Source organism: Schistocerca piceifrons, chromosome 3 (assembly GCF_021461385.2).
Source record: "Schistocerca piceifrons isolate TAMUIC-IGC-003096 chromosome 3, iqSchPice1.1, whole genome shotgun sequence".
NCBI lineage: Eukaryota > Metazoa > Arthropoda > Insecta > Orthoptera > Acrididae > Schistocerca > Schistocerca piceifrons.
The window spans coordinates 64751304-65328019 of NC_060140.1; the positions used below are offsets into that span (position 1 = coordinate 64751304).

At 44.0% G+C, this 576716-nt stretch overlaps 1 protein-coding gene, 1 non-coding gene and 1 pseudogene across 2 annotated transcripts; all 3 read left to right on the top strand.

Annotated features, from left to right (window-relative positions):
- Positions 1-195709: 195709 nt before the first annotated feature.
- On the top strand, positions 195710-448849 carry LOC124788389 (gamma-aminobutyric acid receptor alpha-like). The gene is made up of 11 exons (XM_047255654.1): positions 195710-195754; positions 239683-239750; positions 248750-248973; positions 315354-315436; positions 373108-373242; positions 412615-412767; positions 415903-416036; positions 423676-423813; positions 445064-445284; positions 448468-448522; positions 448637-448849. The coding sequence occupies exons 2-11, from the start codon at positions 239712-239714 to the stop codon at positions 448847-448849; spliced, it is 1395 nt and encodes a 464-aa protein (XP_047111610.1). The 5' UTR covers positions 195710-195754; positions 239683-239711.
- On the top strand, positions 323107-323178 carry Trnat-agu. Its single transcript has one exon. It is a non-coding gene; the product is annotated as a tRNA-Thr (tRNA).
- LOC124790390 lies at positions 434780-434896 on the top strand (annotated as a pseudogene).
- Positions 448850-576716: the final 127867 nt, after the last annotated feature.

Here is a 576716-nt window from a genome sequence, read left to right on the forward strand (position 1 = left end):
TAGGTTAGTTAGGTTTAAGTAGTTCTATAGAGGACTGATATTCTCAGATGTTAAGTTCCATAGTCCTCAAAGCCATTTGAACCATTTCTAACAACCTGTGATCAGTGCCAAACCTGGTAGCGAGTCAGATGTGATCAGTAATGTGTAACAAACCCACTTGTCATCCCAAATAAGACCACGTCCGAACGGTAATAAGTGTATAAGTAATCGAGCATTGAGGCACAGGGTATTCAGTTGCCTGTCTGCATCTTGAACCAGAGAGAATGAGTATCTGCTGAGTTTCAGAGAAATAGTGACTAACACTTTGGTAATGAAGGTCTGCTGGTTGCCTGTCTGCTTATCAACTTGGCAAGATCTGGCCTGAGGCACTGGACCTAGAAAGTTCAAAGATGCAAGAACTTGGTGTGTGGCCAAACCGTGCCCTCTGAGGGGCCAAGGTTAACAGACTGCAAGCTGTGTACAATCCATTTGGGTGAGGTGTACCCTCGCAGTCTCCTAGCCACTTAAACATCATGGGCCACCGTCCTGATTGACCTCCAATAGGTGACACGGGCCATTGCTGCATGGCCTATGACATATAGAGGCTGCTATCGCACTAAAGTACAAGACTTGGGTACCATGGGCAAGTGTGTGGGTGTACAGTGGGGCAAAGTCCGGAGGCCCTGAGTGGACCTTGCCCATTTCTTCACCTTCCTGTTGGCGACAAAGCACTGCAGTATCAGCTACCCAAGACCCAGGATAATGAACTTCACTGCCTCCGTGAGGGTATCAGCACTCCGTCTTCAGGCCAGAAGTAGCCCATCGGGACCTTCCGACCGCCGTGTCATCCTCAGTTGAGGATGCGGATAGGAGGGTCGTTATGATGGTTTTATTTGACCGGAGCCGCTACTATTCGGTCGAGTAGCTCCTCAATTGGTATCACGAGGCATGAGGGTATCTGCACATTCCTTAATCAGATGTGATAATAGGAACACTGGGCGAAATAATGGCCGTTACGCCATACATTGCTGCTGGAGGTAAATAGTTGTTAATAGTACCACTGTTCTATTGTGCGCCCCAGCGTAAATCACCCCTGTCCCACACCATTTCTTTCACCCATCTTGACACACAGCAGCCTTCTATAGTCCAGATCGCTATAATTTAAATGACTTCTTATACTATAATATACGGCAATATGACAGCTCATTCAATAAGAAACATCTTAATGGACAGGAGTAAACCATGGTCGTAGTCTCACAGTCAATGACAATAAACTGTTAAAAACACTGGAGTAACCAACTGATTACACTCACAAAGGGACCCCCCAGGGGATCCACAACTCTTTTGTGGATACGTGTGTAGCGAGCACGGGACCCCGAGCTAATGTGGCCTTCCTTCCTTTCCGGGCTGCATACCTTCCCTTTCCGTATCCTTCCCCATCCCCCGTCTTCGCCCCCCCCCCCCCCTCACCTCTGGCTCTTTCCTTCCCTTTCTCCCCCTCTGGGAGTATGGTTCGTGCCTACGTCCGGAGACGGACGCTTGTAAATGTACCGCACTCTTCGCCTTCCTTGCTTGTATGTCTTCATCTTTCTTCGTCCTTCTCTTTTCCTTACCTCTTCTCTTTACCTCTTCTCTTTACCCTTTTCTCCGCTGCGGCGTTTGAGACCTCTCTTCTTTCCTCTCCCTGTCTCTTTCTTCCTCCCTGTGCGTGTCTGAAGGCCGACCCACGCACTTCCATGCGTAGCCGGTGACGGGGTAACGCGTAATTCCCCGCCCCGGGTAGACAGGTAGGACACGTACGTACCCCCTGGTAACGGCCAGGCCCAGGGAGGGGTGATTACCCGAGCTGATACCTTCCGAAAGTGCCGATTGGTCCCTCCGTCCGTTTGTCGGGAGGTGTGACCTGAGGTGTGAACAATCACCTAAGGCGGGTGTGCCCTCGGTGAGGGCCCCCACAAGGGAGGAGCGCGCCATCGGAGACGCCGGTAATCATGGGGGATTCTTCCGCAATGGTTTCCTCACCTTCCACTATGTCTGCTCACAAACGTAAGTTCACTGAGTCTCAGCCACAGACGGTTCTTCCATCGTTGCCACAGTTCCTTGTTGTTTCTCGGTCTGACGAAGGTCACGACTTTTCCACGGTCAACCCTTTCATTATTCAGAAAGGTGTCGACGCAATTGCGGGTCCTGTAAAGTCTTGTTCCAGATTACGGAATGGTACACTGTTGTTGGAAACACACAGTGCCCTCCAGGCTCAAAAATTGCTGCGTACTTCTCTGCTCCACACCTTCCCTGTCCGGGTGGAACCGCACCGTACCTTAAATTCCTCGCGTGGAGTCATTTATACACGCTCCCTCGATGGATTGTCTGACGAAGAAATTCAGCACTACCTGTCTGACCAGGGCGTCACAGCTGTTCATCGGGTTATGAAAAGGGTTGACTCGAACATCATTCCAACCCGCACTGTCTTCCTGACATTTGACAAAGTTCAACTCCCATCAAAAATCAAAGCAGGCTATGAGATAATTTCCGTTCGCCTTTATGTCCCAAACCCTACGCGTTGCTATCGATGTCAGCGGTTCAATCACACCAGCCAGTCCTGTTCCAATCTGGCCAAATGTGTTACGTGTGGCAAGGATGCCCATGAGGGTACTTGTCCACCTCCATCCCCTCGCTGCATCAACTGTATGGGTGACCACGCTGCTTCCTCTCGAGATTGCCCCGTTTTTAAGGACGAAAAACTCATACAGGACATAAGAGTGAAGGAAAAGGTGTCGACCTTTGCTGCTCGAAAGTTACTCGCCAGTCGACAGCCCACTGTGCCTCAGAAAGGAAAATACAGCACTGTCCTTGCTTCTCCTCGGCCAACAAAGGAGGCGGCCACGCAGACTTGCGACCTCACCTTTAGTACCACGGTCGTCAGATCGGCCAGCGCAAAGATCGCCCGTTCAACCTCACCACTTTTGCCTGCCCACTCTATGGCTCACCCTTCGTCGGGTTCTGCTAAATCTCGAGCCCTAAGGTCAGACGCCAAGTCTTCGAAAAAAGAGCATTCTCGTGAAGAGTTTTTACGTACCGCAACTTCACAACCATCGGTTCCTCCTTCATCTAAACATCATACTTCCAAGAAGGCTACGAAGAAACATAGTTCCTCTCCTTCTCCGCCAAGGCGTGTCCCATCTACAGCACCACCTGGCGGAAATCGCCCTCGGCCGTCTTCTGTGTCGCCGAGGCGCACTGCTGGTGGCCGGTCAACTGGCCAATCGTTGGTGGCTGGAGCTGTTCCTGACCAACCTATGGATCAGGATCTTCTGCCTTCGACTGAATGCCATTCCATGCTGTCGGTCGCAAGCTCTGAGCAGTCGTGGAGTTGACAGCACCCTTGGTCACGTTCCTCCATTTTCTGTTCACCCTATGTCCATTATCCACTGGAATATCCGCGGCATTCGAGCCAATCGGGATGAATTGTCGATCCTCTTACGATCCTACTCGCCGGTCATCTTCTGTCTTCAGGAAACAAAGCTGCGTCTCCATGACTGCTTTGTTCTCCCTCATTTTCAGTCCGTCCGATATGACCTCCCCTCTGTTGAAGGCACTCCAGCCCATGGAGGACTCATGATTCTGCTCCACGATACTCTCCATTATCACCAAATCCCCTTAAACAGTTCCTTCCAAGCTGTCGCCGTCCGTCTTTCCCTTTCTGGATACATGTTCTCTCTTTGTACGGTATACATTCCATCGTCCACACCAATGGCACGAGCTGATCTCCTTCATCTTCTTGGTCAGCTTCCACCCCCCTATTTGCTGGTTGGGGACTTCAATGCCCACCACCCGCTTTGGGGATCTCCACATCCCTGTCGACGTGGCTAACTATTGCTAGACGTCTTCCACCAAGCGGATCTAGTCTGCCTCAACACTGGGGTCCCCACATTTTTGTCTGCCTCCACGACAAATTTATCTCATTTGGACCTTGCGGTCGGTACTGTTCCGCTAACTCGGCGCTTCGAATGGTTCGCCCTTGATGATACACACTCGAGTGACCACTTTCCATGTGTTCTTAGACTGCAGCCTCAACTGCCATATATGCGCTCGCGACGCTGGAAGTTTGCCCAAGCCGATTGGACACTTTTTTCGTCTCTAGCGACATTCGATGACCGTCGCTATCCCAGCGTCGACGATGAGGTCACACATATTACCGACGTTATTCTCACAGCTGCGGAACGTTCAATACCACGCACCTCCGAATTGCCCCGGTGCCCCCCAGTTTCTTGGTGGAACGAGGCATGCCGTGACGCAATACGTGAGCGGCGACGTGCTCTTCGCATTTTCCGTCACCATCTAACTTTGGCAAACTGTATCCGATTTAAGCAGCTCCGTGCGCGATGCCGTCGCGTCATCCGCGATAGCAAGAAGGCAAGCTGGAAATTCTTTATTAGCTCATTTAACACCTTCACTCCCTCCTCGGAAGTTTGGAGTCGGCTTCGACGGTTCTCAGGCGCGCCTAGTTTCTCCCCGGTCTCTGGGCTCACTGTCGCGCATGGTACCTTAGTGGACCCCGTCGCAATTTCTAACTCATTGGGTCAGCACTTTGCTGAGATTTCGAGCTCTTCAAATTACCCGCCAGCGTTTCTCCCGAAGAAACGTGCAGCGGAAGTGCGACATCTTGCTTTCTCCTCTCAAAATCACGAAAGCTACAATACTGTTTTCTCCATGCGGGAACTCCAACATGCCCTCTCTTCTTCTCGCTTCTCCGCCGCAGGACCGGATGGTATCCATGTCCAAATGTTGCTGCATTTATCAACCCATAGCCTGCGTTACCTCCTTCGCCTTTACAATATAATTTGGACCGACAGTACCTTTCCCAGGCGATGGCGGGATGCTATTGTCGTTCCCGTTCCGAAACCTGGAAAGGGCAAACATCTCCCCTCTAGCTATCGCCCCATTTCTCTCACGAGTAGTGTCTGTAAGGTTTTGGAGCGTATGGTGAATTACCGTTTACCTTGGTGGCTGGAATCCCGCAGTCTTTTAACACCAGCCCAATGCGGATTCCGAAAGCATCGTTCTGCCGTTGACCATCTTGTTGCTCTCTCCACTTATATCATGAACAATTTTCTCCGGAAACGCCAAACGGTGGCAATATTTTTTGATCGGGAGAGAGCATACGATACCTGTTGGAGGACAGGCATCCTCCGCACACTGTTCTCTTGGGGCTTTAGAGGCCGGCTGCCCCTTTTTCTTCGCGAATTTATGGCAGAGCGCACATTTAGGGTGCGGGTGAACACTACTCTCTCCCGTACTTTCTCCCAAGAAAACGGGGTACCCCAGGGCTCCGTTCTGAGTGTTGTACTGTTTGCCATCGCCATTAATCCAATTATGGATTGTCTCCTTCCTGATGTCTCGGGCTCCCTCTTTGTGGACGATTTTGCGATCTACTACAGCTCTCAACGGACCAGCCTGCTTGAAAGACGTCTTCAAGGATGTCTCGATCGCCTCCACTCGTGGAGCATCGAAACCGGCTTCCGTTTCTCACCCAGTAAGACCGTTTGTGTTAATTTTTGGCGACGTAAGGAGTTTCTTCCGCCCTCCTTACATCTAGGTCCTGTCAACTTTCCGTTTTCCGACGTCGCTAAATTCTTGGGTCTTATGTTTGACAGAAAACTGTGCTGGTCCTCCCACATTTCCTATCTTCCGGCTCGCTGTCTGCGTTCCCTTAACACCCTCCGTGTCCTGAATGGTACCTCCTGGGGAGCGGACCGAGTGGTCCTTCTCCGCCTCTATCGCGCCTTAGTGCGCTCGAAATTGGATTATGGAAGCATAGTCTACTCCTCTGCTCGGCCGTCTATTCTTCGGCGTCTCGACTCTATCCACCACCGTGGATTACGTTTAGTGTCTGGAGCTTTTTACACCAGCCCTGTGGAAAGCCTTTATGCTGAGACTGCTGAACCTCCGCTGTCCAATCGGCGGGCAGTCCTTCTGAGTCGTTATGCTAGCCATCTGTCTTCCATGCCTGCTAATCCAGCCCATGACCTTTTTTTCGACACCTCCTTTGATGTCGGGTATGCAGGCCGCTCCTCCTCCCTACTACCCCCGGGAGTCCGCTTCCGTCAACTGCTCCATTCTCTCTCCTTCCGCTTTCCTAAAACCTTCTTGACAACTTGGGGTACAGCACCGCCTTGGCTCCGTCCCCGGATCGACTTGCTCAGAGACCTATGTCAATTTCCCAAGGATGGTACCCCTACACTTGTCTACCGTCGGGCATTTGCTGCTCTATGTGCACAAATGACGGAAGCCACAATTATTTACACCGACGGCTCGAAAACATCGTTAGGTGTAGGGAGTGCCTATATTGTTGGCGACACCCCAAATCACTTTCGGCTTCCTGACCAGTGTTCGGTTTATACTGTGGAGCTTTACGCTGTTCTCCAGGCTGTGCACTACATCCGCCGCCATCAGCGGATACAGTACGTAATCTGCTCAGATTCTCTCAGCTCTCTCCTAAGTCTCCAAGCTCTTTACCCTGTGCACCCTCTGGTCCACCGGATTCAGGACTGTCTGCGCTTGCTCCACCTGGGGGGCGTCTCAGTGGCGTTCCTCTGGCTCCCGGGACACGCTGGTATCTGTGGGAATGAGGCGGCCGATATAGCGGCCAAGGCTGCAGTCTCTCTTCCTCAGCCAGCTATTCAGTCTCTTCCGTTTACCGATCTACGGAGCGGTTTATGCCGCCAAGTTGCTCATTTATGGCATGCGCATTGGTCAACACTTCCCCATAATAAATTGCGGGAAGTGAAAGCCCTTCCTTGCGCTTGGACCTCTTCCTCCCGAACGCGTCGTCGGGAGGAGGTAATTTTAGCTAGACTCCGGATAGGGCACTGTCTTTTTAGCCATCGACATCTTTTAAGCGGCGATCCTCCCCCACTCTGTCCCCACTGCTTTCAGCTGTGGACGGTCAGACACCTTTTAATTGAATGCCCCTATTTTAATCCGTTACGCTCCCGTCTACAGCTATCGCCTGATCTATCGTTGATTTTAGCAGATGACACGCGCTCAGCTGACCGCGTTCTACAGTTTATTAGTGACAGTGAAATGACGTCAGTCATTTGATTTTTTTTTGGGGACAACCAACCCCTTTCTATAGTGGATTTTTAAGCATTCCTTCTGCCTTTAGTTTCTCAAATTTTATGACTTTGTTCCCATTGCTGCTGATTTTAAATTTCGTTTCTTCCTGTTTCCTACGTCACGGGCTGGGCGCTAATGACCATAGAAGTTTTGCGCCCTAAAACCACAAACAAAAAAAAAAACTCACAATGGGAACAGTTTATGTGTAGGTCACTTAATCTAACAGCGTATGATAACACAATTTTGCCTGCTCTGCCTCGCAGCGCACACCGTTGCATGTCCCACATGTCCAAGCAGCTAGTTACGCAGCAGCCACAGATGTTCATACAGGAAGTTCATTACAAGTGGCTACACTGGGTGCACTGCCTCATAGACAACCAGGATGCGGGCATCAGCAGCAATTACACTCAGAGAGCGCCATTCCTTCACTTCCACTGGTACTGCTGTGCGCCCAGCCAGAAAAGACTGTAGCTGCACCCCCAGCCCCACAAATGCAGACCGCCACCTGGTCTAGAAACCATCCAGCACACCTGTCTTCTTCATGTCACTCCTACTGACCAGCTCCGCATTGTTTGGCACAGCTCGTCATTACTGACATTTCGACCATGTCGTCTGATCTGAGCTGATGCACTGCTGCTGCTGCTCCTGCTGCTGCTCCCACAAAGGCGACGGTGCGAACCGCACAAGGTGTTGCTAGTTCAGGGTGCTCCAGCTAAGTACCGCAGTTTATGCCTGTTCCCAGCGCGACCAAGGCGGTGCACTCGTCCATACTTTCTCTGCGTCATCCACACTTTCGCACACAGACTCGAAGAGAATCTGTGCTGGTGGGGGAAATCAACTGTGACATTCGATGTGGCACAGTAACAACTTCAACTACGCGATTTCTGGCATAATACACCGAGTTGGACTAGTTGAGGCTTAAAGTTTATCAGTTAGGATGGTTTCAAAATATCTCAAACTCATTCCATATCCTGCATTCAGACAATGACATTTATGTGCTTGAGACCGCGCAATAACTTCATTCAGTCTTACACAGGGTAGTTTTTTCCATTATGTACAAATTCTAGAGATTGATCAATGAGAGGATACGTGACAAAAGTGGTCTAATGTTCTTATGTCTGGAAATGCATGGTTTTCGCACTACAGGCCATATACTCAGTCATACATTGTACCATAGCGCGGGGGTTATGCATACTATCCCATCACTCCATGTAAAGGTGACCTTATCTGTGAATAGGATAGAGTTTTCAAATCCCGTAATCGTGGTTGGCTGGTGAAGAAACCAGTGACAAAACTGCTCTCAATGTGAATAGTCTATCGCTAGTAAGTTCTCCACACGCAGCCACTAACAAGTGTCATGGAGAATGTTCCATCGGGTTGTCTGGATTATCCTGTGCTGGTGGACTAACTGCTTGGTACTGACATGGTGGTCCCCTTCCACAGTGTTAATCACATTTCCCCATTATTATTTCCTAATTCTTGAAACGACCCTGTCTCAGACGAGAGGTGGAACACAGCTGGAAGCACTGAATTCTATGGCTGTTGTTGGGGACGGGTCTCCTGATACAATCTTGCTGCCTGCCGCCCATTGCCATTTGCCTTTCAGTAACTAAACACCACGTCGACAAGCTGTCGATTCGAATACGGAACCACTGTGTACAACGCTGTATCACATCCACTACAAGGTGAGTCAGCAAGAGAAGTAAATCAGATACATTACCACTTACTATGGAAGGAGAGGACACTAGGACAGGACGTATTAAGAACAGTAGCGTCGTCAAGAAGGAAATCATGCATACTGTAACTATGGCTGCATGATACCGTGTGTATTACACCACTGTTATAGAGGCTGTGGTGAGCCAGACGACCAGGTGGAACATTTTCCATGACACGTGTTAGTGCCCGTGTTACTTAGTGTGTGGAGAGCTTAATAGCGACAGACAACCCGCATTGGGAGAAGTTTTGTCACTGGTTTCTTCACAGCCAACGACGATTCCGGGATTTGTGTCATCCATCCTACTCGCAGATAAGGTCACCTTTATATTGAGTGGTGGGATAGTATGCATAACCCCAACCCCACGCTATGGTGTCAGCGAATCATCAGCATCGGTGCAGCCGGAATGTGTGGACCGAAATAAATGACGACCGAATTTTGGGACCGGTATTCCTTCCACAACTCCTAACAGGCCGTAACTACACTCCTGGAAATTGAAATAAGAACACCGTGAATTCATTGTCCCAGGAAGGGGAAACTTTATTGACACATTCCTGGGGTCAAATACATCACATGATCACACTGACAGAACCACAGGCACATAGACACAGGCAACAGACCATGCACAATGTCGGCACTAGTACAGTGTATATCCACATTTCGCAGCAATGCAGGCTGCTATTCTCCCATGGAGACGAGCGTAGAGATGCTGGATGTAGTCCTGTGTAACGGCTTGCCATGCCATTTCCACCTGGCGCCTCAGTTGGGCCAGCGTTCGTGCTGGACGTGCAGACCGCGTGAGACGACGCTTCATCCAGTCCCAAACATGCTCAATGGGGGACAGATCCGGAGATCTTGCTGGCCAGGGTAGTTGACTTGCACCTTCTAGAGCACGTTGGGTGGCACGGGATACATGCGGACGTGCATTGTCCTGTTGGAACAGCAAGGTCCCTTGCCGGTCTAGGAATGGTAGAACGATGGGTTCGATGACGGTTTGGATGTACCGTGCGCTATTCAGTGTCCCCTCGACGATCACCAGTGGTGTACGGCCAGTGTAGGAGATCGCTCCCCACACCATGATGCCGGGTGTTGGCCCTGTGTGCCTCAGTCGTATGCAGTCCTGATTGTGGCGCTCACCTGCACGGCGCCAAACACGCATACGACCATCATTGGCCCCAAGGCAGAAGCGACTCTCATCGCTGAAGACGACACGTCTCCATTCGTCCCTCCATTCACGCCTGTCGCGACACCACTGGAGGCGGGCTGCACGATGTTGGGGCGTGAGCGGAGGACGGCCTAACGGTGTGCGGGACCGTAGCCCAGCTTCATGGAGACGGTTGCGAATGGTCCTCGCCGATACCCCAGGAGCAACAGTGTCCCTAATTTGCTGGGAAGTGGCGGTGCGGTCCCCTACGGCACTGCGTAGGATCCTACGGTCTTGGCGTGCATCCGTGCGTCGCTGCGGTCCGGTCCCAGGTCGACGGGCACGTACACCTTCCGCCGACCACTGGCGACAACATCGATGTACTGTGGAGACCTCACGCCCCACGTGTTGAGCAATTCGGCGGTACTTCCACCCGGCCTCCCGCATGCCCACTATACGCCCTCGCTCAAAGTCCGTCAACTGCACATACGGTTCACGTCCACGCTGTCGCGGCATGCTACCAGTGTTAAAGACTGCGATGGAGCTCCGTATGCCACGGCAAACTGGCTGACACTGACGGCGGCGGTGCACAAATGCTGCGCAGCTAGCGCCATTCGACGGCCAACACCGCGGTTCCTGGTGTGTCCGCTGTGCCGTGCATGTGACCATTGCTTGTACAGCCCTCTCGCAGTGTCCGGAGCAAGTATGGTGGGTCTGACACACCGGTGTCAATGTGTTTTTTCCATTTCCAGGAGTGTATCATCGTTTCTTGCAGGTGACTTTGCCTCCTCTGCTGAAAGAAATGCTACTGATTCGAAGGGTTATATGGTTGCTACATGATGGTGCTGCAGTCGAGTTCGCCGTTAACGTCCAGGCGCACATCAGTCGTGTCTTTTCTGGTCGATGGAACGACGGGGAAGGGGTCCAGGTGAATGGTCTGCTAGTTCACCAGCACTGAACCTGTGCGATTTTTGGTTATGGGGCTATCTCAAAAGTATCATTTATACAGAGCGCATTCCAGATGTGGAGACACTGGAGCAACGTATTCATGCTGCCTGTAACACAGTTCAGATGCAGCCCGGCCAGTGTGAACGTGTGAGACAGTACGCGCTGCGGCGCATACACGCATGCGCTGAGACACGTGGAAACTATTTTCAACACGTACTGTAATTTTGGTTGCGTGGTACAGTGCATAGGCCGGCCGGGGTGGCTGAGCGATTCTAGGCGCTACAGTCTGGAACCGCGCTACCGCTGCGGTAGCAGATTCGAATCCTGCCTCGGGCATGAATGTGTGTGATGTCCTTAGTTTAGTTAAATTTAAGTAGTTCTAAGTTCTAGGGGACTGATGATCTAAGAAGTCCCATAGTGATCAGAGCCATTTGAACCATACAGTGCATATTTGATCGCAGTCTCTATAACAATGACGACTGAATAAATGGTCTGTAGCATGGAACCCATACATTTGCAGACATAAGTTCATTGTACATTTTTGTACCGTATCCTCTCGTTGATCAATCCCTAGAGTTTGTAGACAATGGGTACAAACCATCCCGTATAACGTTTACTCAGCTCAATACTCCACTATGATCACGTGTAGGGCTGTGGCTCTCACGTCTGTAACGGTGTCGTTGCCTCATCAACCATTTTTGTCAACGTGAAGAGAGACATTCCTTTTCGACATAGCACACTGGTGTTCGCTCTGATATTTCCACGAGAGACACACCTCTTGATGATGCTTTCATTGAAGTGACCACTTAAGTATTCGTCAAAAATAATTTCGAAATCCTGCAGGAACATCTGATGTCATATGTGCATCGTACAACACACAGTAATCCAAGAATCTTTGATGTCAATGTTCTGTGACCTGGCTGCTGTTAGACGCCGTTTGCTGAGTTTGGAACTGAGGGAATAACTACATTAGGATCGTCAACGTACAGTTTCAATCACAAAAGAGCAGATTTGACGTTAAATTCACTGATTTATGCACAAAAGTCATCGATTTCGGTACAATATTTGTTGGTTTAAGAACAAACTTCACAGATTTCGATGCAAAATTAAACAGTTTGCTATATGTAGCCACTAGACTGCGTTTGCACCACATTTCTCGCAAACAGAAACATCACTCTCCAGTAATCAATTAGGATCGATTCCGTATTTCTGGATTTCCGGAAGCCTTTGGACACTGTATCACACAAGCGGCTTGTAGCGAAATCGCGTGCTCATGGAATATCGTCTCAGTTATTTGACTGGTTTTGCGACTTCCTGTCAGAGAGGTCACAGTTCTTAGTAACTGTCGGAAAGGCATCGAGTAAAACAAGTGATTTCTGGCGTTCCCCAACGTAGTGGTATAGGTTCTTTGCTGTTCCTTATCTATATAAACGCTTTGGGAGACAAGCTGAGCAGCCGTCTTCGGTTGTTTGCAGATGACGCTGTCGTTTATCGACTAATAGTCATCAGAAGATCAGAACAAACTGCAAAACGATTTATAAAAAATATCTGAAATGTGTGAAAATTGGCAGTTGACCCTAAATAACGAAAAGTGAGGTCATCCTCATGAGTGCTAAAAGGAACTCCTTAAACTTCTTTACACGATAAATCAGTCGAATTTAGAAGCCGTAAATTCAACTAAATACCTAGGTGTTACAATTATGAACAACTTAAATTGGAAAGAGCACATAGAAAATGTTGTGGGGAAGTCTAACCAAAGGCTGCGTTTTATTGGCATGACAGACAATGTAACAGACCTACTAAGGAGATTGCCTACACTACGCTTGTCCGTCCTCTTTTAGAATACTGCTGCGCGGTGTGGGATCCCTACCAGGTAGGACTGACGGAGTACATCGAAAAAGTTCAAAGAAAGGCAGCACGTTTTGTATTATCGCGAAATATGGGAGACTGTCACAGACATTATACAGGATTTGGGCTGGAAATCATTACAAGAAACGGGTTTTTCGTTGCGACGGAAACTTCTCACGAAATTCCAGTCACCAACTTTCTCCTCCGAATGCGAAAATATTTTGTTGACACCGACCTACATAGGTCGGAACGATCACCACGATAAAATAAGGGAAATCGGAGCTCGTACGGAAAGATATAGGTGTTCATTCTTTCCGCGCGCTAGACGAGATCGGAATAATAGAGAATTGTGAATGTGGTTCGATGAACCCTCTGCCATGCACTTAAATGTGATTCGCAGAATATCGATGTAGATGGACGATCGTGAAAACCTTTGATATATCAGTACCATTGGACTCCTGCCATGACTGACATGTGATGCCCCAAGTTGTTTCTAGCCTGACAGGTAACATTTGAAACAGAGCCATGGCCAGTTGAAAGGACATGCCTGGCTGGGTTCATGGAACAATATTTTCCACCTGCTGTGGCACATGCGTCCGCTATTTGTTTATGATGTTTATGAACGGACTTCGCACTCTCCTGTTTGATCAAAGCTTTGTCAACTTGAAATGCTGTGCACAAGAAGGCTATCGGCCGCTACTGTTGTAAAATGTTGTTCTATTTCTGTCATCAGTGTGCAACGTTTTCTATTACCGTTATTTGGCTTGTAAATTATTGTAAATGTCTTGTTTTTAAATTTGGTTGATACATGATTGATGCATCACACAGGACTGCAGCTTGATAACAAACAAGATAGGTTGTTTAATAGCTGTCACCAATTTCAACTTTTATTTTTTGTGGTGAATTTTAAATACATGTTGCATTAAACTATCTTTTTAGCTCCTGATCCAGGCACAGGACAAATCTCTGTGTATCTTGTTTACTTTCCCAACTCGATAATTGAGATAATTCTGTATTGTAAGACCTGCTATTTTCTGAATTTGCCAGACGTAATCTTGAATTAAGGACGGCAGATATCTGTTAATTACTCACTTTGGCATTTGAAATAAGGTATGGCGTAGGATGTATGTTACTTTGAACTCAGGGCAACAGTGGGTGGGTCCAGTTAGTTTTTTGAATTTACTACCATTTTAAAAATAGTGCATGTGGGTTTGTGCATTCTAAACCTGGGAAAGAGTGCATATGAGCTGTGGGTGTGGTGGAGGCAGTGCAAAAAATGGCTCTGAGCACTATGCGACTTAACTTCGGAGGTCATCAGTCGCCTAGAACTTAGAACTAATTAAACTAGGGACATCACACACATCCATGCCCGTGGCAGGATTCCAACCTGCGACCGTAGCAGTCGCTCGGCTCCAGACTGTATCGCCTAGAACCGCACGGCCACTCCGGCCGGCAAGGCAGTGCAGTGATGGAGGCGGAGCTCTCCATCGAGAGCAACTATTCTTGACTTTATATCCTCAGTTTTGAATTTCCCACGGTTTTCAACATAGGACGTCTAGAGTATTCGATTCCACGCATGGGACATGGTGCGTGACGTCTACGGCTGTGTAGGGGTGGTTGAGGTGTGTAAAGTAGTGCAGGGAGTAGCTGTGGTGAAGTGGCCCTGGCTGCATCCCATCCCAGTTGGCAGCGGTGCTGAAGAGGCCATTCTGGTGTGGCATTTGTTTAAATAAAGACACAATTGTACCTATCCTAAGCTGCTGCAAATGTTTAAACAGTGGTAGGTGAAATTAACACACAAGTGAACTATGATTTCAGTGGGGTGGGGGCATTGTTTGCATATCATTTTAAACTGGGCTGTTTGAATTTTGGACTGAGGTCTTCGATGTGACAAGTGGCATGTGAAAATCAGGCACAGCCATATGGTTATCTTGCACAATAAATCACATGAAATATGGCAACCATTCGGGCTGTCTCAGTATCTGCAAGCCCACCATCTAGGATTAAATACTTAGGCCACATTGACCTGGCAGCCATTCAGACTGTCCCAGTATACCGAAGTCTGCCTTTGTCGATGCTGGCGTCATAGGGCTGGGAATAAGCCAGGAAATCCGACAACCATGCGGGCTGTCACAGCATCCTTAAGCCCTTTTTCTTCCATTCTGACATCATAGAGGCTCTCGTATGGCCCAATACCTCTTTCTCATACTTAGCACATGTGGGTTTTGTCCACCATCATGGACACTCATCTTTAATTCTAACATCATAGTAGCTGAACTGTGGTCTGGCATTTTCTATTTTTGAATTTCGTGCCAATAACTATCAACATGTTGAATGCGATCGTGCAAACGTGTATATATTGTTTTATACAGGTGCTGGATGTCAGTTTGTGGGATAGTTGCAGCCTGTAGCACCTGGTCGGACAACACAGCACTGGTAACTTAGACGTCGAGTGCCTGTAAGCTCCTTTCTCCTTCCTTCAGACGATACAGGGTCTGTTAATATTGTTTGTGGATGATGCTGTAGTTGTCGTTTGGAGATAGATCTGGTGATCAAGTAGCCCAAGCTACATGTCGACAATGTGTAGAGTATGTTGGGTTACAACAGCGATATGTGGGCGAGCGTTACCCTGTTGGAAAACACCCCCTGGTATACAGCTCATGAATGACAGTACAACAGGTCGAATCAGCAGACGAACATACAAGTTTATAGTTAGGCTGCGTGGGACAACTACGAGAGTACTCCCACTGTCTTACAAAATCACACTCAGACCATAACTCCAGGTTCAGGTCCAGTGTGTCTAGCACTCAGACAGGTTGGGTGCAGACCCTAAACTGGCCTCCTTCTAACTGACAAACGGCCGTCACTGCCGCTGAAGCAGAACCAGGTTTCATCAGAAAACACAACAGACCTCCAGCCTGTCGTTCAGTGACTTCTTGTTTGTCACCACAGAAGTCAAAAGTGGTGGTGGTATGGGTCAGTGGAATGCACGCCATGGAGCATCCGGCTCCCAGCTGGCAGCAGTTGTGTACAGTGGCTTTATTCACGTCACGTTTTTCTGCAGTATCGCAGAAGGAACATCCAGCATCTCTTAGACCTACTACAGGACCTCGTTCAAACTCAGCGAGTGCTGATAACGACGTCATTGTCGCTTTAAAGTCATTCGTCACTAACACTAACTCGCCACGTCCGGTCTCAAAGGTAACTAACGTTCACGACATTTATAGTGTGTATTTAAAGGAAACCTCATTTGGATCCTCACAGTGGCGCTACTACCTTCCCTCTTATGCGACTGGAGCGAAAGTTAAAGAGGTATCACCTTTGAAATGTAGAAACTCGCCTTTTCGATGCTGGGGCTTTTTGCATCTGTGTGTAAGGCAATTGGTCTGAGACGTCATAAGGATTTGGAATGGGAAAGCTGGCAACATTGTCATTGATGACGTAATAGGGGAAGGGACAAGGAGGAAACCCGGTAACAATACAGACTGTCCCAATACCGCAAAAACTACACTACTTTGGGCAGCTTTTTTTCTGTGATGCTTAGTATGTAACCTATGCAAAATTTTGAAGCTTTTGCAACATAGCACACAAGTGTACATTGCGCTGCAGAGAGATTCTTGCTAGAAATGGAAATGTTTACATGTAACTGATGCAAAACTTCTATAATCACATGTCACCGAGCATTGGGGACAAGTGAAAATACTATGATACACCTGTAAAACTGAAGGATTATCTACTGTGGAAAGTCTGATTATAAATCAGTGGGGACTAGTCGATATAACAGATGCACGAGTGACCACATATGTCTAAGGAAAATGAAAACCCGTACATAAAGACACAATCAGTAACGTCATTGACTAGACGCAAAGATTGTTCTATGCGTACATTCAGAATGCCCAAATATCGTCTACAAGGAACGTTTGGTATTTCATAAGGCCAGATCCTAAAAGATTGGGATGTTTCCAAATACTTCATAAAGATCTTAAGGAAATCGGTATCCCAGAGTATAAAGTAATTGATAGGAAAGATTTCAGATTAATGTTGAAAAACTACCAAGATTTTAAAGTGAGAGAAGAATTGTCAGAAAGTCACTAAGTAATGGGTTCAAAAGGTGCCGGCGGAGCATCACAGCTGGCAGACGAATAGGAGTTGAAAATGGCAAATGAGACAGATTGTTATCTCGCATTCAATTGTGGTTTAGTTCAAATGTAAAAGAAGTTCGATGCGGCTTTTCGCGGATGATGCTGTAGTATACAGAGAAGTTGTAGAATTAGAAAATTGCAGCGAAATTCAGGAAGATCTGCAGCGGATAGGCACTTGGTGCAGGGAGTGGTAACTGACCCTTAACATAGACAAATGTAATGTATTGCGAATACATAGACAGAAGGATCCTTTATTGTATGATTATATGATAGGGGAACAAACACTGATAGCAGTTACTTCTGTAAAATATCTGGGAGTATGCTTACGGAACGATCTGAAGTGGAATGATCATATAAAATTAATTGTTGGTAAGGCGGGTGCCAAGTTGTGATTCATTGGGAGAGTCCTTAGAAAATGTAGTCCATCAACAAAGGAGGTGGCTTACAAAACACTCGTTCGACATATACTTGAGTATTGCTCATCAGTGTGGGATCCGTACCAGATCGGGTTGACGAAGAAGATAGAGAAGATCCAATAAAGAGCGGCGCGTTTCGTCACAGGGTTATTTGTTAAGCGTTACGGAGATGTTTAGCGAACTCAAGTGGCAAACTCTGCAAGAGAGGCGCTCTGCATCGCGGTGTAGCTTGCTCGCCAGGTTTCGAGAGGGTGCGTTTCTGGATGAGGTATCGAATATATTGCTTCCCCCTACTTATACCTCCCGAGGAGATCACGAATGTAAAATTAGAGAGCCTCGAGTACGCACTACACTTTCCGGCAGTCGTTCTTCCCGCGAACCACACGCGACTAGAACAAGAAAGGGAGGTAGTGAGAGAGGCACGTAAAGTGCCCTCCACGACACACCGTTGGGTGGCTTGCGCAGTATAAATGTAGATGTAGATGTAAAAAATCACTATTTTCTGGTTACTTGCGTCCACAGTTCTGCAGTATTTATAAAAATTGCGAAGACTCTTATTAAACTTTTTATTTACCATTTGATTATTTAATGCATTCTTAAATTCGCACCGGTCTTAGAGTAATTAATGCCGATACAGCTGTCACTTAACAACGGCATAACCGGGTGAAATCGCTGTTATGTATCAATAGAATCAGCAAGAATCCAGGTGCAAAATGTTCCCATTTCTCAAACGCGTAACATCAATATTAAAGTGTACTAATTTCGTGTAGAATATTTCACAATGACATTGGGAAACACAGTCCAGTAGTTCTCGGTAGTTGGATATTTGTGGTAAGGACTATGGGGCCAAAATTTTGAGGTCATCGGTCCATAGGCTTACACACTACTTAATCTAACTGAAACTAACTTACGCCAAGGACGACATGCACACCCATGCCCGAGGGAGGACTCGAACCTCCGACGGGGGGAGACGCGCGAACCTCTCGGTAGTTTTACTATCCTGCGCACATCCCTTAGATGCGAGAGTAAATCCAGCTGTCCAGTTGCTCCGGCTGGAGTGGCCGAGCGGTTCTAGGCGCTGCAGTCCGGAGCCGAGCGACCGTTACGGTCGCAGGTTCGAATCCTGCCTCGGGCATGGATGTGTGTGATGTCCTTGGGTTAGTTAGGTTTAATTAGTTCTACATTCTAGGCGACAGATGACCTCAGAAGTTAAGTCGCGTAGTGCTCAGAGCCATTTGAATCATTTTGTCCAGTTGCAAATGAAGATTTAAAACCATAGATGAGAGTCTTATATGAAATAAATAAAAACGTTGCAGTGACTGCGGTGTATTTGTGTTACTGGACTGTGTAACTGACTAAGTTTTAACATGAAATTCAATATTAATGATAACCAATTTTAAAGAAATATGCTTAGATCAGTTTACGTAATTGTTGGAATTATTGTAGGTGCTCATTACTGACTGGTTATGTCATACGTTTTCTTGCACATCGAATAGTGATTCTCGTAATCCCCTGTTAACTGCAAGACCCGAAACATTCTGCGCACATTCTGCCTACACGACGATTTTAGTTTCCGACGAGACACACCTCTGTTAAAACATCGCCTTGCACCTGTTCGAATCAGTGCCAACATTATTCATAAGCCGTTTTCAAAGCTTTAACAGCGCCTAGAAGTTAATGAATTCGCATAATAATTAAGCAACGTTCATTATTCAAGAGGCAGGGGCTCGGAAGAAGCAGGCACAAAAGCCGAAGATAAACGAGACACCAAAAAATATGCACATCAAACGACTTTCTTTGTCATAAACGATACCCTCATTAGCTTGACACAAGAAGGGAAGTGCAAGGTTGACAAAGGTTGCCACGTGCCATCATCACGAACAAAATGGATAGCTCTAAAAAGTAGATGCGTAGGAAAACTCTCATCAAAGCGTCAAATTAGTACATTTATAATAACAAAGGGCAATTTTGCTCCGGCTGAGCGCATACCTTCATTATTTGATTGCGTTACTTACAAAATGCTTCAGTGTGCTCCAGCAAACCACTTGTTGTTTGTGTGCGAATGTTAATTTTCCATTCATTTTACATACAGTCCGACAAAGGTTTCTCTCCAATAATTTCTCTTCAATTTGAACTAAAACCGTATTTAATTTCCAGTGGGGCGTTAGAAATGATGGGTAACCTACTCCACAATTACTACACGTCTTATCAGTAAAAAAAGGTTTAGTAAAAAATGAAGCTATACTGATATCCAATTGTATAAATAATTCAGTGCATACATATGCCACTGGGAGGCCCTCTGTCGCTGCCAGTTCTGATCACACGGAAATCCTGTTCGTAATATACTGAGTAAGACAGAAATCACTAAAAATATCAAAACAAATCGTAACCTCCGCGTGACACAGTACTCGTTAAAGCCTGTACTATGGTAAGTGAGCGGGGTTCACCTTATGAGAAAGGATTTTCGTATAGATATCGAGCGCGTGTACCTGAATGGTGGCAAATCAGACTTACACCGACTCTGTAATAACAATGATCCGTCAAGCAAGTTCGAAATGCAATTACACGTCAGGATGGACCAAAAGCAACACTGAAGATGCTACCAATTTGATAATAACACGGTCGCCAACCTAATTAGGCATTAACTTTCTTCTCTGTACAAGTTGGTATATATTCATGCAAAACAAGTAGTAACACTGCATAATATAGCAGAATTTTAGAACCAGAAAATCTATTGAACTGATAGTTTTACGTTCTGTATTAATATGGAAAAACCATGAATACTACAAAACTTTATACTGTCTATTAATCTGATTAAAATCGGGCATAGGTTACCCTAGAAATCACTTTTGTGCCACACACAAAATGTCAATTTTGATAAAGATAAAACACTGATAAATTTTGACTTTTATATTGACTTTAACTTTTACTGGTCAAACCAATTTAGAACACTTCAGAATTCAAATGTATAAAATGGGGGGAGGGGGGGGGGGGAACCCTGAAACTGTTATGATCACTGTATTAAAAAAGATTACTGAATTTATTATGCGTTCAAGATTTCCAGTATATAAGTTACTACTCTTTTCATCTTATTTACTGCTCATTTAAATACCTTTATATCTGTCTCGAAATAATTAAACTTCATTACTATATCAATATTAAAGTTATCGTTCAACTTCGTTAGACTTTTGTTATTCATTTACTGGTTCATTAACGAAACATTTCTTTGAACACCATTCTAACATAGCTAGGTTTGCAAATAATTATTATTACTAACACAAATTTTAAATTTTCATTTCGGGACACTGGGGTTGCACAATATTGGGAAAGGACCCTGTCTAGGTTAGTTGTGAGGATAATTAAATGCGAACATTTTTTAGGTTAGGCTTCACCGTGACTGTTACTGACATTAAATGAAACAACAAGTTTACTGTTACCATTCACCGTTTTATTTTTTTCCACGACGCGTTTCGAAGGTTTAAACCTCCATCATCGGGTGGATTTACATTAGTTAGTATTACATATGTGTGTGTTGTGTTACTATTTTGGAGTAGCTTGTGGCACTGCCTAGTGGAAATAGTGTCTTGTTTCTCCACTAGGCAGTGCCACAAGTTCCTCCAAAATCGTAACACAACACACACACACATATGTAATACTAACTAATGTAAATCCACCCGATGATGGAGGTTTAAACCTTCCAAACGCGTCGTGGAAGAAAATAAAACGGTGACTGGTAACAGTGAACTTGTTGTTTCATTTAATAATTATTTGATGGGAAAGTTCTGGTAAAATTTAGGTTATTATTCCACAGTTCACTCTCTGATCCATACGAATACAGTACTACAAGCTTCAGCCTGCTCGTATCGATGCGGCGGTTGGCGGGCGGCGAGATGACGAGACACAGAGCACACATACAAGTCCGCTATGGCTCTTGACGTATCGGCACTTTAATTCTTCTTAGCGTCGCAATACTTTTCCATGTAGTGCCTATGGAATTTTGCCATGCTGTGTGGGCGTTGGAACGGCATACCCGAGGCTCAGTGAAACTGTCTTCCAGGAGAGCCTCCTGGCTCCAGAAGGTGTTGCTCAAAGCAGTGCCAAACTCCAACTACTACTAGTACTGAGCCCGTTGTGCCGTGCAGTGCTCGCGTGCATTTCCCCGCGCTCGGCTGCCATCCACGTTTTACCGCTCCCTGACAGACCGGGTATTTACCCGAGGTTTTGCTTTCTACATATCCTAACACATTGCCTACGTATGGACCAGACGCACAGTTACAATTTTAAACATCTTACAACAGTTTCAACATTTGTTACATTTCAATTCTATTACAATATTACTCGAAATTTGACGTAAACGTTAATATTCACATTGAAACTTGTTTACAGTTTTCTTAACACAATGGCATGAAACAAAAAAGAAATGAAATCAGAACATCAGTTACACAAATGTATCGAAAAATCAGAAGAAAAACATCATTGATATGTACAATAGTACAGCGTCGTTGTTGTTACAAAATGTGAAACAGAAAGTAAAAATGCCGTATATCAAACGATTCCTTTTGATCAAGGGGCAGAAATAGGGTTTATGAAGTATTACTAATGTTACTCTTTATCGACGTTTTAATTAATCGATATTGGTAAAATTGTCGTGTTCTAAATATAGCTAATTATCAAAATCGAGGTATTTTGCCTTCAAGCTTCGACTGAAATACAATATTTGCCGCGAAAGGCTTTCCAAAAAGAACTGTCAAAATTAATGAGAACAGAGTTCTCACATAAAGTTTTGCAGGATTAGTACATGACAAAATCCATTGTTTAGCTGAGAACAGAAATTGATTCTGACTACGAATATACCTTAGTAAGGCTGGTGATACTTTATAGTAGAGAAACCAAGTACGAAAACTCACCACCCGAAGAAAGTCGATAAATTAATAACAAGCACAAGGTTTGATACGGGAAGGGATAGACAATTTAAAGCAATTTTATGTAGTTGCCGAAACTGTCTGTTATGCTACTTCAGAACAAAGTTTTAGTATGGTTCAAATGGTTCAAATGGCTCTGAGCACTATGGGACTCAACTGCTGAGGTCATTAGTCCCCTAGAACTTAGAACTAGTTAAACCTAACTAACCTAAGGACATCACAAACATCCATGCCCGAGGCAGGATTCGAACCTGCGACCGTAGCGGTCTTGCGGTTCCAGACTGCAGCGCCTTTAACCGCACGGCCACTTCGGCCGGCAAGTTTTAGTATGTAGAATTTAAATTATAACGCACGCAGCAGTTTTCGTCTGAAGTAATCGATTTGGAATAGAATGAGTAGTCACATTCGATTATTCAGTTCGTGCAAAGAGCGGCGAGTTGAGCAGAGTTATATGACGGTATCATGTAATGTTACAGTCTAACACGTACAGTTAGCACACTCCGGCTCGATTTGTTATATACTGCTACAGCAGCGCTCCAAGCGGGCAGTAAGCAACACTTGAATGTGATATCGGATGAGTGCGAATAGTATCGTTCATACGGGGTGTTCAAAGAAAAATGTCGAATACTCTCAGAGGTGGTAATACTCATCGAAACAAGAAAAGTAAGTCCAACAAAAATGCTCCTGGAAACTCACTTTCCGAGATAAACACTGTGGTTGCGAATATTAGCACAATCGTTGCATTGGCGCTCCGTCATATGTTGGGCAGGATATTACGATGTCTAACAGTAATCTACCTACCGTTAGGTGGTCAGCAGTCAGTTGTGTGATCGAGTCGTGTTGTAGGCTATGTTAGTTTTTGTTGTGTTTCATTGTGTTTGTGTGCCTTGTTGTACAGAACTGTCAACCATGGCCTCATATCCTGTTGTTTTAAATTCTTCGAAACGCGGATTCACTTATGTGTTTACTGTCACTGCGCTGTTTGTACGTACAAAATGGTGTGGTACGATTACATTTTCTCTCTTCCACCACTTGTTAGCAATGGAAGCCTACTGCTCGACAAATTAAATGGCGGATATGATGTTCTGCTATGGTTTAGCGAATGGACAAAGCCTGCGAGTCCATGCCCTCTATGCTAAATATATCCACAGGTATCCCTGCACCTCGGAAGAAATGCAATGGACGACCCTGCACAGTACACACGCTTGACATGGAGGAGCATGTGCTACGTTAGGTGGAAGAAACCCCTGGGACCACTGTGCGTCGGTTAGCAGCAGCAGAAGGCGTGTCTCACTGTCTTATCTGGGGATACTTAACGAACACTTGCTGTATCAACATCATCTACTGCGCGTTTTGGCCCTGAGGCCACAGGATAATCATGGCACAAGGCGGTTCTGTCAATGGCTGTTGCAGAAGTGTGCCGCAGATCCACTTTTCACACTTATGATTTAATTTACCGATGAGGCAGGGTTTACAAGATATGGTGTGTGAATTTCCGTAACCAGCATGTCTGGGTAGATGTAAATCCTCAAGCAATTCAGGAAAGAGGTCATTAACACCGATTCTCAGACAACGTATGGGCAGGCGTACTTGCGATAGATACGAGCTACCACAGCCTTTAACTAGGCCACATTATCTAGACTTTCTCATTAATGTATTGCCTACCTTGCTGGAGAATGCGCCATTGCCGCAATGCATACAAATGTGGTTCATGCATGATGGCGCACCAGCACACTTTTGTCCTAATGTGCATGAACATCTGACACGGACATTTCAGATCGTGGAGGATGGGGGAAGGGGAATCGCACAGCTTGGTCTGCCCGTTCCCCAGACCTCAATCTCCAAGACCTTTGGTTTGAGGACACTAGAAGGAAGCTTCCTGGTGTCAGATCGAGACTCGAACTCTGGCCTTTTGCCTTGCGCGGGCAAGTGCTCTACAGATTGAGCTACCCAAGCACGACTCACGACCCGTTCTCACAGCTTCAATTCTGCCAGTACCTCGTCTTCTACCTTCCAAACTTCACAGAAGCTCTCCTGTGAACCTTGTAAGACTAGTGCTCCTGAAAGAAAGGGTACTGAGGGTACATGGCTTAGCCACAGCCTGGGGAATGTTTTCAGAATGAAATTTTCACTCTGTAGCGGCGTGTGCGCTGATACGAAACTTCCTCGCAGAACTGAAGCTGTGAGGACGAGTCGTGAGTCGTGCTTGGGTAGCTCTGTCGATAGAGCACCTGTCCGCGAAAGGCAAAGTCCCGAGTTCGAATCTCGGTTCGGCACGCAGTTTTAATTCGTCAGGAAGTTTCATATCAGCGCACACCCCGCTACACAGTGAAAATTTCATTCTGGACATTTCTAGGAACTGGTCTACGCCACGCCAATCAACGACGTGCGGACACTGTCTTCAATACGTACCAGCAGGTACAATAGCAACCGAGTATACTTCAAACGGTGCGTCATTCCTTAACCCGCAGAGCAGAGGGGTGCATTGTTATGAATGGATGCCAATCTGAACACCTTCTGTAAAATTTTATCGCAGAATGTACTCATTTAGCGACCTATATTTATTGGACGAATCTCAGGAAGTATGTATTTCCGGACTCAGGTTTGTTAGATTCATGTTTCCATGTATACTACCACATCTCAAAGCATATTAAACTTTTTGAACACCCTGTATTAATTTGTAACATAGTCCTCACAAAAGGGAGCTTATGTAGTGCAACACAAATTGACGATAACTATAATACTACATTACAGATGTCTTTCTTTAGTTTCCTATGTAACGTGGGAGTTACATAACGGTACATTGCAGGACAGCTTATTTGCGATTCTCCTGTAATGCACACATACATACTGAAGAATTGGGTTTTCCTTTAAGAACAAAAAAATAGCTAGTAAACAGCAGATCTCACCTTTCACAGAGCGACTTTGTATATCCACCGAAAAATGTGCAACTTTGTTCGCTACACATCTAGCCAGTCAGTGAATGTGAAACATAGCAAAGCTGCATGGAGTACAATACCCCCATTAATTGAGGTACCTAATAAACAGCGAAACAGCGACAGCTGTAGCAACAGAAAACTGGTAGTCAACGTGGTCCCGGCCGCCCGGCAGTGGGCGTTCCTGCTTTCATGGTCGGCGGTAGGAGGTAGGCGTCTTAAAAACGTTTCCCTTTGATTTTCATAAAATTTTGACATGAAGTGTTTGCCAAGGAATTACTACTATATGTTTTAAATTGCTGTAATTACGATTAATAAACTTGATAAAGTGAAGCTACCTTCCTACCTTATAAATCATCGTTACTGAAGAATCAGTGGGTAGTTTGAAAATTTTACTCCTAGCAGTGATGTAAAAGTGGGCTGTAGGTAAAACAGCTTACTACACCTGCTGTAGACAAAACCCCACAGACATGATAATCAAATCAAATGGCTCTGAGCACTATGGGACTTAACATCTGAGATCATCAATCCCCTAGAACTTAGAACTACTTAAACCTAACTAACATAAGGACATCACACACATCCATGCCCGAGGCAGGATTCGAACCTGCGACCGTAGCGGTCGCCCGGTTCCAGACTGAAGCGCCTAGAACCGCTTGGCCACACCGGCCGGCGATAATCAAATCCAAAGCAACGAAACTGTTCTCCAGCAGAGAAGGGACCAATCCTCCGATTGTTGCTACCTCTCAATCACGAACGGAAAGAACCTTCAGCGTAGTCGTCTTTTGAAGAAAAATATTCACGCTACAAAAATTTCGTGTCGAGTGTGGTGTAAAAATCATTGAATCATTTGACTCAGTACAAAATTCTTACGTGTCAAGAAAAGTGCGTATTATAATAGGATCTGAAAGCAAGACAAATCTGCATTTCTCATGGGTTAACTGCTACGTTTATATTCTCTTGTTCCCAGATAAGTAAGCTGCAGTTCCATCATATTCGAAAGTATTTCTTCATGAGTAAGTGGTAGCTTATGTCGCTTAGAGGGATTCCACTCTTCTTACATTTATTTCACAATTATTAATCGATGCTTCGATGGCTAAAACATTATAGCGTTTTTTATTTAAGTAGAAATATAATTAAAAAGATTAATATTGAGGCTAGCATTCTCGCTGCTAGGGGCACTATTGTCGCTAACTGTCAGAAAATAAAACCTTAACTTCACTAAGTATCGCGACTGTTCATGTTAGACTACGTGTCGCACTCCAGACAAAACATTTGCCAAGGCCATTTCTGAGACCTTTATCTATTTTGACACGTAATGATCTCCTGTTTCTAACGAATGCCTCCTTACCTATAGCAGTGCGAGTTTTCACCTCCTGATGATATAAGTCTTGAATGATCGCACTCCCCGGATCCGTAAATGGTCTTACTCGGCTACCAACAACTCTGAGGGACCGATGGCCCTTGTAGTCTGGTCCCTTCAATCCCACAAACCAACCAACCGACAACTCCATGGGACTGAACAGAATTCCACAGAATAACTGCACCCATTCCGTCCCTGACTACCGATCCTTCACACCACCTTCCCTTACCTGACGACCTTCTCGACACGTGACGACCTTCAGTTTCTCTACTCCCACTTATCTACTGACCATGAACACACACACCACAATCCTACCCCTGGCTCCCAGATTCCGGTACTTGGACAACATCCCAGGAACGGAATTAAAGACCCCAACCACAGCACAGGGTCTAAAACAAGTACTTCACAGAAAATGCAACACATCCTCTGGTCACGACCGTTTTACCTATCACCACGTTAAAGAATGGCTTACCTCCTTTCTCACCTCCCTTGCAACTCTGAATGCCATTATTCTCTCCATAGGTTACTATCCTGACCTGCGGAAAAACCTCCAAAATCCCACTTTTCTCAAGTCAAACAAACCCCACATTGATAACTGCTCGCGCTATCACATCTGCCTTACCTCAGGTCTTAGAATTCATCCTCTCCCATCGCATCCACCGCCATCTGCACCCACATTATCTGCTTCCGATAAGCTAGTGTGGCTACCTCCTCATCTCTGCTGATGGTCAACAACTGACTCTCACCCATCTCCTTTCCCAACAGCTCAACAACCGAAAATCCGCCATTTTGTCTTCATTGGCCTAGAGGAAACATACGACAGGTATGACATTGCAGTCTCCTCTTCAAACTCCAGTTACGCATGTCCAATCAGCTATGTTCGCATTATGGCATCATTCCTCTCCTATTGGCCGTCCTATATCATTGTAAACACCAATTCCAGTTCCTTCCACCTCACTGCATGGGTGCCCCAAGGTACCGTTCTCTCTCCTTCTTTACCTCCTATACACTGCTGATATGCCAGACAAATTACTTCCATCCACTTCCTTCAGCATGCGGATGACACCGCTTTCCTCGCTCTCTAGCCGACGCTCCAGAAATCCCAACGATTCCTACAAATCTAACTCATTCTGCTGGTATAACCACTGTCTCCTTAAGAATAATCCCTCCAAAACCCAGGTAGTAATTATGTAACGCACCACCCGTACCTTCCAACTTCATGACCTCTATCGCACCATTCATAGCCAGCTCATCCAACTAACTAATTAGAATACCTTAATCTAACCTGAGACCAGCAACTAACGTGGATATCTCTCTTACTAACTGTCCAACAGAAAGCCCACAATAGACTAAAACTACTAAAACTATTAACCTGCAGAACATGGATGGTGGACGAGATGAGAGTAGCAAGTTACTTGGTGTGACGGAAGTACTTGCTTATAGATGCTTTGGAAGAGCTACTCTGTGGAAGGAGATCGAGAGGAAGGACGAGATACGATATGATGATGATGTTTGGTTTATGTTGCGCTCAATTGCGCGGTCATCAGCTCCTGTACAAAGTCCCAATTTCTACACCGTACATTTTTTCACAATCCAATCTAAGCACTGACACAAATGACGATGAAATGACGAGGAAAACACAAACATCCAGTCCCTGGGCTGAGAAAATACCCAACGCGGCCGGGAATCGAACCCGGGATCCCGTGACCCAGAGGCGGCAACGCTGGCCCCTAGACCACAAGCTGCGGACGAGATACGAGATGACAGACCACATAAAGGTGGCGCAGAGTTACAATACGGAATCCTGTCTTTTGGTAGAGCACAAACGATAATGATGATGGTATGAATTAGTATGGAGAATGCTCCAATACAACCTTTAGAAAATAGTAGAATATAGATAGAAGCTTGCATGAGCCGTACTAGGGGATCTTCCCCCACATGTATACATTTTTATGGAATCTACGTGTATCACCTGTGCATATGTGTCAACGTCTGTGTCGCGGTGGATACAGCGGTTCCCGTCAGATCGTCGAAGTAAAGCATCATTGGCAGCGGCCAGTACTTGGATCGGTGACCGTCCGGGTTCGCCGCACGCTGTTGACAATTTACCTTCTCCATTCCTCCACATGTGACAGGTCGAGTGGTGGCATAAACTCCCTGATTACCAGTCTTCGAGCCAATCTTCTGGATTAAATCTGAATCCGCTCCTTAATGTCTCACGGTGTGAGGACATGCGGCACTGCAGATGGCTATCCGTGCTACGGATGGGGATATTACTGTCGGCGGCCCCCTTGATGCTTTTCGGGCCGAGTAGACTATGGGCCGGCACTTGGTTCCACTCCCTCCCTTCTCTCGTCATATCCAGCACGAACACTACACTTCAGCCACACCATTACAATCATCTAGGGAAAGTCCGTCTAAAATAACATACCATTTTGTTTTTAGGTATTTGTTGCTTTATAAACCGTGATGTTAAATTTGTATCGGCATCGTCATTCATTCACTTGTAGGTTTCTCTATCTTGGTGCCATGTTTTTAAATTAATATGAACCACACTTTTTGGACATTCTTGAAAAAAGAGCATAATATGTCGTTTTAGACCGATGTCAGGGTAAAATGACAGAGGAGTAATAAAAAGTAAAAAATTCAGATAAACAAGATATTTGATATTTTAATAGATTTGTATTTCATAGTAAATAAAAGACTGGACCTGCGAAAATTCTTTTAAGATATCAATTAATGTTTCTCAGTTCAGTCATACAAAAATTGAAGCAAAGTAGAATTACGAATGTTAATCTATGAAACAACAAAATTAATTTCGATTTTGAAAAGATAGTTCTCACCAATCTATATACTTCCAAGGCATCAGAAATATTTTTATTCTGCGGCTCACTCCAGCACATGGAGTGCCCACAGATTACACTGCTGACACTTTAACCAGTGTTCTCCGGGATTTGAATGCGAGTACAGTTCCATGCAGTACAAACAGTGACAATCTTCGGAAGTGCCACTGTTGTCGCCAAAAAGGCCTTTTTTGTACAATATTTCTTTCCAAAACTAAGTTTCCTCTTTGCTTTTCTCGGCTATTTTGAATGCAAGTTGTCTCTTATCGTTCACAATCATACCAGACGTGCGCGACTTAAATAGTTTCAGTACACGCTCCAGTGCTGTGTTGAAAGTTGGCTGGAATCTACCCAATTCTTCTTGGTTTTTAGTTCGTGTTCTAAGCGTAGCCTGGAGAACTCCGAATGCTTTCGACGCCCGCAGCCATCCTATCTTGGCTCTGGCAACAGCAGCTTTACAGCCTGCTGCATCTGCAGCGCATCCCAAGACTGTGTTGACGATTTCCTTATTATATTGCCAGCCATCTCAAAGGGGAAATTCAAGTACTTATATGTGGTCTACGTAGAGTCATTGCATTTGTGTATCATTGCGTATTTATCAATTCATTTCATACTTAATGTTTTATTTATTTTATTACAGAGTGACCTACTGCTATTTTTGTTAAGTTTAAATACATACACAAAACAAATAGCTTAATATCAAAGATCGCCCAGAACAGAACTAGAGTGGACGTCAGGGTAAAATAACATACTGTGTCATTTCACGCTGACATGTGGTATGTCATTGCAGCCTGAAACGCCTTTTTTGATTCATTCGAGAAACGTTCAACTACTGCGTGCTCTAACAGAACCATCTACCTCTCAAAACCTTGTTAAAAGTATGCTTTACAACATAACTTAAAATTTGAGGCTTAACTATAAATTTTTCGTTCACAATATAAGACGGAAGATGTCAGCTCGTCGCCATATACGTAGGAACAGGGTTACCAATAGACTTCTCCATACAGCCCAGTGCAGCTGGCGCCACTCAGTTGATTTCGTCCATAGCATTGCTGTTTCATTTTACCAGGGTATGTCATTATAGCCTGATTTCCCCTGCAGTAAGCAGTTACGGGTGTCATACTGTGAAGCAGTCGCCCTCCGTTTCTGGCGGTGGCGCCGCTGTGGCATTGGCAGCTTTGGTGGCTCCCTCTGGTGGGAAAGGGGAAACGTTGCCTGTTCACGTGCATTTAAGGGGCGCTATGAGTTCGGCAAGGGGTAGTCTGTTAGTTTCGGTGAGTCAGTCAGTTGGTCAGCCGGGTCAGTGTGAGGCAGTCAGTGTATGTCGTCCGGAGTGCTAGTACGTGTTAGGCCGCCAGTCTGCTCGAGTTTGTTCAGGCAATGGTCATTGGCGGTTGGATTGATCGGTAGGTCAGTCTCTTCCCGGGGCAGGGATGTCGGGTAGCCTGAGGGCATGTTTCCTCTGCAGGGGTGGGTCCGACCGAGTGTATCGCTTAGTCAATGTCGGTCTACCGTCTGGAGTGCCAGGATGTCTGTCGTTCAGATCGACCCTTAAGACCGGTTGGATCGATCAGTTGGTCGGTCGTGCACTGAGACACAAGATGCCTGGTTCGTCTTGAGCGTCGGCACACGCGAGGTTGCCACGTGGCAGCCAGTGGACCGCACCGTATAGCCAGGGGTAGTGCCTTCGCGGCCGACACGAGAGCAACAGGAGTCAAACCACGACATCGGTCTGGCCGGCGCGAGCTGCGACGCCGTGAGACGGGAGATCGGCGCGCCTTCCTGCGTCCGTTGAAGCGGCTGGTAGGGGACGGTTCGGGAGAGGGTTTTTTGGGTGCTGGACCAGGTCTTCGCCAGACATCGCTGTTTATTAGAAGTTAAGTGATGGCTGATAGGTTTCATTTACTTGTTAAGTTCTACTTGTTTTCGTGGTCAGTCTCTCGTCCCCATCTTGCTCGCCTGTCTTTCGTCCCCATTTGTTAGGCAGTTAGTGTCTGTCTCTGCCTGTCGGTCTGCCGTACGTTAATAGCTGCCTCTGTCATGTTTGTCGGATTCGGTGTTAACGAATTTATTGCTTAAGGTGTAAATGCCGAATTCCTGAAACATGTTTTTATCTTCATCTTGAGAGGCGGTATGTTTGTAATGTAGAGCATGTTTGTACATTTTATGTAAGACTGAATTTCATGTGTTTTTATTTAAATGGTCATTTTAGTATATAAAGCTGCCTCCTTTCCATCGTAAGAGTTTTCTTTTAAAAACAAGTTGCACTTTCGGCGCCAAATAATTTTTAATGTGAGTGTTTTGTACCATTTCCATCCCTCTTACGGGGTGCATAGTTTATGTGTTTGTGTGAGTTGTTAAAATTTTTAGTTCAAAGTAATGCAGCCGGCCGCGGTACACGCGCGGTTCTAGGCTCTGCATTTCGGAACCGCGGGACTGTTACATCGCAGGTTCGAATCCTGCCTCGGGCATGGATGTGTGTGATGTCCTTAGTTTAGTTAGGTTTAAGTAGTTCTAAGTTCTAGGGGACTGATGACCACAGATGTTAAGTCCCATAGTGCTCAGAGCCATTTGAACCATTTTTAAAGTAATGCAATGTGTCGCAGATTTGCAGCAGTGTAGCCTTTCAGAGGTCGTTGTGAGCGGTCGTGACTTCGGCCGTATTAAAAGGGAGCGGCAAGGTTCTCAGCCCGAAAGCTCATACTATCCAAAAAAAAGTTCTTTCTGCCTCTGAATAAATTGTAACTTGATATTTACAGGGTGCTTTCTGATTACAATTTAAAAACTCTTAAAAAAAAGGGGGCTTTAGGAATAAAATTTGCATTTATCAAAAAAAATTTTTAATTTGTTCATCAGTTACCCATTGGCAACTACTTCCACGCTCACATAGTGTGATTAAATGTGTTAATGTTCTTGCTGAAGTTCTCAAGAAAAGGTTTTGAAAGAAAATTCACGGTTCATGTACATGTTACTAAATTAAAATCTTGCGCTTCGTTTTTCTGTCAGAATGTGACATCTGTCAGTAATTACATAAGGGAGTTTGATACGGTTTCCACTAACAGGCAGACCGATTCAGGAGGAAGATTTATATATGTGATTTATTACGACTACGCCAGACAAGTCGCCGGGCCGTACATGCTCAGTGGAACCCGCCGAAGCCGGGGCAGACGACCAGTTAACACTGTAAATAGAACAGCTCGGTGAGCTGGATCCTGCGGGTGGAGGACGGACGCAGCCCGCTGACGTAAAGTTACCGGCAGCCACTTTGCGGCAGGCGGCGACGACAAACGACGGATGCGGCGGTCTCCGCGCGTAAATGCTTAACGGCGCGCCGCCGCGGGCCGTTATCCTCCGCCTGCCCGCCCCACTTTCTGCGGCACGGCGCCGCTGGAGCCAGCCAGACAGCCAGCCCACTCCGAAGACACTGTAGGCCGCTGAAGGGCGAATTCTCAGCTGCTCAGGCGGAAACCCAGGATCTGGACTGGCACTCCGAGTAACAGTGAGGATAATTAGTAGCCGTTTCTCGGTCGCGGCCTCTTTACATCTCAGACCCGTCTTACGGAGGGTGAATGTTGAGCTGGGGGTGAGTCGTCAGGAGCACGGAACGTGTCGAAACGTCTCGCAGGATTAACTGGATCCCGCGTGAGACGCTGCGACATGTGGGGAAGTCAAACCGTCCATTAGGTTTCCTCACGAGATAAATTATAACTCGAGCAAAATATCGTGGCACCGACACAAATACGCATTCCCATCGATAAGTCCTGGGCGATTCAGTTCCATGGTTCTCAGTGGCCGAACACAACATTAGGTAGTAGTCTGTCGACATGGACACTCAGAGACCCCGCAATTCTTGACTAAAATTGCGTGCTCTGCTGTTTGATACAGTCACATCGACTGAATACAGTGGACGAAAGTAGCTTTTTCATCATATGTCACTACCAAGTAACATAGACCGATGAAATTTAGATCTCACATACAAAGAACTGCTACAATACAATACAGTACAGCACAGAATGTAACTGACATTAATGTGCAATGACACCAACGGAAATGACACTTTTATTGAAGTACATTATTTATGTTCGTCTCCTGGACATGGCACTAAATAGGGTGTGTGATCACCACAGACGGCAATTGATTCTCGGCAACCTGCTCCCACAAGGTTGGTTCTGTTCCTTCACTGGTGTGCTTGACAGCTGCTGTATGGTCGCTGGAGCGTCTCCGCAACACGTCTAACGCGTTCTCGATGGGATTTAGGTCGGGGTAGCGGACAGGCCAGCCTATTCGTAAAATGTCCTCTCGTTCCAGGAGCTCCTGCAGCTGCGCTGTTCGATGAGGTCGGGCATTTGGATCCAGAAAAATGAATCAGCGTCAAATGCACCGCTGAAAACATTCACTTTTGGAAGGAGTAAAGTGTCACAATAACCTTGACTAGTGGGTGTACTGTTCCCAAAGCTTTGGAAGTCAACACGCCCATGCAGCATTAGGACTCCCCACCCTATGACACCACCATATTAGAGAAAGTTGCTCTGTGCATAACATGTTCCAGATTCTCGCCGGATGAGGGTAAGTACAGCACTTTCCAAAATTATCGTTTTGGTGGCCCTTGTTTTATAATGTGGGGAGGCATAACGCTGCATAGATATACTGACCCCTGAATCTGTGAACACAGCACACTCAGGGGTCAAGGTTACTGTGATGCTGTACTCCTTTCCCAGGAGACTGCTCGTTCCACCGATTTGAATACTACCGAGTACGAACTGGATGGGTTGAGCATACGTATTGCACCATGTCCACATGATCGAACGACCACCCAGAATTCGTCCACCTCACTGATTGAGGGAAAGAACGCCCCGCCACAAAACTCTTTATTGACCTTGTGACCAGCTTGGGCTCAAGATGGAGAGCTTACACTTCTGTCCGCGTTGATCACAGACCCTATTAAGAACCATGTACCGTCATCGTAACGTGAACGGGTCCACTATGAATATCGGTGAGAATAGAATAGTATTTCTTTCAATTACCTTGTATGCTGCACTGTAGCAACTGTTTCTGCGTTGGTCCAATTTCATCGAGTTATGTCACTTGTCAGCGACAAATCATTTTTTATTTACACGTTAAGTTCTGTAGGACCAAATTGAGGAGCAAATATCCAAGGTCATGGAACATGTCAGTACATGAAATTTAAACATAGAAGTAATAACAGATAAAAATAAAACGTTTATGAACCCGAAAAAAGTCAACACAAGTTTAAGTGAGCGCAATCAACAATACAACAAGGATCAGCTTAATTTTTCAAGGAACTCATCGACAGATTAGGAGTGACCCATGAGGAAACTCTTCAGTTTCGGTTTGAAAGCGCGTGGATTACTGCTAAGATTTTTTAATTAAATCGGTATCTTATTGAAAATGGATGCAGCAGAATACTGTACGCGTTTGCGGACAAAAGTTAAGCAAGCCCGATCGAAATACGGGTTTGATTTCTGCTGAGTATTAACTGAGTGAAAGCTGATTATTCTTGGGGATAACCTAATATTGTTAACACGAAGTGACAGTGAGGAATATATATATTGAGAGACCAATGTCAAAACACCCAGACTCATGATCAGGGGCGACAAGAGGTTCGTGAAATTACTCCACTTATTGCCCGAAACGCTCGTTTCTGATCCAAAAAATCCTTTTTGAATGGAAAGAGTTACTCCAAAATATAATACCATACGAGATAAGAGAATGAAAATAACAAAGTAGACAAATTTTGGTGTCGAACGATCACTCACTTCACATACCGTTCGAATAGTGAAAATAGCAGCATTAAGTCTCTGAACAAGATCCAACAGCAGTTTACTAACTACCTGAACACCTAGAAATTTGAACTTTCCATTTTCACTAATCATACGGCCATTCTGTGAAAGTAAAACGTCAGGTTTTGTTGAATTGTGTGTTAGAAACTGTAAAAATTGCGTCTTACTGTGGTTTAGCGTTAGTTTATTTTCTAAAAGCCATGAACTGACGTCATGAACTGCACTATTTGAAACTGGGCCAGTGCTGCACACCAAGCTAGTGAAATCAGCAAACAGAAATATTTTAGAGTTACCCATAATACTAGAGGGCATATCATTTCTATAAATAAGGAGTACGAGTGGCCCCAACACTGATCCCTAGGGCACCCCCCAACTTGACTCTACCCCACTCAGACCCCACATCACAGCCATTCTCAATATTGTAATGAACTTTTGCTGTCTGTTGCTAAAGTAAAGAGTGAACCAATTATGAACTACACCCTGTATTCCATAATGGTCCAACTTCTGGAGCAATATTTTGTGATCAACAAAATCAAACGCCTTAGTTAAATCAAAAAAATATGCCTAGCGTTGGAAACCTTCTGTTTAATCCGTCCAGTACCTCACAGAGAAAAGAGAATATAGCATTTTCAGTTGTTAAGACTTCTAAAGCCGAACTGTACATTTGATAGCAAATCGTGTGATAAAATGATCAATTATCCTTGCATACACAGCCTTTTAAATAACTTTAGCAAACACTGATGGCATAGAAACACGTCTAAAGTTATCTACATTATCCTTTTCTCACTTTTTCTGAAGCGGCTTTACTACCGAGTACTTCAGTCGTTCAGGAAACTAATCATTCCTGAAGGAAAAATTACAAATATGGCTAAATACAGGGCTAACCTGCGCAGCATAGTAATTTAACACTCTGCTAGGCACTCCATCACATCCGTGAGAGTCCTTAGTCTTCAGTGATATAATTGTTGACTCACTCTCCCCCTTGTCTGTATAACTGAGGAGTATTTCAGACATCGATCTCGGAATGGCATTTGCCAAGGAAGTTATATGATTCTCTGTAAAAGCTAAATTTTTTATTTAATTCACCAGCAATGCTCAAAGAATGATTGTTAAATACTGTAAATATAGCTGATTTATCAGTAACAGAATATTTTTACTACTAACTGACTTTATATCGTCGACCTTCTGCTGCTGATCACACTTCCTTTACAACTGACCACATGGTTATGATTTTATCCTGCGAGTTAGCCATTCTATTTCCATACCACTTACTCTTTGCCTTCCTAATAACATTTTTAAGCACATTACAATACTGTTTGTAATTATGACGACTTTAACATTTTGATATAATTCCCCGCTTTGTTCTACATGGTATCCTTATCCCACTAGTCAGCCACTCAGGCTGCCTATTACTGCTAGTACCCCGTTTACAACGTTGTAATGGAAAGCAACCCTCAAAGAGCATGAGAAATGTGTTAAAGAAAACATTATACACTCCTGGAAATTGAAATAAGAACACCGTGAATTCATTGTCCCAGGAAGGGGAAACTTTATTGACACATTCCTGGGGTCAGATACATCACATGATCACACTGACAGAACCACAGGCACATAGGCACATAGACACAGGCAACAGAGCATGCACAATGTCGGCACTAGTACAGTGTATATCCACCTTTCGCAGCAATGCAGGCTGCTATTCTCCCATGGAGACGATCGTAGAGATGCTGGATGTAGTCCTGTGGAACGGCTTGCCTTGCCATTTCCACCTGGCGCCTCAGTTGGACCAGCGTTCGTGCTGGACGTGCAGACCGCGTGAGACGACGCTTCATCCAGTCCCAAACATGCTCAATGGGGGAGAGATCCGGAGATCTTGCTGGCCGGGGTAGTTGACTTACACCTTCTAGAGCACGTTGGGTGGCACGGGATACATGCGGACGTGCATTGCCCTGTTGGAACAGCAAGTTCCCTTGCCGGTCTAGGAATGGTAGAACGATGGGTTCGATGACGGTTTGGATGTACCGTGCACTATTCAGTGTCCCCTCGACGATCACCAGTGGCGTACGGCCAGTGTAGGAGATCGCTCCCCACACCATGATGCCGGGTGTTGGCCCTGTGTGCCTCGGTCGTATGCAGTCCTGATTGTGGCGCTCACCTGCACGGCGCCAAACACGCATACGACCATCATTGGCACCAAGGCAGAAGCGACTCTCATCGCTGAAGACGACACGTCTCCATTCGTCCCTCCATTCACGCCTGTCGCGACACCATCGGAGGCGGGCTGCACGATATTGGGGCGTGAGCGGAAGACGGCCTAACGGTGTGCGGGACCGTAGCCCAGCTTCATGGAGACGGTTGCGAATGGTCCTCGCCGATACCCCAGGAGCAACAGTGTCCCTAATTTGCTGGGAAGTGGCGGTGCGGTCCCCTACGGCACTGCGTAGGATCCTACGGTCTTGGCGTGCATCCGTGCGTCGCTGGGGTCCGGTCCCAGGTCGACGGGCACGTGCACCTTCCGCCGACCACTGGCGACAACATCGATGTACTGTGGAGACCTCACGCCCCACATGTTGAGCAATTCGACGGTACGTCCACCCGGCCTCCCGCATGCCCACTATACGCCCTCGCTCAAAGTCCGTCAACTGCACATACGGTTCACGTCCACGCTGTCGCGGCATGCTACCAGTGTTAAAGACTGCGATGGAGCTCCGTATGCCACGGCAAACTGGCTGACACTGACGGCGGCGGTGCACAAATGCTGCGCAGCTAACGCCATTCGACGGCCAACACCGCGGTTCCTGGTGTGTCCGCTGTGCCGTGCGTGTGATCATTGCTTGTACAGCCCTCTCGCAGTGTCCGGAGCAAGTATGGTGGGTCTGACACACCGGTGTCAATGTGTTCTTTTTTCCATTTCCAGGAGTATATTTATCATCTATGTTATCGGCAGTAAAACATCCTGCCACTCTTGTTCCTTGACAAGGTTTGAAAAACTCTCTATTGCTGTTGGATTAACTTTCCTACGTATGTCACATTTCATTTGAGTACAAAAGCCTTGTAGTGTTAAAATTTATGCATCAGTGTCTGTAAGGCCATTCACTCTTTTACTAACTGAATGCCCATCTAGTAACGTAGAATCAATAAAAACATTGTCTATGGCTGTGCTACTGTTCCCTTGCACCATAGTCGGAAAAAAGTCTGCATCAGATCATATGAATTTAGGATATCTAGGAACATGCTTTTTCTTCCACCATCATATACAAAATCTATATTGAAGTCACCACATATAACTAATTTCTGGTACTTCCTACAAAGTGAATCAAGAACCCTGCCTAGCTTGAGAAGAAATGCTCTGGAGTTAGACTTAGGGGACCTATAAACAACAACAATTAGAAGTTTAGTTCCACTAAATTCAATTGTCCCCGCACAACATTCAAATATCTGTTCAGAGCAGTGCCGTGATACGTCCATGGATTTAAATGGAATACTGTTTTTTACATACATAGCCACTCCCCCGCCATGCAAGGAACTCCTTGAAAAACATCCAACTGATCTGTATCCTGGTAAAGAAAGGCTCTTAACTGTCAGTGTTGGAATGGTGCTCCGATATACCAATAATTACAGAGTCAACATCTATAGGCAGTTCACTAACTTTATTTCTAATGACACTTACATTTTAATGAAATATGCTAATTCCTTCTCTACTTGGAAACATGTCGTCCTCTGAAGGTGAGTTCTCAGTCAGAGGGGCTTCCTTTAAGCAGGTATACCTATCATCTGACTTCAATCTAAAAAAAGGAGCAGCTGTAACACCAACTACTAGAGGAAATTTTCCATGAGTGATCCCACCACCACTCACAACACTGCCACCTACGAGTTTTGCCAGCCTCCCCTTCCCATACCTATTGAGGTGCAGGCCATGCCTATTGAAACCCGGTATACTGTCAGACTCAACTGGCACCACTGAAATGTGACCCATGGCCTCTGCTAGCAGTGTCTTCTCCATCCCCTGTTAACGCGCCTAACAACCGCATTAAGATGAGTACGATGATGACGCTGAAACAGCTGCACGAAATGCATGTTAGTGCCACCAGTTTGAGTAGCTACCTTTACCAGGTCATCACCTACATCATATTCCCCGTCCATATCAAGACTGTACCCTGCTCCACCCACTATCAGTACCTGATCCTCCTTCGTAAAATTCCTACATAACTCCCCTATGCTGTCAGTGACCTGAGCCAACCCTGCACTAGGCTTCACAATGCTGGTGACCTGGTACAAACTCCCCAGCACTTCCTGCAACTGCTGGCCCACATCTCTACCGTACGAACTACCTAGCAGCAGAACCTTTCTCTTTCTGTTAGACATTACAAATGACCTAGACCTCCTAACTGCTGACAAGGGAACCTCCCCATCGCAGCCCCCTCAGATTTTGTTATAAGTTGGCACAGTGGATAGGCCTTGAAAAACTGAACACAGATCAATCGAGAAAACAGGAACAAGTTGTGTGGAACTATGAAAAAAATAAGCAAAATATACACTGAGAGTTGTCCATGCGGAAGATAAGCAACATTAAGGACAGTGTCAGCTCAGGAGCGCCGTGGTCCCGTGGTTAGCGTGAGCAGCTGCGAAACGAGAGGTCCTTGATTCAAGTCTTCCCTCGAGTGAAACGTTTACTATTTTTATTTAGGATCTGTCCGTTCGTTCATTGACGTCCCTATTCACTGTAATAAGTTTGGTGTCTGTGTTTTGCGACCGCACCGCAAAACCGTGCGATTAGTAGACGAAAGGACGTGCCTCTCCAATGGGAACCGAAAACATTTGATCGCAAGGTCATAGGTCAACCGATTCCTCCACAGGAAAACAGGTCTCACATATTCTATACGACATTGGTGACGGCATGTGCGTCACATGGCAGGAATATGTTGTCGACCTAACTTGTACACTTGGCGGTTGGGTAAAAAGATTCTTCTACCTTGCCCTATTTAGGTTTTCTTGTGGATGTGAGTTCGTCACATAAACTGCAACAGATGAATGCAACAGTTTCACAGTCGCACAGTTTTCCCTCTGCGCTGTCAAAACATATGTTTTTAACGTATCCAAATTTTTCCGTGTGTATACCGTCAAATCCTGCATATGTCCAAGCAAATCTAAATATGTCCTGGAATTTTGGAGAGCGAAGTTGGTTATGTGAGAGTGCCTCAACTTTGATAATTGTGTGAAAAAAAAAATGAACTCTTCACTCGAGGGAAGACGTGAACCAAGGACCTCTCGTTCCGCTGCTGCTCACGCTAACCACAGGACCACGGCGCTGCTTCTCTCACACTATCCTTCATGTTGCCTATCTTGCACATAGACTACTCATTTTGTATATTTTGCTTATTTTTTTCATAGTTCCACACAACTTCTTCCTGTTTTCTCGATTGATCCGTGATTAGGTTTTCAAGGCCTATCCACTGTGCCAACTTACAACTAAATCTGAGGGGGGTGCGATGGGGAGGTTCCCTTGTGAGGACTGCTGCATGTTCTCTACATCTACAGCTACAAGAGGTTCCTCTCCACTCAGCTCTGACAGTTGGTCAAATCTATTGCATATACGCAGTGTGTCTGAATATCTCCTCTTCCTAGCTGCCTTCATGCCAACTGCCAGTTCCCATTCCCCACCACCCTTCACCCTCATCAGCCTATCTCGTTCCTCCTTTGCGCGTTGTAACTGCATCTGGAGGGCACAGATCTCATGCTCCTGCTCCTGTATCAACTTACTTCTACTACAGATTCTGCATTACCAGGAGAGGATCTAGGCAGAACGCCCACTGGTTTCCCCACTGCATTCCCCCCCCCAAACAAAAATACTTTGAATAAATGCCACACCATAACCCACTACTCACAGACCTACGACAGAGCCCAAACTTAGTTACTTTCTTCCCTAAGTTTTGCACGTCGTGTATCTACGCTTAACGTCGCAAAGTCGACATTAAATGGACTGAGTGCATAAACAGCAGTCGCAGCGATGGCAAAAGTTCGAATGCGGTTTATTGTCAGCATTTCAGGAAAGTGTAGCTCGTCTATAAAGAAGACTGCGTTAGGAATACTTGTGATATCCATTCTTAAGTAATCCACGAGTGTTTTGAATTCTAACCAGGTGAGACTAAAGAAAGAGATCAAAGCAGTTCAGAAGCGTGCAGCTAGTTTTGTTGCCGGTAGGTTCGAGTGATGAGGTAATTCTTTGTGAGCTCAAATTGAAATATCTGGAGGTGAGAAGATGCTCTTCTCTCCTAGCGCTATTGGTAAAGTTTAGATATTCAGGATTTGGGTCACACAGCAGAACAAGTCTACTGCCACCATCACACAACTTACTTAAGGACCGCGAAGACAAGATATGACAAAACAAGGCTCGTGTGGAAACATGCTGACAATCGTCCATCCTCCGCTGCATTTACCAGTTGAACAGGACAGGGAATTAGCTAGCAGTGGTACAAGGAATCGTACAATTTACAAGGAATGAGGAACGATCTGGGTATACTTCACTTGAACATGTTCCGGAATGTGGCGTAGCCCATTAAAGGACACACTTCGGTTTGATGTAGACCTTTCACACCGTACTTTATCTGCGAAGAGCACTCTCGTAGTAGACGTAAACAGTGTAACCTACTGCCAAGGCTTTTATCACCACAAACTGTCTCAACACAGAGCAAGGAGGAGATTCGCGACCACATCTTGTCTTACACGTGGCATCTAACCAGACCACGACGAGCGACGTGGCCAAAAAACTGACTCCACATTTGGGGGTATAACAGTTCAGTCCTCCCTCCGGTCATGTACAGTATATTTGTCTTCGGTTGTTTCTCTAAATCACACATGGTACTGCAGTGATGACTCCAATGAAAAATTCACCGCCGATTTCTTACCCCATTTTGAATATCTGGTCCTTTTCTGGTGACCTCTTTGTCGACTGTACGTGGAACATTAATATTTCTTCCTCCTTACGAGCTAAAGAATGTGCCTTTTTAAAATGGTTTGTTGTAACGTTTATCTGTGACAAATGTTCTGTGTTTCCTCTTTCCGACGCACGACAAACATCCACAACATAGCCAGACTCGTCCCATATTTTCGAGTGTGTCCGTAGTTACTGGTAGTGCAATTGAAACTACACGTTAATCTAACCAGGCACAATTTACCTTTATTTCCATTACACGTTTCTGATAGTGAAACCTCTGTTATCAGATGGATTTACACCACTTAATAAGGGATGTGTTGTTGCATTGTACGACCCTCGGGTAACCTGTGACACCGTCTTTCAGTAGTCACAGACTCGTTTTCCTGTCGTCCTTACATAACATACACTTTATAATTCTGATCCTTGTGTACAATGTATCCAAACACAGTTGCATCACACTTTGTTCCGGTCAACACCTCGGACTGGATTGTTGTCACACCCGTTAAATTCTACGACAATAACTTGTCTAGCGAATATCAAGTGTGATTGAACGGAACAGGTAGAGACAAGTTGACTATTGTTGAACATGACTAGCATGAATTTATAACTACAAATTCGCATGGTCAACTATTAATGATTGGTTGTTTGTTGTATTGACCAAATGCGCTAGACGTCAAACATATAAACGAAACAGAAGCGAACCAACTAGCACCTACTCCGTAGCTGTTGTAGGGTTGATTACTTGCACGCAGCAATGTACGAATCTCTCACAGAACCAAATAGGGGTAAGGCAGCAACTGTGGCAAGAGTGAACACAGCTTAGCAAAAATATACTGTATAATGGCTATTAATAGAAACGTTACATTAAGTGTCAAGCTCATGCATGGCAATATAGACCAATGGTCAGTTACATTGATCAGTCTTTAACCCCTGATGTAGTCCCACATTACATTAATTAACTTGGAGTATGAAGAGTGTGCATGGCAACATAGACCATGGTCAGTTATCGTGATGAGTCTTTATACACTGATGTAGTCCTAGATCAATTGAACGACTTTTATAATATCAAGTTCAGCTCTCCTTCGTGGCGACTGTTGTGAGTCGTAAGACACTGGCTGAATCAGTCGTGTGTACAGTGCTCGAGCTACTGACTGACTGACTGACTGACTGACTGAATGAGTAGGGCTGTGCGTCTGGTCATATCCACGTTTGGTGGAATGGATGTGTACTTGGAAACTGTTTGTGTGACATAAAGTGGATGCATAACACAGCCCTTGTCGTGGTACTCTCTTCGGGAGTAACAACGTTGCGCCTGTGGTGTAGGCAGCTCGCCGCTTTTATACGTAGGCCATGTCCCGTATCTTCGGGGGGACACAGCAGATTTAAACACGGATAACCAGATGATGAGACCATGGGTCTCGAAACTCTTATCTGTGTGGTAACATTGCTCTATGGTATGTTGAATGTTAAATACATTTTACTTTCTGCGGTACTTAGCTGTAGACAACAGGCATTCTGTGTAACTACAGCCTGCCTAAAGCCTAAGATATGTTATAGAGCCGATTACCTACTTGTTCAAATAGCTGCGAAAGTGATATACGCAAACGCAGCTACAAGAGCGTTGGTCATGGTTATAGTCATGCTCACCACCATACTGTAGTGGTCCCAGCTTCTGGAACACTCTCTTTCCCACTGGAATACAATTGATGCTGCTTGCAGTGTCTGTCATGTCGTAGTGTATTCCAAAACACTGCTTGTTTCTCAACTCTCTGAAGATAATGGAAGCACTCAGCCACTAAATTTGGGGTGACTGAAAACAAACTTTCATTGGTTTGTCTCATGGTAGCAGAAATTGAGCATGTGGAAAGACGCGTAGAAAGTTCGCGTTTAATGTTATCCACCTACATTTTCAGGCGCATCACTTGTATGTTTGTTCTAGCCAAGAACCGCTACTTAAATCAGGATCCGTTTATCGCCATTTACTTCTCCAAAGGTGATTAGTCTGGTAGCAGAGAGTAACTTCTCTTGAGGAGCACAATTTGTTGAAGTACAACGGCGCAGGGACATTATTAAAACAGAAGATTTATAAGTGACTATTAGTGATTCGTAGATGTTATTTGGCGTTGAATATAAACTGGGTCGTGATGAAGTGGGCATTTCTGTAAACTGGCTACAGGCTCATGTCCTGACCGACTCCTGGTAGACGGATGAGTGGAACGGGATCAAGGTAGCGAAATGGAAACGTTTCATTAACGGGGAGCTCCTGTAGGAGGGATTTGTTCGATAGTTGGGGTAATGGGACAGGATCTGATTGTCCTTGAGATGGATATTTGTTGCAGTATGGCCAACTACGCAGCAGTGGGACCAGCCAGCGGTATCTGTGCGAGAGAATGTGAAAAGGTAGTGGTTGTGGAAGTACCAGGTGGTTATAATTAAAGTGCACCTAATCGCAGAGCGCCAGTCTGGAGTGTAACAACTGTACGGCAGCAGAGCTTAGTTGATATTCTAAGGTGATATTGCACAACTGATTTACGCTGGAAAAAAAATAGTTCCAGTTTTGCCCATCAGGTGCAAATCTAGCGACATGAATGCATGAAATACGGTACATATAGAAATGTTTCTGTATCTTCCTGATTACGAACGGGATGTGGACAGAAACAGTAAACAAATGTGAAAGACATAAGGTTCATTTTATTATTAACCGCTGTTTACACGATATGTTCAATATGGGCTCGGGAGACGCCGACGAGATGCTCTACAGCGCCAGACTTGCACCTGGTGACCAAAATTGAAACTAATTTTTTTTTCTGGGTAAATCGCTTCCGCGTTAACACAATCAATACATGAGAATATCTACTAAGTTTGGCCCCCATAAGGTAACTGCAGGCTACACTGGACTTCTCTAAGTACCTGTACTTCAGTTAGGGCCACGCTGTAATTGGCGGTGGCAGTTGGGTGAAACATCGAACGAGACAGCGGTGGTACTAGATGAAACGTATGGAGTTCCTCGGAAGGGATGGACAGTTCCGAGAGCAACTGTGATAAACAGCAAACAGTAATTGCTATAAAAAATCTGGGACTAGTCATGAGGTGCGATCTAAGATGGAATGACCACATAAACCGAAAACAAGAAAATGCGTATGCCACACTGAGACTTATAGAGATATTTTTAAGGATATGTAACTCACCAGTCTGGGAACCATACGTAGCAAGACTAACAGAAGTTACCTGTTGTTGTTGTTGTGGTCTTCAGTCCTGAGACTGGTTTGATGCAGCTCTCCATGCTACTCTATCCTGTGCAAGCTTCTTCATCTCCCAGTACCTACTGCAACCTACATCCTTCTGAATCTGCTTAGTGTATTGATATCTTGGTCTCCCTCTACGATTTTTACCCTCCACGCTGCCCTCCAATGCTAAATTTGTGGTCCCTTGATGCCTCAAAACATGTCCTACCAACCGATCCCTTCTTCAAGTCAAGTTGTGCCACAAACTTCTCTTCTCCCCAATCCTATTCAATACTTCCTTATTAGTTTCGTGATCTACCCACCTAATCTTCAGCATTCTTCTGTAGCACCACATTTCGAAAGCTTCTATTCTCTTCTTCTCCAAACTGGTTATCGTCCATGTTTCACTTCCATACATGGCTACACTCCATACAAATACTTTCAGAAACGACTTCCTGACACTTAAATCTATTCTCGATGTTAACAAATTTTCTTCAGAAACGCTTTCCTTGCCATTGCCAGTCTACATTTTATATCCCCTCTACTTCGACCATCATCAGTTATTTAGCTCCCCAAATAGCAAAACTCCTTTACTACTTTAAGTATCTCATTTCCTAATATAATTCCCTCAGCCTCACCCGATTTAATTCGACTACATTCCATTATCCTCGTTTTGCTTTTGTTGATGTTCATCTTACATCCTCCTTTCAAGACACTGTCCATTCCGTTCAACTGCTCTTCCAAGTCCTTTGCTGTCTCTGACAGAATTACAATGTCATCGGCAAACCTCAAAGTTTTTATTTCTTCTTCATGAATTTTAATACCTACTTCGAATTTTTTTTTTGTTTCCTTCACTGCTTGCTCAATTTACAGATTGAATAACATCGGGGAGAGGCTACAACCCTGTCTCACTCCCTTCCCAACCATTGCTTCCCTTTCATGCCCCTCGACTCTTGTAACTGCCATCTGGTTTCTGTACAAATTGTAAATAGCCTTTCGCTCCCTGTATTTTACCCCTGCCACCTTCAGAGTTTGAAAGAGAGTATTCCAGTTAAGGTTGTCAAAAGCTTTCTCTAAGTCTACAAATGCTAGAAACGTAGGTTTGCCTTTTCTTAATATTTCTTCTAAGATAAGTCGTAAGGTTAGTATTGCCTCACGTGTTCCAACATTTCTATGGAATCCAAACTGATCCTCCCAGAGGTCAGCTTCTACCAGTTTTTCCATTCGTCTGTAAAGAATTCGCGTTAGTATTTTGCAGCTGTGACTTATTAAACTGATAGTTCTGTAATTTTCACATCTGTCAACACCTGCTTTCTTTGGGATTGGAATTATTATATTCTTCTTGAAGTCTGTGGGTATTTCGCCTGTCTCATACATCTTGCTCACCAGATGGTAGAGTTTTGTCATGACTGGCTTTCCGAAGGCCATCAGTAGTTCTAATGGAATGTTGTCTACTCCCGGGGCCTTGTTTCAACTCAGGTCTTTCAGTGCTCTGTCAAACTCTTCACGCAGTATCTTATCTCTCATTTCATCTTCATCTACATCCTCTTCCATTTCCATAATATTGTCCTCAAGTACATCGCCCTTGTATAATCCCTCTATATACTCCTTCCACCTTTCTGCCTTCCTTTCTTTGCTTAGAACTGGGTTGCCATCTGAGCTCTTGATATTCATAGAAGTGGTTCTCTTCTCTCCAAAGGCTTCTTTAATTTTCCTGTAGGCAGTATCTATCTTACCCCCTAGTGAGACAAGCCTCTACATCCTTACATTTGTACTCTAGCCCTCCCTGCTTAGCCATTTTGCACTTCCTGTCAATCTCATTTTTGAGACGTTTGTATTCCTTTTTTCCTGCTTCATATACTGCATTTTTATATTTTCTCCTTTCATCGATTAAATTCAATATTTCTTCTGTTACCCAAGGATTTCTATTAGCCCTCGTCTTTTTACCTACTTGATCCTCTGCTGCCTTCACTACTTCATCCCTCAGAGCTACCCATTCTTCTTCTACTGTATTTCTTTTCCCCATTCCTGTCAATTGTTCCCTTATGCTCACCCTGAAACTCTCTACAACCTCTGGTTCTTTCAGTTTATCCAAGTCCCATCGCCTTAAATTCCCACCTTTTTGCAGTTTCTTCAGTTTCAATCTGCAGTTCAGAACCAATAGATTGTGGTCAGAATCCACATCTGCCCCTGGAAATGTCTTACAATTTAAAACCTGGTTCCTAAATCTCTGTCTTACCATTATGTAATCTATCTGATACCTTTTAGTATCTCCAGGATTCTTCCAGGTATACAACCTTCTTTCATGATTCTTGAACCAAGTGTTAGCTATGATTAAGTTATGCTCTGTGCAAAATTCTACAAGGCGGCTTCCTCTTTCATTTCTTCCCCCCAATCCATATTCACCTACTATGTTTCCCTCTCTCCCTTTTCCTACTGACGAATTCCAGTCACCTATGACTATTAAATTTTCGTCTCCCTTCACTACCTGAATAATTTCTTTTATCTCATCATACATTTCTTCAATTTCTTCGTCATCTGCAGAGCTAGTTGGCATATAAACTTGTACTACTGTAGTAGGCATGGGCTTTGTGTCTATCTTGGCCACAATAATGCGTTCACTATGCTGTTTGTAGTAGCTAACCCGCACTCCTATTTTTTTTATTCATTATTAAACCTACTCCTGCATTACCCTTATTTGATTTTGTATTTATAGCCCTGTAATCACCTGACTAAAAGTCTTGTTCCTCCTGCCACCGAACTTCACTAATTCCCACTATATCTAGCTTTAACCAATCCATTTCCCTTTTTAAATTTTCTAACCTACCTGCCCAATTAAGGGATCTGACATTCCATGCTCCGATCCGTAGAATGCCAGTTTTCTTTCTCCTGATAACGACGTCCTCTTGAGTAGTCCCCGCCCGGAGATCCGAATGGGGGACTATTTTACCTCCGGAATATTTTACCCAAGAGGACGCAATCATCATTTAATCATACAGTAAAGCTGCATGTCCTCGGGAAAAATTACAGCTGTAGTTTCCCCTTTCTTTCAGCCGTTCGCAGTACCAGCCCAGCAAGGCCGTTTTGGTTAATGTTACAAGACCAGATCAGTCAATCATCCAGACTGTTGCCCCTGCTACTACTGAAAAGGCTGCTGCCCCTCTTCAGGAACCACATGTTTGTCTGGCCTCTCAACAGATACCCCTCCGTTGTGGTTGCACCTACGGTACGGCCATCTGTATCTATATCACTAAAAGGATAAAACCGCTAAACGGATCACCTGGCCACGAACACCTGATGTCTATTGAAGTTTGCCTATTAACATCTTCCAGAGAAAAGTATTAGACTACCAGTACTTCATATAATTATTGACGGAATTTAAAATTCTCAAATGCTCCTATCTCATTAAGAGATGCAATCTTATGATACAAGTTTAACATTATAAGATGTATAGGTCCTGAGGTAGTGTAACTCAAGCAAGCAAATTAGAATTAGTTCCTCCTATGCTCGGTAGCATATCGGGTAACAGGTTTCGTCCAGCAAACTTGATCAACTGCCAGGTTTTCAGCTTCCTCCCAGTTCACATCCTGTAACACCCCACCCATCACTTATCTAGTTTTGGCGTGTGTTCGCCCCACCTAGTTCACTAACAGATCAACAGAGTGCAAAACAGCCGGAATATCGGAAAAAAAAGTAATAAGGCCCTGTGACTCCTGATTGAACTGCGGTGGCAGTGTTGACGTTAACTGATTCAGAATTTATCACTTTTAATTAAAAAAGGGATGCACATTGATGTTATATTCAGCTATTGAACACCAGATGCAAATGTTGAACATAAAATTAATGAAGAAAGTGACTTGGGATTTCAACTACTTGATTGAAAACAGGTGCAGTCGATTAGTACGAATTTATTTTAACTCCTGACCTTCAATCGCCACATTACAAGACTCTCCTATCACGCAGTGGTAAAAAATTGCGTTTGCGTGGAGTAAAGCGCGATAACTCAAAAGTAATTCCTATCGACTGACCCAGGCGTAATGCGAAGTGCTCGATGAATTCTACAACACACGGCCCATGAAACCCTCGAGGTAACTTCGCCAACATGGTCCAACAAATTCATCAGTGGCCAGAGCGGGCGCAATATCACTGACTACAGCATGGCAGAGCATCGTCGTTGTGCAGACGTCGGCCAACCTCGTAGTAGTGCAAGGATGCGCTCATCTATCTACGTAGCTATGATGCTCAGCACATAGCTGATCCAAAACTTCCAATCTCCAAGCTCAATCCTTCCATTTGCTAAGTCCTAAACTGCAGAGATGCTCACTCTTTCTCAGGGAAGCTGAGTAAAGAACGCCACGTCCGCACTCTAGGCAAGCTGGGAACGGAAGACCACTACAGAGACTTCTCCCAGTGTGCTCTTCACCTCGGTTTCCCCTCCAGCAAAATCAAGTACAGCAATTGCAGTGCAACTCGCGTTAATTATGCGTTGCTTCCTAGCGTCGACCAATGCCTGCACTGGGAAGTGAACAAATTCCCACAAAATTTCCCTTCCCCTCAACTTCTGCTATTTAGCCCCTCCCAGGCCACCCATCAAGGTTAGCGTCTGCACAAAACACCATTTTTTCTAGAATTCTGACTCCCAGGAGAGTACTTGAAATTCCCTGGTCCTATGTTCCCATCGGAGGCCGGCGTATTTCATTCTGTTACTCTTCACCTGATTTACTTCAGACCCTGCAGACCGTGAATTCAGCGTGAAGTTGCTATAGTCACGAACACTCATATTTTGGCCTCTGTTGACCGCTCCACCATAACTTTGCGTGGCTTACTCGCATGTCTTACTGAAAACAGGACAACGGACATTGGCCGCTCCCCAGCCATGCGCCATGGTCAACTCGAATTCTTCCCTGGGATAAACTAGCCTCCAGTAAATCGACGTGTTTCTACAAAGTTTTCATGTCATGTGACTTACTTTGAAACAATCATCTGAAATTTATTATTCCAATACGTCCATACTATACCCTCTACAAGATGTATTGTGCCTTGTCAGTCTCTTTTGTTCAGCCTTACTGTTCGCTCAACGTGAGTTAGGTGGTCTTTAATGACTTCATGTAAGGGGCATAGTTCTTTCCATCTTACAGTCCATGCATTGAACTCCCTCTGAAAAACTGCATTTCCATGTGTTTCAAAGCCTTATTCTACTTTTGTATCCATCTGTCGGTTTCCATAACGATGCTGATTTGGAGATTATTCCATCTTTCATGCATAGAAAACACCTCACAAGATTCGATCTTCTTTTAGCAACGATTCTGTGCAGGTTGCGTAGACCACTCCTCAGCACTTCATCATTCTAAACATGGTCGCGATAAGTGTCCTTCCCCCCCCCCCTCCCCCGCCCCCAAGGATCGTCGGTGAAAAACAGAGCTTGTCTACAGACTGCGCTGATATTTTGCAAAATAAGAGCAGTTAATGGATTCCAACAAAGTTTAAACACAATTTCAAACCGCTACTTTTCTCCCTGATACCCTCCCCAAAATAATGAAAGGCAGAACTTCATCGCTAGCTACATTTTCGCTGTTCACGCAGTGAAACTTCAGTATGAGGCATGGCGCTTTAATTTAGTACTTCTTTACTACTAACAGTGTTTGCCACACATTCTGCAGATGGTACCCAACCATACCACTGAATGTATCTGCACAAATATGTCATTGTTCGGCACATACTGTAGTTCAGTAAATATGACCTCATAAACGTCATGATGGGTGAAAAACTAGCTTTCCTTAAAACGTAGAGTATATTACCCAGTCATTACTCATACAACGTTCCATAATGAGAGCACTAAGCGAGTTTCGATGAAATCCAAACACTATATTCATATCGTGACTCGGTATACTCAACCGAAGATGGCGGCCGGATGGACTGTGAAATATTGTCAAGATGACGTTATGTTCCGGCCAGAGACCCGATATGAATATCATCAGTTACTACAAAGGGGAAGTTTATGGAGAAACTTCAGACATAATTTCAAACGACATAGAAGTTTTCTGGATATGGTACCGCGTCATAATGTAAAAAAATGATTAGACCCAGAAGAAGGCCGCTGCAATCGTGGCCGAAACGTTGGTTTTTCTCCGGCAGCAGTAGTTTCTTACATTTTTTACGTTATGACGCGTTACCATACTCAGAAAACTTTTATGTCGACTGACTCCGGCCGCTGAAGCCTACGCAATTATATAAATTCAAAACTTTATCAAAAAGTTTCTCACTTACAGCCACACTGAATAACGAAATGGGAAGCATTTACCTCCTACGAAATGTTTTTTGATTGCATGGTAAAATTTACATAGGCATGTAAGGAGATTCAGTGTTTTCGTTAACCAGTTTTCATTTCAACCTTTTCATTAGTCGGTGAGTGAATAATTGAAAACTAATGAAACTAACATTGTTAAGGTTTCTTCAGCCATACAGATACTACACGCCCACCGTCAAATATTAAACACCCTAACCCATGTTTAATCTGGTATTTCAAGCTCTTTTATACATGGGTGTTCGATTCATTAAAGAATCGCGGGTGGAGGGGTTATAGGTACAGAAGACGCAACAGAGCAGAACGGAAATGCTCAACAAACTGCAGTGGAAGTCGCTACAAGAAAGGCATTGTGCATCACACTGAGGTATGCTAGCGAAATTTGGAGAACGTACGTTCCATAAACAGTCGAGCAATGTACTACTTTCTCCCACATAAGTCTCGCGAAAGTACCACGACGAGAAAAACAGAGAAGCTGTAGTAACCAAAACCAACTGCAGGAACGCCTTGGGCTGCGGATCGGAGCCGCCAGGCGGGGAAGCCGCACCACCGGGTAAACACAGGACGAATCTGACGACAGACCAACGACAACTGACAACAACCGACCATGACAGACTATGACCGACACAACAAGGAAGAGATAAACGACGGAGGCTTGTGGAAACCACAACACCAAACACCAACAGTAAATCCACTCAGAACCAGAGCCAGGCAAATGTCAACAACGAGCAACGACCAGAACGCAGTACCGCCGAGATAGAAACGAAAACCAGAGCGAGTACCAGACTGGCTGGACTAGGGCGAAACCAGAAGAAGTGGCTATTGGCCGCTGTCCGCACGTGGCATAGCAGTGGCGCTCTAGCTGCGCGAGAGCCGCTGTGTGGAATAGCTGCCGCGGAGGCGGAGCCCTCTATGGGCTGACCACGTCCATTTGTTCTGGCGCGTGTTCGACTTCGGCGGCGGAAGGTACTAGAGAAGCTACGTGTCTTGTGGAGATATACAAATAAACGTTCTTCGCGCGAGCCATTTGTGAATAGAACAGGGTTAGGGGAGGAGATAGGGGAGAGGGAAAGGTAGTGATACTGGAAGTTCCCTCTGCCACGCACTGTAAGGTGGCTTGCGGAGCATAGATGCTCATTCCAAAAATTCATAACTTGTTAACTATTAGTAACAGAGCATTTCGTTCTATTGCAAAACGTCCCAAAATTTATTTCCGTTTCAATATATGCCCTTCTCGTCGCTCGTAGAACATCATGGAGATATTAAAGTTCTGCCCATGTACTGGTCGGAATTGTAACATCAACATTTTTGACTGATTCAGTGATTCGAACACGAAGGGGAACAACGTCATTCACTGGTGTTGTCTACACGGCAACACGGAACACAGGAATCCATGGCGGAGAGGACGATTGTCGGGGCACCAAGCTTGGACCATTTGCGCCTGATACGGAAGAAACCGTAATAGCTTAAGTAACACTTTTTCGACAGGTGATCTTGTTTCCTGCAGTTCGCGTGATGCACGGCAAAATAAGTTCTGGTGTCTGAGTTGAAATTCAGTTTGCCTTCTGTCAAGACGTCATTGAGACACAATGAGACGTCCGCTCCGAGAAAGATGTTTGACACTGCACATCTCTGTGTAATGTTTGAACCAGCCCATTATGCTTGTTGCTGCCGGTGGTGATTACCCTAGCTGGTTTCGAATATTCCGCTGTGTTGTTGTGCATAGCAGAAAACATATTGCTTCTTCACCTGATCTGTGTATCATACACAACAAAATAAATGAAAACACAACTATGGAAGAGTTAAAACTACTGGTTTATATAGGAGCACTCACTACACTAAATATACACACTAGGCAGAGATCAGAACCAACCAACACACAGAAGAAACCCACAAAACCAGCATGGCAACACTGGCTACAGACCAGAATAGAAAGACTGAGAAGAGACATCGGACAGATAACACAATTTATAAGAAATGAAATGTCAGAAAAAAAACGAAAAAGGTTAGGTAAAATCTCACAACAAGAAGTGATAGAGTAGTTAGATGAAAAGAAGCAGAAATTACAAGCATTGGCCAAACGACTTAGAAGATACAAAAAAGTGAAAATAGAAGGAAACAAAACCAAACATTCAACACAAACCAAAAGAAATTTTACCATACAATAGATAACACACACATTAAAATAGACAATCCACCAAACATGGAAGACATGGAAGACATGGAACACTTCTGGAGCAACATATGGTCAAACCTGGTACAACATAACAGGCATGCACGGTGGATACAAGCAGAAACAGATACGTACAAGATGATACCACAAATGCCTGAAGTGATAATTTTGCAACATGAAGTCCCCCAAGCAATTAATTCTACTCACAATTGGAAAGCCCCTGGAAAAGATAAAATAGCAAATTTCTGGCTAAAGAAATTCACCTCAACACATTCACATCTAACTAAATTATTTAACAGTTACATTGCAGACCCATACACATTCCCTGATACACTTACACATGGAATAACTTACCTGAAACCTAAAGATCAAGCAGACACAGCAAACCCAGCTAAATATCGCCCCATAACATGCCTACCAACAATATACAAAATATTAACATCAGTCATTACACAGAAATTGACACATACAACACAGAACAAAATTATAAATGAAGAACAAAAAGGCTGTTGCAAAGGAGCAAGAGGATGTAAAGAGCAACTGATAATAGATGCAGAGGTGACATATCAAGCTAAAACTAAACAAAGTTCGCTACACTATGCATACATTGATTACCAGAAAGCTTTTGATAGTGTACCCCACTCATGGTTACTACAAATATTGGAAATATACAAAGTAGGTCCTAAATTGGTAAAGTGCCTAAACATAGTAATGAAAAATTGGAAAACCACACTTAATATCCAAACAAATTCAAATATCACATCACAGCCAATACAGATTAAGCGTGGAATATATCAAGGAGACTCATGAAGTCCTTTCTGGTTCTGCCTTGCTCTGAACCCACTAACCAACATGCTAAATAATACAAATTATGGATACAATATTACTGGAACATATCCACACAAAATCACACATCTGCTATACATGGATGATCTAAAACTACTGGCAGCAACAAATCAACAACTCAACCAATTACTAAAGATAACAGAAGTATTCAGCAATGATATAAATATGGCTTTTGGAACAGACAAATGTAAGAAAAATAGCATAGTCAAGGGAAAACACACTAAACAAGAAGATTACATATAGGATAACCACAGCGACTGCATAGAAGCGATGGAAAAAACAGATGCCTATAAATATCTAGGATACAGACAAAAAATAGGAATAGATAATACAAATATTAAAGAAGAACTAAAAGAAAAATATAGACAAAAGCTATAAATACTTATGCTATAGCAATATTGACCTACTCATTTGGAGTAGTGAAATGGAGTAACACAGACCTAGAAGCACTCAATACACGTACACGATCACAATGTCACAAATATAGAATACATCACATACATTCAGCAACTGAAAGATTCACATTAAGCAGAAAGGAAGGAGGAAGGGGATTTATCGACATGAAAAACCTACATTATGGACAGGTAGTCAATTTAAGAAAATTCTTTATAGAGCGAGCAGAAACTAGCAAAATACACAAAGCAATCACTCATATAAATACATAGGCTACACCACTGCATAACCACTTCTATAACCCTTTAGATCACATAACATCAACAGATACGAAGAAAGTAAATTTGAAAAAGAAAACACTACATGGCAAGCACCCGTATCATCTAACACAGCCACACATCGATCAAGACACATCCAATACATGGCCAACAAAAGGCAAAAGGCAATATATACAGTGAGACGGAAGGAATCATGATTGCAATACAGGATCAAACAATAAACACCAGATATTACAGCAAACATATTATTAAAGATCCCAATACCACAACAGATAAATGCAGACTTTGCAAACAACAAATAGAAACAGTAGATCACATCACAAGCGGATGTACAAAACTAGCAAATACTGAATACCCCAGAAGACATGACAATGTAGCAAAAATAATACATCAACAGCTTGCCTTACAACATAAACTTATAAAACAACACATTCCCACATACAAGTATGCACCACAAAATGTACTGGAGAACGATGAATACAAATCACACTGGAACAGAACCGTTATAACAGATAAAACAACACCACATAACAAACCTTACATCATACTCACCAATAAAAAGAAGAAATTAACACAACTAATCGAAATATCCATACCCAATACAACAAATATACAGAAGAAAACAGGAGAAAAAATTGAAAAATACATCTAACTGGCTGAGGAAGTCAAGGACATGTGGCATTGGGATAAAGTTGACATTATATCAATTATACTATCAACTACAGGAGTCATACCACACAATATCCACCAGTACATCAACGCAATACAGCTACATCCAAACTTATATATACAACTACAGAAATCTGTAATTATTGACACTTGTTCAATTACCCGGAAGTTCCTAAATGCAATAGAACACATACCACACAGTTGAAAGGAAGTGGCGCTTGATCAAGGTCCGTATGCAGAGACTGAAAAAATGCTAAGTAACTTCTTGCAATTATTAATTCAGGAAGAATTGTTTGCATGGGTTCTCTACGTAACGCAGTGCACTGACATTTTGTAAATATATTTCCACTAAGCACAGAATACACACTTGAATTATTTGCTACGTACGAGAGCAAATAAAACAGAAGCTACGGCTTTACAATAGCAAGTGTACCTTACATACAGCAGAAGAAGTGATCTGACTCAAAGTGATTTTAAATATCTTTTTTTTCTCTGACACATAATGACAAAGATAATAATGTTAGTTTAGAGAACGTTATGCACTACGATCTCATCTAATATGTCTTTTTATTACATTGCAATCGATATAGTCCTTCTTTGAAGCTGATTTAATACATTTTCATAATTAATTTGTCGTTTATGTCCATATAATATCATTCAGAGTAATTTTGTTATTTACTTGAAATATATCTGCTTGAATATTTCAAAAGGAACACTACACAGATTAACAAATTGTTTAAATTTCAAAACTGCATTAACATTTAGTAACCACACCATATTATTTAGACGTGGAGAACAACTATTATTTGGAGGATAAGGAGACGTCTTTCACTGACACGCAAAACATGGGATATGTGAGTGTGTTTACCGCTGATGAAATCTCGGGCTTCCATCCGGGTAGCTGTGTCAAAACTCCGCGACGTTTCGATCAGTGTCATTCCCATCATCTTCTGGCGAAAATTTCATCAAAACATGGGGTTATTGCAAACTCGGACTAACAATCACGAGCCTAACACTGCAATTGCTTTAGCGCTATGCTTGCGAATTTTGCCTTGAATTCCATCTTCAAGCGTAGTTACGCCATCTAAATCTCTACTGGCTATATAAATGAAACCAGGCCTTGAGTGTGGTAACATGTGCCATCACCGACGTGAGGGCAGTGTGACACGTTTTCTGTCTCTGAGCTCTCAACCGACTCTAGTCTTCAACTCTCGCAGACAGACCTCGTCTCACAACAATGCCTAGAACCGCGGTCCCATGTTGCGCCCTCAAATTGTTACTATCGATCTCTGGGCGCTTGCACAAGAATAGCGTTAACTTGAATATATTGTTTTATGTAATGGCGAGTTCTGTCACACTCGTTACAATACAGTTGGCGATAGTATCGCGTACAGAAGGTGTAAAAGGGCAGCGTGTAGTATAATTGCCACAGATACTACTACAACGCCGCGCCAACACAAGGTTGGCAACCCGTCGTCTACCGAGCACAGCGCGCTCTAGCGGGCTGTGCCACTCGACGGAACTGGAGTGTGCCTCGTTCACTTCTTAGCTAGATTTCAACCTAGGCAGACGCACTTTCATAATCGGCCCTCATCCTGTTCTGTAATGTTTGCATTGATTCTCTGAGGAGGACCCATCAGGCTTAGCCCCGGAGAATACGTTGTGTTAGTTCATGGTATTCCATATTACGAGATTGTCAGTTCATAGCCGCAGCTGCAGTCCTACAAACTACTGAAGATAAGTAATTTCATTGTACTATGTTTTTCTTGAATAATAATCCATCTTTCTAACAGTGTGCCGTACCGCATATTATTGCAACCTGGACTCCTTCAGCTCCTATCAACTCGGCGTCCTACTTATTTGCATTAAGTAACGAGCTGAAAACACCCACGCGTTTTGTGCCTCTAAACAGTGAGACACAATACAGTGTACAGCCAGAACTGCCATTTGTACTCAGGTAATTCATACGAAAGTCTTCCGACGTGACTATGACCTCACGATGGGAGCTAACAGACTCTGAGCGCGGAATGGTATCTGTAGCTAGGCTGTGGGACATTTTCACAATTCGTTAGGGAATTAAATACTCAGAGATCCACACTGTCAAGAGTGTGCCAAGGATTTCAGGCGTTACCACTCAACACAGACAACGCGTTGGTCGACGGCATTCACTTAATGGCGGAGAGCAGCAGCATTTGTGGAGAGTTGTCAGTGCTAACAGACAAGCAACACCGCGTGAAATAATCGCGTAATTCGATGTGGGACGCAGGATGAACGTATCCGTTAAGGCAGTGCGGTGAAGTTTGGCGCTACTGGGCTATCGCAGCAAGCAAGCGACGCGAGTGCCTTTGCTGAGAGCACGACATCGCCTGCATCGCTTCTCCTGGGCACGTGGCCATATGGGTCGACCCTAGGCGACTGGAAAACTGTGGCCTGGTCAAATGAGTCCGGATTTCGCTTGGTAAGAGGAGATGGTAGGTTACGAGTGGGGCGCAGATCACACGATGTCAAGGACCCCAGTTTTTTTTTATTTTGTTGGGGTTTAAGGGCGCTCAACTACTAAGGTCATTAGCGCCCAGTCACAATTGTTAGAGCACATAGAATCTAGTAAAACTCAAGGGGAAGGGGGGACACCAGAAAGGATGCAGATAAAATAAATAAGAGTTAGATGGCTTTGGACAAGCCAGTCAAAGTTATAAAACGAAGAACACGAGCAGCTGCTCGAGCGTCATCAGCTAAAATATCCGGTAAAGTAGATGGCAGGGACAGGACAACACGAGATTGACCAAATCGGGGACACGACAATAAAACATGACGCACTGTTAATGCTTGACCACAAGGGCACTGCGGGGCTGGGTCACCGGAGAGCAGGTAGCGGTGGCTAAGCCGGCAATGCCCAATCCGCAACCTGGTCAGAAGGACGTCATCTCGCTGAGATGGTCGGGAGGAGGTTGTCCAAGCAGTTGGGAACGGTTTTACTACCCGGAGCTTGTTTCCTTGAAGGGATGACCAAGTATCCCACCACAACGACACAAGCCTCTTACAAACAACCCCACTAACGTCAGATGATGGGACACAATGGGAGGCTGGCCGAGGCAGGAGGACTGCAGCCTTGGCTGCAGCATCAGCAGCCTTATTCCCAGGCACTCCTACATGTCCGGAAACCCACAGAAAGCTGACAGGAGAGCCATCATCAGCGAAAGAATGGAGGGACTGCTGGATCCGTTGCACCAAGGGATGGACCGGATAGGGAGCTCCAAGGCTCTGAAGAGCACTGAGTGAATCAGAGCAGAGTACATATGGTGAATGGCGGTGGCGGCGGGCATACTGAACGGCCTGATGGAGAGCAAAAAGCTCGGCCGTAAGGCTGGAACATTGGTCGAGGAGCCGGTATTTAAAGGTGACGGTCCCGACGACAAAGGCACAGCCGACACCTTCGTCAGTTTTGGAGCCATCGGTGTAAATAAAGGTGTGACTGGCAAACCGTGAGCAATACACTGCAGCCGGAGTACCATCCTCCAGGAGCGAGCTGAGGTCGAGATAAATATGAACCGGAGCCTGGAGTCAAGGTGGCGTCGGGCTCTCACCCTCTCTGAAGGTGTTAGGGAGGGCAAAATCCAATTGTCGAAGCAGGCGACGGAAGCGGACTCCATGGACCCAAGTTGACAACAAGGTACTGTGCAAGGTGGTGGTGGCTCCATAATAAGTGTTGGCTGTGTTTGTGTAGAATAGACTTGTCCCTCTGGCTCAACTGAATTGGTGGTTAATTAGAAATGGTTGTGTTTCGCTAATTGGAGACAATTTCAAGTCATTCATAGACTTCATGTTTTGGAAAAACGATGTCACTGGGCCAGAATCGTTCACGACTACTTTGAAGAACAGTTAGAGCAAAAAAATTCTTGGTGAACCAGATCGCCCGACATGAATCCTATCGAATATTTACGGGACGTAATCGAGCGGTGTGTTCGTTCATATCCTGCACTGGCAACACTTTAGCAGTTATGGACGGCTGTAGAGAGGGAGCGTGACTCAATATTTTTGCAGCGGACTTCCAACGATTTGTTGAATCCGTCCCATGTCGTGCTGCTCCACAGTACTGGGCAAAAGAGGTACGGCACGATATTGAGAGGTCCCCGATGACTTTTGTCACTTTAGTGTATATCTTATGCGGTAACTTTGGGATGTAGAGGGTCGCTGGGTTGGGGTGGTGTGTCGAAAGGGAGGGCAGGGGCGGTTGTTTCTGGATTCGTGGGATGGAGTTGAGTTTTTTGCTTTTAGGAGTAGGTAGGGTTAGGTAAATTAGAAATGTTCAGTAGGATGGGGATTTCATTCTGCGGAGTAAAAGTTAGTGTAGTCACCACGCCACCCCCAGTTGAGAGCCGTTTACAGGCGCTCACCTACTGGTATGGCGACTGGCATCTATCATACGTGTGCCCTCTCCCCTGTATCCCATTTCATTCCTCATTTCCTGCGCCTCGTAACCCAGCCAGTGGGGCCGTGGCGCGGCTGGCTGCGGCCCTCCGGGACGAGATAATCCGCCCCCTCTGGCGGATCCCTCACGCCTCATTAGGCAAGCCGCGCCCAGGAAATTGTCCCGGCGTGCGGCCCGCATCTGTCTTGTGACGTCATAGCAGCCAGTGTGGCGGGCTTACGCCCAGCCGACCCCTAGTCGTCGCTGCTTCACAGCAATGTATGTAGATTACTGAGTAGGCAAAGAAGTTCGTCCAAAAGTAATATTTTCAAATTTAATATTACCGCAACTTCACATTCGCCACGGATAAAGCGGAAGTGTGTTTCGTGGGCAATCTATGTGGTGTTCCTGTAAAATCAAGAATCTCAAGCGTAGATGATGAAATACAACAATCTGTCTGCTCTTTACTAAAGCCTATGTGACGAGTTATATTCGGGGCCGACTAAGAATAATACACGTACGACTGATGTATCATTCCACCAACGACCTCTAGTGCCAGTTATCTTGCACTGGAAATACTGCTGTGACTGCAGCACCGATGTAATCCATTGCCAATGTGCGTTTGCGACTCCAAATTCCGTTTTGAACCATGGTTTAGCAATCTGAAGTCCTCATTGCACAAGCGTAACATGTGACTTCATTTCTCAGAGTGAATATATATTTTAGTCAGAATCAGCTTCAGGGGAGTGTCGTAGGACCATTGCTATTCACAATATATGTGAATGACCTTGTGGATGACATCGTAAGTTCACTGAGGCTTTTTGCGGATGACGCTGTGGTATATCGAGAGGTTGTAACAATGCAAAATTGTACTGAAATGCAGGAGGATCTGCAGCGAATTGGCGCATGGTGCAGGGAATGGCAATTGAATCTCAATGTAGACAAGTGTAATGTGCTGCGAATACATAGAAAGAAATATCTCATGTCATTAGCTGCAATATAGCAGGTCAGCAACTGGAAGCAGTTAATTCCATAAATTATCTAGGAGTACGCATTAGCAGTGATTTAAAATGGAATGACCATATAAAGTTGATCGTAGGTAAAGCAGATGCCAGACTGAGATTCATTGGATGAATCCTAAGGACATGCAATCCGAAAACAAAGGAAGTAGGTTACAGTATGCTTGTTCGCCCACTGCTTGAATACTGCTCAGCAGTGTGGGATCCGTACCATATAGGGTTGATAGAAGAGATAGAAAAGATCCAATGGTGAGCAGCGCGCTTCGTTACAGGATCATTCAGTAACCGCGAAAGCGTTACGAAGATGATAAACTCCTGTGGAAGACTCTGCAGGAGAGACGCTCAGTAGCTCGGTACGGGCTTTTGTTGAAGTTTCGAGAAAATACCTTCACCGAGGAGTAAAGCAGTACATCGCTCCCTCCTACGTATATCTAGCGAAGAGACCATGAGGATAAAATCAGAGAGATTAGAGCCCACACAGAGGCATACCGACAATCCTTTTTTCCATGAACAATACGAGACTGGAATGGAAGGGAGAACCGATAGAGGTACTCAAAGTACCCTCCGCCACACACCGTCAGGTGGTTTGCGGAGTATGGATGTAGATGTGGAGCTATACCAACTCCAGTGGGGTGGCCAGTTACACGAGGTCTCTCAGTTGACGATCCGTAGCGTGTACAGCCCGATGGAAGTGGTCATAAAGATTCTCGATTGGGTTTAAATCCGGAAGTTTGGTTATCAGGGGGGTACGGTAAATTGATCATAGTGCTCTACGAACCGCAGCACACTTGGACTGCGAGCTGTGTGACACATGCGTTGTCCTGCTGAGGAAAAATAAATTCCATGTAGGAATGGACACAGTCCCCAAGGATAGACGTGTCTGTGTCTTCATCCACTGTGCCTTCCAGAACTACGAGCTCACGCAGTGAATGCCTTCTGGCCTGAATCCTTCTGACGATTGTTGCAGAATGTCTGACTTCAGGAGTTTCACGCTGCACGCTGTACACGGGAATGGCCGTCTGTCTGATGGACTATAAATCATGATTCATCTGTAAAGGCCACCTGCGCTACCCAATGGACGTCCAGTTGCGATACTGGCGTGCAAATTCCAGTCTCCGTCGCCGATGAACAGCAGTCTGCATGGGTGCATGAACCAGGTGCTTGCTGCGGAGGTCTACGCACTGCAGCGTTCGTTGAACGGTCGTTGCAAATACAGTGTTGGTAGTTCCTTGGTTCATCTGGGTGGTCAGTTACTCAACAGTTGTACAACTATTCGTGCGTACGTATCTCCGTAGCTGTCCCCCACCCCTGTCATCTATGGCCCATGGTGTACCACAGTTGCTTCAGTAATGCGTTTGGGTAGTGCCATTTGGCCATGCACGGTGTTTTGTCTTAGAAATAACAATATCTGTGTGTACATAAATGAACCGTGATTTATTTTCAATGAATATTCTTAAGAATTTATTTTATTTACTATCGATTCATCAAGAATATTAACACATTTAATCACACTATGTAAGCGTGGAAGTAGTCGCCAGGAAGTAACTGATGAAATCATAACCAAATTCCTTTTAACAAATGGGAATTTTATTAACTTTAATAGTGCCTAAAAGCATTTTTGAAAAGATACAGATTTAAAATTACAATCAGAAGGCACCCTCTAAATATCAAGTTTACAGGATGGGCGTATGGGCAGGCGGTGGGCGTTATAGAATAATAGTGTAGTTTTTAGAGAAAGGCCATTTATTGGCTAAAGCATGTTGAAAGGAGCTACATAGGCCTAGGGAGGTGAGGGTGAGCCAGAGCTTATAATTTGGCGAACATTGTTCGCGAAGCTACCGAAAGTTGTTGTCTGCCAAAACTAAGTCCACAGTGCCGCAGCACCGGGAGAGGCGGGAGATGTTCAATGCTACATGGCGCGCATCCGACTCGCGGGTGAGCAAGAATACAAGAGAGCGAGCCCGGCGACTGGCGGCCGGGTATATTCGACGCACCACAAGGCTTCCTCCGCCCTGATTGGTCAGGACTGAGCAAACCGTGCGGGCGGCCTGGAACTTTCCAGAGCGTTACCTGCTAAGCGGCGCCTGGGACGGCGTTACCTCGTAAGCACATGAGAGAGGGGCGTGATCAAGGTGACCTTCCTCGGTGCTGACTTCCTGTTACTAGACCGTGGGATGAAAGAATTCACAGGCAGCTAACACTGCTGGCCGTGGCTTGGCCGTAATGGAAAAATGAAATTACCGTTTGTAGGCTCATGTAATAAAGTAAAATCTCCTATTGTCTGGCTCATCCATTACTCAAGTTAAAATTTATTCAGAGGCAGAAAGAAATAAGTTTTCACTGTATGAGCTTTCGGGCAGAGAACCTTGCCGCTCCCTTTTGACACAGCCGTAGTTACGACCGCTCACAACAGCCTCTGAAAGACTACACTGGTGCAAATCTTCTAATAAACTGCGATTTCTCGAGAAGACCTGGCGCAGCACCCCCAAATCGCTCTCCCGAACCGTCCGCTGCCAGCCGGTGCAACGGACGCAGGAAGGCGTGTCGATCTCCCGTCTCACGGCGTCGCAGCTCGCACCGGCCAGACTGATGTCGTGGGTTGACTCCTGTTGCTCTCGTGTCGACCGCGAAGCCACTAGCCCTCGCTATACAGCGAGGCCCACTGGACTCACGTGGCGACCTCGCATGCGCCGACGCTCAAGACGGACAAGTCATCTTGTGTCTCAGCGCGCGACCGACCAACCGATCAATCCAACCGCCAATGACCATTGCCTGAGAAAGCTCGAGCAGACTGGCGGCCTAACGCGCAGACTCAGATGCAGGAAGTAAGCCCCGACCGGGCGACCACTCGCTGAGTTCTCTTACTGGCGGAGTGGAAAGACTCATTTTGCCTGCTTTAAAGGTTGATCCGAATGACAGACATACTAGTCCTCCGAACGACAGTCAAACTGCCTAGCAAATGCGGGCGAGACACAGACTACCAAGCTGGGGAAGAGAGACTGACCCAGACTCACCCCTGGCGAGTTCATAACGCCCCTTAAATGCACGTGAACGGGCAACCTTTCCCCTTTCCTACTAGGGGGAGACACCAAAGCTGCGATTGCCACGGCGGCGCCACCGCCAGAAACGGAGGGCGACTGATCACACTACGCGCTGCGGCGAGCTCTTCAAAACAGCAATTTTTTGCCATTGCTCAATAAAAATACGGAATGTTGACATTTATATGCTCTTCGATCGTTTTTTAAGTTTTGCGCAAATGTGTTGTTAAAAATAAAACTGTTTCTGTACGTGAAAATGTTTACACTTGCTGTACCTGGAAACTACGTAATGCCTGCTGGAAACTGTAACCTGTTGTCCATTTTCTTAGTAGCTGCATTACAAGACAGCACGCTCAACACGACCAGTGGTAATCTGACCGTAAAAATGGTGTAAACTAATCAAACATCTGAATTTGAGGCTCCAGGGCCAGAAATTCATAGTGTATTGATTTACAAATCATGATAAATGATTGGAGGCGAACTGGTATCTTTTTTGCGAAAATATTAGTCGCAGCGACTACACTGACAAGGTAAAGATTTAAATTATTCTTTCTACAACTGTGTTAGTAAGAGACGGACATAAGTCAGAGACAAATGTGATGGTAAGCTGCACAAATTTCCGATACGTGTAGGAGACAAGCTATTTATTAAGGGAAAGGAGAGAAAGAGCAAGTGGAGAAGAACAAGGCCGAACAGTAGAGAGAAAAGTCGTCTGTACGAACTCATCGTACTCGTCTCATAGTTCCAACTGCTTTTGTGTGAATGATACGATGCGCAGCAGGCTGAAGGGCGATCGAACGCAGGCAGTATTGAAGAGATGATGCGTTCTTTCCGCTTGTAAGCCACGTATCTGGCAAAAGTAGCGGCCATTACGTTCGAGAGCACCTTTGAGGCCATAGCTCCCTATTGAGAAAGGAGCAGAGCCGTGTGGAAGCAGAAGAGTGCTGCAAATAGCCATCAGATTTCTGAGAACGGGGGCCTTTTGCAGTGTAACGCACAGCTGGGAGCGCTCTTGGGTTTCGGGGAGAGCAGTTTCACAGCACGTGGCGTGGCTGCCCGGACACATGCGCTTCTTCCACGTTCTCGCCAAGTGCCCGTATCATCAGCTGCGTCAGAGGGTACAGCCGTCTGTCAGTTCTTTGGTAGTAAATAAAACTTAACAGCTGTGGTTTGTTAGCTAGCTTTGATGTCGTCTTCATGTGTACTAAAGTAATTATTACTTGTCCCTTGTCACGGGTTGGGAGCATGTACACTACTGGCCATTAAAATATCTACACCAAGAAGAAATGCAGATGATAAACTGGTAATCATTGGACAAATATATTGTACTAGAACTGACATGTGATTACATTTACACGCAGTTTGGGTGCATAGATCCTGAGAAATCGATACCCAGAACAACCACCTCTGGCACTTATAACGGCATTCATACGCCTGGGCATTGAGTCAAACAGAGCTTGGATGGCGTGTACAGGTACAGCTGTCCATGCAGCTTCAACACGATACCACAGTTCATCAAGAGTAGTGACTGGCATTTTTGTGACGAGCCAGTTACTCGGCCACTATTGACCAGACGTTTTCAATTGGTGAGACATCTGGAGAATGTGCTGACCAGGGCAGCAGTCGAACATTTTCTGTATCCAGAAAGGCCCGTACAGGACCTGCAACATGCGGTCGCGCATTATCCTGCTGAAATGTAAGGTTCGCTGGGATCCAATGAAGGGTAGAGCCACGGGTCGTAACACATCTGAAATGTAACGTCCACTGTTATAAAGTTCCATCAATGCGAGCAACAACTGACCGAGACGTGTAACCAATGGCACCCCATATAATCACGCTGGGTGATAAGCCAGTATGGCGATGACGAACACACGCTTCGAATGTGCGTTCACCGCTATGTCGCCAAACACAGATGCGACCATCATGATGGTGTAAACAGAAACTGGATTCACCCGAAAAAATGACGTTTTGCCATTCGTGTACCCAGTTTCGTCGTTGAGTACACCATCGCAGGCGCTCCTGTCTGTGATGCAGCGTCAAGGGTAACCGCAGCCATGGTCTCCGAGCTGATAGTCCATGCTGCTGCAAACATCGTCGAACTGTTCGTGCAGATGGTTGTTGTCTTGCAAACGTCCCCATCTGTTGACTCAGCAATCGAGACGTGGCTGCACGATCCGTTACAGCCATGCGGATAAGATGCCTGCCATCTCTACTGCTAGTGATACGAGGCCGTTGGGATCCAGCATGGCGTTCCGTATTACCCTCCTGAAACCACGGCTTCCATATTCCGCTAACAATCATTGGATCTCGACCAACGCGAGCAGCAGTGTCGTGATACGATAAACCACAATCGTGATAGGCTACAATCCTACCTTTATCAAAGTCGTAAAAGTGTTGGTACGCATTTCTCCTCCTTATACGAGCCATCACAACCACGTTTCACCAGGCAACGACAATCAACTGCTGTTTGTGTATGAGATATCGGTTGGAAACTTTCCTCATGTCAGCATGTTGTAGGTGTCGCCACCGTCGCCAAACTTGTGTGAATTCTCTGAAAAGCTAATCATTTGCATATCACAGCATCTTCTTCCCGTCGGTTAAATTTCGCGTCTGTAGCGCATCATCTTCGTGGTGTAGCAACTTTAATGGCCAGTAGTGTGTGAGGATATCACAGCACATGTTAACAGCAAATCACTTTTACTAAATCTTCATCTACATGATTCCCTTGCAATTCACATGGAAGTGTTTATGAGACGTCTCATCGAACCACTCTCGGACTATTTCGATAGCATTGGACTCTCGAATATCGCGTGGGAAGAATGAACATGTACATCTTTCCGTGCGAGCGCGGATTTCTCACATTTTATTACGATAGTAATATTTACTTTTGTAGGAGGGAGTCAATGAAATATTCTGACAGTCGTAGGAGGAAGTTGGTGATTGTAATTTCAAGAGTAGGTCTTACTGCAACGAAAAATTTCCTTGTATTAACGATTGCCGCCACCCAATTCGTTTATCATATCAATGGTAATTTGTCCGCTGCTGCGCTATAGTACGAAATGAGCTGTTCTCTATTGAACTTTTTCGATGTCATCTGTCAACCCCATCTCAAGGGATCCCACCGGCATAGCAGTACTCCAGAAGAGTATGAACAAGAATTGCGTAGGCACTCTGTTTAAAAGATGTGTTGCACCTCGTAAGCGTTTCGCACATAAAACACAGTCTTGGTTCACCTTGCCCACGAAATATTCAATGTGGAAGTTCCAATTTATGTTGTTTGTAGTGTAGTCCCCACGTATTTAGTTCACTTGACGCCTTTTAAATTCTGTAGTTCATCGTCTAATCACAGTTTCACGTAATTTTCTTACTACGACCCCACTTTTTATTGTTATGCTTCAACTGAGAGTTTTCGTATCATATTTTGCAGTTTGTTTTGCTCTTATAGCGACGGTAAGCGACAGCATCATCTGCAAACAATCTGTGAGACCTACCCAGGATGCCTCCAAAATCGTTTACGTACATTAAGAATATTTGTTGATCGGTATTTTGAACTGACTGAGTAGTGAGGCAACCAATGTTCTGCGCCATTGTGCATTAATGCCAAATTCATTCAAGATGGCGGCGATGACGTTATCAAAGATGATGGCGTGTAGACTTGACAACAGCGCATGATGTCAACCAAGATGGCGGATTTAGGCGGGAAAATAGACCAATTGGGCTACACCCACTAACCAAACCCTCAAGAAAAATGGTGGGAAATTTGAATTTTGGCGGTAAAATAGGCCAATTGGGCTATGTCCACTAATCTAACCCTCCAGAAGAAAGTGGCGCGAAATTCAAATTCCAACAGGATAATGCCTGCAAAACTGTACTTGTTTTATCAATATTCATTATTATTCATTATCATTTATTATCATTTATTATCATTCATTATCATTTATTATCATTCATTATCATTTATTATTATTATTTCTATGATGCACATGTGTTTGCTACGAGGTCCAGAGTCTGTGTGTTATTTCATACCCCTGCCACCAGAGAGCGCCACCGTGACGTCATTCATAATGGCGGATTTTGGCAGGAAGAAAGCCAATTGGGCTACCTCCATTAACCTAACCCCCTAGAAAATTGACGTGAAATTTAAATTTCGGTGGGAAAATAGGTCAATTATGCTTTGTCCACTAACCTAACCCTCCAGAAAAAACTGGCCACAAATTCAAATTCCAACACAATAACAGCTGCAAAAACAGTACTTGTCTATATTATTATTCATTACCATTTATCATCATTTCTCATTTTTATTATTGACCTACCTCCACTAGAAAATTGCGCCAAATTCAAATTCCAACACAATAATGTCTCGAAAACTGTACTTCTATTTATCATTTATTATTTATTCAAGATTTCCGATTTCGGGGGGAAGAAAGCCATTTACATTACATCCATAACACCCCCCTGCGGGTCCGGGGATTAGAATAGGAACGCGGTATTTCTGCCTGTCGTAAGAGGCGACTAAAAGGAGTCCATCCCCCTCACGGGGGTAGTTAGCGCCTGCGTCCGGAGACGGACGGTTCCACGACCTATCATCGTGGTCCTTTTGGTTTTTCACTTCTCGTTTCTTCCCTCCTTTTGTTGGTTCCTTTCTTTGCTCTTCTCCACCTCACTGTCTTCCTTACTCTTTCCCTTGACTTCTCCTTGCCTTCTCATTGCCTTCTTCTCCTTGCCTTCTCATTGCCTTCTTCTCCTTGCCTTCTCATTGCCTTCTTCTCCTTGCCTTCTCATTGCCTTCTTCTCCTTGCTTTCTCATTGCCTTCTTCTCCTTGCCTTCTCTGGTCTCCGCCTCGGCGTTTGAGACAGTCTGTCCTCTTTCTCCCTCTCTCTCTTCTTTTTCCTCTTCTTCCTTCCTCCCTGTGCGTGACTGAAGGCCGACCCACGCGTTCGCACGCGTAGCCGGTGACGGGGTAACGCGTAAGTCCCCGCCCTGGGTAGACATGTAAGGCACGCGCGTACCCCCTGGTAAAGGCCAGGCCCGGGGAGGGGTGATTGCCTGAGCTGATACCTTCTGACCATGCCGATTGGTCCCTCCGTCTGTTTCTCGGGAGGTGTGACCTGAGGTGTAAACATTCACCTAAGGCGGGAGTGCCCTCTGAGAGGGTCCCCACAAGGAAGGAGCGCGCCATCGGAGACGCTGGCAATCATGGGGGATTCCTCCGCAATGGATTCTACTCCATCTCTTTCGACTTCGACCCAAAAACGGAAACGTGACCAGCCAACAGTGACAAAAGTACTACCGCCTGCCCCACAGTTCCTCGTAGTTTCTCGATCTGAGGACGGAAAGGATTTTTCCTCTGTCAACCCTTTCGTTATTCAGAAGGGCGTAGATGCCATAGCCGGATCTGTCAAATCTTGTACCAGGTTGCGTAACGGCACCTTATTACTAGAAACTGAGAGTGCCTTTCAGGCACAAAAACTGCTTCGGGCCACCCTCCTGTACACGTTCCCTGTCCGGGTGGAGGCCCACCGAACTTTGAATTCGTCTCGAGGTGTAGTCTATACTAGCTCCCTCGACGGATTGACTGACGAGGAGCTTCAATCATTCCTCGCTGAGCAGGGCGTGACGGCTGTCCATAGGGTCATGAAAAAGGTCAACAATGAACTTGTACCGACCAGGACAATTTTCTTGACCTTCGATAGTATTAAGCTGCCATCGCGCATCAAGGCGGGCTACGAGGTTATTTCTGTTCGCCCCTATGTCCCGACACCTACGCGCTGCTACCAGTGTCAGCGTTTCAATCACACTCGACAGTCTTGTTCCAATGCGGCTAAATGTGTCACTTGTGGCAGGGATGCCCATGAGGGTGACTGTCCACCTCCGTCTCCTCGTTGTGTGAACTGTCAAGGTGACCATGCCGCCTCCTCCCGCGACTGTCCTGTCTATAAGGAAGAACGCTGTATCCAAGAAATTCGGGTCAAAGAGAAAGTGTCCACCTCGGCTGCTCGCAAGCTATTGGCTAGTAGGAAGCCCACGCTGCTCCCAGCGGGGAAATACAGTACTGTCCTCGCCTCTCCTCGGACTACCCGGGAGATAGCAACCCAGACATGCGATCTGACCTTCAGCACCACGGTCGTCCGTTCGGCCAGTGCTAAGATCGCGCGGTCGACGTCTCCTCTTCCTCCCATCGCCCCACAGACACGAGCACCTTCCTCAGTTTCTGCTAAGACGAAGGCATCGAAGTCAGATGCACGGACCTTCAAGAAAGAACCATCCCGTGCAGACTTCCTCCGTACCTCGACCTCCCAGCCTTCGGCCGGTACTTCCACTACACGTCCTTCCAAAAAGGCGCATAGGAAGCACAGTTCTCCTTCTCCGCCACGGCGCATTTCTTCTCCTGCGCCACCCAGCGGTTGCCGCCCCAGGCCGTCATCCGTTTCGCCTATCCGCACCGCTGGTAGCCGTACATCTGGCCGTTCACTGGCGGAGGAAGTTCCCCCTCCCGGCCATCCTCCCGAGATGGCCGATGACCCTATAGACCCTATGGACGATGACTGTCCGCCTACTGATAGCGGCGGCAGTGCTCGCTCGAAGCCAGGCCCTAAGCGGCCTTCGAGGTGACCACTTCTCTCCTCTTCCTTTTCTTACGATGGCACTTATTCACTGGAATATTCGCAGCATTCGTTCCAACCGAGAGGACTTGAAGTTGCTGCTCCGCTTGCACCGTCCGCTCGTCGTAGCCCTCCAGGAAACGAAGCTACGCCCATGCGATCAAATTGCCTTGGCACACTACACCTCTGTGCGTTTTGACCTACCCCCTGTGGTAGGTATCCCAGCTCATGGAGGGGTTATGTTGCTGGTCCGGGATGATATTTACTACGATCCCATCACGTTGCACACCGGCATGCAGGCAGTTGCCATCCGCATTACTCTCCCCACTTTTACGTTTTCCTTTTGTACCGTTTACACTCCATCGTCATCTGCCATTACCAGGGCAGACGTGATGCAACTTATTGCTCAGCTACCTGCACCATTTTTGTTAACTGGAGACTTCAATGCCCACCATCCCCTTTGGGGCTCTCCAGCATCCTGCCCGAGGGGCTCCTTGTTAGCAGACCTTTTCAACCAGCTCGATCTTGTCTGCCTCAATACTGGCGCCCCTACTTTTCTTTCGGACACATCTCACACCTATTCCCATTTACACCTCTCTATATGTACTACCCAACTTGCACGCCGGTTTGAGTGGTATGCACTTTCTGATACATATTCGAACGACCACTTCCCGTGTGTTATCCATCTCCTGCAGCATACCCCCTCTCCGTGCTTCTCTAATTGGACCATCTCCAAGGCAGACTGGGGGCTCTTCTCTTCCAGGGCGACCTTTCAGGATCAAACCTTTACAAGCTACGATCGTCAGGTCGCACACCTCACGGAAGTCATTCTCGCTGCTGCTGAATATTCCATCCCTCACCCTCCTTCTTCTCCACGTCGCGTACCGGTCCCCTGGTGGACCGCAGCATGTAGAGACGCTTTACGTGCTCGTCGACGTGCTTTACGCACGTTTAAACGCCACCCTACAGTGGCGAATTGTATCAATTATAAACGATTACGTGCTCAGTGTCGTCGTATTATCAAAGAAAGCAAGAAAGCCAGCTGGGCTGCTTTCACAAGCACCTTCAACAGTTTTACTCCTTCTTCTGTTGTCTGGGGTAGCCTCCGCCGGCTATCTGGCACTAAGGTCCACTCACCAGTTTCTGGCTTGAAGGTCGCGAATGACGTCCTTGTGGCCCCTGAGGCTGTCTCCAATGCCTTCGGCCGCTTTTTCGCAGAGGTTTCGAGCTCCGCTCATTACCACCCTGCCTTCCTCCCCCGCAAACAGGCAGAGGAGGCTAGGCCACCTAACTTCCGCTCCTCAAATTGTGAAAATTATAATGCCCCATTCACCATGCGGGAACTCGAAAACGCACTTGGCCGATCACGGTCCTCTGCTCCAGGGCCAGATTCTATTCATATTCAGATGCTGAAGAACCTTTCTCCTGCGGGTAAAGGTTTTCTTCTTCGTACATACAATCGCATCTGGATTGAGGGACATGTTCCCGCATGCTGGCGCGAGTCTATTGTTGTCCCGATTCCTAAGCCGGGGAAGGACAAGCACTTGCCTTCCAGTTATCGACCTATCTCGCTTACCAGCTGTGTCTGTAAAGTGATGGAGCGAATGGTTAACTCTGGATTGGTTTGGCTGCTCGAGTCTCGACGCCTACTTACCAATGTACAATGTGGATTTCGTAGGCGCCGCTCTGCTGTTGACCATCTGGTTACCTTGTCGACCTTCATTATGAATAACTTCTTGCGGAAGCGCCCGACCGCGGCTGTGTTCTTTGATTTGGAGAAGGCTTACGACACCTGTTGGAAGGCGGGCATTCTCCGCACCATGCATACATGGGGCCTTCGCGGTCGCCTCCCTCTTTTTATTCGTTCCTTTTTAATGGATCGACAGTTCAGGGTACGTGTGGGTTCTGTCCTGTCCGACACCTTTCGCCAGGAGAATGGGGTGCTACAGGGCTCAGTGTTGAGCGTCGCTCTCTTCGCCATCGCGATCAATCCAATAATGGATTGCCTCCCAGCTGATGTATCAGGCTCCCTTTTCGTGGACGATTTTACCATCTATTGCAGCGCGCAGTGTACATGTGTCCTGGAGCGCTGTCTTCAGCGTTCTCTTGACCGTCTTTACTCCTGGAGTGTCGCCAATGGCTTCCGTTTTTCTGCCGAGAAGACGGTCTGTATTAACTTCTGGCGCTACAGAGAGTTTCTCCCACCGTCCTTACGACTCGGTCCCGTTGCCCTCCCAGTCGTGGAGACAACCAAATTTTTAGGCCTTACATTTGACAGGAAACTTAGCTGGTCTCCACATGTGTCATATTTGGCCGCCCGTTGTATCCGTTCTTTAAATGTCCTCCGTGTTTTCAGTGGTCTGTCGTGGGGAGCGGATCGAACCGTCCTACTTCGTCTATATCGGTCGATCGTCCGCTCCAAGCTGGATTATGGGAGCTTCGTATACTCCTCTGCACGGCCATTCATCTTACGCCGCCTCAACTCCATACAACATCGGGGTTTACGACTTGCGATCGGAGCCTTTTATACCAGTCCCGTAGAGAGTCTTCATGCTGACGCTGGCGAATTGCCACTCACCTACCGGCGCGATATACTGCTTTGTCGGTATGCCTGTCGGCTACTGTCAATGCCCGACCATCCGTCTTATCGTTCCTTTTTTGACGACTCTCTTGACCGTCAATACGGGTTGTATGTCTCTGCCCTGCTACCCCCTGGAGTTCGCTTTCGTCGCCTCCTTCAACACCTTAATTTTTCACTCCCTGCAACCTTTCGAGTGGGCGAGAGCCGCACGCCACCTTGGCTCCAGGCTCAGGTCCGCGTTCACCTCGACCTCAGCTCGCTCCCAAAAGAGGTTACCCCCGGTTCGGTCTACCACTCCAGTTTTTTGGAACTTCGTTCGAAGTTCATCGACATGACTTTCATTTATACAGATGGCTCTAAGACCAATGACGGGGTCGGGTGTTCCTTTATTGTCGAGGCACAAAGTTTCCAATACCGGCTCCATGGCCATTGTTCGGTCTTCACAGCTGAGCTCTTTGCCCTCTACCAGGCTGTTCTTTACATCTGCCGCCACCGACATTCTGCTTATGTCATCTGCTCAGATGCCCTGAGCGCCATCCAGAGCCTCAGTGATCCGTACCCGGTTCACCCTTTCGTCCACCGGATCCAACGCTCTCTTCAGCAGCTGGTGGACGTCGGTTCTCCAGTTAGCTTTATGTGGGTTCCTGGCCATGTCGGTATCCCCGGGAACGAAGCTGCAGATGCCGCGGCCAAGGCTGCGGTCCTCCAGCCTCGGACAGCTTCTTGTTGCGTCCCTTCGTCCGATTTTAGCAGGGTGATTTGTCGGCGCATTTTATCTCTGTGGCATGCCGATTGGGCTGCACTTACCGACAACAAGCTTCGGGCCTTAAAACCTCTTCCCGTGGCTTGGACGTCCTCCTCACGCCCTTCTTGGCGTTAGGAGGTCGTTTTAGCCCGGTTAAGAATTGGACACTGCCGGTTCAGCCATCGCCATCTGCTGACGGCTGCGCCGGCGCCGTTCTGCCCATGTGGGCACTTGCTGACGGTTAGACACATTTTAATGTCCTGTCCAGATCTTAACACACTGCGCCTCGATCTTAACCTGCCAAATACTTTCGATGCCATTTTAGCGGATGACCCACGAGCAGCTGCTCGTGTTCTTCGTTTTATCAATTTGACAAACCTCGCTAAGGACATTTGATGATGCTGTTTTTTAATCCTATGCCTGTCAGTCTGTCTTTTATCGTGCTTTCCCTTTTAGTTGTTGTGGTCAACTTGTGCCTCGCGGTGCATTCTTAGAGTAGTCAGGGCGCTAATGACCATTGAAGTTGTGCGCCCTAAAACCACAAAAAAAAGAAACATCCATAACAAAAATCTGTCACGGGTTCAAATTCCAACACCATAATCGATTACACGTACGAAATAGTCCACATCCTACGAAATTTGTCAATTATCTTTTTTCACTGCTAACCAATCAAAACAACGTCAAATAATAAACTGCACTTTTACTAACGTAATTCGCATCCTCTAATTTTCCAGAGAAAAAAGACTGAAGTCTTCATTTCAAGCAGTACAGTCATCACGTGTTCTCCAACAGACTTAGTACACATCCTCGAGATCACAGCAGCACCCAGTGCGCTCGCCACTAGGTCCAGACTCCAACTGACTTAGTTCAAATCGTCGCCAGCAGTGGAGCCTACCCCTGGCACCATGCTAGCCGCTGGACCCTGTAAACATGTTTTCGCCAGACACACTAGAACCTGCCACTTCTCTCGTCACAACTGTAGCTTGTCCTTTCACCATGTGTATTTGTACCTCCCACACATTTCGCGCCAAAATTGTTTGCCTCGGGGCGGAATCTTCCCCCACATCACACAATGGTCGGCCATTCTCGACAAAGACCGCTCTCGCGAAATTAACTGGCTCAAGACCGTCTGCTGTATCGCAAGCGTGTTATAACTGGATATGCGCCGCAGCCCCGTGGGTGTCCGACTGCTTACATCACACATCCTCAATCGCCGCTTCCATAGTCACGCCACACATAGTCTTCTGTAAATATGCTAATACCCACATAGCGCATCTAACCTATCAATTACCTAAATACTGAATTGCATTTCAATTTTAATCATATTAAATAACTCAATTTAAAATTTCATATATGTATGAACAGCGGTTCAAATATCTAATTTCAACTACTTACAAGGTCGAGACCGCCATCTTTTCCTAGGAACCAGCGCCGAGTCTGAATTCTGGCAGTAAAAAGGGTCACTGGCGCTTTCTCTACCAACCTAAAAAAATTGTTGCAAACGAAAAAATGGTTCAAATGGCTCTGAGCACTATGGGACTTAACTTCTAAGGTCATCAGTCCCCTAGCAGCAACGCGGTTCCGGACCTATAACAGCTCGGCCACAGCGGCCGGCGTCCCGTTGTTGCAGGATATGTTTCCGGGCGCAGAGACATCGGACATTTGATGTTTAACCGGATTCAGCTCTGAGTACTATGGGTCTTAACATCTGTGGTCATCAGTCCCCTAGAACTTAGAACTACTTAAACCTAACTAACCTAAGGACATCACACACATCCATGCCCGAGGCAGAATTCGAACCTGCGACCGCAGCGGTCGCGTGGGTTGCAAACGAAGCTCATCACCACTAACCTAAGTCTCCAGGATGCAACTTCTTCCTATGGATTTCAGGTAAAAGGGTTCACCCTGCACTAGGCCCATGGATGGGGGAACGAATTTACTTTATTTAGCGATGGAGTATATGTATCACAGAACACACGCAATGACTGTCCCACACCATACAGACCTGCAAACCTCACCTACTTAACTCATTTGTAATTCTCTAGACACCGCTTGCTAATTTTAAACAGTTAAAAATAACGCATAGCGCAGCCTACAGACTGCGAACCGCTCATAAATAACGCAAAACATTTACGTCCAAATAGCCAAACTACTCCTAATTTTCGGAAATAATTTCAGAGCAGACCTGCAAACTGCTCCTAAATAATACAGCATAATGACGTGTAGACATGCTAAGTACTCGTAAACTATTCAAATAGGGCAATTGAAAGCCTACAGACCCGATACCGAAATAATGTAATCAACGCGCGCAAGTACTGTCCATTGAGTACACATGAGGTAGCGGTAAGTGACGTATACCGCAGATGTCGAACGGCGCACAGCCCCTGTTCGGCTTCCGCAAGCATGAGGTGGCGGCACCTCCCTCATACGTGTCACCTATGAAATTCCTATCCAAATACGTGTTCACCTACACACACACACACACATGCTGATGTGATCGGGCAGGAGTGCAACCCCAAGCTTCATCCGAACGCAGGCCAAAGTTATATGTAGGCGCCCTTAATGACCGAGCGTTTATTTACACACACAACGCAGAATCCAAGCAGAGCCGCGCGCGTTCGACCTTCCTCACTCTAACGATGGTCCGGCGAAGACGCTTCAGAATTCCATTCCACAGCAAACGCTCTCCAAACGTGGAGCTGACTGGATACAGTCGGGTGCGGCGCTATATTACATGTCCTGATCACGGCATTTGGGCTAGGTGGTGGCATTTTTACTACATTTACAATCCATTTTACCATTTTAGAACACAGAGGAGGAGGAAGAGATAAGTGTTTAACGTCCCGTCGACAACGAGGTCATTAGAGACGGAGCGCAAGCTCTGGTTAGGGAAGGATGGGGAATGAAATCGGCCGTGCCCTTTCAAAGGAACCATCCCGGCATTTGCCTGAAGCGATTTAGGGAAATCACGAAAAACCTAAATCAGGATGGCCGGAGACGGGATTGAACCGTCGTCCTCCCGAATGCGAGTCCAGTGTGCTAACCACTGTGCCACCTCGCTCGGTTTAGAACACAGAACGAGATGTTATATCATGATCGCATATGTGGATCTGACCTCAAATCGACATAATTGCGAAAAGTGGCCGGGGAGTAGGTATATATCGACAAAATGTAGAGCCTAATGTATATCGGACCAAGTATGCTGCAACAGGAGCCGTATGTGTTTTAAAGCACTGTCTACTTGCGATCGTTAACAGTACACCTGTCGGTCATCAGAGGACTTCCAACTCATGTGTGAAGAAACTTGACACACTCCTCTAAAGGAGCTTTCATTTATGCGATCACCCCTGTCGCATACTGGGTGTAAAATAGAGACATCAGGGTCATAACTAACTTCGCACTAAGAGCTTGTGATGTGCTGCAATCGCTGTGTACGCATTGCCCCACTGATGCGCTGTCTGCAGAGTTAGTGATGGAATGAGTTGTAATTTTCACATGTCGCACGCTGCTGCTTTGCGTTTATCTGTCTATGAGAGTTGGCTATTCTGTAAAACTGCTGCTGAATCTGTATGACTATCGCAGACTTTCTGCAGCAGACTACGCCACCGTCCAGCAACGTGACACACAACCACATTCATTCAATCAGTTATGAAAAAAGAGAAAAAAGGAAAAGAAGCAGAAATGAGAAATGCTAGTGAAAGTGGGCTACCGGTCTAATGAAAGGTGGCTACAGGACCCTTTCAGAAGAATGGTTGTCTATCGCTTCGAATGGTCTAGCACAGTGGTCGTGAAACTCTAGCGCTCAAGAGCCAACAACGATACTGTGGGGCGCCACCTCAGGTCAATATTGTATAATTCATTGGTGAGTTGCCCCTGCCCCCCCCCCCCACCCCCCTCCACCCGACCCCAAGTACTGATCTTTGAAACCCGGCATCATTCGGAAAACTTCATGTCGACTGTTGAGACTGTTGCCACCCTCAGCGACACCATAGCTGTCATACTGTTATTGTCTGATAAAGTATTGTTGTGTTGTCTGTGTGAGCGTGTGATTAACTTAGATATTAGACACATGGTGCAATATGGGACATGATCAGAAATCTTTAGTGAATGTTTTGAATTTCATGTTTCTTCTACTCACTGCTTTGTATAACAACAGCCTTAATATAATTAACGGGGGTGTACCGCATTTCAAGACGACTGCTCTATAAAGCTCATTTACGTATTCAGATTACTTCTGTTCGAAATTTATACCATAGCAGCTGATCGATGCGAGGCACACAAGTCAATGAGCTGTCAGCACAGGAAGGCAAACAAGAAAATATTCTCCCAATGACGTCCTCTCACCCAGCAACCACAAATCAGGCCCAGCACGCTGCTTCGCCCTTGAGATCACCGGCCAACTTTTCACGCGCCTACTGTAATTCCTCCACTATATTTTTGATTCGAAGAAGGAGTTATTTACAGGCAACAGTTGCCAATGCTGAGTATTTATTCTTTATCATTTTCTAAATGCGTAGTTTATCCTCCTTCAGAAGCTATTAAACGCTGACACCTGTTACGTGTAATAGGATTCTTGTTGTTCTTTATATACATAAATGATTTGGCAGACGGGGCGGCAGCATTCTACAGTTCTTTAGTGATGGAGCCTTGAAGTATGGTAATGTATCGAAGCGAAGAGTTAACATTTCACAGAGGACACATTTGAAGAAGGCCAACAAACTCTAATATTAACCCACGTTGATAGTTTCCAACGGAAATATAGTGATGAAACAAAGAAAATTCACAAAGAGGCAAAAATTATCAAGATTCGGAAAAGATTAGAATGCGTACACACGCAGTCACAGGCACGCAAACATTCACACTGAACCGCGGGCGCACTTTAGGCCAAAAGCTAAAAGCTCCCCTGTCGCTATGAGACAACGCGCCAAGCGGTTCGAAGAGACGTCGGCTGCAGACCCTCGGAGAGCTGGAAGCAGACGGCCCATCTCACACTAAAACTTCTCCCACACAACCCCGTGGCCAGGAAAACCCAGAGATGAGGCTTCCACCACCAACCTAGCACCGGTAACTTCCCCACGAAGGAAGCAAACCTCTTTGTCTACCTGAAAACTACAGGGGTTGGCCATTCTGTAAGACTACCGCTGATTCCCTGTAGCAGATTAAACCACCGTATAGCAAAATTAAACACACCACAATGACGCGTGCCAGAGAGTTTTGGAATAGAAGAACAGGGGATAAACGTTTTATGGAATCTTAGTGGGTAGTTGGGTTACATACAAAAACATGGAAGACTTATAATGGCGTTATGAACGCATTTGCAAGTCTGAAATGAGCCGACATAACAATCATATGATGCTTCCTAATCGTATAAAGAAATAGGCTACGGCTTGTTTGAATCATAGCTCAGTCTTCTCTGGTACGAAGTTTAGAAACGAAAACGCCCGAATTCTTCTTCGGATACAAAGTGCACTGGAAATAAAATAAAATGATAATGAAAGGAGACTATAGGACCCTTTCAATAGATCTTTTGACAGTCGCACGAATCTCCACTGCCCTTGGCTTGTCGTCATTTCTGCGTTCCCTCCATACCAGGCGGCCATATAGGCATTTCCACTAAGGTAGCGTACGGCATCACAATCGGCCGACATTTTGTTAAAAAATATTGTTTTGTAGCCAGAAGAATGGGGAATAAAATACTGTATTGGGATCCTGAATGAAACCAATCTGCTAACAGAAGAAAAAGTGTTGCATTACTTACTAAACGCCTCTCGTACATTTCTCCCAGTGTGAGGGATGAAGGTCAGTGCTTCCATTGAAAAACGTTTGCGATAGTCTACGGAACCATGATTTTACCCAGGCGTGTACTTCTCCGTTCCAAGCAAAGCAACAGCCTGTAATGTTTTTCTTCAGGGCTCTAAAATCATGGAAACCGCATGGTGAGACGTCGGTACTGAATGGAGTATATGAAAATGTTTCCTACCGAAATTTCTGCAGCGTACTTGAAACGGTTTTGGCAACATGTGGCCATGTTGCCTCACAATGGGATCAACGTATTAACAGGTACGACGATTACTTTTGAATTAGTAAACCGTTAATTACTTTTTTCCATATCTCTGGTTTCCATTTTACAGTATCTGCGAAAGTCACATAATCGGTAAGATCTTGCTTCGTCCAAGTATAAAGGCAGCTCTGGTGTGTGAGTAATGTGCCTGTCGATGATGATGATGATGATGATGATGATGATGATGATGATGGCGATGATACCTGGTTTGTGCGGCACTGAACCACGACGTTATCAACGCCCGTACAAATTCCCCATCTCTACACAGTCCAATCTCGTCATTTTCACGAGTGATGATGAAATGGTAAGGACGACACCAACAGCCAGCCGCCGGGCGCAGAAAATCCCCGTCCCGGCCGGGAATCGAACCCAGGACCTCCTACCTGTCCAGTGTCGGTGGCGTTAATGGACATGTGTGGAGTGGGTGTTTTGCTGCTGCTGCTGCTGCTGCTGCTGCTGCACGTTGATGAGTGAAGGGAGAGCGTGGAACCTGGAGCCTGGTGGTGGCGCGCTCCGCTCCAATAACGCGGTGACCAGCGCCCCACCGACTGTGACGCAGCGGTATTCGAAGACGGCGCTGAACTGACAGAGGGCGCACACGCAGCAGCTACCTGGGCGCGTGTGGCTCCGTGCCAGTTCCTGGTACAAACTTAGCGACGTGCACCATCTTATCAGATTCCTACACCTCGTCACGCACATCAAACACTTCATCTTCTATGCCATCCGCAAACTAAATTCCAATAACCCCACTGTGTCACCTCTGATCACCAAACCTGGTCTGCAGCAGCGGCTTCGCAAACACAGCCCTCCGTATCTACACCCTTACAGACGCCATATTCTGTCTCAACGCATCTTCAACCAACCTCCTTTCTCAGACAATGCGATCTGCTATCATTTTTATGCCTCCTACCAACTTTAACTTTTCCGCACCTATCCTACTCCATATCAGGGTCCTTCCCTCTTTTTCCCTCTCCATCCATCCATACCCCTTTCCTGTTTTAAGCACAACCCTCTCCATGCATCACACTCCTCTGTCTTTTTCACTGCCTGTATTCTCCTATCCGCCTCATCTACTACCTATCGTCTCTCTAGTTTCTCTATCTAACAGCGCCTACTTCTTTACCCACACCCGTCATCCCTATGGAACATGTTCTCTCCTTCGACAATATTTCTCACCCAGTACATATCCTTCAGATTTTAAGTGAGTGGTGTGCCTCGGCGTTTCTTATCGGAATAATTTCATCTTTCTGTGATTGTGTTCGTGTTGTTAAAATAAACATTGTCTCACATTCACAAAAATCGCAGCACCTTGAAGGACTAGCGATAGGACGTTCACATTCACAGGACATGTACAGTACTATGTTCTGCAGAAATCATTAGCCTTTGAAAGATGTCGGTCCGCTGGTTCAAGGTCAACATCGATATCGCAGCGCAACACCATATCCCGGTAAAATGTGCCTGAGGCTCTCGTTGTCGCTATAAACCGGAGGTAATGGACCAGCGTGACTGGAGCAGCCGTGCAGGATGGCTCGCAGACGTATGCGCGAGCAGAACAGTCAGATCAGTGAGTTTGAAAGGGGTCGTATTATTGGCATGAGACAATGTGATGCTTCAATCTGGGTTGGTTGGTTGGTTGGTTGGTTGGTTTTTCGGGAAGGAGACCAGACAGCGTGGTCATCGGTCTCATCCGATTAGGGAAGGATGGGGAAGGAAGTCGGCCGTGCCCTTTCAGAGGAACCATCCCGGCATTTGCCTGGAGTGACTTAGGGAAATCACGGAAAACCTAAATCAGGATGGCCGGACGCGGGATTGAACCGTCGTCCTCCCGAATGCGAGCCCAGTGTCTAATTCAATCTGGGGAAACTGCTGTTGGTGTGGATGAAGTGTTTCGGCAGAACAGCAGATGTAGGCAGAATGGTTTCACGGAAGGCCGTAGAACACGACGAGATGGGTCAGGTGGCACCACCCAGACCATCCCCGAAAAGATGGACACCTCATCCAAATGGCATTGAAGGACAGATCTGCATCCTCCTCGGCTCTTGCGGAACAGTGAAACAGAGTAACACATCGTAGACTATCAGTGATGACAGCCAGTCGCAGTTTATTTCAGTATGGGTTACCTGCGAGTCGTCCACTTCTTTGACTACTTTTGACGAATGAAGAGAAACATGCCAGATGGCAGTGATGTAAGGAACGACGTCACTGGGCACAGGAACGGCATCAAATGGTTCAATGGCTCTGCTGGGGCTGGGACTTAACATCTGAGGTCATCAGTCCCCTAAAACTTAGAACCGCTCTGCCACCGCGGCCGGCCGAATGGCATCAAATAGTGTTTTCGGACCAATGCAGTTTCTGCTTGTCTGAAATTAATGGCCGCATTTTCATTCGCCACAGACATGGGGAGCAACATCAGAGTGACTGCGCCAACTCAAGGCCTTAAGAAGTGGAGTGCTATCGCGTACAACCACAAATCACAGGTGGTGTGTGCCCCCGGCATTGTGAGCAATGTGACCCATGTTAATGACATCCTGCGACCCATAGCCATACGCTCTCTGCACAACACTCCAGCCGCCGTTTTTCAGCAAGACAGTGCGCGAACACGTATCTCCTTTCTACCACAGGAGATCACCCTTTTGCCCTGGCACACCATATCGTGAAACTTGTCACCAGTCGAAAAATGTGTTGGATTTAGTGATACGATGGGTGCAGTGCTGTGATCCAATGCCGACCACCACAGATGAACTTTGAAACCTGGTGAATGCAGTATGAACGGTTATATCACAGCACGCCATTCGCGTCTTATAGGCGACGATGCCATCATGCTTGGAACAATTTATCACGGCCCATGGCTGACCCTGCGCCTACTAAGCAACAGGGCAAATGCTGAACTGTGGTGACTGAAATGCTACTCATTTCTGCACAACATGCTGATGTACATGTCCTGTGAATATGAACGCCCTATCTCTTGTCGTTCAAGGTGTTCAGCTTTTTCTGAACATAACTGTATTTTCGTTTCTTTTTTTACCTGTGTGTCTTTGAGTTTTAATTTAAAATAGAAACACTGTGAGAAATTTTGTCTCTCATCCCATATTTTTCAATTTGCTTGGCTGAAGAGAGGCACATTGTGATATGTCTGCATAAGCAGAAGACACTAACGATCAAAGTCCGAAAACAATTTATTGGACTGTTCAATTAACGAAAACAAATTCTCCAAGTATAACACCACACAAAACAGTGATCCGTCTTCGAATCACAACCACATACAAGAATAATATAGAAGACAACTGAAATAATTTCCTACTAGTCTCCGCCAGAGACTTCTCCGATATACCAAGCCTAATCCAGAGATCAGCGAGAAGATCCAAGCCGGGCTGCCGGGGTGGCAGCTATCCACGTCTGCTGGCGGTCGATGAACTGCCGGCCTTTATAGCGCTTCGGCGGATGAGTACCTCGGAACTATTTTCCATCACGTGGTTTGACGTGTGAAAGTAGTTCTGGGATCTGCAGCGACCTCTTCCTTATATTTACGTGGGCCGGTAGTGGCCCCTGGTGGCCGCTGGTGTCTTTGCTTTGTTGTTGTTGTTGTTGTTGTGGCCGTTCATCAATATTGGCTATCGGTTGTGTAGTGCTTCGGTGTGCCTGCGAAGCGGCAACCCGCAGCTGCAGGCTGTCAGTTTGGTTGCTGGTACTCTAGGCGCCGTGATGTCTGGTGGAGAAGGCCACATCACATTGTACCCCTGACAGCCCACTGCCCGTCCACGTGGGAAGAGGAGGACGAAATAAGAATAAAACAAAAAAGGGTCCAACAATCTCCAGTGTTAAATACTCTGCTGAAGATGGCTCAATGGTTCTCAGCTGAAACACCGTGGTAAAATGTCGACGTCACCCGGCTGCAGTCGCGAAAACTCGTGGAAAGACCAGTGTCTACTCTGGCTCTGTTTCCTCGCCGGCATCCCCGACGCCCACTCCGTTTCCCAGACGCCTTCGCAGAAACAGGTGGCCGCTGACACAGCGACTACACAACACACAGTCCCGCCGGTAGCCGGCGGAGCGGCGCAGACGCACCGTCGCGCCTCAATCAGCGGGGCCGGCGCGGCCTGTTTGTCCCAATCGCGACGCCCCGCCGTCGGTCGCAGCTGGAGTGCCGGTGCTGAGCGCGCCGTTTGTCCAGCGCACACAGTGGCCGCCGCTCTGAGACCCGTGCTGTGACGTCGGTCGCCCTGTGTCTCCCAGGCTGTGCCACTTCCTCGCCCTGTGGAAGCGCCTCCGAGGCAGCGTTTGGTTTAACGGTTAGTTTTGCCGACAGGCAGGCGGTAGGAACCACAGCGTGTGCAGCCAGTTAAGAGCCTTTCACACTCGTCTGGCAGCTTTGTAAAGGCGCGGGGTGCACGGCAGCCGGGTGGTCACGTTTCACATCAGTACGGTTGCTGCCTAAACGGCCGATACTACACTGGTGTCCAAAATTAAAGCAACAAACGGAAGTTTGCAAGGTTGCGTTTATTTTGCCACAAAACAGTGTAAACAGGTGACAGTAAAGTAAAAGCAATGTCAGAAACACAGAACGTAAACAACTACAACAAGCATAACGATAGATAAAAACGTTCTTCGTCTTTTCCAACTTAATGTATTTGCACACACATTCAGATAACTGTGATACGCCCACTAAACAGGTAATCGGATTGTGGAGAGGGCGAAGAGTTGAGGTCAGTTTCTGCTTCTGATTGTAATTTAATCACCCTTACAACCAAAGCGCCACGCAGCCGAATCTTTACCAAGGCCCCCAACAAGAAAGCTTAACAAGATAAAAATCCAATTAAGATAGCAATAAAATAATTCAAAAAACAACATACGCAAGTTGCAGTACAAATGGCTGAGGGCCACAATGAAATTCCAAAACTTCAGAATATATTACCATAGATCTTTAAAGCCAGAAATCCAGCACGTTTAACAAGAAATCTTAAAATCCAATTAAGATAACAATAAAACAATCTAAAGATGCAACATATGCAAGGTGCAAAAACAAAGGCTGAGGGCCAGAATTAAAGTTCAAAATTTTTTAAATATATTACCATTAATCTTTAAAGCAGAAGACCGCAGTGTTTAAGCTTGAAAGATGAATTTGAAAATTAATTTTGCAAAATTTTAAGAAAACAAAACAAATAACCATAAGCCTAAAACTTGAAAATAGTTGACAACAGATAATTAAACACCGGTGGCACTCAGAAACTACAGGGTGGTCGGTCTGCCTTCGTTCACTTAGGTGAGACAGATGGTGAGATCGACTAGATCTGTCGGAACCCAACCAGGGGACAGCCACATACCGACCAACACGACTTGCATGTTGCACTGCAACAACAGGTGAGGAAAGGATGCTGCCCGACATCGTTAGTGGCCAGGGCAGGTAGCCAGAACACTAACGGCCACAAGACAGAAAATTCCACTGGTGCACTCAAATCGTAGTCTACCCAAAAAGTTAATTGCACCGCATGGTGGCTAAATCGCAGCAGTAGAACCACACGGTGTTGCCCACCGGAAATTCTCCCTACCAGAAAACCACCGAAGCGAACCACCACAACATTGAATAGACGTGGCTTTGGTAGTTGAAACCATTACTCAGTCTGACGTCCTGGGTCGGCGAACCACGAAGTTCGTAGCGATCGGACAGCTCCACACACGCTCCGACACTGTGCAGGGACCGCCAGAGGACCCAGCCGACTGCACCGCACGGAGATAACTTCCCTCGTCCGCAACAACCGACCGACTGCCTGCTGGTCCGTCCGCGACTGCTGCTTCGTCACGACTGCACGGCTGGTGCGTCTCTCACTCACTTCCAGACGCACGACGGCGGAAATACTGGCTCGGACCCAATCATGCTGAGGAAACACGCCCACTGGCTAACCGACATCTCTGAACCAGGAAAGGACCGAAACAAGTTCCACAAGATGGTAACTGAAGGCGCCCAGAAGCGCTCAGAGAAACAGTCACACGTCACCGGATGAGACGACCGACCTCTCAGTCAGTACGCCGACCACATTTAAAATAACTTGTCAAAGGAAATCACGCCAACTACACACACAACCTGACAAACACTTGCACCAAGGCCTGAACGATACGCACACACGAAGACAAATCGGGAGTCGATGCGCGCGCGCGCGCGTGCGCGCGCGCACACACACACACACACACACACACACACACACACACACACACACACACACACACACACAGCCGACTCATGAACAATCGGCGAGCCAAAACGCATCGTCCGGTAGGACGAACGGCCGACGATCCTCAAAGACCGTGGCCCGGCTCAAGTGATGCATGACGGCAATGGTTGGGCGAGCCATGTCGACGCAGACCTCAGTGTTGCTCCGACTGCACTAGTGTCGCATTGCAACTCCCTGACTGGCAGGTCCGGACTGCACTCCAGACGTGTTTCAACGGACTGGCAGACCCGAACTAGCAACTCGAACTCCGACCAACTCTGTTACGACAGACAACGACCGGAAAGTAATAGCGCTCAAGCAAAGATACTACGAGAGGGGGTATATCGAAAAAGGCTGCTAGCGCCGCTCACGGTCAGGCAAAGCAGCAACTCAGTGACAGTAGTAATTTAAATTAACGTAGTGAGATGGAAGTACGTTAGAAACAGGGTGTAAAATACATGATGGCGGGAACAATAGCCACTCACGGCTCAACCTGGTCAATGTGCTCATCAGCATGGGGCCTTACCAAGTCTGGCAGCAATACAGGCCTGACAACGACGGCGCATCCTGTGAGTGATGTCATCAGTCTCATGTTGAGGTAATAACACCCATTCTTCCTGCACAGGTCCTCACCAGTCTTGGAGAAAGATGCTGACGTCATGCAACCTTTCTCCCTAGCGCATCCAAGACATGCTCTATGCATTCAAATAGGGAGAGCAGGCAGGCCATGCCAAGCATACAGTATCTTCCGTTTCCAAGAAAACATCAACCACTCGTACTCTGAGGTCGAACATTATCGTCCATCAGTAGCAAGTGTGGGCCCACATCACCTCGCAACAACCGCACATGATGTTGCAATATCTCGTCGCGATACCAGACAGCAATTAAACCTTGCCGAATCACCCGTACAATTTCCTAAAGAGGTGTTCGAATGGTCAACCTTAATCCCTGACCGCACCATTAAGAACCCTGCTCGATACCGGTCTCTTTCCACAAGGTTTCCGAAATCGTGTTACACGAAACCTCCACATACGAATGCGTCGAGAATCACTCTCCAGACCTAGTCGGGGCTCATCTGCGAAAAGCCCATTGCCCCACACTTCGACCGTCCAGGTAGCACGTTGACGAATCCACTCTTGACGTTCCCTTCTGTGAAGCATCAGAGGTACACGTATTGAAGGTCTCCGACAGTAAAGGTTACCCAGGTGAAGCCTTCTGTACACCATTTGTCTAGATACAACACGTCAAATGGATGCTGCGAGGCCAGATGCCAGCTGCCACGCAGTACCTTTTAATATGTTACGTGGTCGGCCGTGCACTGGCCTTCGGGATAGTGTTTCGGTCTCTAAGAATTGTCGCCACATCCGAGAAACAACACAACGATTCACATCAAGCATTCGGACCATATCACTTTGCGACTGTCCTGCTTCTATTGTTTTTATTGCCCCCCACTGCGGAGAGTCTGGTAGGCGTCTTCTCTGTGCCATACTGCACCGTCTGTGACTGCATACAAAGTGGTTGAGGATGGGGTACTACCCGACAAACGCTACGCCGTTTAATAGCTGCCCTGACGTCATCGTTGACGTGGTTGTCCATTGACCAGTAAGCCATCTTCCGTGCAGAACACGATTGTAGGATATCTGTTGACATTTTGTATGACTATACCGTGAAATAGAGACAACACGGAAAAGGCGGTTTGTTGCTTTAATTTTCGACACCAGTGTATTTGACAGGCTGTAGCGACATTAGTACGCCTGGTGCAGCCCGCCCGGTTAACCGAGCGGTCTAATGCACGGCTTTCCGGAGCGGGAAGGAGCACCTGGTCCCCAGAACGAATCCTCCCGGCGGACTTGTGTCCAGGTCCAATCAAAACTATTTGTAGATTTAATAGTGGCCATTAAGATGCGGGGGAGGGAGGTGAGGTGAGCACCATGAACCTTTAGGACCGTTAAAGCTATACTGGGTACACTTTGGATGGAGTATCTGAATGTCTGTCCAACAATGGTAGTCCACTCTTCTCCAGTAGCCGAAACTGGAGGAGGTAGTCAGTCAAGTTGGACGCTACGGTTTGCAACGAAGTCGACATTCTCATTCCAGACAGGCTCCTGTGTGTTCAGGTCGGGACTCTGAACAGCCCAGTGCATTTCAGGAATGCCATTGTCGACAGGTTACTGCCTGACAGAGCCATCATTGTGACGCGGTACGCTGGCACGCTGATATCATCAAACATCGTCTGGAAAATGCTGCTCTGCCGAAGGCGAGGATGGCCGTTGATCCCTTCGGTGAGGATGCACACCAAGCTCTAACTCTTCCGGGAATCAGCGACAAGCCGCGAGTAGTGAGGATAGTGGACCATGGTCGCTACATTAGTAATGGGAGGATACGTCGAGAATTTGGATCTAACGGGATGCGTGCTAGGGTATTGCTCAAAAATGGCTCTGAGCACTGTGGGACAACTCCTGAGGTCATCAGTCCCCTAGAACTTAGAACTTCTTAAACCTAACTAACCTAAGGACATCACACACATCCATGCCCGAGGCAGGATTCGAACCTGCGACCGTAGCGGTCGAGCGGTTCCAGACTATAGCGCCTAGAACCGCTCGGCCACTCCGGCCGTCTAGGGTATTGCCTGTGCTGGTGTTGACCACTGTGTCCGGATGGCGCAGTGGTGAGACACCTGCCTAGTAAACAGGAGAAACTGGTTCGAATCCCAGTGTAGCACAAATTTTAAACTTTCGCCATTGATATAAATCGATGTCCATTGGCAGCTAATATCTTTAATTCCTTTGTGTCTTAATTAAAAAATTATTTATTTCTAAATCAGCGAAAATAAAATTATGAACAACGCTATACAGAAACAAAAATCAAAATTTGCACCAAGAAGCAATTAAAAGAAAACAGCCCTCGGTCACTAATTTTTAACGAATTAACCGAGTTTCAACACTGGTAGGAGTGTCTTCCTCAGAATTTAAAGTAAAGAATGGTCTATAACATGTTCACAGAAATATGGCTAAAAACCTGTGATACAAATTATAAGTACGGAATAATCGTGAAAGACTGGCAGTACTTACGTCATTTATAAAATAATAAATATGCCAAAAGGGCATTAGTCACAAAGATATTTAAGATAAAAAAAACTGTGATGGCGAGCCACTAAGGGCTGCTCGTTACTTGCGTGGTGCAGGTCGCAAAACGGACTGAGGTGCCCGCGTTAACAAATGCAGCCACGTGAACACGGCACTGCAACGAGCGCGCCATATAGTAGCCGTAGATACAATTAGGCTACTTCACATCGAAATGTAGGCAGAAATGATTATAAATAAACAGTATTTGGTACATAATGGAAATCAATGTTTGTTTCATAGTAGCATACAACATAACATTTTGTCTACATCAAAGCTTATACCAGTAAGGTAAAACATGAAAGTATCTGTTGTGGATTGGCAGGAGAGCCAATCCGTATGAATGGAGGAAGCCGAAAGGCACGCGTTTAAGCTTACGCAGGCTGGCGTGAGGTCTGCAACAGGACAGTGAATTTAGACTAGAAAAAAAAAGGATGTAGCTGGTGGAATACTTAACTTCAATCCATTAACGTTGAACGCAGCTCTTGTCTGTACATTCTTTACAATATCAATAGCAACTGATAATGGCGCCTTGCTAGGTCGTAGCAAATGACGTAGCTGAAGGCTATGCTGACTATCGTCTCGGCAAATGAGAACGTATTTTGTCAGTGAACCATCACTAGCAAAGTCGGCTGTACAACCGGGGCGAGTGCTAGGAAGACTCCCTAGACCTGTCGTGTGGCGGCGCTCGGTCTACAATCACTGATAGTGGCGACACGCGGGTGCGACGTATACGAACGGGCCGCGGCCGATTTAAAGGCTACCACCTAGCAAGTGTGGTGTCTGGCGGTGACACCAAAGTATCACTATGAAAATGTAGATAGGACTGAACGACAACTTTTAGAAACCAATAATGACTTGAAATACAGCCAAGAAACATTTGATAATTAGAAAACATAGGACTACCTTAGAAGGAAAAGAACATTTCGGCAACCTGCACAAGGAGACCCGAAGTCAGATATCGAGTAACGCTGTATACCGTTGAAAAAATTTTTGTTACGTAGCTGTAGCTTTCTAAAAGTTGTCATTCCGTCCTATCTACATTTTCATAATGACACTTTCATGTTTTACCTTACTGTTATAAGCTTTGATGTAGACAAAGTGTTATGTTGCATGCTACTATCAAACAAACATTGCTTTCCATTATGTACCAAATACTGTTTATTTATAATCATTTCTGCCTATATTTCAATGTGAAGTAGCCTAATTGTATCTGCGGCTACTAGATGGGGCGCTCGTTGCAGTGCCATGTTCACCTGACCGCATTCTTTAGTTCAAATTCTTAGGAAGACACTAGTAGCAGCGTTGAAACCCGGTTAATTCGTTAAAAAATAGTGACCGAGGGCTGTTTTCTATTAATTGTAACTATCCATGGTCTCTGAACGCGCAGCCATGTACAAAATTTTGCACCAAGAATCTATGGGAATATCAGCTGTTATCATTATGTTACCGACAGAGTTGCAAATTGCTCCTGACGTGTGGAGTTTGATCAGTGATGCAGACCTATAACATTCCACAAGGCGGCGCAACGTTTCTCCTAATCGTGATGCCACAGCATAGTGAGAAACTCAGTCCGAAGGGTGCCAATCCTACAACGTCACCTCTTCCCGACGCAGAAGTGGCACAGCTCATACGATCATGAGTATGGCGTTGGTTCTAACCCTCTGTGTCCGCTACTACGTCAGTTGCTACGCAACGAAGCGACAGCGGTGAAATGTGAATTTTATGGGGCATTCTTGACAGTCCGCCTCGATAGCTGAGTGGGCAGTGCGACGGAATGCCATTGAAAGGGGCCCGGGTTCGATTCCCGGCTGGGCCGGAGATTTTATCCACTGAGGTACTAGTTGTCTGTGTTGTCTTCATCGTCGTCTCATCGAACGGGGTGACGACAGGAAAGATACCTAGCCGCCCCTTAAATTAACCCTGTCAAATCTGATCATAACCGTGCTGGATCTGCGAAAATGCTGGACAAAGGCACAAGGAAAAGAAGTAGAAGATGTGGGATTGTTGACTGTCATATCTCGTATCAGTTCAGCCATCTAAATAGTAGAGCCTTCACTCAGATTTCTGCACCTTCCCTATGCGAAATTTAAGTACTAAGTAGTTTGTTTTAAGTGTAAATGTTTCTTACAGATTACCAGACGAACGCGCGACATTATTATGCTGCGTTTCTGTGATGTTGAAAACTGTGATAATGGGAATGTCACTAATAATACAAAGGCCTCCACTGAAAGTCCCTATTCTGTGTGGACACACCCGCGGGAATTTGTGGCCTGCTGTCAGAGACACTATGCAGACATTTGATATAGAAAGCACCGTTTTGGAGTTTAGTCTGACGACATCTCCTCCATCGCCATTCAATTTCTTTAGCGCTATTATTCGAAGTGGCCACCTTTATATCGGTCATTAGATCATGTTACCGAGTTTGGATACGGGAACTTTTAGTAATATCGCGGGGAAGAAGATTCCTAACTCGAATGTAGCTCCGTCACCTTCCACTCTGATTTTTCCAACAACCACCAGAAAAAATTACTGGAGATAAGATTCCACAACTGACTGTACATTTAGCGTCCGTTTACTTTTAGTTACTGTACAGTTTCGGCTGGAAATCTCTTTAAGGCACCTTTTGTTATCTGTCCACTCTATGAACTCAACTACGCTAAATATAGAGAGTGCTCTGGTATAGGTGCAAATATTTCGTACGTGATACCTTAATATGTAAGCACATTACTACGTTGGGTATTTTTTTCTCTGCATCGAACAGTCTTCCACAAACACGTCAAAAACTTTACATGATGATTTTTGCCTGGCCGTAACTGTTACACTAACGATGAGAACACGACAAATTCAAGAAACTTGGGGACGAAATAAGCAAACACATGTATCAGTTTATCCGTAGATACTCGACCATTTCTAAGGAAACGACGAACAAAGTTTTTGACTCAATTGAGGTGCCTTTCGCTGGGCGATAATCTCAACAAAATGGTCGGGCAGTGGCTTGTGTTGCGGTCTCGATCTTCTGCGCCCTGTATTCGAAATCCAATTATTGTTTTTATTTATTTTACTTTTTATTTCAGTTATCTTTCATCAAATTAGAGATCCAAAGATGTTACGAGTATATACCGGGTCATCAAAAAGTCAGTATAAATATGAAAACTTAATAAACCACGGAATAATGTAGATAGAGAGGTAAATATTGACACACTTGCTTGGAATGACATGGGGTTTTATTAGAACCGAAAAAAAGTATTGCTGCACGCCTGAAAGATCTCTTGGGCGCGTCGTTTGGTGATGATCGTGTGCTCAGCTGCCTCTGTCATGCTTGGCCTCCCACGTCCCCAGACCTCAGTCCGTGCGATTATTGGCCTTGGGGTTACCAGAAGTCGCAAGTGTATCGTGATCGGCCGACATCTCTATGGATGCTGAAAGAAAACATCCGACGCCAATGCCTCACCATAACTCCGGCCATTCTTTATAGTGCTGTTCACAACATTATTCCTCGACTACAGCTATTGTTGAGGAATTATGATGGACATATTGAGCATTTCTTGTAAAGAACATCATCTTTGCTTTGTCTTACTTTGCTGTGATAATTATTACTATTCTAATCAGATGAAGCGCCATCTGTCGGATATTTTTTGAACGTTTGTATTTTTTTGGTTCTAATAAAACCCCATGTCATTCCAAGCATGTGTGTCAATTTGTACATCTCTATCTACGTCATTCCGTGATTTATTCAGTTTTCAAATTTATACTGACTTTTTGATCACCCGGTATTTGTAAAATTACCATGTGGTTACACAGTAAGAGTCATACAATTATTACGTAATGTATATATGGTATACTCGAGAGTTACAGTGTTTTTAAATTCTCATACTCTTAGATTTCATTCTTACATCAGTTCTTATATTAATTCTTATATTTTATTCTTATGTTTATTCTTCAGAAAATCGTGGTGCATTCCCTTGGAATATACCGATCGTCCCCCCCTGCGGGTTCGGGGGTAAGAATAGGCCCGCGGTATTCCTGCCTGTCGTAAGAGGCGACTAAAAGGAGTCTCAAACGTTTCGGCCTTCTGTGATGGTCCCCTCTTGGGTTTGACCTATTTTTTTTCCAAATTTCCGTTGTTAGTGCGTGCCATTTGGGGAAGGACACCTTACGTGGTGTTTTTCTATTGGTCTATCTTGCTCCACCATCTTGCATGTTACCTATTGTTGTGTGGGGGGGGGGGGGGGACTACGCCCAACATCTTCTGGGTTGTCTCCTTCTCGCCTTGTGCGCACTCTTCTTCTTAGCGCCTACGACAACTGTAGACCCTTTCAACACCTAAAATCCAGCACGGTAGCCAGTCCGTTGTGGTGGGGTCGTCATGTACCCTCTTGGTGGTAGCCCCCTGACCACGCAGGGATCGCACTACAGATGCCAGAGCTGTTTCCTCCCCATGCATGCCAAGGAGTATCTGCCCATCTTGTTTGGGGCACGGGGACTCCAGGCAACGGGATATCGGCCAGGTACCCGTTGCTTTGGCTGGGTGGCGCCCTTGGGGAGAGCCCTCGTTCGGAGTAGGTGGCATCTGGGCGGATGTGGCGCAATGAAGCGCAATAAATCACACCAAGCTGGTGGTTGCACGGCCACCAGCGTCTCTAAGCGAGGTAGAGTCGACTTTGATGCTGCACAATATGACCCTCAGTCGTTCCCCTCGTTGGCTGCGCCATGGGAGGGACGCCGATCTAGTGCCAAGCGGGAGCCTTATGTGCCGCAATACCTTGTCTGCAGCAGGACTGATGGTGACTCCTTTCTTATGACGAAGCCTCTGTTTTTTGTGGAACACCTGGAGGATAAGTTTGGGGAAGTGGTGGGGTTGTCTAAAATGAGGAATGGGTCCATCCTCCTCAAGACGTCCTCCCCAGCCCAGTCACGAGCGTTGCTCTTGTGTGATAAGCTGGGTGACGTCCCTGTTACCGTCACTCCCCACAGTAGCTTAAATATGGTCCAGGGGATTATTTACCATCGTGACCTCTTGTTGCAATCCGATGACGAGCTGAGAGCCGACTTGGAACGACGTGGTGTACATTTTGTCCGTCGTGTCCATCGAGGACCCAAGGCTAATAGGGTGGCCACCTGTGCCTTCATCTTGGCCTTCGAGGGTGATGTCTTGCCCGAGAAGGTCAAGGTGATGGTTTACCGTTGCGACGTCAAGCCATACGTGCCTCCCCCGATGCGGTGCTTCCAGTGCTGGAAGTTTGGGCATATGTCCTCCCGTTGCCCATCCAGCGCTACATGTCGAGATTGCGGACGCCCCTCTCATCCTGATTCTCCATGTGCGCCTCCGCCTGTATGTGTCAACTGTGGGGAGCACCACTCTCCATGCTCGCCGGATTGCCCCGTTCTTCATAAGGAGCGGAAGATAATGGAATTTAAGACCCTGGACCGGCTTACTTATCGAGAGCCTAAACAGAAATATGAAAGGTTGTATCCTGCTTCCATTCGAACATCTTATGCTGCAGCCACGTTATCGTCGCCCACGCGAGCGATGGTTTTCGCTTCATCTGTGCCGCCTTCAGTGGGCCCTCGGGGCCATGTATCTCTGTCTGCCCCCTCGTGCCTGGGGGCAAGCCTTCCTCTGTTGCCCCCTTAGCAGTTGGGGGCAAACCCTCTTCTGTCGCTCCCCCCACGCTTACTTCGGGAGTGACATCTGCTCCACAACTGGGAGGCTCGATCCCTCCCCCTCCTTCTCCGCCGGCGCTGCCTCCGCCGGTTCCTCTCTCGCGGAAGGGGTCCCTCGGGGCTCTCCCTTCCTCCGTTTCTTCTCCTTCCCAGCCAGATGTCAGCCAGTGGCTGAAGGTTCCGCCACCTGCTGGTCGTAGGGCTTCTGCGTCGTCGTCAGCCTCCGACGCTCCTTCAGAGAAGCTCTGCCAGCCCTCTCACCCTAAGGGCCGACGTGAGAAGAAGGAACGGCATGTGTCCATGCCGTTCAGCACCGCCTGCTGTACATAGTCCTGGCTCCGGGGATGAGGTGGAGATCCTCGCCTCTGCCGCGGATCTCGCCCTCACGGAACCCTTGGGGGCCTCTCCTATGGACTCAGCTGCCTCTCCCCTGGTGGCGGCAGTTGGCTCTGAGGCGCTGTCTGCCTCTTAGTTGCATTCACGCCCTCCCAGTCCCTTCCTGCTTCCATTCTCCAGTGGAACTGCGGTGGTTATTTCCGCCACCTGCCTGAGCTCCGGATGCTTCTGAGTGATTCCCCTGTTCTCTGCATTGCTCTGCAGGAAACGTGGTTTCCAGCATTTCGGACCCCCGCCCTTCACGGTTATCGGGGATACTATAAGAACCGCGCTGCCTGTCAACGAGCGTCGGGTGGGGTTTATCTTTTTGTTCACCACTCTGTTTGTAGCTCGCCAGTACCCCTTCAGACGCCTTTAGAGGCAGTCGCTGTCAGGGTTGAGCTCTCGCCGGCTATTACTGTTTGCTCTGTTTACATTCCTCCGGATGGGGAGCTCCCTCGACATGTCTTGGCTGCACTGCTGGCTCAACTCCCGCCACCTTTGCTGCTTCTCGGCGATTTCAATGCCCACAACCCTCTACGGGGTGGGACTGTCTCCGATGACCGCGGTCGGGCCGTGGAGCATGTGTTGGCTCAGCTCTACCTTAGCCTCTTGAATACCGGTGCTCCCACGCATTTCAGTGTTGCCCATGGCTCGTTCTCGGCCCTCGATCTCCCTATTTGCAGCCCTGGACTTGTCCCATCCCTCCACTGGAGAGTGCATCCTGACCTGTGTGGTAGTGACCATTTTCCCATCTATTTGTCACTGCCCCAGTGTCATTCTTCTGGGCGCCTGCCCCGCTGGGCTCTCCACAGGGCTGACTGGCCGGGTTTTACTTCTGCAGCAACCATTGAGTCTCCCCCACAGGGTGACATTGACGAGGTGGTCCGTGTTTTAACCACGTCCATCATTTCAGTGGCCGAGGCTTCCATCCCCCGTTCTTCTGGCCTCCCTTGGAGGAAGGCTGTCCCCTGGTGGTCGCTGGAGATTGCTGAGGCTATTCGCGACCGTAGGCGGGCTCTTCAGCGTCATAGGCGGCACCCGTCTCTGGAGACCCTCATCGCCTTTAAGAGGCTCCGTGCCTTCGCCCGTCGTCTTATTGCACGGCGTAAGCAGGAGTGCTGGGAGAGGTACGTCTCATCCTTGGGCTCCCATGTCTCCCCCTCACTCGTGTGGTCCCGGATCCGGCGGATTTATGGATACCAGCCCCTATGGGTGTCCCTGGGCTCTCCTTGGACGTCGCTGTCTGCACGGACGCTGCCGCCATTGCTGAACGGCTTGCCGCGCACTTTGCTCAGAGCTCTGCGACTACATCTTATCCCCCCGCCTTTCGCTCTCTCAAGGAGCGAGCCGATCGGACGCCGTTCTCATTCCACACGCGTCGTTCTGAAACATACAATGCTCCTTTCAGCGAGAGGGAATTCCTCGCTACCCTCGCCGATTGCCCTGATACAGCACCAGGCCCAGACTGCATCCACGCGCAGATGCTGAAGCATCTCTCCAGGGACGGTCAGAGACACATTCTCGCGATCTTTAATCGCATTTGGAGCGAAGGCGTGTTCCCGTCGCAATGGCGAGAGGGTGTTATTGTCCCCATCTTGAATCCCGGTGCGGACCCACTGGCAGTGGACATCTATCGTCCCATTACCGTCACCAACGTTTTGTGCAAATTGCTCGAACGTATGGTGGGGTGGCGTTTGTGTTGGGTCCTTGAGTCGCGCGGTCTCCTCGCTCCATCCCAGGGTGGCTTCCGTCGGGGCTGGTCTGCAGTGGACAATTTGGTGCGGCTGGAATCTGCTGTCCGTACGGCCTTTGCCCGACGTCAGCATCTCGTTGCTGTATTTTTCGATCTGCGGAAGGCGTATGACACAACATGGAGGCATCACATCCTCGCCACGTTGCATGAGTGGGGTCTTCGTGGTCAGCTCCCGGCTTTTCTTCAAAGCTTTTTATTGCGCTGCTCTTTCCGGGTGCAAGTCGGTGCCACCTCTAGTTCATCTTATATACAGGAAAATGGGGTCCCGCAGGGCTCAGTGTTGAGCGTCTCCTTATTTCTGGTGGCCATTAATGGTCTGGCTGCAGCAGTGGGTTCGTCGGTGTCTCCTTCTTTGTATGCCGACGACTTCTGCATTTCATTTAGCTCCACGACTATGGGAGTCGCCGACCGCAGGCTGCAAGTCGCCATTCACAAGGCAGCATCATGGGCTCTGACTCACGGTTTTCAGTTCTCTGCACCCAAGACTCGAGTTATGCACTTCTGCAGGCGTCGGACGGTCCACCCTCATCCTGAACTTTACCTCGACGGCCACCTGCTTGAAGTGGTGGACACTTGCCGCTTCTTGGGACTCGTGTTTGATGCCCTGCTCACATGGGTTCCTCATGTTACTCAGCTGAAGCAAAAATGCTGGCGGCACCTCAACGCCCTCCGCTGCCTTAGCCACACGTCTTGGGGTGCAGATCGCTGCACGCTGCTGCGATTGTACAGAGCCCTTGTGCAGTCCCGGCTTGATTATGGGAGCCTGGCCTATGGGTCTGTGTCCCCCTCAGTGTTGAAGTTGTTAGACCCCATACACCACTGTGGGGTTCGGCTTGCAACTGGCGCTTTTCGCACCAGCCCCGTGGATAGTCTACTGGTGGAGGCCGGGGTTCCCCCGCTGCGGATTCGCCGCCATCGTCTGCTCGCCGACTATGCTGTCCACGTTCATTGCTCACCAGACCATCCCAATCGTCGCCTGCTTTTCCCTGCTATGATCCTCCATCTGCCCAAATGGCGACCTAGGTCTGGGCTTTCCGTTGCTGTCCGTGTCCAGTCCCTGCTGTCAGAACTGGGGTCATTCCCTCTTCTGCCTCCCTTCTGGGTCCGTACTCCTACGCCTCCCTGGTGTTTGTCCCGGCCGTCCGTCCGTCTGGATTTGGCACAGGGACCTAAAGACTCGGTTCCGCCTGTGGCCCTCCGTCGCCATTTTCTTGCGCTCCTCGCCTCATTTCCGGGCTGTGAGCCTGTCTACACTGATGGTTCCCTGGTTGATGGTCGCACTGCCTACGCTTTTGCTCACACTGCCCATGTTGAACAGCGCTCCTTGCCAGCTGGCTGTAGTGTTTTTACTGCAGAGCTGGTGGCCATCTTGCGCGCTCTTGAGCATGTGCGTTCCTGCTCAGGTGCGTCCATCGTCATCTGCAGTGACTGCCTGAGCAGCCTCCAGGCCATCGACCGCTGCTATCCCTCTTCTCCTCTGGTGTCCTCTATTCGGGAGTCTGTTTCCACCATTACCCACTCTGGTCGTTCGGTGGTTTTTGTTTGGATGCCAGGTCACGTTGGCATCCCGGGGAACGAACGTGTTGACAGGCTGGCCAACGGGGCGATAGATGCCCCAGCTTTGGAGATCGGCCTTACGGCTCGCGACCAGCAGCTGGTGTTGCGCCGGAAGGTCCTTGGGATGTGGGCTGCTGAGTGGCGTGGCATGACAGCCCCGAATAAGCTGCGGGCTGTCAAGGAGACGACCGCTGTGTGGCGTTCCTCCCTGCGGGCTTCTCGCAGGGACTCGGTGGTCCTGTGTCGGCTGCGCATCGGCCATACGTACCTGACGCACGGCCATCTGTTGCGTCAGGAGGATCCCCCCCTGTGTCGGTGTGGGTCCCGGCTGACGGTCGGCCACATTTTGCTGGAGTGTCCTCGACTGCGCACACTCCGGCAATCTTTTAATCTCCCGGGCACTTTGGCTTTGGTTTTATCCGACGATGCCTCCATGGCTGATGACGTTTTAAATTTTATCCGTGGTAGTCCGTTTTATGGTTCGATTTAGGGAGGTCCTGCACGTTTCCCTTTCTGTGTCTTTTGTCCTTGTGTCTGTTGCTGTTCTGGTGTGCCGTGAGATGGTTGACTCTTTCCCTTTTTTGTTCTCGTAGTCAGTCAACCAGTCTCCGGCCATCTTCCTTTCTTCTGTTTCTTTCTGTCTGGTGTTCCTCTGTCCTGTTCTTGTCTGTAGTGTTTGTTGCTGCATTTGTGTTCTTTCAGCGCCTGTGGGGATGTCTCTTCCCCCTTTGGTTTTTACCTGCTCCGTCGATTTTCGGCTCGCCTGATTTTGGAATGGGGGACTGATGACCTTCGCTGTTTAGTCCCCCTTAAACATCCCAACAACCACCACCTATACCGATCGTAGGAACATTCGAAACGTAGAAGATTCGAACGCCATCAGCATTGTGTGAAGGAGTTCGTTATAGTGGCATTTCTTCGTATGGTACTCGCTTGGGAAAGAAACGTAGTTAAAATTACTGATGACTTCACGCATTGGCAGTAATTTTTGAGGCAAACCACACGTAACGAATCACATTACCAAAAACTGGCGCTTGCAATTGATTATGAACCAACATAAAATACAGGAATTTCACTAAACACAATTCAAATAATTTTGTCACTAATTTCATGTTTTTTGCTTTTTTTAAAATTTATTCACCAGGTATGAATTTTAATAGATTAGTAATAACGTTATTTCAAGGTTATATCAATATACATTTGAAGACATGCGTGCAGTAATATTCTACTGACATGGGTAGATAACTCAAAAATAAAAATAAAAATGATAATCGGGTTTCGACTGCGTGACACAAAATTGCAAATTAGCGACGCTACCCACTGTGCCACCACCTTGACTGAACTACGTATTCGCAAAAAGACACATAGAGTACCTCGAACGGCGCGTATTACAAAATTGTATGCCATGTTGGCACGTAAAAATCATTAAATGTGTAACTGTGCAGAAAGCAATAGAACTTTCTAAAATCTTAATCAAAAACAGGAAAATACTTACAACCACGTCCAGTAATACACAGCAGCACCACATACGGCGCCAACGTGAATTTCAAGCATTTGACTCTTTTTGTTAAAGATTTAATAAATTCTCCTTTAGTTTTCTACACGGAGAACATTTTGATAAAGAAAAAGGTTTGCTATATCCTGATAGGGCGCCCCCCCTTGCCGAGGTTTCCTTACAACATAGAAAACAGTAAACTGCATTAATCTGTATGCACTGTGAATGATTACACATTTTGCTGACATGTTGGGAAATGCCATTTTCGACTTTATTATGTAAATTTAAAACGCTACTTTTTCTATCTTTGGAATATGCTTAAGAATTTAGTAACAACTGTTTTATGCATGAGTGTAAATTTGGTTTCCTGCCCTATAGGCTGATGTCAAAGTGGGCTTTGGCCAGAAACTTGTGATCGAATGAAAAATAAAATATTTGCAATCTGGTCTGGTTTTTCCTTCTATTGACAAATGTTAATCTTTACCTCAGCTATAATTTCAGTCAGAGTTGACGCTCTTGTTGATGATCGGGATAATACTTGTCCATATGTAACTCCGACATTAATTCTGACTTGCAAGGCATCAGCAGTCTACCAAAAATTACAGTCTACCAAAAATTACTATTAGATCGTGTAAGTTTTTCGACAAAGCCTTAGTGCCTTTAATGATTCTGTTCTGTTCACTCGGCATACATGCTTTGAATTCACAATCATGGTAATAACGTTTATTGATTTCCGTCTAATCATCATATCACTTTTAAACTGGTTAAGCAGGCATTAACAGTTCGCAAAGCTTCACTCGAGTTCAGTACGCATTGAATACTGGATTAAAAGTAACCAATGTCGTCTTCGCAATATTACTTCCACTGAACTATAAAAATAGTTGTCTAGACAAGACAGCCTAAACACAATGAGAGGAATCCGAAAGGCACGCGCTTAAACTCACGCAGGCTGGCGTGAGGTCTGAAACAGGATACGTAATGAATGCTATAAAGAAAAATACGTAGCTTCTGGAATACTTAACTTTAATCCATAATTGTATAACATGGCTCTTGATGATACAGGCTTTATAAGATGACCAGCAAAAGATAAATGGCGCCTTGCTAGGTCGTAGCAATTGACGTAGCTGAAGTCTATGCTAACTATCTTCTCGGCAAATGAGTCTTCGTCAGTATAGCATCGCTAGCAAAGTCCGCTGTACAACTGGGGCGAGTGCTAGTAAGTCTCTCTAGACCTGCCGTGTGGTGGCGCTCGGTCTGCTATCACTGACAGTGGCGACACGCGGGTCCGACGTATACTACCGGACCGCGGTCGATTTAAAGGCTACCACCTAGCAAGTGTGGTGTCTGGCGGTGACACCACAATAGTCATATGAAGTTGCCTCGCTAATCTCCGTGCAACTAGATAGTCTCAAAATTCAGGACAGCTGCATCAACCAATTCTCAGAACTGAACTAACATGTCTTCTCAGAACTTGTTATGTACAAATCAATCACCAACACGTTCAGGTATGAGGTATCATGTTGGCAGTCAGGCATCAGATAGAGACGTGAATACAATGTTTATGATGATTATTAGCAAGACATATTTAACAATTAAATACAGTCTGGACAATGTCTTCCAACTCGTCAGCCGCCCGCTGGCCATCAGTTAGACCGCAATAGCGCCCTATACACCCACTGCCGCGACGTCGCAACAGCAGTGGATCACTTTGACGTATTCAATCGTGGGTCATGAAAGAAATACAAAACAAACGTTTTCAGTACATTAACTCACACAAAATTCATAATAATAGATCATAACATGTATTCCTACTAGCCTGTCGTCACTCAGTGGAACATATGAGTGGTTGTCACTTTATGTCGTAAACTACACAATTTTGAGGCCCGACATGTAATGAGCGAGTGTCGTGCAAGCAGAGTCGAACCCTTGGTACGCGGGTCTACGCAGACTAAGCACCATAATAAGGCATGTGGAGAAAGATGTACTACACTCCACAAACAACTAGCTCTGCTGCACAACCAAAAATGACCAAAGTGAAAAGTTACTACAGTGAACATTTGTAAGGTGGCAGAATAAATGAAGGTCATAAGGGTTTTATTTATCGGGAGGGTGAATACGACACTTAACTTACTTATGTGGTAATGAGCAGATTTGCCTATTACTATGTAATAGAAAAGGGATGACACTCAATCGACGGTATTTACACACCACTCCTATAGGTATTGCATGTCAATGAGCAGAAGGTGAAACAAGCAGCGAGAGGAAACGTTTTGTGTGGAAGCCAGCATGGGCAGATGCAGAACCTCTTAATGGGGGGTGGGGGAGTGTCGCGCGGGGGTTACCGACCGGACAGTTGACGCATACTGCAGGGCGAAGAATGGACCACCAGAAGCAGGACACACAGATGCTTTAGAAAACTGTGTTTTGGAATTCCAAATGCATATGAACAAAACCAGTGACGCATTCGATCGCGTGAACTGCAAGTGGTACGCACATCATCGACACGTGTAACTTTTTTGGCGTCTGGAGCAGGCACAAAACGTCTGATTGATGGAAACGCACCGGGAAGGGGTAAAGTGCCGAGATTTCGAAGCAGTTAGATGGTAGGACCCTTGGCAATAGGTAGAGAGTTTCCACAAAATAAGAGGAATGATCCTATGGGTCCAAAAAAGCCATGATGTGGGGAACAAAAGAACCCAGGTGGGGAGAGAGTTAGGCTACTAGAAAGACGACAGCGAAATTTTCAAGGACTCTTCTTTGAACCGCTGACAAGTGCAGAATGGAGTGCATAACGATCTGTACAACGCAGAGGAGAAATTTGTGTGAACACTGCGTTTGCGGCGGCTGATCTCCAGCTAGAAGTTAGCTGCAGTGTCGTTGAGCTCCGTTGAGAAACGAACCTGCCAGTTAGTCAATTGTTCTCGCTAGAACTGAGAGGGCATTATAATATGCACGCTGCTCCAGCCATGCAGGTGTATATCGCCATAGTCGGAGACTAGGAATGAGTTTTTATTTTTTCACATATCGAGAAACATAGCGAGAGTTTCTGCTGGAAAATTCAACAAAGGAATAATTAGATTTCTCAGGAATTTCAGTGAACAAGAGCAGCCATGCAGATGATAGCTCATCGCAACTAAGGTAAATACTGTTTGCAGAGGGATAAATTTGTTGTTTCACCAGCTTGCGTCCACTGTAAACTCGAGCGACCTTTGGTAATCTTTTGCTCGTCTTGTCAAAAAACTAACCATCCTCAGTAGACTTGATTGTCATCCTAAAAATAGAACCAAACTTTGAACCGAAATCGGATGATTTATCATAGTACTAGCCAACATCATAAAGTAATCGTTATAATAATTTTGTATAGAAACTTATAGTTAAAATTTAATAGTGTTGTGTTTAGGATTATTTAACTTTATGAGAGTTACAATTTAGTACTGTTGTGTTTAGGATTAGTTCACTTACAAAGGCCGAGATGCGTCATTTTATCAACTGTCTTAACATTGTGACATTGTAAACTGTGTAAAAGAGTGTATTTCCGTGACAAAATTGCATAATTAAACAATGTCATTACAGCTTGCTCAGCTGTGTTCACTCTTAGCATAAAAATCCACCCAACCATAGCCTTACACAATGATTAGCAACGGATGAGCAAGTAGCAAAGGATTCATTCCTTTATTATTTGACAAACGCAGAGAGAGTAGGATTAGATACAGGATTTAAGTTCAAATCTCCTTCTCTGTTTGTGAGGTCTGTTGAGAATTTAACCTCAACTTCTACCTCAGTAACACTATCCCAACAGACGTGCACGACAGAATCTCTCTGTGCTTATATACCATAAGATGACAGGCACCAGGGCTATTGTAAACGTGTGTGACGCTTCTGTTCTATACATCCCTCTTCCACGGTCCTGATGTTCTGATCAATACATGACAGGCCACAACTGCATGTGATATGGTAGACACGTGAGTTATGAAAACGAGAATCATCCTTTACAGAGCGTTTTTGAAGTAGTTTATATCGTATTCTATAATGCAAATAGACGCCATTCTCTGCTAAACGACCCGGTCTTCTTTCACCGAGTCGAATTAAAACACCAAAATAGCTACTATGGAGACTAGAGTTTAATTTCTCCACGTTGTGCGGCAGAGGCTGCGTAATTAGCGTGGGAACACAACGGGCAGTGACGAAGGGGGGGGGGGGGGGGAGAGAGACACTCCTAGGCTTCGATTTCTGTTGCGATGGACCCTGCTGCGCTCGCTAACAGACCTACGCCAGACAGAGGAAAACACTCTCGAATACACCGAGCATAGCTGCGTTAGTTTCATTCAAAAATAAATGCGTGCTTACAGAATGAGATTTTGACTCTGCAGCGGAGTGTGCGCTGATATGAAACTTCCTGGCAGATTAAAACTGTGTGCCTGACCGACACTCGAACTCGGGACCTTTCCCTTTCGCGGGCAAGTGCTCTACCATCTGAGCTACCGAAGCTCGACTCACGCCCGGTCCTCACAGCATTACTTCGGCCAGTATCTCGTCTCCTACCTTCCAAACTTTACAGAAGCTCTCCTACATCCCCCAGGCTGTGGCTAAGCCATGTCTCCGCAGTATCCTTTCTTTGATGAGTGCTAGTTCTGCAAGTTCTGTAGGAGAGCTTCTGTAAAGTTTGGAAGGTAGGAGACGAGATACTGGCAGAAGTAATGCTGTGAGGCCCGGGCGTGAGTCGTGCTTCGGTAGCTCAGATGGTAGAGCACTTGCCCGCGAAAGGCAAAAGTCCCGAGTTCGAGTCTCGGTCAGGCACACAGTTTTAATCTGCCAGGAAGTTTCAATGCGTGCTTAGTTGTGCCGAAAACTGCCGCAGATATCCGTATCAGTCACGAAACAAAATGAAAACGCATACCTCCTTCCATCGATATGAAAAGAGTTTTTGAGATTGTTGTAATAAGCATCAACCGTGTCTGACCGCCGTAGTGGAAAGACATTCTCTCTGCCAAAACGTTGGCCGTGTAACACCGGCAGTCACGCGATGGAAATGAACCCTCATGTGAAAAAAACTAGTTATGCAGGGCCGCCGTACTCCTACCAACACAGTGTGACTATCATGAGCTCTTACGTATTTTTCTAAGGGCCACACAGATGATACGTTGTAAGGATATTTAAAGAGTTGTGCTACTCACTCCTGACAGGGTAGAGATAGCTGTTGCTGTTTTCCCGACACACTACGAAATAACTTGGACTATATAATGACACAGGGAGGCGAAGGGATTCAAACTGAAGAAGTGCCTTCCGGATCTTTCTGAGTCAGTCCCTGCCTCAAAGAGTTTCTCGCCTTCAGACCATTGCTCTCAGGACGCTAGCTGGTTGAAACGTCTAATGTCATTGCTTACTTGGTCAGCTGACAAAGCCTCCTCTCCCAGTCTCTTTCTCATAGTTTAGCCAACGTACTTCGAACGTATGTCTCTAACACGGGAGATCACGTTATCTTCTTGTGGCGCAACCATCTATCTACAAGTATCTGAAACCCTGTAGTACTAGTGGTAGACAGATAAAAAATGGCTCTGACCACTATGGGTCATCAGTCCCCTAGAACTTAGTACTACTTAAACCTAATTAACCTAAGGGCATCACACACATCCACGTCCAAGCCAGGATTCGAACCTGCGACCGTAGCATTCGCGTGGTTGCGGACTGAAGCGCCTACAATTTACGGGCCACCACGGCCGGTGATAAGACAGATAACGAATAGCGCTTGTTTTAGCCTTCGACGAAATGAGTAAGCCTGAATCGTGTAGTGCTATAAAACCTTCAAATCATAGTATGTGTACATATTTCAGCTAAGTTTATTGCAAGAAATCTACCTACTCATACGGGGAATAATCGCTATGAAGGGCTGTAGCTTCTTACATAAACTAAACCTGCCTTTGGAAACAGGATAAACCATGGCTGAGAGTTTTGTGTTACATTTTTCGCCCATATTAGATACAATAGTTACCTTTTTCGTAACACGATTGGACTTCAGAAAGTAAGTTATCGATTACTATGACGGGTCAACTAACATTTATGTCATGCTGCACTCCGCTCCAAAGGGACACAGCTACGTAACACCTTTTCCAAGCCCCTGCGAACAACATTCAGAATGTCCAGCCAGTCAGTCAGTTCTTCACCGATAGAAATCCGCTTTGAGTAGACGTCGTCCTGCAATCGCCAGTCGCCACAAATGTTACTCGATCCCATGGATATTGTCATGGAATGTTTGATGTCGGTGGCCTTCCTTCCTGATCAGCATCAACCACGTCTGTGCGGCCTTGGTGGTATTGTTGGCACACCAAACTGCATTAAGTCCATACACCGCGACTATTTCATGATGGATCTGTGGCAATTTGATGTTTTGCTCACAAGAATCGTACTGTCTAGCGCACTTCGACGTAGGGCTACATTTGCAGTGGAAGCGCCATTTTATTCAAACACTGAGATGCACGTTCTATCAGTAGCACTGCAGAACTGTGTCTGCAAGAAACGCGGATCATTTATTCCCTTCTGAAAATGTGCCATTCTTATTGCGCAATGCTCTTAGAAGCCGATCACACAGCATTCGGATTTTTGTAATACTTAATGTTTGTTGTCTGTGAAGTTCAGGAACATTATAAATCAGTCTGACGCAAATCTCTAAAACTCTCGACGAAATGAGCTTGGAACTTTTCTGAGAACCTTTGATATCGTAAAGTAATTTCAAATTTTCGATCAGTAGTGTGTTTCTGTGGTACAATGCTCACGTACCATGTTGGGGGACACAAATTTCTAAACAAAGGTCTATATTCCATGAGCATTTCAACAAAGCGTAAAATACATGAAGATGAAGAATAGATCAGTAGCACTCGAGACAGGTAGAGTCGACACAGAATATGGTCGCTGATGAGCAGTGACCAGTTTTCGTCCGAAGTGCTGGGTGGATTCATTCGTTTGTTCAGAAACGTAGGCCAACAGTGTCTGCCCACTTTTGGTTGTCGGCAAAATGCGACTATGACAGAATCGAGGCGCACGCCCTGCAAGACAAGAAATTTTCGATAAAAAGGAACTTTAATTTTTACGTTATTTATAACATGATTTGTCAGCTTCATGATGATGTGCCCATCGTTTCATTAAAGGTCATAGTTATTGTGATGTTTGGATTCATTAAGACACTGCGTGATATTCCAAAAAGTTTGCAATGAAAAATAAGGGTGTTTGGTGCATATTAGACGCAAATTGAATTTAGTTAACATACAGAACTTTCCTTTACATTTGGATGGGGGTCTCTGTCATCAATCTCGAGAAAACTGCTCTGATGCAGCGCATTCATTTGCTGTCATGTGCGACCTGTTTCTCATGTTTCATAAACAGTTTGAGATGTCGAAAAGAGATTTTGGCAAATGATAGCGCAAAAAGAGGAGAGTATTTCTCCATATGATTACTATGCTATTTTACTACCTACAGATTTTTTTGATGAAAGAATGTAATTTTTAAGAGCCATCAATAGCTTGTAAAACGAGAAATGCTGTGGGTTTTGGAATAACACAAGTGAACACATTACACGTTAATTTTTGTTCTGAGGATGTGCTTTTTTTTTTTTATAAGCTACTGACTTCCCTCAGTTGTTCACTTAATAAACATAAGAAACCACTGTTATAGTTTTCTCTCGCAACTGCATCTTCACAACATGTTTGTGAGGTGGCATTGTGTAAACTCTGCTGTGTTTTGGCAAAAGAAGCAAATTTTGACATGGCGACAAGAGAAATGTAGATTTTACTCAAAATTTGCCGCTCATGACGCTTCACTGAAAGTAACAAACGGTTAACAAGCCAGGCTAAAATAAATCGCTGCTTTTTTTAAATTTTCAGCGGAATTTTAGTGTACACTAACGAAAGCAAGGTTGACAGTAAATCTTTTTGAATGGTCGCCATACACGTTTGGGTGTGGAGAGGCTGCACTTAATACTTACAAAAGATGTGAGCTTAGGCTTCAATTTAGAAAAACATATCCCCTCCAGTGCGCAGCATTTCCCCTACAGCACCTAATCATAACCCCCACCACTACCACCCTCCCGATGTGTGCTCCGCCAATTATGCATCTCTCAGCCACATTATTCTGCACACGCTCAAATCACTGGTTAGAGTCTCACTTTTGTCGTGATATTTTTCGACTTTTCCATTCATTTCGAAAACATAAACCATTTCAATTTAAAACTCATAAAATAAATGCTAATTAACACACATCTAATCACACATTGCACACAAAAATCATTTTATCATCACAAATATAAATTATGTACCAATCGTTTCTAAAGGATTGCTAACAAAGATTGTTTAACTTAAGATAACAATACAAATTACTTTTTTTATTCCTTATGTATTTTACGCATCGCAGAAATGCTCGTACAACGTACACCTTCGTTTAAAATATTACCTCAGTTGTGATTCGAACCTAGACCACCTACAGATTGGATGAGCATTCAACCACACAGCCACATGGCCCATGGACACAAAGATCTTGCTCTAAAGTGTTAAAGACAGAGTTGCGTTGAACTACTTTGGCATCTGATGTCCCAGTTCCGAACTTCACTTACCGTAACTGTAAAAAAATCGCAAGAAGCAAATCGGCTAATGGTCCTGTGTTGGCGTGTCACAAAATGTGTAACTTACCTTCTGAAGTCTCCTTGTACCAAGGTGTTTATGGTCATCGTCAGACAAATAATATAGGCTATAATCATATGGAGGAAGAATAGCAGGTCCTTATAGACAGTGGAGCTCTGTTATAACGCGAATTGATTGAGTTTCAAACGGCGATTTAGCTGCATGTTTCTTCATAACAGTTTCCTCTCATTTCGTCTTCCGTCTAATATGCTGTACACGTATTTACACTCAGAAAATAGCTTGTTACTCTTTAGTCTTGAACATAAAATAATTTATTTAGCTTTCATAGACCGCAGGAGAGCATTAAGCATTTCCATGTATAACCAATTGACATTAATTGAGAAAGCAATTATGGAAGACTCGGCAGTAAAAATTAACAGTACGGACTGGACTTATGAAAGTTTTAGACAAAACTGGGTCACTCCTCATTCATAGTCAACATTTACGTACAATATGGAGTAAATAAGTGGTAATAATACTGTGAACATACAAAAAAAAAGATGGGAAAATATAGGTTCTTATGTTTCTGGACGATGTAACTGTGACAGCCCTACAAGAAATAAGCCTGCAAATAATATTATAAGCTATGCATGAAATAGTAGGAAATGAGTACAAGAAGTCAAAAGCCGCTTCAAGACCAAACAAAAATAATTTTGTCGAACGTTAAGAAATTTTCTCCTATCTAATATTACTCAACTTTAATTTCACATTAATACAAGATAAAAGATATGGAGATCAGTCACAGCCAGATTAACAGCCATTGGGTGTGACACACCAACCAGTCCGAGACTGGCTTTCAGGCAGTTTCCCACGTTAGCTTAGGGAAATGCTGGACTGATCCCAAAATACCATCTCAGAGAATGCAATACACACACACTTAAAATACAACAACAGATAAAATCATGTCCATCCTTCAGACTGACGGTCTGCAGGACTTCAGCCATTCATGTATGTAATAAAATGAGATATCTACAGCCATCGTTTTCATGTTATTTTATAACATTGCAATCCATTTGGCGGCTCAATACGCCATATTCAGGTCCATTTGCATAAACAGTAATAATAACATCATCAACTTACAAACCATGGAAATACAAAGAGATATTAAAGACACAATAAAAATTAAAGGAAATACAGTATAAATGAGTTTACAGTAATCATTGTTGAAAACCAAATAATACACCCATTGTCACATACTTAAAATAGAATTATACATAAGAAACCATTTCCACTCTGTATATTGCACAAATGTATCATTTACTAGTAATATCATTAATTGGGTATTCCATGATTAAAAACTGGTCATTTAGATAATACACTACATTGGAAAATCTTGAAGTAACTTATCAAACTAGAAAAAGATTTGTAGAAAATGCTAGATCAGTGAAAGAAAGTACAACATCAGAAATCAGTAAACCAAAGAAATATACATGTATATTTAAGTAGTCCTTACAAAAGAGCGACATAAACAATATCTAACCGGCAATATATGCAAAGCAATCAAGGTGACATATCGAAGTTATAAGAAGCTGAGGTCAAAACTGTATCTAGGCATATTTGTCATATGCAACAAATGAATATTCAAGAGCACAGAATATACAAAACACATCATGTTCAGGATGAACAACATATACACAGCTGTGTGCAAATAACCCTCACGAAAGGACAGCATCAACAAAATGAAAGTGCCAGTATAGGGAAAGCTATCAAAATGCTATCTTTACTCCTTATACATACATCCCTGAAGATAGTGTATTGTCATCGAACATGGTTGTGATATAATAAAATAACATCATAATGGTGGCTGTACGTTTTTCATTTTGTTACGTAAGTAACATGTTTAGATGGCCCAGTCAGAGTAGGTGGATGAGGGTTCCTTCCTTACGTAACCTCTACGTCTGTAGCATCAGAAAGGGCATCCGGCCACAACATTAAACAGCAAAATAAAATTTGACATATCTTGAATAAACAGATCACACATTGCGCTGGTAAGCACTACGGATAAGAAAATGGAAACCATATTAATTTACCCTAGCGCTTCCCAATGTCTGGTCCGTAGACCCCTTAGGGGTTCACTGGCCCTTTCTACAGGGTCCATGGCTGCCTTTGACCAAAACTTGTAAGAGAATGAGAATATTACTAATTAAAAACGTATAAAGCAAGTTCATCAACGTTATCTTTTGTCATTTGAAAATACGTGTACGTGTAAGTCAGGTCGCGTTCCTATGTAAGGGCTGAAGTTCCCAAGTGGGGACCAGCAGGTACTTTAGTTCCAGGGAGTGTGGCTTCCGGTCTGCTCGGCTGTTTCTGCAACACCCTAAGGGTAGCATGCGCGCGAGCACATGGCGCTCGATGCCATGAAACGTTTTACGCATGATATTCCGAAATGACGCAAGCTCAGCCGACCAATCAGAGCGCTCGCTAGCAGCCATGCGGTCCGAGACATCATTCAGTGTTAAACTTCATTCATGAGTGCACTGCCTGTTTCGTCGTTCGCTTTTCAACCAGTTTATTACTGCCAACATGAATCGTTGGCTGAAGTCGGGATCGTCGAAGGAGCGAGCAGTTTCTCCATCTTCTCCACAGAAAGGAAAACTCCCGGTTGAAATTAACGAGGAGAGGGGACGGCCAAACGAAGAACAATCATATGAAGCGTAACAGCCGTATTTATTATGCGAAAACTCTGCGAGAACTCCAGTTGTTGCAGATCCACGTGGAAGTGGAAAATTGAAAAGTCTAAGTGCAACGAAAGCTCTTTAGAAATGGGCTTTATGGTGACAGGGAAAGGTTAAGCGCAGTGCGTAAAATGCGCAAGAGTCCTTCTGAACAGTTCTGTGGTTCCAGTTAAACTGCGTTGTCATTGTCACGGTACTCCCGTGTACTTCCATATTAAAGAGACAGATTTTTTAAGATGAACAGCACTGAATTAGCTGCTACTTAACACTGCATGAAAACCCATGCAAAAACAATTAATGAAAACTCACTAAAAGCTCCTTTCTTGGTAAGTTATCGAGTTACAAAGACAGGAAAAGCTCATACCCTCATAAAACAGTGTTTTAATGATATTGTTTCTTGTATGCTAGACGAAAACGCGGTAATACGTGCATCTTCGGTGTCACTATCAAACAATGCTGAGAGATGGATGGCTAACTTGCGAAATGATGTGAAAGAATCTCTGATTTCTCGCTTCCAGCACAATTCATTTTCTCTCCAAATGGATGAATCTGCTGACCATGTGAGATTACCGATTTTATTGGTTATTGTCCGTTATGAATACTCGGGATGTTTCGAGTAGAACCTCTTACTGCGCAAATCACTACCTGCCAACGCAACAATTGCTGAAATATTCCGTCTGTTGGACGATTTTTCAAAGACTAACATAATTTCATTGGCTAATTGCATCGTGATGTGTGTACAGACGGTGCATAAGGTATGACGCGTCCAACCGGCGGAGCGATAACTCAAACAAAAGAGCTCGAAGGATTGCAGCAGTAGTCTTTGTCCTCCGCACAGACATGGTTTAGCTACGAAACAAATGCCTGCTTCCTTCAAGAAGGCTTTAGATGAATTAGTCCAAATTATTAATCACATAAAATAACGACCGTAGAAGTTAGACTTTTCGCAATACTGTGTGAAGATATGGAAAACCTTCATCGTTCCCTGCTTCTCCATATAGGAGTGAGGTGGCTCCCACGTGGGAATACATTCTCTCGATTATATGAATTACGTTTTGACGTCCTAACTTTACTTTCAGACAATAATACCAAATAAGTAGATGTTATTAATGACGAAGATTGGCAACATATGTTTGCTTATATGGCAGATTTTTCTCCAAAATGAACGAAATGAGTATTTCACTGAATGGGAAAAATTATAACAACTGTCACTGCCAATGACATAGTTCGAGCGTTTAAGCAATTTTTGGGTAGAGATTTTCGAGGACGAGTGGTCGAGTGTTTTCCTCTCCTCAGCGATTTTTTGAAAGACGAGCCATTGGAGCTTCGGAACAATTTGTTTCATGTAATCTTCGAACATCTCCGAAGCTTGACGTCATCGTTGGAGCTTTATTTCCCAACAGCTCAAGGTGAGAAGCCGCAAGAATACGAATGGTTGGTCGGTCCGTTCGCTGTATCCAAATAGCAGATTATTCTATCATCGAATGAATAGGAGTTGTTCATAGAAATTGCCACAGACCTTGAAGCCTACATTCGACAGTGATGGATATTCACACTTTTGGATCCGTTTTGAAAACAAAAAATTCTACTCCCTTGATGAAAAAGCAAAACTAGTTCTACTTCCATTTGCCAAAACGCACATTTGCGAATCCGGGTTCTAGACCCACGGCGCCAAGGGAACTAAGTACCGAAGCTGTCTAGATGCTGAAATAGTTATCAAGTATTGAACCCGACTTTCCAATACAGTGACAGCAGAAGCACCCCCAACCTTCGGTCTAAGATTCCATTATTGTTACCAAAGACTCATCTGAAGTACAGTGGAACACATTTTGCTTCGTCAGCAAGCCGTGAACGTACACAAACTGTAACTAGGCATTTTGTTTGTGTTTTTTACCAGCTGATTAATATTTATTTGAATGCCGTTGGTACAGATGTTTTTGTTCCGAAAATTAAAATGATACCCGACGAATGTTTCTTTTCTTTACAATACAATCTCCACACAATTTGAAATATGGCCTGCTTAGTGTGTTGAACAATGGGGGTAAATGCAGCAGCAAGTATCTGAAAAAAGCGGGAATTCAGACGAATCGGAAAATCATTTCCGTCAGAGCGTCTAAGTATTGCGTAAAAATTTGAAGTAAACCGGTCAAGAACTTTTCAAGATTTTTGCTATCAGTGCCTTTTTCCGTCCGAACGTGGTTTACAGAATCACCAGATAAAAATCTGAAGTAAATCGCTCAAGTACTTTTCGAGTGTTTTAGTGACAGCATTAAACAACTACTTGTTATATGGTGGAATAGATAAGGGCCTCTTAACCTTTTTAGTTGGCGGAAAACTTTTTCAGGCGAAAATCCAGGGCTGACCACTTGTCAGTCAAGCGCAACGTTACGCACAGATATTTAAACGACTCGAGTGTGTCAAGCAGGACACCAGTAATATTGAATCCGAACATTACACGTTTGCTCTTCATACTCATCAGTTTCAGGCTGTTTCCATTCACCTTCCAGCCAAAGACTTTTGATACGTCGTGGGATAAATGCAAAACTGCCACTTGCATTAAGAAGTTTCAGCTCCTATGGGCTTTGCTCTGATTTTCGACAGTTCCTGTGCGCTTGACTGACAAGTTGTCAGCCGTGGATTTTCGCCTGAAAAAGGTTACCGCCAACTACAAAGGTTAAGAAGCGTTGACCTACTCCACCATATAACAAGTAGTGGTTTAATGTTGTCACTAAAACACTCGAAAATTACTTGAGAGATTTACTTCATATTTTTATTTGATTCTCTATAACATGTTCGGACGGAAACAGGCAATCTTGAAAAGTTCTTGACCGGTTTACTTCAAATTTTTACGCAATACTCCTTAGACGTTCTGACGTAAATTGACTGCACAATTTTTAAATATCTGCATCTACACCATATTCCGAAAGACACCTAATGGTTCGTGGCGGCTGTGCGTGATTAGCCGAACGGTCTGGGGCGCTGCAGTCATGGACTGTGCGGCTGGTTCCGGCGGATGTTAGAGTCCTCCCTCGGGCATGAGTGTGTGTGTTTGTCTCTAGGATAATTTAGGTTAAGTGGTGTGTAAGCTTAGGGACTGATGACCTTATCAGTTAAGTCCCGTAAGATTTCACACATTTTTATTTTTATTTTTTTTATTTTTGGTATGTCGCGTCAGATAAACATACACTCCTGGAAATGGAAAAAAGAACACATTGACACCGGTGTGTCAGACCCACCATACTTGCTCCGGACACTGCGAGAGGGCTGTACAAGCAATGATCACACGCACGGCACAGCGGACACACCAGGAACCACGGTGTTGGCCGTCGAATGGCGCTAGCTGCGCAGCATTTGTGCACCGCCGCCGTCAGTGTCAGCCAGTTTGCCGTGGCATACGGAGCTCCATCGCAGTCTTTAACACTGGTAGCATGCCGCGACAGCGTGGACGTGAACCGTATGTGCAGTTGACGGACTTTGAGCGAGGGCGTATAGTGGGCATGCGGGAGGCCGGGTGGACGTACCGCCGAATTGCTCAACACGTGGGGCGTGAGGTCTCCACAGTACATCGATGTTGTCGCCAGTGGTCAGCGGAAGGTGCACGTGCCCGTCGACCTGGGACCGGACCGCAGCGACGCATGGATGCACGCCAAGACCGTAGGATCCTACGCAGTGCCGTAGGGGACCGCACCGCCACTTCCCAGCAAATTAGGGGCACTGTTGCTCCTGGGGTATCGGCGAGGACCATTCGCAACCGTCTCCCTGAAGCTGGGCTACGGTCCCGCACGCCGTTAGGCCGTCTTCCGCTCACGCCCCAACATCGTGCAGCCCGCCTCCAGTGGTGTCGCGACAGGCGTGAATGGAGAGACGAATGGAGACGTGTCGTCTTCAGCGATGAGAGTCGCTTCTGCCTTGGTGCCAATGATGGTCGTATGCGTCTTTGGCGCCGTGCAGGGGAGCGCCACAATCAGGACTGCATACGACCGAGGCACACAGGGCCGACACCCGGCATCATGGTGTGGGGAGCGATCTCCTACACTGGCCGTACACCACTGGTGATCGTCGAGGGGACACTGAATAGTGCACGGTACATCCAAACCGTCATCGAACCCATCGTTCTACCATTCCTAGACCGGCAAGGGAACTTGCTGTTCCAACAGGACAATGCACGTCCGCATGTATCCCGTGCCACCCAACGTGCTCTAGAAGGTGTAAGTCAACTACCCTGGCCAGCAAGATCTCCGGATCTGTCCCCCATTGAGCATGTTTGGGACTGGATGAAGCGTCGTCTCACGCGGTCTGCACGTCCAGCACGAACGCTGGTCCAACTGAGGCGCCAGGTGGAAATGGCATGGCAAGCCGTTCCACAGGACTACATCCAGCCTCTCTACGATCGTCTCCATGGGAGAATAGCAGCCTGCATTGCTGCGAAAGGTGAATATACACTGTACTAGTGCCGACATTGTGCATGCTCTGATGCCTGTGTCTATGTGCCTGTGGTTCTGTCAGTGTGATCATGTGATGTATCTGACCCCAGGAATGTGTCAATAAAGTTTCCCCTTCCTGGGACAATGAATTCACGGTGTTCTTATTTCAATTTCCAGGAGTGTATATAACATATAAACGTGAAATTTAGTTAGCGGAAGTATACAGAAGGATTCACTCATTTGCAATGGACATAAGGTATATTATTTTTAAACAATAATGTACAAGTTTTCTGTTAAAACCGACTGTGAGATGGGAAAATGTGCGGACTCGTTTTCTATGCAACAACAAATGGTTCAAGTGGCTCTGAGCACTATGGGACTTGACATCTGTGGTCATCAGTCCCCTAGAACTTAGAACTACTCAGACCTAACTAACCTAAGGACATCACACACATCCGTGCCCGAGGCAGGATTCGAACCTGCGGTTCCGGACTGCGCGCCTAGAACCGCTAGACCACCGCGGCCGGCTATGCAATAACAAGGAACTTACTTATATACAAAGCAATGTGCTTTTGCTTCTTTTTTTTCCACCGTCGGTTTTACAGGAAAACCTTTGCAGGAAAGCTGTATTCATGTCTTATCGGATTACGATTGGAATACTACTAAGGAATCACAGATTAAAAGTATGCGAAATATTGTCGTTGAAGCTGCTGTCCTCAGAGATCCGGAATCTGGAGATATATTTCTCATATCCCATAGGCCAGTGATCCCAGTCGATATTTCCATTCATTTTGAGCGACTTCACAATCAATGTGTCACTTGTTATAACAATAAACGAGGATCAAAGTCAGAGAGAAGGAAGAAATGGAGATGAAAAGAGAGATGTGGAAGGCGTTCAGGATGTTTCTCCATTTGCACACGTATTTAACAACTGCGAGGCATTGCCCTCTTCGCTAGTACTAAATATAGATACATTAGAGCTCAAAGGAATCAGAAAAAGAAACCGTAAAAAATAATGGGTTATTACAAATGATTGATGCGATTTCACAGCTCTAAAATAACCTTATTATTTGAGATATTTTCACAATGCTTTGCACACACATACAAAAACTCAGTTTTTTTAGGCATTGACAAATGTTCGATATGTGCCCCTTTAGTGATTCGGCAGACATCAAGCCGATAATCAAGTTTCTCCCACACTCGGCGCAGCATGTCCCCATCAACGAGTTCGAAAGCATCGTTGATGCGAGCTCGCAGTTCTGGCACGTTTCTTGGTAGAGGAGGTTTAAACACTGAATCTTTCACATAACCCCACAGAAAGAAATCGCATGGGGTTAAGTCGGGAGAGCGTGGAGGCCATGACATGAATTGCTGATCATGATCTCCACCACGACCGATCCATCGGTTTTCCAATCTCCTGTTTAAGAAATGCCGAACATCATGATGGAAGTGTGCGGTGGAGCACCATCCTGTTGAAAGATGAAGTCGGCGCTGTCGGTCTCCAGCTGTGGCATGAGCCAATTTTCCAGCATGTCCAGATTCACGTGTCCTGTAACGTTTTTTTCGCAGAAGAAAAAGGGGCCGTAAACTTTAAACCGTGAGACTGCACAAAACACGTTAACTTTTGGTGAATTGCGAATTTGCTGCACGAATGCGTGAGGATTCTCTACCGCCCAGATTCGCACATTGTGTCTGTTCAATTCACCACTAAGAAAAAATGTTGCTTCATCACTGAAAACAAGTTTCGCACTGAACGCATCCTCTTCCATGAGCTGTTGCAACCGCGCCGAATATTCAAAGCGTTTGACTTTGTCATCGGGTGTCAGGGCTTGTAGCAATTGTAAACGGTAAGGCTTCTGCCTTCGCCTTTTCCGTAAGATTTTCCAAACCGTCGGCTGTGGTACGCTTAGCTCCCTGCTTGCTTTATTCGTCGACTTCTGCGGGCTACGCGTGAAACTTGCCCGCACGCGTTCAACCGTTTCTTCGCTCACTGCAGGCCGACCCGTTGATTTCCCCTTACAGAGGCATCCAGAAGCTTTAAACTGCGCATACCATCGCCGAATGGAGTTAGCAGATGGTGGATCTTTGTTGAACTTCGTCCTGAAGTGTCGTTGCACTGTTATGATTGACTGATGTGAGTGCATTTCAAGCACGACATACACTTTCTCGTCTCCTGTCGCCATTCTGTCTCACTGCGCTCTCGAGCGCTCTGGCGGCAGAAACCTGAAGTGCGGCTTCAGCCGAACAAAACTTTGAGTTTTTCTACGTATCTGTAGTGTGTCGTGACCATATGTCAATGAATGGAGCTACAGTGAATTTATGAAATCGCTTCAATCATTTGTAATAGCCCTGTACCTAGCAAACACCATCATACAGCTGTTTAAGGAGTGATAAAAGAAGGTGGCAGAAGCAAGTGATGGTAGAAATCAAAGCATCAGAGCGGCAGCAGTACTGTTTATATGTAAAAGAAACACGCTTTGTTAACACTTTCGCTGCAGCATCGGTGCAGGCGCGCAACTCTCCAGTGCAACGTGCGAGTGCGGGCCGGTTAACACTCCGAAACGGCAGGTACCACTCGTAACCGACGCTCCTAAGCACGCCTGAGCTACAGGCTGACGTCAAGACCTTGTAAGATCTGTAGGATCATGTTCTATACCGACTTAATGATGACATCTTAGATGCATTACTTCAAATAAGCTTCGACTGTATCGTGGTCATGTTTTAAAGTCTGTTTGCTGTCTGACACCTACAGGGGTTCTTTAGCAGCCATTGCAATCAATATACGTTCGATAACTGACCGCACAAAACAATAGTTTACACGCTTCGATGCTGGCTTAGACGCTACAACTAGACTGAGTAATCCGACAGTGAGCGCGGACGCTTACAAGCGTCAGCCGCACTGGCTCATGGCTTCTTGTGACACTTAATAAGCGTCAGCCGCAGCAAAAGTGTTAAAGTAATATACAAATTACACTGAGGAAAAAAAAACATGTTAAAACTGCATTTGGAGCAGCTAAATGTGAATGGAGCTGCGAAATGTGAAGGACAGACGAGAGTGAAATGAAATCTGGTGAAGCATTTCCACGCACCGCCACCGGATACTCCGCCGCCATTTTTTTTTCCTCGCGCGACGCCCAGCATCCTGGCGTAGTTCCCAGTTCCGGTGCGTGACGCAGCGACATCCGCGCTGGTGAGGAAACATTTGGTAGGCGACGAGAGATCACGTTCCGCGCCTTTCAAAACTCTTACTTGGCTTACGTCGACAGAGTTAAAAGCTATCGACCAACTAGAAATGTCGCGTTGATAACAACGATACACACACACACACACACCAAGGGAAGTTTTGCATCATCCCTTTATTTTCAAATTTAGGGCACAGGGAACAAAATAATGGGTGTGAGGCATGCGTATATGTTCATCTGTGACCACACACACACACACACACACACACACACACACACACACACACACACACACACACACACACACAAAATTGTGTAACTACAAAATCGTCTGTTTCCCAATTCCTTTTTTTTTTTTTCCCCAGAGCACACCTGAACAACAACAACAACAATACTTGTGGAACGTTCCTTGCTCAGAGGCAGACTTGAATCTGTTGTTGTCTACCATAGACGAAATCATCAAGCCATCCCTGGTCCAAACCGTCCCGCTCTTCGATGGTGAATCTGCGTACGTGGCGCAGACTACGACGTCGCTGTCGACATCCGAAAACTTCTCCTTTCAATCGATCCCACATATATTCGATTGGGATAATGTACGTGGAGCAAGCAGTCCACTCCATTCTCATGACACTAGCGTGCTGAAGGAGGGCGTTAACGAGAGCAGCAAGATTATCACCCAGTTACCATCATCTTGATAGATGAAACTGTCACAAAAGTACTGGGGATACAGACCCATCATTGGTTCAGAACATAGTCACTGTACCGTACAACGGTGAGACTGCCCTTAAAAACCGTGAGTGATGTACGGTGGCCCTATGTAATGCCGTAGCAGAACATCTCTCCATCAACTCATTATTACAAGTATGGACATAAGTATATGCGGCGTTTGATGTTACCAGATGTCTCCAACACGTTTTCTGCGGTTATCATGGTACAAACAGATCAGAGTTTCGTCCGTAGACAATACCAGACGCCAATCCTGGTTCGTCCAATCCGCATTTCATGCCTATCTTGCCCATCTCTAACGGAATCGATGCTGTTGTGGTGTTCAAAGTTTAGCTCGCCACGGTGGTCAGGAATGGAGTTTCGCATCATACAAAAATCATCTAATAGTCTGATGTCCTATATAAAGTCTTTTAGCCTCTTTTACGTCTAATTCAGTTCTGCAGTACTAAGCCAACTTTTCCTTTGATGCAAAAATAACATATATCGATGACGCAATGCGTCTGTAAATCGTGGACGCCCACTATGGTGAAAGTAAAAAAATTAAAGTTAGTTGTAAGGTCTTATGAGACGAAACTGCTGAGGTCATCGGTCCCTAGGCTTAGTCACTGCTTAGTCTAACTTACGCTAAAGACAACACGCACACACACACACACACACACACACACACACACACACACACACACACACACACACACACTCACACACACACACATGCCCGAGAGAGGACTGGAAGGGGGAAACAGCGCGAACCGTGATAAGCGGCTCTAGGCCGCGCGAACCGTGTAATACCCCTCAGACCGCCCGGCAACCCCTCGCGGCTGTGGTCGAAGTCCTTAACACTACCTCTCAAGTGGATGCGAATCCATGTCCTCACCACTTTGACTCTCGTGGACACGTCGAGTAACTTCCCTGATTGACAACCTTCCGCGTGTAACATGATTAAGCAGACCCGATCATTGATTACGAGTGTCCTTCGTGGTATGTTGGTATTTCACACTTCTGTTCCATAGTCGTCTCTAATGCGTCCCTACTGGTGTTTCTCTGTCAACTGAGATGCTGAACCCATTAGAGTGTGGCATTTTACCCATAGCTAGAGTTTGTGATAACTGTATGTATGTTCATTAACAACGTCAGGGGTGACCTTGCGATCAGTATAGAGTCAGTCAGTTTGGCAACACACCTGCCCGACACATTGATGTAAAGAAAAACTTTTGTTTAAATGTGGATTTTGTTCTTGTTAAGCCAGTGCAAGTTGCTCAAAGCGTAAGTAAAGCCCCTACTCAGTCGGAAGTATGCATTTGTTCATATCAGTTTTGAAGATAGTCGAGTCTTTCACAAAAATTTTCGCTGTTGCCAACTTACAGCCAACTTTAAGTTGTGAGAAGCTGATAAGAGCTGTAGAAACGACAAATGGATGTCGTAACAAACTGGTGTGTATGTATCATTATGGCTGCGGTACTGCAATGCGGTTTTAGACAGGGACAGACTGGAACAGGAGGATTTCTCAGCTTATAAGGACGTTTATAGGGTTTCATGCTTTGAACAGTTTTCTCTTCGGTAATATGACCAATATAGTCTGCAGAACTCGTAGAGAAAGCCGAGGATTCCGTGAATAATATTCAGCATCTTTCGCTTTCTTCCACTAAGATATCTTTGAGGAAAAGAACGGACGTTTTTCAACAGACGAATTCTGGCTTTTAATGCTCTAGAGTGCTGATCGATTACCTTTGCACTGGTATTTAAGAGCCCAGATTGCTCGAAACGATATATCGACATACTGACTCGAAGGCCAATACAGAGAAGAATAATACTAGCATCCGATTCCTACTTCCTTTCTTATTTGTTTTGATAGTCGCGTATCATCTCTCAGTTTTTGCAAAAAAGATATTTAATTACCTTTGTGTTACACGAGCAATATATATACGGTGAGGCAATTACGACAGGCCACCCAAGTTCATTAATATGAATACATATATCGAGTGCGGTTTTCACCAAATTATAGTGGACAAATGATGAGTTCCCTGGCGTCCGCAAGTAATTTTTATCGTTTACCGTCGCCGGATTAGTTATTTCTGTTGAAAGTATACTTGATCAAACAGTATCAAGATAACAGCATCGCAAATCATTGCTCCACCGCCAGAGAAAGAGTTCCACAAACGTCTGCACTATTGTACCAAATGTAAGCGAACACTTAGATCTGATACGGCTCTTAAGTTTACCTGTGCGCTAGAAGCCTATCAGTCTGGGTTCTGTTATTGTAGCAATCGGATACGCTCCTAAAGCAGGTGAGACATTGACAATGTCTACGACATTGGAAAAGGTAAACATCATTAATGTCGAATGTCGTCAGAGTTTTAGAGCAGTGGTACGATTGTAAACTGAAGAATAGTCCAGATAATGCCAAGCACTGACGATCTGACTTCGCAGACATTACGAGAAAACTTCCAGGAACTGGAAGTATCGTCAATAAAATATGCCAATGAGAAAGAAGAGCAAACTGATCAAAGAAATTAAATTATGATTTTAGTTGCAATACTGCCTCGGGCATGGATGTGTGTGATGTCCTTAGGTTAGTTAGGTTTAAGTAGTTCTAAGTTCTAGGGGACTGAGGACCTCAGCAGTTGAGTCCCATAGCGCTCAGAGCCATTTGAACCATTTAGCTGCAATAACACACAATGCAAATGTCATAATCATCTAGGAAGTACGAGATAAATCCACCAAACGACTGTTCTGAGAACGCTTCATTCTACTGTTTTCATCCTCGTCACATTTCGCTGCATCTAGAGCTTCATGATAACTACTTCCAAAATTGGTTTCAGTTCTGTGAATGTCATGTACGAAAAGTGCAAAGCGGAGTGGCATATCTATGCAAAATTTTGTTTAAGTAAGAAGCTTCGTTTACAACCCAAAGTCAGTTCAATATTCGCAATATGAGCGAATCGTCAGTTGAAAATCCGCGCTGACTCAAAGAAGTGGATAAAAATCACACACTTGGTCGATTAACGTTTAGTGCACGTTTTTTCGAGGCTCGCGTCATTGGTCCTTGTTTTACTGATGGGAATCTAAATATGTGTCTCGAGTTCCTAGGATATGCTACTATCGAACTTATTGGAAGGCATCACAGAGGACATACGGCAGCCTGAGTGGTACCATCATGACGCGTCTCCCTCCCATTCCACACATGTTATGACAGACTCACTTAAGACGACATCTGGAGTGTTGAAACAGTCTTTCATCAAACGCGAAAAGGTATGCACACTCGTCAAACTTAACGCCACTGTAATTTTGTCTGTGGCGAAAATTAAAACGAAAGCTCTGTTAGGAAATACTTACGACCCCCGACGGTATGACGTAATTTATAACACGGCCCGGTGCTGCTGTTAACTTCAGATGATATTTAACGTGCAGTATTGTTTCCCCAGAATCACTATATAATGTGTAGCAATGCTCAAGGTCAACATTTTGAGTACCTGGTCCGACAGCCGTGATAATAAACACAAGAGCCGTATAGGATACGGTGGCCGATGCGCAGTGTTCGTCCTAGGTGCTGGGCGAGTTCATTTGTTTGTTAAGAATGGGAAGCCGACAAGTCCGCGACCTTTCGGCCGGTCGGCGATGACAGAATCGATTACGCACGCCCTGCAATCTCTTTCACACGATTTTACAGAAACTATTAGCTAAGAAAATTTCATTTTTGGTTTTACTTGTAGCTTTATATGTCAGGTTCATTATCATCTGCCCACCATTTCGATAATGGTCATGGTTATTGTGATTTTTACGCGGAAGTAAGACACTGCGTGAAATTAAAAAAAGTTTGCAGTGAGAAACAGGGGTAGCTATGACTGCGTTTGGTGCACATTACATAATATGTTGTTGCGTCTGTAATTTGGCCAACATCTTGAATTTTTCTTTACATTTGGGTGGAGGTATCTATCCGTCACCAATCTTGGAAAATTGATCTGGCATAGCGCACTCATTTGCGATCGTACTGCGCCAGCGATAAGGCCAGAGTGAAATATCCACGATATTACTCATATTTCATAAACTACTTGAGGTACGGAAATGAAGTTTCGGCAAATAATAGCACATCAAGAGGAGAGAATTTTGCTGTGTAGTCCTTACTTTAAACTTCGTCATCTACCGTCTTATTCCACTAACTACACATTTTTCCGATGAAAGAATGTTATTTTTAAGGGCCATCGATAGCTGGTGAAACGGGAAATGCTAAGGATTTTGGAGCAACATAAGTGAAATCATTACACGTTTATTTTGTACCGAGGATTTTCGTTTTCATTAAATGCTGACCGTAGTTTCGTCAGGCCCTCACTTAATAAATTTAATGCAACACTGCTTCAGAATTCTCTCGCAGTTGAATTTGCAAAACATGTTAGTGATATCAGGCTGAGTGAGAGTCAAGGTTGGGCGAAGGTAGGTTTAATCACCCTCCACATATATTTAGCGTAATGGGCCAGACATTGACGGAATTCTCCCCCTCAATGCCGCCACAGCGGCCCATGGCGCAGCCCCCACATAAATTTAGCGTAATGGGCCAGACGCTGACGGAATTCTCCCCCTCAATAAGCACCCTGGGCACCCCCCATATATCCAGCATAATAGGCTAGACGTTGACGGAATTCTCCCCCTCAATGCCGCCACAGCGGCCCATGGCGCAGCCCCCACATATATTTTGACGGAATTCTTCCCCTCAATAAGCACCCTGGGCACCCCCCATATATCCAGCATAATAGGCCAGACGTTGACGGAATTCTCCCCCTCAATGCCGCCACAGCGGCCCATGGCGCAGCCCCCACATATATTTAGCGTAATGGGCCAGACGCTGACGGAATTCTCACCCTCAATAAGCACGCTGGGCACCCCCCATATATCCAGCATAACGGGCTAGACGTTGACGGAATTCCCCCTCTCAATGCCGCGACAGCGGCCCATGGCGCAGCCAACCCTGGCACCATCTGATCCAGCCCCATACGCGCTGCTTCGTGGAAGCCCCCCTAACAGTCCTTATCAAATTCGACAGACAAACAAGTAAAGTTCCATTAGAAGAAAAACAAATCGTTATTATCATTCGGCAACTACAAACGACAAAAGTTACTTAAGAACATCAGAAAATTCGCCAATTTGTGCGCTGACACCCTGTACAATCCATTATGACAGAGAAGGCGACCTAATGAAACTTGGAGGTGAAATGAAAAGGCAACATGCATTCTTATATGTGGCAATACATTCCGAGGGTGGACAGAAGAACCACACATACGAGATTTTCTGAACGAAATGTGAAATCGCTTTCTGTGTTACAGGCAAGTTGGAGCAACGCCAAAACTTAAAATGCCATTCATAAGTTGCAACATCACATCCATGTGTGTGTGTGTGGGGGGGGGGGGGGGGGGGGAGGGGGAGAGAGAGAGAGAGAGAGAGAGAGAGAGAGAGAGAGAGAGAGAGAGAGAGAGAGAGAGAATTCCTAAGGGACTAAACTACTGAGGTAATCGGTCCCTAGACTTCCACACAACTTAAACTAAGTTATGCTAAGAACAAAACACACACCCATGCCCGGCGGAAATAGCTGCGCAATCCGTGACATGGCGCCTCTATCCGCCACTCCGCTCGACAGTAATGAGCTAGCATGTTTGGAATTGCAAGGATGTGGCTGGAAGTGTTACCTTCTACAGAAGGCTAATCCAACCGACAGTGGCACGTATCTTCACCAATTGTTCACATCTGTCGCCAAAGACGTTTGGAGCAGGTTGGTTGGTTGTTTTGGGGGAAGAGAACAAACTGCGAGGTCATCGGTCTCATCTGATTAGGGAAGGGTGGGGAAGGAAGTCGGCCGTGCCCTTTCAAAGGAACCATCCCGGCATTTGCCTGGAGCGATTTAGGGAAGTCACGGAAAACCTAAATCAGGATGGCCGGATGTGGGATTGAACCGTCGTCCTCCCGAATGCGATTTGGAGCAGGAGTTACGATATTTTTATACAGGGTGGGGAAAATATAACTGGTCCGAAAAATAATTCAAACAGTTTAAGGTAGACAACCCAACTTCCGTCGTTCATCCTCATCGCACACGATGTAAGTGGGGTTGCCTTTCTTAAGCTGCATGGATTAGTTTCCGCGCCAGTCTACTCGGTCCAGTCACATTAAGGCCACTGCGTATGTTAGACGGCAACATGTGATCACCACTCCCACACGGCATGCGGCAGCATTTGCGGTGGAGGATATATAAAGCATGTCAGAGGTACGCGGAAAACATTTCAACCATAGTGGTAATGCGGAAACGGAGTAATTTATCCGTTGTCCTACGGACATGATCACTCGTTTTCGGCCAAGAAGCTTTTCCGAAACGACTAAGTTTGTAAACTGTTCACAGGCTGTACATCGTGCTTAGGAAAATGGCGCTACCCAAACCCTGCGCCGAGAGAATTGCGGAGGTCATAGATGAAAGGGGTGAATGACGTCTACATAGATATGTACGGACAAATAGACGTTGAGCAGCTGCCCTCCGAGATAAGGCAAGGAGCTATCAACGGTGTCTCCTCATCGACCCGTTCACGGAATGCTGCTACATGTTGACCTCAGCAGAAGGCGCCTGTTCATGCACCCAAGCTGACCGATGTTCACTGGCGATGAAGGCTGGCATTTGCACGCCAATACCGCCGCTGGACGCCCGCTTAGTGACGATAGGTGGTCTTTTCAGAAGAATCATGTATTATAGTCCATCAGAGTGTTGGCGTGTATGGCGTGAAACGTATGAAATCAAATACCGAGGGTGCGTTATGGTGTGTAGGCGTTCGCAGGGTGATCTTGTCATTCTAGAAGACAGGTTGGATCAACACATGTATGCAACTGTCCTTGGGGGCCATATCCACCACTACTTGCAGTTTATTTCTCCTCGGCAGACTGTCATCCACCAGCAGGACAATGCAACGTGTCACGCAGCTCGTAGTGAACGTATGTAGTTTGAAGAGCACGAGAATAACTTGACTGTAATCCGCTGGGCACCCAATCGAGAACGTGTGGGGCCGCATCGATCGGGCTGTTCGCGCCATGGATCCTTAGCCGTGAAACGTAGCGATGCTAGCCAAGGGACTGGAGCAGGAATGCCTCTACATTGCCGGCCCCTGTGGCAGAGCGGCTCCAGGCGCTTCAGTCCGGAACCGAGCGACTGCTACGGACATAGGATCGAATCCTGCCTCGGGCATGGATTTGTGTGATGTCCTTAGTAAGGTTTAGGTAGTTCGAAGTTCTAGGGGGCTGATGACCCCAGAAGTTATGTCCCATAGTGCTCAGAGCCATTTGAACCGTTTTTGCCTCCTCATTTCACTTGGTAGCTTCCACTATCTCAATGGTTTTCTTTCTGCAAGTCTCACACCGTAAAAGATGATTATTCAGGGTTTTGACAAGTGGTCACATTAATGAGTGGACAGAGTATTTCAACCAACCTCTGACTCTCTGCTTCGGCGAGTTTCCATCGACGAATTATGGTTTGGTGGTTAGAGTCACTGCCTCTTGATAACATATTCCCATGTTCCACTTCTGACTGTCTTGGGGCCGAATCATTGTGTTGTCCTAATCATTCCTTGTCATCATAATTACAAAGACACTCAATCTTCCAAACTGACGTCCAATTGAAGGCTTTTATCCGTTGGCTCTACATCCTCAGAACGGGTCCTCCTAGCAAAGAAAGCCGTATAGTAGTTGCATTCCTAATGTCATCTATTCCCTTTCTATTAGGTCACTGTCTTGGTCAGTCATTTCTAATCTCCTGTAATCAAGCAAGAATTTTAACTCTCCATAAACCAGCCATTTGCCTGACATGAAGTTCTTGCTAACTCCAGTTCAATTTGTTATCAGTTCGGTTTCTTTTATTTGCTGCCCCTATTAGAATTTTCCAAAACGTGTGTCTTTATTGCTCGCAGAATATCTCTCATTATCAATTAATATTTAATATTCGCACTGGAAGTTCGTGTTTGACAGTTATACGGCCAAAACTGGTAAAGACACAGGGTTTGGAATCGTTTTTATTATCCCAAAGCGCTGATTTTCAGATTCTGTTTACTTTTTTCTGCCATACCTTCGCTGTGTTCTCTAAATGCAAATTGACTGCATTTATGACGTAATTGTTAAATTACACAGATTTTCATTGGGTGCGATAACCATTCGCGAATATTGTCATATTATGGTCGACAGTAGAACTTATTTGAGAATAGCCTTGACTAAGTTTTTCATTTCGCAATTGCTTTTTACTGTTGCTGTATTCGATAAGCATATAAATGTGGAAGAAAGAGAGCCATCTACAGATGAAGTACTTCACGTTTAGGTGACTTTCTTATACGCAGCAGTTATACAGAGTCGTCCCAGAGTGAATGGGTTTAGACAAACGCTGTGAAAAAAAAAAAAATCATGGCAGTACAGACTAGCAAAAATTACCAAAATAAAAAATAAACTGCTTTTAGTCACAAATGTTAAATGTCGTCTTTCATTTCTGTATAAAATGCGTTTCGAGCCCTGGGATCTCATCTTCAGGTGCTTGATCTGTCTACATCATCTTTGGAATATTGGTTAATACTTATCCGGTTAACAGTGCAAGCGTATATTACAAGGTGACCCATTGTGAATACAATTTTTACAAAACGTAGGCAACATCGAAAAATTGCATACTTTTTCCATTAGTTGTTACTGAGGTTTCAAGCACAAAATGAGTAGACATATTTACATATGTTCACTCATTTTTCTTGTCACTGCACATTTGTAAACAGAATTCAGAAAAGTCAGACAATAACCAAATGTGAAAATGTATTTCGACATATGCACAGATGTTATTTCTAAGATGATACAAAGATGTCACATATGTAGATACAAATTGCAAAACATACATTTGAGTAGATATCACATGTGACATAATGTAATCAAATGGTTCCTATTATTTAATGTTTGTTTCTACAGAAAAATATAAACTTTCAAAATTTCTGAAAAAAACCTGTGTTAACCTCTGTTTGTTCAATTAATCTTTTTCTTAAAAAATTTATTTGTGTAACAGCATTTCTAATTTTCTCTTTGAAGTAGTGAAGCCTTGGGAGGTACTTGTAGCTATGCTGCATTCTCTTTGTTGAGTGAGTAGAAGGTGAAGGAAGTTTTTATTTTCAGGTAACATTGCCAAATAATTTTTTCATGAATTCCTTCTGGCAGTGCATGACAAACCTTTTAGCATTGGTCGTTCCTTTATTTATACAGCTATTTCCTGCGAGCACTTTCTCCAGACAGAAACTTTTTAACTTCAATAATTGAACAACTAGCACAATAGTTTTGACAAAAGAATAGATTTCTTAGACACATGTGAATTAGCATTACATGAATATAGTATTGGTTATTGTCCTACTATTCCAGTTTACAAAACTATGCTCTAGAACTTGAAAGATTACATCCTCAACATCTTTTCAAACAAATTGTTTTTGAAAATAGAAAACTGGCTTTTCAAAAAGGAATCATTCTTAGTTCTCAAACATGCTTCATCATAAACTTCACTATTTGGTAAAGAACTTTAAAAAAAGCTTACCTCAATTTTTTTAAATTGGTGGCTACTAGGGAACAGTCAGGAAATGTCTAATAGCACTATAAAATGTAAATAATTATGTTAATTTCGGAAAAACATACTTTATGAACTCAAAAGAGAATTCTAACAGTGATCATAACATGAAATCTTAAAATAATTACTTATCAGTCTAGGAAAAAAATTGATTCAGAAACAGATCTACTACTTTTATTAATATCAAAACAAAGTTGTGAAAAAATTATTTGTTTATATACTACATGTGCTCTGTTTTGTATTCATGTATTTGGATAAGTAAAATTTCTATGAAGCATTTTTGTCCAGAACTAAAAATTGAGCAATACATTACATTCTACTAATCTTTCACTTATTAAATTGCATCGCTTTAATTGTTAGTGTACAGTGTCAATAATGTTGCATAGTTTTTAAAACTGACTTCAAAAAATTTTATGATAACATGAAAACAATTTTTCTGCACTGTGAACTATAAGATGTCTGGAGATGAACTGGAGTCACTAAACTGCAGCATGAGAGCATTTTGAGGTAGATTGTGCTTCTCTTGATTGGAAGCCCCACTTGGTACATGAGAAATCAGTCTTTCCAGGTGGCCCAACTATTAAATAAAGCCTGATGTTCTTAAATTTTGTAGATATTGTAATTTTATAATATTTTTTAAGTAAAATGTTTTACTAAAAGTATCTACACAATTTTGATAAGACTCATAACTTCAAAGTAAGTCACCTCCAATACAATTTCAGCAATTTCTGGAACATACAGTTTACATACCACATATTTAAAGTGTTCTAATGTATAAAGCAGAACTGCTGTGTAAAGTTGTTTCGAAGAATCTCAAAAGTTCTACTTCAAATTTTTACGCAATCCTCTAATAAACTTTCAGATGTAGGTAAGGTTATTTACTTTTTAATACGCATATTTATTCAAAACCGATACAAAAGAGTCACATGTTTGCACCTGTTACTGTCCTTCAAAGTAGTCTCCAGCATTGTGTAGAACCCATTGCCAGCCATGTGGGAGGCGTAGTATACCTTTAGCAGAGCCTGCTCTGTTGATGGTGCGAATGGAGCAGTCTGTCGAATCTCTGGAACAGTTCTGAAGCGAATGCCAAAAAGTGGTCACTCCATCTTCAGAATCAAATCAAAGTCACAAGGACTTAAGTCCAAGGAGTATGGTGGATGGTACAGTACTTCCCAGTCCCATCGACCGAACAGAGTAGCCACAGCTTGCACTATATGCGCCCGCACATTGTCGTGCCAAATGATGGGTGGGATGCACAGAAAGTGTCACCGTTACTTTCGCAAAGCTGGTCGCAGGCGATGCTCCAAAAACGAACAGCAATACTATACATTGACGGTCTGCCATGGAGGAACACAATGCGTTAGTGTAACACCATTACAGTCGTAAAGGAGACTCACCATAACTTTCACCATACTGGTGCTCTAACGCACTCTAGACACTTTGATGACATTGTCGTGTTCTACGACCTTGGCACGTTCTGTTGTAACTGCGACCAGGACGGTGGCGGGATAGCAATGACGGAAAGCGCGGCGGGACCCGCGGAGAGGCCAGAGGATAACAACACAACGGGAGAGGACGGACACGGCCAACGAAGGACAGAACGAATACAACAAAATCGAACAACGGAGTCACAAGGAAACAAACACGTCCACTCGTACAGAGGACAAGGAAGTGATCTGTCTAGCGCGAAGCGAGTTGTAAACTGGCGTACGCGAGATTAGACTGGCTGGCTGAGCTTTTTTTTTCCTTTTTCTTTATTGTATTTCAATTCCCCATCGGGGCGGGCTGGCAGCAGCATAGGCGCTGCTCTTCAGCCGAAAGACATAGAACAAAACAATAGAAGACATTTAAAAACAGCAAAGGAGAGAATAAGGTGAACATAGATATAAAAAAAGGGGGAACATCATGGAATGCAATAGATAAAAAAACGGGGTGACTGTAAAATGGAGATAAAAAACTGTTTAAAAGTAGCACACACAAAAAGCCAGACACTGCGACGGTTAAAAGAACACAAGGCACAGTACGACAGGAGCATAAAGGTAGCGACGGATGGCATAGCACATAACGTAACGCTGACGGCGAACCTCAAGGCAGTAAACAATTAAATCACACCTCTTGACGCACATGAGAAACAGCACTAAACACAACACTGATGTGGCACACTGATGATGATCAATACAGAGGATCTGCCAGGCGCTAGGAGATGAGGGAGAACTGAAGAAGGGAGGGAGGGGAAGAGATTGGGGAGGGGAGTTGGGGGCGCGCGGAAGAGGGCCAGGTAGGGAGGGATGTGGGAAGGAGAAAGGCAAGTATGGGGTGCAGGGTCTCAGGGAGGGGGGGGACAGAGGAAAATCCGCTCTGGGAGGAGGAGGAAAGAGGAAAAGGGGGCCCTGGGGAGGGGGGGGGGAACAAGGCCAGGTTATAGTTGGAAGGAAGGGTGGATGTCATGGCGAAGTTCGTCATCCGGGAGGGGGAGGCGTTGGAAATTGCCCTGATGAAGGAGATGGAGGGTGTGGAGGTGGAGAGAGGGAGGGATACAGCGATAGAGGCGCGGCAACGGGTGGGGGGTGGAGAGGAAGGACGACACCAGAGGGTGGGGCGGATCAAGCCTGCGAACAATGTAAAGGATGCGGAGATGTTGGAGGAACAGGAGGAGGTGGGGGAAGGGGATCAGTTCATACAGGAGCCGTGTGGGGGAAGGAAGGCAGATACGGAAGACAAGGCGGAGCGCATGCCGTTCAAGGATTTGGAGGGCCTTGTAAAAGCGGGTGGGGGCGGAGATCCAGGCGACGCTGGCATAACAGAGGATAGGACGGATGAGGGATTTGTAGGTGTGGAGGATGGTAGAAGGATGCAATCCTCATGTCCGGCCAGACAGGAGTTTCAGCAGGCGGAGGCGGGAATGGGCTTTCTGCTGGATGGTCAGGAGATGAGGGGTCCAGGTGAGGTGTCAGTCAAGGGTGAGGCCAAGGTATTTCAGGGTGGGGGTGAGTTGGATAGGACGACCACAAAGGGTGAGGTAGAAATCATGGAGGCGAAAGGAGCGAGTGGTGCGGCCTATGATGATTGCCTGGGTTTTGGAGGGGTTGAGACGGAGGAACCACTGGTTATTTGGCTGAGCGCGAGGCAGGCGTTTAAGTACGCTATCGGGGACGCCGCTATTGGCCGCTCGGTCCATGTGTTCCACTGTGGCGCCCTCACACTAAAAGCGGGCCAGGAGGGCGCGCCGACACAGCTTACGGCGCGATGGCGCAGAGACCTCTATGGGTCTTCGACGTCCATGACGACTGGCGCGGATTCAAATTCCGCGGCGCACGGTACCAGACATTCAATCTTGACGTAACTCTGTTGCTCCTGTTTCGAAAACATAGTGAAAACGTAATGTTAGACCACTCGCCCACAAGTGATTGTGTTTCCGTCGACTGTACGCACGTCGGTGACGTGGGATAGTCCTTTAGCTCGGAGGTAAGGTAGGTATGTCAACAATGTGTGCTATCAGCTACAGTAGTAAATTCCGTTGCATAGTGTCTCCACAGCAGTGTTGCTACTATTTAATATATATTACAGAGGGGCCCAGAAAAATGTAGAAACTCTGTAACAGTTAATATCTTAGGAAAAAGTCACATCATTGTAATTTTGCGCATTAGTGAAGTTCATCGTTTCAGCGTGTTTTCCAGCAGGTGAAGTGCAGCAATGAATGAAGTAAGACAGTCATTTGAGCAACGCAAGGCCGTATGGAACTGTTACTGGAAGTATGATAACATGATGTAGGCAATCATGCATACATATAAAATGGAGAAAGGTTATTGCCAAAAATCTCAAAGTTCTTGACTGAATTACTTCAAATATTTACACAATACTCTAACAGGTATTTTAATATATCTAGTGTATGAATGCATATATTTGTATTTATATATTAGTGCCCTTTCAGCAGGCAGGTAGGTTAGAAAAAGTGAAAAGGAAAATTCACAGGTTGGAGTTACATACGAGGCCTGTTCAGAAAGTAAGCTCCGATTGATTGCCAAATTGAAACCACAGTGAACATCAGAAATGTTTTACTTGTAACAATTAGCTACACCTTTCAGCTACTTCTCTACGTAGTCGCCGTTCTGACTTAGACTTTTGTCATAGGGTTGTACCAACTTTTCAATAGCCTCATCATAGAAGGCAGCCGCCAGTGCTTTCCGCCAATTCTCCACGCTGGCCTACACCTCGTTGTCTGTGTCAAAATGTTGTCATCAAAGACAGCGGTTCATGTGACCAGAGATGAAACTCAGGGGGAGACAATTGCGGACTGTATTGTGGGTAATCTCACATTTCCATTTGAAAACGATGCAGGAGCATCTTCATTGCCCCTGCAGAATGCGGCTGAGAATTGTCTTGAAGAAGAAACGGCACGACAGTTATGTAATGTTAGCTGCATAGCTTCAGGCGAAATTTCTCACCAGGCCCTCGTACTTGGCGGCAGACACTATTTTCTAGACATCTTTACGCACTCAGTGCGAGCTCAGAAATGAGAAGAGCGACGTGATGGTAACTGGGGTTATACTAGAGACACTACCCAACACATCTGTGCAAAGCTTTATCGGATTTTCATAGTCGTTTCCATTTCGCGACCGATCGGAGCTTACTTTCTGAACGCCCCTCGTACATTGGAAGTTCCTGAAGTTTTTTGGCAGGATGAACAAGACTTGTGACAAGGTGAGTACAGGGTTATAAATACCAAATCAGAGAATTGGCTAATTGTGATAATGAACAAGAAAATAGGAATGTGAGCAAGCTACCATGAGCTACATAGTGAATGAATTATTGCAGCCAATACAGATACAAAGCCAACAGCCATCACAGTATCAGGAATTTACATGCCAATAAGCACCGCAGATGATAAAGAGATGGAAAGAACCTATGATGAGATGGAAAAAATTATTCAGGTAGTTAAGGGAGAGAAAAATATAATTATTATAGATGACTGGGACTGATGTAGGACAGAGACCTCTTTAGCTGCTGCCTCTGTGGGCATAGAAGTTTCAATGACATTATTTTTCATCTTTTAAGTCTGTGAACATACAGCATTACAATATTTATGATGAGTCAGATAGTGTATTAGTATGCAAGTTGTAGACTGATAAGCCATCAATACAACCTTCTTGACATAAAAGTTTCTGTCACAGGTGACTGCAACAAAGAAAACAGAACAGCACATTGTTGTGCATTTAATTTTTGTTTAAAATTACTTTATTTACATGCATAAATAGTATATATGGAAGAAATAATTTTTCTAGTTGTTTAAATCTCCTGCTATCATTTAAAACAGACTGTGAGAAAGGAAAACAATGCTACTTATTTTCACAACACATGGTTTTCTTCTTCGAACTCAGTTTTCTCAGAAAACCTGTACATTATTGTTTACAGTAACACATAATATATGTCTGTCTCAATGTTTATTAGGGTATCATACAAAAATTTGAAGTAAATCTGTCAAACTCTTGAGACCTTTTTCAGGCGTATTGTATATGGTCTGTTTCAACTAAAATATTATCTGGTAAGATTCCCAGACATACCCAAGCTTATGAATTATATCAAAGACCAACACATATTTAACGATTGTGAGGCATTGCCAGCTTTACTAGTAGACAGTATAAAAGAGAGGTAAACAATTATTTGGATCATTAGGTATCCATACTGTATTTCATCATTTTCTTTATTCCAAAATAAATGTTGTGATGAAGATATATTATTACTCTACCAATGTTAAACATAAGTGTTATATGTGTCAATAGCTCTAAATAAAAGTTCTTATGAGTCACATTACATGCTGTATGAAGTAATTACTTCTATGTGTTCAGCCATATTACGCAATTCAGAGACAAGTTAGTGCCATCTACTTTTAAAAAAAACCTGTATCGACTACTACAGTAATGGAAATATACCTACTTCCGCCCCCTGCCCCACCTCCACGATGGATATTTCGAGGTGTCCTCCCACAACGTCCTCCCCCACCCAAATGTGGATTTCTTACATGTGATCACATGTATCATGTAATTAGTACTGAGAATTTTTATACGAAGCATATTCCAAAACTAACGCCCGTTTAGTCATAAGAAACTAAGCTCACAAAAAAGGATTTTACTGACAATAATATTTCACTAGAGATCTGCTTCCTTAAGCCCTCTCCATAGGAGAAATAAATGTGACTAACGCCCAAACAACAAGGACTTACATGTGTCGAGAATAGAAAATAGCGCACTGATAATGGCTAGCCACTAGCCGAAATCTGGATTTTCGTAACAAAATCTAAAAAAAGAAGATCTGATTGCTCCATTCTACAATTTTTAAAAGTCTCCACAGGTGTCTGCTGCCTGAGGATTGAGCCACTTGGGAACGCCAGTCTTTATTTCATCTTCGTTTTGAAACCAAGTGCTCTGCTGTCCTGTCTTACAGATCCACCACCAAATATCTGAAGGCACATGTCTGCAGAACATAACAAAGTGTATGTTCAGCAGCATTAGCAGTTTCAGTGAAAAGGTGTGTAGAAATGGGGTGCCAGAGGCATTCATACATTTGCATTAACATTAGGTGGGGATTTCTCGCTTAATGTCAGGAGGTTGTAAATACTGGTTCAGAATTGGGGCATGTAGACATTTCCAACATTTTGCCTCATCTTCTGCTGATAGCACGAAACACTGAAAGACAAGCCGATTAAATACGAACGAGTATAATGCTCAGTATTCACCAGTCCACAGGCGCAAATGCATGAGGATCTATAGCGGATATATAAACCTATACATGTTGGGAAATGTGTTACCTATCTAGTACTGCTCACTTCGTTTATCAATATCAGGCAGAGCGAGATTCCATTTGTGACTACTAACTTCTCTAAGAATAAAATATTAATATGGTTAATTTATTAAGAACAACATCGAGAAACACTGTTCAAATTGTTAGGAGTAAATTCCCAGCATTTTAATAAGACTTCATTTGCTAGTGACCAAGGCACAAGTATATGGAAGGGTCTGCAATACTTTAAGCATTGTGCATGCATTACACGTGTTTTGAACACACTCCTGAAACACGTGTTTGATGACGATGATGTTATAAATGGCCTTGGAGTGGTGTTCGGTTTGGATGGGTTATTTGGGGTAGGAGACCAAACTACGAGGTGTTCGGTCTCATCGGATTAGGGAATGAGGGGGGGGGGGAAGGCCGTTTGATTTCGAAGGAACCATCCCAGAATTTGCCTGGAGCGATTTAGGAAAATCACAGAAAATCTAAATCAGGATGGCCGGACGCAGGATTGAGCCATCGGCCCCCCGAATGCGAGTCCAGTGTGCTAACCACTGACCACCTCGCTCGGTCTTGGAGCGGTGTGTTCCATGACTTTTGCTGATACGGTAGTGTTCCTTTCCTGTGGAATACTGGTGACATGAATTCGGTGCAGACAAGCTTGAAGCAAGAAACTGTAAGTGCAACAACTTGTTTAGAACGCTACAACATGCAGACAGTACAAAAAAATCATGGAATTACTTCCGGAGTGTGACGTCTCTGAAAAATTAACTGGTTGTGACAACAACTTTGCAAAAGATCTCGTTATATTTTTAGAGTCATTCAAAGATTCAGTAAGAATGCTGGAAGGCGACAAGTTTCCAAAAATTCAGTGTGTTTTGTTATGGATGCACAAGATAAAAAATTATTGTAATATGGCGTCGAAAGATACAGAGGTACATACGCTTAAATTACTGCAGACATGCCGTCATACTCTCCGGACTCCTTCCGCACTATCAGAGGACCAGAATGTCCAGATGCTTCACCCACCATGTCATGACACCGACTACATTAGATTTTGGTGTGCAGCTGGCTTTTATAGAAACAATGAAGACTTGTAATAATAATAATAATAATAATAATAATAATATGTGTAGCCACTATAGCTCGATCATCTTACTGACGGAGATACAAAGGTTACACGTTACATTATAAAATGATGAGGTAGTTAAATAAGAAAAACAGCAAAGAGTTCGTGATAGTATTTTTTTATTCACAAATTTACAATGGTATACATCAGTAAGAAATCATTGGCTGAATCTTCACAACAGTACAGTGTTTTCCAGATGAAGGTTCTTGTATGAACAGAATTCAGTGTGTGTTTCTCTCGATCTAGTAGGAGTTGCTTTAGCTTCTTCTTTTGATACCGTGTTGATACAGTACTCTAAACCATCTGCATGCACTTTATATGTGCACAGATAGTTCACAATCTCGCGACACACAGTTTGAACACACGGCAGCCATGGTTCAGACTATCCAACACAAGGATAGCACCATCTCTAGACCGAACAAGTTGGTAATGGTGGAGTGTTGCAGACAGACAAAGGGATCGACATCCATATCTCACGATAAGTCACACCACCATAAAATGATGTTGTAGATAGCATCAGGCCAGCACAGCAAATATCCAGAGATGGAGGCTACTCGGAGGTCATCTGTTGCTTGCAGTATGGTTCTGCATTATATACTTCATCCCATTTGAACCTCATAACTGCACTGCTCCTATTCTGCTGGGACAAGCTGGACGATATTGACAGCTGTTGACACTTCATGGTTCTTCCACTGACTGACTGTAACTGACAGCATGTCCATCTTATATTCCCCAATGTCATAATCACGTGAACAGACGTAGTGTTCCTACAGCCCTATTGCCTCTCACCAATTTTCAAGTGAACGCTGTATTCCTATTGATTCCCAAGGGAAGTGGTAGGGGAGAAAGAGGCCCCCTGTGGCAGTATTGTGAACTAGCTCAGTCAAGGCCCATACGCCAAGGTGAGAAACTCTGGTTCATTCTGACTGCGGTAGTGGAATAGAACGAAGTTGTCTCCTGCACTGTTGATTGACATGCCTTATCAAAAACATGAACATCTCCAGCACACACAGTAGTCACTATAAGTTGCAAAATGCATCTCCATCCCATCCAGCTGCATCGCCATTATTTGCTAAAAATTAGTTACCACACACTCATTGCCAACCATCTCTTTTCGTATCTCATGTAGTAGGTTATGGATGCAGTCCTCAACTGTATGCTAAGGAAATAAATGTATTACACCCTTTTCTGTCCATCACCAACATCTCCATTTATGATGGTACATTATAACAGTTCTTTCCCAGGAGGACACTACATACTAACACATGGTCTTGATCTGAGCTAAAATACCCAGCAAAATACATACTATACCACCACATCTCCAATTTTTTTCATCATGACACAAACACTCCACAGTGAGTCCTTCTTGTCCAATAGTTCAACACATAACAATTTAGGGCTGGAAGCCAACTAGAATGTTATTGCGACCTGGCGGCAGCATGTAGAATGAACAAGGTCCTAAGTAGGGACTCGACCTCCTCAGCGTGAGGATGCACCCGCCCAGTGATAGACTCACGTGTGGACGATACTGAACAGCGGTTAATATACTGCACTTCCTTCCATTCTTCGGTGCTTACAGTTTTTACATTATAGGAAGTGGAGGCAGACCTGAGTTCTACCCGTGTTGGGGAGTCCTGTCTCCTACAAACTCATTAAATAATGGACATACATCAATATATTATTATTATTATTGGATACCGTAGAAACACTGGAACATGTGAGGCAATACTGACCTTACGACTTATCGTAGAAGAAAGATTAAGGAAATGCAACCCTACGTTTCTAGCATTTGTAGAGTTACAGAAAGCTTTTGACAATGTTGACTGGAATACTCTCTTTCAAATTCTAAAGGTGGCAGGGGTAAAATACAGGGAGCGAAAGGCTATTTACAATTTGTACAGAAACCAGATGGCAGTTATAAGAGTCGAGGGACATGAAAGGGAAGCAGTGGCTGGGAAGGGAGTAAGACAGGGTTGTAGCCTCTCCCCGATGTTGTTCAATCTGTATATTGAGCAAATAGTAAAGGAAACAAAAGAAAAATTCGGAATAGGTATTAAAATTCATGGAGAAGAAATAAAAACTTTGAGGTTCGCCGATGACATTGTAATCCTGTCAGAGACAGCAAAGGACTTGGAAGAGCAGTTGAATGGAATGGACAGTGTCTCGAAAGGAGGATATAAGATGAACATCAACAAAAGCAAAACAAGGATAATGGAATGTAGTCTAATTAAGTCGGGTGATGCTGACGGAATTAGATTAGGAAATGAGACACTTAAAGTAGTAAAGGAGTTTTGCTATTTGGGGAGCAAAATAACTGATGATGGTCGAAGTAGAGAGGATATAAAATGTAGACTGGCAATGGCAAGGAAAGCGTTTCTGAAGAAGAGAAATTTGTTAACATCGAGTATAGATTTAAGTGTCAGGAAGTCATTTCTGAAAGTATTTGTATGGAGTGTAGCCATGTATGGAAGGGAACATGGACGATAAATAGTTTGGACAAGAAGAGAATAGAAGATTTCGAAATGTGGTGCTACAGAAGAATGCTGAAGATTAGATGGGTTGATCACATAACTAATGACGAAGTATTGAATAGGATTGGGGAGAAGAGACGTTTGTGCCACAACTTGACCAGAAGAAGGGATCGGTTTGGTAGGACATGTTCTGAGGCATCAAGGGATCACCAATTTAGTATTGGAGGGCAGCGTGGAGGGTAAAAATCGTAGAGTGAGACCAAGAGATGAATACACTAAGCAGATTCAGAAGGATGTAGGTTGCAGTAGGTACTGGGAGATGAAAAAGCTTGCACAGGATAGAGTAGCATGGAGAGCTGCATCAAACCAGTCTCAGGACTGAAGACCACAACAACAACATTATTATTATTGGCATTGATTTGAATATCATGTCATGAGGGCCTTCCTCTCCTACGCAGAATTTTTTCCCCAATAATTTCCATGTGGGGAATGGGGACGAAGGGAGGAGAGGAGGTGTAGACATCCTCTGGTAGTGGTATTCTGCACTAGCTGAGTCAATCCCTGCATGTCAAAGTAAGCACACATACGAAAATCTTCCAAAAAAGAAAACACCTGCAATCTGCAGCAGTGTAATCACATAGATAAGACATGCAGTTGCTGAATCTGAGCTGCTCCTACCAAAGAAAGAGATAAACAGTATGTCCTCTGCTATGTAACTGACATTTCTCTCCAGCAAAAACTGAACCTTTTTCCCCATCAGTTTCCAGATGGAGGTGATGTGGAGGGTTGAGGGACGGCTTGATGTATTTCGCAGAAAGGAAAGGGGTAAATAATTGATCACCTCCATTAATTAGTCAAGTAATTTAATATGAAATGTGTGTTCGTATTAGCGAGGTTGAGTCGGGAGGGTTGTGTTGTGGATTTCCAGAAGGGAGGGCAGAGTGTGATAGGGTTTTGTCAGAAGGACTGACTGCCCCAGGGGGGTCATAAATCGACCCTCAAGGGGTCATAAATCAACTAACAGAAGCAATAAAATATTCTCGGGTTTCAAGCCATCTCAAGTAGTTAACTGACCACGATCTTTCGGCAGAGATCTCCTCTGTCACTATCAAATGGTTGACTGCTACCTGGATGCTGCTTCCGAGCTTATATAGCTGCACCACCTACAGCCACATCACTGGTGCCTAGTCCTGTGCCGTATATGGTAATCTTTTGATGGCACAACCTCAGTGTTCATTTCAACTTCCCAAAACAGCATCTCAGGCTGTACTGAGCTGCAACCCACAGTCTTTATTCAGGTTTTTGTCGAATATTTAGATCTCTGTTGCCTCATGTATTACGCTATTCCAAAAGGCATTGATCTGTTTCATAAGAAAAGTATCGTCGAATGCAATTCTATGTCGTTTTCCAGTGCTTGCTCCACTTCCGCCGATTTTTCGGGGTACTGTATGAAGAAACACCTTTCATGTTCTATGTCACGCTGTTGAAGAGTGCAGACAGTCTGACCGACATAAAACTGGCCGCACCCACACACTATTTTGTACGTTTCAGTAGTTCTGAGCCCTACATCGTCGTTCACAGGTTTCATTATTTGCTAGATCTTTGCTGGGAGCCTCAAGACTGAACTGATTCTAAATTTCTTCGGGAGCCAGCTAATTTCCCCTGTTATTGAGCCACAAAATGATAAAAACGCAGTCTTTTTCGTGTCTTCTTTGGAGGTATTCTGCTTTTGCGGCTTAGACGAAACTGCTTGCGATAGTTGTAAGTAGTTGTAACCGTTTACCTTGAAACTTTACATACCTGGCTGAAATCCCTCGGAACGTGTCCGGCGTCTGAGACGGTTTCAGCTGGATGTACCAAGGTCCTCAGAACAGACGTTATACGTCCTTGGCGGTGGTAGCTTGTGGCACGCAAATAGTGATCCGTGTGGATAGGCTTGCGGTAAACGCTGTGAACGAGACACCCCTTGCGTTTTCGGCGGACAAGAACGTTCAGCAACAGCAAGGGACCGTGATTCTCTACTTCCGTCGTGAGCTTTACATGGTCATGGATGTTGTTGATGTGTTCCATGATCTCCTTCCACATTTACAGTCGATGTGGCCATATGACGAAGGTACCGCCGACGCAGCAACAGAAACAACTAGGTTTTGCAGCGCTGCAGGTGTGAAATTTCATACAAGTCTACCATTAGCCAGTCAACGGCGTTGCTGCAGTGGATACACCGGTTCCCGTCAGTTCACCGAAGTTATGCGCTGTCCGGTGTGGCCGGCACTTGGATGGGTGACGATCCGGGCCGACATGCACTGTTGCCATTTTTCGGAGTGCACTTAGCCTCGTGATGCCAATTGAGGAGCTACTCGACCGAATAGTAGCGGCTCCGGTCAAGGAAAACCATCGTAACGACCGGGAGAGCTGTAAGGTGACCATACGCCCCTCCTATCCACATCCTCAGTTGTGGATGACACGGCCGTCGGATGATCCCGATGGTTCACTTGTGGCCTGATCACAGAGTGCTTTACCATTAGTTGAATCATATGATATTCGGAGTACACCTCGTAGATGTTGGTATCGATTGCCACAGTAAGAGATTTTTTACCTACCCGTTCCCGATGACATGCAACCGCCGCAGCTGCCAGTGTAACGTGTTACATACAGCCAGCTGCCCGTGTAACTTTGCAGACGAGCCCGAGGCGAGCAGCAGCAGCGGCGGCGCCGACGGTGAGGCGCCCGCGATGGGGGAGGGCGCGCCGGCCCGGTGACATGAGGTGCGTGGCGGAGGGTGCGCGGCCGCCGCTGCCCCTGCTCCTGCTGCCCGCCTGCGCCGCCGTGGCCGCCGCCGCCGCCGTCGCCGCCGCCAGCGCCACCGCCTCCGCCGCGCCCCCGCAGTCGCCGTGAGTACCGGCTTCCTCTCTTTACACCACGGGGACCCCGACACAGCTTTGTGTGTTAGGTGGAGAAATCATACACTGACCAAAAGAGAGACATTATGACCATTGTGGCTAGGGAGTCTTTTGTGATGGAGCCCTTGGCTGAAGAGTTCTTAGTTACCACGTCAAAATCAGACAGCCCGTGATGACGATGATAGTGGCAGTCATCGAAAACTGGGATTTGATCTGAATATGAGATGTTGTAGCAGGTACATAAAAGAGATAGGAAAGTCTATTAGTGCAGCAGAAACGAAAGCATGATTATTCTAGCAACGATATGACTCGCGAATGGAGAAACAGACATAAGCGACTTTGAAGACGGGCACATTGTTATGATGAAGTTGGTTGACAGTTGACGTGCCACTGCCATGAGCAGCTATGGAATATGGTTAAGGGAAGGCTAAAACAAGAGTAGATGATAACGTAATGGAGATTCATGGCCTATCACAGAACATGTAAGATAGGCACCGATCCGTTCAGCGCTGATGACATAGTACAATACTTGGCAGGCAAAGTTCTTCAGACCCCACTGTTCAGTGCAAGCCGTTAAACATACGTCTCCGTGATAACCACCCAAGCGTTCTCATGTTGACCAAACGACATCTTCAATTACAGCTGCAGTAGCTACTGGATGGTCGATACTGGACTGTCCATCAATGGAAACATCTTCCCCTGTCAGATGATTTACATTTTTTGTTACAAGGGCCATTCAAAAAGTAACGCCACACTTTCATTTCTGAAAGAGTTTTACTCAGGATTCCAATAAACCATGTTATTCCCCATTTATTCGGCCATAAGATCCTATTTTTCAACATAATATCCGTTCATGTGATGAACTTACACAACCTTACTGTGAGGGCCTGTATGCCCGTATGGTACCACTCAAGGGTCTTGCTGCATCAACACCCTCCCCAACATCCATACACTGCTTGCCGTGGAGTGCATCCTCCATTGAGCTAAACAGATGGAGGACGCTATTTATGGTCTCCTGTTGGGGACGAAGATTTCAGTGGGCACAAAGCTCTGAGTGCCCCAAATGGTGGAAGAGTGCCTTAGCGGCACCAACAGGGACTCTAATTGATCAGTGAGGTGTTTCATTGTGAGCCATCGATCACCTCGGTTGAGAGTGCTATCACGTTCCAACATTGGAAGAGTAACAGCTGTGTGCGGCTGCGCAGCATGCGGGAGATACGACATGTCTGGCGACCTTGTTGCGATGATGACAGACGTCTTATCCAACGACTCACTGCGCTTTCATTTACTTCCAGGAGTACGTAGACATTCTGCAAGCGCCTATGAGTATCTGGAATGCTCTGGTTTTCCGCCAAAAGAAACTCAATTACAGCTCTCTGCTTACAACTCACGTCCGTTACAGACGTCATTTTGAAGGCCGTGTATAGCGCCACCACCTATCGGAACGTCATGAAACTAGAGGGATTGAAGCTTGAATATTCCACCATGTCCCACAGCAAGTTCAGCATTTTTTCAACCGTACTGGTGGAAAAATATTTGATACGTACTTCTCCTACATCGGGTCGATGGTCATGGTCGAGTACACAGCCATAGTCAAACGGATGCATTGTTCGAGGCAATGAGGCCATTATCGGCAGTACTAAGGTATAGTGAACTTTCAGCTGGGCTTCCACTGGACATCTTATAGTAACTGAAGCGCCATGACAATTGTGAATTAAATGAACATTATTGTTGCCTACCTTCGTCTGTCAATGCTTCATTTCTTCCCCCATGACGATGGTGTCACGAAGAGGATAACGATACGTGTCACAAGGCCAGTACCGTGCTCATTAATGACCTGATGACAATCTTCGCCTGATGTGAACCCGATTACGTGAGACACTGTCAACTACCAGCTCCTCACGTCACAAACAACGAGCTCGTTATTTTATAGGAACTGCATGACCTGTGGGTAGACCTCTACCTCCGGGATCCTACGAAGAACTTGTCCCATCCATGCCGTGCAGAATCGCTGCTACACTGTATTTCCAAGGTGGACCAACAGTAGCCAGTCATAATGGCTTCGTATTCCTGCCCAATCACACCCTGCAAAAAAATATTCAATCTCAGAAGACACCAGGCCGATACTGTGTAATATTTGGTCCATCCCTGACGATAGAGTCAATTCGACGAGGAGGAGAGTTCGTAAGTCTATTCATGAGTTCCGTGTCCATCTGGAAAGCCACTCAGTGCTCATTAAACCCCACAAAGCCACCAAATTTTGGGATATTGGTTAGCACGTTTCACCTGCTGTTGCAAGCAGTCCCAGATGTTTTTCATGGGGCTAAGATCGCGTGTCGGAGCAGTCGAGGAGGGATACCGTGCTATGATGTTTGACAAACCAAGAACGTAGGCATGCAGCACTGTTGTTGTCTCGGAAGACGAGGAATGTCCGCATCACACTCATCATGAAGTTGTAGAAGAATTGCCAGCCTTGGTCTCAGATAGTGCTGAATTAAACACTCTGGCTCATATTCACGATAAACTGAACGAGTGTGCCCAAATCACGCTACGGAAGACACGGCCAAAATATCAGAGGACCACCTCCAGCCGGAATTAAACCCTCCACACACTGCGCAAGCTCTCGTCCTGTAAGTGTAACAGATCCCACCGTGATCGTAACGGTCAGATATCGGACCATAGGGTGAGTCAGCCATGGTCACACAGAAAACTAAACTGCATCTTAACTGTACAATAGTGTAACAGTAATTCCTTACTTTAAAATTAGCCATAAGAGATGGGAAAGTACTTAAATATAATTTATTGGTCTTGAAAAATGGAAAACATGCCTAACTGTATCACACACATTCATTTGATGATACTGGCAAATCTTGAACTCCACTCAGTCCCAAAAGATCACGAACGATTCCACACATCTGTTCCGACGAGGTAACTCTCTCAGGGTGCTAATAAACCAATTACAATTCACCCTTCGCGTATTTCTGTCTCAGAGCTCTTCCATTGCATGTTCACGCGAGCAAGTCAGCCTCAGTAGTTCGGCGTGCGCTCGCTACTAACTCGATTTGTCGTCGCGACACGACAATGCCCTGTCAGCCGGAAAAAAAACGGGAGACGGCAGAAAACACTAGCAGCAAAAAGTCGTGTCACACGGGGCGATTTTTGTCGTTCCCACTTGAATAACAGCGAGTAATCGGTGCATGTGACAACGTAATCGCTGTTACTGACTCGTGTAGCAGCTATTGAAAACTAGCGGCGACTGGATTTAAAATGTGTGGAGTTCTAATAGCCGCGTGTGGCGGTCACGTGACCTGGTCGCTGCTACACAGCTCTGTTGTCGCCCCGTCTGCCACAGCAGTCGCCATTTGCTCTCATGTTATCAGACGTGGTTTCCGACTGGTTTGGTTTGTACATTGGTTTTGTTTTCTTTATGTTTCTGCGTTTTCTCGATGAAAAACCAGCAGAAAAATGTGTTCAACTGGTCAGCCAAGTACGTGTTGCAATTGCTGGATGACTGGCGGAAATACGAGGCTTGTAACGTTTTGAAAAGAAAAAAAAAGACGTGCAAGGATATCCCTATAATTTTATTTTCACATGGAAACCTGTACCTTAATCTACGCACTGACGCCATTACAGTCTCATTCTTCCTTGTGTACGTTCTGTACCGAGTGTTTAAGTTGCCTCCGATAGTCGTGAGTCCTTCCGACTGTGAAGTATGGGCTGTTATAAGATTTCTTAGTGATAAAGGCCTAAAAGCGATCGATATTCATCGTGAGATCTGTGCAGTTTACGGAGAGAACATTATGAGTGATGGAATGGTAAGAAAGTGGGTGAGAGCATTTCAAGGTTGGCCGCACAAATGTGCATGAGGAACAACGGAGTGGGCGTCCTTCGGTCGTTAATGAAAGTCTGGTGCAGGAAGTGGACAATAAAGTGAGAGAAAACAGACGCTTTACGATTTCCTCCTTGCGGGATGACTTTCCTAATGTTTCTCGTAGAGTTCTGTGACCGAGCACTTGAATTACCGAAAATTGTGCGCACGTTGGGTACCGAAAATGTTGACGGATGTGCACAAAACCAAACGTTTAGACAGTGCATTGACTTTCCTTGAGTGATACCACAACGACGGTGATGATTTCCTAAGTCAAATTGTTGCTGGCGATGAAACATGGGTAGCCTACGTCACACCAGAATCAAGGCAACAGTCCATGGAAGTTGAGCAAGGGCATCGTTTTGCTGCAAGACAATGCCCGTCCGCATGTGGCGAATCAGACCAAAGATCTCATCACATTTTTTCGATGAGAAACTCTAGATCATCCTCCGTACAGTCCCGATCTTGCGCCCAGTAACTACCATCTGTTCCTGCACTTGAACAAACACCTGAGCGGTCAGCCTCTTCAAGACGATGACGAAGTCAAAACAGTAGTGATGCAGTGGTTTACAAGTCAGGCGGCAGACTTCCATGAGGAGGGTATTCAAAAACTGGTACAACGTTATGACAAGTGCCTCAATATTGACGGAAATTATGTAGAAAAGTAGATTAAGGTACAGGCTTTCATGTAAAAATAAAATTATTGAGATATCTTAGCACATCTTTCTTTAATTTCAAAACGGTACTTACTTAAAAAACACGCTTCACATGAAGATCCATGGGGCACGAATAAGGACAGCTACATGAAGCAGAATGCATGCTAAAATAGTTGTAAAAGGTGACTTGTAGAAATAAAGGGAATCGGATTGAACGTTTCCTCTGAGGAAAATTTGACCCAAAAATTAAGAACATTAAGCACCATGAAGAAATCCTTGAGAAGTGGTAAGGGAGTTGAAGAAGTCTATAAATTCAAGTTATTTTAGTTTAACGAAGTGGTGCCTTTTTTGAGGAATGGCACGAGATAGGTGCTGTGTCGTAAGGAACTCTGAATGACTTTTGAAAAGATTCAGGCTATCACCGCTTGCCAATTGACGAAAGGCGATTTCCAGCTTCTTCTTACGTGGAATCGCGCCTCTCTTCAGTGTGCCTTCTTTCGTAAGTTGGGGAGTTTCAATGGCGCGGATTAATGTACTTCAACACGAATGTTCATTCACTTTTTGGAGACATCTTTTTCTGCAGTCAAAACACACACCAACCCTGTCTTAATACGAACGATGTTTCTCGACTGGATGAGCTGTAGTGGAACAAGTCGCAATAAATATTTTCTGCTTTCGGGATTACTGACCTATTAATTAAAAACATTTTTGGAAGGAGATATCAACAGCCCCAAGTAATGTATAAAATACATATTTGCATATTACCTGCTTTTATTTTAAACTCACATATCGACCGGTTTCAGTCACAGACCGTCTTTACGGATTGGGGTTGAAACACTTTAAGCCACAACATCACATCTGACATTACTTAAATAATGGCGACATCTCATGTGTAGAGCATGTCATGAATTCTAGTCCACAACACAGGACTTTTAGAAGCAAACATACTAATAACAAGCGTACACAGACGTCCGCGGTCACACTAAAACACGTAAATCTCTCCTACACAGAAACCTATGCAGAATGTTAGACATGATACACAATACTAAAACATGATCCACATGTTTTTTAGTATTGCCTGAAGTAGGTGGCAGGTCAGCTGGTAAGCGATATCTTCTTTACATATGTACTGCAGTTCTTAAAAGCTCTTCCGGCAATTTAAAGTCTGTCATTAGTGTTCCGTATTACTGACTTCATGTATTTACTCAGTTTAAGTCTCTTCGTAGAATTAGCTACAAATATTTAAGAAGTGTAATGTTATCTAAATATCTGCGTCGTGTATTTAGAAAATGATAGATTCTCACTCAAAAGTAGGAGTACATTCTGTTTTATTAACTTATTAACAAAAAAAGAAATAAAAAAAGAAAGCACGAACACAAAGACACTCTACGATGAAAGATATCACAGTAGATACTGTCTGGAAAAGAGAACTTACTAACATATATAATGTTTCTCAAGTCAGCGTCCCTTATTTTCAACACGTACTAATCGTACTGGGATCAAAGAGGGATCGTTAGGGCAATATTTTAACCGACTTCGTACACTGCACACCGTTATTGCGCTTGAACTCACTATTTATTGAAAATTTTAACATAAAAGAGACTTCTAATACTACAGCCAAAATGCCATAATGAACGCCCCGCTTCGTACCTATATTTTATTAACTACGAATAAGAGACTCCCTTTTCATCATACCTTATTACAAATACCATTTTATTTGTGTTGAAATACTTATTAACTGGATAATTTGTATGGAGCATTGTCATACATAACCGTTACCACTGCGGTAGTCCATTACCTCTGTCGGGTCGTGCATGTTTACTTTTCTAAGCAAATATATTTTCCGAAAGTACCAACATTTTTTGTCATTGTCGCCTTGAATATTGATTTACCTAGTGCTACTACGCCCTAAGTTGCTCACATAAAATGTGAAGTACACTAAAAATTTCAAAATAGAGTCAGAGGTTATTGTGGCCTAAGTCATATACCTATACGTTTCGCGTTTATTTACTTCTTTGTGTTTTAAATTCGTGTTCCTCACTAAACTTCTCCTCAACAACATTTAAACGTAAATATCGCGATCGAAAGCTAGAAATTACAAGCTACAATGCACGAAAATGTGTATACAAAGACGTATGATAAATTCGTGATTATTGTTTTAATATTATTGCCCCTATCTGCGACTCAGCATCTCCGCTATATGGTGAGTAGCAACTTTCTTCTCAATATTGTTACATTCCATCCTGGATTTTCCGTTCTTTGGTTATTTTTCAAAGTAGTTTGGTTCTTTTTTAAAGACGTGTTCTCTTCATTCCCACAACTACCGTTATCCAACCGATTACACTTATTTCAAATGCTGTCATTATTTAAAACTCTAAAAGTGCGGATGTTTCGCTCGGGCCTCCTGGTTTCCAACGATAACCACTTAGAAAATTGCAGTTATACGCAAAGCAGACGGTTCAAAATTTACTTTTGGGTAATCTAACACATACTGGTCCTCGATAGTGCAAAGGTAGAAAAGGAGTGAGAAATTTATCACAAATCATGCGATCATCATCCGATATTAATCTAGAACTACTATAATAGCTGCAATTTGAATTCCTTAAAAAATACAAGTATTAATCCAAATATGAATTATCTTCCGATTCCAAGCTGAAGAAACAATTTTCATAGGAAAACGAAACCAGCCGTTGTTTTTGCCCATATATTTATAGTTTAAACAACTCTATTAGTTTATTTTTGTTCTACTTCCAAATTCAGCTGATGACAGTACAGTTAAGCCAATGGCTACTGAACAATGCGCTAGAAACGAACACATTTAGTAGCTCCAAGAACCAGAAAATTCTAGTGCAAGTCGTAATTCATCGAAAGTACGCCGTTTTCTTTAGAAACACATTATTCTCTTCTGTCATAAAAGCTCAGACGATGCGTCTCACTGGCCATTCAAACACTTTCAGAGAGCCTTTAACCGCCATTTCTCTTCAATGTTTTTAACTATCTTGACTACTGAAATATCTACGTCTTACTTTAGTTCGCGAAACTTATGTGTTTCCCCTTCGAATTGTAGTTAGATAGTCATGTAACCATTATATCTGGAAATGTAATACTTCTTTCTGAAGCATCAATTTATTGACCGATTTGACATGCATCTCCATTTTTTCGTAGCCCATGTCATTTGGTGTTCTACAAATGGTTCAAATGGCTCTGAGCACAATGGGACTTGACTTCTGAGGTCATCAGTCCCCTAGAACTTAGAACTACTTAAACGTAACTAACCTAAGGACATCACACACATCCATGCCCGAGGCACGATTCGAACCTGCGACGGTAACGGTCGAGCGGTTCCAAACTGTAGCGTCTAGAACCGCACGGCCACCACGGCCGGCGGTGTTCTACATTTTCTAACTATTGTCTCCCTTCGCAAATTTTGTGCTCCAAGAGACAAGTTGATGGTGTAGCATATATCCCACTGACATGTCCTATTAGTATGATATTTCTCTTTTTACCGTAGTTCCTCGCACAAAGAGCTTGTTATATTTTATCGGACGTCTGAAATTAGGTCGCAATATTGCAGTAATTGAAGAGGTTGAGGTAGAAAGGAGACACCGACGGAAAAGCGAGTTCATTACAAGCGATGAGGATGCCCACTTCTGCATCCACGTACAGTCATAGACAAAACGAGCGAGACCCCTCGCCTTTTCATTATGCTGATCCGCACGGCTTTAAAGTCTGCTACACAGCATAACAGGCGAGGAGACGAAGTGCTACCAACATACTATGCACAGGCGTGAAAACGAGAAACTATCTGAACTTTTTTAGGCTGTTTTCAATAATTTGTAAGACTACATTAATGCTGATTAGTGTGTTAAATACAACACGTAAATATAAGACAGAACTGAAGGAAGAAACGCTAATTGGTATGAACTGTACCAAAAAAATGAGTTTCAACTTATCGAGATAACATAACTGTTTTAGTAGGACAAAGAACCCCAGATCGTTACGAATTAGCAAAATATTATCCGCATTCGGCCGCGAAACGGTCTGTGTCAACGTTCAGACCAGTCATACTGGATTACCGTTGCTGACCTACCATGAAAGTGTGCAAATTTAGCAATGCGTGAAGATTCATAACGATATTCAGTTAAAAATCATTCAGTGCCATGCTTAAGTCAATTCCATTATTGACAGAAGCGGAAAAAGTAGGCAGTAACATGTATGAAATTCTACAAGAGTGTCCTATCGACATCCACAGGGCGCCAGTACAGAATAAAGGTAGCGATAAAAAGTATTGGGGGCGCGAGAATTTCTTAAAATTGCTTTACTGATATTCTACCTGCCTCCATCGGGATTAGAACCGAAAACAAACCGGACCTTCCTTTCGCTACGCTAGCAGACAACCCAGGCAAACAGCCCTCTATTATTACCCCAGACATGAATAAGCCGGCAACTTCGCAATGAAAATGGCAAAATGATCTGCATTTTCTTTTGCATACAGCTTTCTGGACTCAAAAACACGAATTTTCTTCCTTTATGTCACCGCTTATGTGACAATCATTCGGGATGTTTATCGAAATAACAAAATACTGTTATTAGAGAGTAAATTTAGTAGGATAATTCTGCACCATCCCATGAAATAAACGGCTACATAGCTGCCAAACGTTTTCTACACTGTTTCGAATTCTCCACTAGACTCGCCACAGCCAGAAAACGTTCATTAGCCGAAGTGTTTCTTAAGGTACCTAGCAATGGGAATGTTCGCACTTCTAAAACGCGGTGGCATTAACACTGGGATGTGAATTACCACGTGTATAGGCAAATGGATTCTATTTGCATTCCTGCAAACGTGATTTGGATCGAAAGCGTAGCTACGATTAATATGCTGATGTATCGACTACAACTAGAACATTTCGAATAAAGAGTAGGGGGTGTTATTTATGCGGCCCTCATCTTCAGTAGCTGTCGTAGCTGTTTTCGTTGTTAGGATTTCGTCACCTAAACCGGTAAAAACGGAACCCTACTAGTCTCACTTTCTTGACCGTCTATCGGTCTACCCAACCCTTAAAACCCGTTTACCTCGAGTACGGGTAGACATAATAGGCGGAAATGTTTCGTACTTCCTGCGGTGTATGGTCCCTTGGTGGTGTAAAAAAGTGAGCTTCTATGTCTACGCAATCTAAAGATACGACCGTTTATGTAAATAAAATTTACGCGAAAGGTCAAAAAATGACTCTAAGAACTATGCGACCAAAATGCTTAGGTTATCAGTCCCCCTAGACCTAGAACTACTTAAACCTAGGTAGCCTAAGGACATCACAGACATCTATGCAGACTGGAGCAGCCGTGCGGTTCGTGACTGAAGCGCCTGGAACCGCTCGAACACCGAACCCGGCGAAACCCTATTCACCTCATGTATAGTGATAAATTATAATGTCTAGTGAGGATAAACTGTATTCGCCAGCGACTCAGATCGTTTGATCACGGAACTTTTACGAAGCTGCATTCAAACTTTGTTCGAAGTCGTCTGCAATATCCATTTACAAACACCCTAGGAACGTCGTATGCGATATCCACTTCTGAAGACGCTGGCAGATACTGCAGTACCATAACAAGTAGGTAAGAACTTATTGTTATTGGTCCATGCATGACACTTTATTTCAATATTAATTTAACGCGCCTAGGTGTTGGTATATGGCTGAAACTAATGAACAAAAAGTAAATAGACAGCAAACAACTTAGATGTTCAAATCAAATGAAAGTCACATGTCGCAATGACAACATAATTTCGTTGTTACATCTACATGACCACATCAACAGGATTTCTTTGCAATCCAGACTTACGTTCCTGGCAGAAGGTTCAGACTGTTTCTCTACCGTCCCACCCATTAACAGTGTGCGGGAAAAAGGACCACATAAATCTTTTCTTGCGAGCCTTGAATTACATTATTACTATGGTTTCTTCCTGTGTAAGTTCCCGAGGAAATAATGTTTTGGCATTCAGAACAGATGTTGGTGATTGAAATTTCGTGAAAAGATCTCGCGGTAACGAAACCTCTTTTGTTTTCATGAATGTTACTTTAACTCGATTATCAAATCTGGGACCCTCTCTCCCCTATTTCGTGACATTACAAATCGTGCTTCCGTTCCTTGGACGTTTTTGCGTGCACAGCCAATCACGTCTGTCAAGGATATTATAGCAGTGGACGGAAAAACGTAGTGTAGGCAGTGTTTTCAGTTGGCCTGTTGCTTATTCTTAGTGTGCGGCCAATAAAACGCAGTCCTTCGTTTGCCATCCCCACAAAAGTATGTTTTCGATCGTTCCAGTTTAAGTTTTACTGGGTACTGAGATGAACTGACAGTGCTTTGACTTGTGGTTTGTCATGTAATCGAAAGTTAATTATTGTTATTGGGCGCAGCTTTCGTGTTTAATGTATTGCTCTTTCAACAGAGTACACTCCTCGTACACCACACATAACAGTTTCAAAGTATTAAATTAATACCGATGTTACCAAGTTGCAGTGGTCATCTTAACTTGCCGTTTTGAAACAAAGCAAAATACACTCCTGGAAATGGAAAAAAGAACACATTGACACCAGTGTGTCAGACCCACCATACTTGCTCCGGACACTGCGAGAGGACTGTACAAGCAATGATCACACGCACGGCACAGCGGACACACCAGGAACCGTGGTGTTGGCCGTCGAATGGCGCTAGCTGCGCAGCATTTGTGCACCGCCGCCGTCAGTGTCAGCCAGTTTGCCGTGGCATACGGAGCTCCATCGCAGTCTTTAACACTGGTAGCATGCCGCGACAGCGTGGACGTGAACCGTATGTGCAGTTGACGGACTTTGAGCGAGGGCGTATAGTGGGCATGCGGGAGGCCGGGTGGACGTACTGCCGAATTGCTCAACACGTGGGGCGTGAGGTCTCCACAGTACATCGATGTTGTCGCCAGTGGTCGGCGGAAGGTGCACGTGCCCGTCGAGCTGGGACCGGACCGCAGCGACGCACGGATGCACGCCAAGACCGTAGGATCCTACGCAGTGCCGTAGGGGACCGCACCGCCACTTCCCAGCAAATTAGGGACACTGTTGCTCCTGGGGTATCGGCGAGGACCATTCGCAACCGTCTCCATGAAGCTGGGCTACGGTCCCGCACACCGTTAGGCCGTCTTCCGCTCACGCCCCAACATCGTGCAGCCCGCCTCCAGTGGTGTCGCGACAGGCGTGAATGGAGGGACGAATGGAGACGTGTCGTCTTCAGCGATGAGAGTCGCTTCTGCCTTGGTGCCAATGATGATCGTATGCGTGTTTGGCACCGTGCAGGTGAGCGCCACAATCAGGACTGCACACGACCGAGGCACACAGGGTCAACACCCGGCGTCATGGTGTGGGGAGCGATCTCCTACACTGGCCGTACACCACTGGTGATCGTCTAGGGGACACTGAATAGTGCACGGTACATCCAAACCGTCATCGAACCCATCGTTCTACCATTCCTAGACCGGCAAGGGAACTTGCTGTTCCAACAGGACAATGCACGTCCGCATGTATCCCGTGCCACCCAACGTGCTCTAGAAGGTGTAAGTCAACTACCCTGGCCAGCAAGATCTCCGGATCTGTCCCCCATTGAGCATGTTTGGGACTGGATGAAGCGTCGTCTCACGCGGTCTGCATGTCCAGCACAAACGCTGGTCCAACTGAGGCGCCAGGTGGAAATGGCATGGCAAGCCGTTCCACAGGACTACATCCAGCATCTCTACGATCGTCTCCATGGGAGAATAGCAGCCTGCATTGCTGCGAAAGGTGGATATACACTGTACTAGTGCCGACATTGTGCATGCTCTGTTGCCTGTGTCTATGTGCCTGTGGTTCTGTCAGTGTGATCAGGTGATGTATCTGACCCCAGGAATGTGGCAATAAAGTTTCCCCTTCCTGGGACAATGAATTCACGGTGTTCTTATTTCAATTTCCAGGAGTGTATTATAGCGAAATGTAGCAACTAAGAAGCGGAGTATCCAAATAAACAAACATTTCCGGTTTAAGTAGTCGCAGTAGGTCTACTACACAGTAACGTGAATTACGAGCAAAGTCCATTAGTGGATGGTTATCGGGAAAACCAGCCGTCATAATGCAGAGTGTCACTACAAGAAAGAAAGTTTCCAATCATGTCAATGAGTAGTCGAGGAAAGTGGACGCATTCTGTCTACTGAATCCCCTCGCCACTTACAAGGGGATACGCCAAGTGTCACACCCCGATCTTGCTGAAACTTCTCTCAGAGAAAGAGGACACATAATAAGCGAACACGTGTCTCGGCTTATCTGCTTACACTCTACCGCTTCTGAGAAAACGACGGTCAAAGTTTTCAATCCGCTGTTGCTATAGTGTAGATACCTCTTAGCGGGTAAGGATTCAACTGAAGCGGTGGCTCTGCGGCTACCATAGCGACTTCGGAACTTTGCGCTGCGAGTTCGAAACCCGGTTTTTCCTCCCCCCCCCCCTCCCCCCTCACTCTCTGAATTATCTACGAATGTTTATTCCAATTTATGTTGAAACACTGTTGTCGTTATTCGTCAGTTAATTTACTGTGTAAAGAAATAAGTTAAAAAGGGAACACACAGTACGTAGTGGGGCGATCACTCTGCTGTAGAAATAATTCAGAAGCCAAGATCGCTTAAATACTGTCTACTGGATAACCGGTTTCAACACACCAAAGGTGCCATCATCGGATCAGAATGTAGATTAACTTTTATAAACCATTTGGATATAACGATACATGAGGCAGACCAGATGATTTTAGATCAGCTTCTCTCATTCGTTTATTATTTTTATAATTCATTAATTACACATAAAGTTAATTGGCGAATACTGAGAACATTATTTCAACATAAATTAGAAATAAACATTTGTAGATAATTCTGATAGAGAGCCAGGAAAAAATAATAATTAAAAAACCCAATATGGTCTCGAACACGGGAATCAAAGTTAAGAAGGAACGACGGTAGCCACTGAGCCACCGTTTCAATTGCATTCTCGGCTGCAGAAGGTATCTACACTATAGCAACAGCGCGTTGATAACTTTGACCATTGTTTTCTCGGAAACGGTCGAGTGTCTGCGGGTAAGTCGAAACACATGTTCGCTTATTTTGTCCTCCACTGAGCAAAGTTTCCGGACAATCAGCCTATGACATCTTGCGAGTTCCCCTCGTTAGTCGAATCACTTCTTACGCCCGGCGAGAATTATGTATGCCTCAGAGTAAACTGCGCCACTTGGAAACACGGCGAGCGGGGATAAACACGTTTTCCTTCTTATAAGACAACCTTCTACAGCTACAATTCACGAAGTGATCTTCAGGTTGCCTCACATATTTCAGAAATGTTTCTTGCGCTAGGCCTGTCGCATATGCAAAAAGTAAACATTTCATTTCATCTAATAATTATCAGGAAAAGACTTGACAAGTGTGGACCAGTCCCTTCTGAGAAAAATTACAGACTCTAAGTTGCTCCACTATGTAATGACACGGGTACGGGCTTGCGATCCCTCGTTTATGCCATCGATTTCCGTGTTACACATACTTGGCCAATGCGTTTTGGCTGCCATCTTGGAGGAGACAGTCTGTTTTCTGCTAGCGCTGTTCCCGCAGCAGATATTAACCGCGACGAATCATTCAGTCAACGCTAAATGGCCCATCTGGCTGAGGCAGACAAGGGCGCTATAATAGCACTCCATACAGAGGGATCTTCAAATGGCTATATAGCAAGAACTATGGGTCTTCACAAGTCGACGGTAGCCAGGTGGATCAGACGATAGGAAGAGAGTGGTAACCTGAATGGGAGGCCTCATGGCCGTCGCCGCAAAACAGCAGCAGCTCAGGATCAGCAGATACGCCGTTTCAGTGAGAGCCACCCATTTGTCAACGCAAATTCAGCAAACTTTTGGTCTCAATGTTAGCAGTAAGACCGTCACTCGTCATCTAAGGGAAGGTGGACTGAGAGCAAGAAGCGCTGCTGTGAAAGAGACATTGACTGTTTCCCACAGAGAAGCTCGCATTGCTTTTGCTGCTGAAAATGTCGACAAACGTTTCCAGTTTTGGAGGCGAGTGATTTTCACGGACGAAAAAGTTTTCTCTACGGCATCACCCGGAAACGTACTTGTTTACCGGCCTAAAGGTGCTAGGTATAATCGAAAATATATTTACAGTTGCCGAAGGAGTGTCAGGGAGTCGGTAACGGTATGGGCATGGATATCGGCCGAAGGGTGTGGGCTATTGTGGGAACTGGAATGAAGATTCGATGCGCGCAATTACATACCAATTCTGGAGAACGTGATGTTGCCTTCTGGAACAGCAAGATTTGGCGATGACCAGATCATGTTCCAACAAGATCGCTCGCCTATTCATATGGCACGTGTGGTTAAGAGATGGTTCAAATGGCTCTGAGCACTATGCGACTTAACTTCTGAGGTCATCAGTCGCCTAGAACTTAGAACGAATTAAACCTAACTAACCTAAGGACATCACACACATCCATGCCCGTTGCAGGATTCGAACCTGCGACCGTAGCGGTCGCTCGGTTCCAAACTGTAGCGCCCAGAACCGCACGGTCTAAGAGGTGGTTCGACGACCATAGTAATATTACTGTAATGGAATGGCCACCTAAAGGAGCTGACACGAATCCCATTTAGAATATTTGGGCAGAAATGGTCAGAGTAATACGAGAAAAGGGGCTGTCACCGTCGACTCGCCCACAGCTTTCTGATGTGATTCATGACGCTTGGAATGAGTTACTTGTGGCTCGGGTTGTGGTCTCAATGCCCAACGGACTTCGAGCTGTTGTGGAAGCCGAAGGAGGCTGTACGCGATACTAAGCAGCATCAGCAGAGGTGTTTTTTTTTTTCAACCCTTCACCAAGCAGCTGCAACAGCTGTTTCAAGTTTTTTTATTTTTTATTTTTTTTTACAGACGTATATTTTATATAATTTCAAGGAAACGCAGTAAGTGGAATGTTGACAAACAAACTAATTCACAGCAAGATATGTAATATTTAATCTGATAAGAGAAGAAATACTCACCTTATATATTCATGCAGTCTATAAAAAATACATGACACGTGTATATGCAAGAAGGGTACAAAACAGTTCAGCACAAATGAAAAATATTGAGGAGAAGCTCGCCGATGAAGGCGTAATTGGAGAACAAAGGTTGGGCTAGAAGGAGAGGTAAGGAGGCCCGAAAAAGCAGAGAAAAATCAAATACCCAATAGACTTTGAGTCGTTGTCGCAGCAGAGGGCGGTTGGTATATGCGATTCGGAGCAACAGGAGAAGAATAGTTTTATTTACTGATTTTTGAGGCTTTATTTTGTGACGGCTAAACAGTGCTGCATTATGAGACCCACTATTTGTCCACATGTGGCTAAACATCAAAGGTGTAAAAAATTTTGAGAGGTTCCGAAGTTCTCCGGAAAAGTAACGTGTCTTAGACAATAAGATGATATTTAGTTCATTTCATTTTAGCCATTCACACTATGCTTTGACATTGTAATCTTTGATTTCATTTTACTATTATGTATCTTTTCTTCAGTGGAAGTCAACGGTAGTAAGTTGCAAGATATGAAGAATAACTGGAAGTTTTTAATTTGTGGAATAGCGTATTCAACAGTTAATATTTTCAACAAATCTGTAGCTATAGGAAATATTAAGAAGCAAGTCAAAATGGCATTGTGGAAAGATCAGGTTGGTCTCTAAAGGGTAACGACGGTAAAATACCAAATACGAAACTATGGGTAACAACTACTGTTGATGGTGAGTGCCATAATCGATATGCTACTATTCTGTAATTGTATTTCTGAAGTTTATCGTCAATCCTAAGACTGAAATCGATACTTTGTTTTACGTAAAGAATATAACTTTTAAAATTTATTTAGCAGCGCAGAATATTAAATCATAGTTTATAGATCAGGAACCTAATCCTACTGCCTTTAATCTTATTCTCACGGATGACATTGAGACAGCAAATAACAAGAGAAATAACAAAACTCTCAGAATCAATATAGAGAATTCAAGTGTCCAGCGGATTCAAAAGTTTGCTATAGTAGCGAATAACGTTTTTCAAGTAAACTGATCACAGCAGGCATCCAACGCATTTATTGTGTGTTACATGCACAGCATGTAAACTGGCAACGCTACCAACACACAATACCACTAACAAGGGAACATCCCCATCGCGCCCCCCTCAGATTTAGTTATAAGCTGGCACAGTGGATAGGCCTTGAAAAACTGAACACAGATCAATGGAGAAAACAGGAAGAAGCTGTGTGGAACTATGAAAAAAATAAGCAAAATATACAAACTGAATAGTCCATTCATCATCATTCACATCAAGGATAGCGTGAGCTCAGGAGCGCCGTGATTGTGGTTAGCGTGAGCGTCTGCGGAACTAGAGGTCCTCGGTTTAAGTCTTCCTCGAGTGTAAAGTTTAGTTTTTTATTTTTAGACAATTATTATCTGTCCGTCCGTCTGTCCGTCCGAAGCGAGGTAACTGCGTCGTAGTATGATGACGCTACACCTAAACAAACATCGAAACACATGACGTCAGTCGACTACAGCGCACGGAAGAGAGAGTATTCCTGCTAACGAGGCTCCCTGGCTGTCAGTTGACTGTTCGCTACTTTGGACGAGAGTGCATTAAATACGTGAGATGCATTCCGTGGGCAATATGAATCCAGCAAATATAGCTCGCGACTTCAATAACAATGTCAATGAATATTTTCCGAGATGTAAGGCATCAGTAACTTCCTTAAGGGATCGAACGATTGTCGAACATTTGTATGGTTATTTCCTACATTGGTTGATAAACTGTAGGTGTGGTGATGATTGTCTGAAAGTAGAAAATTAAACTAATCCCTCGAGGGAAGAATTGAACCAAGGACTTCTCGTTCCGCAGCTGCTCACGCTAACCACGCGTCCACGGCACTCCTGAGCTCAAACTATCCTTGATGTTGCTTATCTTGCGCATGGACTACTCAGTTTGTATATTTTACTTAATTTTTCATAGTTCCACACAACTTCTTCCTGTTTTCTCGATTGATTTGTGTTCAGTTTTTCAAGGCCTATCTACTGTGCCAACTTACAACTAAATCTGAGGTGGGTGCGATGACGAGGTTTCCTTGTTAGCTATGAAACAACTGTAGCAAAACGGAGCATCCTCGTTATCCATGTGATGGATACGACGAATAATTCGCATCATAAATGTCAATGTAAGCATCAATTTCTGTTGGAATGTGCTTCCTGGACCAAATAACATACATTTCCTACGTCGTCAATGCGAATCATGTAGCAAATGTAATTTAAACGACATAAAAATATCGATTGAATTTACTAACATAATTATGAACCGCTCACGAACATAAATCGGTGGTCACATAGTTGTCAAAAGTATTCTACAGTATTGCCATGGTCCATTAGAGTAGCAGCAGGAAGAAAACGTTCGCTCAGCTGTGCTGAGATATCTCCCACTGACGAAGCTCGCGCTTCGAAGACGCCACAGCATCGTCTGCCACTATTTCATGGGAAACGAAATATCTCAAGTGTACAGTCTTAGACAAAAAAACTGACCGCCGGCCGGCCGCCACAGGGAGCCTAAGTCCGAGTCGTTCACTTAACGTGGCCAATAAAACTGACCGCCCCTGACAACTTAAAGTCCGGCCATCTGCACAATCTGGCAACACCGTTAGATGCGGAAGTGTTAGGAGGAAGTGTTGTCTACTTCCGAGATGTTCTCGGATTGTGTGATCCCGTGGTATAGTGGTAATCTTTGTGCATTCTAAACTTATGGTCGCCTGTTCGCGTCCAACTGTTTTCTTTTTTTTTAACCACATTTCGGTCTAAAGTTATGAGTCTAATTGAGCATCGAAGATAATTCGCTTAACATTCTACCCACCAGCAATAACAAGTATTCCAGAAACACCTCCGCAGGACAGCTCATGGCTGCGTCGCGATAATAGCAGCTTACGCTCGAGCGTTTCCTCGCGCTGCAGCGGCTACCGGCCACCGGCCAGAAGCCACCCGCAGCCTGAAATCCGGCGCCGCCCATGTGAACGCGGCGCCACGCTGTCAGTGTGTGTATCAACTGCCATTTTCGAATTTGAAGTTCTAGTTATCATCTTGCACTTAAGCATTGGATTTTGCATACTTGAAAATCAAGAGACTACAATTAAGCACTGTAAAATTGAGTCGCAAGTGGAAAAAGGTGTGACATCTGCAACACAACGTTTACTTTTGGTATAACAGAGGGGTGAATGCAGAGGAGGCAGCTAGAAAGATTTGAACTGTGAATGGAGCGAGAGCTTTTGGGAAAAATAAGCCAGGAAAAGATATTCGTGTTTCAACAGAGATCGTTCTGGCATGAATGATTTTCCACATTAAAGAAGTCTTGACTACTGATATATGCGATAGATTACCATTTTACCATCTTCCGACATTTGCATTCAACAGGCAAAGTTCAGAAGTCTGGTGTAGGAGTTCTGCATGCTCTAATTCGAAACAACAAAAGTCAACGGAGTGACTGCTATTAAACGTCATCAGGTCACTCATGTAGCATTCCTACGCAGTACTGTTACTGGTGACGTGTTATGATGCCTTTATCGTTAACTTCCTAAGAAGGAATGAAAGGCTGAGCCCCACCAAAAGACGTAAACTCGAGGAAAGAGTAGTGTGAACGTAATATTTTACATCTGATAAATCCCAAAGTGTGTTTTGGGCTACGAATTTTGCCTCCAGGGTGTGTGCAACACAGCTGGAATATGTTAGCAACAGCTAAGACACCTTTCGGTCGCAGTGTAAGAAAATCGAGCAACAAAATTACATCACCTGTACTACTGCATGATAACGCACTATGTTGATTTGAGAAACAAAACTATCCAGGAGATTGATAGGAAAGTCGTCTCTCAGGCACTTGTATTAATAGGGAAGTCCTCTTTCAAGCACTTGTCCCTCTCGTCATATATTTGTAAAATTTTACCTTTCCCTCTCTTGATCGATCAACCGTCAAGGCAATTCATTTCTAGACGAAAATACTCTTAAAAGTACCTGGTTTAATGACATCGTTAGAACCAGTAGGTTTCTACAGGCGTAGAATTTGTAAACAACTTTAGCATTGTCAGGTCGTTTTAGATATCGTGAAAGAAAATTCTGCTGCTGATTAATTTCTCTTTGATAATTACTGTTGCGTTTAGTAAAATAATGGAAAATGCAATTAAAATATTCACTGTACTAATACAAATTGAATTCAGCTCACTACAGAAACATAACGACGGCAGTCTATCTTAAAAAAAGCATTAAGTGTGTCTGAGACAATTGAGCCTATTTTAACACGAATCAGTAGGAGATTACCGACTTTTGTCTTCGAAAAGATCTGTATTTATTTCATTTCCTGTACCATTCGTCAGTGTTATGAGAATGTGACATTTCATAGATAAAATTATGTATTCACAACAACAAAAAATATGTCGGCAGAAAACAAAAGTGGCATTATGAATTTGGCAGTACCGTCAGGTTTTCGCTCTGACACTAAGAGTAACTGAAAGTAGCAAGACGAACTTTGCTCGAGCGTTGTCTTAGGATTCCCTTATTGAGTTTTTATTTGCCTGCTTGTAGCTGTGCTACAAAAGAATTTAAAATCTGGCTTTCAGCGAGTCTCGAAAGGCGAACGAAAGCAGCTTGCACCTGGTAGGTAAGCATGTTACCTGGGAACTGTTTTTTTCCTAAAGTGGGAAGACATCCTTTTGTGGTTCAATTGTTGGCAAATGTCAGTCAGACGTGTGCCGTTGGTCTAAGCGTTTCGGTGTGTTGAATTTGTACCAATGATTTTTCTACAGGTTTTTTCTGTTCCAGATAGAGAGTTGAAGTCTCCCATTAGTATTTTCGCGTCATCTTGGTGAATTTTGCTCATAGTATTTTCGAATGGGTTCCAGAATTTTTTACGTTTTCGGTGCATTTGTTATTTTCGATGTTGGTAGGGACACGTGCATTGATGAGTGTATATTTTTTCCTGGGGCTCTGAAAGAGCATAGTCGTAAGTCGCTTGTTGATGGGCTGGCCGTGGTGGCCGAGCGGTTCTAGGCGCTTCAGTTCGGAACCGCGCGACTGCTACGGTCGCAGGTTCGAATCCAGCGTCGGGCATGGATGTGTGTGATGTCCTTAGGTTAGTTATGTTTAAGTAGTTCTAAGTTCTAGGGGACTGATGACCTCCGCCGTTAAGTCTCTGCTAACGATACTATGGAGTTAAAAAATCTTACTTAACGTAATATGCAGGACGTGGGTTGGGTGAAAATTCAGTTTGTAACTTCCCATCGCATTAAAATACTTTAGTAATATATTATGCAATATTTATTGTTGGTTGTCCCTCTAATGTTAATAGTATTGATTCAGATGGTGCATGAACACGAAAACACACACACACACACACACACACACACACACACACACACACACACACAGTCACTGATTCCAGTGAGGGTGACAACTACTGTGTGTATAACAACAAATGCACCAGTCAGCTCCTCAGTTAGCGTCGAGTGGATGAGTTTTTTTGAATTACCTTGCATTACAAGAATTGTAAGGAGGAACCTGAAAGTAAATGGATTTGTATGCTAAAGAGCTGCGACAAAGCTAAGCTTGACCGATTATCAGATAATTGTCCACATGGGTTTTGTGGACGAGTATACTTCTAGTAGCCGCGCGGGATTAGCCGAGCGGTCTGGGGCGCTGCAGTCATGGGCTGTGTGGCTGATCCCGGCGGATGTTGGAGTCCTCCCTCGGGCATGGGTGTGTGTGTGTTTGTCCTTAGGATAGTTTAGGTTAAGTAGTGTGTAAGCTTAGGTACTGATGACCTTAGCAGTTAAGTCCCATAAGATTTCACACACATTTGAACATTTTTTTATACTTTTAGTAACCAACCCACCCACGATCATTACGTAAGAGTTCTCGAAGGCGTAGGGGAATTGATTTCATTAAGTCGTCGACAGTGTAGCGTGATGGTTTACTTCCCAACATATGTTTTCTATATTTGTCCAGAGGTCGCTTGCTTTTGTAGATCCACGTGGCAATGGCCTTGTCACCTCTGCCCACTTACTCTCTATCTGGTTGATGTTTGGTGATCGTGGAACAAACGGCAACAGCTTTATCCTCTCTTGGCCCTGAAACCAATCTCGCACTGCTCTGCTATGATGGATGGGGTTCTGCTCCTGTAAATAAACTGTTATCTCGTTAGTTCATATATTTAAATTTAAATAACGTATTTGTAATAAGCACATTGGATTATTATTTTCCACTGTGTTTAAGAATTCAGGCCCTGTCATAGATAAGTGATCTATATTCAACAGTCCGATTAAGAATGTGGTTTACCCAGTCTATCATATGATGAGAGTCGTAGTCGGATATCCACATTAAGGATGCACGGCTGAATCCGATTAAAACGATCTGGTATCGACATGAAATTACAGAAATCGGATAATTTGAACGTCTGTATTGCAACAATGCTGCGCACATAAATTCCTATGATGGAGTAACAGGTAGCAACTGTCTAAGAAAAAGTGTGAAATATGTCTACTAGCAGCAATGTAACGTAATTATAACCCACATTTATGTGATGGAAATACTGAATCGAGCAATACACATCTATTTCAGTGGCGGGAAGATACACCATATCGGATTTACTGATGACATAATGACAATAATAATAATAATAATAATAATAATAATAATAATAATAATAATCTTAATACTCGCGTGTGGCGGATAGGGGAAACCCTCCCCCATATGGGTGGTACCGAGGAAATCAAATACTAGTGGTGAACCAAATACTAACACAATCCTGAACGGCTACTCAATCCGTTGAACCCAAAATCCAGACACGTCTGAGTGCAAATCACCGCTACTCTGGTCACCGTCTGTTAGCTCAATGAGCTTGGCTGAAAGTATTTGCTTTCAAAGGCTTCAACACCGTCTGGTCCTGTGCGGTCCTGGTATCACCCAAGCCAAACCAATGAAACACAAGCAAACATGAACTGTGCAAGCAAAGTCAACTTTACCCCAGGTGGTACACATCCCGGCTGTCGACAGGCGGCAGTTGGATTTTCGGATTCTGGGGAGTCCAGGTTAGTACAGTAGAGAATATAGATCTCTGATAAATTTCCCTACAAGCAAAAAACATGCATTTAAAAGTAAATATCGATATATTGATCCAAACACGAAAACTAAATAATCTCACAAAAGAAATCGACCGACAAAAAATTCCTATCCTTGCTCTTCAAGAACCACGACTAACTGACAATGAAACCTCCCATTAGGGAAACCATTGCATCTTCAAGAGCAAAATACAACAGAAGGTAGCGAAAGGTGTACCAGTCTTCGGCACTGCATTTCTCGAACACAGTTCTATCATCGACTCTGTCAAAGAAATTACACGCATCAACAATCAAACGGTTCAAATGGCTCTGAGCACAACACAAGTCGAAGCACTGTCAGTTCATCTCAGTACCCAGTAAAACTTAAACTGGAACGATCGAAAACATACTTTTGTGGGGATGGCAAACGAATGACTGCGTTTTATTGGCCGCACACTAAGAATACGCAACAGGCCAACTGAAAACACTGCCTACACTACGTTTGTCCGTCCACTGCTATAATATCCTTGACAGACGTGATTGACTGTGCACCCAAAAACGTCCAAGGAACGGTAGCACGATTTGTAATGTCACGAAATAGGGGAGAGGGGGTCCCAAATTTGATAATCGAGTTGGGGTAACATTCATGAAAACAAAAGTGGTTTTCGTTGCCGCGAGATCTTTTCACGAAATTTCAATCACCAACATCTGTTCTGAATGCCAAAACATTATTTCCTCGGGAACTTACACAGGAAGAAACCATAGTAATAATGTAATTCAAGGCTCGCAAGAAAAGATTTAAGTGGTCCTTTTTCCCGCACACTGTTAATGGGTGGGACGGTAGAGAAACAGTCTGAACCTTCTGCCAGGCACTTAAGTCTGGATTGCAAAGAAATCCTGTTGATGTGGTCATGTAGAATTTGATTTGAACATCTAAGTTGTTTGCTGTCTATTTACTTTTTGTTCATTAGTTTCAGCCATATACGAACACCTAGGCGCGTTAAATTGATATTGAAATAAAGTGTCATGCATGGACCAATAACAATAAGTTCTTACCTACTTGTTATGGTACTGCAGTATCTGCCAGCGTCTTCAGAAGTGGATATCGCATACGACGTTCCTAGGGTGTTTGTAAATGGATATTGCAGACGACTTCGAACAAAGTTTGAATGCAGCATCGTAAAAGTTCCGTGATCAAACGATCTGAGTTGCTGGCGAATACAGTTTATCATCACTAGACAGTATATATGAGGTGAACAGGGTTTCGCCGGGTTTGGTGGCCGAGCGGTTCCAGGCGCTTCAGTCACGAACCGCACGGCTGCTCCAGTCTGCATAGATGTCTGTGATGTCCTTAGGCTAGCTAGGTTTAAGTAGTTCTAGGTCTAGGGGGACTGATAACCTAAGCATTTTGGTCGCATAGTTCTTAGTCATTTTTTCACCTTTCGCGTAAATTTTATTTACATAAACGGTCGTATCTTTAGATTGCGTAGACATAGCTCACTTTTCTACACCACCAAGGGACCATATACCGCAGGAAGTACGAAACATTTCCACCTATTATGTCTACCCGTACTCGAGGTAAACGGGTTTTAAGGGTTGGGTAGGCCGATAGACGATCAAGAAAGTGAGACTAGTAGGGTTTCGTTTTTACCGGTTTAGGTGACGAAATCCTAACAACGAAAACAGCTACGACAGCTACTGAAAATGAGGGCCGCATAAATGACACCCCCTACTCTTTATTCGAAAAGTTCTAGTTGTAGTCGATACATCAGCGTATTCATCGTAGCTACGCTTTCGATCCAAATCTCGTTTACAGGAATGTAAATTGAATCCATTTGCCTATGCATGTGGTAATTCACATCCCAGTATTAATGCCACCGCGTTTTAGAAGTGCGAACATTCCCATTGCTAGGTAGCTTAAGAAACACTTCGGCTAATGAACGTTTTCTGGCTGTGGCGAGTCTAGTGGAGAATTAGAAACAGTGTAGAAAACGTTTGGCAGCTATGTAGCCGTTTATTTCATGGGGTGGTGCAGAATTATCCTACTAAATTTACTCTCTAATAACAGTATTTTGTTACTTCGATAAACATCCCGAATGATTGTCACATAAGCGGTGACGTAAAGGAAGAAAATTAATGTTTTTGAGTCCAGAAAGCTCTATGCAACAGAAACTGCAGATCATTTTGCCATTTTCATTGCGAAATTGCCGGCTTATTCATGTCTGGGGTAATAATAGAGGGCTGTTTGCCTGGGTTGTCTGCTAGCGTAGTGAAAGGAAGGTCTGTTTTGTTTTCGGTCCTAATCTCGATGGTGGCAGGTAGAATATCAGTAAAGCAATTTTAAGAAATTCTCGCTCCCCCAATACGTTTTATCGCTACCTTTATTCTGTACTGGCGCCCTGTGGATGTCGATATGACACTCTTGTAGAATTTGATACATGTTACTGCCAACTTTTTCCGCTTCTGTCAATAATGGAATTGACTTAAGCATGGCACTGAATGATGTTTAACTGAATATCGTTATGAATCTTCACGCATTGCTAAATTTGAACACTTTCATGGTAGTTGAGCAACGGCAATCCAGTATCACTGGTCTGAACGTTGACACAGACCGTTTCGCGGCCGAATGCGGATAATATTTTGCTAATTCGTAACGATCAGGGGTTCTTTGTCTAACTAAAACAGTTATGTTGAAACTCATTTTTTTTGGTACAGTTCATACCAATTAGCGTTTCTTCCTTCAGTTCTGTCTTATATTTACGTGTTGTATTTAACACACTAATCAGCATTAATATAGTCTTACGAATTATTGAAAACAGTCTAAAAAAATCAGATACTTTGTCAGTTTCACGCCTGTGCATAGTATGTTGGTAGCACTTCGTCTCCTTGCCTGTTATGCTGCGTAGCAGTCTTTAAAGCCGTGCGGATCAGCATAACGAAAAGGCGAGGGGTCTCGCTCGTTTTGTCCACGACTGTACATACCCCATAGCCTACAATACAGGGCAGCGCGGAGGGTGACTTGCACCACTGCTAGTTTACCTTAAAATGTGCAGCACCGACTGCGACCTCCGGGCTGCAAATTTATTGCAAAAATTTCTAACGGCCTTCAATAGTGCAAAGACCTGTAAGACGCTTTTTCTTTTCCTCATTCTCTCTCTCTCTCTCTCTCTGACCCCGTTACAGACACATATGCACGCCCACACACACGCCACATACCACACCACACAACACATGCACGCACACACACAGACACACACAGACACACACACACACACACACACACACACACACACACACACACACACACACACACATAGTAATCGCAAGGTCTTCAGCACGTTATGTGGTACTGGTTGTTAAAGCAGGAATAACCCTCATCATAATACACTGCAGAGCCAAAGAAACTGGTAAACTACCTAATATAGTATAGGGCTCCTGCGGGCACGCGGAAGTGCCGCAACACGACGTGGCATATATTCGACAAATGTCTGAAGTAGTGCCTTGAGGGAACTGACACCATGGTTCCTGCAGGGCTGTCCATAAATCCATAATAGTACGAGGGGTGTGGAGATCTCTTCTGAGCAGCACATTGCTAAGAAATCCCAGATATGCTGAATAATCTTCACGCCTGGGGAGCTCGGCGGCCAGAAGAAGTGTGCTATTCCTGGAGCCACTATGTAGCATTTCTGGTCGTGTGGGGTGTTGCACTGTCCTGCTGGTATTGCCTAAGTCCGTCGGAATGAGCAGTTGACATCACAAAGGATGCTTACATACGTGTCACGTGTCAGTCGTACCTAGACGTATTAGGGGTCCCATATCGCTCCAATTGCACATGCTCAACACCATTACAGAGCATCTTCCAGCTTGAGCACTCCTGCTGATATGCAGGGTTGACAGATTCATGAGTTTGTCTCCATACCCGCACACGTCCATCTGCTCGATACAATTTGAAACGAGACTCGTCCGACCAGGCAACATGTTTCCAATAATCGACAGTCCAATGTCGGTGTTGATAGGCCCAGGCGAGGCATAAAGGTGAGTGTCGTGAACTCAACAGTACACGAGTGGGCCTTCGGCTTCGAAAGCCCATATCGATGGTGTTTTGTTGAATTGTTCTCACGCTGACACTTGTTGATCGCCCACCATTGAATTCTGTAGCAGTTTGCGGAAGGGTTGCACTTCTGTCACGTTGAACGATTCTCTTTAGTTGTCGTCGGTCCCGTTCTTGCAGATTCATTTTCCAGCCACAGCGATGTCGGAGTTTTGATGTTCACGGTACACTCGTGAAATGGTCGTACGAGATAATGCCCACTTCATCGCTACCTTGGAGATGCAGTGTACCATCGTTCGAACAGCGACTATAACAACACGTTCAGACTCACTTAATTCTTGGTAACCTTCCGTTGTAGCAGAAATAAGAAATCAAACAACTGCGCCAGACACTTGTTGTCTTTTATAGGCGTTGCGCGACCGCAGCGTCGTATAACACACATGCCTATACCAGTTTATTATGCGCTTGAGCGTGTATCGTTTACTACAAAACTTCTGACGAAGTACACCATACGGTTACATTGCAGGCTGGTGACGTGGCTTATATTTATTTCATAATTCACATTCATCACCAGTGAACTACCTGATATGTGAGCAGAAAAGGCTTTCAGATCGTAGCCTTCTTTCCGTAAGTACCTGAGTCACTTTTGCCCATCTCGGTTAGTCATATTATTCTCATTAGATCACTGTTCAGACACGTACACCGTCTTACATGGCTCCACAGTTTCCTTTTTGATGCTGACTGCTTAGGTAGGTTTTTAAGTCACTTTGATTTTCATCATCGTCGGTACTTATTTATCGATCCTTCTCCGTGAATTGCTGCTTGCATAATTTCAAGTGTCTACATCACCTGTCGGGGATTCTTTCTATACTACTTGTCGATACGACTCACCTAAATACGAAAATGCATATTTCCGCCACAAGTTCGCTGTGAAACAGAGCCGAGTATTCACCGTACCAAGACGGAAGGAACATATTACTTCTTCGAAATCGAGAGGGGTGGAAGAACCACCTACAGACCATCTGACAGACTTCGCTCCTCTTACTACTGTACCGTGATCCCTTCGCGAACTTCAAACGCGAGCAACAGCGCTACGCCCGCCGCTGTGCTGGCGTCGACAACTTCGCCCCGCATTTCCTGTGATCGCCGAGTCCCCGACCTGCCGCGGCCCGCTGCGCCCGCAACTTCTTTCCGACCCGTCCGCTCGCTGGTCGCTTGATCGTTCCTGACAGCCCATCCTGCCACAGAGCTTCGCAGCAAGTTTCGCATCGGACAGTTCCATCGCTCTCACGTACTTATTCCGCTGCTGCCTGACGAAAATGCGACGAGACAACTTTGCTACCCAGTTTTTACGTTCACCGTTACTGACTGATTCGCGCTTTCCACGTGAATCCATTTCTGTCAGCCTGTGAGACAGCTGCCATTCTTTAACAGCACGTGACAACTTTGTATCTCAGATACGGGTCGAGTGCTTCCTTGCATTTATTTTGCGTCCAACGCCCAGTATTATGTACGTATTATTAAGTGCAAAACAATCAAAAATGCACTTTTTGGAAACTCCGTAATTAACTCCCATTGCGAAACAGAAGTTTGAAAGCCTACAACGTTCCTGTCTAACGCTGCAAGAGGTCACCGTCGGTCTCTTCAAACAGTAAGGTGTCGATACATGCGATGGAAGGTGGTTTGATGATATCACCCTGGCACGAAATTTCACCACAATCCTGCCGAAAACCACAGTGGACGTGTCACATGACGGAAAGGCCACCAGCTAGCTCTCACCTACATTTCACCCCTTCTTTGGATGGGGTCTAGAAACACGTCGTCCAGCACAAAAACCACGCAGATTTCTTATCGGTGGCCAATGGAAACGTTTCAGACACATGAACGCTCACAATCGATCCGAAAAGGCATTAGGGTATGACGTAAAGGGCGTCAATGAAACCACACCTTCCCTAAACGCGTTGACTTCCACACAATTTGTGGTCGAAAACGACAGTTCGCTGTGCCATGAGAAGCAGTACGACGTTCCTGATAATCTTGGACGCTGCTTACTCACCACGGACCCTTCAGCCCTTCTCTAAGGACATGGCATGATCACCGAGGTGGGAGACATTGACACATATGTGAAGAAAACGTCAAAGGATGCCTCTAAGACCCCGCAACCCGCAATTCGGCAATACTGTCAGTGCCCCCCCCCCCCCCCAACGACCGCTATTGTTGGGCACTTTAAAAATTTATTTATTCAGAGAATATCCGTGGGAGACCCCTGGCGACTTGTTAGCAGTAATGATGGAACTAGGACTGTTAGTATTTTTAAAAATACCGGGAATCCGATATGTGGATATTCACGAAAATATCATCAACGGCCGCTGCCGTATAGGAAAAAACTATCGATATAACGATATATCGACCGAAAAATATCGACATACTGCCTATAAAAATATCTGTTGCACATTGTATGCATAGTGTCAGTCTTAGAACTGTATATCTATGTACTGCTATGAATGGGAATTTAAGGAGATGCGACCTGGATAAGCCAAAACAACCGGAGGTTGTAGAGAGTTTCAGAGAGAAAATTAGGGAACGATTGACAACAACGAGGGAAAAACATACAGTAGAAGAAGAATGGGTAGCTTTGAGAGATGAAATAGTGAAGGCAGCAGAGGATAAAGTAGGTAAAACGACGAGGGCTAGTAGAAATCCTTGGTTAACAGAAAGTAGATTGAATTTAATTGATGAAAGGAGAAAATATAAAAATGCAGTAAATGAAGCAGGCAAAAAGGAATACAAACGTCTTAAAAATGAGATCGACAGGAAGTGCAAAATGGCTAAGCAAGGATGCCTAGAGGACAAATGTAAGGAGGTAGAAGCGTATATCGCTAGGGGTAAGATAGATACTTCCTACAGGAAAATTAAAAGACCTTTGGAGAAAAGGGAACCAATTGTATGAATACCAAGAGCTCAGATTGGAAACCCAATTCTAAGCAAAGAGCGGAAAGTAGAAAAGTGGAAGGGGTATATAGAGTGATTATAAAAGGGCGATGTACTTCAGGACAATATTATGGAAATAGAAGAGGACGTAGAGGAAGATGAAATGGGAGATATGATACTGCGTGAAGAGTTTGATAGAGGACTGAAAGACCTAAGTCGAAACAAGGCCACGGGAGTAGACAACATTCCTTTAGAAATACTGATAGCCTTGGGAGAGCCAGCCTTGACAAAACTCTACCATCTAGTGAGCAAGATGTATGAGACAGGCGAAATACCTTCAGACTTCAAGAAGAATATAATAATTCCAATCCCAAAGAAAGCAGGTGTTGACAGATGTGAAAATTACCGAACAATCAGTTTAATAATCCACAGCTGGAAAATACTAATGCGAAGTCTTCACAGACGAATGGAAAAACTGGTAGAAGCCGACCTCGGAGAAGAACAGTTTGGATTCCGTAGAGATGTTGGCACACGTAAGGCAATACTGACTTTACGAGTTACCTTAGAATGTAGGATAAGGAAAGGCAAACCTACATTTCTAGCATTTGTAGACTTAGAGAAATCTTTTGACATTGTTGACTGGCATGCTCTCTTTCAAATTCTGAAGGTGGCAGGGGTCAAATACAGGGAGCAAAAGGCTATTTACAGTTCGTACAGAAACCAGATAAGAGTCGAGGGGCATGAAAGGGAAGCAGTATTTGGGAACGGAGTGAGACAGAGTTGTTATTCAAACTGTATACTGAGCAAGCAGTAAAGGAAATAAAAGAAAAATTTGGATCAGAAACTAAAATCCATGGAGAAGAAATAAAAACTTTGAGGTTTGCCGATTTCAATGTAATTCAGTCAGAGACAGTAAAGGACCTGGATGAGCAATTGCGTGGTGAAGTGAAGCGTTGCTGTTTCTGTTGGTAGCGCCGACCGCCGACAGCGTCAGCATTTCCCCTCAGACAATATGTCGAAAGGAGGATATCAGATGAACATCAACAAAAGCAAGACGAGAGTAGTCGAATTATGTCGGGTGATGCAGAGGGAATTAGATTAGGAAATGAGACACTTAAAGTAGTAGACGAGTTTTGCTATTTGGGTAGTAAAATAACTGATGATGGTCGAAGTAGAGAGGATATAAAATGTAGACTGGCAATGGCAAGGAAAGCGTTTCAAAGGAAGAGAAATCTGTTAACATCGAGTATAGATTTAAGTGTCACGAAGTCGTTTCTGAAAGTATTTGTATGGAGTGTAGCCATGTAGGGAAGTGAAACATGGACGATAAATAATTTAGACAAGAAGAGAACAGAAGCTTTCGAAATGTAGTGCTATAGAAGAATGCTGAAGGTTAGATTGGTAGATCACTTAACTGATGAAGAGTGGGTAGTTCATGTACGTAATGGGGAGGTATTGAATAGAATTGGGGAGAAGAGAAATTTGCGGCACAACTTGACTAGAAGAAGGGATTGGCTGGTAGGGCATGTTCTAAGGCATCAGGAGATCACCAATTTAGTATTGGAGGGCTGCGTAGAGGGTAAAAATCGTAGAGGGAGACCAAGAGATGAATACACAAAGCATATTCAGAAGGATTTAGGTTGCAGTAGGTACTGGGAGATGAAGAAGCTTGCACAGGATAGAGTAGCATGGAGAGCTGCATCAAACCAGTCTCAGGACTGAAGACCACAACAACAACATCTATGTACTGATTTATTATTAGGTATTTAGTAAATCAACAAGTTAGCGGCCTGCTTATCCACTGCTTTTAACAAATGGGAATTTTATTCCTAAAAGCCTTTCTTTTTTTCAAGAGACAGATTTAAAATTGTAAGCAGAAAGTATCCTCTAAATATCAAATTGCAATTTATTCAGAGGCAGAAAGAAAGAAATTTTTGAGTGTGTGAGCTTTCGGGCTGTGAACCTTGCCGCTCCCTTTCGACACGGCTGTAGTCACGACCACTCACAACAACCTCTGAAAGACTACACTGGTGCAAGTCTGCAACACACCAGATTACTTTAAACTAAAAGTTTTAACAGTTCACACAAGCACACAAATCATGCACACCGTAGCATGGATGGAAATGGTACAAAACACTAACATTAAGAGACTAACTTGCCACTGAAGGTGCAGCTTGATTTTAACTTCTAAGGGAAGTCTTACAATGGAAGTGAGGCAACTTTATATACTAAAATGATCATTTAAATAAAAGCCCATGAAATGCAATCTTATATAAAATTATACGAGGTTGGCCAAACGAGTTAAGACGCTCTACAGTACACATATACCGCCTCTCAAGATGATAGGCAAGATAAAAACATATTTCAGGAATTAGGCCGTTACACTCCAAGCAATAAATTCGTTAACACACCGAATCCGACAAACATGACAGAGGCAGCTCCGAACGACAGACAAATCTGACCGATTTCCAACCGTCAACAGCACAAACAAGAGAGAATATCGGCCGATGTAGAGTAAACCAAGATACCTACACCTTGTAACTCGGCCTCACCAAGATCAAGGCATCAAACACCACTCAAGACAAGTTTAAGAGAATACAGAAAACACAAGTCACAACTGTCAAATCACTACGGAAGAAGGCTGCGGGTTGTAGACAACAATACACACCACTTTTTATCACACGCTGAGGAAACAACAGTCCACAAATACCGAATAAATCGTAACAGTCGTGATTTAAAAAGAAGTCACTAATTACTCAACTTGAGGATCCTGCTTCGGAGGAAAGCGAAAAGTCGCTCTCGCAGCTGGGGCCTCCAAATGCAACAGCGCGTGCCCGCCGCCAAAAGCCCCGGCCTGGCTTCGCGCTGTGGAGACTACGTCGCTACTCAGTTCCGACGAACCAACAAGGTCCAACCACATCCCGACTCGGAAAATGGTGTTCGTCCTGAGGATCCAAGACGTCGTCGACTGAGACGATCGGCCGAGCAAACGACCAACGGCAGCCCGCTTTCGCCGACAGCGGTCCCGGCGAATACTAACGCCATAAGGACCCGACTGTTGCTGGCTGCCGACTCTTCCCGACTGATACTGGTGTCAGTGCGTACCAGACCACATGTCGCCATCCGTCGACCAGCCGACCGATCGACCAGCGGCCTTCCGTCTGCGTCGACCACGGTCCCGGCGCGTACATGCACTGTGCGGACCTGCCTGCTGCTGACTGGCAATTCGTCCAACAGTGTAGTAACGACGAACCTGACTCAGTCCACAACCCAACAGCGACTGAGACTTGGAGCCGACTGACTAACATGCGAGTGTGTGCCTTCCGACTGACTCTGTCGACTCACTGCCCCGACTCCCAGACTGACCCGACTGACCGACTGACCAGCTCATAGCGCCCCTTAAATGCACGTGAACAGGCAACCTTTCCCCTTTCCCACCAGAGGGAGACACCGAAGCTGCGATTTCCACAGCGACGCCACCGCCAGAAACGGAGGGCGACTACTTCACACTACCCGCTGCAACGCGCTCTTCAAAACAGCAATTTTTACCACGTATCAAATGGGATGCAGGAAAATGCCCTATCTAGCAATGAAACATTGATTTTGGAAAGCACGTATACCCAAGAGCCAAAACCTTGTGAGCACCTGCTTGAAACCCGGTTAGCCCAGTTCTGCACAGCAGCACCTCTACACCTCTATGTAGCAGGGATTCATCAAGTCCTTGCCAGGTTTCCCGAGGTACGTATCACTGGTTGTTTACACACTGATCACGGCATTCCCGCTGATTAGGAGCAGGTGGTTTGTGGGCTTGGAGCTGGTGCCCGATAGCGCCTCAGATGCGTTCCTCAGGGTCATATCTGATGACTCTGGTGGTTAAGACATTCACTGCCATACACCTCGGACCACTATGCCAAGAATCTGTACATTCCACACGTACAGATATCCAGCCGAAAGATGGCATCTTTGTTGAGAAACATCAAGAACGAAGAGGTACTACTGGGCCACAATAATGTTCACGTATTCCAAATCTGTCGTGGTGCCCTCGAGTACTGCCGCAAGCCCCAAGGAAGCCCAGATTAATGTCCTCCATAGCTTCAAACTGGCCCAACCGCCGGCGTCAGTGGCGTGGGTGATGTTACTAACAGACTTCCGCCTGGATGCCACGTATCTGAACACGACCATCGACTTGGTGTAACAAGAAAAGTGACTCATCAGACAGAACGATATCTTTCTATTGATAAACAGTCGAATGTATGCGACCAGGTGACACGTTCCATTGATTTACGGGTCAGTATCAATGATTCGGTTGCCAAAATAATTGCAATTAACGCCGAAGTTGAGTCAACATGGGAACACGTACGGGACGTCTGCTGTGGAGACGCATGTCGAACAATGTGTTCTGAACTGTGTGCTCTGAAACACTTGTGTCTGCACCGGCATCGTACTCTGTCTTCAGGTATGCCACAGATCGCTGCCTATCCTGCATTACAGAGCAGGAAATCTTCCGAGCTCCAAGTTCTGTGAAGAGAAATGTTTCACCATGATTCAGTAACTTTCCATAGACGCTCACGATCGTTGCGTGATTACGAAAAAGAGGAAACGCCACGGTACATCCATAAACATAGGAGGCATTACTGTGAGGAGTGTTCTACAATAACAAAATTCACTTACAGATTATGCGGAAAAGGTAAAGTCAAGGAGTTACCTTTAACACTGGATGGTACATCTTCTGTCGAAGCTTGAGTAATTCATTCTGAAAACCACTGCCATTTCTTAGAGCCGGTATTTTTCTGTTGCGGCTTTGCTTCTTGTCGATAACTGCTTCGCTAGAACTAGCTGAACTTTTAATAAGGGTAAGTCTCCAGACGAACGTTATTATTTCTGAAGTAGGAGACCCAACTTTAGGCTACAGTTATTTAATGGAGACACAGCGAAGCTAAACTAGTACCACCACAGTCATTTACAGTGTCATAAAAATGAGAGAGAATGGAAGCGCATCGTTAATAGACACTTTGAACATTTCGCACCTAATTATAGTCATCGTAGGAAATTTGACTTTACTTTATTCCAGGCATGTTCTATTCAAATATGTGATCATCCTTTCTTACGTACATTCTACCGTCTCTTTCAAACTGGCTGCTACTGGACAAACGACAGTGGATGTGGTTCCAACATGGTAGCTCTCCAGCTTACTCCTCCGACGTTGTAGAGAAAATAGGGAATGAGAAATTTCCTAATCATTGTGTAGGACGGAATGCCACAGTGAAACGGCCTATCTGGTCCACAGTTTGACTCATCTCTAGAGATTTCTGTGGGGATAATTCGAAGATGCAATTTACCTTAAAGATCATCCACCCACGTCGGACGGTATATGCCGACGGACTGTTGTGATATATTCTGCCGGGTGATCTACTGATAATGCATCTGATCATCCGTCTCTCAAATGGCAACTGAAAATGTGCCTCGCAGTCCCTGGGAAAAAATTTTGACCGAACGCATTAAGTGAAACGTAAAGCTATGTTTTGTAACTATCAGATCATTGTAAAATATAGAATCCGTGGTTCAACACAAGATAACAAACTAGCTAACTACAAAAACCTACAATAGAATACACCAATCTGGTTTCAGTAAACATCGCAGTACAATATACGCCCTAATGAAAGTAACAGATTACCTGAAGCTTGCCATGGATGCACAAGAGGCGACTATCATGAGCTTCTTACACTTCAGCAAAAGCCTCTGACATTGTCTACTTCGACTTGCTACTTGGTGTACTTAGAGCCTAAATTTCTCTCGCTCATAGCTGACTTCTCGCCAGCAGTGCGTCATGTCCGGCACATTAAGTCACATTGGAGGCGCTAGTGTCAGGCCTCCCCCAGGGCTAGTTATTCGGTCCTGCACTCTTTTCACTATATATAGATGATGTTTCATCAGTCTTGACCTTCTGCAAATACCACATGTAGTCTGATGATCTCCAGTTGCATCTGTGTGTATTGTGTTGTGGTCTTCAGTCCAGAGACTGGTTTGATGCAGCTCTCCATGCTACTCTATCCTGTGCAAGCTTCTTCATCTCCCAGTACCTACTGCAATCTACATCCTTCTGAATCTGCTTAGTGTATGCATCTCCTGGTCTCCCTCTACGATTTTTACCCTTTCAATACTAAACTGGTGATCTCTTGATGCCTCAGAATGTGTCTTACCAACCGATCCCTTCTTATAGTCAAGTTGTACCACAAATTCCTCTTTTCCCCAATTCTATTCAGTACCTCCTCATTAGTTACATAATATCCCCATCTAATCTTCAGCATTCTTCTTTAGCACCACATTTTGAAAGCTTCTATTCTCTTCTTGTTTAAACTATTTATCATCCATTTTTCACATCCATACATGGCTACGCTCCATAGAAATAGTTTTAGAAATGACTTCCTGACACTGAAATCTATACTCGATGTTAACAAATTTCTCTTTTTCAAAAACACTTTTATTGCCATTGAAAGTCTACATTTTTTATCCTCTCTAAGTACAAAATCAATAAACCTGAACAGGCCTGTCCAGTACCTGCATACCGGCCAGTGTGCACTATCAAAATCGGTGCAAGATGTACTTCAGTCCATTCAAAACTCAAGAGCTACTAGTTGACCATTCCAGGCTCATTAGCCCGAAATATCGGGAATCCCTACGATCCTTAACCCTAAGTGGAACCAATTTCCACATTTCTAACACAGGAAGGACTTTAGAACTGCAAGGGAAAGTCAGAAAGTCTTTTCCTCTAATTTTTTTATTAGCGATTGTAAGAATCATGCAGGTGATGACAAATATCGGCTACATCTTATTCTGCGTACCTTACACTATTTTTCCACATAGTCTCCACACCGGTTCACACATTTGTATCATCGCAGCACTAAATTTGAGATGCCCCTCCGGTAGAATTCGTCCAGCTGACTATGCAACCATTGTCGTTACGTTGTCTTGGCTTCGTCGTTACATGTGAATAGCTCTCCTGCCACGAACATTTTCAGCGGTCCAGTCAAATGCCCGCAACTTTCCAGCAGTTCTGATTGCCACCTGTGGTCTCGCATTGTGGTGGAGCAGAATCACGTTCATATCGAGAATCATTCAGGGCCTTCGCCTGACGGCAGCCCTCAGACCTGAGAATGTGGAACAATAACTGTCGGCATTTGTTGTCGCATCTTGTGGCACGAAATGCAGCAGGAGTGGTCGTTAACATCACTTTCCCAACAGATGGCGCTGAACGGAGTTTCTTTGTCACACATGAATCTGGATGTTTCTACAACATGCTCTGCTGCTTGAATTCCGGCATGAAACACAGTATCCAAGCAACATTGTCAGGAACAATGCTGTCCCACAAACCTTAACTCTCCTCGGAGTACCGTTCCAGATGATTCAAGGAAGATATCATTTGCTTGCCTTTTATAATGTCATCGAACTGCTTAGGCACCCACTGACAGGAAATCTTCCCGTGAACGATGTCGTAAGCACTTACACACTATATGTCAAGCCCCCAGGAAATGACCGTGATGCGCACATGCCGATCCGTTTTCACTATTGAATCCAAGTGGAAAATGTTGTCAGCCAGCGAAGAACGCCGCCTCCCTGACTGCTCATTGTCATCCAAGACTTCACGGCCCTCGTCGAACTTACATCGCCACCACCTCAAACTTCTCCAAGCGAGACAATTTTCGCCATATTTTGGCTGCATTTCCCTGTACGTCTCCATGGGTGTTCGTCCCTTGCCCCATGCAAAAAGAATCACACTTCGTTGCTCTATCGCCGTGGACGTGTAAAGCGCAACCGTCATCTGTAACAACTGGCAGCAGCGCTTTACGGTGGAGCTACCGGAGATCAGGCCGGAACGAACCAAGAAAGATCCGACGCTGGGAATAGATACGTTGGCTTCGCATTTACAGGCACAAATCCGCAAAAAATAGGGGCAAGGACTTTCTGATTTGGGTTCGTAATACATGAAAATCTATTTTGGACTGAGCACAGTAACTGCAATGTACATAAGGGCATCAGCATCTCTCCATGCCCTACAAAAATATAAAAACCTCGTCCTATTGACCTGAAAAAGAAACTTGTACGAACACTTATGCCTCCAATAACTGATTACAGCTATGTCATCTTGCAAGGCATTTCTCAGGGAAGATCACAGATTTTGGAACTGGTTATTAATGTGTGTGTTCGTTATATCTGTGATGTTGAACTCTTTGATCATGTTTCGTCTCACATTCATATACACAGCTATCCTGACTGCCTGCAGACAAGCGCAAAGTTTTCCGTACCCTCTGTCTACTCTATTGTCTCATCAACGAAGATCGTCCCTCATATCTCTCTTTGACCGTAACGATCTTGTATAAACAACATGGCAGAAACTGTCGTTCCCATCAAAGTGAAATATTTTCTGTCTCACTCTATCGTTCAATCACTTTCCTTAAGTCCTTCTCAGTAGTAGGAATTCGACTCTGGAATAACCTCCCATATCATATGAGGAAACCGAAGAACATCTCCAGCTTCAGAAGAGAGTTAATGATACCTCTACTAAAACAACAATAAGGATTATAGTTACAATTGTGCATTCTTGTTTCCAAGCAGATCTTTCTCATTTCTTAGTATTCTTAGCTGTTTGAAGATCCTTAAATTTCCTTCCCCTGAACTCACTCTATGAGAAAACATCTATTTTGTACAACTATAAATACCTTCTACATCTGCCACAGTAATTGTTATTATTAGTGTCATTATTATTATTATTATTATTATTATTATTATTATTATTATTATTATTATTATTATTATTATTATTCTCTGCACCGTTCGATCTTTCGACCAACTTTGTTGTATGGGAGCGAAAGCTGGGTGGATTCAGATTACCTTATCAACAAGGTTGAGGTTACGGATATGAAAGTAGCTAGGATGATTGCAGGTACTAGTAGATGGGAACATTGGCAGGAGAGTGTCCACAATAAGGAAACCAAAGGAAAACTGGGAATGAACTCTATAGATGTAGCAGTCATGGCGAACAGGCTTAGATGGTGGGGTCATGTTACACGCGTGGGAGAAGCAAGGTTACCAAAGAGACTCATGGGTTCAGCAGTAGAGGGTAGGAGGAGTCGGGGCAGACCAAGGAGAAGGTACCTGGATTCGGTTAAGAATGATTTTGAAGTAATAGGTTTAACATCAGAAGAGGCACCAATGTTAGCACTGAATAGGGGATCATGGAGGAATTTTATAGGGGGGCTATGCTCCAGACTGAACGCTGAAAGGCATAATGTCTTAAATGATGATGATGATTATTATTATTATCACTATTAGTGGCAGGAGCTGTGGTAGCACAAGTACTTCTGGTTTAATTTTATTAGTTCGTTGTCAGTATTAGTCACTCACGTTACCACTTCTGACACTCAAATTCTTTTAATACGATGTCTCATATGAAAATCATCATTTCTTAGGTGACTGCAGTGAGGCAACAAAAGTCATGAGATACCTCTTAATACCGTGTAGGATCTCGTTTTTCCCCCGTAGTGCCGCTATCGAAATGGCATGGACTCAGCAAGTCGTTGGACGTCGCCTGCAGAAATACTGAACCATGCTGCCGCTATAGTGGTCCACAATTGGCGCTGGTGATAAGTTCCTATGGGAAAACCGCTGAAGGTCATCGGTCCCTAGCCTTACACACTACTTAATGTAACTTAAACTAACTAACGCTATGGATAAGACACACATCCATGCCCGAGGGACGACTCGAACCTCCGACGGGGGCGGCCGCGCGAACCGTGGCAGGGCACCTAAAACCTTGCGGTCACCCCGCGCGGCTCGCCCATAATTGTGAAAATGTTAGCGGTGCAGGATTCTGTGCACAAACTGACCTATAGATTATGTTCCATAAATGTTCGATAGTATTCATGTCAGACGATGTGGTTGGCCAAATCATTCGCTCAAATCGTCTACAGTGTTCTTCAAACCTTTAGTGAACAACTGTGGCCCGTTGTCCCGTTTGGGAACATGAAGTTCATGAATGGGTGCAAATGGTCTCATAACAATGTTCCGTTCAGTTGCATGTAAACACTATTACAGAGCCACCATCAGCTTGCACAGTGCCTAGTTGACAACTTGTATCCATCGCTTCGCCCCACTCGAACCATACCATCAGCTCTTGCGAACCGTTATCGGGACTTATATGACTACACCATGGTTTTTCTGTCGTTTGGGCTCAAACCGATATGGTCACAAGCCTAGGAGAGGCTCTGCAGGCAATGTCGTCCTGTCAGCAAATGCAGCCGCGTCGGTCGTTTGCTGCTAAGGCCCATTAACGCCAGTTTTCCCCGTGCTCTCCTAACTGATACGTTCGTCGTATGTCCCACATCGATTTCTGCGATTATTTCACGCAGTGATGCTTGTCTGTTAGCAGTGGTAACTCTTCGCAAACCCCGTTGCTCTCGGCCGTTAAGTGGAGACTGCGGCCACTGCATTCTTGAGTGAGAAGTATTGGCCTAAAATTTGGGGTTCTTGGCACATTATTGACAATGTGTACCTTGGATTATTAAATTCGCTAACGATTTCATGTTGAATGTCTCGTGCGTCTAGCTCCAACTACAGTTCAACTTTCAAAGCCGGTTAATTCCCGTCGTGCGGCCGTAATGACGTCGGAAAGATTTTTCAGGTAAATCGCCTGAGTGCAAGTGACAGCGCCGCCAATGCACTGCCCTGTTATGCCTTTATGTTCGCGACACTACCGCCATATGTACACTCCTGGAAATTGAAATAAGAACACCGTGAATTCATTGTCCCAGGAAGGAGAAACTTTATTGACACATTCCTGGGGTCAGATACATCACATGATCACACTGACAGAACCACAGGCACATAGACACAGGCAACAGAGCATGCACAATGTCGGCACTAGTACAGTGTACATCCACCTTTCGCAGCAATGCAGGCTGCTATTCTCCCATGGAGACGATCGTAGAGATGCTGGATGTAGTCCTGTGGAACGGCTTGCCATGCCATTTCCACCTGGCGCCTCAGCTGGACCAGCGTTCGTGCTGGACGTGCAGACCGCGTGAGACGACGCTTCATCCAGTCCCAAACATGCTCAATGGGGGACAGATCCGGAGATCTTGCTGGCCAGGGTAGTTGACTTACACCTTCTAGAGCACGTTGGGTGGCACGGGATACATGCGGACGTGCATTGTCCTGTTGGAACAGCAAGTTCCCTTGCCGGTCTAGGAATGGTAGAACGATGGGTTCGATGACGGTTTGGATGTACCGTGCACTATTCAGTGTCCCCTCGACGATCACCAGTGGTGTACGGCCAGTGTAGGAGATCGCTCCCCACACCATGATGCCGGGTGTTGGCCCTGTGTGCCTCGGTCGTATGCAGTCCTGATTGTGGCGCTCACCTGCACGGCGCCAAACACGCATACGACCATCATTGGCACCAAGGCAGAAGCGACTCTCATCGCTGAAGACGACACGTCCCCATTCGTCCCTCCATTCACGCCTGTCGCGACACCACTGGAGGCGGGCTGCACGATGTTGGGGCGTGAGCGGAAGACGGCCTAACGGTGTGCGGGACCGTAGCCCAGCTTCATGGAGACGGTTGCGAATGGTCCTCGCCGATACCCCAGGAGCAACAGTGTCCCTAATTTGCTGGGAAGTGGCGGTGCGGTCCCCTACGGCACTGCGTAGGATCCTACGGTCTTGGCGTGCATCCGTGCGTCGCTGCGGTCCGGTCCCAGGTCGACGGGCACGTGCACCTTCCGCCGACCACTGGCGACAACATCGATGTACTGTGGAGACCTCACGCCCCACGTGTTGAGCAATTCGGCGGTACGTCCACCCGGCCTCCCGCATGCCCACTATACGCCCTCGCTCAAAGTCCGTCAACTGCACATACGGTTCACGTCCACGCTGTCGCGGCATGCTACCAGTGTTAAAGACTGCGATGGAGCTCCGTATGCCACGGCAAACTGGCTGACACTGACGGCGGCGGTGCACAAATGCTGCGCAGCTAGCGCCATTCGACGGCCAACACCGCGGTTCCTGGTGTGTCCGCTGTGCCGTGCGTGTGATCATTGCTTGTACAGCCCTCTCGCAGTGTCCGGAGCAAGTATGGTGGGTCTGACACACCGGTGTCAATGTGTTCTTTTTTCCATTTCCAGGAGTGTATTTCTGCAATCGCTCTCCCATGACTTTTATCATCTCAGAGCGAAACGTAAAATAGAGACTACGTGTGCTAAAACTCTGGTTCGCTGTGAAAGAGGGCTTTCACTGAATTTTTGCTTCCATCAATTTAAATTTCAAGTATACCGAAAATGTATGTCGCTGGCTATTGACAATAGTTGGAATTCTAACTTAACAGGAGCATAACACTATATATTATTAAGAAAAATATTGTAGTTAGTCGAAAAGTGACACAGGGGATGACAAAGAAGAGGCAGCACATACGGTGCCAAAACGTAGTGAACTGCAAATCTGACAATGGCCACAGTGAAAACAAACGATTAAAGGATTAAAACTTGGAAACACGTACGTTTACTATTCTCTCGGTGATACAAATATATACTTCCGAGCCAGCCTATTTGACTGGATATCGACAGTGAGCCAATAAACGGGCAATTAAGAATGGCAATGGACTATCTTGCTACTGAACAGGCGAAGGGGCAAAGTCGGCACGGTACATCGAACATTTCAGTGTCGTGTGCCGGCTAGTTGACAGTTCGCAGCTTTCGTCTTCCGTATTCAGGGCTTTGAGGTGACAGGCTGTGGGGCTTAACGCTTTGTCCATCTTTTGCATTGGCTAACCACAAACCTTAATGCTTCAGGTAGCGAGCTGCGACTGACGTGGTTTTTCTGTGTCTGTGCTGCCAGCATCCATCGTTCCCGGTAATTGTCTTGTTCAAGCGGTGTATCTTCATGTTCGGGGAATGAGGTCAGACAAGAAAGATGCAGCGTCCAGCAAGACGCTCAAAGATTGAAGCACCTGAACGCAAGGATTCTTTCATTCAACAAAGAGTAAAAATGAAGTTGCCAAAAAAAAACTTTCGAATGGAAGTCGGGATGTGACTCAAACTTTTGGAGGGTGAGTTAGTGATGGGTTGGCATGCCTCCAGTAAGCAAACGTACTCTGTCGTCACTATCGCTTCATTGTCCCACGGACTGCCAGAATCTGCTCGTGATCCCTCATTGTCTACTAAACTTAATCTCCTGCCAGCAAGCATCTCTTGTTTGCCCAAACTGCTTAAAGACTGCCCGAATTAAAACAACATATAAGGTTAGTCACTGGCAGGCCGAATTCGCACTTTCACGAACGAAAGACTTTTAGTGATCTTTATACACGGTAAGAGATTTCGATCTGGTTTAATCTGGTGTGTGACTCACGTGTTCTGTGAGATTTCCTTGCACTGGTTGCGATCTCGCCAGCAGATTGGCGGATTGTGCAACTGTTTGTCTCCATTCTTGAGTTGTCAAAAAAGCAGCCCCAAAACAATGGGGAGTCATGTGCTTCGTAAAAGTGTCTGGAGCTCTCCGTTTTACTTTTCTATTTTTTTTATTTACTTATTGTTGCGTGGGACCAAACTAAGGATAAGTCTCCATGGCCATGGAACGAGTCAATACGTTAAATTATAACACGATAGTAAAAACAGATAAAATGAAATATAAGAAACGTATTCAGGCGACAAGTCGTTAAATAAAGAAAATCAACAATGTAACACTGGAATCTTCTTAATTTTTTAGCTTTTGCGGGAGCTCCTCGACAGAATAGGAGTGAGCCATGAGGAAACTCTTCAGTTCAGACTTAAAAGTGTTTGGGCTACTGCTAAAATTTTTGAGTTCTTGTGGTAGCTTATTGAAAATGGATGCAGCAGAATAGTGTACTCCTTTCTGCACAAGAGTCAAGGAAGTGCATTCCACATGCAGATTTGATTTCTGCCTAGTATTAAGGAATTTCTGTTCTTCATGCCTGAAATGTCAGTGGACGCCCCAGGGTAAGGAAACAAGTAAACTGGCATGCGAAAGGTGTAGGCCATTTATCACAAGTCATTTGTTACTTCACAAGAGTCCAACAATCTTTTATTGCACAGGTACCGAAAACGCTAATAAATTACACATGATTTAGGCATTTACTCCAAAGTTTCTTTAGCTAAATTAATTAATGATTAATTAGCTAATTTAAACAAATGAAATGCACCAGTTTTGGAAGGACTAACAAGCATGCAGTACCATCAAATATAACTCAAACACGCGCTTGGTGCCGGCATTTTGTGGCAGAGCGGTTCTAGGCGCTTCAGTCTGGAACCGCGCGACCGCTCGGTCGCAGGTCCGAATCCTGCCTCGGGCATGGATGTGTGTGAGGTCGTTAGGATAGTTTGGTTTAAGTAGTTCTAAGTCCTAGGGGACTGATGACCTAAGATGTTAAGTCCCATAGTGCTCAGAGCCATTTGAACCACGCGCTGGGTGTTGCGCAAACAATGACAGCAACGATGCTAAAGATTAAAATTCCAAAATTTGGCTGGGCAAAGTGGGCGCTTGACATTCATGAACTTAACTCACAAGAAATGTCGTAACCTAATGTTACACACGTGTGGTATCTGACGAGCTAAGGCCCATTAAGTGCTATTATTTTATGCAACGATCACGGGAACAATTCTCATCGCAAATATTGAATATTTCACGAATAAGAGAAGCCCCTTGGGCATAATGAAGATACTGACCTGGAAAAGTAATAAAATACCATTTAAGAAATTGAGTATTGCACCAATATTAAAACTATTACGTTACAACAAAACATCAAGCAGGGGTAACATCGAGGGAGCAGGTACGGCCGGCCAGGATTTGAGTAAGTTGCTTTAGAATAAGGTGCACTCATATCTACGAGATAGAAACTCAACTTATGGGGGATGCCGTAGCAAGCCAGGAGTCCGCAACGACTCAGAGGCTACGGTGAGGCGGGAAGCAGCGCGCCGCCCGCGCGCTCGTATACAGCCGACGCGGATAGCCTAAGCCGTATGAACCGCTGATGAACAGATAACACCTCGGGTAGCGCCTCCAAACGCTAGAAACAACTCGGGAAACCGAGAACAAATAGGCAGGCATAATTCATGCATAATACTGCTGTGTTGGCAGAAGAGCCAACACCGTGTTACTAGTGGAGGCCGAAATGCACGCGTTTTAGCTCACGCAGGCTGGCGTGAGGAGGGAAGAACTATACTGACGTGAGGTCTGGAACATGACAAGGAATTAGAATTCAGGAAACTGACGTACTTAGTTTGATACTTAAGTTTAATCCATTAATGATGAACGCCGCTCTTGACGGTACATGATTCACAATATTATCTGTTCAGAATTCGTTCAGTAACTCAATATTGCGCCTTGTTAGGTCGTAGCAAATGACGTAGCTAAAGACTATGCTAAACTGTCGTCTCAGCAAATGAGAGCGTATGTAGACAGTGAACCATCGCTAGCAAAGTCGGCTGTACAACTGGGCGAGCGCTGCGGAGTCTCTCTAGACCTGCCGTGTGGCGGCGCTCGGTCTGCAATCACTGATATTGGCGACACGCGGGTCCGACGTATACTAACGGACCGCGGCAGATTTAAAGGCTACCACCTAGCAAGTGTGGTGTCTGGCGGTGAGACCACAAATACTCGTAGAACATATTAAAATGCTCAGGCCAAGCCAAGAAACTCAATGTGAGCGTGGCCACAAGCCTTAATACAAACATTACGTATTACATTAAGAATATTACAATACGAATTCCTAAGAGGATTAACCGGTTAATCTCACAATAAAATACAACAAGAATTTAAAGTAATAACCAAGAAATCACAGGGAACTCAAACAAATTAACTTAAAAAGCTATAGACAAATCTTTGGGGCTAACACTCAAACAACTACAAGAGTAAATACATTTACTACAGCAAATATTAATTTTTTTTGAAAGGGCAAAATCTAAGCAGAGTTATGGAATTTAAATACCAAAATGAGCCAAGATTCACGGGGCCGCTAGCGTTTGCCTACCACGGTCGCAGACAATTTTATAGACATTACATCGATCAGGAAAGCTACAACTTCCAATAGAAATAACACTCAATTTAGACCTCAGTGGTCACTAACACACGTGGTGGCCTTGAAAATATGAAACAATTAATTTCAGGCCCGACAAGATAAGCAGACACTGAACAAGTGGTAGTTAAAGTAAATTTCAAAACACATCGAGTACGGCACTCACATAATTTCAGACAGAGGCACAACAAAAGTACATTCAAGCGCCAAAGAACCTGGAATACGCTTGTGTATTTAAGTACAGATATATGTAAAAGGCAGAATACGGCGCATCGGTCGGCAACGCCAATATAAGACAACAAGTGTCCGATGTAGTTGTTACATCAGTTACTGCTGCTACAATGGCAGGTTATCAAGATATAAGTCAGCGCACGAGCGATGGGACACACCATATCCGTGGGGATTTTCCCATACGACAATTTCACAATGTGTACCGTGAATATCAGGAATCTGGTAAAACATCAAATCTCCGACATTGCTGCCGCCGGAAAAAGATCGTGCAAGAACGGGACCAACGACGGTTGAAGAGAATCGTTCAACGCGACAGAAGTGCAACCCAACAGCAAATTGATGCAGATTTCAATACTGGGCCATCAACAACTGTCAGCGTGCGAACAATTCAACGAAACATCGTCGATGTGGGCTTCTGGAGCTCAAGGCCCACTGCTTTACTCTTGATGACTGCACGACACGAAGGATTACGCTTCGCCTGGCCCCGTCAACACCGACAGAGGACTGTTGATGAGTGGAAACATGTTGGCTGGTCGTACGGGTCTCGTTTCAAGCTGTATCGCTCTGATGGACGTGTAGGGTATGGAGACAACCTCATGAATCCGTGAACCCTGCATGTCACTAGGGGACTGTTCGAACTGGCGGAAGCCCTATAATGACGTGGGGGCGTGTGCAGTTGGAGTGGTATGGGACACCTGACGCGTGGAGATACGAGACTGACAGCTGACACGTACGTAAGCATCCTGTCTGATCACCTGTATCCATTCATGTCCATTGTGCAAAGCAGGACAATGCGACATCCCACACATCCAGAACTGCTACAGAGTGATTCCAAGAACACTCTTCTGTGTTTAAACACTTCCGCTGGCCACCAAAGTCCCAGACATGACCATTATTGAGCAAGTCCGGGTGCTGTTCAGAAGAGACCTCACCTCCTCGTACTTTCATGCATTCATGGACAGCCCTGCGGGATTGGTGTTGTCAGTTCCCTCCAGCACTACTTCAGACATTAGTCCAGTCCATGCCACGTCGTGTTGCATCAATTCTGCGTGCTCGAGGAGGCCCTATAACAAATTAGGCAGGTGTACCAGTTTCTTTGGCTCTTAAGTGTAAATTTAATACTTGAGTCGGAGTGATGGATTACTACAGGCAATCTAGGGTAGAGGAAGTAGCTTCAACACGGGAGCACAGATGTCAATCAAGCACCGAGTACCCTATCGGTAAAGGACAGAACAGACGGCTCCAGAAAATGACTAGCACTCCAACGCCCACATAAACATCTATGCTTCTTTGATGCAGGGTGAACCGGCTGCGTCCACCGTAGTCGCAAGTACTGCCAACCAACAGAACTCTACCGACGACGCGCCCCTTAGACAAACGTACGTCACTGGTGTCTTTTATCTCTCTCTCTCTCTCTCTCTCTCTCTCTCTCTCTCTCTCTCTCTGCGATTGACTGCCTGCCCATGTGATCAGCAAGCCGTTCCAAGGAACTTCAACCAAAGACTCAACTAAAAGGCGACCGAAGCGCCACACACAGACTAGACAGGGACGCATCGCGCTGGTAGGCAAAGATGTAGAAACGCAGAACTAGCCGACATGCTTCAAAAGTCGTCTCTTCGTGCCTTTGGCAATTTCTAATGCACCGATTACAGCTTAAACATTCCCTATTTTCCTCAGCACAACATCTATTTTGTAGGTGACGATTAGCCACCATATCATTGGGAGTAAAATGGCTTACGTATTTCACTTACTACCATAAATTGCTTATCATCCCTTAATGGCCTGGCAGAGGGTTCTTCGATCAATGTTCAAGTTATTTACCTGCCGTTCCACTAGCTACAAGTCTGTGCAAAAATTAACACATCTCTTAGTAAGCGCATTGATTTCTCTTACTTTATTACGATTATCGTTTCTCCCTCTGAAGGTTGGTGACGAAAGAATACCCAGTGGACAACTTTTGCCATTGAAATTTCGTGAAAAGATCTCTCAGAAATGAGAAACGTCTTTGTTTTAATGACTGCCACTATCTGTGACCTCTCTCCCCTGTTTCGAAATAATACGGGGTGTTCAAAATGTCTCACCGCAGTGCCGTATGATTGTTAGCGGCGCATGCCGTATGATTTTTCTCCTGCTTGAGTTACTTCCCTTCAAGTGGACTCTCCCAACATTCCACTGTTTCGTTTTCTCAGGCAGCGTCAGTAGAATCGTTAGTGTGTGTCGTTATGTGTTGATGTGAACGTTTAAGTTTACTTTCTTTGTTCGTTTGTTTCGTTGTTGTCACTGTTAAAATGCTAACCATTGAAGAACGTGTGTTTTTAGTCGAACAAGTGTTCAAAGCTGGCGGTAAATACACAGTTTCAGTTCGGTAAACATTAAATTCAGTTTTTCCGGAGACAACACTCCCACACCGCAATACTGTGGGAGATCTGATTAACAAATTTTGTAGTACGGGTTCAGTGTCACATGCATTGAGAAGTGGTCGTCCTAGCGTTTTGTCTGAGGATGATATCCATGAGTCCGAACAAGTCAGTAAGAAAACTCGCCCAGGAAATCGATGTTATTGTCGGTACGGCCCACACAGCTGTAAGGAAAAAATTAGAACTTTTCCCATGCAAAGGGACAGCCGTGCAAGAACTGAAAAACACTGATCATGGCAGTAGACTGCATTATTGTCAATGGCTCAAAAATTTCGTTGAACAAAATGAAAGGGATATTCTTAATGAAACGTTTTTCACTGATGAGGCGTGGCTTCATTTATCCGGGCACATGAACTCGCAAAATTCTAGTATGTGGAGTACTGCAAATCCATTGTGTATTCATGAGGAACCACTTCATTCTCTGATAATAGAAGTTTGGATTGCAATTCCCAGACGTCGGATTGTGGGTCCCATATTTTTCAATGGAACAATAAACGCCCAACGATACTGCAGTGATATTCTGTATCCATTCATATGAATACTTGTGTTAAGTGAAATACTGAACGTGTATTTCCAACAAGATGGTGCAACCGCGCGTACAGCTCGCGTTTCAATGTCACTGCTTGCTGATGTTTTCGGTGAGCGCAGAATTTCACAGGACTTCATAGCCTGACCTAACACCACCTGAATTTTTCTTCTTGGGTACAGCGAAAGCTACTGTCTATAAAAACCGCCCAAAATCCATCGATGACTTGAAAACTGCTTCTGTTACAGAAGAAATGTTACAGCTTGTGTCTGGAAACATTAGACGAATTTATTTGTGTATTCAGCAACAGGGGGTACACTTTCAACATTTAATGTGAAAATGGTAAGTAAAAATGAATATTCCATAAATTAATAACTTGTATTTCACTGAGTTTCATTTCGGTATATTCACTGCTGCATACGGCACGCGCGTCTAACACCCCGTACAAAACGACCTGCCCCTCTTGTGGTTTTTTCATGCTCTCCGTCAATCCCATCTGGTAAAGATTCCATACTGCACAGTAATACTTGGCAGAGGGCGAACAAGCGTAGCGTTGTCAGCCCCTTTATTAGGCCTGTAGCATCTTCTAAGTGTTCTACCACTAAACCGGAGTCTTTGGTTTCCCTTCCTCACAAAATTATCTATCTGATGGCTACAGTTTAGTGTCTAGGTGTCAAGCTGAATTGACAGCCGAAATTTAATAGATTCCTTATACAGCTCATGTGAATCACCGCATTTTTCGCCCGTACGGATATCTTGTCTAAATCGTTTTGTAATTAGTTTTGACCTTCTGACGACTTCACTAGACGGTAAATGACAGAATCATCTGCAAACAATGTAAAAGGGTTCCTCAGCATAGAAGTGGACAGTGAATGGCCACGGAACACTCTTTTACAGATGAAGCCCATTTTCATCTCCAAGGACATGTCAGTACCCAGAATTTCAGAATATCTACACGGAAAATCCACACGCACATCAACAGGTACCAAAGGTGACTGTTTGGCTTGGGGTGACGACATCGTTTATCGTACGGCCGTATCTATTCTAGGAGATGTGTCCCGCGGGCCTTGCGACCTCTATTGTTACTGGTAAAAGCTGGGAGGGTCTTTTGCTCTCCAGCCTTTCAACTGCGTGGATGTGTGGGTGGGATGGTTATTAAGCGAGATGGCGCTCGCCGCCGCATTGCAGAGCCAGTGCGGCGACTGCAGCAGAATCGTTTCGGAAATGATAGAATTATCAGATGCCATTTGTTTACAGCCTGGCCTCCCTGCTCACCGGATCTTGATCCGTGTGACTTTTGGTTGTGGGGGTATTTGAAAGATGTTGTGTTCAGTGCTTCAATGAGGAACGTAGCTGAACTAAAGGCACTCATTGTACAGCACATTCTGAACTTTACCCACGAAACACTCCTATCTGTTGTGGAACATGCTGTTTTTCGATTTCATCTTGTATCGAAAAACTTGGACAGCATACTGGTCTTGCGCAGGTCTCACGACAATTAGCAAATAACCTCGTTTGTCTTTCTATGCGGTTTTTGGCTCCAGAACAATTAAAAACCCATGGCATTTTGCTTTTTATGCAGTTCTTGGCCAAAGAACACTTAAAAACTTATGCCATTTTGCTTTTTGCTGTTTTTAGCCGCAGAACAATCAAAAACCGATTTTGGCCATCCAATGCTACGACCTTGCCTTGTTGGATGTACTCACTTAATAAAAGTACCACAACTGTTGACTGCTGAATTCGTGCGGTCGTGCGCACTTAACAGTATGGATGGTGCAATGTGCAACTCAGACCATAGCCGTCGTTCTGCGATTCATATGTCACTTGTAGCCGATCGCTTTTGCGTTAAAATGTAATGTTTGCAGCGCCCTCTAGTGCAAAAATTTTCTTTAGATTCTTATGTTTATAATGATTTCCCCCCCCCCTCCCCCTTGCATGAATGATAACAATAAGCTGTTCAAATCTGACGTCATTCTGAGCAGTGTTTCTCTTCCTAAAGTGTTATTAAATTGGAATTTTTATTATGCTTACGCTGTGAATCATGTAAGACATAGTAATACCCTTTTTATTACGTGGAGCGGTTTCAGATATCGAATCGAAACTTTTTTTAGTTGATTGTACGCTAAGGGACCCGTACTTTTGCTATATTATAAGGAGTCGTAATGCTTGCATCGGTCGAATAGTTTTAAAAATCTAAACTCCGCCAGAACAGGCCATGAAGGCCCATCGACACCGATCGGTCGCCGTGTCATCCTCAGCGCATAGACGTCACTGGATGCGCATATGGAGAGGCAGGAGGTCAGCACACCACAGTCCCGGCCGTCCGTCAGTTTACGAGACCGGAGCCGTTACTACTCGATCAAGTAGGTTCTCAGTTTGCCTGACAAGGGCTGAGCGCAATCCGATTGCCAACAGCGCTCGGCAGATCGGATGGTCACCCATCCAAGTGCTAGCCAACCCGACAGCGCTTTACTTCGGCAAGCTGATGGCAACCACTGCACCACGGCCGTTGGCATCAAAAGGTATTGTTTTAAATAAACGGTATCCGAAATCGCTTGAAGATACGAGTAGAATGGTACAATTCTTGATAATATTGAGGTCGTAACTCGTTCCAAATGAATGCTAAATATGGTTTAGAATTGAAAGACGCGTTGGCCAGAATCGGCTATTGCGTTGTAAACACGGTCATGCCAGGTCTACTCTGCGGAACTGTGACATGTGTCGGCAGGTCTTTTCTGCTTCAACTGATTTTCAAAGCGAAATTTTACGTGCCTGTTCGATAGAGCAGTACCAAATTAGTCTAACCCGATATTCGTTTTATAGATAGGGCTTAAGCATTAACAAGGGCGGTAAAACACGGAGAATAACCAGTATTCCTGTAGTGACTGACCAGCGCTGCAGTGTGGCGGTAGCAGATTGGTTCAAATGGCTCTGAGCACTATGGGGCTCAACTTCTGAGGTCATCAGTCCCCTAGACCTTAGAACTACCTAAACCTAACTAACCTATGGACATCACACACATCCATGCCCGAGGCAGGATTCGAACCTGCGACCGTAGTGGTCGCGCGGTTCCAGACTGTAGTGCCTAGAACCGCTCGGTCACCCCGGCCGGCGGCGGTAGCAGGCAGCGTGGAGCAGAGACGTGCATAAGATGGGCAAGTTGTACTTGCCTTGCTGTCCCTGTTAGAACATATCGCCAAACAGAATATCACACAAGACAATTTGGGGACAGTTATATCCAAAGGGCGTGTAAAATTCCCCTTTAAAAACATTTTCTTTCTAATAGAAATCGAAATGACGCTTTCCGTCGACTATAGGCATCGCATGAAAGACGTGATGAGTGATATTTCCTAGGGTTGACTCCAGCTGCACACTGAGTGAGCTAAGATCAGGAAAAACACGCCTGACGTCTCTTGGGAGGGACACACGGTATATAACCCTGCGCGTAATGGAGAACTGTGCAGCTTATGCTTGCACTTACGTTGTACAAACTGTGACGTCGGAGTGCACATGTGAACCGGACCGTTATGCCCTTTGTTGCAGGCAGGAGCTGGCGAGGTCTGCCGGCGCGCAGTGGAACAACCACCGCAACATCTCGGAGCTGCTGGACAACCTGCTCAGCGGGTACGACAACAGCGTTCGGCCAGACTTCGGCGGTGAGTGCCTCACCTGATGATTTGTTACCACCTAGCCACGCTATCTTCTTCTCCTGCTATCTTACGAGGGTTGTTTTTTAAGTAAGGGCCGTTTTTATTTTTAAAAAAAGATACAAATACTTTTGTAAAAAAACTTTTATTTTCTGATTCTACACACTTTTACCTATTTTTCTACATAGTTGCCTTGTTTATTTAAGGACTTGTCATATCGTACAACTAAGTTTTTAATTCCCTCTTCAAGGAATTCGGCCGCCTGCTCCGACAGCCAAAAGTTCACGGCCGCTTTCACTTGATCGTTGTCATTGAAGCGCTGCCCGCCAAGATGGTGTTTCAGGTACCGGAAAAGGTGAAAATCGCCAGGAGCAAGGTCGGGGCTGTATGGTGCATGGTCCAAAACTTCCCAGCCAAAAGAAACAATCAAATCCCGAGTCTTTTGAGAGGTGTGAGGCGTAGCGTTATCGAGCAGGAGCAAAACTCCTTTTGTCAGCATGCCACGCCTTTTGTTTTGAATTGCTCTGCGGAGGTTCATTAGAGTTGCACAGTAGGCATCTGAGTTGATTGTCGTCCCTCATGGCATAAAGTCCACTAGCAAAACACCGCGCTGGTCCCAGAACACAGTTGCCATAATCTCGCGCTTAGACAGCGTCTGTTTGGCTTTGACCTTGGCGGGTCAGGTTGTGTGTCGCCATTCCATCGATTGTCGCTTGCTTTCGGGAGTGATATGGGATACCCATGTTTCATCTCCAGTGGCAATTTGACTCAACATGTCATCCCCTTCTTCCTCGTAACGAATCAAAAAGTCCAATGAAGTGGCAAATCTCTTCCCTTTGTGGTCCTCTGTGAGGAGTCTGTGTACCCACTGAGAACACAGTTTCTTAAAGTTTAGGTTTTCAGACATAATTTTATACAAAACCGATCGTGAAAGGTGTGGAAATACCAAAAGAAAGAGCGGAAATTGTGAATCTTCTGTCCTCACCAATCTTTGTTTCGACTGCAGCCACCAAATCATCAGTGATCACAGAGGGCCGGCCTGAACGTTCTTCGTCATGGACGTTTTGACGGCCATTTTTAAACTCTCTAACCCATTGACGCACTTTACCTTCACTCATTGCATTCAGGCCATAAACTTCTGTTAACTGACGATGAATTTCTGCAGCTGATAGGCTTCTCGCGGTCACAAAACGTATCACTGACCGTATCTCACACGCGGCGGGCGGTTCAATAATCGTAAACATTATAAAGTAGCACAGCGATGCGTACACGTCAGCTAAAGAGATGCAACTTGCATCAGTGTGAACGGGAAGGATGCCGGCAAGTGGCGCGGTGGCTTGTTGCGGCGTCTGCGCGAACTACGGGACTATACGCGCGAACGGCCCTTACTTAAAAAACAACCCTCGTATTATCTAGGCTTTCTATCTTTCACCTGCTAATATCTTATTATTCAACGTCATCACTTTAACCTCGTAAATTATTATCAACTAGCCATGTCATTTAATCTAGTGATTTCTTATTATGTATACTTCACATTTTCATCCACTACAGTCCGCGACAGTGTTAATGGCCTGTCGCCACGCCGCACAGCTTACAAGAAGTGGTGCGTTGTCAACTCGGCGCTGGGCGAACTGACGGCAGCTCTGCTACGGACAGCTGCTTTAGCCGATGTTTGACCTGTCTCGCTACTGTCAGGTTCATGGTGCTCTACTCCCCGTTCCGTGATAAATTTATTAAATGTACTGCGACACACACGTAACAGAATAGAATGTCTATTCAATCTTTCACAGTCATAACTACATAGCGAAATAGTGATACATACTCTCTCACTGCAGAATGGATTCTCTGATAAATTGCACCTTACAGAAAGATTACGCCTTACATTCCTCTTGCTTTATTAAAAAAAAAAAAAAAAGAAAGAATCAACTCAAATTTAAAATACCGACCCCCCCCCCAGTCCCCAGGACGAAAAGCATTTTAATCTACGTTATATAGTAGACAGAGAGAGGAGTAAGATAAACAAATTTGTTTGAATGGCAATTAACCGCAGCAAGTATATAAATAATGGTTCATGAAGTAAACGCCTTTTCTAGCTGAAATCTGTTTTATTAATCCAGACGCGTTCCACATTTTATTTTAAGGCATTACCAGTGGATATCATCTGAAATAGGACATGTGGCTATATGCCGTCATTGTAGATTTAAGAACAGTTTACCCCCTTATTTTTGCATATAATCGTAAGTAATAATTTATTTATGCAAAAATAAGGGCGTAAACTGTTTTCAAATCTACAATGACGGCATATACAGGGTGTTTCAAAAATGGCCGGTATATTTGAAACGGCAATAAAAACTAAACGAGCAGCGATAGAAATACACCGTTTGTTGCAATATGCTTGGGACAACAGTACATTTTCAGGCAGACAAACTTTCGAAATTACAGTAATTACAATTTTCAACAACAGATGTCGCTGCAAGTGATGTGAAAGATACAGAAGACAACGCAGTCTGTGGGTGCGCCATTCTATACGTCGTCTTTCTGCTGTAAGCGTGTGCTGTAGACAACATGGTTTATTCCTTAGAACAGAGGATTTTTCTGGTGTTGGAATTCCACCGCCTACAACACAGTGTTGTTGCAACAAGACGAAGTTTTCAACGGAGGTTTAATGTAACCAAAGGACCGAAAAGCGATACAGTAAAGGATCTGTTTGAAAAATTTCAACGGACTGGGAATGTGACGGATGAACGTGCTGGAAAGGTAGGGCGACCGCGTACGGCAACCACAGAGGGCAACGTGCAGCTAGTGCAGCAGGTGATCCAACAGTGGCCTTGGGTTTCCGTTCGCCGTGTTGCAGCTGCGGTCCAAATGACGCCAACGTCCACGTATCGTCTCATGCGCCAGAGTTTACACCTCTATCCATACAAAATTCAAACGCGGCAACCCCTCAGCGCCGCTACCATTGCTGGACGAGAGACATTCGCTAACGATATAGTGCACAGGATTGATGACGGCGATATGCATGTGGGCAGCATTTGGTTTACTGACGAAGCTTATTTTTACCTGGACGGCTTCGTCAATAAACAGAACTGGCGCATATGGGGAACTGAAAAGCGCCATGTTGCAGTCCCATCGTCCCTGCATCCTCAAAAAGTACTGGTCTGGGCCGCCATTTCTTCCAAAGGAATCATTGGCCCATTTTTCAGATCCGAAACGATTACTGCATCACGCTATCTGGACATTCTTCGTGGATTTGTGGCGGTACAAACTGCCTTAGACGACACTGCGAACACCTCGTGGTTTATGCAAGATGGTGCCCGGCCACATCGCACGGCCGACGTCTTTAATTTCCTGAATGAATATTTCGATGATCGTGTGATTGCTTATGGCTATCCGAAACATACAGGAGGCGGCGTGGATTGGCCTCCCTGTTCGCCAGACATGAACCCCTGTGACTTCTTTCTGTGGGGACACTTGAAAGACCAGGTGTACCGCCAGAATCCAGAAACAATTAAACAGCTGAAGCAGTACATCTCATCTGCATGTGAAGCCATTCCGCCAGACACGTTGTCAAAGGTTTCGGGTAATTTCATTCAGAGACTACGCCATATTATTGCTACGCATGGTGGATATGTGGAAAATATCATACTATAGAGTTTCCCAGACCGCAGCGCCATCTGTTGTTGAAAATTGTAACTATTGTAATTTCGAAAGTTTGTCTGCCTGAAAATGTACTGTTGTCCCAAGCATATTGCAACAAACGGTGTATTTCTATCGCTGCTCGTTTAGTTTTTATTGCCGTTTCAAATATACCGGTCATTTTTGAAACACCCTGTAATAGCTACAGTGTACATCAGATGATATCCACCGATGATGCCTTAAAATAATATTCTAAACGCGTCTGGATTAATAAAACAGATTGCAGCATGAAAAGGCGTTTAATTTAAAGAAAAAAAATAAGTAAAAAAGAATTATCATTACAGAATAGATATTCCACTGAACTGCTTTCTACGGCACAGAGAGCTTGAGAAGAAAGTAAATATTCATCATAATTATAGAGTAAGTTTACGTACCATTCACGCACCTTTTTACACGGAGCTTTCATTGTCGCTGCCTTCGGAACTGGAGTGGCTAGATGTGGGAGCCAGACTGACGATTAACGAATCCATTATTTCGTCTGTGACAACTTCATTTTGGTAATCTTCTTCTTGCAGTTTGTCAGTGTGACGAACGCAAGCTTCCCAATGAGCAACGGTGATTTTCTCTATTGCTTCATGGGTGAGTCTTTCAGTGTCGGCTACTTTAAATGTAATGCTTTTGTCTGCCACGTATTTCTTCACCTGTGCCCACACCAGTTCAATGGGGTTATAATGGCAGTGATAAGGAGGTACTCGTATCACTCTGTGTCGATGTTTCTTACCTATGGAGTCAATTTCGTAGTTTCAACGCTGGTCTTTGACATCTTCACCAGTTCCAAAAGCTCTGCTCTTGTTTGTGTTTCACTGTGCGTTATATTACTATTTCGCAACCAAGAAACAATATCACTTTTCCTTGTGCTTGTAGTGGGAGGCTTGGTTCAAATGGCTCTGAGCACTAAGGGACGTAACTGCTGAGGTCATCAGTCCCCCAGAACTTAGGACTACCTAAACCTAACTAATCTAAGGACATCACACACATCCTTGCCCGAGGCAGGATTCGAACCTGCGACCGTTGCGGTCGCGCGGTTCCAGACTGTAACGCCTAGAACCGCTCGGCCACTCCGGCCGGCGTAGTGGGAGGCCTGTTGAGAAGAACAGAGTGATAGCTTGCATTGTCCATAACAATGACAGAGTCTGGATGCAAATAAAGCAACAGCTGATTCTGAAACCGTTCCCGAAATGTTTCTCCATTCATTTCGGTATGGTAGTGAGATGTGGTTTTCGATTTGAAAATAAGTTTACTTTCAGGCACAAACCCGGTAACAGCAGAACCAGCGTGACATATTATAAGACGCCCTCCTTTTCCCACTGGAACTTTCTAACTGTCTTGTCCATCTCTTGTTTGCCAAATAAAATTTCTAGTATGGTTTTGATTTACCCAAGTCTCATCCAAGTAATAGACAGTTGACGTTCCTTTTGATCTGATATCATGCATTTTTCTTAGAAACGTAATCCTAGCAGCAGCAATACCATTACGCTCCATTAAAAATTTGAGCCCAACATTGGACTTTACGTATTTAAATCCGATGTTCTTCAACATTCTTTGCATTGATCTTGCACTTCCATCAAACCCAGTAGCTTCGTGCATAACAGCGCACAATTTCGCTGCTGTGGGGAACTCGCCTCTTTCATTAAATTCGAAATCCTTTTGGTCGAATTCGCCGATTCCTGTTACCCTCTTTGGAACGCTATTTTTTATTCCCTGGACAACGAAACACCACATTGCCAAGTGCCTCCTCTAACAGCTTCGCCTCCTGTATAACTCGCCTGACAGTTGGTACACCAATATCGCCACAGGCCGCTGCAGTGCGTTCCTGCACCTTGGCAACCTCGCAGGTCGGCTCGCTTGAAACTGCCTCACGCTTGAAGAGAGCATATTCTAGAAATAAGGTCTCTTGCCTCTTTGTGAAACACTTGGCGACGTTCAGGTGTTTCAGCCAGTACAACAAAACTCAGAGAAGACCCAGTATACAATAGAAATCGGCCAACCGCACTTTTCCGCACGTAAAACACGGTAGAGCTCTGCAATATGACGGAGCTTCAGACAACACGAGGCGCGGAAACCGAATGAGCACTCATTGGCCAGCTGCGCAGCTGTCTGCTGTGCATCGTTGGCCGAGAGGCCATCAACGATGTCGCGAAGTATAATTTCTTGTAATGTACCATTATTAAGTTGAGCAGAGGACTTTTTTGTGAAACGTCTTACTACTTTCACCTGTTAATTTATTCTCATCTAACATTTTCACCTTCATATACTAATGGTCCATAATCTATCGCAATTACCATTGCGTCCAAAGATCTTGTTATCAAGCCTCCATATCTTCACAAAACAATTTCTCTACATCTAGTATTAATAACTTCACCAGATGGTATAGTAACAAAAGGTTTTACTACCTTCACCTGTTAATTTATTTCGCCTGTTTTGGTCTCATTCATCTGTTAACGTCTTAGAATGTAGCGTTATTACCTTAAAGTCCTAAATTGTTGCTGTGTTGCCTTTTCATTTCACCCAATAAATTCCTACTGTCTAGATTTGTGTCTTTTATCTGGTAATCTTCATCACCTTCACCTGCTTATTTCCTGTTAGCGTGTCCTATTGCATTCAGTTGCTAACTTGTTGTCGTTTATTTTTGTCTTCTACTGGTAATATTTTATAACTCACCAGAAATGTATCAGGTGTTGAGTGGTACTTTAGATAGGTAAATCAATTAGTGAAATCAATGTGAAGTGAACTAGAAATTAGAAAATAAATGAAAAACTTAATTTAGTTTGGAAGAATTGCACACTGGCAAACAGCAGGCAGAGCAGCAGTGGTAACGGCTGGCGGTTACATGTCAGCACATTCAGCAGAAGCCATCGTCCTCCTCACATAAGCAGAAGATGTCGAATCAGGCGTCAGGGCATCGCCCGACCGGCTCACGTGTTTCTCAGTTGTCACATGTGATCAAAGGCCCTCACCTACATTCCAAGAACCAATAACCAACGTTAAGAAGATTCTTCGAGAAGCTTTTCAACGTGACAGAAGAGGCAATGACCGTAAAGTCGTTCACCTCCAGTGAACTGAAGTGGACACAGTGTGCCCGACAGTAGGAGTTTTCAGTTCAGTTTTGGTTCGAGTTCAGTTCCAGTCGGTGCTGAAGACCATCATGCACGAAGAGACTACATTGTACACAGAAGCACCAAGTCCGCCGCCATAATGGAATAGCAAGTAGCAGCCTTGCTGCCTGAAGACAGAAGTTAGAATGTATTTGAAGACTGATTTTTACGTAACCGGGTGACTCGTGAGGATGGCAAGGGGACGGCCTCACATCAGTAGTCACCTGTGAGCTGGTGATGAAGGTCTGGCAGCCAAAGACTGGCAAGATGGAGTCCATTGCTTGAGTCCAGGCCACTGGCCTTCCCCCGCCGCGCCGCTCTGCTGGCCGATGCACAACAGTGATATACGCGGCCGCTTAGAAAAGAGAAACACTGGGACGCCGCATCCAAGGTATCACCACCCGATTCACGACTTCATTCTCAATAATTAAATGGGCCACCTCATGATGCGCATCTCCAGTCATCTGAGCGAAACAGCGACATGAGATACACACTGCCTGGCGTAATCAGACGCCGCCGCCCATGCAGCAGAAGGCTTCGGAAACGACACAGCTGCCGCTCTCCGAGCCAGAACAATCCAGTAAGGAAACCATTTTACAAATCTTTCATTAAAAGATATCTTATGTAAAAATGCTGTTTCATTTTACCTTATACTCGAGACAAGGAAGAACCGACCGTGCCCACATGTTGTTAAAAGAGAAAAAGTAATTTCTTTAGTGTTTTTCACCCTGACATAATGCTTTAGAATGAAATGCCATTTGCAATAATGCTCATCCTGACAATCAACTAGCATCAAAAGAGGTTATCCAGCTACACAGGGAAAAGGAGATGTGTGTAAGGTTACTGTATCGACATAAGATCCGATGATCTGCCACGTTGATTGCTCTACGAAAGGCAGGAAAAGTACTTTTACAGACTTTTAAGGAATTTGTCGTGCCGTTACCTTCAGTCTCGCAATGAGAGGATTTCTGTGAAGGCTTGTCAGAGGTGCCACATTCATTTAATAATTTGCAAGTTATGCAACTCTGTTGGCTGGTTTATTTGGAGAGAGGCGACCAAACAGCGAGGTCTTCAGTCCCAAGGATGGTGAAGGAAGTCAACCAGGCCCTTTCAAGAGAACCATCCCGGCATGCTACTCAGTAGAGTTTGAAAATCACGACATGGAGGCAACGCACATTGAAGATGGATAATTTGTGCACAAACAGTGCGATGTAGTGCAGCTCATAGAAGTGTCTATGATTTTTGCTTAACAGTTTACAAACACAGGAATGACACAGCCAACCAGCTGCAAATAACTGTTGGGTACATTGACCTAGCTTTCGATACCTCTAAGGATGTCACCATCAGAAAGAAATTCCGAGAAACCATAAAATTACTTTGCGAGAAGGCAATGGTCAGAGTTTAGAGCAGAGCATGACTATTGCTTTCTCGCAATGTAAGTTTGTTTTCTCAAAATTTCATTCTGGTGGCATCCTCAGATGTATCGAAATCTAGGTCAATGTACTAAACAGTCATTTTCAACCGGTTGGCCGTGTGATTCCTATGTTTGAAAATTGTATAGGGTTGCTGAGAAACAGCCATGTTTAGATCTCCTTAACAATTTATCTTATTGTAGTCCAGCCTCAGATTTTTTCACGACAACCTATGTTACATCAAGTCGATGAGTAGCCTGGCAGGCGTCATTGTTCGGAAACTGGAACGGTTAGGCCCGCGTAATTATTGCTGTAAAATATTGCGTCCAGCAGAAAAATGTGGGATGAAGAACCTGGCGGAGGGGTTGGGAGCGGAACACTAAAAGTGTCCCGTCTTTGGTCTCCGAATAATCCGCCCTCAACTTCTCCTGTTTTTCCCTCAAATGTACCAGGCGTCTATCGTAAGAGTCGTCAGGCGCATGTTCCAAAAATGGTTCAAATGGCTCTGGGCACTATGGGACTTAACATCTGTGGTCATCAGTCCCCTAGAACGTAGAACTACTGAAACCTAACTAACCTAAGGACATCACACACATCCATGCCCGAGGCAGGATTCGAACCTGCGACCGTAGCAGTCGTGCGGCTCCGGACTGAGCGCCGAGAGGCGCATGTTCTCTATTGTTTCGGCACATATTTCAATTTTTTTCTTTTTTTGCATTGTGTAGCTGTAGTCAGCCCGGACAAATAGCGCTCATCACACCTTTCTTGCGACGCCCGTTGCCTACGGTGGTTTGTTTCCCGTTGCAGACAGATTTTAAAGCAGAATTTTATGTGCTAATTCGATAGGGCGGCCCCATATTATTCTTGTCTTACCAACGTGTATTAACAGGTACAGTAAAAGCACGAAGAACAGTCACCTCTGAAGCAGCGACTCAGCCCACGTGGTTGGCGGTAGCAGTCGGCGCGGACCAGGGCAGTACGCTCGCTGCTGGGCTACTTGTTTTCCTTCGCGTCTTACTGTGCCTGTCAGTACATATCGGCAAAAAAATATCGGACTAGAATAATCTGGGACCGTCCTATCGATTGCGCACAAGAAATTCCGCTATTTGTTTGGACTGACTCCATATACACATTGCAAAAACGAAATTACAAACATCTGATGAATCAACAGAGAAAATACGCCTGATGACTCTTGGAAGAGACACCCTGTATTTAAATAGCAAAGTAAATTGAATAAATGAAAAAGACACAAGGTCGTGGTTCGGATTAATAAGGGACTCAACAAAATGGATAGATATAACTAATATTTATTCAGAAAACAGTTCATAGATTATCCAATTTACATATGCTCAGCTTTAACGAGAGTATGACAATAGGTACGTACTGGGATGTCTGCCCCACATTCCTCCAACTCAAAAACTCCAACAAAATAGAAGAAAAAACTTGTGAAAATAAAAGAAAGTGCCACTAAAAAGACGTTTCGAAAGGTAAGCGTGAACCGTCATGACCGATAATTACCGAAGGGAAAACAGAGAACTTTCCCTATTTCTCATCTCTTCCACAATTGTTTCTGCCCCACTTTTTCACCAACTCATCAAAATAGTGCAATTCAAGTAAAATTCAAGAAAAAATTAAAGAAAAATCAGCATAAGAACAAGATCTTTAACAGAAATGATGAAATAACCATGTCAATGAAGGAAGAATATTCAATTTTTTTAACAATTTTTATCTTAATTCCAACTTGGAACTTCATTATCATCATTATTGGCTGCTTTTATTTTTCTGTTCAACTGATGTCCAAAAGTAAGGCAACAAATTGAAATTTCCCAGGGTTGCCTTTATTTTGCCACAAAACAGTACAAACCGGTGATACTAAAATAGAAACAACGTAAAGAAAACAGAAGGTCAACAACTGCAACATGCAGTACATTACGCGACCATGTTCTTCGTTTTCTTTCAGCTTAGATCTCCATACACTTTCCGACAGCTATTTAATGTGCTCGATATGGGGTGTGACCACCTCTGGCAGCAGACACGCCTGACAACAACGGAACTTGCTGTGAATGACATGTTCCAATGTTGTTTGTCACGTTAAGGTAATAATGCCCATTCATCTTGCACAGCTGCTCGCTAGTCTGGATGATGACGCACCCGTCTCCCTAGTGCATCTCAGGTATGGGATTCAAATCGGGAGAGCGAGCAGGCCACGCGATGCGTGCGATATCTTTAGATTTCCCCCCCCCCCCCCCCAAAAAAAAAACATCAACCACCCTTGCTGTCCCCCCTGCGGGTCCGGGGGTTAGAATAGGCCCGAGGTCTTCCTGCCTGTCGTAAGAGGCGACTAAAAGGAGTCCATACCCCTCAAGGGGGTATTTAGTGCCTGCGTCCGGAGACGGACCATCCCACGACCTATATTTGTGGTCTTTTTGGTTTTCCACTTCTCGTTTCTTCCTTCTTTGGTTGGTTCCTTTCTTTGTTCTTCTTCATCTCACTGTCTTCCTTACTCTTTCCCTTGCCTTCTTCTCCTTGCCATCTTCTCCTTGCCTTCTTCTCCTTGCTTTCTTCTCCTTGCCTTCTTCTCCTTGCCTTCTCTGGTCTCCGCCTCGGCGTTTGAGACAGTCTGTCCTCTCTCTCCCTCTCTCTCTTCTTTTACTACTTCTTCTTCCTTCCTCCCTGTGCGCGCCTGAAGGCCGACCCACGCGTTCGCACGCGTAGCTGGTGACGGGGTAACGCGTAATTCTCCGCCCTGGGTAGACAAGTAAGGCACGCACGTACCCCCTGGTAAAGGCCAGGCCCAGGGAGGGGTGATTGCCTGAGCTGATACCTTCTGACCATGCCGATTGGTCCCTCCGTCTGTTTCTCGGGAGGTGTGACCTGATGTGTAAACATTCACCTAAGGCGGGAGTGCCCTCTGAGAGGGTCCCCACAAGGAAGGAGCGCGCCATCGGAGACGCTGGCAATCATGGGGGATTCCTCCGCAATGGATTTCTCTTCTTCTCTCTCGACTTCTGCCCACAAACGGAAACATCACCAGCCCCCAGTGACGAAAGTACTACCGCCTACCCCACAGGTCCTCGTCGTTTCTCGATCTGAGGATGGAAAGGATTTTTCCTCTGTCAGCCCTTTCGTTATCCAGAAGGGTGTAGATGCCATAGCCGGATCTGTCAAATCTTGTACCAGGTTGCGTAATGGTACCTTGTTACTAGAAACTGAGAGCGCCTTTCAGGCACAGAAACTGCTTCGGGCCACACTCCTGTACACGTTCCCTGTCCGGGTGGAGGCTCACCGAACTTTGAATTCGTCTCGTGGTGTGGTCTATACTAGATCCCTCGACGGATTGACTGACGAGGAGATTCAATCTTTCCTCGCTGAGCAGGGCGTGACGGCTGTCCATAGGGTCATGAAAAAGGTCAACAATGACCTTGTACCGACCCGGACACTTTTCTTGACCTTCGATTGTGTTAAGCTGCCATCGCGCATCAAGGCGGGCTACGAGGTTATTTCTGTTCGCCCCTATGTCCCGACACCTACGCGCTGCTACCAGTGTCAGCGTTTCAATCACACTCGACAGTCTTGTTCCAATGCGGCTAAATGTGTCACTTGTGGCAGGGATGCCCATGAGGGTGACTGTCCACCTCCGTCTCCTCGTTGTGTGAACTGTCAGGGTGACCATGCCGCATCCTCCCGCGACTGTCCCGTCTATAAAGAAGAACGCTGTATCCAAGAAATTCGGGTCCAAGAGAAAGTGTCTACCTCGGCTGCTCGCAAGCTATTGGCTAGTAGGAAGCCCACGCTGCTCCCAGCGGGGAAATACAGTACTGTCCTCGCCTCTCCTCGGACTGCCAGGGAGGTGGCAACCCAGACATGCGATCTGACCTTCAGCACCACGGTCGTCCGTTCGGACAGTGCTAAGATCGCGCGGTCGACGTCTCCTCTTCCTCCCATCACCCCACAGACACCAGCCCCTTCATCAGCTTCTGCTAAGACGAAGACCCAGAAGTCAGATGCACGGGCCTTCAAGAAGGAACCGTCCTGTGCAGACTTCCTACGTACCTCGATCTCCCAGCCATCGACCGGTACTTCCACCAAACGACCTTCCAAGAAGGCTCATAGGAAGCACAGTTCTCCTTCTCCGCCACGGCGCATATCTTCTTCTGCGCCACCCAGCGGTTGCCGCCCCAGGCCGTCATCCGTTTCGCCTGGCCGCACCGCTGGTAGCCGACCATCTGGCCGTTCACCGGCGGAGGAAGCTCCCCCTCCCGGCCATCTTACCAAGATGGCCGATGAACCTATAGAACCAATGGACGATGACCGTCCGCCTACTGATAGCTGCGGCAGTGCTCGCTCGAAGCCAGGCCCTCAGCGGCCTTCGAGGTGACCCCTTCTTTCATCTTCCTTTTCTTCTTACGATGGCACTTATTCACTGGAATATTCGCAGCATTCGCTCCAACCGAGAGGACTTGAAGTTGCTGCTCCGCTCGCACCGTCCGCTCGTCGTAGCCCTCCAGGAAACGAAGCTACGCCCATGCGATCAAATTGCCTTGGCACACTACATCTCTGTGCATTTTGACCTACCCCCTGTGGTAGGTATCCCGGCTCATGGAGGGGTTATGTTGGTGGTCCGGGATGATATTTACTACGATCCCATCACGTTGCACACTGGCCTGCAGGCAGTTGCCATCCGCATTACTCTCTCCACTTTTACATTTTCCATTTGTACCGTTTACGCTCCATCGTCTTCTGCCGTTACCAGGGCAGACGTGATGCACCTTATAGCTCAGCTACCTGCACCATTTTTGTTAACTGGAGACTTCAATGCCCACCATCCCCTTTGGGGCTCTCCAGCATCCTGCCCGAGGGGCTCCCTGTTAGCAGACCTTTTCAACCAGCTCAATCTTGTCTGCCTCAATACTGGCGCCCCTACTTTTCTTTCGGATACACCTCACACCTATTCCCATTTAGACCTCTCTATATGTACTCCCCAACTTGCACGCCGGTTTGAGTGGTATGCACTTTCTGATACATGCTCGAGCGACCACTTCCCGTGTGTTATCCATCTCCTGCAGCATACTCCCTCTCCGTGCTCATCTAGTTGGACCATCTCCAAAGCAGGCTGGGGGCTCTTCTCTTCCAGGGCTACCTTTCAGGATCAAACCTTCACAAGCTGCTGCATATTCCATCCCTCACCCTACTTCTTCTCCACGTCCCGTACCGGTCCCCTGGTGGACCGCAGCATGTAGAGACGCTTTACGTGCTCGTCGACGTGCTTTACGCACCTTTAAACGCCACCCTACAGTGGCGAATTGTACCAATTATAAACGATTACGTGCACAGTGTCGTCGTATTATTAAAGAAAGCAAGAAAGCCAGCTGGGCTGCTTTCACAACCACCTTCAACAGTTTTACTCCTTCTTCTGTTGTCTGGGGTAGCCTGCGCCGGCTATCTGGCACTAAGGTCCACTCACCAGTTTCTGGCTTGACGGTCGCGAATGACGTCCTTGTGGCCCCTGAGGCTGTCTCCAATGCCTTCGGCCGCTTTTTCGCAGAGGTTTCGAACTCCGCTCATTACCACCCTGCCTTCCTCCCCCGCAAACAGGCAGAGGAGGCTAGGCCACCTAACTTCCGCTTCTCGAATCATGAAAGTTATAATGCCCCATTCACCATGCGGGAACTCGACAACGCACTTGGCCGAACACGGTCCTCCGCTCCAGGGCCTGATTCTATTCATATTCAGATGCTGAAGAACCTTTCTCCTGCGGGTAAAGGTTTTCTTCTTCTTACTTACAATCGCATATGGATTGAGGGACATGTTCCCGCATGCTGGCACGAGTCTATTGTTGTCCAGATCCCTAATCCGGGGAAGGACAAGCACTTGCCTTCCAGTTATCGACCCATCTCGCTTACCAGCTGTGTCTGTAAAGTGATGGAGCGAATGGTTAACTCCCGTTTGGTTTGGCTGCTCGAGTCTCGACGCCTACTTACCAATGTGGATTTCGTAGGCGCCGCTCTGCTGTTGACCATCTGGTTACCTTGTCGACCTTCATTATGAATAACTTCTTGCGGAAGCGCCCGACCGCGGCTGTGTTCTTTGATTTGGAGAAGGCTTACGACACCTGTTGGAGGGCAGGCATTCTCCGCACCATGCATACATGGGGCCTTCGCGGTCGCCTCCCTCTTTTTATTCGTTCCTTTTTAATGGATCGACAGTTCCGGGTACGTGTGGGTTCTGTCCTGTCAGACACCTTTCGCCAGGCGATGGGGTGCCACAGGGCTCAGTTTTGAGCGTCGCTCTCTTCGCCATAGCGATCAATCCATTAAATGGATTGCCTCCCAGCTGATGTATCAGGCTCCCTTTTCGTGGACGATTTTACCATCTCTTGCAGCGCGCAGCGTACGTGTTTCCTGGAGCGCTGTCTTCAGTGTTCTCTTGACCGTCTTTACTCCTGGAGTGTCGCCGATGGCTTCCGTTTTTCTGCCGAGAAGACGGTCTGTATTAACTTCTGGCGCTACAAAGAGTTTCTCCCACCGTCCTTACGACTCGGTCCCGTTGCTCTCCCATTCGTGGAGACAACAAAATTTTTAGGTCTTACATTTGACAGGAAACTAAGCTGGTCTCCACATGTGTCATATTTGGCTGCCCGTTGTACCCGTTCTCTAAATGTCCTCCGTGTTCTCAGTGGTATGTCGTGGGGAGCGGATCGAACCGTCCTACTTCGCCTATATCGGTCGATCGTCCGCTCCAAGCTGGATTATGGGAGCTTCGTATACTCCTCTGCACGGCCATCCATCTTACGCCGCCTCAACTCCATACAACATCGGGGTTTACGACTTGCGATCGGAGCGTTTTATACTAGTCCCGTCGAGAGTCTTCATGCTGACGCTGGTGAATTGCCACTCACCTACCGGCGCAATATACTGCTTTGTCGGTATGCCTGTCGGCTACTGGCAATGCCCGACCACCCGTCTTATCGTTCCTTTTTTGATGACTCTCTCGACCGTCAATACGGGTTGTATGTCTCTGCCCTGCTACCCCCTGGAGTTCGCTTTCGTCGCCTCCTTCAACACCTTAATTTTTCACTCCCTGCAACCTTTCGAGTGGGCGAGAGCCACACGCCACCTTGGCTCCAGGCTCAGGTTCGCGTCCACCTTGACCTCTGCTCGCTCCCAAAGGAGGTTACCCCCGGTTCAGTCTACCACTCCCGTTTTGTTGAACTTCGTTCGAAGTTCATTAATGTGACCTTCATTTATTCAGATGGCTCTAAGACCAATGACGGGGTCGGGTGTTCTTTTATTGTCGGGGTACAAAGTTTCAAATACTGGCTCCATGGCCATTGTTCGGTCTTCACAGCTGAGCTCTTTGCCCTCTACCAGGCTGTTCTTTACCTCTGCCGCCACCGACATTCTGCATATGTCATCTGCTCCGATTCCCTGAGCGCCATCCAGAGCCTCAGTGATCCGTACCCGGTTCACCCTTTCGTGCACCGGATCCAACGCTCTCTTCAGCAGCTGGTGGACGTCGGTTCTCTGGTTAGCTTTATGTGGGTTCCTGGCCATGTCGGTATCCCTGGGAACGAAGCTGCAGATGCCCCGGCCAAGGCTGCGGTCCTCCAGCCTCGGACAGCTTCTTGTTGTGTCCCTTCGTCAGATTGTAGCAGGGTCATTTGTCGGCGCATTTTATCGCTGTGGCATGCCGATTGGGCTGCACTTACAGACAACAAGCTTCGGGCCTTGAAACCTCTTCCCGCGGCTTGGACGTCCTCCTCACGCCCTTCTCGGCGGGAGGAGGTAGTTTTGGCCCTGTTACGAATTGGACACTACCGGTTCACCCATCGCCATCTGCTGACGGCTGCGCCGGCGCCGTTCTGCCCATGTGGGCAATTGCTGACGGTCCGCCACATTTTAACGTCCTGTCCGGATTTTAACACACTGCGTCTTGATCTTGGCCTGCCATGTACTCTAGATGCCATTTTAGCGGATGACCCACGAGCAGCTGCTCGCGTTCTTCATTTTATCAACTTGACAACCCTCTCTAAGGACATTTGATTATGCTGGTTTTTTTTTTTAATCCTGTGCCTGTCAGTCTGTCTTTTATAGTGTTTTCCGTTTCGTTGCTGTTTTAAACTTGTGACTCGCGGTGCATTCCTAACGTAGTCTGGGCGCTAATGACCGTTGAAGTTGTGCGCCCTAAAACCACAAAAAAAACCCTTGCTGTGAGGTCGAGCATTATCATCCATAAATACGAAGTCTGGGTCCACAACACCTCGCAACAACCGCGCATGAGATCGAAGATCTCCTCACTGTACCCGACAACAGTTAAATCTTCTTGATTCACCCGTGCAATTTAATGAAGAGGTCCTAGAGTTGTCAACATAATCCTTGCCCACACCATCAGCGATTCTCCTCGATATCGGTCTCTTTCCAGAACGTTCGGGTCTCAAAATCGTGTTCCACGTTCCCTTCAGATGCGAATCCGTTGAGAATCACTCTCCAGACCAAATCGTGACTCATCTGCGGAATGAGCATTGGCCCACTCTTCTAGACGTTCCATCTACATCTACATCTACATTGATACTCCGCAAGCCACCCAACGGTGTGTGGCGGAGAGCACTTTACGTGCCACTGTCATTACCTCCCTTTCCTGTTCCAGTCGCGTATGGTTCGCGGGAAGAACGACTGTCTGAAAGCCTCCGTGCGCGCTCTAATCTCTCTAATTTTACATTCGTGATCTCCTCGGGAGGTATAAGTAGAGGGAAGCAATATATTCGATACCTCATCCAGAAACGCGCCCTCTCGAAACCTGGCGAGCAAGCTACACCGCGATGCAGAGCGCCTCTCTTGCAGAGTCTGCCACTTGAGTTTATTAAACATCTCCGTAACGCTATCACGGTTACCAAATAACCCTGTGACGAAACGCGCCGCTCTTCTTTGGATCTTCTCTATCTCCTCCGTCAGACCGATCTGGTACGGATCCCACACTGATGAGCAATACTCAAGTATAGGTCGAACGAGTGTTTTGTAAGCCACCTCCTTTGTTGATGGATTACATTTTCTAAGCACTCTCCTAATGAATCTCAACCTGGTACCCGCCTTACCAACAATTAATTTTATATGATCATTCCACTTCAAATCTTCCATCTGGGAAAACCCGTCAGAGGCACACATATAGCATGTCTCCGACAATAAAGGCCAGTCTGACGAAGCCTTCCCTACACCGTTTTCCTCGATACAACACGTCCAAGGGATGCTGCGAGGTCAGAAGCCAGCCGGTACCGTCGTGCTCTCAAAGCCAAATAACGGTCCCCTATTTCTGATGTCACACGTCGTCATCTCTGCCCTGGTTTCCGTGATAAAATTTCGGTCTCTCTAAACTGTCGCCACAGCCGAGAAATAACAGAACGATTCACGTTAAGCCACCGGGCCACACGAATTTGCGACTATACTGTTTCCGTTCTTCCTATGGCCCCCCACCGCAGAGAGTTTGGGAAGTGTATTTTCTGTGCCGTACTGCACCGTCTGTGACTCTGCACACAGCGTTTGTGGATGTTCGGCTACCCGACAAATATTTCTCCGTGTGATACGTGCCCTGTTGCCATCGCTGGCGTGGTTTTCCATAGACTGAAATGTCATTTACCGTGCAGAACACGATCTTGCGCACATCTGTTGACAATCTGTGTTATTATATCTTGACTTAAACACGGGAGGGGGAAACAACTGTTTGTTGCTTTAATTTTGGACACCAATGTGTTTTTTCAACACCAGTGGCAGCCATCTCTTCATCTTCTTTTTCAACGGGTTTAAAGATTATTTCACAAAATCTGTGCATCACCTCGAGACATCTATCTTAATCATTATCGAACGTGGGTGTAGAGATTATGTTGAGCCATCTGTCCAGTACCTCGAACCATCTATTTTGATAATTATGAATCACTGTTATGACTTCATCTACCAGTATTCTTTCTGAGTTCATTTATTAAGAAAAAGTTTTATATATACACTACTGGCCATTAAAATTGCTACACCAAGAAGAAATGCAGATGATAACCTGGTATTCATTGGACAAATATATTATACTGGAACTGACATGTGATTACATTTTCACGCAGTTTGGGTACATACATCCTAAGAAAGCAGTACCCAGAACAACCAAATCTAGTCGTAAAACGGCCTTGATACGCCTGGGCATTGAGTCAAACAGAGCTTGGATGGCGTGTACAAGTACAGCTGCCCATGCAGCTTCAACACGACACCACATTTCATCAAGAGTAGTGACTGGCGTATTGTAACGAGCCAGTTGCTCGGCCACCATTGACCAGACGTTTTCAGTTGGTGAGAGATCTGGAGAATGTGCTGACCAGGGCAGCAGTCGAACATTTTCTGTACCCAGAAAGGCCCGTACAGGACCTGCAACATGCGGTCGTGCATTATCCTGCTGAAATGTAGGGTTTCGCAGAGATCGAATGAAGGATAGAGCCACGGGTCGTAATACATCTGAAATGTAACGTCCACTGTTCAAAGTGCCGTCAATACGAACAAGAGGTGACCGACACGTGTAACCAATGGCACCCCATAGCATCACGCTGGGTGATACGCCAGCACAGCGATGACGAATACACGCTTTCAGTGTGTGTTCACCGCGATGTCACCAAACACGGCCGCGACAATCATGATGCTGTAAACAGAACCTGGATTCGTCCGAAAAAATGAAGTTTTGACATTCGTGCACCCTGGTTCGTCGCTGAGTACACCATGGCAGGCGCTCCTGTCTGTGATGCAGCGTCAAGGCTAACGGCAGCCATGGTCTCCGAGCAGATAGTCCATGCTGCTGCAAACGTCGTCGAACTGTCCGTGCAGATGCTTGTTGTCTTGCAAACGTCCCCATGTGTTGACTCAGGGATCGAGACGTGGCTGTACGATCCGTTACAACCATGTGGATAAGATACCTGTCATCTCGGCTGCTAGTGATGCGAGGCCGTTGGGATCCAGCACGGCGTTTCGTATTACCCTCCTGAACCTACCGATTCCATATTCTGCTAACAGTCATTTGATCTCGACCAACGCGAGCAGAAATGTCGCGATACGATAAACCACAATCGCGATATGCTACAATCCGACCTTTATCAACGTCGGAAACGAGATGGTACGCATTTCTCCTCCTTACACGAGGCATCAGAACAACGTTTCACCAGGCAACGCCGGTCAACTGGTGTTTGTGTATGAGAAATCGGTTGGAAACTTTCCTCATGTCAGCACGTTGTAGGTGTCGCCATAGGCGCAAACCTTGTGTGAATGCTCTGAAAAACTAATCATTTGCATATCACAGCATCTTGTTCCTATCGGCTAAATTTCGCGCCTGTAGCACGTCATCTTCTTGGTGTAGCAATTTTAATGGCCAGTAGAATAGTATTCTTTTCTTTTCTCAACTGTTATACAAGTCATCAAAATCCAGTCATTTCACATGCACTTGATACGTTCCTTCCGCAAGACGTTCTCAAATATGTACACATCGGGAAACTTCGTAAAAATTACTTTTCACTTCTTCACCAACCAATCTTTCAACGTGTAGGCAACTGGGTGAAAAGAATCGACATGATCAACCACAAAAATTTCTGTCTCCCAGTAGGATGTGTAAACCATTTCGAAGATTCCCTTATATCTGCTCATTCCAACCTTACTGTTCACTCTGTACTTGGCTTGACATCTTCAACATAAACCTTCTCCAACAAGAGGTTCCTACTTTTTTCATTACGTCCGTTAGCTTCATCTTTATTGTTGAACGTTTCGTGTTGTTTCACGCATCGATCGCCTTTTCAAGCAGTTCATTTCCCTTTCAGTTACCTTGAAGAGCAAATTTGTTCCACATTTTTCCCATCAGTGTTCTGTTAAATCTTTCGACAACGGATGCTTTCATCTTGGTAAATGTTTGATAATGGCTGATGCTGTGTTTCTTTCTCAGTTCACGATATTCTTTGTTGAAGAACTCCTTACCACTATCTGTCTGTAGATTTCTTCGTGTTCTCTCCTACAGGATTTTTGCCTGTTTTCTTTTTAACTCGAATGACCCATGCAGATTTTGAGAACTCGTCGACAACTGTCATCAAAATGACCTTGATCCTGCTTGAGTGCATCTCTAATAGATCTACTTGCCATGAATCGTCTATACTAGGAGATCCAGCTCTTCTTCATTTGATACTATTCTTTCATCGGTTTGTGTACTTCGTTGATAATTTCTCCTTGGACTTCTCTTACACCTCAGTGTACGCATTTACAAATAATTTTTAACAAACTTACTCTTTTGTCTTATATACTGTACGAAACCCTCCAAGTCTTTGTCATTTTTTCTCGTTGTTCGTTGAGAGTGATGTGTGTCAGTAAATATTTTGCACTTCGGACACCGAATGTCACTGTCCTGAAGGCGTGGATCGACCATTTATTGGGATAAAATTTCATCACAGATACAGTTGCCATAAAGATGTATGGTTGCGTGAAAGAAGACGATTTACTTTCGCCTGTAGCACAATAACATTGTGTAACGCATGCTTCATATTTTTTATGGTATACTTCGATAACACCGTCGTAGAGTGAATTTATCTTCTTAAAACCTGTGATAATACTCGTATACTCAGCCTTTGTGACAAATTGTTTAGTCCTTTTAGCAAATATTATTTGTTCACTACACCATTTTATCGACTGAATCGTCCACAGCTCTTCCGTCATTAAAACTAACATAAGTCTTACAAAAATTTCATCCACTTCCTTACGAAATCGCTTGATCACGCCTTCTATTTTTGGGTTATTCTTGTCTTCAGGATTGTGTGGCTGAGAGGTTCTAGGCGCTTCAGTCGGAAAGCGCGCGACCGCTACGGTCGCAGGTTTGAATCCTGCCTCGGGCATGGATGTATGTGATGTCCTTAGGTTAGTTAGGTTTAAGTAGTTCTAAGTTCTAGGGGACTGATGACCTCAGATGTTAAGTCCCAAAGTGCTCACAGCCATTTTTTTTTTTTTTTTTTGTCTTCAGGATTGAAGGGATTTGATTTTTGACTGAAAATCTCCGAGGTTTTCGTCGATCATTCACGATTTTTCAAGATAATACTCTCTTAATTCTTGGATCAAATGGTCGAAATTCCTCTAGTTATTTAGAAGACTTCTTGTAAAAAACGTCAATTTATTTGGTTTAAAATTTCGCTGAAGCGACGAACATCCGACAACAATACAAGTACAAACACATGACTTCATCATAGTTTTGTATTTTTTCGACGTTTTGGAATAGTTCATCTCCCAGGAAGTTAACAAGCTGTCTTGGTATGTTTCCATCAAACGAACCGAAGACCATTTTCTTGTGCTTGTCTTTGTAGTAACATGCCCGCATCTCGTGGTCGTGCGGTAGCGTTCACGCTTCCCACGCCCGGGTTCGCGGGTTCGATTCCCGGCGGGGTCAGGGATTTTCTCTGCCTCGTGATGGTTGGGTGTTGTGTGATGTCCTTAGGTTAGTTAGGTTTAAGTAGTTCTAAGTTCTAGGGGACTGATGACCATAGATGTTAAGTCCTATAGTGCTCAGAGCCATTTGAACCATTTTTTTGTAGTAACATATCCATTCTGCGCCAACGTTGTCTGAAATGTCCACATTTAGTGCTCCACATTCCACATAACTTAGCCAATCATCGATTATGAAAACACCACGAAATTACTTGATTTTCAACTGTTTTTCCAACTTTTCTAGTTTAAAATCCGATAGAGATTCAGTTACTTCTTCGAATTTTACTTTTTTGTTCCACTTTCTTTCTCCGTCATTGCCATGTTATATCTCTCCTGTTCTTCCACTTCTTTGCTTTCTTGTCTCTTATTTATGGCAGCATTTATTTATAATTATTTATGGCAGTTGCCCCACCGGCCTGTGAACCACCAGCAGCCAAATATGGTAATGCAGTCAACAACAATGGGAGAAGTCTTCTTTCATGTTGTGTTAGTCCAGAGCCTGACTTCTTCTTCACGAGACATTCGACATTTTTTTTTCCAGAACGAACACAATCAGTGTTACGAAAATCTTCCAAAAGTTATAAGAACGTAGGCTTCCGCGGGCGGTGTCATAATGATTAAAATTCGTCTGTGTATTATGCCGCGTCATCGGTGGCACTCTGCGTGCAGGTACTGATTGGTGTGCGTCGGTTTCAGCCACACTTTGTGTTCCAGTTTAACTTCGGCAGCTCTGTGTACTTCCACATTCAGAAATGGGAAGGTGCCATTGTTTTCAGTCTCATGTGTGAACTTTATATTTTTGTGCAGGCCATTTAAGTGCTGGAGGGAGTTTCCCAATTCCGCTTCACCGTGAGGCCAGATAACGAATGTCCACATATCGCAGCCAACAAATGGGACGTAACAGAGCAGAAGCTAGGGCCGTTTGCTCAAAGGCTTCCATGAAGATGTCCGCAGTTACAGCGGAGAGCGGGGAACCCATTGCCATTCCATCTAACTGTTCGTAATATTTTCCCCGCCAGGCGAAGTACGTAGGTGACAGGCACAAGCGCACCAGATCGCAGATATCTGTTGGGATCCGATCCTGTAAAATGCGCGTAGTCTCCTCAATAGGTACGTTAGTGAAGACAGACTTGATGTCAAAACTGACCATAATGATGATGGCTTTATTCGCTGTTCCCGATTCAGTTGTATGAAGTGGGAGGTGTCTTTCCCGTAGGAGTCTGTTTGTCCCACAAGACGGCTTAACTTAGGTGCTAGATGTTTCGCAACATAATACGTGTGAACCTATTCCGTTCACTATGGGCCTCAGCGCATAACCCTCCTTATGGAGCTAAGGTACTCCGTAGTGTCTAGAAGGAGCAGGCACCTGAGTGATTAGTCTCTTGGCTGTGTCAGGATCAATTCTCGAGTCCTTTACGAGGGCCTTCGTATTTCTGCTTCTCCTCGCCGTCGGGTCACTCCTTAGCACTCTGGAAAAGGGATCGCTTAGCAGTTCGTCCATCTTCTTTTCATATTCAGAAGTGTCCATCAGAACCGTAGCGTTTCCTTTGTCCGCATGTAGGACCACAATATCCTTGTTATTCCTGAGCTCCTTTATGACCTGTCTTTCCTCACGTGTGATATTTGCTCTGGGTGGTTTGCTGTTTGTAAAATTCGTACAGTTTTCTGGCTTATCTTTTCTGCTTCAACCCATGGTACTTGGTGGAGTGACGCCTCCACAGATTGAATGATCTCTTCTGTGGAAATCTTTGTGGGCGTAACTGCGAAGTTGAACCCTTTGGACAGAACTGACGTCGCTGCCTCGCTGATGGTCTGTGTCGAGATGTTACGGTACGGGCCGTATCCAGACTTAGCTGTGAATGGTCCTCCTGGTCCAGGGGGAAAACTTGCCGGCCAGAAGCCGAAAGCTAATCGGCGGACAGCTGCCAATCTTTGACGTCATGGACATCCACGAATAGCCTCTTTCCTTCCGTCATGACTAGCCAATCATATTAGAGGGTCAATTAAAAGTTCTACAACAGTGACGTCAGACACCGATAGTCTGTAATAAACAGAAGCACCTATCCCCATGCAAAACCAGTCGTGCCCTGAGGAAGGCCGTTGCTATTCGGTCGAAACGTCGGTTTTAGTTTGTTATTGTTAGCTTTTTAGCAATGGCGCTGCATAATACCCAGTAGAATTTTAGTCACTTCCAACAGTTCTTTCTGTATCTCTCATTCGTTTTTGAGCATCAGTCAGAAACTGTCAATGCTGTGTAGTTCACCTTTTTTCAGTATCATTCTGACTGATCGTGCATTAGTCTTACCACCAGGCAGACGGCCTAGTGTGCTCGATCGTAAAACTGTTCTTTTATGCAGAAAAAGTTTCATAATCCGCAACCGTTGTTACCAAAGCTGCAGCCAGAGCCTACTGAATCAGTCTTCGGACTGTTTCACGTGGCTAGATTTCTCTTTCAGTTCATTATTCCTCTTACTGCATCACAGCCAATTTTTCACCAAATGTGGCATCAGAACTATACATTCTTTCTTTTATAGCCAGTTGAAGCTCTGTGTCAGCCTGATATCTTTCTTCAAATCTTTTTGATTTCTGTAGCGAATGTCATGTCTTTTGCATGCTTCATTAAATGGATTTACTGCTTGATCTCCTCGAGGTAGTCTCTCATTCTGTTTTGGTCCAGGACCGCAATAATTCTAACCTGGCAGATGCATTTCGAAAGGAAATTTGTTGATCAACAAGTTCACCGAGCCTTTCCGAAGTTTTTCAGATTTTCAGAATATGTGAGGAAGGTTGTTCAAGAATATGATCATATATATGATTCCCATGGGAGTGTTGATGATGAAGTTATTGAATTTATTCGATAACGCCTGAGCTGTGTCAAGCTACCAGCTGTGAAAATTTTTGTTGGCAGTCATTTTTCACCATGAATAATAATTTATTTGTCGATTAGTTGACACACTTCGTCCATCCAGACGTACTTACCGGGTTTAGTCTGTCATGCCTTCACATAGTTTCTCAACTTCACTCGAGCCTTCATCCATATTGTACTCGATGTGTCTACTCGACTTGACTTCATTCGTATTTTTATCAGAATACAACGCTCCCGAAAGGAACAAAACATTTGCATACTTTGATAGATCGTCACCACAAATTGTCATGTTCATGTTATCCATGGTGACGTGTTTTTTTTTTTGGTCAAAGGATACACCAATCCATCCGTTGCTTCGTGCGTCTTTCCAACATTCGTTAACTGGTCTCCATTAATGATGACGATGTTTGTTTTGTGGGGCCCTCAACTGAGCAGTCGTCAGCGCCCGTACGAAGTCCCAATCTTTACATAGTCCAATCTAGTCACTGTCACGAATGATGATGAAATGATAAGGATAACGGAAACACCCTTTTCCCGAGCACAGAAAATCCTCAACCCCGCCAGGAATGGAACCCGGGACCACGTGATCCAGAAGCAGTAACGCTATCCACTAGATCACGAGCTGTGAACGATCTCCATGGAATTCTAATGGTAGGTTAGTAACGTATTTGAACATACTGACCGATCTCATGCCAGAAACTGGATCTTCACTGTCACTGACGTTCTCCTTCATTCTTCCATTAATGTTTCTTTTTAGTTGGTTGACGTTCTTTTACAGTTGCTTATTCTTCTCCTTTTCCTGTTTTAACAAATTCTTCGTAGTAATTCAACAAATCATGTATATCTTACTCATTCAGTGTGAAATTGCGTTGTGGGTTCTCATGGTGTTTGATTGTTGATGTGTCATTAAATTCTTAGACATAGTGGTGTTGATATTGATAAGATACTAATTGTTTGTCAACTTCTCTGTTTTCTTCGATTTCCTTCGACACATTGTCACCCAATTCTTCGATTCCTTGTTTGACTCATTCAGTGGCAAAGCTGACTCTTGGATCATCTTCCTTGTACTTTCCATATTCTGTTCCCGGTTTTTTTCTTCCATGTACAGATGCCTGGACGGCTGGCTTCAACTGTTCTTTTTTTCTTTCAGTTTGGTTTGGTTTTTCTAACAACGGCCTCGTCGTGCTTCGAGAGCAATTCATAACGGAAAAAAGCAAAAATTTTTGTTTAACTTATAAGTTTGACATGTTCAAGATACAGTCTGAAGACTGCTTCAACAACTGGACGTTAACGTTCACACTGTCAAAAAATGTTTATTCGTTCTGTACTGCCCATCGTGCACCTTCGCTGTCATGTCTGTCGTAGAAAGAGACTCCCATCCTTACTCCAACATTTTCTGCACATTTCCAAAAAATTGTTTTAATTCATGTCACCAGCAACAAACCCATGGTAGATATGTTCTAAACTCCTTTCGCCCTGTCTAAATATGTCCAAAAACTTTAGGTTACCCCTCACGAGTTGCTTCGGTAGCATCGATTACGCTTGACTCAAGTAAAAACAATGTATTCTCTTGTATCTTCCACTAGTGAAATGTTCCCAATGACGTCCTGATTTTCAAGAATTAAATCATCGAATACCACAACTGAGTTGTCTTCCAAGGTGATAAAACTACAGAGCAAGAACCAAATTGTTATTCAACTTATTTATTATGGAAAGTACAATAAACCACTAACAGTAACACATTCTTCAAAACAATAAGGACTCCTACTGCGGATGAAGTAAATAACTACTATGTCCTACAATCAGACTGCCCTTCGACTCTGCACCCATACAACTGTTCCACGTCGAAGCCGGCTGTTGGTAGATGGTAGATAGCATACAATATGTACAACAACCAAGAGGGAATAATAAGAGTGGACGATCAAGAACGAAGTGCTCGTATTAAGAAGGGTGTAAGACATAGCTGTAGCCTTTCGCACCTACTCTTCAATCTGTACATCGAGGAAGCAATGATGGAAAGAAAAGAAAGGTTCAGGAGTGGAATTAAAATACAAGGTGAAAGGATATGAATGATACGATTCGCTGATGACATTGCTATCCTGAGTGAAAGTGAAGAAGAATTAAATGATCTGCTGAACAGAATGAACAGTCTAATGAGTACACAGTATGGTTTGAGAGTAAATCGGAGAAAGACGAAGGTAATGAGGAGTAGTAGAAATGAGAACAGCGAGAAACTTAACATCAAGATTGATGGTCACGAAGTCATTGAAGTTAAGGAATTCTGCTACCTAGGCAGTAAAATAACCAATGACGGACGGAGCATGGAGGACATCAAAAGCAGACTCGCTATGGCAAAAAAGGCATTTCTGGCCAAGAGAAGTCTACTGAGGATGTACGTCTGGAGTACAGCATTGGTTCAAATGGCTCTGAGCACTATGGGACTAAACATCTGTGGTCATCAGTCCCCTAGAACTTAGAACTAATTAAACCTAACTAACCTAAGGACATCACACACATCCATGCCCGAGGCAGGATTCGAACCTGCGACCGTAGCAGTCGCGCGGTTCCGGACTGAGCGCCTAGAACCGCTAGACCACCGCGGCCGGAAGTACAGCATTGTATGGTAGTGAAACTTGGACTGTGGGAAAACCGGAACAGAAGAGAATCGAAGCATGTGAGATGTGGTGCTATAGACGAATGTTGAAAATTAGGTGGACTGATAAGGTAAGGAATGAGGAGGTTCTACGCAGAATCGGAGAGGAAAGGAATATGTGGAAAACACTGATAAGGAGAAGGGACAGGATGACAGGACGTCTGCTAAGACATGAGGGAATGAATTCCATGGTACTAGAGGGAGCTGTAGAGGGCAAAAACTGTAGAGGAAGACAGAGATTGGAATACATCAGGCAAATAATTGAGGACGTAGGGTGCAAGTGCTACTCTGAGATGAAGAGGTTAGCACAGGAAAGGAATTCGTGGCGGGCCGCATCAAACCAGTCAGTTAGCAGATAGCATACCACGACGAAAGCGACGTAGCACAATCGTTGCTGCGGAAGAGAGGATGGTCGAGGTGGCACACCGTTGGACCGCCCGATCTTCTCAGCACTCGGCGAGTCGAGAACTGACCGCTGAATGGCCGAGCGCCGGCTTATCTAGCCGCGGGCGGAAGGATATTTCAGGGATTATTTGCACACACGTGATCGTCAAGAAATACTTCGTAGATCGTCGTGCCCCCTTCCTCTGCTGCTGGTCGATAGCCACTGATGGACGTTGGCCGTACCTACGCGTTCGTTGTCAACTGTGGTATCTGCTTGTAAACACTCTTGCGTCCGCCAGACTTTCCAGTGGACTCGGCAACCCGCGTCGCTGATCTGTCTGCGGAGTTGCAGCTACAGTAGGCGTCTGTGGTGACTGCAGCAGCACTCATCTAGTGGTGTGATTTCATCATTATTTTCAACAAATGTAGCTGTTTTCTCATCTTCGGTTTGTTCATTTCCGACCTTCTCACACATTTTCATGAATTATTGGTACTTTGGTTGATCTAAAGTCTTCCAACAAACCTACAACTGACTGATATTTTCCAGCTCTACCATCCCAGACCCAAGATGTTGTTATTGATAATTAATGTTGTTTTCTCAAACCTACTCAGTCCTACAACTTCAAATCGAATAGAGTTAGGTAAGAGCTTGCCGTGCTTGTTTTTAGATTGTTTGTCTCGGGAATTCTCATCTTTGGTACCTAGTGTTCATTTAACTAACAATTTTTCCCGTAATAAATGTGTCGATTGCTTCAGCTGAGTGAGAAGTCTTCAGCACTCAAGAAAAGATTGAATATACCTGCGAATAATGGTTACTATCATGTTGCATTTGCAGGTTTCTGCACAACATTTTTAACTCCAAACATCAAGTAAAAGAAATAGTAAACTGTACTGTGGTGGAGAAGGGATGGAGGGTTGGAATCAATGAGGACTTGCTGCAGATTGGAATAGAGAATGTTTGGCGCCAGGAGGCACAAAACAGAACCCATTAGAGGAGGAACCTTGTAGCGGTGCGCAGACCTCTGGGCCTGATCATGTGAAGTCCAAGTAAAGTCCACTGTGGCTGAGAAACGATATTGATTCCCATTGGTCACGCTGAAGAGCTGAGAAAAAATGATTCACACAAGGAAACCTGACATAAACATCAAAGCAAATGAATGCTTCGGCAGAGTTATCATGCAGAGTGCTGTTAAGCTGTAAGTGTGGACATAAAAGATAGTGTTGACTGTCTGTAAGGATTTGTTGATCAAACTGTTGAAACCAATGAAATAAACATCACTCACAATCTGCCAAGAATTATTCTGTTCGAGTTAATCATCATTAACTTCAGTCTGGTCTATGGCATGTACATTAGGATGATGATCACACTCATCAAGAAACAAGCATTATTGGATCACTCAAGTCAAATTCTGAGTTCTGTAGATGATAATTTTTGAACATCATCATCCTGTTTTGTCAGTCTGTGGGGAAGTTTAAGACATGGAAGTCACAATAACTAACGAAAATGATGTGTTAATGGACTTCACCAGAGCACGCGTGACAGTCGTGTTAGAGTTAATGTAAGTAAATTTTCTGCTTCATAAATGAACAAGATCGAGAGGTATCAGTTTTACTCATTCCCAGTAAAAGAGAAAACAAAAAATAAAGTATATCTTACCAACAGAGACACAGAAGTCAACATCAACATCGGTGATGGTTGGTTTCGTCCTACCCATGTACCACTGTACATAAATTTTACCCCCATTTATACTGATGGCATTTACTGTATATCGTACAGTGGAAAATCGAACAAAAAGTTTATTGACAATTACGTGATGAAGTTGTTCAACGTTATCATCATCAAGAACACTGCTGTGCTTAGGAAGGATCATCCGTTCATTTGTTCTTCAGTCTTGTTCATTTTGACTTCATCTCTCGCTGCTGAGTTAAGTTTGGAAGGTCACATCCTCAATAATGAGAAGATAAAAATTATGAAAACTGAAGTACTTTTTGCACCAGACTTACTTGGTTGGTTCTTCAAAGATTATAAAGAAGTGGGAGGGTGATCTAACTGTTTCTTCCACATGGAGTTTAAACGCAAACGATAACGTTTTTCGTTGGGCTGACATCAACAATGGTAACGTGTATCCAGCCCTCACTTCCACAACAAGGTAAAGTTTTTGTGCAAAGCATGAAAATCCATGTCCCAATAGTTAGGTAAGAAGCATGGTATTCCCTCGAACTAGAACAATACAGGCTGAAAAATCCGAAAATTCCCCTATGTTTCTTCGATTGTCAAACTATCGAGGTGGTGTGACTTAGGAACAAGTGAAATTTCGACCCAGACGAAACTAACTACTACAGTTCAGCAGAATGTGGCATGTCTCACTTAATCCTCGATGTATTCCACACAAATAAAAAAAATCAGTTCATTGACCCTTCCTTGTTCGATCATGTAGAACTATAGAGCATCTACTTGAAGAAAGGAAGAAATGCCTTTTTCTTCAAGAAATGCGGAACCTCGATCCACCAAACAAGTCTGTGAAGATATACGGTGATTTTTCATTAGTTTAAACGTGTTACTTAACTGAAGGGTAATGTCAATCTAAGTCCATTTAGTTTCACTGAAAATCGTCCCATCTACGTGATAAACATGTCACAAAGAATGAAGGAATTGGCAGCACAGAAAATCACAATGAAGCTAGGTGCGTCGTTCAATGATAAATTTCGGTACGGATTATTTGTCCACATATTCATGTATAAAAAAATTTAACATATGATGCTCAGCACAGAATTTTAAGTTAAAAATTTTAAATATATTCTGGATGAAGTGACTACTGAAGTAGAATTCAGACTACGTCCAGATACCAGCATGCTTAAGCTAAACCTGGTCTTTCCGTTAAACTGTGTGTTTGGGTGTCAGTTGACGTCTTTTCACGTTGTATTTACTTTCTTTCCACAGCCATTGAGACGTCTTGCTAAACCCGCAGGACAGGACAGGTAGATTAAATTGTGGAAAGGGACCATAATAAGCGGCTGTCAGTCAAACTCGAAAATACAACTATATTTATGTGACCAAAAATTACAAGAGCCAAGAAAATTAAAAAAAAACCACAGCACTAATTTTTGGAACTTAGTTACCGGCTGAATGCGCCATGCAATCTCATGTCTTAAGGGTGGTTGTTGTTGTGGTCTTCAGTCCTGGGACTGGTTTGATGCAGCTCTCCATGCTACTCTATCCTGTGCAAGCTTCTTCATCTCCCAGTACCTACTGCAGCCTACATCCTTCTGAATCTGCTTAGTGTATTCATCTCTTGGTCTCCCTCCACGCTAAAACAACCTAAATTTAAAAATTGTCTAGAAGCCATACAAATACCAACAAGAACAAATAAGGAAAGGCAGTATACCCTACGGCTTTCAGAACTTTCTGAGGGTCTGCCTGGAATTCAAACACTAACGCTCACTTAGTTGAGACAGGTAGTCGCCCCAACCATTCTCGATCCGACGACAACCCAACCGACAGACAATCAACGGACTCACCGACAAGATAACTTCTGCTCCACACGCCAAGCACACCACAGGGAGTTCAATGGACCAACGTAGAAGGTATTGGCGCCCAAAACCAATTATACACTAAGCTGTCAAACTACACACCGTGCTGGGCAGCGACAACACGATGAGGAAAATACACTGCCCAAATTTACGTCAACGGCCAGGGCAGGTAACCGGAACGTTAACGGCCACAAGGCAGAAGATTCCGCTCGTGCACTTCAAATAACCAAGTACTGTTAAACTCCACCGGAAGGTGGCTAAAATTTGCCAACATGAAAACACACGTTGTTGCTTGCAGGAATATCCCAACAACCGACATCGAAATGCAAACGACACAATGTGAACAGTCTTGACTTGCTGGTAGATTAAGTCAAAACTCAACCTACGTGTCCAGCATCGGTGAGCCACGGACCTCGTAGCGACGGGAACGACACAACGCTCTCGGACCGCGCGTGGACGCCCCCAGCGGCCTCGGCCAAACTACTAGTCGCGGACATTTCCTCGCTGCTCCACACCAACCGACCGACTCCTCGAACAGAGCACAGCCGGAAACATAAGCGCCAGGCCAAAGATAATACAACGTGCGAATATCGATACACACCACTGCTTCCACTCACCGAGAGAGAGGATAACAGCATAATTGCGATATCCGCGGGAGACTAAACACAGAGAAGTAACCAAGGTTTAATCCAACGCATAACATAAGCTAGCAACGGCTCAGCCACTCTTCATATTTCTGTATAGCACAGGCACTGAAATCTCGTATTTGTTCACTGACACCAGGCAACTGACTTTCAAATAAAATGTCTCCCCTGTAAAGGAATATACATAATGGATGTACAAATACAGGTCGTAGACACATGGCTGACAACATATGGAAGTCTGGGTCTGGCTACGAGTTGTCTTCGGATAGTCAAGTAGCAAGCCGACTGCTCACGATAATCGTGATATCCGGGTTCGAGGCCTGGTCGGGCACATTATCATTGTGTCACTCCATTAGATAACTCATGGTAGCCCGTATACGCAACTGCGACTACAGTTAATGTATAATCTTGCACATGGTTACATGTTTGACTGCAGTGAACATGTTTTCTTAATTTCTTGCCACTTCGTGCATTTTTTCGTTGCTTTTTCTTCTTCTTCATCATGCATCATGGATGAAATGAGTTTTTTACTAGTGATATTCCTTTTTTCACGTTTCTAACGCATTCTTTGCATGTTTTTCGATGTTTGTCCTTCGTGTACATTCGTAAATGAATTGAATGATGCCACAGTGGATTATTTATTTGATTTCGAAGATGATGAAATATGTGAATTTTATGAATAATACAAGCAAGTCCTCCACTTGTCTTCGAGTGAGTAATGTCCATACGGTAAAGTGTCTCTTATTTTCCAAGACACATTTCTTGTTGTCGTGAGGTCTGAAGGCTTTCATGTTCACTCCGGTTCAACAGACTTCGTTTCTAACGCTTTCGATCAAGTTCATCGCTCCGTATTTTTCAACTTTTTCGGATAGACAGTCTTTTTACTCTTGAAGGTATGACGTAGTTGCAGTTGTCATCCGACCGCGTGGTGAAGTAATGCCGGGGCTGGACTTCCGTTAAGTAGTTTTAATTCGACATGGTACCACGGTACTGCAGGTTTTAATTTTTAATGTTGTCTGTGCCGTACTCTGGCATGTTATAGTAATTCTATGCTTCTGAAGAAGGGTAGATTATTCTAGCCGAAACCTGGGTACAGACCAGAAAATTTTCGCAACTCAGGCGGATTTTTCAATATATTAGGCTAGTCCATCACAGTTGCTTACAGGGCTGCAATATGCTAAAAATTCTTGTACCTATAATAGCCAGAAACCATGTTGATTACTGACGGCATGTGGTACAAGTACCCCAGGGCAGCATCTTGTGACTTTGTATTCTATAGCAGTAAAATTTTAATTAGGTGGGGTATCAAGAGAAGAATGAAGTAAAGAAGATTAGCGTTTAACGTCCCGTCAGCAGCGAGGTCATTAGAGATGGACAATAATAATTTAGGTTTGTGCTTCCAAAGCACAGTGTCGCTCCGCAAGTACAATCGAGTCTTGTCAGCGCTCTGGCTTCTCCCACTACTGTGCTATTCTCTGTAGGTTTGTGAGTAGGATGAGTATATGGTGTACTTAAGAAGAGGTGTTTGCAATTCAGTACAACTACTTATAAGAGTGACAATTCGATATATATCTGTAAGCAGGGTCATATCATGTGTGCTTATTTTCAACTCTTCACTTTCTGCAAAGCAATAACTTTTATTGCTTGATTAAAGAAGTATATTAGGTACTACTAATACGGTATGCCGCACTACAAAAGGCATTTAACGTTATGTGATGATCTTTATAAGTTTATACACATTTCGACTTTATAATACATAACGTATCTAGAACTATGGTTCGTGATACTGTATAGCACATTGAGGTAGGTAGATTAAGATCTGTCAAACCAGTAGACTAATAAGACTTTGTCAGTTTCATAACCGAAGAAAGTTAGCACACTTGTGCTCAGACATACGCTGAAGCAACTACAGCGATTTGTCTGTGAAGTCGAGGAAATTTCTCTGGGAGTGACATTTTACAAAAGTCTTGTAAATACCTGGATTGGACGAACAGATCGTTCAGCCACATGCTACACTGTACATCTATCAGAATGAGGAGGAAAATTAGCAGTTAAAACCGGGAATGATCTGACAAATAAGTCGAAATCTGTCTTGAGTCTTTAACTTCTTGGAATCTTTTGAAGAATGGTGATGAAATTATTTAGTTGCTAAAATGTAGTCAGTCATGTCTGGTGGACAAATGTCTGCCATGAATTATGGGAAATGTTCCATATCATGAACTATAACCTGATTTTTCCAAATAGTATGTGATGTTGACCACTAAAGATTTTATCACCACTCTACTTTAACTCAGTTTTTGCTGTAATGGTGGCCATCAGTTTAGCCAGCTTTCACTGTTATTCGTCATAAGACAAGTGGATCGTATTGTCTTTGTGGCTGATGTAACGAAATTCCAATAAATGTTTTCCAGCTACAGTAGTGGATGGCATATTCAGCATAGTATATGGCCTTTAAGCGATACAAAAAAGTAAGGCAGATACCATTCAGCACTGAATGATGTGGGTGCTCTACTTCTATTTTTCAGACAAGTGAATAGGCGCCATACTGTTGCTAATACAGAACCTACCGGGCGATCAAAAAGTCAGTATAAATTTGAAAACTGAATACATCACGGAATAATGTAGATAGAGAGGTACAAATTGGCACACATGCTTGGAATTACATGTGGTTTTATTAGAAACAAAAATACAAACGTTCAAAAAATGTCCAACAGATGGCGCATCATCTGATCAGAATAGCAATAATTAGCATAACAAAGTAAGACATATCAAAGATGATGTTCTTTTAAGGAAATGCTCAATATGTCCACCATCATTCCTCAACAATAGTTGTAGTCGAGGAATAATGTTGTGAACAGCACTGTAAAGCATGTCTGGAGTTATGGTGAGGCATTGGCATCGGATGTTGTATTTCAGCATCCCTAGAGATGTCGGTCGATCACGATACACTTGGGACTTTAGGTAACCCCAAAGCCAATAATCACACGGACTGAGGTCTGGCGACCTGGGATGACAAGCATGACGAAAGTGGCGGCTGAGTACACGATCATCACCAAACGACGCGCGCAAGAGATCTTTCACGCGTCTAGCAATATGGGGTGGAGCGCCATCCTGCATAAACATCGTACGTTCCAGCAGGTGTTTATCAGACAGGCTGGGGATGATGCGATTCTGTAACATATCGGCGTACCTCTCACCCATCACGGTAGCAGTTTCGCTGCCCAGCGCCATCTGTCGGACATTTTGTGAACTTTGTTTTTTTTCGGTTCTAATAAAACTCCATGTCAGTCGAAGCGTATGTGTCAATTTTTACCTGTCTATCTACATTATTCCGTGGTTTATTAAGTTTTGAAATTTATACTGACTTTTTGATCACCCTGTATATCTAATTTAACTCAAGTAGTATTGTCAGAGAACTACTTGCCGTCTGACAGGGTGGAAGTTTTGCTCTAGCGGCCACCAGCTGCAGCCTTCTTTCTCTTCTTCCCCATCACCATTCAGCCGACAGCCCCTCTCGGTGCTGCACTCCGAGCCTGTAGGAAGAGAGCGGCTATAGCATTCAAAATCGGGGAGTGCTGTTTAGGCAGGTGTACAACGAACAAAAGTTTGTACATGGGAAGCTAGACATTTATGATACTGCCTGGTACAACTAGCAGCAGGTGAAGAAAAAACTGCATACACACACACATACACACACACACACACACACACACACACATACACACATGCAAAAAGATATGGTCATACTGTATAGAAGTACACACACTGTGAAACTCAGGCCCACATACACACAAAAACCTATTAGAAACGGATCTTACTACGAGGGTTGTCCAGAAAGTAAGTTACGATCGGTCGCGAAATGGACACCACAATGAAAACCCATTGAAGCTAGTATGACCGTATGTCGCATCAACACGCTCATTTCAGTTGTGAGCGCACTGTGAGAGAGTAAAAGTGCCTAGAACAACGATGTCTCCCTCCAAGTAGGAAGAGCTGCTGAGAGGATTTGCCTTAATGAATGCAGCCCACCTGACACAAATGCCACGCAATTCCTTCTTCTCAGCCGCACCCTGCAGGGGCAGTGAAGACGCTCCTGCGGCCTTTTTGATGGGAAGTGTTCAATCACCCAGAACACAGCCATAATAGGCTCGTCCTGAGTATCATCTCTGTTCACATGAAATGCTGGATACGAAGACAGCACTTGGGCGCAGGCTACTCGCTACAGACCAGCGTAGAGAATTATCGAAAAGCACAGGCGGCTGACTCCTGTGACGATGGTGTTGGAAATTTGATGTAACGCTCAGACAAATGTCTAAGTCGGAGCGGCGACTAAGTAGAGAAGCATCTGGAAAGTGTAGCTAACTCGTGCAAATAAAATATTTATGATTTTCGCCATGGTTTCCATATAGCGACCGATCGGAACTTACTTTCTGGCCAACCCTCGTATTGTTCCGCATGCACTCGTGCATTCGTACGCTATTTAGAAATAACGACCCAGCTATAACTACCAAGCTACTCTTAGTCACTCAAGTGACTAGTGTGAGAATGGGAGGATTCCGTACCTGTCCTCACAGATATACCATTTCTCTTCATTGCACAACATATCACTTTTGAGCTGTGATACAGTATGTACCATATTGCGTCATGATCTGAACATGATTTGGCGCACTATACGTGGAGGATGAGATAGAACACAGCCCGTAATATCGAGCAGACAGTTAGTTACTGTAATCTTCTTAGAGCCGCTGAGGCCGCGCGATGCACAGCGCCTGTAACTGTACAATATGCTCATATTTCAGGTCTGAGATCCACAAACTCCACAGTCTCGTCTTTCATCAGGCTGATAAGCTAACTGTTTTGAGGTATTTTGTCATAAGAAATGTCGGCCACACATAAACATGTGTCGAATGCGTCGGCATGGTACTGCAGATTTTCATCCAATTGACGACACTGTTCTTATCCACACAAAGCAAATCTGGACCAGTAAAATGAGGTTTCACAACTCGTAACGGAAGTGGTACATGTAGCGGTTAGAAGGATCCAATACATAAAAACCACCAAAATCAGGTTTCGCGATCTCTGCCGAAACGTTAACCACATGCAGAGTGAGTAACCACCTAAAATTTATCCTGGCGATATAATCCCTTGCGCCATTATGCTCATCCCAACGGCAAACTAAGAAAATGTCGTGATTCTATCTCAAATTCTAGAAAGCGTCCAAAAATACTCAATTGATAATTAATTTGAGGAACTCTTTTTCGAAATCACACGTTGATTGCTTGAAGGAGATGGTGCAGTAAAATTCTATGTACCGACTTGACAGAAAATCCTAGGAAGTTCTGGTCTTACGTTAAATCAGTAAGTGGCTCGAAACAGCATATCCAGACACTCCGGGATGATGATGGCATTGAAACAGAGGATGACACGCGTATAGCTGAAATACTAAACACCTTTTTCCAAAGATGTTTCACAGAGGAAGACCGCACTGCAGTTCCTTCTCTAAATCCTCGCACAAACGAAAAAATGGCTGACATCGAAATAAGTGTCCAAGGAATAGAAAAGCAACTGGAATCACTCAACAGAGGAAAGTCCACTGGACCTGACGGGATACCAATTCGATTCTACACAGAGTAAGCGAAAGAACTTGCCCCCCTTCTAACAGCCGTGTACCGCAAGTCTCTAGAGGAACGGAAGGTTCCAAATGATTGGAAAAGAGCACAGGTAGTCCCAGTCTTCAAGAAGGGTCGTCGAGCAGATGCGCGAAACTATAGACCTATATCTCTGACGTCGATCTGTTGTAGAATTTTAGAACATGTTTTTTGCTCGAGTATCATGTCGTTTTTGGAAACCCAGAATCTGCTATGTAGGAATCAACATGGATTCCGGAAGCAGCGATCGTGTGAGAGCCAACTCGCTTTATTTGTTCATGAGACCCAGAAAATATTAGACACAGGCACCCAGGTAGATGCTATTTTTCTTGACTTCCGGAAGGCGTCCGATACAGTTCCGCATTGTCGCCTGATAAACAAAGTAAGAGCCTACGGAATTTCAGACCAGATTTGCGGCTGGATTGAAGAGTTTTTAGCAAACAGAACACAGCATTTTGTTATCAATGGAGAGACGTCTACAGACGTTAAAGTAACCTCTGGCGTGCCACAGGGGAGTGTTATGGGACCATTGCTTTTCACAATATATGTAAATGACCTTGTAGATAGTGTCGGAAGTCCCATGCGGCTTTTCGCGGGTGATGCTGTAGTATACAGAGAAGTTGCAGCATTAGAAAATTTTAGTGAAATGCAGGAAGATCTGCAGCGGATAGGCACTTGGTGCAGGGAGTGGCAACTGACCCTTAACATAGACAAATGTAATGTATTGCGAATACATAGAAAGAAGGATCCTTTATTGTATGATTATATGATAGCGGAACAAACACTGGTAGCAGTTACTTCTGTAAAATATCTGGGAGTATGCGTGCGGAACGATTTGAAGTGGAATGATCATATAAAATTAATTGTTGGTAAGGCGGGTACCAGATTGAGATTCATTGGGAGAGTCCTTAGAAAATGTAGTCCATCAACAAAGGAGGTGGCTTACAAAACACTCGTTCGACCTATACTTGAGTATTGCTCATCAGTCTGGGATCCGTACGAGATCGGGTTGACGGAGAAGATAGAGAAGATCCAAAGAAGAGCGGCGCGTTTCGTCACAGGATTATTTGGTAACCGTGATGTTTAACAAACTCAAGTGGCGGACTCTGCAAGAGAGGCGCTCTGCATCGCGGTGTAGCTTGCTCGCCAGGTTTCGAGAGGGTGCGTTTTTGGATGAGGTATCGAATATATTGCTTCCCCCTACTTATACCTCCAGAGGAGATCACGAATGTAGAATTAGAGAGATTAGAGCGCGCACGGAGGCTTTCAGACAGTCGTTCTTCCCGCGAACCATACGCGGCTGGAACAGGAATGGGAGGTAATGACAGTGGCACGTAAAGTGCCCTCCGCTTGCGGAGTATAAATGCAGATGTAGATGTAGGTGACTGTCACAACTTTCATTCCCAGACTGAGGCACTCCTGGAGGCTTCTGTAACGCATAATGTACTGCCACGTACTCGGAATTCCCGTACTCACCGGCACGCGCTGCCATGTTCTCATCATCCAGTGTGCCTGTGTGCGTGCCTGCTGCACCTATTGCAGAGTACGTGATCCAACGTACTTGAATGCTCACCTGCTGAGAATCTGGAACCCACATTCCTGCCCTCCACCACCTTCCGCCCTTGTTCTGCGGAGAATCTGTGACGTCAGAATATTATTACCTATTCCTAGGAACAAATTAATTATTTTTCAGACTAGCGGCTCGTGAAACATTTGTACAATGCTCTGAGTTGGGTGAACCACTGACTTTTAAATATACAAACAGTGGATATGCATAATATTTAGTAACAAGTAAATGCTTCAATAACTTTAAATTAACTTAACCCTTAAAGGTTAAAACCTCAAGTTTCTCTAGTTAGAGCTTAAAAGTTACACAAAGTAAAGGCCTAGCTGCAGTAACAATTTTTCATTGTAATTACTCACCTCGTCGTTAGAATTCAGTGAGAAGTTTGCACCTGCTTTCCATGGGACATGTCAGGAACCACAGAAGTGAAACAAAATCTCAATATCAGCATAAAGTCTATTTCTGTATTTATTTTTTAAATAGCCATATGAAGAAAACGAAGTTTCGCTCAAATATGTGGATATAAAGGGTAATAAAGCTGTTATTGATTTATTCGATAACAGATGAATCTCCTCCAAACTTCACCAAAACCCAACTCATGACAAACATTTATTGCATTTTGTAACTGAAAATACCAGGGGTAAAATACAGGGAGCGAAAGGCTATTTACAATTTGTACAGAAACCAGATGGCAGTTATAAGAGTCGAGGGACATGAAAGGGAAGCAGTGGTTGGGAATGGAGTAAGACAGGGCTGTAGCCTCTCCCCGATATTGTTCAATCTGTATATTGAGCAAGCAGTAAAGGAAACAAAAGAAAAATTCGGAGTAGGTATTAAAATTCATGGAGAAGAAATAAAAACTTTGAGGTTCGCCGATGACATTGTAATTCTGTCAGAGACAGCAAAGGACTTGGAAGAGCAGTTGAATGGAATGGACAGTGTCTTGAAAGGAGGACATAAGATGAACATCAACAAAAGCAAAACATGGATAATGGAATGTAGTCTAATTAAATCGGGTGATGCTGAGGGAATTAGATTAGGAAATGAGACACTTAAAGCAGTAAAGGAGTTTTGCTATTTGGGGAGCAAAATAACTGATGATGGTCGAAGTAGAGAGGATATAAAATGTAGGATGGCAATGGCAAGGAAAGCGTTTCTGAAGAAGAGAAATTTGTTAACATCGAGTATTGATTTAAGTGTCAGGAAGTCATTTCTGAAAGTATTCGTATGGAGTGTAGCCATGTATGGAAGTGAAACATGGACGATAAATAGTTTGGACAAGAAGAGAATAGAAGCATTCGAAATGTGGTGCTACAGAAGAATGCTGAAGATGAGATGGGTAGGTCACATAACTAATGAGGAAGTATTGAATAGGATTGGGGAGAAGAGAAGTTTGTGGCACAACTTGACCAGAAGAAGGGATCGGTTGGTAGGACATGTTCTGAGGCATCAAGGGATCACCAATTTAGTATTGGAGGGCAGCGTGGAGGGTAAAAATCGTAGAGGGAGACCAAGAGATGAATACACTAAGCAGATTCAGAGGGATGTAGGTTGCAGTAGGTACTGGGAGATGAAAAAGCTTGCACAGGATAGAGTAGCATTGAGAGCTGCATCAAACCAGTCTCAGGACTGAAGACCACAACAACAACAACTGAAAATCGATGGAAATTCAAGAAGCTGCTCTTTTTCATTTACATTTAATGTGGATTCTAAAACTGTTGACTCTGAAGTGATTGCGAAATCAATTGTTATTTTTGAAAATACAAAAGAAGTATTTTCTGAATGTTTTTCCAAGTCCCTACAAATGTTCTTTAACCACGTTCTTAACACTTCCGTCTAAACAAAGACAACTTTCCACCAGGTAGTCGTGAAGAATATCAAAGCGTTCGGTTTGATTCCTACTGAAATACCTTACCCAAAAATTAATATGATTGATTCGTTATAGTGCTGCACAATGTCAACGTTTATATTTGACCCTTGGAGAGGTAAGATTAAATTGTTAATTTTTCGGAAAATATCTGCCAAATAAGTAAAGTCTGAAGCCAGATTTCACCTTCCATGCACTTTGCTTTGTGAAAGGCATGGGTGGTTAAAAAAAAGCAAACTTCGTCTTTAAGCTTATGCAGTCCAGAAATAGTTTCGCTTCGAGATAGTCAACTAAATTCAGATTTAAATCCACTGCGCTTGCATTTAGAGCCTGTATGTGACTACAACAATGTGTCTAAGGAACGTTCGGCGCTACAGACTTCACTTTGGCAACAAGCCAGTATAACATTCCGGAATACACTTCGTACATCTGAACAAACGCCTCTACAGCGATTCCAGTCTACTGAATTTTCGCAAAAGTATTCTCCAGCTATGTTAAATATATCCCCTCTCGTTGTTCTCTCTTTTAAAGATATGCAGAATAGTATCTCCTCTTCCACAGATTCCGCAGAAGCCTTCAGACTGATGTTAGCAAGAACGTCGCCACAAACAAGGCTCTGGCTCCCTGGCACCTTTATACTTTAATATCCAAACCCAATGTAATTATCATCTTACTTTCTAACATAACACTAACTTGCGAGTTTGTTGAACCATGTTTCCCTTTCAAACTTTCACTTTCCAATCACTTCTCCATTTTAATGTGAACGGAAACGATTCTGATGCACCACTAACAACTTATTGCATTTGCCACAAAGAACGAGGAAGGAGGCTATTTTTAAAAATCAAACGACTGGTCTGCATGTAACAGTTCCTTAGTGGTTTTTTCCACGATATTCACTGAGAAATATGAAACTCAGTATGTTTCAAGAGGATGTTTCACTCCCTTAACGGACCCACTCCCTTAACGGACGTGTGGGTACGAATAACCAAATATGGGTCACTTTCTTTACACTACAACATATTTAAAGCGAAACAAACTAGAACAGTAGCCATTGGGTATGTGTACTTGTTAATAGACCTGAGTCCATACTGTTGACAACTTTCTGAATAGGCCACGTAGGCCACAATGCCGTCCAAAGCTGGAGATAAGACCTCTGCCCCTATGCGACAGCGCTACGTAACCACTGTGTCATATGATGATACATTGTTGCTGCACACGTCCAAGAACTCAGTACTGACTCTTCCAGCGTTGTTCCCCTTCAGACGCAGAGAATAAGTACCGGCACGACACTCCACGGTATCATAACGCTGAGCCAACGTGATCTGGCTGCATCAGTGGTGGGCTGTGGGACTGTAGTGTTGGTATTACATGTGTACTACATTCATATTTATGTACTTGGAAACCAATGAAAAATTAGTTACCTAAAACTAATTTTTCTATATAATAATTACAGCTATACGAGTGCGATTCGAACAGATATAACAGCGTACGTCTACAAACAGTAAATAGCACCCCCAACTCAAAACGCAAACATTATTGTGCTAACGTAACATATCAGCAACATAGTTACCCACAGCAAGGAGGCCCTGACAGAAACAAACGCTCCCAATTTTGTGCCGTTCTTGATGGTTTACGAATAGTCGATGCAAATAATGTGAGAAACAGCTGTGCATGAATCTGACACTGATCAAAGATTAAACTGAAGAAAGACTTCAGAGATCTAGCGTTTATTCGTACACTTAAATCGAAGACAGCTAGAAACGGTAACACATAATGTCAAGTTTTACAAGAATATTGTTGATAATTTAATACTAAGAGAAATTTAGACGTAACCGACGAACTGAATTATGAAATCCATAATGGTCATGTTGGAGTAGATTGAGTTTGTTGCTTCAGAGTATCCCAGGGTTCCCAGAAATTCAACCACAGCTAACTTATAAACAAGACAGCAGACCTAATCTCCTAGCAGATTAAAAGTGTGTGCCGGATCGGCACTCAAATCTATGACCTTTGGCCTATGGGGGCAGTGTCTGACCGACTGAGCTATCCAAGTAACTGCCAGTGAAAGACAAACGTCGTAGTATCAAGTCCCAACACGACACACTTTCAATCTGCTAGGAGGGTTCATATCTATTTATACTACACTATACTGTAAAAATATGTTCTACGACAGTGAGGCATTAAATGTGACACTCCCAAAAAAAAACGAAATTAAAAAAAAATTCACCACCCATGCTTTGCGACAGCGTGCCTTTCATATAATTATAAACAGATGCAGGTATAATTAACATAGTAGCCGCTCTCAGTTTGACGTTGCTACTCCGGCTTTGCTAACTTTTAGCTGTAAACTCATAAGTGAAACTAAACAGTCTCAAGCAGCAGAACCTACAACAGAGCCAAGTACAAATAGCTTCAGAAGACTCTTCGCCCTCAGCGGGTAACTCTGGGGTGGGCAATATCCAATCACAGAATAATCGGCGCTATATTCCTTGATGGCACCGTGACTACAGGACGGTACGTGAACGTTTTGGAAGATGATTTCGTCCCTATTATCCAAAGTGACCCTGATTTTGACAAGATGTTGTTCATGAAAGACGAAGCTCGACCCTATCGAGACAGGAGAGTGTTTGATGTTCTGGAGGAGCACTTTGGGGACCGCATTCTGCCTCTGGGGTACCCAGAGGACACTGGCATGGGCCTCGATTGGTCGCCATATTCTGCGGATCTGAGCACATGCCTTTTGTGGGGATATATTAAAGACAAGATGTACAGAAATAACACCAAAACCTCTGCTAAGCTGAAAACAGCCATTCTGGAGGTCATCGACAGCATCGACGTTCCGACGCTTCAGCAGGTCATGCAGAATTTCTCTACTCGTCTGCACCATATCATCGCCAGTGATGGCAGGCATATCGAACATGTCATAATCTAAATCCGAATATCTGTGGTGACGTTTACATGTTGAATCAAGTGCGTGAACCCTGTAGTTTCTAAATTACGTTTCTTTCATATAGTTCACTAATTGTTACCCTGTAGTAGTTACCAATAGAGATACACTACAGACAGTATAAACCAATTGTGAGTAAATGGCTTTTCCTTTTGCAGGTCCTCCGGCTATCGTGGAAGTAGACATCATGGTGCGCAGTATGGGACCGATATCCGAAGTAGACATGGTGAGTTCGTCATGCGAGTGCGCAAACTTTATGCTACCTAATGTTTCAAAAACAGACGTTTAGGTCTATTTCTCACTGTGGTGCTAACAGTGCTGATCACTACAATTTTTCAGTATTGAAATCCTCTCTAAAAATACTGAATAGCTGAGAAAATGCCTCATCGTTCTAGGTTTAACGAGGGGACAACTCGGAAATTCACCGCCTATGTGGTGGAGAGGAGGCTAAGGCTACAGTACAAAACCGTGATTAAGCTGATCAATAAAGACGTAAGACAATAAACAAAAAATATCTTGACTGTCTGTATACGATAACGGAAATAGCCAAAGGTGAAGCTTGATTTGGCACATAACATGTTGTTGATAAAGACAAAGTAATAGTAATTACGGATGAAAATAAGATTTACCGAATAGGAACGTTAAAATTGCAGGAAAATGGAAACAGTACACAGGAGAACTATACTATGGAAAAATTCGCCTGCAGATACAGTTAAAAAAAAGGACAAAGAAAACAATCATGCATATTGTGTTGCCAGATCTTTCTGGAAAAATGTATTGGAACTAGTAGCGAAGCATAGACCTTGCCAATGTGAATGGAACAAAACTGTAAGACCGGTTGTGCAGTTATTATAATGATTTGTATGGACTGTGAAAGCTGCATACAAATTTCGAGTGAAATATTGTGTTTCCAAGAAGATAAATGCAACAAACTGCGAAAATTACTGACTGCATTGCCTTGTTGTGTATCTAAAACAATAACTACCACTATCCTATATCCAACGGGACATGAAGTCGCGGTTGCACGTTGTATATACGAGTTTTACTTTCGGAAAAAAATTTGAAATACGTGGCTCGAGACAAGCAGTATCAGATTTATTATCAGCTTTGAAAGAATCAAAGGAAAATAGTTACACAATATACATAGGCGTCGTAAATATAGAGGAAGCTCTCAGTAGAAAATACAAATGATAGGAAAGAAAAGAAACGTTTGGCTTGAGTGTGACAGGCTCTCCACCCCCTCTAAGAAAAGGTATTCCAAATTCTTGTGTTAAAAGGCTGACCTGTAGTGTACTCAAAGGTGTAAGTTAAGTCGGAGGGTGATAATTTGGTTGTGAGTTGGGAAATACTTGTGATAACAGGTTTTTCTGCAACGTTGCACCAGTCTGCACTCGAAGCTGGTAATATTCGTTGCAGTATTTAAAGACTGATTTATGATTGGTTCAGCCAGTTCTAAATTTCGTTCGTTCGTATAGGTCATCATAGCAGAAAGAACGAAAGTACGCTAAAGATATGTACAGAATGGTATATTCAACAAGATACGATGTTGAGTGAAAAAATAAAAAACTGTTGACCTTGCTTAAATTTTGCGGTGCAGTCGTCAGGTTTTATAGAGGTTACGTTGGTTGGTGAATTCGGCAGCAACAGGAAGACCTTGCTGGAAACAAACACTCCCTTGTATAATATTTCAGAAGAATAAGCTACATATAGATTTTGTTAGAATGAAACATGTACATTTTAATGAAAACAAACGACGCAGTATGAATGAATCCTCCGAATGTGACGGAAATCAGGAGATGTGATGTAGATATATATACAAACAAGTGACTACAGTCCATTAAATTTCGGGCATGCAGCCGCGCAAATAAAATTTCCTCTACTGATATTTCGGCCGCGTATCGTCCTGCCACAGTCTTGTGACTCGCTCTGAGGATGGCCGGATGATACGAGGCCGAAATATCAGTGGCTGCATGCCCGAAATTTAATGGATTATTCATTACGCTGCGAGAAGTTGAAAATGCACACAAGTGACAACAATTTCAGAAAAATTGGATGCCTTATTCTAGAGAACGGGCTTCACATAATGAGCAAGTCAATAACGCGTTGAAACACCTCTGGCCCTTATTGAAGCAACTGATTGGAACTGATTGACAGCGTTGTTGGGTGTTTTCATGAGGCATACCATGCCAAGCTCCGTCTAATTGGAGCGTCAGATCGTCACAATCCTAAGCTAATTGGAGGGCCCTGATCATAATGATACAAACGTTCTCAGTTGGAGAGAGATCCGGCAACCTTGCTGGCCAACATAGGTTTTGGTAAGCACAAATACAAGTAGCAGAAAATCTTTGCTGAAATGTAAGCCCAGGATGGCTTGCCACGAAGCGCAACAACAAAATCTGTCGTAGAGCATGGTCCACTTATCGTTACGCTGCTAAGGAGCAACCCGCCCGGTGTGGCCGAGCGTTTCCAGGCGCTTCAGTCTGGAACCGCGCTGCTGCTACGGTCGCAGGTTCGAATCCTGCCTTGGGTATGGATGTGTGTGATGTCCTTAGGTTAGCCAGGTTTAAGTAGTTCTAGGGTCTAGGGGACTGATGACCTCAGATGTTAAGTCCCATAGTGCTCAGAGCCATTTACCATTTTGTTAAGGAGCCGCCGATGACAGTCAAACTGGTCCAGCTATGCAGTGATATAGTACCCAGTCCATCATTCCTGGTTGTCAGCAATATGGCGGGAGGGGGGGGGGGGCAGTCAGGTTGGTGTCCCACCTCTGTTTCAGCCGTCTCCAAACACGTCTTTGCTCGTCATCTGGACTCAGTTCGATGCGAGGCTCATCACTGAAGACAGTTCTACTCCATTCAATGAGGCTACATGCCGAATGTGCCAGACACCACTGAAAAAGGGATTGTTGGTTTAAGACGTCAGTGTGGTTATCGAAGGAAGTGGCACCGTGACAGTCCCAGCTCTGCAAGTCGCCTATTAATGGTCTTTGTGGTCACACATTTACACATCGGATCAACGATAATGATGAATCCGGTGCTCTGAGTGTCTCTGTTATAACTGCTCGTTCATCATGTTATGTCGCCCCTCTGCGTCGACCGCTTCCTTCTTCATGCTGTGTTCGGCCACGGTTCACACATTCCTGGGAACATCGTCGGATAGTGGCGTCGCTCCTGTTCAGATGTCTAGCGATTCGCCGAATACTCCAACAGGATTCTCTGAGACTACCTACACGTTCTCTCTAAAATGCTGACACCTGCGTATATTGTTCACGCGTGTGTCTACGAGGCACAGTGTCTGTCCACCCAAGAACATGGAATGAAACTTGCAAATATGTTATGCCCTGTTATCGACATGCCCCCTGTTTACTATCCTTGCCAGCTTCGAGTTGAAACTACGCTGCAGTATCACATTCATCCACTGGCCGCCAAAGTTTACAATTTTGCTTTTTCCGTCGCTACGTTTGTGAATATCAAAATTGGTATTTCTAACGGATCTAATAAAGTATGATTGGCCCACAGTGCGACTTGGCGCCGCTAAAGACAATTGTTGCCTCTCTTGATGGGAAGACGTTACGGGACCAAACTGCGTAGGTCATCGGTCCTTAAGCTTACACACTAAGTTAAACTAACTTAACGCTGTAGACAACACACACACATTCCCGATGGAGGATTCAAACCTCCGAAGGGGGGAGCCGCACTGACCGTGACAAGACGCCTCAGACCACGTGGCTACCCCGCACTGTTGCCTCTCTTCGTTGCCAAAATTAAGGCATAATCAACTCTGGAGGTTGTGCTACACAGTACTAAAGTAATGGCTCCCTGTTCTCGTTTATTATGCAACAAACTGAAAGGAAGGAAACTCAAACTGCATTTCTACTGGTGGTTAAAATTTCCATAGCCCACAAAAGCTGAGCTTTATTAAATAGAGACCAAACGGAATAAAGGAAAAACTGTTGAAACCATGTCTTCAGAGTACTCAGTAATACGGTCGTAAAAGGAGACCACTGAGAAAATTGAAATAACATGAAAGTATAAACATGCGAAATTACAATAGTGTGTTAAAAAATGAGGCAAAAATTATGCTACGAAACGAGGTGATATACATCAAGAATTTGTCAATGTAAGTTCCAGTGGAAGAGAAAATATTCTAGGAGGGGAAGTGAGAGAGATTGTAATGTGCAACCCAGTTCTGATGAGACAGGATGTATGATGTGTCCTAAAATGAAAATACTGCCACAGAACAGAAAGACATGAATGAGTCTGATAGAGTAATTAAGGAGATGAAACACCGAATACCATAAGTCTCCTATTCACACTGCAGAAGAGATGCGCTTTGCCCGTTTCGCCTACGGGTTAAGTCAGCTCTGTATGCAAGTATGAGAAAGTGTCTAAAATGTAGCGTCTCTGTATCTCTAGGAGTATCTGAGGTGGAACACGGACCCGAGAACGAGCTCGGTATGCCGTTACTTGGGAGTGGGAAACACCCTAAAATCACATCCTCGCTGGCCGCCACAACGACCCCACTTCGTTAATCCACAAGGCAGGTTCGATCTGTCGCGCATGTACCTCCTAAACCGGGAAGCGGTCGCGTCAGCACATACGGCTAACCGGCCAGATGACTTAGATGAGGTATTACGACAGTTAAAAGACTGTCGAGTCTAAAACAGCGTCGGTGTGACTTCGCTGCGTTGTGTCCCGTTGATTAGTATAAACGTTGCTTATTTTGCCCTCCATTATAAGGTAATTCAATTACTGCTTTTGACACCAGGACATACAGGATTTTACAAAAACGCCCCACTGGTAATGCGCACATTTAAATTTCGGTCGCTGCTACAAAAATATATAGTCAACGATGTATAGAATAGATAAGCAAACATCGTACAACGGTATTCAGAAGTTCATCGAGGATAATGAAGGCGTTACACGTAATAGGCTGGCTGACTGTATGACAGGCTTGGGGAGAGATTCCTCGTAACAGCAGATATAATACGAAAAGGCAAGAGACTTGTTATCGCAATAATTATGGTGAAGATATGAATCAGTACAGAGAGCGGCAGCCAACTTTTCGCCATCTGCTGCAGAAATGAGAAAAGTTTGCCCAGAAGATTATGAATCAGAACAACGCGGCCGTAAGCAGGTGTCACTGGCTACACGAAATCACTGCTAACACAGCACGTGGGCGTCTGCATGCTTACATCACAAAATGTAAATGCTGGAGGAACACATACGAAGAAAAATACACTCCTACAGCTTCAGACAAAACAATAGACATTTTTCAACGTAACCTTTCAGTATTGGTGGTGATAAAACTCTACCTAAGTAGGAAGATTACCGTCGCTTTGTCATGTCCTACAGCTCCTGCAAGCTACCGTCTTCAATAAATGGTTTCTTAAATTCATGTGGTTCACGAAATTACTGGCACCTGCGTGTTATTGCCGGGTATTAATAACTTCTAGCAGAAGGTTTACACCAACCGGTAAAATTACAACACAACCGATAACCCAATTTTTTTTTGAACCACTACAGAAGGCACCTATAGAGAGCTTAATAGGCAGTATATAGCTTTTATTTGCTTTCATGACCCAGGATTCGACTGTGGTACTGACTTTCACCTATTCTTTATGATGGAGGGAGCAAATAATCAGTCGAGGGTAGACATTTATATTTATTCAGTACCGACGGCATATCAATAACTAGCCGTGTTTCTGTCGCAATATACATCATCACAACAGTTCTCTCTAGTTAACATGGTTCAGTCTCGCCACGTAATTATGGGAAGGGAGAGGGGAGCACCGGCCTGGCTTCAATGTAATTTTATGCTAACACACAACTATACCTAAACCCATGCTTATTACATCCAATTGCTATAGATGACTCAGAACAAGTTCAGCAAAGACACAGCAAGCAAACTAGGTCAGGGCGGAAGAGTGTCTCGCAATTCTTTAGCAAATCAATGGGCATTACAATTTGATAATTTTCCTAGATACACGAGTTTAGCCCGCGTATTTTACGTAATGCACAACATTGCCAGCAAATCAAATAGTTATGGGGGAGCACAAGAAACGTTATCACTTCAGTATCATTCCGCACACGTGGCCAAGTTGCTATAGCCAACAGGAATCCCGACAAATACGGACACGCAGGATAATTCCTTCCCTATCTTACACTCACCCACTACCGTACGGTTATTCACTGGTCTACTACACATTTTCAGATCGAAACTGCACTTTATCAATGCGGCGGTTGCTCCAACCGACCACGTGGTGCGAAAGCATCTTCACAAAGAAAACACATAGCAAATAAATAAAATTCCCCAAAATATTACTATAAATGAAAGACCACGTTTAAATACATTAAATGAGTGAACTTCCGTTTCACACAGAGCACTAATACGACAGTGAGCCTTAGTCCCATGGTGCGTGGCCTGACCAAGGCACAAACACAAAATTCTACTGAAATTTGAATAAATTATGAAAATAAATTCCCTTATTGGGGTTTAGCGGTAATCTCACACCTGATTTCAACATCTGGCCTTCATTACTGTGCCGATTTAAGACAATCTAATACCTTTATAACATTACCAATATCGAGAGCTGCGTCTCCACGTCTGTTCAGTGCCGTAACCGAGGAAAAAGGGGACCTCCGGACACCCCGCCTAACCGTTCTTCGTTCAAAAGGTGGTGGATGGGATGGTCCAACAACCTAACAGAGCCAATACTCGAGCCATCGTAACCTCTCTGACCTGATTCGCCCACCATCTTTGTCAAACTTGTTCACGTTTAGGGGGCGGTACTATTCTACCACAGAACGACTCTACACATGCAATGCTAGGACCTATACTATCTCATACTATCTCACTCATACAGCCCAAGGTTACATACGGGAAAGGATACAAGGAAAAGTGGCACACACGAAATAAAATGAATACATAAATAAATAAATAAACACCACTTGAACCATTCACTTCTGCAGAGTCAAAACAGTCTGGCTATAGTTCTCCTGTATCGGAATTTATTGGAAAAATATGGAACGGGACAACAAGTTCGTTTTCAGTTTCAAATATTGTCAGAATAAATGCAGTCAGTTACCTAAAAAATACAGGGTGAGTCACCTAACGTTACCGCTGGATATATTTCGTAAACCACATCAAATACTGATGAATCGATTCCACAGACCGAACGTGAGGAGAGGGGCTAGTGTAATTGGTTAATACAAACCACAAAAAAATGCACGGAAGTATGTTTTTTAACACAAACCTACGTGTTTTTAAATGGAACCCCGTTAGTTTTGTTAGCACATCTGAACATATAAACAAATACGTATTCAGTGCCATTTGTTGCATTGTAAAATGTTAATTACATCCGGGGGTTTTGTAACCTAAAGTTGACGCTCGAGTACCACTCCTCCGCTGTTCGATCGTGTGTATCGCAGAGCACCGAATTACGTAGGGATCCAAAGGGAACGGTGATGGACCTTACGTACAGGAGAGACTGGAACAGCACATTACGTCCACATGCTAACACCTTTTCATTGGTCTTTTTCACTGACGCACATGTACATTACCATGAGGGGTGAGGTAAACGTACACACGTGGTTTCCGTTTTCAATTATGAAGTGGAATAGAGTGTGTCCCACTGGAAACGCGTCGACGTATGTGGTATCAGCATGATGGTGCACCTGCACATTCCGCAATTAACACTAGGCTGACCCTTGACAGGATGTTCGACGGGCGTTTCATAGGACGTGAAGGACTCATAAGTTGGCCAGCCCGTTCTCCTGATCTTACACCTCTGGACTTCTTTCTGTGGGGTACGTTAAAGGAGAATGCGTACCGTGATGTACCTACAACCCCAGAGGATATGAAACAACGTATTGTGGCAGCCGGCGGCGACGTTACACCAGATGTACTGCGGCGTGTACGACATTGATTACGCCAGAGATTGCAATTGTGTGCTGCAAATGATGGCCACCACATTGAACATCTATTGGCCTGACATGTCGGGACACACTCTATTCCACTCCGAAATTGAAAACGGAAACCACGTGTGTACGTGTACCTCACCCCTCATGGTAATGTACATGTGCGTCAGTGAAAAAGACCAATAAAAAGGTGTTAGCATGTGGACGTAATGTGCTGTTCCAGTCTCTACTGTACCTTAGCTCCATCACCGTTCCCTTTGGATCCCTACGTAATTCGGTGCTCTCCGATACACATTATCGAACAACGGAGGAGTGGTACTCAAGCGTCAACTTTAGGTTACAATATCTCCGGATGTAATTAATATTTTACAATGCAACAAACGCACTGAATACGTATTTGCTTATATGTTCAGATGTGCTAACAAAACTAACGGGGTTCCATTTAAAAAAAACGTAGGTTTGCGTTAAAAAACGTACTTCCGTGCAATTTTTTATGGTTTGTATTAACCAATTACACTAGCCCCTCTCCTCACGTTCGGTCTGTGGAATCGATTCGTCAGTATTTGATGTGGTTTACGAAATACATCCAGTGGTAATGTTAGGTGACTCACCCTGTATATTCACAAGCCGAAAGATGCTGTTAAATTGTTATTTGAAAACTATGATACAGGTCTGGTGGTAACAACAATTAGTTTTATCACACCTGATAATGGCTGATTAATATGCATCAATTTAATTGGTGTAGTTATCCAACACAGTCGTGCTATAGAGGGAAAAAAACCAAGCATTGTGATTAGATAGACCAGTGAACTGCTGATTAGGTGACAAGAATCTGCCACCGTGTGACGTCGACTGTCTGGCGTAGCTCTTCCGGGGATTAAAAGATAGCCACCATTGAACAGCCCAGTTCGCGAAGATGACAGACCAGTCCTAGAAGAACTGTTATGGCAAACGCATTCTGATTCTTCCTCAGACGATCACAGTATCATCTGCGTACAATGTTACAGGCACACAATTTTCAGTACAACCGTGGCATAGACAACATAATGGCTAGGCCCGAATACTGATCCTTGCGGTTAACCTGCACAGATGGGGCACTTCATCAATTCGCGGCTATGCGTGGTGACCTTTATCAGGAGTACTTGGGTCTCACACTGAGCCTAGTTGTATATTCTTTGGGGTGTTGCCAAAAGAGTTAATTTTTTTAAATTAACATGTATCTTCACAGGTCTTTCGCGCCAGAGTTGGCTTAATTTAGGTGCGAATGTAATGGCTCGGCTAACCTGGTGCCTTTGGTACTGTGCAGACGTATTCGATGGACTGCTACTTCCGGCAGTCGTGGGTGGACCGGCGGCTGGCGTTCACCGGGGGATCCAAGGAGACGCTGGCGCTGAGCATCTCGATGCTGGCGCGCATCTGGAAGCCGGACACGTACTTCTACAACGGCAAGCAGTCCTACCTGCACACCATCACCACGCCCAACAAGTTCGTGCGGCTCTACCGGGACGGGCGCGTCCTCTACTCCTCCAGGTGAGACGGACCCGCTCTCTCACAGTTGGTCAAGTCCAGCCATAAGACTGTAAAGTATTTCGCCGCCTCTCTATGCGATCGCCTCGCGGTTGCACTGGAAGGGAGTGTGTGGGAGGTATTTTCAAAAACGTGACGTACGTAATGATTGAAACATCTTGACGGTGTTCTTGGGAACAAGAAGCCAAACTTCTGTAAGGTAACTTTCGGATCAGGACCAGAAATAGTGTATGTGTGGACATAAATAATCTTTCCATTCTCACGTAATAGGTATCTGAACATCCGTTATACAGCAATGAAACGCATGCTTGAAAGATTTTCAATGATATTAGCCGCATTTGGACATCGAAATGAACCAAGGGCACCAGTTGAAAACTTGTAACTGGCCAGGGCTCTAGCCCGGGTCTCGCCGTAACTATCTCAGCTATCCGAGCACACTTGCAGTCCTACCCAGATTCCCAGCCCGTTGCACACGACAGGTGTGGCGTCAGCTACCATTGAACCCCTCGTTCGTCATTCGGTTAAGGCGACCACACACGATGAGCGGGCTTCCGGATTGGAGTCCCAGTCGGGCACAAGTTCCTATGTGTTGACACTGATTTATTTCAATGCTCAAATGTGGCTAGTGTCATTGAAAACCTTTCAATAATATATGCATAGCCGCTGGATCACATAATGTGTCTGTTCCTTTGGACTTGTCCGAGAGAACAGAAACCGTTTATATGTTAAAAATGAAATTCCTCCAGCTGTAGTAAGGTGTTTCTTTAATTAACAACTAGTTTCGATGTTGTTACATCATCATCTTCAGGCCCATACTTGCTGACAGCAACCGTATGTGTGTAACACTAGTAGTCAGTGGTGAGATAGGCGTGTTCCATGCTGAAGGCCTTCTGCTGACTACTGGTCGAATGTTCACGTGCTACTGTCGTGAGCATCTACAGAGAGGGATAGAAGGACAGTGAAATTACCACTAGGTGCTCAATGGTCGGATTTAACGACTATTCACAGAACGTAAAATAGAGTACATGGTGATCCGTGGCATCTCTGGTGGTGCACGCACAAGTGTTCCAGAGCACACATTTGATTGTATATTATTGAACCTGGAGCTCCATAGCGGACCACCAGTAAGTGTTGACATGTTGATTCAACGACATCATCAAGATTGCATTGGGCAGGGGACCAGCGAAATTCGACCGTCAATCAATATGAAATGTGTCGGCTATTTGGGTGAATTACATTTTTTTGCTACACTAGATCGATGGTTGTCGTAACAAACTTTGTTATCTAGGTGAACGGCGGCTCGAAAGGTGCCACGCGCCACGGACGCAGGCTGGTGGGAGCAATGTTAGGCTGTGGGAGACTTTCTCCTGCGCTTGCATGAGTCCTGTGGTGGTGATCGAACACACTCTGACAGCTGTAAACCACCCTCATCTCTTCAAGCTTGATGCCTTCCCCGAGGGCGATGTCAGCTGTCAGCAGTATAATTGTCTGTGTGTCAGAACCACAACCATGCTACAATGGTTCGAGAAGCATTATAGCGAACGCACGTTGATGTCTTGGAGACCTCCTGATATGTAGAATTAGTGATGTATTTCGTTCCAAAGACGGACAGACAAACTATTACAGAGGTGTTCGTAATGTTTTGAATCATTAGTGTGTTTCCTTTGGCTTACCACTGACTGCTAGTGTTAGACAAATACGGTTGCTGTCAACAAGTATAGGCCTGAAGATGATGTTGCAAGAACACCGAAACTGGTTGCCAATAAAACAAATACCTTAATACAGTTGGAGGAATTTCGTCATTTTTCACATATATTCGTTTCAATTATGGATATACGAAGAAACCATTTATGTATGTACATACCTGAAGGTTTTGGGCAAAGTAGGAAATACAGATGCAGGAGTGAAGACTCGGTTTTAAAGTTCTCTGGACAATGTGCTCACTGGAAACTAAGTACTTCGTCGTGTTGGGAAAGGACGGAGAAGCAAAATTCATCACGCCCATTTTCAGTGAAACTGACTAAGCATCCAGTTTAATCTATTGAGGGAAGCCAAAGGAGACACACTGATGAACCAAACCATTATGAACACCTCCGTAATAGCTTGTTTGTCCGTCTTTGGAATTAAATACATCACTGATTCTACATATCAGGAGGTCTCCAAGACATAAACGTGAGTTCACTATAATGCTTCTCGAACCACTGTAGTACGGTTCTGGTTCTGACACACGGACAGTTATACTGCTGATAGTTGACATCACCCTCGGGGAAGACATCTAACATGAAGGGATGAGGGTGGTTCGCCGTGCCGTCGGTTACTACCAGAGGACTCACGCAGGCGCAGGAGAAAGTCTTCTACAGCATAACAGCGCTCCCAGCAGCCTGCGTCAGTGGCGCGTTGCACCTTTCGAGCCGCCGTTCACCTAGATAACGACGTTTGTGAAGACGACCATCGACCTAGTATAGCAAAAATGTAATTCACCCAAAGAGCCGATACATTTCCATTGATTGACGGTCGAATTTCGCTGGTTCCCTGCCCAATGCCATCGTATGTGATGATGTCGTTGGTTCAACATGTCAACACTTACGGGTGGTCTACTATGGTGCTCCATGTTCAATAATACACAATGAACGCTGTGGTCTGGAACACTTGTGCGTGCACCAGCATTGTGCTGTTTCGGCAGAGATGCCACGGATCACCATTACTTTACAGAACAGACAAGCCTCCGAACACAGCGTTCTGTGAAGAGTCGTTAAGTCCGACCATTTAGCACCTAGTGGTAATTTCACTGTCCTTCTATCTCTTTCTGTAGATGCTCCCGACAGTAGCACGTGAACATTCGAGTAGTTTCACTGTTAGATATTCACCGATAGGCTCTGCGTAATAATAATCCTCCCTTTGTCAGAGTCGTTTATCTCAATGAATTTCCCATGTGCAGCCCACATCTGCGCTAGGGTGATCCCCTGACCATGTCTGCTCCGCTTACACACTTTTGGTGCCATGTCACGTGCCCACAACGTCACCAGGCGGCCTCCAACGTCACGGTGGGCAGTGGTCGTAATTTTTGGCTTATAAGTGTAACTGCAGATAGCTGGATGGCAGTCTGAATCACCACCCACACGAGTGTGAGGGTAGTGTCTTAACCATAGTACCAACACGCTCTTTCGCAAACAAGTGACTCATGCTAGGGAAAGAGACGCTAATGTGTTCAACTCGATCATTTGAATTGTAACAGCTAATGTACCAAAGAGAGGAAGCAGGATTCGGGTGTAACGTCTCGTTATCATTTGGGATCTTGCAATGGAGAAGGTTGGGGAACGATATTCATCACGTCCTTCTCAAAGGAAGGAGTCTGGTATTTATTGAAAGAGGTTTACGAAAACTACGGAAAATTTAAATATGGGTGTCCGATGACAGAACTGAGAATTGGTTGTGTTAACATTTGCGCCACATCGCACTGTAGGATGGTCTAGGATTTGGTAAGATATGTATGGAGAGTTGAACTAGTTGTCTCTATGCGACTAGCGTGCCGTAACAATTCCATCACCTTGTTTGGGAGAATCGGACAGAGATGTTTCTACGCTATGACTACTTAAATGTGAGTAGGCTTGTTAGGTAAAGAACCGTGAATGATGTTCTTACTGTAGTGTTCAGTCCAAATACTAGTTTGATATACCTCTCTACCCTTGTCTGTACTACGCTATACCTTCATCTCTGCAATACTATTCCAATCTACACTGACTCGCACCCTCTTACTGTTGTCGAGCCTTAGCATTCCCCTACATTTCTGCCCCTCGCCCTTCCATATGTTCACTGCCGACAGTTCCCTCTCTTACTGAATTAACGATTCCTTGATACCCCACGATGTTCCCTGTTAACCTGTCCATTCTTTTACTCAAGTACTTTTACTCAACTACCTCAAGTACTCAGTTCAGCACCTCTACATTAGTTATGATTTATAACCTTCTTATCATCAACATTCGTCTGTAATATCACACAAATGCTTCTATGCTCTTCTTATATGTCTTTTTTTTCTCCATGTTTATCTTCTACATACAGTTAAACCCAAACAAACACTTTCACAAAAGACTTCCTCAAAGGTAAATTTATAATCGAATCCTTATGTATTTCTCTTTTTGAGAAAAAGCTTTCTTTGCTACTGTCGGTGTGTATTTTGTATTCTTTTGCCTCCCCCATCGCTAGTTATTTTGCTGCCCTAAAAGCTAATCTCGTCTATCTCTTTTAGTGTCTCATTTCTTAATCTACTTTAATTCCCTCAGCATATTTTTTGAGTCATCAGTATTCTGCATGGCTTGATGAGGCCTGCTGAGAATTACTCTCCTGAGACAACATTCTAATCTCAGAGTAGCAATTCCAACCTAATTCTTCAGTTATTTGCTGGACGTATTTCAATCTCTGTTTAACCCTACAGTTCTTACCCTCAATCTCTGTTTTCCCCTAAACTTCCTACCCTCTACCGCTCCCTCTAGTACCATAGAAGATGACGTAACAGACGTCCTATTATCCTGTCCCTCGTCCTTGTCAGTGTTTTCCACTTATTCCTTTACTCTCCGATTCTGCGGAGAACCTCCTCATCCCTTATCTTACAGTCCACCTAATTACAACACTAATCTGCAGCGTCGCATCTGAAATGCTTCGATTCTCTTCTGTTCCAGGTGTTTGCACAGTCCATGTCTCACACCATACAATGCTATCCTCAAAATGTACTTTCTCATAAGTTTCTTCCTTAAATTAATGCCTATGTTAGATACCAATAGACTTCTCTCGGCCAGGAAAACCCTTTTTTCCAGTGCTAGTGTTCTTTTTATGTCCTCCTTGCTCTGACCATCATGGGCTATTTTGTTAGTAGAATTCCTTAATCTCGTCTACTTCATGATCCTAAGGTCTGATATTAAGTTTCTCGCTGTTCTTATTTCTGCTGCTTCTCATTACTTTCGTCTCTCTTCGATTTAATCTCAATCCTTATTCTGCACTTATCACACTGTTCATTCCATTCAAAAGATCCTGTAATTCTGTTTTACTTTCACTCAGGACAGCAATGTCATCAACGAATCGTATCGTTGATGTCCTTACAGGCTGAATTTGTTATGCCATTCTTGAGCCTTTCTTTCATTTCCATCATTGCTTCTTCGATATACAGGCTGAACAGAAGGGGCGGTAGACTACATCGCTGTCTTACAGCCTTTTTAATCTGAGCACTTTGTTCTTGGTTTTTCGAGTGTTATTGTTCCCCGCTGGTTCTTGTACATATTGCATATTACCCGTCTTTCCCTATAGCTTACCCCTATTTTTCTCAGAATTTCAAACATCTTGCACCATTCGACATTGTCGAACGTTTATTCCAGGTGGGCACGTCCTGTAAACGTGTCTTTGTTTTTCTGCAGTACTGCTTCCATTATCAACCGAAAAGTCAGAACTGCTTTTCCGATGCCTTTAACTTTTCCTGAAACCAAACTAACCGTCATTAATGCGTCCTCAATTTTCTTTTCCATTCTTCTGGATATGATTCTTGTCAGCAACTTCGATGCATGAACTGTTAAACTCTCTGTTGATAATTCTCGCACTTGTCTACTCTCGAAATCTTCGTAATTGTATGAACCACGTTTTTCTGGAAGTCTGATGGTACATCGCCAGTCTCATACATTCTTCGTACCATCGTGAATAGTCGAAAATGATTCAAATGGCTCTGAGCACTATGGGACTTAACATCTGAAGTAATCAGTCCCGTAGAATTTAGAACTACTTAAACCTAACTAATCTAAGGACATCAAACCCATCCATGCCCGAGGCAGGATTCGAACCTGCGACCGTAGCGGTAGAAAGGTTCCAGACTGAAGTGCCTAGAACCGCTCCGCCACAGCGGCCGTCCGTGAATAGTCCTTTTGCTGCCACTTTCCCAACGATTCTAGAGATTCCGACGGAATCTTATTTGATTTTAATTCATCTGAAGCTGTTTTAAGTTCTGATTCTGGTACTATACCCGCTATCTGTTGCCTGTAGACTCCTGTTTCTTCTTTAAGGTCATCAATCGAGTCCTGCCTCTCACAGAGTCCTTCAATGTAATCTTTCTGACTTTCCAATCTCTCCCATGCATGTAACAGTTGACTTACCATTGCACTCTTAACGTTACCTCCCTTGCTTTCAGTTCCTTCTGATATTATTTTGAATTCCTGTATGCTGAGTCAGTCCTTCCGACAATCAGTTCTTTTTCGATATCGTCACATTTTTCATGCAGCCATTTCGTCTTTCCTGCTCTTTGTATTTATTTCGTTCCTAAGTAACTTCTATTTCGGTATTCCTCAATTTACCCGTACATTTCTGTACTTCCTTCTTTCGACGATGATTTCTTCGTAATTACCTTCCTTTTACCTATGTTTTTCTTTCCAACTTCTGTGACTGCCCTATCTAGAGATGTCCATTCCTCTTTAACTGTACTGCCCACTGAGGTATTGCTTAATGCTGTATCTATAGCCTTACGTAACTTAAAGCGTATCTCGTCATTCCTTGGTACTTCCGTACCCTATTTCTTTGCGTCTGTGACTAGTCTGAATGTGACTTGAGACTTTCTCGGCGTATTCCATTCGTGAAATCTTCTAGGGTGATCAGCCGAGTAACGGCGTCGTCTTCTCGCAACGTTTCGAAGGGTTTCGTACCCATCATCTTCAAGCGAAGATGATGGGTACGAAACCCTTCGAAACGTTGCGAGAAGACGACGCCTTTACTCGGCTGATCACCCGAGAAGATTTCACTCTGACTAGTCTGTTAAACTTCAACCTAGTATTCATTACTACTAAATTGTGATCACAGGCTGTATCTGTTCCTGGGTACGCCTTACAATCCAGTATCTGTTCCGGTGTCTCTACCTGACCACGATATAACGTAACTGGAATCTCCCCACATCTCCCGGCGCTTTTTAAGTATACCTCCTCCTCTTGCTATTATTAGCAGAGAGTTAGCTGTCACTAGCTGAAATTTATTGCAGAGCTCAATTAATCTTTCTCCTCTCTCATTCCTACTACCAAGCCCATATTCTCCCGTAACCCTTTCTTGTACTTCCTCGCCTACGACCGAATTTGAATCCCCCATGACTATTACATCATAATCTACCTTTGCATACTGAATTACCCGTTCAATATTCTAGTATGTTTTCTCTGTATCTTCATTTTCGGCTTGTGACGTCGGCTTGTATACCCGAAATCTAGTCACTCTCTTCCCACTCATAACGTATTAATACCACTTTCTGCTAGTGTTGATATTACTTTACCCTGATATGACCAGAAGTACTTGTCTTCTTTCCATTTCTCTTCACTGACACCCATCGTATTTAGATTTACGTTTTCAGATTTTTCTATCTTCCTTACCATGTTCAAACTCATTACATTAAACGCACCGACATGTAGAATGTTATCCTTTCGTTGGTTATTCAGTCTTTTTTACATGGTCGCCTCCCCCTTCGCAGTTCTCTCACCGACCCGAATGAGGGACTAGTCTGGAATCTTTCGCCAGTGGAGAGATCGTCGTAACACTTCATCAGTTACAGGCCACAAGTCCTGTGGGTATACCTTATGTTTCTTCAACGTAGTGATTTCCATTGCCTACTGCATCGTCATGCCGTGGATCATTGCTGATTCTTCCGCATTTCAGGGGCAGTTTCCCACACCATTGGTAAGAGAGTTCCCCGAAGCCCTGTCCATTCCTCCGCCCTCTTTGACAATTCCTTTGGTAGAATGATGGTGACTTCTTACGCATGAAGTATTTGGCTGCTATTGCTGACAATTTTTATTTTAAATTCAAGCCTTTCAGACACTCTGGCTACAATAGTGTACATTAAGTTTTACTGCATCTTCGCTGCAACAGTAGTATTTTCTCCCAGTGGAAACCTGAGGTTCACCTTTATAACTGTTATACTTTTTATCACGTATAAGTGCTGCCAACATTTGGGCATCGCCATGAATAGGTCAGGAAGTCAGTGTAGCAGTGCGCAGAAGCTCGTGGTCACCAGAATGCTCCGGTGTGGTTGGTCTGCTGTATTCCACTATAACTGAAAGTAATCGTTATTTTACATGATAATTATTGAATGATGGTATTACTATTTATTAAAATAGAGAATTTTTCGTAATTGGTAATTTCAATCCATAAAATGAAGCCAAGTGTACAAAGTATGTTTTGAAAACGGTTTATTATTTTTATTTAAATCTTGCATCTAAAATCACAAAAAAATAATTTAAGAGTTTTACCATATAAAGAAAAATTTTTCTTCCTCTAGAAATATTTTGTAGCCGCTATCAAGTGCATGTTGAACTGAATATTAATAATGCGTGCATATCGTTAATAAACTGTATGCCACTACATGATATGTAAGCTTGATTAATTTTCAGTTCAAAATGCACTTAATAATTGCTATAGAGTCGAAATCATTATTGAGGAAAGTAAATGAACAGTTAACAGTCAAATGGTGGAAATTTCTTTCAAAAATTAATCTACATCATGTACATAGAAATATATCATACCTATGTTGTGCACAGAGACTCCTTCATCCTCCATCAGCAAACTTCTCGTGATTTCGTCTATAATAATGTCAATATGTTACTCATACGTATAGATTTACGATGCATCCAAACATTTCTTGCGATTCCATATTGCTTGCAACTCACATGTGTTGGGAACAGAACACCACAGCATTCAGAATGAAATGACATTACTATTTTCTCATTTACACAGAAGTAGCTGTAGTATGTGTTACCATATTTACCTCTCTCAATCTGTTTCTAGACTGCGCCATCTTTTGCCTAAAACAGGATATGCTATGCTGTGTCATACCCTCTCTTATGTATAATGCTTACAGGACTTCTCTGCCGATAACCCCATTTGTGTAATAATCTTTTATTTCTAAGTAAATGTGAAATGCCATGTCTCTCAGTCCCGATCTAGAAGTAACGAAACCCAAATGTACATATTGTTTTCCAAGGTTGTCTGTGAGCCATCTCTCAGTCAGTTTGAGAGATCGTGCTTCTGTAATTCTAATCTTCTCCTTGTCGATTTCTAGTAAAGTATTCAAGACATCTCCAGGCACTTTTAACTACTGCCCATGTCACAAAAATTTCAGGTACTTCCTAAATATACATACAGATATCATGTATGACCATATCCTTATTTTACCGAATATTTGACATTCGCCCATGTATTATATGAATTTTTCGATATTTACCGTTTTTTCCATATTCTTCCTCATTCCATATGTAAATGTGCCGGTGTGTATATGCTCTAATTACTTACATAGCCAGGTGTGATTTATTATTTTTACTATCCAGCTGTGATGGTGAGTCCAAACCGAGCCAACGTATCTACAAACCATCCTTCTTCCTCCAAATACCAACACTGAGTGGCAAAGCCAATGTTGGAACACACACTTCTCTCCCTAATTTTTTTAGAACATTCACAAATATTCTGTATGGTACGATGTATCACTCTCTCTCTCTCTCTATGTAGGTCCATTTTTGAGAGAGAGAGAGAAATAAAGAAAGTGGGAGGGAGAGAGAGAGAGAGAGAGAGAGAGAGAGAGAGAGAGAGAGAGGAAAGCATATGTCTGTACAAGTCTTAATTTCTCTTATCTTAAATTGCCTGCAAATGTCGGCTCTCAATAGCAGTTTTACGAAAACAGGTTGTCAAATGAATCTACCACTAGCAAGTCCAGTATTACTTTATTGGTTTTGCAAAAAGTCTTCTACTTCGTAAAATGTGTTGCGGTGTTTTACAGCATATCTGCAAGCAACAAAGGGTTTCCTTCTACAGCGTGTTGCAAGGAAGCTGATAAAACACATGGCTTGAACATGACTAGTTTCATCTTCATCGGAGGAATCAACGTGTGGGCATGCTCTCTATGACATCATTTTATCGCATAGCGGCAGAGGCCGATGACATAGTTAGCTTTTTTTCTCTATGACTGTCGCTTATTGCTCAGTGTCATTTGTGTGGCAGGGACGCCCTATCTATTTAAAGTCATATATGAAGCCATACACTAATATTGAGGGAGTTTATGTCTTTGTATTCTGCCTGGTACCTCAGACAATTCTCCCGTCTACTATCAGCGTCCCACCAGGATTGCATTTTATCGCTAAATTTTTCCTGAATTGCCCAGTGTCGTGCCAACGTTAGAAGGAAACTCCAGACTAACCTTACCAATGGGATTATCACAGAAGGATTGGTTGCTTTCCCACTTGAATTTTTATGCGTCTTCTAGCAATGTGACACACTCCCTCTTAAATACGCAATAGTTTAGACCACGTTGCGGGTCTTTATTCCACCAGAAGCTCTGGATGGCTTGGATTCCCGCCGTCCATGCAAAATCACGAGTTCCTAGAACTTCATTCTAACTGCCCTAGAGAGAAAGCCGGCGGGTGCAGGAAAGTGACTGGCGTTTAAGCTGCTAGCAATGTTTTTCTGCAGTGCCGTTCACAGCTTTCCGCTGTTGAATGTGTAGACGTCAGTGAGTTACTACTTGTTTGCTGTCGTGGGGTGCTTTTTCCCTGAACGCCATATGTCGTAGCTGTTCCTTTGCTTTTCAAAAAAATGGCTCTGAGCACTATGGGGCTCAACTTCTGAGGTCATTAGTCCCCTAGAACTTAGAACTAGTTAAACCTAACTAACCTAAGGACATCACAAACATCTATGCCCGAGGCAGGATTCGAACCTGCGACCGTAGCTGTCTTGCGGTTCCAGACTGCAGCGCCTTTAACCGCACGGTCACTTCGGCCGGCTTTGCTTTTCAGCGAGGTGGTTACAGATATTGCTCATTTCTCAGGGAACATATTTTTTGTAGCGTCGTGCTAGTTCTTAAATACATAGTATCTTTGCTTGAAAGTATCGGAATATAGCTGTGGCTTCGTAATTTCCACAAATATGACAACGACACAGATTTCAAGGGTCAGGCTAATGTCACAGAGGTGATGGACGAAGACAGTTCACCTATTTACGTAATTCCTACTTTGTGTTAGTTTGAGGATCAGCAACTAAATACGTCTGTAATTTTCTAATTAATTTGCAGGTAATATTTTTATTAGTGACTAGTTTCGAATTTTTCGTTCATTCTCAAACCAGTACCTATATTAGAAGATACAATGTTATGAACAATACATGGAATACAATATTTTCATATACTTTGTGTACACAAACTGCAGCAGTGCAATAGATCTTTTCTGACGCACTTGGGTTACGTTTGCAATGTATCACAGACGTAATACATTTGTTTTTACATAAGATAAATATAACGAATGTTATTTAAATGTATTAAGTTTGTCTTGATACATTCAAAATTCAGTAGACGTCTTTAGCTGTTCAGACATAATAATTTGACAGGCGTCTTCAATCGTTTATTGGGTGTCAGTATGTTCTGCCTGTCAGGGATCATAATGTTACCACTAAATACATAGATGCTACATTGGCAAACGTCTCAGACGTTAACGCACTGTTTTATAATTCACAGATATGTCACAAGAAAACTACTTCGCTATATATTTAAATTCAGCCTGTTTGTTCATTAGTTTGTCCGGCTCCGTAATCTTCCGTTTATAGGCACCACGCGTAAAACAGTGAAATATGCATAGTACTCTCAGTACCACCCACTGTGTGTTTTTTGTTTCGCAAATTACTGCCAAGAACACTTGTTGTTTGGGCTGATATGTTCCTTGTATCTAACAACAAAATCCGGACCATTTGACCTATATAAAAATGATCACATGTTCCACATAGTAGTCTAAACACACAAGATGCATTATAGTTACCTTTTTAAAGTTTCATGTTTTATTTTCTACCTTAATTGACCAGCAATTCTAAAAGATTATTTGTACTGTTTTGGGACTGTGTGCACAAACTTTTCGGTAATACGGCCATCATATTTTAAGGTAATAAATTTTTTTCCTTCCATACGTATGTGTTTTTTGCTATTGTACTTATTGAGAAGTTGTATAACGAAGTTTCTCTTGAAACCACTGGCTACTGCTGGTTGTGTGAGGATGTACAGCTCTCGTTGTATTTCCGTTTCTTCTAATGGAAGTTTACACCGACGAGCTATCTTAGCAGAGAAACATATTTTTTTTTATAGGGCGGTGGGTGGTTGGAATCATTCCTCATTATCCCATCTGAGTGTGTTGGCTTACCATAAATGGAATATTTAAGTTTTTTCTACCTTTGGTGCTATTAAGTCTAAGAAGCTAATTTTTCTTTCGGACTCTTTCCCTAAAGTGTATTCAGTGCTGTGGTACTGCTGGTTAAAAGTCGAGTGAAGCAGATCCTCCTCCCCTACCTGCTTTGTAATAAATGTATTGTCTACGTAGCGTAAGGGGAGAAAAGAAGGGATGAAGTTAAAAAAAATTGAAGAATGGAAAATGCATAAGCAAAAGTTTGAGGAGCTAGATATATTGCTGAGCGAGCAATCTCAATTTAAATTCATAATTTTTTTGTTCTTTTGAAAGAATGATTCAGTAAAGCAGTTAGCTTACGACATATCACTATTGATTAAAACAGTGCAATAATATCTCAGACATTTACCAATATAGCATACATGTATTTAGTGGTAATATTGTGATCTATGAGAGACAGAGCATGTGAACAGATAATAAACAGCTGGAGGGGCTTGTCAATTTTTTATGTCCAAACATAAAATTGGAATGTATCAAGGCAACCGTAATAAATTCAAGTAACATGTATTGTACTGATCTCATGTAAAAAGAAACGTTTCATATCCAGTGAAACGTTGCAAATGCAGGTACGTCACAAAAGATGTCTTTCACTGCTGTAATCTGTGCACACAAAATGATTAAAAATGTTGTATTTTATGCTTTGAGAAACAATAAAAAGTTCGAAACGATTCGTAGATTAAAATATTACTTGTTGCTCTGAGGAAATCCTTAATTAAGCAATTACAATTCACTTAGACGTGTTTATAAACTAACACTTTCGAAAAAAAAACTAATAACTCACAAGAATCAAATGTAGAGATAGTGTCACGGTCTTCTGAACGTGTGTTCTGTACCACTGTGCTATACGCATTGTATCTTTGGTGGGAAACATCACAGTGTTCCTGTAGTGTTACAACAACCCCTTTCGCTCCTGCTGGTAGATTAATTACAGAACTACAGAGTAGCCAATGGTCTGACATTAATTTTGACTCTGTTTGGAAATTACTGTAAATGAACGGTCGCCAGGTCACTCTCGACTTTCAAACTATATCACGTTACTATAGTAGCATGTTGGCGGGCGTGGACAGTCGCAAAGGCTGTGCCTCGCACTCATTATCAAAACACAATGACCACCCAAAAAAACTGCAGTCATGGACAAAAGCAAACTTGCAACTACTTCATGAAATTAATTACTAAATTTTCTGAATATGAAATGGTGTTAACTTTACTACCTTGACAAATTATTGGTCAATAATCAGCACTTAATCGGCAAGTCAAAAAAAAACTGACTCTTTTGTTCACTTTCATTTAAAGTATTAATCAATTCGATAAACTTCACTCTGCTTATCATTTACTTTCAGTGCATTAATGATGAACTCGGTTGATTGCGGATACGGAGAGTATCCTGTCAGGTAGTTATTACTGAAGATTACTCACCTTCACACACACAAGTTGCTAAAGTATTTGTTATTGAACGATTCGCAGCTAACACACCAAGTCTTTCACAATTCTAGATCATAAACTGGTTGTATCTAACTTCATAGCGGTGCGGTCTGTGCGGTGACGTGCATTATACCTGACTTTTTAGCAACAAATAATCCTGGACAAATAGTGAGTATTGTGACGAAAGCACGCCAAATTTAAAAGAACGCAAAATCCATAAGACTGCCAAAGTTTTACAGAAGTTCGAAACATAGCACGATCTGCAATGAGAGATGTTTTTAATAATTTCCACAACGAAAATCTGCCTCGGAATCTGACAGAAACCCCAAAGATATTCTGGTCATACGTAAAGCACACCAGTGGCAAGACGCAACCAGTACCTTCACTGCGCGTTAACAACGGTGAAGTCACTGATGACAGTGCCACTAAAGCAGAGTTATTAAACACAGGTTTCCGAAAATCCTTCATCAAAGAAGACGAAGTAAATATTCCTAAATTCCAATCAAGATCAACTGACAAGATGAGAAACATAGAAGTAGATGTCCTCGGAGCTACGCAGCAGCTTAAATCACTTAATAAACGCAAGGTCTCGGGTCCAGATCGTATAACAGTCAGGTTATTTTCAGAGTATGCTGATAAAATAGCTCCACATTTAGGAATTATATACAACCGTTCGCTCACAGAAATATCCGTACCTAAAAATTGGAAAATTGCTCAAGTCACACAAATACCCAGAAAGGAAAGTAGGAGTAATCCGCTGAATTACAGGCCCATATGACTAACGTCGATTTATAACTGCTGGTCAATTAAGGTAGAAAATAAAACATGAAACTGTAAAAAGGCAACTATAAGGCATCTTGTGTGTTTTGGAACATACACTGTGTTCGAACATTATGAAGTACCTCAAAGAAAACGATTTATTGACACATAGTCAGCACGGATTCAGAAAATATCGTTCTTGCGAAACACAACTGGTTCTTTATAGTTGTAATAACTGCTAGCATTTTCGAACCAAACTGGGTCCTACGGAGTATCGCCTCAGTTGTGCGACTGGATTCGTAATTTCCTGTCAGAAAGGTCACATTTCGTAGTAACAGAAGGAAAGACATCGAGTATAACAGAAGTAATATCCGGCGTTCCCCAAGGAAACGTTCTAGGCCCTCTATTGTTCCAGATCTATATTAACGACATAGGAGACAATCTGAGTAGCCGTCTTAGATTGTTTGCAGATGATGCTGTGATTTACCGTCTTGTAAAGTCATCAGATGATCAAAAGACTTGCAAAATGATTTAGATATCTGTATGGTGCAAAAAATGGCAATTGACCCTGAATGAAGTAAAGTGTGAAGTTATTCACAGGAGTACTAATTGAAATCAGCTAAATTTCGGTTATTTGATGAGTCACACAAATCTGAAAGCTGTAAATTGAAGTAAATACTTACGGATGACAACTACAAATAACCAAAATTGGAACGATCACTTAGATAATATTGTGGGTAGAGCAAACCAAAGACTGCGATTCAATGGTAAAACTCTTAGAAAGTGCAGCAGGTTTACTAAAGAAACTGCTTACACCACACTTGTCCGCCCTATTCTGGAGTACTGTTGTGCGGTGTGGGATCCGCATCAGGTGGGACTGACAGATGACAGCGAAAAAGCACAAAGAAGGGCAGTTTGTTTTGTATTACCACGAAATAGGGGAGATAGTGTCATATAACGATACGTAAATTGGAGTGGCAATCATTAAAACAAAGGCGTTTTTCGTTGCGACGGGATCTTCTCATGAAATTCCAATCACCGATTTTCTCCTCCGATTGAGAAAACATTCTGTTGCCACCCACCTACATAGGGAGAAATGATCATCATGATAAAATAAGAGAAATCGTGGCTCGCACCGAAAAATTTAAATGCTCGTTTTTCCGGCTTGCCATTCGAGAGTGGAACGGTAGTGAGAGGGCTTGAAGGTCATTCGTCGAACCCTTTGCCAGGCACTTTATTGTGAATAGCGGAGTAATCATGTAGGTATAGATGTAGACCTCCCCACGTTATGCATGGCCACCCTGCACGTGGGATCTTGCAGTGAAACAAGTCTTGCATCCCCTCGCAGTGGAATTCCTACTTTGTGTCCGATCCGCTCGTTCGCTACAAACAGTCTGTAGTTACCACCTGACAGACACTGCCCAACTTCGTCGCCCCGCCGCGCCCAGCGACAGTACGACAACACTAATCTCTGTGGTTTACATAACGATATTCGCTGCCTGGGCCAGTGCGTCTATTACGATCCTTTACATTCTCTTATTTTGCACACAGGAAATTATTAAAACATGTATACATCAGAACAACACACTAAACATATTTATACACTTAATTTAAATGTACATAATTAATAAAGCATGAAAATTCATATATGGGCACTGTGTTGTTTCACATTCCCCACGTTTCGTTGATCTATATAAGTAAATAGAGACTCAAGGAAACGTTCAGAACATAACAACCACTCCCTAAATCAACAACTTTTAGTACCATGGAATTCAAATTAAATTAAATATTTGCCATTTTCCGAACCATGCTATTCATTACTCATTTGGAGTCTGTTCACTAATACTATAAAGCTCATCAGAAAATAATTTTTCTTACAAAAAAAATTATGTACACGAAAACGTTCAATCATATAAAAACTTTTTCGTCGGCAACTTCCTATAACGCACGCAATAAAAAACGAAAACTTTTTTAACTAACCTATTACCAATTGACATCAGTTAAACAACATGAGCATTCAGTATTTAAAATTGTTTAAGAAATGAGCTTTCACGAATTAAAATTGATTAAGAAATGAGCTTTCACTAATTAAAATTGATTAAGAAATGAGCATTCACTAATTAAAATTGATTAAGAATCTACCACACATCATTTATAACATCTGTGACTACATAAGAAACATTTGAATTACTATTTACATTTTTTTTTGCACCACACTATTCACATATGCGCTGTCTACTTATAAGCATCTCTTGTATAAACCTCCTTTTCCTGGAAAGCAGAAACAGATTACTGAAGAACTGCCTCGCGCCCGTCCTCATCAGCTTTCATTTTTGTGTGGGTGGCTGCATGTTTTCCACGTCCATAAGCACCACTTTCATAATATTTTTTTTTCTTTTGTTGGGCAATAATTTAGTATCCTGCGCGTTAATTTGCATCCATTTCACATTTGTACCTACAACTTAAATTACATGTCTGAGTTCATCTGAATTCACCAGTTACATACATTACACATCTCCTAAAACTGATGACAATGCCATTAATATTCTGATTACAAGTTACATAATAAATACTCACGCACATTATGATACAATTAAAATTTATGTAATAAATACTCATTTAATTAAAGAAAAACATAATGTTCAGTTCTTTCTATTCTCTTATTTTGCACACGGGAAATTATTAAAACATATATACATCACGGTAATATACAGGATATATTTACACACTTGATTTAAGTGTACATAATTAATGAAACAAAAAAAAGTTTATATGTGGACACCGTGTTTTTGTGTTTCAGCGTCACACAACTTATAATGTAGTGGTGACTTGGAATGGGCTTATTGATCACGGTGTGTTAGTTCACATGCATATTGCACATTTGGTTGGAAATGGTGAAAATATAACGCTTATACAATTTTTATGACATCATTATTTCCAATGCGTTCGTTTCTAACTTATACACCTAAATACTATTAGGTGTGACGAGCTCAAGATGCGCACTATTATTGGAGACTCTTGGGTTGTTTGTCCTTTGTTAAGCGTTTTATTTCATTTATACACGTTTAAATAGATCTTTCGTTCTTTATGCCAAGTGAGAGAAAGGAAGATTGGAGTTTAACGTCGCGTCGACATTTAGGTCTCTGAGTAATTCTTTATGACACTCCAACGACGGTTCTCTTCTGCAAACAACATTATCTTGAGCGAACGATCATCAACATCATCATCACCATCACTTAAAACCCGAATTAGGTTCGGTGAACTTGTTCAAGCCCTAGCGTCTTACTCCATCGATTTTCTTACCACTTTCTGAAAATATTATAATACTTTTTTGCATGTTTGCCTTGTTGTATTTTGCCAGCTTGTTGGTTCCATGTCTGCTTGTATGTGTAGTTTCTTCTGTTACTGCATGTACTTTAAGATAATTCGTAATACATGCGTTTCTTATTCTATATTCTATTTCGCTTCCTTTAATGATTTAAAGAATTTCTTTTCTCATGTCACCATCAGAGCTACATTGCTCTTGTTTGCTATGCAAACCTCAGATCGATGACGTAGCACTGAAACGGCTAGTGCTTCATAGAACGTCATTTGCCTTTCTTTACTTGTCTTTTATGTTGTGTTTACACAGACATCGTCAAATTATGCTATTTCACTTTTTCTGCCTTTATCATAATCAAAAGAAGAATCGCAACCAGTGCGGTTAAAACGACATATTTGTACGATGATTTTGTTTTTAATCACTATTTCTGCTCTTCACGGAATGCCACTACTTTTGCCTTTTCTATAGACATTTTGAAACAATAATTTTGGTCAATTTGGCTGAATTTAAAAGTATTTCTTTTTATCTACTGAAGTGGCTATTAAAGTACAGTCGCCTGCATACTCTAATGTTTTCATATAATGGTCCTTATCCACTTTCATGCCTTTATTTTCTTTTTTCCTAATTCCATTTTTGAAACATTTATATTTCCGTTAATAAAGTTGGAGAATGACTGCAGCCATGTTTAACTCCTTCGTTAGTTACGATGTCGTTATTATTTATTCTGTTTCCTATTTCTATGACAAATTTAGTTTTATTGTAGAACGTTCCCATATCAAGTGTCATGGAATTTCATTTTCTTGTAATACTGCCCATACTTTTGTCCTGTTTAATCTGGAAACCGCCTTGATATGGTCAATTTTATATATATTGTAGAATACTGTGTTAGGGCTCCAACGCGGAATTTCACGTCATTCACACTCCACGGAGTCATCAGTCTTGTGCTAATGCAGGTGAAACGCAAAATTATAGATGTTAAATGGCTGATGAAGGAGACAGACGTGTGTTCTGTGTCTAATAATCGCACCATCGTCAGTGTACTAAGTACAGACGCAAACAGAAAACATAAGAAATGAACAATGAACATCAGTCAGAAAGCAGCCCACAGCACATGGTACTCGCCCGTCTAGGCACGAGTACAGTGGCCGATATCTCTACAATTATCCCTTAAAGAGCCCATGTTTGCAGTACCCTTCTGAACAAATTTGAACAGTACCATCTCCAGTATGAGTATGGGACACTTTCTTAACACCCTGTTTACAACTTAAACGAAACCTATTTTATTATACGGCTAAACTGTGCATCCAGCCACCTATCCCCAATTGCAGGTTGCCCATCAAACTGATTAAGTTTCAAAAAAAGTTGATATTCAGTGTTTGATATATTTATTGACCGAATTTAAAAACTGGAAACGTTGCGATAATGTACTCATCGAGAGGTACACCCTTATGTTAAAATGTTAACAGAATAAATCAAGTCTTAAACTTAGAAGCTGCGTTTATATCTTGAGCCAGCGTAACTCATGGCGCGCACATTACCCAGACTAAATTCATCCACAACTTGAGAATGAGAGAACTTTATAAATAACTTCAGACCATTTAGAAACTTGTGTGTGACAGGCATCATTACAAAGTAGCGAAAAAATGGAAAATTCATTACTACATTTCTGCTGTTCATGCAATAAAATTTAATCACTGGGCATGACCTTTTAATTCATTTCTTCTTTACTACTAACATCATTTGCAACCCATTTCGCAGACAGTATCCACATATGGCCTACAGCAGTGCACATACCGGTAGAATTATATCATGGTACTACACATACTTAGGAGATATGACGTCATGAAGACTAAGATGGGTGAATAACTGCTATGTCCTTAACCATAAAGGTTTTACAAGCTTAACGGCAAATATCTGGTTCCTTAAATTATGTTAAATATAATACACACTTGAAGCTACAAGTTGTTTTATACAGTGCAGTTCAGTTTTCTGAAGAATAAGCGTGGGCGGGTGGGGTGTAGCTGGTAGATATTTATAAACGGAGAAAAAACTGTATTTCACGTTTCTGAGTACATCATTACCCTGAGCTATTTTACATAGCTAATGACTTGGATGTTATTATAACAAGATGAAATGGTGTCCCGATAAAGAGCTTCAGTCAACACATATATCACATCTAAAAACATAAAAATTTACTCCACTTTTTTAAGCCACGCTAAAGTTCAATTGACGTATACACAGTTATGATATGGCAATCTTAAGCGGCGATCTCCGGTTCATGATTCACATGCTTCCTGGAAAAGGGAGCCAGTCGTCGACCGGACTGATGGAAAAACTTTGGGAAGTGCCTCTGGTAAACATCCAGCATGGAGAGTTACTGGGTCGAACAGATAACCCGAGGGCATAACACGGCACCTCTCCCGGTGGTTCTCGAGCTGACTTTCATCAAAAAAAAGTAACAAGCTTTCTCGCCGAGATCTATTACAATGAAAATTATTCACGAAATAATTATTTGCAAATAAAATATTTTCTGGGAGAATTTCGAAGATCTAACACCCACCTCATGATATGTTATCAAATTTTCATTTCATTAACGCGTTTTTAGGGGAAAAGAGGTCTCTCAGAATTATTTGACTTAATATCTCAGTTATGGTGTTTTATTCATTTCAGTAACTCATTAAACATAGACTAGTTATAATGCCTATAGAAGACCGACGATTCTTACAGAATTTTAATCTTAAGGAAGAAGTAGTACTGCTATGTATGAAGACTATGTTGGACTGTTACTACACTTTCCAGTATTTGCATTATCTTCAAGACCTTATTTTTCCCTGTCCCTGTTCTCGAGAGCTGGGCATATTCTTTCACGTGTCCAGCCTAATTCGTCTTTCACAAAGAAGTGTCTATAGACTTCTGCCATCATCTATTGTGCTCAATGTTGCTGCATTTAGTACTTTAACCAGCCACTCTATTTTTATATTTTCCTGTAGAAGAATATTTCACTAATTCGTATAACCCGTTTCCCAACTTTTTCAACTGAGCCTGTTTCTGTTAGAAACTGCTGGAGGATCCAGCAAGTAAGCAGTCTAAAGCGATGTTTGATTAAACTATGCTATTTATGACCAGCAGGTAAATTACCAGCAACTGCAAAATTTGAGAAATGTAAGCGCTCTAAACAGTGTTGAGAGAAAGTGTGAACCTTCTTTCCCGGGAAATATGCTTGGATGTCAAATGGTGATGCTGACCATAGTTTTTTGCTAGCAACAGCCTAGTATGGCCACGAAGTCTTTCACGATACATTTCTCGGATAAAAACCTCTCGGTTTACTTGCGACGTAAGGTTTGAATAAAATCCCAAGCTTTTGATGATGGAAGCAGTCATCGAATGCTTGGCATTTCATTCGAGTTTGACGGGGCAAGTAATTGTTGCTACCATTACAGAAAGCTTGGTTGTCTCACATGTTTAGTTCACATACTTTTTTCATTTAGCTGCCAAGACTAAACAACTACTTGATTAGGTAATCGGAGATCACTGAGTTAGGTCAGACCAGAGTTCAGAACTTTTACTGTAGTAGCATGCCTCTTTACCGCACTAGGTTGAGCAAGTAATTTGTACATACTTTTCATAAGTGATTAATAAATATTTCTTAATATGCTGCCCACATAACTTTCCTTATAGTAGACTCTAAGACAAAGAAAAACAAGACACCACGAAGGAATTATCTGAATGGATGGAAGACGGACAGATGATTATTATTTCAGAAATGCTGGAAGGCTTGTACAAGAGGAAGAGCCTTACAAATTGAGCCAGTCAGTAACGCTGTGGCCCCCCTCTGGCAGCTAGGCAAGCAATTATTCGACTTGTGGCATTGATTGATAGAGTTGTTGGATGTCCTTTCGCGGGATATAGTGCCAAATTCTGTCCATTTGGCGGGTTAGAACGTCAAAATCCCTAGCTGGTTGGAGGGCCGTCCGCATAATGCTCCGAAAGTTCTCAATTGGAAAGAGTTCCGGCGACGTTGCTGGCCAAGGCAGGGTATTGCAAGCGTAAAGACAAGCCGTGGAAACTCTCGCCGTGTGTGGGCGGTCATTATCTTGCTGAAATTTAAGCCCATGGTAGCTTGCCGTGAAATGCATAGAATATCGTCAACGTACCTATGTGCTCTGAGGGTGCCGCAGATGATTACCAAAGGGATCGTGCTTCGAAAAGAAACGGCAGCCCACACCATCAGCCCTGATTGTCGGACCGTATGGCGTGCGACGATCGTGTTGGTATATCTCCGCTGTCCAGGGCGTCTTCAGACAGATCTTCGATGATTATCGCTACCTGGAATCTCATTGACTGAAGTAGAATTGCTTTCAGTGTTGAGTACCTCTTCGAACTGAGCGTCGATGACCAGCAAAGACGTGTCTGGAGACATGCCTGGCACCAGTGGGACACCAGCCGGACTCTCACCCACTGTAAGGCCCGATAACCAACAGTAATGCTCTGAGGTGCCACTTTATTTCATAGTATATTTGCCTGTCACCCGCGCACCGTTACAGCAAAGTGCTAAGTCATGACATTCTACGTCCCATTTTGATGCCCTTGATAGCGAGGCCCTACATTTCAGCAAGATAATGCCCTCTCGCACACGGCGAGAGTTTGTACTACTTGTTTTCACTCTTGCTAAACCATACCTAGGCCAGAAATGTCGCCGGATCTTTCTCCAATTGAGAATGTTTGGAGCATTATGAGCATGACGCACTTGGCCATAATTTGGCACGATATCCCTCAGGAGGGCATCCAACTACTCCATCAATGCAATACCAAGACGAATAACTGCCTGCATAGGACCAGACGTGGACCAACGCGTTACTGACTTGCTCAGTTAGTGAAGTTTTTCCTCTTGAATATATCATCCTAATTTTTCAGAAATTGTAATCGTCTGTTTATCTGTACATGTGCAAACCGATTTTCGTCCCATTCGAATAATTCCTTTTGGTTCATCTATTTTTCAGCTTTTGTCTTAGAGTCCAGTCATGGTCGTTGCAAGTGCACAAGCACGCCACCTAAGTACAGGAACTACTTTCCTTTGGTAGGGTGTTCGGTTCCTCCAACCGTTGATGTAGGTTGACGAACTTTGGTAAATACAACAAAATAGATTTTTACATGAGAAAATGTTGCGGTCGTTGATTACGGTGATGCATTTATTCACAAATTCAGTCCCGACCCTAGGGTCATTCTCAAGCAGAAATCGAGCACAACTGAACTTTTTAAAAACGAGTTACCCACGAATAAATTACTGAATGTTTACACACATGCATATCAAATGTCAGGCTTGCTTTCGTAAACACCGAAGTGTATACACTGCATTAATGAGATGAACTGAAGACTTGAAACATGCCATGGACAACTGTGACACTACAATATTTACACAACGATACCTGAGCAAAGCATTTGAAATTATCAGCTTTGAAATTCTGGTCAGAAAATTGTGATAGCTAAATTTTTCAAACTGTAAACTGAAGCGGTTTGAAGACTGCTTGAGAAACAGCCCCCAACTCAACTTTTCTTTTTCTTTTTTTTTTTGCCTGTGGGATTGAAAAGTGTGCTACCTACGTTATCTTAGTCGAACGCATCCGGTGTGTGGCGCGCCGCTCACAGAGGCACGACACACAGACGACACTTGTGAACCTCTCGCCAATGCGCCACTAACCGATCTCGCTCTTCCATCAGTCTCTCTCTCTCTCTCTCTCTCTCTCTCTCTCTCTGCTGTGGGTTGCCACGCGGTGCAGGCCCTCAGAGGACGCCAATTGACCTCACTACCCACACCTGTGAGAGGTCGGAGCATCTTTTTAAGCACACGCACTAAGAGCTATACCTCCAGTGACTCAGTGAACCTGCTGGCTTACCAACATTAGTATGTAAAAGAAATACGCTCAGCTGAAAAACTTGGAAAACAGATTACGCGAAGTAGTGAAAAATTCTTCTACAGAAAAAAAAAACATAAAATCAGAGTGGCTAGTCTAAGTACTAAATGCAACAACACTGAACACAATATGTCAATGTAGCACCAGGGTGCTAAACAGCACAGTACTGTGTGTCAGTGCCTTGCAGAGCTGTATCAGAATTTGAAGGCATGTGTTAGAATCAACAACATTACTCTTACTCTATCTAACTGTGCATCACAGCCGGCCGCTGTGGCCGAGCGGTTCTAGGCGCTTCAGTCCGGAACCGCGTTGCTGCTATGGTCGCAGTTTCGAATCCTGCCTCGGGGTTGGATGTGTGTGATGTTCTTAGATTAGTTAGGATTATGTAGTTCTAAGTCTATGGGACTGTTGACCGCAGATGTTAGGTCCCATAGCGCTTACAGCCATTTGAACCATTTTTGTGAATCACAGGAGCACCTACAGCACTTCAGATTACGTACGGAGTGGGTGCAGCTACTCACTTAGTCCAGTATGGGCTGCAGTTATCGTATGGCAGGCAAAACTCGTAGCGACCCGTTAATGCAGAACAGACTTACACCGGAAAATAATTAGTTCAAATTATAGCAACCAGCTACTGATCCCACATATTATCCTTCATCTGGCGACAGTATTTTCTGCCCAGTTGTGGTCTTATACAAAGTTAAAAGCAAAATTTTCACTTTTTTCTAACGGGGTAACAGAACACCATCAAGAAAGAGTGCGAGGCAATTTTTCGGAATGCGGCTAACTATTAATTTCTGAAATGGTACTTCCGTATGTAATTGATTAGGTGTAGGAAGTGGACAGAATAAGTCAAACAAATATGAAAGCCACAATATTCACGTTATTATTAACGCCGCATCCACAATTTCTTCAATATGAGCACCGGAGACATCGACGAGGTGCTGCATTCGTAAAACGACGCCATCAGCAGTTGATCGCGGCAGTTATGGTGGAAAATGAGCCACGTTTTACTGTAAACTGCCCTTCAGATACACCTGACAAGCCCTCTGCTGTAGTCTCTCCAAAGAAGATCTTACCGGAAATAAAGGTGCTTGTGACTCCACACCACACGATCATACACGGCGAGTGCAACGGCTCTTCGTGTACAACAGGCGGTTTAACAGTTGCTGACGTTCAGATAAAACAGTTTCACTAACAACGCACGGTCTCTCTTCTCGACAGCCGTGCTGTTCACTGACGTTATGGCTTGTCAAATGGCACAGTGGATGTCATATCGTCATACAAATAGCGTACAGAGCCAGATTTGCACCTGATAGCCACAACTGGAAGTATCATGTTGTCCAGCGTAAATCGGTTCCGCATTAACGCATTAGCACAGCGACCAAGTTACGCTGTCCAACGATAATTACCGATCGCATAGGACCTCTGTGTGCTGCTGCATTTAATTCTAATCTTGCGGTATATCAAAATTATTACCTGTACGTATAGTAAACACTCATATTAAGTTAACGTATCGTAGCTGTCAGTCTTCATACCACTATTGTTTCCTTGTATGCCAAAGACATGTCGTCGGTTCTGTCCTCCTGTAAATATCATTTCTATGCTGGCGACCTCCAGCTTTACCTAAGTAACAGATCTGGTCACCCAGATTAATGATCGGTCTTCAGTTGTAAGTCGGACAAAAAAACAAGGACTTTAGCTGAAAGTGAAAACATCTGCAGTAATTTCAGTACCACTTCAGAAATTAGTAGGTAGCCGCATTCACGAAAAATTGCCTCGCAGTGTTTCTTGGTGGTATTCTATTACCCTGTTAGAAAATAGTGAAGATTTTGCTTTTAACTTCGTATAAGCCCACAACTGGGCAGGAAATACTATCGCCAGATGTAGGATAATATGTGGGATGATTTCCCCATCCCTATATGCCCTCCAGAGCTTTCGGAACATAATTCCACGGAATTTGAAATGTAATCCACGGAATTTGAAATGTAAACTTCTACAATCACTCTTTCTACCAACACCCCATTGTGGCAATTAAATCCAACACTTCAATATTAACGGCAACAATAGACTTTGAGGACTGATCGTGGACGCCTGTGTGCTTTACATCCGCAACATCCAGCTATTTGATCATGTCTGTGCCCCAGTTAGATTGGCTGCTGTCAGATAGTATACGGTACTACTTTACGCTGTGTCTACCTCAACAGTTTCTAAGTACGCGAACAGCCCAGTACGTCACATTAGAGGTTAAATATCTGTCACCTCATCATAGACGAAACTCAAGGTCTCACTTGCGTAGTACCTATCCTAGCTGTGCCTGTATATAAGGCAAAAACATTCGCAAACTCCTGTATTGCTGCCTGTGGAACAAGCTACCATGCACTCTAGTAACAGTTCAGTGCCCTGTCGTCTTTAAGAAGAAACTGAAGCACTTCCTTCTGTCAGCTTCATCGACTTCCCCCCCCCCCCCCCCCAAAATTAACGTGTACGGGAAAGTTTTCGTCTGTCAAACAGCACAGCAAACGCTCCCATCTTCTCCCACTTACTCATCTTTCTCATATTTCTCAGTCATTCACGTCACATCGTATGGCAGTCGCACAAAAAATAAAATAAAGTAGAGTCGGAAATCACAGAGAAATATGTTACACTGGAGTCGCGTGTTATTAAAATTGAGATGATAAGACGACATTAGTTCCTGTTACACAAACTGGAATTACTCGCAATTTGTTGTTGTACCTGACAGTGCTCTGAATAGTACATTCGATGTGAATTATGAGTGACCGCCAGTATCTTTCCTTGGGTAGCCGCCCTTTGATGTGGGTGTAAATGAGGACCAGTTCATTTATTCGAAGGGAATGTGTCACACGACCAGAAAGATGCAATTAATATTAACAATATGAACGATCTATTAGTGCACTTAGAACGGAAGAGTTTGGTTGAAAGTGTCAGTTCCACTTCATAAATTTAATGTGGATTGCATTCATGTTCACAGTCACAGCTTTTCATAATGTGTCAGAGCGTAAATCTCCCGATATATTATTGCTCCTCTGAAGAGCAGTTTGAAGCCACTCCTGGAGCAAGAAGAATAGAAACTGAGTATCCTACTGCAGTTAATGATCAGTAACTTGGTGCATGACAGATAGTTTACGGCTATGACTGTTGCCAGTAATGAAACAAGCAATGGATTTTTACACTTATTTACTCGTAGTGTTTCACAATTATTTGTGTTGTTGGTAAGATGTGCAGTAAACGTGAGCAGTGAAACACATACATTGAGTGTTATAAGCACTTTTTCACCTTCGTTAAAGTAAAATACGTCTGTTCTACTGAAGAAGTGCTCGTAGTTCTGGAGGCATGCACTTACAGCCCATGTTTGCTGGATATTATTTTCTTATTTTGTTCCGTACTACGATCTTTCAGAACGTAGAAAGCAAAGAGCTTGTAGCAGGAGAGCTGATATTCGCAGTAACGAAAATGAAGAAGTGCTCATAGATCATAGGGTATGTATTTTGGAGCCCGCGTTCACGGGACTTTCATTCTTATTCTGGTCCATATTATGCGCTCTAAAACACTTTCTTTGTAAGCTCTTGTTTTAATCACGTTGCCAGGACTCTGCACTAAAGATTGCCTTCCAGAAGCCAAAGAACGATATACACTCCTGGAAATGGAAAAAAGAACACATTGACACCGGTGTGTCAGACCCACCATACTTGCTCCGGACACTGCGAGAGGGCTGTACAAGCAATGATCACACGCACGGCACAGCGGACACACCAGGAACCGCGGTGTTGGCCGTCGAATGGCGCTAGCTGCGCAGCATTTGTGCACCGCCGCCGTCAGTGTCAGCCAGTTTGCCGTGGCATACGGAGCTCCATCGCAGTCTTTAACACTGGTAGCATGCCGCGACAGCGTGGACGTGAACCGTATGTGCAGTTGACGGACTTTGAGCGAGGGCGTATAGTGGGCATGCGGGAGGCCGGGTGGACGTACCGCCGAATTGCTCAACACGTGGGGCGTGAGGTCTCCACAGTACATCGACGTTGTCGCCAGTGGTCGGCGGAAGGTGCACGTGCCCGTCGACCTGGGACCGGACCGCAGCGACGCACGGATGCACGCCAAGACCGTAGGATCCTACGCAGTGCCGTAGGGGATCGCACCGCCACTTCCCAGCAAATTAGGGACACTGTTTCTCCTGGGGTATCGGCGAGGACCATTCGCAACCGTCTCCATGAAGCTGGGCTACGGTCCCGCACACCGTTAGGCCGTCTTCCGCTCACGCCCCAACATCGTGCAGCCCGCCTCCAGTGGTGTCGCGACAGGCGTGAATGCAGGGACGAATGGAGACGTGTCGTCTTCAGCGCTGAGAGTCGCTTCTGCATTGGGGCCAATGATGGTCGTATGCGTGTTTGGCGCCGTGCAGGTGAGCGCCACAATCAGGACTGCATACGACCGAGGCACACAGGGCCAACACCCGGCATCATGGTATGGGGAGCGATCTCCTACACTGGCCGTACACCACTGGTGATCGTCGAGGGCACACTGAATAGTGCACGGTACATCCAAACCGTCATCGAACCCATCGTTCTACCATTCCTAGACCGGCAAGGGAACTTGCTGTTCCAACAGGACAATGCACGTCCGCATGTATCCCGTGCCACCAAACGTGCTCTAGAAGGTGTAAGTCAACTACCCTGGCCAGCAAGATCTCCGGATCTGTCCCCCATTGAGCATGTTTGGGACTGGATGAAGCGTCGTCTCACGCGGTCTGCACGTCCAGCACGAACGCTGGTCCAACTGAGGCGCCAGGTGGAAATGGCATGGCAAGCCGTTCCACAGGACTACATCCAGCATCTCTACGATCGTCTCCATGGGAGAATAGCAGCCTGCATTGCTGCGAAAGGTGGATATACACTGTACTAGTGCCGACATTGTGCATGCTCTGTTGCCTGTGTCTATGTGCCTGTGGTTCTGTCAGTGTGATCATGTGACCCCAGGAATGTGTCAATAAAGTTTCCCCTTCCTGGGACAATGAATTCACTGTGTTCTTATTTCAATTTCCAGGAGTGTATTAACGCTGTAAGTGACAGAATGATCTATTCACTGAACGCTGAGCTAGATTCCTCTTTGGTTCAAATGGTTCTAATGGCTCTATGTACTATGGGACTTAAAATCTGAGGTCATCAGCCCCTAGACCTAGAACTACTTAAACCTAACTAACGTAAGGGCACCACACACAACCATGCCCGAGGCGGGATTCGAACCTACGACCGTAGCAGCAGTGCGGTTTCGGACTGAACCGCCTAGAACTGCTCGGCCACAGCGGCCGGCTTCCTCCTTGGGAATAGTGACCAACAAAACTGCTCAGTTTATTATTTATTTCTAAGTCCATTCCGAATTATGGAGCAGGCCGCTGTGGCCGAGCGGTTCTAGGTGCTTCAGTCCAGAACCGCGCTTATGCTACGGTCGCAGGTCCGAATCCTGCCTCGGGCATGGACGTGTGTGATGTCCTTAGGTTAGTTAGGTTGAAGTAGTTATAAGTCTAGGGGACTGATGATCTCAGATGTTAAGCCCCATAGTGCTCAGAGCCATTTGAACCATTTTTGACATTTATTGTCAACAACTGAGACGTCTTGTAGAGGCAATCCAAGAACAACAGCCCTGTAAGACTGCATGAAGTCAAGGTAGTCTACGATAACGCCTGCCCTCAGTCTCCTAGACTGACAACAAACACTACAGGGGAGTTGCGTTGTGGAGCATTCTACGCCCATCTGATTTCCCTTATGTCATGCCCTCATATATGCACCTTTTCTTGTTTATCGAACATTCATCAAGGAACTTTCTTTCGGGATGAAAATCCGCTCCAAACATGGCTCAACGAGTTCTTCCTCTAAAAACCACGTGATGTCTAGAATCACAGAATCGAAAAGTTACCACAACGTGGCACGCCATTGTAAAAAGTGAAGGAGAATACATTACTGATGACTAAAATCTATTCTGTCTGTATCTGTTGTATTTATCAAACTTATGGAAAAACGCTAAGAACTTGTACACCAATTCAAATTGTACAATTAGCCTTAGACCATATATATAAATCTACATTTGCAGTTACTGGAGTGGCAGGCACAGACAGATGGTCTACCCTACCTGCTGCATCTGCGCTAGAAGCTTCACTCACTATTCCACCTGACAACCGTATTACCCAGACTGCCATCAGTTACTGTAGTAGTGTTTGAAACTGTAGAGAAGTAGCATCTTATCTAGCTATCTAGCTTGGTTTTATTGTGACCCTCTCTCACAGCCCAAAGTCCCAAGCGATTGGAAAAAAGCGCAGGTTAGTCTAGTATATAAGAAGGGCAAAAGAACGGATTCGCAAAATTACAGACCAGTATCCCTAACTTGGGTTTGCTGCAGCATCCTTGAATATATTCTCAGTTCGAATATAACAATGTTTCTTGACACTGAGGAACTGATTTCCACGAATCGGCATTGTTTCAGAAAGCATCACTCGTGAGAAAATCAGAATCCAGTATGTTGTTCTCCTCCACGAACGTTTAGGAGTGCACCATGGAAGTGTGGTAGGAACGCTGTTATTCTGTATATACATAACTTATTTGGCGGACAGGGTGAGCAGCAGTCTGAGTTTTCTGCTGATAATGCTGTGGTACAGTAAGGTATGGGAGTTGAGTGAAGGCAGTGTGATACAAAACGAGTTAGACAAAATATCTAGTTTGTCTGATGAATGGTAGCTAGCTCTAAACGTGAAAATGAAATGAAATGTCCTGTGGCTAGGGCCTCCCGTCGGGTAGACCGTTCGCCTGGTGCAGGTCTTTCGATTTGACGCCACTTCGGCGACCTGCGCGTCGATGGGGATGAAATGATGATGATTAGGGCAACACAACACCCAGTCCCTGAGCGGAGAAAATCTCCGACCCAGCCGGGAATCGAACCCGGGCCCTTAAGATTGACAGTCTGTCACGCTGACCACTCAGCTACCGGGGGCGGACTCTAAACGTGAAAAAGTGGTAATTTAATGCGGATGAATAGGAAGAACAAACCCGTAATGTTCGGATGCAGTATTACTAGTGTCTTGCTTGACACAGTCAAGTCATCTACATATCTGGGCGTAAAGTTGCAAAGCGATACGAAATTGGATCAGCATGTTGGAACTGTGGTAGGGAATGCGAATGGTCGACTTCGGTTTAATGGGAGAATTTGAGGAAAGAGTGGTTCACCGGATATAGGTTCCTAGTACGACCTATTCTTGAGTACTTCTAGAGAGCTTCTTGCACAGCTAAAAGAAATATTCAATAATGTCAGTATGACCCTCTAAATATAGAAACCAAACAACAGTGAGTAAATAACATGCCTATAACAGTTACAGAGGTAAGAATATATCCATTTCGGTTTTGGTAGTGTCAGTTGGTTCAGTTTAGTTTGGTATCGCCTGGTACTATTTCACTTGCATCCTGCGCTGTGCGTCACAGTGATTTGTTGAGGGATTACCTCTTTTTTATGATGAATCTGGCTTGTCTGCAATCCGGGTCGCCGTATAGGATTTTGTGGTAGAGCTGTGCTGTGCCACGCAATTGCGGACTTCTCTGAAGCATCTTCTCTGCTGCAGGATATTACTGAAGCTTTTCGACAACGACTTATACCGCATTATCAAATGACGACTGAACACGTATTTTCAACTTCAACCACTGGTTTTCAAATGTTTGTTGGTTAACTGCATTTACAAACATCAAAAAAAGTTTTTCATCACCCCGGTTCGTAGAAACTCCTGAAGATAGACGTTGACTGTGGATGTTGTATCACAGACAAAGTCAATTTGACTGTTCAGAGATGTCACTAAACCCGCCCAAAGATGTAAACAACCATGCATGAGCATCGCCTACTAGACGAAGGGGTCAGACGAGTAGTTCCAGTCATTCCACCAGGAAGGAGGTACACGGCTCGTGTTGTCTGTAGTTCAACCATGCCTATACGGTCAATACCGCCGGTCGATCACGTCCGCATTGTTACTTTCTGCCAGGAAGGGCTTTCAACAAGGGAAGTGTCCAGGCGCCTCGGGGTGAAGCAAAGTGATGTTGTTCAGACGTGGGGGAGATACAGAGAGACAGGAACTGTCGTTGACATGCCTCGCTCAGGCCGCCCAATGGCTACTACTGCACCCGCTACCTGCGGATTATGGCTCGCTACCATGTTGAATAAGGCTTTTCGTGTAGCCACAGAACGTCGTGTTACGACTCAAACTGTGCGCAATGGGCTCACGATGCGCAACTTCACTTCCGACGTCCATGGCGAGGTCCAACTTTGCAACCACGACACCATGCAGCGCGGTACATATGGGCCCAACAACATGCCGATGGACCGCTCAGGATTGACATGACGTTCTATTCACCAATGAGTGTCGCATATGCCTTCGACCAGAAAACAGTCGGATACATGACAACTCGGTCAGGCTGAACGCCTTAGACACACTGTCCAGCGAGTGTAGCAAGGTTCTCTGGTGTTTTGCGGCTGGCATTTTGTGGGGCCGACGTACGCCGCTGGTAGTCGTGGAAGGTGCCGCAACGGCTGTACGGTACGTGAATGCGATCCTGCGACCCATAGCGGAACTATATCGGCAGCATACTGGCGAGGCATTCGTCTTCATGGACGACAATTGCACCCCCATCGTGCACATCCTTCGAATGACTTCCTTCAGGATAACGACATCGCTCGACTAGAGCGACCAGCATCTTCTCCAGACATCTGCCCTATCGAACATGCCTGTGATAGATTGAGAAGGGCTGTTTATGGACGACGTGACCCACCAACCACTCTGAGGGATCTACGCCGTATCGCCGTTGAGGAGTGGGACAATCCGGACCAACAGTGCCTTGATAAACTTGTGGATAGAGAGCCACGGCGAATACAGGCATGCATCAATGCAAGAGGACGTGCTACTGGTGTGTACAGCAAGCTGGAGCACCGCCTCTGAAGGCCTCTCTGTATGGTGGTACAGCATGCAATGTGTGGTTTTCATGAGCAATAAAAAGGGCGGAAATAATGTTTATGTTGATCTCTAGCCGGCCGGAGTGGGCGTGCGGGTCTAGGCGCTACAGTCTGGAGCCGAGCGGCCGCTACGGTCGCAGGTTCGAATCCTGCCTCGGGCATGGATGTGTGTGATGTCCTTAGGTTAGTTAGGTTTAATTAGCTCTAAGTTCTAGGCGACTGATGACCTAAGAAGTTAAGCCGCATAGTGCTCAGAGCCATTTGAGCTGATCTCTATTCCAATTTTCTGTACGGGTTACGAAACTCTCGGAACCGAGTGATTCAAACTTTTTTTGGTGTGTGTACAATTCAGTCGATTAACATGACGCTGATACATACTATCTCTATGAGAACTCAAGCAAGTTGGTCACTAATGTAACAGTAATACAAAAGAATTCTTACATTACCATCAAAAGACATCATTGGTTTTTCTCCACGGAGATTCCATAATCCCATTTATTCTGTGCTCATCTTCCGGGTCCACGAACAGCATACTAGACGCCCAGCAAGTAGTCAGCATTCTGCTGGCTTCCGCGCACTGCGGCTGCAGCTTTCCTCGTACGCCCTCTCTTTGGTAACAGATACCATACGCGACAGTAGGTCTGTCCACATTTGACCTCTGTACTTCACTCAAACACCGCGAACATCTTATAGCCGATGCGACAATTCTTCATATAGCGGAGCAGGGCTTGACCCTCAATGTCCTGTTACTCTGCACAGTGAAGTACGTGCATAGACTTTTCATCATGTGACATGTTTTCAATAAGTATCCTGTACGTGCACTGTCAGTGGAAACAACTTATTTTATCTGAGTGGTTAACAGTTTTGAGATAAGCTGTGAGTCGGCCACGGTGGTCGTGCGGTTCTAGGCGCTGCAGTCCGGAAACGCGGGACTGCTACGGTCGCAGGTTCGAATGCTGCCTCGGGCATGGATGCGTGTGATGTCCTTAGGTTGGTTAGGTTTAAGCAGTTCTAAGTTCTAGGGGACTGATGACCTAAGATGTTAAGTCTCATAGTGCTCAGAGCCATTTGAACCATTTGAACCATAAGCTGTGAAAACAGTATTATCTGCAATGATTATTTTTCAGTCGAAGAAGCATTTCACAGCATGTAATCAGTAACACTGGATGTAACTAAGAAGTAAATTCAAGACAGTCTGTTTGCTTACATATATGGCGCGGAAGGAAACTAGCTTAAATATGATTAGAAACAACTCACGTATAGTATTTACGCTACATGATGGAGGAAATGTTGCTGTGAATTGAACTCACAATCATTTACAACCGAAGGTATCAGGAGAGTTAATCTACCTGTGACAAACGCTAGCCGAATACAAAAATATGTTGAAGACGGGTCGCTCAGTAGCCATTGGTAAATGTCATTGCCATTACTCACTTGTTCGCTGGTACTTTATACCTACCGACTTAACGTAAAACCGATATTTATACTCATCAGAAAAACCATGTGAATGTGTTAATATCAGTACAATGTCCTATTTTTAGTAAATAAAGTAATAAACAGCATATATGACAGGGCGCTAGTTTATACTGCCTATCGGAGTTTTTCTTTCGAGTAGAGTGTGTTAACACTACCGCTGCATGAAGACTGTATGTGAAATCTTGCAGACAGACTTCAGTGATACGTCGGCCTGAGTCAGTACCCCAGTGTCGCGTAAGATGACAAGACGCAAGAGTGGTTTTGGTAAACAGTATTGATCACGAGCGTAAAACACTCTCTGCGTTTCTGGCACACCAATTCATAAGAAAAGTCCAGAGCCTTCGTAGAAACTTCCATTGTATTTGCCAGCAGTAAGCTTGAAGAAATCGTGTTGTTCCTCGCAGTGTTGGCACGATGGCGCTCTTCGCCGTAAGCTCAAATTTATGTTTTAATTTAAGTTTGCGGCAAGCAAAATGCGAGAAAATTTATTCACAACCATAGTTATGATTGTTACCTCTAAAACCCGCTTTACACAAAAATAGACAGATATCCAGCGATCACAGGCCGTGCAGACCCCGCGCTGCTTCCACACACTGCCTTCCCGTTTTGTTCCTCCAGGTGTCTTCAATTTCCAGGGCTGCTAGGTCCTTCGCCAGGTCGTCCATCAGCCTTGGTCGTCCAGTGGGGCGTTTGGTGTTTCGTTTCGCCTCTGGTGCCATCTTCGCCTGTCTTTCATCTGGCATACGGGCTACATGGCCCACCCATTGTATTCTTTTGCTGTATATCTTCCGTAGGATAGTTGGACTAAATGACGGAATTACTTATACTGTTGATGTTAGAAGCTCCTGTAGCCATATTCTCCTTGTGTGTGTACCAATTAATTTTTTAAAAAAATCCCTCTTCTACAAAATGCAGTGTTTTTACTTATTCTTATTATATACTATATCACATTTCAAAAACCAAGTGTCACCCTGCACGGGTCTCACTTTTATTTCTGTTAAAATATTGCAAGAAATTTGGGTTAGTTTTCTGTTTTATGGGTAAAACTACAGCATGTTATTTCGTTGTAACAGTCCAAGTAAGTACATTCTTTTTAATTTCAAGCTAAAATATTAATTTGAAATATAATGGTAGGAACATATTAATTTCAGAATGTTGCTAAGCAGTGTGAGAGAGGAGACAAGGGGCGAAAATCCTTTTATTAATAATTTTTGAAAAATCTCTTACGCGCTCAGAACGTCCAAGTCACCTCGAAATTTCGAGTTCCGAGGAATTGGAAGACAGTGGTGGTATGAGGTGGAGGCGCCTAATAATGGTGTAACCGACACACAATTCACAACTCGTCTTTCTCTCACAGAAATAAGGAAATATGGGCATCGTATTAATCAGCCTTGGCACTGTACTCCTTCTAGACAGATATATTTATATTTTCATCAGTGCTAGGACTGTTCCATTTATTATTAATATTGCTTTAAAGACTTAAGAAGTTATTGCTATAAGGTGCGTCGCCTGTAATGCTAAATGTTCAGATGTGTGTGAGTTCGTAAGGGACCAAACTGCTGAGGTCATCGGTTCCTAGACTTACACACTACTTAAACTAACTTATGCTAAGAACAACACGTACACCCATGATCGAGGGAGGACTCGAACCTGTAATGCTATCTAAAGAATATATGAATATCCTGTTCTGTGCTCAGCAGTCTGCCGTTCCCTTTACAAAATGAATTAACGTCAAACTGAGATTATTTATTTTCAGACAGTTTAAAGCTCTGTGTAGTTTGCTTAAAATGCTGCGTGTAGCTGAGATAATTATTTTGTACTTTTTCAGTTATTATTTCGTATTCTTTGGTTGGGACATTGCCGAAGATACTAACAACACATTGTTGAAGGTACTCAAATGCAAATTTTAAGGCGATATATTGTTATCTAAAATTTTCTAGGGGATTTTTATTTTATGTCCCTTGTAGATGTGGTTCACACTAAGCTTTGCACAGATGTATTGCACAGTGTCTGTAATACGCCCGTCGATCGCGTCAAGTCACACTTTTCAGTTCTGAGTTCACAATATGCACGTAAAGATGCGCTGAACAATAGAGTCTCCCGCCAATTATGAAGAGGGTGCTGTCATTGGAGTTCCGCCCGATTTCATGCAGCTCATATAACGTAACGATCATGCATAACAATGAAGTTCAGCGATGGTGCGGGAACTTAAAAGAGTGACGTACAGACATTCATTATGCAGGCAGTGAATGACAATGGTTGGCCACAGAGGGCAGCTGCAACGGTGGTGTTCCTCCGGTGTTTTTCATAGGAAATGTTTGATCATGCGCACACACAGCCCAGGCTTAGCTACCTCTGATTTTCTTCTCTTTGCTCACATGGGCCGCTGGCTACAAGGACAGCATTTTGAAACATCGAGCTGCAGATCGGCGTAGAGAATTGGTTGAAAGCACATCCGGCTGCCTTCCATGACGATGGTGTCGGAAAATTGGCATTGTGCTACACAGATGTCTAAGTTGGAGAGGCGACTATGTAGAGAAATAGCCACAAGTTGTAGCTAAATGTTACAAACAAAACATTCTCTATTTTCACTGTGGTTTCCACTTTGCGACTGATCGGAGCTTGAAAAAAATTAGCCCACGTTTAATTGATATAAAATTAAGTTGCCACAATCTGTTAAGATTTAAAGGCTGGGTTGTACAGAATGGCTTCCTATTTTGTATTTCATGAGCTATCAGCGTATCATCTGAAACGTAGTGGGAATTTCATGTTTCTTTCCCTAAATATAATTGTTTTTGTAAAGTTATTGTGAGAGAAACACTATTGAATATTGTGAACATGATAATAGGGGGTATTTTTTCGTTCTGGGCGTCCTGAAGGCCACTTTCTACAACCTATTTTCACTTACAACCTTCGATCGAGCGCGCTGTTTTTATAACACGAGCAGGCGCATGGCATACTTGGTGCACATCTAAAGATTAGATGTTTTTATAAAACCGAGATAAACATTATGAGCAAAATCACAGTTTACTCTTAGTTTAGTTAAACAACGATAGAATAAGCTTGCATGATACGAACTAAATCGCTGTTTAACTAAAAGATAATAAAATAAACTTTCATTATATCACGCTGATACCGCGAGCAGTTATTACCTGATGATAACAACACACACGAAGCATTAGATCACAGCCAGCCACTTATTCGATTGCTAATTATCTCGTATACAATTGCAATAGTGCGGGACTGTGCTGCTAATTTTTTTGCAATGGAACGGTACAAGACAGTGTTATTGGTGGTTGGCGGACTTTATACAGTGAATCGCCGAAGAAACTGGTGTAGGCAGGCGTATTCAAATACAGAGATATGTAAACAGGCAGAATCCGGGGCTAGGTTCGGTAACGCCTATGTAAGACAAGTGTCAATTGCATTTGTTAGATCTATTACTGCTCCCACAAGGAAGGCTGGCAAAATTTAAGTGAGTTTCAACGTGGTGTTATAGTCGGCGCATGAGCGATGGAACACAGCATCTCCGAGGTAGCGATGAAATGGGGGTATTCCCATACGACCATTTTACGCGTGTACCGTGAATATCAGGAATCCGGTAAAACGTCAAATCTCCGACTTCGTTGCGCCCGGAGAAAGATCCTGCAAGAATGGAACCAACGCCGACTGAAGAAAATCGTTCAACGTAACAGAAGCGCAACCTCTCCGCATATTGCTTAGGATTTCAATGCCAGGCCATCCACAAGTGTTAGCGTGCGGACCATTCAACGAAACATCATCGATATGGGCTTTCGGAGCCGAAGGCCCACTCGTGTATCCTAGATGACTGCACGACACAAAGATTTACGCGTCGCCTGGGTCCGTCAAGACCGACACTGGACAGTTGATGACTGGAAACATGTTGCCTGGTCGGGCGTGTCTATTTTGAAATTGTATGGAGTGGGTATGGAGACTACCTCATGAATCCATGGACCCTGCATGTCAGCAGGGGACTGTGAAATTTGGTGGAGTCTCTGTAATGGTGTGGGGCTTGTGCAGCTGGAGCTACGTGGGACCTCTGACACGTCTAGATACTACTCTGACAGGTGACACGTAAGTTAAGTATATAATTACTATTAAAAACAGTCTTGATCACAATTTATTTTATAAGGTGACCGGTTTCGACCACTGCTGTGGTCATCTTCAGACCATTGAGTGGAAACCCCTTTCTGTTGGAGACTGTGCCATAAACATGTGGCTAAGTATCGTGTCTGATCACCTGCATCCATTCATGTCCATTGCGCATTCCAGCGGACATAGGAAATTCCAGCAGGACAATGTGACAACCCACACGTCCAGAATTGCTACAGAGTGGCTCCAGGAACACTCTTCTGAATTTAAACACTTGCGCTGGCCACCAAACTCCCCAAACATGAACGTTATTGAGCATATCTGGCATGCCTTGCAGGTTTGCATCGTGCTGTTTAGAAGGGATCTCCTCCCCCTCGTCATCTTACGGATTTATGGACATGCCTGCAGGATTCCTGTTGTCAGTTCCATCCAGCACTACTTCAGACATTAATCGAGTACCTGCCACATCGTGCCGCGCGACTCGGGACTTGTGCGTGCTCGCGGGGGCCCTGTACGATATTATGGAGGTGTACCATTTTCTTTGGCTCTTTGGCACACCCACTCGAGGGTTAAGCAGTTGGCCTCCATGGCCATAATAAGCGTTATGCGTTCTAATAGCGTAAATGCTCAAGGGACTATGACGTCACAAACAATTTCGCAACAACATCTAAGCTCTGGAGCTGAAAGATTGGAAGCTGGAGCCCTGTGATATGCAATTATCTTAATTTTCATTTTAATTGAAATTTTGCAGGTCTCCCCATACGTTTATTAATTGTTTAATTAATTAATTAGCAATTCAGGGATCGAATCTAAGGCCTGGAAGTCGGGAGGCCTGGGAATTTCAACCTCCACCCTGAGATGGGGCGTAATGCACATGATGAGACAATCACAATATTTTTAAATGTGACATCTCGCTGTTGTGTAGTAATTAATTAATTCACGTATGAAGAGACCTGCGAAATTCGGATTAAATTACATGAAAATTATGATCATTGCACATTTCGGAGCAGGAACCGAGAGCGCTTAGTCGGGAGAGCTTAGATGTTGGTGCGAAACAGTTTCTGACGTCGTATTCCCTTGGGCACTTACACTATTACATCTACATCTACATCTACATCTACATGGATACTCTGCAAATCACATTTAAGTGGCACAGGGTTCATCGAACCGCTTTCACAATTCTCTATTATTCCAATCTCGTATAGCGCGTGGAAAGTATGAACACGAGCTCTGATTTCCCTTATTTCATCTTTGTGATCGTTCCTTCCTGTGTAAGTCGGCGTCAACAAAATATTTTCGCATTCGGAGGAGAAAGTTGGTGATTGGAATTTCGTGCGGAGACTCCGTCGCAACGAAAAACGCCTTTCTTTTAATGATGTCCATCCCAAATCCTGTATCATTTCTGTGACACTCTCTCCCATACTTCGCGATAATACAAAACGTGCTGCCTTTCTTTGAACTGAAAAACGCCTTTCTTTTAATGATGTCCATCCCAAATCCTGTATCATTTCTGTGACACTCTCTCCCATACTTCGCGATAATACAAAACGTGCTGCCTTTCTTTGAACTTTTTCGATGTACTCAGTCAGTCCTGTCTGGTAAGGATCCCATAACGCGCAGCAGCATTCTAAAAGAGGACGGACAAGTGTAGTGTAGGCAGTCTCCTTAGTAGGTCTGTTACATTTTCTAAGTGTCCTGCCAATGAAACGCAGTCTTTGGTTAGCCTTTTCCACAACAATTTCTATGTGTTCCTTCCAATTTAAATTGTTTGTAATTGTAATACCTATGTAATTAGTTGAATTTCCGGCTTTTAGATTAGACTCATTTGTCGTGTATCCGAAGTTTAACGAGATCCTTTTAGCATTCATGTGAATGACCTCACACTTTTTGTTATTTAAGGTCAACAGCCACTTTTCACACCATTCCGATATTTCTTCTAAATCGTTTTGCAGTTTGTTTTGATCTTCTGATGACTTTATTAGTCGATAAACGACATCAGCAAACAACCGAAGATGGCTGCTCAAATTGCCTCCGAAAGCGTTTATATAGATAAGGAATAGCAAAGGGCCTAAAACACTTCCTTGGGGAACGCCAGAAATCACTTCCGTTTTACTCGATGACTTTCCGTCAGTTACAACGAACTGTGACCTCTCTGACAGGAAATCACAGATCCAGTCACGTAACTGAGACGATATTCCATAGGTACACAAATTTACTACGAGCCGCTTGTATGGTACAGTGTCAAAAGGCTTCCGGAAATCCAGAAATACGGAATCGATCTGAAATCCCTTGTCAATAGCACTCAGCACTTCATGTGAATAAAGAGCTAGTTGTTTTTCAGAGGAACGATGTTTTCTAAACCCACGTTGACTGTGTGTTAATAGACCGTTTTCTTCGAGGTAATTCATTACGTTCGAACACAATATATGTTCTAAAATCCTGCTGCACATCGACATTAACGATATGGGCCTATAATTTAGTGGTGGATTACTCCTAATACCTGTCTTGAATATTGGTGTGACCTGTGCAACTTTCCAGTCTTTGGGTACGCATCTTTCGTCGAGCGAACGGTTGTATATAATTGTTAAGTATGGAGATAATGCATCAGCATACTCCGAAAGGAACCTAATTGGTATACAGTCTGGACCAGAAGACTTACTTTTATTAAGTGACTCAAGTTGCTTCACTACTCCGAGGATATTTACTTCTACGTTACTCATGTTGGCAGCTGTTCTCGATTCGAATTCTGGAATATTTACTTCGTCTTCTTTTGTGAAGGCATTTCGGAAGGATGTGTTTAGTAACTCTGCTTTGGCAGCACTGTCTTCGATAGCATTTCCATTGTGTAACACTTGTTACAACAGTGGAGGCCAAATGTCTAATAGTGAAAGGAAGTCAGAGAAAGTGAAAGTAGCCTTGAGGTTGGCCAGAACGAAGAGAGACCTCCTACTCACCGTTTATTCCTCTGTCATGCAAACATGTATCAACGGACTACCGCAGCACCAAAACTCGGACGCCAGCGCCTTCCGTGAGGCAGCCGTGCTGCGGGGGCGTTAATCGCCGCCCACCGCCCGCCGCTGGCGCCGCCGTGCGCGCGCTCTCCGCCTCCAGCAGGTGTCGGTCGCCGGCTGTGGCACCGCCGTCCGCCGTCCCATCGACGCCGACAGATGGCGCCGTCCCCGCCGCCCCCACCGCCCCCGCTGCTCGTTATCCCATAATTACGTCCGGCTGCTCTGTGATGGGCGGCCTTCGTCGCCAAATCCTCGGCTGGGGACGGCTCCTTAACAGGCCGCCCGTTGTCGCCCCGGCCACAGTCCCAAGACATCTGTGCCTTCTGTGCCGAGGTTTTCGCAAACCCAGCTACACGTCATTGGTTCTTGCACTTGTAGTTCCGCACTTGTAGAAATCAACAACAGAAAGTACGATGGCTAGCTATAATTTATCGTAAGGCAGGCTACTGCAACCTAACGTTACATCTATATTTACTCTGATGAACCAGACGTTATTCCGGAATCAGGTTCCTCATACTGGAAAGGACTGCAAGATAGTAGCTGTAAGACGGAGTAGGACAGAAAGGATCTCTATTTGGTGGGATTAGGTGTTTCTGCGGTAGTTCAGACAACGCTTAATAACGCTTCGGTCACCATTTCCTATACAGCGGTTTTGTTTGGCATGGATTCAACATGGCGATTTGTGGAGGCATGTGGGTGATACCAGACGTCTACGCACAGATCTCGAAAAAAAATCATTGGCCCCGGTGACTTGTGGACAGGAGCAAGTGTTTGACAGTGTCCCAGATGTCCCATCCGGTTTAGATCAGGCGAATTTCTTTTCAAGTCGCCATAGTGAGTTCCATGCCTTCCTCCTCAAACCACTGTAGCACACCACGCGGAGGTTGGAGTCCTCCCCCGGGCATGGGTGTGTGTGTTGGTCCTTAGCATAATTCAGGTTAAGTAGTGTGTACGCTTAGGGACTGATGACGTTATGATGACCTTAGCAGTTAAGTCCCATAAGATTTCACACACACACTCACACACACTGCAGCACGACTGTGGCCTTACACTGATACAGGGTGTTTCAAAAATGACCGGTATATTTGAAACGGCAATAAAAACTAAACGAGCAGCGATAGAAATACACAGTTTGTTGCAATATGCTTGGGACAACAGTACATTTTCAGGCAGACAAACTTTCGAAATTACAGTAGTTACAATTTTCAACAACAGATGGCGCTGCCGTCTGGGAAACTCTATAGTACGATATTTTCCACATATCCACCATGCGTAGCAATAATATGGCGTAGTCTCTGAATGAAATTACCCGAAACCTTTGACAACGTGTCTGGCGGAATGGCTTCACATGCAGATGAGATGTACTGCTTCAGCTGTTCAATTGTTTCTGGATTCTGGCGGTACACCTGGTCTTTCAAGTGTCCCCACAGAAAGAAGTCACAGGGGTTCATGTCTGGCGAATAGGGAGGCCAATCCACGCCGCCTCCTGTATGTTTCGGATAGCCCAAAGCAATCACACGATCATCGAAATATTCATTCAGGAAATTAAAGACGTCGGCCGTGCGATGTGGCCGGGCACCATCTTGCATAAACCACGAGGTGTTCGCAGTGTCGTCTAAGGCAGTTTGTACCGCCACAAATTCACGAAGAATGTCCAGATAGCGAGATGCAGTAATCGTTTCGGATCTGAAAAATGGGCCAATGATTCCTTTGGAAGAAATGGCGGCCCAGACCAGTACTTTTTGAGGATGCGGGGACGATGGGACTGCAACATGGGGCTTTTCGGTTCCCCAATAGCGCCAGTTCTGTTTATTGACAATACGTGGATGTTGGCGTCATTTGGACCGCAGCTGCAACATGGCGAACGGAAACACGAGGCCACTGTTGGATCACCTGCTGCACTAGCTGCGCGTTGCCCTCTGTGGTTGCCGTACGCGGTCGCCCTACCTTTCCAGCACGTTCATCCGTCACGTTCCCGGTCCGTTGAAATTTTTCAAACAGATCCTTTATTGTATCGCTTTTCGGTCCTTTGGTTACATTAAACCTCCGTTGAAAACTTCGTCTTGTTGCAACAACACTGTGTTCTAGGTGGTGGAATTCCATCATCAGAAAAATCCTCTGTTCTAAGGAATAAACCATGTTGTCTACAGCACACTTGCACGTTGTGAACAGCACACGCTTACAGCAGAAAGACGACGTACAGAATGGCGCACCCACAGACTGCGTTGTCTTCTATATCTTTCACATCACTTGCAGCGCCATCTGTTGTTGAAAATTGTAACTACTGTAATTTCGAAAGTTTGTCCGCCTGAAAATGTACTGTTGTCCCAAGCATATTGCAACAAACTGTGTATTTCTATCGCTGCTCGTTTAGTTTTTATTGCCGTTTCAAATATACTGGTCATTTTTGAAACACCCTGTATGTACGCTGTTGGAAGATCCCATCACAGTCGGGGGAAGTGTGAAGCATGGAGCGATGCTGGAGGTCCCGTGGAAGCCTAGATGCTTAGGTGTTCCCCCGTCGGCCTGCGTCCGGGGCTCCGAACATGTGTCCAGCATCCTTTCGTCTGAATGACAGCGAATCCAGAATCGGCCATCGAGCTGACATAATGAGAAGTGTTATTTATATAATCAGGCGAAACGTTGCCACCGACTCACCGTCCAATCGCTGCATTCGTAAGTGTCTATGTTGTTCGCTTAACAAAGGAATGAGTAGGGGTCGTCTTTTCCGGTAGTCTAGGCTCAACAGTGTGCCAGAAACACTTGGTGGAGCGCCAGCACTGTGCTCTGTCCTCAGATCTGCCACCGATCGCCGTCTGTCCTACTTCGCACAATGCGCAAGCCTCCAACGTCCGTGTGCTTTGGTGAGGCGTGGTTTGTAGTTATCTTGTAAGTTACTGGTTCTGTCACCGCCTTTCAGTCGCCTTCATCAAATGCTCTCACGACAGCAGGACACGAACAGCCGACCAACTTCCCTGTTTCCGAGATTTTCGTTCATAGGTGCACAGTGTAATATAGCGACTCAGTACTGGTCTATACAATAATTTGTCCACGGAACGGACGTCTGTCATTATTATGGAGTTGCAATGAAGGATACAGTCACTTTACTAAAACATAGTTTTACTTAGCTCATTGTCTTGAAGTAGTCTTCGTTATTTTCATGTAGTTCTATGATAATGTCACATGTCTCCTTTCTATAGAGAATCTCCACTGACGCTAGGACTCTGAAAGACTGGTGGATCACTACGTACGCGATAAAAAGTATCTCCACTTTGAACAGTTCGTTACTAATTTAACTCTTCAAACCTTCGAACAACAAAACGTAACATTGAATTGGCCCTGTTGAACTATAACTTGCAACTACAATATCTCCTCTCTACCGCATCACAAAACATTATTTGTCTCCAGTATTCCTCACTTTCCCGTCAAGTTCTCGCGATGACGATGTACAAAGAAAACATTTAAAGCAAACAGGCTTACACTGTTGTCAAAGATAGTAACTGTTAACTATTCAGTAAAACTTAAATTTACAGACTTCTACGTTAAATGATGAAAATTTATTCTCAACATACAACATGAAAATACGAAGGGCTAGTGAGTATGATTTTCCTGAAAGTGGGTTGGTTTTGTTCAGGATTCCAGTACACCATATTAGTTCCCCTTTGTTGCTACGAAACCATATTTTTCAACATAATTTCTGTTCAGTGCAACTGCCTTACGGCACCTTCCTGTGAGGGCGTGTATGCCCGCATGGTACCACTCTGGATATCGGCATCAGAGCCAAATTCTTGCTTCCCGCTAACTTGATGCTTCTCACGGGGCCCATCCTTCATTGTCCAAACAGTTGGAAGCCAGAAGGTGCGAGATCGGGGCTGTAGGGCCCATAAGCAAGAACATGTCAATGAAGTGTTCTGAGCTCCCCTTGTGTGCGTAGACATGTCTGAGGCCTTGAATTGTCATGAAGAAAGTGAAATACATTTGCATTCTTGTGGCGACGAACATGGCGAAGACGTTTCTTCTGTATCCCGTGAATGGCACAGTAAACTTCCCAAGAGATCGTTGCCCCATGATGGAGGGCATTAAACAGAAAACTCCATCAGAGCCTCAGAAGACGGTTTCCGTGATTTCACCGGCTGAGGGTGCGGCTTTGTACTTTTCCTTTGGAGCAGATGTGATGAGGTGCCACTCCGTGGACGGCTTTTTTATTTCCGACTCGGAGTAATGACCTATGTTTCGTCGCCTGTGACAATTTTCGACAAAAAATTGTCACGAACAGCCTCGTAAGGCGCAAGCAACTCCGCCCGGATGGTCCTTCAGTACTGTTTATCGTCTCCTGTTAGGCGGCGAGGAAACCAGCGGCGACCCACCTTTAAGTACCCCAGCTGGTGGACTAGTGTGTCAGCACTACCAACAGAGACGGCGAGCTGAGCTCCGAGGCGTTCGGTTGTGACCCGTCAATCGCCTCGAATGAGAGTGCTCGCACGTTCCAACACTTAAGAAGTGAAAGTTATGTGCGGCCAGCTGGTACGTGGGAGATCGGACAGATTTGCGCGAGCTCGTTTCGATGATGATAGACACACCACACAACTACTCACCGTGCTTTTGTTCACTGCCACGTCTCTCTAGACAATCTGTAAGTGCCTATGAATATCTGCGATGCTCTGGTTTCGCGCCAAAAGAAACTCAACGATAACTCCCTGCTTGGAACGCTCGATCGTTACGAGACACGATTTTGAAGGCTGCCTATAACGCCGCAACCTATTGGAATGTCATGAAACTGTGGGGGCTGACTCGGGAATAATCCACGATGACGCACGACAAATTTCGCATTTTTTCAACCGAAATTGGCCGAGAAATAATTTGTTGCTTTACTTATTCAACGACCCTTCTACTTACGTGTGAAATAATGAATGTTAGTGGGTATATTTGTTACTTAACTATTTTAAATTTATAAAATGAAATTACCGACATGTGACGACATCGAAGAATTTTAAATGTATCTCAGGCTTGATTGCATCATACGCGCTGTAACTGTGTGCCGTCTGTCGAAGTGTGTTATGTTGGTGGATTTCCCCATCTACATACCATATCATCGCTGGAATGGTTCCCCTTTCGTCTGTGCTCCGCTTTTGTGCTCTTCTTACGGCGCCACGTGACCTCACCACCATCAGGTGGCAGTCATTCTCGAAAGTAAGCAGCGGTCTTCATGTCCTGGCTCGTCACAGTTTACTCCTCAGATCAACGTACGGTGCATCGCGGCCGCTATTCCGTTTCCATTTTCGTTTTCCCAATTTCCTACTGCATTTTCAAATGGTTTGTGGGATGAACCAGCGACGTGATACTTGCCAATTATAAATTCCCGCTGCTCCTTGTGCGACTGTGTCACGAACATATTCGCAAGAGTATTACGGGTCTCGTCGCCCGCGTCGGGAGCATCGCTGCGACTGTAGTGCTACAGTACAGTTCTGCAACGAGTATAGTATCGTAATACTGGCGTGAACAGTATGGTGGGATAAGCAAGATCACGGGAGTCCAAGACGACAACGGGCCTGGAGAGTAGACGAATGGCAGTCATACCCAGACGTATCACATTTATCAACCGTTTCGGCGCGTTAGAGATCCCGCTTCCGGGGTCTGGAGATTCGCCCGGCAGCTTAACGACGAGGAGCTGTGTGCCGGCCAGCCTGGATGTGGTTTTTAGGCGATTTCCCACATCCGACAAAGAAAATACCGGGCTGATAGCCACGCCCCATCTCGAATACATGATATGCGAACTTTTAGAAAACGGTCTCACCTTTGACTTGAGGTTTGCACTAGATGCGGAGAGATCGGCTACTCAGTTTCTGACCCGGGGGGTTGGGCGGCGTGAGAGAGGCAATCCCACTGCCAGCTTACCCCTGACAGCGCAAAAACACTTATAAAAATGGCGACCCCGTAGAGCAGGTGGACGAGGCAAAAAGGAAGAAGAAGATTTATCGATTCTTCTGTTACTTATTGATCTTAACGGTTCCATTTTCTCGTTGAAAAACAAGTAGTCTTCGTTTTAGTTCTACTATTTTAGCTTCGTAAAAGTATATTTTTTATTTCAAGCCAAAATATATTTATACTCATTTAGACTACTGCAGAAATAGTTTACACATGTAGATGAGCGATTCTTGTGAATATGTACAATACTGTATTACAATATTGTTTCAACAGCAACTTATGTTTTTGCAGTAATTAAGTTCATTCACTTTAAAACGTCAGTTTAACGCAATACAGAATGCAGAACATGCATAACCTTTGTGTGTGGTAGAACAGACATATCTCAGTATACTGGAAATCATTTTATCCGTTCTAGATGTGTTACTCGCCTTGTTAGGGGCCTCCACATGCCTGCCTGCAGGTACTTTGTTCATTTTTATTCGTATGTTGTGGTTTACCTATTTTATTTTATTTAATATCCATTGTCTTCCACGCCACACTTTTTAAGTTTCCATTGAGTTTGCTATCCCCGTGAGGAAGCGATTTATTCCCAGTAATTTCTGACCTGGTGTAAACAAAACAAGGCACGAAATAACGAGAAATGCATCACATCCAGTCATTTGCATATAGGCGATATAAATTATGCTTTCAAACGGTCAAATAGCAATCACACGCCGTAGCATATCATGTCAATAGGGGAATCCATACAGTTACTGGCCATCTGAACTTCTGAAAATTTACAGGACCAAAGTGGAATCGTTTTGATTCCCATTATGATCATCGTTATAACCATGCATCAACCATAAGTAAACCTATCAAATAGTATCTAAACATAAATGTTTCCTAAGCACAACAAACCAAAGTAAATACATAACGAATGATGCAGTCATTGTTAAAGACTACTACGACATGTTACACACATCACTGACTTTAGGCACAAAGAAAAAAAAATTATAAAATATTATTAAATTACAAGTCATTTGTACAAGAGCATACCGAAAAAAATAATGCAGTAAAACACATAGGTGTAGATAGTAAATAAGTAAATTGAGAATAGTACCATTATCTGAAAGGAGAGTAATTACACTTAAGTCATATAACAAGTGTAGCAAAATTATTTTTTACGATATCTAGGTAACAAACAACATCTTTAATGATCGAGAATAAAAATGTTATCCATATTTTGGGTATAAATGTCCAAACGTTACATTAATGGATCCACTGATGATGGCGTAAAACTAAACTGGTAAATGTAATGAAACACAATTAAACAGTCGTGTGTCATCCATTTTTAAAAATACGTAACGGGTGTTGGCAATCGCCTTCGAAAAATTTTAACTGTAAACAGTGAACTCACATTTTTGTGCTGAAAGATCTGTGCAAACTAGCAACATGCTGTAGAAATACATGTTTTATTGTGGACTTTTCAGGCGACTTCCAACAGGTCTTATACGAGTACATTTAAGAAAATGCATGACACAAAGCTGTATTCATTTTTCTTTATGATCATAAACGGCTTCGGTAAAATGCCACTAACACACTATTAAAGAAGGCTAATATTACTCACATGTCATTATAAATATTGACATGGGAACCCATCTTAACTATACACTGATCATCATGCTGCATATTTAGTGTAACAGCATCAAAAAATTAGACAAAACTTACTATTTACTGTACTAACACACAACTACAATTGCTATTCAGTGTTCTAATACAAAATAAGAATCAAAGAATAAGCAGTAACCCATTTCATTCTAATGGGTGTAACAAACAACAGGCATCCCAGAATAAGCAGCAACAGACTACATACCAATTGCTACATAATGAATTGACGCTTGATCGGTGTTGGAACATTAGATAGCAATTGCCATCTAATTTGTTGATGCACATTCTGTGTTACAACATCTGATGTACTTATGTAATTCTCAGCATTCTTCTATAGGCCCAGCCCCCCTTTTTAAAAGCTTCTACTCTCTTCATGTCTGATACGTTTATCGCCCGCGTTTCGCTTCTGTACGGTTACGCTCCAGGGGAGCACACTTCCAGAAACAGCGCAATATTGTGGAGTATGCAGTTGTAGCTGCAGGCCACTTAATACTGTCAAACATGCATTAACGGACAGCACTGTTATATTTCCCTGTATGAAATAAGTGTGTTATCCATAATTACAGATGCTCTGAAGAAAAAGTCGCTATACATTTTTCGCACACGTTCTTCGCGGGTCGTATGCCATACGCCAACTACCCGCATCAAAATGTGGCTGTGGAGAACAAGGTACACTAGAACACACTATCTGGTGGCCGTGCGGTTAAAGGCGCTGCATTCTGGAACCGCAAGACCGCTACGGTCGCAGGTTCGAATCCTGCCTCGGGCATGGATGTTTGCGATGTCCTTAGGTTAGTTAGGTTTAAGTAGTTCTAAGTTCTAGGGGACTAATGACCTCAGCAGTTGAGTCCCATAGTGCTCAGAGCCATTTGAGCCATTTGAACCATTTGAGCCACACTATCTGGGGATGCGCACTGTATGCAGATGTTTCTGATACCAATCGACAGGACCTGAAGCCACATTAAAGGCTCGATGTCAGGACTATACACTACGCGACCATAAACATTCGGACACCTGTTAGTGGACACGAACTTACGAACTTGGGGTGTGTTCACCATTCGCCTTTATAACGGCTTTAACTCTTTTGAATTCACTTGTAATGAGGTGTCTGAAAGTCTGTTGTCGAATGGCGGCGCATTCCTGAGACGAAACCAGAGACTGTAACGACGTTGCACACTTGGATTTTGAGCTAAATAGAAGTTCTAACTTATCTCACATGTGTTCCATATGCTCATGTCGGTAATCTGGGCAGACCAGTCCACTTCAGGGACGTTATCGTCCACTAGCCGTTGTCTCACAGATGGTGCTTTGTACTGGGTGCATTGCCAAGGTAAAACAATGAATCGTCCCCACCGAAATGGTTCTTTACTGTAAGCAGCACACAATGCTCTAAAACGTATTCATACCCTTCCGAATTAAGCGTTTTCTCTGATGTAATAGGAGGAAGGCATACTAAGCAAGGAAAACACCTCCATACTTTATCACCACGTCTTGCATACTTCACTGTTTGCATGGCATACCATGTCAGGTAACCTTCTGCAAGCATTCGCTGAACTCAAACCCTTCCATCGGATTGTCACAATGTATAATGTGATTCATCTCTGCTAATCACCCGTTTCCAGCCATCCATTTCCCAGTGGCAACGCTCTTTGCACAACTCCAGCGCACTCTGCACTTAGTACATTAATGAGGTGCTCGACCATTGTACTCCATTATCTTTACCCTTCACAAGCAGTCATTGTGCTAGCTGGACTACAGGTAACACTTTCCATCACAAGAGTGATTCCTTCCGCTGATTTCATGTGTCCAGACGACATAGTAATCAGCATACCTGGCACGGAGAAAAAACTGAAAGATTTAAAAGCAAACAAATCACCAGGTCCGGATGGGATCCCAGTTCGATTTTACAAAGAGTTCTCTACAGCATTGGCCCTTTGCTCGGCTCACATTTATCGTGGATGTCTCTCCCAGGTCAAAGATCCAAGCGACTGTAAAAAAGTGCAGGTGACTCCAGTATATAGGAAGGTTAAAAGAAGGGACTCGCAGAATTACAGACCAATACCTTAACTCCGCTTTGCTGCAGAATGCTTGAACATATTCTCAGTTCGAATACAAAACCAACGCACACAAATCTATACCTTTATGCCAGTGGCTGCCATCACCCTTCTCAGAGCATGGGTGTCCTTAAGACCTTAGTGCATCGGGCGCACTGTATATTCGATGAAGACAAATTACAAGGAGAGCTAACATACCTCAAGAGTGTTTTGAAATCGAATGGATATTCTCCGCAACAAATTGGTAGAGCATTCGATGCAAAACCTAAAAAGCAGGTATGTGATGGGGAAGAAGATAGTCACTTCTTCAGATCTAGGGCGTTTCTGCCATATTTGGGTGCTCTTTCTTCAAAGATAGGCCGTATTCTTGAGAAACACTGTGTTAAGGTGATCTTCCGGCCCCCCACGAAGATTGCGGGTTTACTCGGCTCTGTGAAGGACGATTTACTGCTTCGTAAGGCGGGTGTGTACCAGATTCCTTGCGGAAATTGTGAGCAGTCATACATACATAGATCAAACAACACGCACCTTTCATGAGAGGTGTGTGGAGCACCGAAGATACACACGCTTATTACAACCAGACAAGTCAGCTGTGGCCGAACATTGTATTGATACGGGTCATTCCATGAATTACAGTGATGTGAAGATTTTAACATCCACCTCTTCTTTTTGGGCATCTGTATTCAAGGAAGCTATAGAAATTCGATTAGCCAACAATTTAATAAACAGAGATAATGGTTTTAATTTGGACAAAGCATGAAATCCGGCTCTTGGAGTGATTAAATTCCAGAGAAGTCGTCATCGTGTCACCGCCGCCGATCAAACATCGATAAGCACATCGAATGTCCGTACGCCTTCGCCACAGGCGGCGCATGTGTCAGCCTATGTCTCTGCCGCCGACCAGCGTTTGTGACCCGCATGCGCAGTACCGCCGCGGTGGAGCATATAAGGCCGCACTTGACACCTTCTCAGTCTTGTGACTCGCTCTGAAGATGGCCGGACGATACGCGGCCGAAATATCAGTAGAAGAAATTTTATTTGCGCGGCTGCATGCCCGAAATTTAATGGATTCTTCATTACGCCGCGAGAAGTTGAAAATGCACATAATGAACTTTCTTCATACTGAGAAGCTTATGTCCACGAATCAGCGTAGTTTTGGAAATCATCGCTCGTACGAAACTCAGCTTGCCCTTTTCTCACATGACAGACTGAGAACTATGAAGGGCAACAGGCAGATTCCTTACTTCTAGATTTCAAAAAAGCATTTAACGCGGTGGCACATTGCTGGCTGTTAACGAAGGTACGAACGTATGGAATAAGTTCACAGATACGTGAGTGGTTCGAAGACTTCTTAAATAATAGAACGCAGTATGTTGTTCTCGACGGAGAATGTTCACCAGAGAGAAGGGTATCGTCAGGAGTGCCCCAGGGCACTGTGATAGGACCGCTGTTGTTCTCTACATAAATGATTTGATGACGGGGTGGGCAGCAATGTGGGCTTGTTTGCTGACGATGGCGTGGTGTACTGCAAGGTGTCCTCATCGAGTGACTGTAGGATGATAGAAGACGACAAAGACAAAATTTCCTGTTGGTCTGATGAGTGTCAGCTGGCCCTAAATGTGGAAAAATGTAAGTCAGTGCGGATGAGTAGAAGGAACAAACCTGTAAAGTTCGCATACAGTATTGTTAGTGCCCTACAGGACTCAGCCAAGTCGTTTAAATATCTGGGCGTAACGTTGCAAAGCGATATGACGTGTGAACGAGCGTGTGAGGACTGTGGTAGCGAAGGTGAATGGTCGATTTCGATTTATTGGGAGAATTTTAGGAAAGATTGGTTCACCTATAAAGGAGACCGCATATACGTCGCTGGTGCGAGCTGTTCTTGAGTACTGCTCGAGTGTTTGGGATCCGTACCAGATCGGACTGAAAAAGACGTGGAAGCAATTCAGAAGCGGGCTGCTAAATTTGTTACCGGAAGGTTCGGACAATATGTAAGTGTTACGGTGATGCTTCGGGAACTCAAATGGGAATCCCTGGAGGGAAGGCGACTTTCTTTTCGAGAAACATTGCTGAGGAAACTTAGACAGCCGGCATTTCAAGGCGACTGCCGAACGATTCTGCTGGCTCCGACGTAAATTGCGATAAGGAACACGAAGATAAGACACGAGAAATTAGGGCTCACGCATTTTTTCCTCGCTCTATTTGGGAGTGGAACAGGAAAGGAAATGACAAATAGTGGCGTGGGGTGGGGGGTGCCTATGTAGATGTAGATGTAGATTTTCTACAACCAACTTACGCAATGCCCGGCAGTTCCTGTCCACCAGTACGTGGGGTCTGTCTGGCCTGAGGTAAATTGTGGATGTTCCTTCGCGTTCCCCCTCACAACCACATCATCAACAATCGATATGGGCAGCTTCAGAAGAGCTGCAATGTCCATGATGAATTTGTTATTCTGGTGACGTCTAATGAATAGTCCACTTTCGAAGTCATTTATTACAGTATTCTACTGTTAGTGCTTCCGTACTGAAAAAAAAATAACCACCTCCTCCGTTTATACGGGCGGGTTCACCTCGTAAGATCTAGTGGTCAATTCCGCATTACCTAGGGGCCTACAAACACTTCTGATCGCTTAGTGTTTGGCTGTGCGAGACAAAATGGCAGATGCTGAACAATATCGCTGACGTCATATCAATAAGGGCTTGGGTACAGTGCCAGTTGATTAATGAACCCCTGTCCGCTTCAATAGAGGTCGCTTGCGACGGAAAATCGAGAAATTTCACAGTGAAGACAGTTATGCTGCCGGCCGTTGTGGCCGAGCGGTTCTAGGCGCTTCAGTCCGGAACCGTGCGACTGCTACGGTCGCAGGTTCGAATCCTGCCTCGGGCATTGATGTGTGTGATGTCCTTAGGTTAGTTAGGTTTAAGTAGTTCTAAGTTCTACGGGACTGATGACCTCAGATGTTAAGTCCCAAAGTGCTCAGAGCCATTTGAACCATTTGAACTGTCGTGCTGAATCACTGCTCCAGACGAAAACCCAAGAGCGCATGCATAGCGACCGTAACAGCACCACCAGAGTGGAGGCATTGTTGTGGGCTGTATATCGCCACGCAGGCAGGTAGAACCGGGCCCACGTGGGCGGGCACGTCGCTGTGGCTTCACCTCTCAGCGGCAGCAACGGTGCTCCGTCGGATCTGGGTCCCCTGGTAGACAACTGAAGAGCCAGCTTCCACCACAATTTCCATTGTAACGCTAAATAAACCGGTACTGTGTGCCTGTGGGTAGGAGAGCGATAGAGTGTGTTGTTTAATATGGCATACTGGTGTCATTACTGTTTGTAATTTATTTTAGCTATATCATTACAGGATAGCGGTTTCGCAAAGACACTGTTTTTTTTCTTTTTCCCCAAACATGTTTCAGCACCTCTGTGCTATCATCAGTGGTGTTTGTTTACAGAAAACCGTAAAGAGTGACCTTATAACTGATTTTACAAAGTGAGGCTTAGAGGAAGTTTTTGTTCCTTTTGCTTCTTACCGTATTTTTACATTATATGGTTTTGGAGGACCAAGTGCATGATGTCCTGCAGTGATAGCTTGTCACCTGCAAACCAAACGATGTAAATGTCAATTTTATCGCCGAGTTAACAAATCCCTTCATTTTTTTAAAACATGACTTTGGTGTTTCAAAATGTTTTGCGCATATGTATGTTATTACGTTTTGTCATGACTGTTGCTCATACTTTGGCGTTTCGGGGACACTGCACACACACTTTGTCTAGTTTCTTCCTTCTTAAACGCCTTCTTACTCCGCAAAACGCAGTGGTCATTATGTTGCGTTTCCTAACAGGTAACCATCTCGGCGTTCATTTGTTCCCGAGAGAGTTTAGCGTGGATGTGAATTTTGTTTACTTTTTCTCTCTCTTTTTCTGTGTGTGTGTGTGTGTGTGTGTGTGTGTGTGTGTGTGTGGGTGGGTGGGTGGGTGGGTGGGTGGGTGTGGAAGGTCCTTTAGCTGTTTGTGTTGCCGTTTCTGTAAAGTTCCTTTAATTTTTTTAAATAATATGCCTTTGCAGAACAACAATGTAACAGCACGGTAAGAAGCAAAAGTAACAAAATCTATCTTTAGGCCTCACTTTGGTAAATCAGTTACAACATAAAACACGTCCACTTTTTATAGTTTTGAATAAACAAAAACCGACTGATGATGGCAAGGAAAAGCTGTAACTTGTTTGGGTAAAACGAAAAAACAGTACTTTTGCAAAAAGATGGAAGCCCATATCGTAAAATTTAACTGTAAACGCGAAAAGAAAGAACAAGACTTGCAGATCCAATAAATGAGTATTCAGCTGTACCAGTGACACAGAGGGTGAAGTAAGTTGTAGGGCAACAGTAGTGGTACACATGTTTAGGTATGGTAGTGGGTGTAATTTCCATTAGTAGTTGAAACTTTATAGACGAATGGAAAAACTGGTAGAAACCGAACTAAGGGAAGATCAGTGTGGATTCCGTAAAAATATTGACCCTACGACTTATCTTAGAAGATAGATTAAGGAAAGGCAAACCTACATTTCTAGCATTTGCAGACTTAGAGAAAGCTTTTAACAATGTTGACTGGAATAATCTCTTTCAAATTCTGAAAGTGGCAGGGGTAAAATACATGGAGCGAAAGGCTATTTACAATTTTTACAGAAACCAGATCGCAGTTATAAGGGTCGAGGGGCATGAAAGGGAAGCAGTATTGGGAAGGGAGTGAGACAGGATTGTAGCGTGTCCCCGATGTTATTCAATCTGTATACTGAGCAAGCAGTGAAGGAAACAAAAGAAACATTCGGTGTAGGTATTAAAATCCATAGAGAAGAAATAAAAACTTTGAGGTTCGCCGGCGACATTGTAATTCTGTCAGAGACAGCAAAGGACTTGGAAGAGCAGTTGAACGGAATGGACAGTGTCTTGAAAAGAGGGTATCAGATGAACATCAACAAAAGCAAAACGAGGATAATGGAATGTAGTCGAATTAAGTCTGGTGATGCTGAGGGAATTAGATCAGGAAATGACACACTTAAAGTAGTAAAGGAGTTTTGCTATTTGGGGAGCAAAATAACTGATGATGGCCGAAGTAGAGAGGATATAAAATGTACACTGGCAATGGCAAGGAAAGCGTTTCTGAAGAAGAGAAATTTGTTAACATCGAGTACAGATTTAAATGTCAGGAAGTCGTTTTTGAAAGTATTAGTACGGAGTGTAGCCATGTATGGAAGTGAAAAGTGGACGATAAATAGTTTAGTCAAGAATAGAATAGAAGCTTTCAAAATGTGGTGCTACAGAAAAATGCTGAAGATTAGATGGGTAGAACATGTAACTAATGAGGAGGTATTGAATAGAATTGGAGAGAAGAGAAATTTATGGCACAACTTGACTAGAAGAAGGGATCGGTTGGTAGGACGTGTTTTGAGGCATCAAGGGATCGCCAATTTTGTACTGGAGGGCAGCGTGAAGGGTAAAAATCGTAGAGGGAGACCAAGAGATGAATACAGTAAGCAGATTCAAAAGGATGTAGCCTGCAGTAGTTAGTGGGAGATGAAGAAGCTTGCACAGGATAGAGTATCATGGAGAGCTACATCAAACCAGTCTCTGAACTGAAGACCACAACAACAGTTGAAACAGAGTGATGGGATGTGATGCTGTGTTAGCTTTAATAACTGCGTTTTGTGCTATTAACTCCTGATGCAGAGACAAAATTACTGTTGATAGTAAAAGTTTGAGTATCCAACTACACAGAAGTTATGGTTTGATAAAAGAGATTGATCTTATAATTCATGGTGTACTAATTGCCACCACACTCCTGTTTTCACATCAAGCACAGGCTCTTGTGACACTTGTAAGGCACCCATTATTTTCAGATAATAGCGCATTTTACCTTATTTCCAGTTTTGCTATTTCAGACACCTGCAGTACGTACGGAGTAAGGAGCGAGCGGTGGGTTCCCACGCTGACTAGCAATGGTGGTTGGCCACCTGGCGCCTTCAGAGCCAGTGGGATGAGGTGCAGATGCAGAAATCGCTCGTGACCTCAGCAAAGTGTAGGGAAAGTGTATCCACTTTGGCAGGAAACAAGTAATTGTTATTAATAAATATTTGCCGACAAAAGTTGCCTTTTCCCACTCAGACATTAGGAGGAGTCTAAGGGTCATAAATACTATCTTTCAGTAATTTTACAATGCCAGGAAATGTTGATATTAACAAATAAATGAATAGCCTGTGCATATCACAAGATGTACGCTCTTACACGAATTGTACGCTCGAGTTAGATACTGTGCACCATAGTCGGCAGTCGTTGATTGGATGCCTTTCGATCCAGTCATGCGGTAGACTATGCTCTCGTACCGTTAATAATTAGCTTATAATCAGAGTGCACAAGTTAATTTTACTGTGTTTCTCAAATAAACGCACCATAATAGCATTCACTGTAAAAATTATTTGCAAAAATAAACTTCTCCCGCTTCATTACATAAAATACAGACAGTGGTATTGCACTTTCAGACTCAGACGGCGCTGATACGGTTCTGCATGGGGACATAAATCTACGAAGGTATTTCCACATCAGAAACAGGAAGAATAGCTACTCACTAAGTCACGTCTAGGACGGACTGGCTTAATTATCGCAAAATTGTGGTGGTAAAACATGGCGAGTTGTACTGCAGCCCCTTATACCGCCATCTACGGACTCACCGGCTAAACGGAGACATTTCTGGAGTTCTAGTACGAGTGGGGGTTCTTGCACGCTGACGAGAATTTTCAGAGCCTCAGCGTCTACCTTCCAGAGAGTTCGTGTACCCCAGTAAACGCCGCAATGTCTCATCAATAAAAAAACATCATTTCGTTATCAACATAAAATGCAATAGCGGTGTGTAGCACTGAGATGGCGCTACAGTACTTGAACTGATCAGTCGTATCACTACCATTACACTGTAAAGTCGCAGCTGGAATTTGTGAATAGCTCTGTGGACAACAGTCCGAAATGCTAAAAGCCATAACAGTGTTCTCGGACGTGCGAGCAAGCCAACGTCTAACTTCGGCTAAACACGATACACTGCTTCTCAGAATCCGAAGGACAGGCCGCAACGCATGCGGCAGTACAGGCCTGACTGCCCGGTGTTGGTTGTAGCGTTGCGCTGGACACAGATCTTGCGTCGTACTGAAATACCCTGCAGTTGTAGCTGTACCGCAGTTGTTGGCTATACAAAATGACGACTGATATTGCTCGTGAATAGACAGCATTCACCAACGAGTCATAACATTATGACTACTGGCCACTGCGAGTCTGAACGCCATCTGATATCGTTTAAGGCAAGTGACGTAGTAAGGAAAATATTCAAGCGGAGTAGAGACAAACGTAGAATTATTCCAGCGACGATACCGGTGGCAAACGGGGAAGTTCACCGACGTAAGCGACTCTGATAAACGGCAGATCGACACGGCCTGGTTCCAGGGAATGAGCTTCACGGAGACGGCGAAGCTAGTCGGCTCTTTGCTTACTACCAACCTGAGCATCCAGGGAAAGTGGCCGAAGGATGCTGAAATCCAGAGTAGGCGACACGGTGTCGGGCGCCTATGCCTTACCACAGTCTGTGGAAGTCGGAGGCACAGCCTTAGGCCATTGGAAACGTGTCGCCTGGTTTCGTGAATCACATTCCGTGTCCGGATACGGTACCTCGAAACATTCACTGCACCACGAGCGCCGGCCGTTGGTACATTATTACGTTTTGAGGGACGTTCGCCTGGGCCGTTTCACAGCGCCTCTTGTAGTACCCGAAGCCACCGTGAGAGTTTCGGACTACGCGAACATTTCTGGTGGCCACCTGTATCCATCAGTGCTTGATGTCTTCCATGACGGTGGTGGCACCTTCCACTAGCTGACTCTCTCACAAAACCATAATCGTACTGCAATAGCTCGGGGAACGTGAATGAGAAATCGCATTGACGATTTGCTCACCAATTCCGTCTGATCGGCGCAGTGAGGATGCCATCAGTCGCTGCCTGTTCGTCCTCATGTGCCGGCCCGTAATATACAGAAATAGCGTGATCTGGACGTAGATATCCGCTACTACGAGATGCATTCAAGTTCTAAGGCCTCCGATTTTTTTTCTCCGGACTGGGAAGAGATAGAAACATGCGCATTGTTTTAAAATGAGGCCACGTTCATTGTCAATACGTCCCAGAGATGGCAACACCGCACGGCAGATGGAATTTTACCGCCAGCGGCGAGAATGAGAACTGTTTTAAATACCTAAAATGGCGACGTTTTCCTTACTTGAACAGCGTGCAATCGTTCGTTTTCTGAATTTGCGTGCTGTGAAACCAACTGAAATTCATCGACAGTTGGAGGAGACATGTGGTGATGGAGTTATGGATGTGTCGAAAGTGCGTTCGTGGGTGCGACAGTTTAATGAAGGCAGAACATCGTGTGACAACAAACCGAAACAACCTCGGACTCGCACAAGCCGGTCTGACGATATGATCGAGAAAGTGGAGAGAATTGTTTTGGGGGATCGCCGAATGACTGTTGAACAAATCGCCTCCAGAGTTGGCATTTCTGTGGGTACTGTGCACACAACCCTGCAAGACGACCTGAAAATGAGAAAAGTGTCATCCAGGTGGGTGCCACGAATGCTGACGGACGACCACACGGCTGCCCGTGTGGCACGTTGACAAGCAATGTTGACGTGCAACGACAGCATGAATGGGACTTTCTTTTCGTCGGTTGTGACAATGGATGAGACGTGGATGCCATTTTTCAAACCAGAAACAAAGCGCCAGTCAGCTCAATGGAAGCACACAGATTCACCGCCACCAACAAAATTTTGGGTAACCGCCAGTGCTGAAAAAATCATGGTGTCCATGTTCTGGGACAGCGAGGGCGTAATCCTTACCCATTGCGATCCAAAGGGCACTACGGTAACAGGTGCATCCTACGAAAATGTTTTGAAGAACAAATTCCTTCCCGCACTGCAACAAAAACGTCCGGGAAGGGCTGCGCGTGTGCTGTTTCACCAAGCAACGCACCCGCACATCGAGCTAACGTTACGCAACAGTTTCTTCGTGATAACAACTTTGAAGTGATTCCTCATGCTCCCTACTCACCTGACCTGGCTCCTAGTGACTTTTGGCTTTTTCCTACAATGAAAGACACTCTCCGTGGCCGCAGATTCACCAGCCGTGCTGCTATTGCCTCAGCGATTTTCCAGTGGTCAAAACAGACTCCTAAAGAAGCCTCGCCGCTGCCATGGAATCATGGCGTCAGCGTTGTGAAAAATGTGTACGTCTGCAGGGCGATTACGTCGAGAAGTAACGCCAGTTTCATTGATTTCGAGTGAGTAGTTAATTAGAAAAAAAATCTGAGGCCTTAGAACTTGAATGCACCTCGTACATACCTCCAGGAGTGTTCCAAGCACTTGTGGAATCTGTGCCACTCTCAATCACTACTGTGTTCTTTTCCTCAGGAAGACCGGCACGCTAGTATACTATACAACTTTCACCTTTGTCGTGAGAGCTCACCTGGACCCTTGCATACTAGGATCATTTGCAGAGAGATCTTGAATTTATGTCGCAACATTAGTCACAATTCCACGCGATCGTCAACCAGCAGGACGGTTTCAGTGTTACACTACTGGCCATTAGAATTGCTACACCACGAAGATGACGTGCTACAAATGCAAAATTTAACCGACAGGAAGAAGATGTTGTGATATTCAAATGATTAGCTTTTCAAAGCATTCACACAAGGTTGACGACGGTGGCGACACCTACAACTTGCTGACATGAGGAAAGTTCCCTAGCGATTTCTCATACACAAACAGCAATTGACCGGCCTTGCCTGGTGAAACGTTGTTGTGATGCTTCGTGTGAGGAGGAGTGTACCATCACCTTTCCGACTTTGATAAAGGACTCTCATCTTGGAGACCATGGCTGCCGTTACCCTTGACGCTGCATCACAGACAGGAGCGCCTGCGATGGTGCACTCAACGACGAACCAGGGTGCACGAATGGCAAAACGTCATTTCTTCGGATGAATCCAGGTTCTGTTTACAGCATCATGATGGTCGCATCCGTGGTTGGCGACATCGCGGTGAACGCACATTGGAAGCGTGTATTCGTCATCGCCATACTGGCGTACCTCCCGGCGTGATGGTATGGGGTGCCATGGGCTACAAGTCTCGCTCATCTCTTGTTCGCACTGACAGCACTTTGAACAGTGGACGTTACATTTCAGATGTGTTACGACCCGTGGCTCTACCCTTTATTCGATTCCTGCGAAACCCTACATTTCAGCAGGATAATACACGACCGCATGTTGCAGGTCCTGTACGGGACTTTCTGCGTACAGAAAATGTTTGACTGCTGCCTTAGTTGGCATATTCTCCAGATCTCTCACCAATTCAAAACGTCTGGTCAATGGTGGCCAAGCAACTGGCTCGTCACAATACGCCCGTCACTACTCTTGATGAACTGTGGTATCATGTTGAAGCTGCATGGGCAGCTGTACCTGTACACGCCATCAACGCTCTGTTTTACTCAATGTCCTGGTGAATCATGGCCGTTATTACGGCCAGAGGTGGTTGTTCTGGGTATTATGTGAGGCGAAAAGCGAACACAGACAAACGGAAGAAGATATGTGTGCTTGTATCCTTCCGACGACCGGCTTGCTAGAGAAGGTGCTCGCGAGTGACGAGGAACGGATAGGACACTGTTCGATCTTCCTAAGGATGCCTCCCAGCGTTCACCCTACGCAACGTAGCAAATTCGTGGGAAACATAAATCTCAAAGGTTGGACCTTAAACCGGATCGTCGTCCTCCTTTATACGAGTAGCAACATCGAGAGGCGAATTCTATTTTGCAAGAGTTCGCCATATCATTCCAGTTGTAGGGTGTCAGTCGTGATGTTTAGAATACCCCAAGCTGCTGGAGACCGATCCCTGGGGACCTAGTGAAATATGCCTGATACAAATCTGGATATTTAAAGGGTCACCCACGACATTTGGAAATCTTACTAGAAGTTTGTTTAATGTTATGTTCTCTATCGTGCATATTATATAACTAAATTTCGTTCATTTTATGTGTATACTGTAAGAAAACTTTATGTCATAAGCATTTAATTACAGATTATCAATATTGTATTGAGTTTGTGTCATAATAATGAGTTACTTATTATTTTCAATAAGCAAAATAGATGTATGTGAAACGGTAAACTAACAAACAAGAAAAAGAGTGCAAGTTGGAAAATTACAATTTAAAACATAAAACAAATGCAATTAAAATTACTAGACTAATAACGAATGTGTAGATATTTTGATTAGGTGACAGCAGGGTGTGTACAGCTTATTTTCCAACAATGGTATTTCAGAAACCTGCCTTATTACACATGCATGGATGTAGCTAGGAAGCTTCTTTAATTTATGTTGTAATGAAAGTTTTCATTTTTCAAAATTAAATAATGGTGGTGGCGTGCATTGCAGAAATTCAAATTATTGTTAAATTTGATTCTACACGTTTAAAGAATGTTACTTACATATAAACTTATATATTAGAAACATATTTTGTGTATATTCGTTTCGATGATATTCCCACCGAACCTTACTTCCCAACTTACCAGCCGGCCGGTGTGGCCGAGCGGTTCTAGGCGCTTCAGTCTGGAACCGCGCGACTGCTACGATCGCAGGTTCGAATCCTGCCTCGGACATGGATGTGTGTGAAGTCCTTCGGTTAGTTAGGTTTAAGTAGTTCTCAGTTCTAGGGAACTGATGACCTCAGATGTTGAGTCCCATAGTGCTCAGAGCCATTTGAACCATTTTGAACCCAAATTTACCTTTCGGAGTGTGTTTCACCCCTTATAAATGAAATTGGGCGCAAACAAAAAACATACTCGTATTGCCTTGTTTTGCCCCCTCTACACATCTGCCAAGTTTCATAAGATCCTTTATTGACACTTGTAAATGTTCCCTTGTGAGTGCTTATGTAGCTCATTTGATCAGTCATCCAATAACAAATCTTTATTCCAAGCCCTTGTGAGTGCTTATGTAGCTCATTTGATCAGTCATCCAATAACAAATCTTTATTCCAAGATCTCCCAGCGACAAATGTCCCCTTTCTTAACACTTTCAAATTTCACTGTATCTGTCACATCCAGCCAATAAAGGCAAACATTGTCATTTCCATCCAGTAAATTTTTAGGAGGAATCTTAAACGAAGTCCTACTCTTGGTGACTTCATTACTAACCAATAGTGTTGTCGCGTGAGCAAGAGGAGACTTGTCCCACTCGATGATACGACTCTGAAACCGACAAATAAGAGCTCCCACATAGACAACAAGAAAAAGTGCACGCTCTCATTTTTAATGCTGTCGAACTTGGCTGTTTCTGTCTGAGCACGAATCTCGAAGGCCAATAGAATCAGACCCTGCGATTACCGTCCGGTAAAATATAAGCTTAAACAAACTCCTATGTTTATGGATTTCGTTACTGTTAAATAACAGTTCTGTGGCTTGAGTGAGGAATCATGACACTTCTGCCAACACATGAAGCGATTTCAAGTTGACAAGTAAAGGGGATCCCACGTAGACAGGCATGAGAAAGAACGCGTTCTCCAGAAAATAACTTTATGAACGAGTAGCAACGCTTGTTTTAGAAATTTAAACAGATTCCTCCACTGCACGAGCGCTGAGACAAACGAAGGTTGTCGCACTGGCCACAGGAAAGCTACAACTGGCCAGATTTTCATCTTCCTGAGGGCCTTTTCCGAACAATTCTATTGTTTCGGGAGAAGGCCGTTTCATCCACCGTCCTGAGAGTGTAGGTGTGTGAAATGGTTACCTGGGCTGAAACGCAGTTTTGGACTCTGAATATTTTAGTGGTCCAGCCTGTTTCTTTTAAGAAAAGTCTTATGTTTTGCCACTCGGCAGTTCCTTATTTTAATAAAACATGAGTGAAAAGAAGGCAATAAACAGGATGGTCACTGGTGGTACTGGAAATGGTGTGTAAATACAAAGTTGCGGAAAAAAATTACTACGTTGATCAAGCAAATGAGAATGCTGTGTTTTGTGATAGATTAAGAGATAACCTGCCACGTAACAAAATGGACAACGGATTGCTTCCATTGATGTGAAAAACTCCTGTACTCTGTAAACAACAGTGGTCTATGTAAATTCTCCCAGCAGGAACCTAACACGGTCTTGCAGAGCTCTCATGAAGACCGCGTGGTTCCAACTTGAACCCGCTGCCACAAATACTGTGAAATTAGGCAGTCCGAATAGCTCAGGTATCTAACAGTTGCTCATAGTCTACACCAATGAGATGTGTAAACTCTTTAAAAAAAATTGAAAACGGTGTATAAACTACACTCCTGGAATTGGAAAAAAGAACACATTGACACCGGTCTGTCAGACCCACCATACTTGCTCCGGACACTGCGAGAGGGCTGTACAAGCAATGATCACACGCACGGCACAGCGGACACACCAGGAACCGCGGTGTTGGCCGTCGAATGGTGCTAGCTGCGCAGCATTTGTGCACCGCCGCCGTCAGTGTCAGCCAGTTTGCCGTGGCATACGGAGCTCCATCGCAGTCTTTAACACTGGTAGCATGCCGCGACAGTGTGGACGTGAACCGTATGTGCACTTGACGGACTTTGAGCGAGGGCGTATAGTGGGCATGCGGGAGGCCGGGTGGACGTACCGCCGAATTGCTCAACACGTGGGGCGTGAGGTCTCCACAGTACATCGATGTTGTCGCCAGTGGTCGGCGGAAGGTGCACGTGCCCGTCGACCTGGGACCGGACCGCAGCGACGCACGGATGCACGCCAAGACCGTAGGATCCTACGCAGTGCCGTAGGGGACCGCACCGCCACTTCCCAGCAAATTAGGGACACTGTTGCTCCTGGGGTATCGGCGAAGACCATTCGCAACCGTCTCCATGAAGCTGGGCTACGGTCCCGCACACCGTTAGGCCGTCTTCCGCTCACGCCCCAACATCGTGCAGCCCGCCTCCAGTGGTGTCGCGACAGGCGTGAATGGAGGGACGAATGGAGACGTGTCGTCTTCAGCGATGAGAGTTTCTTCTGCCTTGGTGCCAATGATGGTCGTATGCGTGTTTGGCGCTGTGCAGGGGAGCGCCACAATCAGGACTGCATACGACCGAGGCACACAGGGCCAACACCCGGCATCATGGTGTGGGGAGCGATCTCCTACACTGGCCGTACACCACTGGTGATCGTCGAGGAGACACTGAATAGTGCACGGTACATCCAAACCGTCATCGAACCCATCGTTCTACCATTCCTAGACCGGCAAGGGAACTTGCTGTTCCAACAGGACAATGCACGTCCGCATGTATCCCGTGCCACCCAACGTGCTCTAGAAGGTGTAAGTCAACTACCCTGGCCAGCAAGATCTCCGGATCTGTCCCCCATTGAGCATGTTTGTGACTGGATAAAGCGTCGTCTCACGCGGTCTGCACGTCCAGCACGAACGCTGGTCCAACTGAGGCGCCAGGTGGAAATGGCATGGCAAGCCGTTCCACAGGACTACATCCAGCATCTCTACGATCGTCTCCATGGGAGAATAGCAGCCTGCATTGCTGCGAAAGGTGGATATACACTGTACTAGTGCCGACATTGTGCATGCTCTGTTGCCTGTGTCTATGTGCCTGTGGTTCTGTCAGTGTGATCATGTGATGTATCTGACCCCAGGAATGTGTCAATAAAGTTTCCCCTTCCTGGGACAATGAATTCACGGTGTTCTTATTTCAATTTCCAGGAGTGTATGTTGCGTAAACTTTCGCTCTGGACATCCGTTTTCGTATGTCAAGCATTTTCCATCATTCGTTACGGATGAAGAATGGTGTATGAATCATCCACACAAACAGTTGAGCCAAACGATTACAAGTTCATCGTACGCCAAATTTCGTTCATCTTACTCACTTCTTTCTGTGATGCAATTTATTACTTAAATTATTTTTACAGCAGTGTCATTTCAATAGTATCTTTTTAAATATTGTTATCTTAGCTTTCTTCACACATAAATAAAAGATGCGACTGCCTTTTTTTTTTTTTATAAGAAAGTGGGACTTGGAAAACTATTTTTCTCTCAGGCATGTTTAGTTACTAACAACTAGTGACTTGCCACCCATAAGAGCTGTTTGCCAAATTTTATATCTATTGGGTGAGTTTATAAGTTATTTGGTATATAATTAACCACAAATCGCTTTGCGGGTCAGAGGAAGTGTGTTTCATATTTGCCCAAAAAGTTAGTATTATTTACAGTGCTTTCGTATTACTCAAACATTTACCGTAATACGAATACGTAATTATTCAGACCGTCATAGTCCCTGTAATTAAAGCACTGATAAAAGCAAGGCATTTCGTATTCCCCACTGGCTCAGATGCTTTCGCATAATGTGGACGCATATTCACACATCTTATCCTGGTATGACGAAGTCAGACTTCCGCTGGGTCTGATGCTGGGCTTGTTCTTTTTTGTGGCAGGTTGACCATCAAGGCCGGCTGCCCCATGAACCTGGAGGACTTCCCCATGGACACGCAGCGCTGCCCGCTCAAGTTCGGAAGCTGTGAGTACCAGCTGCAGTTTATATGACTTGATCGCTACTGTCAGTCAGTACCATTTGAGATACTGCAGTGAATATTTTGCATATTAGTTATACTTGTTTAGTATAGAACACACTAACATAAGGGATTTTATACGTAGCGACACGTTTCAAGAGTCAAAATGCCATCATGTATCTGGCGTTCAACCGACCATACACAGTCATACAAAGGCACTTAGAAATGCCTAAAAACAGAAATAAAATAACAACGTGAATGTAAATCAAAAAAATAACAAGCATGTTTCGAACCAGGTGTTATTGCGCAGGACTAATTTTAGTCCTGAAATTAATTATCAGACATCAAAAAATTATGTCATCTTTATACCTGTGTAGATTTTAAACAAGCCTGTGATCTAGTGGACAGTGAACCTCTCTTGAAAATTACGAGAGTAGTTAGGAAAATAAGTTCCGTCTGGTAATAAAAAGAGGAATCGAATACAGATAAAGAAAGCAATTTATTTCACAAAACTTAGTAACACTTACCTTACATTTCAACATAGATGCTCCAATTCTCCAGGTATTTGTCATAGCGTGGTATAATTTTATGTATTCGTCATAGAATGTTGCCACCTGTTGGCTTAAGAAGTGAGGCACCCAACTTATGCAAAGTTTATGACAACCCAGTTTTTCAGTAACAACCTCGTAAATTACCGTTCTTGAAATTTATGGAAGCTGATGAGCAATAGCACTAATCGTAAACCTTCTGTTTTCTTTCATTTCTTCGGCTGCACTAACCAGTTGGCCAGGAATCTAAGGAGGAGGTACACTTCGTTCTTCGTCATGCACTTGATCACGCCTTTCCTTAAACTGTCGGACCCATCTTCTCACCACTGAAGCATTCATTGCATTTTCTTCTTAAACTGCAGAGATTTGTTGATGAATGACACTTGGTTTAAGGTTCTTAGCATCCAGAAACCGAATCACAGATCTCAGTCCATTCGCGGTGGGATTTTGTATCAACGATGCCATTATAAGCAATCACTACGAACGACACAAAACACAGAGCGCGCCCAAAACGGTGTCGTTTCGTTCTGCTTGAACCAGAGATACTATTGCGCAGGAGCGGGACTGCGATCGTAGCAAAGCCGTGGAGAAAAATCGAAACGGAAATTACATTCCGAAGTATCCTCCTACGAAAGAACAATCTCTGCATCTCAAAAGCACTATAGTTACTTGTGAATCTCTATTTGGTGTAAAATCTAAAGCAAAGTTTTGAGCAGAAGATTCGGAACATTCTCAGATTCAAATAGGAGTCAGACTCCCTCCATTAGTTCTCAGCTACGTTTTAGGAGAAGTAATGTAAGACTACCGAAAACTAATATCGGAGCTTAAAGGTGAGGAACGAAGCAAATTTGTAAGAGCAGATGTAAGATAGACTTCTTAACTTCTGCAGACGATCTGTCGATTTTACATCACAAACTAAAACAGAAGTACCAAAAGAAACAACTGACAGAGTAGCTGTCAAAATATCATTTGAAAAACGAAATACCTGTCTAGCAACAAGTTCGCACCTATCATTCTATCTCAGTTAAAATATTTATGCCAAACATTGACGAGACAGACCTGGAAAATACTGATTACAACTTCCGGTACCACAAATGGAAGCAGCCTTTTGCAAAATTTACAGAATTACACCTCTTCAGCCTAGAATATCGCTGACTGAAGGAGAATTGTCTTCAGTGACGATTTCCGCTGAGAACTGAACCCCGATGACCAGCAGAGACGTGTCTAGAGGCGCTTCATACAGTGTTGGGTTACCAACGTGACTGACACCCGCCATACAGCCCGACAACCAAGAGTGATGCTCTGGGGCCCCATTTTACTCATAGTAGGATCCCTGCAGTTGGCTTCCTCGGCACCTTGGTAGCACAGTGGTACGTCGACGGTACTCTACAACCCGTTTTGTTGCCCTTAATGGCAAGCCATCCTGGTCTTAAATTTCAGGAGTATAATTCCCTCCTGCACACGGCGAGAGTTTCTACTGCCTCTCTTCATGTTTACCAAACCCTAATATGGCCAGAAAGGTCGCCGGATCTCTCCTCATTTGAGGTTCATAGCGTTATGGACAGGGCCCTACAATCGTCTCGGGATTCCGACGATAGTCAGTGCCAAGCCGAATAACTGCTTCCAAAAGCGCCAGAGGTGGACCAGCTTGATACATCTACATCTACATTTATACTCCACAAGCCACCCAACGGTGTGTGGCAGAGGGCACTTTACGTGCCACTGTCATTACCTCCCTTTGCTGTTCCAGTTCGCGGGAAGAACGACTGCCGGAAAGCCTCCGTGCGCGCTCGAATCTCTCTAATTTTACATTCGTGATCTCCTAGGGAGGTATAAGTAGCGGGAAGCAATATATTCGATATTTCATCCAGACTTGCTCAGATTGGGAAACTCTTTCTCTTGAATAAATCATCCAATTTTTCTTAATTTGTAATCATCTGTTTTTCCGTGCATGTACGTCACATCTGCCGATTTCTCTCCCATTCTGTAATTCCTTCATGTTGTGTGATTTTTCGTTCCTTAGAGTGTAGTTTTTCTTCTCTCATACTTTCTTGTTTAAGGTCCTGTCTAATCTCTACATTCCTTGCTCTGTCCGTTCTTGTTTTTCCCTTAACTGCTCTGAGAAATTCCATTTCCCCTGTTGGCAGTCTGCTTCAGTCCCTTTCTGTCATTGTCCACATTTCTCTATCATAGGTGACTATAGGGAAGTAATAATTCTTATACATAAGGAGTTTTGCATTTTCTGAGACTTTCTTATTTCAAATCAGGTGTTTTATTGTTTGGTAGAAATTGCCTCCCTTCTATAACCTCCTATTCACTTAATCAAATATTCTTCCATTCCTAGATATTTCACTCCCTAAATAAGCGAAACCTTCTACCACTTTGAGGCGTTCTCCATTCAAGGTAATATTTCCGTTGATCGCATTCTCTCTTCCAAATACCATTACTTCACTCTTATCTTTATTTATTTTTAATCCATACCTTTTCATTATCTCCTTCCACGCATCAAGTTGTAACTGTACATCTACCTCTTTATCACCCTATATTACTATATCATCTGCAAAAATCATCTTTTTGTCTTTTTGTTTTACTATATCATTAACTGCCCTATTCATTCCCTCCATCACAACATTAAAAAGTCCATGAGATAGAATACTTCCTTGCTTAAGTCCTTCACTTCTTTCGAAGTATCCAGTGCTCCCCAATGGTGTTCTAATTCTTCAATTGTGTCCTCTGTACATTGTCTTTCATACATTAATGCCTTTTCTATGTCTATAAAAACCATTATCACCGTTTTGTTATACTCCTAACTTCTTTCCTTCAGTTGACGGATAGAAAATATCAGGTCGATCGTGCTTCTTTCTTCCCTGAAACATTGATGTTCTTCACTCAGCTCCTTTTCTACGCTTTCACTTTCCAATCGTCAGATATTGTACTATTTCTCCACACACTTGGTTGTACTCTATACAGCCACTGCATTCCCACCGGACCTGCTGCTCTTATCATGTCCACTGAAATTGGAAAAAAAAGAGATTCAGATGGTATGGATATGTGAAGAGGAGGCATGGGGAGAGACTCCCCAAAATTATGGAAGAACTGAAGATGGATGGAAAAAGACCTAGAGGGCGCCCAAGAACACGGTGGAAAATGGGAGTGAGAATATCTGTGGAAAGGAGAGGTGTGACCTGGCAGCAAGTGGAGGAAGGAAAGTGGTGGGAGGATCGAGCCAAATGGAGAGGACTCGTCAGCACCCAGACCCGGCAGTAGCTGGAGCGGGATCCGAATATAGACAGATAGACATTGTGTAGCTTGGCACTGATCGGTCCTGTCGATGGTTACCCAACTGAGAAACTGTGGGATCATCCCCGTCGGGCTGTTCGGTACCAAACAGCACCTCATTCATTCTCTTCCTCCGCGACTCGCAGCTATCCCTGCTGCAAAAGATGGTTTTCAGACTTTCACATGTGGTTATACTAATGCGACGGGACACTGACTTTTCATCCCGTGTGTTGCTGATTATGGGGAAGAAAACCCTTCTAAATGTATCGCATAGGAAATAAATAATAGTACCGAGCGAATACAGAGTATTTTTTAAACTAAATATTTAATTTTTCATATCGCCTTTGATTCTGAAGATCACCTGCAGTCCACAATAACCAAGAGGCTCGTAATAGTCTCTGTTTGCAAGGAATTCATGTCACTGCGGGGATAATCTGTATGCAGTTACTTTTCCATACGTTGACAGTGTGGTACATTATTTTTAAGTCTTGTGGAAGTGTTAATGGACGAGAGTGTTACACGTAATGTCAAGAGCAGAGAATTCTTTTGGGGCAATTTACTTCCATCGTTACTGGTATACAGGAAGAGAACATCCTGGACTGACCCGCAATAACTCTTGCGAATACGCACATTATGACACATCTACCTAAAACATCGCCGAATGAGACTCGGCCATTATTTCTGCGAGAGTGATTCGTCAGGGTCTGCCATTCGTCAATCAGTTCACACCGTTCGATGGATGGGTTCGGCCTGCCAATACTATCCGAGTATGTCATTTGCGTGTTCAGGAGAACGGCGAGCATTGCACTAGGAAATACTGAAAAACATTATCCACCGGAACTGTTGCAGATACGCACTCAGCTTCACAAGAGAACGCGATAAGAAGACGAAAATTACTTTTGTGACGTCACTTGATTTCTGTACATGGATACGCGTTCGTTCCGAGGGGAAAAACAATGTTCCCCGTCTCATGAAGTGTGGAACCTCTCCTAATTTTAATAGATGAATTAGTGTCGGGAATTCTCTGTTTGGGGTATTGGTAGCAAAAGCGTTTCTAATTAAAAACGAATGATTCGTCCAGACAGTCATTTGCATTGTAACAGAGGAAAAGAGAAACTACATATTATTAATCGACGGTAGTTTCTACAAGGTAATTTTGTTCACACAGAGAAATTGGCATAGAATTAATGAAAAAGTTTGCGAAGGAAGGAAGTCGAATAAAGTATATTCAAGACGTTGTCATTTATAAAATATACGTCGAATATAGATAACTACATTTACATTTTGCATATATATTTGTAATTTAGTTTTTGCAGTGTGTAGCTGGAGTCAGCTGCTAATCATGGCTTTGAAGTGACACGTATTCTGCTTAGAAAATAATTTTGTTCGTAAGGAAACAAACCGACACATTCTGTCGGCACTGGGAGTCGCATCAAAGACATAATGAGCAATATTTATTTGGGCTGACTCCACCTACACATTGATGAAACGAAATATAGCAAATATCTGCTTAAACACCATCACCAGAGAAACTGGCGACACTTCAGAGAGACACCATACGTAAGTACTAACATATAATCAAACAAATATGTATGGTGTATTATGAACGTGAATGATCCCATCCACACTGTATTCACATGTTATTTGAAAATGACAGCCGGCCGGAGTGGCCGAGCGGTTCTAGGCGCTACAGTCTGGAACCGCGCGACCGCTATGGTCGCAGGTTCGAATCCTGCCATGGGCATGGATGTGTGTGATGTCCTTAGGTTAGTTAGGTTTAAGTGGTTCTAAGTTCTAGGGGGACTGATGACCTCCGAAGTTAAGTCCCATAGTGTTCAGAGCCATTTTTTTTTGAAAATGACAATGCATGTCGAAAACTATATCTCGTGAAATAAAGACTGATAATTACATTGCAGCTATTTTGTACGTTTTAGTAATACACAGACTACACAGACTATCTTCATAACTCTGCAGAAGGAAGAGTACACACACACACACACACACATTGGAGCTATTCTGGAACTTGTAATAACAAACAAATTATGTCCATAATTCTACAAAATTCCTATATAAGTGCTAACATATAATCAAACAAATATGCATAACATAGGAATATTGCGGAGTTATGAACATAGTTTGTGTATTGTTAACTACGTTATCCTGTATACTCTTCTTGACGAGGTAATAATACACAAACAATGTTCGTTGTTCATAACTCTGCAAAATTCCTATGTTATACGGATTTTCTGTACACTGTGTACTATTAACTCGGAAAAAAGAATATATAGGATAAGTTGGGAATTTTGCGGAGATAAGAACACAGTTTGTTTATTATTACAAGGTCGAGAATAGCTGCAATGTATTTATTAGTCTTTATTTCATGAGAAGTATGTTTTGACATTCACTGCAATTTTCAAATAACCTGTTTTTACAATGTTGATGGGATCGTTCTCGTACATAGCACACCATACATAGTTGTCTGATTATATGCTAATACTTACGTCTAGGTGGACGTGACGTCCGTGGGACATCAATAGTAAACTGTCACATAACTTCCAGTATTCAGTTGTTGGTAAAATTACGTAATTAAAATATTTCTTATGTCTTCAATATGTTTTGACAGAGTGATGCATATATGATGACTGAAGTGACGAATGAAAACATATATACCGACTGAAGTCACGAGTGAATGTATATATGCTGACTGAAGCGACAAATGAAAATTTGTAGCCAGACCAGGAATCGAACCTGCGTCCCCTGCCCACTAGGCAGATGTGCTGCCCACTACGCCACCGTGGGACAGTGGCTTTGCGCACCTTCACACACTATCCTAGCACGCTTCCCGTTCATAGCCCTCTTGGTGTTGCCCCTAAGCTCGAACAGCACTCCTGTTGTATTGGAGTAGCACCTCAGCATCGAATGAAATCGGGAATCCTGCCGAAAACCTAGGAATATCAGCTTTAATAGAACGAAACTGTATGGCTCCAGAGACCTTTTCATATCTCAAACATCTATGATGTATACAGGGTGAGTCAGGAGGTAAGGTACGTGTTTCGACGGGTGATAGCATTATTGATTCTGAACAAAAAGTTTGATGTGGATATATGCCCAATTGCGAATGGTTTCCGAGATAGAACACTTGTAATGTACATTTCTGTTTATTTTCTGTATTATTTAATGCAATTGTTTCCATCGCGCGACAGTAATATAGAGGAAGTTGAGATGAACATTGTGATACCGTGCGCTTGTGGTCTGTCAAGTCGGAAAAGTACCTCAAACAGGCGTACAATACGTATATAAGCTACAGCGCACGCGCGTCACGCGAGATTTTCAGTATTCTCGCAATCTCTCCGTGCAAACTGTTAGTCCTAGACAGGGAATAAATAGGACCTTTTTGTAGCAAACTTAATTTAGTTTAATTGTGTACTGAGACGTGTTTTCGTTGGGGTATGGGGCTTTCGTGCTATTGAAGAAAATCGTACAAAAGTGATACTAAACGTGTTCCATCTCGGAAACCGTTCGCAATAGGACATATATCCATATGACGTTTCTTGTTCAGAATCGCTAATAATATCGCGTCTCAAAGCATGTACCTTTCCTCCTGACTCACCCTGCATATGCACACTGAAGCGACAAATGAAAGTTAGTATTATGGCCAGGATTCGAGCCAGGTCTCCTGCCCACTAGGCACAAGGCTGAGGTGCTGAGGTGCTATTCCAATACATTTTGAGAACCTCTGCAATGCTGTTCGGGTTTAGAGGAAATAACAAGTGGGCTGTGTCGTAAATGGGAATTTAGACTGAGGAATAAGATGTCCTAGGGAAGTCTGTGCTGTTATCTATAGCTACTGTGCCTGGGTAGTGCAGTGGTTAGCTCAACTGCTTAGTGAGCAGGAGACCTGGGTTCGAGTCCCAGCCCGGGTGGAAATTTTCATTCGTCGCTTCAGTCTGCTTGTGTACACCCCAGACGACTGCGACCATTGATAGTTCCCTTGCTGTCACATTACATGTTTACAAACCGTTCCCAAATAGATGACCATGACGTTATTTCCCTCTTTTTGGATTTAGACGTAGAGGACTTCTGTTTTTTGTGTCTTTAATTTTATCTCTTTTCATGATCCAATATTTCAACAACATTTTTAGCCACCATTTGTATTCAAAATTTCTAATTTCGTTTAATATATTTTGTGGAAGTTTCTCACGTGTATACAATTTTTTATTTCTTCAAGAATGTTCACTGAAGAATAATTCCTTAATACTTATTAGATTACATTGAATAAAATCCTGTACTAGTTATTACAGATATGGAGGTGTCATTCTCTAATTTATAGAAATCATGCAGACATCGAACATACTCACCAAGTCCTCAACAACATACACCCCAAAATGAAATTGACTATGAAAGTAGAGAAAGACAGTTCGATGAAGTACCTAACTCTGGTAATTAGCAAGAATGACAACTACTACAAAATTGATATTTATAGATCGACTGCGACGTAAAATACTATAAATGGTAACCCCTATTATCCTAAATCACAGGAACTGGCATTTTTTATCTCACTGATGACAGACTAATTAATCTACCGCTAGAAAAATAAGCAATACAAAAAGGAATTACCTAGCCTAGAAAAGTAATTTAACTTCGGACATAGTCACAAAACTGTATGCCAAAACATCGCATACAAGTATAGCAAAATACTTAATGAAATACTCTCAACAAGGAGAAACAACTACTAAACATAAAACATAGTCTATGCCAAAAATTTACCTAGATCAAATATTCAAGAAAATAAATGCACTTTTCAAAACCGCAAACATACAGCTCGTCTTCCGTAAAAACAACAGCCTCAAAATGAAATCAAGTTAGGGCAACTTTAAATCCTCAGAACATGCTAACCCAGATATAGGGAAAATCACGCCTAACAAATGCGAAAATTTTTACATTGGCCAAACGGGATGAAATTTTAACTTAAGATTCAAGAGTACATGAGAAGTAGCGAAAATTACCAATAGTGCTTCTTCCTCCATCTAAGAGATCAACGCCACACAGTCGATAAAATTCAAAATTCTTTGCAAATAACGAGATCCCAGTACGAACATTCTTGAAGAATTAGAAATTTAGATATATATGAGAAACCATGCATAAGGAATATTAAACGAACATATCGATTTTAAAAAAAGTTACCTAAAAGTTATTAAATACTGAATTACGGAACGGGATTAAATAAAAAACTAATAACCAGTGGGAAACATAAAACATAATTTTGTTGTTGTTGTGCTCTTCAGTCCTGAGACTGGTTTGATGCAGCTCTCCATGCTACTCTATCCTGTGCTAGCATCTTCATCTCGCAGTACCTACTGCAACCTACATCCTTCTGAATCTGCTTAGTGTATTCGTCCCTTGGTCTTCCTCTAGGATTTTTACCCTCCACGTTGCCCTCCAGTGCTAAATTTGTGATCCCCTGATGCCTCAGAACATGTCCTACATACCGATCCCTTCTTCTAGTCAAGTTGTGCCACAAACTCCTCTTCTCCCCAATTCTATTCAATACCTCCTCATTAGTTATGTGATCTACCCATCTAATCTTCAGCATCCTTCCGTAGCACCACATTTCAAAAGCTTCTATTCTCTTCTTGTCCAAACTATTTATCGTCCATGATTCACTTCCATACATGGCTACACTCCACACAAATACTTTCAGAAACGACTTCCTGACACTTAAATCTATACTCGATGTTAACAAATTTCTCTTCTTCAGAAAAGCTTTGCTTCCCATTGCCAGTCTACATTTAATATCCTCTCTACTTCGACCATCATCAGTTATTATGCTACCCAAATAGCAAAACTCCTTACTACTTTAAATGTCTCATTTCCTAATCTAATGCCCTCAGCAACACCCGATCTAATTCGACGACATTCCAGTATCCTCGTTTTGCTTTTGTTGATGTTCATCTTATACTCTCCTTTCAAGACACTGTCCATTCCGTTCAACTGCTCTTCCAAGTCCTTTGCTGTCTCTGACTGAATTACAATGTCATCGGCAAATCTCGAAGTAAGAAAAATTTGAAATTGCTATCATAAATTTTCGACACATAATAACTACAGTACTGGCCATTAAAATTGCTACACCAAGAAGAAATGCAGATGATAAAAGGTTATTCATTGGACAAATATATTATACTACAACTGTCTTGTGATAGCATTTTCACGCAATTTGGGTGCATAGATCCTGAGAAATCAGTATCCAGAACAACCACCTCTAGCCGTAATAACGGCCTTGATACATCTGGGCATAGAGTCAAACAGAGCTTGGATGGCGTGTACAGGTACAGCTGCCCATGCAGCTTCAACACGATACCACAGTTCATGAGTAGTGACTGGCGTATTGTGACGAGCCAGTTGCTCGGCCACCATTAACTAGACGTTTTCAGTTGGTGAAAGATCAGGAGAATGTGCTGGCCAGGGCAGTAGTCGAACATTTTCTGTATCCAGAAAGGCCCGTACAGGACCTGCAAAATGCGGTCGTGCATTATCCTGCTGAAATGTAGAGTTTCCCACGATTCGAATGAAGGGTAGAGCCACGGACGGGTCGTAACACATCTGAAATGTAACGTCCACTGTTCAAAGTGCCGTCAATGCCAACAAGAGGTTGTAACGTGCGCGTGTGGCACACAATACTCCTTAAAGCCTGTACTATGGTAAGTGAACGGGGTCACTTTACGAGACAGGATTTTCGTATAGGTATTGACTGCGTGTACCTGAATGGTGGCTAATCAGACTTACACTCACTCTGTAATAACAATGATCCGTCAAGTAAGTTCAAAATGCAACCATACGCCAGGATGGACCGAAAGCAACACTGAAAATGCTACCAATTTAATAATAATACGGTCGCCAGCCTAATTAGGCATTAACTGAGCTTCTTCCCTGTACAAGTTGCTGTATATTCATGCAAAACAACACGTAGTAACACTGCATAATATAGTAATATTTTGGAACCAGAAAATCTATTGAACTGATAGTTTCACGTTCTGTACTGATATGGAAAAACCATGAATACATAACACTACACTATAATGTATACTACAAAACTTCGGACTGTCTATTGATCTGATCAAAATCGGGCGTAGGTTACCCTAGAAATAGTACTTTCGAGCCACACACAAAATGTCAGTTTTAATGAAGATAAAACACTGATAAATTTTGACTTATATATTGACTTTAACTTTTGCTGGTCAAACCAATGTGGAACACTTCAGAATTGAAATGAGTAAAGGGGAGGGGGGATCCGGAAACTGTTATGATCACTATAAAAAAAAAATTGATTACTGAAATTATCATGCGTTCAAGATTTCCAGTATATGAGTTACTACTCTATTTATCTTGTTTACTTCTCATTTAAATACCTTTATATCTGTCTCGAATTAATTAAACTTCATTACTATATCAATATTAAAGTTACCTTTCAACTTCGTTAGACCTTCGTTATTCATTTACTGGTTCATTAACAAAACAGTTCTTTAAACACCATTCTAACATAACTAGGTCTGCAAGTAATTATTATTAACACAAAATTTAATTTTTCGTTTCGGGACACTCGGATTGCACAACATTTGGAAAGGACCCTGCCTAGGTTAGTTGTGAGTATAATTAAATGAGGGGAAAGTTCTGGTAAAATTTAGGTTATTATTGAACAGTTCACTCTATGGTCCATACGAATACAGTACTAAAAGTTTCAACCTGCTTGTATCGATGCGGCGGTTGGCGAGCGGCGATATGGCGAGGCACACAGCACACACACAACCACAGCTATGGCTCTTGACATATCGGCACTTTCATTTTTCTTAGCGTCGCAATACGTTTCCATTTAGTGCCTAAGGAATTTTGCCATGCTGTGTGGGCGTTGGAACAGCATACCCGAGGCTCAGTGAAACTACGTCTTCCAGGAGAGCCTACTCGCTCCAGAAGATGTTGCTCAGACCAATGCCAAACTCCAACTACTACTGCTGAGCCCGTTGTGCCGTGCAGTGCCCGCGTGCATTTCCCCGCGCTCGGCTGCCATCCACCTTTTACCGATCCCTGACAGGCCGGGTATTCGCCCGAGGTTTTGCATTCTACATATCCCTACACATTGCCTACGTATGGACCAGACGCACAATTACAATTTTAAACATCTTATAACAGTTTCAGAAATTGTTACATTTCAATTCTATCACAACATTACTTGACATTTGACATAAACATTAATCTCCACATTGAAACTTGTTAACAGTTTTCTTAACACAATGTCATGAAACAAAAAACAAATGAAATCAGAACATCAATTACACTAATTTATTGAAAAATTAGATGGAAAAAAAATTTTACTTATATGTACAATAGTACAGCGCCCCTGTTTCCAGTAAATTTCACTAAGTGCAAATTTGATGGGAACACTGAACTTTGTATTTATACAGGGGTTCTGAATCTCCGTGTGAATGTGCCATCATAAAATTATATGTCACCAAACTTCCTTTCACTCACATCATATAGGCCTGTACTTTTTAATATATCGAGAGTATTTACCTATTATTTACTCAAGTGCCTTTGGCACAGTCCAACCTCCTATCACAACATGATTTAAGTAGCAAATTACTCATTATTATTAAATTTCTCAGATAAATAAAATCAAAATTTGGAACAGAAACACTTAACTATAAAGCATATACAAATACCTACATACACCATAAGACAATTTGTTGCTGCTTGCATTGAATGGCAGTTCATTTCCATATTTACTAATAAACACACAATACTATTTAGAAAAATCACTACACATATTTGCTGCCTACTATTCAGATTTGGGCAGTCCATTTCACATCATTATATCACATCACCTGTACCACACTTACAATTCTCCTTTGACTATTTATCTGCCTTCTTTGGTGTTTGGCAGTCCCATCTTTTATTTGGCTTGCAACATTTACCCTTTCCTTTCATCCCTTTTTTTCATACAAATTTACATTTATAGTACGTTTGGTAATCTGAAACTTACATAAGTACATTAGCACACTGACCATGGTATACCTACATTTACAAATACTTCTTACAATTAGAATAAAATGATTTCATCGTTAGATATATGTACAATAGTACAGCGTCGTTGTTGTTACAACGTGAGCGAGACGTGTAAGCAATAGCACCCCCATACCATCACGCCGGGTGATACGCCAGTATGGCGATGACGAATACACGCTTCCAATGTGCGTTCACCGCGACGTCACCATACACGGATGCGACCATCACGATGCTGTAAACAGAAGCTGGATTCATCCGAAAAAATGACGTTTTACCATTCGTGCACCCAGGTTCGTCGCTGAGTACACAATCGCAGACGCTCCGGTCTGTGATGCAGCGTCAAGGGTAACCGCACCCATGGTCTCCGATCTGATAGTCCATGCTGCTGCAAACGTTGTCGAACTGTTCGTGCAGATGGTAGTGACTTGCAAACGTCCCCATCTGTTGACTCACGGATCGAGACGTGGGTGCACGATCCGTTACAGCCATGCAAATAAGATGCGTGTCATCTCGACTGCTAGTGATTCGAGACCGTTGGCATCCAGCATGGCGTTCCGTATTACCCTCCTGAACCCACCGAATCCTTATTCTGCTAACAGTCATTGGATCTCGTCCATCGCGAGCAGCAGTGTCGCGATGCGATAAACCGCAATCGCGATAGGCTACAATCCGACCTTTATCAAAGTCGGAAACGTGATGGTACGCATTTCTCCTCCTTACACGAGGCATCACAACAACGTTTCACCAGTCAACGCCGGTCAACTGGTGTTTGTGTATGAAAAATCGGTTGGAAACTTTCCTAAAGTTAGTACGTTGTAGGTGTCGCCATCGGCGCCAACCTTGTGTGAATGCTCAGAAAAAGCTAATCATTGGCATATCACAGCATCTTATTCCCGTCGGTTAAATTTCGTGTCTGTAACACGTAATCTTCGTGTTGTAGCAATTTTAATGTCCAGTAGTGTAATTTTGCCAACACCAGTGCACTAATAGTTATGCGGCAGATTACTGGCGATGTAGCGTGGACGACAAGTTCACCTGGACGTAAATAGCAACAAATAATCAGTCAAATATGCAAGGCATATCATGTACGTAAATTATCTCACCAATACTTTAGAAGCAGTTCACTTGAAAATGTCTATGACAGTAGAAACAGATCTGTCTTGAAATCAAGACTGTTAATTACATTGTATCTATCCTGGACCTTCTTCACAATAATTTCATTACATGGCGTATACTATGCCGCAAGCACAAATGAACGAAAAAAATAAAAATACACCTATCAAAGAATGTTTTGTATCGATACGGTTCCGAGAGTTCCGGAACCTGTACAGAAAATTGGAATAGAAATAAACACTAACATATTACATGTTCTGCCACCATACAGCGAGACTGGTTGCTGTACACACCGATACCTCCAGTACCCAGTAGCACTTGAGCTTGCATTGACGCATGCCTGTATTCATTGTGGCATACTATCCACAAGTTCATCATGGCTCTGTTAGTCCAAATTGTACGCTCCTCAACAGCGATTCGGCGTAGATCCCTCGGAGTGGTTGGTGGGTGACGTTGTCCATCAACAGCCCTTTTCAATCTACCCCAAACATGTTCGATAGGGTTCATGTCTGGAGAACATGCTGGCCACTCTAGTCAAGCGATATCGTTTTCCTGAAGGATGTCATTTACAAGAATGGAGGCGCGAATTGTCGTTTATGAAGACGAATGCCTTGCTAGTATGCTGTAGATATGGTTGCACTATCGGTTGGAGGATGGCTTTCACGTATCGTACGTCCGGTTCGGCGCGTTCTATGACCACCAACGGCATACATCGGTCCCACATAATGCCATCCCAGAACAGCAGGGAACCTCTACGTAGCTGCACTCGTTGTACAATGTGTCTAAGGCGTTCAGGGTGTCCGGGTTGGGGGTTGTTTCGGGAAGAAGACCAGACAGCGAGGTCATCGGTCTCATAGAATTAGGGAAGGAAGTCGGCCGTGCCCTTTCAAAGAAACTATCTCGGCATTTGCCTGGAGCGATTTAGGGAAATCACGGAAAACCTAAATCAGGATGGCCGGACGCGGGATTGAACCGTCGTCCTCCCGAATGCGAGTCCAGTGTCTTGAGCACTGCGCCACCTCGCTCGGCCAGCGTGACCGGGTTGCCTCCAAACAAGTCTCCGACGATTGTCTGGTTGAAGGCTTATGCGACACTTATCAGTAAAGAGAACGTGCTGCCAATCGAGGGCGGTCCATTCGGCATGTTTTTGGGTCCATGTGTAGCGCGCTGCATGGTCCCGTGGTTGCAAAGCTGGACCTCGCCAGGGACGTCGGGAGTGAAATTGCGCATCATGCCGTCTATTGCGGCACTACTGTCTCCCCACTGCGCCCAGTCTCACTAGCTGTGTGTCGTCTATTGCGTTCAGTTTGATTCGTAACACGACGTAAGTAGCGGCCCTTGGGCGGCCTGAGGGAGGCATGTCGTTGACAGTTCCTGTCTCACTGTATCTCCTCCATGCCCGAACACCAACGCATCGGTTCACTCCGAGACGCCTGGACATTTCCCTTATTGAGAGCCCTTCCTGGCACAAAGTAACAATGCAGACGCGATCGAACCGCTGTATTGACGTCTAAGCATGGTTGAACTACATAGGCGCTGCTCATGCATTGTTGTTTACATCTTTGGGCGGGTTTAGTGACTTCTCTGAACAGTCTAAGGGACTGTGTCTGTGAGACAATCTTCAGGAGCTCTGGGAACCGGGCTGATGCAAAACTTTTTTTGATGTGTGTAGTTAACGCAGTTTCTTTGCTTCAAATGGCTCTGAGCACTATGGGACCCAACATCTATGGTCATCAGTCCCCCTAGAACTTAGAACTACTTAAACCAAACTAACCTAAGGACATCACACAACACCCAGCCATCACGAGGCAGAGAAAATCCGTGACCCCGCCGGGAATCGAACCCGGGAACCCGGGCGTGGGAAGCGAGAACGCTACCGCACGACCACGAGATACGGTCTGCAGTTTCTTTTACGAGAGCTGCAGTAACAAATTATAATTTTTAAATAGCACATTATTTTTATACTGTGCAGTTGATGTATTTAAATCACCCGTGTAGAAATAAATATAAATTTCTAAATATTTTAGTTAAGTGTGAAGTACAAGGAGTGGATGCAACGCACTATATTTGTATGGCTGTGTTGTTGTACTGATGGCGTAATATTACTTAAAGCGATGTGTCTCAGTCGTGCGATGGCATTCGTGAATTCCTGTCAGAAAAGTCATAGTTAGGAGTAACTGACGGGAATTCATCCAGTGAAACGGAAGTGGTATCTGCAATTCTCTAGGGATTAGAGAAACGGAAGTGGTATCTGCAATTCTCTAGGGATTAGTTTCAGCTCTCTGCTGGTCTGAATCGATGTAAACGATTCAGGAGCCAACCTGAGCAGCCCTATTAGATTGTTTGGAAATGATGCTGCCATTGAACGTCTAATAAAGTCTTCAGATGATGAAAACCAACTGTAGTGTGACAGAGGAATGGTAGCTGAGCTTAACCAACAAAAACTGTGAGGCCTGCGGCATGAACACTAGAAACACTTCATTAAGTTATGGTCACATGCCAAATCAGACAAATTTAACTGTTGTCGATCAACTACAAGAAACGGTTCAAATGGCTCTGAGCACTATGCGACGTAACTTCTGAGGTCAACAGTCGCCTAGAACTTAGGACTAATTAAATATAACTAACCTAAGGACATCACACACAACCATGCCCGAGGCAGGATTCGAACCTGCGACCGTAGCGATCGCTCGTTTCCAGACGATTCAACTACAAATCTGAGGATAGCAATTACGAACAACTTAAAATAGGAACATCACATAGTGCATGCGTCGGAGAAGGGGAAACATTGGCTACGTTTTATTGGCAGAAACTTGCAAGACGGAAGAAATGTATTAAAGAAAATGCATACTCTACGCTTGTCCGCCACTTCTGCAGTAATACTAATCTGTATGGGATCTTTAACGGACAGGACAGACCGAGGACGTCCAAAAAGTTCAGAGAAGGACAGTACATTTATTATTTCACGAAGTAAGCGAGGGAATGTTGCGGATATGATATACAAGTTGGGGTAATAATCATCAAAACACAGGCGTTTCTCGTTTCGGATACATACAAAATTTCAATCGCCAACTTTCACCTCCAAATGCGAAAGTATTTTGTTCATTCCCACCTACACGGACGTGGTGTAAAACAATGACCCCGAATTTTGTACATGAAAACTCTTAAAAATATATAAATTAAACAAATATTATTAACATTCTACACCCTTATTCCTCATGTGTATATATTTGCAGCCTCTACTGTTGAAGGGCTTCGGATTGCAGCGTTTAGCATTCCGGTGTGTGAGAAACAGCTTTTCGATTCGAAGGGTTCGTTCACACTTGGAGCGCTTTCTCCTTGAGTGCGACAATGCCAGATCACACACTGGCGCTGGGAGAAACGCAACTTTCCGACGCCGTGGATTCACTGTCATCGATCATCGTCCATACGGTCCTGTCTTTGGCCCACTCGTTTTTCGACTTAAATTACAGAACACCTTCACTTAATTTAAACACCTTCGAGGACTTAACGAACAACTTAGCTCAAAGAACACCTTCGAGGATTTCGCTTTGATGGTGATGAAGCGGTGCCAACAGGGGTGTGGTTGTAGCTGGATCAACAAAGTCAAACATTCCACAGTGACGGTATCAACAAACTGCTTTCTAATTGGGAGAAATGTGTTCGTCCCCACTGTGAGTATGTTGAGAAATAAACATGTAGACATGAAGAAGAAAAACGTTGACTGTTAATAAAGTTTGTTTTATTGTTTTATTTAAAAAGCCACAAGAGTTTATGCGTACAAAATTCTGGATCATTAGTTTTCTGCACGCCCTGGTACACAGCAAGAAACGACTATCATAATGAAATAGTAGAAATAACAGCCGGCATGGTACGTATTAGGTGTACCTCTGTCCCACGTGTGATTTGCGGGTGGAACAGTTGTTAAATAATCTGGAACTGTTTGTATGAAACCTCCGTCAAATACCTAAGATCGGATTGCAGAGTAGACACGCAGACGTAGATGTAGATGTCCAATGGACGGTGTACTGTGTAGGTGCAAGCAGCTCGGAGTTCTTGAGTGACAGTTGTAGATCATCAGCGTTCATCACAACGGTTGTGTGCCTCGTGTCCTCAGCCTGGTGTGGTGACCCTTGGACTATTGAAATGGAAGAGCAGTGACGCCAACAACAGCAGAGCGCGCACAAAGTGGCGTATCAGGCATCGTCTAGACCGCGGTTTCTTGGCAGAAGGCTCCTGATACCTCCAAGACTCCAACCCCACACCACACATCGCTGCGCCCAGGTGTTCTTCTCCAGGGCTCCATGCGAACCGAATACTGTTGCAAAGTATTCTCATGCTCTTCATCCTCCATGTCACATGGTTCGCTAGCAGCGATCCACCTGTGGCACTTCTCAAGCCAATCTCGTTTCACATTAAAAATTCGAGGCTGTCGTCACGTCTTGTTGGTATCACTTTTCTCATTCGCTAAACGAATTCACCCAGAAATACTCGATATCCAGGTTTCTACGTTTGGTTGTTACATCCTTCTGGCCATGGATAAGGTTCTTCCGGGATGGACAGGTTCTGTTCGACTTGCTATTACACAGCGCAGTCTTTGGAGCAATTCTACCACCCTACAGCACTCGTTTTCTGGACACGTTGTACCTTGGGCTCTGAGAGGTATTCCAAGACATGGAACAGCAAATGGCCCATTTCCAGGACGACCTCTTCCTCGTGAGGTAGCATGCCTTCCTTTCCCACGGTCTGGGCCGATTCTTCCACAGTGTATGTTGTACCCAAACTGAGTAGTGTTATTCCTCCATTTACCACAATATCCGCTCTTTTGTATCACTGGAGCACATAACTACCACAAAATACATGAATCAGGTTCGATCTGTAAGCCTGGAGTGATTTCGGTCAAAAGGGGCATACATAGTACAAGGACACACAAGTGTACTGAGGAGGGTTTAAGAGATTCAGACCCCTCACAAAGTATGGGCGAAGTTAAAAAAGGATTGAAGTGTAAAATTTATTTCAAAATTACCGCGTTGTCAAACTGCCGCATCGAGCGTGAGTGGAATGCGGCAGGAAAAGCCAGCCATTGGCTATAATACTGGCACAAATGTGTGGACTGAGTCTCAATGGAATGTGGTTTGTCGGGAGTCCTGGAATGTCCAGGTGGTGCTGTCCTGCATGAGGGCTGCCTTAATTGTCACAGCTGGTGAGACTGGGCGCAGTGAGGTTCAAAATGGCTCTGAGCACTATGGGACTTAACTTCTAAGGTCATCAGTCCCCTAGAACTTAGAACTACTTAAACCTAACTAACCTAAGGACATCACACACATCCATGCCCGAGGCAGGATTCGAATCTGCGACCGTAGTGGTCGTGCCGCCCCAGACTGTAGCGCCTAGAACCGCTCGGCCACCCCGGCCGGCGCAGTGAGCTGACAGTAGTTTACGCGGCAGTACCTTAGAACTACCTTCACCATCGCGCTTCCTGGAAACTCTGGTAAGTGTTGTCGTTATAGTGGTTCTTCAGTGTTACTTTCAAGTTATCATATGTAGGAGAGAAGAACCATTTGTATGCGCAACATGACACTCTGTCTGTCTGTTTTCGCGTTTAGTTTCCTATATTTATATGATACGTGTAATATATAAGAATTGATCATTTTAACGAGAACTGTAGAAGATAAAATTTGTAGAATTTCAAAGTGAGTCTTCTTAAAATAAAGTGTTGGGAAGGAAGTAAAAACCTAGTTGATAAATATATATCACCATTTATCAACTTAATAGAAATCCCATGTATCAAGATAATACACTTGGGTGCAGAAGCTCAAGGACTAAAGTAACTTACAAATTATGTGTGACTGCCAAGTAACACACCTCGATGAAACTTGTACCATGCATAGAAAGATATGATACAGTGCACTACGGACGATAACTGAAGGCATACGCAATGAGACGAACATAAATGACGCTTTTGTTCAAAGACAAAGAATTACACTGAAGTCACCACGACGCGAAATTCACGCACTCGGGTTTCGCAGCGCGACTCCTCACATGCCAGTGATAAAAAAACGTTTATCACAAAATTTAATCCGGCGAGTACATCCGGCAGAAAAAGAACGTTGAAGAGTGGCAGTCTAGTGTACGGTAACTACTTCTGTCAGCACGCATTAGTCGTGCTGTGCAGTTAGGGCAGTGGCTAGAATATTGAGTCATCATGCAGGAGTTCGAGGGTTGAAACAGATGTTTTTTATTTGGTAAATGTAGTCCAGGTGGTACAGTATGTGGCATGTTAAACGTCAACAGTGATTGCAGTGGGTCCTCTAGATAACATCTGCACTTACGTACTACAACCGTAGAAACGGAAGATTGGTCAGCTTTGAAAGAAGTCCAGTCCACGTCGTGGGCGTGAATGAATTCGCACCAGTTCATGTACTAGATGCGAAACCTGTTTTCTTTGTACCCTCCTCCAATGGTCCCATAGATTAGTACCAACTATTATTCTTGCCTCCTTCAGGTTCATTACATTTCGTTAGGGCCTTACGTTACTAGCAGGGCTAGCAATGTGCTTTGTAAATAATGTCCAAATTCGGTTAATGTTTGGATATGTTATCACCATGCTCCCACTAATTATGCCTTTCAGCATTGAGTCTAGTAACGGCATGCTGTTTAGTTCATATTTCAATGTATTATTATTATTATTATTATTATTATTATTTCTTTCTTTTCTCAGACGTTATGTCTGGTCAAAAATGGAATGTGACGCGGACCTTGATCAAGCGTGACTTCCTTTTAACTGTATGGTATATATTATATTGCATTTAGGAACTTTCGGGTGATTGGACATGTATCAATAATTACGGATTTCTGTAGTTGTATATATAAGTTTGGATGTAGCTTTATTGCATTGATGTACTGGTGCATATTGTGTGGTATGACTCCTCTAGTTGATAGTATAATTGGTATAATGTCAACTTTATCCTGATGCCACATGTCCTTGACTTCCTCAGCCAGTTGGATGTATTTTTCAATTTTTTCTCCTGTTTTCTTTTGTATATTTGTTGTATTGGGTATGGATATTTGGATTAGTTGTGTTAATTTCTTCTTTTTATTGGTGATTATGATGTCAGGTTTGTTATGTGGTGTTGTTTTATCTGTTATAATGGTTCTGTTCCAGTATAATTTGTATTCATCATTCTCCAGTACATTTTGTGGTGCATACTTGTATGTGGGAACGTGTTGTTTTATAAGTTTATGTTGTAAGGCAAGCTGTTGATGTATTATTTTTGCTACATTGTCATGTCTTCTGGGGTATTCTGTATTTGCTAGTATTGTACATCCGCCTGTGATGTGATCTACTGTTTCTATTTGTTGTTTGCGAAGTCTGCATTTATCTGTTGTGGTATTGGGATCTCTAATAATATGCTTGCTGTAATATCTGGTGTTTATTGTTTGATCCTGTATTATTATTATTATTATTATTATTATCATTACTATTATTCTACCGATGGCATTGTGGAAACATCATGTCTTTTACCGTCATTCAAAACTGAATATTTCACAATTAACGGTGTCGGGATGAATCTTGCAGAACAGTATCTGTCAGAGGGGTAATGTATATTAGGTGGAAAAGCTTGCAGGACTGGCGATGTGTTTATACTGTATGCTTTGTTCACCAAACAGGGACTAGCTGCGAGAGGAGTAACGGACCTGTGATGGGCTCCAATGTACATGCGTACACGTATCGAATTTTCTCATTGTAAACCTCTAAACCAGTGTGGCAGACGTATGGCACATACAAATGATAAATGCCTCTGGTCCTTGGTGCATCTGATAACGGGCTGGTATTGCCTCTCGTGAATATGCTGCTGGATATTTTCGTTGACACCATCCAGATAAAAATGTGTTTCATTTTCTGGAGCTGGGCCTTCAGTTGTCGAGTTCTCTCCTTCGAGAATCGCTTGCAGGAGGTTGTCCACGGACTCGCCCTACTCCAGCTACTGAGGAAGCTATTCTGTGGGTCATACACTAAGAACCTCAGTGAAGTACACGCATCGCAGCAAGGCAGGTGCATGTCTCGCAACGCACGGTCGTTAATGTGCTCACGAGCATCGGCTGCACCCCTATCATTATGCTCCCACGCTACTCTTCCATCCTGGAGACCGCAGTCAGCGGATGCAATTCTGTGAAGGGTTCCAACAACAACTGGAAGCAACGATGACTTCGTGAACACCAGAATATGGTCGGATGTAGCAGCATTCTGTCGTGAGGGTGTCTTCAATATGCACAACGCCCACCATTGGTGGGAGGTTAACCTGCACATCACCCACGACCGTGGATATCAAGATCGTTTTGGTATCAGCATCTGGGCCGGAATATTTGGCGACAGGTGTTAGGGTCCCCCACATGTTGACCGAACAGTTGACTGCACAAAGGCATCATACATTCCTCTCAAACTATCTCCCTGATTCACTGGAAGATGTTCCACTACGTGTTCGGCAGAGGATATGGTTACAACATGATGGTGCACCTCCACACTCTGGAATTAATGTATGACAGTATATGGGCAGAACAGTTCCAGGTAAATGGAAAGGATCTGGAGGTCCAGTTGTACGGTCACCGCATTAATCTGATCTAAATCCCCTGGATTTCTTCCTGTGAGAACACCTGAATGAGCACGTGTACTCTTCTCCGCCGGCGAATGTGGAGGAATTGGTAGCGCGTGTTCATGCTGCTCTTGTTACTGTGGACGCAGCTTTGCTTCGAAGGGTCCAGAACTGTATGATCCGGCGGGTTGCACAAAGTTTGGATGTGCACGAAGGTCGCTTTGAGCATCTGTTGTTCTGAGGACAATGTAATCTGTTTTGAAGATCTTGCAGTCATTAATATTGACATTATTATTGTCACTTGTTGTTAATGTACGACGTATGAGCGCTCATATTACATGTAGTGTAAATAACAACTAGATGTCTTGTTATTGTACTCTGCTATCATCTTCAGCGTCTTGAAACTGATATTGTTTTTGTTATTATTCCTTCCTATGTCAGGTCATTTTTTTCAACTGTCTGTTTCTTATTTGTCTAACCACGTATTTTGTATGATCATCTTTACAAAATGTTGGAAACCTAGGATACATGTGGGCTAAGAAACGGTGTATATTATAGTATGAAATGTCAGAATGAAACTGGGAAATAAAACAAGTCCAATCTTGGATCGTACCTTCGACCTCCAGCATGCTAACCCAAAACTCTGTCCATTGCACCAACAGTTGAGCGCAAGTGACACTTCCTGACAGAGGTTGTTACAGTACACATGGTTACGGTGTTGCCAGATTGCCACTCTCTCTCTCTCTCTCTCTCTCTCTCTCTCTCTCTCTCTCTCTATATATATATATATATATATATATATATATATATATATATATACAGATCGAGGTAGCTAAACTCGGGCAACCCAAATACAAGCAGAATGAATACATACATCTATTGAGACGTGATTTTCACCAAACTAAAGAAGACAATGTAGCACATTTCCTGACGTTCACAAGTATTTTTTACCGTTAACATCCGCCGAATTACGACACCAACTTTGTTGTTTCTATTGAAACTATACACCTATGGCATTAGAAAGAAGGTTCTACGAAAACTTCTGCGGCGTAACGTGTATGGGTCTTGAACGAATACTATCAAGATAACAGCGCAGTAAACCACTCTCCCACCGTCAGGAGAAGAGATTCAACAAATGTCTGCCTTGTTGCGCCAAATGTAAGCAAACGCGTATAACTCAAAATATGGTGCTTGTGCTTACCTGTACCCTTTAAGTCCACCAATCTGTGTTCTGCTGTTGTGTACAATCAGACAACTTGCTCATATAACTGTTGATGCCTTCACAATGTATACTACAGTCGAAGACATTAGTGTGGGCTACTGAGACTGTTGCGAAAGCGTTGGAGGAACGGTGAGGTTGTATGCTTGCTGAAGTGTATCTAGATCGTGCCAAGCACTCATGATTTGTGTTTGCAAACGTTATAAAAATCGTTCTGGAAACTGGAAATGCGGAGAATAAGATAAGCCAAGGAAGAAAAAGAGGAACTAACGAAAGAAATAAAACTAACGCTTTAGCAGCAGTAACACACAATGAAAATGTCACTAAGAGGCTTCTAGGAAGTACGAGAGGGATCAATCAAGCGAGAGTTCTGATAACACAACATTTCTTCACAATTCAACCTCTTCACATTCCGCTCCATCTACAGCTTCATGGCAATGGCTTCAAAAATTGGTTACTGTTCTCCGAGTGTTATCTATGAAATTTGCAAAACTTTGTTTCAAGAAGAAGAATCGTTTACAAACAATGGACAAGTCAATTTCCGCAATATGCACTAATCGTCAGTTGCAAATCCACCATGTCTCGTGGAAGTGGACAAAAACAACTCTTTTGGAATATGATCGCTTAGAGCATGTTTTCAAAACCCGCATCATTGATCCTTGTTTTGTTGACGGGAATATAAAACAGTCAGTTATCTCGAGTCCTTAAAATATGCTGACGCCGCAGTTATTGGAAGACATCCCACTGGACAAGGCAATCAGTCTGGTACAAAAATAACAGAAGTCCCTCCCACTCCCCACATGTAGTGACAGACGCTCGTGGTAGAACCTTGGAGACTTTTGGAATAGACGTTCAGGAAAAGCAAAATGGTCTACACACTCACGAAAAAGGAGTAAGAAATGACTTATAACAAGGCCATGTATTCCCATTAAATCTAGATGATTTTGAACGTGCAATAATGTTTCCCCGAAATCACTTCGTAGCGTGTAGGTACGCTCCAGATCAACATTTCGAGCAGGTGGTATAACAGCCGTGATAATAAACACACGAACTATGCTCAAGATACGTGTTTGCTTGCATTGGTATAAAGAGCAGACGTCTGTGGAAACCCATCTCCTAACAACGGAACAGTGGTTTTGTGGCGCTGTTACCTTTACACTGTTTCTTTGAAGTACCATAGACGTCATGTCGCTGACGTACTCTTAGAAGCGTTTGTCAAAATACCACAGAATACAGAATAATCACAAGTTGTTTCACAATTCAAGTTACACGCTTCTGGAGACTGTAGAGTGAACCTAGTAGATCAAGTGTTACATAGGAACCCAAGTCCGGAAACGTCATCCAACGAAGGTACAGAGCGTCAAAGTTATAGGCGCTGGCACCAGTAAATTTTTGTATAAAGACGGTGATTCCGTGATGATGTTACAGACTTTATAGGATGATGCAGAAGGATTAATGCATCAATTTGAGGTAAAGTTCCCTGCACCGAAAACGAATGAGGGAAATTTATAAACGAAAACTGTTCTGACACTTCTGATAGTTGAATACACGTACTAGTACTGTTGTTGCTAACACTGTATGGTAGGTACCTATCAGAGATCGTATTATGGACCAAAACAAGGAAAATCGTGGGCTGTAACATGCATACCTTAAGAGCTATGAGCACTCATTCAATGGAGGAGAGGTGTTTCTCAGTAACGAATACAAGCAAGTGCCATAGCTCTTAACGAATACTCTTTAGAGCCCATGTTTACTGTGCTTTTTGCTTCAAATGGTCGTTTCTGTCATATCCTTGAATATGAATTTTTCCTGTGGCCCAAGACTATTGAATCATCAATGTGGTCTTTGTCCTATCGGTCATAACTTTTAAATCGGTATTCATATACACGAGGGGCTTCTGTAGGATACCATTCCACTGTTGACGTAGGAGGCAACGTATTGCTGCTTCAACAGTTTCCCAATCATTCATGTACTGCTTCCCGCGAAGTGCATCCTTTATTGGACCAAACAGGTGGAAGTTGGAAAGGGGCGAGATCCGAGCTGTAAGGCGGAGGAGGGAGAACAATGCACTGAAGTTTTGTGAGCTCCTGTCGGGTGCGTAGATTTGTATGAGGCCTTGCGTTGTCATGGATGGTGACAGATCCCTCGCACAACGGCTCACCGTGCTTTTGTTCACCGACAAGCCTTCGTATGGATTCTGTAAGCGCCTATGAATATCTGGGACTCTCTAGTTTTCCACCAGAATGAAGTCAGCGACAGCTCTCTACCTGGATCTCACCTCCGTTACACACACCCTTTTGTAGGTTAGATAATAGCGCCATCACCCATCAGAACGTCATGAGACCTTAAGGGCTGAAGCGAGAATGTTCCACGAATTTCCCACAACAAAGTCCACATTTTTTATACCAAAATTTACCAATAAGAAAAGATGATTTGTATTTTCTTATTGAACGCCCCACGTATCTACTGACCTGGAAAATATTTCATGCACCTTTAGATGGCAATCCACCTTACCCAGCTGCATTAGTATTAAGTTGGGTTGTCTGTGTTACGGTACATGAAATATTTTCCAAGCCACTTTTTGTGAATACTTACAATACGTCATACACACTTTAATATGCGGAAATTCTTACGGCGTTTAATAACGCTTGGAGAGGTGAATATGTTCCGCTGTGGAAACAGTCTTAACTTTATTTACTTGGAGAGAAATTGTTGCAACCACTTTTTTATTTACCTAATTATTTCTTTTTTTTTCGTTTCTCGATGTAGGGGGAAGGAGAAGTAGGACCAATAAATGCACTGATGATCCAAAACATTATGACCATCTGCTTAATACACTCCTGGAAATGGAAAAAAGAACACATTGACACCGGTGTGTCAGACCCACCATACTTGCTCCGGACACTGCTAGAGGCCTGTACAAGCAATGATCACACGCACGGCACAGCGGACACACCAGGAACAGCGGTGTTGGCCGTCGAATGGCGCTAGCTGCGCAGCATTTGTGCACCGCCGCCGTCAGTGTCAGCCAGTTTGCCGTGGCATAAGGAGCTCCATCGCAGTCTTTAACACTGGTAGCATGCCGCGACAGCGTGGACGTGAACCGTATGTGCAGTTGACGGACTTTGAGCGAGGGCGCATAGTGGGCATGCGGGAGGCCGGGTGGACGTACCGCCGAATTGCTCAACACGTGGGGCGTGAGGTCTCCACAGTACATCGATGTTGTCGCCAGTGGTCGGCGGAAGGTGCACGTGCCCGTCGACCTGGGACCGGACCGCAGCGACGCACGGATGCACGCCAAGACCGTAGGATCCTACGCAGTGCCGTAGGGGACCGCACCGCCACTTCCCAGCAAATTAGGGACACTGTTGCTCCTGGGGTATCGACGAGGACCATTCGCAACCGTCTCCATGAAGCTGGGCTACGGTCCCGCACACCGTTAGGCCGTCTTCCGCTCACGCCCCAACATCGTGCAGCCCGCCTCCAGTGGTGTCGCGACAGGCGTGAATGGAGGGACGAATGGAGACGTGTCGTCTTCAGCGATGAGAGTCGCTTCTGCCTTGGTGCCAATGATGGTCGTATGCGTGTTTGGCGCCGTGAAGGTGAGCGCCACAATCAGGACTGCATACGACCGAGGCACACAGGGCCAACACCCGGCATCATGGTGTGGGGAGCGATCTCCTACACTGGCCGTACGCCACTGGTGATCGTCGAGGGGACACTGAATAGTGCACGGTACATCCAAACCGTCATCGAACCCATCGTTCTACCATTCCTAGACCGGAAAGGGAACTTGCTGTTCCAACAGGACAATGCACGTCCGCATGTATCCCGTGCCACCCAACGTGCTCTAGAAGGTGTAAGTCAACTACCCAGGCCAGCAAGATCTGCGGATCTGTCCCCCATTGAGCATGTTTGGGACTGGATGAAGCGTCGTCTCACGCGGTCTGCACGTCCAGCACGAACGCTGGTCCAACTGAGGCGCCAGGTGGAAATGGCATGGCAAGCCGTTCCACAGGACTACATCCAGCATCTCTACGATCGTCTCCATGGGAGAATAGCAGCCTGCATTGCTGCGAAAGGTGGATATACCCTGTACTAGTGCCGACATTGTGCATGCTCTGTTGCCTGTGTCTATGTGCCTGTGGTTCTGTCAGTGTGATCATGTGATGTATCTGACCCCAGGAATGTGTCAATAAAGTTTCCCCTTCCTGGGACAATGAATTCACGGTGTTCTTATTTCAATTTCCAGGAGTGTAGATTGTTTCTCCGTCATCACTCATTCTGTGTATCTAAGATCCGACAGTTTTTTGGTATGCTTGCGAAGGTATGTGGCATTAGATGTCTACGATAAGATCATGCAATTCGTGTAAATAACGTACCGCTGATTTGAGTACGCATTGGTTGCGCCCGAAAGCGACGCTGATGGTTTCCATAGGATTTACGTCAGGTGAAACTGGTCGCAGAGACATCAGCGTGAGTTCATTACAATGATCCTCAAACCACTGCAGCACAGATCTGGCTCCGAGATACAGTCAGTTATTCTGCTGAAAGATGACATCTCCGTCGGAGAGAACTTCAGTGATGAAAGGCTGCAGATGGTTCACAGCTGTCAGGGTGTCTTCAGTAACTACCACAGGTCCCAGGCAAACGCAGGACAACGTCTCCATCATAATACTGTTCCAGCCAGCTTGCGTCCGTGGCGCATTGCACGTTTCGCGTGCTGTTCACCTCGAAGACGGCGTTTGTGAAGACGACCGTCGACGTAGTACAGTATAAATGTGACTTGCCCGAAGAGCCGATATGAAACCTGGTAATCAAGGAAGGCAGGATTGGGTTATGATTATGGACTGGCCCGTAATCAGTTACTGTTGGTTCCGTTTTGCAATTACACACATTTATTTTGAAACGGTAATTCCAGACTCAGCAATAAACAAAGATCTCACACGTATTAATGAAGGAATAAACAAATGTGTAATTAATAGTACTCTCAGTGCGTTACAATTTACTGAGCGAGCACAAAATACAGACACAGCAAATAATGGTTTTAAAACAAGCCAATATGATCCCAATCAGGATCTCAAGGGAAGTAACCACAGTCAAGGGTCAAGGCCTTTAATGCCAAGAACGGCAATTATAAAAAAATTAGCAAACATACTGTAAAACAGCAATGCAATAGCAAGGTTAATTTAAAAAGACGGGCGACTCATCACCAGACTGGTGAGACAAAATGATGGTAATCTTTATTCGCACAACCATCTAAACCTGCTGTAACGCCAAGAATGGCATTGTATAAAAAAATTAAAAAACATACAGTAAAACAGCAAATACAACAGTAACGGTTAATTTAAAAGGACAAGCAAGTGATCGACCAACAGGTGAGACAAAATGGAGGTGAACTTGGTAGCACAATCATTTAAACCTGCTTCAACGCCAAGAATGAAAATTATATAAAAAAATTTAGAAACATAGAATAAAACAGCAAATACAATAACCAAACACAAGGGTCAGTCACAGACGGTGCACCAGGAATCGACCTCTGACTAGGTCCGGCAAAAAAGTTTCGCCAGCGATGAGATAGGCGGCCAAGAGTTGCATTCATTACACAAGATGGTAACTCAGACTAGTGACACTCTAACGAATGATTAATGATAATCTTGCTGAGGTTACCTGACATCCAATAATCAAATGCAAAAACGTAAAAATAATCCAAAGCTAGAACCGGCGGTCTGGACTCAGCCTGCAAAATACTGTGCTTTGAGCGCCTGGAACGAGGAAGGAATCACTATCACCATAGTAGAAGAATGGCCAGCCAACTTGAAATCAAGAAAACTGTCAAAACTACACGCCTCACCGGACAGGAGCGGCAAGGCAAGGAAAATTACACTGCAGTTACATACACTAACCCCCCAGGGCAGGTAACTGGGGCGTTAGTGGCCACGAGGCAGGAAAAATACCGCTGGTTGAACTTAATAAATGGTAACGAACTGAACGCAATAAATAGTAATTAGAAGTCCAGGGAAGCTACTCAGATCCTCCTTCCCCAAGCACTCCACTCGCTGCTCTTCGCGTCGGCAACACTGCGAGCAGCAGTACAAACCCAAGTCACTGGAGAATCGTAAGATCTCACACTGGTGGAAGTTTCTCTACTTGAATCCAAACGCTCTCAACTTAAAACTTGCATTATCCGGTTTACGACGAGGTCGTGCACCCTTGTGACCACAGGCCTTCGATCGAGCATTGCAGGCACGCCGCCAGCGGTCTCGGTGTGTTCTGGCACTGTGCGGACCTGGCTCCTCCTGAGTCCCAAACCGAACTCCACACTGACACGACCCGCAAGAACCGTGACGTCGCCCCAAAGACAGGGCCACAGTGACTACATATCGATAACCGCCGCTGCTGCCATTAGCGGCCAGGCAACGCTTGTGAAACCTAGTGGCGCCAGTCAACAACAGGAAAAAACAAACAACTGCAACCATGTCAGCTAAACGATACGGTCTGGCCTCTAACAGAGGACAGAAACCTGTAAACAGTACCAACAGGAGCCTCAGCACGGCTAAACCTCTCCCTCTCAAGGAGAAACCCGGGGGAAGGGGGGGGGGGGTGGAGGAATTGTTAGGAGATTTAACCAGCGGGCCAACCAAACTTAATTTGATTAATGTGGACCTGGTATTGCTTACTGGTACGGATGTCCTTAATCAGACGATTAACTGGGCCTAAAATCCGCATAATCGTACACGGACCCAAAAAATGGCGAGTAAACTTACCAGGGTTGCCAACACTCACCTCCCTCCCAGGAAAATTACGGACATATACCTGATCTCCTGGCTTACCCCTGCATGGCTCAGGAAACGTTGCCATTGATCGACAGTTGAATCCTGATTGTCCCGCACGCAATGCAATCGCAACCGACGAGGTCGTTTGGTGAACATGTGGATACGTGTAGTGGTCTGCTGCGGAGCTCATATTCAACAGTGTACAATGATCGGTGTGCTCAGAAAAACTTTTTCGTGTACCAGCATTGTGCTCTTTCGGCAGTCGTTCAGCAGATCACCATCTATTCTTCTTTACAGAACAGTTAAGCCTCCGAACCCCACGTTATGTGAAGAGCCTAGTGATAGTCTCACTGCCCTTCTACCTCCTTCCGTAGTTGCTCACGACAGTAGCACATGCACATTCGAGCATCTTCGCCGTTTTCGAGATACTTTCACAGCTCTGCGTAAAAATAATCTGCCCTTTGCCACAATGGATTTCCCCAGTTGCAGCCTATATCTTCGCTAGGGTGATCCCCCGTCCAGTTCTGCTCCGCTCACATTTTTTTTCGTACCACGTCAAATACCTGCAACGCCACGGTCGCGGTGGGCAGAGGTCGCAATTTTTTGGCTGATCGATGTATAAACCCGGGCATTGCAGGGTACTCACCTAATTGCTAACATAATTATACAACTAGTAATTTGAAATTTTTCCAGTTGGACCTAGCCCACATTATTCCAGTTCCATCGGGAAGAATGTACATGCCGCCTGTTAACTCTAGTGGAATGTCCTAGATCATTGTAATAGGACTGTGAGAAACGGCACTCGATTGTCAGCAAGTGTTACGAGCGTAGTGGAAGTTGCAAGCCTATTAAGCCAGATGTTGACTGTCGGCTCTTGTCGAGATGTTTGTGAAACCACTGCGTTGGGAGCTAGAACTGACAATAGTCGTGGAGTCGCAGTTGGGGACCAGCAGAGCGTGTTTACATATTAGTGAGGACTTTTGGTTGCCTTTCAATTGCCAATTACTTCATTTTATGTTACCCTATTCACTGTTGTGCAGGTCTTACTGCGTCACGCGGTAACACATGATTGGTGTTCTACAGAAACAAGATAACTGATGCAGTAAATAAATCCCATTTTAAACCTAGAATTTATTCCCCGATAGCATTAACAATTTTTCAGGTGACAGGTAAATGCTCTATGCCGCACTTCCAATTGTAAATCTAAGAAAGAGTATGTAACTTTTTTCCGTTTTCCTAAACAGGGAGGTGGGATAGAAGCAAAACTCTAGGACGAAAAAATTCCAGTCAAAACCAGTCAAAATTCAAAATTCCTGCCAATAGGGTGGGTGGAGGAGGGGAAGGGGTGTGGATATGGACAGATGGGGATCCGCGTGCCGGCAGGGGAAAACACATGATGTCATCTGGAGGAGGGAGTGTGGGTCGGTGGGCTGGGGAATAATTAATTGAACAATTTAATTAGTTTTTGTATCTATTTGATATCAAAATTGCATCAGGAGCCCCATTACCTTATCATCGATGATGTGGCTGTGTTTCTTGGCTCCCCAGTGAATACATTAAGATCTGTGCTTGTGTACAGCTCAGAGAACGCATGAACACCACTGTGATGACCACTGGGGAGGTGCTGTTCGATAAGGTATGGAACGAACGTGACTACCTCCCTCTTGGACGTGTGCCTTGTACTCGTAGACCACTTGTTGTGTGTAAAATACAAATTTGATGAGTTTACAATTTCGTTAACGCATCAATTATTGTGGAAAGCATACAGCTCTGAAAACGAATGAATCATTTGTAGAAGCCCTGTGCTTTCAGCAGCTCGCTGAGGCTCCGCTACTGACGTCACAGAAGTTACAGCCAGTCCAACAGTCCAAGACCCTCTCTTGCCCCCAGCTCACTTTTCAGCTACGAGTATGTGACGCGATGGGGAGGAGCTTACGAGTGTGTCTGAAAGCTGAGAAGCCCGTCTGTTATGGCCTGTACCTAATTTTATCAGGATTTAAAAGGTACACATCAGCGGTCTGAATAAAACACCGCGTGGTTATAATTGAAGTGCAACTACTGACAGAAGTCCAGTATTGGCTGTAATTCTCTTAAAGCATCTAAACGTGTAGATATGCAAATGCGTTAATGTGGAATCCATTTACGCTGGGGAAAAAATTAGTTCGAATTTTGGGCAGCTGGTAAATGTTTGGTGCTCTGACCGCAAAAAAGTCATGTAGAAATGTTTCAGTATGTAATGGATTAGGAACGGGAAATGGGCAGAAAAGGTCAAACAAAATGTGGTAATTTTGAATTTTTTATTAATCGCCGCTTGCATAATTCGTTCAATATGAGTACCGGAGGCGTCGACGAGTTGTAGCATCGGTAGCGCAACGTGATAAACAGCTGCTGGCAGCACTTCCGGTGGAATCTAAGCAGTTTTCCAGTGTACTGACCTTCAGATCAGGTAAAGACTGCACGTTAGCCAAACGTCACACGGTTTCCGATCAGGTTATCATGAAGGCCATGCATCTGGAAAAGCTCTGGAGATAACGCATTCATGGAAGGCTGCGCGAAGGCGAGCGACATGAGGTGTCACCCCATCTTGCATGAAAACAGTGGTGTTCACACAGTTGCGCTCTTCAAAAGCAGGAATCAAATGCCGCAGAAAGAGACTCGATAACGTGCAGACGTCAAGCTACAACTGACAGGGCCCCAGGGTGTATTCACAGAAGAACAAACCATGAAAAAGGTGCTTTTGAATCCAAATCCCACAATTAACGTGTACGAGTGCAATGACTTTTCCTGCAGAACACGTGGTTTAACAGTTTTCCAAATTCAACAGTTTTGTTTATTAACTGCAACCTCTAGTGTGAAATGTGCCTCGTCTCTTCATAGAATGCTACCAGGCCGCAAGCTGTCAATTTCGACGCGTACAAGAAACTGAAGATCCAATCCAGAACGTAGCCGTGGATAATGAGGGTTCAGTTGTTGTACTCTCTGGATCTTGTAGGGGTACAAGTGTAATATACAGGGAGTTTATGAATGAATATCGGGGTTTTAACGCTTTATAATATGCATTACATTAAACTTACAGTTATAAATGATATTTAAAATGAAAGAGCAACTCAAACAGTAACGTTTGGTACTACTGACTTCTTTTATTTATTTATTTATTTATTTTTTTTTTTGCGAACCTACAGCAACTGGCACTTCTTACCTTGATGCACTAGAGCAATGGCTCTTCCCTCAGTTGGAAGAAGATGAGCCAGATAACTTCATTTTCAAGCAAGATGGTGCGCCACCTCACTGGCATAGTGGAGTACGCGACTGGTAGAACTTCATTGTACCCAAGCGCTGCATAGGCCACAAGGGGACCAATGACAGGGCTTGGTTTGCATGGCCTCCACGTTCACCCGACCTAAAGCCATGCGAATTTTTCCTTTGGGGATTAATCAAGGATCGTGTGTACGTCCCTCCACTACCAGCACACCTCCCTGTCTACCGTGGAACTGCTTTGAACATTTGAAAGTTAATTCAGTTTCATAAATATCTGCATGTGTCGTAACATTCAGCTATTCGATAGGCTTCATAATACTTGGTTTTCCATTAATGTTTAGTCTTTTATCGAATCGTTTGTAAATACTGTTAAATTTACATTTTGCGTTCTTGCTTATTTGATGCAAAGATGCTTAATATCACTTGAAAAGACGGATATTGTTTACGTAATTCTCGACGACGAGGTATTTCAGTGGTGTGTTAAACATTCTACGGCTGTAGTGGCGCCATTTACACAGACTGTGTATGTGTACATATTTCTGCTGATGACTGAGGACAGTGCGCTGACCAACATTGCGTCAGTATTACGTCATCCAGAGACTAATAATTATAGCTATTACAGATCATGTTTATAAGCTGGTTAGTACCTTCAAGCACATGTTGCAAGAGCAACCGGATTGAAGCAGCTCTTGCTAAAATCACTGAAGACACATTTGTCAACGTTTGGGAAGAACTCGGCTATAGACTTGATGTGTGCCGTGTGACAAATGGTGCTCACATTGAACATTTATAAGATTCTTGGTAAAACTGTTTGAGTTGCTCTCTCATTTGACACATCATTTATAACTGTAAGTTCAATATAATAAATATTATAAAGCGTTAAAACCCCGATATTCAGTTATAAACACCTTGTATAAGTAAAACTTTCTGTACTGTGGACCATGGGATGGGCAATTCCCGTGACGCTGCATGAACACCCATGTTACTTGCTGCATTGCCAGTTACAACAACAGCAACATCGCCAATAGCTTCCACTGGAATGACACCCACGTTCAGCCGTGTTTTCGAATTTCATTGTCATCTTCTTTCTACCATTTACAGACATTGGGCTTTTACTCAGACTCTTCAGTCGACGATACTCCCCCACTGCACTTTGCACAGTTAGTGAAACTGCTTTGTGTGAACGGCGGCAGTTACAGTAGTAACTGCTGCCGTTCACATAAAACAGTTTCACTAACTGTCCACAGTCTCCCTTCTCGAAAGCCATGGCGTCACCCACGTTACGGCTTGTCAAATGACAGCGTGGGTCTCACACTGTCGTGCAAACAGTGTTCAACGTCGATTTTACGCCTGATGACCAAAGTTGGAACTAAGTTCTTTTTCCAACGTAACTCCACTTCGCGCTAATGCATTAGCATATTTACCAAACTTCGCTGTCATACGGTAACTACAGGCCTCACTGGGTCCCCGTGACTATCTGCAATTCAGTTATAACCACCCAGTAAATCGCTTGCTATTTTTTTTTTTTTAGGAACTCTAGTTACGACGCTGGCTATCAGTACCAACAGAGATCGTGCGTGGGTGGCCACAGCCGTGTGTTCTACTGCAGCAGCAGCAGCAGCAGATGTTCACACAGGCGGGCCATACAGCAGCTGACTCCACCGAGCGCGTGATTTAAATGTTCCCGCGGCTTACAAACAGTGCTGTTTGTAGAACACAAATCCCGCGCTCTCACAGCGATTGCTACGACTACATACCGCCTCATCGACAAACATTGCGAGTCACATGTAATGGGATGGCTACGCGGGGTGGTGGCAGCGCTGCCCGGTTTAATGACAAATCATCGTTTAGCTGAAAAGCAGCAAGCTCCGAGCTCTTGCCCTCCTCTGTTTATTTCATAATAAATAGCTAACAGACACTGATTTCATCGCAAAAATGAATGTATCTCTCCAGAGACTATGCCACCTGTATGGGAATGTCTGCTGTACTGTGCTGATCGACGTCATATTTTTACCAACAAGGAAGCGGGGTGTAAATCGTACGTTGTTCCTGTTGTGGTCTCCAGCATTTAGATTGGTTATCATGTGCAAGTCTCTTCACCTATGCACAATTAAAGCAACCAGCATCCACCTGAACCTTCTTACTGTTATTAAGCCATGATCTCCCTCTACAGTTTTCACTCCCAATATTTCTCTCCGTTAACAGACCGGCGATTCCTTGATGCCTCAGGATGTGTGTCATCAACCCAAGCGAGTAGGAGGATAAGGCGAGACCTCAGGGATGGGTAGAAGCGTGTTTATTATGCAAATTAGGAAAAGTGCAGATATTATAATAGATGCTACCTTAACATGTACACACATCAGTAGGTTGATTGTTTTTTTATCTGCACCAAACTAAATTCTTACGTAAGGCTGACAACATGAATGACCTAATGTTTTCTCCACGGCCGTAACTGCACCACTAATAGAACAACGCCTGTCAATATAGAAAAACCATTTTGCCTTCACGCATCCACACTTCATCACCTGATCTGCTGTCCAGGGTAAAATAAGGAGTAATGGTTTGCTCTTGCGACATGTGCTTGAAGGTACTAACCAACTTAAAAACATGATTTGTAATAGCTATAATTATTAGTCTCTGAATGACATAATACTGGTGTAATACTGTTCAGCAGATTGTCCTCAGACATCAGCAGAAATATGTGCACATATACCTGTGGCACCTTGTTTCAGTGACGCCACTACAGCCATAGAATGTTTAACACACCACTGAGATACCACCTCGTAATCGCGAATTCTGCAAGCAATATCCGTCTTTTCAAGTGATATTAAGCATCTTTCCATCAAATAAGCAAGAATGCAAAATATAAATTTAACAGTACTTACAAACGATTCGGTAAAAGACTAAACGTTTATGGAAAACCATGTACTAGGAAACCTATGGATTACCTGAGTGTTATAACACTTGTAGATATTGATGAAACTGAATTAACACACAAATGTTCAAAGCAGTTCCACGATAGACAGAAACCACAAAGCCACAAGATATAAAAATAATAATCCAGTACAACTAGGAGACAAACGGCGCCGTAATGTAGTGTCCCAAATCATGTAAGAACATTGCGCCTCTGAGGATCAGCTGACTGGTATGTGATCAGACATAAAACAACGTAACAGAATATCACTGTGGTTTGCCTGAAGATAACGAAGGCAGAATATATTCGTTAAGTTTAAAACCATTGACGCACATGTTAAAAAGAACTAAAGTAAAATAGGGAGGACGTTGTTTATACAGTCCTGTGATATGGAATAAACAAATAAAACCATTGCATGTATGTGACTAAAAGATATGTTAACATTAAAAACAAAACAGGCTTAGATGGACCCACAAAAGCATACGGCGCATTAACAATCATCTTGGAGGAATGGTAGCCGAAGAAGGCATGAATTTATTTAGATGTTTCACGAGTACTGTAAGAATGGAGCTGTTACTACGAATCAGCTGTCCAGCACACGCCGACGGTAAACGCTATGTGACAAGTAACAAATTAAAAACGCAATACGTTAAATTAAAAGTATTTACAAAATATCTTACAAAGCAGAAGGCAGACATGCAAAAACTCCTTTCAGACAGAGAGGAAGAATAATATGGCCAAAAGAACGAATATTGTTAATTATTGTGATTTTGAGATTGAGATATGATGAACCATTGTCCCCTGCCGAAATAGTAGGCTCGCAATTTCTAATTAGAGACTGCGTGAATAATAAGTCATTACAGGTGCCTCAGTTTCATCGCGCTAAGACATCGGACTTTGTAGAGGATTAACAACTGTAGCGTCTTAAAAATTTACTATCCTTAGCACCGTTAGCTATTATTAACAAAAATTGTGAATGCTTTCTTGGGCAGTGGCCAAGGTAGGTAAGAGAGAAGTGTCTGTCTCTAAAGAACGTGCGAGAAAGAGAGTCTCCTGAAAACAAGTGTCGAATAACTTAAAAAATAAATAATATTTTGTTCAATTTCATCGTAATCACTGATACACGCTTAGTCTGCTTTCTCTGTACATTGCAGTATTTATATTGTGCATTACATACACGTGGTCTCGGAATCTTTCGCAGCGACATGTCTGAATAAAGTCTTCTGTCAGTCAATAGGTGTTTTTACGACTGACGACGATGGCAGAAATAGCCATTAAAAGCTCAAGGATTTCAGTCAAACTGACCTGGCTTGGAAACCGAGAAGATTTTATTCGCTTTACATAAAAATTTCCAGGCCTACTTCACCAGAAATCCGATTAGAATGCTGTTACTGGTGCGCCTACCGCCTTACAATGATTTGCAAATTTACAGATTGTCCCCATATTTCATTCTCATTTTACAGAAACACAAATTTTTTATAAATACTGTCTCGGTCAAACAGAGCAGACTCACCCAATAACGCTTGACATCACTGACCAGACGGTCACTATCAGTTTAGTCGATCATCGGAGACATGTTGTAAAATCGTGTAACTCCTTTAGAAAAGGAAAACTAAGATTTCATGAGTTTCAGACTTGTTTTACACTCCTGGAAATTGAAATAAGAACACCGTGAATTCATTGTCCCAGGAAGGGGAAACTTTATTGACACGTTCCTGGAGTCAGATACATCACATGATCACACTGACAGAACCACAGGCACATTGACACAGGCAACAGAGCATGCACAATGTCGACACTAGTACAGTGTATATCCACCTTTCGCAGCAATGCAGGCTGCTATTCTCCCATGGAGACGATTGTAGAGATGCTGGATGTAGTCCTGTGGAACGGCTTGCCATGCCATTTCCACCTGGCCCCTCAGTTGGACCAGCGTTCGTGCTGGACGTGCAGACCGCGTGAGACGACGCTTCATCCAGTCCCAAACATGTTCAATGGGGGACAGATCCGGAGATCTTGCTGGCCAGGGTAGTTGACTTACACCTTCTAGAGCACGTTGGGTGGCACGGGATACATGCGGACGTGCATTGTCCTGTTGGAACAGCAAGTTCCCTTGCCGGTCTAGGAATGGTAGAACGATGGGTTCGATGACGGTTTGGATGTACCGTGCACTGTTCAGTGTCCCCTCGACGATCACCAGTGGTGTACGGCCAGTGTAGGAGATCGCTCCCCACACCATGATGCCGGGTGTTGGCCCTGTGTGCCTCGGTCGTATGCAGTCCTGATTGTGGCGCTCACCTGCACGGCGCCAAACACGCATACGACCATCATTGGCACCAAGGCAGAAGCGACTCTCATCGCTGAAGACGACACGTCTCCATTCGTCCCTCCATTCACGCCTGTCGCGACACCACTGGAGGCAGGCTGCACGATGTTGGGGCGTGAGCGGAAGACGGCCTAACAGTGTGCGGGACCGTAGCCCTGCTTCATGGAGACGGTTGCGAATGGTCCTGGCCGATACCCCAGGAGCAACAGTGTCCCTAATTTGCTGGGAAGTGGCGGTGCGATCCCCTACGGCACTGCGTAGGATCCTACGGTCTTGGCGTGCATCCGTGCGTCGCTGCGGTCCGGTCCCAGGTCGACGGGCACGTGCACCTTCCGCCGACCACTGGCGACAACATCGATGTACTGTGGAGACCTCACGCCCCACGTGTTGAGCAATTCGGCGGTACGTCCACCCGGCCTCCCGCATGCCCACTATACGCCCTCGCTCAAAGTCCGTCAACTGCACATACGGTTCACGTCCACGCTGTCGCGGCATGCTACCAGTGTTGAAGACTGCGATGGAGCTCCGTATGCCACGGCAAACTGGCTGACACTGATGGTGGCGGTGCACAAATGCTGCGCAGCTAGCGCCATTCGACGGCCAACACCGCGGTTCCTGGTGTGTCCGCTGTGCCGTGCGTGTGATCATTGCTTGCACAGCCCTCTCGCAGTGTCCGGAGCAAGTATGGTGGGTCTGACACACCGGTGTCAATGTGTTCTTTTTTCCATTTCCAGGAGTGTATATTAGTCCTCTATCTTGGACACAAGTAACGCAATTCTTTCCTAGAGTGTTTGCTGTATGACATTATATCCATCTGTTCTTTATACATAATGCACCCATAGAATCCTTCCTAGAGTGCTTGCTGTATGATATTATTCCCGTCTTTTGCACCGCTTTATTTATACTGTATAAGATATTATATTGCTACTCCACGTGACAAAATATATTGCTACTACACATACAAGTACACACATACAAACATAGAAGGACGAACAAATTCGTAGGATAAATAAAAGAAAATTCATTGCTACCGCTGCGTGGTTATTACAACATTGTAATAATAGTTTGCGTTCTACCATTACTGGTAATACAGTTAATTATTCATAGGCTCATTCATCATCGTGCGCTCAACAAATTCCACTCAATTTCCGACACAGCGGACACTTAATTAACTCATTTTGGTTATAGATTATGCTTACATCATTTGATTATCCTGTGGCCGTAAAAGTCCTTACTACATGAATTTCATGTATCGAAGAAAATGAAATTGCTTCATCACGATCCATTAGAAACATATTTCTTGAACATTTACTTCGATGACAGTCATTCCATCATTAGAAATCTACATTATCTATACTCATTTGAGCGTAATTCTTGTTCACTTTATATTCTTATGTACACTGTATCATACAATACTTATGGCATTTTTGCTCATCAGACTTAAAACCACGTAACAGAAAACGTATCCTACAATGTAGACAGAAGACAGATTCAGACACACGGTGGTTGAATAAAATCCTTAGATTATAAGCTAACACATTTACATTAGATCTTAGCTACAGATGGCAGATACTCTTACAATATCATCGTTCACGTAAACTTTATGACCACTAACACTTATTCCTCCAGCAAATTATTTTGGAAGAATGTAGCATTTGGCTGGCGATATGCAATAATTGTGAAGTTTCCACATACACTAACTCACGTATTACACAAAACACTTTCATACCTTGTACAGGGCCATCAGTTTTCCGTCCACTCTTAAACCAATAGGCATATGACCAAACCGCACATACCTACATACTAAACGGGCTGTGTCCAATGATTCCGATGTCCTTCTTCGACGCTTAACCTAAGGTTGCAGTGGTCATGCTATTCAGACATTCTCCTCTGACACATCAAGTACATGTTTTCACTTAAAAGGGAGACTGTTTGTCTAGGTCCTAGCTCCTGTTACTACAACACCGACGTTTGCACTTGGATTAGATATACATTCTGACGTAGCCTACTTCCAGCCAACGCATTTCCTCTACGAGTCGTTTAATTTTTGTTCCCTATTTCTTGACATTATTAACTTAGCATAAAAGTCTATCCACTGTAATTAATACAGTTGTATTACTAAAGCCTATACTCATCGTATTTTATTTGTTCTGTCAGTATATGTACTCAGCTCCTGCAAATACGTCTTCATGACTTAATTTTCCTCGTAGTTTGGTGGGCCACTAGGTAACTATCTTCGTGGGGATTTTGGATTATCTAGAATGGTTCAGAATATAATAAGTGCAATTTCTTTCTTAATAATAGTGAAAGTTTGCAGAGGGTTTTCAACACCACTTTCACGCCTACAGAGTATACTTATATTCTGACTAGCCTCCTATCTCTCTATGCCTTTCTCAGATTAGCAAGTTCCGTTACAGAGGTTACCATTTATCTCTTCTTCGTGGGTTTCTTCAGTTCGTGGCGTATGTCGAATGAAGTTCAGCTACTCATTCTTTTCTTTTTCCCCTTTCAATAAGTCAGCTGAAGTGTTGGTTGAGTATATAGCACGATTATTCACTATTTCGTCCAACACATCTAGGAATTATACCCATTTCGTCTGTTTATGAGGAGTGTAGGTCTTCATAAAACGATTAAACACACTAAACATCCTCTTCATGGAGTTGCCTTGTAGAATGAACCCTGAGAACAGTATTTTCTTTATCTACATAGCTTTCAAAAATTCCCTTGATTTACGACATGTGAAATTAGATGCGTTGGCAGATAAAATCGATTCAAATTTGCCTGCCATGGGAATATAGATATTTATCATCCTACTAATGACTGGGATGGCAGCAGCTGATTTTAGTGCATAGAACTTGACAGATTTAGAAAACATGCCGTATAAGCCAACAATACATTTAACGTCGCCACAGACAGAATGTAGTGGCCGAAAGGTCAATACGAACAATATGCAGATGTTTTCTAGGTAATAACAGGTACAATTTCGTCTTCCTACCCAAATTCGAAGGTTTTGCCTTTTGGCAGAGTAGAGGAGCTTTCAGAATTTATTGTGTCTTATGACAACATATTTGGAAAACAGCAATATATGTTCAATTTTCTGCAGCACTCTTTTGCGCCATAAAGCCTTCACACATAATGATTACACCATACAAGAGGCACCAGAAACACACGCACCCCACTTGTCCGAAACGGTGCACCCCGCCATTCCCCCTCCCGTATCTTGGGTTTATTTCCTTGCTGAAGAAGGAGCTTCATCTTACTCCAGCTAGGTCGCTGCTTTGTAACTCCTTCGTGTCTAGAAAATATTGCTTATACTGTGAAACTTTCATCAGTGACATTATGAATTCAAAGATTTGTTCCACCAGATCTTCAAATTCGGGTAGTCAAAAATGGTTCAAATGGCTCTGAGCACTATGGGACTTAACATCTATGGTCATCAGTCCCCTAGAACTTAGAACTACTTAAACGTAACTAACCTAAGGACATCACACAACAACCAGTCATCACAAAACAGAGAAAATCCCTGCCCCGCCGGGGATCGAACCCGGGCGCGGGAAGCGAGAACGCTGCCGCACGACCACGAGCTCCGGACTCGGGTAGTCCCAGGGACAATCGTGGTAAGGTGTCAGTATTGATGTCACTTCCTTTTATGTAAATACAGCAGAGTCCCGCTAATCTGAACCCCGGTAATGCGAGCGTTCGGTTAATCCTAACATGGAAAATGTTAGTCTAACTATGGGAAACGGTGCGGTAAACTGCTGTACATACGTACTATTTTAATTTAGACAGTACAGTAAGCATGCATTAGAAAAATTGGCAAGAAACTATTAGGTTTAAAGAACGCGTAACAATGAAAGAAAAGCTTACTAAAAAACTTACTAAAATACAGCAGCTACTTTATCCTTACTTTTTAGATGACAATATTCAGTCATTGTTTTTTGGCAAAATGAAGACAGTCTGTTATATGACGCATAGTTGCGCCATCGCCTCATAAACATCAAATCAGCAGGTGTTGCAGTGGGCTGTTGCTTCAACGGCTACGGTCGCAGGTTCGAATCCTGCCTCGGGCATGGATGGGTGTGATCGGTTAGTTAGGTTTAAGTGGTTCTAAGTTCTGGGGGAATGATGACCTCAGCAGCTAGCATAGTGTCCCATAGTGCTCAGAGCCATTTTTTTGCTACTTCAAATAACGCAGCGCGAGGTCAAGCGCTTCTGCTGCGTCACTGTGTGTAACCAGCTCTCTTTTGTCACTTCCGTCAAAGCAGACCACTTCTTCCTGGTTTTGAGTCACAGCAGCAACTAAATCGGCGTCAGTAAGATTCTCCACACATGCCCCATCCACTGCCATCTACTCATCTACGTCTCCTTCACTAGGTTCTTCAGATCCAGGGATTGTCTGTATCATTTGTAGTAGATTTTTTCTCTTAATTTTCAGCTAGGTTGTCCTGAAATTCAAGAGATGACCACAGTTCTCTCAACGATTTTCTCAGAGTATTTTCTGAAATATTCTTCCCTGCCTTAGCGCCCCAATAAACAACGTCCTTCACACCGGTCTTTTTCATTTTGTCCACTAAAGGAATGCTATCATCTTCGAACAGCATTCTTAAAAATTGTTTTCTGTAAATCAGTTTTAATGATTACAGAACGCCCTGTTCCATCAGCTATAGAAGTGGTGAAACATTCGGCGGCAGAAACGTAGCTGCAATTACTCCATCACATAATTCCTCAGTGCTAGGGTGAGATGGCGCGTTATCAAACAAAAGGACTGCATGGGGAGACAAATGATTTTCCTCAGAAAACCATCGAACAGAGGGTACAGACTGGCCCGGAAACCATTCTCTGAACAGCTTCCCATCCATCCATGCTTTCTTCTGGTTGCGATAATATGCAGGCAGGGACTGAATGTTGCAGTTTTTGAAAGCTCTGGGCCTAGCAGATTTGCCAATCAGCGTTAAAGGCAGCTTGTGATTACCAGCAGCATTGCTGCGCGATAGTAAAGTCACACGATCTTAGCACATTTTAAAACCAGGAGCATGGTCTTCTGCTTTTCGTGTCCGGCTTTCTGTTGCCAATGCCCTAAAATTGAGGCCAGTCTCGTCAGATTTATAAATTTCTTGGGGAGAGTACTTCGTCTCTGTTATTATTTTTAAAACTCACCCAAGTATTCCCTTCGCTGCATCACATCCAGAAGAAAGCTTCTCTCCAGTAATTGTTAGTTGACGGATTCTGTGGTGTCACCACCAGACACCACACTTGCTAGGTGGTAGCCTTTAAATCGGCCGCGGTCCGTTAGTATACGTCGGACCCGCGTGTCGCCACTGTCAGTGATTGCAGACCAAGCGCCACCACACGGCAGGTCTAGAGAGACGTACTAGCACTCGCCCCAGTTGTACAGCCGACTTTGCAAGGAACGGTTCACTGACAAATACGCTCTCATTTGCCGAGACGATAGTTAGCATAGCCTTCAGCTACATTTGCTACGACCTAGCAAGGCGCCGTATTCAATTGATATTGAGATTCTAGTAATGTACCATCAGGAGCGATGTTCTACAAATTTGGATTTAAGTTAAGTATTCCAGAAGCTACGTACTTTTCTTTATAGCATTCATTACGTATCCTGTTTCAGACCTCACGCCAGCCTGCGTGAGTTTAAGCGCGTGCATTTCGGCTTCCTCTCATTGTGTCTAGGCTGTCTTGTCTAGACACAACAGGTTCCATGACGTTTTCTGAATCTGTCCAACCAACCCGTACTCGCACTGAAACACTGAGCACCATTCATTAACTTGTTCATGTAATCAGCTTTCTCCTGAACCAGTGCTCCACTCAAAGGAGTTCCCCTTTCTCTTCCCTCCATAAACGAAAGGAAAAGAGCTTCATCCACTTTATCGTACTTGGGCTGTTTCAAAGTCTGCCGAATTTCGAGTGTCTTTCCCGAAGACGTTGTACAGGACTGTTCAAGCTTCACTCTGTTCTTCTTCCAATCACAAATGGTTGCTTTACCAACACCCAGTTCCGTTGCCAGTTTAGATACATTCCCACCACTGTCTATCCGCTTCAAAGCGTTCAGTTTTCCTTTGAGAGGTAACGTTTATGCTTCCGTTTACTCGTGACGAAAATACGTACACCACCTCATCTGAACGAATACAATATAACTATTATGCGTGCCAGCAAACGATAAAGAACATAAACAAGCGCTTTGAAAGCCAACTAGCAGTGCACTGACCGCCGACACTACAAAGGTCTCAACAGTGCACAACAACAAGGGCAGGGAGTGAGAGTGAGCCATTGTTCCCACACCTGTTACCATGGTATACCTTCTTATCTGCTTGGTATACTTCGTTCTAGAAACTCGTCACCGTAATTCCGCCTAATCCGAACAAATTTGTTATCCCGAACTAGGTCCTGTCCCAATTAGATCATATTAACGGGAATCTACTGTAATCTCCAAATCTTGACTGAAGAAGCATTGTCCAACGGGCAAGACGGTTGTGTAACAGTTTACATGACATTAAGAAACTCAAGGCTCGCTGATCATCGTAAATTTTGTTGTCTCTCCCAGAGAGATAAGAGTAAAATTTTTTAAAAGCCCAGACAATAGCCAATGCCTCTAGTTCAATTGCAGAATGTCCCTGCTTGCGTTCAGATAAGGTCCGCCTGGCAAAGTTGACTTTCCTTACTTCATTTTTTCCATCATCGGGTATAAGTTAAAAGAGCCATGGCTCCAGCCCAGAATATGAGGCACCAAAGGCAAGGGAAAAATTTTTCGACATGTCGGGATGAAACAGAGTCTCGAAGTGTACTAACACGTGGTTTATAGCCTCGAAGTCTTTCAAGCAACGCTCCGTCCGGTTGCACGTTCTATTCATCTTTAAAACGCCGAATAATGCATTGCTATTCAACAACTGATGTTGGAAAATCGCCTTAAAATGAACTTAACCTAATACTGTTGTCGTTTGTTCCTTGGAAACGGAAAATTCTTAATAGCATCCAATTTCACAGGATAGGACGTTATAACCTCAAATGAAGTTACGTGCCCAGGGATTTGATCTTCTTTCGAACAAACTTGGATTTTGATACATCAGCAGTAACTCCAGCAGATAAAAATTTCTTCAGTTTTTTCTAACATTTCAGTATGTTCATACCAGGTAGGAGTGGTAATTGGTATGCCACATGCTCCTGCCAGGTAGTATGGTAATTAGGATCCCATCCACATACACAGTAAATTTAGCCAATAATTCTGGTACAAGCACTGTGTCGAGTGCGGCTATAAAGACTCGCAAATTAATGTTCAATCCAAAGGGCAACCCACGATATTGGTAAGATCTTCCGGCACAGTTAAGCACAGTGTGTCTTTCGATAGCAAACTCTGCCAGTAAAAATATCTCATGTCAATGCTAGATAAATACCTAACACCGAAAAACATCTGTAGTTGCTCCTTCAAGGTTTCAGAACGCGTTGTTACCGGCAGAAATATGCGTTTTATTTCCCTCGCCTAGAGTAGGAGGCGTACTTTTCTGTCAGATAAGGAGAGCAAGAAGGTTCCATGACTTCCCACTCTTAACATACATACCTTGAATCACAATCTCTCTCTTAGACCACGGAATTTAATAGGTGTTTTTACAAAAACTTCTTTGGGGCTTCAGCTACGGTCGCAGGTTAGAATAGTATGTCGGGCATGGATGTGTGTGATGTCAAATGGCTTAGAACTACTTAAACCTAACCAACCTAAGGACATCACACACATCCATGCCCCAGCCAGGATTCGAACCTGCGACCGTAGCGGTCACGCGGCTCCAGACTGTAGCGCCCAGAACCGCACGGCCACTCCGGTCGGCCTGTGTGATGTCCTTAGGTTAGTTAGGTTTAAGTAGTTCTAAGTTCTAGGGAACAGATGACCTCAGAAGTAAAGTCCCATAGTGCTCAGAGCCATGTGAACCATTTAAACTAAATTTTGATCGTCACAATTCGAAGTACTTTGATGAGGTGAATCTTCAGCCAGCATCTGTACCCCTTTGACAAACCGTAATCGAATGTTTTGGCAATACTTATCGTGGCGCCTAGGAATTCTGAATAAATCTATTGCATTGACATGAAGACAGCATTTATCCGTCTCTAAGTCAATTTTGACACATTCTCTCTTAAGAACCCAGTACCAAAAGTACACATTTCTGTCAAAACTTCCACTATTTAAAAAACGTATTTTATGGTTGTGCTTCTTACCATCACATTAACATGGCTTTGCAGCTTTACTAACTTCAGCTACTGCTCCAGTCACCCTCCAATTTTGAACGTGATCTTTGATAGCTTTCGAATATTACTTATTTCACCAAATAATATTTCAGACATAATACAGATCATTGCACCAGTATCGACGACGATAACAGTTGAAATAGTTTCTATAGTAGTTTTGATAGATTCTTGCACTATTTCTATTGGACCCTCAGCACAGGTTTTAAACCTATCTGTTAATTCGTTTCTCAAACCTGTATGTTCATTGTACCTTAACAGGTGACTATAGAAATCACCCCTATCCTTTGGTCAGCGGCGGGGATTTAAATGTGGCCGATACTAGTTGGTTGAATTTGGTTCTACAGGAAAAGTCTCATTTGTGACTGCGACAATATTCACTGTGAAATTTCATGCGCCAACAAGTGTCAACTTCACGATTATCTTCAGGATTTTGTTGCGGGTAAGTGTTAACGTTTCCATTAAACGATATCTGATTCTGATGATTGAAACCCCACTGGTTATTGAACTACACTGAAGCGCCAAAGAAACTGGAATAGGGATGCGTATTCAAATACAGAGATATGTAAAAAGTCAGAATGTGGCGATGCGGTCGGTAACGCATATATAAAACAAGTGTCTGGCGCAATGGTTAGATCGGTTACTGCTGCTACAATGGCAGCATGTCATGATTTAAGTTAGTTTGAACGTGGTGTTACAGTCGGCGCACCACCGATGGGACACGGCATCTCCGAGGTAGCGATGAAGTGGGGATTTTCCCGTACAACCATTTCACGAGTGTACCGTGAATATCACCAATTCGGTAAACATCAAATCTCCGACATCGCTGCGGCCGGAAAAAGATCCTGCAAGAAAGGGACCAACGACGACTGAAGAGAATCGTTCAGGCTGACAGAACTGCAACCCTTCCACACATTGCTGCAGATGTCAAAGCTGGGTCATCAACAAGTGTCAGCGCGCGAACCACTCAACGGAACATCACCGCTGCGTGCTTTCGGAGCCGAAGGCCCACTCGTGTACCCTTGATGACTGCACGACAAGAAGCTGTACGCCACGACTGGACCCGTGAACACCGACACTGGGCTGTTGCCTGGTTGGACGAGTCTCGTTTCAAATTGTATCAAGCGGATGGACGTGTACGCGTATGGAGGCCACCTCATGAATCCATGGGCCCTGCATATCAGCAAGAGACTGTTGAAGCTCGTGGAGGCGTGGGGCGTGTGCAGTTGGAGTGATATGGAACCCCATGATGCGTCTAGATACGACTCTAACAGGTGACACGTACGTAAGAATCCTGTCTGATCACCTGCATCCATTCATATTCATAGTGCATTCCGTCGGAATTAGGCGATTCCAGGAGGACAATGCGACACCCAACACGTCCAGAATTGCTACAGAGTGGCTCCAGGAACACTCTTACGAGTTTAAACGCTTCCGCTGCCCACCAAACTCCCCAGACATGAACATTATTGAGCCTATCTGTGGTTCCTTGCAACGTGCTGTTCAGAAGAGATCTCCATCCCCTCGTATTCTTACGGATTTATGGACAGCCCTGCAGGATTCATGAGGTCAATCGCCTCCAGCACTACTTCAGACATTAGTCGAGTCCATCCCCCGTGGTGTTGTGGCACTTTTTCCCTACGTGATTCTAGGCAGGTGTACCAGTTTCTTTGGCTCGTCAGAGTGTATTGTGTTGTACTGAACTGTAGTGTGTACCGTGCGTTGCAGTACCTCTGGTTACGGTAGCTGTGATTATTCCAGGGGTGTACTCGACTATTTTGATAACCCGGATGGTGGCTATCATCGTTCCTCCTCCTTCTCGTATAATTTGGAGAGTCAACATTTACATACCTAACAGCACCTGACATTAGACGCGCCCGTGGCGGGGCAACAAATCCAACGGCTGCGTCAGCTGATCGGTCGTGATTGTTGCAATGCTGCTGGAGTGGCGACGTTGCCTAATTCATTCCATTCGCATTCCTATGATTATTTCTATTACTTTTAGCTTTTGCATGTTCATTTATCAAATCAGTGAAGTTGAGTGCTGATAGCCGTCCGGAGTGGCCGTGCGGTTCTAGGCGCTACAGTCTGGAACCGAGCGACCGCTACGGTCGCAGGTTCGAATCCTGCCTCGGGCATGGATGTGTGTCATGTCCTTAGGTTAGTTAGGTTTAACTAATTCTACGTTCTAGGCGACTGATGACCTCAGAAGTTAAGTCGCATAGTGCTCAGAGCCATTTTAACCATTGAGTGCTGGTAAAAAATGTTCCAAATTGAATTCAGTTTTCTGCACTAGCTTTTCTCTTATGTGATTCGTCAACTTGCCTTTAAAATTACGTAGGATGTCTTTATCGGATATAGGTTCATCACAGATGCGAGTCTTTTTCAAATATTTCTCAAAATACTTTCTTGAGCTTCCTTGCCCAAGACTGCATAATTCTGGATTAAAGAGTATATGTCTCAATTTTTCTTGAACGCATTTTGATAAATAGTGTGCAGAAAGGCATTTTTGAATTTTTAATACGAGTGACAACGCAATCACAGCCCCGCCATGGGTAAAACCTGTGAAAAACTCAATCTTTTGTATGTAAGACCATGTTTTATGCAATAATTTCTAAGTAAATTAATGAAAGTAAAGGATATACACGTTTCTTCTTTGTTGTTAACACCTGAAGGTGTCTGTGTTTGAGGAGACCTTCTCCGAGCAAGAAAGAAGTAGGAATGAGTCCTTCCGTTAACTTCCTACTAGTATAACGTAGCGACAATTCTCTACCTGAACACGCGTCGACATTGTGTGCATTGTTTTGCGACATCGGACTATGGTAGTAACCACTGGCCCCATCTACTTGAGCGCATTGTGACGTATTATCACCAGTTTACCCTTGTTGTTTTTGTTGTGGTCTTCAGTCCAGAGACTGGTTTGAAGCAGCTCTCATTGCTAGAGACTGGTTTGATGCAGCTCTCCATGCTACTCAATCCTCTGCAAGCTTCTTCATCTCCCAGTACCTACTGCAACCTACGTACTTCTGAATCTGCTTAGTGTATTCATCTCCTGATCTCTCTCTACGATTTTTACCCTCCACGCTGCCTTCCAATATTAAATTGGTGATCCCTTGATGCCTCAGAACATGTCCTACGTACCGATACCTTCTTCTAGTCAAGTTGTGCCACAAACTCCTCCCCAATTCTATTCAATACCTCATCATTAGTCATGTGGTCTACCCAACTAATCTTCAGCATTCTTCTGCAGCACCACATTTCGAAAGCTTCTATTCTCTTCTTGTCTAAACTATTTGTCGTCCACGTTCTACTTCCATAAATGGCCACATTGCACACAAATACTTTCAGAAACGATTTCTGAGATTTAAATCTATACTCGATGTTAACAAATTTCTCTTCTTCAGATATGCTCTCCTTTCCATTGACAGTCTACATTTTATATCTTCTCTACTTCGTCCATCATCAGTTTACCCTTATACAGTATGTAATTGCTTTTGTGCTCGATCAGTTCAATCAGTTAATTTATCTTGAACGTCTGGTTGCCAGTTGGGCAATTCCTGAGTCAACGTTTTTCTCACAACACTAAATTCGCTTTTGATAGCTTTTATTGATGTATCTTGTTCAGCACATACCGCGGTGACTTATCTGTCACTTTCTTGCGCTCTACTTCGTATTTCCGGTAATCTGACTACCCACTTCTTTTGGAAACTACCCATTTCGCCTTCGGGCGCAGCAGGTTAATTTTTTACAACCCGACACTCCTCATTTCACGGTGAGCTTCAGATTATTTTGCTGTAGTAGCAAAGTGTCAAAACTCTCGGACAAATCTTTTACCTTCTCAGGAAGGAACTTAATGTTTTCCAACAAATCTGATATTTCGATATTTATGTTATCCAAATCGCATCGTAAGACCTCTGTTACGTGTTTAGCCACTTCTGCTTACAACTGTTTGGTTTGATTCCTAAGTTATTCACTAACCTGCTCCACTTGTTGTTTCAAAGCAGAAAATAATTAGAAATATTGACTTGCTTATGATTAATAAAAGACAGGTTGCTATTCATGCCTTCTTGGTTTTGATTGATGCGTTCTAATTTTTTTGGAAATCAACTGAAGACGATCTTGCGCTGTTGTAACGGTTTCAGTTGTGCGGGTTGATGTTACATTATCAAGTCCGACAGCGGGGCTAGAAAACATTGCATCTGAATCAATTGCTGGATTTATATTCTTAGTGTTAAATTCAGCAATAGAACCAGCGATCATGATATTGGTTTTTGAATACGCGTCATATTCAGCTGGCGACGTAATACTTCTAGCACCGAGCGAGGTGGCGCAGTGGTTAGACACTGGACTCGCATTCTGAAGGACGACGGTTCAATCCCGCGTCCGGCCATCCAGATTTAGGTTTTCCGAGATTTCCCTCAATCAGTCCAGGCAAATGCCGGGATGGTTCATCTGAAAGGGCACGGCCGACTTCCTTCCCCATCCTTCCCTAATCCGATGAGACCGATGACCACGCTGTCTGATCTCCTTCCCCAAACCAACCAACCAACCAATACTTCTAGCCGTAGTTGGGTAGGAAGTTATGTTTATATCGGCTGACTCGCCGTTAAACATCTGAATATTTTCATTTTCCGTTATAGTTCGTGACATTTTCAGCGACTGCTGGCGAGTTAACGCCATAACAAGGGATAGTAGCTTTATAAAACGTCATCACTTTTACGTTACAATTCATTAATGCTTTGGCAAATTGTATCTTTGGCAACTTTTTCCGATCACTCTGGTCACTCGCGCGCGATTATCTACGCGGATACGCCATCTTGCGAAATTTCTACATACTGTAATTTCAATTACAAAAAATTCTAAAAAAGCTAAGTAAATGCGAAAGAGCAAATCTCAACTCCCAGGAAATGTATTTCTCCTGAAGCGGACCTGCTTAATTTAAAAGCATTGAGCATTTTTCCTTACTTGGTGCTGCATACGCCAAGAATCGTGGCAATAATAATTCATAATTCCTTAATTTCATGTTCTTTTCCTTCCAGATTTAAGCTTTTTACATAGTTTAGTACATTTTATCCTTTTTTCTCTATAGGTCAATGGATCATCGATTTATAGCCATGGTACATTTAACGTAACACAAAAGAACAAAATTATTACAGGGTATACAGCATAAAATTCATGTCCTGCTTACGACGTAGCCAGTATAACTCTCTCTTTCAGACGGAGAGGGAGAATTATATGGCCAAAAGAACAAATATTGTTAATTATTGTGATTTTGAGATTGAGGTATGTAGTGTCAATGTTCGCTGCCGGAATAATGGGCTCGAAATTCCTAATTTGCGAACGCGTTTATAACATTAATCATCACAGGCTCGTCAATTTGATGGCGCTACGACTTCGTTCAGAATGACTGACTGCAGACTTTGAAAACCTTTCCAACCGTTAGCAGCGATCTGCATAAGATGTAAGAAATAGCTGTAAATTGTTCTTTGGCAACCAGTCATTCTGGAAAGCGATACTAGTACTTACACAAACACAACCCAATCCATCATTTGTCAAAATGTGACTATTATTCTCTGAGATAAACATGCTTACACTATTTTATGTTAACATATTAATTAATAACGAAATTTACAAATGCTTACAAAACGGCCAAGGTGGGAGCGAGGGAAGTGGTTGTCTCTAAAGAACAGAGAGTCTGATAAAAACAAGCGCTAAGTACCTTAGAAACTTCAGAGACAGTGTTTTGTTCATTTTTATCGCAGTCGCTGATATACACTAAGTCTGCGTTCTCTGGCCATGAAAAGTCATTTAAATAGCACGTATAATACAAAATACAAATTACTTGATGTGTCTTTTCAAGCCTTACGTTGTAGAGTAGATATAAGCAAAAATTAAAGAGCAATATTAAACTTGGCTGCCCACTATGCACTGACGTATTTGTTTGAAGAGTTATGTTGTAGAATAGATAGATCTAGGGACATTAGATGCATATGTAAACTAAAATGTTGCAACCAGTATCAGATATACACCTCCCGAAAAGAAACTGCTACACTCTCAAGGACAAATGATGTGAAAGGAAGCCCATCATTGCAGGAGTACGTAATAACAAATGGTTCAAATGGCTCTGAGCGCTATGAGACTTAACTTCTGAGGTCATCAGTTCCCTATAACTTAGAACTACTTAAACCTAACTAACCTAAGGACATCACATACATCCATGCCCGAGGAAGGATTCGAACCTTCGACTTGTCGCGCGGTTCCAGACTGTAGCGCCTAGAACCGCTTGGCCACCCCGGCCGGCTATGTAATAACAGCTTCAGACCAAATGAAACACACGTGTCACAGTGAAGGCTGCTCAGAGAGGAGTATCATTGCATTGTTTACCCCTCTGACGGCACTGCAGACGTCCATTATCGCATGCTAATGATCAGAAAGGTGGCGAATGGCATTCTGCAATACATTGTCCCAAGCATCTTGCACATTTTGTAGCAATTCGGTTATGGTCTTTGCAAGCTGTGGAGAACGACTAAGTGCCCGCTTCATCAAGTCCCATACGAGCTCAGATAGCGAGAGATCTGCTGATTTGTTAGCCAAAGCTGTTGTATATCACAAAGAGCACGATGCATCGCACCAGCGGTATGTCGACGTCGACAGCCCTGCTGAAAATGCACATCTCCTTCCTGTCGAAGAAATCGCAGCAGCATGGTGAAAACCACCCTGTGCATTGTAGCGGTAGCGGGTTACTTGGCCCTGCAGAAGCACCATAAGGGCCACAAACCATCAACCTTGGGGTGTGACAAATGTGCCAAGAGTGAATGCATGCGAAAAAAGCCGCTCACAAGGTCTACACCATACGTGTACGTCCACCTCTGCATACAGACAGTATTTACTCTCATTACTGAAGGCAACAGAGTGCCATTCCACTTTCCGGTCGACTCTATCAAGACGTCAGAGTAGTCTTGCTTGGTGATGTGATGCCAGTGATAGTCTCGTCAGATTCAGGCGTGTTATTAGTCGTGCTGCAAGCAGGTGGTTTCCAACGTTCATTGGTGACACAGCTGGTTCGACAAGTGCCTGGATTTCTTCGCTGGAAGACGTCCGATCGGCAACCAACTCTGCACGATGCGTTGATCTTGACCTGTGTCTGTGGTATGCGGATATCCAGAACCTGGTCTACGGGAGTGGGAATGTCGCACAGAACACTGCGAAAGCAGCGGCACACCACCGGCATATGCAGCAACCCCTAGATGTATCCATCTAGCTTCCTGCAGGCCCACATGGCCATCGCCGGCCACGGTGGCCGTGCGGTTCTAGCGCTGCAGTCCGGAACCGCGGGACTGCTACGGTCGCAGGTTCGAATCCTGCCACGGGCATGGGTGTGTGTGATGTCCTTAGGTGAGTTAGGTTTAAGTAGTTCTAAGTTCTAGGGGACTTATGACCTAAGATGTCGAGTCCCATAGTGCTCAGAGCCATTTGAACCATTTGAACCATGGCCATCCCATTGAAATGGTCGAGGTTGTTCAACAGGTGTATGTAGTCGTCGGAAGGGCATTGTTGCACCCTAGAGTGAATGTTGCAAGCAGTGTTCAGGTGTAAACACGCATATTACTGCCTGCAGAGCCAAAACAGATGGCGCACAGACGGGCCATCTGAGCGCCATCTTATCGTCGATGACAATGACAAACGAATCACTAAAACTAAACCCCTTCAGAAAGCACGTATTGTGCCCTTGTGTCACGCAATGGAGTCCTTGAGAGTGACGCATTTCTTTCTCGCAGTGCAACTATAGCCCAGAAAGACACATACACCATAATATGATACAAGATAGCTAAGGAAGGAATGGTGCTTGTATCTGAACAGCACTGGTACGGTGATATACAGACATTCGTTCGTTTCAACAATGTTAACGATATTGGTACTGGCTATGTTGGATTACATACGAGGCGTGTTTATTAAGTAAGTACTGTTTTGAAATTTAAAAAAAACACGTGCTAAGATATCTAAATAATTTTATTTTTACATTAAAGCCTGTACCGTAATCTACTATTCTACGTAATTTCCGTCAATACTGAGGCAACTGTCATAACGTTGTACCAATTTTTGAAAACCCTCCTCACAGAAGTCTGCTGCCTGTCTTGTTAACCACTGCATCACCACTGTTTTGACTTCTTCATCGTCTTGAAGACGCTGACCTCCAAGGTGTTTCTTCAGTGCAGGAACAGATGGTACTCACTGGGCGCAAGATCGTGGCTGTACGGAGGATGATCTGGAGTTTCCCATCGAAAAGATATGATGAGATCTTTAGTCTGATTCGCCACTGCGGACGGGCATTGTCTTGCAGTAAAACGATACCCTTGCTCGAGTTGCCACGTCTTTTGTTCTGAATTGAACGGCGCAGATTGTGAAATGTCTTAAGGTAAGCTGCTGTATTGATTGTCACATTACAAGGCAGAAATTCCACAATCAATACTCCTTTACTGTCCCAAAAAACTATGCACATGATTTTCCGGGCAGCAATTATTTGCTTAAACTTCACTTTTCTGGGTGAATCTGAATGCCGTCATTCCATGGACTGTTGCTTTGATTCTGGTGTTGCATAAGCCACCCATGTTTCATCGCCTGTAATAATTTGGCTTAAGAAATCATCACCGTCGTTGTGGTACCGCTCAAGGAAAGCTAATGCACTGTCTAAACGTTTGGTTTTGTCCACATCCGTCAACATGTTTGATACCTAACGTGCGCACAATTTTCGGTAATTCAAGTGCTCGGTCACAGTGCCATACGAAACACTACAAGAAACATTAGGAAAGTCATCCCGCAAGGAGGAAATCGTAAGGCGTTTGTTTTCTCTCACCTTATTGTCCACTTCCTGTACCAAACTTTCGTTAACGCGGGAACGTTCATCATGCACATCTGTCTGGCCATCTTTAAATGCTCTCACCCACTTTCATACCATTCCATCTCTCATAATGTTTTCTCTGTACACTGAACAGTTCTCACGATGAAAATCGAACGCTTTTAGGCCGTTAGCACTAAGAAATCTTATAACAGCGAGTACTTCACAGTCGGCGGGACTCACGATTATCGGAGGCATCTTAAACTCTGAGTTGTTGTTGTTGTGGTCTTCAGTCCTTAGACTGGTTTGATGCAGCTCTCCATGATACTTTATCCTGTGAAAGCTTCTTCATCTCCCAGTACCTACTGCAGCCTACATCCTCCTGAATCTGCTTAGTGTATTCATCTCTTGGTCTCGCTCTTCGATTTTTACCCTCCACGTTGCCCTCCAGTACTAAACTGGTGATACCTTCATGTCTCAGAACATGTCCTACCAAACGATCCCTTCTTCTAGTCAAGCTGTGCCACAAGCTCCTCCTCTCCCCAATTCTATTCAATACCTCCTCATTAGTTATGTGATCAACCCATCTAATCTTCAGCATTCTTCTGTAGCATCACATTTCGAAAGCTTCTATTCTCTTCTTGTTTAAACTATTTATCTTCCACGTTTCACTTCCATACATGGCTACATTCCATACAAATACTTTCAGAAACGACGTCCTGACATTTGAATCTCTACTCGATTGCCTTTCCTTAATCTCAGTCAGTACACAACGTAAACAAGGAAGAATCAGACAGTAATAGCTTCAGTGCATAGACAACAGATGTAGATACCCAGTGCGCATGCGCAGAACGCCGACCGCAGCGCTGCGGCCGCGGTGTGGGAAAACGGTACTTACTTAAAAAACACGGCTCGTAGCAGTGGTTGCTTGGGTTAAGTTGTGTCTGATATTGTTTTCAGTGTAGCGTCATTTTGCTCTACATATGCATGTAACATACCTGCACCTATCCATTTTACAACAGGAAGCTTTTTGAACAAGGACGCCATTGTCTAGAGGGTTCAGATAAGTTAGTCTACAGTTAGTCCGAAATGGGTATCGGATGGTATGTGCTGGTGAGGTCAAAATCAGTGTCAGAGAAGCGACCTTAGTCTATGGTGTAGATTTTGGTAGAGTAGTTTTGAAGTACTTGGGTAGCACCAGCAGGGGGCATTTTAGAAATGGAGGGCTGTTGATATGGTTGGAGGATTAGGTGGAGGGGAAGGAGGGAGGTGTCGTCGTCCACAATGGAGCAGGTATCAGGGACACATCAGCCGTCTAGAGGAGATGGGGTGAAGGAGACAGGACCACTTTTTGGGGCACACCGATATGTGGATGGAAGGTAGGACAACAGGTACTACTTACCTTAACAAAGGAGGGGCGTTGTGTAAATCTGGGCATCCGCCTAGCAGCGTGCTTTCTGCCCATCGAGCCTCACCTGCTGCGCAGTACAGATGGAGGGCGTGCTGTTGCAGTCGGCTACACGACGACGGACGTGGTGTACCGCTGGAACCGGCAGCGCACGGTGGCCATCGCGGAGGACATGAAGCTCTCGCAGTTCGACCTGATCGCCACGCCGTCCGCCAACCAGACGGACGTCCTCAAGTCCGGTACGGCAGCCGGCGGCCTCCCTCCCGCCATCTGCAAGTACTCCGCCGATACTTTTTCTCTAGCCTCCGCCTGTCTGCGCTGCTGTCGCCTTGCAACGCTGCCAGTACTCTCCTGTTCCTGTTTATGGAGTGGCATATCCAGAGTCCGCAGTCCCTAGCAAGACTGCAAGCTGCTTTATCAGTACTGTCCAGTGATGACGCTGATTAACTTGATTACAGCTTTTGGGGTTACCAGCCGACACATGGCGTCTTGTTGTCGCATTGTTTCTACGAGTTGCCTACTCTTCCCAATGAAACGAAGTGTCCTGGTCATTTTCCTTTATAGTCGCTGGACCACTGAGAATAATGGCGTATTTTTGCTAACGACATGTGGAATCCAGTTGGAGCCACACAAACAATAAGAGCGGCACAGCATCTATGTTTGATCAAAAACAAAAGTGTCCTTCGTCGATGCTGAGCTCTGCCACTGCAGACTTGTCGGTTTGGCAGATACGAAATGGTTCAAATGGCTGAGAACACTATGGGACTTAGCTTCTGAGGTCATCAGTCCCCTAGAACTTCGAACTACTTACACCTAACTAACCTACGGACATCACACATATACTTGCCCGAGGCAGGATTCGAACCGGCGACCGTAGCAGTCGCACGGTTCCAGACTGTAGCGCCTAGAACCGCTCGGCCACTCCGGCCTGCAACAGATACGAACGCTCCTTACCTATTCCGAACAGTGTTGCAAAATGCATCGTTGCATCTGGCCGATTCACTACATTCACACTCGTAAGTGATACTGTACCACCTGGGTGCCAGTGACCCTAGCTGGTCTTCGAGGACCCAAGCAAATTTTGGATTTCAAAAGTTGTACCGAAACTAGGTTCTGTGCGGTGTCTCTTCAGTACTTGGTCGTGTCAGTCAAAGACCGATTTGGGCTATAGGGACCTGGCTTCTATAAAATCGGGTGTGGTATGCAGTACGTCGGTCAGATGCAACTACGCTTCTCGAACAAGTGAGGTTCGTTCATGTCGGCCAAACTGGCCAGTCTGCAGTGGTAGAACACTGCGAAAACAGAGGACACAATGTTTGATTTTGAACAAAGTTGCTGTGCCTCAACAATGGGTTCTGGGGTTTGGTCATCAGAGAGGTTGTGGAAATATGAGTGCACGATGATTTTGTCACCCGGGACAACGGTTTGCAACACAGCCCCACATGGAGTGTGGCGTTAACAGAAGTACGTTAGGAATACTCTGCTGCGAAAGTGACGGAGGCAGTGTAAAGAATAGGCAGGCAGCACCACGGATTGATGCCCGGACTCACATCCGCCCCATCACTTACCCTGTTCATGACGTTTCTTCTGGAAATTGGCGCGACGACTGCCCCTTCTGCAGAGGAGTCTACACCCTAGCAGATGTAAACGAACGAGCTGAACACGGATCCGACACTTCTCCTGAAGCATTGCAACAAAACAAAGGCACGATTCACGTGTTAAGCACAAAAAAAATTCTTTATCGAAATTCGCCAAGAAAGCCTGCATTTCCACTGAGTAACTTATTCTCCACCATCCAACATATGTATGGATGTCGCGGTCTGAATTACTTGACGTACCTTGAAAATTGGCAAGCCATTTCGCATTCATATTTTCGTTTAGTAAGACAGTAACCCTGCAGTATACTGATTACAGAACAGCGGTGGGGCAAAATATAATCATAATGCTATTGAAGTTAAGTGGATTACACTGGCTGTATGTACTAATTTCTAACTAACTTCAGTTCAAAGACATATAACAAAGTGCAGGACTTCTTTGTTTTTTTCTACGCTTTCTGTGAGTTCTTAGGAACGGGAAGCATGCTGGACCTGGGACAGGCAGGCCAGAGACCGACGTAATGAGAACAGCGGCCCTCTGACATCGGTACTGGCTGGTAGCCTCTCGTGTCGTCTCCATTAATGTCGGCACCCCAGAACCGCCACGTAGTGTGTCTGATACTGTGCTTTTATGACCGAGTCGTGCCCTACAGCCAAGTTGAGGTCAGGAAAGGGAGATTGTCAGTGGGAGACCAGCAGCGTCACATGCTCTGAAGAGTGCCTTCTGTAGACAACAGACATACATTTTGCCAAAGAAACATGGCTTGCAGAAGCGTAAGAGCCCACCCTCAGGCACAGAATTTTACATTTGGAGTACGTCAGATGCGAGGCTAGTTGCTGGGCGGGAAAACGAGTGATTGGTAGAAAATGTTTGTGATGTCACGAAGATGAAGCAAAGAAGATAACTTTTTGAAAGGAGACGGGCAAATTGAAAAGTCATAGGCGTATTATCTGGCACATTATCCCTGGCGGGATTTTTGTGTATGAAGGCACCTTGGAATTGGCCAGCTGAATGTTCATATTCAGAGATTGACGGGCGTGACCGATTTGGCTGCAAAGAATACACTCCTGGAAATTGAAATAAGAACACCGTGAATTCATTGTCCCAGGAAGGGGAAACTTTATTGACACATTCCTGGGGTCAGATACATCACATGATCACACTGACAGAACCACAGGCACATAGACACAGGCAACAGAGCATGCACAATGTCGCCACTAGTACAGTGTATATCCACCTTTCGCAGCAATGCAGGCTGCTATTCTCCCATGGAGACGATCGTAGAGATGCTGGATGTAGTCCTGTGGAACGGCTTGCCATGCCATTTCCACCTGGCGCCTCAGTTGGACCAGCGTTCGTGCTGGACGTGCAGACCGCGTGAGACGACGCTTCATCCAGTCTCAAACATGCTCAATGGGGCACAGATCCGGAGATCTTGCTGGCCAGGGTAGTTGACTTACACCTTCTAGAGCACGTTGGCTGGCACGGGATACATGCGGACGTGCATTGTCCTGTTGGAACAGCAAGTTCCCTTGCCGGTCTAGGAATGGTAGAACGATGGGTTCGATGACGGTTTGGATGTACCGTGCACTATTCAGTGTCCCCTCGACGATCACCAGTGGTGTAAGGCCAGTGTAGGAGATCGCTCCCCACACCATGATGCCGGGTGTTGGCCCTGTGTGCCTCGGTCGTATGCAGTCCTGATTGTGGCGCTCACCTGCACGGCGCCAAACACGCATACGACCATCGTTGGCACCAAGGCAGAAGCGACTCTCATCGCTGAAGACGACACGTCTCCATTCGTCCCTCCATTCACGCCTGTCGCGACACCACTGGAGGCGGGCTGCACGATGTTGGGGAGTGAGCGGAAGACGGCCTAACGGTGTGCGGGACCGTAGCCCAGCTTCATGGAGACGGTTGCGAATGGTCCTCGCCGATACCCCAGGAGCAACAGTGTCCCTAATTTGCTGGGAAGTGGCGGTGCGGTAGGATCCTACGGTCTTGGCGTGCATCCGTGCGTCGCTGCGGTCCGGTCCCAGGTCGACGGGCACGTGCACCTTCCGCCGACCACTGGCGACAACATCGATGTACTGTGGAGACCTCACGCCCCACGTGTTGAGCAATTCGGCGGTACGTCCACCCGGTCTCCCGCATGCCCACTATACGCCCTCGCTCAAAGTCCGTCAACTGCACATACGGTTCACGTCCACGCTGTCGCGGCATGCTACCAGTGTTAAAGACTGCGATGGAGCTCCGTATGCCACGGCAAACTGGCTGACACTGACGGCGGCGGTGCACAAATGCTGCGCAGCTAGCGCCATTCGACGGCCAACACCGCGGTTCCTGGTGTGTCTGCTGTGCCGTGCGTGTGATCATTGCTTGTACAGCCCTCTCGCAGTGTCCGGAGCAAGTATGGTGGGTCTGACACACCGGTGTCAATGTGTTCTTTTTTCCATTTCCAGGAGTGTAGAAGGCGATGCGGTTCAGCTAAAAGTGTAGGAATCGGTGGAGAAACGAGGAAGTGTGCGAATCTCGTGTGCAGCAGTAACGTTCCATCGGGGATGGAGAGCTGTGCGTATTTGACGCTCATCTTACTAGCCGAGCAGGGTCCGGAGTTCAACCAGTGGAAGCGCAACGTTCCTCCAATGCCACAGAACCACATGCATGACGGTGACGCTTTATACATCTCACGCTGGTGAATGCAGTGAGCATAATTAGCAGCACAGACAACGTAGGACAATACTTGGTGTGGATCTGCTCAAATCATCGCGATAATCAGTCTGAAGTCTAGTATTGCTTTAGTAGATGCATGACTTTCTAAATAATTGTAAGGTCAACAGTTACTGTATTTGTTTACGTAGAAGTACCTGAGTAATTTTCAGAACATTAGTTCCATCTAAGGGCCATATTTTCTGGTTTGTTCGAATGAGGCAGTAAATCAATAAGATCACTTGGCAGAATTCATATGGGGGATATTTGTGAAGCCAACTGATGTTCTTTAGTAGCCAGATCAGTTGAATGTTTCTTTTAATTGAATAACGTTACGTGTTAATTCAAAGCCTGTTTCTGTTATCACCTTCCATTCATATCAATTTTAGTTCTTTGTAATTCTCCACATTAGGATCCACCGCTAGGGCCGTAAATTTACCGCTTTATCCGTTCCATTGCACACAATAATTACAGCTTGTGCCTTAAAGACGTGTCCGGCTCTTAATTAACCTTCTCGGTGAGGATAGACGTTTTTACAAGCAAGGAGTTTTGCAACCTGTCGACACTTTTCGCTGAATCTGCAGCGATGCCCTGTTTCTTGTTACCTACAGTGCAGTGTCTATCTCGTGATTTCTTGACCTGCTGGAATTTTCAAACTACGTTCGAGAATGTCTTTGGTTGAATAAGTGGGTCTGCTTAGTGCAGACCACGTCTTTTGTGTATCTCGCTTTAATTATTTTGTTGTCTAATTCAGAAGGCTGTTGAGTATTAACGATTAATTGGAAGACACAAGGAATCTGCGCCATTACTTCGTCAAACTAACACACAAAATTATTCGCCTATTTAACATGCGCGTATATCACTGACGGAGCTGTCTAAAGTTGAAAAATTTTCTTAATGTTTGTACTTTCGCTATTTGTGGAGGCCACAACTTTACAACATTGCCTTCTGCTTCCGATATTTCTTAAGGCCACCGATCCATTGCCTCGATTTGTGTCGTTGTAACACAGAAATGGACTTTGTACGTCTTCGGAATCTCTTGTGAGTGATCGGTTTGACAATATTGATTATAGGCGCCAACCTCTCCTGACTCCTCAAGCCACCAGTCTATGTATGTATGTGTCTATGTGTGTATGCGTATCTGTGTGTATAGCAGGCGCTATGGCTGAGAACACAGCACAATTTAATTATTGCTAATACTTGATTTAGGAATCACGAAATAAGGCTGTATAAGTGGAATGTAGAATGGGAAGACAGTGTCCGGAAAGCATAACTTAATATGCAAAGGTTTTCCACAAGTAGACGGGCGCTTTGACCGTAATTTATTGTTGATAAACTGTCGAGTGAAACTGATGAAATTTCAGGGCGAAAAAAAGTGGGAACTGAAAAGAAGCCTCCGCGGCAGAAATTCATGAATGACGCACAATATCCTGTATCGAGAAAATCCAAAAAAGCGACAAATAATATAGGCAAAATGGAATACGAACAACCAAAATTATGTTGACAGAAAGTGCAAAGTGTCGAAGTAAGAATTGCTGAACGAGAAATGCAACAATGTAATATCGTACGTGACTACTGAAAGGACCTATGGAGAAAAAATAAAGAAACATCAGAGAAAAAAAGAAGCAGAGGTACGATCACTATTAACTGAGATGACGCAGCAGTGCTAAACAAAAAACGCAAGGTTGGAAGATGGAAGAAATATAGAGTGGATCTACAAGTACCCGAAGCAAACGTATTTGATGATAGCGAAGAGGACGTAAACGCAAATGGAATGGGACATAAAGTGCTGTGAGAAGAATTTGACAGAGCACTCTCCGAAAGGCGAATGGGTGGCCCTCCCTCAGAATTTCTGGACAGTCAGCCATGAGAAAACTGTTCCACTGGTAATTGGTGTGCATGACATGTGAGACAGACGATGAAGCCTCAGACATCAAAAAGAATGTAATAATTCCTGTACGAAGAGAAGAGCTCACAGATGCGAATATTACCGGAGAACCAGTTTAATATATAGTGGCTGCAAGCTACTGACGCAAAATATTAGCAGAAAAATGGAAAAACTGGTAGAGGTCGATCTCGGGGAAAATCAGTTTCGGATCCAGGTAACTGAGAAAACACGCGACGTAATTCTGACTATCCATCTTCTGGTTTTGCAGGAATGTTTTTTCGTCTTTGAAATTAAAATTATTGGGTATAGATTCCGTCTATACACTGTTTTCTCTTTTTATCCAACCGTGTTTGGCACCTCTGGGCCATCATCAGTGTGTTTTGTTCACTGAACAACTGCAAAAAATGAACATATTTTAGGTTGTAACGGATCTAATAAAATGAGTTCTAAACATATTTTTGAGCTCGTTTTTATTCTTACCTTGATTTTACGTTCGTATGGTAACATATACCACACGGTAACATATTAACAAATCCCTTGTCAAGGGATGTGTTGACGCTGATAAAATTTACATTTACAACGAGTGGTTTGCAGATGACAAGCTATCTCTGCAGGATACCATACAAAAGGTCCTGCAAAACCATATAATGTAAAGTCAAGGTAGGAGCTAAAAATGAACAAAATCTATAGGCCTCATTTTGTTAGACCAACTACAATCTAAAATATATTCATTTTTTACAGTTGTTCAATGTACAGAACGCACTGATGATGGCAAAGAGGTATCGGAACATGTCTGAGTAACAAGAATAAACAGTCCAGAATGAGATTTTCACTCTGCAGCGGAGTGTGCGCTGATATGAAACTTCCTGGCAGATTAAAACTGTGTGCCCGACCGAGACTCGAACTTGGGACCTTTGCCTTTCGCGGGAAAGTGCTCTACCAACTGAGCTACCGAAGCACGACTCACGCCCGGTCCTCACAGCTTTACTTCTGCCAGTATCTCGTCTCCTACCTTCCAAACTTTACAGAAGCTCTCCTGCGAGTCTCGGTCGGGCACACAGTTTTAATCTGCCAGGAAGTTTCAAGAATAAACAGTGTTTTGCATAACAGTCAGACCCTATATCCAGTAATAGTAATTCTGAGTGAACGCCTTACCTCAGTCTGCAGCGTGTTTCGTCATATTTTCCATAGTCTGCGCAGTTTTCCCCGTCAGTTTCAATTTCATTGACCGAATTAGCATCGCACAGGTTGTCAATGTCAGTCTCCGATATAGTACCACGAAATGCAGCGGCGGGACTCCTCCTAGGAGCTACAGTTTCCTTCTGATGGACTGATATGCTCTTCTCCAAAGCCTTCGATTTCTCTTAGAATGGTTTCGTGAGGAAATCACGGACAGTGAGTGGTGCCGTTTCGGTCCTTGTATATTCTTTGTAGCGTTGCTGGGACCTGGAATTGGAGACGTTTCTGCAAACGAATTTATTTGCTGGAAGATATTGCACCCTGAGTGTCATTTGAGTTGCTGGATCTTTCAGATAGAGGACTGCAGAATGTGGACACTTCTTCCTTGTTTAATCCTTGAATTCATCTCACGCAATTCATTCTGGCTACCTTACAGAAATGGTGAGATTCCTCTTCAGCAAACACTCTAACCTATCTCTACCAGCTATACGCGTAACCAAGCAGAAGCTGTTAAGTATTTTTTCCTTTGATCAAATTCATATGAAACTCTTCTGAGATCCAGAGGACCGATGTCATAAAACGCGACTGCTAACTTCTTGATGTGTTCTGCAATTTCTTTCTGCCGCTGAACCGCGGACAGCGATATAGGACCTATTCCCTCCTTTATTCTCTCTGGGAGGAAACTGAAAAGACTTCTTGTGGTGTCACCGCCAGACACCACACTTGCTAGGTGGTAGCCTTTAAATCGGCCGCGGTCCGTTAGTATACGTCGGACCCGCGTGTCGCCACTATCAGTGATTGCAGACCGAGCGCCGTCACACGGCAGGTCTAGAGAGATTTCCTAGCACTCGCCCCAGTTGTACAGCCGACTTTGCTAGCGATGGTTCACTGACAAATTACGCTCTCATTTGCCGAGACGATAGTTAGCACAGCCTTCAGTTACGTCATTTCCTACGACCTAGCAAGGCGCCATTATCATTTGATATTAATCTTGTGATGCATGTACCTTCAGACCGATGTTCACCAATTATGCATTAAAGTTAAGTATTCCAGAAGCTCCGTACTTTATTTACAAGACTCAACTCCTTTAACTGTTCCAGACCTCACGCCAGCCTGCGTGAGCTTAAACGCGTGCCTTTCGGCTTCCTCTCCTAGTGGCTTGGCTGTCTTGCCAAGTCACAACACTTCTTTATTTTTTCGCGACTGATCTTATAGATTACCCATCTTTACAAGCCTTTCTGAAAGTATTAGTATGGAGTGGTCCCATGTATGGAAGTGAAACATGCACGATAAATAGTTTGGACAAGAAGAGAATAGAAGCTTTCGAAATGTGGTGCTACAGAAGAATGCTGAAGATTAGATGGGTAGATCACATAACTAATGAGGAGGTATTGAATAGAATTGGGGAGAAGAGAAACTTGTGGCACAACTTGACTAGAAGAAGGGATCGGTTGGTAGTATATGTTCTGAGGGTTCAAGGGATCACCAATTTAGTACTGGAGGGCAGTGTGGAGGGTAAAAATCGTAGAGGGAGACCAAGAGATGAATACACTAAGCAGATTCAGAAGGATGTAGGTTGCCGTAGGTACTGGGAGATGAAGAAGCCTGCACAGTATAGAGTAGCGTGGAGAGTTGCATCAAACCAGTATCAGGAGTGAAGACCAACAACTAAAGCATCTTGCAACTGCTCCTGTTCCCATGTGGCCTTATTCGAAACTGTTTTACGATTTCTCACCATCTAAATGAGAGTAATTCCTTTTGGATCATTGTGGGAGTGGCAGTGATCAGTGTCTTACAAACATTTACTATTAAAATAGTATTGATTTATTTATAAAGGTGACTGGTTTCGACCACTACTGTGATCCTCCAACAGAAAGAGGTTCCTACTCAATGGTCTGAAGATGAACATAGTAGTGGTCGAAACCGGTCACCTTGAGAAATATATCGTGACCAAGACTGTTTTTAATAGTAAATGAGAGTAAATTCGAAACCATTGTTACGTACACGGATGACGGTCGTGGAGTCAATGCCGGTCGTGTTGACCGCTATAAACCCCATTTATAAGTCATCACATATATTAACTGAAACATTAGAATTCAGATTACACATCAAACTCTGTTACTGGTTATATATATGTAACCAAGTTATAAATTACAAGTATTCTACAAAATTAATACGAGTGCTCATTCTTACCTTGGCTGAACCACACAGCTGTAATTGTAAGAAAATTGGTGGAACCTTTGATTTTAAGCGGCACCACCACCTACTTGCTCTACAGCTGTATCTTACTGAACTTGAAGGTTAATATTGTTCGGAATGGGGCCAACCAGCCTGTCGACGTGTGAAATTCTTTATACAAAAGGATTACAGACTGTTTAAGATTATTTGCTCATGTCACTCCTGTGTCACCCTTAGTCCAATACCCAACGATAAAAATTCGTAAATAATGTCAGCTATTGGCCAAGCCACCCAGAAAACTACAGGAATACGTCCAAATGTAATAACAGAATGTGTAATTTGAGACTGATGTTGCACCGCAATGATTTAAAATTCTGTAGCATGTTGTTCACAATTATGAGATAATCAAGATATTCATTGTTTTCAAGAAAATTGTCCGTACCTTCTTTCAGTGCATTCCAAGCATTTTTCTCTTTAGATGTAACAGTGGCTTCAAACGTCATGTCTTTAGACAGAACTCTGGTTTGAGGACCCACGAAGATTCATTCTTTTGCTTTGGCTTAAGACAGAGCAAGAAATTTGTCGCTGAGAAACTTCAGTCACCATATTGGTCAAGAGGTGACAAAAGAATTTCCTTTGAATCCACTATGTTATCCCTTGTTATGTACTTAGTACTTGGTGTCAGACTTTCTCTTTACAATATTTGTGTCTTGCTCTACTATCCAAATCACACAAATAACATACGTATTTTTGTGTATATCTGTTGTTGGCAAAATATCACTTTCACATCTGTATACAGAAATTACTGATGTTCATCATATTTAATTTTCTGCTAAACATAACTCAAACTTTTATAATTGTAATTAACCTGTACTGAGTGTTCAAGTGGGAACTGAAGACAGGGCATTAGCATTATGAAGCAGCACTTCCTTAAGACTTCTTTTACTAGAATCGACAAATAGTCTCTACAATTAACAGAACTTAGTTTCTTTATTATTTTTACAGTAAACTAGGTTTTATTCGTGAATGAAGATCTTCAAAACAGATTTTTTCCCCGGTTCGTGTAAAAAGACATTAGCTGCAAGTAAGTTGTTTTCCTGTAGTCTGGGACTTAACAGCTGAGCTGCATCCTTGAGGTAGTCTGAATACCTTACTATATCAGTTATCCTGGCGTATGATAATTGTTGTGCCGCATTTGATGTTTGAGGAACGAACTAGTCGGAGGCAAGTGACTATTATGAATAACTGTCACTGGCTGTTTGTGAAACAAATTCTGTACTGCTTATAGGTGGCTTAGATATAGGAATACCGAAGCTACGTAACCACTGATCTCACAGCACATGGCAGGTTCGGGTATATAATTCCTGTTTTGTTCTTTGCACTAAAGCTGCTGCACTTAACAAAAGTAACAGCCAGTATAGAGATTGTGAGGCTCACATCACACCATTGGTATTGCATAAGTGAGTGACTGTTTCCTCCCTTTTGTCCAGTTTCGTAAGACTTCAACACAAACACATGACACAGTACGAGAATCCCAAGCCTCGATTGAACTTCTAGTTCGATTCCAATGTACGGGTAGCTAGCTTTTCGTTTAAATGAGCTTATGTCTTTTCTCTGCAATCTAACAATAAAACTACCATGGGAACATGAATTTGGATTATTTACACAACATCTCATTTCCATTATTCCATAGTGAATTACGTATGTCAAAGATAACGAAATGGTCGTATTTATATGTTCATTTCTTGTTTTATGGAACCACAATTAAGGTCTGTATGGATGAATTGAAACTATAAAAATCGTGTAAGCAGCTTAGAATGTGCTGCCATCTGCAGTGAAACAGTGCACTAGTTCCTTTAAATATATCTATTCCAGCAGCTGGCATTGTTGTAACAGTGTAATGGTTCAAGCTCACAGAAAAGGCAGTCAAATAAATGAATACTGAAGACATTAATTTTGAAGGAAATGGTATGAGATGCGACTGCATGGGTTTCATGTACTTCGATACTACATCGCGGAGTTCCCAGAACCATTATGGTGATAACATAAACATTTTACATCATTCTTATACGCTCTAAGTCATTTTGTAAGCAACATTTTTGTTTCACACCGCATTTTACGTAGACAAGTAGGTAAATTTGAAACTGTGTGGCTCGGAAAATGTTAAAAATGTGTGGAAAGTTTTCAAGATTATTCGAGATCGGGTTTTATGTATATGTCGTAAAAATTTCGTCAATTTTCTGTGCGTAGTCGTCTTGGAATCCGCAGCTACATTCTCGTCCGCTGGTGACTCCGAAAATACAGTAGAAATTCGTTTTCTGTGGGTTTTCCGAGGAACCGCCCATGAACTAATGGTGCCTCCGTAACTCCCACCACGCACAGCATGGACTGTAAGCAAAAAGACCTAATAGATTTGCTCCATTTACCTAAGCAGGAGGAAGTACGTAATATTCGTACTTTCATCCTCTACTGACACTAAGACTATGGTCCTAGCGCAAGGGCTACACAAAACACTTGAACATAACATTTTATCGTTATGTAGCAACCTCACCTGCCAGAGCAATGATGTCCAGTAGCTATCAGATGGCCGCGACATTCCATTTTTCCGCAATGTCTTTCCTATCAAGTGCTACGTGTTCACGGAACCTCGTTCTAATTTCCTTCCGGTGTACCCTGCGTTACACATGGCTTGTAAACACCTGATTCTTGCAAGTAATTGCGTTTATGAATGTTATTCATTAGAAGCCTGCCTAGCCTGTTTGCAGTTGCAAAACCTACTTTAATATTCTTCTTCTTGAATACTCTAGTTATTTTATACTGATAGGACCTTGAAATGGTAAAGTGATGAATTTTTAGTTCTTTGTTTTTTAAGTTATTTGATAATAACACGCCAGCGTATGTAGGCAAGATGTGCATTTCCCCCCTGTCTTTTTTTGCTATGCGTTTTTAATGTACAATTTCAAAATTGAAATATTCAATTAATGATTTGCAAGTGCACTTTGGTATGTTGTGCTAATGTCTTGGCAAATAAAGAATTGTTAAGTCTTCACGTGACACACGCCACATAGAGGGCGTTCCAAGACCCTGTCACACCGAGGTCTGCTGTATAGGTGAATGTAAACAGCGGCTTCAGTTATTGTGATCGCTTCTCAGTTTTGGTTACTGATAACTTGATACCAGTGTCTATGAGTTTAATTTGTACACCACAGGTATGTTCTTTCCAAAAGTTTGTTCATACTCAGGTGTATTTGTGGTTTTTTGTTTTTATTCACTGATCGCTATGTGAAATTTTTAACTTCCAGCAATGAAGATGATCGCTATGTGATTGAAAATCGATTTTGCCATCAATAAACCATTAATATTACGGCCAACGCTGACCTTCCTTTTAATTTAACTATGGTCGTTGTACACTCCATGGAGTCGCCAATCAAAAAAAAAAAAAAAAAAAAAAAAATATATATATATATATATATATATATATATATATATATATATATATAAGCTTCTTTCTGCTTATTGCAATTCAGAAATACTATTAAGTATTTGCAACACAACTATTCAATCAAATAAGTTAGAATAGGTCCCACACACGTTTCCAACATCAGCAAGCGGGCAGCTTGCATTTCCCTCGCGGGTCTCTGACACCGTTCCAGAACGTGATTTTCCCCAATGCAGGCCGCGCCGTGGTGCAGCAGCAGGTGCTCTGGGCAGGCGGTCCGCGGCGGCCCTGAGTGCTGGGAAACCCAATTACGGAATGCAGCCCTGGAATCAACGGCGACGTCCGCGACACACCAGCTTTCCCTCAAACCGCGTCTGCGACCTGCGTTGGGCCCCGGGTCCCCTGCGCAAACTGGAGAGGCGCTGCTGCAGTGACCCACGTCCACCTCCTCTCCTGAATACCCTTCCCCCCCTTCCAGCTTACTTCTTTCGTAGCAGGAAATGCTTTCTTCGCAGAAATTATTTCCCATTTCACTCTTCAGTTAGACTCTGTCTAGTAAATTAATGGGAAACGATTAGTCGTTTTCGTATTACTACGGGTGTTGGATAAATATTTCTCAACACAATCTCCGTTCAGTCCGATAAACTTAGACCGTCTTACTGAGAGGGCCCGCATGCCCGTATGGTTCCACTCAACTGCAAGACTCTGCAGGAGAGACGCTCAGTAGCTCGGTACGGGCTTTTGTCAAAGTTTCGAGAACATACCTTCACCGAAGAGTCAAGCAGTATATTGCTCCCTCCTACGTATATCTCGCGAAGAGACCATGAGGATAAAATCAGAGAGATTAGAGCCCACACAGAGGCATACCGACAATCCTTCTTTCCACGAACAATACGAGACTGGAATAGAAGGGAGAACCGATAAAGGTACTCAAGGTACCCTCCGCCACACACCGTCAGGTGGCTTGCGGAGTATGGATGTAGATGTAGATAAATGCAAATGCCGTGTGGCTAGGGCCTCCCGTCGGGTAGACCGTTCGCCGGGTGCAAGTTTTTCGATTTGACGCCACTTCGGCAACTTGCGCGTCGATGAGGATGAAATGATGATGATTAGGACAACACAACACCCAGTCCCTGAGCGGAGAACATCTCCGACCTAGCTGGGAATCGAACCCGGGTGCTCGTGGTCGTACGGTAGCGTTCTCACTTCCCACCCCCGGGTTCCCGGGTTCGATTCCCGGCGGGGTCAGGGATTTTCTCTGCCTCGTGATGACTGGGTGTTGTGTGATGTCCTTAGGTTAGTTAGGTTTAAGTAGTTCTAAGTCCTAGGGGACTGATTACCATATATATTTAGTCCCATAGTGCTCAGAGCCATTTGAACCATTTTCGAACCCGGGTCCTAAGGATTGACATTCTGTCCCGCTGACCACTCAGCTACCGGTTTCGGACTACTGGTCGATGCCAAAGCAAATATCTTGTGGCAACAACCACCTCCGCACCATCCACATAATGCTTCAGGAGGAGTGCATCCTTCGTTGTGCCAAACAAATGCAAGTCGGAAGGTGCGATATCCGAGCTGTGGAGAGGACGAGGAAGAACAGTCCAACGAATTCTGTGAGCTCTCGGGTGCGTAGACTTATGTGAGGCCTTGCGTTGTCAAGCTGAAGTTTGTTTCCATTTTTGTGGAGACGAACACATTCAGGTCGTTTCTTCAGTTTCTGAAGTCAGCACAATACATTTCAACACACATCACAGTGAGGCAGGATATCAAACAAAATAACCCATTTATAGTCCGAGAAAACAGTCGCGACGACTTTTTTCGATTGAGGGCGCAGATTTGAATTTTTTCTTCGGAGAAAGGTGATGTGGCGCCACTCCATGGATTCCAGTTTTGATTCCTGTTCGAAGTGATGAACTCATGCTTCGTTCCTTTGCTAATGTTCCTCAAAAAATTGTCACGATCAGTCTCGTAGGAATTAAGTAACTGCACACATAAGGTCCTTCTTTGCTCCTTATGGTCACAGGCGGCGAGGAACCCAGAGGAGCTCACTCCTTTGAGTACCCTAACTGTCGGGAGAGTGTGTCAGACCTACCACCAGAGACGTCCAGTTGAGTAACGATCTGTTTGATTATGATCCGTCGACGACCTCGAATGAGAGTGTCCGCACGGTTTTCAACATTGCTGGAGTCACACCTGTGTGCTGTCGGCTGGCACGCGGGAGATCAGACAGATTTGTGCGACATTGAAAGTGGCGATGGCAGACGCTTCGCCCAACGACTCACCGTGCTTTTGCTCACTGTCAGGTCTCCGTAGATATTCTGCCAGCTCCTACGCGTATCTGCCAAAACAAACTCAGTGACAGTTCTTTGTGTGGAAGGCACCTCCGTTACAAACGCCACTTTGAAGGCTACGTATAACACTGCCACCTATTGGAACATCATGAAACTACGGAGGCTGATGCTGGAATATTCAACGACGACCCGCAAAAAGTTCCGCAGTTTTTCAGCCGAAGTTGGCTGACAAAAAACATGAGTTGCATTACTTATTGAACGCCCCTCATACAAAACCTGACACTTGAGTTATTTTTCCAAATTACATTCATTCATTCATTCATTCACCCACTCCTGATCTTGTTCCGTAAATTCCAGCTTGAAGGAGAGTGCTTAAAAATTATCTTATACTTCGAATCTCGCTTTGTGCTCCAAATCTTATGTTAACAAATTTGTTACAATGATCAAGCGCCCGTTGAAGTATGTTCCTTATAGAAGACATATTTTGATGTTGTGAAATGCACATTGAGGATAGATTAGGTTAGGTTAGGCTGCATGCGGCCATGAAATTCATTGAGACTGCCATCGTCTCTATAAAAATGTTGTTCACGTAGAGAAACGGTAAATCGAAACAGGAGAAGAAAGAAAGAGAACATAAAGAAAGTTGAACTGCACTCTTTGAAATTCGTAACTCATCATGGACGACAAAATAAGGTTCTTGTGATGACAATTTTCGTAGTATTGCCGTTTATAACGAAATGAGCGACGATGGACGATGAAGAGAGGATGTAATGTGCAGATCGCCAACAGAAAGAAAATGTGTTCCGGAAAAAACTGAAACTTGTAGGCATCAAATACCTACTTTAGAGTTAGAAAGTCTTGACTAGAAATACTTGTCTCTAACACGGAAGTGAAACTTGGCTAATAAACAGTGTACACAAGTATCGCAGAGGATGCTGAATATTACAACGGCGTTATGAAAAACAATATCTTCGAATTTTCTATTCCATTCTCAATGTTGGTTGAGGTATTACATGTCATGCGTGTCGCTCGGTCGACTTTCCCGCTCCGCTGACGCAAGTTGCAACACTCTGCCGATAGAGGGCTCAGTATTATTTCGTTTAACATGGCGGTGCATAACGTAGCCTAAATGTGTCAATGCGTGAGAAACACCACGCTGTAATCATGGAGGTATAACGAGAGATGGTGAAGCTGTAAACGTAACGTTGTACATAGCTTTGAGGCCGGTGCCGACGTATTTGTGGGTCCCAAATATTAGCGGACTGCTGTTTAAAATTACTTCTTGTCCTTAATTTCTGTCTTGTCCACACATCTGTTCTAAACAATAAATATTATAGTTCTTCCACGAATAACACAGCGTCAAGTAGGCATTTTCTGACATTTTTCTGGTCTTAAAGGATATATGATCCAATCGTACGACGCATTTGTGTCTCGTTAATGTAAATTTCTTTTTGTTACGCGTTTCGAACAACCAAGAAGCGAAGTATATGGCGTGAAAATGCTGCTGTTCTAACCCAGCATATTCTTTTGCACGGAATGACGAAATCCATGTTCCGTCTACATCTTCTTCCTGAAAATGCTGACAACTTTATTTTGCTGTGTCTGGACGGTTTGCTGCTCTTCCTTCCGACAGCGCTCAGAACACCAGAGCGCTTTTCGAGTGGTGCTAATAAGAATTCTATTGTCAAATTACAGAAATAAAACAACTACATTAAAAGTACTCAGCGTAACTAAAATTCGTGTACTTAACAGAAAATATCGCTTCGATGGACCACTTACGAATGAAATGTGATTGCTTTACACACAGGAATATAATAAGAACAAGTAGTACTCCTGTAAATGATGCAACCTGTCTTTTTTTTTTTTTCAAAGTATTTCCACCAGAAGATAATGTTTCACCATCCTGACTCTTGTGACGTCATGACGATGCCCTAATTGTACACACTCGGTGGCTGCAACCGAGTTTCTATTCGTAGAAAACGTGCCTCCAATAGAAATCCATAGAAGAATGAAAGCTGTCTACACTGATGATTCCATTGGCATCAATGGCGTGCTACATCTGAACAGTCTGACGCATTGGGTTCGATTATCCGCCATGCAGTCCCCACTTGGCCCCGTCGGATTTCCATCAGTTTCCAAAACTTTAAGATCACCTCAAGAACGTCACTTAGATAATGATGAAGCAGTGCAAGCAGAGGCGAGACTCTGGCTCCGTCAACATGTCAAACGTTCTACAGTGACGGTTTCAATAAACTGGTCTCCCGTTGGTAGAGACTGGGTTGACAAGTTAATATTTAAACATGAAGAATGAAGGTGTAGTATGTTTATAAAGTTTGTTTTATCTTAGAAGTATACGAGTGGCCTACCAACAACGAAGTGCTCGGATTAAGAAGGGTATAAAACACGGATGTAGTCTTTCACCCTTACTTTTCAATCTGTACATCGAAGAAGCAATGATGGAAATAAAATAATGGTTCGCGACTGGGATTAAAATTCAGAGTGAAAGGATATTAATGATACAATTCGCTGATAACGTTGCTATCCTGAGTGATAGTGAAAAAGAATTCAATGATCTGCTGAATATAATGAGCAATCTGATGAGTACAGAACATGGGCTGAGAGTAAATAGAAGAAAGAAGAAAGAAATGAGAAGTATCAGCAATGAGAACAGCGAGCAACTTGACATAACGATTGATGGTCACGAAGTAAATGAAGTTAATGAATTCTACTACCTAGGCAGAAAAATAACGGACGGAACAAGGACATCAGAATCAGATTAGCACTGACGAAAAGGGCATTCCTGGCCAAGAGAAGTCAACTAGTATCAAACACAGCCCTTAATTTGAGGAAGAAATTTCTGACAATGTACGTCTGGAGCACAGCATTGCATGGTAGTGAAACGTCGACTGTGGAAAAACCTGAACAGGAGGGAATCGGTGCATTTGAGGTGTGGTGCTACAGATGAACGCTGAAAATTAAATGGACTGATAAGGTGAGGAATGAGGAGGCCCTGTGCAGAATCAGAGAGGAAAGGAATATGTGGAAAACACTGGCAAGGAGAAGGGACATTTGTTAGCACATCAGGACATGACTCCCTTGGTACTGGAGGGAGCTGTAGAGGGCGAAAGCTGTAGAGGAAGACAGAGATTGGAATACATCCATAAAATAATTGAGGACGTAGGCTGCAAGTGCTACTCTGAGATGAAGAGGTTGGCACAGGAGAGAAATTCGTGGTGCGCCGGATCGAACCATTCAGAACACTGATGGCTCAAAAAAAAAAAAAAAAAACTGTTGTAGCCTTGTACGTCATCACCATCTGTTGGCATTATTTATAGGTCGAGCAAATTTTCACATAAAAAATTCGGAGGTGTTACTTTACACCACGCCCTCGTAGATAGGTGAATAGGGTAGTTAAAGTTGAGGAGAAAATACGTTTGTCGTACAGTTTGACTAGAAGGAGAAATAGGGTGATATGACATATCCTGGGACAGCAACAAATAGTAAATCTGGTAATGGAGGGACGTGTGGGGGAGGAGGAGGGCGAGTAGAAGTTGTAGACGATGACCAAGGCCTCACTACACTAAGCAAGTTAAAATGGTTGTAAATTACAGTAGCTAGGAAGAGGCTTGCACAGGACAGAGTAGCGAAATGCGTCAGGCCAGTCTTCGGACTGAAGGCTTCGGAAAAATATCGTGCTAAATTATCTGGTGTTTTGTAATTTACTCTCATTAGACGCATGTAGATTGACTGTTTACTAACGAGGTAAGTGTCGGTCGAGCAATGGCCACTCCATTTCGTACTCTACTACTAGCGGACCCCGAGATTCTTCGCAATGGTAAATATGTATGGCAATTGGACATGCATCCTAATGCCCTTTCATCGCTCTATCCATCCTCACCTCTCTGTCCACACCCTCGTTCTCCTCTCTATGCCCGTTTCCTCCCACCCTCTCCCTACTGTCCACCACCTCTTCTCCGCTTTCAATGATCTTTAGCCTTGTTTATTTGCAAAGCAAATGAAACTTTGATAGGGAATTGAAGCCACTTCAAATGAATGGGTAAATGGATTGGAATGTTAGGCATATGGGGTATGAGAGACCTCTCCCGTTACTAGATTGTGAGAATAATAGCTTCAATGACGTTATTGTGTATACTTTCAATCTGCAAACGGGTAGTTTTCATAGTTTCGCACGATACATGTTCCACAGCAGTATCCTAATCCTAAGCCGATAAACCAAAAGTACAGCCTTAGTGTTTTCTGTTAAAACTGACTGCAAGAAAGCAAGCAAAACAGCACATATTTCTTAAATAATTATTGCTTAAAATTTTACATAAGGAGAATAAATATATATGATGAAACAATTTTTGTAACGGTTTAAATGCCTTGCTATCGTAGTTGAAACAGTGTGTGTGTGAGAAAGGAAACGAAACTGCACATCTTCACAGAACAGAGAGGAACATCATTTTCTTTCTCGCAGTCGGTTGTTATACAAAACCTGCACATTGTCGTTTAGAAAGTATGTATATTACGTCCGTCTGATTTATATGTTTTAAGTAAACCGATCAAGAAATTCTCTATATTTTTACTAACAATGTTTCGGATTTAAGTTATATGTAGAAGAGATAGCCTATACCCGTCCGAATGTTTATTAGAGTATCGTATAAAAAGTTGAAGTAAATCGGTCGAAAACTTTTCGAAATTTTCGATAACAACATTAAACACCGACTTGTCTTTGTATAGTAATACAGATTGCTCCCGATATTAAGTTTGCTTCCGTGATTTTTTTCGCTTTTGACTACGACGAAAGTTCAATACGTTTTCTTACATTTACGATTCTGCTGTTTGTGTGTGTGTGTGTGTGTGTGTGTGTGTGTGTGTGTGTGTGTGTGTTTGCTTTTCAGGGAGAAATAGGATACTACGTCACAAATACTCGTAAGATAATTACTTGACCTCTATACGTAGAGATGCGTTCGCTCTGAGAGGCTACTATTGAACTAAAATTATGAGATTTCTTGCAGCTTTTCCAATAGACTGTTCGAAATCTACTGCCATGTTTAATGAGAGAACCGATGCTCAGACTGTATTCATTCCGCTGAAAGTAGAGATTTCCCGCGTATTCCAAGATAAGCGTTGAAAACAAGTCACAAGGTGCTGTTCATCCGATACAGAAGAGGATAAAGTGCTAAACCTGCGGAGTTCACACGGGAAGCTCGATGGTCAGGAAATTAACACAGCTACCCGGATAACGAAGAATTGGTTGCGGCAACTGCGAATTAGTAAGGGAGAGAGAAACTAACTTTGTCTTCCGTTTATTACTTAAACTTTAGGCAACTCGTATATCAAACGACTAACTTCGCTAACGCCGAGAGTATAACGTGGGCAAACCTTGCTAATCGATAGGAGTTCGTGTATCCGTAACAGTTCTGTTTATTTTTGTTTTGTTTCACTCGTTGGCGTGAAACGGTGTTGTCTTGTTCAGTGTCATAATTACACGCCGAACGCTGATGCCACACCAGTGAGCCACATTCAAAGAAAGCATTTCAAAGCAGAGTTTGTAAAGGGTTTGTCAACGAAGTTAATAAGTGGCAAAAAATAACCTAACTGATAGAAACAACCGGTTACTGAGAAGTAGCTGTCACTGTCGTTATCGCTCATCTGATCCTAGCAGTTACTCTACCAACTGCGTGACGTCATCTGGTAAGCGAACTGCGTGCTATGCTTTCGCATCATCTGAGACCCGACCACGGATGAGCGAAGTGAGTAGACGGACTGACCGTGTGTAAGGTATTCTAAAGCTCATAGAAATAACAGACCACGCGCCATCGTTTATCGGAGCGTGTGCTGCGGTTTCGTGCTATGTGACTACGTAGAGGGACCATAATGAATGTTGAACATTAGGTGGGTAGTTCATGTAACTAATGAGGAGGTATTGAATAGGACTGAGGAGAAGAGGTTTGTGGTAGAACTTGACCAGAAGAAGGGATCGGTTGGTAGGACATGTCCTGAGGCATCAAGTGATCACAAATTTACCATTGGAGGGCAGCGTGGAGGGTATAAATCGTAGAGGGAGCCCAAGAGATGAATACACTAAGCAGATTCAGAAGGACGTAGGTTGCAGTAGGTACTGCGAGATGAAGGAGCTTGCACAGGATAGATTAGCATGGAGAGCTGCGTCAAACAAGTCTCAGGACTGGAAACCACAACAACAACAGCAAAGGAAATGACTGTAAGCAGATGATTGTAAGCTCTTCTTCCGTGACAGTTACGATAGAGTACATCGGTTTCAACCAACTATTATAACTGTCAGACTGCACACCATCTAACGAAATTTTTCTTTGGGAGCTACGGGCTTCAGTTACTGGTAACCTGGAAGATGATAATTATGTCCAACAAGAACTTTCATACTTCAATGGAAATACCCGCCGCCCTTCAGAGGGTTCCTAGCTGTTGATTTTAAACTATCTTCACGATGAGGCAGGGACTTGAAACTACTGAAATTGCTCAAAAGCGGATGACAATCGATATTAAGCGAATGACAATCCATAATAACACGCTTGCTTGTCTGGTGTGTGGCAGAGGATACTTTTTCCTCAGTATTAATGATGTTCATTACACATTGATATTAAATTACCTTCGCAATGAGGTAGAAACTTGAAACTTTCAACATAGGTTGAAGCGGATGGCAATCGCCTTCTTTCCTGGTGTGTGGTGGAGGGTAGCCAGGGCACCACTGCTATTTCCTGCTTTTCCTGTTGGAGTCACGAATGTTTCGCTGTTAAGACCGATTGCTGGTAAGCCTCAGTGTGACCTCCAATATCTTTAATATTTACCTTCATGGTATTTTCGCTCCGTGATTTAGAAGCAGCATTGCTTGACTCAGATGAAGAGAAGCTGAAGTGAGCCTGAAATTTTCTAAGTGCTCTGCTGTAATGTCACCAAAATGCTTGAAAGTATTGGAAAATTTCACACACACCAGACTAAAAAATAGAAAATAATTATATAAATAAAAACTTGTTAATATAACACGTATTTAGATCGGACTGAAAAGTATACAATAATTTCTCCTAGCCTCACACAGATTTCTGTCTTCATCCTGATGATCCTAAAAAACGGTGCTTGTGATTTTTAATAGCTGTAATACTTGTAGAATTTAAAACGAAAAATGTGGGGCACACCCAAAGGTTATACAGACTAGCTGTCGTCAAGAGAAATTACATAGCAGTTGATATAGTTTACAGTGCAATAAATCCGTTAGTCCCTTGCGTGAAATGTTCATCCATAAATCTTCTATTATACGTATCTACGTTTATCTTTTTCGTTTTACAAATATTTTCATACCTATTAAAGCTTCACAAGAACAAATTATCAGAACAATCTTTATGGGGTTAGGAATCTATATGGGGCTAGGGAAAGTTATTTTATACTTCTTAGTCCGTTTAAAAACATGTTCTAAATAATATTAAACGTAATTAGCCATTCGCACACTATAAAGTTAAGACCTTGTCGATAGCTGAAGAAATGTAGCAAAAAGTGATTGATTTTTGAAATCTCACATTAAACTTAATTATGATGTTCTCAATTTTCTCAAACGGAATATGTTGCACTGGTGTAAAAGAATCTACCATATTAAATTTTATTTTTGTGTTGTACTTCATGGCCCTAAACCTATTGCACTAAGTGAATAGCACCAGAAAAAAAGTTTCTAATTATGCCTGCAGTTTTCAACTTTCACCTTTGTTCACACCTGTAATAGTATGACTTTCACATTCCAGATTTAATACTTTTGTAATAATATTTCGTATAATTACTGTAGCAGTTTCGAGAACTGATTTCTAAGAGCGACCGATAGGCTAAATTCATGGAAAATGAAACACCGAAACCCTCCAACATCAACTGCAATGTAATGAAAAGTTAATTATCCAAGCTTATGGCACGATTCAGACGACATTTCTGCCACTTCACATTACTCGTAGTTTTATTTATACTGATAAATTAAATTGATGCATTCCACCTACTTTGTTATTTAACTGTTCCCTTCGAATGGCAAATTCGGTAGTAAAAATAACTGAGAAATAAACAAATATTTAGATTAACTAATATAAACAGTACTGTAACCGCGACAACTTTTACTTCGTGATAACTGTTTGGCCCACCTCTATCAGTTAGCTAAAAGGAATACGTATGATGGAAGGAAAATCTGTTTGAAAAGTTGACGACATAAACTGACACCAAACAATGTGTAACACTACTGCCATCACATCATCATGGGAGAGGTCGGGAAAGAAACGTATGCGCTACCGTCTGTACTGTGGAATGACACAGAGGGGCCCAATTAAAAGGTTGGAGGCACTCTGAACTTTTTGCACCGTGTAATCGTAACAGGTGAGCTGTAGAATTTGCTTTTCTGGCTGTGGGCATGGATGCTAGAGTCGTACTAAAATGGAGTGGATTTTGTCGCTTTGCTTGAGAGTTGTTTTTGTTGTAATCACCAGTCCAAAGACTGATTTGAACGAACTCTCCAGGCTGATCTACCTTCCACATCTCTCTTCATACATGCATAAACACTGCGCCCTACCATTCCTCAAATACTTGGTTCCATTAAAAAATTTACTATTCCAATATTCTTCAGTCTGAACTCAATCAGTCCATTACCTCTCTTAGTCTACTTATGTTCGATTCATTACATCTTCATTAGCTATTAGGTCTACCTACTTAACACTCAGCGTTCTTCTGTAGTACTACATTTCGAAAGGTATTGCGTTCTCTTCTGCAACGCTTATCATCCTCGTTACACTTCCGTATAAGACTTCAGAGTATCAGGGAATAAGACGTGTTTTTATATGGAAAATCCTGCCGTCGTCTGAGATAACAGTCTGTTGCGATAGAAAACGTTCTCCCGTTGAGATTGTAGGATGTGGAAGGTCTTGACTAACGCCAAAATTTTCTGCAGCTCAGTGGTGAAACAAAGTATACAGCAGTTTCTTCGCTAGTCTGCGACCTTCTTCAGGATCTGGCGGTGATATCGGCTATACACTCGCTCGTGCTACGAATCGATTCCAAAGGTCCCTAATTTTCATGGAGAAGCCCTCGTGAGCTTGGGTGCCCTGGAAGTGCACATCCTACGGATCAAATTAATTTTTTTGGTCGCATCTGGTATGAGGCACAAAGAAGCTTTTGAAGCCCAGCACTAAAGAGCAGAGGGGCAACACATGGGTAAAAAACTCAGTCTAGACGGGTGGTAGGGTGGATGAGGGATTATAAATGCCAACAGCGACGTTTCGCACAAAGGTGCCACAGTCGTTAATTGTGGGCAAGCTACCGTTGTTACTGGACTCTGACGATGTCTCCCCAGTAAATTTTCTACCGACATTGTTCCCTCGGAATTCTCATATGAATTTAGTCCCCTATATTTGATGGGATTTCTCTATTGAGACATACTGGCCACCTTTTTTTATCCACATTATGTCCAGCTACAGGCATATGAGTTGCAGAATGTGATGAGTGGGGGTTGAGTGGGTGCTGACAATGAAGAATTGGTGGTCGTGGAACAGAGGAGACTGAGGATCTGAAATTCTAGAGATAAAATTTCATTTTATCCTTCAAAGACGTAGCTTTACATTGTCATGCTGCATGTGCAATAAGTAAATAAATGAAAGAAATAAAGAAATATTTTATTCGTTATGACAAGAAAGCAAACAGCTTTCGTGTATCACCCTGAGGAATGTCTTGCCATGGCCGTAGCACATGCTGTGTCAGTTCTAAATGGTACTAACAGCAGCCCAGTATGAAAATATACTTATATGGATATGGTGTCGGTTCTTTCGCACATGTCCAAAAGAACAGACACCATTGATGACCTGGAGCCGTCTAGAGCGAAATTAGAATGAAATCGATACCTTCTGCTGCTAATAGCCGATGGTATATGTAAGCGGGAACAGGCGAAAATGTGTGCTCCGACCAGGACTCGAATCCGGGATCTGCTGCTTACATGGCAGACGCTCTATCCATATGAGCCACCGAGGGCACAGCCGACAGCGCGACTGCAGGGACTATGTCCACCATGCCTCCCGTGAGACCCACAATCTCACCTTGTATGTTCACACACTACATTCGTAGTGTCCACCCCAACACACTCATTACTCGTGGAAGACATTCTTATCAAGTCCCGTAAGAGCTAAGGGAATATGTGTGCATCCGCACAGAACAATAAGCTCATGGCCAGTGTTGCCAGAACTATACACTTATATGGATGTGGTGTCTGTTCTTTCAGACATTTTGGTGGCTCAGATGGACAGAGCGTCTGCCATGTAAGCAGGAGATCCCGGGTTCGAGTGTCGGTCGGGGCACACATTTTCACCTGTCCCCGTTGATATATATCAATGGCCATTAGCAGCTGAAGGTATTAATATAATTCTAATTCAGTTCTGCAGGTCATCAATGGTGTCTGTACTTTCGGACATGTCCGAAAGAACGGACACCATATCCATATAAGTATATAGTTCTGGCAACACCGGCCATGACCTTCTTTTCCTGTGCGGATGCACACATATTCCCCAAAGGCTTACGGGACTTGGTAAGAATGTCTTCTACAAGTAATGAGTGTGTTGGCGTGGGACACTATGAATGTAGTGTGTGGGCATACAAGGTGAGATTGTGGGTCTCGCGGGAGGCGTGCGCGAGACAGTCCCTGCAGTCGCGCTATCCTCTGTGTCCTCGGTGGCTCGGATGGGTAGAGCGTCTGCCATGTAAGTAGAGGATCCAGGGTTCGAGCCCCGGTGGGCGCACACTTTTTCATCTGTCCTCGTTGATATATATCAACGCCCATTAGCAGCTGAAGGGATGAATATAATTCTAATGATGAAAATATACGCCTCTCCATAAAATCTCACACATTTCTGTGTGTGACATATCAGGGGAACAGGCAGCTCAGTCAGGGACCTGCACATTCCTCAAAATGTTTGTGGCGTGAACTGCAGTTTGAAGTCTTGCATTATACTACTGGTATATGCCATTTACTACCATAGTCATGAAGGATACAACAGGGTGTATGCAAGAAACCTCCACATGCTGTAAGCGTCCAGAAATGTGTCACTTTAGCCAATGAGTTAGCAATGGGATAAGAGACGTGCAGTAATACGTCTGCTCGCGCTTTTCCAACCCGAGTTTTGCGGAGAAGAAGACAATCCGTCTTTGAACTATCTCAGTGAGTCGTTTTGTGGGATTCTTACTACCTGTTTTCCCGAGAGGCTCTCGTAGTTTAAGTCCCTGGCAGAAGCAGTATCAACACCGTCGTTTAATCTATGAAGTGCATTTCTACTTCCGGTGATTTTAAGTGATCAAGGGGAAGCTATATAACTCGGAATAACGTTCAAAAGTGATGCCATTATGATGTATTTATTTACTAAAAACTATAAATAGATTACGTCGCCCCAACTAGTAATGATTAGCCGAAAACGACTGGCAACTGTGGTGCGGGCTGTACCTTGTACTCACACTCATGATACTTCATAGCCCTTCGTGCATTTTGCGTTGGCTTTAACACTATTCACTTATTTACTTAGGCGATCGTCTTTTTGCGCTGTAATGTTGTTGTAAGAAAGTACTTATGACCTATCTAACATCTGTATTGAGACTGTTAGTATCAAATATTTTTTAATCAAGATTACTTGCTTCTAGCTAGAATAACTGTGCTTTCCTTACGTACCTCGCTGCTGACGTAACAGGCGTTCTCATATGTAGCCGCAACACCACACAACACCGGCTACTGGCAACGCCATACTGTCCACAGTAGGGGTCCACAGCCGCGTGGCCTGCCGCGTGCTACACACACGCGTGTGGCGTGCGACTGAGAGCGCTAATACGATTCGCGAACGTTGGCGGAAGTTGCCGAAGGTATGTGCGGCTGGCACAGGAGGCACGTGGATTTCACGCGCCTGCACACACTTCCACACAGCCTGCAAATTTACAGTATGCGTGTGCGCGATGCACTCCGCTTTGAACCAGACTTGGCGAAATTTGTGTGAATGGCGAATGACGAATACAGACCTGAATTACTATTCGTTATTCGTGAATAACAAATATTATTCGAGACATCATTCACTCACACTAAGAAAATCACTTATTCGTCATACGTGAATAAAAAGTGTTCAAGATAACATACAAATTTCAAATCCAGTTGCATTTGTAGCTCCAATCGTCTGTTATTCATTAAACGAATGTACTTTTCGATTTTTTAAATTAGTTTTCAGAACAACTCTGATTTTGAAACGTTTCATCAGAAACATTATTTGATTCATGGAGATTTACCGTTATGACACTAAAGAAAATATGTTCTACACGCTCCTGAATTCGTCTTTACTCATGACTTTCAGTTCATAGACTTCTTCACCAAAAATTGATAAATCATCAATTTTGCTGTAGTTTTCGGAAAATTATTCGCTGTAATTTGACTATAACTTCATTTCTCAAATCGCATTACTAAGAAATCTTCCTTTAGATTGTAACATTTTTTGAAACGTTGGCTATTTATGCCTGATTTTCTTGTAAGTCTGCCCTTGTCATGGACAGCAATAAAGGTGAACTGATAATGGTGATGAGGTTCCATACTCCGAGGAGTGTAGGGGACGATGCGGGAGACCCGCACCGCCGACTAGGCAAGGTCCTAGCGGAGGTGGTTCGCCATTGCCTTCTTCCGACGCTAATGGGGATGAATGATGACGATTAAGACGGCACAACAACACCTACTCATCTCGTGGCAGGGAAAATCCCTGACCCATCCAGGAATCGAACCCACGACCCCGTGCGCTGGAAGCGAGAACGCTACCGCAATACCACGAGCTTCGGACTGCTTGCTTTTACATTGTGAATGAGAAAGATGAAAAACATCTTACAATTGCCTCGTTTCACTGTCATGTTGCACAAGTTACATGCGTGCGGCAATATTATCAACTCTTTGTATATGCTTGAACACAGTGGCTCTTCCGAAAGTTTTGAATATCAAAGCTCTATGTAACTGCATAGACGGATGTCGAATTGAAATACTGGTTCATATTATAACAAGCTCAGTCAGAGATAATCCTGAAACACTTTAGATTACTCTGGACGCCCAGCAGTATTCCATAAACGTTTTAGGAGACCTTACATTAATAGTCTGCATATGGTAATCGTTAGGGGCCACTGAGTTCTTCCTTGATTCACTCATTCTGTAGCAGTACAATTCAGCTATCCGATAGTGTTAGCAATCCAACAAAGGTTTTGAAGACTGAGGGTTTTTGTCGCCTGCATTCTCATCGTTGGCTGCTTACGCAGAGTTTCTGCACCATTAGCAGTGGAAGTAGGAGACACATTGGTAGGTGCAGAGACAGATGAAGGAGGCCGAGTCGGTAGTGAAGGAAGGTTGTAAAGCACTAGCCAGGCCGTCTGCGGGAGCCAACAAAAATAATAGTCGTTCATTGCAGCCCACGTACTGGGCTGTTGCGACAGCCATCTTGGTCAACTCTGCTACTTGTGAGCACGTTGTTTCATTGAGAACTTAACTTGGCTGCCTTCAGTACCGAAACAGTCAGACCTTCCTTGCATCCTGAAATATATTTTATGATGGCTTTTGACTGCTTGTAGAACTCCAGATCTGGAGGGACGTACAATATGTCATCAAATTCATAGTCGTCTCTCTCTGGAAGATTATTTTGTAAAACATAGCATGCATTTATTACGGCAGTTGGATTCATCTCGGACATCCATAGAACCATGAAAATTCTCAGTTCTCCACTTGTCTGCAAGAGTGTATTCTATAAACCGCCTGGTCCGAGACAGCCAGTTTTTATAAGTTCTTTTATTGTTTGTCAAGCTCCTTGTTCCACATGGAAGTATTAAATATTCAGATGTACCAAATGCCTCGTCTCCAGCAATGACGCATGGTATCAGTATTCCCTTGTTTGATATTGGGTTTTTTCCCGATATTTATAAACTTCTACTAACGAGATTTTAATGCAAAACCGATTACATAAACATTGCGAGTCACTACAGATTCCGTGCACTGTAACTTTTATGTAAGTGAGCTTATAATCAATACCTCATCAATCAAGTAAAACGACGGAAAAATAATTATAGTAAAGTACGTTTCTTATGCGAATAAAGGCGTAACATATTCCTCGTCCATCTCACTCGGCTGATTAGTCACGACTGACCGTCAGCGGGATTACAAAATTAACTGCTTAAGATTGTGACTGTCTAGTGCTTTATAGCCCAAACTGCTGAGGCCGTCCGCTTATAAACAATTTTCTGTTTCATTTGTTACGCTGTAAACCAAGTAAAGCTATGCTCTACGTGAAGGATGGGTTCAGCACTGCAATGCTTTACTTTACATGGTGGTGTACCCTTCACTTCTCCTACCTCCTAACAGACACAGCCAGGAAGAGGTGGATCTGCCTTTCAACACATAATCCGAAATACAGTGCAACCTAACTTGGCGTTATTCTTATTGTTATAGGTGAAAGAAACGATTATAACAGAAAATATCGTTGGCCCAACCACGTATCGGATCATAAGCCTAAGTTTTGTGGTCTGGAACTCCAGCCACTGAGCCACAAAACCACATCACTAGACAAATCATTAATAAGTTATCTGTGAAACAGAAACTGCACTGAGCCAAGGGAACAAATACAAATTTTGTACAAGAAGGAAACAAATACAGTTGCATTATATGTTATTAGTTATTTGAGTAACAAATAAATTATTAGGGAATAAATTTGTTTGAATGACCTGCTTATTCGAATAATAATCCAGGTAGAAATCTGTTCGAATAATACTCATCTCTTTTCATCACTACCCTTTTCGCTTCCTTTCTCTGTCTGTTCATATTATGAAATGTAACGAGTCCTATTAGTTCACTTGCTCGATTTATTCATGAAAGCCAACGGTGTGGTTTGAAGTTTTCAGTTAATTATAAACGAAGTTTACAATTAGTCTTTCTCCACACTCTCAACGTAAATCCTATTAATTTATTCTGAAGAAAATATGTCTAAAAGCCGGTTCGATTTTAGCAGCTGACTCAAAGTGAGCATTAGTTCATCAGCTATTGGTTCGCAGATATAAACAGTTCCACAACTGAAACAATGATATTCAGTAACGTTCAATATTCGGTTATCACTTTAATTTTCGTTGTACTATGGTAATAGCCAACGATCTTACCGCAGTGATAACTCTAGTACCTGTCAGATCACCGAAGCGGAGCGCTGTCCGACTTGCGTAGCACTTTGGTGGGTGACCATCCAGTCTCCTGGGCGCTGTGGAAGAGGGATGAACTCTGCGCTCGTGAGGCCTATGGAGGAGCTACTTCATTGAGAAGTAGCGGCTCCGGTCACGAAAACTGACAACGGTGTGCTGCACATACCCCTACAAATCTACATCCAGTGCTGCCAATAGGCTGAGGATGACATGGCGGTCGGTCAGTTGCGTTGGGCCTTTCAATTCCTGTTCGGATAGAGTTAAGGCATACAGTGCACACCTTCTCCATGGAAAACGTGGAAAATCGAGAGTTAAAAGAATTTCTAATTTTAAGTCCATATGAAAGCTTTCCAGGGCCATTGTGCCGCTACGTTTTGTCGACGGTGCGAGTGCGCTACTGTGGACTCTGACAGCCGCGGCGGCAGGAGCAGTGAGCGAGACAGGTGAGCCAGACTAAGGTCCTGTTTAGTGTCTGCTTCCTTATCCGCATGGCGATACCACGCGGCTGTTACTCATCGCTCGGTGAGTGAGCGCCGCATGATACGGAGTGAGTGAACTGCCAGCCGCGTGTTTCTGTATGCGCGTGCATAGCGAGTGACGTAGGCGAGCGCTATTCATTCGGCTTCGCCAAGCCGCTGCAATGCTCTAGGCCACAGGCTCCTGCAGCCAGCGTGCGTTCAAATGGTTGAAATGGCTCTGAGCACTATGGGACTTAACTTCAAAAATGGTTCAAATGGCTATGAGCGCTATGGGACTTAACATCTGAGGTCATCAGTCCCCTAGAACGTACAACTACTTAAACCTAACTAACCTAACGACATCACACACATCCATGCCTGAGGCAGGATTCGTACCTGCGACCGTAGCGGTCGTGTGGTTGCAGACAGTAGCGCCTAGAACCGTTCGGCCACTCCGGCCGGCGCCAGCGTGGGAACTAAATCTTACTCCAGACTGTGTGCGTTCTGCAGTGCCGCTTTACTCACTAAATGCTGTAAGATATCGGCAGATGCGATACAAAATTGTAAAACTGGAAAATAAGGAAATAAAATGAGAAAATTTTCTCATTCCATCATGGAAGGCTGTTACAGCAACCAGTTTAAAAGTGTTTCAGAACAAAAACAGTCTCGGTAGCGAAATTATTTAACGTCAATATTGCGTTTCGCCATTTTGAGGTATCATTAGATTGTCTATAGAAAGAAGAAACCAAACAATTAGATACAAGTGGAGGAAAAGGGGATTGCCTTATCTTCCGTGGTTACGAAGACAACGTGAACTAAAAGTAATAAAAACTTACGTAAAAGCAGCTGGATACGTGACCCATGTCATAAATCGACATATAATGTAAAATAGACACAAAGGTAGCCAGAAGCATAATTCCTCCATCATGAAACACCTAAAGCATGAAGTGGCCATAGTGAAAGAAGAGAATCAATGAGAATAACACCGAAAAAGTGGGAATATCTGTCGGAGAAATTTTTCATGGTTATTGTATGTTACCTTGAGCACACCTGAAAGCTCCACCGTGGCAGTGCGAGATATGGCCACACTTACAAAACCGCTGTGTAAGCCACATACGTCACTGTCTGTATTGGCTCGCACACAGACATTACTACGACAAATTGAGATACAGGGGTCGGGTACAGTATGGCAAGAAGTACAAATGTGGTGCGCGTGAGCATCTAAGGCACATTTTCGAAAAACGAAAGTGTGTAGAACTAGTAATTAAATGCATATAAGCAAAGCAATGCAAACACATACAACCCAAAAATAAAATAAAAATAAAAGTATGAAGAGTAGGTAAAATAATTACATGAAAAAATATGTCATTAAAACTTCTTCACCGGTAGTAAAACACCTTTCTAAGAAGGGGAAGAAGTTCAATCTACTCAAGAGGCTGGAAAGTGTTAAACATGTCGATGTTAAAAAGGACAGGTTGCTGAACGATCAACTGATTAGCAGTAATGAGACAAATTATGATACAGTGTTACAAGTGCTCCAGACGTTGCTGCAATGATCATTTTATGTCAACAGCATCACTCTCAATTTGTTGGTTTTTGAGTGGAAGTTTGGGGAACCATATTTTAAAGGAGGATTTTTAATGACTGTTTGCTGTAGATGGCTTTACCTGGGTACATTTTATAACATGTTTCTTTATTTTAACGATGAATAATACTTTTGTCTCTCGTTTGCGATGTTTGAAATTTCATCGATTCAGAACGCATATTCTATGAATGTACTCCAGAATTTAGCTGTTTAATCCCTGGGATGAAGTTTTAATGACATAGTTTTTCGTGTAATCATTTTACCTATTCTTTACTTGGGGGTACCTATATTTTTATTTTATTTCTTGGTTTTATTTGTTTGCATTGGTTTGCTTATATACATTTTATTACTAGTTTTACTTTTGGTTTTCGAAAATATGCATTTGCCAGTCATGCGCGCCACCTGTGTACTTCTTCCCGCACTATACCCGACACTTTTATGTCAATTTCTCATAGTTATGTTTGTGTGCGTGACAATACAGACAGTAACGTTTGCAACTTGTACCCCATGGCGGAGCCGGCTGGTGTACTCAAAGTAACGTACAATAATCGTGAAAAAATTTTCTGCCACATATTTCTACTATCTCGGTGTTATTCTGGTTGATTGTCTCCTGTCACTAGTCCACTTCATGCTTTAGATGTTCCATAACTAATGGATTATGCATATGGTTACATTTGTGTCTATTTTACATTGTATGTAGTTTTAGGACTGATGCGTCACGTATCCAGCTACTTTTAATGTTCTACATTCAAGTGGTTTTATGACTGATGAGGCACGTATACCAGCTACATTTATGTAAGTTTTTATTGCCTTTAGTTCACGTTGTCTTTGTAGCTGTGCAGTATAGAACCATGCCCTTTTCCTCCACTTATATCTGCTTGGTTTCTTCTTTTTGTAAACAATCCGATAATACCCAAAAATGGCGAAGCGTGTCATTGACATTAAATAATTTCGCAGTCCAGAGTGTTTTTGCTCTGAAATAAAATTTGGCTAGAACAGAAGGGGTACTTTACACGTACCACAGTTGCCACACAATGGCGAGCATTCGGCCTCCCTGTAAGTATCATCAGATGAGTTCTGATGCCACGTCGATTGGCTGCTAACAACATGGTACCGGGAGATGAAAAGGTATGGGTCTCGAGAGTTTCTCTCTTTCTGGCATTACATTAGATCGTCTATGGACACGTCTTTGTCGACCCGACCTCAACAAACAGAAGAGAGACTCATCGCTGAACTTTTTAGAATGTTACTAAATGACCCAGCTGACTCTGGCTACAAACATTGCAAGTTTCTGTTGTGCGTGATACGGTATCAGTGGTAAACGATGAGTGAGAGCACGACATGTCAACCCAGCTCGCAGTAAGCTGTTATCGGCTGTTCGCGGTGACACTCTGGACTCTGCCTCGATTTCAGTTGCTGTTATGTTGCGAGTCGGCGGCCGCTATATTCCGAGGAGCCAGATGTTATGTCCTAGCTGCTACTGATAAATCCGTGGTATGTGGCCAAAGGGTGGGTCACAATATGAATCTGGACATGCAGGCAAAAATTCAGTTGACACATGCGCGCTTTAAATAAATATGCTGTACTCAAATTGTGCGTGAAGAAACGCTACACTATTGACAATCTGTTGAAGACGCAGCTAGCTATGAGCAGTGGCCAAACACACGCGTGCATCAAGATACGCTGCATGCTCGCTGGTAGGGCTATCTATCAGCAACACGCTGCAGTGTTCAGCACCAGGTACCAACTAAAAGTAATCATGAACTGGAAGACTGGCGCCCAGGTCCTGGCAGTCTTCATTGCCTGGTGACCAGGGGGTTCTTTATTGGTCGGCGACCAGGGAGTCCAGGTTCTCCATTGGTGGCGATGTTCAAAGCGTCGCTCACGGCACCTGCAGGGAATCTTCGAGACGCAACTTCCGTCTGTACCGATGGGCTACGATACTACAGTTGTCTTCCACCTATTCGACAGATGCAGTCGAACAATCCTACGATATCCCCGTGGTTAGAGATCAGAAACTGAGCGAGTACGACTATAATGTTGCGGGTTGCCTGCTTCACAAATCAAGGCGCCGCTGTTACATCAGTGCTAATAGGCTTCCTTCGTTTCCACTGTAGGTTCAAGAGTATGACGAGACTGACAACAGTGGCGCTGCGGTCGCTTCATACTAGTCGACTTGTTCTCTCCTACTGAAGCGGGCAGGAGTGTAAGGCTAGTCGTGACTAATTAGTAGTATGGAAGATGAAAACACGATTTTGCTGTTGTAAAGTAGTGCTGACAATGCAGATTTATCGCTTGTCGGGATCTGATGGTCGTTGTCGAAGCTGTCTTTCGGGAGACTGTGGAGATTGTAAGACGAAAATTAATTGACCAAAGTACACAACTGCAAATTTGTTCCATTAGAGGAGGAGTGATATCTGTAATAAGTTTCACGCCGCAGTCCAAGCTTCAGACGAAAAACATTCATATTTCGTCCAATGAAAAGAAAATGCTTGTATTCTTGTTCATTGCATTTCCACCATGAGAAAACAACTGAGCTCCGTCGAATGAAAACCAGGCACAGAGCAATCTCACTGTTATATCCTTGACATAAAAAAGAGCGGAATTTGTGTGCTCATTTGGCGAAGGCAGCCTGCATTTATGGAGTAACAGCGAGCTGTATATCTTATCATTTATTTCTGTAATTTATTTTAATGATTAATCACCATTTATGGACCGCATTTCATGATCCTGCCATGTGTTCTGGTATTGCAGTTACACACTCGGTAAATCTTCGAAAGTTCGTATACGTCAGTGTAATTGATAGACGTTCTGCGAATAGATATTAAATATTAAAATAAACTTACAGTAGTCTTCGGAAACGTTTAATCTATATCAATAATTGTACAGAGTGTTTCCGTAAGAGCGTGCGAAAATTTAATACAACATAGAGGATGCTGCATTGAACAATTTGAGGTACGAAACCAGGGGTCGAAGAAGCCAGCTTAAGGAGATAATAGGGAAAAAAATCTCATTACTGTGTACTTTTTTATTTACATTAGTTACCTACAAATACTATCAAAGAGACAATAAAAGTACCGTTTAAACTTTATCTTACAAAATGTGCTAGAAATGACGGCCATCAACATCAAAGCAAGAATGACGTCGCCGAACAAGATTTTCACGCACCCTGACAAATATCCGTCGTGTGTTTCGAATCGCATCACAGGCAGCTACAGTTCTGGCAACTAATTTCAGCTTCGTATCCTCTGTGGTCTCATACTCAAGTGACTTCAGATATCCCCGTAGGAAATAATGAAGGAGGTTCAGGTCAGGTAACCTCGCAGACCATGGAATAGGACCTCAGCTTCTACTCCAGCAACCAGGAAACAGTGTACTGGTACTGTTTTATCGTGTTGTGCTGTACGTCTCTGAATAGTACGGGATAACGAATGGATCTGTCGTTGACCCATAGCACGTTTTGTTATGGGACGATGTAAATACGACACAACAGAGCCACCACATGGACAAGTAAACAAAACCCGCAACCTGCAACATGACTTCCCGATTATCAGGCTCGTCCTCCTTCTTCTCTTGCAGGAAATAAAGACTGTACATATAATTAAACAGCACAGTACGTGTAAATTTGTGTTCATGTTAGTAGCAAATAAACTAGAATGCAGTAACGTTAGACAAAGCTGGTGTGATGTGATGTTTGGTTTGTGGGGAGCTCAACTGCGAAGTCATCAGCGCCCATGCAAAGTCCCAATTTTTACACAATCCAATCTAGCCACTGTTAGGAATGATAATGATGACGATGATGAAATGATGAGGACAACACAACCACCCTGTCTCCAGACAGAGATAATCTCCAACCCCGCCGGGAATCGAACCCAGAACCCCGTGAACCAGAGGCAGCAACGCTAGCCAATAGACCACGAGCTGCAGACCTAGAGAAAGGTGTACACAAGGTTACTTCCTTATCCCCTTAAGCTGACTTCTCTCTCCTACCCCAGGTTTCCTACGTCAAATTATTCAGAGGAGCATTCTCTGTGTCCTGTTACATTTCTGCAAGCTTTTACGGAAACACACTATGTAAACAGAACAATATTCACCGCTAAACGATTACCTGTTGTACAGGTATATAGCTTGCTTCTATCATTTTGGCAGGTCGGACATTTTGTGTCATTTCCGCTTGCACTTGGGAACAGCTGTAAAGCCAAAATAATGACAGTGTGAAATAAATAAACAGTAATTTACGGTTTAACGGCGGAAATTTCTTCGTGAACGGTGTATATACACCGGGAATGCAGCGAGCACGCGATTATACTTGCGAACTCGAGTACTCGTTCTCCTCTCTGATCGACTCGAGTCCTGCACCTCGTGCCAGACAAGAGGCTGCGTTGACGAATAGGCTGCGGCAGAGGCTCACGAGTTGAGTCTACGGCCACGTAGAGACGGCGAATTCGGAGACGAGGTCACAGGACTCGCTGGAGAGTACAAAGCGAGTGTATGGGGCCCATTTCATATCTCTAATCGTCCTGTCGATGTTCTCGAAGGACCTATGCCTGAGACCTCTCTTCACGACTCGCTCTTCAGTCATTACACTGAAGCCAAATTTCTGTGTAATCTATTGGCATGATGCCCCTCCCATTTTCCTCTGTAGATTTTCTTGACCGTGAGAGAAATTCATTCTAGTTCGGTCGCCTTGAGTGTAGACTGTTTGCCGTTCCGTCGTCACGGACCGTTTCCCGGGGTATACCGTCTTGGAAGTCGTCTACACATCGTACCCGCCGGTCTAGACGGAATATTCCCTGAATTCATCAGACACCTAGGCCCCTCCGCCCGTGCATGGCTTAGACAATTCTACTGTGACATCATGAATACCAGCCGGGTTCCCTATCAGTTCAAGACAGCCTAACTCCTCGCAATCTTAAAACCAGAAAAGCCACAGGATGACTCATCTAGCTATCGGCCAATAGCCCCATTGAGAATTTGGTACAAGCTATTAGAAAGACTGCTGTACAACAGAATATATGACTCCATAGATAGACCAATTCCCGCAGACCAGGCAGGATTTAGGAATAAACGGAGATGCTGTGAATAAGTCCTTGCCTTGACCTCATACATTGAGTCAGACTTTCAAAGGGCGTAAAAAACCTGTGTGGCTTTCGTGGACCTCTCGGCCGCCTATGATACCATCTGGCTCGACGGACTCACACTCAATCTGAAAAAAGCGATCCCTTGTCGCAAGACAACTAAGCTTCTGGAAAACATGTTGGAAAATCGCTGCTTCAGAGTGAACGTAGGTCAATCAACGAGTAAATCGTACTCAGTAACCAATAGGCTCCCACAGTCATCAGTGTTGGCTCCCCTTCTCTTCAACGTATACACGAGTGACAGGCCAGCAACTAAATCGCAAAAATTCTGCTATGCAGATGACATCGCAATAGCCACTCAGAGTAAGATATTCGAAGAGCGGGAAGCTACTCTGTCAACGGGCCTTCAACTTCTTAACCAGTATTATACGAAATGGAGGCTCTGCCCAAATCCAAATAAAACTGAGGTATGCGTATTCCACCTGAACAATCATAAGGCAAGACGAGAGTTACAAGTAACATTCTGCAATGAGTGATTGACGCACAACAGCCATCCAAAATATCTACGAATCACTCTTGACCGGTCACTAACCTATAAGAAAGACCTACAAATAACCAGTCAATAGATCAAAAATCGAAATAACATATTAAGAAAGATGGCTGGAACCTCCAGTGGAGCTCAGCCTAACACGTTACGCACCGCAGCACAATCTCTTGTGGCAGAATACTGCGCCCCAGTCTGGTACAAGAGCACACACACGAGGAAAATAGATGTCCACCTTAATACCACGATGAGGATTGTCTCAGGAACTCTGAAATCAATCCCACTTCCCTGGCTTCATGTCCTTTGCAATATAGCTTCTCCCTCCCTCAGAAGGCAACAAGCAGCTATCCGAGAATGGAAGAAAATTAATGACCCCTTGTATCTGAAGATACACCTATCCAAAAAATATTGGACCATCTACCAACTACCAGCCTAAAATCCAGGAAACCTGTATGGGAAGACGAAGTCCTCAAATTCCCAGAAAGGTACGACATAGCAAGGGAATGGAGGCAATACTGGTCACTGAATAATCACCATCCTCTCATCACTGATTTGATCCTTCGATACCGGTGCAAGGAATGCAAATGCCCAGAAGAACTCGGTGCAGACTTAATCGTGTGAGAACTAACCACGGCAGGTGTAAGGCCATTCTCCACAAATGGAAACTCACTGATGACCCACGATGCGACTGTTGTGCAGAAGAACAAACAATCCCTCACTTGGTCTTCGAATGCCCTACGATGAGGTCTGAAGGACAATGGAAGGATATGGTTCAAATGGCTCTGAGCACTATGGGACTTAATTTCTGAGGTCATCAGTCCCATAGAACTTAGAACTACTTAAACCTAACTAACCTAAGGACATCACACACATCCATGCCCGAGGCAGGATTCGAACCTGCGACCGTAGTGGTCGCGCGGTTCCAGACTGTAGCGCTTAGAACCGCTCGGCTACTCCGGCCGGCAATGGAGGGATATCATGAATGTTACTCCACGTGCTGTTCAGTGGGTGATCTGCTTAGATGTGGACTTGTAACAGCTGCAGTGGATGTCTCCCTAATCTTTCGCATATTGTTGTTTGCGATCAATCATTTAATAATGTATTTGAAATTCGTTTATTACAGTAATTAATAGTATGTGTGAAATTTTACTCTGTAGATACCATACGCTAAATAAAAATAAATACATTCTCCTCCCATGCCAGTTATAACGTGCGAAAGATGTCGGTAAGTTATGTACTCACACCAGTCATCATGTGTAGGAATAGCTTTTGACTGTACTGAAAATAAGTTCGCAGCATAAGGACGAAAATTTAATCAAAACACACCCCCTCTGTCAGTGTATCCCCAGTATTTTTATCCCATACAGCGTGCAAACTAAACATTGCAGTAACAGATGTATAACAGTTGTGTATCATTAAGGGTGAGTGTCTGTGAGTGCAGGCGAGTACTCGATGCTGCTGGTGAGCTTCCACCTGCAGCGGCACATGGGCAACTTCCTGATCCAGGTGTACGGCCCCTGCGTGCTGCTGGTCGTCCTCTCGTGGGTGTCCTTCTGGCTCAACCGCGAAGCCACCGCCGACCGCGTCTCTCTCGGTAAATGAGCAAATCTAACCATTAAGGAGCTGAGTTTCCCAGTAGATGATGGTTGGTTGGTTGGACGGATGGATGGAGAGATGAATGGTAGATGAAAGGATGTACAGATTGTGGTAGGATGATGGATCGACTTATTGAAGTAGTTGGGGAATTAATGAAACAGTAGAGAGGTTCGCAAGTAATATTAGCTACCTAGCACGCTAGGAAGCCAATACATTACTGACCAATGAAATTGCTACACCAAGAAGAAATGCAGATGATAAACGGGTTTTCATTGGACAAATATACTATACTAGAACTGACATTTTCACGCAATTTGGGTGCATAGACCCTGAGAAATAAGTACCCTGAACAACCACCTCTCGACGTACTAACGGGCTTGATACGCCTGGGCATTGAGTCAAAAGGAGCTTGGATGGCGTGTACAGGTACAGCTGCCCATGCAGCTTCAACACGATACCAGAGTTCATCAAGAGTAGTGACTGGGGTATTGTGACGAGCCAGTTGGTCGGCCACTATTGACCAGACGTTTTCAATTGGTGAGAGATCTGGAGAATGTGCTGGCCAGGGCAGCAGTCGAACATTTTCTGTATACAGAAAGGCCCGTACAGGACCGGCAACATGCGGTCGTGCATTACCCTGCTGAAATGTAGGGTTTCGCAGGGTTCGAATAAAGGGTAGAGCCACGGGTCGTAACACATCTGAAATGTAACGTCCACTGTTCAAAATGCGAACAACAGGTGACCGAGACGTGTAACCAATGGCACCCCATACCATCACGCTGGGTGATACGCCAGTATGGCGATGACAAATACACGTTTCCAATGAGCGTTCACTGCGATGTCGCCAAACACGGATGCGACCCAGGTTCGTCGTTGATACACCATCGTAGGCGCTCCTGTCTGTGATGCAGCGTCAAGGGTAACCGCAGCCATGGTCTCCGAGCTGATAGTCCATGCTGCTGCAAACGTCGTCGAACTGTTCGTACAGATGGTTGTTGTCTTACAAACGTTCCCATCTGTTGACTCAGGGATCGAGACGTGGCCGCACGATCCATTACAGCCATGAGGATAAGATGCCTGTCATCTCGACTGCTAGTGATACGAGTCCTTTGGGTTCTAGCACAGCGTTCCGTATAACCCTCCTGAACGCACCGATTCCATATTCTGCTAACAGTCATTGGATCTCGAACATGGCGTGCAGCAATGTCGCGATACGATAAACCACAATCGCGATAGGCTACAATCCGACCTTTATCAAAGTCGGAAACGTGATGGTACGCATTTCTCCTCCTTACACGAGTCATCACAACAACGTTTCATCAGGCAACGGCGGTCAACTGCTGTATGTGTATGCGAAATCTGTTGGAAACTTTCCTCATGTCAGCACGTTGTAGGCGTCGCCACCGGTGCCAACCTTGTGTGAATGCTCTGAGGAGCGAATCATTTGCATATCACTGCATCTTCTTCCTGTCGGTTAAATTTCGCGTCTGTAGCACGTCATCTTCGTGGTGTAGCAATTTTAATGGCCAGTACTGTACTATGCAAAGGATAGAGTACTACTCACCATATAGAGGAAATATTGAGTCAAGACAGGTACACCGGAAAGACTACTAAACGTGAGAGCTTTTTAGTCGAGGCCGGTTCATGAAGTAGAAAACGTGCACACACTCACTCAAGCACAACTCGCACACGTACATGACAACTGTCTCTGGCAATCGAGGCATTGATGGCAGGAGACAGTGGTCATGCGTGTTTGCGAGTGTTTCTTACGTGACTATGTGTGTTTGTTTCATAAGAAGACCTTCTGACAGGAAGCACTCATGTTTAGTCTTTTTGTTGTGCCTGTCCGCGGAACATCATCATCTCTGATTGGTGAGTCTTTCCTTTCCATAACACTGTCCTTGTTTCATCCTGGATTTTCCATTGCTTGAACTGGGATCACAAGGTAGCTGATACAAGATAGACGTGAGAAGCACTTTAGAAGAATCAAGATAAATATCTCCAACGAAATAAGTCTACCAGAGACAAATATAGCCAGAGGAAAGTGGTCCAATGATTGAGAGAGTGGGTTAAAATTGGCGAAAGCCCATCCTGATTTACGAAGTTCAAGGTTCCCCTGAGTCATTTCAAATGAATACATAGACTGTTCCTTCAACAAAATCATGATTGATTCCTTCACACATGCTTATTTAAACAAGCTTATGTTCCCTCTACAATGACTATGATATGCACTCACCTGCCTTCGAAAACAGTCAAACAATCAGTTTTGTTTCCCTTGTTCTCTGAGATATCGACGTTCAGTTCATGAAAAACACCTGAATATCTTCACCTGAGCAACCTCGTCAAAAGTATGGCTTAGAAATTCCAAAGGGAAATAATGTGGAAAAAATGTATGTTGCTACAAACAGGAAGTTCAAAGTTAAGGGGACAGTTAAAGCAGCATGTAATGTGATACTAGAACAAAAAGATAAGGTGCGGCGTCTATAGAAGACATTGCCGTCTGGTAGACACATGTTAGTGTCTTACTGGCTGTGGAACTCCGACAGGAACATTGTACGAAAAATCTGCAGGTGTAGAATTTATTGAGATATTTGAGAGGAGCATGCTTGGAGAAATGGAAGAAACACCCTGAAACGCGTACACACGACGAACGCGATAAGCGAGAGAAGATACTGGCGATTGTACAAAAAGACGTAAGAGAAATAAATTTCTGGACCGATGCCCCCAAGAATCGAAAGAATACTGTCAGCGCAGCAACATAATACACAACAAAATTTTCATATACTTTCGTCCTGTGGCATCTATTAAATGTCCATGATGATTACGTGATGATTTAATAAATTTCAAGGGATGATGGACTAGGATAAATGAACTGGAAGCGACCCAGTCGAAAGTCATAAGCGAAAACCTTTCTGGCTCCTCTGACAGTGTTTTGAACCTCCTGATATTTTAGCTTATAATTTCATACGTCAATAGCCAACACACACTTACAGAAATGTTTGATTTCACCGGCAAGACCTATAGAGCTACAGCTTTACTGTGCTTTTTATCATTTATCAAGTGTAGTTTACTGATATATGCTCGAATGCCTGTACTTCTCCAAACATCGCTACATACGAAGGTATTTTTCCAGGAATAACGACGGTACTGACGATGACCTTTCTGGGCCTCGAAGCGAGGACCGACCTCCCAAAGGTGCCCTACCCCACCGCCCTCGACTTCTTCGTGTTCCTCTCGTTCGCTTTTATTTTTGCAACCATCATACAGGTGAGTAACCTTTGATTCTTTTATTTTAGACAGTAAATGTTTTCTGATACCAGTGTAACAAAGGGATAAGTTTTTTGAACTTTGTTTACCTATTTACAATAGTAGCATCACAGTCGTTTTATCTCTCATGAATGATCAGTATAATTTTAATATTTAGTGCTACCATGTGGGCTCCAAAGGATGGGATACTGTGAAGAACTTTACAAAAAGCAGACAATACCGAGGAAAAAGAACATAGCACAAAAACGAAAGAAGTGCACGCAGATGAAGCAGATCCTGCAGTTAGAGAACTAGAATCATTCTCATAAATTAAGGATGACTGCAGAATGTGGTGCCACACAACATGGCATTACACAAAACTGGCACTAATAGCATAGGCACATACGGAACACACACGACACAGATCTGTAAGTCCACGGTATTGGTAATAAGTTGAGAAAACCGTCCCGAAACACATGTGCTACATAATACCACTGTTTCCTGCGCATGTTCCCCGACATCAATATGGGATATGAACACCATGCTCACGTACACAGGCCGCACAACGGGTTGGCATACTCTGGATAAGGTGGTCGAGCAGCAGCTGGGGAATAGCCTCCCACTCTTTCACCAGTGCATGTCGGAGCTCCTGAAGTGTCGTAGGGGTTTGAAGACGTGCAGCGATACGTCGACCGAGAGCATCCCAGACATGCTCGATGGGGTTTAGGTCTGGAGAACAGGCAGGTCACTCCATTCGCCTGATATCTTCTGTTTCAAGGCACTCCTCCACGACGGCAGCCCGGTGGGGTCGTGTGTTATCATCCATCAAGAGGAAGATGGGACCCACTGCACCCCTGAAAAGGCGGACATACTGGTGCAAAATCACGTGCCGATACACCTGACCTGTTACAGTTCCTCGGTCAAAGACATGCAAAGGTGTACGTGCACTAATCATAATCCCACCCCACACCATCGAACCACGACCTCCATACAAGTCCCTTTCAAGGACGTTAAGGGGTTGGTATCTGGTTCCCGGTTCACGCCAGATGCAGATCCGGCGAGAATCACTGTTCAGACGATACCTGCACTCGTCTGTGAACATAACCTGGGACCACTGCTCCAATGACCATGTACTGTGTTCTTGACAACAGGCTTTACGGACTCTCCTGTGACCAGAATTCAGCGAAATGCACCTTGCAGGTCTCCAGGAGAATAAACCATGTCTGTTCAGTCGTCTGTTGACTGTGTGTCTGGAGACAACTGTTCCAGTTTCTGCAGTAAGGTCCCGAGCAAGACTACCTGCAGTACTCCGTGGCCGTCTGCGGGCACTGGTGGAGACATATCGGTCTTCTTGTGGTGTTGTACACTGTGGACGTTCCGTACTGTAGCAGATGGACACGTTCCTGTCTGCTGGAATCGTTGCCATAATCTTGAGATCACACTTTGTGGCACACGGAGCGCCCGTGCTATCACCTCCTGTGTTTGACCAGCTTCCAGTCGCCCTTGTATTCTACCCCTCATAACGTCATCAATATGTGTTCTTTGAGCCATTTTCAACACACCGTCACAATTAGCACGTCTGAAAACGTATGCACACTTACTCGCTGGACCGTAGTCTGACGTGCAGCAACACACCTCTGTGTATGTGGACTGCTGCCAGCGCCACCGTGCGACGACCACAGGTCAGATGGACCGCATAGTCATACCCCGAGGTGATTTAAACCCGCAAACCACCCACCAGAGCGTTGTTTCACCATGTATCAGCATTATTCTTAATTTATGAGCATGAGTATAGAATGTGAAGCCGTACTGGAATAAGTGAGTCTAAGTAAAGTTCCAGATCCAGATCCTGCTGAGATCTAGAAAAGCTGTAGAGAAAGATGGAAAGATAACCTCCTCAGAATTTTATTATTAACCGGTAACCAGGCTGAATGAAACATCAATTCCTCAATCCACAGTACATTTCGAAAAAGTTCACTCACCTGATTAGAGTTTTATCCCCACCGTATACCTCTCCTCACATTCTGATCAACCAGTAAGTCCAGAAGAGGAGCCTGATAGCCGCGAGTACATGTTTAACCCTTACCCGGTGTTACGTAAAAAAAAAGCTCTTTGTATAGAAAATGATTTCTATAAATATTTTTTGTTATAATCAATTTGATCAGCCGTGTTTAGTGCGGAGCCGAAGGCTTTCGACCCACACTTTGATCGCTGTTTCTTCTTTAAGATGATGTAAGAAATCGGAACACAAAATCAATATAATTTATTAAAGCCTGTTTCCCTTCTCTAATTTTTTATTTGGCATCACTAAACAATCGGCAGTCGTCTTGCACAAAAATGTTTCGTATTTAAAACTCTATTTTGGTAATTGGACTGTTAATTCTAATACGTCTATGACGTCACCTGTTTCTTACATGTTTAGTTACGACTAATGCAATAGTACTTTATTTTGTTAATTTTCTTCTGTTTCTTACATGTTTAGTTGCGAGTAATGCAATAGTACTTTATTTTGCTAATTTTCTTGACATTTGAATCTGTTATTGCATTCTGGGACGCCCTTCATCCGAATCATCTTCAAGAGCAGTTATGGACGCTTCATTTTAATTCCAAATCTTTCACTATAGCAAATGAAGGAGGAAACTTCCTGTAAATCCAAACATTTTAGCATTCCTTTCCGTTGGAGGTATTCCGTCCAAAAAGTGATTTTTTTCACGGAGCCTTATTCTAGTTAGTTCATCTAAACGAAATAAGTTCATCACAGTTACAATAAAAATCCGTATAACTGTGCTTCACATAAAGTGTAAACTGGCTTACGTCTCAAGTATCACATGCAACTTCTAAACAACAACGTGGCACCTTTACTATCAATGTCAACTCTATAAAGCCATGGACATTTCCCCTTGAGCCCGCATTAAGTGACGGAAACCCGCTGATGTAATCTAGCACAAGCATTGAAATGGCTGGTAGAATGTTATTGTCTGATCCCAGGTCAACAGTGATCGTAACTCGCTTCAGTCAAGAGGCGCAACGATGAGGAGGAAAGCCTCCAAAGTAATCTGAATCGATTATGTATTACCTGCACTACCGATTCCTTTAAGTGGCTCTGTGTTCCTAATTAACGTTACAGCGTTGTAATGGAGTAAGCATTCGCGAACATGCACAGAACAGCGAGACTGACTAAGTGTAGATCAAGTCACTTCATTTCGCACTGTTCAATTTTGGATTGTAATACTATTACCCAATGTATAATGGACAATTCGCAAATGGTACTGGCACGAAACACGTATGCTAGTTCAATATACTTTACGTTTAGCTTATCAGTGCTTAGTTATTCGGCGCTAGGGAACTCTCTGATCGCCATAGCACCACCAACGATGTCAGCTAACCACAGCGCGACGTGGCTCCATTCCTAATAACATTATTTCGAAGCAGCGATGGGATAAGCTTTGTAGTCAACCATGGATGACTGTAGAACGCAAAATAGTGGACTTCCTAGAAATAACATAAGCGACCCAGTTTCGAAAGTATAAGAGATTGCGAACATTCCGTACGGTTTCAATGGTGAATAGTTCATTCAGTTGTTAATTGCCCAATAACAAGAGTGTGTTTCTAAAGTGACATTTCTCCAGGAAATGAACGCTTTCACGAAACATAAATTTTAAATTATCTGCTTAATTTTCATTTCCGAAGCGTACGTTTTGGCACATGAATACACTTTCTAATACAGTACCGCAACAGAGCAACTTGTCAAAATTAGGGACTTAAAAGGTAAGATAGGAGCAAGCATATATGTACAAAGTACAGCAATGTTTAGGCAACGTTGAATACAATGTGTTCCGTGTCATCGTGCAGCAGGTGGCTTTGAATGAGCAAAATCAGGGTTATAAATCTTTTCTGTACTATATATTGTGCAGGTCAAAATTTTACCTTAAAACATATGTGTTTGCTAATAATCTGGTAGTTTCGGAACCGAACTGTGACATTTGATATAAAGTTTTCTTTAAAATTTTTATATGATCAAGGGATACTCAGGAATGGTAAGTTTGATAGGTGCCACTTTGGCATCCTTGAGCAATTGCTTATGATGTAATTTTATGCTGGATTTTGAAATGTTCCAGAGAATACAGAAAAATAGTTAATTATTCTTTAGTAAAAAATAATAAACTTTGTAAATTTTTTGAGTTTACAGTTTTACAATACAACTACTTTTCATCTTCCTAAACAAGAAGGTTATTGCAATGTTATATGTCAGACATGAAAATTTTTTTTGACAAAGATGAAATAATATGTTAAAATACTGCCATCACTGTGTTTTGTTTAGTGTTATATCTTTTGCACATTTTGTTTTGGTGCCGGTCAAAATTTTCCTCACGTGTGTCACATGTAAAATTTTCTCTATCATCGTCAACATCACTTTCATCACTGCAGACGCAGTCCATGCTACTCTTGATGGCTGTGAAAATATTCATACAAGTCTCTGTCGATGCACACTTTCAATATGTAGTGCAAGATGAATTATTACACTTGCAACTGCAGCTATTTCACTCAAATATCATATAACTACATGCAGCTAAATGCATCAGTTGAGGGAGAACTCAGGACTCGTTCTATTTACGAGGTTCCACTGAAACATTGTAGAAAGCGATAACTGCTCTGGCGATTTCCAGTAAGTGATTTGCAAGTGAACACGTTTTGTGTAGTTTTGTAAGATTTCATCTGATGGTGCAAATAACTTCCAGTTACAAGACATTTCTCTTTTGGTCGTAAACAGATGGTGTCGTAGCTGAATCATTGATTCACATGGTGTACCATTATACAAAAGTGAAGAAAAGTTGACATCCAGTTTTCATTATATGATGATAGTCAATGCAAATCTTGTCTAGAAATTTCGAGCCAAGTTCTTCATGCCTCTGCTACAAGGCCCATGCAGCAGTATTTGAGGAATAGGAAAGAGACAGAATCACATCCTATTAAAGCATGAGCTGGAAGTGTATTCTTACAATTGTCACTCAGATAATTAGCATTTGATTTAATGTCAGCTGTCTTTCCGTCAAAGCTCTTCATAGTAAAAGTAACAGGAAGTGCTCGTTTCCAGTAAATGTATAGTATTAAAGCATACACGTCAATATCTTCACTAACGAATTGGATGATCTTACCAGATTGGAAAATCACGTGTAGAGAATAGGAAAGTAGTGTTAACATAAGCTTTCTCATGGGCGAATGGTGACTAACTTCTTCTTATTCACAAAATGTGCTTGATTACCTCAATATTCGATGGTGCATAGCAAGTCCATAAGCTGTTTCTTATTTCGGATGCTGTTTAAAACAGTATTTGTGTATCAGCACCAGCTGATAAGCGTCTTTCTCGTTCCTGGCGTTTGATAGATGGAATAACATAAGGATCAGAAACAAGGGTATGTGCTGTGGTCTCCTTTCATAACATTTGACATGATGAAGTGGTGGAGGGGAACGTAAAACCCAGTTCGCCATTTCATATGATACATCAAAGCATTGATACAAATGAATTGAGCGTCTGGAGAATTAGCTACTGCAGTAATGACAACACGTTTCTTTAGTCGAACTGTTATTACTGCATTCATCAGTTAATGACAACGGAACTGCAGACAGTTCATATTTAATAACGGCTAACGAATTCATCTCCCTTTGTTGAGAGATAACTATTAAGTGAGCATGTGTCTTCCTCGCATCCCAATATTTTCAATCGCAATCCATTTCTTCGTTGTAGCCAAAATTGTTATTTCTTTATGAATCCCGTCGTAAAGGCCAGTAAGTAATTTATTCTGTCACCAATAGCTACCAAATCGTGAACATTTACTCATTTATCAGCTTTCTGGTCAGTGACCATTTTGACTGTAGTATCTTGTTCAACTAAGAAGGGATGCATGGGTTATGAAAGATCGAATTCTATTTTCTTTTTGTCTCGGGCGTCTAACATTCGTCTACGATTTCGTATTTCTTTATGAGAAGTTACTATTGTTCATCTCGATGTTTCAAGCATTATGTTCACTGACATGCACACTTCATTGCCCGTGTGCTGTCAAAGAACCCATCCAGCTGTCTGACCAGCAGACAGCGTCTTTCCTTCAACACCCTCTTTCGCATTCCCATAGTGGATGTAAGTCTGTTCACCAAACTGGTCAACAGATACACAGTTCCAAAACCCAGGTTTGTATCAACTTACAGGTGCTCCTTCTCATATAAAAATTTTCATATCCTCTGGCACTCTATTTTCCATTTCTAGTACGTGAACTGTCAAATAACTTGTATAATTCTAGTGTCTGGCTGCAAGAAACTATGAATGGATACGTTTTAAGCAAGGCATTTGCAACAACCAGTCCCCTTCTCTGCGCAATATTATGAAGAGATGGATGATTATCACAAGATAAATTTGTAGGATTATATCTAATTGTCTCCAACGTTTTCTCAAGTTTAAACATATTAGAAAGATCAGCAGTGACGAAAGTACGAAAGAAAGCTCTCACTACCATGTGTAAGCCTCTACTGCTCTTAGACATGCTTTGCCTGACAACATATTGGGAACACACATATGTGGAAAAAGCTCAAGTCTATATAATTTTCCTGGGGAATCTGAATCTGCAACACAAAATAAAAAGGGCAGTTTCAGATATTAAAGTTGGGCACCCCCACTCCGCATCTAACAGGGGAGGGGTGTTGGGGAGTGGGGCGGAATGGAGAAATGTCTTTTTCCCACTATGAGTCTAACACATTCTATGAGTCACTTTCTTTGATACAATGCGAAATTCTCGAGGTATTTCAATATCTACAGTAAAAGTTACCGCACCATATGTTATGTAATAAGACAAAATATATGATCTCATAAAAATATATGCTCCAGAGTGCCAAAGTGGCACCCGCCAGAATATGAATTCTTTCATGTTACCTAACATCTGGAAAAAAAACAAGTTTACAGTAAACGTCACGATGTCACTAATTTCCCTATTGATCATTGCTGGACTGTAAGGGAAACTATACATTTTACTATCATATATATTTGTTTTAATTATTAGGTATAAAATGTTCATTGTACCATGCAGTCCTCAGAAAAAATAAAACTATAGCCTGGTATACTGTATAAACAGTATGAAACAAGCTGCTACATATCAAAAATTGTTTTCTATATCAAAAAAGTTAAAGGAAATCACCTGTCAAGAGGAAGAGTTCGTCTTTTATGTAGACCGCAGTCCCCGATCCTTCTAACGTTAACAGGTTTATCCCTCTGTGATACAATATGGTCAGTGCCTTCATGAAGAAAATGTTTCCGATAGTCTACAGAGTCATGATTGTTCCCAGGAGTGCACTTCTTTGCCCTCCAGGGCTTCAAAAATACCAAAATATGGAAACCGCATGTGGAGCGATAGAGACTGCATCGAGCATGTGTAAGGGCTTGCTAGCGAAACTTTTGCAGCGTAGTCGAAACAATTTTTGGCAACATATTGGCACTAAACTGGTAGTCTATTTAAATAAACTAAACTATGATGGAGACTGTGCATCCATAAATTTATTTATAACTGTTTATTTGGAAGTTGTCATGTGTGTTGAGCTCTTGTTGCTGTGAACGATGACGCACCTTGTTCCCTGCCGCTGCTGAGCCGTTGTCGCCGTGCTGTCTCGCCCTCAGTTCGCCGTGGTGCACTACTTCACCAAGTACGGCTCCGGGGAGTGCTACTTCAGCTCCGACCTCAGCTCCGTCTCCAGCTCCGACGAGGAGGACGAGGACACGTGGTCGGCGCGGCGCAGGCGCACCATCGAGCTGCCGGTAAGAATCACCCCAGTACATGCACGCTTGCTTATGTGCTGCTGTTGTAAGTAAATACTACCGAATACGTACTGTTGGGAAAAAATCTTACATACACTTCCAAGGACAAGGCCCCTTTATCGAGAATTGAGGTGACGGGTATTTCTTCATTGTAGCGGTATATGATCACAAATTCAGACCAAATGAAACACATATGTCACAGTAAAGGGTGGTCAGTCAATCGCGTCAATACGCAGCTACCAGCACCCACCACACCCACACCGCTTTGGTGGCAATGCAGGCGTGTATTCTCGCATGTGAACGATCATAAAGATGCAAAATAGCGTCCTGCGATAGACTGTGCCAAGCATCTTGCAACTTTCGTTGCATTTCGGCAATGGTTCTTCCAGGCCCAGGAGAACAAATAAGTTCCTGCTTCATCACTTCCCATATGTGCTAAACTGGCTAGAGAAATGGTGATCTTGCTGATCAGGACAGTTGTCGTACACCACGAAGATGATCTTCGGCCGCAGCAGCCGTATGTGGACGCAGACTGTCTTGTCCCAAAAGCATGCCACATTTGGAACCTGTGTGTGGTAGGTGAATGCGCTTTGGATTTGGCAGCTCACCAGGTCTACCCTATACATGAGGACTTCCCTCACTCGCGTACAGACAGAAAATGTTCTCAGCACTGAAGACAACACAGCGCCATTCCACTCTCCACTCGACTGTTTCACAACACATAAGTAACCGTGCTTGGCCGTGTCGTACTGTCAATGGAAATTTGCGGGAAGGACTACGGGACCAAATTGCTGAGGCCATCGGTCCCAAAGCTTACGCACTACTTAATGTAACTTAAAATAACTTACGCTAAGTACAACACACACACCCATGCCCGAGGGGGGACCTCGAATCTCCGGTGGGGGGGGGGGGGGCGGGGGGGGGGGGGGGTAGTCCGCGCGAACAGTGCAACACGCATAAGACTGAACGGCTACCTCGCGCGGCCTACTGTCAATGGTAGGCTGGCCAGAAGCAGACGCGATCTCAATCCCACCGCAGGCACACTGTTCCCAATGGTCCCTATCCACACATCAGGTGTGACACATTTCGTTCTTGGGTGAAGCTCGGTCCTCAGTGCTACTAGCTCAGGGTGAGTCGGTCTTGACGTGCGCCTGTACTACGCATTTGTCCAGAACACGTCTACGGATGTGGCAATGTCCCACACACCACTGTTGAAAGCAGTTGCACATCACTGACACATTGTGCTCTATATGGAGATCAATTTATCGATATGTCCATCCACCTTCCCGCAGGTTCACATTGCGACTCTGTTCAGTAGGCTGAAGCTGTTCAGCACGAGTAGGCACTCGTTGGTGGGGGTGCGGCTGTACCCTTGAATGAATGTTTCGTGCGCTGTGACTTGTAAACCCATCACTGGGCCGATCTCCTTTCAGGACACCATAAATGCAGAACTGTACTGCATCTGCATTCTGCAGCCCTTCCTAGGTAAACTGAATCAGGACGAGATTGAGAATGCCTGGTTCCAGCAGGATGGGGCGACTGCACACAACGCCTACAAAGCGATGAACTTTTTAAAGGACATCTTCGGTGACCGCATCACCTCTGGAGGAATCTGGTTCACCCGACAGGGCTCCACCGGATAACATTCTATGGGGTACCTTGCAGGGAAAGGCCTATGAAGGCAATCCGCACACCACAGAAAAACTTCAAGCTGCACTGAAACATCGCATTTGGAACATCACTACCGATGTTCTGCACAACGCCTTCAAGATCATGCAGAAACGAGGGCAACTGTGGCTTCAAGTACAAGGGGATCACTTCCAGCATCTCTTATAACTTCCATAACTTTAATACGGCAAGTTATGAACTGCATAGTTACGTAGTGAACACCCTGTATATATAGTTCCTTACCCATGGATGCTACCGCACCTCGATGGAACATATAACTCAATCAATTTTGTGCAGTTCCTCGGGGACATTCTTCGTGTTTCAGGATGCAGCGAAGAGTTAAGTTCTGCCCCACGATGCTTATCAGGATAGCAACGGTATTCCACTCAACCGCTCGATTTCGAAATTCCCCACTACGAGCCAGTACTCTTTCTCTCGTAGCAAAATATTACTTTCGGCTCGAGACACAAGTCCACCCTTAATAGGAGTCTTTATATTTTCTTTTATTTTCTTGTTAATTAAACCAGTAAAATGAGTCCTTATCTTTTACTTTATTTTCCTGTTTATTAAACCAGGTCTCTATGTGGGTTATTCGTAGTTTTAGGACTCGCAATTCCGCGCCATGGCATGGTTCCGCGGCTACACTGCCCGTTGGAAAATGTCCGTCCTCTCGGGAGAAGGAGGGGGGCGGGGGATAGGGATAGTGGGTGGCGGTGAAAAAATTGCCTGTCCGTCCAGAAGCGGCTTTTTCCAGAAGAACACCTCTAAAATCCGCTGCCCTGATGTGAGCCGGAAATTGTTCTCGTCAGACTCCCGCCATGGCTGGCTACGTCTGCCCCAAGCACGGACCACGATTTAGTAACCTTGTAACCTCCCCTCTGTTTTTGTTTCTTAGACCAGCTTCACCTCCCACTCTGTTAAATCCACGCATTACCAAAACTATGTACCCACAAACTGTTATCCAACTTAAACTCGTATACTCACCTTTGACTAAACAGAAACTAATTTGAACTGAACTGTCTCTGACCTGAAAACAGCTCGTCTTTGTATTAAATGCGCAACGAAAGTGAAACAATTATCTAGGCCTAATCAAAATTTCCATCTGCCTCGCATCTTGACAATATTTTTGCAGATTTCTCGATAGCACAACAGGAAACCGCAAGCAGGCAATGACTAAACTAGCTTTCTGTTTCTAAATAAATATTCAAACTGTTGCTTGCAGCAGTGCAAAATGATAAACAGTGGGATCAGGAGAGTAACTATTCCTATGAAATGATATTCAAAGCCAACGAGCGTAGATTGAAGAATGTGTTCAAGAAATTTGAGTAAAACTTTGCGTGATCTCCGCACATAACATTGATCTGAACAATATAATGCTTAACAAAGTGAACAATGATTTAAAAAGGGTACGATGTTAACATAGAATTTCTGTAGAAATCAAACAGCTTAATCAATTAATATGTTAATGCATGACTCGGGGAAGTGGGGTGGTCTTTCCCTCAGATATGAGCATGTTAACTAGCTGAAAATAATCAGTCTTAGCTGCGCATTGCTGCAGTCTTACCTCAAACTTCTTCTCTTAAAAAATAATAACATTATACCAAATTTTGTATCTTTTCCCTTTCTAATATATAAATCTCATTCATACTTGCTGTCCTGTTCGATCAATCTTTTTTCATCTAACATATACAATCACAAGTCAGCACAGCTCTACTGAATACTCTTCAATTAAGAATGTATCAGATTGCGCAGAGCAAAGACTGTGCCACGATAAAACCAAAGATTGTGTAACAGTAACGAAACTTGTTCTCTCTCTGATGTGCACATCCATACATACAAAAATAAAAAAATACATGACCACCTTACAACCTTAGTCCACCTACTGTGACGGCAATGTAAAAAGGCCCTATATACACTATGTGATCACAAGTATCCGGACACCACCAAAAACAGACGTTTTTCATATTAGGTGCATTGCGCTGCCACCTACTGCCAGGTACTCCTTTATCAGTGACCTCAGCAGTCATTAGACTTCGTTAGGGAGCAGAATGGGGCGCTCCGACGAACTCACGGACTTCGAACGTGGTCAGGTGATTGGGTGTCACTTGTGTGATACGTCTGTACGCAAGATTTCCACACTCATAAACATCCGTAGGTCCACCGGTTCCGATGTGATAGTGAAGTGGAAACGTGTGACAGAGACCGCCGACAGTTGAAGAGGGACGTAATATGTAACAGGCAGACATCTATCCAGACCATCACACAGGAATTCCAAACTGCATCATGATCCAGTGCAAGTACTATGACAATTAGGCGGGAGGTGAGATAACAGATGCCATGGTCGAGCGGCTGCTCATAAGCCACACATCACGCCGGTAAATGCCAAACGGCGCCTCGCTTGGTGTAAGAAGCGTAAACATTGGACGATTGAACAGAGGAAAAGCTTTGTTTGAAGTGACGAATCACGGTACGCAATGTGGCGATTCGATTGCAGGGTGTAGGTATGGCGAATGCCCCGTGAACGTCATCTGCCAGCGTGTTTAGTGCCAACAGGAAAATTGGGAGGTGGTGGTGTTATGGTGTGGTGGTGTCTTTCATGGAGGAGGCTTGCACCCCTTGTTGTTTTGCGTGGCACTACCACAACACAGGCCTACATTGATGTTTTAAGCACCTTCTTCTCACCTTCTTAAGCAACTTGAAGAGCAATTCGGGGATGGCTATTGCATCTTTCAACACGATCGAGCACCTGTTCTTAATGCACGGCCTGTTGTGGAGTGGTTGCACGAAAATAACATCCCTGTAATGGTCTGGCATGCCCAGAGACCTGATATGAGTCCTACAGAACACCTTTGCGACGTTTTGGAACGCCAACTTGGTGTCAGGTCTCAACGACCGACATCACTACCTTTCCTCAGTGCAGCACTCCGTGAAGATTGGCTGCCATTCGTTAAGAAACCTTCCAGCTCCTGACTGAACGGATGCCTGCGAGAGTGGAAGCTGTCATCAAGGCTAAGGGAGTGGAAGCTGTCATCAAGGCTAAGGGGGGGGGGGGGGGGGGGCAACACCATATTAATTTACAGCCTTACGGATGGAAGGCACCACGAACTCAAAAGTCATTTTCAACCAGGTGTCCAGATACCTTTGATCACATAGTGTATGTGTCAGCTATTACGTTGTTACTCTAGCGCGAATGACACAATGGGGGACGCTAAAGTATTAAGAGTTTACCCTGTTTTGATCAGTCACCACGTATAGTGTAACACGTTTAGGTCATTTTCAGATCTCACTAAACAGTCACTTTCTTTGTCCCCCCATTGGTATTCATGAGGTCTTGTCGATTTTATGTGCTGTGAAAAGACGCGAAATTGCTTCGTGCTCTGTACTGAAAAAGAGGCTCGTAAAACTGTTAAAATGTGGCTTTTTCCCGTTTCATTCACTCATGGAGCGAGGGAAAAATGACAGTTTAAGCACCTCTGTGTGCGCTGCAATTCAAGTAACCTTCTCCTCTCCATCCCTATGGTATCGGTTCGTAGCAGCTGGTAGTACTCGTATATTCCTAGAGTCATCAATCAAAGCCGGTTCGTGAAACTTTGTAAGTGGGCTTTCTTGGGCTGGTTTACGGCTGTCTTCCAGAGAGTGTCAGTTCAGTTTCCCCAGCACTTCTGTTACACTCTGCCACTAGTCCCAGCAAACCTGTCAGTATTTGTACTGCCCTTCCCTCTAAACGTTCAATATTCCCTGTTATTCTTATTTGATATTGGTCCGACATACTTGAGCAGCATTCTAGGCTGGTTCACAGAATTATTTGTAAGCAGTCTGCTATGGCGAATGATTGCATTTCCGTAGCATTCTGCGCTTAATCTCTTCCAGGTGGTTTTTGATAAAAAGAAGACCTGTCACTACTAATACGGTAGATCTACATCGAAGATTCTGTGTCCAGTTTGTTAGGTACGCAGAATTAAAAACAGAAAAGACGCGAACTGCCTGTTCTTGGGATTACCGTATTTTACGGACTATAAGAGGCACCTTAATTTTTAATCGTGTTTTTTATGATATTTTTCCCATTTTTATTATTAATGTACGGAGCAAGATTTTAAAAATTTCTTAGTATATAAAAACGAACACCTTTAAAATCCCTAAAAAGCGTCATCCTAACTTTCTTCTTCTTCCTCTTCGTTGTTATCGTTGTCCTCTTCATACGTAAGATAGTCTTCACTGCAATTGCGAGCATTACTTACGCCGCACTTCTTCAAAGATTTAACAATTATGTCTTCTCTGACTATTGACCACGACTGTTTTATTCACTGACACACTTGTTCGACTGCAGGTTGTTTTAAATCTACCTTCATGTTGAGTGTTCATCCATCATTTACTTGTTCCATTCCTCTCTCATATAAAACTGACAGTTGAATCCAGTGTAGCCAGAGAGAGATAAGTTTGCCGGGGCATCGAATATATGGCTATTTTTAAGACCGGAGGAAATTTTAAATCTAGTAATGCAGATTTTTATATTAATCTTTTATGAATATCTGTGGCAATTTTTCGAAGAAAAAGTCCGCCTTATAGTCCATAAAACACGATATTTATGATATATTTTACGCAGGTAACACGTCCTGTGACTGCTGGAGGTTTTTCTGCTGCTGTTTCTCTTTCCCTTTCCAATTGAGCTGTTGCAAGGCCTACTAAGGAGTTTTGCCTTATTGTCACTCTCATCACACACTATTTTCCTACTGTTCTTCGATTTATTTAAGAGGATTTCATCATTGGGGGTCGTACAGTAGCTGGAATGATGCCACTTTTTTCTCTGCTCCTCTTATACAGGATAATCCAGTGACGATGTTACGAATTTTCAGGGATGATGGAGAAGGGTAAATGTATCAATGTGAGGCAGGAGACGGTGTCCGAAAACGAAACAGTCAAAGGTTGAAAGTGAAAAACGTTCTTATACCTCTGACAATGGAATACACGTATCGGTATTGTTGTTGCTAAGATTGTAGAGTAGTCAGTAGTTTCAGAGGCAATAGTATGGATCAGAACAGGGTAAAAACGTCTAGTAAACATTGGCTCTAAAAAGGGCAGCTAAGGAGCCGTCAACACTTGTGCATCTTCGCTTCTGTGAAACACTTCTCTTCTACTGAATAAGTGCCCATAGTTCTTAAGGTATGCATTTTAGAGCTCATAATTACCGGACAGTTTTCTCTTGTTTCGGTTCGTACAACTCCTCTAAAAATGTGGAAGCCGAGGAGCGTTCAGTGGAAGAGTCGTGTTTCGCAGTATCGAAGATGAACAACTTTTCATAGCACCTAAGGTATGCATTTTACAAGGCAATGTTTTTCTTATTTCTGAAAGTTGCCTACCTTACAGTCCAAGCAGTAGTAGTACCAGTAAGTGTGTTACACTGTCAGAGGTAACTTTCGACTCGGACGTTTCCGGACCAGCGTTGCTGCATTTACCCTTCTCCGTCATTCCTGAAAATCTGTAACATAATCACAGAGCCATCCTGTGTACTTTCCTCACCGCGTCACATACCATTGCAACGCAACCACGCGCCTTTCGGTGTCCCGGTGGACAACGGTCATACTCTCTTGGCCCATGAGTGCATTTCTTGTGCGGACCTAGTGTCCTATAAACACATTATCAATAGATCCTACCCCGTGACAGTAATTAAGATTTTAGCAAGGTTTCCCTAGTTTATCAGGCAAATGTCAGAACTGGAGATCCCCAACATATACTGAAGTGAGAATAGCTTTGTTGCACTCCCAGCTCATTGTCATTTCCTGATGAGAATTGAAAGTTGTCCGACAGCCAGACGGTACCACATGAGAAGGACACGAACGAAATGAATCGCCCCCAGCCACTAATGCCAGCTCTACAAACAGGGACTCTCCCTTCTCGCTGCAATAGCTCCTCAGTTGGATTCCTTTCCCCAGATTATCGGAAATCGAGCCTGAGACTTATGTGTCAGTCGGCAGCCCCACCGACCACTACACCACAAACTCGGTTTACAGTACTTTGCTACCTGCATTCTTTTTCTTTTCTTTTCTCATGCAACGTCACACAGACCCAGGAATGGACTGTGTGGGGACACAGTACTGGCTGGACAAGAATGTGGCAGCGTTGCTGAAGCATCAATGCTCCATTCAGCTCTAATCATTCGCTAAACGCGCGTGAAAACGGTAATAACACAATAACCAGCAGTTTGAAGCTAGAATCTCCAACATAAAAGAACCATGTGTCCAGAACTGGACTTCTGTGAAGTGGTCAAACAGCTCATCCCGCCGTGGGGCTCGGAAACGAACAGCGACTAACCAACTGCCTGCCCTGAGCGTACCTGAACTATCGGATTCGTCTTTTACTACGGATTTGGCGTTGCCTTCACAATCAACGGTGGTGTGCATCAGGCGCGATGGCAGATTAATGACGGGAAGTTGTAGCATAACTGTACTTAAACAAAAGTCGACTACAAACTCAATTAAATACTGTTAGAAATATAATAAAAACAGTCTACCGCATAAAATATTTTATTTTAGAGACTGTTACAGGTTTCGATCACTATCTGTTGATCCTCAACCGTTACATGCTCTCTAAATGGAGTAACACGAAACTTATTAGAGGACACATGAAGATCAACAAACAGTAAAGAAATATACACATCTACAACATAATCAAAAGAAGAGACACCCTAGCTGATTGTCGGAGCTGTTGGTATTGAGCCATTGAGTACTAACTATTCTAGGGTGGTATGAAGAGACGTCGCATATGCAGCGAGAGCTCCGCCCACAGTTTGCACTAGTATGTCAGTGACAGTCAACTGCCGTTAAATACGAGTAAAATCAGAAAAAATAAAATTGTAATATGAGAAATTTGGCCCACAACCACAGTCATGTAATTATAAAGAACTTACAAGAACGTAACCGGTAACGATGGCAACATTATGAAGATCGATATGTACTGACTGCGGCCTTGCCGCAGTGGTAACACCGGTTCCCGTCAGATCACCGAAGTTAAGCGCTGTCGGGTTGAGCTAGCACTTGAATCCGTGATCATCCGGTCCGCCCAGCGCTGTTGTCAAGCGGGGTGCAGTCGACCCTTGTGAGGCAAACTGACGAGATACTTGATTGAGAAGTAGCTGCTTCAGTCCCGGAAACTGACATAAGGCCGGGAGAGCGGTGTGCTGACAACATGCCCCTCCAAATCCGTATCCAGTGACGCCTGTGGGCTGAGGATGACACGGGCGCCAGTGGGTACCTTTCGGCCTTCATGGCCTGTGCGGGAGGAGTTTAGTTTTAGTTATATGTTCTGATTTTCAGTCAAAGGGGCAGAACTGTGGCTTATTATTATTGACTCTGCACGTAATCATCATTATATACAAATGAGTTAATCGTATTTTTTATACTTATTATGTATTTACATAAATTTTTCAGTGTTGTGTATATTTTCATGTGTCTTTTAACAACTTTCATGTTACTCCATTCACAGAATATGTAATAGTCTGAGGATGATAAGACATTTATCGAACCGGTCACCGTTTTTAAAAGAAAATATTTTATGCGGTCTAGACTGTTTTTATTATACCTTTAGTAGTGTTTTATGACCAATGACACATCCTAAAATGATTTTTAAAATTATCTTAATTAAATATGCATACTTTGTTAAAAGACCCAGAAACATATTAAAAATGAAGCTAACACGATAGAAAACGGTAAATAGGCACCGAAATTGGTGACAAAAGGGCATGGATACCAGACAGCTGTTAGAGGTATGGAACACAACCCTCGGTCAACCAAGAATAGCTCCAAACATAATTTATCAGAGGAGACATACAAAATGAAGTAAGATGAGACGCAATTGAGGGCAGGTGAGAGAATGTCTAATGAAGACACTTGGAGACAGAATGTAGCGATGATAATTACGAATTGCAGACCGTAATTCCAGATGACCTGATTGTCAGAAATAGTGAAGAACAGTTCATTTATTGTTTCTCGGAGTAACTGGCAACGTTTCAGCGATTTTCTGGTACCTGTAGCACAGCTGAACTGTCTCAACATGTCGCCTATACGGTATCAAAAAATGGTTCAAATGGCACTGAGTACTATGGGACTCAACTGCTGAGGTCATCAGTCCCCTAGAACTTAGAACTAGTTAAACCTAACTAACCTAAAGACATGACGCACATCCATGTTCGAGGCAGGATTCGAACCTGCGACCGTAGCGGTCTCGCGGTTCCAGACTGCAGCGCCTAGAACCGCACGGCCACTTCGGCCGGCTATACGGTATCAACATGTGGCCAGGTGACTAGCTGTTCAAGCCATGGAAACGCTTCTTGACTGCAAAGCATTCGGGCCCCACTGAGGCAGAGCTCTTGCTGTAGGGATTATACAAAACGTCGGGTTTCGAAGAAGACAGCCAAATGTGTAGAGGTTACCGTCTACATCGCCATCATTATTGTGCTTATTTCAAAAGTTTCGGGGCTGGCGTGTTAGTAGCGTGCTGCACACCGACTTCTTTTAACGGCCAGAAAAGCTGCCCTGGCACCTATGTCGTTTGTTCACGTGCGAAGGCCCTTTCAGTCAAAGCACAAAGGACTCCTTTACTACGGACATAGACGCCTACTAACTTCTGAATAAATGCAGTTAAGGTCGGGAGAAATTATGGACAATATCTCTGTACCGGGGATTCATATATATTAACGAACGAAAAAAAAAACAATAAACAGTTCACCTTGCGCCGCTTACAGGTTGCCTATCTGGTGGATTCCAGGGGAATCTAAAATGTGGTTTTTAGTACTTTGCGTAATTATTGACAGAATTTTAAAAAATTAAATGCTGTCACAATGTATCAGGATGTATAATCTTATGTTAATAATTTTACACTATAAGAAAAGTTAGAAAGCCTGTGTTTGTCTTGACGGAGCGCAACTGATGGCCCACAAATACCCGTAATTTATTCATACAGTGTTTGAGGACGAGAGTACTTATCGGCCTGCAATAAAGATTACACATAATTTCTAACCTCTACCAAACTTTTTCTCGCTGACACACTAACAAAAAATGAAAGAAAAATCGTTTAGCGCTTAATGCAATTATGCCGTTCATGGAGTAAGACTTCGGCATCAGGTGTCACTTTTTAATTCATTATTTGTTTAGTATTAACATTATTCGAAACACTTTTGCAGACAGATTCCACAGATACCACTGAACGTACCGGCAAAATTATATCATTTTATGATGCATAGTTCAGGAGCTATGACGCCTTAAACACTGAGATGCGTGAAAAACTTGCTTTCATTAAAGGACATGGCAACGGCCTTGTCGCAGTGGATACACCGGTTCCCATGAGATCACCGAAGTTAAGCGCTGTCGGGCGTGGCCGGCACTTGGTTGGGTGACCATCCAGCCGCCACGCGCTGTTGCCATTTTTCGGGGTGCACTCAGCCTCGTGATGCCAATTGAGGAGCTACTAGACCGAATAATAGCGGCTCCGGTCACAGAAAACCATCATAACGACCGGGAGAGCGGTGTGCTGACCACACGCCCCTCCTATTCGCATCCTCATCTGAGGATGACATGGCGGTCGGACGGTCCCGATGGGCCACTTGTGGCCTGAAGACGGAGTGCTTAAAGGATATAATTTGTTAAATAATCAGACGTGTGAAGCTGTTATATACAGGGCACTTCCATTCCTTCAAGATTATGGCAGGGGGGGGGGGAGGGTTGTTGGTAACTGTTTATGTGTCATCCGACCCCTGCCCTCAAAACGCGCGTGCTATCACGAGTCAAATTATACAGCGTGAACCTTAATAAAACCGACAAACTGTTGCAACAGATTCCTGACTGTAAATGGATGAAAAGATGTCATCTGAACATGTGCCCGAAAATGGACGGTATGCGTGCACCAACAACAAATCGTCTCGGAACACAGTACGGAGCTGCATCACATCCACGTCACAACAGATGTAAAAAATGGCCTCCATCGGACTGCAGGTGATAGGGGTAGTATTGGTTGTCACACAGGATACACATAATCGTACTTTGGGCCGCGCGGGGTAGCCGCCCGGTCTCAGGCGTCTTGTCACGTTTCTCGCGGCTACCCCTATCGGATGTTCGAGTCCTCCTTCGGCCATGGGTGTGTGTGTTGTGCTTAGCGTAAGTTAGTTTTAGTTAGATTAAGTAGTGTGCAAGTCTATGGACCGATGACCTCAGCAGTTTGGTCCCATAGAAGATTACCACGAATTTCCAAACAAAATTTCCTTACTTTGGCGTTTACCATGTTGTTAGACCTTTTGCCTGGAGCTTGTTCTAGGGTTCGTCTCAATATCCTGTAGAACCTGGTCCTCCAAATCTGATATATGCACAGACCTTCACCTCTCTGCACGTTCGCCTGTCTGAAAGGACCCATGGTCGCACAAGCGACCAAAAAAAAACTTAAAATGTGTGATGTGGTTGGTGTCTGGGGCAGTAATTGTTTTGGTATAGCCGTGCTGCCGCTCGACCGTTTCTGTCCGCCTAAGCATCATCTCGGCTGGTTCCCGACATGAATACCGGACCATTCTGCTGCTTGCAGTACGCTGCGTCAATCACACAGTCTGCAACACACAAGGAAGAAACTGCACGTGGCCAGAGGAAGTGTCATTTGTCAGAGCATCCTCCGTGGCACTTATGCGTTTCTGGACACATGTTGATAGAAACTTTTTTCCTCCATTTACAGAATCCGTCTCTGCAGCTTGTCGATTTTATTAATGTTCACCAAGTATAAGGGGCAGTCAAATGAAAACGAGACCGATGGAAAAAATGTAACTTATCTGTTTATTATTTCAAGAGTAATCTAACACATTTATCCTACTGTGAAACTAGATGGTTAGTGCCTTCATGGAAAAACGTTTTTGGTTCCTACAGAACCATGATTGTACTGAGGCGCACACCACTTCGTACGAAGCAAATCGGCGTCTTCCTTTAGGGCTCCAGATATAAGGAAATCACGTGGAGAGTGATCGCAGGCTGTGTAACGGCTTCCCAGCTAAACTTCGTGAACGTGATCGAAACAACCTCGGCAGCATGTGGGCGGCCCCATTTTCATATGTTTGGAACTCTGAAAAATGACAGCCGGGGCCGTTAATTTGCTTCGGACGAAAAAGTGCACGCTGGGTTACAATCACGATCCCGCAGGCAACAGCAAAAATTTTTCCATGAAGGCACTGACACCGCTGTTTCACCGTGGCAAAAATGTATTAACAGTTATGGCCATTACTTTTGAAATAATAAAGAGTTCATTTACCATTTTACTGCCTGTCTCGATTTCATCTGAATGCTCCAAATACGCAAAGTCATACGGTAATACCAATGCTAGCATTAAAGACATGTTATTACCTTCTGATTTTTGTGTTTTTGTCCCAATTCGGTGCACGGTCGGCCTGCTTATTACCGGATTTGGTAGGTTTAGTTTATGAGCTGGCAGGATACGTTTGCTGTCGCCACCTTTAACCCCCTGGGATGGAATATGTGCACCCCAGTTGTTGGCGTGTAGTGTTAATCATGTGGAAGTGGGCGAAAGTTTTCTAAATGTTTGCGCAAACTTGTAAATGAGGTGGGAAATGGATGCTTGCGACATATACAGGGTCGTCCATTGATACTGACCGGGCCTAATATCTCACGAAATAAGCATGAAGCGAAAAAACTACAAAGAACGATACTCGTCTAGCTTGAAGGTGGAAACCAGATGGCGCTATGGTTGGCTCGCTAGATGGCTCTGCCATAGGTCAAACGGTTATCATCTGAGTTTTTTTAAATAGGAACCCCCATTTTTTATTACATATTCGTGTAGTACGTAAAGAAATATGAATGTTTTGGTTGGACCACTTTTTTCCCTTTGTGATAGATTGCGCTGTAATACTCACAAACGTATCAGTACGCGGTATCACGTAACATTCCGCCAGTGCGGACTGTATTTGCTTCGTGATACATTACACGTGTTAAAATGGACTGTTTACCAATTGTGGGAAGCGTCGTTATCGTGTTGATCAATTGTGATCAAAATGCCGAACGGGCGTGTGCTATGTATGCTGCTCGCTATCCTGGACATCATCTAAGTGTCCGAACTGTTCGCCGAATACTTACGTTGTTTAAGGAAACAGGAAGTGTTGAGCCACATGTGAAACGTCAACCATTACTTGCAACAAATGTAGGTGTTGTAGCTGCTGTCGGGGCTAATCCGCACATCAGTAGCTGACAAATTGCGCAAGAATCGGGAATCTCAAAAACGCCGGTGTTGAGAATGCTACAACATCCATTGTTCCCGTACCATATTTCTATTCACCAGGAATTGCATGGCGACGACTTTGAACGTCGTGTACAGTTCTGCCACTGAGCACAAGAGAAATCACGGGACGATAACAGATTTTTAGGACGCGTTCTACTTAGCGACGAAGCGTCATTCGCCAACAGCGGTAACGTAAACCAGCATAATACGCACTATTGGGCAACGGAAAATCCACGATGGCTGCGACAAGTGTAACTTCAGCGACCTTGGCGGGTTAAAGTATGGTGCGGCATTATGGGAAGAAGGATAATTGGCTTTCATTACATCGATGGCAATCTAAATGGTACAATGATGCTGATTTGCTACGTAAAGTTCTACCTGTGTTACTACAAGATATTTCACTGCATGACAGAATGGCGATGTACGTCCAACATGATGGATGTTCGGCACATAGCTCGCGTGCGGTTGAAGCGGTATTGAATAGCATATTTCATGACAGGTGGATTGATCGTCGAAGCACCATACCGTGGGTCCCACGTTCACCGGATCTGGCGTCCCCGGATTTCTTTGTGTGGGGAAAGTTGAAGGATATTTGCTATCGTGATCCACCGACAACGTCTGACAACATGCGTCAATGCATGTGCGAACATTACGGAAGGCGAACTACTCGCTGTTGAGAGGAATGTCGTTACATGTATTCCCAAATGCATTGAGGTTGGCGGACATCATTTTGAGCTTTTATCGCATTAATGTGGTATTTACAGGTAATCACGCAGTAACAGCATGCGTTCTGAGAAATGATAAGTTCACAAAGGGACATGTATCACATTGGAAGAACCGAAATAAAATGTTCAAACGTCCCTGCGTTCTGTATTTTAATTTAATAAACCTACCTGTTACCAACTGTTTGTCTAAAATTGTGAGTCATATGTTTGTGACCATTACAGTGCCATCAATCACAAAGCGAAAAAAGTAGTCCGACTAAAACATTCATATTTCTTTACGTACTACACGAATATGTAATAAAAAACGCGGTTGATATCCGTTTGACCTACGGCAGCGCCATCTAGCGGGGAAATCATAGCGCCATCTGGTTTTCCCCTTCAAACTAGGCAAGTTTCACCCTTTGTAGTTTTTTCGTCTGACGCTTATTTCGTGAGATATTTGGCCCGTTAATGGACCACCCTGTTCACCTGCGGGTTGTGGAAAACCGCCTAAAAACGATATCCAGGCAGGCCGGGACGTCGGTAATCAGCCCGGTGGATTTGATCCGGGGCTGGCATATCACCCTGTCCCGGAAGCGGCTCTTCCGTAACGGACGGCTATCCGGGCGGGTAAATGCTTGATAAGCTCTAATTAACGTAATTCTGATGTGACTACGACAGTTTCCAGTCCCTGGAGACCGTGGCTTCATGACGTCTACTCCTGCCTCCTGTAAGTGGACTGGCGTTCCCTCGGTGACCGTTCGGTCGGTGTCGTGACTGGAGATTATGCCGCCCGTTAGTCACGCCCGCCGCTCGCCAGCGGACGACTGCGCGCTCTTCGGCAGGAGGCGGCTCGCAAGGCAGCGCTACTCGGCCGGCAGCTGCGGCCGCAGACATTCGGCCGCCCATAACGCGCGCCGCCCCCCAGGGCGCGGGTCCGGGGCCGACGCCAGCGCCCGCCCCGGGCGAGGTCCGCGGGCTTTTTCCAGCGCCGTCGATCCTAATGGCCACGAGGGACGCCGGGGGCCCAAGTTTTTGCGTCGCAACTCCGCCCACACACTGACTCCTCCATTGGTTCCGTCTCCCCCGCAGCTGAAGGGGCCGTACGTTCGACCAAGTGCGAGGGTCGACAAGTAGGACGGACGACATAATGAAACCGTTACTTGCTCCGCACTGGTCCATTTCTGTTCCAACATTCACTTCTTCAGCATGTGCCCCTCCCTCTTAGCTCTTAAACTCGCTTCTCGAAAAACACTGTTGAGAAAATTAGAAACGGGATTTGTAATTGATTGCAGAACGATTCTGCTGCTACGAACATACATTTTGCTTAAGGACCCGGAAGATAAGATACGAAAAATTAGGGCTCATAAGCGGTATATAGATAGTGTTTTTTTCCTCGCTCTATTTGCGACTGGAACAGGAAAGGAAATTACTAGCAGTAGTAACCTCGACACAGGCACCGTATAGTGGCTTGCGGAGTTTCTATATTGGTGTAGATGTTGCCTGACGTCCGGTTTTGTCCGGCAGTGTCCATTCCTAAAAGTATCTCAATTCTCAAGAGTGTCGAGTTTGTACGATATCTGCTAAACCCGTGCCTTATTGGGACGTATATCTTGTCATCTTGTGGCTTATCCACTGGGCTAACATCAGCGATGCACAAGAACATAGGACGCCTGTCGTTGTGTGCTTTGTGCCTTACAGTGGCGTTCAGAACGCGTCCGCAGCATTATTGGTGGGATAGCTATGCTTTCTTTATGTGAAGTTTCAAGAAAAACAGCTGCCAGGGTAATATGCACTGAAAGAATATTAAGGAAATGTAGTTCATCCAAGGAACAAGGAGCTCACAAGATCCTGTTCGCCGCGCGGGATTAGCTGAGCGATGTAAGGCGCTGCGGTCATGGACTGTGCGGCTGGTCCCGGCGGAGGTTCGAGTCCTGTCTCGGGCATGGGTGTGTGTGTTTGTCCTTAGGATAATTTAGGTTAAGTAGTGTGTAAGCTTAGGGACTGATGACCTTAGCAGTTAAGTCCCATAAGATTTCACACACATTTGAACATTTTGAACACCCTGTTCCAAACAATTGCTGAGTGTTACTCGTCAGTTTGATATCCTTAACGTTTAAAATTAGAATAAGAAGTTGAGAAGATCCAACGAGGTTGAAACTTTTTGACACGATCTCGTTTAGTAAGCGTGAGAGCGTTACAGAGGTGCTCAACGGAGTCCCGTGGAAGGTGCTACAAGAGAGATGTGCATCACGGAGAAGTTTACTGCTGGAATCCCGAGGCCATACTTTTGAGCAAGAACTGGACAACATATTCCTAACTCTCAGATACACCTCACGCGATGATCATAACGAGGTCATACACACATCAAAAAAGGTTTTGCATCTCCCTGGTTTCCAGAACTCCTGAAGAAAGACATTGACTATGGATATTGTATCACAGACACAGTCCCATTGACTGTTCGGAGGTGTCACTGAACCCGCCCAAAGATGTAAACAACCAGGCATCAGCAGCTCCTATTAGAAGGAGGGGGTCCGACAACCGGTCAGTTTCACCAGGAAGGAGGTACACGGCTCGTGTTATCTGTAGTTCACTCATGCCTAGACGCTCAATACAGCAGTCGATAGCGTCCACATTGTTACTTTGTGCCAGGATGGGCTCTCAACAAGGAAAGCGTCCAGGCGCCTCGGCGTGGAGCATTGCGATGTTGTTCGGACATGTACGAGATACAGAGAGACACGAACTGTCGATGACATGCCTCGCTCAGGCCGCCCAAGCTCTACTACTGCAGTGGATGACCGCTACCTACGGATTATGGCTGGAAGGAACCCTGACAGCAACCCTACCATGTTGAATATTGGTTGTCGTTCAGCCACAGGACCTCATGTTACGACTCAAACTTTGCACAATAGGCTCCATGATGCGCAGCTCCACTTGCGACGTCCATAGCGAGGTCCGTCTTCGGAACAACGACACCATGCAAAACGTTCAAACGTGTGTGAATTCGTAAGGGACCAAACTGCGGAGGTCATCGCTCCCTAGACTTACATACTACTTAAACTAACTTACGCTAAGAACAACACACACACCCATGCCCGAGGGAGGACTCGAACCTCCTTCGGGAGGGGCCGCGCAATCCGTGACATGACCTGAAACCGCGTGGCCACTCCACGCGATGACACCTTGCAGTGCGGTAGAGTTGAGACCAACAACAAGCCGAATGGACCGCTATGGATTGGTATCACGTTCTCTTCAATGATGAGTGTCGCATATGCCTTTAACCAGACAATCGTCGGAGACGTGTCTGGAGGCTGAACGCTGTAGACACGCTATCCAGCGAGTGCAGCAAGGTGGAGGTTCCCTGCTGTTTTGGGGTGGCATTGTGTGGGGCCGACGTACGACGCTGGTGGTCATTGAAGGCGCCGTAACGACTGTACGATACGTGAATGCCATCGTCCGACCGATAGTGCAACCATATCGGCAGTATATTGGCGAGACTTTCGTCTTGATGGACGACAATTCGCTCCCCCATAGTCCACATCCTGTGAATGACTACCTTCAGGACAACGACATCGCTTGACTAGAGTGGCCAGCTTGTTCTCCAGACATGAATCCTATCAAACATGCGTGGGATAGATTGAAAAGGGCTGTTTATGGAAGACGTGACCCACCCACTCTGGAGGATCTACACCGAATCACCATTGACGAGTGGGACAATCTGGACCAACAGTGCCTCGATGAACTTGTGGATGATATGCCACGACGAATACAGGCATGAAGCAACGCAAGAGGACGTGATACTGGGGATTAGAAGTGCCAGTATGTACAGCAATCTGGACCACCACCTCTGAAGTACTCGCTGTATGGTGGTACAACATGCAATGTGTGGTTTTCATGAGCAATAATAAGGGCGATCACTGTTCCAATTTTCTGTATGGGTTCCGGATCTCTCGGAACCGAGGTGATGCAAGAAAAATTTTGATGCATATACAATAAATTAGACTTCACATGTGGGTTACTGACATTCGCAACTCCCACGCACATTTCGTTAATGGAACTGGTAGGGTGAGAAGTGTTAATGTTACCAGAAGTACCCCGCACTACAAAGCGTAACGTGGCTTGTAGAGAAAACGTATAGATGCAGGTATGGCTGTGGATGTTGACGTAGTTGTAGATGTAGATTGATGATGCAGAAGTGCGTTTCTCCACATGATTCGGTCCTCCTTAGTCAGATACATAAAGGCTCATTGACAACAACCGGACTAACTCTTTTTTTTGAGATCTTACGACACGTCACGTTATCGCCTCCACTCCTCTTCGAACTTCTCCAAAACTCGACTTCGTGACCACTCTTCTGGGGATTTACTGTGGAGTCTTATGGAGTCCCTGGTTGGCTGTACAGAAGACTCCTGAAGAAGATCCCACCGATGGGGTAGAAACGTCGAATTTTGAAGATGTTTGAAGAGGAAGACAAAGCGGCCTGACATCTCAGAAGATTTCGCCTTCAATGACTACGACCACAGGAGCCTGTTGACCTACGAGATGGGCAAGGTAAAACTGACCAGGAAAATTCACTGACGAAAGAAAACCGCAACTCCAAGAGGAGGTTTGAGACATAAATAAAAATTGGTAGACGTGTTACTACATCTGGAAGGTGATGTCTATTCTACTTTCGCACCAGTCGCATATAAGTGACGCTAGTAGCGTCACTATGTGTATCCAAATCAAGTTTTATTTAAATATATGTTGTAACCGTCGCGAGCGTTAGTTACCTTTGATATTGAACGTGGTGAGTTGATGTTATTCAACAGTCCCTTTAAGGTGACAAAGACGCCATTATCTACACCGCAATGAGTTTGAACGGTCACGTAATAGGGCTACGAGTAGCTGGGTGTTTCTTTTGCGATACTACATCAATACTTTGAAGGAATGTAGCTACTGTACATGACTTCTGGCAGCAGTACTCAAAAGAATGAACGGTTGCAAGTTGACCGGACTCCAGACGTCCAAGTGGCATTACGGAGAAGAGGACCATTGTGTTTGGCGTATGACTCTGGTGCATTGTAAGGCACCTGCTGCAGCAATTGGAGTAGCAGTTGGCGCCACAGTGACACAACGGTCTGTTACAAATCAAGAACAGCTCCAAGCCATACACCCTGTATCGTACATTCCACCGACAAGAAACTACCGCCATTTGCGAGTTCAGTGGCGTCAAGGGAGAGCTCACAGGAGGCAGGGCCTGCCGGGGTGGCCGAGCGGTTCTAGGTGCTACAATCTGGAACCGCGTGACCGCTATGGTCGCAGGTTCGAATCCTGCTTCGGGCATGGATGTGTGTGATGTCCTTAGGCTAGTTAGGTTTAAGTAGTTCTAAGTTCTAGGCGATTGATGCCCTCAGAAGTTAAGTCCCATGGTGCTCAGAGCCATTTGAAACATTGGACTGGAGGCAGGGGAGAGATGTGTTGTATTTTCTACCTTGGCGCCAGCGAAGGCCCGGTGCTGGTCACGAGGCCAGTAGTGGGCGTCCAACCAACATGTCTGCGTGCTAGACATACTGGACATACACCTGAGGTTATTTATTGTCTGCGGTCCGATTTCGTATAACAGCAGGAGCACGCTTTGGTTATCCCACACATCCTGACGGCAAATTTGTACGCCAGTCTGGTGGCTTGACCTCTTGCACTGCCATTCACGAACAGCATTACAGGGTGTGTTTTGTAACAGGATAACGCTCGCCCGCAGAACGCTGTTGTAATCCAACATACGGGAGTCGACATGTTGCCTTGTCCGGCTCGATCACCATGTCTGTCTCCAGTCGACCACATATGGGACATCATCGGACGAGAACCCCAGCATGATCTGCAAAGATCATTAATCGTTCCTGTACTTACTGACCAGCTGAAAACGTCGAGGAACTCCATCCAACCAATAGACGTCCGCTAGATATGAAACACAATGCATGGACGTTTTCATGCTTGCATTCAATATTCTGGCTACTACGCTGTTGTTAATGTACCACCATTTCACATTTACAATGGGTTATCTCTCGCTTATATTAACCTGTGGACATGCAACGTTAACAGCTTACATATGTTACCCAAACAAATGTATTCCCGAAATTTCATTGCCCTACATTAATTATTTAGTTGTATTGCGATTTTTCTTCCAGCAGTCTGACCTTATACTTCCAGGGTAGCTGAGAGCGCTTAGGCGCTGCTTCATGGACTCAGGTAGGAGTGCCGGCTCTGGATTGAATCCACACGGTGGATTATCGTCGAGGGCTGGTTTGCCGGCCAGCCTGGATGTGGTTTTTAGGTGGTTTTCCTCATCCCGCTAGGTGAATACCAGACTGGTCTCCACGTTGCACCTCAGTTACGTGATTCACAGACATTTGAAAACTAAGACAGCCAACGCTATTTACGTGTTCAGCATCTGGGGCGGATGATACAAACTGTGTTGTCTAGCTTCATGTGCACGAAATATTTTTCTGGCCGGTTTTGTCATGACCACCCCATATGCAGCTCTGACTCGAATGGACGAGAGCAGCAGTGACGCCGTAACGGCCCGCCTGCTGCCTCTACCATAGTCGGTGGTGGGTGGTGATCGCTGAGGCCTCGTTCCGCAGGGTGAGCCCGGCTCGGTGGCGCCGGGGGGCCGCAAGGCGAGCTCCGGCAGCGTGGGCGGCGTGGGCGGCCGGGGCGGCTCGTTCCTGAGGAGGCTGCAGGCGGCCGCCACGCCGCAGCCCTCCTCCTCGTCGTCCGCCGACTCGGCCAGGTTCGTCGAGGTCATCCCGCTGTCCGAGCTGCGCGTGCTGCCCGCCTCGGCGAGGCGCCGGCCCAGCGCGTGGTCAGTACCGCCGCCAGCTGCGACGCTCTCCCACTTCCTGTCACACCCTTTGCATTAGTTACCTTCTGCTGTCATTCGCTTTTTTCCATCCTACTCAGCGTAGTGAAACACGGAGACGTAGATACGAGTAGCTAGCATGCTATTCCTGTTGTTGATGACGGCGGAGTTCACAAAGCGAACAACTTCTTCCCTGAGTATCGTCTTTTATTTCGCACCAGGTCGCCATGTTTTCTGGTAATGTTAGAGGATGGCTAGATGTCATTCCTGTCGCCACACATTTTGCCTCTGGGGTGGAATCTTTGTTTCCTTAAATATCTGCGTCTAGTGTCATGCATATCGAAATGTTTAAATGTTTTCTAAATGTTCGCGAATAGTGTATCCAAGGTGTGACATTTGTACCAGCCCGATATTCACCTAGTCTGATGTGGGGAACCAAATCGCCCGATTTAATTCGATGGCTTTCCGTTGTCCATGATTTTCTATCCTCAAAGGCCAGCTTAGAATTCGTTTTATGACACTAAAAATTCCGTTCAACCTTTCTTCGAAGTCCTTTTCTATGTCTGACGAAGTTAAAATTTTATTTGCAACCTCGAAGTTATTTGTTCCTTTCCGTGAAATTTAATTTCTTACCCAAATTTTCTCCTTGGGTACCTTCACCGTTTGTTCAACATTCAGATAAAATTACGTCAGGGTTAAAGTACAATCCTGACTCACTCATTTCTCAAATACGAGCCCGGTTTCAGTCCCCCCAGAGGAAATGAGTCTTAGTACAGAGACAGACGAGCACTCTACGTCAGCTGTAATAACTGAAGTTTAACATCATTGTCAGACCAGTTGCCAGTTTACGATTTGCTAGACCTTTACCTGTGGCCCCCCCACCACGTGCATGAACGGCACCTATAATTCTCCTCCTCCTGTCCCTACCTATCTCTTTCTCCGCTCCCTATCTCTATCCATCTCATCCTCCTCCTCTCACTATATGTCACCTCTTCCCCCGGTCTTTGTGCTCACACGTGCCAATCCGCTTCAATAGCCATTCCAATTATAGCTGCAGCACGTACCTCTCAGGCAGGGCAGCCGCTCCTAAGGGGTCTAGGAGACTCTAAACCTCGGAGTTCTAATTCCCATATAGCAAGTAGTGTGTGGACCAGATTTTGTGGAAGCGATCCGGTCCAGATGCTATACGTACATGTAGCTAAATACATCTGTGCAAAAACCTGTTGCGGAATCATAATTGAGTTGAAACCAGTAATAAAGAGGAAAGAGTCTGAGACCTTAACCTTTCCCGGCGATCTGAATGTTCAAATGACTTATGGGTTTGCTGCCAGCTAACGTTGTCGGCCACCGCCGATATTTCGACAAGAGCACACCCTGCCATTCTCAAGGCACAACTGCCAGGAGGAAGCAAAGTGCAAGGGAATTTAATACCTCGGTTCACAGAGGAGAAACAAGGAAGATACCATACACAGACAAGTGACTGCAGAGTCAACACACACAACCAAAGATGACCAACATCAGAAATATCAGAGGCAGATTAAACGTGCGTTGCCCAATCAGCCTTCTGTGCAATGGGTGGGTGACGATAGCAACGAAGTGGCACCTAAGCCTACGGCCTTTTTGCCTTACGCAGGAAGCATTTCCAACAGGATTGGCAGTATTTTGCGGAGATATCATATGTTTTTCGACCACCTTCTAAGATTAAGGCCCTATTGGCGTCGGTAAAACATGATCTTGGTTTGCGTAAAGCTGGTGTCTATCGTATTCCTTGCAGCTGTGGCATGTCATATAATGGTCAGACAATCAGGACTGTGTAAGACCGGTGTATTGAACATAAGCGTCACACACGCTTACAACAGCCGAGCAAATCCGCTATTGCAGAACATTGCCTTGACACCGGTCGTCCCATGGAATAAAACAACACGGAGATTCTGGCTTGCACGTCCAGCTAATGGGATAGTGTTATCAAGGAAGCTGTTGAAATGAAACTATCAAGCAACCTTATAAACAAAGATGGTGGATTTTGTTTGAATGCTGCTTGGAATCCGGCTCTATCTCTCATCAAAAAACAGAGGGACAGAATTAGTACTACCTCACCTGTTGATTAATAGTCACATCTACATACATACTCCGCAATCCAACATACGGTGCGTGGCGGAGGGTACCTCGTACCACAATTAGCATCTTCTTTCACAGTTCCACTCCCAAACAGAACGAGGGAAAAATGACTGCCTATAGGCCTCTCTACCAGCCCTAATCTCTCATCTTTATGGCCCTTCCGAGAAATGTAACTTGGCGGCAGTAAAATGTACTGCAGTCAGCCTCAAATGCTGGTTCTCTAAATTTCCTCAGTAGCGATTCACGAAAAGAACGCCTCCTTTCCTCTAGAGACTCCCACCCGAGTTCCTGAAGCATTTCCGCAACACTCGCGTGATGATCAAACCTACCAGTAACAAATCTAGCAGCCTGCCTCTGAATTGCTTCTATGTCCTCCCTCAATCCGGCCTGATATGGATCCTCAACGCTCGAGCAGTACTCAACAATAGGTCGTATTATTGTTTCATAAGCGGTCTCCTTTACGGATGAACCACATGTTCCCAAAATTCTACCAATGAACCGATGATGACTATCCGCCTTCCCCACAACTGCCATTACATGCTTGTCCCACTTCATATCGCTCTGCAATGTTACGCCCAAATATTTAATCGACGTGACTGTGTCATGTGATGTTGGTCATCTTTGGTTGTGTGTTGACTCTGCGGTTACTTGTTCTGTGTGCGGTATCTTCCTTGTTTCCCCTCTTTGAATCGAGGTATTAAATTCCCTTGCAAACTGCTTCCTCCTTGCAGTTGTGCCTAGAGAATGGCAGGGTGCGCTCCAGTCGAAATATCGGCGGTGGTCGACGACGTCACCCGGCAGCAAACCCGTAAGTTATTTGAACAGACAAGAGTATGTTGTTTCTCACTCACTTTGCCTTACGATGTCATTCGCCAAGCACTATATTTTTGCTCAACTGAAATGTAATGTGTGGAAATAAAATCAAGTGCCAACAGCCAGAAATGTTACGCTATCCAAAACCGTTACGCTTCTACTTGTTCTGTTTCCAACCTCTGCGGATTTCCTGTCGGTCGCTCTCCCGGCAGCAGCAGCAGCGGGCAGTACAGGAACGCTCCGTGCGGTTCGCAGGTCCGTGTCGTGCCTGAGTCGACCCCCGGAGGCGTCCCCGCAGCCCGCGCTGTCGGCCGGCGAAGGCGGCGGCGGCAGCGTCGCCGTGTCCTCCGCGTCGGGCGGCGGCGCGGCGCGCGGCGACGACCACCAGCTGCAGCAGCCGCAGCTGCAGATGCAGCACCAGCAGCTGCAGCTGCAGCAGCCGCACGCGTGCCGCTCGGCGCCCAGGAAGAAGCGGCGCACGCCGCGCTTCAACTCCGTCTCCAAGATCGACCGCGCGTCGCGCATCGTCTTCCCGCTGTGCTTCCTGGCCATCAACATGTTCTACTGGTACTCCTACCTGTGGCGCAGCCGCCGCCTCCACCACGTGCGCGCCAGCGGCGACGCGGCCGCGTCGTAGCGCCGGCAAGCAGGAGGAAGCCGCCGGCCGCCGGCCGCCGCCGCTGCACTCGCAGAAGCCGAAGTGGGGATTTTTTTCCGAGCTGGTCCAGGGACGCACGGAAGCTCGCCGCCCGACATTATCTCAACCTTTTTCTCAGATAACAATGTCTCAGCAGAGAAGTGCTGTTCAGAACTTTGTCAATCGCAGAAGTGGTGCTGGGAGTGTACTGGAGAGGCAAAACTTGGGAAGAACCTTCACAACCAACTACGTAACTGTAGACTTAAATGCGTGTAAGATGTTCGTGTCAGAATGTAGCCGAACGGTTTTCTACGCGCTTATGAACCTCGGTCACTTGCGTCTAATTTCGTTGTGGGGCATATTTGGCAACGAGAGAGCCTAGCAACTAACTATAATGGGCAGTCAAATGGAAACGAGACATATGAAAAGAAAGTAACTAAAGTTTTTTATTATTTCAAATGCAGCCGCCTTATCCCAATGTTAGACAAGATGGTCAATGCCCTCATGGGAAAATGTTTACGGCTGCCTACAGCCCCATGATTGCACCCAGAAGTACACCTCTCCGTCCGAAATAAATCGTCCGCCACGAACGTATTTCTTCAGTGAGCTTTCCTCAGAGCTCCAGAAACATGTATATCGCATGGAAAGCGATCGGGACTGAATAAAGTATGGGCAACTGCTTCCCAGCGAAACTTTTGTAATCTACGAGGTCTGTTCAAACAATTCCGAAACTTTATCCACAAAATTTTTCTACGCTTACCTTTTACTCATTGTGCATGGTCTCCTACGAAACACTCTGCTCAATAGCTGATACACCGCTCCCGACCCCTTTTCCACTTCCTGAAGTTGTCTTCGCACACTTCTTGCTGCATCGTGCTAAGCGCCATCTGTGAATTTTCTTTTATCTCGTCTGTCGCTGCAAATCTTTGTTCTTCCATCGGAGTTTTCAACTTTTGGAATAAAACAGAAGTCCGCAGTGGTCACATGATTCTCTTAAGAAACATTTTGTTCTCATTGTCACGATACAAAAGCACTTCACAAAATGCAAGGCGAAGGTGTTTCTAGTCTTGACTCATGAGCCGTGCGTCGAATTTGGTGGGAAGACAATGCATTCCATTCAGGAATTCATGACATGGTCCAATTGGAATGTTACATTCTTCTGCAGTCTCTCGGGTAGTCAGCCTTCGATTGGCAGGCGCCATTTCGTTGACGTCCCGGACAGGAGCGTCGTCGGTAGACGTCGGAAGTCGTCGTGAAACACTGTCATCTTTAACTTCCGTCCGGCTATTTTTAAACCTTGTGAACGATTCAGAACACCGAGTACGGCTAAAGCACTCATCACCATTGGCTTCCTGCCTGCCTTCCTGAAATTCGTGAACTGTGTGACACAACGGTCTACTGAATATATCACTGGACAACAACTAACAGACATACAACAATGAAACTTCCGGCAGTTATACATTAAGCGCAGGCATGTGCAGGGATGCCAGGCGCACTTCGCTCCAACACAACACTGCCGCGAAACTACGAATGTTCCGGAAACTTTTCAACAGACTTCGTAGACCAAACGACTGGCAAGATAGCTCCGGGAAAGTCATGATGACCTTTTTCCTGCAATGCAAGTGCCTGCTGTGCATGACTTTCTGGAGTCCTGCACCACAATTAACGCACAGCTTTACGTTGACACTTCATAAAAACTGAAGCGTGCCATCAAATCCAAACGTCCAGGATGCTGACAGACGGCATCATTCTGTTGCAAGATAACTCCCGCCTACGAGATGCCAAGATTGTTTAGAGTACGCTGTAGAAATTTCGCTCTGAAGTCGTTGCACATCCTCCATACAGCTCCGATCTCTCCCGGTCCGATTTCCATATTTTAGTAGCCCTCAAGAAACACATTCGTGGCCGTCGGACGAAGAGCTGCACGCCTGGATAGAATAATGGTTGCGTAGCTAACCACCAACGTTTTTTCGTAGAGACACTCTCCATCTGGTCTCACAGTGGGATAAATGTATTAACAGTTACTGCGATTACTTTTGAAGTAATAAACAGTTTACTTACTTTTTTCTATCTGTTTCGTTTTTTTACGAGGGTGCCTCTTATACAAAAGCAAGATTCTTATAACTCAACGTGGTCTTTCAGTATATCTACCACATTCCATGTGAGCGTCAAAGACAACTTTTATCACGCACACAAGAGGAAGTGTGTCAATCATACTGTCCATAAATTTCTGTAACGGAAACGTCCACAGTCCTTATAAATTAATTTCTGTTTACTTTTCTGGTGGCTGACCATTCAAAAACTCGCTCAACAGTATGGCGTTAACTCAGTTGCCTTTTCAGTCAATTTCGCAGCTATCAGGCGACAGTTTACTGCTCGTAAATCACTGTGCCAACTTGAAGTAATATATTTGATTGCCACTGATACACACAGCGAAACACAGCGTTAAATAGAAACAGCTGATTTCTGGAGCCTGTTAATGGTCTGTGTGCCCTAAAGGTCAAACATTTTCTATGAAAAACGCTATCTGATACAAGACAACTGTCGTCACTGCTAATACCGAGAACCAGTTATAAAAAACCAATAATAATCTGTATGTATGCCACTATCTACTTGACGGTAATTGGCAATTAAGAAATTAATTCTAGGTGGAAAAAGTACCGAAGTTCTAGTCCAACACATTTAACTCTTGTATCTTCATTGCGTCTACAATCTCCTGTATGAGCTATATGACACATACCACAAAGTCTCTCGTCGTAGATAAGTACTGAACGTTACATGTGTGTACTTTCGATGGTTTATGTGAAACTGAAAGGTGATTTGCTTTCTGTGTCTGCGTCCTCGAAGTCTCCATCGCGAAGGATGAAGGTAAATATGCCCACACATTTTCAGGCAGACATGTCGGATTGTCGTACCCAATTGAGATGTAACTGTACGGTGGTGTGGATTCATTTCATTGATATAAAGTCACGTAACAGAGCGACATTCACCTACCGTACCATTTAGGCGAATATAATTATTGTATTTAAGTTATGATGCTGTCAGTATTATTACGGTTACTGTCGTCGATAGAATCTCTTCACTAAGAAATATGGTGGTTTGTTTTCGGCATCGTAAAGAGTGACACTGAACTTCCATTCTCGACTGCTCAATTCTCATCTAATTTCCTCACATGTGCTGGGACTAAATAAATTGTGAGAAAACTGGGCGAGCAGTAGCACAAGCGGTGAAAAGACTTACTGGGCAGCAGAAGCAATTTTGGGAGCCTTCCATTGTGATCTGGTGTAAGAAATGCGACAGGCATATTAATTGAGCGTTTTCCTGTAGCCGAGCCACAAATCAATTTCAGAGAAAAGCAAAAGCAGTGTTTTAATCTGCTGCACATTATTTTTCGCCGTTCTTAATAATGTTGTGTGAGGTGTTCCTAAAGGTGCTTACGGTACTAAACGCAATTACTACTCTGTTTCCGTGTGATTTTACTCTTATGGACACTGTTAAATGTTATTATGGTTGTGGCGTTAAAGCTTAAACATTTCGTGGAAAGATTTATAAGAATGGTTCTTAATTTGTGCGTAATTTTAATAAGTGTACTCTTGGTGTCCCCATGCTTCTCTAAACTGTTTGTGTCTCATGTATTTCCATTGAATTTCCCTCAAAGTAGCAACCGACTATTCCAGTGTACATGAAAACTTTTAGACGTAATAAGAGTACTAAAACAGACGTGTATGGCACGACAAACGCATGTAAGTAGAGATTAACGGTGAGCGTTGCATAGTCATTGCCAGGACAGGAATTGGTCATATTTGTGAGAAACGCTAGACTTTGACGTCCTGTGTCACTGTATCGGCTGAAGAGATGTACGAACGATGTGTAGTTTAGCGCATTAACATAGCATGTATTTTTCCCCGCTGAAATTGATGTTCCGACAAAGCCCTCTTCAGGAAATGGAACTGTTGTTTGGAACAATAACAAAACATTAATGGCTGTACTCAGAATATTTGTCAAATAGAGTTTATTTTTGTTTGTCAATAGAGAGCATTTAGTGGGACCAAGCTGTATTATCGATGTTGCTATAGAAAATAAAATATTTATCTGGTTATCTAATTTATGTGTGTATTCAACTGCCGCCGTTGCAGGTCAGTCATTTTGAACAGCACATCTCGTCTTGAAAGGAGAGCAGATTGTGCACCATACCTGGGACGAGCGTTGCATTCTAAGGACTAGCAACGACTTCTTCATGTATCTTCATTAAACTCATCATATTTACTGCCTGTGTTCATTTAATATATGGTTTTCCAAATACAGTTGCGATACTCCTCTACATTTTGTGATACACTCCGGCACTGTTGTGCTAAGTGGGTTAGTAAGCAACATTGTTTAATATTAATATGCAATGATAGAGAATGGTATCGCCTATATTGATTTGAAACGTCGTTTTTACCACAGGTGTATTTAGTGTGAGAAATTGTAACAATATCAAGAATATTACGACAAATTTGTCATTCTTAAGTTTCCTCAGGGCCCTGACACTTGTGAAACATCACATTGCAGGACTGTTGGGCTACGATACTATTGTAACCTACAAACAGGTCTGAAAAATAATCGTTTCTTTTTGGGAACAACAAACTGCGGACAAATAAAGATCTCTGCTGTAAATAATGGTAAGAAACAAGTTGTTTGTTTTGACAAACATCGTAAATAAAATATTTCAAGTACACGGAATGTGATTTTTTTATTCCGAGCAGCCACTGTGTCCACATATATCTACAGTAACGACATATTTTTAAAATGGAAAATTCTACCAAAAATGTTATTCTTAAAAATTTTTCATTGGGTACCTATTTACTTGCAACGTACGTGCTCTTAACATGGGTTAGCATCGACTTACCACTGTTTAACTTGCTGGGTTAGTTAACGAAACATTGCTGCAAAGCTTCTCGTGAGTACAAGTTAAAGGTACCAATTGTTTCGGTTTTTGGCACTAAGATTTCTAGTAACAATGTTTGCAATAATAAGGTCCGACAACTTCAAAATATTATTTATAATACAGCACAATTTAAAATTTAAATTTAGTAAGCCACTTACTACAGCAAGTAGACAATGTTAAGGATGGCTCTTAGCATTTCTACCATAATCATGTCACATGAAGTCACGCGAAGTATGGTTAGGGACAAAACGTTATTTACTTACATGAATAATTATTCTTGTGGTTAGGAACAAATTTTGAAGAATATTTGCGTTCGGTAACATAATCATGATCTTTACCTGAGAAGGACATCACCAGACGTTTTAATCACGGATTCTGATGAGTGTTAGGTATATTGTAGAGGAACCTGTCCTGATTATCTGGCTAATGGCTTTTCGTTCGATTGCCCCTAGTTTGCGAGAAAATCGATTTTGCGTCAGGAAAATATTCCCTTGTGTTTTCTTATGTATGCAAGAACAATCATGGAAATTTTGTCAGATTGTTCGAAAAGTAGTTGACATTTTAACTCATAAAATAGAAAATGTACTTGTGACCTGCACGAAATAAGGAAAGTTCACGAAAGTACTTTACGTGGGACAAGAAAAATTTCTTTGTGCTACTGATTCATGGGGAGGACAGGCCGATTAGACACTTTACGATCATATCTTTATAGATGAAGGAAAAGTTTGTACCTGCACCGTATAAATTATACCATCCATATTTTGCCAACCATATGACATTTATTTTTAGAGTCAGGATAAAATTTTTACGAAATAAATTCAAAATTCTACCCACTTGCTGAAGGTTAATATAGAAATTGTTTCGAGGAAGATTTCATAAAAATGTCTTCTTTAATTCTGCATCAATTTTGAGAGCCTGCTTTCACAGGAATTATCAAGTATGAGTGGTTCGCATAGAATTTGATCGAAGAAGCAACAACCTTTTCGAATTCAATAAAATTGTGTTTTTCGGTATCGCTTCTGAAAAATCCCTAAGCCTGTAATATAAGCGAGGTGCTCTACGAATGTGTTTCGGTTGGTTTTTCAATAAACTCTAGCACTGCAAGTGATGCAAGCGATAGCGACTAAGATGATTCTGTAACAAACTGAATACCCGTTTGAAGGAAGTCTGTTGTAATGACTGATTTATTAATGAGGTTACTATTTTTGAATAATTTTACGTGATATTCTGTACGATGAGACTGAAAAACAAAGTACACGGACAGTGTTTCAACCCGTACCGCCAGCGTGATAGGTGTTAAATTTAACCGCTATGCAAAGCTAGTGAAGGGAGACGAAAATTTAATAGTCATGGGTGACTGGAATTCGAGTGTAGGAAAAGGGAGAGAAGGAAACATAGTCGGTGAATATGGATTGGGGCTAAGAAATGAAAGAGCAAGCCGCCTGGTAGAATTTTGCACAGAGCACAACATAATCATAGCTAACACTTGGTTTAAGAAACATGAAAGAAAGTTGTATACATGGAAGAATCCTGGAGATACTAAAAGGTATCAGATAGATTATATAATGGTAAGACAGAGATTTAGGAACCAGGTTTTAAATTGTAAGACATTTCCAGGGGCAGATGTGGACTCTGACCACAATCTATTGGTTATGACCTGTAGATTAAAACTGAAGAAACTGCAAAAAGGTGGGAATTTAAGGAGATGGGACCTGGAAAAACTGAAAGAACCAGAGGTTGTACAGAGTTTCAGGGAGAGCATAAGGGAGCAATTGACAGGAATGGGGGAAAGAAATACAGTAGAAGAAGAATGGGTAGCTTTAAGGGATGAAGTAGTGAAGGCAGCAGAGGATCAAGTAGGTAAAAAGACGAGGGCTTGTAGAAATCCTTGGGTAACAGAAGAAATATTGAATTTAATTGATGAAAGGAGAAAATATAAAAATGCAGTAAATGAAGCAGGCAAAAAGGAATACAAACGTCTCAAAAATGAGATCGACAGGAAGTGCAAAATGGCTAAGCAGGGATGGCTAGAGGACAAATGAAAGGATGTAGAGGCTTATCGCACTAGGGGTAAGATAGATACTGCCTACAGGAAAATTAAAGAGACCTTTCGAGATGAGAGAACGATTTGTATGAATATCAAGAGCTCAGATGGAAACCCAGTTCTAAGCAAAGAAGGAAAAGCAGAAAGGTGGAAGGAGTATATAGAGGGTCTATACAAGGGCGATGTGCTTGAGGACAATATTATGGAAATGGAAGAGGATGTAGATGAAGATGAAATGGGAGATACGATACTGCGTGAAGAGTTTGACAGAGCACTGAAAGACCTGAGTCGAAACAAGGCCCCCGGAGTAGACAACATTCCATTGGTACTACTGACGGCCTTGGGAGAGCCAGTCCTGACAAAACTCTACCATCTGGTGAGCAAGATGTATGAAACAGGCGAAATACCCTCAGACGTCAAGAAGAATATAATAATTCCAATTCCAAAGAAAGCAGGTGTTGACAGATGTGAAATTTACCGAACTATCAGTTTAATAAGTCACAGCTGCAAAATACTAACACGAATTCTTTACAGACGAATGGAAAAACTAGTAGAAGCCAACCTCGGGGAAGATCAGTTTGGATTCCGTAGAAACACTGGAACACGTGAGGCAATACTGACCTTACGTCTTATCTTAGAAGAAAGATTAAGGAAAGGCAAACCTACGTTTCTAGCATTTGTAGACTTAGAGAAAGCTTTTGACAATGTTGACTGGAATACTCTCTTTCAATTTCTAAAGGTGGCAGGGGTAAAATACAGGGAGCGAAAAGCTATTTACAATTTGTACAGAAACCAGATGACAGTTATAATAGTCGAGGGACATGAAAGGGAAGCAGTGGTTGGGAAGGGAGTAAGACAGGGTTGTAGCCTCTCCCCGATGTTGTTCAATCTGTATATTGAGCAAGCAGTAAAGGAAACAAAAGAAAAATTCGGAGTAGGTATTAAAATCCATGGAGAAGAAATAAAAACTTTGAGGTTCGCTGATGACATTGTAATTCTGTCAGAGACAGCAAAGGATTTGGAAGAGCAGTTGAATGGAATGGACAGTGTCTTGAAAGGAGGATATAAGATGAACATCAACAAAAGCAAAACGAAGGTAATGGAATGTAGTCTCATTAAGTCGGGTGATGCTGAGGGAATTAGATTAGGAAATGAGACACTTAAAGTAGTAAAGGAGTTTTGCTATTTGGGGAGCGAAATAACTGATGATGGTCGAAGTAGAGAGGATATAAAATGTAGACTGGCAATGGCAAGGAAAGCTTTTCTGAAGAAGAGAAATTTGTTAACATCGAGTATAGATTTAAGTGTCAGGAAGTCATTTCTGAAAATATTTGTATGGAGTGTAGCCATGTATGGAAGTGAAACATGGACGATAAATAGTTTGGACAAGAAGAGAATAGAAGCATTCGAAATGTGGTGCTACAGAAGAATGCTGAAGATTAGATGGGTAGATCACATAACTAATGAGGGAGTATTGAATAGGATTGGGGAGAAGAGAAGTTTGTGGCACAACTTGACCAGAAGACGGGATCGGTTGGTAGGACATGTTCTGAGGCATCAAGGGATCACCAATTTAGTATTGGAGGGCAGCGTGGAGGGTAAAAATCGTAGAGGGAGACAAAGAGATGAATACACTAAGCAGATTCAGAAGGATGTAGATTGCAGTAGGTACTGGGAGATAAAGAAGCTTGCACAGGATAGAGTAGCATGGTGAGCTGCATCAAACCAGTCTCAGGACTGAAGACCACAACAACAACATGCAAAGCTCAGTTGGCCGACACATGAATAACGTTACATCAGTAAACCACTAGACCGATTCTCTCCGAAATTAGCTTTCGTCGCATGAAAAGCAGCTGCCTTGCTACTCTGAAGAGGACCTTCTGCAACAAACCCAAGAATCATCGAAACCGTGATTCTGAGTCGTAGTTACCCATATCATCATCAGATTCGTACAAATCATCCCCGAAAATTTTTCACTGAATGCACACCCCAGGCGTTATTACTACTGGCAGTCACGTTCTTGGCACTTATCGCTGCCTACATTCTGACAAATTTACCATAAACTAGGGTATGAAATTAGCTTGGTGCTGCCATTTATCGGCTTATCAAGGAACTATCAAATAATGTGAATGAAGCACATCACTTACCGTGTTTTACATGCAATAAATCCGTTTCTAATGCTGTGTCTCTTGTCAACTGTCACAACAGTGAGCGTCACGTTTGTATGTGTCACATTATGGCTCTACTACACCACTTACACTCTTCTGATAACGTTACTCAGTTGAAAGTCGGTTGTTACTGTGACAAAGACGGTAGTGGATGTTGTCGAAGGCTCGAGAGTCAACGTGACGAACGCACCTAGACTATTTCATGTAACTTTTGGAATAATTTAAAAAAAAAAGTTGACTTGTTATTTTAAGACCAGTTCACGCAAATAACAAAAATCATTCACAGTCGGTGTTGACGTCATGCACTAGGAAACATGAACTACATTTCACGTTGCAGATGGATGGTCACTGGTTCCAGAAATTTGAAAGAGAATTTTCTGATAACAGTGAAGGAAAGGATTTTATCAACAAAAAGATATCTGGCAATGAAAAATTTGATGAATCTGGAGTATTAAGTATTATATCATCAGATTGTAGGCACTTTATGCGGTATGGTGAAGCATGTACAGTCTTTTATTTCTGAAAATGCAAACATGCAGATCACACATAGTGCAATCACAGTTCGAAAACAAGACCAGACGCGGTTACCTTAGTGCAAATCGTGTTAAATGTCATTTTATGAGTGATGGTTATGTTAATATCATAGAAACTAAAAAAAATTGTCTAAACAGTAACAATTTTTCTATAAAGAGCTACAGAATATTATAAATTAAAATTATCGGTTTCTAGATGAAAATGAGTTCTTTCAAAGCCAACGATCCAGTTACTTCAAAATAAGTGACAAGTGATTGGAAGACAAAACATTTTAATAATTTTGTGTTCACTAACTTTGTGTGGTGAAGGAAGAAAGTATCACCTCTCCAAATAGTCATAATCAATAAATGGGTGGTACTATTTAGATAATGTATTAAGAAACGAGAACTGAAACGAAGAGTATTAAAAGCATTTGTGTCTGACATGAGGTATAGAAACAGAAAATATTCGCTTAGCAGAACACTCGAAAGAAGATTCACAGTCGTATCTTGAGAGGGCACCGTCGGCATTCAGTTTGCTGGTGATAATAGGCGACTGCACATGCCAATGACAAGACAACACGAAAAGAGATTATATATATATTGGCGCTAAAGTTAGGGAACCTAACGTCCAGGTCATTAGGCTTAATAAACTATTTCGTCTCATTTGATTTTATTGCAGGTGTATATCAGCAAGGAACTACCACACTTCTAACTAATAAAACTGAATAGAAATGATTTAAAAATAGGGAGGTGCGTTTATTTTAATACCTTTCAAGGTCAATCGTCAGTAAATCTCTGCATTTGTGTAAAATCGATGTTGAAATGTTAATGAACCTGAATAGCGTAGAGGCACAGCTCTATTCCGAAAACTATACCAGTAAATTCACAAGCTTCATAAATGAGGTATTACTTGGCAGTAGCGATGGGAACAGCCGAACAAAAGCAGTCGAGTCAGTCGGTTGTTGGAGAACAATCGACTGATTCGGTTGTAGCTTTATGTGTCGGTTGGACTATTCATTCAGTCTTTTAAGTGTAAGTGTCTAAGCAACCGAATGGAAGCAGTCGATTTCACCAGTTTTGGATTTATGTATCTGCCTACATCTACATCTATACTCTGCGAACCACAGTGAGGTGCATGGCAGAGGGAACGTACCATTGTACCAATTACTATCCGTAGAATTATTATTGATTCGTTACCTTCGAGTGAAACTAGTCTGTGGGAGCAGCCGAATGAAAACAGTCTGAAGCAATGCGACGCATTCAGTTCTGAACTGAAACATTCGATCGTTTTGCCATTGTTAAGTCATTATCGTTCACTGCACTCTGAAATCGACTATCACTGTTATTACTGTTCCGATATTTCATTTTCATTGAAAGCCAATAAGATGGTTGTGTCAGTTGGATGTCTAAAATACACAATCACTCAAACCCGGAGAGTGTGTGAGAAACATTCACACACCTTATTTCACTCGGTTTTTTCATTCGACTCAAACAACAGACAGAACGAAAAAGCAATCGACTGACCAATCGGTTATCCCGTCACTACTTATCACAAACGCTAAACATCAGTATGAAAGAGCATATTCTAACACATTCAGTACTTACAGAGTCGTATATCCTAAACAGAAGTTGCTTTGTTGTCGTTCTTTCTTCCCAAGTGCACCATGCAGACAAACTAAATGATTTTTGGTGTATCCGCACTGCGATAGCCCAGGATGAGAAACTGCACTGAACACATTATCCATATCTTTGCCCTGAGAAATTGTTTCGCGCATAGAATGTTTCTTTTTCGATGAACTTCCGTTCTCTAGTACAGCACAGTCCAACGTAACAGTCGCGACACTTCGCCTCGTTTTTGTTACCGCTAGCGATAACAGCGCCCAAAGCGGCCAGAAAGCGACACCTCTGAATACGATAACGTATGAGTGAGAATACTAACGTTTTTACCGATTTGTAACATTATTCTTAAAATAGGGAGTGTATGTAGTGCCATAAAAATAGACAATGAGTAAAAAATTACACCACCTTACTGATTCTTCAGTGTCGTATCGACTCTGGGAGATACGAAACCGTGCATTACAGGACAGTTTATTTACAGATCTCTTGTAACGTACAGACATCTACTGAGTAATAATGTTTTCCTCTAATAACAAAAATTGTTAGTAAACACCAGAAGACCCGACCATTTACAGAAAGACGTCATAGGTCATCCAAAAAAGTAGATTTTTGTTCGCTACACTTTGTGCGAAATCAGTGAATGTGGAACGTAGGAAACCTAGATGGAACGTAGTACTATATCTTTTAGCGTATCAAATAAGCCATTACCACTGAAGTTTAAGGAAAAGCCATACAAATGTAGTAAATTGTCAAAAACAGTAAAACTGTTTTCCAACACAGGAGAAACCAGTTCCACAATTGTTGCTAGATCTGAGTCATATACCGCAAGAGTCTTCAATACATTTACTTTTAAAGCAGAAGTAATTACATTTACAAAAATATACGTGTATTAGAAAGTCGAGTGCAGTATAAGAAAGAGCGAATCATTGGTTTCCATCAAAATTTTTGAGTAGCAACAGCGCCTATGATAATAACAACAGACGACAGCAAAAATATACGCTTCTCAGCCATGAAACGTGTTTATATTCTCTTGCTTTCGACGGAATTTGCTGCAAATATAGACATATTCGAAAGTATTTCTTCATGAATGAGTTGCAGCTTATGCAATGGGATCACTGCGCCTCGGCTGTTTTTACAAGTATTTTACGATAATTCGTGTCTCTTGGTAACTTACTAACGGATGGAATGCAAAAATATAACAACTATTCGGTTAATTAAGTAGAAAGCAATTAAAATTAAACTTTATCGTTACGATGCTTGTGACTATCTGCTTTCTCACCGCTTAGAGCGCTGGTGTCGCTCCAGCGGTCAAACAGTAACAACTTTCGAACCAGAGAGTGTTGTGACTCGATTTGCTATGCTGTGAGAACAGTCTGTAGATTCGTTGACACTTCAAACATGGATTGCACACAAGTCCCAGATAAATGAGCTTGGTGGCTGGTAGAACAGATATATCTCGGCGTTTTAAAATAATTTTTTTCAGCTTAACCAAACACGCAGCGGTACGACCCTGCAATATGAAAAATTATTAGCATAAATCTGATCCAAGATGTTCAATACTCAGTCTCTTACACATAAATTGTCCTCTATATCACTGTATAAAATTCAAATTTAAAATGCACTGTGACGAAACAGATATGTAACTAACAACAGTTCATCCGAGAACTGACCATGAATACGTAAACGTTTTGTTGAAATTATGTTTCAGATACACCAAAATCGCGAAAATGGCAGAAAACTGTCGGAATGACGAAGAAATCTATTTCACTACTATCGCAATAAACAGTTTTGAACATATAAGCAAATAGAAGCGTAATCGTACAAGCCCGGGAAAGTACATACAGTACTTACACTTATTCAACTATGTGACAAATAGTCACTTTGAGGAAAAGTAAGAAGCAAACCTTCACCTTGACTAGTTGAAGAAGTAACCAGTTCACGAATCTCATAGACGCGGGACATCGCTCATACAAACTATGCCCCACACCTGAAACTCATGTTACTTAAGGGCAGAAGCGGGATAGAGTGAGTCAGGGTGTGAGAAATGCAAAACTCAGGCATGTTCATACACAAACCGACAACATAAATATACCAGCTCCAACGGAAAAGCTCATGTGGTCTCAATATAGGCAAAGTATAAGCTGCAGCTGATCCCATCGTCCCAGCCCATGACCTGAACTGGTACTTCACGTCACCTAAAACCACAATTGAACCACAAAAGAAACAGAGACTCATTGATTACTTCATGCCGGCAAATGACTCCAGCCACGAAAAATTCTATCTAAAACATGTTCCACAATTGTTGCTAGATCTGAGTCATATACCGCAAGAGTCTTCAATACATTCACTTTTAAGGCAGAAGTAATTACATTTACAAAAATATACGTGAATTAGAAAGTCGAGTGCAGTATAAGAAAGAGCGAATCATTGGTTTCCATAAAAATTTTTGAGTAGCAACAGCGTCTATGATAATAACAACAGACGACAACTGAAATATAACATGTTACTTGAAGTACCTTCAAAAAATGCAATGCAGCGTAATCAGATCGGCATCTATTGGTCAGTGTGGCATCACTGTCTAAATGATTGTTATTAAAGCACTACTGCTCACATTAAAAGGTATCTTTAACTTCACCTTAACCATAAGTGCTTCCCCAGAGGCCTGTAAACAGGGACTGGTCAACACATTGCATAAGGAGGACGTTGTCACAGCACCCTCTAATTACCGACCTATTTGCATTCTTCCTGTACTATCCAAGGCCTTAAAATATGTAGTGCACTACCAGCTAACAAAGTGCTTAACTACAAAGAACCTGCTAGACGAATACCAGTCAAGGTAAGCATCACAGCACAACATCTGCTTTAATAAAGGTAACAGATGAGGAAGCGAGTATTATTTTGCTACCCTCTGAGCGCTTCGATTATGACATGTTTCTAGCAAAAAATTAGCAGTCTTAATTTCTGGCCAAGTATAATGGAATGGTTTCGCTCATACCTGACGTATAGCCAGTAATGCGTCATTTCTGGCACCATAAAGTCACTATGAAGGCGTGTAGCATCAGTTGCCCCAGGTTTCGGTATTAGATCCTACACTCTTACGACTCAAACTGTGCGCAATAGGCTACGTGGTGCGCAACTTCACTCCCGACGTCCACGGCGAGGTCCATCTTTGCAACCATATGCCTTCAACCAGACAATCGTCGGAAACGTGTTTGGAGGCAACCCGGTCAGGCTGAACGCCTTAGACATTGTCGAGCGAGTGCAGCAAGGTGGAGAGGCTCCTTGCTGTTTTGGGGTGGCATTATGTGGGGCCGACGTACGCCGCTGGTGGTCACAGAAGACGCCGTAACGAGTGTACGGTACATGAATGCCGTACTCCCACCGATAGTGCAGCCATATCGGCAGCAATACTGGCGAGGCATTCGTCTCCACGGACGACAATTCGCCCCCCATCTTGCACATCTTGTGAATGACTTCCTTCAGGGTAACGACATCGCACGACTAGAGAGGCCAGCATGTTCTCCAGACATGAACCCTATCGCACATGCCTGGGATAGATCGAAAAGGGATGTTTACGGACAACGTGACCCACCATCCACCCTGAGGGTGAGGTTATAGCTGTTCCATCGTGACGCAACAAACATTATTTTAAGTGTGACATGTTTAAACCTCTTCAACACAAATACAAACACTTGTGAGTCATGTGGAACGAATATGGGACCCACATGCCTTAGAACACTGTGGTTTGGCGGTATGTGGAACAATACTACTAAAAAAAAGGCCGTAAGCACATCCGAACCCAGTATATCGGTACTCTGCAATATCGCCAGCCGAATGGTTGATTTCACCAGTTGCAGTCTGTTGTCATCCAGTTCTGTCTCTCTTCCTGCATTGATGCGTGATATTGATCCTCAGCGCCACACGCGCTATACGCGTCTCAATTTGCGCCTAGCCTCAGAGAGGGCTGTGAGACGACAGCTAATAGTACGCTGACTAGGACGACACCACGACTGGAATGGCATCTATACCAAAAGAATATAAGCGCCGGGCAGCCTAGTCGCGGTGCAGTGGAAGACGAGCCCTCATAGAAACGTTCCAGCAATGACTGACGAACGGAATTTTTTTGCTTGCATTGAACTTGTATATACCGAAGAACAGTGATTATTTGCATGTCGCCATTTGCTTGCGATTTATCTTTGTTAATACGCAAAGTTAAGTATTGTCAACTCAACGTACCGTAGTAAACTCCATTAGTATGATTTGCTTTCTAGTGATCAGAGAAAACAGCTTCCTAGGCAACCTATATTAGACGAGTGTGCAGGATACTACAGTATGGATATCTGGATCTGGCTGTGGAGCGTACTCGTATAGCTTTATGGTTAGGCGACTGTTCGCGATGTGCGGGAACTCCGGGTTCGGAGCCTGGTCCGGCACAAATTCTCATTGTTGCCATTCCATTGTAAAGCTGATGGTTGCCTCTGTTCGCAACTGCGAATACAGCAGATAGGCAAAATAATTTGAACACCTGTACTTACTTGGGAATGGTTTATTAATAAGGGGCTAGACCCCCATTCGCCCGTTATACAGCTGCGATTTTTCTTGGACTACTGGCATGTAATGATTGTATAGTTTCCAGTGGCATGCTAAGCAACTCTTCGATCAGAACCTCTTCTACATTACTGGCCATTAAAATTGCTACACCAAGAAGATGGCGTGCTACAGACGCGAAATTTAACCGACAGGAAGAAGATGCTGTGATATGCAAAAGATTAGCTTTTCAGAGCATTCACACAAGTTTGTCGCCGGTGGCGACCCCTACAACGTGCTGACATGACGAAAGTTTCCAACTGATTTCTCATACACGAACAGCAGTTGACCGGCGTTGCCTGGTGAAACGTTGTTGTGATGCCTCGTCTAAGGAGGGGAAATGTGTACGATCACGTTTCTGACTTTGATAAAGGTCGGATTGTAGCCTATGGCGATTGCGGTTTATCGTATCGCGACATTGTTGCTCGCGTTGGTCGAGACCCAATGACTGGTAGCAGAATATGAAATCGGTGGGTTCAGGAGGGTAATACGGAACGCCGTGCTGGATCCCAACGGCCTCGTATCACTAGCAGTCGAGGTGACTGGCATCTTATCCGCACGGCTGTAACGGATCGTGTAGCCACGTCTGGATCCCTGAGTCAACAGATGGGGAAGTTTGCAATACAACAACCATCTCCACGAACAGTTAGACGACGTTTGGAGCAGCACGCACTATCAGCTCGGAGACCATGGCTGCGGTTACCCTTAACGCTGCATCACAGACAGGAGCGCCTGCGATGGTGTATTCAACGACGAACCTGGGTGCGCGAATGGCAAAACACCATTTTTTCGGATGAATCCAGGTTCTGTTTACACCATCATGATAGTCGCATCCGTGTTTGGCGACATAGCGGTGAAGGCACATTGGAAGCGTGTATTCGTCATCGCCATAACCGGTGTATCACCCGGCGTGATGGTATGGGGTGCCATATCTTATACGTCTCGGTCACCTCTTGTTCGCATTGACGTTACATTTCAGATGTCTTACGACCCGTGGCTCTACCCTTCATTCTATCCCTGCGAAACCCTACATTTCAGCAGGATAATGCATGACCGCCTTTCTGGATACAAGAAATGTTCGACTGCTGCCCTGGCCAGCACATTCTCCAGATCTCTCACCAATTGAAAACGTCTCCTGGTCAATGGCTGCCGAGCAAGTGGCTCGTCACAATATGCCAGTCACTACTCTTTAAGGTGCATGGGCAGCTGTACCTGTACACGCCATCCAAGCTCTGTTTGAATCAATGCCCAGGCGTATCAAGGCCGTTATTACGGCCAGAGGTGGTTGTTCTGGTTATTGATTTCTCAGAATCTATGCACCCAAATTGCGTGAAAATGTAATCACACGTCAGTTCTTGTATAATATATTTGTCCAATGAATACCCGTTTATCATCTGCAATTCTTCTTGGTGTAGCAATTTTAATGGTCAGAAGTTTAAGTCCCGTAGTGACCAGGGGGCGGAAATCTGCTCAAATACAGCCCACAAGGGTTCGATAATGTCCATGTGCGGCGACTGTGCTGTCCAGACAAGACGATGCAGTTCAGTTGCAAGTTCCTCGTACGTCGATTGCACTGTCCTGCCTGTGTAAATGGGTGCATTATCGTCCAGAAGTATCGCGTCATTGTTGGGAAACAACATTTGAATCATGGGGTGCTCCTGACCAACTAAAATGTTCACATAATCGTTGGCTGTGAGACCACGGCCTTTAAGAGTAATGATGGGACCGACAGAATACCATCATATGGCTGCCCACACCATCACACTTTCATCTCCATGATTAACCGTTGGAGTTAAGGAATCACGATTGTAGGCTTCTTTTGGCGTTTTCCAGACGTAAACCCATCCCGATATTGGAAATACACTCCTGGAAATGGAAAAAAGAACACATTGACACCGGTGTGTCAGACCCACCATACTTGCTCCGGACACTGCGAGAGGGCTGTACAAGCAATGATCACACGCACGGCACAGCGGACACACCAGGAACCGCGGTGTTGGCCGTCGAATGGCGCTAGCTGCGCAGCATTTGTGCACCGCCGCCGTCAGTGTCAGCCAGTTTGCCGTGGCATACGGAGCTCCATCGCAGTCTTCAACACTGGTAGCATGCCGCGACAGCGTGGACGTGAACCGTATGCGCAGTTGACGGACTTTGAGCGAGGGCGTATAGTGGGCATGCGGGAGGCCGGGTGGACGTACCGCCGAATTGCTCAACACGTGGGGCGTGAGGTCTCCATAGTACATCGATGTTGTCGCCAGTGGTCGGCGGAAGGTGCACGTGCCCGTTGACCTGGGAGCGGACCGCAGCGACGCACGGATGCACGCCAAGACCGTAGGATCCTACGCAGTGTCGTAGGGGACCGCACCGCCACTTCCCAGCAAATTAGGGACACTGTTGCTCCTGGGGTATCGGCGAGGACCATTCGCAACCGTCTCCATGAAGCTGGGCTACGGTCCCGCACACCGTTAGGCAGTCTTCCGCTCACGACCCAACATAGTGCAGCCCGCCTCCAGTGGTGTCGCGACAGGCGTGAATGGAGGGACGAATGGAGACGTGTCGTCTTCAGCGATGAGAGTCGCTTCTGCCTTGGTGCCAATGATGGTCGTATGCGTGTTTGGCGCCGTGCAGGTGAGCGCCACAATCAGGACTGCATACGACCGAGGCACACCGGGCCAACACCCGGCATCATGGTGTGGGGAGCGATCTCCTACACTGGCCGTACACCACTGGTGATCGTCGAGGGGACACTAAATAGTGCACGGTACATCGAAACCGTCATCGAACCCATCGTTCTACCAATCCTAGACCGGCAAGGGAACTTGCTGTTCCAACAGGACAATGCACGTCCGCATGTATCCCGTGCCACCCAACGTGCTCTAGAAGGTGTAAGTCAACTACCCTGGCCAGCAAGATCTCCGGATCTGTCCCCCATTGAGCATGTTTGGGACTGGATGAAGCGTCGTCTCACGCGGTCTGCACGTCCAGCACGAACGCTGGTCCAACTGAGGCGCTAGGTGGAAATGGCATGGCAAGCCGTTCCACAGGACTACATCCAGCATCTCTACGATCGTCTCCATGGGAGAATAGCAGCCTGCATTGCTGTGAAAGGTGGATAAACACTGTACTAGTGCCGACATTGTGTATGCTCTGTTGCCTGTGTCTATGTGCCTGTGGTTCTGCCAGTGTGATCATGTGATGTATCTGACCCCAGGAATGTGTCAATAAAGTTTCCCCTTCCTGGGACAATGAATTCACGGTGTTCTTATTTCATTTTCCAGGAGTGTAACTAAAACATTGACTCGTCGGATGATGTGTCTCCACTGATCAGTCGTCCACGATTTATGCTCCTGACACCATATTCACGCTTCTTTATGTTGATTATCCTCACTAATGCTTTCGTGTAGCAGCTCGTCCAGGAATATTCGCTGTAAGGAGTCCTCGGCCGACAGTGTCGATAGATACGGAGTCTCGAAGATGACTATTGAACTCTGCAGTCACTTTAGCCGCCCTAGTTCGTTCGACCTATACTTAAGTATTGCTCATCAGTGTGGGATCCGTACCGGATCGTGTTGACGGAGTAGATAGAGAGGATCCAAAGAAGAGCGGCGCGTTTCGTCACAGGGTTATTTGGTAACCGTGATAGCGTTACGGAGATGTTTAACAAACTCAAGTGGCAGATTCTGCAAGAGAGGCGCTCTTGATCGCGGTGTAGCTTACTCGCCAGGTTTCGAGAGGGTGCGTTTCTGGATGAGGTATCGAACATATTGCTTCCACCTACTTATACCTCCAGAGGAGATCACGAATGTAAAATTAGAGAGATTAGAGCGCGCACGGAGGCTTTCAGACAGTCGTTCTTCCCGCGAACCATACGCGACTGGAACAGGAAAGGGAGGTAATGACAGTGGCACGTAAAGTGCCCTCCGCCACACACCGTTGGGTGGCTTGCAGAGTATAAATGTAGCTGTAGATGTAGTTTTGCGTTGCTTTGACACGAGTTGTGTTAGCGTTCGACGATCTCTGTCATTTAGTTCTGATTTACGCTGACTATTACGTTTACACGATGACGTCTTTCCATGTTTTGTGTAGGCTGCCATGACTGTTGAAACAGTTGCTCTTGAAACATTCAATAAATTGGCTGTCTTGGTTACTGATGCTCCAGCTAATCGGATCCTGACAATCTGCCCTCCTTGGAACTCTGTTAGGTCTTTCACTGCACATCGACCTCGGCCTCTGTATGCAAATAGTAAGTGTGCACCACTCGTAAACAACCTGCACTGATGCCTAGTCCGTACTGAACAAGCACAGCCCAGCACAACACGTGCCTTACCTGCATTTCTGACGGTCAAACACAACCATCTCATTACTACCAGTGTTCTCATTATTTTGCCTATCCCCCGTTCATTTCATGTCATCCCATAACGGGTCAAGATAATGAGAGCTCTGTCTTGCAGAAATTATTGGAATTCTAGAAACAGTTAAGCTCGCTTCTGATGTGAATAATCTGAGTTTGCCCAGATTTCTCAGTGGGCTTCAGCCAACCGAGCGTTTAATGGAAGAAACCAACGTTACCAGATACGTGAAACATTAAATTTTACATCAGTTGAGTACCAAAACATAGCTATTTCATTAAATTTTTCAGTACGAGGAGACCGCTACGGTCGCAGGTTCGAATCCTGCCTCGGGCATGGATGTGTGTGATGTCCTTAGGTTAGTTAGGTTTAACTAGTTCTAAGTTCTAGGGGACTGATGACCTCAGCAGTTGAGTCCCATAGTGCTCAGAGCCATTTGAACCATTTTTTTTTCAGTACGAGAGCTTTATGAGGAAACAGTAATATTTCACGCTTGTCGAAAAACACGTGTTTCGTCGCTATAATACGTGCACCATCTGAAAATCGACCAATTTGACGCAAAATTGTATGTGTGAAAAGCTGTAGTGCATCAAATTATGAAACGTCAATGAATAAATGAAGTTCTACCTCCAAATTATGCTTCTGAAATGGCAATGCACAAAAGGACCATTCCTATCAACGGTGAAAATACATGTTCTAGAATCACGTTTCACAGAAAGTGCAATGAAGACCTCCATCAGCGTTTGACGCAGGTATACTGTAAATACAAAAAGCTGTGTTTTACAAGTTGTTTGATGCCTTTAAAAACCAAATTGACTTCGAAAAGCGAGACTTCGTTGTAGATGGAGTATTTCTCTTGCGTAAAGTGGCATGGGAGGCAAAAGAACTATTTTCTCCCGTAATTACATAGTACGCACTGTGCGGCAGAAAGGTCACGATAGCGTTTGATGGGCACCTTTATGTGACAAGTGATAGGGGCACGAAATAGGCTAAGCGGCTGCCAAGAGCTTCCAAAATGACTGCACCAACAGTCACGTTTAAAGAAACGACGTCAGTAACAGTGGCAAAACATTTGTTACTGTCGAACGAACAAACTGACTTATTTCTTTACTGACAGCACATCTTGAGGGTAATAAAATGGTTCAAATGGCCCTAAGCACTATGGGGCTTAACATCTGAGATCATCAGTCCCCTAGACTTAGAACTACTTAAACCTAACTAACCTAAGGACATCACACACATCCGTACACGAGGCAGCATTCGAACCTGCGACCGTAGCAGCAGCGCGGTTCCGGACTGAAGCGCCTAGAGCCGCTCGGCCACAGCGGCTGGCTTGAGGGAAATCGCTGAAGACAATATTACTCTAATTGTAGCTATTGCTGGTGACTGATCAGCACTCTGTGTTTTTGTAAGAGAGGACACCAGCCTCCCTGTGATTCTGACCGCTTGAGCCGCTCTGTCCCCCAACGGTTTTCTGCCGGTTTTTCAATATGACGTAGTCTACAGCCACCTAAATTTCAAGTTGTCTCAAGTATCTAAAGACCGTGTTCTTATTTCCAAGTGCCTTCAGTGGCTGCAACACGATTCCGTCGTTTTTCGACAAAGGAAAGCTGAAACCCCTCAAGGCACTGCAGAAGACAAATATCATACAGAAAACAGCATAGGTATTCAACATTTTCTGTACTATTTTTGATAAAACTGATGAGGCTGGACAGAAGGTCATTGCAGCCATGAACTGCGAAGGTGAAGCAAAGTCTTTAAGTTTGCTTTGCTATCAGATCTCTGAAAAATGTGTATCAAAGGCATCGCTGAAACTCTCCTCATTGTCTCCTACAGAAGCAGCTCCCTGACAGCATTCGCTGAGAATGAATTTACATATGCAGGCTTGGAAAAACACTCCACTAGATCCACTACAATGGGGGCGGAAGAGTTCAAAATTCGGTCTCTTTCCATTTCCCACTACTAAAGAAACAGCATCCTCGTAAACTGTTGAAAACCATGTATTGAGTATTCTATACAGGGTACTATGGAAGTTGTTCCTGCAGGAAGAACTGCATTAAATGTACCACCGATTGCAAATTACTCTAAGGCCAATACTGCTCCATTGTTTCAACTGACATCCCTGTTACTGACATTGATCACAGTCACACAGATAATGATATTTTTGAAGAAATGGAAGCATTAGAGTTAATATTATTTGGACCTTCATCCCCAAAGCGTTTAAAAAAAGTCATACTATAAAATTAAGAAAAATGGTAATCTTTTACTCTAAGTGAAGAATTTTTTAAAAATTGTATTACGTTAACCCAGTTATATATAAATCGTATGGAACTCAGTTTATTGTAAACTGAATCAACTTTCTTTATTCATAGTCAAACAATAAAAATCCTAACGCATTTTTTTGTCCTTTATGTAACATTACTCTGCTAATTCGCTAGTTTTCAAAACTATGGCCTCAATAACTTGTAGGTAAGGGATTGCATGCTAGTAGTAAAAACGTGAAAGTGAACATTGGGAAAGTTCAGTGAATGGAAAGTAGAGAGCTGATGTTGGTCGTTAATCATGTGAACTTATAACTGGATAATGACGATATTTACATCCCAGTTGGGTTTTTCGCCACTTTCCCTCACTTTCTGAAACTTCAGTTTTATTGCCTACAACGTTTCTCCAACCAAATTTTACGTCAAATGAGCCTTTTCTCATATGTTGCACGTTTTATGGCGCCAAAACGTATGTTGTTCGACAATTTCGAATAATTACCTCTTTCTCATGTAGCTTCGGTATAGGAAAATTTAATCAAATGGCAAATCTTTCTACTCAGTCGGTACAGAATTCAATGCTCTACGTTTTGGTAACCTTGTTTTCTTAGATTAAACGCTTAGTTTCGGAAGAAGAAAAACGTCCGAAATTTTTTCGGTTTTCCTTTCATCACGACTGAAGCTTCACTCATAAATCGGGGCAAAATCTGTTTATTCATATCACAGACCTACTTGAGTGATTAAAAAATATGCAGAATTCCATTAACTTCTGAAGGCAATCTCCTTTTTGGAGCTAATTTTACTGGCCTTTAACATGCTACATTGTGTTCAAATCGGAACTCTGGGCAGGCCAATCCATTTCAAGTACATTATTCTCCACAAATGGACATAGATGTAGCTTTATGACATTGAACATTGTCACACTGAAGCAAACAATCATTGTCTTCCAAATGTTCATCTATAGTACACATTGCAGTAGAACTTGTTCATACCATTCCGCATTAATCGTTTCCTTGTCACTGTTGCCAGTACACCTGGTGGCAAGCAATGTTCTCCAGGCATTCGCCAGACCGAAACTCTTCCATCGGATTGCCGCTTGCCTCAGGGTACAGTAAAGCGTGATTTGTCACTCCAAGTCGCTCGTTTCCTGTTATCTACTATCCAGTGATGTCGTTGTTTACACCACAGCAAGCGCCGGTTATCACTGACTACGGATATGTGTGGTTTACGAGGAACACTTCGACGATTGTACTCATTTTTTTACTCTCTAATTACAGTCATTGGGCTACCTAGACTGTTGGTAGCACTTTGGAACACACGACTCATTCTTTTCGCTGGTTTCATACGATCTTTTACAGCCACCCTACGCTGTGCTCGGCGGTTCCTGTCCACCAGTATGTGATCTCTGTCTGATCTTGGTTTGTCTGTGGTTGTTGCTTCGCGTTTACACTTCACAATTACATCATCAACTTTTGTTCTGGCCAGCTTTTCAAAGGTTGACATGTCCCTGATGGATTTGTTACTCTAGTGGCATCCAATAACTACTCAACGAACGAACTCACTGATTTCCCCTAACGATCCATTCTGTTGTTAAATTTCATAGTGAAACCTTCAGCTGTCCTTTTGTTAGCGTAGTTCGCTACTAGTTTCAGTCAAATGACCATTACCAAGCTAGCTGTCATAAACGGCAGGAAAGCTATACCATTTCCTGCCTTCTATGACAGCTAGCTTGATAATGGTCATTTGACCTAAACTAGTAGCGAATTGTGCAACGTAAAGGACAGCTGAATGCTTCGCCGCCTGCAAACACACGTAAACCATTGTGTTGTTTCCGCTTCTTTAGTGGCAATAAAATACCCCACATCCTACCCTTATTTTATCTATGTCCGGTCCGTCGCTCGCGCATCCAGTGGTCAAATTTGCATTACAAAAGGATGTTCGGATATTTCTGATCGGATATTAAAGATCTACCTGTAGCTTTCGGCAATATTTAGATGACTAGACGATTAAAGAATCGCATCTGGAATGTGAGCTACATGTCACGGAAATTTGGCAGAGACAATACGTGCGAACAGAAAGTACGGTTACGGAGTAGGCCGCCTTGTTTGCTAAAACAAACAAGATATACCATTCATTGGTTTGATACTGCAGAACTGCATTCTATGTAAGAGACAAAATGCTTATTAGATTATGGAATACTGTACAAATGATCCATTCGATAGGGTATTTAGCGTGCTGAAAAAGATTCTACAAATTTGAACTAACAACTGAGAAAGATCTGTAATTCATTAAAGTCAGCTGAGAAAATTTCAAGGACCGCTTTTCCCACGTATCGATCAGTTCCCAACCTAGCTGTCGCTTAGACAGCTTGATCATACAATTAGCTTGTCCACTACTCCCACAGAGAAGTTTTTTTTTCCCTATGATCCACCAATGGAAGGTGTGAAAGGAAGGCTGGATATGATATAAAAAAAAACACTTTGGTTCGCACTTTACAGTGAATTGCATAGTATGTATGTCGGTGTAAAACGGTGTAATTGAGAACAAATGACGTCATCGGAAATTTTCACCGTGACGGTGAGTCATACAGTTTTCGTTTTCGTCCACTCAGGGAGAAGCAGCGACAACATGACAATTTTACGCGCTGCTGTATACCGAGGCTACCCGCGAAGGCCCCAAATTTGTCGCATAGACTGTCAAGCTGTGCCTCGATTGTTATCAACGGAAAACAATTTTGACCTCAATTGCTATCGGTTGATTCCCACAGACGTTTGCGCTGTCGGCTACATTTCCCGACAAAATACAGAGTCACAGTTGTTCTGGGCGACGTGACCCAATTACGGCGGCGCTTTGTCATCCGCACGGAGTCTGTAACAGCTTGCTATCACCCACGGAAACTCTCCACTCTCGTGTTGCCAGAGAGCAAGCGGCAAACATTGTGGCTGTCGGACTGGACGGCAGAGAATCTGCGGACAGCTGCCGATCGCCCGCTGGCGCGCCGGCGAACTTGCGCGGCGCCGCACGCCAGCCAGCTGAGCCGATAGCTGGCGCGTGACGAAGCCCCGCCCCACAAACAATTGACATACGATCGATTCGGCTTCTTGCTTCGTCCGCTGTTCCTGCTTGCTTAGTTGGCGTCGCGCGGGGGTGGTGGGTCGGGGGCTCGGGTGGCAGCTCGGGGGGGGGGGGGGTGAGATTTGGGAGCCGGGGGCGGCGTGGCCTTGACTGCGAAGCGGAAGGCGTGGGGCGGGGGCTGGGGTGTGGGCGCCCCCGCGTAATACGAGAGGCGCGCAGCCCGTCCCGGACCCGACTGCCGAAGGCTACAGCCCCTTTAAAAGGTCCGGCGGCACCCGATTTTCGAAGCGCTTCGCTTACGCGCGTTATCCCCGCGGGGGATATTGGTCACGCTCACTACACGTGTAGCGCAGCTCAATCAATTAGCCGGCCACGCGGACAAACGTACGCATCGGTGCGTTCTGAACGCGCGGCCGCGCGCGGCTGCACCCATTCCTACACGTGGGAGCGCGCAAAATTCGACATGTTTTCGGGTGGGACGTTTACGCGCGGCAGTAATAATCTTTCCATTCACGCTTGTACGGTGCGAATGCGAAATTCATTTGTCGTCCGGCCTTCACTTGTCGCCGAGCCCAGACTGGCGTGAAATAGTAGAAAATAAAAATGGCCGCCGCCATGTCTGATGAGTGGGTGCCGAAAAGCTTCGGGATACGGGCCGTGTCAACATGGTACTGGAGAAAACTCTCGCCAACTGGTTTCGAAAAATTTGTCAGCTCTCTCTGCGAGTTCGCACGTACGTACCAGCTCTGCAGTGTTTGTTTTTACTAATTTGGGGAATAGTCAGAGTTACCTAACATGGCAACTCTGAGCACGTACTGCATTCTGTCGAGATTCTTTAGCCGTCTGAATGATAACTATATACTACGACTGCTGTTGCACGATGTTAAATTTGTTAATGCAGTTCGTTATGATAAATTAATTATTTACTATTTAATGTTTTCTCTGTATAATTATAATTATTTATTAATGTTAATTCTCTGTAAATGTCAATCCTTTAATTTTTGTTTGGTAAACAATTACATATTTTTACGGTTTAATATGACTGCAAAAATCTGCTACGTGCAATATCTATTACTGAGCGAAGAATCCCATAGTCTTCGTGTTAAAGTGGATGTCATGATACATTTCTTCACATCAAGTGCGTGTTTCCGAAGCATTCAATGGTTAATGTGCCCTGTTTCACTAACAACTTGGCGGCTAGCGTTGGTTGAATTTGACGCTCCTTTCGTGCGGACGTTTTGTGGGAAGTTGTTTAATTAAAACAATAAATCCACAGTTAACAATTTTGCATTGTAAATTCTTCTTCTTCTGTCGTTTCACCCGAATTTAGGGTTGTTGTTGTTGTGGTCTTCAGTCCTGAGACTGGTTTGATGCAGCTCTCCATGTTACTCTATCCTGTGCAAGCTTCTTCATCTCCCAGTACCTACTGCAACCTACATCCTTCTGAATCTGCTTAGTGTATTCATCTCTTGGTCTCCCTCTACGATTTTTACTCTCCACGGTGCCCTCCAATGCTAAATTTGTGATCCCTCGATTTAGGGTATGTTACATTAATCAGTTATTACTGTTCTCTACCTTTCTGTTATCCAGGCACGGTTTCTTTGTTTCTGATCTGGCTTTCCTTTCTTCTTCAGAGTTTGGATTGTTTGTTTGGCTTTCATTTTCCCTTAGAATCTCACCTTCGTGCCTTGTTTTTTTTTTTCAGTGTTATGTATGAACATATTTTCTGTGAGTTAGAGCTCCTTTAAGTCCTTCTCCGTTTCCTTAATCCATTTTTTTGTGCGGAAGTAGTCAAAAATTTTTTGTTAATCCTTTTGGGTTCACTCTGAGGGTGAGTCCATAACAATCAGTTCTCCTTTCCGCATTGTCTCTCAAGAAAAAAAAATGGTTCAAATGGCTCTGAGCACTATGGGACTCAACATCTGTGGTCATCAGTCCCCTAGAACTTAGAACTACTTAAACCTAACTAACCTAAGGACATCACACACATCCATGCCGGAGGCAGGATTCGAACCTGCGACCGTAGCGGTCACGCGGTTCCAGACTAAAGCGCCTAGAACCACACGGCCACACCGGCCGGCTCGTCTCTCAAAATTTTTCTAGTAGCTTGTTTCTAGTATGAAGTAGTCTGTTGTTTTGGAATCTGTGGCCAAGGATTTATCCTGATATCTTCCGTTCTTTGATCTCCAGCCTTGCAACTGGTACGTGGTTTGTCAGCGACAGTGGTTCGGCTGCATACAGGGCTTCCGGTGTGATTACTGTGTTGTAATCTCTTATTTTTTGCATTCTGTAAGGGAGACTTTTTGTTGTATGTTTTTGCATGAATCTAAAGGCCATTTCAACTCTACTTCTTCCCGATTCCATCGCCATTTTTTTCGGGGGTACTCTAGCTGATCCATTCTCCAAAACATTTACATTATTTGACGGTCTCTATTATTCCCCTACTTGAATTTGTTTTGGTTCTTTATGTCTGTCATTATTATGGTCTTGTCGAAGGAGATTTTGAGATCTATTTTTTTGCTTCTTTTTGTGGTTCGAGGGTCTGCTCTTGCATCTCGCCATGTTTCGGCTAGTAGGGGCGTTTCAACTGCAGAAGCTAGACAATAGGCCTTTCTTTTTCGTTCCGAGCAGTTCCGGGAGTCCATCTCGTAGGCGTAGACCAATTTTTTTCGCAAAAGGGTCGGAAAGTTATACTATGAATTTGACTTTGGAGTCTGGAGTGTGTATTGGGTTTCTCTGAATGAGTTTGTGGTTTTGTTGTCTAGGCATAATTCTGTTGGTATAGAGATGAGGGTTTCCTTGTCTGTTGAGGCGTATACTTTGTGAAAGGCATTGAAAGTGATAACATATAATTTTGCTCTTGATTCTTGGTAGGCTATCAGGTTTCTGAGGTATAGCGGTTGCTCTTGGGAGGACCTTCCTTTCCTGGAACTCTCTTGATATTCTCCATCTTGATGGTCTGATTGAAGTTTTGCTTTGCTTAGTAGGACTTCAGAAAATATATTGTATGTTCCTCTGCAGCTGTAGGGGTCTGTTTGGATTTTGGTTATGGAGTGGATGTATGAGGACCGTCATCCATTCATCGGGCATTCTTCCATTTATCCAGATTTCTTCAAAGATGTTTTGGAGAGAGTCTATGGAATTTTTGATGACGTTTTTCCACTGTGATTTGATTTTCTCATGAGGCCTTGCAGTTTTTGAGATTCGAAATGAATGTTTTCAGTTCCTCGCTGGGATTGGTTATTGTTGAGGTCATAAAGTCCATTTTTCCTATGGGTTCTTCAGAGATGAAGAATTTTCTGAACTGTTCTACCAATATTTTCGTTGACAATAGTATTTCCGTTATTTTCATAGAGTTGTAGGGAAGATGAACTACATTTGGTTCTTTCTTGTTTAAGTTCCTTGTGTTGTTTTTGCTGAAGCCTTCGTTGATCTGGAAGACGAGTTGATCTCCTTGGGCTTCTTTTATTCTTTTCAGAGTTTTCTCACTAATTTTCTTACATTTAGGAAGTTGTGTCTGCTATGCACATTCTTTTCGGATTGTAGATTCTGCCATGCTTTTTTTCTTTGTTCATGGAGTGTGTCACATTCTTCCGTCCACTAGAGATGCTTTGGAGTTTGGATATCTGAGCTAATTTTTCGGACCTTCCTTATTGGCCTTTCTTTTATTTGACCCCAGTTTTGGTTTTGCATGTCTTGACTTGCGAGGGGAAACTCCTTGGAGTTTATTGTCCTTATATAGATCGCATTTTCTTCTTTTTGGATGTAGGTTCAGTTTTCAATTTTCTAACTGAGTTGAGTTTTACTACAGTAGGGTTGTGATAAGAATCTGGGTTAGCTCCTGTGAGGACTTTCACATTTTGTATTTCTTTATGGAACTTCAATTTGACTGCCACATTATCGAGTTAGAATTCACCTAGATGTGGGTTTGGTGAGATACATGTTTTCTAGGTAGCTTTCTAAGTACTGTGGATTTCAGAATCATGTTGCGTGCTTTGCATAGTTCCGTGCTATTTTGGTTAGTTCTGTTATACGCTGGGTAGTTTACAACACTTTTTTGCACTTCTTCTTCTTCCCTGTCTTGAAATTGAAGGCTCCCACAAGTAGGACGTTGCGCTTTTCTGGAATTTTTTGCACCACATCACATAGCTGTTCCCAAAAACGTTCTTCCTTTTCTTTTCACTTCTGTTCTCGTTTATGAGGGCATGTGCATACAAGATGGTGTATACTTTGTTAGCAGATTTAAAAGTAAGTGTGGAGTGGAGGGCCTTTCAGATTGTTATTCAGACTTGATAATGGAGTCCAACATATTTATCTCTGTTATGAAACCATTTCCAAGTTGCGTTATGTTTTTCGTAATTTTTTTGCCTACCTTCTCTTTGCAAAATCTGAAGCGTCCAGAATCAAAATCAATCATTTATCTGGTTTGTTGTCAGGCTGTTAAGAGAATTTTCCCGTTTTTACATGAGAGTTTACGTTGAAAGGTTCTATGTAACCTGGCTTTTATACGTGATCTGGTGTGAGGTTCCAAGACATTCCGACTCGCCTCCGTGTAATGCAGCAAACTGACCAGAAACTGATTTCAGCTATCGTACTTTGGTACGGTGGATTGTCAATCTGAGGTAATTTGTTTCACATCACGCTCTTCCATAATTGATAATGTTATGCATAGGGTGGCTCTTATTGTTAGAGTCACTGATTTAGAACCCTGGAGGTTTTTTTGAGCCGCCCCTAACCTGGGAAATTGACCCTGACCAATGTCCGCCCAGTCGGAGGACATCCGCCTTTGAATTTTGATTTCTGAGCTGGTCCGCGAGAGGTATCTCATTTCCCACCTACCCTGCATATCTGCAGAGCCTCTCCCTATCTGCGACCTGGGGCCGCGGCCCTGTAGGGGAACAGAAAAACCGGCCAGGTTGCTGTAAATTACTATAGCTCACTTTACTTTTTCCACAGTAGCCATTAATATGAAAAAGTAATACCGATTTCACAATCTGGGTTAGTCTTGTACGAGATTTTGTCTAACATAGACATCACTGCAGTACATTTCATTATTGTACATGTAGCATTTTCGCCTTTCTTGTACCCTGAACATTTTATTCCAAAAGGTAATTTTATCAGTACTTTCGATGCACTCTCACGTTCCCCATAGTCACTAACTTCAGTGCTACCCTCCGCCTCACACTGTCGTAGCGTCCCTTCCGCGGGATGGGTCTGCTTGTGCTGCACGATGTGATCCGCACATGAAGAAGAGGCACGGGTTAATGGCAACAAATTGTGCGCATTTCACAAGTTCTTCTAAGCAACTGCCTTTGTTTACGGTACTTTTATACGTAAACACTTACATCAAAGATGCACAGCGTCCAGTTGCGAGTTTAGATATTCATTTACTTATCCGCGAATTAATAAAAATGTGAAGTTGCGTCTAAGGTCTCCGAGGACATGGACACGGTGCAACCATCTCACGCACTGGCTGTCAGTGGCTGAACTAATGTAAGACTTTTTTATATGAAGTATATCAATGATTTTTGTCTGGTTTTTTTTTCGGACATTCATATAATTGATTGGCCTCGACGGGCAATTAAATCCTCAACCTTCAGTGTGGATGCACATTTACGTTCACCCTACAGTGGAAATCCAAAAAGCGAGCATGGAGAACATGGTGATAGATGGCGCTGTGTGGGATTATGAGTCTTCTGGGGCGCGTACCGAGACAGTCCGCGCATTTGCGACAAACACTGTGTTCGGGTGGCGCAGTGGTTATGGCGGGGAACCTGGGTTCGAGTCCCGGTCCGGCACCCGTTTTCATTCGTCGCTGCTGGTTCCACCTTAAGTCCCGATGCAGCTGATACCATTAACTTATTCCCTTTCCTTTCCTTTCTTCCCCTTTTAACATCAATTTACCGAATACTTTTTATTTTACTGGTACCAATATTGCGAGGTTCTTTTAAAAACAAGGAAAAAAAAACAGTGCGTTGCCGGAATTCCAATTCAAGACTTTCCACCCTGTGCTTCTGGAACAACAGTGACGCAGCGCTCTACCTACAAAGAAGGAACGCCGGCCGGTGTGGCTTTGCGGTTCTAGGCGCTACAGTCCGGAACCGAGCGACCGCTACGGTCGCAGGTTCGAATCCTGCCTCGGGCATGGACGTGTGCGATGTCCTTAGGTTAGTTAGGTTTAAGTAGTTCTACGTTCTAGGCGATTGATGACCTCAGAAGTTGAGCCAAAGAAGGAAACCCAGTTGGAACAGCCAAGAGGAAATAAAAATAAATGTGGTGGTGTGTCTGGTCTACCACCCATAATCGTTTGGGAAGGAGCGCCTGGTCCCCGGCATGAATCGGCCCGGCGGACTTGTATCGAGGATCTTCCGCCTCAGCTACACTATGTCGGCGTTTGCTGCGCAAACAAGTTCTCCATGCATGCGTACACCACCATTACTCTACCACGCAAACATAGGGGTTACACTCGTCTAGAGTGAGACGTTCCCCGAGGGGGGGTTTGGGCATCGGGGGCCGAACCGCACAATAACCCAGAAAGAGTGGTTCGGTGTGGGGCGGCGGAGGGGTGAAGTGGACTGCGGTAGTCGTCGCGGGGTTGTGGCTGCGACGGGGACGGAGCCTCTCCGTCGTGTCTAGGACCCTGGTTAACATACAATACAATACAATACCCATAATCGTCATTTATCTGTAGAATTCTGTTATCAATGTACAACCGAAGTTTCGAGGTTAACGAATCCAACTATTGCAGTAGCACAAGTTGCTCAATAAAGAATCATCTGTGCTGTAAGTACAATAAAACCTGTGACTTGGTGCTGGGAGCGATTCGTGACTGCGCCAGACATGGGTCTGACAGGGCAGGCAGCACAAGCCGGTGAGAGAAAACATTATAACCAACTGCTACAGATCATACTTGTTCCGGCGCAAAAGTCAAGCGCCTGCACGACGGTCAGGAAGGTTAGAGCAGAGAGGGCTGTGAGATGAAGTACGCTGACCGACGCCTCTCTAAGACGACACCGAGACAGCAACGGCCTCTAGATGAACATAAGACAGCAGCAGCTTAGGAACTGTATTATTTCACTTGTATTAGGAGTTGTGTGTACTGAACAGATTTTCTTATTTTGTCTGTCGCCCATTACTTGCGACACAGCATTGTAAATTCTCAAAGTTAAGTGTTGTCATTTATCTTACTGTAATAAACATTCATTGATACGATTTGCTGGAATTGTTGTCTAGCGGTCCGAGAAGCAGGTTTCCTAGGCTCTCCATTTTCGAGGAGGAGGAAGGACACAACAGTGTCAGCTCACCTGTGCAACATAATACAGCAGAGATTCTGCATCGTATGGGTTCGAGAAGTGAAAGGTATGTTTCCAGAGATATGTGACACCAAGTGTGTACACACGGGTCATGTAATTCGTTGTCACGTAGCTGGCGCGCGATGGAGTCCGAAATGTGATCAATCGAGTTCTAGTCAGGTGAATTTGGTGGCCAAGACATCATCATCATCCCATTACGATGTTTCCCATACCATTGTAGCACGATACTAGCCTTGTTATACTGACATGTATCCTGCTGGAAGATGCCACCGGCATCAACAAAGACATCAAGCATTAAGATATCCAAGTCCACATCATCTAAAACTGACATGGTGCCTTCGATTACTACCATAGGTCCCACACAAGCCTAAGTGAATGTCCCGCATAACATCGGTATGCATGCGACAGTATGGTTTCCTAGTATGTTCCAAACCGCCGCGCAGAAAAACAGGATTTAACAATCCCCACATATCGAGTTCTGTTGGTGATAAAACGGTTGGCTCAAGTGTTTTGGACAGAACCATTCGTATACCCAGCAGAAGGCTCTTCTTACTGTCACTGCTCCACAGCACAGGATGAAAATATACACATTACACACTTCCTGCTGCTTAGGTGAATGGAGCAAATGGGTGGGTGATTTTCGCGTTTGATGTTGTCTACGGTGGGCTTGGTGGGACATACGGAGGCACCATTAGTTCCTCGGATAACAGCAAAAGAGACCTTTTTTACTACATTTTCGTCATCGACAGAGGACCAACACCCAGCGAAGCATTCCAAGACGACTATGCGTGAAAAATGGCTGTATATTTTGCGATGTATTGTTAAGATCACGATCTCGAACAACCTTTACAACTTCCTTCATATGTTTATCCGTTTCCGAGGAAAAGGGTTCGAATTTACCCCACTTGTTCACGTAAAATACGGTGTGAGCTGAGGACATAGTTTATGAAGTGACGTGGCACGCAGAAATACGCTGTATGGTGTCTCCGTTACCATTCTGTAGTACTGAAGCACATGCAGAAGTTTTTCGGACGTATAATCCGGTGTGAGGTGTAAAATAAGTTGAATTTCACATAAGTAATCTGTTTAAATTATTCTGACCGATACATTTCTTTTACATGCCGTGCTGCAGCAGGTAAAAGAAGGGAACCAGCGGAAAGTTGCCAGAATAAACAGTAGAAAGAACAAATGCGAATATGCTCCTGTTTATTTAAAAGACTCTGACTTAAAAGTGGGGTTGCAGCTGCCTCATCCTATCTCCCTCAGATTCTTTTAAAAAATTTCCCAAAATCTTGGGCATGCAAACATATTTGCGCATTTATGTGCTTAGAGGGAAGTAGGCAGTGGCAAAGAAATGGAAAAGTAATAAATTCTGGAAGATTGTAGACTGTAGTTTTGTTACAGAAAGAGCGAATGAAACAACGACAGTGAAAGAGGAAGAGAGGGACACAGTGGCTGTGGAACGTAGCTTAGTTGACAGAACAGTGCTAGGAAAAGAGTGGTGGAGACACTGCCAGGGACGGGTGGGGGGGGGGGGGGAGGCAGGTGAAACAAAGAGAAAGTCTGATTGGCTCGTAGCCGCTTATAAAGACAGTCGGAGTGTACGACAGTGACAACGAGGAAGAGAGAGATAGTCTGAGGAGAGAGTAGCAGTAAGAAAGAAGGAACGAGACACTAGCAGTAAGGGAGAGCAAGAGGGAGACAGTAACAGTGAGAGAAGATTTCAGTAGTAGGACAGGACGAAGGGGAGTGTGGCTGTGACACAGGAGGCAGTGACAGAGAGACGCAAAGAGATAATGACAATAAGTTGCGGTGAATCAATGAGCGAGTGGATGGTGTGAGCAGGGATGGACTAGCGGGTATGAGAGAGTTACCGTTAGTGAGAGGTGAGATGCATGTCAAGAAATGCTAGAGTATAATCACATGCCCAAATTTTCGGGTGTGTGTATCCGGAAAAGAACATCGACCTAGTCTAACAAAAAAAGGGGTTCAGTCTGTCAAGACTTTTCCATTGGTCCATGGTGCAATCTCTACAATATGCGCTGAACAATTCGGCCCGCAACACTTTTGGCTGCACCACCACGGTACTTTGACGTCAGATCTGCCACAGGTCACCTCCTGTTCTGCACCACAAAGCGGGCTTGGCTCCGACCTCCAAGCTTCGTGAGGAGCCGTGGACATCGGACACCTCGTCACCTACTCGTGGTTTCGCCGTTCTTCATCTGCTTCACAGGACTCTCACGACAGTAACACTCGAGAAGAGGAACAGCTCCGGCGTCTCAAAGGTGCTTGTGTCGTCGCTGCAGTCATTCCCCATCCATCTCTGCTCCGGTTATATACTTTCTTTGCTGCGTCATCTGCTGGCGACATCACGAGACGTCATTCATAATCGTAGTGGCCGTGGTCATAAAGTTTCACCTCATCACTGCAAAGAAATAAATATTGACATCAATTATGAAAATCTTCTCGTTATATAGAGCCTCTTACGTCTATAATTTCATGTATATAAATTAAAGCTGTGAGTGAAAACTTGTACCAATGTCGGGTGTCGAATCCGGGTCTCCTGCTTATAAGCAGGTTCGTTAGCCACTAAGCCATCTTAACACAGTGGTTCATACACCTACACGGATGATCAGAGCAGCGCGAGGGTGGCTGATGCACCTGCATCGTAAGCGGGAGACCCGGATTCGATTTCCAACCTCGCTACAAATTTTCACATTCCCTTCAGTGTATATACCTAAAATCATATTTATATGAGACCAGTAAAGTCTATGAAATTGTGTCATTTCATTTGCATAAGTACCTAAACCTGTTTTCAAGCTTTTACATGATATGCTGAGGTGCTATTCCAGGACTGCCTCGGCAATTCTGTTCATGCGTAAGAGGGAATAAAACGCAATCTGGGGCGGCAGTAAGAATTTGGGTCGAGCAGGAAGGCGTACCAGGGTAATCCGTGCAGTTGTGTGAACCGCCGTGCCAGGCTGGCTTAGTGGCTAACGCACTTGCCTCGCTTTTGATACAAATTTTCACTCTCCCCTTCAGTCTATACACTCGTACATAAAATTATAGACAGAATACGGTTTTTTAAAGGTTACATCACTTAGAAAGTACTTCGAGTCGTAGAGACTCATATCAAGAAATGATCGTCGTCGGCGACGGTCATCCACATTGCTAAATGCCGAAACCCGTCATCACGTGTCCAATCCGCGTTGCAGGGTGCCTATCTACCGCCTCCCAGGGGCAACAAAAATTTGGTTTTCAGTATTTCATGTAACTATTGACCAAATTCAAAAATTTTAAAAGTTGTCATAATCTTTTCGTTAAGAGGTATAGACTGACGTTAAAGGATTAATACGGTAAGTCAGGTGATAAAGTTGGAAAGTATGTGTACGTCTCGACGCAGCTCAACGTACGGCGCGCAAATTACCCAATAGTTGAGAGTGAGACCACACAGCGTCTTCCAACAAAATTCCACGTAACTTAAAACCATTTCAAAATCCTCCATCCCACCCCGCAAAATAATGATAGTAAGAAGTTTATCGCTTACTGGAATTTCGCTATTGAGGTAGTAAAAATTCACAATCGGGCAAGACGTCCTAATTTATTACCTCCTTAGTACTAACTCTATTCGAAACATTTTTGCAGACAGTTTCCACATATACCGTTAAATCTACCTACAAAATTGCGTCATTGTACAGGACAAGTTCTAGAAGATAAGCTGTGATAAACACTGAGATGTATGAAATAGTATGTTTTCGAAAAAGAGAGCGTCTTCATACATAGAGGTTTCACATGTTCAGCGTCAGACATATAACGCATTAACCACTCAGACATTTTAAACTGTTCCATACCGGGAAGTTTGATTATTTAAGTAGTCGAGGGTGGCGTGGTTACTGGTCAAACTCTAATAATCCTTCCTTTGACTCCCTAGAATGGCTATTCAGATCACTATCCTCACTAAGTGGTGACGTCTAGACACCATACAGATCGTCACTGTAAATTTATCAGAAACAAACACTACACTACGCAAGCTCCATATTCGCATACTACCTTGTTTCATTCTGCAGAAGCGACCGGCAGAAGCGTGCGATCTACGGGCAAACAACGAAATTTACTACCCTTTTCGGGGTGTGACAAAAATATTTTGTGTACTAAACTGTGAGCTAGTACCTGACCAAATTGGAGCACACAATGTCCCGCTTAGTGGGCGGAGCGTTGGCCTATGGTGAGTGCAAGGTTTAGCCACTTTAAGTTTCTCAAGCGTTTTCTACATGGCGAGAATCGAAACCTTGCGTCGTGAACTGTACTGTTTTTATAAGAGGATCATAACAAAGAGGTTGAGAGTTATTATATTAATTATTTTCGGTGAGGACCCTCTGTGGGTGACTGTAGCTACAGACCGAACGACAGCTTTACGACCAATACAGCAAGAGCGCACGTAAAGCAAAATCAGCACACACAGCCAGAGATGATGGCTTTAAAAACTGGAGTGAAACCCGGTTGGTGAAACAAATATTGCTTTATTACATACGATACAGATGCTCTTTACCTGAAAATCTTAAATATAATACACTACTGGCCATTACAATTGCTACACCAAGAAGAGATACAGATGATAAACGGGTATTCATTGGAAAAATATATTATACTAGAACTGACATGTGATTACGTTTTCACGCAATTTGGGTGCATAGATCCTGAGAAATGAGTACCCAGAACAACCACCCCTGGCCGTAATAACGGCCTTGATACGCCTGGGCATCGGGTGCAACAGAGTTTGGATGGCGTGTACAGGTACAGCTGCCCATGCAGCTTCAACATGATACCGCATTTCATCAAGAGTAGTGATTGGCGTATTATGACGAGCCAGTTGCTCGGCCACCATTGACCAGACGCTTTAAATTGGAGGGAGATCTGGAGAATGTGCTGCCCAGGGCAGCAGTCGAACATTTTCTGTATCCAGAAAGGTCCGTACAGGATCTGCAACATGCGGTCGTGCATTATCCTGCTGAAATTTAGGGTTTCGCAGGAATCGAATGTAGGGTAGACCCAAGGGTTGTAAAACATCTGAAATGTAACGTTCACTGTTCAAAGTGCAGTCAATACGAACAAGAGGTGACCGAGACGTGTAACCAATGGCACCCCATACCTTCACGCCGGGTGATACGCCAAAATGGGGATGACGAATACACGCTTCCAATGTGCGTTCACCGCAATGTCGCCAAACACGGATGCGACCATCATGATGCTGTAAAACAGAACCTGGATTCATACGAAAAAATGATGTTTTGCCATTCGTGCACCCAAGTTCGTCGTCGAGTACACCATCGCAGGCGCTCCTGTCTGTGATGCAGCGTCAAGGGTAACAGCAGCCTTGGTCTCCGAGCTGATAGTCCATGCTGCTGCAAACGTCGTCGAAGTGTTCGTGCAGATGGTTGTAGTCTTGCAAACGTCCACATCTGTGACCCAGGGATCGAGACGTGGCTGCACGATCCGTTACAGCCATGCGGATAAGATGCCTGTCATCTCGACTGCTAGTGATACGAGGCCATTGGGATCCAGCACGGCGTTCCGTATTACCGCCCTGAACCCACCGATTCCATATGCTGCTAACAGTCATTGGATCTCGACCAACGCGAGCAGCAATGTCGCGATACGATAAACCGCAATCGCGATAGGTTACAATCCGACCTTTATCAAAGTCGGAAACGTGATGGTACGCATTTCTCCTCCTTACACGAGGCATCACAACAACGTTTCACCAGGCAATGCCGGTCAACTGCTGTTTGTGTATGAGAAATCGGTTGGAAACTTTCTTCATGACAGCACGTTGTAGGTGTCGCCACCGGCGCCATCCTTGTGTGAATGCTCTGAAAAGCTAATCATTTGCATATCACAGCATCTTCTTCCTGTCGGTTAAATTTCACGTCTGTAGCACGTCATCTTCGTGGTGTAGCAATTTTAAAGGCCAGTAGTGTATTAACAACTGAGAATTGACAGATCAACAACAATAAACTGTAAGCTACGTTTCTACATGTCTTTAAATACGCCAGTGATTTTTGTACAATCTTGTTTTATTGCGCCACACAATGATAGTTTCGAAGCTGCACCAGGTACGACTTGGAAGATCATCAGGAGACTTAACGAGAGTGGCTACAAATCGCCTCGCAATGCACTTAGTCTGTGTTAACAGTACGGCGCTTGTTGATATAGACTGCAATCTAATCACATCGATTAGCTGCAATGGAGCTCTCCACACATGCCGAAGTCTGGCGCCAGATTTGGGTTTCAGTGTATAATTTTAATCCGTCCCTGAAGACTCACACATTTTTGTATGAGTGTAACACCACCTTAGATTTGTGAAGAAAGGCTATCAGCAGTTTGAGTCGAAGGTTTGTAAAGGGTCCAAATCAGTTATTAGCCTGTAAGGCAGAACATTACGACCACCGCCCACCCCGTCACAGAATGCTACCTGTTAGCGTTATCAGCTGGTGATGCGGTTAGGGATGTACCGTACGTAAGTAGAGGAGAGATCAAATGGGAATCATTGTACGGACTATGCGGGCCACAAGTGGGTAGTCCATTAACATAAGCGACTTTGGCAAGGGGCAGATTTTTATGACACAGTGTGGGCAACGTACATCTCGCAAAGGGCGGAAGTTGTCTGTCGTGAGCATGTACGTGAAATGTCTGAGGAACGATTAAACAACACGAAATCTTGCAGTGTGTCCAGAACTCTTGCACTTTTATAGCATACTTCCGCGATTCGTAAACCGAGTGTCAGCGAAGATTAAATTACGCTGCGTGCAAAATTCTCCAAGTCGGCTTTCGCTTTTATCCCTTCCCCCTAGCCCACGTTCTATTCCTACTATTCCTTTGTCTTCCTTTGTTATTACCAAATTCCAGTCCTCGATTGTAATTAAATTTTCGTTTCCCTTTATTAGCTTCAAAATTTGCTTATGTCATTATAAATTCTTTCAATCTCTTCATCAACTCCGGAACTTGCTGCTATATAAGCTGTAACTACTTTGATGACTGTTTGTTTCGTGTATATCTCGGCCACGTTCTTTATGCCCTACACAATAGCTCACCTGCATTCCTGTTTTCTTATTCATTGTGGAACCTGCTCCTGCATGAGCCCTATTTGATTTTGTGCTGATAACTCTTTACTGACCAGACCAGAAGTTCTGTTCTTCCTGCAATCACCTCTAACTCCTCCCCACTAACACTAACTTCACCACCATTTACCACTAAATATAACTTCAGCCTATCCACTTCCCTTTTTTAATTTTGTATCCTGGAACTCGTCATGATTCATAATCGTCTTCGGTCCCGGGTTCGATCCCCGCCACTGCCTAAATTTTGATAAATAATCAGCATTGGCGGCCGAAGACTTCCGGCATAAGAAGTCAGCCTCATCCTGCCAACGGCCTTGTCAAAGAGGGCGGAGGAACGGATAGAGGTTCAGGGCACTCTCTTGTCCTAGGGGTGGGAAATTGCCCCTAAAGGCGGAAGAATCAGCAATGATCAACGACATGAGGATGCAGAAGGCAATGGAAACCACTGCATTAAAGACACGTAACGTGTATCCACAGGACATGTGGCCTGTATTTGAAGAAGTGTCATGATAATCTCTCCATTGGCAAAAGATTCCGAAATAGTCCCCCATTCGGATCTCCGGGAGGGGACTGCCAAGGGGGAGGTTACCATGACAAAAAGATTGAATAATCAGCGAAAGGATAACGTTCTACGAGTCGGGGCGGGAAATGTCAGAAGCTTGAACGTAGTAGGGAAACTAGAAAATCTGAAAAGGGAAATGCAAAGGCTCAATCTAGATATAGTAGGGGTCAGTAAAGTGAAGTGGAAGGAAGACAAGGATTTTTTGGTCAGATGAGTATCGGGTAATATCAACAGCAGCAGAAAATGGTATAACAGATGTAGGATTCGTTATGAATAGGAAGGTAGGGCAGAGGGTGTGTTACTGTGAACAGTTCAGTGACCGGGTTGTTCTAATCAGAATCGACAGCAGACCAACACCGACAACGATAGTTCAGGTATACATGCCGACGTCGCAAGCTGAAGATGAACAGATAGAGAAAGTGTATGAGGATATTGAAAGGGTAATGCAGTATGTAAAGGGGGACGAAAATCTAATAGTCACGGGCGACTGGAATGCAGTTGTAGGGGAAGGAGTAGAAGAATAGGTTACAGGAGAATATGGGCTTGGGACGAGGAATGAAAGAGGAGAAAGACTAATTGGGTTCTGTAACAAGTTTCAGCTAGTAATAGCGAATACCCTGTTCAAGAATCACAAGAGGAGGAGGCATACTTGGAAAAGGCCGGGAGATACGGGAAGATTTCAATTAGATTACATCATGGTCAGACAGAGATTCCGAAATCAGATACTGGATTGTAAGGCGTACCCAGGAGCAGATATAGACTCGGATCACAATATAGTAGTGATGAAGAGTAGGCTGAAGTTCAAGACATTAGTCAGGAAGAATCAATACGCAAAGAAGTGGGATACGGAAGTACTAAGGAATGACGAGATACGTTTGAAGTTCTCTAACGCTATAGATACAGCAATAAGAAATAGCGCAGTAGGCAGTACAGTTGAAGAGGAATGGACATCTCTAAAAAGGGCCATCACAGAAGTTGGGAAGGAAAACATAGGTACAAAGAAGGTAGTTGCGAAGAAACCATGGGTAACAGAAGAAATACTTCGGTTGATTGATGAAAGGACGAAGTACAAACATGTTCTGGGAAGATCAGGAATACAGAAATACAAGTCGCTGAAGAATGAACTAAATAGGAAGTGCAGGGAAGCTAAGACGAAACGGCTGCAGGAAAAATGTGAAGACATCGAAAAAGATACGATTGTCGGAAGGACAGACTCAGCATACAGGAAAGTCAAAACAACCTTCGGTGACATTAAAAGCAACGGTGGTAACATTAAGAGTGCAACGGGAATTCCACTGTTAAATGCAGAGGAGAGAGCAGATAGGTGGAAAGAATACATTGAAAGCCTCTATGAGGGTGAAGATTTGTCTGATGTGATAGAAGAAGAAACAGGAGGCGTTTTAGAAGAGATAGGGGATCTAGTATTAGAATCGGAATTTAAAAGAGCTTTGGAGGACTTACGGTCAAATAAGGCATAAGGGATAGATAACATTCCATCAGAATTTCTAAAATCATTGGGGGAAGTGGCAACAAAACGACTTTTCACGTTGGTGTGTAGAATATATGAGTCTGGCGATATACCATCCGACTTTCGGAAATGCATCATCCACACAATTCCGAAGACGGCAAGAGCTGACAAGTGCGAGAATTATCGCACAATCAGCTTAACAGCTCATGCATCGAAGCTGCTTACAAGACTAATATACAAAAGAATGGAAAAGAAAATTGAGAATGCGCTAGGTGACGATCAGTTTGGCTTTAGGAAAAGTAAAGGGATGAGAGAGGCAATTCTGACGTTACGGCTAATAATGGAAGCAAGGCTAAAGAAAAATCAAGACACTTTCATAGGATTTGTCAACCTGGAAAAAGCGTTCGACAATATAAAATGGTGCAATCTGTTCGAGATTCTGAAAAAAGTGAGGGTAAGCTATAGGGAGAGATGAGTCATATCCAATATGTACAACAACCAAGAGGGAATAATAAGAGTGGACGATCAAGAACGAAGTGCTCGTGTTAAGAAGGGTGTAAGACAAGGCTGTAGCCTTTCGCCCCTACTCTTCAATCTGTACATCGAGGAAGCAATGATGGAAATAAATGAAAGGTTCAGGAGTGGTATTAAAATACACGGTGAAAGGATATCAATGAAACGATTCGCTGATGACATTGCTATACTGAGTGAAAGTGAAGAAGAATTAAATGATCTGCTGAACGGAATGAACAGTCTAATGAGTACACAGTATGGTTTGAGAGTAAATCGGAGAAAGACGAAGGTAATGAGAAGTAGTGAAAATGACAACAGCGAGAAACTTAACATCAGAATTGATGGTTACGAAGTCAATGAAGTTAAGGAATTCTGCTACCTAGGCAGTATAATAACCAATGACGGAGCAGGGAGGACATCAAAAGCAGACTCGCTATGGCAAAAAAGGCATTTCTGGCCTAGAGAAGTCTACTAATATCAAATACCGGCCTTAATTTGAGGAAGAAATTTCTGAGGATGTACGTCTGGAGTACAGCATTATATGGTAGTGAAATATGGACTGTGGGAAAACCGGAACAGAAGAGAATCGAAGCATTTGAGATGTGGTGCTATAGACGAATGTTGAAAATTAGGTGGACTGATAAGGTAAGGAATGAGGAGATTCTACGCAGAATCGGAGAGGAAAGGAATATGTGGAAAACACTGATAAGGAGAAGGGACAGGATGGTAGGATATCTGATGAGACATGAGGGAATGACTTCCATGGTATTAAAGGGAGCTGTAGAGGGCAAAAACTGTAGAGGAATACAGAGATTGGAATACGTCAAGCAAGTAATTGAGTACGTAGGTTTTAAGTGTTACTCTGAGATGAAGAGGTTAGCACAGGAAAGGAATTCTTGGCGGGCCGCATCAAAATCAAAACAGTCTGTAGACTGATGACCAAAAAAAAAGCAGCGCCACGGCAAATCGACAGGGTCCATTGTTCATGATGGTGTACTAGTAATTGGTTCACTTTCATCACAAATGTTTAACACAGTACTTGTGCGTCGCCCGTCGCAATACGAACTCCTTCAAAATAAATTGGTATTGGCAATTTGTATTTCATATTTTTACTTTGATTCTTGCATATTCTTGGATTTAAAGTGGACTGAAAATAGCAATAATACTTTGAAACCGGTGTGCAAATAAATACATTTTTAGCTGCTTAGAAAAAAAATTCTCTTGTACGATAAATAACGCTGCCGCTGAAACAGAACATTAAAATCGCAACGTGGGAATGTCTAAATTCGTGCAGGCGCCGTTGCCAAAAGAGACATATTTCAGTGAGGATATCCGTTTTGCAACGTATAATATGTGTTCTAGGTACGTCACAGTTTTGTAACGTTATTGCTCATTCATTACGGCGAGGAAACGAAACTGAACGGTAAGTAAGTCAAATAGTGGGGCGAACGGCCACTAAATTGTGGTCAGCCATTTAGATGCAGATGAATGTGTATACAAACTGGCGACAATTTGTACGAGCGACGAACTATCTGCATGCTGATGGGATGGTATTTAAAGCGCCGACCGATGCGGGCTGACTTCACGAGTTGATGAGAAAAGTCGGAAGCTTTTAAAACTGCAATAGGGCACCCATGTGGCAGGGACAGTGTACCGTTATATCACGGGGAGGTCTGTTATAACACATTTGACACCTTGATACGTATTTAAAAACAATAATCTTCTATTCAGGAGTGCGTTACAGAGAGAACCGTGCATGCCAATAAAACGATTTGTAATGAACTTTTAGAACCTGTCCAACACCCTACCTAAGGCAACGTTCTGAAAATTACAAGCAAACGATGTCCCAACTGTAGATTCTGTTCATGAAGGCCTACTATCTTTGTTTTACAGTTCAATATACGCTAATCCTCTAGCAGGGAAGCATTTCGCCTTGTGTCTATAGATCTAATCCCAGGGGATATAAACAAGAAGCTCAAATGTAAGTTTTGTAGTCTTTTTTATACATACCTGAGGAAACGTCTTATGTTGCATTCACACATTCAGTTCTATAGCAACACTCTTGTAAGTTGACACAACTTCTGATACTACGCCTTATTTCACTTACAGCTGCCAACATGAGTGACGTAGAAGTGGCTCTGAGTACTATGGGACTTAACATCTATGGTCATCAGTCCCCTAGAACTTAGAACTACTTAAACCCAACTTACCTAAGGACAGCACACAACACCCAGTTGACGTAGAAGTAAATGTCCTCGGAGTAATGAAGCAACTTGAGTCACTTAATAAAAGCAAGTCTTCTGGTCCAGACTGTAAACCAATTAGGTTCCTTTCAGAGTATGCTGACGCGTTAGCTCCATACTTAACAATCATATACAGCCGTTCGCTCGAAGAAAGATCCGTACCCAAAGACTGGAAAGTTGTACAGGTCACACCAATATTCAAGAAAGGTAGCAGGAGTAATCCACTAAATTATGGGCCCATATCGTTAACACCGATATGCAGCAGGATTTTAGAACGTATACTGTGTTCGAACATTATGAATTAGCTCGAAGAAAACTGTCTATTGACACACAGTCAACATGGGTTTAGTAAACATCGGTCCTGTGAAACACAACTAGCTTTTTATTCACATAAAGTGTTTAGTGCTATTGACAAGGGATTTCAGATCGATTCCGTATTTTTGGATTTGCGGAAGGCTTTTCACACTGTACCACACAAGCAGCTTGTAGTGAAATTCCGTGCTTATGGAATATCGTCTCAGTTATGTGATTGGATTTGTGATTTCCTGCCAGAGCGGTCACAGTTCGTAGTAATTGACGGAATGTCATCGAGTAAAACAGAACTGATTTCTGGCGTTCCACAAGGTAGTGATGTAGGCCATCTGCTGTTCCTTATCTATACAAACGATTTGGAAGGCAATCTGAGCAGCCGTCTTCGGTTGTTTGCAGATGACGCTGTCGTTTTACGACTAACAAAGTCATCAGACGATCAAAACAAATTGCAAAACGATTTAGAAAAAAAAAAAAAAAAACTCAATGGCGCGAAAAGGGGCAGTTGACCTTTAATAACGAAAAGTATGAGGTCATCCACATGAGAGCTAAAAGTAACTCGCTAAACTTCGATTACACGATAAATCAGTCTAATCTAAAAGCCGTAAATTCAACTAAATACCTTGGTATTACAATTACGAACAACTTAAATTGGAAGTAACTCAGATAAAATGTGGGGAAGGCTAACCAAAGACTGCGTTTCATTGGCAGGACACTTAGAAAATGAAACAGACCCACTAAGGAGACTGCCTAAACTGCGCTTGTCCGTCCTCTTTTAGAATACTGCTGCGCGATGTGGGATGCTTGCCAGGTAGGACTGACGGAGTAAACCGAAAAAGTTCAAAGAAAGGCATTACGTTTTGTATTATCGCGTAATATGGGAGAGAGTGTCAGAAAAATGATGCAGGATTTGGGCTGGAAATCGTTAAAAGAAAGGCGTTTATCGTTGCGACGGAATCGTCTCACGAAATTCCAATCACCAACTTTCTCCCCCGAATGCGTTAATATTTTTTTGACACCGACTTACATAGGGAGGAACGATCACCACGATAAAATAAGGCAAATCAGAGCTCGCACTGAATGATATAGGTGTTCATTCTTTCCGCGCGCTATACGAGATTGGAATAATAGAGAATTGTGAAGGTGGTTCGATGAACTCTCTGCCAGGCACTTCAATGTGATTTGCAGAGTATCCATGTAGATGTAGATATAGATAACCGAAATATGCAGGGTGAATCAGCTGCCCCTACCGATGTCATTTTATGCACCCTGCGATGTTACATCCAGCCTCCAAAACCTATGATAGGGATTTTAATTTTCTCTCACTCGCTACCAGCAAATTTTTTGTCCCACAGAAATAATGAACAGCATCTTATTGTGGGAAATATGAAGCAGTTAAATTCTGTACTGTGATGCGTTTTCGCTAGAGACGTCTTTTATTCGATTTATTCGCGAAAAACGTACAGAAGAGACCTTGAAACGATCCCCCGGCCCCACACTCATCCCTTCACACAGGGTTTTTAGTATCTTGCTCGCGACGCTCCCTCCTCCCACAGCACAAAGATTTTCGACCACACGATCTGTTCCCGATATTCCTTTCTTGGTCTGTACTGATGCGGCTGTTAAACCACTAGTAGAGTCGCCTATTTTGTTAACATTATTAACTTGAACGTGCACATGAGGATGATGGATGAGAAATCAGTGTTGTAAACGTTACTCTAAAACTAATTACTCTGACAGCTCGGTCCAAACCTAACCCTTACTGGGACAATGGTTTTATAGTTAAAAGGCCTGACAAACACAAGTGTGTGATTGTTCATTTTATGCTGTTAAGATTCAAAAAACAGTTAGTAAAAATTTATACAAACATCAATATTACGATTTGTAAATGCTAAACTAAGTTGGCGGCGTAATAAAGCCAGTTAATGAAGACCAAAGACGTAGAATGTGCAAATAAATCTTGGAGTCGGAAATTTTTTGCAGTGGAAAGAGGGAATGCCACGAACAACATGGCCTGACCGGTGGGTGCTGAGCATGGGAGTGGGGGTGTTTCTGAAAGTCACATTTGTACATTTGTCCTGAATAACTTGGAAACTACAGTCTTTAGTGATGATGTATGCCACACAGAATTTCAGTACATTAAATTTCCGACATAAATATCCTGTACCTTTTTTCTGTGGCACTAATAGTTTGCACGTAGAGTGAACGAGAATAAGAGAACCCCGCGCGTGCTTTTTGAAGGCTAATTAGAACATTCGGGTTGCATAAGATGACATCGGTAGAGGGGGAAGGGGAGCTGAATCACCTGTATACTTCGGTAGATAAACTCTCAGAGGATTTTAGATGCCTCTGGAAGAACTTCTAAAGCAAGAAGGAAAAGGAACTAATACTATCTTTCACACCTCAAAACTATAAGAAATAAAGAGCTAATCGCTGCTGCAAGCATGGACCATATAATAACCAAATACGGAATAGATAAACAATATCTCGACTTACTAAACGTTCACTTCGAAAAATTAGATACAGTTAACTCTTAGAGATAAATAATTTCAAAAATGGTTCAAATGGCCCTGAGCACTATATGAATTAACTTGTGAGGACATCAGTCCCCTAGAACTTAGAACTACTTGAACCTAACTAACCTAAGGACATCACACGCATCCATGCCCGAGGCAGGATTCGAACCTGCGACCGTAGCGGTCGTGCGGTCCCAGACTGTGGCGCCTAGAACCGCTCGGCCACCCCGGCCGGCGATAAATAATTTCTTGATTGGGAAGAGTTCAACTTCTCCACCACCTAACACACCTCATACTATGCAGAATAGGTTATGATAGAGTTTGAAAAATTCAGCAAAACACGCTTACGAAAGATGAATCTCAATGTTGAGATGTAAAAACCTGCTTTGGAACAGTGAGGACCATTGCTGTTAACGTATTGTTAATGGAACCTTCACAGAGATTAAGATGTGAATAGTCGTTTGATAAATATTTACTTTCAATATTGTCGGTTAGAGAATGCGCAGCTTAAGCATAAACCGCTGCACAGTGGACCTTCCACATCGAAGAAGAACTAAAATACTATTAGTACAATTATTTTACTGATATTTGGCATACTATTATGTAATACATTTTGTGCCTGGCTAAGTTCTACACAAATATAAAGAGCAGTTATTCAGTGTCGTCATTGCAATTACCGTCCGTTCCGTTGGAAGCTGACGAGTTTCACGAACCCTCTGTTACAATTACATTTTTGGCCCCATGTCTCTAATTTCGTTCTGAAATCCAGAAACCCTTTTGACTAATGTCTCCTGTCCTTTATCCTAAATCTTTAGCCCTGTTTCAAATTTCTTCCTATTTGTAGGATATTTATTTCTCTTTATACATCACTTTTACATGTTTCTTTGTGCTGGTGTTTGTAAACTATGCCTACCACTTACCTGAGTTAAAACGCTGAAAGTGTTTCCACTATCATTTGCTAGCGTCTCACGTGTTTCAGTTTCGAACACAGGTTTCATTTAGGTGTCTACTATCGACCCTGACTGCCTCCTTTCTTTTCATCTTTCATTCTTTGTTGACATCTACTTCGGTTCTTTTTACTCCTTACTACCACAATTCCTTCCAGACTACGATCTCCTTTTATAAATGTAAGAAACAATTGTTAATTAATCATGTTATGACGCCGCAACAAATCCAACATTATTGCAAATGGCTCTGAGCACTATGCGACTCAACTGCTGTGGTCATAAGTCCCCTAGAACTTAGAACTACTTAAACCTAACTAACCTAAGGACATCACACACATCCATGCCCGAGGCAGGATTCGAACCTGCGACCGTAGCTGTCGTGCGGTTCCAAACTGTAGCGCCTTTAACCGCTCGGCCACTCCGGCCGGCTCAACATTATTGCAATTATGTTACCACTTTAGTGAACTCGATATCAGAATAGTAACATTTTCCGTTCTTCCTAAAATTGACACGTGTTCTCGTGATCACTAGACATCACCTTCCACGTGTACGTGCAGCCGTAAGTAACCTTCACCTCTCGTTTAAGGACCGATTATGATCAGCCTACTAATACAAGTGTGGACCGAGGGGGGGGGGGGGGAGGTAGGCCACAACTGAGTGCAAATAAGAGTTATAGGTGTAGTAAACAGAAATAATGACTGAAGTCGAAATTACAGACACTAGAAGCTAACCAGTTAATGTAACAGTACTGAATTTAATGACAAAACATGCTGAAGGTGTAGAACTTTCTTGCTATTGCACTGGCAGGCACTGCTCAGTAAACATGAGATCGAAACAAAAAAAATCTGTTTTCAGTTGTTCCTAAACAAGTGAAAATGCAAGGTATTGCCGAATTTAGTTCTCGCGCCACTGCAAAGATGGATGGTATATTAGTGTAGGTGGTGTTGAGAAACAGCTGAGGTTAGTATAACTGAACAGAGGTCAAGGCCCCTCTGCAATTGCATTCTAATTCTACACAGATTTAGCCGTTGAGTTGGACCCTATGTTAACCTTAATATACTACAGATCCTTTGAACAAGAAACTATGCCTAGTAGTTGAAGAAAGCATGTAACACACGTCTACGAGAATGATGACAGAAGTGATCTACAAAGCTGCCATCCAGAATCCTTAACTTCAATTTCTTGCAGATTGTTAGAACACTTTCAGAGTTCAGACACAACGAAGTATCTCAAACAGGCAGTCAGAATGGATTCCGAAAACATCGTTCATGTGAAACCCAAGCCGCACTTTTTTCACAAGATATCCTGAGATCATCGATCAAGACAGTTAGGTAGATGCAGTACTTCTCGATTTCCGAAAAGCATTTCCTTTTCAGAGTATGGATGGTCATACAGATTGAAATATAGAAAACGTGAGGGTGAACTAGAGACAATTTCTGTCAAATGTGATCCAATGACATTACAACTTTTAATTTCACGTGAGTGATCGAGGAAAGTGGCGCAGTGGTTCACTCGCATTCGGGAAGACGGTTCAAATCCGCGTCCGACCATACTGATTTAAGTTTTCCGTGATTCCTGATTCCCCTAAATCACTGCAAGCAAATGCCAGGATGTTTCCTTTGAAAGGGCGCGGCCGATTTCGTACCCCATATTTAAAGTAATGCGAGGTCCTACTCCAATGACCTCGACGGAACGTTAAACCCGAATCTTCCTTCCTTCCTTTTGACTGAGTTGGAACATGTACGACCTCGTGGCTTGGTTCGCTGAAACCTCGGTGCTAACATCGGAATTTCGATTAAACTGTTTGCTAGTTGAAAATCGACAGCATTTCTTTAACCTCTGAGACCTCAGTACTCTGGAGTACAACATGGCGTCTAGGGTGCAGGTTCCTGTGGTCTAGGGGTGCCTGTACCTTTCGCGAAAATCCATGTTGACCTCTACACGGTTACCCAAAAAGTCTGAGCTAACGCTCTCTTTGGCTGCTATTTAAAACCTCTGCTGCCAAGGATAACAGTCTAGGGACCACAGTGGCACTATATTTTATAGCTAGTCTCATTATGTCGTTTGCAGCAGTGCTGAAAGGACCAACGGCGAACTTAAATTGCCACGCACTAGCATCTTCTAGGACTCAGTTTCGCTTTTCAAGTGTATCTCACCAAGTGAAAACTTAAAGTCAATACAAACCCTAGGTTTTTACGGAAATCGCCATACTGGCGTTACTTTATAACTTGTAGATGGAACCTTCAAGTATGAGGGAAAAAAATTTAGCTGTACCTATGTTATTATTATTATTATTATTATTATTATCATTATTACTAACGTCAATTGCCCGTTAAGAAGAGTACTAAAACACAGTCAATTTGATGACTTTTTTTATTTCTTCTTCTTTTTCCTCCCCAAAAACCTCTTCCTCCCTTCTGTCCATTTTTACTTTTTTCTCCACAAAAACCACTTCCTTCCTCCTCTTCATTCTTTTCCTGTTTTGTTCTCTTAGGGTGTTTGGTGGAATCTCTGTTTCCAGATTTTTTTTCTGTATCTTTCCCTGCCTGTCATGTCATCTATCGAGAAGTTACGTTTCTTGAGGTCCTCCATGATTTCCCTTACCCAGTTAGTTTTCACTGTATTAATTCTCACTACGGTAAAAAACCTTCTTGGTCAATGTATTTTCGTTCATCTTATGTATCCGTAGAACTTTGCCCTTCTTTTCCTGGTGTTATTTATAATATAAATAATGTAATTTATTTATAATATATATTAAATAATATAATTTATAATATAAAGTAAAGGGACGAGAGAGGCAATTCTAACGTTACGGCTAATAATGGAAGCAAGGCTAAATAAAAATCAAGACACTTTCATAGGATTTGTCGACCTAGTAAAAGCTTCGACAATATAAAATGGTGGAAGCTGTTCGAGATTCTGAAAGAAGTTGGGGTAAGCTATAGGGAGAGAGGGGTCATATACAATATGTACAACAACCAAGAGGGAATAATGAGAGTGGACGATCAAGAACGAAGTGCTCGTATTAAGAAGGGTGTAAGACAAGGCTGTAGCCTTTCGCCCCTACTCTTCAATCTGTACATCGAGGAAGCAATGATGGAAGTAAAAGAAAGGTTCAGGAGTGGAATTAAAATACAAGGTGAAAGGATATCAATGATACGATTCGCTGATGACATTGCTATCCTGGGTGAAAGTGAAGAAGAATTAAATGATCTGCTGAACGGAATGAACAGTCTAATGAGTACACAGTATGGTTTCAGAGTAAATCGGAGAAAGACGAAGGTAATGAGAAGTAGTAGAAATGAGAGCAGCGAGAAACTTAACTTCAGGACTGATGGTCACGAAGTCAATGAAGTTTGGAAATTCTGCTACCTAGGCAGTAAAATAACCAATGACGGACGGTGCAAAGGGGACATCTAAAGCAGACTCGCTATGGCAAAAAAGGCATTTCTGGCCAACAGAAGTTCTTCTAATATCAAATACCGGCCTTAATTTGAGGAAGAAATTTCTGAGGATGTAGGTCTGGAGTACGGCATTGTATGGTAGTGAAATATGGACTGTGGGAAAACCGGAACAGAAGAGAATCGAAGCATTTGAGATTTGGTGCTATAGACGAATGTTGAAAATTAGGTGGACTGATAAGGTAAGGAATGAGGAGGTTCTACGCAGAATGGGAAAGGAATATGTGGAAAACACTGATAAGGAGAAGGGACAGGATGATAGGACATCTGCTAAGACATGAGGGAATGACTTCCATGGTACTAGAGGGAGCTGTAGAGGGCAAAAACTGTAGAGGAAGGCAGGGATTGGAATACGTCAAGCAAATAATTGAGGACGTAGGTTGCAAGTGCTACTCTGAGATGAAGAGATTAGCACAGGAAAGGAATTCGTGGCGGGCCACATCAAACCAGTCAGTAGACTGATGTCCAAAACAAAAATTTATAATCGTCGATGTCTCTTCCTCAGGTCTTTTCTCGTTCTCTTTATCCTGATCTCCGCTTTCTGAACTGGCCCGTAGATCTTTCTCGGTATTTTCCTTTCTTGTTTTTCCATCTCCTTAATTTTCGTTCTCCCTTTGATTACTTTTCTTTCTGAGGCATACAACGCCTCTGATAAGACTACTGTACTGTAGTGTCGTAATTTTCCATTTATGGAAATACGTCTTTTGTTGTAATTGTTCGATGTAAGTTTGTGTGCTTTTTGTAGTTTTGTGGTCCTTCCTTCATCGGGTGTTGCGTTCAGTCCTGTTTTCTGTATAATGTCTCCCAGGTACTTGAAACGATCTACTTGTGTTATATTTCCACACTTTGTTACCAGTGCGTGTCTGTATGTGGATTTTGAGTCCATGTATTGCGTAATGACTGAAGAATCTGAATTAAATTTTAGCCTCAAATGCTTGATTTCCTTTAATGTATTTTTGAATTTTTTCCTTTCGTAGACAACCCTTGAGGGTGTGGTATCACAGAGTGTTATACTAGTTTTCCTATCACCCGGAAGTTGGTAAATCTTCTTTCTGTTACTCTTCTAGCCTCGTCAAGCAGCTTTCTCCACAGCTTTCTGACGCCCTCTTCCCTTGCAAGGTTGATAGTAAAAGATTCAAAGGTTGTCGGGCGTAGATTGTAGCCTACCACTGCGTCACACCTACTGCCTTCTATCCCAATAAGGTCCTGAAACCATAAAATAAGTAACAGTGTACAAAACCCTTTTTTGAATTTTCCAGCCGCAGCGCACACAAACTGTATCGCGACTATTGCTGACTTTTTATTAAGTCATTATCAGGTGATCTGTTCAATGGAAAGAAAAAGATAATGTTGAATCACGGGGAGACCAAAATACAACTTCAAGAGTGTGGGCAAGCAAGTGCTGAGGCTACATGGCAACATGGGGCGCGAGTGAGAATGGGGTTTTCCCGCCACTCGGGTCACTGCCAATTCGGCCGCACCACACAGGTGCACAGGAGCTCAGTCAAAGAATTGAGCAAATGTCTAAAGTGACATCAAATATTAAAGTAATTCCATAATACTTATCCAGGTGATGTAAAAGCATATCATATTTTGAGTTTCAGTATGATCCGTTAGTTTAAACAAAGACCCACTTTTTATGAAATTTCAAAAGCACGTAAGATTAACGGTAGAAAGTGATCCTTTTTGAAGTAGGTTCAGTTCTAAATAAAAACCTAAGGTACAGATCTGTGTGGAGTTTTCTAGTGATTATATAAATTATGATTTTGGTACTGAAATTGGGAAAAATATGATACACTAACTAGTCTTTAGAAATTAGTTACCATGGTGAAACTGCAGCACTATGTTTATACGAAGTAAGGATGGAGCTGTAACTAACTAAAAGACACTCATGTTGCTTTCCTGGCAGAGTTTCCAAAAGTATACAGTCTCACTCGTGCAAAAATTCGAATGTTTGCTATTGTTCAATTAAAAATACTATGTGACAATTTATGTGATCATTTGTAGTCAGAAAGGATGGCACTACATGTGTTGAGCTTGCCGTCCGGTCCGGAGCAGCACCGAGAGTATTAAAGGATCACCACAGCTGTACAGAGAACTGATTCGATCGTCAACACTCTCCAATGACGTATCTCGCTTCACTTCATAACGTAGCGTAATTCTGTCCGCGGCTGCGTCCGCTAAGCCTCGATGACTGACTTTATCGATCGAATTAGTTATCACGTATATTTTCCGCAAATGTGTAATAGAGAACTACCATGAATTAATAATTCGTAAGAAAGCCTGTGTTTCGTTTTCGATGTCTTGTCTCGTATGCCACCTTTGGTGTTGAAGAAAACTGCGTGGCAAGTGGTGTAGCTCATTCACCGCTTTTGTGGCGAACAGTCAACTGCATTCGATCAAGATGGAACGCTTATTAGCAGTACTTGGAAATTCGAGTAGAAATCATCTCTGAATTGTGCTGAGTACTGATACGGACAGGAAAACTTAAACGCTGCGACAGTAGCTAACGGTTATTACTAGTGCAGTTACCCTTCTATCAAACAGAAGTCCATTTAAGCGCACCAGTTGCTTGTCTACCTGCGGTTTCTTGTACTTCAAGTACTTCGGCTATGCACGGCTCTGTTTAAATAGAATAGTTCGGTGTAGAGTTGAGCCGAGCATGTCTGCTTTCACGCCCCGCGGCTAATTCGCTGCAAATAATAACCTGTAGCTATGATCCTTCGGTGATTTTGCCACTTGGCCTGACTGCCTAGGCAAACAAGGAGTGGGCAAGATGAATGAAAATAGTCTAAGGTTGGTTGAATTCTGTGCAAAGTATCAGCTGTGTGTCACCAATACGTACAGGGTTATCACAAATGATTGAAGCGATTTCACAGCTCTACAATAATTTTATTATTTGAGATATCTTCACAATGCTTTGCACACACATACAAAAACTCAAAAAGTTTTTTTAGGCATTCACAAATGTTCGATATGTGCCCCTTTAGTGATTCGGCAGACATCAAGCCGATAATCAAGTTCCTCCCACACTCGGCGCAACATGTCCCTATCAATGAGTTCGAAAGCATCGTTGATGCGAGCTCGCAGTTCTGGCATGTTTAGTGGTAGAGGAGGTTTAAACACTGAATCTTTCATATAACCCCACAGAAAGAAATCGCATGGGGTTAAATCGGGAGAGCGTGGGGGTCATGGCATGAATTGCTGATCATGATCTCCACCACGACCGATCCATCGGTTTTCCAATCTCCTGTTTAAGAAATGCCGAACATCATGATGGAAGTGCGGTAGAGCACCATCCTGTTGAAAGATGAAGTCGGCGCTGTCGGTCTCCAGTTGTGGCATGAGCCAATTTTCCAGCATGTCCAGATACACGTGTCCTGTGACGTTTTTTTCGCAGAAGAAAAAGGGGCCGTAAACTTTAAACCGTGAGATTGCACAAAACACGTTAACTTTTGGTGAATTACGAATTTGCTGCACGAATGCGTGAGGATTCTCTACCGCCCAGATTCGCACATTTTGTCTGTTCACTTCACCATTAAGATAAAATGTTGCTTCATCACTGAAAACAAGATTCGCACTGAACGCATCCTCTTCCATGAGCTGTTGCAACCGCGCCGAAAATTCAAAGCGTTTGAAAATGGTTCAAATGGCTCTGAGCACTATGGGACTCAACTGCTGAGGTCATTAGTCCCCTAGAACTTAGAACTAGTTAAACCTAACTAACCTAAGGACATCACAAACATCCATGCCCGAGGCAGGATTCGAACCTGCGACAGTAGCGGTCTTGCGGTTCCAGACTGCAGCGCCTTTAACCGCACGGCCACTTCAAAGCGTTTGTCATCGGGTGTCAGGGCTTGTAGCAATTGTAAACGGTAAGGCTTATGCTTTAGACATTTCCGTAACATTTTCCAAACAGTCGGCTGTGGTACGTTTAGCTCCCTGCTTGCTTTATTCGTCGACTTCCGCGGGCTACACGTGAAACTTGCCCGCACGCGTTCAACTGTTTCATCGCTCACTGCAGGCCGACCCGTTGATTTCCCCTTACAGAGGCATCCAGAAGCTTTAAACTGCCCATACCACCGAATGGAGTTAGTAGTTGGCGGATATTTGTTGAACTTCGTCCGGAAGTGTCGTTGCACTGTTATGACTGACTGATGTGAGTGCATTTCAAGCACGACACACGCTTTCTCGGCTCCTGTCGCCATTTTGTCTCACTGCGCTCTCGAGCGCTCTGGCGGCAGAAACCTGAAGTCAGGCTTGAGCCGAACAAAACTTTATATGAGTTTCTCTACGTATCTGTAGTGTGTCGTGACCATATGTCAATGAATGGAGCTACAGTGAATTTATGAAATCGCTTCAATCATTTGTAATAGCCCTGTACTTTAAAGGCAAACTGAACCACAAGGTTTCCAGGATGCATCCCCGCTCGAAACACTGGTACCAATTATATCTTATTCTAACTTAAAGGAAAGATCCGCGTTACTTTCTTCATATACGTTCTTTCCTTAGTGCAGATTGTGACCAGACCATGCACTAGTAATGACGAAAGTTCGCTTTGTGACTAAAACGTTCCACTCTACCAGAACTCCTTCCAAAACAAAAATTAATCTTTGCCAAACAAGAAACACTGCTGCAGTAGAAGTATTTAGACATGACATACGAAAAGATGTGGATCCCTGGGACCCAGCCGTTCCTTGTTTTCAAGACTGGCAGAAGATTAAATCGCTACTTACCGTTACGACTGGAAATGTGTTCGGTAGTCTGGAAGCATAATCCCAGGACTGGTTCATCGAGAACGTAGATGTCCTGAAACCTCTCCTTGAGGGTAAGCGTTAGGCCACTGTCATCCGGCATAAAAAACCGTGTAATTCTACACGCAGGGAGCTAAGCAAAGCAAAGGCAGCTGTTCAACGCACTGTTCGTAAGTGGATCAATTCCTATTGGTAGCAACTTTGCACTGGCAAATCGGAGTGTTTCCATGCTGACGACATTGGTGGGTCTGTACTCGGGCATCAAACGGGCCATTCGACCCATTCCAAAGAAGAGCACACCACTCAAGCAAATAGATGGAAAAATCGTCACACATGGGAATCGTCAATTGCACCGTTGAGTAGAACCTTACTACAGCCTCTACTCACATCCCATCAACATTAGACCAAACGCAATTGATGAAATTCCTCAGATGACATCTTACCGTGACTTTGATGCCACGCCAACTATGGAGGAGGTTCAAAGAGAAATTTCACAGCTCAAATGTGGGAAGTGCGCTGGCAAAGACAACATCTCCACAGAAATTGTAAAAATTCAGCCAGTTTTCCAGCTGCTTTTCAAACTTACACTGAAATGTTGGGCTGAGGGTACTGTGCCACAAGACATGCGCGATGGCAATATTGTTAATTTATACTAAGGTAAAGGTCATGAGCAACAATGTGGGTTTGTCCCCTCTACAGTTGATATGATCTACAGACTCTGTCAAATTCAGGAAAAGTGGTTCAAATGGTTCAAATGGCTCTGAGCACTATGGGACTTAACATTTGTGGTCATCAGTCCCCTAGAACTTAGAACTACTTAAACCTAACTAACCCAAGGACATCACACACATCCATGCCCGAGGCAGGATTCGAACCTGCGACCGTAGCGGTCACGCGGTTCCAGACTGAAGCGCCTAGAACCGCACGGCCACACCGGCCGGCCCAGGAAAAGTGCCACGAGCAGAGAACCCCTCCGTTCATTGCCTTTATCGACCTAAACACGGCTCTCGACACGGTTAGCAGAGGGCTGTATGAAATGCTTTTGAAGATAAGGTGTTCCCCAAAGCTCTTAAAAAGATCACAGCTTTTCACGAGGGTATGGAAGTTTGTTGTTTTTTTGGGGAAGGAGACCAGACAGCGTGGTCATCGGTCTCATCGGATTAGTAAAGGATGGGGAAGGAAGTCGGCCGTGCCCGTTCAGAGGAACCATCCCGGCATTTGCCTGAAGTGATTTAGGGGAATCAAGGAAAACCTAAATCAGGATGGCCGGATACGGGATTGAACCGTCGTCCTCCCGAATGCAAGTCCAGTGTCTAACCACTGCGCCACCTCACTCGGTAAAGATATGGAAGGTGCTTGGACGGAATCACATCTGAAACGTTTGCTGTGAAAAGAGGGGTTCGTCAAGGCTGCGTATTGGCTCCCACTCTGTTCAATATTTTTTTCTCAGCACTCCTCAAAGTCCCTTTGGGTGAAACTAACCTGGGTATTCATCTGTATACCAGAGCTGATGGGAAACTCTACAACATTTCTCCACTCAGATCTAAGGGCTTCCAATAAGACTTGCTTGCAAATAGCCTTTTATTTGCTGACGATGCTGCATTTGTAGCCCATACTCAAGACGATCTGCAAGAGCTTGTGGATAGATTCTCTACTGCATGCAAGCTCTTCTCCGCGTCCATAAACTTAAAGAAGACGGTTGTCATGACACAGGGATACACAGATCCACCTGTCATCAAACCGGACGGCTCCTTGTTGATGGTAGTTGATAAATTCTGTTATGTTGGTTCAATAATGACAGAAGATCTCCCCCGGGATGACGAGATAAATGCACGAACAGGAAACGCTGCCAACACTTTCGGGAGGTTCCGCACACGAACATGGGACAACAAACATCTTACATTGTCGAAAAAAATACTTGTGTATCAATCATGTGTGCTGAGTACTCTCCTGTATGTATCTAAGATTGGACGTCGTATGCCAAACAGAAACTAAAGCCAAAGGCCTTTCACCTGCCATGCTTACGGAGTATCTTGGGGATATCATGCAAGGATCATGTGACAAATGATACGTTTCTGAAAACTGCAAAACAACAGAGTATCACTGCCACGCTCAAGCAACGTCGCCTGCGGTGGTTAGGCCATCTGCATCGTATGGACCACTCCCGTCTGCCGCGGCGCACATTACTCAGTAAAATAGCAGGAGCAAAGAGACCTCGCGGAAGACCTGCACTACGCTTTATCCATGGCGTCAAGAGTGATATGTGCGCATTTAATATTGACTGTGGCAAGTGGGAGTAACTCGCTGACGGTCGCAGCAAATGGAGAACAATGACTGCAGATGGAAGCAAGATACATGACCAAGTATGGCTAAACAACTTAGCTGCAAAACGATCGCGCAGACATGAGCTTATGACTAACCCTCCTGCTGGAGCGACTCGTATTGGGCGCCAAGTCGGCTCTCGCGTCGGACTTCTGAGCCACCAGCGAAAATGGCTCCATTATGCCACTTGAATCTCCCGACAGGAAGCATCAGGTCATTATATATACAGGTATTAATAATGAACCATGCTGAAACCAGCCTTCACACGAATGGTGACCACGTGGAAAACTTGCAGGCCGAAAAAGAAGTTAACATACGGGAACAGTTTGATGCGCAGGGTGAAAGCTTCTAACAGAATTTTTTGAAGCAGATTTCGCATAAAGATACTAAAATTAATAAATAATTACATTCGAAATTATGACATGTTATACATCAGTCTGTTACTGAAGTGTTCCACACAGAGTTTACTACTGACACTCATACTCCATCCCAGGTACAAAACAATGGGTGGTCACTAAAGAAATATGAGAAACATTATAGTGGACAATTATATAACCATCACTGTCGCCTTCTTGCAGCCCTATATTAGCAGTAAATAAGTCTGGGTGAAACGTCTGTCAAGGACTAGATGCATGGGCTACTAATCAAATTATATTCGCAACATGATCTTAACAGTATCTGCACTTACGATTAATCCTGTTTCTTCACTAACATTCGTGAAATATGAATAATTAGTGGTATATTAGCAATTAACTTGTGATTCGTGGAGAAAATATTAGAATTAATGTACGCTTGCACATGGAATCCACACGGACTGGGAGAAATCTCTGTCAGCATTGATGTTTACATTTGAACACTTATTGCTTGAAGATGACTCCGCTGACTAGTGCGTAGATTAAGCAATCTTTGTTACAATAACAGCACTTAAGAGACGGACTAATTATCGGACACTGCTCTGTCTGCCGCACAGCATGCCTAAGTGCAATTTACACAAGGGTGAACATGAATAAAACTGACCAACTGTAGGGGTGTATTCCTGAGTGTAAATGGAGGAAAAAAGGTCCAATGAACATGTGTCGGGAGATGCATTTTTTCCATGGTAGATAGCGCTGATGAATGGAAGTTTCTCTGACCACGTGCCATATGTTGCTTGTACGTTGCTGGCTGCGTGGTTGACTGTAAGCGACATACTGGTCAGTTTTTCACGTCGGGAACAAGGCAAGATGATATTTGTGTGTAACTAAGCAGATCGAAACGGTCGAGAGGCAGCACAGATACACGAAAACACGTACCCTCACACGCACTAACCACACCACACAACACCTCAAGCTCGTTTTTGGCATTTGTGTGCTCATGAGTCCTTTCAGACAAATGGTTCAAATGGTTCTGAGCACTATGGGACTTAACATCTGAGGTCATCAGTCCCCTAGAACTTAGAACTACTTAAACCTAACTAACCTAAGGACATCACACACATCCATGCCCGAGGCAGGATTCGAACTTGCGACCGTAGCTGTCGCGCGGTTCCGGACTGAAGCGCCTAGAACCGCTTGGCCACCGCTGCCGGCCCTTTCAGACAGACGAACAAGCAGGGAGGAGGTGGGCAGTGGAGAACAGGCTACTACAGCCTGAATCGCAAAAATATTTCCTCATTTATGTCAACAGGTTTCGACAGACTTTGCTGTGATTTTCAGGTCTTAAAGATCGTCTCGTTGTGGAACGTGTTCATTTTATGTTGAATCTCATGCCAAGTTGTCACGTGGAGGGAGGTCCAACTTAGAATAAACAGGTTACATAAAAACGAGATTTGATACGTGCTGAAGGTGACAGCAAAGTCTGTCGAAATCGATTTTTATGAATAAGGAAATAGTTTTGCGATCTAGTCTGTTGAATATTTTTAGGAAGTAAACAGTCACTCCTCCGGTCTTCTCAAAATGAGAAAATTCGTTCGAATTCTACAAGATATTGAGACGAACCCTAGTATAAGCTCCAGGCAGGTAGACCGCCAAAGTTGTGTGAGCCAAAGTACGGTTCTGTGTAACGTGCATGTCATCCGCTACTACCGCTACCACCTACAACAAGTGGAAGGATTATCAGTAGCGTATTTCCCTCTACGGGAAGGATTTTGTCGATGGTTTATGCACCAGACCACACAGTTATGGAATTTTTGTCATGGGTCCTCTACAGCGACAAACCAACCTTTAGCAGAACTGGCATCATCAATCTGCATAACCGTCTTCTGTGGACTACGGACAATGGTTGAGGCACCTCATCAGCTTCAGTTCGGCATCAATGTGTGGGCAGGAATGCTTAGCTACCACGTACTTCGACTGGCTATTATTCCATTTCGCCTCTACGGAGAAATGTGCCTGACTTCCTGTGGAGTAGTCTGCATGGGCTGCTTGAGAGTATGCCTTGCGCAGTATGACAAGTTATGTGCTTTCTGCATGGCAGAGCACCAACCCACTTCCGCATTCCAAGTTGGCCGACACCTCAGTATCATCTTACTTGTATGTTAGATAGGACACAGAGGCCCCGTACCAGGGCATGCTAGATCACTGGGCTTACGCTCTGGGAGCGTCTGAAAAGCGTCGCGTACACTGATGTGCAGTACATGTAGCAGCGTGTTCATAACATGTTGCGCTTGGAGCTATTGTATTTTCATTTTCATTCTTCCGTGTTCTTTCGTTTTCAAGCAAATACGCCGAGGTTTTCTTTAGATACGTAGATAATGTCGTCATGGCCTAGCTGAATAGTGAAATTCGAAGGGATATTAATGTTTTAAGACCTCAGAGCAGAGTCGAAAGAAAACCTAATGCATGGTGTGGAATCTATTGCTTATTGTGTACCACCGATATATTTCCTAGTAAATTATGTACATATCTACCCTGTAAATATTTTGCCTGTGTACGGCTTCATCAAAATATTGAGATCTATGAGCATGGAATTAATGAAATTTATTGTAACAAATATGTACTGAAAGACTATGGTTAAGTGAACACAGTCTTGAAATGTTTTTGCAGTGAGTGCATGGGGAAGATATAGAACCCTGGTAAAAGAGTACGATGGTAGCGGGTGTTGAAATGGACAACGAAACTATTACACTGACAAAAAACTCGTTGAAGAATTTTGGCACTTACCTGAGTGCTGTGTAGGGGGTTAAAATCTTATTCGAGTGAGGCGAGACAGTTTTATGCGCGCTTGCGCTCGCTGAGTGACTGTGATAGATGTGTACTGGACATTGTGTTCTGGCGTGGAGCACTCGAAACCCGATTGCCGAAGCGGTGTAACGTGTGGGCTCAAATGGTTCAAATGGCTCTGAGCACTATGGGACTTAACATCTATGGTCATCAGTCCCCTAGAACTTAGAACTACTTAAACCTAACTAAACTAAGGACAACACACAACACCCAGTCATCACGAGGCAGAGAAAATCCCTGACCCCGCCGGGAATCGAACCCGGGCGCGGGAAGCGAGAACGCTACCGCACGACCACGAGCTGCGGACATACAACGTGTGTGCTGTCATTATTGATTAAACTGTGCGAGTAGACATAGACAAAATTTTCGTCGACAGAGTCACTATCTGTACATGTTGTGGACATTAGCTATTCAAAATTGATACTGACCTCAACTTCTGATTCAAAGCTATAATTGATTGTTAAATCACAGTACACTGAACACTACTGCTTTAAAAAATGAAATGTGGGAGGCCTCTGCAAAGTTAAACCCAGATCCATTTCACGTATTTTAGTTAATCTCTGTTTTTGTTATGTATGTGAAAGATTACTTATTTGTTAACAAAGTTCTTCTTTTCAGCACAACTTACGTAAATTGTGGATTACTTAGTTCTGATTCCTTTGTGCAACTGTTACAAGTAACTCGATTACGAGTGGTTACCTGATACCTCTTTGAGATGTAACCCAACTACACTGAGGCATGCTACCTTGTGTTCCGGTCATCTATCTCACTCTCTGGATGTCAACAACCCGATGGTCATGTTCTTGAAGCCATCTCATCCTGTTTTCGCCAGCTGAGTCATTCGACCACCACCACAATCCAACATCTCCAGCTCCTGAATGCCTTCGTTTAAAATATGAACTGATGTTATGCTATACTGCACGTGTGAACAACAAACACAAAGCAAACACACAGTTTAGAGATTGATACATCCAATGTGATTGTATAAAATGATAAATATTTGTTTGTAGAAAGTGATAAGTAATCTTCACATACAGAGACTTTTAAAACCTCTGGTAAACGTCACTTCCCTAAGCAATATGTTTTGTTGAATTAACTCATAAGAAGAGCAACAGCTAAAATACTCAGTATCTGCACTACATTTCGTACAAAATTTTAAATGAATTTAGATTTACTTTGCAATGTCTTGTAAAGCCTTTGATCCTCTAAAGTGTCTGAAGACCACGTCGCAGCTGTTTTTCCTCAGTTTTCCTGATGACTAAGCACAAATGGGGGAACTATACATTTAAAAATATTCCTCATAGCACAACTAATTCCAGACTTCAACACTAATTGATGACACCTAGTATTCCACTGCAACTTTTATTAAATCTCTGCCTTTCAAGACACTTAGAGGAATGTCATGACAAAGAAATCTCTCTTCATTATATTAATTTACTGAACTGTCTATTGTTTTAACGAAATTGCTCCATGTTCCTTTCTCAACGCCTCCGTGATTGCTATTACTGTGTATCGACTGTTTCGATTCCCTGAGTGAAAAGGGTAAAGTGAAGTTAAATGGCCCATCCATGTCCATCAATACACATTCTCTCCGTCATTCAAGTGGGCGGTGAAGCAAAACAAAGTGTTACAACGACGATAGCGACAAGACTATATCTCAGTGTATGAACTTTATCTCGATGTCATAATTATCAGCGAAAATTTTGATTTTCTCGTGTTAAAAAATAAGACAACTATAATTCAGCCTTTCTTCTTCTAGTCTGACCATCAGTATTCGAAGGTTGTGTCACCCACTGTACGATGAAATTTATTATGAAATAATACGTATTATCTTTAAGTAACTAACAAATTTATTTTAAAAGTTGAGTTCATAACCCTATTCACCTCTAATATGTAATCTTTTGTATATTTTTCAGCCATTTACATTTGTTGGAGGTAGTCAAGGTGGTGAAGTCATAAGCGCGTTACCCTATTCCAAATCCAACATTCATAGTTCGAACCAGCAATCTATGTTTTTGATGAATTCCGATTGTAATTATTATTTATCACGCAAACAATTTCTTTGCGATTAACAGCTAACACTAACACAGTCTTGTGTCACCAAGTTAATTGCTTACCAGTGAGGGCTTGTAGGCCTGTAGCAATACTCGTATCAGCAATGAAATGCTCTCTTGCAGAAATATTTTATGCCACGCGGACTGTGGCTGATTTTCAGATGCACAAGTTTCCTGATCTTGCTGTGAGTGCCAGGTTTCCTTCCTTCATCGACATTTTACTTTGTTATTTAACACTAAAATCACAAAAATTAACACCCTATCATGGAGGCAACATTACAGGCTCTGTTATAAGGTATTCATGTACTCACAATGGGAAATATCGGGAAAGTCACTGGATGCGCACCTATGTTTGTTATAGTTATTGGCTTGTTTCAAAGCCGTTTATTCAACCCTTGCGTTTCTGCCTATGACAGGCAAGCACACAGTATAGTCTAAATTAATTGTGATCCATATGGTGTCTTACATTCATTATATCAATTTTCTCCGGTCATTTTAGTCCACAAAGGCTGTAACTACACGGTGTCCAAAATTAAAGCACTAAACCGCTAGTTCCACGTCCTTTGCCTACTCCGCGATATAATCATACGAGCTGTCTACATATGCTCGTACGGTCGTCTTCTGCATGGAAGATGGCGTTCCGGTCAATGGATTACCATGCCAGCGATGACGTCAGTACCCCTATGAAACGAGTGTTTGCCGAGTAGCCCCAATTCACAATCGCTGTCTACAAAGTAACAGACTGTGAAGTACGAGGCGGATTCAAGTTCTAAGGCCTCCGATTTTTTTTCTCCGTACTGGAAAGAGTTAGAAACATGCGCATTGTTTTAAAATGAGGCCACGTTCATTGTCAATACGTCCCAGAGATGGCAGCACCGTATGGCAGATAGAATTTTACCGCCAGCGGCGAGAATGAGAACTGTTTTAAATACTTAAAATGGCGACGTTTTCCTTACTCGAACAGCGTGCAATCATTCGTTTTCTGAATTTGCGTGGTGTGAAACCAATTGAAATTCATCGACAGTTGCAGGAGACATGTGGTGATGGAGTTATGGATGTGTCGAAAGTGCGTTCATGGGTGCGACAGTTTAATGAAGGCAGAACATCGTGTCACAACAAACCGAAACAACCGCGGGCTCGCACAAGCCTGTCTGACGACATGATCGAGAAAGTGGAGAGAATTGTTTTGGGGGATCGTCGAATGACTGTTGAACAGATCGCCTCCAGAGTTGGCATTTCTGTGGGTTCTGTGCACACAATCCTGCATGACGACCTGAAAATGCGAAAAGTGTCATCCAGGTGGGTGCCACGAATGATGACGGACGACCACATGGCTGCCCGTGCGGCACGTTGCCAAGCAATGTTTAAGCGCAACGACAGCATGAATGGGACTTCCTTTTCGTCAGTTGTGACAATGGATGGGACGTGGATGCCATTTTTCAATCCAGGAACAAAGCGCCAGTCAGCTCAATGGAAGCACACAGATTCACCGCCACCAAAAAAATTTCGGGTAACCGCCAGTGCTGAAAAAATGGTGTCCATGTTCTGGGACAGCGAGGGCACCCGCACATCGAGCTAACTTTACGCAACAGTTTCTTCGTGATAACAACTTTGAAGTGATTCCTCATGCTCCCTACTCACCTGACCTGGCTCCTAGTGACTTTTGGCTTTTTACAACAATGAAAGACACTCTCTGTGGCCGCACATTCACCAGCCGTGCTGCTATTGCCTCAGCGATTTTCCAGTGGTCAAAACAGACTCTTAAGGAAGCCTTCGCCGCTGCCATGGAATCATGGCGTCAGCGTTGTGAAAAATGTGTACGTCTGCAGGGCGATTAGGTCGAGAAGTAACGCCAGTTTCATCGATTTCGGGTGAGCAGTTAATTAGAAAAAAAAAATTGGCGGCCTTAGAACTTGAATGCACCTCGTATGACACACAGAAGATGCCTACCATACTCGCTGCGGTCTAGTGCCACAGAAAGAAAGGAAGCAGGATAATCGCAAACTGATTCAGGCCGATGGTTTAATGCGAATCTCTTTGTTGTTCCTTTGACGTGGCGAAAGTTTATAGAGAGCGAAATTGTATCCCGAAGACCAGGGCAGTGCCGACCACGTACGACATCAGAAAGAGAGGACTATTATTTGGCAGAAAGGGCCAGACATTACCACCTTAGTATTGCACGGTAACTGTCGTGCGAGCTCGCAGCCTTAACTGGACGTGTTGTATCGAGGCAAACGGTGTGCAGACGGCTTCAGCAGAGTGGCTTTACTGTCGGAGACGTGTGGTGTGTCTACGTCTGACGCGTCTTCAACATGCCACTTGGAGGGTCGAACGGTGGGCCAATGTTGTTTTCGCAAGTGAGTCCTGATTTAGTCTGGAGAGTGATTCTCGGCGGATTCGCATCCGGAGGGAACGTGGAACACGGTTTAGGGACCCAATCATTGTGGAAAGATACCGAGATCGGAGAGGATCCCTAACGGTGTGGGCAGGGATTGTGTTTACCACTCCAACGGGTCTTCATGAAACTGTAGAGGTGAATTGGCAAGGTTTAACTGCAGTCAGGTATCGTGACGAGATCTTTTGACCCCATTTGCGGCTGCTGCGCGTTGTAGTGGACCCAGACGACATACTGATGGACGATAACGTTCGACCTCATAGGCCACGGATGGTTGATGTTTCCTTCTAAGCAGAAGATGTTGGGCGCATTGCGTGGTCTGGTCGCTCTCCTGATTCGAATCCCATAGGGGATTGTTACGGCGTAAATTCTAGCGCCGGCACGCCAGTCAGGAGCAATAGAGAAGTGGCTGTGTGAAGACGTCAGGCAATATGACGCTGACCGACTCCTCTCCAGGACGACAACGCGACAGCAGCGGCCCCTAGGTGAAGACAACATAAGCGCTGCTACCTACTGGTCGAGGCCCAGTTCTAGAGCAGCTTCAAGACTAGCAGCTTGGATAGAAGTGTCTGCTTGTGCTGCCTATGTAACATGGGCTTGGGAATTGTTATACTGGAGAGATTTCTTATTTTGTCAGTCGTCCTTTGCTTGCAACACGTGTGTGTAACAAGGAGATAAGTATTGTATTTTTTCGTTTTATAATGAAACTCATTAACACGATTTGTTTGGAAGTTGTCCAGCTATCCGAGAAAGCAGCTTTCCTAGACACCCCACATTTGATAAGTATTCTGGATTTACCAAGCATATTTTTATTTATTTTATTGACCCGTCAAGTTCCGTAGGACCAAATTGAGGAACAAATCTCTAAGGTCACGGAACGTGCCAGTACGTGCAATTAGAACATAAAAGTAAGAGTTAAGGAAGTCCGATCTAAATGCAGGTTGGATTTCTGCCGAGTGTTAACTGAGTGAATGATGCTTATTCTTGGGAAAACACTGATACTGTTAACGAGAAATAACAGTAAAGAATATATGTGTTGAGAGGCCAATGTCAAAATACCCAGGCTAGTGAACAGGGGTCGCCAAGAGGTTCCCAAACTTACACCACTTATTACCCGAACCACCCGTTTCTGAGCCATCTGGGATGCACCAGGTAGATGGCTTGCTCCGCAGCTCGTGGTCGTGCGGTAGCGTTCTCGCTTTCCGCGCCCTGGTTCCCGGGTTCGATTCCGTCTGGATCGAGGATTTTATTTGCCTCGTGATGACTAGGTGTTGTGTGATATCCTTAGGTTAGTTAGGTTTAAGTAGCTCTAAGTTCTAGGGGACTGATGACCATAGATGTTAAGTCCAATAGTCCTCAGAGCCATATGAACCAGTTTCTTTGGAGACAGCTTGCATCATGTTAGCATCCACCAACTACTCTCCAAGTCTGCGAGCAGTTTTGCGGGAAGAATGGCCGTTACTCCCACAATATGAGATTCACGATATCATTCACAGCATACCCCGTCATTGTCAGGCCTATATTGCTGCCAGACGTGGTCACACCCCATACTAATCACATTAACCAGTTGTCGGAATGTGTGCGCAAATGCGTTAAGTTGAAAAAAAGGAAGAATATTTTTGTCTACTATTAAGCATGTTGCAGTTGTTTTTCGTTCTGTATTCGTTACATTGTCTTTACTTTACTATCATCTGTTATAGTGTTTTGTGGCAACCTTGCAAAGTTTCCTTTTGTTGCTTTAATTTTGGACACCAGTGTACTTTGACTGTCGGCCGTTGTGGCCGAGCGATTCCAGGCGCTTCAGTCCGGAACCGCACTGCTCCTGCGTTCGCAGGTTCGATTCCTGCCTTGGGCATGGATGTGTGTGATGTCCTTAGGTTAGTTAGGTTTAAGTAGTTCCAAGTCTGGGGGACTGATGACCTCAGATGTTAAGTCCCATAGTGCTCAGAGCCATTTTGTTACATTGATTATGACTCGTTGATTAATTTACGCTGTCGTAACAGAATGTGGCACCACACCATGATTTCGGACATCTTGCAGTACCACGCGAAGTGGCGGGTTTGGGGCGTAGACGCTAGACCGTAACACACACACAGGGTGTCTACTGGAAGCGAGTAGTCGGAGGACGGCTGCCAAACAGCGTAGCGAGCGCGCCGAGGCAGAGGCAGGAACTTGACTGCCTGGGGCTTTGACGTCGCCGCATGTGAAGCATATATTGTGTTTACCGCCGCTAAGCGAGCCATATTGCCGCCGCCGGCGCGCGCCGCAGGCCGGAAGCCAACCCTGCTGTATTTACCGGTGCAGCAGGCGGGACTTGTTCAGGGCTGGCGGCACTGTCTGACGCCGCGCCGCCACGGCGGGACGCCGCATGTGGGAGGGCCGTACCGAACACTTCATATAGGAGCAGGCACTGCCGATGGTCTCGGTGGAGCCGATATGAATCTTCCATTCTAGCGTGCTTATGAAACTTCATAAGAGATTAAAAGTGTGTGGCGCTCTGGGAATCGATCCCCAGCCGATGCCTTTGACGACTAATACACTTGTCAACTGAGCTATAGAGCAACCAGTTACATAAAGGGTGACAATTATTGAACTACATGAAAGCAAACGTAATATATTTACAAACTACGGGATATACCCACTTCATTCATCCTGTAAACGTCACTACTGATATTCGGATTCAGGTTATGACAAGTTCGACATGCCTGCTATAAAAAAATGGCTCTGAGAACTATAGGACTTAACTTCTGAGATCATCAGTCCCGTAGGACTTAGAACTACTTAAATCCAACTAAGGACATCACACACATCCATGCCCGAGGCAGGATTCGAACCTGCTTCTTCGTTATTTAAGGTCTGTAGCAAATTTTCGCACCATACAGTTATCTTTTCTAAATCCTTTTGCAATTTGTTTTGATCTTCTGATGACTTTACTAGACGATGAGCGACAGCATCATCTGCAAACAACCTAAGACAGCAGCTTGTATTGTCTGCTGAATCTGTACTGCTGTTCGTTATCTGTATAAATGATTTAGGACTCGCTTCCATTGGCGACCACATTCCCAGACACGTCTGTCTGCCACCGTGATTAGTACTTGGATAACCTCGGGCATGTCGGTCTGTTTTTACTCTCTGTTCTTCGGTGTTCTCCGTGGGCATCATTCCTTGTCCGCTGACGCAACTTATGCTGTTGAAGACTCGAGCTTATGCTTGTTTGATCTGTTGAAAATACCTTGTCTTTGTAGTAGTTAATTCAAAATAATAGCTTTGGTTGGTTGCGCGTGGACGTAATAACGAATAAAAATGATGTGGCGCTACTGGATTTACTGCACGTGCGCGCGCACATACATACACACACACACACACACACACACACACACACACAATCTTTCCTGTGGTGACATTAGCTTTTAGCAGAATCCTTGGTTTTTGTGTTATTTGTATCTTACTTATTGAAACTGTCAAAGTTAGCATTGTTTACTATTCTCTATTTTGAACGTAAGAGGAATGAAACCTGCACAGGCAACTGTCGTAGTCTGTTACTAAATACTGCAGAGACACTTATTGTTTCACAGTTTCTTTTGCACTAAAATGTGTTTATTAATACAAAGAATGTCCGCGGCTCGAGGTCTTGCGGTAGCGTTCCCTCCGTGTCCCGGGTTCGATTCACGGCGGGGTCAGGGATTTTGTCTGCCTCGAGATGAATGGGTGTTGTGTGTCTTTCATCATCATTTCATACTCATTCACTCGCCGTAGTGGCGTTAAAGAACTTGTGGAGTGGCAGCCGAACCGCCCCGCGAGGGGTCTCCCGGCCACCAATGTCATACGCTCATTGTTATTATTAATACATAGAATCAAAATTCCAACTCATATCTCGAATTGTTCCACTCTAATACAAATTCTGAAGCTGTTTTCCAATTGTGCCACTGAAGCGCTGTCAGCTGACACTTTGTTCGTTAAGTTCACCTATGGCGTTTAGAATTTATTAATTTTTTGAAGGAATTAAGAACATTCACCTCTTCCAGTCAGTATATATAGCACTGACACACCTACAGAGTGGTGTGGGTTAGCAGAGTGTGTTACCCCACCTTGCTTCTCTATCTCATGTGGTGTCATTGACTATTCCGTACCATCATTAGTGTGGATTAAACTTGCGCAGCAGCCACAAAATAATTTCCAGCCTCTGAGTTCTCGCCATGACAGTACCTTCACACCACTCACGGACCTACAAAGGCCACTTTTTTTCTAGATAAGCACCCTAAGTAGTCCTTCAGACTACCTGCTCGCCAACTGTGTACTGGCGTAATTCACATTCAATATATTTCGCCAGTAGCAGAGGCTCAAGTGTCAACTGCTGGTCAAACAGCCCCACACCGTACCCCTTCTCCAGCTACGCTCGACTGTGTTTGTACTGGCAACGCACAGCACCGCACCGCGCTGCCTGTCAAGCCAGACCTCGTCTAGCCATGTCTGCCACGCACAGTTTTACAATGGACATTCCTAAAGTAAGTTCGGTGACTGTTTTCTTTCAGAAAACTTATTGTCGAAAAAAAATACACCATGGAATCTCGTTCGCCTTGCACTATAATATTCGGCATAGTCCCCACCGACACTGATATATTTGTCGCAGCATGCAGTTAGTTTGAGAAGGCCAGTCTGGGAAAATTCGGTTCCCTACGATGCAAGGAATTTTCGCACAGCCTGTTCCACCTCGACATTACTTTGGAAGTGACGTCCTGAGAACTAGGCTTTCAATGCAGCGAACGAGTCAATGTCCGATGGTAATAAATCGGGCATATAGGCCAGGTGATTCATTCCCTTTTGAAGAGATGAATCTGATCCTGTGTGTCCCTTTCACTGGGTGATTTTGCTTTGTTGTTCAAGAACACAACAACTTCACTCCAGAGCCCTGGTCTCTTTCGTCGAATGGTGGACCTGAGTTTGGTGATGGTCCGTTGCTGGAGAAAATCAAGGAGAGCCACGGATTTCGGGTCCCAGAACAATATGGGTACAACCTTTCTTGCATCGGGTGACACATTGAATATTTTCCTCTCTGGCGAACTGGAAAGCTTCCACATAATTGAGGCAGCCTTGGATTCTGGAGTAAAGCGGTGCACCCAGCCACATGGGCTGTGTTGATTGTGAACACGAACTCATTTTCGTTCCTTGCTCACCACACCAGGTGATCTGGGCTAATTCAGATTCTTATGCCCATGTGATTCCGAGTCAGGTTTCCCTGCGCTTATCTTCTACACACTATATACACTTTTCAGTATTACAACAAATAATTGAGCCTGTGATGGGAATGAGCTCGGCCAATACACAGCGTGGATGCCACGTCTGACCCAGGAATCCACCTGCCCGCTAACAACATGTTCCGTACTCTAGCAACGTTGTTTTCATTCGTGGATGTGGAGGCACGCATACTTCAACCATCATCCTCCACACTCAGCCTTCCTTCTCTGAACGTGCAACACCAGCGACCTACCATTTGACGAGACATGACCTCTTCACTATAGTCTTCAGGCGTTTCGGATCACAGACACAGTAGTCCCACATCCGAGTTCATACCGAATAACACCACTCGCTTCCATTGGCGACCACATTCTCAGTACATGTGCTCCTGGAGTGTAACCGACTTGTTACAATTTTTATGTTGCTTTTATATCGATTGTTTACAAGTTGTCTTCCAACATTATTCATAAGGCGCAACATTTATCCATTTAAATATTCTTGCAATAGTTGTGGTGGTATGGAGGTTTATGAAGTTTGTTGACCTTTCGTCTTTCAGCACTCTTTAATTTACATAACATACGAGCATATCCATTTCAACAGAAGAAGATTTCACGTTATATTGTATTAGTTTATTGTATTACCGAAGATGTGGACGAATTGTGTCGAACATTTGTGTTTTAGAATTTTTGTTGATGATGCTTAATGTTATCGTTTGATAATTTCTGTTGCACTTATTCATTTAATACTACACTGAGGTGATAAGAGTCATGGGATAGCGATATACACATAAACAGATGGCGGTATCGTGTACAATAGGTATAAAAGGCAGTACATTAGCTGTCATTTGTACTCAAGTGATTCATCTGAAAAGGTTTCCGACGTGATTACGGCTGCACGACGGGGATTAACAGACCTCTCACGCGGAATGCTAGTTGGAGCTGCACGCATAGGATGTTCCATTTCGGAAATCGTTACGGAATGCAGTATTTCGGGATTCACAGTGTCAAGAGTGTGCCGAGAATACCAATTTTCGGGCATTAACTATTACTACGGACAGCGCAGTGGCCAACGGCCTTCGCTTAACAGCCGAAAGCAGCCGCGTCTGAGTACATTTATCATTGCTATCGCACAAGCAACACTGCCTGGAACACACGCAGAGTTCTAAGTTGGATGTACGAAGAATATGTCCGTTGTGGCGGAATTTGGCTTTAATGGACTGAGGCAGCTATAAGCACGACGTTACCTGCAGGGCCTCCCCTGGCCTCGTGACCATATCGGTTGGACCCCAGACGACTGGAAAACAGTGGCCAGGTTAGATAAGTCCGATTTCAGTTGGTAAGAGTCGATAGTAGGATGCGAGAGTGGCACTGACCACACGAAGCAATGTATCCAAGTTGTGAACAACGCACTGTGCAAGCTGGTTGTGGCTCCAAAATGATGTGAGCTGTATTTTGATGGAATGGGCGCGGTTCTCTGATCTAACTCAACTGATCACTGGCTAGAAATGGTTATGTTCCGCTACGTGGAGAGTATTTGCAAACATTGATGGATTTTTTATGGGTGACAATGTGCCATATCAGAACATTCTGGACTATTTGAACGAATGATTTGGACGCCAAGATCGTCCGACATGAATCCCATGGAACATTTATGGGACCTAATCGAGAGGTCAGTTCGTGCACAAAATGCTGGACTGGTAACACTTTCGCCATTATGGACGGCTGTAGAGGCAGCTTGGCTCAATATTTCTGCAGCAGACTCCAACCGACTTGTTGACTGCATGCCACGTCGAGTTGCTGCACTATACCGAGCAAAAAGAGGACCGACATGTTATTAGGTGGTTTCCCATGACTTTTCTCTCTTCACTATTTGTGGATACCACAAGATAATGGCCGCGGGGCCAAAATCGGTAGTTGTTTAATAGGCGCCCCGGTTCTCCCTGTCGTCTACAGTGGACTGGATGGCCGAGCGGTGACCTCTCCAGTTGTCAGGATGCTAGGAAATGACTGTGGACGCGTCATAAACGCAAAAGAAACATTATTAATATTCATAACACCTTTATTCCTGCCGAGTACAATGTGTCTTGGTGATATCAAAGACCTTCGCGAGTCCTCGCTGACTCGTAGCGATGACAACAGCTCTGGGCCGCACCAGTCTTGCTAGCGCAGCGCCACGTGCCGTGACGTAGCGGAGGAATGCCCTTACTTCGGCCGCGCATGGCTGGAGGCGTCCGGCTGGCCGGTCGGCTCGGCGGCGGAAAACAGGAGGCTCCGGGTTGGAGTCCCGGAGCTGTCGGCACGAGAGGCGTTCTCGTAGTGCGGAGTGTACTCAATCCCACCCCGTCTTCTTCCCTGCTCCTCCTGGTGGCTCGTCCGCGGTGGACGGGCGGAACGGGCTGCAGTCCCCCAGCGTCGTCGGCTCACCCGGTTGTGACGGCGGATGCACAGGGCCTAGGCACCTCACGATCTCGACGACGGCTCACTGATGTGGTCAGCATTGGCGGCGAGCGAGTCTGCCGCGATGTCTGCTAATCCTGGGTTGATGATTGACAGCGGCAGCAGAGAGGACCAGAGCTGGTACTGTCCCCTCACGTCTGCTGCTGGATGGGCCGCCCTTACTGAAACATCTCCTTAATAAAGTTTAACTTGTCGATCACCGAGCTGAGCGCTACGCAGCGACCCAGTACACATCTAACTGCAAGTCTGACTGCGAGTGTCTTGATACTATCAAAGCTGGCGTATTTAATGGAAGCACGAGCGACGTCCTGACGTCATGCTCATTTGTAACGAACGCATTCATTCCGCTTATACTGCTGATTCATATGTCGTACTCGCCCCTTAGATGTTCTTGCGACAGAGTTGCATGTTGTTACGGCAGACTTAGTGAAATGCAGTACAGCAGACGCTGTACCACTGTCTTCACTCTACGAAAGTCTCCGTCTAACACAAACCCGCGTACTAAGCAATTCTCTCTCGGCTGTTGTGTGTAACCAGGCCATTGCCCCTGCGTGGCGACACATTCCGATATATGTGCAATCTTCTTACCTACTGCCTCTGGCTCTCGGCATAGGCAACGAAACTTTGACAATATTCCACGTTTCCAACTCTTTACTACTCAGCGAAACTACAGTTTTAATGAAAAATAAAAGTGCAACTGGTAAGGGTATTTTCTCCAATAACTCTTCGAATTCTGGCACCAGCTGTTAAACGTACAAGAGCTAATCCCAAATGTATCATCTGTATCAAACCTCTTTGACGCTTCAGCGAACACTGAAATAAACACTTTGCCTATTATTCACTCGCGATACTCGCACCTTTGCTCCACTCTCGAAGTGAGCTTTTGTCTGTCGTTAATCTGAATAAAAACTGTGAACACACACACACACACACACTGCGCGCGCGCGCCCACGCCCGCGGCACACGGCCGCGAGTGCATGCCATGAACTGTGGCCTCTCGTTTCCATCCCTCTCTGACGGTTGCCACCTTCCGAGTTCCCCGCTGGAAACCTTTTAGCACGTCGCCTTCACCTGCTCTCATTCTCTGATCACGTGAGCAGCACGCAAGTGTTGGAAGAAGGGAAACATTCATTTATTACGTTACAGCCTGATGAGCTCAACACCTGTCCTGATGATTCTTGCCGGCTGGAGTGACCGAGCGGATCTAGGCGCTACAGTCTGGAACCACCCGACCGCTACGGACGCAGGTTCGAATCCTGCCTCGGGCATGGATGTATGTGATGTCCTTAGGTTAGTAAGGCTTAAGTAGGTCTAAGTTCTAGGGGACTGATGACCTCAGAAATTAAGTCCCGTAGTGCTCAGAGCCATTTGAACCATTTTTTTTTACAATTCTTTTTTTCGCAGTAGTAGTGTAACAAAACAGTTAAATCACAGGGACATGAGTCCAGGGGCCTATTAAGTTACTAATTTTCTTATTAAAGTATTATTTATATATGTGTGTCAATAAATATGCTACGTGACATCTGAGGTGCCCGAGTACATTGTCAGCCTAGAACACAAAATCTCTCTTGCACAGTAAGTTCGGCGTGGAGTAATGTTCATGCCGCAGTGTATACCATTATTTGATATCCGCACCGAATTGCTTGCATTCGCTGCTGTTGCTATGTACACCTTTAGCGAGACAGGTTCCCCATTCCACTAAGACAGATGGTCGTGACACCTCTACTGAGAGGGGGGGGGGGAGGAGTTTTTGACAGTAGGAGACTTTGTACCTGAGCGACGGCAGACTGGGGGAACTCTCTAACAGAAATGAAGCCATGACTTATTAAAAAAACAATTTAACAACGCCGGAGTTTGTGCTGGTGCTGATGCTGATGCTTTTGAAACCTAATTTTGTATATGAAAAAAATTGTTTACAATAGATAAGAAATGTATTAAATTACGAGCCCGAATATCGCCAGAGATGGCTGTGTTATCACGATTAAGCACTCTTTTGTGATCTCAACATGTATCCATTCAGTCTATCCCAGTGCAACATGATGTGAACGCTTAACTCATGGTCAGATAACTAGTTATGTTTCTGTAAGTGAGAGTGATGTTATAAATAATCTTGCCTCATATATTAAATGACTAGGGCCAAGGAGGCAACGGAGTGCGTGAGACTTGTTGGCGGACGGAAGTTTCTCATCTGCACGGACTCTCTTAGAGCTCTGCACGCTATTCAGTAAATTTGCCCAGCAGGTAGGATGTTTCTGGTGATGCACGACACTATGAACCTCGTCGTACAGGCAGGTGCATCACTGGACACAAGGGAATCGAGAGAGTGACACGAAGAACTTGTAAGCGAATGGGGGAGGTTCAAATGGTTCAAATGGCTCTGAGCACTATGGGACTCAACTGCTGAGGTCATTAGTCCCCTAGAACTTAGAACTAGTTAAACCTAACTAACCTAAGGACACCACACACATCCATGCCCGAGGCAGGATTCGAACCTGCGACCGTAGCGGTCTTGCGGTTCCAGACTGCAGCGCCTTTAACCGCACGGCCACTTCGGCCGGCCAATGGGGGAGGTTGAGGTTATTGTTCCGTCTGAGTCTGCTGTATGTACCCACTCACCTCGTAAATCCAATCGTCATTCGCTTCTTCCCTTGCAGTCTAGGAACAGCAGCTTGAGCATTGCTGTAATAAACGATGACTAACAAGGGGAACAAAGCAGTGCTAAATACCAAAATTCAAGTTTTAGCCTAGTATAATCCATTGATGTATTTTTTAAAACTTGCACTGCACAGGTCTGCACTGTTGCACTCTTCACAAAATAACAAATGTGTTGATACACTGATACATACAGTAACACTACACCACAGTACATCATCCCACACTGCAATCCAGATGCGGCGTCCGTGGCGATATAGGTAATTCAAGTTTCATTTACCGGCGCGGATGAGATGCTCGCGGGCATCTCATCATGTTGTCGCGATTGTTCTCGTGGTTTTTGACTTCACGAACCGCGGATTACGTCTCGTGCGTTAACGAATGATTACACAGCATCAAACACCTTTATAGTCACAAAATTTACTTGTTCTCTCAGCCTGATCTCTTAACATCTTCACACCAAACACACGGTTAGAAAACCACCAGGTGACTCCCTCGCTCGTTCTGGCGCAAAAAAAAAAAAAAAAAAAAACAAAAGAAGCGACCATAGCGATGTTATCATAATCGATATCAGTGCCACTCGATACATGCTTATAAACGTATATCAAATAGTGAGTGATGAGGGATGAGTGTTGGGGTAGAGGTGCGTTTGAAGGTCGCTTTTGTACGTTTTTCTTGAATAACTCGAAAATTACAGCCTCCAGCTGAAACGTATCCTTATACAAAATTAGACTAAATAACATTTGCTACAAAACTTTTTAGTTCGTTCTTTCTACACAAGTGACAGTTTGCGCGAAGCCAGCAAGAGAATACGAAAAACTTGCATGTGTTTTCTAAAGACCAGATATAAAATTGCGGGCTGAATAAAACGACGTCGGTAGGGGCACCTGTCATTAACAGTTGCTGCCAACAATCAAAGCCAAAAATAATAATTTATAACTCAAAACGAACAGTTGTTTGATTCATTTAATCATTTTCTCACAAGACGTCTCCACCTTAGTAGCAACTCAGTGAACCATGGGTCGACGCCATCTTGAAGATAAAACAGTGCACATTATCGGCATGCTCTCCAAACTATGAGACCAAGCGAAGAAGACGTATGACAACACACTTTTAACATAAGGGCTATGGGAGCCAGTACTCAAGTGTAAGTATTGCTTGTAGCAGTTCCTTTCACTATCATTTGGGAGTCAGATTAGATAATAAAAAAATTAAAGCTGTTGCACAGACAAAAGAAAAAACTGACGTTTAAAAGGCCATCCACTTTTAATGGACAGTTGATATACGATGAAACGAACATTCACAAGTGGTACAGTTAATTAACCATACTACGTCTGTCAATTAATGTAAGAAAGCATGAGACACTTGTAACAATAGTACACATGTCTCATCACGCCATCTCACTACGCTGGGCGTTCAATAATTAATTCTACACAGTTTTTCCTCCAGGATGCTGGTTTTTTCAGGTTACCTTCCATTCAGAGGATGTTGCACGTAGCGACTGTTATATTGACTTGTAAATAACAGGTTCAGCTATCAGTCGTCCTTTTGGAATTTTATTGGCAGATCTAGATTTCGGCTAGAAACTAGCCATTCTCAATGCACTATAATTTTTGATCAATGAACTGTGGATGAAGCCCGACCAACAGGCATTACATGCATTTACAAGTCGATGCTGGTTTTATTTAGGATTGCCATACAGCGTATTATTCTTCATTCTTTTGGCTTGAAAAACCTACTTTGCAACATAATCTCCGTTCAATGCCACAGCCATACGTCACTGTACTGGGAGGGCCTGTAAACCCGCATGTTACCATTCCACTGGTCGACGTTGAAGCCAACGCCTTGCTGAGTCAGTAGCCTCCCCATCAACCGCGTATTGCTTCCCGTATTGCTCTGTATGGTGTCCCATTAGGTGGTGTGGAAACTAGCAAACACACACCTGTAAGTACCTCAGATGGCGGATGAGAGTGTCAGCACAGCCAACAGAGACACCCAGATGTGCTGTGAGCTGTTTGATTCTGATCCGTCAGTCACCTCGCATAACAGTGTCCGCACGCTCCAACATTGCTGCAGTCACAGCTATGTGCGGTCGGCCGTAACGTGGGAGATTGGACCGGTTCGCGCGATGTGGTGTCACCGCCAGACACCACACTAGATAGGTGGTAGCTTTTAAATCGGCCGTGGTCCACTAGTATACGTCGGACCCGCATGTCGCCACTATCAGTGATTGCAGACCGAGCGCCGCCACACGGCAGGTCTAGAGACACTTCCTAGCACTCGCCCAGTTGTACAGCCGACTTTGCTAGCGATGGTTCACTGACAAAATACGCTCTCATTTGTCGAGACGATAGTTAGCATAGCCTTCAGCTACGTCATTTGCTACGACCTAGCAAGGCGCCATTACCAGTTACTATTGATGCTGTAAAACATGTACCGCCAAGAGCGATGTTCACCATTTATGGATTAGAGTTAAGTATTCCACAGCTACGTCCTTTTTTGCTAGTCTAATTTCCTTGACCTGTTCCAGACCTCACGCCAGCCTTCGTGAGCTAAAACGCGTGCCTTTCGGCTTCCTCTCACACCGGGTTGGCTCTCTTGCCAATCCACAACACGCGAACTTGTTGCGATGATGACACACGCCGTGCCCAACATCTCACCGTGCTTGTGTCCACTGTCAAGTCTCCACAGACATTCTACAAGCGTCTATGAATATCTGAGGTGGTGTGGTTTTCCGCGAAAGGAAATTCAAGGACAGCTCTTTACTGGGAACTCAGTTCCGCTGTAGGCGCCATTTTGAAGCGCTGTAGATCAATAGCGCCGCCTCCATCGGGAGGCAGGAATATTTCACGATGTCCCACAGCAAATTCAGCATTCTTCAACCGAAATTGGCATAGACAGGAAAAGGGCGTTGCATTACTTACTGGTCGCCCCTCGCTTACAGCAGTTGTTGTACGGATCCACTGGAAAAAGGCAACGGCTTTTTCTTCTGTTTAACGTGGGATCAAGCGAATGGCTTTGATCACGAGCCGGGCTTTGGCCAACTAGTTTCGCCGCGGTCAGTTGGCCAAACTCTTCCCTTTCGCTGGGCCCGCATTCCGAGAGAGGTGTTGGGCGCACCGTTACGTCGGCGCTGCGACCTCAAGTTGGCCTCTGTGGTCCGGAGATGTAGTTACCGGCGGGCTCGACGACTTAATGCTGTTACACGAGTTTCGGTCGCGGTCGCTTCGCCGGGAATTGGCGGTGCGGCTTTGCGCCCGTGGCGCTGATCCCCCGGCGCCACCAGACCGCGCTGCGGCTAAGTCCTCCTGAAAGCGACGCCGCGCTTTTCCTATCGCGCCACGCCGTGGCGCTACGAGCCAGTTTACCTCGGCCGATCTGAACCGTGGACCGGCACCGGCTTTCACGTCTGGTGTTTGCTGCAGGTTAGCAAGTGACATCGTTTTCTGGAATTCGTAAGTGGAGTTACGTAAGCAGTAAATTATCACAAGTGTTGTGATAGATATAGGAGAAGCTACCTCTCTAATATCAGTCTTTCAGAGTTAGTAAAATCGTTACGGGAAAGTTGTAACCAAGCGATTATTCAAGTTGATCTTCAGAATTTATGTACTTTCTGAAAAATTTCATACACACATTCGCGAAGATGACAAAAGCAGGTAAGTACCAGAACTGTCACAGTCAGCTTAAAATCTCAGGCATCCAAGTTCGTGAGAAGAATTATGAAATAGAAATCTGAGGATCTGTTAGACGACGACCTGTTTGCGTGTAAGAAAGGAAAGGCACATGAGAGGCAGTTCCGACGTGCCACTTGATAATGGAAGCAAGATTTAGCAGAAATCATACATCTTTGTTTGGATTACAGGGAATTTATTGGCAGTTGCGAATACGAACAACCACCATTTGTACAAGGGAATGAAGATAAAGGCAATTTGTGCAGGATCGGGACTCGATCCCGGATATTCCGCTTTACGCGAGCGGTCTCCTTAAAAGCTTTTTCTCAGTTGGCGCCACATTTTATTTATTTATTTATTTTTCTCTATTAATTGTTTTCTTTTTCTGCCCCTGGACAGGAAAGGAAAAACCACAAAAAAAGTCTACTTGAAACCGCCACTTGTGTCCTAACAAAAAAATAAAATGCACTTCTTCAGGTGTTGGCGCCTATCTAGGCCCACCCCAAAACCACTAGTAAAGGAAGAAACTAGGGGGGAAGAACATAGAGAGTAGCGATGAAAATTAAAGTAGTTGTGAACGGGCTGTTTTTTTTTTTAGTTTTTGTTATTGCATTTCTTGTTTTTTTGCGTTTTTGTATACAGTCTTTATTTATTTTTAAAATTAAATTAGTGTATGTACCAGAATTCCAGGAGTCGGTAGCGCCTTCCGATTGGCAGAACATCCAAACGTGCCTTCTCGAAAATTTAATGGCGATTCCGTTTGAAGTGCGTTCAGAAAATTATGTCGGCAAACGAGTCTCAGCATCTCATGGTTTGGACGTTCGACCTGGAAGGCGGGTTATGAAAGGCCCTCCATAGAAAATTGGAAAAGAACTGCTTGTATCTGGGGTTGCGAACAAGTACACGTTGTGGATCGTTAAGGTACGTCCAATAACCTAGTTCTGATTTCTCGTCGGGGCCAAAAAGTAGCGGACCGTATGACCGCGTATTCAGTTTTGTTGCGGGGTAATGAATCACAAGCGGGAATAAAAGCGTCGATACAGTGATCTGAGCAGTTGTCTGTCGGGCAAGGAAAGCCAAGGTACGCAGCGCCAGCCTCCAGACGTCAGACGACGGACCACATGAGAATTTATGAGCGTCTGTGTCCTCCACACTACAGTGAACACACGGGGGTGTGTCAGCGAGGCGCCGGCCATGGTGGCCGAGCGGTTCTAGGCGCTTCAGTACGGAACCGCGCAACTGCTACGGTCGCAGGTTCGAATCCTGCCTCGGGCTTGGATGTGTGTGATGTCCTTAAGTTAGTTAGCTGTAAGTAGTTCTACGTTCTAGAGGACTGATGATCTCAGATGTTAAGACCCATAGTGCTCACAGCTATTTGAACCATTTTGTCAGCGATGCGGATGCGGTGCAAACGAAACTGTTTGATCTGTTTGCCATTGACGGTGATATACCAGGTGGACTGGATGTTGGTGTCGAGATAATCAGCATGCACCGCTTACCACACACGACGCCATATGATCTGAGGAAACTTATGTTCCATGGGTTTGGTGGTTCGACACACTTGTAATGTGTAGTGTACAGTGTTTGTCTGCAGTATACGTGAAAGGGGTAATGGGTGCAGGATGTAATTTAAATCGAGAAAGAAGTGCCGAATGTGGTAAAAGGGGGTGGAATGTCTGGTGATATGAGTGGGTCCGACTTAGACTGGTGCATATTCACGCAAAAGCACTCCGGTCAGGCTCGGCGGGCAGTGACGCAAGGCTTTCTGTTGGGGGCTAACACAAAGCGCCGTATCTGGCTCACAGAATAAGCCCACTCCATCACGCTCTCGCGGGAGGGCGAGGGAGGAAGACTGAACTGTAAATAACATCCCGGTACAAACAAAGGAACCCATCGCCCTCTACATACGACGTGCGAGGGTAATCGGGACTGGGAACGCTTGTGCCATACGGGGGATGCGTGAGGCGTGGTAAACATTCACGTATTGCGCACGCTGTACAATGTCGAGGGATCTAAGCCGGTGGTCCACAAGGCCAGCCCTGATCGTTTGGAGGAGACGTCTACTGTTGGTTGCCGCTCAACGACAGAGGTCATTCATAAAATCAATGCCCAAACAGCTGAGGCTGGTGGCCACACTTAGAGGAGCGACATATCGCTGAGGTAGACCAACACTAATGAGCAGAACCCTCGATTTGGAAATGTTAAGAGGACTGCGCGATGCCTCCCTATATGTCACCACCCAAGTCAGAGATGCGCGAACATCGTCTTCATTGCGGAGGTAGAGAGCTAGAGCGCCAGCATAGGCTGTACAACAGAAGCAGTACCCATGCAGTGTTATAGCCACCAGGCGTTGGCGAAGCCCTTGTAGTAGGGGCTCTAATGCCAAAGCATACAATATCGTGGAAAGTGGGCAGTCCTGTCGGAGACAAACCGCTCTATCGCTAGAGGCGCGGTGAGGCGACCATTACGGAGTATTCTTGAAGTCGCGCCGTTCAAGTGCCGCATTACCAGTATTACTATATGAGCCGGAAAACCCATGTGTTGGAGGACCGATTTCAGAAAGGTATCGTTGACACGGTGGAATGCCTCGCTGAAGTCAAGTGATGCTAATGCGCCAGGCAAATATAGTGACCGCGAGAGTGCGAACAAGTCCCCGTAACGGCAAAAGGGCCCTGTGGATGTTGTTGTTACCTCCCAGCGAAGTCCGATCAAGGGAAGTGACGTATCTTGCAGCCTTCTTGAGTCGTGAGGCCAACAAAGGGGTAAAAATTTTCATGTCACTGTTGAGCAGAGTGATGGGCCGGTAATCGCATATCCCTGATCACCCCTGTGGCATAGGGACCAGGATGATGACCAAATCATGAAAGGTGCCTGGGATCGTAGTTGCGGGTAACATCAGTTCGCGACAGATGGACGTCCAAGTACGTATCAAATGATGGCCAAAACACTTGTAAACTTCGAGGGGGAGACCATCAGGCCCAGGGGACTTGTTGGCAGCTCCCACTTTGATAGCTTGTACGACTTCATCGGAGGTCACTTGTTCCTGAAGTTCTTTAGCCACATTCTCTGGAATGGTGTTGACAGTCAGTGATGCTACCTCCTCTATTAGGGTCAGGGTACAGCCGGCGGAAATGAGAACAGAAAGCATGACCAATGGCGCGTTGCGTAGTGTATCGTCGTCCTTCCGTATCGGTGAGGTCGTGACAACCTGTAGACGTCCACACATTACGTAATTCCCCGTGAAGGGGAAAACATTTTAATTGAAAGTCGCTACCTAAGTGGATAAACACGATATTGCAGTACCTGTGTTGTTACAAACGACGAAGTTTTCTTTCGTACATGCAACCGTTGCCGCACGTAGGAGAAAGTGGGTAATATAAAATACGTGCAAAAAATCCACGAGGAAAAAAAAGATAATGGAAACCAAAAACAAAATTCTCCGATTAGAAAGAGTGTAAGACACGGATGTAGACTTTCATCCTTATTGTGCATACTATACAGGGTGATTTTTTCCGCCGTTTACGAACTCTAGGAATTGATCGACGACAGAATACGGAACAAAAACAGCCTAAGGAACTTATGTCCTGAAATGCATGGTATCAATGCTAGCGACCATTTATTCAAGCATACATTGTTATGGAGCCTGCGGTCTAATGCACGCTGTACCTTGCAACTACAGTTACAGTATGTGCTGAAAATAGTTTTCATGTTCCTCAATGCATGCGTGTACGCGCCGTAGCATATTCTATCTCAAATTTTCACATCGGCCAGGCGTGCATCCGAACAGTTTCAAAGGCAGCATGAATACGCTGCTCCAGTGTCTTCAGATCTCGAATGGGCTCTGCATGCACGATGCTTCTGAGATAGTCCCATATCCAGAAATCGGAAGCGTTGAGATCCGGTAAACGAGCAGGCCATACAATTGGACACCCTCGTCCGATCCATCGAGCAGGGAAGACATGGTTGAGACGCGTCCGGACGTTAATGGATAATTGGGCTAGACCACCATCATGTAGCAGCCATATACAGGGTGTCCCAGCTATCTTGTCCACCCAAAATGTCTCTGGAACAATAACAGCTATTGGAAAACGACTTTCACCGGTATCAATGTAAGGCTGGGGCCCATGAATGTACATATTTGGAAACATTCTAAAAGGAAAGCATATATGTTTTTTAACACAAACTTATGTTTTTTAAATGGACCTCCTCTATTTTTTCTTCGGAAATCCATAGCATGACAAAGCACATACACAATGGCGTTGATTGCATCGCAATATTCCCGTTACATCCCGAGATATTGAGACGCGAAGTTGACGCTTGAAACACCCGACATGCGCTGCTAGCGCACGTGCTGAGGCTCAGGCGTGAACCCCATGCTGCCCGTAATCGCGATGTGATTGACATGTGAAATCACATCACCATACTTATCAAGAGGGACAATTACTTGTCAATCACATCGCGATTACGGGCAGCACGGGGTTCACGCCTGAGCCTCAGGACGTGCGCTAGCAGCGCATGTCGGGTGTTTCAAGCGTCAACTTCGCGTCTCAATATCTCGGGATGTAATGGGAATATTGCGATGCAATCAACGCCATTGTGTATGTGCTTTGTCATGCTATGGATTGCTGAAGAAAAAATATAGGAGGTCCATTTAAAAATACATAAGTTTGTGTTAAAATACACATATGCTTTCGTTTTAGAATGTTTCCAAATATGTACATTCATGGGCCCCAGCCCTACATTGATACCGGTGAAAGTCGTTTTTCAATAGCTGTTATTGTTCCAGAGATATTTTGGGTGGACAAGATAGCTGGGACACCGTGTATAACCCTTCGAAGCATCAATGGCGCTTCTTCTATCGCCGCGTGGAGTGGCCGCGTTTTTAGAGGCGCCATGTCACGGATTTCGCGGCCCCTCCAGCCGGAGGTTCGAGTCCTCCCTCGGGCATGGGTGTGTGTGTCGTTCTTAGCATAAGACAGTTTAAGTAGTGTGTAATTCTAGAGACCGATGACCTCAGCAGTTCGGTCCCTTAGGAATTCACACACATTTTTTGCTTCTTCTACCAGGGGAGATAAAGTCACCCGCAGGAAACGCCGATAGCTTTGGCCTGTTGGACGACGTCGAGGGAAGACAGATCCCAAAATACGGTCGCCAGTTATCCCGGCCCCCATATTCCGGCTGCACCGATAATGCTGATTGCTGTCACTATACCATGGCAGTTCTGCATACTATCTCACACATGTTAAAGTCGAGGTACCACTTCGCATAAAGGTGGCCTCACCAGTGAATAGGACAGATGAAACAAATCCCAGAACCGCGGTTGCCTAGTAAAGAAACCAGTGACAAAACAGCTCCTTGGTGTGGAAAATCTGTCAGTACTACGTCCTGCAGAGTTTGAGGTGTCATGCAGTAGGTGGATGTTGAAAGTTAAATGGACTGTGTAACGTAGCAAAATATTACGAGTTGTCACCTTGCACTGAAAAAGTAGTTTGCCGTGGAGACGGGATGACTGCACTTTGGTCCTCACGCACGCACAGCTGACGAAGGCTCCTGGGCAAGGTGAGCCGCGTGCCTAACTAAGGCTGAGTTCAGTACGTTGCACACACTCTCTATGAATCTGAAGAAGTATTATTAAATATTCATCGACCTTTTCATACTTATTGTACCAAATCCTATTGATAACACAACCATACTGTTAAAAATTCATATTAATAACTTCAGTACTTTCTGAGATATATGTCTATACCTAAAACATGTAATAACCGTGCTGCCATTGTGGAACTGTGTTTGGGACTGTAACATGTTCATATGGAGGATCGATTAAAACTACAGCCAAGAGGATAGGTTCATATAATCTAATTTTCTGGAACTTTCTTTAGTTCCATTACCACAGATTACCGATAAAATTAAAAGTACTATGGAATATTGTTATTTGATCGTGTTTTGGTTGTGCGTGTGTTTTGGAGAGACTGAGAGAATGAGTGGAGGAAATACCTAAAGCGAGAATGTGATATTTTACTGAAATTATTTAAATGTAAGTGTGAGGAAATAGGAAAATTAGTGAGCTTGATTTTTAAAAGGCAGCCAGAAGGGGCGTTGAGTGTTAAATTTATTAGTTATTTATTTTGTGGAAAGGAATCATATTTTGTTTTCATTAGATTCTGTTTAGTTTCGGAATTACGAAATTTCTAATCTAAATTACTTGTGGTAAACTGACTGACCGACGTTGGAAATACCGCAAGGATACAAGTTCTCGAGATGATCTGACTGGCTGCTTAACTTACTAACCAACAGGAATTCAACATTTCCCGCGCGCCTCAGTAGTGCTGTGTGTCTGAGATCTATGAAAAAATCGACATAGTCGCTCGGGAGCCATCTTCTGGTAAACACCTACACTATGTGATCAAATGTATCCCGACAACTGGCTGAAAATAACTTACAAGTTCGTGGCGCACTCCATCCGTAATGCTAAAATTCAGTATGGTGTTACACCCTCAGCCTTGATGACAGCATCCACTCTCGCAAGCATACGTTCAATCAGGTACTGGAAGGTTTCTTGGGGAACAGTAGCCCATTCTTCACGGTGTGCTGCACTGAGCTGAGGTATCGATGTCGGTCGGTGAGTCCCGACACGAAGTCGGGGTTTCAAAACATTGCAAAGGTGTTCTATAGGATTCAGACCAGGACTCTGTGCAGGCCAGTCCATTACAGGGATGTTATTGTCCTGTAACCACTCCGCCACAGGCCGTGCATTAAGAACAGATGCTCGATCGTGCTGAAAGAGCAGCGCGGGTTAGCCTAGCGGTCTAAGGCGCTGCAGTCATCGACTGTGCGGCTGGTCCCGAAGGAGGTTCGAGTCCTCCCTCGGGAATGGGTGTGGTGTGTGTTTGTCCTTAGGATAATTTAGGTTGTGTGTAAGCTTAGGGACTGATGACATTAGCAGTTAAGTCCCATAAGATTTCACACACATTTGAACATTTTTGTGCTAAAAGATGCAATCCTCATCTCCGAATTGCTCTTCAACAGTGGGAAGCAAGAAGGTGCTTAAAACATCAATGTAGACCTGTGTTGTGATAGTGGCAAGCAAAGAAACAAGGGGAGCAAGCCCTACCATGAAAAACACCACCACACCATATCATTACCGCCTCCGAATTCTACTGCTGGCACTACACACGCTGGCAGATGTAGTTCACCGGGCATTCGCCATACCCACACCCTGCCGTCGGATCGCCATATTGTGTACCGCTATTTGTCATTCCACACAACGTTTTTCCACGGTTCAGTCGTCCTATATTTACGCTCCTTACACAAAGCGAGGCGTCGTTTGGCATTTACCGGCGAGATGTGTGGCTTGTGAGCAGCCGCTCGACCATGAAATCCAAGTTTTCTCACCTCCTGCCTACCGTCATAGTACTTGCAGTGGATCCTGGTGGGGTTTGAAATTCCTGTGTGACGGTCTGGATAGATGTCTGCCTATTACACATTACAACCCTCTTCAACAGTCGGCGTTTTGTGTGAGTCAGCCGACGAGGTCGGACTGTACGCTTTTGTGCTGTACGTGTCCCTTCAGGTTTCCACTTCGCTGTCACATTGGATACTGAGGACCTAGGGATGTTTGGGAGTGTGGAAATCTCACGTACAGACTTATGATGCAAGTAACACCCAATCACTTGACCACGTTCGAAGTCCGTGAGTTCCATGGAGCGCCTAATTCTGTTCTCTCACAATGTTTCATGACTACTGACGTCGCCGATATGGAGTACTTTTGTAGTAGGTGGCAGCACAATACATCTAATATGAAAAACGTATGTTTTTGGGGGTATCCGGATACTTTTGATCACATAGTGTATGTTAAATCGCGCTGATCAAATTAGTACCAACAGGAAGAAATTCGCGCGTTTGATCGGTTCTCCTGTAGTTGACGAAAAAGACTACAGTACAGGATTTTGTGAAAGTTTGAGCTTTTTGAATCATATATTTGAAGAAATATTCGCTTGTGACATTTCATTTCGTACATAAATTCCTCGTGGCGCGTTTCCTGCAGAGTACGAGACATTATGGCGGACACTTCTTTGCAAGAAGCCTACTTAAGGACTGAATATGTTAACTCGCAAGTAGTCGTGGTTCAGTGACTGTTAGGGCATTCAAAATGTCGGGTCGGACTAAATAGTTTGGGTGTGAACTTATTACAGAGACAGTCAGTAGCATTCCATAATTGATGTCGGTATGTTAAATACGGACTTGATAGCCATTACCTTATTTTAAAGACAATAAACCAATTAGAAGGAAATTTTTCCAATATTTCTAAGGAGTCATGCAAGAGCTCCAAACGCTCGATAGTTTAACTAATTTTCAGCTACTGCCCATGGACTGGGGCTTTGTGGTGTTTGCGTAGTAGGTATTTAGTCGAATTTTCGTCAACGCTGCTTTTGTCGGCTAAACCAGTACCTACCATCGCAGAGTGAAGGGGCAGACAACCTGAAAGCTATCCACATAGGTGGACTGATTGTTAAAAGGATAGTGAGAAAACGGCTCGTCCCACCGCAGCTAATAAATGAAGCGGTTTTCCGCAGAATTGTGAAAACATTGACCAGAAGAAGAAACAGTATGTAGCATACATCTTAAGAGATCAGGGAATAATTTCCAAGGTCGCTGAAGGTCCTGTAGGGGACAAAAACTGTTGGAGAAGACACACATTAGAATACGTCCTACAAATACTGAGGACGATTGGTTCACGTGCTATTGTGAAATAAAGAAGAGCTGGGTGGAGGAAAGGAGTTCGCTCTGAGCTGCATCTAATCAGTCGGAACACTGAAAACTTTGCCTCAAGGTCCATGTAGTGTGTCCAAGTCCACCTCTTTACCCTATTCCACGGAAGACACTTTGATCATTCGGCGATTCCTTCGTTTCCAAAGTAAACAATATCCTACTGCTGTACTCTTTACTGGGGAGTTAACTGATTTCTTACAGTAAGAGTTTCAGTTGGTCAAAGGTAATCCTGAAATCAGTCGTTATGCTCGGAAAGATATAGAAGCAAGTGCCTTACCTTGATCTTTCGCAGAAGTGTTGCGAGCTGTCAACCGTGCAGCAGATCCGTGTAGGTGACGTTTGTAATCAGAAGCAGACAATGAAATGATCTGAAAAGTGAAATGAAGTGTCGCGACGGAGTCTACGCGTGTCTAAGACGTCAAAGACGCCACCAGGTGTAACGTCTTAAGCACACTGATTGTTAATTATCATTATCATCATTATCATAGCTGAGTCAGACACGGTGAAGAATTTATGGACATAACGTACGGCATTGGTGTTCAGTCTTGTTGTCAGAAACGGTACACCATTATTTTTCTTTTCCTTTATGACCAAATACTGGTGGCAAACATTCCTTGCATCGTCAGGATTGAGAATGGTTGCGAGCAGTTCGCGTGCTGCAGCAATGGCGTTGACTTTCGGCGTTTGAAGGGATGGGAAACTTTAACATGTTAATTGTCATTCGAAAATGTTGTTGTCCCTGTATCAGGGTATGTATTTGTGTCCATTTCCGGGACGAAGCTTTAGGTGCTTGCTATCATGCTACAGGTTTCATTGTAGATACTCAAGATTCAAAATAAGTGTAGCTGGAAATTTTAATTTTCACTATACAGTGACAGAATAACATTGTTTGCATCTTGATTTAGACGTTGTGAGGACAGAAAGCTACATATCTGTTTTTCCGCCAATATCCACTACAGTTTTTGGTATTTCATCGATGAATTCTGTGAAAAAAAAAATATATCCGTCATCAGATATCAAAATTGGCACTAACAGAACGGATGAACATAGCCACATCTCATCCCAAGGAAGCGGTTCAGCTCGTCTTCTCTATATATACGGTGGACCTCAAGTCTGAATAAAGGGACTTTGCCTTAGCTTGCCGCGTTGGCCGAGCGGTTCTAGACGCTTCAGCTATGGTAACAGTTTCGAATCCTGCCTCGGGCATGGATGTGTGTGATGTCCTTAGGTTAGTTAGGTTTAAGTAGTTCTTGGTTCTAGGGGACTGATGACCTCAGATGTTAAGTCCCATAGTGCTCAGAGCCATTTGAACCATTTTGACTTTGCTTGGGGGACTCCAGCTACAGGCAAGAAATGTGTTCACAGAAAATCTTAAAATTTGGATTATTTATGGAGTGTCCCGCCGATGCTTATAAGAAAAGATCATATAAAAAAATTTAAAAAAAAAACAGAATTAATCGTCTGATGGTGGCCTAGAAATCCGAATGCCATTTGACAGCAAAATGTAAATTTAATACTTTTGTGGATCATTAATACCACGAGCTTCACTTTTTAATACGACGTAAGTCATCTTGTAACTAATACACTCCTGGATATTGAAATAAGAACACCGTGAATTCATTGTCCCAGGAAGGGGAAACTTTATTGACACATTCCTGGGGTCAGATACATCACATGATCACACTGACAGAACCACAGGCACATAGACACAGGCAACAGAGCATGCACAATGTCGACACTAGTACAGTGTATATCCACCTTTCGCAGCAATGCAGGCTGCTATTCTCCCATGGAGACGATCGTAGAGATGCTGGATGTAGTCCTGTGGAACGGCTTGCCATGCCATTTCCACCTGGCGCCTCAGTTGGACCAGCGTTCGTGCTGGACGTGCAGACCGCGTGAGACGACGCTTCATCCAGTCCCAAACATGCTCAATGGGGGACAGATCCGGAGATCTTGCTGGCCAGGGTAGTTGACTTACACCTTCTAGAGCACGTTGGGTGGCACGGGATACATGCCGACGTGCATTGTCCTGTTGGAACAGCAAGTTCCCTTGCCGGTCTAGGAATGGTAGAACGATGGGTTCGATGACGGTTTGGATGTACCGTGCACTATTCAGTGTCCCCTCGACGATCACCAGTGGTGTACGGCCAGTGTAGGAGATCGCTCCCCACACCATGATGCCGGGTGTTGGCCCTGTGTGCCTGGGTCGTATGCAGTCCTGATTGTGGCGCTCACCTGCACGGCGCCAAACACGCATACGACCATCATTGGCACCAAGGCAGAAGCGACTCTCATCGCTGAAGACGACACGTCTCCATTCGTCCCTCCATTCACGCCTGTCGCGACACCACTGGAGGCGGGCTGCACGATGTTGGGGCGTGAGCGGAAGACGGCCTAACGGTGTGCGGGACCGTAGCCCAGCTTCGTGGAGACGGTTGCGAATGGTCCTCGCCGATACTCCAGGAGCAACAGTGTCCCTAATTTGCTGGGAAGTGGCGGTGCGGTCCCCTACGGCACTGCGTAGGATCCTACGGTCTTGGCGTGCATCCGTGCGTCGCTGCGGCCTGGTCCCAGGTCGACGGGCACGTGCACCTTCCGCCGACCACTGGCGACAACATCGATGTACTGTGGAGACCTCACGCCCCACGTGTTGAGCAATTCGGCGGTACGTCCACCCGGCCTCCCGCATGCCCACTATACGCCCTCGCTCAAAGTCCGTCAACTGCACATACGGTTCACGTCCACGCTGTCGCGGCATGCTACCAGTGTTAAAGACTGCGATGGAGCTCCGTATGCCACGGCAAACTGGCTGACACTGACGGCGGCGGTGCACAAATGCTGCGCAGCTAGCGCCATTCGACGGCCAACACCGCGGATCCTGATGTGTCCGCTGTGCCGTGCGTGTGATCATTGCTTGTACAGCCCTCTCGCAGTGTCCGGAGCAAGTATGGTGGGTCTGACACACCGGTGTCAATGTGTTCTTTTTTCCATTTCCAGGAGTGTATATATCTTTGCTTGTACATTATTAATGTACATGTACGTTATTAACATTGTACATTATTAACATCTTTTCACATCCTATGCACTTCCATCAATTTCACAGAAAATGAATATTAAACATATCCAGAATAGTTGAAAAATCTCAGCTTTGAGTAAATTTTAAATGTAACTAGCTTCTTGCCTAGAGGCTCGCCTACGTACACATATGTCACATATACTTCACACACGTATAGTAAATTTAACCTATGTAATTCTGCCTGGGTGAAAAATACGCAAAAGGTCGTTATCAAATATTTTTACGTGTCACCCTTCCGGTCCCCACCAAGACCCGTACGAGCGGTAGAGGTACCTTAAACCCACTGTATTTTTTATACAAATAGACAATCATGTATATACTAAACTTAGTCGGAATTGCTCCAGGCGTTACTGAGTCATGCTTTTATGTCGCTCCTTTTTGCCTCAACCATCAGCCGGAGGTCACACTGTATTTGCACCCCTAGAAGCAACCCACAGTGTCGGAACGTCATCGTGACTGTCACCAGTGATTCTAAAGACCCTGAAAACTGTAGACTCAACAGTGGCTTTAGTCGTTATCGATTATATATACATAACACGGCTTCTGACCCCCCTCCCGCTCTCCTTCCATTCGCAGAGATGATAAGGATACATTCCTCCCACAGCATTTCTACAAAACATAATTATATGAATAATGAGCAATATATATACAAAAATTTGTTGATATTAAACTTCCTGGCACCCTGTGCTTGGGTAGCTCAGTTGGTAGAGCACTTTCCCGTGAAAGGCAAAGGTCCCGAGTTCGAGTCTCAGTCCAGCACACAGTTTTAATCTGCCAGGAAGTTTCATATCAGTGCACACTCCGCTGCAGAGTGAAAATCTCATTCTGGCTGATATTGTTTCAGACTTTCTTGAGTCACGCTTGTATGTCTCCCTCTTTTCAGCCCCTCCGCCTTCAGTCTGGGAGGTAGGTCGTGATTACGCGTGTAGTGCTTCTATTCAGACAGTAAGTATTTGGAAGGTAGATACATAGAAATAGTGTTTATTATTAATATACACAGAGTATCTCAAGAATAGAGGGCCTAGTTTCAGGTATGGATTCTTCACTTGTTGACAATGTAATAAGTTCATTACGACATGTGTCAGGTGTAATCTTCCCCTCCTTGCTTCTTCCAGCTGTTGTCCACAATGAACAATGCCCTGTCCATATAATTTATAAGCAAAGTCTTTGTGAAGATTTCAGAGGAACGAAGATTACAATAAATTTTCAAGTTTACTTAGCTTGTCATGTTGAGATGGCTCCAGTTCTTCTTGTCTAGGGGCTGATTATTAAAGCTGAAAATCTCACATAAGGTCCACACGGTTGGTTTGAACTAAATATATTTGAAGACTGTTGTTGGAGAATTTCTTCTTTTATTTTTTTGTAAATGTATTTTCGCACATTTTAGTATATCATACAATCTTTTGATTTTTCACATTAACAAAGCCGGAATTATGCTGTGCGCAACTTTTATACAAAAATACGTCCGATCACTTCACAGGCAACTTAAAAACTCTCACACTCTACGGAAAAACAATTTTTCTTAAAAAATGAATTACTACTAGCTTTCGTTACCTCATTAATTTCGATTATTATTTCATAAATGAATCCAGAAATAAACATAGTAAACAGCAACGGAGTGCGTAATTAATAAAAGGAATTTTAAGTGCACAAATGTTTCTAAAAAATAATTTTGACTGTGCATTCGTAACCAGTACTTATCGATTATAGCGTCAAAATTAAACTATTTTATAAAGTGATTCCTTTTCATAAATTTTAGCTTCAAATATAACATACTGTTTATAAAATCACAAAAAGTTATCAGAATAGCAACTGAGATAATATTGACCTGTCCAAAATTCGAAAATTGTTACTGGTATCGACAACTACTGTTGAGAAAAATTAATAATAGAGGATGATGTCCCGTTACACAGGTAATGCATGGCTTGGAGACAATATTAACCATAACTTCACACTTTTTGCAAATGATGCAGTTATCTACAGTGAAGTACTGTCTGAAGGAAACTGCATAAATAGTCATTCAGTTCTTCATAATACGAGGTGCATTCAAGTTCTAAGGCCTCCGATTTTTTTTTTCTAATTAACTACTCACCCGAAATCGATGAAACTGGCGTTACTTCTCGACGTAATCGCCCTGCAGACGTACACATTTTTCACAACGTTGACGCCATGATTCCATGGCAGCGGCGAAGGCTTCTTTAGGAGTCTGTTTTGACCACTGGAAAATCGCTGAGGCAATAGCAGCACGGCCGCTGAATGTGCGGCCACGGAGAGTGTCTTTCATTGTTGGAAAAAGCCAAAAGTCACTAGGAGCCAGGTCAGGTGAGTAGGGAGCATGAGGAATCACTTCAAAGTTGTTATTACGAAGAAACACGCGCAGCCCTTCCCGGACGTTTTTGTTGCAGTGCAGGAAGGAATTTGTTCTTCAAATCATTTTTGTAGGATGCACCTGTTACCGTAGTGCCCTTTGGAACGCAATGGGTAAGGATTACGCCCTCGCTGTCCCAGAACATGGACACCATCATTTTTTCAGCACTGGCGGTTACCCGAAATTTTTTTGGTGGCGGTAAACCTGTGTGCTTCCATTGAGCTGACTGGCGCTTTGTTCCCGAATTGAAAAATGGCATCCACGTCTCATCCATTGTCACAACCGACGAAAAGAAAGTCCCATTCGTGCTCTTGTTGCGCGTCAACATTGCTTGGCAACATGCCACACGGGCAGCCATGTGGTCGTCCATCAGCATTCGTGGCACCCACCTGGATGACACTTTTCGCATTTTCAGGTCGTCATGCAGGATTGTGTGCACAGAACCCACAGAAATGCCAACTCTGGAGGCGATCCGTTCAACAGTCATTCGGCGATCCCCCAAAACAATTCTCTCCACTTTCTCGATCATGTCGTCATACCGGCTTGTGTGAGCCTGAGGTTGTATCGGTTTGTTGTCACACAATGTTCGCCTTCATTAAACTGTCGCACCCACGAACGCACTTTCGACTCATCCATAACTCCATCACCACATGTCTCCTTCAACTGTCGATGAATTGCAATTGGTTTCACACCACGCAAATTCAGAAAACGAATGATTGCACGCTGTTCAAGTAAGGAAAACGTCGCCATTTTAAGTATTTAAAACAGTTCTCATTCTCGCCGCTGTCGGTAAAATTGCATCTGCCATACGGTGTTGCTATCTCTGGGATGTATTGACAATGAATGCGGCCTCATTTTAAAACAATGCGCATGTTTCTATCTCTTTCCAGTCGGGAGAAAAAAAATCGGAGGCCTTAGAACTTGAATGCACCCCGTATTTCGAAGTGATGAAAGGATCGGCGGTTTCCTATGAATATTCCGAAATATTACGTTGTGCACATGACAAAACGAAAAAACGTGGTATGAATGACTGTAACATAGAAGAGTCACTGCTGGAACCAGTGAACTCTATATATACCTGGCTGTACCACTTTGTAGGGAATGGAGAATCACTTAGGGTCAGTTGCAGGTAAAGCACATGGTAGATTTTGGTTTATTGGTAAAATACTGGGCACGTACAATCAGTCTACAAAGGAGATGCTCCGGCTCTAGAATATTGTTGAAATTTGTCAGACGCGTACCAGATAGCACTAAGAAGTGATACTGAACTTATCATGCAGGGAAGGGCAGCACGATTAGATAAATGTTTGTTTCATCCATCGGAGAGTGCCACAGAGATGATGAAGAAGCTGAATTGGCTGACTCTTGAACATTAGCTTAAACTATCCCTAGGAAGCCTACTTACAGAGTTTAAAGAATCGGCTGTAAATGATGATCCTAGGAATATACTACATAACCCCACACTTATCTACCCCACAAGGATCATGAGGGCAAGATTAGATTAGTGCACAAACAGGGACATTTAAGCAACCATTCTTCCCACGCTCCATTCGTGAATACAGAGGGGAAGGAACAGTAATAACTGGTACAATGGGAGGTACCTTCTGCCATGCACTTCACAGTCGTTTTCAGAGTATAGATATAGATGTAGAAGTATATTAACAGGACAGTTAATTCCGAGGCGAAGGTCAAAGCGAACATTTGTTTCCTTCGCGATCGATATGTGCTCAAATCACGTGCTAGCAGAAGTACAGTTCGTGTATGGAAAGGTGGGTGGCAACGCTGCATTCGGTCCTCGTTGGACACAGGAGAGGTACAAACAGTGGAGGTGTCCAGATTGGAAGACATTTGAACGTCTCCATCACCGCTGTGAGCTCGTAGGAAGTTCACATCTCCTCGTTTGGAGGAAACCGACCAAGATCGAGAAGTCCAGATGTGAAGGAGAAGATTTTGGATTACATGTATGCGACTCCATCTGTCAGCACACGAAGGTCAGCGTGGCAAGTGAATGTTCCTCATATCGCTGTTGCAGGCTGTATCCTTATCACATGCAACGTATACAGACGCCGTCAACAGCACATAAATGGGCACGACTTATGTCCTGTTAGTGGTTCTTGCAGTGATGTGCTACAAATCCGGAGTTTCTGGCTTCTGTGTTATTCACACATGAAGCTTAGTTCCCATGAGATGGCATTACAAACTTTCACACTCAGCATTAATGGGAGTATGAAAATCCACATGCAAGTTTTCCATCTCATTACCAAGTGCGGTTCTCCAATAACACTTAAACCAGTATCATTGTTGACTGATTAACTGGACCCTATGTACCACCCTGATGATTCCTTAATAAGTCCACTTTTCGCATGATGGTGCTCCTTCACATATCAGTTCTACAACTCGTCAGTATTTGGTTTCCTTGATCCCTAATCGATGGATAGGTGGATATGGCACACTTGCTCGGTCTCCATGATCATCTGGTTTCAACACTGTCAGTTTTTACTTATGGGGCAATTTAAGATAATTAGTGTATTCGTCTCTGGCACCTCCCATGGAATCCCTTTGGAATTGAAATATGGGTTGTCAGAAAATAAGCAAAGTTCTTGGAAATATGGAATCGTTTTGGCATGGCCGTGGGACACTGATATGAGGTCTGTAGTCAGGGAGCAGGTGGATATTCAGAACGTCTTCTGCTGGAGGGAAAGCATTCTAGTGACTACCACTGTTCTGAAAGCTATGACTTGCAAACCCACCATTTGCAATGTTTATCTATGAGGAATATATACCAGAAACTATGCCCTCTATTACTTAAACACTTTGTACATTAGTCATCAGTCTGTAAATTTGTGTATAAATTTGCAAATGATATTGTGAGATTAACTTTGTACCTCGTAGATGACTCTGCCAGCAACTGACCATAATGTTACTGTGCCAGTACTGTAGCTGCTTTGAAACGCGGTCGCGCTTCATAGCACTGTCTCGGGGAAGTGATCACGCTCTGGAAGCTGGGTCTTAATGCACCATTTGCTTGTGATAGGCCTGCGGAACTTGTCCGGAGTCCTGGTCTGGTCACCAGCATACGCGCACAACTGGAGCCCTGGCAGACGACACTGGCTGCAGCCCAAAGCCGCTGCTAACGCGCACATCAGCACGCATCATTAAGCCGGTCTCCCATAAGATAAGTGTTGGAAGCTGAATGATAATCTTGCGGACGAATTTTACTATGCATCGGTGTCTAGAGGTGTAAATAATCGATGACGGTTCGTTAAGTTTTCTGCAAAATGCATCACAGAAACGTGAAGTCCAATTACCCTACTTTTAGAAACGGAAACCTCTGATACTGTACAAAATCCCACTCACATTGCACTCAAACACTACGCCACATTGACATTATTGTGAACAGAACCATTCAACGGATATTGAGCAATGTTGAATTCAGATGAAAAAGCACTGTAAGAATTCCTTCTTTGTTTACATTTGAGTTTCTTGGCTCATATCAAATAATTATTTTGCTCTGAACGCGATTTTCATTTTATTGAAAGGAAGGTACTAGCTTAAGACATATGGTGAGCGAGAAATCTCACACAATGTGTATATGTTCGCAATTTGCCTGTGTGTCCTGTGTTGCTTGAGTTCTTGGTCAGTTAGTCTTCACAGATACATCAGCCCTTCGTCAAAGAGCTTCAAAAGTTTATGAACTATTCAATTACACGAAGGAGGTGAAGGTTGGCTCGTTATTGCAAGTCCCTATAGGCCGAAGAAACTGCCTTGAAAGGTTATAACGTTTACAATTTGAAACAACAAACCACCATAGTTTTCATGTGGCTGGTTGCCGATTCGAATTATAAATCTTATAACCATATTACAGATAGTGTCATTTTTCGACTAAATGGTTACTTAATTTTGTTCTTCATTTATTGTGAACGAGCTTGGTACTGCGAAGGAAGGTCCTTCCATTACTGTACTACTTGAAACCTGACAGAGCAGTAGCAATGAATTACTGTTCCCGTTTGTACTAACCTAAGGACAACAGTTTGGATATTTTTGAAAATTTTATTAACTTCGAAACGAGGCTGTTTGTTTCAGTGCGTAGGTTTTCTTGGACGAAGTCAGTTCCAACAAAATTACTTTGGGCAATAGGCTGCGTCATTTGGAAGCTAAAACCGACAATAAAACAAACAATGTTGTTATCCTCTCTGCTGCGGTCGTCTTTTGGACAACTGAACTGAGAGATTCTGGGGATGATCCTACCTATATGCCGTCACATGTCGGTTGTCAAGCAATAATCTATGTCCAGTAGACATATGGTCGATAATGTGCTCCAAAGAACGTACACCCACCCGAAGGAGGAGATAAACGATCTTTGGCAGGGATGCTGGCATCAGCACCAAGTGGGTGCCCCGCCACAATGTGGTAAGCCAGACGAAAACGTGGAATATTTTCCACGCCAACTACCACTATCCGTGTCACTTAATAACTGGTTCAGGCCTTATTACCCACAGGCTCCCCCTCAGAAACAACGATTTTGGGGCTGGCTCATCAAACTGACCAGTGCAGTATTGACATTTCTGTTACCCTACCTGTTCACAGATGAGACTGCGGCATCGTCAACCGTCACACCTACCTCTGAGCTACCGAAAATCCAGCGTCATTCCCCTGATGGCACTCCTGTGGCCTTCTTTTACTTATTTCATTGTTCCTTTGACGCATATGCTAAACAAAGGGGGCCATAAATCGCAACCCATCTCCCTTTATAACCGCGCTGCACTTCTCTATATCGATGAACAGTCACTCCAGCAGCTAAAAAGCTCTTTATTCTATTTCACGATGTACTTCAGTTTTTATACTAAACCATTTATCTGGTAGAATCTAAATGTGATGTAAGTGGAGCAAACGTACAAACATACACACGTACGTAACTACAAAAATAATAAATGTGTGTGTATGTATGTTCCACATCTTCACCTAAAGCACTGGTTGGATTACAAGCAAACTTGGTACACGTAACACTATTGTCTGGAAACAAGCACCATGAGGGTAAGAACCACCGCTGTCCAAATGGCGTGGAAGTGGCAGGGCAAGAGGACGCATGGAGCAGAGAGGAGACAGACAGAGATAGGGGATAGGAGCAAATTTCTACAATATATGTGACATACGTCTGAGCAGTGAAGCCGCAGGTAAAAGCCTAGTATAATTTACTTAACACTGATTTAGGAGTTCCGACATGTAAAATTTTAACTTTAGTCATTTTCCGTATAATTAGAGAAAAAAGAGGAAAAAGAAGGAAATAGCGTACATTGGGCAGTGGTGAAGGTAATACAATTAATTACGAAGCTGCATTGACAATAGCCTAGTGTACAGTCACCCCGCCACAGAAATTTTTATACCAATTGTCCAATGAAATCCCGGAGCATGATGTCAGTAGCCACGTGAAAATCCAAATAAAGGGATGACCATCACTAGCATCCAACACTTACAAGGAAACATTCGAAGTTTCAATAAACTATCTTGCGTAACTTGGTGGACGTGTAGTGGGGGCATAATAATACAGTACATATATTTTTGTATTTTCCCAATTTCTCTTTTAAGGGGAAACACATCGTGAAAGGTAATTTGGCATATTACATGTGGACGAATTATCTTAGAAACGATGATATATAAAAATTATTCTCATATAGAAGTTTGTGTGTAATTAACAGTCTCGGAAACTGTAAATCGAGTTTTGTAATAATTTGAAATTTTGCAAAATATCCCTTCACCATTAATTAATTTTGGAAAACGAAAATACTTATTACAACGTAAATTAAAGAAGCTTTCAAGCTACATACATCCATGAGTAATTAAGGTAGTTTCTGAAATATCATTTTTGCAAATTAAGCTGTACATTGAATAGAATTGAGGAGAAGAGGATCTTGTGGCACAACTTGACTAGAAGAAGGGATCGGTTGGTAGGACATCTTCTAAGACATCGAGGGATCACCAATTTAGTATTGGAGGGCAGCGTGGAGGGTAAAAATCGTAGAGGGAGACAAAGAGATGAATACACTAAGCAGATTCAGAAGGATGCGGGCTGCAGTAGGTACTGGGAGATGAAGTTGCACAGGATAGAGTAGCGTGGAGAGCTGCATCACACCAGTCTCCGGACTGAAGACTACAACAACAACAACAAGCTGTACACAATGTGTTGTTTGTGTATTACCAACGTACCTGATTAAAATATCTAAATATTAATTTTAGTCTCGTTGTTTGTTTTACTATATTTCTTTTATCTCTTTATTGTTATTTTACGTTTTATATTCATTTTTTTGTTTGCTTAAACAATTTTGCGTATTTTGGTAATTTAAAATAATAAATAACTCATTTTTATAACACAGAATCATTACAGTGATGATAATCTGGAAGTAAGTGCTCAAAACATGAAGTTTTCTTACATAATGATCATAAAATGAACGAAATTTCTTCGCAATATTTGCATGATAGAGTAGACAATAAAAAACCAAATTCAGCAGGATTTCAAATTTTCGGAGGTGATCCTCTAAATATCCTGATTTGTATCAGACACATTTCGATACATCAGTAACCATAGACAGTAATAATTGATTATTTACTAGTGACTAAAACTTAATTATAGTCTTTCTGAACTGCAGATTGACATGAAAACCATTTAACAGAACCAGATCATACAATCTCTTCACGAGGCTGTACCAGCATTGAAAACCATATATGTACACCATATATACCAGTGCTGTTGAGCCCCTTGGATCACGCAATGAACAAGTTCCTTGTCCTCATGTACGATTCTCTAGACGTTTCTTTCATACTGACAGCTCCAAAAATCTAATAATAATACAGATTTTTCTCACTCACTGGGAAAGAAAACAACTTTCAAATACGATTTGATCTGGCAATTCGTTCGTTTAAAAGATTTCTATGCTCTCAGAAGGACATTTTATGTTTCAAAATGAGATTCTAGAGTTCCTGATCCAAACTCAATATTAGTTCCTTTTAAAACTATGAAAATCTGGGTGGCAAATGTGAAAAAACAGTTTTTACCATCATAACCCTGGACAAAAACCTAGTTCATCCGGTAATCCCATAAGATTTGACGGTGCAGGTACAGTTGGGAACTGTATAGGCTTTCGATGTTGGAAGAACTTGGTAAGAAGATTTCCAGATTTAGGTCTGTTGAATGACTATGATGAGAATCTCCAGTTCAGAGACATTGCAACCAAGCTGCAGTCCCTACTACATAATCGATTCTGTTAGTCATGGCTTACCAATGTACTGAAATGTGCCTGATATAAATTAGGTTATTAAGAGGATCACCAGCGACACTTTGAAATCCTCTTGACTTGTGTTCTATATTGTGTTCTCTGTCATGTATATAATGTGAAGGAATTTCGTTTATTTTATGTGTATGGTGTAAGAAAAAGTTATATTTAAGCAATTATTTACAGATTATCCTTATTGTAATGATTTTGTTTCATAATAATTTATTATTTTCAATTAACAAAATATACATATGAGTTGCAGCAAACAAAAAGAAAAGGAAATGAATATAAAGTATGAAATAACAATTTGAGTAAAGTAAATAACCAGAATGATAATGAATGTTTAGATACATTAATGGGATATGTTAAAAATACTCTGACAGCACATTGTATAGAGCCTATTTTCCAAAAATTGTATTTCAGAAACCAGCTTAATTACTAATGGATGTATGTAGTTTGAAAGTTTCTTTAATTTATGTTGCAACGAAAGTTTTCATTTTTCAGAATTAATTAGTGGCGATGGTGTATTTTGCAAACTTTCGTACATTACTAAAGCAGAGTCCGAAATTCCATCACCAAATAAGACGAAATAAATATTCCAGAGTTCGAATCAAGAACAGTTGCCAACATGAGTGACTTGAAGAAGATGTCCTCAGAGTAGTGAAGCAACTTCAGTCCCTTAAGGAAGGCAAGACTTCCGGTCCAGATTGTATACTAACTAGGTTTCTTTCAGAGTATGCTGATGCAATAGCTCCTTACTTGACAATCATACAAACCTGCTCGCTCGACGAAAAATCCGTACCTAAAGACTGGATGATTGCGCAGATTACACTAATGTTCAAGAAAGGCAATAGGAGAACTCCACTAAATTATAGGGCTGTGTCATTAACGTCGATATGTAGTAGGATTTTGAAACATGTATTGTGCTCGAACGTTATGAATTATCTCGAAGAGAACGGTCTCTTCACACACACTCAACACGGATTTAGAAAACATCATTCTTTTGAAACACAAACGAAGTTTTAAGTGCTATCGACAAACGATTTCAAATTGATTCCTTGTTTTTAGATTTCCAGAAGGCTTTTGACAACTTACTTCGCAAGAGGCTTGTAATGAAATTGAATACTTATGGATTTTGTCGTAGTTGTGCGACTGGATTCGTGATGCCCTGTGAGATCGGTCTCAGTTAGTACAAACTGACTGAGTAAAACAGAAGGAATTTCTGCCGGTACACAAGGTAGTGTTGTAGGCCTTCTACCGTCCCTTATCTATGTAAACAATTTAGGAGACAATCTGAGAAGCCGTCTTAGGTTGTCTGCAGATGGCACTGTCGTTTATCATCTAGTAAAATCATCAGAAGATCAAAAGAAATGGCAAAATGATTTAGAAAATACGTATATCTGTATGATGCGAAAATTGGCTTTGGCCCTAAGTAATGAAAGACTCAGAAGATGCAACAGATCTACTAAAGAGACTGCCTACACTACGCTTCTAAACCTTCTTATGGAGTACTGCTATGCAGCGCGGGACCCTTACCAGATAGCGTTAGGGGATTACATTTCAAAAGTTGAAAGACCTTCAGCACGTTGTGTATCATTGCAAAATAGGGATGAGAGAGTCAAGGATTTGACGTGGACATCATTAAAACAAAAGCGTTTCCCTTTGCGGCCAGAATTTTTCACGAAATTATCTCCTCTGAATGCGAAAATATTTTGTTGACGCCGACCTACAGAAACTATAATCATAATAAAATAAGGGAAGTCAGAACTCTCACGAAAAGACACAGGTGTTCGCTTTTACCGCGTCCTATTCCAGAGTGGAATAATTGAGAATTATAGTACAGGTGGTTTGATGAACTCTCTGCCAGGCACTTAAGTGTGATCTGCAGAGTATCCATGTAGAAGAAGATTACAGAATTCTATTACATACTTTTGAGAACGCTAATTACATACTAACTTTTATGTTGTTGTTATCGTCTACTGTCCAGAGACTTGTTTGATGCAGCTCTGCATTCTACTCTATTCTGTGCAAGCTTCTTCATCTCCGAGTAACTGCTGAAGTCTACATCCTTCTAGATCTGCTTAGTGTATGCATCTTTTGGTCTCCCTCTACGACTTTTACCCTCCACGCTTCCCTCCAGTACTAAATTGGTTTTCCCTTGATGCCTGAGAACGTGTCCTACCAACCAATCACTACTTTTAGTTAGTTTGGGCTACAAATTAGTCTTTTGCCCAATTCTGTTAAGTACACCCTCATTAGTTGCTTGAGCTACCCATCTAATCTTCAGCTTTCTTCTGTAACACCACATTTCGAAAGCTTCTATTCTATTCTTGTTAAAATATTTATCGTCCATGTTTCACTTGCATACGTGGCTAGACTCCATACAAATACTTTCAGAAAAGATTTCCTAACATTTAAATCTACACTTGATTTCACGAATTTCTCTTCTTCAGAAACGATTTCCTTGACATTGTCAGTTAGATTTCATATCCTCTTTACTTCAACCATCATCAGTTATTTTGCTCCCCAAATAGCAAAACTCATCCACTACTTAAAGTGTCTCATTTCCTAATCTAATTCCCCCAGCATACCTGATTTAATTCGACTACATTCCATCATCTTCGCTTTGCTTTTGTTGATGTTCATCTTATTTCCTCCTTTCAGACACTGCCCATTCCACTCAACTGTTCTTCCTGGTCCTTTGCTGTGTCTGACAGAATTACGTCATCGGCAAACCTCAAGTTTTTAATTCTTCTCCATGGGTTTTAATTCCTTCTCCAATTTTATCGTTTCTGTCCTTCACTGCTTGCCAACATACAGATTGAATAACATCAGGAATAGGCTACAATCCTGTCTCAGTCCCTTTTTAATCAGTGCTTCCCTTTTGTGACTTTCTACTCTTATAATTGGCATCTGGTTTCTGTACAAATTACAAATTAGGTTTCGCTCCCTGTATTTTACCCTGCCACCTTCCGAATTTGAAAGAGAGTATTCCATTCAACATTGTCAATAGCTTTCTCTAAGTCTACAAATGCTAGGAAGGTAGGTTTGCCTTTCCTTAACCTATCTTCTAAGACAAGTCGAAGGGTCATAATCGCCTCGTGTGTTTCAGCAGTTCTACGGAATCCAAACTGATCTTTGCCGAAGTCGCCTTCTACCAGTTTTTCCATTCGTCTGTAAAATATTCATGTTAGTATTTGGCAGCCATGACTTATTAAACTGATAATTCGGTAATTTTCACACCTGGCGGCACCTGTTTTCTTTCGGATTGGAATTATTATATTCTTCTTGAAGTATGAGGGTGTTTCACCTGCCTCATACTTCTGCTCACCAGATGGTTGAGTCTTGTCATGGCTTGTTCTCTCAAGGTTATCTGTAGTTCTAATGGAATGTCATCGACTCTTGGTCCTTTTTTTGACTTAGGTCATTCAGTGCACTGTCAAATTCTTTACGCAGTATCATATCTTCCTCTTCATCTTCATCTAAGTCCTCTTCCATTTCCATCTGAGCTCTTGACATTCATACAAGTGATTCTCTTTTCTCCAAAGGTCTCTTTAATTTTCCTGTAGCAGTATCTATCTTACCCTTAGCGCTCTATACCTCTGCATCCTTACATTTATCCTGTAGCTATCCTTGTTTACCCATTTTTCACTTCCATTCGATCTCATTTTTGAGACGTTTGTATTCCTTTTCGTCTGCTTCATTTATTGGATTTTTATATTTTCTCATTTCATCAATTAAATTCAATATTGCTTTGTTATTCTAGTATTTGTAATAGCCCTCGTCCTTTTTACCTACTTGATCCTCTGCTGTCTACATTATTTCGTCTCTCAAAACTGCCCATTCTTCTTCTACTGTATTTCTTTCCCCTGTAATTGTCAACCATTCCGTAATGCTCACTCTAAAACTCTCTAAAACCTCCTTAAATTCCCACCTTTTTGCAGTTTCCTCAGTTGTAGTCTACAGTTCCTGACCAATAAATTGAGGTCAGAGTCAACATCTGCCCCTGGAAATGTCTTACAATTCAGAACCTGGTTCTTAAACCTCTGCCTCACCATTATATAGTCTATTTGAAATCTTCCGGTCTCCCCAGGCCTGTTCCACGCAAACAACCTTCTTTCATGATTCTTAAACCAAGTGTTAGCTATAACTAAGCTATTTTCTGCGCAGAATTCTACCACGAGGCTTCCTCTTTCATTTCTTACCCCCAATCAACATTCACCTACTACTTTTCCTTCTCTTCCTTCCCTACTATACAATTCCAGTCCTCCATGACTATTAAATTTTCGTCTCCGTTAACTATCTCAATTATTTCTTTTAGCGGTTCATACATTTCTTCAATCTCTTCACCATTTGCCGAAATAGTTGGCATACGATTTTGTACTACTGTGTTAGGCGTGGGCTTCGTGTCTGTCTTGGCTGCAATAATGCGTTCACAATACTCTTCGTAGTAGCTTATTTGCTCCCCAATTTTAATTTTTTTATTTTCTTCGTTATTAAACCTACTACAGCATTACCCCGATTTGGTTTTGAATTTATAACTCTGTACTGACCTAAAAAAAAATGTAAATCTCGTGTGATTAGGGCCTCCAGTCGGGTGGACCATTCGCCTGGTGCAAGTCTTTCGATTTAACGCCACTTCGGCGACTTGAGCGTCGATGGGGATGAAATGATGATTATTAGGACAACAACACCGAGTCCCTGATCGGAGAAAATCTCCGACCCACCTGGGAATCGACCCAGGCCCTTAGGATTGACATTTTGTCGCGCCGACCACGCAGCTACCGGGGGCGGACTGTATTGACCTCACCAGAAGTCTTGTTCCACCTGCCACCGAACTTCACTAATCACCACCATTTCTAACTTTAACTTATGCGTTTCCCCTTTTAAATTTTCTATCCTACCTGTTCGATTAAGGAATCTGACATTCCACGCTCCGATCCGTAGAATACTAGTTTAATTTCTCCTGATAAAGACGTCTGACTAAGGAACATATTTGCGTATCACTGTTTCGAAGAGACTTCGTCCAAACCTAATACGCCAAATTACCTTCCGGGGTTTGTTTTACCCCACAAAAGTAAAATATGTCACCAACAAAAAAAAAAAATAAATAAATAAATAAATACGTATTTTACTACTGTGCCCTCTCTATCAATCTGGCAAGTTGTGACAAGTTCGTTTGTTGACATTTGTGTACGTTCTCTTGGCAGTCACGCCAAAGATGACTGAAGCATGTAGCACAGTCCGTGGAAACGTTGGAATTTTATTCGCTTGTGACTTCCATAATGACGCGGCATAAGACCGAAAATAATTATATTAATAAACATAAGGATATGATTGTTAGCGTTTGAACGTGAATAGAAAATTGGTGAATATCTTTAAAGGAATTTAAAATAACGTTGCGGCACAAATTCACGAAACTGGTGTTTCCTGCAGTGTATAAGTATAAAGATTTTACAATTCGCAGCACCTACATTTCTGTCATGTAAATTATTTCCAGTGTGACAATTATTGAACAATTTGAAATAAATTAGTTAGAAACTGTGGCGTACACACACTTTATTCAACATGTAAACGTTACTACAGATATTCGGGTTTAGGTTACCCCATGTTCGATATGCCTGTCATCATTGACGATAATGTGGCGCAGATATAGCGATATTCTGCATGGCCCGCTGAAGTCGATACTGTCTATGACCTCCTGAATGGCTGTTTTCAGCTCAGCAATGGTTTTGGAGTTGTTGCTGTACACGTTGTCGTTAAATTGCCTGGCAAACCAAACCAAACCGTAGTAATTTCCATCATGCCGCGCGGCCGAACGTGTAGTTTGAACGTCCTAGCGCAAACCGTTCAGAAGTTAATACGATTTTATTTCATACAACCAAGTAACTGTCACCCTGTAAATATTTATTGTAGCATTATACACTATGGGCCCGGCAAAGAATGGGTCGCGAATCGTTGCTCTCCAGCGTGTGCTCCCCACTCTAGGTCGACCCGCAGAGCCACAGCCGAGCCTGCGACTTTGCAGCGGCAGCAGTCAGTTATCCTAGGTGGCGACCCCTACTTACTCCCTATAAGGAAACGTAGATTCAAATTATTCAAGTGATCTGTAACATTTATTAGAAAGGCCAATTTTGAAAACGAAAAGTTTCACTTTCAGTATTTTTTTTCAAATTCCGAAGTATTCGCTTTTACCATTTCATTCACAAACTTGAAAATTTCTAAGGGAAAAAAAAAGAATTAAACTGCTGCACTCACCCAATGATTTACGGAATGAATCTCCACACACCGCGTCACCTTCTACCAAAAATTGATTACACTTCTGGTCAGATAGGGATGGATTTCCTCGGCGTGCTATATTCGTAATTTTTGTTACATTTTGATTGCAGTCAGCAGTCTAATACTTTTCTCGCGTAATTTCTTCGCATGAACAATGTAACGAAAAGTTAAATCACTTGCTTAGTTTTTTCATAAGAGACCAACTAATCTGTTTACGCTCCCGATTGTACCTGGTACGCTACCAGAACAAACTCCAGGCCATTTTTCTTGAAAACTACCGCTTTTGTCAACATACTTTTTGACAGCATTTAAAATATACAAAGCTGTTATTCCTAGTAACAGATCTAAAGTTAGTAATTCTTCGTGCACGGAAAAGTTGCATATTGTCATGTGAACAGAAATTAATTGCAAACTAAGATTTGTTTAGTCAGTAATCTCGACCGACAGTTTGCAGTTAAATTGTTTGGCTTGCTGCTTTGACCCGTTCAAAACACTAGACCCTTTTTAGGGTTACGCAAGAAAGGAGCTATGCTTAAATATTAGCGACATCATCTTTACAAAATGCTTTTGCCATTCTGTATTGCACGTTCTTTCGCGAGCGTGCCGTTATCGAAGCATTTCCGATCTTTTCCGAATGTTGAGCACGCCGCATACGTACAGTTAAACACTTTTCTCTAGGACTTCATGGTTCAGGTAACTATTATATTCCTATTTTTAATCGAGTGAAGCAGACCGTTCGTCATGAAGGTAACGCCCATGTGTTCCTTCCTGGACTAAGAGGAGGAGGAGGAGGAGAAGAGAAATGTCTAGTAAGATTGCTAGTTTTGTTTTACTTAAGTACTTTTTACATATTAAAAATCCAGATTTTTCATCAGAATTGTATACAAAAAAACTTAATACCCCACTCATCACTGAAAACACGGTGTTTTCAGTGTTCTTTCTTTTCCACCTTCTCAAAAGCCGTAACAGCCACAGTAACAAGCAGAACCGTATGATAATAGCCATAGTAGCAACAAAATGAAAACCTGAGCGGTGGACAGATACTGAACGAACTGCTAAGAGCAATCAATACCTATCAAGGTGCGAGAGCCTACCGGTGTGCTTTGAGGAAGCGATCGAAGGATGATCCTTGCCTCTCGCGACGGAAGTTGAACAAGCGCATTCTATGCCGCGCCGTGGCCGTGACCCCACAGTCCGGGTAGTGTTGGGAGGGGGGGGGGGGTGTAACCACTCGCTGGCTGGAGTCAAATTGTTCGCGAGCCACGCTTAGCCAGGCGTGATTTGGTTGCATTTACAATGTCAGTTTCAGGCTCCACTGTGCAACGGCTTCAACGTAATAGCCTAAGCCGGTTGTGTAGTAAACTAAAGAACACTTTTACCAACTGGATGGGCTATCCATCAATTCAGAACACAGCTTCGCTGTCCAAACGTAGAGAAACTACGATAATGATGGAAGCAGAACAAACGAATTAAAATTTGTGCTACAGCCTGGACTCGTACACGGGTTTTCTCGTTTATTGGGCAGTAATGCTAACAATTACACCACCGCAGCACTATCGCCCACATTGCTGCACGAACTACCGAAGTTCAATGCTCTCCCCAACGCAAACTTCAATTCATATCTTCAGCTTAATTTCCCCCTTACATTGTCATCATTTTCATAAAGATGAGACTTCAATGTCTCGGCGAAAATTTAACTATAAGAGCTGTAGAGAAGCTAATGATATCTCGATATTCATTTCAGTCCGTTTTATATTGAACATAGTGTTGATTACCCTTTTGTCACTCAACTTCACCTCTATTCTCCACTCGATTCACATAACCACAATTTGTCGAAAATTGTCTATAAGTCTGATTATGAAAACCTTGCGCAGCTGCGGGAATGAAGACCCAGCACCAGACCTCTATTATCGCTCTTCAGCCTCTGCTCAATAAACAAATATTCAGATTTACGAGCTTCCAGCATGCTGGAGTAGCTTGGATCAGCAACTTCTGTTAATCAATAGAACGAAAAACCAGTCCAAGTTGCAAATATTTCATTTTTCATTCGATGACTGGTTTCGGGCCGAGACCCATAAAGCACTGTAAATGTACATTACACGTTTTTTCCCATCTTCGGAAATGCCATTTTCGACTTTGTTATGTTGATCTGAAAATGGGTCGTGGCCCGAAATTAGTCGTCGAACAAAGAATATATATATTTGAAACTTGGACTGCCTTTTCGTTCTATTAAATGTTTCGCTGTAGAATTCCCCAGACGCTCCCGAGCTATCGAGATCTGTCCACTGCTACACAAATTCCAATTAAGCTGTCTGTGACAGTCCATTAGCTGCAATAATTGAGTGCATAATTTGAAATACTGTTAATTTTCCTCTAGGAAAGACGGAGAAATTAGGCTAACGAGGTATTTCTTTAACATCTGGTTTCTTAGTACGATAATTAGGGGAGTGTGAAGTTCTTCACACAAGTTGTGGGCGAGAGGCCACCACAGCAGTCTCCACAGCTGACCCACCTGTTGGCCACCTCCCACAGTTCTCGCTCGTCCACCCCTCCCGCCCCTCCCAGCACAACTTCCCCTCTCCTACCCCTGCCAACCCCGCCACTGACATCTTTCCCAGTTGCTGTGCCTCATTCCTTAACTATGGGTCTCATTCTGAGCTTTACGGCGATGGAAAATTACGAGCAGTGTACCAGCTTTTAAGATGCTCGTAAATAACGCCCACAAAGAAATACGAGGCAACGTCAGTAGAGACTGGTCGTCCAGTACACAAACTGCGATTAATTATCCTCCTGTGAGCAGGAGCAGACACACAATATTCGCGATGCAAAAGAACTTTTGTATAGAAAACTCTGGAGAAACAGACCTCATATGTTTATATTTCACTTCTGCACTGAAGTAATATACAGTTACAACACTATAACTTAATAAACTGTTAAAAGAAGCTTCTGCATAGGGGAATAAATATTAACCCGTCTTAAATGCAGGATATACTGAGTATAAATGCAGCTATGTCTGTTGGTAACTTAGGATGGTGTACTGAACAACAGTGCATCAGTCTTCATGTCATATGCAGGCTAGCAATTATAGCTGTTAGAAGTAGTATGTTTTGATGTTGGATAGTACCTCCAAGTGCAATATGGCAACAGCAAGACATTAAAGGTTATTTTTCCTCTGCGCAGCAGGTCAGTTGCTGACGCGTGGACAAATGGACGTAAAATGGCGAGTCTATAATGACACGTATAGCCCACTTAGTGCTCCAGAGAGACAGCCCTGCAGGAAACATCATATAGCAAATCATGTGACATATTTCTGGAGGACGACGGTTCAATCCCGCGCCCGGCCATCCTGATTTAGGTTTTCCGTGATTTCCCTAAATCAATCCAGGCAAATGCCGGGAGGGCTCCTTTGAAAGGGCACCGCCGACTTCCTTCCCAGTCCTTCCCTATTCCGATGAGACCGATGACCTCGCTGTTTGGTCTCTTCCCACAAAACAGTCCAATCCAATCCATATTTCTGGGTAGACAGTGCAGTATTAAGATACCACTGCGCAATATTAAGATACCACATTTAAAAACATCTGCATTTAAATTTTTTACACTCTGTATAAAGAAAGTTAAAATAGCCTGCACGGACAGAGGAAATAAAGAGCAGCATTTCTAGTACACCTAGAGGGTGTCCATAGTTAAAGTTGTAGTTTGAAATTGCTATGGAGAGCCAACACCGGGTACTAGAGCAAGCCGACAGGCACGCGTTTTAGCTCACGCAGGCTGGCGTGAGGTCTGGAACAGGACAGGGAAATTAGACTTTAGAAAAACGGACGTAGCTGGTGGAATACTTAACTTTAATCCATTAATGACGAGCGTCGCTCTTGACTGTACATGATTCATAATATCAATAGTAACTGGTAATGGCACGTTGCTAGGCCGTAGCAAATGACGTACCTGAAGGCTATGCTAACTATCGTCTCGACTACTGAGAGGGTATTTTGTCAGTTAACCATCGCTAGCAAAGTCGGCTGTACAACTGGGGCGAGTGCTAGGAAGTCTCTCTAGACCTGCCGTGTGGCGGCTCTCGGTCTGCAATCACTGATAGTGGCGATACGCGGGTCCGACGTATGCTAACGGAACGCGGCCGATTTAAAGGCTACCACCTAGCAAGTGTGGTGTCTGGCGGTGACACCATAGAAAGAGAACCACCGCTCAGAATTACGTCAAATTTAAACAGCACTTTTTGACTCAGGGCGAGACGCCATGGAACAAAGAAAAAAACAACGGAAATTGTACCAACAGATGAAGCTGTAAGCCTCTTAACATAGATAGGGTCGGCTACAAGTGACACATGAATACGCCAGCTATGGTCTGGGTCGTACATTACACCAACCACACTGCTCAAGGTGCATGACTGTACAAGTTTGGTAGTCAACAGCTGTCGCGCTGTTAGTTATGTAAGACCATCCACCACGGCAAGGTCGCACCACATCGGATGGGGAAAATCGGTTTTTAACTGTCCTTAGGCCGAAAACCGCATAAAAACTGAAATGACATCCTGAGACCAAAATCGACACTAACAGCAAAATGAGATCGATTTTTTACTGTCTTTGGGACAAAAACCACGTTAAAATCAAACTCATATTGGTTTCTAATTGTCGTGAGACTAGTGGAAGATATGATGGATACGCTGGCCTCCGTTTTCGGCCGCTAGTTGACGTCGAGAAACAGCGTGTTCCACAACAGATTGGAATGCCTCTGAGGCCACGTTTAGAGTGCATTGCGCATTGCGTGCCTTCAATTCAGGTGCATTCGTGACTGCAGCACTGAACACAACATTTTTAATTAACCCCCCCATAGGCAGAAGTCACACGAATTAAGATCAAGTGAGCTGGAGTGGCAGGCTGAAGGGAAATTACGGTTGATAATTCAAGCCTTTTGCGAGAAACCTGTGCGGCAGCCGCTTCACCGTCTGTGCAATATACATGAGAGTGACATCTTGCATAAAAATGATCCTACGCATACATGCGCGCAGTTGAAGTGTTGGAATGACGCTGGTGCTTAAAAGACTCTCGCTGACTTTACTAGTGACGGTAAACGTAACAGGACCCTCAGCACTCATCTCTTCGAAAAAATTCGGTCTTGTGATAAACGTGCTGTCAACCCCCACCGGACAGACACCATTGTAGAATCAAGTGGTACCGGTTGTCGTGAGTGCTGATTTTCCTTTGCCCATACTGTGCAATTTTGCGTATTGGCATGTTCTTGGAAACGAAAATGGGCTTAGTCTGTCCACAGAGTGTTCCGTGGCAATTCATTGTCCACTTTCATGCTTGCAAGAAATTCCAGAGCGAACGCGAAATTACGCTTGTCTTGCTGGCAGCGGGAACCAACTCTTGAACCTGGATAATTATGTGCCGGCCGCGGTGGCCGAGCGGTTCTAAGCACTTCAGTCCGGAATCGCGCTGCTGCTATGGTTGCATGTTCGAATCATGCCTCGGGCATGGATGTGTGTGATGTCCTTAGATTAGTTAGGTTAAAGTAGTTCTAAGTTCTAGGTGACTGATGACCTCAGATGTTAAGGCCCACAGTGCTCAGAGCCATCTGAACCATTCTGATAATTTTGTATAGATAGCAATGCAGGATGTTTCGTAGTTTTTTTTTTTCCACCGTGCTCGCAGGAATGTGAAGCGTTCGGGCAAGTCCTCATGCACTGCCACCACTCGAACCCTTCTGCATTGCTGTGGCCACATCTTCGACGGACGAGGAATCAACTGCTTTCATCTCTCTGTCACATTGCGCCTCAGAAGAACCGGTCTTTCCGGATTCTATTGTGGGATTCTCCAGACCCTTAGCTGACATCGGGCCAATGCCAGTTTTTATATCCCTGAGTGTCCGGAACTTCTGTAGGTCTACTGGCGCACAACCATTCTTGTAACGAGATCTTTACGGCAGCACTCGATCCTTCGACAGTCGTGCTGGGCGTCTCGGACGCAGACTGGGAAACAGCCGTGTGCCGCGCGCCTGTTAGTGTGCGTATTCTAACTCTTACAGCGTCATCTATTGGAATGTTATTTCTTATGATGTTTCCCCCTGCGTCATTAATACGCTCTTCAAATTTGATGTCATTCTGAGCAGTGGTTCTCTTTCTACTGCGTCTTCAAATAGTGACATTAATTATGGACACACTGTGTATCTACATTTGTACTCCGTAAGCCGAATTACAGTGTGTGGCAGAGGGTATCTTGCGCAACTGACGCTTACCCACTTTTCCTTTCGTCACGAATGGTTTGCGGCAAGGCCGATCGTTGATAAGCCCACGTGTTAGGTAGAATGTCTCTGACTTTTCTTTCGTGGCCTTTTCGCGAGATATGAAAAGCACGAAACAATAATCTGGTTCATTCTTATGGAAGGTACGTTTTCGAAACTTTAACAGTAAGTCATATCGTGATGCAGAAGGGATGTTACGAAAGGTCTGACAGTCTCACACGATAATTTATGCAGCCACTAGCTCAGGAGTGACATATGGAAGAGTTGTGGGAAAGGGTAGTGCGTGTCGTTGAGTAGATTGAACCCTGATGTGCTATTACACGTGCAACCGGCTGTGTTAGTTAATATTGAATAGTAGCGGAAATGTTCAGTGACTCAAATGATAGTGACATAAACCAACAGCACTATCCTCCGGCTGTAAATATAGGCTAATCATTCTCACGGATGAATCGTATTCTTAACTCCCTTAAATAATGCTCCCTGGTGTTAACTGGACTTCTTTCTATTCTAGACGTGTTTCGCAGAACAGCATCCCTGACCTTTGAGCTTACTAGTGCTACGTGCATGTAAAGCGTGAGCGTGTGAGCAACATTCTTAAATGGCTCATTTAAATGCATGTCTTGCTACAAGGTAACCACCGTATGTAGAGTGTCCTAAACCTCGGAGCTTACAAAAAGAACAATATCTGAAACACGTGGCTAATAAGGATGCAATATTGCGTTCCCTTTTCTTATTGAAATGCATACACAGTAAAAAAAACAACATCAGTTCCATTAAAGTAGAACTTCCGGCCCTTAACGGTTTCCTCCTTCTTCTTCTTCCGTTCGATGCTGTGCTGTGGGGAATAGCCACTGTCGGGAAGCCCCAGAATGAACTCGGTTTTCCCCGCTATGACAATTTCACTAGATGTATGTAGCTGTTAGTAGTACGCCACGTGACACTGCTCAGAACGTACGTGCCAGGAATTTAAATAGAAACTTCTTCGTGGTGCACCATGTGATGCATGCATTTGCAGGCAGTGATGTTTCAGGTGCATTTCCTTGACATTCTTCCTCTTACTAACCAATTTTGTGAGGAAATTTGCTTCTCTTCTTTGTATAGTCTGTGAAATGTAGAAGATAAAAGAGAAATCGGTGTAATGGAGGTGGTGAAATACATTCCTTGCTAACTCAACTGGTTTTGCTGGGTCATCCGCTTTAGAAAACTCCGGACGCTCATCCCCTAAAGTTGTATTGCAATCTATCATCAGTCGGTGATGCGTCTTTCCGTCTGTTGAGGTAGCTACGACTATATACATGGGCGTCTGCAAAAACTTCTACAGCAGGGGAAAGATACCAAAAATTTTATTTTTGGTACAAGTGATTGTCTGTGTATATGTGCTTTCTGCGTATGCAGAACTTATATTTTTATTGGAGGTTGGCGATTCTGAGATCCGTGAAATGTTTGCTATTGTCGTCATCGTGCTGTACAGTGTAATTTATATTTATGTGGAGGCAGTCCTTAATCTCTTCTTTTGTGTCATCATACAGTATAGTAGGAATGTGTCATCCGCATACCTCCAGTAATATACTAATTTACTTTTGAGCCCACTGTTTTCTTTAAAGATTTATATTACATTTATGTCATGAATATCTCAACTTCTTAAAACTCTGATGTTTTACACTTTGTGATAACGTTCATCTTTTACTACATCAGATCAAACTACACATGTGATGTGGTTTTAAACGTTTGTAAACAAATGTTCGCCATGAGGGAGGTGAAGTGTGAGGATAGTATGAATAAACAAATGTATGCTAACCTCAGAATTTTTCTCTTCCTTGTTTGTTCAGTAAACTTTCACTCTTTCTTCCATTGTTTCTCATATATTCCGGCACTCGATTCACAAAAAGCGAAACCTAATATATAAGGTTCGCATAACAGAAAAAAGCATTTCATCTCGCTGAAGAGCAAATGTAAATTTGTATTACACATTTTGCACATAAGGTTGATCTTCAGGGTCCGAAATGCATTATTATTTAATAAAAGACGAAAAAACAGTTACTGAAAGAATTTTATTCGAACTGCGAATGTCGAATGTACTGAAGTCACTGTCATGTCCCCTTATATATGAAGAGTAGAATCATAGTCACTTCTAAAAATACATGAGAATTTGGAGATAGTAAAATGCCTACCACAGGTTCCAGGAAGGGGTAATTGCCCCCTCTTGTCCCTCACACCCCCACCATGTCCGCCGTGAGGACGTCTAGGTGGGTAGATTAGTTCATATCTAAAGAAATACCTAAGCAATAGTCGAACTCAGCAGTATATAGAACGTTACACACAGCTTTTTATGCCTTTTCGATTCAAGAATTTAAAGTTACATCCTCATAGGACTAACTACACTGTATCCAACGAGTCATGAAATAAAGCTAGAATACGTCCACAAAAATATTCATTCATATTCCCCTAAACATAGTTTGAAACTGAGCATTAAAAATATAGAACATGAAGAGAAGCAGAACAACTGACATAGTCATGTTGGATGCAAAAGATGTTCCTCGAAATAAAGAAAGACGGAAAACATTTTGGAAAAGACTTATTTAATCTACAACACTTCGTCCGCTTCTGAAAGTTCCCATTTGATGACGTTACTGGATTTCAGTTAGTGCAGTGTCTGTATTTGGCAGTGTGTGCAGAGTTCGATACAATTGTTCTTCAAATATGTATGAGGAAGAAACACAGCTAAGAGCCTACAGCCGTATTAAACTACGAAACTGTATTCGCAATTTGCAATATCACAACACCTGTATGGTTTGCTATAGAGACATGAGAGTTTGTGTCGGTCCTCTCGTCTAACCTGGATTGCCCTCTTAACGCCAGCGGTTGGTTAACCTCTTCGGTTGTCTCTGAACGCCTCCAGGACTGGTCCAAACTTCCATGCGTCATAGTGTCTACTTCCCATACTCCTCGCTCACCATAAGTGGGAAATCCGGGTTCGAGTCCCGGTCTGGCTCAAATTTGCATGTGTCTACAATAATCTTTACTGCTGATCTAATATCATGTTCGCAATTTCCTAATACATTTCACAATTTAATTCGTCTGTAGATCGTCAACAGATTGTGTTCTTTATGACATGTATGCAAGTCTGAAGGACATTTTCAGCGGAAATACGGACACTGTCTACTACAGACAATGCACTAGCTGTATCTCATGCCAAAGCCAGGGCAACGAGACGAGAAAAATTGTTTCTATCCCTATGCGAAATATACACGGATAGGACGGAAATGCTATGACAGACGCAAGCGGGTTGGCTTGGGATGCGTGCAGGGTTAGTCGAAGAGGTTAAGGCGACCGCTCGCCATAAGCGTGAAATCCGGGTTAAATCATGGTCCGGCAGAATTTCTCATGTGCCTAAAGTTAAACCATACAGCTGGTGTAAGATCGTAACCGCAATTTGTGACTACATTTAATGAGTTCACGGATTTATTGCATTATTTTCGTGCTTTCTACTTTTTTCTCTCTATTAAAGGTTTTGGCTCTGATGCATGCACGGTGCATGAGACATGCAACCTTGTTTTGTGTTGTGCTGGGTGTCCCCATGTCACAGTGGTTGATCAGTTTCTTTCTGCAGTTCGATAAGACTATTACGAGGAAGTGCCAGAGAAAAGATGGCGGGAGCTATGTCGGCAGTGTTCTGTAAAATTTCTCTCCTATCTTCACTGCAGAACAGCGCTATTGAACGGCGTGACAACAAAATAATCCAAGCTATACAGGATGATGCGAAATTCGCGCTCTCGGGCCTCGCAGCGCGACTCCTTACATGCCAGCGATATAAAAAATTTCTCACAAAATTTCGTCCGGCTAGTACATCCGTCAGAAAAAGGACGTTGAAGAGTGGCAGTGTGGCAACACTGGAACCACATGAATTGTAACTATCTCTGTCGGAACGTATTGATTTTCGGTGCAGTTGGTGCAGTGGACAGAGTTTCGGGTTAGAATGCAGGTGGTCGATGGTTCGATCCTGGACTGTGGAATATGTTTTCTATTTGGTAAATGCAGTCCAAGTGGTACGGTATCTGGCATCTTAATCGTCAACAGCGATTGAAGCGGGTCCTCTGGAAAACATTTGCACTTGCATACTACAACCATAGAAATAGAAGATTGGTCGGCTTTTGAAGAAGCCCTTTCCACGTCGTGGAAGTGAATTTATTTGCACCACTTTATCTACTAGATGCGAAACCTGTTTTCTTTGTACCCTCCTCCAATGGTCCCATACATTAGTACCAACTATTTTTCTTGCCTTCTTCAGGTCCATTACATTTCGTTAGGGCCTTACGTTACCAGTAGGTCTAGCAACGTGTTTTGCGAATAATATCCAAATTCTGTTACTATTTATATGTGTTACCACCATGGTCTCACTAATTATGCCTTTCACCATTGAGTGTGGTAACTGCATGCAGCTTAGTACGTATCTCAGTGCATTGTTGTTATTATTATTATTATTATATCGATGGGATTGTGGTATCATCACGTCTTTTACCGATAGGGAAACACTGTAATTCGAACATTTCACAGTTAGCGGTGTCGGAATGAATCATGCAGAGCAACATCTGTCAGAGGGGTAATGCGCGTTATGTAGAACAGCGCGCAGGACTCACGGCGTGTTTATACCGTATGCGCTGTCCACCAGACAGGGACTACTTGCGAGCACAGTAACGCGCCCTTGACAGACTCCAATGTACACGTATCGAATTTTCTCATTGTAAACCACTAAACCGGAGTGGCAGACGTTTGGGTTACACAAACGATTAATATTTGGGAATGCTTCTGACCCTTGGTGCATCTGATAACTATACTGGTGTTGCCGCTCGTGAATACGCCGCTCGATATACTCGTCGACGCCATCCACAAAAAAATGTGTTTCGTCGTCTGAAGTGGCGCCTTCGGGAGTCAGGTTCTCTCCTTCCACTATCGCGTGACAGAGGTCGTCCACGGACTCGCCACTTCAGCTACTGAGGAAGGTATTCTGGAGGTCATACACTAAGAACCCCAGCGAAGTACACGTAGCATACTAAGGCAGCTGCGTGTCATGCAGTCCACGGTCGTTAACGTGCTGCACGAGCATGGGCTGCAACCCTATCATCATGCTGCATCCTGCGTATCGCCATCAGCGGATGCAAATCTGTGAATGGTTCCAACGACTTCATGAACACCGTAATATGGTCAGATGAAGCAGAATTCACTCATGAGGGTGTCTTCAATTTGCAGTATGCCCAGCATTGGTGTGAGGTTAACCCACTCGTCACCCGCGACCGTGAATATCAAGTTCGCTTCAGTATCAACGTCTGGGCCGGAATATTGGGCGACAGGTGTCTTGGCCCCTACGTGTTGCCTGACCGGTTGACTGCACGAGGGTATCATGCATTACTCTGATGTACTGGAAGATGTTCCACTACATGTTCGGCAGAGAGTACTTTTCCAACATGATGGTGCACCTCCGCATTCTGGAATTAATGTGTAATAGTATTTAGACAGAACATTTCCAGGGAAATGGCTCGGACATGGATGTTCGGTTGTACGAGGTGCATCCAAGTTCTAAGGCCCCCAATTTTTTTTCTAATTAACTACTCACCCGAAATCGATGAAACTGGCGTTACTTCTCGACGTAATCGCCCTGCAGACGTACACATTTTTCACAACGCTGACGTCATGATTCCATGGCAGCGGCGAAGGCTTCTTTAGGAGTCTGTTTTGACCACTGGAAAATCACTGAGGCAATAGCAGCACGGCTGGTGAATGTGCGGGCACGGAGAGAGTCTTTCATTGTTGGAAAAAGCCAAAAGTCACTAGGAGCCAGGTCAGGTGAGTAGGGAGCATGAGGAATCACTTCAAAGTTGTTATCACGAAGAAACTGTTGCGTAACGTTAGCTCGATGTGCGGGTGCGTTGTCTTGGTGAAACAGCACATGCGCAGCCCTTTCCGGACGTTTTTGTTGCAGTGCAGGAAAAAATTTGTTCTTCAAAACATTTTCGTAGGATGCACCTGTTACCGTAGTGCCCTTTGGAACGCAATGAGTAAGGATTACGCCCTCACTGTCCCAGAACATGGACACCATCATTTTTTCAGCACTGGCGGTTACTCGAAATTTTTTGGTGGTGGTGACTCTGTGTGCTTCCATTGAGCTGACTGGCGCTTTGTTTCTGGATTGAAAAATGGCATCCACGTCTCATCCATTGTCACAACCGACGAAAAGAAAGTCCCATTCATGCTGTAGTTGCACGTCAACATTGCTTGGCAACATGCCACGCGGGCAGCCATGTGGTCGTCCGTCAGCATTCGTGGCACCCACCTGGATGACACTTTTCGCATTTTCAGGTCGTCATGCAGGATTGTGTGCACAGAACCCACAGAAATTCCAACTCTGGAGGCGATCTGGTCAACAATCATTCGGCGATCCCCCAAAGCAATTCTCTCCACTTTCTCGATCATGTCGTCATACCGGCTTGTGCGAGCCCGAGGTTGTTTCGGTTTGTTGTCACACGATGTTCTGCCTTCATTAAACTGTCGCACCCACGAACATACTTTTGACACATCCATAACTCCATCACCACATCTCTCCTTCAACTGTCGATGAATTTCAATCGGTTTCACACCACGCAATTTCAGAAAACGAATGATTGGACGCTGTTCAAGTAAGGAAAACGTCGCCATTTTAAGTATTTAAAACAGTTCTCATTCTCGCCGCTGCCAGTAAAATTCCATCTGCCGTGCGGTGTTGCCATCTCTGGGACGTATTGACAATGAACGCGGCCTCATTTTAAAACAATGCGCGTGTTTCTATCTCTTTCCAGTCCAGAGAAAAAAAATCGGAGGCCTCAGTACTTTAATGCGCCTCGTATGGCCACAGTGTTCATCTGACCTAAATAACCTGCATTTCTTCCTGTGGGGACACCTGAAGGAGCATGTGTACTCTACTCTGCTGAGGAATGTGGAAGAATTGGTAGCGAGTGTTCGTGCTGCTCGTGTTACTGTGGACACAGCTTTGCTGCGAAGGGTGCAGAGCTGTATGATCGGGCGAGTTGTACAATGTTTGGAAGTGCAGGGAGGTAGCTTTGAGCATCTGTTGTTGTGAGGACAACGTATTCTGTTGTGAAAGTCATGCGGTCGTTAATATGGACATTATTATTTTCACTAGTTGCTAACGTGCGACATGTGAGCGTTCATATTACATGAAGTATAGATGACAAGTTGTGTTACTTACTGTGCCATCATCTTAAGCATCTCGAAATTGATATTGTGTATTCAGTTATTCTGTCCTATGATAGGTCATTTGTTTCAACTGTATGTTTATATCTGTCTAATCAAGTATTTGTTATGTTCAGCATTACAAAATGTTGTAAATTTAGGATACCTGTAACCTAAGAAAATGTTTATATTACAGTATGAAATGTGAGAATGAAATGAGCAAATAAAAGAAATACGTCCCAATGCTAGATCGAACATTCGACCTCTTGCATGCTAACACTAAACTATATCCATTGCATCACCTGTACAGCATGATTAACAGCTGTTGACAAAGACACTTACCGTGCATGTGGTTACAGTGTTGCCAGATTGGCACTCTTTCACTTCCTTTTCCGCCGAATGTACTTGCTGGATGACATTTTTTGAGAGACTTTTTTTTATTGCTTGCATGTGAGAAGTAGCACTGCGAATCCCGAGTGCGCGAATTTCGCTTCACGCTGTGTAGTGAGAACTAAAGTCACAGCATTTCACGTCGCGATCGGCAACGTTAAATATGCAGTTTAGTGGAGTCGTAGACAATCACTGCTAGCCATTAGAGGGAATTCTGTAGAGATTAGATACTGTACAAATTCCAGGAGGGGGCCAGTGTCCGCTCTTCCCCTCACTTGCGGGCGACTGTGATTACAGAAGAGAAGTAATGAATAGGAACAGAGCAACTGTTATCTCAGATGTTGTCATCTCAGCGTTAAGCTGTCACAGAGAGAGCAGTAATTAAGAGAAGGGGAATGCCTAAAGGAACAAGAAGCGAAAAATGTAACGATTAATGGGAAACAGCATAACCGAATAAGGCAAAACGAAAACTTTATTAAACTAATGATATCTGCTGACGTCAGATATTCATTCGTAGCTGTTGCTGACTTTATGGCTGTGTCACTACACTGAAGTGGCACTTGGGTAGTTGGAAAGCAGGAAAATGTGTGTACCAACACAGGATTATGTTGCCAACCAGTTGCAAATAACTGTTCGGTACAGTGACCTGGGTTTCGACACCTATTAAGGGTGTCTTCAGCAGAATCAAAGTTTGAAAAACCGTAATATTAGTTTGCGAGGAAGCTATGGTCAGAATTTAGAGCAGCAATGCTGGAGTTAAAAATAAAATAAAATACGTCTAGCCTTTTCTACGTGTGCCTAGCTAGGAACAACAGACGTAGCTGTCGAAACCCATGTCAATGTAGCAAACAGTTATTTGCAACCGGTTTTTCTGGATAATCCTAACTTGAAACTAGTATACGGTTGCCGAGTAATAGCCATGTTTAAAACTGTAAACTATTGGTACGCTTTAGATTCGGAACGATATTAAATAGAAGAAGAGAAATGTTCGTCGAAAACACAGCCGGTGATTATAATCTGAATTAGACTATCTAAAACGTTCCGCTGCCATTCGAGAATTACAGCCCACATTGGACCTCTGTGAACAGCTGCACATTTACTATAATTATAATCATAGTAAATGTGCAGCTGTTTGCAGAGGTCCAATGTGGGCTGCAATTCTCGTATAGCAGCGGAACGTTTTAGATATTCTAATACTTTAATGCGGAACCGATTTACGCTGGAAAAAATTTGTTCCCGTCTTGGCCATCAGGTGCAAATCTGGCACTGTGAGTGCAAGAAACACGTATAGAAATGTTTCCAGAAGTAATGGATTAGGAACGGGTTGAGGGCAGTAAAAGTGAAACAAGTGAGAAATGTATAATTTTGATTTTGTTATTAACCGGCGCTTATACAGTTTGTTCAGTATGAGCACCAGAGTGAGGTGCTGTATCTGTAAAACAGCTTCATCAACAGTTGCTCGCAACGGTCCCGTTGTAATGTGAGCAACCTCTTCTTGTATACTGGCCTTTAGATCAGGTAGAGACCGGACGTGTAGCTGATAAATGCCTCCTTTTAGATACCCCAGAGCGAAAAATCACATGAATCCAGATTAGGTCATCTTGCAGGCCATGAATATCGAAAACGTCTGGAGATAACATGTACGTAGATCCGGCCCCTGTGTCCGAGAGGTTCTAGGCGCTACAGTCTGGAACCGCGCGACCGCTCCGGTCGCAGGTTCGAATCCTGCCTCGGGAATGGATGTCTGTGATGTCTTTAGGTTATTTAGGTTTAAGTAGTTCTAAGTTCTAGGGGACTGATGACCTAAGAAGTTAAGTCCCATAGTGCTCAGAGCCAATTGAACCATGTACGTAGAACGCTGGTCTAAGTAAATCTTTCAGTGGGCGAGCGACATAGGGTGTTGCCCCATATTGCATGAAATCTGTGGTCTCCACACAGTTGTGCTCGCCCAATGCAGGAATCGTATGTTATATAAGGTGGTCTCGATAACACGTGGACCTCATGGTACACCTGACACGCCCTCTGGATGTATTCTCTCCGAAGAAGAGCGGACCGAGAATGAAGGTGCATACGGCGAGTGCAGTGGCTCTTCCTAAACAACAAGCAGTTTGACAGCTTCTCAGATTCGGCAATTCTGTGTATTCACTGTATTGTGTAACGCAAAATGTACCATGTCTTTCCATAGAATATTGCCCACTCACGTGTCATAAATTTCGATCGGTGCTAGAAACTGACAGACAGTGTACAGAGTTAGATTTTAATCAGGTAACCATAGTTGCAATTAATTTGTTTTCCGGCGTAAATCGGTTCTGCATAACCGCATTAGCACGTCTACGAAGTTTCGCTGCCATACGATAATTACAGCGCATAATGGAGCTGAGAGAGTAGCTATACTTTAATTATAACAACCTGGTACAAAAAAAAAAAAGTTGTACGCACGTGTAATGGAATGGTTCGTTTGACAATAGGCGAGGAAGTTCTGTGGATAAATTCAAGTATGCGATTGAAGTTGCAGGAGGAGACATTACCAGCGGATAGACGGAATTGAGGCACCGAATTATCAGTGACAATTACTTATTGTAATTATCAAGAAAGAACTCCCCGGTACCTGGATGGAACTGTAGAGACTCATTTCCGTCAAATATCTCAAGTATCTCAATTCAGATAACTAGAGAAAGCCCTACGATCCTTTCAGTTACATCATGAACACCAAGAATATCTAAATTAAAAAGAAAACAACGGTCTATAGAATGACGTAGAAGTCAAAACATTTACCTCCGGGCGTGGCAGGTATTGGAGTTGTTGAACTTGCAGTGGACTGATGTGTACATATAAGAACATTTTATGACTATTTGCGGAGGGAGGGGGGGGGGGAGGAGAGTGTCGTCCATGATATTCAGTCATTGTAGACAAACTTATAAAGATACAGAGACTGTTGCAAAACCGGTGTAAATCAAAGCGGTTACTGAAATCACAAAAAGATCCGGGAGGTGTCAGAGCACGCGCAGTGTACGAAATATTCTACGAGCGTCTCTAGTCTTACGTCGCACAAACAGGGTACAGTGTAGAACAACGCAGAAAGGTTCAAATTGGTTCAAATGGCTCTGAGCACTATGGGACTTAACATCTTAGGTCATAAGTCCCCTAGAACTTAGAACTACTTAAACCTAACTAACCTAAGGACATCACACACGTCCATGCCCAAGGCAGGATTCGAACCTGCGACCGTAGCAGTCCCGCGATTCCGGACTGCAGCGTCTAGAACCGCACGGCCCCCGCGGCCGGCACAGAAAGGATCATTTAGAGGTTTTATCGTGTAGTCTGTTCCGGAAAATTAGCTTTATCTGTGCATGCTCTATAAATCAGTAACCTTAATAAATACGACGATACTTCTATTGTGCCTCATATTATAATTAAAAATATTATTGAAATATAAATTATTGACAACGCCATTGTTACACGCGGGGGGCTACAGTTCAGCGCGGCGTGGGATCCTGCGACCGAGAATTCAAATGGTTCAAATGGCTCTGAGCACTATGGGACTCAACATCTTAGGTCATAAGTCCCCTAGAACTTAGAACTACTTAAACCTAACTAACCTAAGGACATCACACACACCCATGCCCGAAGCAGGATTCGAACCTGCGACCGTAGCGACCGAGAATAAACAAGAGCGCCTCGAACATGGAGCCAACGTATGTCCACATGAGGCGATACCGATCTCTGATTTCAGCGGCACATATTCACAGAGTGATACATATCTTTTGAGCTGATACATCATACATAAAATACTAGGAATCAGAGTTTGCCGAAGCGAGATTATCGTGTGGCATTGGTGGCTGGGAGATCCCGTATGGACTGTTCAGCGACCTGATAGGAGTCTTTCTGTTTGACACCACTTGGGCGACTCGTCCGTTTGTGATTAATATCAGATGGAATGATTACGACAAAAGAGATACCCATTCCTCTAGCGACGAAAATCTCAGAGCCGGCAGGAAATCCATCTGAAGATTCCATGATATAGAGGCAGCGACGCAACGACTAGACTGTGATCTGCGGACACATGTGCCATGATAACTAATGTGACATATCTTTGAGACTGGACACTTGGAGGATGGCAGCGGGGTTCGAACAGTGGAAATACAGGACGCTGGATATACAGTCTCCTTTTGAACATCACAGAGAGACTACAAATGAATCTTATCCTACACGGGCGACGATTGGTTCATTTTTTCGACGGAATAGTGCCATTGCTCAAAACACGTGCGTGGAAGAGATGGTTAGCGTTGTGTGACTGTGGTGATTTAGGATCCCCTGAGCACGTGGTGTCCACAGGCCAACACCAAGTGGAAGATACGAGATGTGACGTTCTTAATGAGGAATGCTGACATATGGAAGTTACTGAAAATCTCTTTTGATCCACCATGGACAGGGGACATCAGCTCGTTAAGTAATTTTCAGTATCAATGAAATTCTCAAACAGCCGTGTAAGGAAGATGTTATTTTACTTCGACGACAACCAGTATCGGCATTCCGATGTGCCATCTTCAAGCCCCATATGTATCTGTCAAAGCAAACGACACTGCTATACAGTGCCACATGTGCCCGGATTTGGTGAATTCAAACCGTTTCACAGTGGTTAATTCCAAGACTTAATAACAACTCTCAGTTGCTATCAAGTCTTCGAATGAAGCAATTCACCAAATCCCCTTCGGCAGCGTAGGATATGATTCATTTGTAGTCTCTCTGTGATGTTCAAAAGGAGGTTGTATATCCTGAAACCTGTATTTCCACTGTTCAAACCTCCCCTTCCATTCGCCAAGTGTCCATTCTCAAAGATATCTCATAATAGTTATTTTGGCACATGGGTGCAGTTGATAGTCTAGTCATTGCGTCGCTATGATCATGGAGTCTCTGGTTCGATTCCCAACCGTCTCCGAGGCTGGTTGTTTCGAATGAAGCGCTTGCCAAACGGTTTGAGTTCACAAAATGCAGGGATATATGGCACTGTATGGCACTATCGTTTGCTTTTTAGAGATGAGTATGGAGCCTGAAGATGGCGTAGTGGAATTCCGAAACTGCTTGTCATCAAAATAAAATAAACATGCTTAGATGCACAGCGGTTGGAGATTTTCGTTGTCATTGATAGTTACCGAAAATAGTCACAAACGATATATCTAAGAATAAACTAAGCAAGGATTGAACTGAACACAGACCCAAGCAATATATCTGGCAATGAACTAAACAAGTTCAGAGTAGGCATTAGAGACATGGTCATTCTGGCCTTGTGTCTCTCTGTCATTGTCTCCTGCGTCACAGCCAGAATCGACCATCGTTCCGTCCTACTACTACAATCCTCTCTCACTGTTACTCTCTCTTGCTCTCTCTTACTGCTAATGTCTCATTCCTTCCTTTTTACTGCTGCTGTCTCTTCACTACCTCTCTCTTCCTCGTTGTCATTGACATACGCTTTATCTCCCATTCTCACTGGCTTTCGACCCAT

Excerpts from the sequence above, each read along its gene's own strand:
- LOC124788389 (XM_047255654.1), top strand. The coding sequence starts at position 239,712 with ATGGTGCGCAGTATGGGACCGATATCCGAAGTAGACATG. Across the intron at positions 423,814-445,063 it reads GGCGCACCATCGAGCTGCCG|GGTGAGCCCGGCTCGGTGGC; the intron begins GTAAGAATCACC and ends CTCGTTCCGCAG. Across the intron at positions 445,285-448,467 it reads AGGCGCCGGCCCAGCGCGTG|GTCCGTGTCGTGCCTGAGTC; the intron begins GTCAGTACCGCC and ends TGCGGTTCGCAG.